This window comes from Pongo abelii, chromosome X, assembly GCF_028885655.2.
Source record: "Pongo abelii isolate AG06213 chromosome X, NHGRI_mPonAbe1-v2.0_pri, whole genome shotgun sequence".
In the NCBI taxonomy this organism is placed as follows: Eukaryota; Metazoa; Chordata; class Mammalia; order Primates; family Hominidae; genus Pongo; species Pongo abelii.
In genome coordinates this window covers 74,407,111-74,964,813 of record NC_072008.2, presented here as the reverse complement: position 1 = coordinate 74,964,813, position 557,703 = coordinate 74,407,111, and the positions used below count along the sequence as shown (strand labels likewise).

At 39.8% G+C, this 557,703-nt stretch overlaps 3 protein-coding genes and 3 pseudogenes across 7 annotated transcripts; 2 read left to right on the top strand and 4 right to left on the bottom strand.

Moving 5' to 3' along the window:
- Positions 1-68,366: 68,366 nt before the first annotated feature.
- Positions 68,367-68,442, bottom strand: LOC112131235 (small nucleolar RNA U3; annotated as a pseudogene).
- Positions 68,443-68,451: 9 nt separating this feature from the next.
- Positions 68,452-71,237, bottom strand: OTUD6A (OTU deubiquitinase 6A). The gene has a single exon (XM_002831759.4). It carries the CDS (start codon positions 71,127-71,129, stop codon positions 70,263-70,265), a length of 867 nt encoding a protein of 288 aa, XP_002831805.2. The 5' UTR covers positions 71,130-71,237; the 3' UTR covers positions 68,452-70,262.
- A 12,302-nt stretch (positions 71,238-83,539) lies between these two features.
- On the top strand, positions 83,540-91,694 carry AWAT2 (acyl-CoA wax alcohol acyltransferase 2). Its single transcript, XM_054544235.1, has 7 exons — positions 83,540-83,624; positions 89,009-89,119; positions 89,475-89,545; positions 89,789-89,993; positions 90,228-90,402; positions 91,082-91,281; positions 91,505-91,694. Exons 1-7 carry the CDS (start codon positions 83,540-83,542, stop codon positions 91,657-91,659), a joined length of 1,002 nt encoding a protein of 333 aa, XP_054400210.1. The 3' UTR covers positions 91,660-91,694.
- A 2,305-nt stretch (positions 91,695-93,999) lies between these two features.
- EDA (ectodysplasin A) lies at positions 94,000-507,847 on the bottom strand. 5 transcript variants are annotated; one of them, XM_054544688.1, is made up of 8 exons: positions 506,697-507,847; positions 181,510-181,615; positions 110,267-110,290; positions 105,452-105,631; positions 103,951-103,985; positions 102,969-103,020; positions 99,960-100,081; positions 94,000-98,119 (listed from the first exon to the last, which is right to left on the bottom strand). In XM_054544688.1, exons 1-8 carry the CDS (start codon positions 507,090-507,092, stop codon positions 97,868-97,870), a joined length of 1,167 nt encoding a protein of 388 aa, XP_054400663.1. In that variant the 5' UTR covers positions 507,093-507,847; the 3' UTR covers positions 94,000-97,867. The 5 variants fall into 5 exon arrangements, with proteins under 5 accessions (XP_054400663.1, XP_024096911.1, XP_024096909.1 ...); XM_024241143.2 differs by having other exon boundaries at positions 99,966-100,081; XM_024241141.3 differs by having other exon boundaries at positions 99,960-100,090; positions 506,697-507,846.
- LOC100442897 (CCR4-NOT transcription complex subunit 7-like) lies at positions 200,930-201,885 on the top strand (annotated as a pseudogene).
- Positions 442,294-442,491, bottom strand: LOC112131234 (small nucleolar RNA U3; annotated as a pseudogene).
- Positions 507,848-557,703: the final 49,856 nt, after the last annotated feature.

Below are 557,703 nucleotides of genomic sequence, written 5' to 3'. Positions count from 1 at the left end.
CTTCCTAAGAGGGAAAGGAGACTGTGGCACACATGTAGGTTGAAAAAGCTTCCCAGGTGATTCTAATAAACCTTCCCTTGCAACCCCTGCTTTATAAACTAAGAAGGAAGTGAGGCTTTGGCGAATTACCTATTTGGTTTATCTGGCACCTCTAGTAAACTGACCTTTCAGGGTCAGGCTTGGCAGGGAATATAAAGAAGAGAAAGATAGCACTTGTGGAGGAGACTTAGAAATGTAGTAATTGTGAGAGTAAAGATAATTTGCTTCTCTGCATTTGCTTGGATTAAAACATGTCTTTACTGTTACTTAAGAGGAAAAAAATATGCACAATCTTAATTTGGTCTTAAACTTTGTAAGCCATTTTTTATGGCTTTCAAAATTAGTCTTTTTTTTTTTTTGGAGATAGGGTTTCACTCTGCCACCCAGGCTGGAGTGCTGGAGTGCATTGGCACGATCTTGGCTCACTGCAAACTCCACCTCCTGGACTCAAGTAATCCTCTACCCTCAAGCCCCCCAACTAGCTAGGACTACAGGTGCAAGCCACCACTCCTGGCTAATTTTTGTATTTTTTTGTAGAGGCGGGGTTTCGCAATGTTGCCCAGGCTGATCTCAAATTCCTGAGGTCAAGCGATCCACCCACTTCACCGTCCCAAAGTGTTGGGATTACAGACGTGATTCACTGTGCCCAGCCAAAATGACAGTCTTTATGGCGGATGCCAATTACTTTCAGAGTGCCTGTTATATATTAGAATTGTCATTTTAAGCATTGCATTTCATCTTATTTTGAAAGAATACCAAGATTTAAAAGTGGTTAGAAAAAAAGGAATAATGGCCGGGCGTGGTAGCTCATGCCTGTAATCCCAGCACTTTGGGAGGCAGAGGCGGGCAGCTCACCTGAGGTCAGGAGTTCAAGACCAGCCTGGCCAACATGGTGAAACCCTGTCTCTACTAAACATACAAAAATTAGCTGGGCATGGTGGCGCGGGCCGGTAACCCCAGCTACTCTGGAGGCTGAGGCAGTGAGCCGGGAGGCAGAGGCTGCAGTGAGCTGAGATCATACCACTGCACTCCAGCCTGGGCAACAGAGCGAGACTCTGTCTCAAAAAAAAGAAAGAAAAAAAGGAATAATAAAAACGAGTCGTTTGCTGTGTTTTGTGTGTAAACACTTTATCATATTAAACTCCTGTTGTGCATGGGAGACTTTTTAAAATCCTAGTTTAGGGCACTTAGCAATCATGAAAGTATAATGGTACTTAAACTTTTTGTAGTAGCATAATTATTTTTCCAAAACAAGTTTTAGAGAGCCTGTAATTTCTAAAAGCACTGATGTATTTGAAGAGGATACAAAGAAGCCTGCCAACTTAGCCACTGGCCCATCTTCCTCAACCTGCTCAGTGAGTGGCACTCCAGGTGAGGGACTCAAGGCCTCTAAGTAACACAATATAAAAAGCATTAATCTGGCCAGGTGCAATGGCTCACGCCTATAATCCCAACACTTTGGGAGGCTGAGGTGGGAGGATCCCTTTAACCCAACTCTGCTACTGAATAGCTGTGTGACCTTGGAGAAATTCCTTCCTTTACTCTTTCCATACATGTTGTGTGCTACCTGAATGCTAGGCATTGAGAATTCGAACACTACCCAAGGTTTAAGCTCTTAAGGGGTCCATAGTTTCATGGAAGAGACAGGTAAACAAATAATCAAATGTTAATTTGATAAATATTTTGATAAAGGTGTGTTCAAGGTGTTAGAAGAATGGAGAGAATAACTTTGGCCCGGAGGGGCATTCTGTTAAAGGTCAAACTCAATAACATGACTTCAAGATCCTTTCTAATCTGCCTGCTGACATCCTTTTCATTTTGTTCCTTCGTGGATCCTAAGCTGAACCTTTAGCAAACTCTCCTAGTTCTCCAAACCTATCATGTTCTCTTAGGCCTTCATGCATTCACATAGGTGGTACCTTCTGCCTGGAATGTCATCTTCCTTGTCTGTGCCTGGCAAATTTCTATTCATTACTCATAACTTGGCTCAAAGATCACTTCCTCTGGGAAGCACTTCCTTATTTTCCCCTGTAGGCGAGGCTGCCTCCTTAGCTCTTATAGCATTTGATTCATCCCCCGTGATAGTACTGTACTGTGGTTATATTTATCCACACCAGTCTCTCACTAAACTGAGAGCTCTTTAAGGCCAGGGAGAGTGTCTTACTCATCTTTGTTCACTTTAGCACAGAACCTGCCACCCATTAGGTAGGAGAGACTCAATGTTAAATGAATAACTTTGTATCATAATAATACCTAACCTTCTCTGAGTGCTCATATCCTGCCAAGTGATGATGCTAAGTACTTTACATGTGAAGGAGTTCAGGAGATGCCACCCCAAAATATGCCACTTTGGTATGCTGATTATTTGAACCAAGGGCACTTGGGGAACAGTGGATACAGGCAGAGGCTGTCTCTGAGCTCCCCTTATCTGCCTAAAGCCGGCTCCTCCAAAAGGAATGTAATTGTCATGAATCCCCTCTCTAGGAATCTTACCAACCAGGGAAGATTAACTTGAATCACAGGAGAGGAGATCGGAGGCTGACACCACACCCAGACAATCACCTATTCTTCTGAGGGCTGCTTTGAGAGGAGATCAGAGGCTGACACCACACCCAGACAATCACCTATTCTTCTGAGGGCTGCTTTGAGACAACTTTTATTACCTGAAAGACTTTTTATCTGCATAACAAGACAACCTCTGTTACCACACATTTCCTTCCCTTCCTCTCCCATAACTCTTGTGTTGCCACCAGCCCCCAGGAAGCCCCAAGCCCCTATTCCTTTCTGTAGTTCAGGTTGCTGTATAAGCTTCAATTGAAACAATCCCTATAAACTTCATAAAATTAATCAGGGAAGAAGGGAGGGAGAGAAAAAAAATAAACCAAGCTGGCAGTAAATTCAGCATGAATCATGAGGTCAGCTTGCCCTCTGACCCACTTCCTCATAGTTGTTTGCTGCCTACTGCTTCAAAATCATGTAGACCCTGTTACAAGATTATAGTTCCCCTTAACTGTTCTGTATCTCATTGCCTATTCTTCTGTAAGCAGCCACATGGCGCTTTTTACTGTAACCATACTCATCCAAATACCCTGAAGTTTTATAGGTGCAGTTGTCCTAATAATTGCCCATGGACTCACATCATCTATACTGTTTTGCCTTGCAAACTCAAATTATGAACGAATCCATAGTTGAACAATACTATTAGCCTGATGATAGCAGCAGGAGGCAGACAAATCCCTAGGCAGACAGGGGCTTTTCACAGGTTTCCCCTGTGAAACCTGACCTTCAAACCAAAGACAGTTTAAAGCCTGAAAACCAAGCTACAAGTCTCAAATAAATCCACAGACTGGATTGAGAACCTCTCTTCCTGTTTGGCATGCTTTCCTCTGATTGATCACCACCCTTCACCTATTTTACATATACCTACCCTTCCCTAATTGGTTTTTTACACCGTTGTGCCCATCTTTGAGTGGTGTCTTTTTTTTAGCCTTTTTTTTGAACACTCATAAACTAATCAGCACACACTTCCCCATTCTGAGTCCATAAAAGCCCCAGACTCATTCACACTTTGGGACTACCCGCCTGCAGGTTGTGGGGAGCCTACCTGACTTTGGGTAAAAGGGCTGCCCAACTTGGGTCCCCCTCTCCACTGAGAGCTGTTTCATCACTCAGTTTGCCTTGCTCACCCACTGGCTGTCAGCATAACCTCATTCTTCTTGGATGTGGGACAAGAACTTGGGACCCCCTGAGTGGTGTGTGCGAACAGAACTGTAACCCTGTAGCACTCCCCTCTGGCTTGCTGTGCAAGCAGGAGAGGGAGCCACTGGGCGCCACATGCCCCCCTTTGTCAGATTGTGGGCAGTGGGACTGAAAGAGCTGTTAGCATGCTGCAACACCCCCTTTAGGGCTTCGAGGTCACTGGCATCCCTGTTCAGGCGCCACCACAATCCCTTCATCCAGACGCCTGAGCCCAAGGTGGAAGCAGGTCGTGGCACACTTGACCCAGCTGAGGGATGAGCATGGATCCCACAATGAGTGGGGGATCCAGGCCGGAGCACAAGCCAAGTGCAGCCCCCTGGGCCAAGTGAGCAGGGTACCTCCTGTGGCGAGCCCAGGGCTGAGTGAGGCCCAGGCAGGGGCATTGCCGGCCACAGAGGTCTCCAGTGGGCCAAGCAGCACTGAGGTCTCCAAACACTCCCCTAATAGGCGTGTGATGGCTTTTAGCTAGTCTTACTAATCTCGCTCTCCCCACAACCATCAACCAAATTGGAGAATTTTTTGTAACTATAGCTTCATTCTCCTGATGTAACTTCAGTATGTGTTAATAGGATTTAACATGTTAATCACAGCCCTCTATTCACTATATATATATTAATTATAACACAATGAGGGATATTTACCTATTACATTAATAGCACTAAACCTTCCTTTACATGAGAAAACACCTTAATGTCCATACATCTTTTACCCCTCCTCTTCCTGTCACTGAACCCCAAAATGATTTTGGGCTTCATATATTGTAAATACAGTTGAACCAAAACATTAGATTGTGAGTCTAATAATAGAAGCCTCCAACTTCTTATTTACCAAGAAAGCATGCGAGAACTGCTGATTCATGTCCCCATATCTAACCATAAGGCTCAGCTTTTAAAGGATAGAAGCTATTCATTGGCCTTAGGAGCCAAGAAGATTGGTGCAACTCCAAATAAAAGTAATACATATATTCTCCTCCTTTACCTTAACTTTTCCACTTATTATTACTTCGACTAATATTTACAAAAGTAACTCCTACTTCACCTACATAAAAACCTCCATCACATGAGCCCTTCATTACCAGTCTCATTCCAACTACTACATTTATTTACCCACTTCAGGAAACCATCATCTCAAAATGACACTGAAAGACCACCCAAACCCTAAAACTCTCACTTAGCTTTAAACTAGATTATTTTTCAATAGTATTTATACCAGTAGCACTCTTCATCACATGGTCGATTATAGAATTTAAATATGATGGCCATATTTACATATGGCCAACATGCTGAAAACACAAAAATTAGCCAGGTGTGGTGGTGTGTACCTGTAGTCCCAGCTATTCAGGAGGCTGAGGCAGGGGAATCGCTTGAACCCAGGAGGCGGAGGTTGCAGTGAGTCAATATCATGCCACTGCCCTCCAGCTTGGGTGACAGAGTGAGACTCCATCTCAAAATAAATAAATAAAAATAAATAAATAAATAAATATTATATATGCACTCAGGCCCTAATAATAATTCTTCAAATATTTACTCACATTTCTCATCACCATACTAATTCTAGTCACTACCAACTTTTCATTGGATGAGAGGGAGCAGGTATCATATCTTTACTACTAATCAGCTGATGATATGGCTGAACAGATGCTAACACAGCAGCCCTATAAGCAATTCTACATAATTGCATTGGACACATTGGCTTCTTCTTAGCAATAGCATTGTTCTTATCATTCTCTAATACATGAGAATTTCAATAGATATTTATTCTTAACCCCAACCCCAATATCCTCCTACTAATTGGGCTCCTAGTAGCAGCAACTGGCAAATCAGTTCCATTTGGACTTCATCCATGACTTCCATCAGCCATGGAAGGCCCAACTTCCATCTCTGCCCTCCTTCATTCTAGCACAATAGTAGTAGCAGGTATCTGCCTACTAATTTGCTTTTACCCCTTAATACAAAATAATATAATCATTCAGGCACTTACACTATGCTTAGGTGCCATCACCCCTTTATTCACAGCAATCTGAGCTCTAACACAAAATGATATCAAAAAAATTGTAGCATTTTCTACCTCGAGTCAACTAGGTCTCAATAGTTACAACTGGCATTAATCAACTTCACCTAGCATTTCTTCATATCTATACTCACACTTTCTTCAAAGCCATAGTGTATATGCTCTGGATCTATTATTCATAATCTAAATAATGAACAAGACATCTTCACTTCCTCCTCACTTATCATTGGCAGCCTCGCAGGTATACTTTGGCTTACAGGCTTCTACTCCAACGATCTCATCATTGAAACCACAAGCACATCATATACCAATGGCTGAGCCCTCTTAATTACACTCAGCACCACCTCCCTAAAGGCTGTATACAGTACCCGAATTATTTTCTTCACACTGCTAGGACAGCCTTGCTTTACAACCTTAGCTGTCATCAACAAAAATAACTCAGGCCAGGCGCAGTGGCTCACACCTGTAATCTCAGCACTCTGGGAGGCTGAGGTGGGCTGATCACTTGAGGCCAGGAGTTCCAGACCAGCCTGGCTGACATGGTGAAACCCCACCTCTACTAAAAATACAAAAAATCAGCTGGGCGTGGTGGCACTCGCCTGTAATCACAGCTACTTGGGAGGCTGAGACAGCAAAATCGCTTGAACCGAAGAGGCAGTGGTTGCAGTGAACCAAGATCTTGCCACTGCACTCCAGCCTGGGCAACACAGCGAGACAGCATCTCAAAAGCAAACAAACAAACAAAATACAAAAAGTAACCCCCTTCTAATAAACTAAATTAAATGCCTAGCAATTGGTAGTATTTTTGCTGGATTTTTCATCTCCAGCAATATTACTCCTATACCTATTCCCCAAATAACTATGCCCCTCTTCCTAAAACTTACAGCCCTTGGCATAACTATTCTAGGATTTTCAGTAGCAACAGAATTTAATCTTCGCCAGGTGTGGTGGCTCATGCCTGTAATCCCAACACTTTGGGAGGCTGAGGCAGGTGGATCGCCTGAGGTCAGGAGTTCGAGACCTGCCTGGCCAACATGGCAAAACCCCGTCTTTACTAAAAATACAAAAAAGTAGACAGGCGTGGTGGCTCAGGCCTGTAATCCCAGCTACTCAGGAGGCTGAGGCAGGAGAATTGCTTAAATTTGGGAGGTGGAGGTTGCAGTGACCCGAGATCATGCCACTGCATTCCAGCCTGTGTAACGAAAGCAAAACTTCATCTAAAAAAAAAACAAAAACTTAATCTCATGACTAATAATCTATGACTGACAATCTTAAACTTAAAATCCCCTCACACACATATAAATTCTCCTCCAATATACTGGGGTCCTTCCCAATTACAATACAACACATAACACCATACTCAAACCTCAGTGCAAGCCAAAATATAGCATTCCTTCTATGATACTTAATTTAAATAGAAAAAGCAACACCAGGCTGGGTGTGGTGGCTCATGCCTATAATCCCAGCACTTTGGGAGGCCAAGGCAGGTGGATCACCTGAGGTTGGGAGTTCGAGACCAGCCTGACCAACATGGAGAAACCCCATCTCTACTAAAAATACAAAATTAGCCAGGCGTGGTGGCACATGCCTGTAATCCCAGCTACTCAGGAGGCTGAGGCAAGAGAATTGCTTGAACCCGGGAGGCAGAGGTTGCGGTGAGCCAAGATCGCACCATTGCACTCCAGCCTGGGCAACAAGAGCGAAACTCCATCTGAAGAAAAAAAGAAAAAAAAAAAGAAAAGAAAAAGCAACACCAAAAAATATAGCCCAGCTCTAAAAATTAGCCTTGATCACTGTATCCAGCCAAAAAGGCCTAACCAAACTCTATTTTCTCTCCTTTCTTATCCCAATATTTCTAATCTTATTCTTAATCATATAACCCTGTTTCCCCAAGTAATCTCAATCACAATAAAAATGCTGACAAAGATAAACCAGAAACCACCATTATCAACTGCCATAACTGTACAATGCAGCAATACCTACAGAATCTTCACAAAGCCCTACTTCCTCACCCTTAAAAATCACCCAATTTTCCATATTTTAATAATCAGTAATAATTTCTACCTCATCATAATGCACTATTCACATAACCATAAATAATTCTAACAATAACCCTAACAACAGAGCACCCCATAACAACACTTGAGCCCCAAGCTTCAGAGTACTCCTCAGTAGCCATTGCTGTAGTACATTCCAAAACCACTATCATTCACCCCAAGTAAATTAAAAAAAAAATTAACCCCAGAAAAGCACCGCCAAAATTTAACACAATACCACAACCTACTCGTCGACTAATGATCAACCCTAAACCTCCACAAACAGGTGAAAGCTTTGAAGAAAAACCCACAAAGCCCACAACAAAAATTGCACTTAATAAAAATACAGTCTAACAGAGCAGGAGCATCGCCATCTTGGACGAGCCCCTCATTCTAAAGTTCACCTTAGTAAAAAACCGTCTAAATCCAAAGGGCATCAGCCTAATGGCTAAGGTCAGCATGATCATAAACCACAAATAGCATCTCCAACCAGAAACATTCCAAACTCCTCCTCGACCAGAGACATGCTAGCCCTGAGATAAACACCCCTCCAGCCAGGAAGATACCAGCCTCGAGATAAGCCCCCTCTGGCCGGAAAGGTGTCTGCCCCAAGACATCTTTGTCTTGCCTCCTCCCAGAGACATTCCAACCCCGCCATAAACTTCTCTCCACACAGAAACATTCCAAGCTTGTGATAAGCCCCCTTACCGTAAAACCAATATATACTCTTAGTCCATAAGAGAAAGCACTCCTGACCAAAATCAGCCAGGAGCACCTCTCAGGTTTTATCTAAAGTAAACCTGTCTTTAACTGCAAGCAGCGTTTCATGTTTCTCTCCTCTTTCTTCCTTTCTTTCTTATTTATTTATTTATTTATTTTGAGATGGAGTTTCACTCTTGTTGCCCAGGCTGGAGTGCAATGGTGCAATCTTGGCTCACCGCAACCTCCACCTCCTAGGTTCAAACAATTTTCCTACCTCAGCCTCCCGAGTAGCTGGGATTACAGGCATCTGCCACCACCCCCTGCTAATTTTTGTATTTTTAGTAGAGACAGGGTTTTGCCATGTTGGCCAGGCTGGTCTTGATCTCCTGACCTCAGGATCCACCCGCCTTGGCCTCCCAAAGTGCTGGGATTACAGGCATGAGCCACCATGCCCAGCTCCTCTTTAACTCCTACACAGTCGATGTCATAATGGAATTTAGCCATGACCAATGACATGAAAAATCATCATTGTACTTGTGATGTTTAATAGTGAGTGTCAACTTGATTGGATTGAAGGAAACAAAGTATTGATCCTGGGTGTGCCTGTGAGAGTGTTACCAAAGGAGATTAACATTTGAGTCAGCAGGCTGGGAAAAGCAGACCCACCCTTAATCTGGGTGGGCACCATCTAATCAGCTGCCAGTGCAGCTAGAATACAAGCAGGCAGAAAAATGTGAAAGGAGAGACTGGCCTAACCTCCCAGCCTACATCTTTCTCCCATGCTGGATGCTTCCTGCTCTCAAACATCGGACTCCAACATCATCAGTTTTGGAACTTGGACTGGCTCTCCTTGCTCCTCAGCCTGCAGACAGCCTATTGTGGGACCTTGTGATCGTGTGAGTTCATATTTAATAAAATCTCATATAAATATATATACATAAAGGGAATATGTATAATGAAATATATATATAAAGGGAATATATATAATGAAATATATATATTATATTCTATTAGTTCTGTCCCTCTAGAGAACCCTGACTAATACAGTACTTCAACTATAAGAACTCTAGTGACCAACATCCGAAAAACCCACTGCTTAATAAAAATTATTAATAACTCATTTATTGACCTATCAGCACTACCAAACATTTCTGCATGATGAAATTTTGGCTCTCTTCTAGGTGTCTGCCTGGCTCTACAAATTATTACAGGACTGTTCCTAGCCATACACTATACACCAGATATAATAGCTGCATTCTTCTCCATCACACACATCTGTTGAGATGTAAATTATGGCTGATTTATCCAATATCTACATGCCAATGGAGCATCAATATTCTTCATCTTCTTCTTCTTACAAGTAGGATAAGGCTTATATTACGGGTCTTATACTTGCCTAGAAACCTGAAACATTAGTATTAGTTTATTATTTGCCATAATAGTACAGCATTTATAGGTTATGTCTGCCATGAGGATAGATAAACTTTTAAGGTACAACAGAAATCACAACCTCTTATCCGTTATTCCATATACTGGCACTGACCTTGTGCAGTGAATTTGTCGGGGCTTTTCAGTTGACAAGGCCACCCTCACACGATTCTTCGCCTTCACTTCATCTTACCCTTTGTTATTGTAGCCCTAGTAGCTGTCCACCTTTTGTTTCTCCACGAGACAGGATCTAACAATCTGTCAGGAGTTTCATCAGATTCTAACAAAATTCCATTTCACCCCTACTATACAAAGACATCTTAAGCCTGATGCCCTTTCTTCTATTACTACTTTATTCTCATCTGACCTATTTCTTCTCACCTGACCAACTAGACTCTGGCAAATACCCTCAATACACCACCCTACAATAAACCAGAGTGATACTTTTTGTTTGCCTACACAATTCTACATTCTGTCCCTAACAAAGTAAGAGGGGTACTGGCCTTTGTCCTCTCCATTCTTATCCTATTTTTCCAATACTTCACATATCCAAGCAGTGAAGCATGATGTTTCAACCATTAAGTCAATGCTTATGCTGAATTTTAGTAGCAGACCTTCTTAAGCTTACATGAATCAGAGGCCAAGCTGTCCAATACCCCTTCATCATCATTGGCTAAGCAGCATCTATTGCATATTTTTCCCTCATCCTTGTTTTCATGTCACTCACTAGTCTAATAGAAAACAAGTTACTCAAATGAAGAAGTCCTTGTAGTATAATTAAATTACTTTGGTCTTGTAAACCAAAAATGGAGGGCCCTCCTCCTCAGGACAATTTCAAGGAGGAAGCTTCCTGCTTCACCACCAGCACCCAAAGCTTAAGTTGTACCTTAACTATTCCCTGATTTCTCTACTTGGGAGTGGAGTAATTTTATTTTAATTGCTATGTCAGTATTGAAGAATCCACAAAAATTAATAGTACAACTATGTACATTGTGCATTCCTGCTCGACCCCAAGAATTAATGTACCAGTATCATATATGCTTAATCACACATTGTACATTGATGTATTATCATACATTAAATTCCTACTTCCATGAATATCCAGCAAGAACAATAATGCCATAATAACCCATCATACATTTATTGAACATATCACAAGGACAGATTTGCATACATGCCCATTGTCCAGTACAGCAAATCCTTAATATTACATAGGACATTCAGTCATTTATGGTACATAGCACATCCAAGTCAAATAATTCCTTGTCAACATGCTTATCACCTCCAATTCACCTTCTTAAACTACCAAGCTTTGAGAAATTAGAAACCCACTCAGGAAGTTCTACCTTCCTTGCTCCAGGCCCATAACACTTAGGTGTGACTTATACTGAAATTAAACCTGGCATCTGGTTCTTCAGGGCCATGGACACTAAGATTGCCAGCTTGCTCCCCTTAAATAAGACATCTCAATGGAACAATGACTAATCACCTCATGATCACTCATGGGAGCACTGTCATGCATTTGGTATTTTTAAAATTTGGGGATGCTATGAACCAGCACGATGGGAGCCTGAACCCAGCCAAGTCAATTGTAGCTGGATTAAATTTAATATTATGAGTCAACATTTATAACCATAAGGTGCTAATTCACTCATGCTTGATGAACATAATGATAATGATAATACAGTGCACAACTTGAACATTATAAAGTATTAAGTTTTCCATTTGAGATATTCTTTCAGGTCCTGTATGCCAGTGAAACTACTGATATCAGCTGGGGTGAAGAACCCCACAAGAAGCTGACTCACCAAAGAATGCAGTTTACACATCCTGATTATTTCATCCCCCTTACCCCAAGCAATCAACAGCCCCAATTTTCCAGCCCCCTCACCCTCCATGATCCCCTTAGAAACCCCAGCCCAGAACTCCTTGAGAGGATTGATTTGAGGGTCTCCTCCCATCTCCTCACTTGGTGCCATGCAATCACTAGACTCTTTCTCTGCTGCAAACCCTTCTGTTTCAGTGTATTGGTATGTTACTGCACAATGGGCATACAAACCTGTTGGTCCTATAACACAATAATCTGACCCTTCTACAAGTCTCATAATTTGTGGGATTCCCATACATATGTATGTAATGAAATAGGTTTTTAAAATCCAGTTAATCTGTCTTATATCCATTTAATTCATAGCCCAGCCAAGGAACCTAGAAGGGTGGAGGAAAGCCTATTTTTGCTTCCCTATAGTTGGCACCCAACCCTGGGCCTCACTGGCAGGGACCAGCTCACTCCACAAATGCTGAAACTATAGGATCCTGAGACCCCTGATGAAAATGCTAGCCACAGGTAAGATTTCTGATCACATCAGGTTTTCAGGTCTCTTCCTTTAGAGTCTGGTTGAAGCAAGAGTGTTAAGAGTCTCTTTGTCTTACCCTTTCTAAATTTGGATTAGCAGAAGAAATGTGTGGGAACTAGTTCTTTCTTTCTTTTTCTTTTTCTTTTTTTGATAAGAGTCTCCCTCTGTCACCTAGGCTGGAGTGCAGTGGCATGATCTTGACTCATTACAACCTCCGCCTCCTGGGTTCAAGCAATTCTCATGCCTCAGCCTCCCCAGTAGCTGAGATTACAGGTGTGCACCACCACATCCTGCCAATTTTTGTATTTTTAATAGAGATGGGGTTTTGCCTTGTTGGTCAGGCTGGTCTCAAACTCCTGGCCTCAAGTGATCTGCCCACCTCAGCCTCTAAAAATGCTGGGATTACAGATATGTGCCACTGTGCCTGGCCACTGAACTAGTTCCTGTATATGGATTCTAGTATTTGGGGGAGGGGAGTATGAATATTCTTGTTTTCTGATCCCTTTCCTCCCAGATATGGTCTTTGTTTTTCATTTATTTTGTCTTTCATGTCATGTGTCATGAGGAGTAGAATCATAGGGCAGAACATGGGCATAGGCCCTTATAAACCTGTTGTTCAAGCTGGCCTCACAGATTGGTGAGTTTAAGGTTCTCACCAAAGTGGCGTCAGTTTAGACAAACTTTGGTGTGGGTTCCAGAGACAAATAAACTGATGAGGTTCTCCTTTCATCTTGTTTTATGTCCTGAGAGCTTGGCTTTCTGACCAGAGAACACTCTCTCTGATATCTGCCATCTGGTGGAGTGGGGCTCAAGTATGGGCTTGCATCAGGCAGCCAGTCAAACAGGTTGGAACGTGAGACAAGAAGCGGCAAGCAGCATTCTCTTTGACTGACCATGTCAGCTTTCAGGGGAGTCTGTCACAATAAGCAGTCCCAGTCCATAAGGGGCTTTTGTTGTTTTAACCTTCATTGCTTGGTTAGTGCTTGGAAATTCCCATCCCAATATCACTTGCCTAGTGTTACAGACCAGGAGGTTTGTGACTGGAGGCATCCCACATTCTGTGGGTGATATAGTTTGGATGTGTTTCCCCACCCAAATCTCATACTGAAATGTAATCCCAGCCAGGGGCAGTGGCTCACGCCTGTAATCCCAGCACTTTGGGAGGCCGAGGCAGGCGGATCACTTGATGTCAGGAGTTCTAGACCAGCCTGGCCAACATGGCGAAACCCCGTCTCTACTAAAAATACAAAAATTAGCCAGGTGTGGTGGCAGGTGCCTGTAATCCCAACCACTTGCGAGACTGAGGCAGGAGAATTGCTTGAACCTGGGAGGCAGAGGTTGCGGTGAGCCGAGATTGTGCCACTGCACTCCAGCCTGGGCAACAGAGCAACACTCCATCTCAAAAAAAAAAAAAATAAATAAATAAATACATGCATACATACATACATACATACATAAAATAAAATAATAAAAATAAATAAAATAAAGAAATGTAATCCCCATTGCTGGAGGTGGGGACTGGAGGGAGGTGATTGGATTATGGGGGTGAATTTCTCATGAATAGTTTAGCATCATCCCCCTTGGTATTTTCCTCATGATAGCAAGTGAGATCTGAACATTTAGAAGTGTGTGGCACCTCCCCCTCGCTTTTTTGCTCTTGCTTTCACCATGTGACATGCCTGCTACCCCGTTGCCTTCTGACATGATTGTAAGTTTCCTGAGGCCTCACCAGAAGCCAAACTGATACCAGCATCATGCTTCCTGTACAGCCAGCAGAATCGTGAGCCAATTAAACCTCTTTATAAATTACCCAGTCTCAGGTAGTTCTTTATAGCAATGCGAGAACAGACTAATACAGGTAACTTTTATTTTCTTACCCTTAGGGTACATCTTAGTTGATAAAAGGGAATCTATTTTGGTCTCTCAGATCACATATTCTAAATCTGGAAAGTTAGAATGACTTTTGGTTTAACTCTACATCTTTCTGTGAAAAGACTTATTGGTTGAGTCACTTTTAGGATAAATGAATTGGCTATATTAAAAAAATGTATTTTCAAAGGGCTGTTCTAAACAACTATTTATTGATACCTATGAGAAGGTCAAATTGAAAAAAGAACATAAAGAGGTATAACAGCTAGCTTTAGAGACATCCTTAGCAAGATCAAAAAACAGAAATCAGATTAGAACAAAGTTAAAATCCTTTTAACTCATTGTAAATTTTACTTCTCTGCCCTCTTATACTTCCCCAACTCCCTGTCCCTGACCCTTCAAAATATCTTTTGGATCTCATGGTCCTAATTTAAAACTCCCCTCCTCCAAATCCAGCTCCGTTTCCTCATTACATTCCTTTAGCTAACGAGAGAAACATTTGTAAGAATTGCTTTGAATTATGACTTTTGGTTTTGGAGTACCAATTTGTTAGTGATCCTTTCTCTCTCGTGAACAGCTATTGTTTTCCTGTTTGTCTCATTTTTGTGTCTTGAGAACTTGGTTTAACTTCCTGCTTGTTAGGAGCACATGGGTTATCAGGCTTGCATGTACAGGCAGCCAACCATAAGGTTGGGAGCACCCCAAAATATGACTGGACAGGAATGTGGGTTGTGCCCCATTTGAGGCTAGTGTACCTACTGTTGCTGGCTCTCAGGATCATCGTCTTAAGGTTTTCTTCTGGCTGTCTTTGGGAGTGGCTTTGTATCTTGGAAGGGCGGCATCTTCTTGCTCCCTCTCTGGAGATGCCTCATATGTCCATGGTTAAAGCCAAAAGAGGCTTATTAGTTTTGGTTTGAGTGATATATTAGGTATACCTTTGGTTTAGAACTTTGGTTTATATATATTCAGAGCATAATAGGAACTTTTTTTTCTGGCCTTCTCTCTTGAGCTAAAATGGAACTATATACTCAGAAAGAAAGAAAACAGTTTATTAAAACATTCCAAAGATGAACAGCTGTAAATCTAGAACAGAGGAATCTTTTAATTTCCATCTTAGTTGGAAATCTCCCTGATATAAAGGAGCAAATTATAGATAATGTGATTAGATGGATTGGTCAACCCCTTGATATAATTCAGCCTGCAACCTAATTTTTGGGGGAATTAAAAACAACTGTCCTTGTCTTACAAATTGAGTCCTTACAAAAACATGAATGTGCCTCTAGAAGCAATTCGAAGCCCACCTATCCTTATTATCAATCTCCAAACTTCACCTATTCATCGCAGATACTTTAAAAAATTAGAATATTGGAAACAGAACAGTCCTACACTTAAGGAAAGAAAAATGTAAAAAGTGACTAAACTAGACCTCTAATAGGCAAATATGCCCCCTCCGTCTTGGTGAAAACTTACATTCTTTCTCTGTGCCTTTGAGATGTAATTTTCTACTCTGTCTTATCCAAGAACTATCCCTTTTGAAATGCAAACTTTAGGAAGATGATTCTCAGCAATAAACAAACAACAACAACAAAAAACCTGAAAAATCTTTTTATTTATTTATTTATTTTTTGAGACGGAGTTGTTGCCCAGGCTGGAGTGCAATGGCACGATCTCGGCTCACTGCAACTTCCACCTCCCAGGTACAAGTGATTCTCCTGTCTCAGCTTCCCAGGTAGCTTGGATTACAGGCGTGTGCCACCACGCCTGGCTATTTTTTTTGTATTTGGTAGAAACAGGGTTTCACCTTGTTAGGCTGGTCTCAAACTCCTGACCTCAGGTGAGCCACCTGCCTCGGTTTCCCAAAGTGCTGGGATTACAGGTGTGCACCACCGTGCCTGGCCTGAAAAAAAATCTTAAAAGTCTTTTCTATTAAGAGTAAAAAGCTGATTATTAGGGGGAGGAGCCAAGATGGCTGAATAGGAACAGCTCCGGTCTACAGCTCCCAGCGCGAGCGACGCAGAAGACGGGTGATTTCTGCATTTCCATCTGAGGTACCGTGTTCATCTCACTAGGGAGTGCCAGACAGTGGGCGCAGGTCAGTGGGTGAGTGCACCGTGCGCCAGCCGAAGCAGGGGCGAGGCATTGCCTCACTCGGGAAGCGCAAGGGGTCAGGGAGTTCCCTTTCCAGGGGTGACAGACGGCACCTGGAAAGTCGGGCCACTCCCACCCGAATACTGTGTTTTTCCGACGGGCTTAGGAAACGGTGCCCCAGGAGAGTATAGCCCACACCTGGCTCAGAGGGTCCTACGCCCACGGAGTCTCGCTGATTGCTAGCACAGCAGTCAGAGACCAAACAGCAAGTCGGCAGCGAGGCTGGGGGAGGGGCGCCCGCCATTGCCCAGGCTCGCTTAGGTAAACACAGCAGCCTGGAAGCTTGAACTGGGTGGAGCCCACCACAGCTCAAGGAGGCCTGCCTGCCTCTGTAGGCTCCACCTCTGGGGGCAGGGCACAGACAAACAAAAAGACAGCAGTAACCTCTGCAGACTTAAATGTCCCTGTCTGACAGCTTTGAGGAGAGCAGTGGTTCTCCCAGCACGCAGCTGGAGATCTGAGAACGGGCTGACTGCCTCCTCAAGTGGGTCCCTGACCCCTGACCCCCGAGCAGCCTAACTGGGAGGCACCCCCCAGCAGGGGCAGACTGACACCTCACACGGCCAGCCAGGTACTCCAACAGACCTGCAGCTGAGGGTCCTGTCTGTTAGAAGGAAAACTAACAGAAAGGACACCCACATCAAAAACCCATCTGTACATCACCATCATCAAAGACCAAAAGTAGATAAAACCACAAAGATGGGGAAAAAACAGAGCAGAAAAACTGGAAACTCTAAAAAGCAGAGCACCTCTCCTCCTCCAAAGGAACGCAGTTCCTCACCAGCAACGGAACAAAGCTGGACAGAGAATGACTTTGACGAGCTGAGAGAAGAAGGCTTCAGACGATCAAATTACTCCGAGCTACGGGAGGATATTCAAACCAAAGGCAAAGAAGTTGAAAACTGAAAAAAATTTAGAAGAATGTATAACTAGAATAACCAATACAGAGAAGTGCTTAAAGGAGCTGATGGAGCTGAAAACCAAGGCTCGAGAACTACGTGAAGAATGCAGAAGCCTCAGGAGCCGATGCGATCAAATGGAAGAAAGGGTATCAGCCCTGGAAGATGAAATGAATGAAATGAAGCGAGAAGGGAAGTTTAGAGAAAAAAGAATAAAAAGAAACGAGCAAAGCCTCCAAGAAATGTGGGACTATGTGAAAAGACCAAATCTACGTCTGATTGGTGTACCTGAAAGTGACGGGGAGAATGGAAACAAGTTGGAAAACACTCTGCAGGATATTATCCAGGAGAACTTCCCCAATCTAGCAAGGCAGGCCAACATTCAGATTCAGGAAATACAGAGAACGCCACAGAGATACTCCTCGAGAAGAGCAACTCCAAGACACATAATTGTCAGAATCACCAAAGTTGAAATGAAGGAAAAAATGCTAAGGGCAGCCAGAGAGAAAGGTCGGGTTACCATCAAAGGGAAGCCCATCAGACTAACAGCGGATCTCTCGGCAGAAACCCTACAAGCCAGAAGAGAGTGGGGGCCAATATTCAACATTCTTAAAGAAAAGAATTTTCAACCCAGAATTTCATATCCTGCCAAACTAAGCTTCATAAGTGAAGGAGAAATAAAATACTTTACAGACAAGCAAATGCTGAGAGATTTTGTCACCACCAGGCCTGCCCTAAAAGAGCTCCTGAAGGAAGCGCTAAACATGGAAAGGCACAACCGGTACCAGCCACTGCAAAATCATACCGAATTGTAAAGACCATCGAGACTAGGAAGAGACTGCATCAACTAACGAGCAAAATAACCAGCTAACATCATAATGACAGGATCAGATTCACACATAACAATATTGACTTTAAATGTAAATGGACTAAATGCTCCAATTAAAAGACACAGACTGGCAAATTGGATAAAGACTCAAGACCCATCAGTGTGCTGTATTCAGGAAACCCATCTCACGTGCAGAGACACACATAGGCTCAAAATAAAAGGATGGAGGAAGATCTACCAAGCAAATGGAAAACAAAAAAAGGCAGGGGTTGCAATCCTAGTCTCTGATAAAACAGACTTTAAACCAACAAAGATCAAAAGAGACAAAGAAGGCCATTACATAATGGTAAAGGGATTAATTCAACAAGAAGAGCTAACTATCCTAAATATATATGCACCCAATACAGGAGCACCCAGATTCATAAAGCAAGTCCTGAGTGACCTACAAAGAGACTTAGACTCCCACACATTAATAATGGGAGACTTTAACACCCCACTGTCAACATTAGACAGATCAACGAAACAGAAAATCAACAAGGATACCCAGGAATTGAACTCAGCTCTGCACCAAGCAGACCTAATAGACATCTACAGAACTCTCCACCCCAAATCAACAGAATATACATTTTTTTCAGCACCACACCACACCTATTCCAAAATTGACCATATACTTGGAAGTAAAGCTCTCCTCAATATATGTAAAAGAACAGAAATTATAACAAACTATCTCTCAGATCACAGTGCAATCAAGCTAGAACTCAGGATTAAGAATCTCACTCAAAACCACTCAACTACGTGGAAACTGAACAACCTGCTCCTGAATGACTACTGGGTACATAACGAAATGAAGGCAGAAATAAAGATGTTCTTTGAAACCAACGAGAACCAAGACACAACATACCAGAATCTCTGGGATGCATTCAAAGCAGTGTGTAGAGGGAAATTTATAGCACTAAATGCCCACAAGAGAAAGCAGGAAAGATCCAAAATTGACACCCTAACATCACAATTAAAAGAACTAGAAAAGCAAGAGCAAACACATTCAAAAGCTAGCAGAAGGCAAGAAATAAATAAAATCAGAGCAGAACTGAAGGAAATAGAGACACAAAAAACCCTTCAAAAAATCAATGAATCCAGGAGCTGGTTTTTTGAAAGGATCAACAAAATTGATAGACCGCTAGCAAGATTAATAAAGAAAAAAAGAGAGAAGAATCAAATAGATGCAATAAAAAATGATAAAGGGGATATCACCACCGATCCCACAGAAATACAAACTACCATCAGAGAATATTACAAACACCTCTACGCAAATAAACTAGAAAATCTAGAAGAAATGGATAAATTCCTCAACACATACACCCTCCCAAGACTAAACCAGGAAGAAGTGGAATCTCTGAATAGACCAATAACAGGAGCTGAAATTGTGGCAATAATCAATAGCTTACCAACCAAAAAAAGTCCAGGACCAGATGGGTTCACAGCCGAATTCTACCAGAGGTACAAGGAGGAGCTGGTACCATTCCTTCTGAAACTATTCCAATCAATAGAAAAAGAGGGAATCCTCCCTAACTCATTTTATGAGGCCAGCATCATCCTGATACCAAAGCCTGGCAGAGACACAACAAAAAAAGAGAATTTTAGACCAATATCCTTGATGAACATTGATGCAAAAATCCTCAATAAAATACTGGCAAACAAAATCCAGCAGCACATCAAAAAGCTTATCCACCATGATCAAGTGGGCTTCATCCCTGGGATGCAAGGCTGGTTCAATATATGCAAATCAATAAATGTAATCCAGCATATAAACAGAACCAAAGTCAAAAACCACATGATTATCTCAATAGATGCAGAAAAGGCCTTTGACAAAATTCAACAACCCTTCATGCTAAAAACTCTCAATAAATTAGGTATTGATGGGACGTATCTCAAAATAATAAGAGCTATTTATGACAAACCCACAGCCAATATCATACTGAATGGGCAAAAACTGGAAGCATTCCCTTTGAAAACTGGCACAAGACAGGGATGCCCTCTCTCACCACTTCTATTCAACATAGTGTTGGAAGTTCTGGCCAGGGCAATTAGGCAAGAGAAGGAAATCAAGGGTATTCAATTAGGAAAAGAGGAAGTCAAATTGTCCCTGTTTGCAGATGGCATGATAGTATATCTAGAAAACCCCATTGTCTCAGCCCAAAATCTCCTTAAGCTGATAAGCAACTTCAGCAAAGTCTCAGGATACAAAATCAATGTACAAAAATCACAAGCATTCTTATACATCAATAACAGACAAACAGAGAGCCAAATCATGGGTGAACTCCCATTCACAATTGCTTCAAAGAGAATAAAATACCTAGGAATCCAACTTACAAGGGATGTGAAGGACCTCTTCAAGGAGAACTACAAACCACTGCTCAAGGAAATAAAAGAGGATACAAACAAATGGAAGAACATTCCATGCTCATGGGTAGGAAGAATCAATATCATGAAAATGGCCATCCTTCCCAAGGTAATTTACAGATTCAATGCCATCCCCATCAAGTTACCAATGACTTTCTTCACAGAATTGGAGAAAACTACTTTAAAGTTCATATGGAACCAAAAAAGAGCCCGCATCACCAAGTCAATCCTAAGCCAAAAGAACAAAGCTGGAGGCATCACACTACCTGACTTCAAACTATACTACAAGGCTACAGTAACCAAAACAGCATGGTACTGGTACCAAAACAGAGATATAGATCAATGGAACAGAACAGAGCCGTCAGAAATAATGCCACATATCTACAACTATCTGATCTTTGACAAACCTGACAAAAACAAGAAATGGGGAAAGGATTCCCTATTTAATAAATGGTGCTGGGAAAACTGGCTAGCCATATGTAGAAAGCTGAAACTGGATCCCTTCCTTACACCTTATACAAAAATTAATTCAAGATGGATTAAAGACTTAAATGTTAGACCTAAAACCATAAAAACCCTAGAAGAAAACCTAGGCATTACCATTCAGGACATAGGCATGGGCAAGGACTTCATGTCTAAAACACCAAAAGCAATGGCAACAAAAGCCAAAATTGACAAATGGGATCTAATTAAACTAAAGAGCTTCTGCACAGCAAAGGAAACTACCATCAGAGTGAACAGGCAACCTACAAAATGGGAGAAAATTTTCGCAACCTACTCATCTGACAAAGGGCTAACATCCAGAATCTACAATGAACTCAAACAAATTTACAAGAAAAAAACAAACAACCCCATCAAAAAGTGGGCGAAGGACATGAACAGACACTTCTCAAAAGAAGACATTTATGCAGCCAAAAAACACATGAAAAAATGCTCACCATCACTGGCCATCAGAGAAATGCAAATCAAAACCACAATGAGATACCATCTCACACCAGTTAGAATGGCAATCATTAAAAAGTCAGGAAACAACAGGTGCTGGAGAGGATGTGGAGAAATAGGAACACTTTTACACTGTTGGTGGGACTGTAAATTAGTTCAACCCTTGTGGAAGTCAGTGTGGCGATTCCTCAGGGATCTAGAACTAGAAATTCCGTTTGACCCAGCCATCCCATTATTGGGTATATACCCGAAGGAGTATAAATTATGCTGCTATAAAGACACATGCACACGTATGTTTATTGTGGCATTATTCACAATAGCAAAGACTTGGAACCAACCCAAATGTCCAACAATGATAGACTGGATTAAGAAAATGTGGCACATATACACCATGGAATACTATGCAGCCATAAAAAATGATGAGTTCATGTCCTTTGTAGGGACATGGATGAAATTGGAAATCATCATTCTCAGTAAACTATCGCAAGAACAAAAAACCAAACACCGCATATTCTTACTCATAGGTGGGAATTGAACAATGAGAACACATGGACACAGGAAGGGGAACATCACACTTCGGGGACTGTTGTGGGGTGGGGGGAGGGGGGAGGGATAGCATTGGGAGATATACCTAATGCTAGATGACGAGTTAGTGGGTGCAGCGCACCAGCATGGCACATGTATACATATGTAACTCACCTGCACGTTGCGCACATGTACCATAGAGCCTAAAGTATAATAATAATAATAATAATAATAATAATAAAAAAGAGTAAAAAGCTTTAGCTGGCTGGGTGCTGTGGCTCACGTCTGTAATCCCAGCACTTTGGGAGGCTGAGGCGGGCGGATTATCTGAGGTCAGGAGTTGGAGACCAATCTGGCCAACATGGGAAACCCCATCTCTACTAAAAACTACAAAAATTAGCCGGGCATGGTGGTGGGTGCCTGTAATACCAGCTACTTGGGAGGCTGAGGCAGAAGAATCCCTTGAACTGAGGAGGCAGAGGTTGCAGTGAGCCGAGATTGTGCCATTGCACTCCATCATGGGTGACAGAGTGAAACTCCATCTTAAAAAAAAAAAAAAAGCTTTAGCCATGTGAGCAGGTAACCTTGATTTGTTCTATTTTTGGGAGGTCAGAAACACAATTTACATAAAAATACAAGAAGGGATAAACCAGTGAGTTTATATTACTGTATTTTACTGCCTCATGACTAAAACTTTTAAAGTAAAATGCCATAAGATCTTTGTTTGTGTTTATTTGTATGTCTATGTATGCTTATGGATGTGTATATACAAGCATGTTTGCATGTTATGTCTACATGATATAAAATCTCTTAATTTTTTGTTTGAGACGGAGTCTTGCTCTATCACCCAGGCTGGAGTGCAGTGGCATGACCTCGGCTCACTGCAACCTCTGCCTCCCAGGTTCAAGCAATTCTCCTGCCCCAGCCTCCAGAGTAGCTGGGATTACAGGTGCATACCACCACGCTTGGCTAACTTTTGTATTTTTAGTAGAGATAGGGTTTTGCCATGTTGGCCAGGCTGGTCTCAAACTCCTGACCTCAGGTGATCCACCCGCCTTGGTCTCCCAAGGTGCTGGGGTTACAGGGGCCTGCCACCAGGCCTGGCTAATTTTTGTACTTTTAGTAGAGATTGGGTTTCGCCATGTTGGCCAGGCTGGTCTTGAACTCCTAAGCTCAAGTGATCTGCCCACCTCAACCTCCCAAAGTGCTGAGATTACAGGCATGAGACACCGCACCAGGCCCATGGTATAAAATCTCTTAAAGGAGTTCTATTCAAATTGGCTGTAGACATTTGTTGGGCATGGTGGCCCATGCCTGTAATCCCAACTCTTTTGGGAGGCTGAGATGTGAGTATTGTTTGAGCTCTAGAATTCAAGACCAGCCTGTGCAACATAGTGAGACCTTGTGTCTACTTAAAAAAAAAAAAAAAAATTAGCAGGGCATGGTTGTGTGTGTCTGCAAGTGTCAGCTGCTTGGGAGGCTGAGGTGGGAGAGTCGCTTGAGCTTGGCAGATGAGGCTGCAGTGAGCTATGATCACACCACTGCACTACATCCAGCCTGGCTGAGAGAGCAAAACCATGTCTCAAACAAACCAAAAACCAAATTGGCTTAGAGGTAAATGAGTGCTTATATAAATGAAAAACTAAAACTGCTAGAAATATGGTAACTAACTCAAATATTTTTCAAGTTTATGTGACTTGGGTAAATCTTTGGTAAATAAGACTAGCTTGATACTGTTGGTTTAATGAAAACAGCTGCATCTTCTGAGCTGTCAACAAGAAACAAACAAATAAACAAATTAAAAAAAACACCCATGTAATTTGCTTTGGTGATGACTGCCCGACATGCATATGCTGTAAAAATAGTTAATAGTGCCCAGGCACAGTGGCTCATGCTTGTAATCCCAGCACTTTGGGAGGCTGAGGCTGGTGGATTGCTTGAGGTCAGGAGTTTGAGATCAGCCTGGCCAACATGGTGAAACCCCATGTCTGCTAAAATACAAAAATTAGCTGAGTGTGGTGGTGCACACCTGTAATCCCAGCTACCAGGGAGGCTGAGGCAGGAGAATTGCTTGAACCCAGGAGGTGGAGGTTGCAGTGAGCCAAGATTGTGCCACTGCACTCCAGCCTGGGCTACAGAGTAAGACTCTGTCTCAAAAACAAAAAAAAGAAAAAGTTAATAGTGAAATAACTTGAGATGATCGCTAGTTTTGTCTAATGTCTCATGAAATTTTCATGAGTAATCCAAACATGATTTTTAAGAATGAGTAAATTAAATAAGATGTAAATAAGATAAAATTTATAAATACACTTAAACAATAATTATGTTTTATTATATGTTTACTTAAAAAGTTTCCCAAATCTCTTTGGTAACTCCTACCTACAGAGTTTTGCTAAGTTAAATTGAATGATGGCTATTCACTGAACATCCAGTTCATTTCCAAATAAGATAAAATACTAAAACATTAATTTCTGAACATAAGTTTATTTACTTTCGGCTTCTTGAATTCTATAGAAGTACAAAATATATTTTGGATCTGTTAGTAAATATGTCCTGTTCCACAATGAAAAATTGTTCTATGAGAAAACATGTTTGCAAAAATTATGAAATGTGTATTAATAAAGTGCTGGTACATGACAGTTCAAAATTGCTTACTTCCTAGGTTTACACTAGGAATTAGGGTTACTGTATTAGTCTGTTTTCACACTGCTATGAAGAACTTCCCTGAGGCTGGGCAATTTATAAAGGAAAGAGGTTTAATTGGCTCAACAATTCCACATGGCTGGGGAGCCCTCAGGAAACTTACAATGAGGCACCTTCTTCATAAGGTGGCAGAAGGGAGAAGTGAGAGTGCAGGAAAAACTGCCACTCTAAAAACCATCAGATCTTGAGGCTGGGAGCAGTGGCTCACGCCTGTAATCCCAGCACTTTGGGAGGCCAAGGTGGGCAGATCACTTGAGACCAGGAGTTCAAGACCAGCCCGGCCAACATGGTGAAACCCTGTCAACACTAAAAAAATACAAAAATTAGCCAGGCATGGTGGTATGTGCCTGTAATCCCAGCACCTTGGGAGTCAGAAGCAGGAGAATCGCTTGAGTCTGGGAGGTGGAGGTTGCAGTGAGCCTAGATTGAGCCACTGCACTCCAGCCTGGGCGACAGAGCGAGACTCAAAACAAAACAAAACAAATCAGATCTTGTGAGAATTCACTCACTCTCACAAGAACAGCATAGGGGAAACTGCCCCCATAATCCAATCACTTCCCTCCCTGGACACATGGGGATTACAAGTCCCTCCCCTGACACCATGGGGATTACAATTCCTGATGACATTTGGGTGGGGACAGAGTCAAACCATATCGGTTACTAAGACTTAAAATCCTAACATGTAATCAAAACTACTAGAAATAAGAGAACATTGTGTACAGAATGTACAAAGAAAGATGATCTACGGTATGAGAATGTTTCTTTTTGTTGTTGAGGGAAAGCGTTAGAAATGCTTGTTCCCTGGTGCTGCAAAGAAATAGCACTCGAACATAAATTTAATTCTCTCAGCAAGGCCATTTTTACTTTCTGCAGAAAGGGTGCCTCTCACAGATGGAACAATGGTGAGAGCACACTTGAACAAAGGAAAAGCAGACATATTTATCCCTTACACATTTGGGTTGTCCTTACTGCTGTGTCCTGCATCCATTGGCTGGAGCTGGACCTCACAGTCTTAAACTGATACCCGATTTGCTAATAGCCTAAATCTTTCCTAAATAGGTAAGTGCAAGGGGGAACAAAGAAGGAGAGGAAGTTGCTTATGAAAGGTTTAAGGAAGCAATAACATTTCCAAATGAGGAAGGGGCGTAAGCTATAAGCTAAGACTTGCCTGGGCCTGTCCAGACATGCCTGAGTAAGCCAAAGCAACTAACGGGGCTAAAGTGTAAGAACTGATAGTTGATAGGAGGCTTTAGAGTAAGAAGCTATTATTTCTAGTGTCTATTATTTTTAAACCAAGATAAGCTTTGAAGAGGAACTTTTCTACTTTCTGCAGAAAGATAATTTTGTCCAACTGTGAGGTTATTTAAAGATTGTTTCAGAACAAATGAAGAAAAGATGGACAAAAATTTAATGGATCTAAAATTGGGAAGAGGGAGAGTAAGTGAGGGAGAATCTTGTGTGGTCAAACTGACTAAAATTTAATGAATTTGTTATAAGCGTTTTAAAAATGAGCCTTAATATCAAAAGTACACTGATGGCAAAACTAGAATTGGTCTTCTCCTTTAAAATGACGAGATTTTCTTATAGTAGTGATGAGAGACAGTGAAAGATTTGTTTTTACCTTTTGAGTGATCTGCCTAAATGAAAAGATTTTTGTTACTTATCAAAATAATTTCCTGTTCTTCATGTTGTCTTTTATCAGGTCTTTGACTACTTAAAAGAAAACAGAGTCCTATCTTTTAAAAGAGCTAAGGCTATTCTTTATTTGCCTTTGAAGTCTTAATTATGACTCTTGTTAAATGAATGATACAGTACTCTGTACTCTGGGATACAGGTTTATGATAACTTTACGATCATACCATTGGACTGGGTAAGAATTTCCAGAACTGTAACGAAGAAACTGATGGGCTCATGAAACTACTAATGTAACTTCAAGCAGAATGAGAATTAATTACATGGAACTGAACTGACAAAAAGATTAAATTTTTAAAAATGACTTTTTGTTTAAAACATTGCTGATTCTTGGCTGGATGCAGTGGCTCACACCTGTAATCCCAGCACTTTGGGAGGCCGAGGTGGGTGGATCACCTGAAGTCAGGAGTTTGAGACCAGCCTGGCCAACATGGTGAAACCCTGTCTCTACTAAAAATACAAAAATTAGCTGGGCGTGGTGGCGGGTGCCTGTAATTCCAGCTACTGGGGAGGTTGAGGCAGGAGAACCACTTGAACCTGGGGAGGCGGAGGTTGCAGTGAGCCGAGATTGTGCCACAGCACTCCAGCCAGGTGACAGAGCAAGACTCTGTCTCAAGAAAAAAAAAAAAAATTGCTGATTCTTTTTATATTTTGTTTACTGAATTTAAAGAAACAAATAATTTTAAGCTATCTATAACTTACAAAATTTGGCAAATTATGCTTTTGTAAATAGAATTGCAACATTTACCTTTTTCTTCATACCTGATCCTTCCAGAATTTGGAAACTATTTTTGAATATTCTTATTTTTTTATGGCAGTATAATTATTTGCATAAGTTCAATAAGAGTCTGTTTTCTTTGTAATAGGACACAATTGGAGACACTGGTTATATTACCAAGGCTTGATTGAAATGTCATATTTTCTGATATGACTAGATAGCTTTAGGGAACTAAGGTTGACTTTATAGAACCAATAAAGCACTTGGGGAAAAAAACTGGCCTGGTATCTTGAACACACACTTCATCTTGTTGCCTTACAGGTAGGTTATTTCCTGGCAAGCCCAGGAACCTCAAAATATTTTGGGGACCTTGAGAAGAGAGGAATTCATACAAATCTACAAATATTACAGGCAAAGTTTGATGATGAGTCTTCAGTTTGGCTTTATAGCCTCAAGAGGCTTCCAAAAGTCCAATCTGTAATTCCTTATTAAAAGTTCCAGACTTAAAAGAGACTGTAAGATCAATTACTTTTTTTTTTTTTTTTGAGACAGGGTCTCACTCTGTCGCCCAGGCCGGAGTGCAGTGGCGCGATCTTGGCTCACTGCAACCTCCGCCTCCCGGGTTCAATGATTCTCCCACCCCAGCCTCCTGAGTAGCTGGGACTACAGGCACATACCACCATGCCTGGCTAATTCAATCACCATTCTTGCAGCACTTATGTAAATAATCAGGCCAAATTTTATGAAAATAAGTTATTTTGTAAATAAATTGGTATTACTATGATTATCTTTGGTAGAAATGGGGGTGACTGTAGAGAGAAAAATTATGTTTCAAAAGAAAATTACAGTGCACCCATTATTAGATCTTAGTTCATTCTTTTTGAGGATTTATTATTTACCTGTAAACTAGACTACATCTTAAATTCTTCTAGTTTCTCCAGTGTCTGGCTATGACTCTGCAAACTAATATTTCCCATTTTTCTCCTACCCTGATGACTTGTAATTTCTGAAATTAAAACTGCCCTTTCCTGAAGCCCTGAAAGCTGACGCTGTGTGACTTGATATAAATGTCAGAGAAATCACCACAACTTACATATGGATAAGCATTGTGCCTATTGATGTATGGACTACTTGGAAAGTTCACTGTAACACTTGATGCCAACTGCAAACCAGGAAAATAGGTCATATTGCCACTGCCTGCCCCTACTCCAACTGAAAATGCTTGAAGTTTAATATCTAGAAATCTTCTCAACTGGTTGCCCTCCAGACTCAGAAACTACTTTATAGAGGCTGGGTGCAGTGGCTCATGCCTGTAATCCTAGCACTTTGGGAGGCTGAGGCGGGCAGGTCAATTGAGGTCAGGAGTTCAAAACCAGCCTGGCCAAAATGGTGAAACCCCATCTCTACCAAAAAAAAAAAAAAATTAGCCAGGTGTGGTGGCAGGCGCCTGTAATCCCAGCTACTTGGGAGGCTGAGGCATGAGAATTGCTTGAACCCAGGAGGCGGAGGTTGCAGTGGGCTGAGATCTCACCACTGCACTCCAGCCTGGGCGACAAAGTGAGACCCTGTCTCAAAAAAAAAAAAAAAAAAAAGAAGAAGAAAGAAAAGAAAAAACTACTTTATAGACTGCTCCAAACATTAACCTTTGTATTTCTTTTGTTTCCATAGAAATGTCTCTTATTAAATACCTGTTTGCATCATCTAGAGGCCTAACTTTGATGGGAACTCACCTGCAACAAACCTGAAATGAGACACAACTCTTTAGGTGGACTGACCTGTTCTCAGGTCTCTTACCACTCAGCTACTAACTCAATTTTTCTTTCAGCCATTAACTCAACTGTTAGTGTGTGCAACTTCCAGGGAAGTTTCAGACACGGGAAATGGAGGAATTCAGGAAATGCCACCTCAAAATATGTTGCTTTGGTATACTGGTTTTTTGAACTGAGGACACTTGGGGAACAGTGGATACAGGAAGAGGATGTCTCTGAGCTCCCCTTATCTGCCTAAAGCTGGATCCTCCAAAAGGAACTTAATTGTCATGAAACCCCTCCCTGGGAATCTTATCAACCACGTAGATCACGGGAGAGGAGACTGGAAGTTGACACCACACCCAGGCCGACTATCACCTATTTTTCTGAGGGCTGCTCTGAGATGACTTTTATTAGCTGAGAGACTTTTTGTCTGCCTAACAAAACAACATTTATTCACCAAACATTTCCTTCCCTTACCCTCCCCTAACTTGTGTTGCCACCCCTCCCTAGAAGCCTCAAGCCCTTATTCCTTCCTATAGCTCAGGATAAGCTTCAATCATCTGACCCTTCTTGAAGTCTCATAGTTTGTGGGATTCCTTTGCATATGTATGTAATTAATGTTTCTTCTACTGTTAATCTGTCTTATGTCCATTTAATTCATAGGCCACCTACAGAACCTGTAAGAGTGGAGGGAAGCCATCTTTCACTCCCTCCACATGCATTTTCTCAACTAATCCTTACAAGTGGCCAGGTGAGGTGGCTCACACCTGTAATCCCAGCACTTTGGGAGGCCAAGGCGAGTGGATCACCTGAGGTCAGGAGTTCAAGACCAGCCTGGCCAGCATGGTGAAACCCCATCTCTACTGAAAATACAAAAAAAATTAGCCGGGCGTGGTGGCAGGCGCCTGTAATCCCAGCTACTTGAGAGGCTCAGGCAGGAGAATCGCTCCAACCTGGGAGGTGGAGGTTGCAGTGAGCCAAGATTGTGCCATTGCACTCCAGCCTGGGTGACAAGAGCCAGACTCCATCTCAAAAAAAAAAAAAAAAAAAAAAAAACAATAAAAAAACCTCACAAGTGAAGTGCCGTAAGAAATAGGCGCTGTTATACCGCAGTTTCTTCGTCCTTTTTTTTTTTCCTGCTATAACAGAATACTACCAATGGGTAATTTACAAAGAAAAGATTTATTTGGCTCATTGTTCTGGAAGCAGGGAAGTCCAAGAGCATGCTGCTGGCACCTGGTAAGGGCCTCATCCCATGTTGGAAAGCATCACATGGTGAGTGTGTGCACAAGACAGAGGAAATTGGGCTGAACTCATCCTTTTCTCAGGAGCCCACTCCCTCAATGACTAACCCACCCCCATGAAAACAGCATTCATCTGTTCACCTCTAAAATGCCACATCTTCCAATACTGTTACATTGGCCATTAAATTTCAACATGAGCTTTGGAAGGAACATTCAAACCACAGCATCTTGTTTTACAGGTGAGGAAATTGTGGCTCGTAGAGGTTAAAGTAACTGGCCCAATAGTGTTACATTCAGCTGAGATTTGAACCCAACTCTGTTGGATCCAGATCTGATTCCAGAGCCCATGCTTTTAACCACCACACTCTACTACAGAAGAGGGGTGAATTATAGACCTAGTGAAGGACAAAAGAAATGAAAACGTAACACATATGTGCTAGAAAGTAAATGGAAGAAAGATTGAATCAGTAGGCTGGATATTATGGAGGATGTACAGTCTGCCAGGAGAGTGCAGACTTGATAAGTAAGAGAAAGGCATTTATGTCAATTAAATATTTATCGAGGACCTTTGGAGTGCCAGGCACTGTGCTAACTGCTGGGATAGAAATATGCATAGTCATTGCTCCTGAGGCTCTAACAGCTAGGTGAGGAGAGAGACAAACAAATGCACGAATTCAATGTAATGAAGCAAATGCTGTTATCGTGATACCTGGAGGGCATGACAGAAACATCCACGAGGAGAGCCTAGCTAGGGGCTTCATAGCTCTGTTACCCAGGCTGGAATGCAGTGGTGTGATCCTGGCTCACTGCAGCTCAATCTTCTGGGGCTCAAGCGATTCTCCCACCTCAGCCTCCCAAGTAGCTGGGACCCCAAGCGTGTGCCACCCTGCCTGGCTATTTTTTTATTTTTTGTAGAGACGGGGCCTCACTATGTTGCCCAAGCTGCTCTCAAACTCCTAGCCTCAAGCGATCCTCTTGCCTCCGCCTCCAAAAGTGTTGGGATTACAGATGTGAGCCACAGTGCCTAGCTCTTAAACTGAGTCTTAAATGGTGATAGCATATGCAGGGAACTTGAAGCACTTTTATATTCTTGGAACTTCCAGTTGGGGGCAACAAAAAGAGGATGGTTAATTTATTCCACATACATTTACTGAATGCCTGCTACATGTGAGAAACTGTTCTAAAGTGCTGGAGTGAATGAGACAGACAAACTCCCTGCCCTCATGAATCATGAAAGGTAAGCTGGGGCTGCTGCATGCCCCCCATTTATAAAGCACTTATTTCCAAAGAATTCAGATAAACAATATCATAACTGCTCCCCTTAACTGTTTGAAGAGAGACTATAGTAGATACACTGGTCTAGTTTTCCCAAAGTGTAGAGGCATACTGGTGATATGAAAGATGAATTTATATGGCACATGGAGGGACATTTTAAAAATTTAAATAGGTCTAAGTGAACCTGTAATAGCCCTCTAGCATTAGAGATAGAAAGCTTCACTGTCAACTGTTCTTTGAGTGACTCCACTCCTTTTCCATCTGTTGCGATAGAGATGAATGGCTTCATTTCTCCAATTTCTCTATCCCCTGCCCGCTATGTGAGCCTCAGAAAGCCCCCTTCCCATCTCCATGGAAAGAACTCCATGATCCCCAGCGTTTTTTTTCTCAAGTCACATCCCTGTTTCTTGGGCTGTCACCATAGAAACTGAACGCCCCTCTCCCTAGTCATTTCCATGGTGACTATCCCCAGGATATCACTAGGATCAATTTCTACTGGAGGTCTAGAACTCAGGGAGGGCTGGAAGGGGAGGGTGACTCCCTGCAGTAGCTGCTGTCTTCTTCTCTGTCCCTTCTGGCTTTGAAGGCATAGCAGTCCTTCTCTCAACAAACGGGGTAAAGAAACTATGGTTTATAGAGTACTTTCTACGTGCCAGGCACTAAGCTAGTTACTTTACATACTCAAACTCGTAACTGGCCATTTTACAGAATTTAAGGAAGAAAGGCTCAGAGAAGCGAAGGTACTTGGCCTTATTTCCCCCCAAGCTTCTTATAATCCTCACTGAAACGGAAAACCAACAGGATTTTATTTCCACCATTCTCTTTTGCTATGTGACTGTGGACAAGTTCTCTCTGAGCTTCATTTTCCCCAACATTAAAATAAGAGTGTTGGACTAAGTATCTTCCTGAATATCCCCTTACATAAGGTCAGATCAGAAGTAGTTCTAATCTCGCTGAGGAGCTGGTTTTTCAGTTATGAGTATTATTAACAGTAAATACATTAAGGTTTTTTGTTTCTTTGTTTAACTGACAGTGGAGGTCTCCAAACTTTTGATCTAACATCTTAAGTTTATAGTTTAGAATCTCTCCTGGTTTCTTGCAGGGTTTTATGTTTTGGTTTTACATTTCTGTTTTGAAATAGTTCACAGAAAGTTGCAGTGAGATCCTGTGTAGTCTCTACCTCACCTCTGCCAGTGCGGGTATCTTGCATAACTATAGTACAATATCAAAACCAGTCAACCGGCCTGGCGTGGTGGCTCACGCATGTAATCTCAGCACTTTCGGAGGCTGAGGTGGGTGGATTGCTTGAGCCCAGGAGTGTGAGACCAGCCTGGGCAACCCATCAAAACCTTGTCCCTACAAAAAAATAAAATTAGCCCACTTGGTTGTGCACGCCTTTAGTCCCAGCTAACTGGGAGGCTGGGGCAGGAGGATCACTTGAGTCTGGGAGGTTGAGGCTACAGTGAGCTGTGATCATGCTGCTGCACTTCAGCCTGGGCAACCCTGTTTCAAAACAAAAACAAAAACAAACAAAACACAAGTCCACCGACATTGATACAGTCCACAGAGCTTATTCAGACTTCGTGTTTTATATGAACTCATCTGTATGTGTGTGTGTGTGTGTGTGTGTGTGTGTGTGTGTGTAGTTCTATGCACTTTTATCACACGTGGAGATTCATGTATCCACAACCTCAGTCAAGATATAGAATTGTTCAATCATCACAAGGATTCTTCATGGTGTCCTTTTAGAACCACATCCACCAGCTTCCCTCTCCCCATTCTTAATCCCTGGCAACCCCAAATCTGTTCTCTATCTCTATAGTTTTGCTATTTCAAGAATGTTATAAAAGTGTAATCATACAGTATATAACCTTCTGGGAGTAGCTTTTTTTCACTCAGCATAATTCCCTAGAGATTCATCCAATTTGTTGAATGTACCAATAATTTGTTCCTTTTTATTGGTGAGTAGTATTCCATGGTAGAGATGTACCACAGTTTGTTTAACTAGTCATTTGATGAAGAACGTCTGGGTTGCTTGCACATTTTGGCTATCATGAATAAAGCTGCTATGAACATTCATGGTTTTGTGTGACTAAAACATGTCTTTCACAGAGCAAAAAATTTTTATTTTGATGAAGTCAGTTTACCAATTTTTTCTGTTATAGATTATGCTTTTGGTGACAAGCCTAGAAAGTTTTTGCCTAGCCCGAGGTCCCAAAGATTTTCTCTTATTTTTTTCTAAAAACTAAAAGTTTTATAGTTTTATATTTTACTTTTAAGCCCGTGATCCATGTTGAGTTCATTTTTGTATAAGGTATGAGGTTTAGTTCAGGGTTTATTTTTTTTGCCTATGGTTGTCTAATGCTCTAGAGCAATTAGATAGCCAGATACTGACCATTGGGCTGCCCCAAGGTAACTGTAGTCTCTAGGACATCAGGACACATGGCCCCAAAGAGATTTCACCTCCACTTCTGCCCAGCTCTAGAGCATTAGACAACCATAGGCAAAAAATAAAAAATAAAAAATAAAAAAATAAACCGCTAGACAATTTAATGGCTGGAAAGATTATCCTTCTCCTCCATTGAATTGCTTTTGTACCTTTGTCAAAAAATCAGTTGGGCAGATTTGTATACATCTATTTCTGAGTTCTCTTTTCTGTCCCACTCGTCTATGTGTCTATCCCTGTGAGAACCACAGAGCTCAGGCCTTTGAGACAGAATGCCTAGTACCACTTGCTAGCTTGGGTGACCCTGGACAAGTCACCCTTCCCTGGCTTCCTGTCTCTCACTCAGTATATAAAATATGCCTCCAGAGCCCCACATGATCGAACTCCTGCCTGCTTCCCCTTGACTGTCTCCTATTACTCTCCTCCTTGTTCACTCTGCTCCAGCCACACTGGCCTGACCGATCCTCAGTCACATAACACATGCTCCTACTTTTGGGGCTTTCACAGACTGTTTCCTTAACCCAGAATCTGCTTCACACAGACATCCTCATGGCTACCTCCCTTCCTTCCTTCAAGTCTTTTACCAAATTTACCTTCTGAGTGAGGCTTTATTTAAAATGGCAAAGCCTCTGCTCCTCCCCTTTCCCCACTTTCTCTCCATGGCACTCATCACCATCTAAAACACAATGTCATGGACTTTTTTGCTCTGTCTCCTACCACTGCAGTATGAGCTCAATGAGAGCAGGAATTTTTGTTTTTGTTCACTGCTGTATTCCCAGTGCTGACTCTGTCTATTATAATATAACTTTTTAAATGAATGAAGAAATGAATAGATAGATGGATGGATGAATACGTGAGTGAGTGAATGAATGAATGAATGCCGTGAACCAAGGCCCAGCTCACCTGAGCAGCCTCTCTGGCCCTTGGCTTGTGTCCTAAGCTTGCCACCCTAGAACCATCCACTTGCTTCTCTAAGGCTGGCCACCAGGTGGCAGTTGGAGCCTAACTTCTGTCTCATTTGCTTCCCTTTGCCTTCTCTCTGCAGCCTGTCGGTCTTGCCCAAGACATTTTGACCTTCTCTGCCTAGGCATGGCTAGAGGATTTTGTGAGAGCTCTTAAAGTAGGCAGCTTCAGTATTTAAAACTTTTTTTTTTTTTGAGATGGAGTCTCACTCTGTTGCCCAGGCTGGAGTACAGTGGTGCGATCTTGGCTCACTGCAACCTCTGCCTCCTGGGTTTAAGCGATTCTCGTGCCTCAGCCTTCTGAGTAGCTGGGACTACAGGTGCGTTCCACCATGCCCAGCTAATTTTTGTATTTTCATTAGAGATGGGGTTTCACCATGTTGGCCAGACTGGTCTCGAACGCCTGACCTCAAGTGATCCACCCACTTCCGCCTCCCAAAGTGCTGGGATTACAGGCATGAGCCACTGCGACTGGACCAACTTTGCATCTTTTTATCCTTAGAAAGGTACTACCTTGTTCCTGCCACAGCCTGCTCTCTGTCTCAGATGGAAGAAGCCATATACTGGCCATTGGGCTGCCCCAAAGTAACTGTAGCCTCTAGGACATCAGGACACAAGGCCCTAAGGAGATTTCACCTCCACTTCTGCCCAGCTTCAGCAAGCCTCTCCCAGGGTTACTGCACCCTTCAACTCGGTAAAGGCTAGGGACTCTAGCACCATGATTAAGCCTTTTGAGTCAACCTGGGTTTGATCTCCACTATGCCACTTATTAACCTTGTATCTTGGGTGATGTTGAGCAACTAACATAGATATTCAAGCCTCGGTTTTGTCAGCTGTAAAATGGGGATAATAATGGCACCAAGCTCACGGGGTGGATGGGAAGATTCAATGTGATAACACGCATACAACATAAGTAGAGTGTTTGGTATAGAATAAAGCTGACTTGAAGAAAAATGAAGGGCCAAAGTGGGAATAAAAAAGACCAGGCATGTCAGGAACTTGCCAGGGAGTTTGAGGAGGGCGCCGACTAGATGACTAGAAGGCTGAAGCCAAGAAAAGATGGGAGATCAAGGAAAGCTTCACAAAAAAGATCACGGTTCAGCCACAGGTTGTAAGACAGGTCAAATTACACCAGTCAAGCTGGAAAGAGTGTTCCAGGAATAACGGTATGTGCAAATAAAGAGAGGTGTGAAATGGTAGCTACTCACAGTCATTCCAGGAACTGTAAGTAAGTATGAATTGCATGTTTCTTGTGGGAGAAGTGACAAGAAATACAGACAGATAAGCAGGGACCAGATCACAAAGGACCTCATGTGCCAGGTGAAGGAGACTGGACTTGATCTGGTGGGGGCAGTGGAGAGCCATCAAAGAGTTCTAAGCAAGGAAGTGGATGGATGCAACTGCTGACCTGGAGGTCCAGCTGCCTTGAAGGAAGACAGAAACTGGAGGCAGGTGAGAGATGAGCTGAGCTTCGACTAGAGAAGTTGTATTTGGGATGGAGATAAAGGGACGAAGTCCATGGATTTTTTTTCAGAGGAAGAAACTGCCAAGAGCTTGCCTGAAAAAGAAAGAAGAGCCAGGGACAGAGAAGGAAGTAGCATCATGGTACAGTTATTTTTTGCTTTTGTTTTTTTATTTGTTTTTTGTTTTTTGTTTTTTTTTTTTGAGATGGAGTCTCACTCTGTTGCCCAGGCTGGAGTGCAGTGGCACGATTTCAGCTCACTGCAACCTCCACCTCTTGGATTCAAGTGATTCTCCTGCCTCACCCTCCCGAGTTGTTGGGACTACAGGCGTGTGCCACCACACCCGGCTAATTTTTGTATTTTTAGTAGAGACAAGGTTTCATCATGTTGGTCAGGCTGGTCTCGAGCTCCTGACCTCAGGTAATCCACCCGCCTCGGCTTCCCAAAGTGTTGGGATTACAGGTGTGAGCCACCATCCACCATGCCCGGCCAGTACAGTTATTTTTTTTGTTTTTTTTGTTTTGTTTTGTTTTGTTTTGAATATGGGTGAGACTTGAGATTCTTCTATTCCCCACAGGGCCTGGCACTAAGTAATTGAATGAGTGGAGGGAGGGGCACCCAGAACAATACTTGCCAAGAGGCAGGGCCCTATCCCAGTTTCACCCTGGTCCCCACCCTCTGACTTTCCTGTTGTCTCTGAGACAGAGCCCTACGGTACAGGGGGTGAGAGGCTGGTCTTTTTACTCAGAGCTTGGATTTCCCTTCTAATGGAGGAGTTTCCCTAAAATGGCCCCCAAGGACTGAGGGAAACTTATAGGCCAGCTAGGGAAAGCGTTCATTTCCTGGTACCCTAAGATGTGACTCCTTTCAAGAAAAGCCCAGCAGGTTTCCTCTACCTATTTCAAAAGCCTTCACTCCCTCCCCAACTTCTCTTTTTCATCTTTCCCCCAGGGAGAACATTGGTCCCTACTTTTCCCATCCTGTATCAACACTTCCTGCCCTGGCATGGGCCTACTTAAAAGTTTCCAAGGCCTAGCCCAGGTTCATGGTTTTGGGGGAAATTGAAGGACCCCAACAGCATGGCCCAACCAGATCTCAGCCTACTCCTGGCCTTGCTGTTTCTGCAAAAGCAGCAGAATAAATCATTCTGCCTCCGTGTTGCAAGGCTACCTCTGCCCTGAGGCTGCTATCTTCCCCATGCTGGGGACTTTTGCCTTCCTGGCCCAGTCTGGGATGAAAATATGGGAGTTGGCCCGGCGCGGTGGCTCACGCCTGTAATCCCAGCACTTTGGGAGGCCGAGGTGGGTGGATCACTTGAGGTCAGGTGTTCGAGACCAGCCTGGCCAACATGGTGAAACCCTGTCTCTACTAAAAATACAAAAATTAGCCAGAGGCCAGGCGCGGTGGTTCATGCCTGCAATCCCAGTACTTTGGGAGGCCGAGGCTGGTGCATTACCTGAGGTTAGGAATTTCAAACCAGCCTGGCCAACATGGTGACACCTTGTCTCTACTAAAATTACAAAAAAATTAGCCGGGCGTGGTAGCATGTGCCTGTAATCCCAGCTATTCGGGAGGCTGAGGCAGGAGAATCTCTTGAACCCAGGAGGCGGAGGTTGCAGTGAGCCGAGGTCACACCACTGCACTCCAGCCTGGGTGACAGAGCAAGACTCTGTCTCAAAAAAAAAAAAAAAAAAAAAAAGTGGGAGTCCTTGGTAGATAAGAGACAAATGAATAGTTATATAGATGCGTACTTTGCGTTAAGTGCTTTACATTTGTCAGTTCATTGAATCTCCACAACAACCCTGTGAGAGAAGTATCACTATTTCACAGATGAGGGAAGAGGCTCAGGGAAGTCACAGAATTTGCCCAAGATTATTAGACTAGTTAGTGATGAGCTTGGGAATTGAACTCATGTGTTTTTTTGTTTGTTTGTTTTTTGAGACGGAGTTTCACTCTTGTTGCCCAGGCTGGAGTGCAATAGCGTGATCTCCACTCACCGCAACCTCCACCTCCCAGGTTCAAGCAATTCTCCTGCCTCAGCCTCCCGAATAGCTGAGATTACAGGCACGCACGACCACGCCTGGCTAATTTTGTATTTTTTTTTAGTAGAGACGGGGTTTCTCCATGTTGATCAGGCTGGTCTTGAACTCCCGACCTCAGGTGATCTGCCTACCTCGGCCTCCTAAAGTGCTGGCATTACAGGCGTGAGCCACCACGCCCAGCCAATTCATGTGTTTTGTTTTTTGTTTTCTTTTTGTTTTTTTTTTTAACCTCAAAACCCCTTTTTACCCGGTAAGTTATATTCTCCAGGGAGTAGGGTTGGGGGTGGGGGTTGGGGAGTGGAGAACCTTCCTGGTTGACTCTTTTTCCAAGGGAAAGGGCTAGAAGTTGGTTCCTCCTGTCCTTGGTGGGTGCTTCATCTCCAAGAAAGAGTAACTATGGGTGGGCAGCATCCACCCTATGGAATCCAGAAATAGATTCATTGTTGCCTCTCCCTCCTTTCTTGGTCCCTATCTGGTGAGCTCCTAGGGCAGGGGCTGAGCAGGCAGGCTCAGGTTTGCTGTCCCCTTCAACAAGCCTCTTCCCATCTCTGAGCCTTTTGTTGTGCTAGTTATAAAATGAGAGGGTTGTCAGAGAGAAATGCTCTCTAAGGTCTCTTCCAGCTCTAACATTCAAGGATCATATTGATTGCATTGTACCGTAAGACCGCCTGATTCATTCATGGATAGAAACAAATTTCCTGTTGCCATAGGGAACAAGGGCTTTTTGAAGTAGAAAAAGATACACTCAAGGAGGTAAGATAAATTGAAAGAGCATGGGCTTTGAGTCAGCCAGACTTGGGTTAAAATCCTGTATGCTGGGCAGGTCACTTCACTTTTTTAAGCTTCTCTCATTATCTAGTAAGACAGAACAACCACCCCTACTTCTTGGAGTGAGGTAATATATTTGGCAGTGCCATGAGAATTGCTCAAGATCTTTTGTTTTGAGGGTATAGGTTCATTTCTTTCTCCCCAACTCCGCCCTACTCTTTCACTAGCTCCCAAGATACTCTTCTCTCTCCCCAACCCTGATGGCCAGGCCGAGTGTTTTCTGCCAGGGCTTCTGCTTCCAAATGTTTCTGGCAGGGCTCCCATGTAGTGTGGAACAACTTGACCTCTCTCACAACCTTCTTCTAAAAGTTCTAGGGAGGATGGTGCAACTGAGGCCAGGCCAAGGCTTCAACACTTGGACTTTTGGGGCAACCAGCTGAAGGTTTTGGTCTCAGAGGCCCTCCACCAGCTTCACTGGCTCTGCTCCCTCATCCTGGCATCCAACCTCCTGGACCATAACCATCTGGCAAATGACAGAACACTCCAGTTCTTGTGTCGCTTTTGGGTTCCATATCTCTCAGCCGACTGCCTCAGTGGTGCCATAGGTGGCCAAACTCAGCTCCTTGGAGAGCCTAAATCTCTCAGATAACTACATGACTCACCTGGCCTGGGGCACCTTCTTGGGCTCCTCTTTGCTGTTGGATCAACCTGAGCAGCAAGTACATTCTGGAAATTGAGTCAGGGGCCTTGGCTGGCTTGCCCCTGCTGTAGGAGCTCAGCTCGGCCAGCAATTATCTTCACTGCATCTCTGCCTTTAGCCTCCCCAACCTGTGGCAGCTCCACTAGAGGCCCAGTGCCCTGCGGTTATTTGCAGCTGAGGAGTGAGATGGGGCATACTAGTTTCAGGTATTAGACCCGAGTCATAACTGGCTTCTGAGCACCTTCCCACTTCTCCCTACCCCAAACCATCTCCGACAGTTTCCCCTCTTTGACAACTACCTGATGTCTCTAGAACCAAATCCCCTATCTCCAGTATGGGGGGTTGCCAGTTGGTACTAAGAGGTGATTAGTGGAATCTGACTCGGAGCAGCCATGATGTAACATCCAACCTGAGTGACATTATCTTGGCATATCCCACTTGACCTAAGTAGAAACTGACTGGTGTCATTTCCAAGAGATTTCCTTGGTAGGCTTCCTGCCCTTCAGCACCTCAGCATGGCCTAGAACTGTCTCTGAAATGTGACAGCCCACTGCCCATGGCATCACCAGTTCCAAGGCCATTCCCTACTTCTCCACTGTCATTCTGCCCATGACATCTCTGGATTTCCATGGAATCTGATTCAGTGTGCGCCTGTCTGGTTTTTTGAGATTATACCCAGGCTGAAAGCTGTAGACTTGGAGGATAACATATTGTACCTGTTTTGGGGGCATGGAGCATGGGGAAAGAGCCCCTCCCTCAGAAGCACCATTGACCCCCGGCCCCAGCCTTCACCAGGACAGCCTTCCTAGTGAAGAATCTGAGCCTTCGAAAGAACGAGCCAGGGTCCTACGTTTAGGAGTCTGCCCCTGCCAGTCTCCACTGCCTGGATCTCTCTGGCAACATGAGGATGGTTTTTAACTCCAGGAACCTTTTGAGGCTTGCAGTTCTCCTTGCAGAAGCTCTCTCTGTAGGCCAATGGGATGAAGAGCTCCCAGGCATGGCCTCTCTGCCTGCAGAAGCTCCATGTTTTGGACGGCCCTGATAAGCTGAGAAGCCTTCCTGAGGGCCTTGGCTGGTTCCCCCTGGCTAGTCTGGGCCTCCACTACAATAGACTGCAAGCCCTGGAAGGAGGGACCCTGAGAGCCATACCTGCCCACCTTACTAACTTAGCTATCTCTAGTAATCTTCTCCACTGCTGGATGCTTTGCTGAGGGCCAATGTGAGTGTGCTAGACTTGGAGGAAGGCCAGAGCATATATCTTGGCAGTAATGGGTGACCACAGTCCACCATGTGTGAGGCATGGGGGCCTTGGGCTACCTGGACTTTGCTGATGGCGACTGGCCTGCTGGTCATCTGCTGTGGCCTGACCACCCTACTGAAGAAGAACCATTGTTTAGCTCTTGTCCTGCAGTTCCACTGCAATAAGATCAGCCTTAGACCTGAGCAGGAAACTTGAGGTAGAGGACTGTGGTGGGATTCTTTTCAAAGCATGGCCCCAAACCCCTTGGGCATGGGACAAGAGAAGATAATTAGGGACTCTGTGCAGGAGGATGAGCATAAAAGCAGGCCACAGGGGCCTCCTACATACAGAGACGGGCATATCTATCTCTCACAGCTGAAGTATGGATATCCATAGGACTTTAAAGGGGACATATTTGGGTCCTGAAGCCAGTGTGCAGCCAGAAAATAGAGATGTCCAGCCCCTAAGAACTACAAGAAACCTTTAGGAACATCTTCTTTACCTTCTCCCTTCTTCAGTGGTCATCCAGCCTCTGCTTAGACATCTCCCTTCCTCTCCAGGCAACCTGTTTTACCCATAGACAACTCTGACTCCTAAGGCAGATTTTTTCCTTCCATTAAGTCCAGATATGCTTCCACTCTTGGGTTCCAGCTCTGTCCTCAGTGGCCATGTACAAATATACCTGTTCTCTTGGACTCTGACAGAAGTCTGAAGACAAGAGGCCCACATTCCCTTGAATCTTCTTCAGGCTAGACAGCTCTAGCTCTTTCAATCAATCTTCATGGCACCAAACTGTCACCACATGTAACCTCTCTGTGTCCCAGTTTCCTCACCTGTGAAATAGGGATTAAATCAGATAATAGAAGCACAAAGCTTTGAACAGTGTGTGATGTATTGCAAGCACTCAATGAATGTTGTTGTTATTAAACTCCTATTTCTAGATTTGGTCACTCAAGTGAGTTCTTGAAGTCAAAAGGCTGTACCTCATTAATCTGGATGCCGAGTGCTGAGTCCAGTGTCTGGCATGCAGTAGGCACTTAGTTCATGTTGGTTTTGAGACAGTGACACGGTCTCCAGTCCCTGCTCCATCCTGCTAACACTCCGCTGGACATATTCTAGTTTGTTCCTCTTAATGTATGAAGCCCAGAACTCAATACTATCTGGTCATTTCAGGTTCAAGTATGTCACAACTGTAAAAATCTCAGAATCTTGCATTAAGGACAGACTTTAAAAGTCATTTATCTGCTCCGTCTAGTCCACCCTTATCCCTCAATTCCTCCATCTGATGCTAGAGATCCCAGCAAGTTGTCATCCAACTCATGAATGTCCATCCCAGTGAGTCACTCTTGGGTTCCAGTGAGTCAAGTTCTGGCAGGATGACAGTTCCTGTGGGGGCTGGAGCCCTAAGACCTCATTACACAACAGAAAAAGAGTTAAGGGGGGTTGATTTAGCATCCTGACTGAGGCTGACATCTGTGCTCTGGGCTACTTCCTTTCTCTTAGTTTCTAAGTGAAATTACCTTTTTTAATTTGTGGGCTTGTTAGAGGGAAAAATGGGTGTTTCTGTATATGGGCATATGGAGTGTGTAGTGATGAGACAGTGAGAGTAAGAGAGAGGAGAGAGAAGGGGGAGAGAGCAAGAGTGAGAGTGGAGACACAGAGACAGAGACAGAGAGAGGAGTGGGAGTGGAAGAGAAAGAGAAAGAGACACTCAGAGACAGAGAGAACAGAGAGCTGGGATTACAGGCGTGAGCCACTATGCCCGGCCCATCAACCAATATTCTACTTTATGTCTCTGTGAGAAAAAGACTGAGACAAACTCCCACTGTCAAAGATGGAAAGAGTCAGAGAGAGGGAGAGGAGAAGAAAAGAGGGAGAGGGAGGGAGAAAGAGAGAGGGAAGAAAAGAGAGAGATAGAGATAGAGAGAGAGAACCAAGAAGTGGGTGTGAGCTACAGGCTGTCCATGGAGCCCAGAGCCCTTTCGTGCCTGAATGATGGTCCTGAAGCCTTTTGGGGCAATCCAGAAATCAACAATGTCGATTTCCCAATGGAAGAACTCCCAAAGCCAATCGCAGACCTCTTCACTAGCTAACTTCTGATCTCCTTTCTGTCAGCTGTCCCCTGGATATGATTCCCTCAGGTCTTGGTCAGTGGGCTGAGCATTAGAGGGAGCACCCATGCAGCTCTTCCTCCAGCCACCTGTGGCAGGAATATACATGCAGGCATCTCTGGTGTTGCTTGGCTGTGAGAGGTAGGCCAGTCTTCTAGACCAGAGTGACACTAAGGCACTTAGACCCATTGCCCAGATAATAAATGAGTTATTGCCTAAATTCTCAGGGAGGGCTTAGACTTGCTGTCACATAATGTCCTAGCAGCCACCTGGTTTTGCCTAAGACTTCTTGAGCTTTCATTCTCAAAGAAACCTTGTTAGGCACCTGGGCAGGAGCCCTGCATGGGAGGATTCCAAGGCCAGGCCCGTGCCCACAGAGAGGCAGCAGAAGGAAATAGCCAAAAGACTGCTCAGGCATAAAGGACACGTGATTAACTGAGCAAACAGGTAACCAGGGCAGAAATGCATAATCAACAAACACATCTACACAGTGTATAAGAATAAGGATAAAGACATACCTGAGAGCAGAGAGTGAACACAACAGGCAGGGGAGAGCCAGTGAACTGGCCACTCTTGTAACTAATCAGGAAAGGCTCTCTGGATCAGGTGGAATTTCAGATTGCTGAGCATGTCTGCCCTCTCTGTAATTTGATTAAAATTGGTTTAGAAATTTGTGCTATATTTCAAGTGAGTGCTGTGCTTAAAATGTAATTGCATTTGGCTGTGTATTTGACATTCTTGAAATTAGAGCAGCTTGCATGCAATAAGGAAATTTGTCCAGAATGGAATTTGATTTTTAAGCCAATGCATAGAAGAGCAGTTGCGATCTGAGCCTCTGATGGATAGTTCTTCTAGGGTTGCCTCTCGGCTGGCTCTCTCTTTGCACTTCCTGTTCATTCTGGAACTCTTCTCTGGCGCTCAGAAAGAGGGAGGCTTCTTGACCCGGGACTCCAGAAACCACATTTTTCGTGGCAGTCAGAGTTGGAGCCATCTTGATTTCCCCATCTAGGCCTCTCCTATACATCTGCCAGCCTCCGACTATATATGCCAGACTGGGGCAGTTAGAGACCTTGTCTTTGCCACCCAGGACTTAGGACCTTTTTCTGGGATCCGAAACTCCCAGAGCTGGTACTCTGTTCAGACTGGCTTGCTCTCCTTTGTCAGAACCCAAAAGAGCTGTCACATTGGCAGGCAGGCAGACAGCAGCTTTATCTAATCTTCTTCTGGTCTTATATTTGTTTCTTGGGCATGGCATGTAGAGGCCTCCAATTTGGCATCAGTCCAAGGGATAGGGCTGGCCTCTCTATGTCTCAGCTTTCCTTAGTAAACATATGCTGCCAGGCCAAAGGAAGGAAAGAAACACTTTTAGAGCACATGCTCTGTGTCAAGTGCTTTCACAAATGCCTCATTAAATCCTCACAATACACTGAAGAGGTAGGTCTTGCTTTGTTTTTGCAGAGGGGGAAATGGAGGCACAGAGCAGTGAAGTAACTTGCTCCAAGATCTCAGTGCTAGAAAGTGGGGGAGCTAGAATTGCAGTCTAATTGGATCGATTCTCAAAGCAAGCTTTTCCCAGTTTAACACAGCTTCTCTGCAACAACTGTGGCATTCCTACCAAGTAGCAGTCTGTCTGTCTGGGAGCAGACACTATTAGGCCCTGTCAGTTCTCCATCCCAGGGCTTACCTTTGTGCCCAACTGGGGCCACCTGAAGGGCCAGCTGGTAGTGGCCTTTGCTCCTCTAAATTCTTTTTTGTTTTTCTTTTTGAGACAGGGTCTCACTTTGTCACCCAGGCTGGAGTGCAGTGGTGTGATCACAGCCCACTGCAGCCTCGACCTTCTGGGCTCAAGTGATCCTCCCACCTCAGCCTCTTTTTTTTTTTTTTTTTTTTTTGAGATGGAGTCTCGCTCTGTCACCCAAGCTGGAGAGCAGTAGCATGACCTTAGCTCACTGCAACTTCTACCTCCCGGGTTCAAGCGATTCTCATGGTTCAGCCTTCTGAGTAGCTGGGATTACAGGCGTCTGCCACCACACCCGGCTAATTTTTGTATTTTTAGTAAAGAAGGGGTTTCACCGTGTTGGCTAGGCTGGTCCTGAACTTGTGACTTCAAGTGATCTGCCTGCCTCATCCTCCCAAAGTGCTGGGATTACAGGCGTGAGCCACCCCATGTGGCCTCAACTCATCCTCCTGAGTAGCTGAGACTATAGACGCACGCCATCATGCCCTGCTAATTTTTCTATTTTTTGTAGAGAAGGGGTTTCACCATGTTGCCCAGGCTGGTCTCGAACTCCTGGGCTCCAGCAGTCCTCCCACCTCAGCCTGCCAAAGTGGTGTGATTACAGGCGTGAGCCACTGCACTGGTCTGCTCTTCTAAGTTCTAATTGGCCAAAAGTTTGACCCAGCACAGAGGTATAATTTGACAGGCAGGCTGCTGAGACAGGTTTGTAAGTGTCTCGTTTGAGCCACTTCCAACAGAACATGCCCCTGAGGTATGAGGTCCACCACCGCTCCGTGCGCCCAGAGCGTAGTGTGGTGTGTGAGGGATGATGTCCTAGAGCCTTGAACACAACTCTTCCTTCCCTTGGGGAGGCAGCTAGTTCTGAGAACCTTTCCCCCCCTTGGGATCCTTGGTGTTTACCATATCTGTCTCATATAGCTGTGTGCCCAGGCTGTTTCATGACAGGATACCCACCACTCTTGAAAGTTAGCACAGCTCCTTTGGGGGAGGTATTTGTGCTTCCATTATGAAAGAGGGCTTCTGTAGAATGAGCTGGGTTTTGCTCTCCACTGCTACTTCCCTGAGGGACCAAGGTGGTGGGGTAGGGTCTTCTTCAATGATTATAAACCCAGGCTTAAGTCTCTTTCTCTACTACCATTTTTCTTACTAGATAGACCTCTTATGGAAGGAACAATTCTTTTACAGAGGTGAAAGTCTTTGCCCTCCAACTTGGGGTTTGTCCTCGAGTCTACTGGCAAAAAACAACTGCAGCAAACCTTCTGTTTAAAGTGTGTGTGTGGCCAGGTGCAGTGGCTCACACTTGTAATCTCAGCACTTTGGGAGGCCGAGGCGGGGAGGATTGCTTGAGCACAGGAGCAGCCTGGGCAACGTGAGACCCTGTCTGTATTAAAAAAACAAAAAACAAAAAACAAAAAGTCAGACTGGGTGCAGTAGCTCAAGCCTGTAATGCCAGCACTTTGAGTGGCCGAGGCAGGTGGATCACTTGAGCCCAGGAGTTTGAGACCAGCCTGGGCAACATGGCGAAATCCCGTCTCTACTAAAAATACAAAAATTAGCCAGGTGTGGTGGCTTGCACCTGTAGTCCCAGCTAATTGGGAGGCTGAGGTGGGAAGATCAACTGAGCCTGGGGAGATCGAGGCTGCAGTGAGCTGTGATCATGCCACTGCACTCTAGCCTGGGTCACAGAGTGAGACTCTGTCTCAAAAAAAAAAAAAAAAAAAAATAGCATGTGTGTGAAGTGGGAGCGCTCAAGATGGAGACATCCATTGCAAATTGTATTGAATGAAAAAAAAAGAGACCCCCATTCCCCCCGCCCCCCCAGACAGAGTCTTGCTCTGTCACCCAGGCTGGAGTGCATTGGCGTGATCTCAGCTCACTGCAACCGCTTCCTGCGTTCAAGTGATTCTCCTGCCTCAGCCTCCCGAGTAGCTGGGATTACAGGTGCCTGCCACCACATCCAGCTAATTTTTTTGTGTTTTTAGTAGAGATGGGGTTTAACCATGTAGGCCAGGCTAGTCTCGAACTCCTAACCTCATGATCCACCTGCCTCAGCCTCCCAAAGTGCTGGGATTACAGGCATGAGCCACTGCGCCCAGCCAAAAATAAAATTTTTTAAATTAAAAACTTTTTTAAATGTTGTACCTGGTGGTGGGCAGCGCCCTTTGTGGATTCCAAGCCCTTTGTTTTGAGGAAAGAAATCTGAAGAAAATGCCAAGGAAGCCTTCACCTGGGCAGGGGGATGGGGTAGGTAATGAGATCTAGGGCCCAGGGAGTCCAGGGATATTTGAAGAGCAACTGGTTTATCCATTTGCTACCTTCTCAGAACCCCTGGGCTTCCCTCACCTATTTATGCTAATCCTGTAGGCCTGTGAGTTACCTGCCATTTACATAATGACTTAGATTCATGGACCAGCAGCATCAGCATCATCAGGCATTTGTTAGAAATGCAGACTCTCAGGATCCTAAATCAGAATCTTCATTGTAACAAGATCCTGGGGTGATTCAATGCACATGAAAGTTTGAGAAGCACTTGTTTAGTAGACCATGGACATCTGCTCTGGAAACTTGGACAAAGTTCCTGGGCCTCTGGATTACTTGCCCATGTTTGCTGTTTTGTCACCTCCTATCCTAAATCCTAAAGGGCCTATGGGTTTGTTTCAAAGACAGCAAGAAATCAGGGAACCAGAGAAACGTATCCTACTTTGTAGGCAGTCTGAGAGAGGAGAGGTGACGGTAGCTAGAAAGGAGAGACGCTCATGGACCTAATTGGGGCCTATGGGAGAATCAAAGTGCTACCCAGCATCCATTTCCTAGTTATATTTAGATGTTACCTGGTTGCCAGATGTTAAAACAGCCTGTTAAAGCCCAGGGCTAAGAAGCCAAGGGTTATGAAATGAAACCAGGCTGCTGAACACAAACAGAGAACAAGCGTTTTAGCCATAAAGTTTAACTGGATGCTTAAATGTGCTCTCCTGTAAACTTGTCATACAACCTGAGCTTGCACTCCTCCAGTGACAGGGAACTCATTATCCAGTACCTCACAAGGTATCCATTCTGATTCATGGTCGATCAGTTCTGTTAGAAAGTTAATTCCTTGTATTGAGCTGAAAGATGCCTCCCTGAAATTTCTACCCACTTATGAATCCTAGTTCTGCCCCTTGGGCACCACCCCTTACATCCCACCTGCTCTTGCAGCTTTATTAATAGCCCTTCAGAGGTACAGAACCCACACTGCATTGATGTAGTGAATGCTTATAATTTTATGTTGCCTCGGCATCCATTTTGAATGCAGGTTTAGCTTTCTCGTGCCAGAGGCAGGTCTCATTCAGTCACCCTTGACACCGTTTCCAGTACCGTTTCCAGTTCGACACCACACCCAAATGGCTCAAGTAGGTGTTTGGAGATAAGAACTTAGAGACATCTCTGGTGCAGGACCATTCAGGCATTTGCCTGTGAAATTAAAAGCGACCCCCACACACCCTATTCTCCAATATATGCTGCTAGTTGACATGCTCTCTTCTCTCTCACGTGCTTCCTGACCTTGTGTGTGTGCCTGTGTGCATGCGGCCTCCAGGGCATGCCGTGTACACCCCAGGGTGGGTAAGTGCTAATAAGAACTCTTAGACTTTCACATTGTAGTTGTGTCATTGAAGCAGTGTCCGCAATCTGACCCCTGACCCTGAGGCTGCCTGCCAAAAGGGACCCATGCAAGTTGGTCCCCTGCTTATATTCTTTTGACAGGGCCTCTGGTGGCTGCGAGGGACAGTTGCTACCAGCTAAATTGATTTTAAAAAAACTTGGGCCGGGCAAGGTGTCTCACACCTGTAATCCCAGCACTTTGGGAGGCCGAGGCAGGTAGATCACGAGGTCAGGAGTTCAAGACCAGCCTGGCCAAGATGGTGAAACCCCGTCTCTACTAAAAATACAAAAATCAGCTGGGCATGGTGGCGGGTGCCTGTAATCCCAGCTACTCGGGAGGCTGAGGCAGAGAATCGCTTGTACCCAGGAGGTGGAGGTTGCAGTGAGCTGAGATCGTGCCACTGCACTCCAGCCTGGGAGACAGAGCAAGAATCCATCTCAAAAAACAAAACAAAACAACAACAAAAAACAAAACAAACAAAAAAACCAACTTGAAGAAGTTCATTCAAAACACTCAAGTCTTCTCTTCTTCAAGCTAAGCAGCCCCAGCTCCTTCAACTGTTTCTCTTGGGACCTGGGTTCTAGCTTTCTCTCTAGCCTCTCTGTGCCCTGCTTAACTGACATCCAAAACAGGATTAAGTTGCAAAGGAGCAAAAGACACACCAAGAGGCTAAGCAGCAGCCTGGCCCTGTGGCTGGTGACAGGGCTCCAAATGCTTGCCAAGGAGGCTTAGCTTAGAATCTAAGGCCTTTGGTCAGATGGGTAGTAAAGGACTTTAGTTGATTTGAGAGCACTTTTAGAGCCTGGTGTTTCCCACCAGGGGCAAAACAAGGCAGATTTTAAGCAGTTGGCCATCCTTGCAGTACTGGTTCCCAAGCTACTCTTTTTATCAAGTCTTTCTTGAATACATTAGCCTCTTTTAATAACCAGTATGTTCTCCATCTAGGGAGGGCCTAGCAGCAGTTTTATGTCCATCTCCGTGCCACTCTCACTTTGCCAGATGTGGCTCTATACTGTGTGACACTTCCTCTGTCAATGACTGTCTTCACCAACCAGGGACCCTAGTCAGACCAGTCATAAAGGAGTACAACCCTCACTTTTACACATTATTAGGTTTTAGTCTCCCTTTCTCCTCCTGAGCTGGTCACAAGACTCTTTGGGCGATTTTCATGAGTCTACTTGAACATTCTGTTGCCTAACCTACTTTTCAGGTCATACTTTCAGTGGTCCTGCACCCCTCAACTATGGTGAATGATAAAAACAAAGCAACACTGATAGCTAATATTTACTGAGTATTGGATGTTTATTATGTTTCAAGCACTTTACATATATCAACTTATTTAATACAACAACCTTATGAAGTGGGTACTATCTATTATTAGCCCCATTTTTCAGATGAGCAAATTGAGGCACAGAGAGGTTAACTCACTTGCCAAAGGTTGCACAGGTAATAGTAGTACAGTATTCAGAATCTGGCTCCAGAACCTACATGCTTAGCCACTGTCACCCTACAGGCAAAACTTCCTCAGTGTGGCCCACAGACTACCTACATTAGAATCATTTGAAGAACTTATTTAAAAAGTCCCAGTTCCTGGGGAAACTGTCCCTCCATGCTCCGTCTTAGAGGGTGGATCCTTCTTCACTTCATCCTCTGTCTGTGGATCTCATATGCCACTATGTCTCTTAAACTTAAGGGACATCGGAAGCACCTTTAGAGCTCGTTAAAAATGCTGTCACTGGGACTCCACCTCCAGAGAATGCCATTCAGTAGGCCTGAGGTGGGATCCAGACATGTGCAATTGCTTTAACTGTGATAAACATTGAGGAATCCTCACTGCATATTTTCTTCAGCTTTCTTTACCCACTCCTGGCCGCCTCATCGTTCAGCAAGGTCCTCAACAATCTACTTTACCTAATGTGTGTTCTCTCTGCTCTCTAGTGCACAGAACTCTTGGCTTTTCAGATCTTAGGAGAGGCCATTCCCTTGGGCAAAGCTGTACATACTTGGGTTCTTGATCCATCCTTTCTGGCCTCCTGAGGGAGGGATCAAGCACTTTCACTCCCCTTTCCCTGGCTTCTCTCCTGAAACATAAATGCGCTCAACCCCTGCCTATACAACAGAACAAAAAACAAACCTCCCTGTTTTCTGCATGATTTACTGTTCTCTTTTTTCATTCACTATAAACTTCTTGAAATAGTAGTCTATAACCTCCTTGGGCAAGTTAATTAACCACTCTGTTTATCAGTTTCCTCATTTGTAGAATGGAGATTATAACAGTGCATACTTCAGTGGGTTGGGGAGAATTAAATTTGTCAACATATGTAAAGTACTTATAGCAGTATTTGGCACAGGATAAGTGTTCACTGAAATAATTATTAGCCATATACATGGTAGTTATTGTCACTATTGTTATTCACAATATCCAACCTAGTCTCGGTCACCATCCTAAAATTCTGTAACATTTACCTCTGTTTGACTTTCCCCTCTTTTTTGCTTTTAATATTATTTATTAAAATAGAAGTATAACACCTATGCAGAAAAGTGCCCATTTCATAACGGTCCATCTCCACGAGTGTTCCCAAATTAATACAGTTGTATTACCAGTGCTCAGATCCAGAAATAAAACATTTATGATTACCCCAGAAGTGTCTCCCCAACCCCCATCCTCCTGCTGCCTTAGTCACATCCACCTTTGTAAACATTTATTTTAACATTTATAGTTTTTATATAAGACTGAAAAACTTGGGAGGATGACAATGAATTTTATAGTAAATTACCTACTTGCTCGTATGGTTTTATCCTATAAGTTACTTTGCAGCTTCATTTTTCTAATAAGTCCTTAAAATATAAAGCTATTTTTAGGAAAACATTGAATTTTTTAAAAATTTGAATCATTAGTTTGATCAATTTTCAGTTTTTTAAGGGAGATTTTAACTTTTCTTCGTTAGCTATTGTGTATGTGTATATAGTATGTAGTATGTAGTACTACATCACTGAAATGTTTAAAATGTTAGCATTTAGTACAAGTCTGTCTGGGGAAATCTTTATTCATTGAAAAAAATTGCAGCTGATTATTTTTCCATTAAAAAAAGGGAAAGCATTTGCAATTTAAAATGATTTTTTTCTTATTTACAGAAAGGCATTTTGTTTGCAGAAAAAATACTATAAAATCATTTAATGAGTCTCTTATACTATTTAGGAGTGTTTATACTGATTTGTTTTTGTTGAAATACAATGTAAAATGAAATAACATATGCTCACAGCTGATAATCTGCAGAAATTAAATTCGGCTATTACTCCACTGGGGAAAAAACAAAGCTCTGATAATATTTGATGTCTATTCTCGCGGTGCTTATTCTATGCAAATGGTATCTTAAGGGTTACTCCCCACCATCCTTTCTTTCCTGCACTCTCCTCACCTGGCTTTTGGGGGACTATCTTCAAAGATCAGAGAGGGGAATACACCAAAGCTAAAAATTTGACCTGGCCCAAAGTAAAAAACAAAAACAAAACAACAAAAAAAGCCTGCAAAAAGTTCTTGAATTTCAAAGCTTCTGCTGCAGTTTCTTTGTGTCACTAGGGTTTAATGGATCTGTTTTTAGACAAAGCATTGTATGGGCCTCAGGTCTCTCCACCAGTAGAAACAGAAAGAACAGAAACTGCTTTGCAAAATGATGTAAAACCCAAAATCCGTCATGGGTCTGAATTCAGGAAAGAAATTACTGCTTTTAAAATGTGAATTTAGACTTTATTATTTCTGAGAATCACTGCTTTCCTTGAAAGGGGTGGGATGTACGTACGATAAAGAGATAGGCTACGAAATCCAGCCAAATAGTTACTTACTGGAGAACTACAGGAAGAAGGATGCAGAGCTCATTACAGCCAGATTGCCAGAGCCCTCCCTGCACTGTCCTGCTGAAGCTCTCGTCTTACTGTTATCAAGTGAATCATTCTGAGTTTGGTGGCAATATTGTTTGTTGAGGGTTACTGCTGGATGACTGTTGACACATGCTTGGCTTGCTACTAACTTTATTAATTTTAATTATATATATTTTAAATTTTAACCATATTTATATTTTGAATAAGCAATACATTCACACCCTACCCCTTAGCCACTGAGTTTGTCTTCTTGTACTTTCTTATCTTTTCTAAGATAGTCTGTTCTCTCTCTCTCGCTTGCGCACACGCACACATACACACGCACTCACCTCTTTTTAGTTTAGCTCAGAGGTACCAAAAACCTTTGGTGTACAAAGGTTGTATACATGAAACTGGATATACTCTACTTGATAGACGATTTAAGGGATTTTTTTGGGAGGAATGGACAATTTAAGGGTTGAAGGGAAGGGTCTCGCTCTGTTGCCCAGGCCGAAATGCAGTGGTGCAATCACGGTTCACTGCAGCCTCAACCTCCCAGGCTCAAGCTATCCTCCCACCTCAGCTCCTCAGCTCTCCAAATAGCTGGGACTATAGGCACATGCCACCACACCTGGCTAATTTTTAGATTTTTTTTTGTAGAGATGGGATCTCACTGTGTTGCCCAGGCTGGTCTTGAATCCCTGGGCTCAAGCAGTCTTCCCATCTCAGCCTTCCAATGGGCCAGGATTACAGGCATGAGCCACCGTGTCCGGCCCTGATTTAAGGGATTTTTAAGGGCCTAACTTTCAGTGAACCATTTCCAGAATTACTTAGAAACCAGGGAATCACCAGGATCACCTCTGATCCTGGCTTTACCGTTACTCTCCACATAAATGCTAATGCTATTCCTAATGTTCATGACTTTGGTCCCCTCCTCTCTCCCTGCTGCCACTGCCCCAATCCAGGTCAGCATCATCTGTCATGAATTAAAAGAGAAACCCTCGATTCATCTTCTTCCCTTCAATCTCTCCTTGCAATTCATTATTTCCCCCAAATGTCATCCTTTGTGTCATTCCTAAAGCATAGCTCTGATGTCTCATTCCTTCTGAAAACATTAACTTAATGGATTCCATTGCCTATATTGTAACATTCTAAATTGTCAGTAAAGAAGAGTTTTTCCTGGAAGGGTGAGCAAGTTGCAGAAAAAACATTATCTCTTATCTCAGGTATGGGGTGGTCACTGAGTCGAGGCTCTACAGAAAAGGTAGCTCAAGAAGTTGCTGTGGGGGGCTGGTCCTTACGATAAAAAACTGAGTACTCTGTGTACCCTCAGTAATGATTGAGGGCTAGAATATACCCTGAGTAACCTCTTCTTGGTTTCCAGGTGGCTGAGAATTCTAGAAAAAGTTGCTTCGTGCACATAGATTTGGAACATTGGAAAACGCTGTTGTTGCTACCCATTTCCTTCCTCCTTTCAAACAAAATTCTGATTGGGATTTTCCAAGAACTGTGAACTCACCTGCAATTCCAGGAAGGCCTTAATAGCCTCTTCCTAGGAACTGATTCAATTTGGTGATTTTCCAAGGTGGCTTCAAAGGGAACAGCCTGTAGCAATTGCAGCAGTCCCGATCCGAAGGTTAAGATGGACCAGGGTTCAAAAGAAAAAGCAATGAAGCAGCCGGGTGCGGTGGCTCACGCCTGTAATCTCAGCACTTTGGTAGGCCGAGGCGGGTGGATCACCTGAGGTCAGAAGTTCGAGACCAGCCTGGCCAACAGGGGGAAACCCCGTCTCTACCAAAAATGCAAAAGTTACCTGGGCATGGTGGCGGGCGCCTGTAATCCCTCCCTACTCAGGAGGCTGAGGTGAGAGAATTGCTTGAACCCGAGAGGCGGAGGCTGCAGTGAGCTGAGATCGCACCACTGCATTCCAGCCTGGGCGACAGAGCGAGAGACCCCATCTCAAAACAAAAAAGCAACAAAGCTCATGCACCCATCATATTCTGACTTTTCCTCTGATTGGATGAGCCCAGGCCATGAGCTCATCTTTGTAAAAAATGGAGTTTCGTCTTCAAAGAGACTTTCCTCTCCATCTAATTAGGAATAAATAGTAACTTCTCTTAGAAGCAAAATTTATTCAAATATCTGTGCTAACGTTTTAAAATATCTGTTAGCCGTAATAAAGAAATCAATGTACTTTGTGTTCTTAGCTCCCACAATTTAGCCTAAATATTTGCCCTGGCATGCTTATACTGGTCCAAGCAAGCATTAGGTCATAGCCCATTCCCCTTCCTTATTTGGAGGTGTTTTTTTACCTTTCTCAGCATTCCACAAGTTACTTCTTCCTTCCTTTGTTCTCTTCTGCCTTTGCCTCTTTTAAAAAGTTCTAAGTTGCTAGCCAATCGGGACAAATACAGAATGTGAGGTCCTGTTCCAGCCAATGGAAACCAGAGACAGCAGTAGGGTGAATGCGTCAGGTTATAAATGACCCTGTCTCTTTTGTTCAGTATACTCTTGTGGCAAAACTGCTGGCGAGTGTGCCCTTTCTGCAGAAAGTAAAAATGGCCTTGCTGAGAGAATTAAATTTATGTTCAAGTGCTATTTCTTTGTGGCACTGGGGAACAAACATTCTATTTCTAAATAAACATTTTTACATATAACATCGTGAACCAGTCACTGTGGCCAGGGAGAAGAGGTGTTTTGATTGGCAGGCCTAAGGGGGAGGGCCCCGGTGAACCCCTTTCAACCTAAGAGGGTGAGAGAGAGATGGTGCACCAAAAGATAAGTGGGGGCTTTTGCAGGAATAGTGGGCAATGGATGCTGGAAATGTGAACAACTGTTCTCTACATGTGTCTCGCAGACTGTCATCTTTGTGTGTTTGCCTAATGGGGTTCCCTCTGCCTGGAATGCCCTTGCCTTCAGCATTGCCCACCTAAATCTAAGCTGGCCTTTCAAGTATCCCCATTTCCCCTTGCTCTGTGATTCCTCCACCCTAAGCTGGCCCAGGGCGTCCCCACTTCATTTCCTCATCTTCTTATTGGACCACAGCACTTACTGTTGGGCCTTTGATTGGGGGTCACTTGGATTTATGTTGGTCTCACCTCTGAGGCTAGGCCTCCTTGGAGAGCACCAAGGCAGTCTTAAGTGTTTTGAGGCCTTCCTGGGCCCCAGCCCAGCAAGTAGTGCCTGTCATTGGAGATACTTGATACATTTTGTTTAACTGAATGGCTACTTAAAGAGAACAAGCTGTTTTTAAGCCCTCTCAAATATTTCAAAAGCACTATTTACACACTTGAGAATGTGTTCCAGTCACTCTAGGCTATTCATTAGAATAGGTCCCTTAAGCAACTCTCCAAGTTGGGCTGAAGTAGCTGATTTGCACTTAGGAAGGGGGATTGGAATCAACATCGTAGTCGTGGTGTCTCCACCTCAGGCTGCTTCTTCAGCTCAACAAAATGAGTGTGTTCCCAAACTCAAGACTGATCAGGGCCTGGTGGGGGATTAACATTCATGTGGTTCTAGAAAAGAGGACTCAACTGGGCCAAAGCAAACCTCTGTCAGTGGTCCTTCACCTCCCAGGCTAGCCTTCCGCATTACTTAGGGCTGTCTGCTTCCTCTGGTTCACTCCTCACCTCCATGCAAAAGAAATCTCTTTTGTTTTCTAAATCCTCAGGTGAGGTGGAAAGCTTCTAAATTACCATCAGGTGCTTGAATGGCCTGAAAACCTCTTTATGAGGTGGTAGGTGGTGGTTATCCAGCCTGGCTTACATGCCTCCTTGTGAGATGGTCCTTTATATTTTTGAATACCTCTGATTATCAAAACATTCTTACACCAAACCACGACTGCTTTCCTATCACTTCTGCCTTGTGTTGTGGAATCACGCACAACATTGAGACAGGTCTCAGGTCTTTTGTGTGTGTGTGGTGGGGCGGGAGAGAGAGAGAGAGAGAGAAAGACAGCTGGGAAGGCCTATAGTGATCAATCTAGGTCAATGGCTGTTAACAAGGTTTCTTTTTTCTTTTTTTCAAGATATTCAAGAACAATAAACATTTAGGGGATGCATTTTTCCCATTCACAGTGAAGATGGGACTTGATGGTTGAGTAAATGCATATTTGCATAATTCCCTTAGGTTAAGACCCACTGAAATGAAAAGGAACCAAAACCAGAAAAGTAGATATCTTCTATTATCTTCTGTCTTAAACTAGGTTCAGGCCACAGTAGCCTACCACAATCTCATTATCTCCATATGCAAAATAATGTAAACCCAAGGAAAAATGAAGATACCAAGAGAAATGCACAACTACACCCCCTCCCCACCCCCACAAAAGGCCAATTACCTAGGTTTTCTATCTGTTGCTCCAAGGGCTGGGTTTTCTTTTCTTTTTTTAAAAAAGATCTTCTAAATGGGAAGATAGGCAATCTGTTTTTAGTTCTACTGGTGGTTATTTTTATGATGTTAAACACCATGCCTATGCCTATAATTCTTAATATTTCAGCTTCTAAAGTGAAATTGTGTCTGATTCACCCTCTGAGAGATGAGAAAATTGTCACCTTTCCTTTTTACCTCCTGATTATTGTTCTTCAATTTTTGTACCTATGTATTTTAGATGAATTATTATTGTTTTTACACTACATAGCTTTTCTTTCAAGAATTGTATCTGTCAAGAGTCTTACCTCAAAGGCCCAGGCCCAGTTTCACAAGTAAATGGATTATTTCAAAGTTTCAAGGAGCAGATAATTCCTATGCTATATAAATTATTTCAGAGCAAAAAAAAAAAAAAAAAAAAGAGGAAACCATCCAGTTTAAAAAAATATTTCTTCTAGTGTTTAGATAATACATAGATAACATTTTCTATTTAAAAATTCAACAATATAATGGATAAACACAATGTGGTACATACACACCACGAAATATTATTCAGCCTTATGAAAGAAGGAAATTCTCACACGTGCCACAACACAGATAAGGATTGAAAACATGATGCTAAGTAAAATAAGCCAGACACAAAAGGACAAACACTGTATGATTACACTTGTACGGGGTACCCAGAGTAGTTAAATTCACAGACATAAAGTAGAATATTGGTTGATGGGCCGGGCATAGTGGCTCATGCCTGTAATCCCAGCACTTTGGGGGACTGAGGCAGGCGGATCACGAGGTCAGGAGTTCGAGACCAGCCTGACCAACATGGTGAAACCCCGTCTCTACTAAAAATACCAAAATTAGCTGGGCGTGGTGGCAGGCGCCTGTAATCCCAGCTACTCAGGAGGCTGAGGCAGGAGAGTCGCTTGAACCCAGGAGGTGGAGGTGGTTGCAGACAGAGCAAGACTCTGTCTCAAAAAAAAAAAAAAAAGAATATTGGTTGATGGGCTGAGGGGAGGGGGAATGGGGAGTTAATGTTTAATGGATATGAAGTTTCAGTTTGGGAAGATGAGAAAATTCTAGAGACAGATGGTGCTGATGGTTGCAAATCAATATGAATGTAGTTAGTGCCATTGAAGGGTACACTTAAAAACAGCTAAAGTAGTAGATTTTGTTATATATATACCACCACAATACAAAAATTCAGCTATATAGGCTGGGCACAGTGGCTCACACCTGTAATCCCAGCACTTTGGGAAGCCGAGGTGGGCAGATCACCTGAGGTCAGGAGTTCGAGACCAGCCTGGCCAACATGGCAAAATCCCGTCTCTATTAAAAATACAAAAAAGTTAGCTAGGCATGGTGGTGTGTGCCTGTAATCTCAGCTACTTGGGAGGCTGAGGCAAGAGAATCACTTGAACCCAGGAGGCAGAGGTTGCAGTGAGCTGAGGTCACACCACTGCACTCCGGCCTGGGCGACAGAGCAGGACTCTGTCTCAAAAGAAAAAAAAATCAGCTATATAGAAGTACGTAGTTTCAAAGTGAAAATTCACCATCTTCTTCCTTTCACTCACCCATTTCTATTCCTCTCCCTAGAGGTAATAATTAATATAGATATACCAAAATTTATTTAATTAGACTTTACTGAGGATATTAAGGTGTGTCTAGATGTTTGCATTGACAAACAATGCTGTAATGAACATCCTAAAAATAAACTTTGTGTAATGTTGTTCCTGGACCAAACCGAGGGTTGGGCTGCTATTTCTCATGGCCCAATAACGAGATGCAGATGAACTGGGGAGGAAGAGAGTTTTTATTTCTGTAACCAGTCACAGGGAGAAGGCCTGGAAATTATCGCCAGATCAACTCAAAGTTACAAAGTTTTCCAGAGCTTATATACCTTCTAAGCTATATGTCTACATGTAAGTGTGCATTCATCTAAAGACATAAGTGATTAACTTCTTCTTTTTTTGAGACAGAGTCTTGCTTTGTCACCCAGTGGGGAGTGCAGTGGCACAATCTCTGCTCATTGCAACCTCCGCCTCCTGGTTCAAGCGATTCTCTTGCCTCAGCCTCCCGAGTAGCTGGGATTACAGGCATGCCCCACCACGCCCAGATAATTTTTGTATTTTTAGTAGAGACGGGGTTTCACCACGTTGGTCAGGCTGGTCTCGAACTCCTGACCTCGTGGTCTGCCCGCCTCGGCCTCCCAAAGTGCTGGGATTACAGGCGTGAGCCACCGCACCTGGTAATTAACTGCTTTTAATCTACAACTAAGGTCTGAGTCCTGAAGACCTTCCTCTGGAGCCTCAGTACATTTACTTAATCTAAATGGGTCTAGGTGCTGGGGTGATTACCCTTATCTTGTCTCCTGCTAAATCATGGAGGTTTGGGGAGTTCCCTCAGACCTCCAATAAACTTGTTTGTGGAGGCCTGGGGAGTTTCTTCAGACCCCCAATAAAACTCTTTTAATCCTAAATAGCTTCCTGTTAAGGATTCCTTCATTATGGCTGGGCGCAGTGGCTCAGGCTGCCTGTAATCCCAGCACTTTGGGAGGCCAAGGTGGGTGGATCACATGAGGTCAGGAGTTCGAGACCAGCCTGACCAATATGGTGAAACTTCGTGTCTACTAAAAATACAAAAATTAGCCGGGTGTGGTGGCGGGCGCCTGTAGTCCCAGCTACTCGGGAGGCTGAGAAAGGAGAATCGCTTGAACTTGGGAGGCAGAGGTAGCAGTGAGCCAAGATCGTGCCACTGCATTCCAGCCTTGGTGACAGAGCGAGACTCCATCTCAAAAAAAAAAAAAAAAAAAAAAAAAAATCCTTCATTATTTTTTCATGGTTTAAGGCCCAGGAAAGGCCTAGGCAAAACTCTTGGTGAGCTTTTGTTACATCCCAGCCTTTATATAAGGGCACTGACTTTTAATACTTAACCACTCAGTCAGTACTGAAACATTTGTTATGGAGGCCTGTGTTAGTGAGATCTGGCCTGCCACAATATGTATACCCTCAATATATTGCAAGGTCAAAAGCTATGTGCATTTTATTAAGTAGGTTAGGTTTAAATTTTTAATTCATATAGTTCAAAATACCAGAAGTTCAAGAGATTACACAGTGAGAAGCCCCCTCCCATCCTTTCCCCTAGGAACCTGGTTCCCCTCCTCAAAAGTGACCAGTTATATTCTTTTAAATATATATTCTAGTCATGTGCAAGGGAAACTGCTAAAAATACAAATGATAGTGGCTTACGCACTTTAAATTTGATAGCTATTGCCAAATGGCCCTCCAAAGAGATTGTACCCATTTATACACCATCCATCAGCAATGTTTGAGAGTGCCTGTTGCTGCATTCCCTCATCAACACAGTGTACAAACAAACTTTACTTCTTTGCTAATCTGACTGATGAAACATGGTATCTCATTTAATTTGTAATATTATGAGTAAAACTGATGTTTACTTGAGCTGGGTTACTTCTCCTGCCTCCCTCTTCAGCTTCTTTTCCACAACTCTCTCACAACTACCCTTCAGCTAGGCTGAACAGGAGACACCCGTTCTTTCACTCCTTCTTGTCTCTGCTCTGGTTGTGTTTGTTCTCTGGGAGCTCCTGCTAAGCCTCCTGACACAGCAAGTCGGATTCAGTGTCCTTCCTTCCTCTGTGCTTCCTCTCATCACAGCATTGGTCGTGTTGCTTTCTGTCTATTTCTGTTTTCCTGTCTGCCACCTCTAGATGGTGAGCACTGGGACTACATCTTTTCTCTCTCTTAAGCTATGGTTTATCACTGTTATCATCAGTAAATATGAAAAGAGTGGATGAATGGACAGCTGACAGTTTCAAATTGAGGTAAAAAATATAGGTATTCTGTATAACTGATTGAAAGAGATTCACCTTTTTATAGTATAAGAATGTAATATATATGGAAGGTGGCAATTCAAATCAGTGGTGAAATGGTGGATTATTCAATAAATAGTGTTGAGCTAATTGGTTAACTATCATAATTGAGGAAAATCACTTTATGTCCTTATCTTACACCCATGTAATTTCCAGGTGGATATGTTAAATATAAATACAAAGAGAAAGCATTAAAAAATCGAAATAAATTATGCACAAGTATCGATCCATTTTCAGGATAAGGAAGACTTTTCTAAGACTGACACCAAGACAGAAACCATAATGAAAAAGATTAATAGATTTCATTATGATTTTAAACTTACACATATGCAAAAAAACAAAACTGAAAGGCTAATTAATGCACACGAAAAACTATTTTTTTTTTTGAGACAGAGTCTCACTCTGTCGCCCAGGGTGGAGTGCAGTGGCACAATCTTGGCTCACTGCAAGCTCTGTCTCCCTGGTTCAAGTGGTTCTCCTGCCTTCTGAGTAGCTGGAATTAGAGGCATGCGCCATCACGCCCAGCTAACTTTTGTATTTTTAGTAGTCAGGATGGTTTCGATCTCCTGACCTCATGATCTGCCTGCCTTGGCCTCCCAAAGTGCTGGGATTACAGGCATGAACCACCACGCCTGGCCAACTATTTTTTAAAATATTCAAATGACAAGTGATCAGATTTATTAATATGGAAGGTCCTATTAAAAATGCAGAAGAAGGCCGGGTGCTGTGGCTCACGCCTGTAATCTTAGCACTTTGGGAGGCCGAGATGGGTGGATCGCCTGAGCTCAGGAGTTCAAGATCAGCCTGGGCAACACGGTGAAACCCTGTCTCTATTAAAATACAAAAAATTAGCTGGGTGTGGTGGCGTGTGCCTGTAATCCCAGCTACTTGAGAGGCTGAGACAGGAGAAACGCTTGAACCCAGGAGGCGGAGGTTGCAGTGAGCCGAGATTGCGCCATTGCACTCCAGCCTGGGTGACAGAGCGAGACTCTGTCTCAAAAAACAAAAATAAAAACAAACAAAAAAAAGAAAAAGACAAACTTATTCAGGGAAAATTAAGTGAAGTTCAGGAATAGGCAACAAAATAAGAAATATTTGTTCCTAGAAAACAAAATACCGTATGTTCTCACTTATAAGTGGGTGCTAAACTTTGGATAAACAAGGACCTAAAGATGGATACAATAGACACCTGGGACTAGTATGGGGGAGGTGGAGGCGGAAGGGGCGAGGGCTGAAAAACTACCTGTTGACTACTATACTCATTGCCTGGGTGATGGGATCATTTGTACTCCAATCCTCAGTGTCATGCAATATGCCCACATAACAAATCTACACATGTACCTCCTGAATCTAAAATAAAAGTTGAAATTCAAAAAAAGAGAAATACTTGTTCCTGCATGAATGAAATAAACACATAGAGGAATATTCAATCTCACTAGTAATCAATGAAACATCCACTAATACAACATTTTTCATCTAACAAATTAGCAACAATGATAATTTTCCATGTTGGCAATTATGTGGGAAAATAACACCCTCATAGCCTGGGAGTGTAAATTCATGCAATCTTTCCCAGTATGCATTAAGAGCCTCTCCTTTTTGACCTAGATCACTTCTACAAATCTTATCAAAAGGAAATAATCAGAAATATAGACAAAGATTCAGCTGCAAGGATATTACAGTGGCATATTTATAGTGGTGAGAAATTGAAAGCAATCTAAACGTCCAACAATAAAATTGAATAAATAAATTATGGCACCAATAAAATTGAATAAATAAATTATGGCACATTCATTAGCTAGAATGCAGGCTTTAAAATCATCATATTGAAGACTGTTAAGGACACAAGAAAGTGTTTATAATGTATTGTTAAGTTTAAAAGGCAATTTCAATAGAATTACACCAATATTGTTTTTCAAAACATGTGAGTCTATTATGTGTTTGTGTAGAAAAGTCCTGAAAAGAAGAGCCTGAGGAGTCCCTCCATGCAGGTCACCCTGTCCCCAGAGGGGCACTTTTGGTGAGCTCCAGTAGAAGCTCTGATAGCAACAGCTGGGGCAGACAGCCCTGGGAGAGTCTCTGCTTCCCCTGCAGGACCTGTGGGAAGAGGCCAAATGGCACCAAAAGTCACTGTAGACAAAATCAAGAAGTGGCTGCTGCCAGAGCCGATAATGTCATGTTCATGGGCTCCTAGATAATATTAATAGTAGCTAACATTTGTTGGACACTTATTTACTGGACACTTGATAAGCATTTTCTTTTCCTTTTTTTTTTTTGAGATGGAGTTTCACTCTTGTTGCCCAGGCTGGAGTGCAATGACACGATCTCGGCTCACTGCAACCTCTGCCTTCCGGTTTCAAGCGATTCTCCTGCCTCCGCCTCCCAAGTAGCTGGGTCCACAGGCGTGTGCCACCACGCCCAGCTAATTTTTGTATTTTTAGTAGAGACGGGGTTTCACCTTTTTGGTCAGGCTGGTCTCGAACTCCTGGCCTTAAATAATCCACCTGCCTTGGCCCCCAAAGTGCTGGGATTACAGGTGTGAGCCATCACGCCTGGAGGCATTTTCATTTAATGTTCTTAACATCCTGAAGAAATATCTCTTAGACAAGTATTAATCTCCCTATGTTATCCATGAGGAAACTGAGGCCCAGAAAGTTTAGGTGACTTATCCAAGGTCGCAAAGCTAGGAAGTAGGTGGGCAATTTCGGCTTTAAACCCAGATAGATGTCTGACTCCAGAGCCTACATTTGCATAGAAGAAGCATCTTATTTTTTATTGCTATGGCAAGAGGGGAGAGGGAATGATAATGAGTAAATGAAAAACAGTAAGGAAATGAGTGAAAGTTGCTTCTGGAATTAGATCCTTTTGAGAACAGTACCCCATGGCTTTCATGAACTTGCCCAGAATAGTTTGTCCTCAGTGACTGTAGTCATTGTTATAGAATGGAACAAACTGCAAATCCCTTGTGTCCTGCCAGATCCCACAGTGGAGACCTCCCTCTTTGTGTTCTGGGCATGGTTAGGATCTGGCCTGGGTTAACACTTCCCTCTCCTTCCTGCTGAAGGCAGACCCAATGGGGGCAGCTGGGGACAGGCCCAGTGAGATCTTAAAGGTTCCCAAAATAGGAATAGCTATTTCTCTTGTATTCAGGGACAAGCCTGTAAAATGGGACTTTACCATCTTTGGTGCCATCTGTCACAGAATTTTTTGGGCTGTACCAGCCCCACCCCCAGCAAGGCTCACATTATCCAGGCAGTGCCCTCTTCAGCAACCTATGCCTCTTCTCCACTTAAGACCCCTGCCCAGCCTATGCCCCCTTTCCCAGCCAGTGCACCCTTCCACAGCTGTGCCCAATCCCCAGCCATCCCCCCATACCCTGTGAACCCCTTGCCTAGCAAGTGCTTCTGCCCCCAGGCAGGTGGCCTCCCCTCTTCAAAAGCCAGGAATATCTTTTTCATCCTATACCAACTTATACCCTATGCCAACTAGGCACCCTTCAGCAATGAGTGTCCTTGTCACCAGCCTATTCCCCCTTCCTTGCCCTGCTGCGCTTCCTTAACCTTGCTCTTCAGTCTATTTCCTTTCTAGACCTAGGTCTCCTTTCTCAGGGAGTCCCCCTTCCCCACCCGATCCCCACCCTATGCTGCCTGACCATCTCTCATCAGGAGCCCTGATTCTGCCTGTTCCCTGGAACCCAGTCATGCCCTCTTTCTCAGTCAGGCCCCCTCACTTAGCCAGGCCCCCTTCATCCATTTATATACCTTTCCTCCCAGCTAGGCCCCCTTCCCCAGCCAAGGCCACTTCTCCAGTCAGGTCATCTTGCCCTGCTAGACATGCTTCCCGTATACCTACTGATACGGCCTCCCAAGTCAGGCCCCATTTCCCAGCCAGTACTGCCTTCTGCAGCAACCCTACCCAGGCTCTCTGCCCCAGCTTGTTGCCCCTCCCCAGCCTGTGCCCCCTGGACAGGTAGGCCTTCTTTGGCAACCAGGCAGCCTTCCTGAGCCTGAACTCCTGTCTCTAGCCTGTCCTGGACCATGAAGGAATTCTACCCCAGCCAGAGCCCCTTCTCCTGCCAGGTCCCCTTTGCCCAATATCCCTATCTCCAGGCAGGCTCCGCAACCCAACTTTATTTTCCTTGCTTAGCCTATGTCCCCTTGCCCAGGGCCCCTTTCCCCAGCCAGACCCTCTTCCTCAAGCTGTGTCCTCTTTAGATTGGCCCCTTTCTTAGCCATCTGATCAGTCTGTGCGCACCTCTCTGCCCTCTAACCATTTACTGCTGGGTTCCCAGTCTGTGTCTCGGTGGGGCTTCCTCCTCATCCTGTACCCCTCCTGGATGCCCCTCCTTCCTTCCTCTCCCCAGGACAGACTCAACCCCAGCCAGAGCCTATTCCCCAATCTGAGATCCTGCTGACAGCCTCCTTAGCCAGTCTGCCCTTCCCCAGCCCAGGCCTTTTTTCAACTCTATGTCCCCTTCCCACAGCCAGGCACCCATCCCCAGCCTTTTCCCTTTTCAACTGGACCACTTTTCCAAGGAGTTGCCCCTTTGCTGGCCTTTCCCAGCCAGCACCTCCTTCCGCAGTCAGGCATCTTCTGTCAGCTCTCCCTCACCTGCCCAGTGGCCTCCCCAGCCATGCAATCTTTCCCACCAGGATCCCTTCACCCACATGTGCCCCATGCTAAGCCAAGTCCACTTACCCAGCTAGGAACCGTTTCCTAGCCATGCCTCTCCTGCAGCCAAGCTCTCCTCACCCAATGTACCCTCTGCCCCAGTCTGTGCTCCTTTTTCCAGGCAGGCCTCCTTCCACAGCCTTCGCCCCCCTAGGCCCCTTGTCCAGCCTATTGCCCCTACCCCAGCCAGACCCCATTCCTATCCTGTGTGCCCCTCCACAACTAAGCCTGTTTTCTCAACCACGTGCCCTTCCTCAGCCAAGTTCCCGTCAGGGGGAGAGGCCCTCATTCCCAGGCATGATCTCTTTCCTAGCAAGCTCTCTCCACCTGGTAGGCCCCCTCTCCCAGCTGGGCCCACTAACCTGCCTATGATCCCATCTCTAGCCTATGTCCTTCTCGGTATTCAAACCTCTCCCACCACCAGGTTCCCTTTCCTAGTCTGTGCCTCCCTCCCCAGCCCCTTCCGCTGTCAGAGTCCCTCTCCAGTTAGGCAACCTTTCCCTAAGGGGTCTTTTTACCCCACAATCCTCCCTACCCCACACCCATCTGTCTTCCATAGATTGTGCCAGCCTCTCAAGACTGTGGTCCCTTTACAAGACAGGCACATCCCCATGTCTGGGACCCTTCCTCAGTCTCGCCCTCTCCACCAATCTATGTCCTTCTCCCCAAGTCTATTTCCTCCTCCCCAGCTTATGCTTGCTTTCCTGCTAGATCTCCTTCCCTGGTCCAGTGCCTTCTCCAGCCTGGACTCCACTGGACAGCCCATGTCCCCTCCGCCGGCCAGGCATTCTTCCCCAGCCTTTCCTCTCATTAACAGCTAGGAACACCTTTCTCATCCTTTGGCTCCTAACTCAACTGGGCCTCCTTCCCTTGACCAGCCAGTTCTTCCCTAACCCGCTCCCCCGACCCCCGCTCACCCTATTATGCCCCTCCCAGCCACGCTTCCTTCCCCACCCCGTGTCCCAGTCCACAGCCAGATTCCCTTGCCCAGCCTTGTCCCCTTCCTCTGCCTGTGCCTCCCTAGCCTGTTCCCTCTTCCCCAAGATCTTCCTCCTTGCCCTGCCAAGGCCGCTCCCATGCTTGGCCCCTTTGGTCACCTAAGCCTGCATCATCAGCCTGGCCACCTTTCCCAGTCAGCGTTCCCCCACCCTTGCAGCCAGGTCCCCCCTCCCCCCATCCCAGCCAGGCTTCCTTCTTCCATGACCCCTCCACACCATATGGCAGTTCTTCAGCCTGTGTGCCCTCCCCAGTGAGGCTCCCTTCCCTATCCAGGCCCAATTTCCCAATTCCCTTCAATTCCCCTGGCCAGGCAGGTTGCCTGAGCCATTTCCCCATTCAATAGCCAAAGACCCGTTGCTACCAGGCGTCTTGTCCCATTGAGTTGCCCCCTGGTCAGCCTATTCCTCCTTGTATAGACAGTGACTCTTTCTTGACCCAGCCCCCTTTACTGCCCTTTTCTCCACCCAACTCCACCCCTGCCAGGACCCCTTCCCCAGACTGTAGCTCAGTTCCCAAACAGCTTCTCTTCCCAAGCCAGGCCCCCTTCCTCTCCTCCAGCCTGCCCCAGCTGGGCCACCTTCTCCTACCAGGAATCCTTCACCAGCCCATGCCCCAGCCTCCAGCCTGGACCCTTTCCAGGCATCCTCCCTCAGCCAGGCCTTCTTTCCTAGCCTGTGCCCCCGCTACCCAGCTGGGCCTCTTTGTCCATGAAGGTCCCCTACCCTAGCCAGGCCTCTTCTTTTAGCTTGTCACCCCCTTCCCTGACCCTATGCAGCCCACTGAAGTAGAGCAACTTTCCCATTTCTAGAGCCCTTCAGCAGTCTTTGCCCCTGTCCCCAGTCAGCAACCACCACCCCGCCACCCCCAACAGGCCTATGCTCCCTAACCCTCCAGGATTCCTTTGCTGAAGTAGATCCTGGGATATAAACTCTATATGAAGTTAGCTACACAAAAACAGGGAAGCAGGTATTTTATTATTATTATTATTATTATTATACTTTAGGTTTTATGGTACATGTGCACAATGTGCAGGTAAGTTACATATGTATACATGTGCCATGCTGGTGCGCTGCACCCCCTAACTCGTCATCTAGCATTAGGTATATCTCCCAATGCTATCCCTCCCCCCTCCCCCCACCCCACAACAGTCCCTGAAGTGTGATGTTCCCCTTCCTGTGTCCATGTGTTCTCATTGTTCAATTCCCACCTATGAGTGAGAATATGCGGTGTTTGGTTTTTTGTTCTTGCGATAGTTTACTGAGAATGATGATTTTCAATTTCATCCGTGTCCCTACAAAGGACATGAACTTATCATTTTTTATGGCTGCATAGTATTCCATGGTGTATATGTGCCACATTTTCTTAATCCAGTCTATCATTGTTGGACATTTGGGTTGGTTCCAAGTCTTTGCTATTGTGAATAATGCCGCAATAAACATACGTGTGCATGTGTCTTTATAGCAGCATGATTTATAGTCCTTTGGGTATATACCCAGTAATGGGATGGCTAGGTCGAATGGAATTTCTAGTTCTAGGTCCCTGAGGAATCGCCACACTGACTTCCACAAGGGTTGAACTAGTTTACAGTCCCACCAACAGTGTAAAAGTGTTCCTATTTCTCCACATCCTCTCCAGCACCTGTTGTTTCCTGACTTTTTAATGATTGCCATTCTAACTGGTGTGAGATGGTATCTCATTGTGGTTTTGATTTGCATTTCTCTGATGGCCAGTGATGGTGAGCATTTTTTCATGTGTTTTTTGGCTGCATAAATGTCTTATTTTGAGAAGTGTCTGTTCATGTCCTTCGCCCACTTTTTGATGGGGTTGTTTGTTTTTTCTTGTAAATTTGTTTGAGTTCATTGTAGATTCTGGATATTAGCCCTTTGTCAGATGAGTAGGTTGCGAAAATTTTCTCCCATTTTGTAGGTTGCCTGTTCACTCTGATGGTAGTTTCTTTTGCTGTGCAGAAGCTCTTTAGTTTAATTAGATCCCATTTGTCAAGTTTGGCTTTTGTTGCCATTGCTTTTGGTGTTTTAGACATGAAGTCCTTGCCCATGCCTATGTCCTGAATGGTAATGCCTAGGTTTTCTTCTAGGGTTTTTATGGTTTTAGGTCTAACATTTAAGTCTTTAATCCATCTTGAATTGATTTTTGTATAACAGTGCTCTACACGTTCAGAGAAACTTCTCTAGTAACAAACTATAGAAATGATCCCTGAAAGTATAGTCTTAGAAGCAGGTATTTTTTAAATGGTTTTTATTTTTGAACAAACTACATGTTTAAAAACTTTTAAAAACATATATATTTTATCTTAGAGCATTTGGAATGTAGAAAGAATTTCCAAAATTAATCTCACTGAATTACAGAAAGTAAAGATTAAAATTTTCATAAGTTGTTGACTGTAAATCATTTCACTTTATATTCTTTTGGAAAATTCAAGGATATTAACAAGTCTCAAATAACAAAAGTATATTGTTCACTTTTGATGTAACAAAGTAGAACAAAACTTTAATATTTTAAAGAATCTTTTTAGATATTTCTCTATCTCTAAGAAATAAGGAAAGTTGTTACATTCATATCTTTCACACTTCATACCAGATGATATAGCAAGGTCAATCAAGTACTTGAATAAAGTCATAGCCTTTTATATCTCTAAGAATAAAGGAAACTTACTCGATTCAGATCTTCACCCCTTAGAGTAAGTAAATTACCTATCGATGTGTCTCTTTTTTCTTTATACCAGTTGTAAGGATAATGAAATGTATCAACTATTCGAATAAAGTCATATCTCTTCCTATCTTTAGTAAAGGAAATTAAGTTCAGATCTTTCACGTCTTAGAATAAACCTTATCTAGCCTATCAGTTTATCTAAATTTACTTTCTCTATTTAACAGGTTTACCTTACATGTTTAACAAATGCTGTTATTTAGAATTAGCAAACATGGGAGCAACTAAAATTAGGAACCACACAATTTTTGATGGAAAAAAACAAAACAAAGTACTAGCGGATCTCTTGTTCATAACTTGAGACATCTGAGTAGCCTAGCTTAAGTAAAAAGCAAACCATGACAATCTTTCCCCCCAAAACTCAGCAAAAGGCCTTCACAAGGCATTTTGATCACATAAACTCCAATTTTGTCTAAGTAATCCAAGATATTCATAGGAAAACCTGAAGACTCCTCGAGCTAGTCTACTAGATTTATTTTTCCCAGAACACATGAAACTTAACATTTCCTTTTTCTCTTTTTCTTTTTTTTTTTTTTGAGACGGAGTCTCGCTGTCTTCTATGCTGGAGTGCAGTAGTGCGATCCCGCCCACAGCAGCCTCCGCCTCCCGGGTTCAATTGATTCTCCTGCCTCAGCCCCCCAAGTAGCTGGGATTACAGGCGCCCGCCACCACGCCCGGCTAATCTTTCATTTTTTTGAGACAGAGTCTCACTGTCTTCCACGCTGGAGTGCAAAGGCACGATCTCGGCTCACTGCAACCTCCGCTTCCCGGCAAGCGATTCTCCTGCCTCAGCCTCCCGAGTAGCTGGGACTACAGGCGCCCGCCACCACGCCCGGCTAATTTTTGTATTTTTTGTAGAGACGGGGTTTCACCATGTTGGCCAGGCTGGTCTCTAACTCCTAACCTCGTGATCCGCCCGCCTCGGCCTCCCAAAGTGCTGGGATTACAGGCGTGAGCCACCGCGCCCGGCCAATATTTCTATTTTTGTCATTAAGTTATACGCAACATGACCAAATCTAAGTTGGTGAGGGAGGTAAAAGACCCTTAAGGGCAAGAAGAGGTTAGAACTTATCAAATTTATGCCCCTCTGGTGGTGCAATGCAGAGATTTCCCTCATATTTCCAGGGAATTTCCCTCGAATTTCTTTTCCCACCCTGTGAAAGCAGCAAGGTTAGGAAAGTGGGGGCGGGGGGGGGTAGTTTTGATTAAAAGGAAGGAAAAAAAAAAAAAAACAGAGAAAAGCAAAAGGGGAAAATAAACTGAGCCTACTGAGGAGATGCGGCGACGGCGACAGTTCCCCAGGGCTGCTCGGCGCCTTGGGGCCTACAGGAGACGTGGGAGCACGCCCCCGGCGGCGCCGGCCTCGAGCGGTGTCACGGAGTTGTAGTGCTCGCCGAGGCTGTAGGCGTAGCGCAGGTAGACCAGGATGATCGGCTTCTTGACATACTCCTCCCCGATGACCAAGGTGGGCGAGTCGGCCTGGATCACCTCGATGGGGGTCTTCAGGACGTGCGACAGGGCCCTCAGCTCCAGCTGGCCTCCCCATGCTGCGGTGCGCACGATGTTGTCGCAGTAGATCATGAAGTCGTCGTAGCCGAAGGAGTCGCCGGTCTCGGAGTTGCTGAAGAAGGGCAGGAACTCGTCGACGTGCTTCTTCATGTAGCTGGCGGTGCGGCAGCGCAGCATCTCCACAGACACGCTGAACACCAGCTGGTCTTGGATGGCGCGGTACATGCAGTGGCCGTCGGCCGGGATCGCTTTCATCTCCAGACCCCTGGCTCCCAGGATGGCAGTGAGCTTCTCCTCCTCCTCGTGCTTGAAGCTGGCCAGGCGCTCCGTCATCTCGGCCTGGAAGATGCTCTCCTGGCGTTCCCTCTCCTTGGACTCCATTCTTTCTCGCTTTCTGTGGGCTTTGGAGGAGCGCGGAGGCCGGTTTTCCAGATTCATCTTGGCCAGGTCTTCGACGACAGATTCAATGCTACTGTCGTCCTGGAACTTCTCCAGCTCCTGCCGGTGCTTCTGAGCCATCTTGGCCTCCATGCGGGCCACGTCTTGGAGCAACTGCTTTCTTTTCGTCTTGTCGGTCTTGGGGACCGAGTTTTTTAAGCTCTGGATGTGGGCCTGCAGCTCCTGCCTCTCGCGTTGGTGGCGGCGCAGTATGCGCTGCTGTTCACTCTTCGGATCATCCATGATGTTGAATGGCAAGCGGGAGTTGAAATTTGCTGGCAGTTCAAGTACCGAACAGACCAGAAGTCCTCAGCCTGCCCTAACGGTCGCTCTCTTTCACCTCAGCCAGCTCTAACCGCGGCTCTAGGCTCACCTCAGCCGCCGCTTCCCCTCCCCCATTCGCATTCTTCTCTGCCATTGGTCACTGTGTCTCCATGGCCACCCCCCGCAAGCATGCCCAGTGCTAGGATTGGCTGTTGGGAGACTGGAATTATGAGCCCATTGGACCCCACAGCAAAGGTTTTTGGCGGGATTCAAATATGGCCGTCCTGCAATGTGTGTGGCTGTTGGGCTTGTAGAGTCTTTCGCTGATTGAGAGCCGACTTCATTTCCAAGTCTGCACACAATGCAGGCAGTAGCCATGCCTGACAGCCACATGACAGACACTACACCGCTGAATGTGCTCTAACCCTGGACTTGGCATTGCCCCTACTGTTGAGGAAGCAGTGCGTTTTTCTCCAGTCTTTCAGGTCCCTTCACCAGGGAACCATTAACTTGTGCATCAGAACAAGGACATTTCCTTACATTCCTGCAAACACAGTCCTTTCAGTTTACTCTTTTTGGGGGGGGCAGGGAACGGAGTCTTGCTCTGTTGCCCAGGCTGGAGTGCAATGGTGCAATCTCAGCTCACTGCAACCTCTGCCTCCCAGGTCCAAGCGATTCTCCTGTCTCAGCCTCCCGGGTAGCCGGGACTACAGTAGGCGCCTGCCACCGCGCCTGCCACCACGCCCAGCTAATTTTTGTATTTTTAGTAGAGACGAGGTTTCGCCACGTTGGCCAGGCTGGTCTTGAACTCCTGACCTTAGGTGATTTACTCGCCTCGGCCTCCCAAAGTGCTGGGATTACAGGCATGAGCCACTGTGCCCAGCCACAAGTTTTTATTTTAGTCATTTTGATAAGTGTGAAGTGGTATCCCATTGTGGTTTTAATTTGTAGTTCCCTAATGGCTAATGATGTTCCTTTTTTCATGTGCTCATTTGCCATCTATGCCATATCCTTTTCAGTAAAATGTTTATGTCATTTGCCTATTTCCTCTCTCTTTTTTTGCGGGGGATGGGATCTAGCTCTGTCACCGAGGGTGGAATGTAGTGGCGTGATCATGGCTCATTGCAGCCTCAAACTCCTGGGCTCAGGCTCAGGTGATCCTCCTGCCTCAACCTCCTGAGTAGCTGGGACTACAGGCACCACCATACTTGGCTAATTTTGGGGAATTTTTTTTTTTTTTTTTTTTTGCCAGATGTGGTGGCTCATGCCTGTAATCCCAGCACTTTGGGAGGCCAAGGTGGGAGGATGTCTTGAGGTCAGGAGTTCCAGACCAGCCTGGGCAACATGGTGAAGCCCTATCTCTACTAGAAATACAAAAAATTAGCCAGGTGTGGTGGTGTGTGCCTGTAGTCCCAACTAGTCCCAGGGACTGAGGTGGGAGGATAGCTTGAGCCTGGGAAGCAGAAGTTGTAGTGAGCCAAGATAGCGGCACTGCACTCCAGTCTGGGCTCAAGTGATCCTCCACCTCTGCCTCCCAAAGTGCTGGGATTACAGATGTGAGACACCACGCTCAGCCCTTCATTTGTCTATTTTCTTTCTCTCTCTCTCACTCTCTTTCTTCCTCTCTCTCTCTCTTACTCTCTCCTTCCTTCCTTCGTTTCCTTCCTTTCTTTTTTTTTTTGAGATGGAGTCTTGCTCTGTCACCCAGGCTGGAGTGCAGTGGCATGATCTCAGCTCACTGCAGCCTCCAGCTTCTGGGTTCAAGCAAGTCTCGTGTCTCAGCCTCCTGAGTAGCTGGGACTACAGGTGCACACCACCACACCTGGATACTTTTTGTATTTTTAGTAGAGACAGGGTTTCACCATGTTGGCCAGGCTGGTCTTGAACTCCTGAGCTCAAGCGATCCTCCTGCCTTGGCCTCTCAAAGTGCTGGGACGACTACACACACCACCATATCCAGCTATCTTTTTTTTTTTTTTACTTTTTGTAGAAACAGGGGCCTCACTATGTTGCTCAGGCTGGTTTCGAACTCCTGGGCTCAAGCAAGCCTCTCACCTCAGCCTCCCAAAATGCTGAGATTACAGGTGTGAGCCACCGCACCTGGCCAGGATTTTTGTAGGAATTGTGTTCAAGCTGAATATCAATTTGAGGAGAATTGACATCTTTACTATGTTGAGTCTTCCAGTCCTTGAATACCTGGATATGTATCTCCATTTATGTAGATCTTCACTGATTTCTTTCAGTGACACTGCATGATTTTCAGCATATAAATCCTGTGCATATTTTGTTAGATTTACACTTAAGCATTTCTCTTTTTTTGAGTGATCGTAAATGGTATTGTATTTTTAGTGTTCACCTGGTCATTGCTAGTATATAAAAATACAATTGACTTTTTTTGTTTATCTTGTGTTCTGTGACCTTGCTTAACTAGCTAATTATTTCTAGAAGGTTTTTTCCCTCCTTGATTCCTTGGAATTTTCTATGTAGGCAATCATGTCATCTGTGAATAGGGACAGTTTTATTTCATCCTTTCCAGTAAGTATGTCTTTTATTTCCTTTTCTTGCCTTATAGTGCTGATTAGAACTTCCAGCACTATGTTGGATAAGAGTGGCAAGGGCAAACATCCTTGTTTTGATCTTGATTTTAGGAGGAAAAGAATTTCATCTTTCACTGATAAGTATGATGTTAGCTGTAGGATTTTGTAGATGTTATTTATCTAGTTGAGGCCTTTCCCATCTATTCCTATTTTTCTGAGAGTTTTTGACATGAATGGGTATTAAATGTTGTCAATGTTTTTTCTGTATTGATATGCTAATATGATTTTTCTTCTATAACCTATTAATATGATAGATTACAGTGATTGATTTTTAAGTATTGAGCTAGTCTTGCATTTCAGAAATAAACCCGATTTGGTCATAGTTTATCATTATTTTTATAGGTTGAGGAATTCTTTTGGTAATTTAAAAAAGGATTAAAAAAATCTACGTTCATGAGAGGTGTTGGTCTGCAGTTTTCTTTTTTGGTACTGTTTTATTTAGTTTTAGTGTCAGGGTAAATACTAACTTCACAAGAAGAGGAGGGAAGTGTTCCTTCCTCTTCTATTTTTTGGAAAGAGATTGCGTAAAATCAGTAATAATTCTTCTTTAAACATCTGATAGGATTCTCCAGTGAAACCATCAGGGCCAAGAGATCACTTTCTTGGGAGTTTTAAAATTAAAAAAAAAGTTTTCCTTAATAGGACTAATCAAATTATATATTTCATATTGAGTAAATTTTGGTAGCTTGTGTTTTTTGAGGAATTGGTCCATTTATTCTGAGTAGTCAAATTTATGTGTGCAGAATTATTTGTAGTATTCCATTCTTATTGTTTGACGTTGGGAGGATTTATAGCGGTATTCCCTGCTTTATTGGTAATTTGTGTCTCCTCTTTTGTTCTTTGTCAGTCTTGCTAAAGATTTGTCAACTTTATTGATCTTTTCAAAGAACTAGCATGTTGTCTTATTGATTTTCCCCACTGATTTTCTGTTTTAGATTTCATTAATTTATGCTATTTATTATATTCTTCCTTCTGCTTGCTTTGGGTTTAGTTTGCTCATCTTTTGCTAGGTTCTTGAGGTGGGAGCTTGGATAATTGCTTTCAGACTTTTTCTCTTTTTCCAGTGTATATGCTTAGTGATATAAACTTCCTTCTCAGTACTGCTTTAACTGGTTCTCCCATGTTTTGATATGTTTAGTTTTCATTATCCTTCAGTTCAACGTACTTTTTGGTTTTCCTTGAGCCTTTTTGGCCCATGGATTATTTACAAGTGAGTTATTAGCTTCCAAGTGTTTGTAGGTTTTCCTATTATCTATTAATGATTTCTACTTTGATTCTGATATGGTTTGGGTCTGTGTCCCTGCCCAAACCTCATGTTGAATTGTAATCCCCTCTGTTGGAGGCGGGGCCTGTGGGAGGCGATTGGATCATCGGGGCAGATTTCTCATGAGTGGTTTAGCACCATCCTCTTGGTACTGTCCTTGAGATTGTGAGTGAGTTCTTGTGAAATCTGGTTGTTCAAAAGTGTGTGGTACCTCCCCTCATCTCTTTCTTGCTCCCGCTTCCTCCATGATTGGAAGTGTCTTGAGATCTCCCTAAAAAGCAGAAGCTGCTATGCTTCCTGTACAGCCATCAGAACCATGAGCCAATTAAACCTCTTTTCTCTTTTGTTTATAACTTACCCAATCTCAGGTATTTTTCCTTTTTTTTTTTTTTTTTTTTGAGACAGTCTCGCTCTGTCACCCAAGCTAGAGTGCAATGGCATGATCTCGGCTCACTGCAACCTCTGCGTCCTGGCTTCAAGCGATTCTCCTGCCTCAGCCTCTAGCAGCTAATTTTTGTATTTTTAGTAGAGACAGGGTTTCGCCATGTTGGCCAGGCTGGTTTTGAACTCCTGACCTCAAGTAATCCACCCGCCTCGGCCTCCCAAGATGCTGGGATTACAGGCATGAGCTACCGCTCCTGGCCCAGCCGGTATTTCTTTATATATAGCTATGCAAGAATAGCCTAACACAGATTCCTTTGTGGTTAGAGAACACATTTGTATGTGATTTCAATTCATATAAATTTGTTAGGGTTTGTTTAGTTTATGGCCCAGAGTATGGCCTATCTTAATATATATTCCATGGGCACTTTAAAGAATGCATGTTTTGCTCCTGTTGGGTGGAGTGTTCTAAAAATGTTGTTTAGATCCCAGTGGTTCATGATGTTGTTCAATTCTTTTATATCTTGCTGATTTTCTGTCTAATTCTTATGTTTATTGTTGAGAGAGGAGTTTTGAAGTCTCTGACTGTAATTGTAGCCTTTTCTATTTCTCCTTTCAGTTCTGTCAGGCTTAGCTTTTCATATTTTGCACCTCTGTTGCAAATCCTACACATTTTAGGATCTTTGTATCTTCTTGGTATATCCATCCTTTGATCATTATTGGAAGTCTAGGCTCCCCACTCAGTATTTGCTGGTGGGGGTGGAGCCACAGTTGTTTTTTCTCTGGTTATGGCTGGCATAGAGTGATTATTGTCTAAAACTTTTCTGTCTTGCTAGGCTAATTCATTCCTAGTCCCTTGGCTGGAGAAAACAGGCTTTTATAGGGGCTCTTTTCGTCTATGGCTGTTAGTGTATTTTTGGTTGCTGGCTTCTTTAACTTCAAGTCTAAGATATATGAATCAAAAAGAAAATTCATGTCATTCCTCCTGTCCTGAAGACCCTATGTGGTCTGCCTTCTTTCCACTTTTTGGAGTCTTGTGTTTGTTTTGTATATAATATCCAGAGTTTGTAGTTGTAATAGCAAGAGGAATAGGGCAAAGGATGTCTAGTCTATCTTCTCCTATCTTATTTGAAATAAATGGAACTATTTCATACTCTCCCTTACTGGCATTTGCATGTTTCAAAGAAATTAAATACTGTGACTTAAAAGGAATCAAAGCAATTATAATTTTAGAAAACCATTATGCTGATCCTGAAAGAGACATCTTTTGGACTTTGATAGTGTGATAGCAATGGTCATATAGAGTCTGCTTGTTTGCTGCAATCAAGATAGCTTTTTCAGATTCTGCAGAAGGAATGACAGGTCCCTCTGAATGTCAAACCCCATTGTGTGGGTTTGTTTTTGTGGCCTGAAATGCAGAAAAACCAGCTTTGCAAATGTTGAGCTTTCCTGTCTGTAGTTTGTGTTAAGGAAACCATAGTTATTATAATATCGAATGTGCCTTTTCCAGCTCTGAACTGAAGCCTACTCCCCCAACACACACTTTCCCATCTGGAGATTATGATCCAACTTCCGAAGCACAGGCCTAGCCTTTTAAAGTCACGTGTCTCCAGCAATGGATGAGCTGCCTGCTCTTCAAGCATCTCTCTATGAATATCATTTCTCACAAGTGAGCTTTTGATAAGGATTAGATGGCAGGGAGTTCAAGGTTACCTCTTCCAATAATAAGCACTAGGAATGGTGATAGGCCATCTTGTTGATTAATGGTTATGCTTTGCCAGTCAGCGAGGTGGGTGGAGAAGAGAATGAGTGCCTAACTTCCAGGGGGCTGTGATGATCAAATGTATGTGAAATGCAATGCTCAGTGCCTGGCACCAAAGGGGCCAGTAATAAATTGCAGTTTCTTCACTCTACCATACCTCAGTCCCTACCTCCCAACTCCTGTTCACCATTCTGTATCCCCACATCCACGCCTTTACCCTTATTTCTTCTCCCCTTCACAGGTAACCAGAGATGGCAGTTTCCATGGTAATCAGGACCCTCATTAGTTCAGAGTTTAATGGTCCCTAAGTGTCTGTCTGGATTGAGTTTCTAGCCTACATCAGAGGGAAGTTTCCAGTGAGCTCAAGGGCTGTTGAGAAATTGTCAAACATAAGCCAATGTAACCAAGTTCTCCTAACTAGACACAATAGCACATGGTGTTATTTCAATCTAAAGAGAGAGGATGTGAGGAAATCATCCCATCTTGTCCTGGGCTTACAGTTCCTGGGCATCTAGAGAACAACTGTCTTCCTAGAACTTGCCTATGAAGGATTATATCACAGGATTGTAGGTGTTGGAGTGTGAGTCAGGCGATACAGCAGACTGGGCAACAAGGAGGCAACCTCACTGAAGGCTTTTGAGTAGATCACTGTGGATTTACTCTTTCTTCATCCTCCCACCTGTCCTTTAAGGCTCTGGGGCCACATGAGCTTCCTGCTCTGTTCAGGCCTGGTTTCTGTGCTTTCCCAACCTTGTTCCTTACCCTCCTTCTACGCCGACCCTCCTCCTACACCAACCCCCTTTGCTCATTCATTCAATCAGTCATTCAGCCACCATTTATCAGCCCTGCAATGTTCCAGGCACTGTTCTAGGAACTTAGGATGTAACAATGAACAAAATAGAGACCCCTAATCTCAAGGAGCATACAGCCAAGTAGGAGAAGACAGATTAAAAAGAAACAACTACATTTGGGAGGCTGAGGTGGGCGGATCACAAGGTCAGGAGATCGAGACCATCCTGGCTAACATGGTGAAACCCCGTCTCTACCAAAAATACAAAAAATTAGCCAGGCATGGTGGCGGGCGCCTGTAGTCCCAGCTACTCCGGAGGCTGAGGCAGGAGAATGGTGTGAACCTGGGAGGCAGAGGTTGCAGTGAGCCGAGATTGCGCCACTGCACTCCAGCCTGGGTGACAGAGAGAGACTCCGTCTCAAAAAAAAAAAAAAAAAAGAAGCAACTACAGAACTACATATAAAATTGAAGCTGACCTTTGGAAGACAGATTCCTAGTCTTGCTCTTGATTAGCGTTCTAGACTCTTTTCTCCCTCTGTCCCTCCTCAGCAATGGTCCATGTACACAGAGAAGCTTCTTCTGTTCCCTTTCCACATCTGCTGAAGGATTATATAAGCATTCCTGGGAGAGTTTGAGACTTGTTACTGTCGCCAGTGGCATGAGGTTGGAGGTGAATGTGAATGTTTGGGAAAAAGTGGCCGTGTGAAAGCTGCCAATCCCAGGAGCCCTTTGGAAACAGGAAAGGTACATGTTACCCACCAGAGCAGAGGACAGTGGCCATCTCCAATCCTCTGAGTCAGAAGAGGCCCACTCTGGCACTTCCAAACTATCATGCTTGATTTTTTTTTGCCTTCCATCACTAATGTCCTGCTTTGGTTTCTTAGGCAGGCTCCCATCCCCTGATCATTCTTAGTTTGCTAAATGAGAGAAAGCGAGAACTGGAACTTGAGCCAGAACACATAAAATCACTGACCAGCAGGCCACCTCCCTTCAGAAGAGATGGGTGGGCTGGCAGTGGCTGCTGGGCATGCAGGAAATATCCCTCAGTACAGTGGGGACTCTGCTGGAAGAATCTGAGTAAGCCGTTAAGTGCAGGGGAAGGAGGCTAGCCTGATTTCTGGGGCAGCTGAGAAACTGGGGGTGACATTCAGACTTCGTGAGCCACTGAATGAGGTCTGCTATCTGGATGTGCCAGACAAGGCCCGGCTGTGGCTGCCAGGGTGTGCCAACTGCTTTGACCACATGATCCTGGTCTGATCATAGGGTTGCCAGATTTAGCAAATAAAAGTACAGAACCTGGTTAAATTTGAGTTTCAGATGGACAACAAATAATGTTTGAGTAGAAGTATGTCCCATGCAATAATGTTTTAGTATGTCCCAAATATTACACTCAAACATTGTTCACGGTTTATCTGAAATTCCAATTTAACTGGCATCCTGTTATTTTATCCGACAACCCTACCTGGGCAGAGTGAAAACTGCTATGTAAAGGAAGAATGACTGGCTTTATTTTTCTTCTGTTTCCAGGAGCCTAGAGAGTAGGACCAGTGGGGTTTGAGCCTGGGTCTGAGAGCATGAAGAAATATTTCACTGGCAGGGGGCTCAATGAAAGCCATGGAGAGTCTTCCCCTGAGTTGCTTGGAATTATTAATGGAAAACTCCAAGAACCCTTCCAGCTCTGACCATCTCTGAGCCTCAGAAAGTCCAGGAATGTTGTAAGGATAGAGTGGAGGGATGGTGGAGGGGGATACGACTGAGGACTGGAAGCACCCACACAATCTTGACCACTTCTCTGTTTGGTATTAGGATGTGGGGATGCACGCAGATGCATCAGCTAGGTACACGGCCTTCTTTCTGTGGACGAGAAGGCATGGCTTCCAAAATGTCCAAAATGTTCACACTGCCATGGCTTCTGCTCCAGAATTTCTGCCATTCTTTCTCCACAGTGATGCTGTTGGAGGGAAGCCCATTCTGGGACAAATTCAGTTTCGCTCTGGGCCTTCACTTCTCAGTGCCCCACTGTATCCTTCCCACCCCTTCTCTCAATGGCAGCAACGGTGGCAACCTATGTTTGGACACCATTTCACGGTTCACAAAGTGATCGGCCATCTGTTACTTCTCTGGATTCTCACATGTCTGAGTGACCACTAATTATCTCCTATTTAGACGTGAGGAAACCAAGCCTCAGAGACTTGCCCAGTGCCATATGGGCCAGGCCTCCCTCCACTCAGGCATTTTCATAACAATTGTCAGTGAGTGGCTACTGTGTGGCCTGTGTTAGGGGCTGGGCACGTGAGAACAGTCAGACCCAGAACCACCCAATTCCTGCCCCTGAGAGCTCCCAGACCAAGATGGGAGAGTGAGGCATCAGGGGCAGGGGACAGATGTGTGAAGAGGTGGGGAAAACACAGTTCCGCAAGGCCAGGGTTGATACAAATGAGGCCCGTCTCAGGAGTGTCTCAGTGGAGGGAGTGAAGTGGCCTCTCAGCCCCAGGCTTTCTTCTTCTCTGGTAGGCAGCTTTTCCTCTCTTTTCAGGCTGCTGCGGTCTTCACTCGCTGCGTGGGTGCTGGCCCTTGGAAGTGTCCTGGGGTTCCATGCAGTTGGCCCACAGCCCAACCCCAGCTGTGCTGAGGTGGCTTCTCCTTGGCAGGGAAGTGCAGATCCTTCTCACAGGGCCATACAGAATGTTCTTGCTCTGCCTCACCCCCAAATCCAACCCTTCTGCCAAATGGTCTTTTGTGGAATTCTGTGTTCATGGAGAATCCAACTACTTCTCTCCATCTCCACTGCCAACCAGCCTGGTGTGAGGCACTGTTATCTCTCACAGGGGACTGTTGTCATAGCCCCTCAAAGGTCTCCTCCTTCTTCCCTACCCTTTAGCAACTTAAGTCATTCTGGCTCTTCTCTGTTCAAAGCCCTACAGAGGCTCTCCATTTCGGTCAGAGTAGAAGGCTGAGTCCTTATGTTGGCCTACAAGGCCCTCCCTGAGCAGGCCTTTGCCAGGCTGTCTGCTCTCTGCCTTCACCTACTCAGTTCTTCTCATTCACTTGATTCAAGTCGTCTTGCTGCTCCTCATGACCTGCCAGGGACGCCTTATTCCAGGGGCTGTGTGCCCTTACTGTTTCTTCTGCCTAGAACATTCTCAATCCAAATTGCCACACTGCTTGCTTCCTCATCTCCTTCAAGCCTTTGCTCAAATGCCACCTTCTCAGCGTGGCCTTCCCTGATCACTCCTTTTAAAATTATAAAGCCTGCTCTCCCTGCCTGATCCTTTCCCATCTGCCAGCACTCTGCATCCCTCTTGCTCTGCTCAAATGTTTTTTCCCCGTAGGTTTTATCACCTTAGAATGCACTATAGAATTAGTTAATTAATTAATTTCTATCATTTGTCTTCCTCCACCAGAATATAACTTCACAAAAGCATGATTTTGTTTTAGTTTGTTTTGCGCCCCAGAACAGTGCCTGGCATATATTATGTCCTCATTATAATTAGATGTTGCGTTAAGACACCCTTCCAGTCTTCCACCCTTCCATGTATTTGGCCCATAGGACACACCTGGCTGGACTTGGTATCTTTCACACTCGCATATCTCCCATCACACACAGACTTGGAGATGCCACCTATTAATGTGCATATATAAACGTGTGTTGACAACTAGATACATATTTCCCTTTGTACATATATACTCACAGGCAAACACCCCATGTGCACATGTATGTGCATAAAAAAAATCATATTTGTAGAATTTTTTTCTTTTTTTTTTTTTTTTTTTGTTTGAGACAGAGTCTTGCTCTGTTGCCCAGGCTGGAGTGCAGTGGCATGATCTCAGCTCACTGCAACCTCTGCCTCCCGGGTTCAAGTGATTCTCATGCCTCATCCTCCAGAGTAGTTGGGATTACAGGCATGCGCCACCATGTCTGGCTAATTTTTGTATTTTTAGTAGAGATGGGGTGTTGCCATATTGGCCAGGCTGGTCTCGAATTCCTGGCCTCATGTGATCCACCCACCTCGGCCTCCCAAAGTGCTGGGATTACGGGAGCAAGCCACAACTTTTTTTTTTTTTTTTGAGACAGAGTTTTGCTCCTGTTGCCTAGGCTGGAGTGCAATGGTGTGATCTCAGCTCACCACAACCTCCGTCTCCTGGGTTCAAGCGATTCTCCTGCCTCAGCCTCCCTAGTAGCTGGGATTACAGGCATGTGCCACCACGCCCGGCTAATTGTGTATTTTTCAGTAGAGATGGGGTTTCTCCATGTTGGTCAGGCTGGTCTCGAACTCCCGACCTCAGGTGATCCGCCTGCCTTGGCCTCCCAAAGTATGACCTTGAGGGAACTCTTTTTTCAAAATTCTATTATAAAAAAATTCAAACCTACAGAGTAGTTGAAAGAATCGTACAGTGAACACCCACCATCTAGATTGTACAGATAATATTTTGCTATGTTTGATTTATTACATATTTATCCATCAATACATCCCTGTATCCATCCATCAATATATCTTATATGCATTTCAAAGTAAATTGCAGACATCAACACTCTTTGTTTTGTTTTTTTAGAGACAGGGTCTCACTCTGTCATCCAGGCTGGAGTGCAGTGACACGGTCATAGCTCACTGTAATCTCTAATTCCTGGCCTCAAATGATCCTCCTGCCTTGGCCTCCCAAAGTGCTGGGATTACAGGTGTGAGCTACCATGCCCAGCCTAGTATTCTTCACCCCTAAACACTTCAGAATTAATGAGAGTTCAACTTTTTTTTGAACTTTCGAGGTAAAATCCACAGGCAGTGAAATGTACACATTTTAAGTATATACTCACTGAGGTTTTGATCTGTGTAACTCAAAGTCTTATCAAGACAGAGAATGTCACTGTTACCCCTAAAGGTTTCCATCATGCCCCTTCCTAGTCAATCCCCCAGCACAGGTTTCACTATAGATTGGTTTTGCCTATTCTAAAATTTCATGTACACAGAATAATATACCCCAATATTTGTTTCTCCATTCAATAACAGGTTTATTCAATACCTGTGATAGCTCACAGGCATACATGTGATGTCTCTTCAATGTGAGTAATGAGTTCTCCCAGACTGAACAAAAGGCTGAAGGTATTTCTAAGGCCTGGCCTGTGACCTCCTTCCCTCTGCCCTCCACTCCCATTGTCACTGACAGACCATAGACAGTTGGGCCTCAGAAACAGAAATGCAAGCCCTGTGTCCCATTTGAGCCTGGGGCTCCTTCCTGCCCATCACTCTCCACCATCCAGACTGGCCCTGGAGGCCTCTTGTCAGCTGCACGCTCACACTAACTTCCCACACCAGGGTTTCATCACATTTCTCTAGCCAAGTGTGCAAAGGAGTGTCACAATCTCAGTCCAGGCAATACCCAAGTGGGTAAAAGTACAGGTGAGTGGGCAGCTGGAAGGAACTGGATAAGCAGAGGCATTATGTGGTCCTGTAATTCTGCGGAGGGTTGGTACAGGGGCGGAGGCTAGGCAGAGGCTGGGGAAGAAAACATTAAGAGAGGAAACATCACAGACTCCTGAGCAATCAGGGCTGGGCAGCTGAACAGCGCTTACCTGGAGCCACTGGGACTCTGGGCACAATGCTCTTGCCCTCTAAGAAGGACCTTAAGACTGCCCTGGACGTCTTTGCTGTTTTCCAGTGGTGCCTCAGTGCCTTGCTTATCAGTGAGTCTTCAGCCTTTGGTAGGGTGACCAACCATCCTGGCTTGCCTGAGACTGAAGGATTTTAGGGTTGCAGGATGTTCAAGGGTCAAACTAGGGTTGTTCCGGTAAAACCAGGAAGGTTGGTAACACCAGCCTCTGGCCTGACCCACCTGGCCATGGTATTTGTGGGATCTGTGAGTGTCCCTGTGGGCATGTGTGTGTGCATATGGGTGCGTGCCTATGCAGGGGTGTGTATATGTGCGTCTATGCACATGGACTTTGCTGCAGGTGTGAGCCCTCATGGGTCTACATTGGGGTGTAGAGGGCATTCCTTGGGAAGATGAGGAGCAGTTCCACTGAGGCTAGCCAAGGAAAAGGGCTTGGCTGCAACCACAGGGACTCAGGCAAACCACCAGTGAGAGACAGTTGGGTCAGGTGGCAGACCGAGGCTCTGGAAACCTCGTCCCGAGGAATTCGACCACTTATCCATCTATGTCTTCCAACACCTACACTACAAACACTTTGTGAAAGTTATTTCTATGCTGGCCACTGTGTTCTAAATGCTGAAACAAATCATCGCTATGGGAAGGGGTCCTGGAAAACATTCTTGCCTTTCCAGTGGTTCAGGTGAGTACCGGCTGGAGTCAGGGAAAAGAATTAAGTGACCTTGCAAGCTATCTAGGAATAAAGAATGCAGGTAGGCCTTGGTGCACAGAGCTGGCACAGAGGCACGCCAGTGAATAGGAAGGGTGGGCATTCCTTACCTCACCTCACCTGTTTTCAAATTCCAGGTCTACTACTTACTATCTGTGCAATTCTTAGCAAGGTATTTATCCTTTCTGAGTCTTGTTTTCCTCATTTGCAAAGTGGGAGCATTCAGGGTGTATTAATCAGGATGGTCTAGGTATGCCGTGCTGATAAATTCACCCTGAAATCTCAGTGGCTTAACCCAGCAAATGTTTATTTCTTGTTCATGCTGAATGTCCAACATAGGTTGGTGGGAGTCACCGCTCACTGTGGACATTGATACTCAGACTGACGGAGGCACCACCAAATTGTGTCGCTACAAAATGGGGCTTGAGGGATTACCACAGCATGGAAGGGAAAGTGAATGGAGAACTCATCCACAGTCCTTACTACCTCCACCCAGAAGTGATAGGCAAGAAACCATGAGCTGTCGCTCCGTTTTGAACGTCCTTAATTACTGATGAGATTGAGCATCTTTTCATGTTTATCAGCAATTCGTATTTCTTTTTCTGTTAACTGCCCATTGATGACCTCTGCCCATTTTTCTCTTGAATTTGAGTTGACTCTTGAAGGACAAATAGGAAATAGGTGAAGAAAGGAAGAGCATTTGGGGCAGAGAGTGGGCAACACATGGAAAATCTAGGATGGCAAAGGGCACATAATGCATTCAAGGAGCTGCCGGTGGTTAAGTGAGGTGGAGGGTGAGAAGCACAGAATTGGTGCTCGATATATATTTATTGAATGAATGAATGAACAAACAAAAGAGGGAAGAAGGAAGAGACTGGAGAAACAGGCAGGGGACAGATTGTATAGGGCTTTGTAAACCATGGGAAGGAGTTTGGACTTTTTTTGAGAGCCATGTGGAGCCATGAGGGAGATTGACACAGGGTGACGGCATCAGAGATTACTCCAGCTCTGTGAAGCAAACTGATTATAGGAAGATAGAAGTGAAAGGGGCAATGCCAGGTAGGAGGCTGTTGAAATAATCCAGATGGTGGTAATCTGGACCAGGCCAGTAGTGATGGTGATGCAGAGAAGAGGAAAGAAGAGGGGAGATTCAAGAAATTGGAGTAGAATGAATAGGACTTGAAGATGGGGGGTGGGGCATGAGAGAAATGGAGGAAGCAAGACTGAGGGATCAGGTCCCAGTGTGAGCTGGCAGGGAGGCAGGTGGAGCAGAGAAGGGTTAAGGAGGAGAGTGGCTGAAAGGGGATGAGTCCAGGGACAAAATGGACTCAGAGGACTCTTAACTGGAGTTTGACTTTGGGGTATACTAAGAGGTACAGAGAGGGCAGGCAGAAGAGCTCTCGGTCCTGGCAGCAGATGTGGGCTGCAGGCGTTTGCCCCTTCCTCACTAGCTCACATAGGGCAAGTGGGGCAATGGCCCTTCGGAGGCCTCTCAGCTCTTCACTCTAGGAGTGCATTTGAATCCATCTGGACCCTAAAGGCCTTGAGAGAAGGCCCTCTCAATAAGTGGGGGAAATAGTGCAGATATTGGTATTTTAGTTCCCATTTTGCAGATGAGGAACTGAGGTTCAGCAACGTCTTTGGTCACACACAGTAAGTGGCAGATCCAAGATTCATCACATCACAGGGCACCCCACCTGAGGCCACACTTACAAGATGTCCCCAGCACTGCCTAGGTTTGAGCACAGCCTAAAGGAAACTGGGAGGTGTCCTCTGGACAAGACCCATGCCTCTCTTTACTTCTCGAAGAAGTCAGTAGTGTCACATGGCGCTTATCAAAACCCTAGAACTGCTGGCTTTTGCTCCACCCTTAATTGTCTTTCCCAAGACAGTGCTTTTCAACTTTATTGGTTCTTTCTTCTGGAATTTACTTCCATATTTCTAAATCTTATTATTTGCTGAAGTAACAATTCTAGACATTGTCTATTGACTTCCTAATGTGGAAGATGAGAATTTGGCTGCATACACTATCACTAGAACTTCCTCTTCCCCCATCCTCCCAAAATTGTTATAGCACAGGTTTTGGTTAAATGCCTATGACTAGAAAATATGATTCATAATTGAGCTATTTAGTCATCAAGATTATATTTCCTTTCCCATGGAATTTCCTGTTTTCCCTGAAGTTAATAATTGCCTCGTTTTATTTTATTTTATTTTATTTTTTAGTGTAATATTTTAAAATCAATTTTTGAATCTTAAGTACTAAATATTTTATAGAAATAAAACTTTTTCTACTTAATATAAGGATTAAAAATACCTAATTCCAATCCTAGAAGTATCATCATTGCAATTTGACAAAATAATTTCAAAGTTTATCTGGAAAAAGAAACCGTTGAGACTAGAAAAGAGGAAGCACAGTTGTGAACACTCCCTATGAAATATTGGGTAGAAAACTGTTACATAAAAAGCTTCACAGACTCTAGAATTCACAGATAAAATTATTGAGTACAGGTCGGTGGCGGCGGCTCACGCCTATAATCCTAGCACTTTGGGAGGCTGAGGTGGGTGGATCACTTGAGGTCAGAAGTTCGAGACCAGCCTGACCAACATGGTGAAACCCCGTCTCTGCTAAAGATACAAAAATCAGCCAGGCGTGGTGGCGTGCACCTGTAATCCTAGCTACTGGGGAGGTTGAGGCACAAGAACTGCTTGAACCCGGGAGGCGGAAGTTGCAGTGAGCTGAGATCATGGCACTGCACTCCAACCTAGGCGACGGAGTGAGACTCCGTCCAAAAAAAAAAAAAAAAAAATTGAGTACAGTGGTCTTGAAACAGACACACAAATTTAACATTTCATAGTGAAGCATCCTAAAGCCATATAGGGGATGGGTTTCTTACCACAAAGTATTAGAAAAATCGTTCATTTCATTCAGAAAGTCTAGTTGTAGCCTTACTCATACCGTAAACTGAAATGAATTGTAGTTAATTGCTTCATTTTACATTTCTTTTGTTATCTGTTAGAAATCTATTAGTTATCATGAATTCACCCTCTGAATCTCTGCAGACATGTCTATCTCTCAGTACGGGCAAATGCAACAAGAATCTAAGTCCCCCCATCCTTTTATTTCCTTTAGAACATCGCTGCTGGAGCCCAGTGTCTTCTGTTACAATTTGGCCTCATGCACAGCTGCCACCTCCAGGGCCCTTGAGGCACCTTGGGTGCAAAATTTAAGAAGGTGCTCATTCTCAGGGCTGTGCAAGTGATGGGCCAGTACATGCATGACCTGAGAGTGAGTGTCTTGCTCAATGTTGTGCCCTGGGCACCTTGCTCACCTCTCCCTATCCCTGGCCCTGCTTGCTGCCCTCCTTCGTTGGGTCCTTTTTTTCCTGGATTCTATGCCTTCCTCTTTCTTGGTTTACTCCCTCATTTTGGTGAAGCACATTCTCCAGTAGTTTTCTGAGACAGGAGCATGGGAGACAAATTTTCTGAGACTGTGTGCATCTGAAATTGCCTTTATTCCACTTCTATACTTGATTAATAATTTGGCTGCATATATAATATCTTAGCTGTGTCTAGTGTAAGTATTTGAGTCTAGAGTCTGTTCGGTTCAATTTTTTGGGGAACTATCCTCCCATCATCCAGTTGTGTAGGGGAGGAGAGGGAACCTGGGGTTCTAATTCCTTGGCAGACTTTCAACCAATCCTCCAGTTTTTCTAGCCCTGTGCCTCATCCCTGCCTCTTGTGGCACCTGATGCCTCCAAATTCTGAGTCTTTCCTAGATCCTCCAGTGCAAATAGGCTCACATCTTGTAGGCATCCCCCTTGCAGGTAACTAGATTTTAATTTTTTTGTTCTAAGTCAGTTACCCCCTCTTCCATCTGCTTTCCTACATGGAAATGTTTTGCTAATATCTCTTATCTGCTGTTGGCATCTCATTAATTCTCTTTCTCCTTGTGGATCTATATTTAAAAAAACATTTTAATGATAATTTTCATGGAACTCCAGCAAAAAGTCAAGGCAAAAACTTGTGTTCAATCTGCAACGTTCAATTAGAAATGTTCCTTGTCTTTTCTAACCTTTTATTGACCCACTTTCCCAAATAATCTTACTTACAGCTGCCTTAGAAACTGAGTCCAGTAATAATTCTGAGTGTGGCTCCCTATGACTCATCTCTAGTAACTCTTCCTAACTATGCTAACCTACAGTGTTCCTATCTTACTGGAACTTAATACAGCCCAGTATCTTATTCTATTCCGGTTTGTATTTTTCTTTGTTTGCCATCTGGTGTGCTCCCAACCAGGCTGAAGATGGGTCTTTGCTTTCCTTGGTATTCCCTTAACTAATGCCTCAGAGAGAAGATTTGGAGAGGAGGACGTGAATTGGAGGAAAACTGTTCCAGGATTCCCCACCTCTGGTGGCCCACCGCTGGCTCACTGCCATTGACCACACTGCAGGCAGAGCCCAGTGCAGTGCTGGAGCAGGGCCCAGAGAGGAGAGGCCTTACAGTGTGAAGCTCAGCTGGGGAAGAAGACACCTTGCCTTCTAGACCTGAATCAGGTTCCCAAGGCCAGATAGAAGAGGGGGCTGGGGACATGGGCAGATGGGCCAGGTGCTGGGGTGAACAAGTGAGAGTGTTGAGTGGGTATGGGTGAGAGAGAGTGCACGTGACCTTGGGGTGGACAGAACTCCGGAGAGAGGGTAAGTGTGAGGGACTGCTTCAAATTCATTAACTCTGGTCTGGGCTTCCTGCAGCAACCACTGTGATTGTTGTCAACCTCTACCTGGTGGTGTTCACACCATACTGGCCTGTCACTGTGCTTATTCTCACCTGGCTGGCTTTTGACTGGAAGACCCCTCAGCAAGGTAAGGGTCCTGCTGGTGCTCCGTTGCCACATGCCACATGCTCTTTCCCCTTCTCTCATCACAATCCTGAGAGGCTCTGGCCAATTCCCAGACAGCTCTTCAGCCTGTCCCTCCCTGGGCTAGAGAGGTTGAGGGAAGGGGTCCTTTTAAGGTGGTAGAAAGGCCCAGATCAGAACTGGAGTAGGTTAGGGGAGGGGCAGCTAGTGAAGCAGAAGCTAGGCCTGTCCTAAATTGCCCTGATATGCCCACCTTGGTTGCCACTTAAGAGGCCAGGAAACAGCAGGGGGTGAGAGCACCCTGGGGCAGGCCCACAGTGGGAATGGACAAAGCTTGGCTGCATTGCCTCTGTTTTCAGGCGGCCGCCGGTTTACCTTTGTGAGGCACTGGCGCCTGTGGAAACACTACAGCGATTATTTCCCTCTCAAGGTCAGTAGCCCCAGGTCCCCACTCAGGCCCGGGTCCAGCCCCGACTTCAGTGCTAGCAGTTGGGTCAGGCTAGGGGTGGAGGGCGCCATCCACATTGAGGCTTTTGAGAATGACGCCCCCTGGAGTTGTACATTGGGCAACCTGCATGGCTAGACCTAGCAGTCCTTTTCCTTTCAGAGCTCTGCCCAAAAGAGAAGTTCTCTACCCTGGGGATAGCCCTCCTGATTCTACTTTCTTCTGCAGCTTCTGAAGACTCATGACATCTGCCCCAGCCGCAATTACATCCTCGTCTGCCACCCTCATGGGATCTTGGCCAATGGATGGTTTGGCCACTTTTCCACAGAGGCCTCAGGCTTCTCCAAGATATTTCCTGGCATCACCCCTTACATACTCACACTGGGAGCCTTTTTCTGGGTACCTTTCCTCAGAGAATATGTAATGTCTACAGGTAAGTTGGCTCCTAGGACACAAAGCCAAAGAAAAAATGGCTCCCCAAGGGAGAATTGTAGGGGGATGCGTGAGAGCAAGGCCAGCTCCCAATCCCCTCTGGTGTGAAACAGCTATCATAGGCTCACCTGCCTGATGTTAGGCTCCTTGCACTCCCCATCCTTTGAAGCAGTAGAGAGGAAATGTAGGGGTTTGGGAAGTGACCAGTGGCTGTTTGGCTTTTTCTATCCACCAGGGGCCTGCTCTGTGAGTCAATCCTCCATTGACTTTCTGCTGACTCATAAAGGCACAGGCAACATGGTCATTGTGGTGGCTGGTGGACTGGCTGAGTGCAGATACAGCCTGCCAGGCTCTTCTACCCTGGTGTTGAAGAACCGGTCTGGCTTTGTGCGCATGGCCCTTCAGCATGGGTAAGGACAGCTCCAGTCCAGGCTGGCGGAAGGGATCCAAAAGTGTTGCAGGGAAAGAAGAGGGGGTTTTGACGAAAGGACATCCACAGAGAGAGGAGGAAGTATACAATACATTCTTATGAACTATGGTCATCAGAAAGATAATTTTTATTTGTCAATTAAAAAAATAAATAAGTTAAAAAAAAAAAAGAGGGAGAAGGAAAGCCACCTCTGGGTTGAAGAGCTGGGGCCAGGTCCTGGAGGCATTTCTGCTGAAGCAGAACGGGCAGAGGGCCAGCCCTGAGCCTGTTCTCCCTCACACCAGCCTCTCATCTGGGCCGGCCTTTCTATACAAGGGGACCGGTAACAACTCTGTCTCAGAGAGAGCCAAGCTTAGCTTGTGTTAAAGTGAAGAAAATCAACTGGCATGGCCCTTGGGTCTTGCTTTCCAGCGTTTCCGACCCAGGGGTTCTTAGGAGGGTCTGGGCTTGCCTCCTCCTTTAGCTTACTGCTGCTTTGCTCCCACAGGCAGCCAGGGGTAGGCCATGGAGCCCCCACACTCAACTTGGACCTAGGCACAGCTGGACTGGGGTCTGAGAAGCCTGTAGGCAGACCCAGGGATCATGGGCCGTCAGCGTGTCTGGCATTTGACAAGGTCCCTACCTTTCTGGGCTTCAGAGGATATGCTTTTGCTCTGCAGGGTGGCTCTAATACCTACCTATGCCTTTGGGGAGACGGACCTCTATGATCAGCACATTTTCACTCCTGGTGGCTTTGTCAACCGCTTCCAGAAGTGGTTCCAGAGCATGGTACACATCTACCCTTGTGCTTTCTATGGACGTGGCTTCACCAAGAACTCCTGGGGCCTTCTGCCCTATAGTCGGCCTGTAACCACCATCGGTGAGTGGGCGTTTCTGCTGGCAGCCTCAGTCTGGGACACAGGATCTAGCTCTGAGGCTGAACCTCAGCTCTGACTCTGCTCAGAGGCAGGGAGGCTGGCTGGGATGAGTGGTAGCTTTTTGAGGTGAGGATGGGGAGAGTCTGGGCTTGAAGCCTGGGGCCCATTCTGAGGAATGAGCTATTCTGATGCTTTTCCCTTTTCCTTCACTGTCTCCCCTGGCAGTCGGGGAGCCTCTACCAATGCCCAAGATTGAGAATCCAAGCCAGGAGATCGTGGCTAAATATCACACACTCTATATTGATGCCCTACGTAAACTGTTTGACCAGCATAAGACCAAGTTTGGTATCTCAGAGACCCAGGAGCTGGAGATAATTTGACAGACATCCCCAGCAACCTTCAGCCTGGCTGGAAGGTATGGACCCAGTGAGAACAGGAGGACAAAAGTCACCTATCGGGCTCCTGCTCCTGATTTGACCAGTCCTCCTTATGGGGAGGGGCTGTTTCTTCATTTGCTTGTTTTCTGCACTCCTTTTCCCACTTCATTTTTTTTCCTTCCAGCTCTTTTCTGCCCTTTCTTTGCAGCTACTGGAGAGATAGTCCCAAGAAACAGGGAAGAGCCTAGGGGAGGGGTGCCCTGACGGCACTTTGGCGCCAGCATTGAGGAAAACAATGGACAAAAGAAAAAGCCCATCTTCTGATACTGCGTGTGCACCAACTACTCTGTTTTGAAGGCTCTGGGATGCATGTCTCTCCTTCTCTAGCTGTCAAACAGCCCCATCTCCCGGCATTGAGCCCCATCTTCTGGCATTGAGCCCTACTTCCTACAGGAGTAGGACTGGGGCCTTGAGAGCCAGTGGGCTTTGAGTTCAAGCTCCACCAACTTTTCAAGCCATGTGACTTTGGGGCAATCAGTCACCTCTGAGCCTCCTTTCTTCATCTATAAAATGAGACTAACAATCTGTCTCCTGCTTACCTCAAAGGCTGTTGGGAAGATCAAACAATATTGGATGTGATTGAACTTTATAAATTGGAGAGCTACAGCAACAATTTTCTTCTCCAACCATTTTACCCATTTCCTGTCCCTGAGCAAACAACGCCCTAAATACCCTCTGCTACCCACTAGCCGGCACTCAGTTTCCGCCTCACAAAGCTGTAACAGAATGGGTTGGGCTCAGGCCTAATTTTCTCTGTCGTTCCCTCAGCAACTTGCTTATACTTGTGTGGCCCTATAATTCTGGCCTTTGTTTGAGAGTCAGCCAGCCTGCTCAGGATGGAAATGAGGCGCCTGGCTTTTAGTAGCCATAAAGAACTCTCCTTCTGAATGGCAAGTCTCTCAGACTCTTGCTCTAATGGCTGTTGCAATGACAGGCTAAAAAATTTGGCTCACATCCCTCTCATTCCATCCCTCTTGGGTGGGTGCCATTTGGTCCAGTGATTTACCTGCATTACGTTCGTCAATTTGGTCTACAACATCCTGCGTGTTTACTGCAGTGTGAGCTGCTGCCTCTACCCTGGGTGCCTGCCTCATGTGATGATTTGTATACAGTGGCCAAAGACATGCTTCTGCTTTTCTGCTGTCTTTGTTACTTGTTGTGCCAGAGATTACATTTTCCCTGAGCTTCCATAAAGTGTTTTTAAACAGTCTGTAGCTTTCCTGTGACTGGTTTCCTTAAAAAAAAAAAAACCACAAACCTCTAAGGTGGCCATAGGACCAGCCTGGGTTCCAACACCCAGTCCATGCACACCTGGCCATTGCAGGTTTGTCGTGGTCTGCTGTGTGCACATTACTCCACCTGTATGATGGCACAGGGGCGGGCCCAGGGAAGCCAAAAGATTGGCGGGGGGGTTGGGGGAAAGGCTGCTGGGGTTGTGAAAAGCGCCAGACCTCTCTTGAGCTACGTGTTCTTGAGCTGCAATCTGGTCTTTTTCCTGTGAGCCTCTTCCTTATTGATTTTAGCTCAGGATGGATGGAGGGGAAAATAGGCAAATACTACTTTCCCAGGTAACAGCAGCCTCGGCTGGGAAGGAATCAGACCAGGTTGACACACTTACTAGTTGGGTAACTCTGGGTGAGCCACTTAAATTCTTTAAGTGTTGGTTTCCTCACCTGCAAAATGAGCTGGAGGCTGGGTCTACCCAAGCTATTTGGGGCCCAGGCCTGAAGTATCTTTTGTAGATGCCACATTCTTAAGCTGAGAGTGAGTCAGTTCTGTGTATTGCTGCCCCAGGACAATGTTCCTTTTGGCAGGACATCTAGCCTACCGGTCATGTGGTCACAGTTACAGAAGACCCAAGGCAAGCTTGTCTAACCTGTGGCCTGCAGGCCGCATGTGGGCCAGGATGGCTTTGAATGGGGCCCAACACAAATTCATAAACTTTCTTAAAACATTATGAGAATTTTTTGTGACTTTTTTTTTTTTTTTTTTTTAGCTCATCAGCTATTGTTAGTGTTAGTGTATTTTATGTGTGGCCCAAGACAATTCTTCTTCTTCCAATGTGGCCCAGGGAAGCCAAAAGATTGGACACCCTGACCTAAGGTAATGGGGATGCGGGAGTGTGGTCTGAGGCATGGAGAGGATGTGGGATGTTCCAACAGGAAATTCAGACCATCTTCCTTCTGTTGCTGCCTCTGAAATGGGTGCCTTGGTCCTTCCCCTAGCTCATGTGTGGCGTCATTTGCAAAGAAGCACCTAACATGTAGGAAGTACTCGCGCCGATTTCAAGAACAGACGGGGAAAGCGCTTTATTTGCAAAGAATAAACCATTAATTTACACAAACTTACATCCCAGTTTATATACATTATATATAGTTTATATACACAGTATCTCACACTGGATGCTGACCCCCAAAAGCAGCATTGGGCCTGCTCCAGGCCATTCTCACAACAAAGCCCACCCCCCAATCCCAGCTGGAGGAATATAGAAATGACACACCCCGAGCCCTCCTGGAGAGAGTCCTGAAATGGATTAAAAGACAAAAATCAGCTTTCTTCTTTGTGCTCACAGGGCCTAGAGGAGCCTCCAGGCAGGGATGGGTCCTGAGGCAGCATTACAGTAGCCTAAGGACTTGCTGGTACTGGGCCAGTCTTGTGCTTTCCAGTCCAGAGGCTAGAGCTGGGAGAATGCCTTGGGAGGAGGAAGAGTTCTGATGAAGGCTGCAGCTACTCTCTCCCTGCCTGGCCAGGCTCCTGAAGGGGGCCAAGTACTTCCAGCCTGGAGTTTGTGGGTGGAAGAAAGAAGATGGCCATGTGGGACAGGAACTGCTTTACCCCCTCACTCTGCTGAGTATGGAGGTTGGTGCTTGCTCACCACTTGGGGCAGGTCATCTTCCTTCTCTGGGCCTCAGTTTCTACATAAGTAACAGGGTGGAATGTAGGTTGGGCTAGATTCCCTCTAAGGGCCTTTTTAGCTCTAAATTTCTCTGAATCTATTTGCATCCACAGGAAGTTACATAAACACACACACTCATACATGGATCAAAGTCTTTGTTTACCTCCAGGGTTCCTAGCTCTTTCCTGTTCAGCAAAAGAAATTTGGCTCAGGATGGATGAAGGGGGAAATAGGCAAATACTACTCCAGGTAACCAGTAGCCGAGCAGCCTCCGCCAGCTGTCTTTTGTGCCAGCTTGGCTGTTGAAGCCCAAGTAGCTGGCAGAGACTCCTGCCATGCAATTCTCCTTCAAACCTCTGTCATCTGCTTGACCACAAATGTCCTCGTCCCATTCTCCATGCTAGCATTGGTCCTCTGGCAAACTCACACCAGCATAATTCCAAACTGCACATCTATTTCCACATTCTCTCATCAGTAAATTGCTTTGTCACTTTGCCAATAACTTAGCAGCAATAGGGCTCCCCAGCTACCTATTGCTTCCCTCATCATCCCTCGCCCTCTAGAGTTCCTTTGGAGGGTTCAGAATGAATCAAGGGTCCAGTGGAGATCCTATTTCCTTTATCATCCCCTCCATTTCTGGAGAACAGAATGGTATCAGGATGCTCTTTAGGGGCACAATTAGGAAGACTTTTCCTCCTCTCTCCTCACACCTTTCTGGCCTCAGAACCAGTCCTCTCTTTCAGATCTTCCCTCCATCCCTGAGAGACCCTGGTAGTATCAAAGTCTCTAAGGTATGGTGGTAAGAGATAAGGAGTCACACTAGTAGTTGTGGGAAGCAGGCTGGCTCCTGTAAGCTGTCTGTAGGGTAATGAAAGGAGGACCTTGCCCACAGTAGGGGCTCCACACATGATGGTTGGTTGGTTCCTAGGATGGGTGAAAGAACATAAAGGCCACCAGTTCTGTGGGTCCCAGAGGCCTGCTGCTTCAACATGGTACCAGGAAGATTCTTCTGAACACAAGAGCTCTAAGGCTGTTGGCTGTTTTCCAAAGAAATGTCTGACTCTTTTTGCCACAGAGCCCCTGGCAGCCAAGAGGACAGGTATTACCATTGAGGAATGAAATCAGGCATCTCTGGGTTTCTCCCTAGAACTCTCAAGGATTTCAGTTCCAAATTACCACTTTTATTGGTTCTCTCTAGACCTCAAATTCCACACAGTGCTGTGGTATAATGGAACAGCTTTGGAGTCAGACCTGGCTGAAGCTCCAGGTCTGCGGCTTAAACTGGTCAAAACACTCTGAGAGTGCTACCTCTCTGAGCCTCATCTAAACAATGATGTTTGTCATATTATCAGCCTTGCCTTCTTCAAAGGAGATAATAAAAGAGAAATTATTTTCCAAACATGAAGGAGAGGTTCTTGTTGGTTTCTGCTACAACTGCGGACTGTCCAAGGCACTTTATAGGAGTTAGGGCCAGACACATGCCTGGAGTTCACCTCACCTTGGGTTGCAAGGCTGTCATTAGCAACCAGACAACGGAGGCCTAGCCCATCCCCTCTCACCCTGACCCTTGAAGGGCCAAGCAGTGTGGTTGCTTAGAAAGGGAAGGCACAGCTGAGAAATAAGTACCCGCTGTTCTTGGTGAATTTCAGCTGCCTGAAGGAACTTATTCCCCATCTCCTGAAAAGGAAACACATTTCAGGAACAAGAGGAGCAGACTTTACAAGGCTGACCTTCCCAGGTTTGGGCTGGACTTAGCACCCAGAAGCCAGGCTGAGCCCAGGCACTTTGAAGTAAGGCTCTCGAGGGTCCTACCATATGATCTGGTGGGAAGCTTGGGGTTTAGGGGAAGGTGAATTTGGACCTGAACTAGGGGGCAGATCTCTGCTCAGTGCCTAGACACTGGCTTTTCCTGAGCCTGGCTTTAGGGGAGCAGCATGAGCACCTGCGGTGACAATGCTCTGCTGTGACTTTTTGAAGCCAGAGTGAAGAAAGACTGGGTTAGTATGGCATCAGCTGCTGGCCTTTCAGGTAAGGCCTGGCCTAATGTCCACTTGGGTTGCAGCAAACTTGAACAAAATCCCTCTGTCCTATCCTCACCCCTTGCCCTTTCTAGACCAAGCAAGGCTCCGCCTTGCTAATGCCCAGGAGCAGTCTAGGATTTGGGAATTTAGAAGGCTGTGGTGAGGGCTACCTGCTAAGAGTCACAGGTACCAGAAATTGAAGGGACTTCTGGAGGTCATCCAGTCCAACCCTTTGTCCCCAGACAGAATTCGATTAGGAATGGATGAAAAACATTTGTACTGCTTAATAAATGGAAAATTCTGTTTGTGCCCAGGTAAGCTAAAGAATATCCCAGACTCACACGACCACAGGTCCCAGGTTAGGCACCTGTCTCAGACAGAGGTAGGCTCTGTGGAGAAAGAAGACAGGAGTTCTAGTCAGGCTGGGAATGGGGGAAACTAGAAGGTGACCCCAGGGAATTTTCTGAGTGTGGAGCACAGCTGTAAATAAAATGAGAGACATGTGACCCAAGTACGGATTCAGGGTCTTATGCGGGCAGGGTCTTGTGGCCATTCCCTGTGATTGTTCCAAAGCACAGCAAACTTCCCAAAGCCCAGCAAGCTGCCACGGTGTGGCTGTCAGCCGGAGTGGGAAGAGCACTCCGACCCTCCTGCAGGCCACAGTATAGAGCAGAAAGAAAATTCCCACTGCCAAGGATGCTCCTTGGCAGGTTTCTCTCATGGTCTCTGCCAAAAGCACCTGCCTTTTCCCTCTCTGGCCTTCTTCTTAGGCTGCAATGCTCCCTTCCCACTCCGCCCCAGCCACTACCCTACCCAAGAGAGGAGCAGCAGCCCCCTTGGGGTCAGATGTCCACCCCCAGAGTCTGGAGTGCACCTTTGCTTTCTCTGGCCTGCTGCCCTGGATCCTCATTTTAGTGCAACAAACAATAGATCTGACAACAGGGACCTCGGGGTTGAAGAGTCATGCCATAAGCCAGTCAACATGGAACCAAAGAAGGTTCTGCTTCATGTAAACCCTGGGGCTCCATCAACTGTCCTGTTAACTCAAGGTCATTCTGGAAAGTCAAGCAGGCCTTGTCACCCTGGAGTCACTGGGGAATAAATAACACTGGGGCATTTCTCTCTGCGGCTGCAACAGCAATACACCTCACTCCACAGCAGCACTTAGAGGTTCTGGGAGTCCTGGCTCCCAAACCCCAGGAAGGGGCATGGACAGAGGCAAAATGGGGGGAATCTAGGATGCAGGGGCTTCACCCAGCCTGATGGCCCCAAAGAACGTGGTGTGCTTGCTCATGTTGATGGAGATGTCAGCGTGCACCATCTTGACGGCAATCTTCTGCCGGGCCTTGAGGAGGCAGACGCCTGCGGTATAGCAAGTGTTGTAGTTGGTCTTGCCCGTCTCGATGCTGCGTGTGCACTGCAGGAAGGGCTTCTCATCCACCACCACCTCATAGCTGGCAAAGTCAGTGAAGTTGATGTAGTATACCTGAGTGAGAGGCAACAAGAAGGGATTGGGGAAGAGAGGAAAGAGAGGGTGGAGGGCCCTCCCTGTGGTGAATTGACAGAATCTTCTCAGATGAACTGTCAGTATACCCCATGGATGGGGCAGTGCCATGTGAAGGCGTGCTAGCTGGCCAACAGGAAAGGCAGGGTGACAGGCTGATGCATTGTCCTTCCCCTAGTCCATGGGGCTCAGCTGGCTGAGCAAACCTTTCTTACAACAGCACACCTGTCGTAAACTCTGTAAGGCTAAGAACCATGCCCTATTTGCAGCTTCACCGTGTCCCCATTCCCCCGCCCACCCCTGCCCCAGCCCTGACATGAAGCAGAGTGCTCTGCACATAACAGGTGTGCACACAGTGCCGTAGACACAAACTGACTTCCATTCTTGAGCCCCACGGACTATTTGTGGAGAAACTTAGAAGTCACTGATTCCCCAGAGAGGGCATGTAACAACTTGCGATTTCTTCAGCTCCTTAACAGAAGCTTATTCAGCTTGCACCACCCCTCCCCTGTGCCTGGACTCCCTTCACTGATTCACAGTGCCCCTTGGGCCTCCCATTTGATGATTGAGGAAACAGGTCCAGAGAGATGGAGAGCTAGCTACTGCAAACAAGACAAAGAATTTGGAAAAGCCCAGGCCCCTAACTTTGTGGCCAGAAGGAAGCACTAACTTATGCTCAGTGGCCTAATGTCATGGGGATTTTCCCAGCCTGCATGGGCCACTCTCAATTCTCTCCTAGGCTCAGAAAATTAATTTTTCCATCCTTCACTACCCTTATCCATCATACCTCACACCAAGTTTGGATCTGCCGCCCGCCCCCACCACGTGGAGCTTGGCTCATAGGACATCAGGGTTATGCCCATGTGCCCCGTGGGTGTTGGGACTCTCAGATATCACTGTAAATCATTTTATGAAAGGTCATTCCATCAGCTCTTCAGGTGGGAACAGCATATTTGGGTGCCATATACGGGTCAGGACCCAAGCTACACCGGAGCGCTCAGTATGCCTAGCAGATGCTTGTTAGCCCACCTTCTCTGGCCACTCTCATGTGACACCCATCTGTTGGCTCCACAGTCCTTCTGTCCACCTGCCTGCTTGCTGCCCACCCCACAAAAATCCCAACGTCATGGCTCATCTTCCTTTATCTCCAAGGAGCCACCCCCATGGAGGCAAACAATTCAACAATGGGGGAATGGAAGTAGATGGACGCTGGTGGACTTGGGGAGCGGGCCCAGGGCAGGAAGAGGACAAAAGCAGAGGGAGAAAGGGCTGGGAGAATGACAGCAGGAAGGAGGCAAGAATAGAGGAATAGAAAGATAGGGAAACAAATGGGAGAAAGAGGAAGGAAAGACAGTCAGAAATCTTTTTGAGGTGGAAAGAAAGTCTGCAGGAGCACTATTCATTATAACGTCCGAGCCAGCAGTGTTGAGGGGAAGGGTTCTCAGTAACCCTGGAACTGACTTTCAAAGAATATACTGAGACCAAGTTCAAGTTTGGCAGTGCAGCCAAACAGCTCAGAGGGTAAACAGGGGCCTGAGGCCCTGCAGGAGAGAATCAGATGGCAGGGTGTGGGAGGGGCCTTTTTCACAGTTTTTCAATAATATTTGGCTAGGGAAAAACAAAACAAAACAAAACAAAAGAAGCTGGCCCCCTCTCTCTTTCCTCCTTTCAACTCCCTCCCAGTGCCGGTCCCCCCACCCCCTCACCCAAAACAGGAAGTTAGCCATTGGATGGTCTTGGCTGGCTCCACAGTGCCCCTATGTGGCCTGCACCGGATCTGCATTCTGGATATAAGAAGAGTTAGGCCTAAGACCGTACTCACTTCTACCTGACTATAGATGAAGTAGGTGCCGTCCACCAGTACCTCCAGCTCCCCGCTGCGGGGATGTAGCTTAAACACCTTGGGGTTCATAGTGATGCGAGACCAGTCATTGAGCACTCCACCTGAAAGATCTCAGTATGAGAGAAGGGCAGTCACTCAGTACATGTCAGAATAATCGAGGCAACAGAAAATAAATACCAAGGAGTTCACAACCCCCACCCCTATCCCAGTGCAACCAGGGTCACCTAGAAGGCCAAACTTTAAGAAGAGCATTTGAAAGCAGAGAAGCTGTTCTGTTTGTAAAGCAGCTGCCAGGCCTGCTTCAGGGCTCCTGGGCTCTGCCTGTCTGTCTTTATCCTTCCTTTCTTGACCCTTGCATCTGGAAGGGTCTTTAACCAATACCTTCTAGCTGGAATTTGCCGGTGGAGGATGAGAGTGGGCATGCTGCCCTATTTTCTTTGTTGTTATGGGGCCTGCACCGGCAAAATTCAGACACTGAGTGGCAGGCTAGGTCTTATTATTCAATTTTACTTTCCCAGCCAGAGCTCCTGAATCCCTCTCTTGTCTCATAGGTTCATGGGTTTTCTCTTTCTCCTTAAGAGATTCTTTTTTACGGTTGTTCCACACCCACAGCTTTCTGGAAAGCCTCCCCGGGAGGAAACCACTCAGCCCACTGTCTATCTGGAGAACCTTAGGGATTAGAGATGATTCAGACTCCATGGCAACTGGGGCTACTGACCACTAGTACCAGGGCCCCATAGGTGAGAGGGATCCTTATGAGAGTGAAGGATAGACTGGCAGGCTGCAATAGAGCCAGCTGGGAGGATAGGAGCCGAGGCACTCTTGGCAAAGCATCTGTCTCAGCCCCACCCCAGGCAGGGGTGGAGGGGGCAGTCATACTCCTTTGGACAGCGGAAGCCAGTGTATGAGGATGGAGGAAAAACTTCTCTTTCCATCCTGAAGAAAGAGGAATGTTCCTTCCCACCATCAGAGGAGGACATCCAAGCCCAGGGAGCCTTTTCCCCTCTAAGCCATCCATCCTGCACCCAAGAAATTATATTTTATAAGTCCATCTTTGGCCAGTTTCAGTAGGCCTGCCTCTCTGAGAGGTGAGGAAACAGGCTTTCTGGAAAAGGTGACCATCTTTCCTTGAGGTGGTAAGTAGATGGGCTAGGAGCTGCCCTGGCTCTGTCCCATCAATGGACCGCTCTGCATGACGTCCTCCAACCCCTGACCCCATCACTTCTTTTTTTTTTTTTTTGAGATGGACTGTCACTCACTCTATCACCAAGGCTGGAGTGCAGTGGTGTGATCTTGGCTCACTGCAACCTCCACCTCCCGGGTTCAAGTGATTCTCCTGCCTCAGCCTCCTGAGCAGCTGGGATTACAGGTGTGTGCCACTATGCCCAGCTAATTTTTGTATTTTTTGTGGAGATGGGGTTTCACCATGTTGGCCAGGCTGGTCTCAAACTTTTGGCCTCAAGTGATCTGCCAGCCTTGGCCTCCCGAAGTGCTGGGATTACAGGCGTGAGCCACTGCACCCCACCCCCATCACTTCTTCTGGTAGTACTAAAGGTCAGCACAGACCACCTCTGAGGATTGGCCCAGAGGGGCTGGAAACAATCTTATTATGTGGCAGTGGGAGCAAAATCAGTGGCTGCTGGCACAGAATAAGCACTATCCATCTAGATACCCAAACAAATCTATTTTGGCCTGTCTCTGGCCTCCCTGGACAGGTGGGGATCATGGCCCACTCAGGGCCTTGGGGTCCCCAGCAGGACCAATTGGGTTTTGGTGCCATTGTGTTCCTATTTACACTTCTGAGGCTACTAAGTCAGATATGGAGGTGGCAGTCAGGGAAAGTAGCTAAATACAGTCATTAAGGAAACTCAGCACAGCCAGTTCAGGACTGACTGAGTTCTTAGAAACTGTCCCCATGTAGCTGTTTTTTTTAACCCTCCTTTACCGTTTCTGTACTCACAACCCCTCCCTTCCACCCCAAGCTCTGTAAGCATCTGGCATCTTGGCTAGCTTGCTGCTTCCCAAGGCTCCTGGGGGTTCACACATTTTAGGCTTCATGCACTCTGGGGACTGGACATTATTCCAAAGTGCTGTTCTTTCATGAATGTTCATGTCTCTTTGGGGGAAGAAAATGAACCTAATCATTCAGTGGAGTGTACATACATATCACTGAAGTAGCATAGGGGAGAGGAAAGAGTCAGGAAGACGTAGTTTTGAATCCTGGCTCCTAAACTAACTTGACTAAGAAATATTGGGAAAGTTAATTAACCTCTCTGAATTTCACTTTCTGTCTTTGTAAAAAGGAGCTCATACCTACCTCATAGGGTGGTTGTGAGGACTGAATGAAATTAAAGACAAAGAAAGTATGCTGAGAACTCTAAAGTATCGTACAAATATGAGACAGTATGATTTATTATGGTATTATCCAATCTCTCTGGGACTCTGTTTCCCCATCTTTTAAATTCAGGGATTACAGCAAATCAGTGTTTCTTAACCCCATTAAACACGTTCTCCTTTTTGATAGACACTAGCATCTTAAATTCCCTGGAGATTCTAACATGCCTCACCTTCCCTGAGAGATGCAGCCTGTCTGCCCACCTGTGTAGATCCATCAGACAAGAAAAATTTAAGTTTACATAGTTTTACTTTCTATAATTTGTATTGTGAAAATATTAATCTAACTATACATATCTCCATGGTGGCTCTGATATAACCTCCATCCCCTGAGAATGCCTGGGCTAGATGATGTCTCAAGTCCCTTTCAGCTCCATCATCAGTGATTCTAAAACAATTTGGGTGTAGCAACTGGTCTTGATGCCAGCAATTGCTCAGGACAGCCAGTAGAGGGCATGATGGAGCAAAGAATGACTTCGTATGCCAAGGGTACCTCAGGGGCCTGGGAGGAACTAGGCTGGGTGATTATTTGGAGGCTGGGGAGGAGGGAGGGGAGAAGCTCCTCTTTGGGAGAGAGCCTATTTTGATTCTTACCATTCTTGACTTGAATTGCTGACCCTTGGCCCTGTAGATGCACCACAGCTGGCTGGCAGGATGAGAAGGATAGAGAGTAGTTACTACGAGTAATGGCTGCTTGCTCAGCCACCGGTCCCATGTTTCCATCCTGGTTTCTAGTTGTCTATTGTAATCCAATTCTGATCCCTCTCCCCTGTCTTGGGATGTTACTGACTACATTTCTACTAGAGGGTAATATGATTTTGTAGCTCTACCGCTTCCTAGCTATGTGACCTCAACCAAATGTAATGCCTCTGAGCCTCATTTCCCTAACTGTAAAATGGGGATTATAAGAATGTCTGGCCTCTCTCACAGGGATGTCTGAAGATCAAATGAGGTGATGGATATAAAATTGCCCTGCAAGCCGTCAAACACTGTGCAGCTGTGTAGATTTATCACTGTGGCCACATAGCTGTAGCGAGGGAGGCTGAGATGAGACAAGGCAAGGCAGCAGAACCTGCCAATAGAGACAGATTAGGAAGCTCAAAGACTGGGAGGAGCTCTTCAGGCCATTAAGGCAGACGCCCAGGCTAGGCTGGGCCTGGAGCTGGTTGGCTGTTTTTCAAGGACATACTCTTCAACTCTTCAGCTCCGGATCCCAGGTGGTCTGAGAGCCGACAAGGTGTCTGGGGTGGCTGGGGAGTTGGAGGCTCAGGTGAATAGGTCTGACTGGCAGCTTATTTCAGCTGACTACTGGGCCTGGCTATGGTGATCCTGGGGTCTCCTGTGGAATGAGGAAAAATGATCCTGGCAAGACACCCTTTCCTTAGCTAAAAACATGCCCTGGGGCAAAGCTTTTCTATTCATAGAGATGGGAGGGAGCTGTGAGTGAAAACCCTCAGAATCTCCAGGGTGTTCTCATGAAATAAAGCCTCAGGAAATCTAATAAGAAGCTAATTTAAAGGTGGCTCTAGCCTGTGGCTTTCCCTCCTACCCAAGAAGAGAGCAATCCCCAGCCAACCTGGTTTTCTCGAGTGCCAGCTTTATCAGCAGCACCTGCAAAATAGGACAGGACAATCAGAGGGCATGATCTTTTGACTTCCTTTTCCCCTCACCTGAGCAGCTAGCGGTGGTGAGCCATGCTCCCTGCAGCCAGCCCTGTCTGAGCTTTATTCTCCAGGGCTCAGAGCTGGAGGAAGTGTCAGAGTGCACCCCTTCTGTTTCCTGCCCTGACCTTCATCTTCGGTGGGCCCAGCACCCAGCAGGGAAACTTCTGAGTATTGCCTCTGGCCAATATTAGCCCAAGGCAAGCCCCACCAGGCACCCATGGAGAACAATGAGAGAGCATTCCCATCACTGTGTGACCCTGAGGCAATGGCATTGGCTTCTCTAGTCTTTTGCTCCCTTTCTATTAATTTTCTTCATAGAGCCCACTGCTATTTGTAAATATCTTGTTTCTTTGTTCTCTCTTCCTCTAGGAGATAAACTCTATAAGAAAAGGGACCATGTATCAATATATCTCTTTGTATACAGAAAGTGCTCAATATTTAAGGAATGATTGGATGAAAAAAAATCTCTAACTCCATCTCTCGTGGCCATGGTAACACTGCTTAGCCCTGTGTGAAGTACAAGTTAAAGAATCTGAATCCTGCTGCAGAATTCTTGCCCCTGGAGAAATCAGCTGTAAGGGTCCATTTCTTTAAAGCCCCAAGATACAGGGCAGGGGAGTGAGGAGCAGGAGAAAGAAATAACAACTGACATTAGCCCAGGCAGTCTGACTCTTGTCAACTCCAATTAGGCAGGTTTGGATCTGCATTCATACCTTTCGGATGCCCTTCAGGGCTTAAGGAGAAAGATGCAAAGGGATGAAATGACATTTGAATGGCAAGTGTGGTAGGGTAAGGATCTAGTGCAAGAAGCACTTGGTTCCTGGACAGGACAGCCTTGGTGCCTGAGTTTGCTTCATCCACAGCCTGAGTGACTCTTAAGTTTCTAACTTCTTGACCATTAGTGACTACTTGCTATGGGAAAAGCACTTCAGACTTCATAAGATGAAACTATCCTAGGGCTTGTCATTTTGTTCAGTCCTCAACTTTCTACTCCATAGCCTGTTTCTATGCAAACATCAGCATGTGGAGCTAGATGCTGGGAATCAGAGAAGATTAAATCTATTCCCCACTGGAACTCCAGTGAACCACCAGGGCCTCTGTCTCTGGCTCATATGAGTTTTACTGGTCCACTACAGGGAGGCCAAGAGTCAGGGAGGGCTTGTAACAGAAGGGTTGAGATGCGGCAAGAACAGGTGGCCTGTCCTTGACAGGTTGGTAGATATAAGAAGCTAGAGCAGGCCAGGCCCTACTGGCTTGTCCAATTCCTAGTTTTACACTGGGCTAGGAGATCTGCATCCCTTATTGCACACCAACCCCATCTCCACCGTTTGAAACTGCTCTCAGGATCACCCACTCCTGCTCTCCTAAAGTACTTGTAAGGCACCTGGTGGGTACAGAGACAGGGGAACTCACCAGAAGGTCCCTGGAGGCCAGGAGGTCCTTGAGGACCAGGAGGACCTGGAGGACCAGGTGGTCCCATAACAGTTGTTCCTGGAATTCCAGGAATCCCTGGAATTCCTGGGGGTCCCTGGGGTCCTGGAGGTCCTGGGGGTCCTGGAGGGCCATTGGGTCCAGGAGGTCCTGCTTTCTTTCCTGAAAAATAGGATTCAGTGTTACTTTTTTTTTTTTTGAGACGGAGTCCTGCTCTGTTGCCCAGGCTAGAGTTCAGTGGCACGATCTCGGCTCACTGCAACCTCCACCTCCCGGGTTCAAGCAATTCTCCTGCCTCAGCGTCTGGAGTAACTGGGATTACAGGCGCGTGCCACTGCGTCCGGCTAATTTTTGTATTTTTAGTAGAGACGGGGTTTCACCATGTTGGCCAGGCTGGTCTCAAACTCCTAACTTCGGGTGATCTGCCCGCCTCGGCCTCCCAAAATGCTGGGATTACAGGCGTAAGCCACCGCGCCTGGCCTCAGTGTTACATTTGTAGTTATTTCCTGCGATGAGTGTACTGTCAGGAGTTCTACAGACTTCTGAGGACACAAAGTCAGCTCTCTGGGAGGCCCTGCTAAAGAGTTGGATACCTTTATCACACATCTGTGTCTCCCTGTCTCCATCTGTCTTGTGCTTTCTCTCCCCTCCCCCCACTCCCTTTTGTGAATATGCATTTACAAAGCTAGGTTTGAGCATATAGAAATAAGTGGCCCTCCAGGAGATCAGTCTGTGTCTGTGGGAAAACAGACACAGTCATGGGATAGTAGAAGTGCTACCTTAGTGGGTAGGGACCAAATGCTGAAGAGGTCAGAGAAGGTTTCAAAAAGGAGGTTACATTTTAGCTGAGTCCAAAGGATGAGAACTACCAAATGATTAGACCTATGGGTCACTTTGTGGTTCTTTTTAGAATTGGGCTATTGTTGAAGAATGTGGAGCTTTTATGTTTACTGCCCAGTTTGGTGGACTTGATGTCGATAACAAGAGGAAGCCGTACAGCCTGGCCTTAGGAACAGTATCAGCTCCAGGAAGGTTCCTCCAGAAGTCAGGATGTACAGGAAATGGAGGTTGGGATGGGGATAGTGCTAGTTGGGAATGAGGAATGGGAAGGAGTTTTGGAGATGGGGGAATGGAGAAGGAGGAAGAGAGGCACGGAAAGAGGAGGAGGGAGAGAGAGAGATATTGAGAAACAGGAAAGAAGCAGAGACAGAGAGTAGAGAGAGCTGAGGAGGAGGCAGCAGGTTTCACTTTCTCAGCTGACCTCTGTAAACTCTGGGACCTTTTAAAAACTGACCTTTTAAAAGATCTCTGGGAAAGGAAATTCTGCAAACTCCATAGTAACATGTTACAATGTTTATTGCCCCTCACTGCTCACTGTTAGGAAGTTCTCTGGTATATTAACTGACGTCCCTCTTGTGGCAGTTTAAGCTCTTATTCTATTTGTGTAGACAGAGAAGAATATACATATACATAATAATCCTTATATATGAAAAGAAATTAAGTTACCCACCAACCTCTATTTCTATGGGCTAAATAATCCAGCTTCCCAAAGTCTTTCCTCAGAAGTCCTATTCTCAAATGTATTATTAATCATGCCCACCAACTCTTTCCCCTTTCCTCCTTGCTATCCTTCTAGAACAATCTCGACCCTCCTATTTCATATTCCAGTCCTTTCAACATTCCCACCAGGATGCAGTTATCTTAAATGAGTCATAACTGTGGTCTTGAACCAAAACCTCCAGCTCCTCCTGTTGACTTCCTCTGCTCTGTGCAGCTCCACTCAAAGACTACATGTAGGCACAGGTCTTCTTCCTTCCTTCACCACCTTCTCACAATTTTATGGAAAGTTTCAGGAATGGAAGCCTGTTTCCAGACTTCATCACAATGTCTTCACCTGAGGTAGTTTCTTAGTTTTAAATACAATCTTCTCCAGTCTCACTAAAAACCTTCTTACTGACTCTGACTTCTTGCTCCCCAGACCCTTAGGCAGGAGAATCTTGTCCTGATTTATCAGGTCCTCCTTTAAGAACAATGCCTCATGGCCAAGAAACCAAATCCTCATGGCAATGCCACTCAAGAGGCCAGTTGTCTATGTCTAACCACATCTGCATTTGGAATGAAACCATGGGGTCATCGTGGGGTCTCTTCCTCAGAAAGGAAGGAAAGGAAGGTCCAGAGAACATCTCTTCCAGAAGAGTCCCTGTAGCCTTAAAGACCTAGAGGCATGAGCTTTAGAGGTTTCTCTGCACTTAGCAGCAAAAGACTGGATCTGCCCCGTTTCTAGATCTAGCCAATTTCAAGATGCTGAACAGGAAAACCATCTCCCTTCAGATTTGGGCAGCTTCCAAATCAGGCTTATTCAGAGCCCAAGTTTCAATTCCAGCTAGTGTAGTGGAAAGAACACAGAATCTGTACTCAGGAGATAAGGATGTAAGCCCCAGCTCTGCCACAGACACACTTTGGGCAAATCCCTTCCTCTCCTTGAGCCTTAGTTTCTACATCTGTGAAACAAGGAGCTTGGCCTCAATGATTTCTCTGTTTCCTCATGAGACTGAGTTTCTATAAGGAGGGGTGACTTACCCCTTGCAGTCAGGAAGCTTCCTTAGCCTGGTTTTAAGGTTTGCTTCTCCCTCCTTATTTTCTAGGTGGCATAGACACAGAAGTTGGTGCATATTAGGCTGTCCTGTGTCCCAAGATTTCCAAACCTAACAGTGATTTTCAAGCTAGAGTGTGCTCTGTGGGTAGCACAAACTTCAGCTTCAAGAATGTGAGTCTCCTGTAATTGCTAATGTAATTTTGGAAGAATTAGAGCCAGAAACTCCTCCAGTCCAAGAGACTAATGGTTGCAGTGAAAACAGAGAATGTTCACTTATGAAAATGTTAGAAGGCATTTGAGAAAAAAAAAACCAAAAAACTCCTGCTTTGTTCCAGTTCTGCAGCTGGTCCTCTGCTTCTCTGCAACAAGGGTTAGGCAAGTGTGCTTCTCACACTTGCATACTTACACAAAGTTGGGCCCAGAGAAAAGAATGTACAAAATGACCCCTGGAGCAAGAGGATAACTTCAGAGGATTGACTCCCTTCTCTCGATTTCCTTACTTTAACAGAACACCTCATGATATAAAAGCCCAGAGACGTTTGTACTTAGAAACATACCCTACATAGTGTTAGATGAAAGAATATACACATTCCTTTCAAAGCTAAACTTCATCAAAGGAGTATTTCCTTAACCTTTTAGCTAAGCCCAAAACGAAAGAACAACCAAAAGTGAGTGAATGAGTGAGTGAGAGAGAGAGTTGTGGAAGGAGGAAAATTCCATTAAAGGGTACAAATTAAGAGAACAATTCAATTTACCTCTTCAAGAATGTGCCTATTCACCATGTCCAAGGAAATCCATATTCAATGGCTTCTAAATAACTTTCAGCCAAAGTAAATGTTTAAGGCCTATGTGCACTGTCTTCTCAATAATGTCCTGTATACAAGGTAGCAGTGCCAGGCAATGATCTGAGTTATAATTTCTGTTTTAAAGGGATATGACAAGAGTTAAGAACTACATGTTTGAAAATCAAATCTACTTTCTTAAAAGACAGAATATCTGGGTGGTAAGTGCCCAGGCCCCACAGGGAAAGGTTTCCTCACTGACTCCAGCTCCCTGGCTGTTTTCCAACCTTGCTCAGTTCAGGCCCTCAGGAGGCCAGACCATTCCTCAGCTTCTTTACAACAGGCACACAACTTTTCCATGTGGACTATGATACCTCAAGGCACCAGAGTATCCTAGTGTTCAAAGAAGTGGCAGACTGCAGCTGAAGCCAGTCTTTTTGGCCTAGTCTGGGGTTGACAATCTATTCTATAAAGCTCCATAAATCTTATCACACAGCATCATTTCACTTAAAGCATTTTAATGAAAAATCATTAGTTTTACTCTGTCTTCCTCCCAGGTCAGAACCCAGAAACAAACAGGTGCTTTAACTAGTTTCATAATTGGTTCTTTCAGTCCTAAGAAGTAGACCATATTGCCTGGCCCTGTCTTTGGAGACTGTTCTGTCTTTGGATTGATTCTCCTCTTTTAGTAAGTGAGCACTTGTACATGCCCTAGGGCCAGTTTCATTGCAAGTACACTGGGGACTTACTGACCCAACAACGGCACAATGGAAGCTGCTTTGAAAAGACTAAATGGTCAGGGTACTACTCCAGAATAGCTTTTTCATTACAGAGAAAATGATATTGAATCCTCGAAGCAAGAAATACCTTCCCTGACTCTTTGGGAAATCAAATCAGGGAGGCTTTGAGTCCAAGAAATAGGGTACTGACATCTTTTGATAGGTAGCGTATGTAGTTCCTACATGGTGACTCAGGATTTCATTCATACTCAATCACTGATTTGATAAAGGAGGAAAAAAGGGATAAAAGCGAGTGCCTGTAATCCCAGCTACTTGGGAGGCTGAGGCAAGAGAATCGCTTGAACCCCAAAGGTGGAGGTTTCAGTGAGCTAAGATTGCATCATTACACTCCAGCCTGGGCAACAAGAGTGAAACTCCGTCTCAAAAAAAAAAAAAAAAAAAAGGGTAAAAAGAAGGGCAGGGAGAAGAACAAGGAAGAATGAAAGAAAGAGGTGAATCATCACTGAAGAATGATTTCTTGTTCTTCAGAAACTATAATACTCAAGAAGATAACATATGATTGAATAAAATGACAGACAATGCTGAAAGAATATAATACAAAAATCGTACTCTTGATTTTTTTCTTCTAATTTTAGAAAATATATGACAAGACAGCAATTTTATAAAGTCAGGAACTTACCCTTTTTCTTGTTTTTAACTGGACCTATAAGAAAAATAAAATAGATAATTAAGTCATTGGAAATGAACAGAAAATGTTTATTTTCTAAGATAGTCACTAGGAGGGATCCCCAAGACACTGCAAATTTGAGGGAGTCTCACAGCCAAGGGTCAGGCTTTTGGCAAGGATCCAACTATCAAACCTCCCCATTCTGTCTTCCGACTCTTGAGGCCACAAAAGTTTCAAGGAAGATTCTTCCCTAGGGAGAAAAATCTCTCTACTTCAGTGTTTGGGGTGAGGGAATGGGTACTTCTCCATAGAGATGAAATGCCCAGAAACGCACAACTCAACAACCTTAGGACGGCATTCCATCAATTCTGCAAGTCCTGAGGTTGAAGAGTCATGCGTTCAGGTGAGAATCTGATATGAAGTCTCATGTGTTGAACTTGGAAGGAGCAAAGGGTCATTTTCATGGAGAGAGCAGAGCAGCAGTGTTTAACTTTTAGTCACTTCTTATCATGATTTAATTTGTTACTTATTAAGAGTTTGACCACAATACACTCGTGAGGGCCACATGCATTTCCATTATAATTTACTATAAGTTAATGGACACTTTAAAAGAAATGTCGGCCGGGGGTGGTGGCTCACGCCTGTAATCCCAGCACTTTGGGAGGCCGAGGCGGGTGGATCACGAGGTCAGGAGATCAAGACCATCCTGGCTAACACAGTGAAACCTCGTCTCTACTAAAAACACAAAAAATTAGCCGGGTGTGGTGGTGGGCCACCTACTCGGGTGTAGTCCCAGCTACTCAGGAGGCTGAGCCAGGAGAATGGCGTGAACCTGGGAGGTGGAGCTTGCAGTGAACCAAGATCACACCACTACACTCTGGCCTGGGCGACAGAGCAAAACTCCATCTCAAAAAATAAATAAATAAATAAATAAATAAAAATAAAATAAGAAATGTCAACCATTTCATTGACAGTGAAATCACAAGCATTTTATTGGAAATTACTTCTAAGGAAAATAGTTCTAATCAACTGAAGGTACTTAGAAAACCCAGGGTGTTTCTAATATAGTTAGGTGACCACAACTCCCCAAACAGTTTAGGTCACTCCCAGACAGTCATTTTTTTTTTTCCCCCTTCTAGGAAATAAATTCTCTTCATTCTGTATACGGATTTGACTTTCTTTAAATACAGGTATTTAAAATCTGTTCCAAACTGCCATGAAGACACAGTTATACATTAAACCACTGTCAGTGCCCTCAAGAGCTTACAAAAGGAACACCAAGCATTTCAATATTATAGTTTATAAAACATATTTCCATTTATCATCTCATTTGATATTTGCAACAAACCTGGAATGATCTCTAACTATGAGAGCAGGCCCTATTAGAGATCAGTAAAGTCTCTAACCTGGAGGGCTGCCAGAGTGGCCATCAGAGCTTTCACAGGTCCCTTGAAAAACTAATGTCTGTGTAGACTTTTCTGGCAAAGTAATTTCATGTGCAACAGTAGCTATTGTTATGTCCAGGGGATGTTTTAGATTGGAGCAACCTGCTGTACTTAAGGTCATGAATCTCAATTCTCTTTTCCTTCTCTCTTCTCCTCTCCTCTCCTCTCCTCCCAATTCTTTGTCTTCTTTCTTTGTTACTCATCCTTTATGAATTTTTTTTTTTTTTAACAGCATTGCGAGTTCTTGAAAATGTGCTTGGAAGTTCTGAGAGGAAAGCACAACTACATAGACATTAATGATATGAGGCAGCGACTCAACCTGAGAAATGCCTTTTTCTTGAACAGGAAAGCTGTTTGGGGAAAGATTTACACAGAAAGGGCTCAGCTCTATCAGCCAGCCAGTCACCACAGCCTAGGAGAGTAGTAGGAAGGCAGCCATTATGGCTACCCTGCCCTCTTTGCAAAGGTGTGCTAGCCCGGACCAAGTTTTTGACCATTTCAGGTTAAGGGTAAGCACTGTTATATCAGACTTCAAAAGCAGGCTTTGAGGAAATCAGGCCATCACCAGCCAACCAGTCCTTACTGAGCATGTGTATGGAAGGCAGTAAATAATGAAACGCAACTCACAACTCTATCTTCAAGAACTTACAGTTGAATAGGGAAATACAAAAGATGAGGGAGTGGCCTCAGGAATTATACTGGCCACTTAAGGGGAACAAATAGCTTCCTGGAGAAGGTCTGACCTAAATCCACAAGTGAAAAGAGAGAAATGGAAATTTTAAAATCTTTTTAAGCTTCTATTATTTTTATACAAGATATACCTACTTCTTACACATACATAAATGCATGCATACATACATATATACATACAAAAGATGAGCAAAAGGAAAAAGAGCTTATTAAAGTACCCCCAAATAATCACTACTAACATTTCATGTACATCTAGAAGTCTTCTATGTATATACATAGGTATTTTTACAAAATGGGATCAGATGAAAAATGTCATTTGATAACCTTTTTTATGTCAATAACTACATTTTTACATTGTAATTTTTAATATGGATGCATCAGCATTTAATCATCTTTGATAGATATTTAGATTGGGTCCAGTTTTTCACTATTATAAACAATGATGTACATTTATAAACAATGTACATTTATAAACAATTTATATGTACATTTTATAAACAATTTATATGTACATTTATAAACAATTTATATGTTATGTACATTTATAAACAATGATGTACTTTTTTTTTTTTTTTTGAGACGGAGTCTCGCTCTGTCGCCCAGGCTGGAGTGCAGTGGTGCGATCTCGGCTCACTGCAAACTCTGCCTCCCGGGTTCACGCCATTCTCCTGCCTCAGCCTCCCGAGTAGCTGGGACTACAGGCACCCGCCACCATGCCCGGCTAATTTTTTGTATTTTTTAGTAGAGACGGGGTTTCACTGTGTTAGCCAGGATGGTCTCGATCTCCTGACCTCGTGATCTGCCCGCCTCGGCCTCCCAAAGTGCTGGGATTACAGGCGTGAGCCACCACACCCAGCCCCACATATGTACATTTTTATACACTTGTCCAAAGGTTTTTTAGGATGTGTCATTAGAAATCACACTGTTGGGTCAAAGGGTGTGAAAAGCTTTCCTTACATGTAGTTAAACCTAATAATCTTTTCCTATATGGTTACTGCCTTCAGTGTCATGCTTACTTAGGCCTTCCCTAATGTGATATTATAGGTAACTCTTTATATATTTTCTAGTTCTTTTATGGTTTCATTTTTATTTTTAAATCTACAATTAATCTACAATTAATCTGGTATAGATTTTGGCATACAGTGTAAGACAAAGTGTTAACTAAAATTTTTATATTTTTTCCCTAAAATGCCCATGACATGAAGAGTACCAAGAGAAACAGGGCTCAAAGTCATTTCTTAAACTTTTATTTTAGTTTCAGGAGTACATGTGCAGGTTTGTCCTATAGATAAATTGTGTGTCACAGGGGTTTGGTGTATATATTATTTCATCACCCAGGTAATAAACACAGTATCCAATAAGTAGTTTTTTGATCTTCACCCTCCTCCCACTCTCCACTCGCAAGAGGGCCCTGGTGTCTATTATTCCCCTCTTTGTGTCCATATGCATTCAATATGTAGCTCCCACTTATAAGTGAGAAGATGCAGCATTTGGTTTTCTGTCCCTGCATTAGTTTGCTTGGGATTATAGCCTCCAGCTCCATTCATGTTGCTGCAAAGAACATGATCTCATTTTTTTTATGGCTGCATAATATTCCATGACATGTATGTACATTTTCTTTATCCAGTCTACCGTTGATGGTCATCTAGGCTGATTCCACATCTTTGCTATTGTGAAGAGTGCTGCCATGAACATACATGTGCATGTGTCTTTATGGTAGAACAATTTATATTCTTTTGTGTATATACCCAATAATGAGATTGCTGGGTTGCATGGTAATTGTGCTTTAAGTTCTTTGAGGAATCACCGCACTGCTTTCCACAATGGCTGGACTAATTTACACTCCCACCAGAAGTATATGTGTTCCTTTTTCTCCACAATCTCACCAGCATCTCTTGTTTTTTGATTTTTTAGTAATAGCCATTCTGAGTGGTGTGAGATGGTATCTCATTTAGTTTTGATTTATATTTCTCTAATGATCAGTGATGCTGAGCATTTTTTCATGTGCTTACTGCTCATGTATATGTCTTCTTTTGAAAAGTGTCTGTTTATGTCCTTTGCCCACTCTTTAATGGGGTTGCTTGTATATTTGTTTAAGTTTCTTATAGATACTGGATATTATGTCTTTGTCAGATACATTGTTTGCAAATACTTTCTCCATTCTTTGGGTTGTCTGTTTACTCTGTTGATAGCTTCTTTTGCTGTTTTGCTATGCAGGAGCTCTTTAGTTTAATTAGGTCCCATTTGTCAATTTTTGTTTTTGTTGCAATTGCTTTTTGTGTCTCTGTCATAAAGTTTTTTCCAGGGTCTATGTCTAGAATGATATTTCCTAGATTTTCCTCAAGGGTTTTTATAGTTTTGGGTTTTAAATTTAAGTATTTAATCCACCTTGAGTTAATTTTTGTATATGGTGTACGGAAGGGGCCCAGTTTCAATTATCTCTGCTTATGGCTAGCCAGCTATCCCAGCACCATTTATTGAATAGTAAGTCCTTTCTAGATTGTTTTTGTTAATTTTGTCAAAGATCAGATGGTCATAGGTGTGTGACATTATTTCTGGGCTACCTATTCTGTTCCATTGTTCGATCTGTACCATACTGTTTTGGGTATTGCAGCCTTAGAGTATAGTTTGAAGTCAGGTAATATGATGCCTCCAGCTTTGTTCTACTTGCTTTGGATTGTCTTGGCTATTCAGGCTCTTTTTTGGTTCCATATGAATTTTAAAATAGTTTTTTCTAGTTTTGTGAAGAATGTCATTGGTAGTTTGATAAGAATAGCATTGAATCTGTAAATTTCTTTGGGTATTATGGCCATTTTGACAATATTGATTCTTCTGATGCATAAACATGGAATGTTTTTTCCATTTGTTTGTGTCATCTCTGATTTCTTTGAGCAGTGCTTTGTAATTCTCAGTGTAGAGGTCTTTCACCCCTTGTTTAGCTGTATTCCCAGGTATTTTATTCTTTTTGGGCTGTTGTGAATGGGACTGCATTCTTGCTTTGGCTCTCAGCTTGGATGTTGCTGGTGTATAGGAATGCTACTAATTTTTGTACATTGATTTTATATCCTGAAACTTGCTGGAGTTGTTTATCAGATCAAGGAGCTTTTGGGCAGAGACTATGGGGGTTTTCTAGGTATAGAATCATATTGTCTGCAAAGAGGGATAGTTTGACTTCTTCTCTTCCTATTTGGATGCCTTTTATTTCTTTCTCTTGCTCGATTGCTCTGGCTAGGAGTTCCAGTACTGTGTTGAATGGGAGTGGTGAGAGAGGGCATCCTTGTCTTGTTCTGGTTCTCAATGAGAATGCTTCCAGCTTTTGCCCATTCAGTATGATGTTGGCTGTGGGTTTGTCATAAATGGCTCTTATTATTTTAAAGTACGTTCCTTCAGTGCCTAGTTTGTTGAGGATTTTTAACATGAAGTGGTGCTGTATTTTCTTGAAAGCCTTTTCTGCATCTATTGAGATGATTATGTGGTTGTTGTTTTTAGTTTTGTTTATGTGGTGAATAATTTTTATTGATTTACATACGTTGAACAAACCTTGCATTCCAGGGATAAAGCCTACTTGATTGTGGTGGCTTAGCTTTTTTGAGGTGCTGCTAGATTCAGTTTGCTAGTATTGTGTTGAGGATTTTTGCTTTTATGTTCATCAAGGATATTGGCCTGAAGTTTTTTTTTGTCTCTGCCAAGTTTTGGTGGCAGGATGATGCTGGCTTTGGAGTGAGTTAGGGGGAAGCCCCTCCTCCTCAACTTTTTGGAATAGGTTCAGTAGGAATGGTACCAACTCTTCTATGTACATCTGGCAGAATTTGGCTGTGAATCCACCTGGTCCTGTGCTTTTTAGTTTCTTATCAGGCTATTTATTACTGATTCAATTTTGGAGCTCATTACTGGTCTGTTCAGGGATTCAATTTCTTCCTGGCTCAGTCTCGGGAGGTTGTATGTTTCCAGGAATTTATCAGTTTCTTCTAGGTTTTCTAGTTTGTGTGCATAGAGGTGGTGTTTGTGATAGTCTCTGATTTTTTTTTTTTGCATTTCTGTTGTATTGATGGTAATGTCCCTTTTGTCATTTCTGATTGTGTTTATTTTGATCTTCTCTCATTTTTTCTCTATTATTCTAGCTAGTGGTCTATCTTACTTATTCTTTCAAAAAACCAACTATGATTTCATTGATCTTTTGTATGTTTTTTCACATCTCAAATACATTCAGTTCAGCTTTGATTTTGGTTATTTCTTGTCTTCCGCTAGTATGGGGTTGGTTTGCTCTTGTTTTTCTAGTTCCTCAAAGTGTGATGTTAGGTTGTTAATCTGAGATCTTTCTAACTTTTTGATGTGGGCATCTAGTACTTAGCACTGCTTTAGCAGTACGCGAGAGATTCTGGTAAGTTGTATCTTTGTTTTCATTAGTTTCAAAGAATTTCTTGGTTTCTGCTTAATTTCATTATTTTCCCAGAAGTCATTCAGGAGCAGGTTATTTGTATGGTTTTGAGTGATCTTCTTGGTATTGATTTCTATTTTTATTGTGCTGTGGTTTGACAGTGTGGTTGGTATGATTTCTGTTTTTTTTTTTTAATTTGCTGAGAATTGTTTTATGGCCAATTGCGTGGTCAATTTTAGAGTATATGCTATGTGCAGATAAGAAGAATGTATATTGTGGGTTTTTTTTTTAATTGGTAGAGAGTTCTGTAGATGTCTGTTAGGCCCATTTGGTCAAGTATCAAGTTCAGGTCCGAAATATCTATATTAGTTTTCTGCCTCAACGATCTTTCTAATACTGTCAGTGGGGTGTTGAAGTCTCCCACTATTACTGTATGGTTATCTAAGTCTCTGTGTAGGTCTCTCAGAGCTTGTTTTATAAATGTGGGTACTCCTGTGTTGGGTACATATATATTTAGGATAGCTAGGTCTTCTTGTTGAATTGAACCATTTACCATTATGTAATGCCCTTCTTTGTCTTTTAAAATTGTTGTTGGTTTAAAGGCTGTTTTGTCTGAAGTTAAAATAGCAACCCCTGTTTTTTTTTTTTTTCCATTTGCTTGGCAGATTTTCTCCATCCCTTTACTTTGGGCCTATGAGTGTCACTGTATGTGAGATGGGTCTCTTGAAGAAAGCAGTTGGGTCTTGCTTCTTTATCCAACTTGCCACTATGTGACTTTTAATTGGCACATTTGTCCCATTGACATTCAAGGGTAATGTTGATATGTGCAAATTTGATATTGTCATTGTGTTGTTAGCTGGTTATTATGTAGACTTGATTGTATAGTTGCTTTATAGTGTCAATGGTCTATGTACCTAATTGTGCTTTTGTGGTAGCCAGTAATGGTCTTTCATTTCCATATTTACCACTCCCTTAAGGACCTCTTGTAAGGTCTGCTGGTAATGAATTTCCTTAGCATTTGCTTGCCTGAAAAGGATCTTATTTCTCCTCTGCTTATGAAGCTTAGTTTGGCTGGACATGAAATTCTTGGTTGGAGTTTCTTTTTTTTGTTGTTGTTTAGATGGAGTCTCACTCTGTTGCCCAGGCTGGAGTGCAAAGGCACGATCTCGGCTCATTGCAAACTCCGCCTCCTGGGTTCAAGCGATTCTCCTGCCTCAGCCTCCCGAGTAGCTGGGATTACAGGCATGCACCACCATGCCCGACTAATTTTTGTATTTTTAGTAGAGACAGAGTTTTGCCATGTTGGCCAGGGTGGTCTCAAACTCCTGACCTCAGGTGATCCACCCGCGTTGGCCTCCCAAAGCGCTGGGATTACAGACGTGAGCCACTGTGCCTGGCCGGAGTTTCTTTTCTTTAAGGATGCTGAATATAGGCTCCCAGTCTCTTTTGGCTTGTAGGGTTTCTGCTGAAGGGTCCACTGTTAGCCTGATGGGGTTCCCTTTGTAGGTAGCCTGCCCCTTCTCTCTAGATGCCTTTAATACTTGTTCTTTCATGTTGACCTTGGAGAATCTGATGACTCTGTGTCTTGGGGATGGTTGTCTTGTACAGTATCTCATAGGGGTTTTCTGCATTTCCTGGCTTTGAATGTTGGCCTCTCTAGTGAGGTTGGGGAAATTTTCATGGATAATATCCTCAAGTAGGTTTTCCAAGTTGCTCGTATTCCCTCCCTCTCTTTCAAGAGATGCCAATGAGTGTTAGATTTGGTGTCTTTACATAATTCCCTATTTCTCAGAGGTTTTGCTCGTTCTTTAAAAATTCTTTTTTTCTTTATTTTTGTCTGACTGATTTAGTTTGGAGAACCAATCTGTGAGATCTGAGGTTCTTCCTTAGCTTAGTCTATTCTGCTGGTAATACTTGCAATTGCATTATGAGATTTTTATAGTGTATTTTGCAGTTCTATCACATCAGTTTGGTTCTTTCTTAAAATGTCTATTTCACCTTTCAGCTCCTGTATCATTTTATTGTAGTCCTTAGATTCCTTGGATTGGGTTTTGACTTTCTCCTGAATCTTATTCTGAATTTTATGACTATCATTCCAGCCATTTCAGCCTGGCTAAGAACTCTTGCTGGGGTACTGGTACATTCATTTGGATGTAAGGAGAACTCTGGCTTTTTGAATTGCCATAGTTCTCATGCTGGTTCTTTCTCATCTGCGTGGGCTGATGTTCCTTTAACTGTGGTATAATTTCAGTTATGGTCAGTTGACTTTGTTTCTGGATGTATCAGAGGGCTGAGGCTTTGCGCTAGGTCTTCATTTGCAGCTGAACTCTTGTCCTTGATTTTATCGGGGGGTACACTAGCAAAGTATTTTTGTTGTTGAAATTTGAGCTGTGATCCAGTAGATAGCACTTAGGCATAATGGCCAGTAGGCAGGCTCTTGCCCAGCCATGTGGTTCCTCTGTATTTCCTTGTGTCTTCAGTTGTGCTCCCTCTCAGTGCTCTGAGGGTGTGGGCTCCTTTCCTACATGAGTGCTGGCTGTAGATCTCAGCTCTCAGCTCTCCACTTGGCACTCCTGAGCTGTGCTCAGGCATTATGTTCCCTCCCCAGCTTGGGGACTGAAAGGGCCAGGACCTTGGCAGTGGCAATGGCAGAGGGCCTGCCACTTGTATCTTGGAGCTCCACCCCAGATAAATATAGAGCCACTACCGATTGGAGCAATCAGCCTTGGGTAGGACAGCTGTGCCATGGGCCCAAGCCAGGGCACCCTGCCTGGTAATGAGTAGGGAGGCAGGGGTATTGTAGGGGAAGACAGACTGGCCTCTTCTCCTTAGGGCAGCTGTGGTATGCTGGAGGTGTGAGTAAAGCACTCAGGATCTTTGTTCCTTTCCCAGTCAGAGAGCAGCAACGGCAGTATCGGTGCAGTGGCAGAATGGCTTTCAGTCGTCTCTGGGAGCTCCACCCCAGAGAAATGCAGAGCTGCTGCCAATGGGAATGTTCAGCCAGAGGGTGGGGCAGCTGCACTATGGGCCTGAGCTGGGGGCCCTGCTTGGTGAAGAGCAGGGGGTCAGAGGCTCACTAGGAAGAGACTGGGCTTCTTTCCGTATGGCAACTGTGGTGTGCTGGAAGTATAAGTAAAGCCCTTAGGCTCTTTGTTTCTTCCTCAGTCTGAGGGCAGCAAGGGTAGAACCACTGCAGTGGCAGTGGCAGAGGGGCTGTCAGTTTCCTTTGAAGTTCCACCTCAGGGGAACACAGAGCCAGTACCAGTGGGAATGCTCAGTCAGGGTTGGGGCAGCTACTCTGAGATCTCAAGTTGGGGGCCCTATCTGGTGAAGTGTAGGGGGTAAGAGCTCACAGGGAAGAGCTACTGGGCTCTTCTCCCTATGGTTGCTGCAGTGTGCTGGAGGTACAGTGACACAACCAGGCCCTTTGTTCCTTCCCAAGCCCATGGGCAGTAAGGGCGATATGGCTGCAGCTGCAATGGGAGAGGGGCTGTAGGTTGTCTCTGGGATTTCTTTCCCCAGAGAAATGCAGAGCCACCACTGACAAGTGTTCAGGCAGGGGCAGGGTGGTTGTGCTGGGGGCCCAGGTGGAGAGGCTCTGCCCAGTGAGGAGTAACAAGGTCAGAGACCTGCATGGAAAACAGTCTGGCTGCTTTTCTGTAAGGCATCTGCAATGTGCTGGAGGTCCATGATAGTCCTTAATCACCTTGCTCTCTCCTGAGCCTGAGGGCATTAGAGGAGGGAGCTGTGAAGCAGCAAAAGTGGCAGGCCTGCCTGCTTCCACTGGGAGCTCTGTCCCCAGGGAGGTGCAGAGCTGCTACTGGCCCAAGAGCCCAGTTAGCGGTGGGGTGGCTGGGGTCTCAGGTCGGGAGGCCTTGCTCAGTGAGGAATAGCAGGGACACAGACCCACGTGGAAAACAGTCTGGCTGCTTTTCCGTAAGGCAGTTGTGCTGGGCTCGGGGCTCACAAAGTCTTCTTCCACTATAGTTTGGGTCATAGAAGGGCTCTCAGAGAGCTCCTGCTTAGTGGACATTTGGCATATCCCTTGGGAAAAAACAAAGATGTAAAAGTATACACAAGATTGTCATTAGACAGTATCACATTTCCCACAAGTGCTAATAAGTACATCATTTCAGCAGCATAGGAGTTTCTTCTTGTTCTAAGATAGCTCACGATGACCAGTAAGTAATTCTTATTATTTTCAACATGGACCTTTAGGATTTGGCTCTGTCTCTACCATGTTCATTGCTTTTGCTTGAGGCCATTGTAGTTGTAGCTTCTAGAGAGAAAATGTCAGGGAGCTAGAGCTGTCCCATACTAGACGTGAGCATCTTGACTCAGAGCAAAAGCAGTAATCCCTGATGAGTTCTATAATCTTTTAGATACATCTATTTGTTTTCTCTATATGCTTCAGAACCTTATTCATACCTATTCAGAGCACTACCACTATTACATATCTATTTCTAGTGTAATAAGCTACATTTTTATATCATTCCAATTCCCCCTATTTGTAACCATATGTTTTCTTTAGACAAAACCCACCTGCATCAGAGGGGGGACATATAGCTATGCAGTACGGGGGACTGCTTTGATAGGAGTAAAATTGGGATTGGACAAATTTTGATCAATATGGGCAGGTAGTTTGCCTATCTGACAATAAGAAAAGGGGATGTTGTGATGGAATCAGGGCCATGGAGGCCAGCAGCAGCAGGTCTAGCCAGATTCTAGTGCTTACTCAACCACAAAATGACCATAGGGCAAGTGACTTTCCTTCTGCTTCTTCAACTGCTAAATTAGGGGACACTACATACTTTGTCTCTACTCAAAGCCCAGGGTTCCGATGAGGATCAATAATATAAAGTAGCAAGCTAGAATTTTGTGTCCAGTGAAACCGTCCTTCAAAATGAAGGAGAAATAAAGACTTCCTCAGACAAACAAAAAAGAAGGAACTTGTTGCTAGCAGATTGGCCTTGCAAGAAATGTTAACAGAAGTTCTTCAGTGAGGGCAAATGACATAGGTCAGAAACTTAGATGTACATAAAGAAAGAAAGCACATTAGATAACAAATAAATGATGGTAAAATAAAACATTTTACTTGTTCTTAATAGATTTACTAGATAACAGTTTGTTCAAAATAATAACCAGCCTGGCCAACATGGTGAAACCCTGCCTCTACCAAAAATACAAAAATTAGCCAGGCATGGTGGCTCGTGCCTGTAGTCCCAGCTACTCGGGAGGCTGAGGCACGAGAATTGCTTGAACCCAGGAGGTGGAGGTTGCAGTGAGCCGAGATCATGCCACTACACTCCAGCTTGGGTGACAGAGTGAGACCCTGTCTCCAAAAAAAAAAAAAAGCAAAAATGCAAAAATGCTTTCTGTGATTGTAGTATGTGGATATGTGAAACAAATCACAGCAGTATTTTAAGGGATGAAAGGGAAGGATTGGGAGAAGTAGTATAGTGTTATTTCAAAATGGACTTGAATTCGTTGCAAATGTATATATGTATCTATCAAACTGTAGGGTAACCACTAAACTTTTCTTTAAACAAAGTGTAATTGACATGCTGAGAGGAGAGAAAATGGAATCATATAAAATGCTTAATTAAAATCAGGGAAGGCAGAAAAAGTGGAAGCCAAAAAAAGAAACAAAGAAAAATGGCAACAGTAATTACAAATATGGTTGATATAGTTTGGCTGCGTCCCCAATCCAATCATCTTGAATTGTAGCTCCCATAATTCCCACATGTTGTGGGAGGGACCTGGTAGAGATAATTGAGTCATGGAGGCAGTTTCCTCCACACTGTTCTCGTGGTAGTGAATAAGTCTCATGAGATCTGATGGTTTTATAAGGGGAAACCCCTTTTGCTTGGCTCTCATTCTCTCTTGTTTGACACCATGTAACACGTGCCATTCACCTTCCACCATGATCATGAGGCCTCCTTAGCCATGTGGAACTGTAAGTCCATTAAACCTTTTTTCTTTATAAATTACCCAGTCTCGGGTATGTCTTTATCAGCAGTGTGAAAACAGACTAATACAATGATAGATATTAATGCAGCTATATCAATAATCAATTTAAATGTGAATGCTCTGAACACACCAGTTAAAAGACAAAGACTGTCAGAGTGAATGAAGAAACAAGACCCAACTATATGTTGTCTATAAAAAAATCCACTTTAAATATAAAGACACAGGTAGATTAAAGTATAGGGATGGAGAAAGATATATCATGCTAACTCCTAATCAAAAGAAGGCTGGGATAGCTGTATTAATTTCAGACAAAGCCGACTTCAGAGCAAGGAAAATGATTAGGGATAAAGACGGGTATTACATTATGATAAAAAAGAGTCAGTACTCCAGGAAAACATAACAATCTTTAATGTATGCGTGCCTGATAACAGAACATCAAAATACATAAGGCAAAATAACTGCAAGGAGAAATAGATGAATCGACTATTAGTTGGAGACTTCAATATGTCCTCAGTAATTGCCAGATCTAGCAGGCAGAAAATCAGTGACAATATAGTTGAGCTGAATAGTACCATCAATCAACTAGATCTAACTGACATTTATAGAATACTTCATCTAACAATAGTAGGATACACATTCTTCTCAGATTCACATGGAACACTGAACAAGGCAGACCATATTCTGTGCCATAAAACACACCTTAAAAAATAAAAAGAGATATCATACAAAGTATGCTCTTATATCACAATGGAATTACACTAAAAATTAATAACAAGATAGTTGGAAAAATCCCAAACTACTTGGTGATTTAAAAACATCCTTCTAGGTTGGGTGCAGTGGCTCATATCTGTAATCGCAGCATTTTGGGAAGCTGAGGCGGGCACATCACCTGAGGTCAGGAGTTTGAGACCAGCCTGGCCAACGTGGTGAAACTCTGTCTCTACTAAAAATACAAAAATTAGCTGGGCATGGTGGTGCATGCCTGTAATCCCAGCTACTCTGGAGGCTAAGGCAGGAGAATCACTTGAACCTGAGAGGCGGACGTTGCAGTGAGCCAAGACTGAGCCACTACACTCCAGCCTAGGAGACAGAGTGAGACTCCGTATCAAAACCAAACCAAACCAAACCAAACCAAACAAACAAACAAATTCACCCTTCTAAATAAGACATGGGTCAAAGTCTCAAGGAAAATTAAAAATATATTTTGAACAAGATGACAATTAAAATGAAACCTATCAAAATTTGTGGGATGGAGCAAAAGCAGTGCTGAGAGGGAAATTTATAGTATTGGATACATATATTAGAATAGGAGAAAGATATAAAATCAATATCTAAGCTTCTACCTTAAGAAACTAGAAGTAAAGAACAAATTAAATGTAAAGTAAGCAGAAGAAAGGAAGTAATAAAAATGAGAGCAAAAATAAATGAAAGTAAAAACAGGAAAGCAATAGAGAAAATCAATGAAATTGAAAGCTGGTTCCCAGACCAAAAAAATTGACAAACTCCTACCAAGAAAGAGCGAGAAGACACAAATTTTACTAATATCAGAAGTGAAAGAGGGGCTGCCATCACTATTGATCCCATGGACATTAAAAGAACAATAAAAGAGTATCATGAATAACTCTATGCCCACAAATTTGATCACTTAGGTAAAATGGGCGAATTCTTTAAAAGACACAATCTACCATAACTCACACAAGGAGAAATAGGTAATCTGTGTAGGCCTATATGTAATAAAAAAATTGAATTGACAATTCGTAACCTTCCAGAAGGGAAAGCACGAGGCCCCAGTGGTTTCACTGGTGAATTTAATCAAATATTGAAAGATGAAATCATACTAATTCTTTACAGTCTGTTTCAAAAAATAAAATCAGAGGCACTACCTGGGTGATGAGATCATCTATACTCCAAACCTCAGCACTGTGCAATATGCCCATATAGCAAACCTGCACATGTACCCCCAAATCTAAAATAAAAGTTGAATTTATATAAAAAAGGAAATAGAAGCAGAGGAAACACTTCCTACCTCATTCTATGAGGTCAGCATTACCCTGATATCCCAAACAGACAGAGGCACTACAAGAAAGGAGAACTACCACTGCTATCTCTTGAATATAGATGCAAAAATCTTCAATAAAATATTACCTAATCAAAGCCAACAATGTATTAAAATAATTATATACCACAACCAAATGGGATTTATTCCTGGTATGCAGGCTGGTTAACCATTCAAAAATCAATTAATTGAATCCCATTACTCATCAAAAGGTTAAAGAAGAATCATATGATCATGTCAATAGATCCAAAAAAGGATTTTTGACAAAATGCAACATCACTTCATGATAAAAACTCTCAGCCAATTATGAATCAAAGCGCACTTTCACAATTTGATAGAGAACATCTATAACATTCAGAATATTTATGATCCTGGAATAATTGGACATCCATATACCATACAGCTAATTTAATGGTGAGGAATTAGATGCTTTCCCTTTAAGATTGGGAACAAGGCAAGGATGCTCCCATTCACCACTCCTACTGAACATAATACTGGAAATGCTAGCTAATGCAATAGTCAAGAACAGGAAATAAGAGGCATAAAGATTGAGAAGTAAGAGACAAAACTGTCTTTGTTCACAGATTACATGATTGTCTATGTGAAAATCCCAAGGAATCAACAAAAATCTTCTAGAACTAAGTAGCAATTATAATAAGGTTTCAGGATACACACCTAATATATAAAAATCAATTGCTTTCCTACATACCAGCAGTGACCAACTGGAATTTAGAAATTAAAAACAAATGCTATTTATATTAACATAATATATAGAGAAATAGGTATAAATCTAACAAAATATGAATATCTATATGAGGAAAAATACAAAACTTCGATGAAAGGAAATAAAGATCTAAATCAATGGACATCTTAATAATATTGTGTCTTCCTATCCATGATCAATGTTCGTGGATAGGAAGACTCAATATTGTTAAGATGTCACTTTTTCCCAAATTTGTCTATAGCAATCCCAATTAAGATCTGCATTAGTCCATTTTCATGCTGCTATGAAGACATACCCAAGACTGGGTAATTTATAAAGAAAAGAGGTTTAATTGACCCACAGTTCCACATGGTTGGGGAGGCCTCAGGAAACTTACCATCATGGCAGAAGGCAAAACAGGCACGTCTTACATGGAGGCAGGCGAAAGGAGTGCTGAGCAAAGGGGGAAAAGCCCCTCATAAAACCATCAGATCTCACTAGAACTCACTCATCATCACCAGAACAGCATGGGAGTAACTGCCTCCATGATTCAATTACTTCCCACCAGGTCCCTCCACGACATGTACGGATTATGGGAACCACAATTCAAGATGAGATTTAGGTGGGGACACAGCCAAACAATATCGAGATCTCAGCAAGTTGCTTTGTGGGTATCAACAAACTGATTCTAAAGTTTATATGGGAAGACAAAAGACTCAGAGCAGCCAACACAATATTGAAGAATAACAACAAAGTTCAAGAATGACACTACTTGATTCAATACTTACTATAAAGCTACAGTAATCAAGACAGTGGTATTTGTGAAATACCACAAATTAATGGAACAGAAATAGACCCATACAAATACAGTCAATAAATTTTTGACAAAGGAGCAAAGGCAACCTAATGGAGAAGGGATAGTTTTTTTCTCAACAAATGGTGCTGGGATAACTGGACATTTATACAAAAAAAATCTAGACAACTTTGACAAAAATTAACTCAAAATGGATCATAGATCCAAATGCAAAACACAAAACCATAAAACTCTTATAAGATAACATAGGAGAAATCTAGATGACCTTGGGCTTTGCAATGAATTTTTAGATAGAACACCAAAAGCACATCTGTGAAAGAAAAAAAATTGATAAGTTGAACTTCATTAAAATTAAAAATTTCTGAGAAAGATGTTAAGTGAATCAAGAGACAAGCCACAGACTGGGAGAAAATATTTGTAAAACATGTATCTGATAAAGGACTTATCCAAAATACATAAAGAACTCCTACAACAACAATAAGAAAACAGTTAACCCAATTAAGAAATGGGCAAAGATCTGAACAGAAAACTCCAAAATCAGAAAAAAATGATCCAATTAAGAAATGGGCAAATATCTGAACAGAAAACTCAAAAATCAGAAAAAAATGATCCAATTAAGAAATGGGCAAAAGATTTGCATAGACACCTCAACAAAGAAGATATACAGATGGCAAATAAGCATAGAAAAATATGCTCAACACCATTTGTCATTAGGGAATTGCAACTTAAAACAATGAGATAGCACCAAACATCTCTTAGAAGGGCTAAAATTCAAAATACTGACAATACTAAATGCTTGAGAGAATATGGAACAAAAAGAACTCTCACTTATTGCTGGTGGGAATGCAAAATGTTACAGCACTTTAGAAGTCAGGTTGGCAGTTTCTTATAAAGCTAAACATAGTCTTACCATATGACCCATAAATTGTGCTCCTAGGTGTTTATTTACCCAAATGTGCTGAAAACTTACGTCCACACAAAAACCTTCATACCAATGTTTATAGCAGATTTATTCATCATTGCCCCAAATTGGAAGCAACTAAGATGTCATTTAATAGGTAAATGGTTAAATAAACTGTGGACATCCATATAATGGAATATTATTCAGCAATAAAAATAAATAAGCTATCAATCCAGAAAAAGACACAGAGGAACCTTAAATGCATATTGCTAAGTGAAAGAAGTCAGTTTGAAAATGCTACATACTGTATAATTCCAACCATATGGCAGTCTGGAAAAGGAAAAACTACAGAGATAGTAAAAAGATCAGTGGTTGCCAAGGGTGGGAAGAGAGGGAGTATACAGGAACTCTCTGTTTCTGTTCAATATTCCTGTACACAAAAAATGTTCTAAAAATAGTCTGTAATTATAAAAATAAATTTATAAAACATCCACTAGTTTAAAAGCAACACTGCACGGCATGTAGTTCAACATGAATCTCCAAGCCCTGGCTCTACATCCACCACACCTTTCACATACCTCTTGCCTCTGTACCTTTCTTCATGCCATTCCCTCTGCTTGAAGTGCCCTTCTCCAGTCCCACTTTCCCTCAATACCTACACATCCTTTAAAACTTTAAAAGTCAGACACTAATTCCTCTGTGTTCCATTAACACACTGTTGCATTTATCAAATTATAATTTTCTGATATGTGATCACTCTACTTAATACATTGTTAACTCCTTGATGGCAAGGGCTGTGAATTACTCATCTCTGTATCTCCAGCTCCTAAAGCATTTCTTTTATAGTAGCTGTTCAATAAAAATGTTTGCTGAATGAACAAATGAATGACGAAGAAAGTGGTAAACTTGGGAAGTAAACCAAGATTCTTCTGACTCCAAGCTCATTGTACCTTCCATTGAATCACAGTCATGCTACGCTTAAAGTATTAATGATAATAGTTTCAAAAAACTGTCCATTTGTAAAATGGGCATAATTCTATCAATTTATAGTTATTTTATGGCCTAAATAAATGAAAGTCATGTGCACAGAGTAGGTATTCATAAATTTTAATTTAATTTTATTTGTTCTCTGGTTATACAGGTAGTAGGCTCCAGCTTTCCCCCACCTTTTTTTCCTGAGACATGGTCTTGTTCTGTGGCTCAGGCTGGAGTGCAGTGGCACAATCATGGCCCATTGCAGCCTTAACCTCCTGGGCTCATGCAATCCTCCTGCCTCAGCCTCCCAAGTAGCTAGGACTACAGACATGTGCCACCACACCCAGCTAGTTTTTTAAAATTATTTTTTGTAGCAATGGGTTCTCACTATGTTGCCCAGGCTGGTCTCAAAATCCGGGCCTCAAGCAATCCTCCTTCATTGGCCTCTTTGGGATTACAGGTGTGAGTCACTGCTCCTGGCCCAGGCTTCTAGCTTTCATGCTTTTCTCCCTTTATGTCGAGAACAATACCAGAGAACTGGACATTGTCAACATTTCTTCAGTACCAGTTAGTAAAGGAATAAAGAGAAGGCAATGGCTAGCAACCAGGGAGGTACAGGAATGGACATTTTATTCAAGAATAAGAAAACCATTCTTCAATAAAGTTTGTATCTTTAAATCTTGGCATCTTAAGAGTTTATTTTATTTTCTATCTCACACTATTAGAATTGTAAACAGAGGAAATGTGCAAATACGCGTGGCAAGCTCAATATATACGAAGAAGATAGAAGCCATTAGCTTCAAAGAAGAGTGAGAATTTTGAATGAGAACCACACGGAATGCCCACGTTCAGAACCCAGATTACAGTTTCAACATCTGCTGTAAACGTGACAAAAAGGCAAGAAAAGGTAGGGGTTTGCAAGTTGATTCTCATCCCGCCCCATCCCATCCCAATCTCAAGTATTTCTTATGCGAGATGGCTTACATTTCTCATCCAAGGATTTCCTCTCTAGCCCTTGCAGCAGGGGCCCATCTCTGGGGCTTCAGGCTCCACAAACTTAAGTTATGATCAGCTGTGAAACTTCTCTGGCTCAGTTCTGGCTTGGTTTGGAAAAGACTAAAAAATATTACTGTGGTTAAGACAGTAATAAAAGAGTCCCACCAACTACTGACATTTCAGAAGCATAATGGTCCCTCAAAGTTTCATGAGGTATAGGTTTCTTCATGTTACCAAATATGTTCCCAAAGTCATAAGCATGTGTCTTTGCTAAATAAGTATTCTGCCACACTTAGTCTTTGGTCGCTTTAGTAGTTACGATGGAGAAAGCTAGGCCTAAGGGTAACAATCTCTGAAGATAATCAGAAAGATGAATGGGAGATCATGCAGTGTTTTTCACACTGTGTTCTAGAGAGCACCAGGGTCCTGTGTGACATCAACGGATGTTATTGGAAATGGGGCTCCTTGGTCAAAAAAGAGTTTGGGAAACACATGGTTAAGGAAAAACAGATTTCTTCACTGAAGATTTCTCATATCCTTTAATATACTACTTGGAAATGTGACTCTTCAAAAACGGGATATGAAATGCAGCATTTCCCAAACTTATTTGGTTATAGAAGCTATTTAAAGAAATACCTATCTCTTGTTGACTTAATGTTCTGGATTGTACTGTTTGGGAAATACTGGGGTTGTGGAAAGAGCATGAACTTTGTTAACTTTTCAGAACTGGGTTTGAATTCTAGTTCTATAATGATATTCAATAGCTATGTAACTTGGGCAAGTTAGTTCACCTCTCAATCAGTTTTTTCATTTATGAAAATTGGGACAATAATATCTACCTCAAAAGGGATATCAGGAGGATTGAATTAGATAATTTACGGTACTTAACACAAGGCCTAGCACATATAGCCACTCAATAAATAGCAGCTATCATCATCACATTCATTTTCTATCACCATCATTATCAAGCCACATACCTACCTGGCAGGGCTAACCAAACAGCTTCAAAATCGGTCTGGCCTGGGACTCAAATGGCTATATTCCTGACTGCTTTGAGAACTGAGTGTAGGGAGAAGAAAACCGGAGTAGTTGTCCAGAGATACAGCTCTGTGACTTATTTGCTGTCTGACCTTGGGCGAATCACTTCATCTGTCTGCATTTCTCTCTCCTTCTGCCAAATATAGGTATGGACTTGGTGACCTCTTACTCCAAAATTTTATGAACCTCAGGTCTAAAATGCTATATAAGGATTTATAAATTTATTGTTGAAGAAATCTGTCATACAGGTTAAATCCAATTATAAAGGACGGTCCTGTATAACAAAGCTATTTTTGTGTTCCAGCAGATGGCTGGCAGAAATAGTGCTTTGCCAATCTGGTTACAATGAATTCTGTATAGTGAATAATTCTGTATAACAATTGCTTTCTCTGCTCCTTGACCCCATAATTGTCACTTTCTAACATTGCCCTAATCAACCAAAGAACTTGATTATGTGTTGTTTTCATTATCAACACAGAGAGGGGAGCTGAGTTAAGCTAATCTACAGAATTTCTAGCTGAGATGTTCATGTCCAATTCCATTATCTTACAGTTGAGGAAACAGGACAAGAGAGGTTAAGTAACTTTTCAAGGGTCACACAGCTAGTAAGTGGCAGAACTTTGAATAGGTGTTTGGACTAAATGATTCATCATCTGCAAACTTAGAGATTTCACTGCAAACTCTTTCACCCAGACTATATATAAAAATGTTTAATAAAACCAGAAACAGCATTTATCACTCCCCTTTATCCCTGCGTTCAAGCCCTCTTCATAGGATGGCCCCTCTAATTCCATGGTTCATGGTGACATAACTTAAAGCATAATAACCTTTGCTGCGGAACGTCAGTTAGAGATTTTTTGAAAGTCTAAATAAATTACACCCATTGATCCCTTTAGATATATGCACAGTTCCTTCCACAAAGGCCTCTGATTACTCATGTTTTTTTTTTTCATTATGAAATCATGTTGCCTTTGGAAAAAAAAACTAGGTTAACACAGATAGAAACCTTAACACTATGAATACCAAAAGTTAGTCTTCAGGCCCCTGCTTTTCTTTATCTACACACTCTTTCATGAGCACATTTTGTTCCAGGACTTCAACCCTCATGGAGAATGATACAGCCCATGTCTCTAATACCACTGTAACACTGCCACTTGAACGCATTCCTGTTACTGGGAACTCACATGCCTCAGATTGAATTTATCTTCTTAGTGGTTCTCAAATCTGTCTATACATTGTAATCACCTGTGGAGTTTCAAGAACTCTCAATGCTTGGACCCCAGCCCTAGGAATTCTGATGCAATTGGTGTGGGTTGAGGCCTGGGCATTAGAATTTTTCAAACCTTCCCAGGGGAGTCTAATGTGTGACCAAGGTTGAGAACCACTACTCTAGGACAAGCCCTGAGCACCATTTCTCCTTTACTTGGGCTCAACAGAAGTCTGAGGGTAAGAATATTCCAGAGTATTCCATCTCCAGCTCTTGGGATTAATGAGATAATAGAAGCAAAAACAGCTTTGGAAGGTATGAAGTGCTAAGCAAATGCAAAGAATTATTTTAAGCAGTATGCACATGAATCAAATGGATTGCTTCAGTAGTTGAGATGTGTTAACTCACTAAACATAGTAAAGGTTACACTGGCAATTTATCATCCAACCTTTTTGTTCAGCAGAACATAGGAGTCAGAAGGGAATCTACTTTTGGGACGTGACATAAATCATCAGAGCTACCATGTCTTACTGTGGGCAGGTTAACCCCATCAATGGGCTGAAGGGGCCCAAATGGCTGGCATCAATGTGCTGTTCCCAGAAGCACATGATGACAGCCATTTGGCTGGCTCCTCTTCACTGAGGAGGAGTGCTACCATGGCAGCTGGCCAGCCAAACCACAAACAGCGATTACATTGAGAACCACACATATGCAACATGGCTCTAGACTGGGTCCCAGAACAGTTCAAGATGGCTAGCTATTGTGCTATTGTGCATGTTGTGTCCCTTTAATCAGGAATGGAGCTTATCCTGAGTCACATTGGATTCTTCTGATGGGACAAACTAAGGATTTCTGATGTTCAGTTTGTGTGTACTCCAGTCATTTACATTAGTGCCTGCCCTAGGATGGAGGTGCTGCTAATACTTTGATTTAGAAAGAGCCAATCCAATTTTTTTCCCTAAGAAGGGTATACTACCTGGATTCTTCTGGGATTATCCTTCAACATGGTAAGTATTTATCTTGCCTTTAATATTTTCATTATTGCTACCCCCTTCTCCGTAAAGGCAGTGTCTGTTTTGGTAGCTGTGTGTTGGCCATCCTCTATACATTATACTCAGCAGAACTTTGTCCCAGGAAATACATTTCTCTTCCAGGGAAATTGAACACATAATTGAAAGTCACTAGTGGAAAAGGCATGGTCTTTGAAGTCACAGAACTGCATTCAAGCCCAGCTCCACTACTTAGTAAGCGCTGCATGACACTGAGCAAATTGCTTCATCTCTCTGAGTACATTCTCATTTATAAAATGGGGATACTATTACTTACCTTACAGAGTTGTTATGAGGTTTATACAAGATAACATGAAAAGCAAGTATAAGATATTCTCTAGGCACTCAATAAAGACAAATTCACCTTTTTGCAAAATTCTATAACCATATAAACTTCATTTGTCCCAAACTCAAGCAAACAGAAATCTCAATGAACTGAACCTCTTTATCCAATATAAATTGGTGTTCACGATAATTATCCCAAGACACAGCAAGATTCTGAAATGGCCTTGAAGGATTTAACTGCCTGTAGAAAGTTCTTTCTCAGTTAATTCTTTCAATTATATTCAACTTATAAATGTTGTTTGAACACAAGACATGCTAGTACCATATTTGTACTACAAACAGATAATATAAGAACTGGCCACCTTGGTGATTGCTATTTATAATATCTTTTTAATCCATTCTCTTGGGTTTTCTAGCTATAGAACAATATCTGTAAATAATGGTACTTTGTATAATTCCCCAACAGTTATATCTCTTATTTCAATTTCTTGCCCCATTACGTTGGTAAGAACTTCAAGAATAATGTTGAACATCAGCAGTTATAATGAGCATCTTTGTCTTATTCCCAATTCTAGCAGAAATGCCTCTAATATATTTACCATTAAGTACTAAGCTGTTTATTAGGCCAAGATATTCTTTATCATATTAGAGAATGTCCTTTTATTCCTCGTTTACTAAGAATAATCAGGAAAGAGTGTTAAATTTTTATTAAATGCCTTTGTGACACCTGAGGTGATCAAATGATTTATATCCTTTGAGTTGATGATATAATATAATATTAAGAGATTTCCTATTATTGAATAATCTTTGCATTCCTAGGACAAACCCTACTTGGTCATGACACACTATACTTTAAATATATTGCATGGTTTGATTTGCTAGTAGTTACCTATGATTTTTATGTGAGATATCTTTAGTTGCCTTTCTGGTAGTGCTTTGGAAGAGTTTGCTATCAAGGTTATACCAATTTTATGACATGAACTGAGAGGAATTATTTCTCTTTCTATGCTTTGTAACAGTTTAAGGAACATGGGAACTGTTTTGTTCTGTAATATCTCGGTTTGGGCCTAACTCTCGTTTTCTCTTTTTCTCCTTTTTTTTTTCTCTGAGATGGAGTCTCACTCTTGTAGCCCAGGCTGGAGTGCAACGGCGCCATCTCAGCTCACTGCAACCTCTGCCTCCTGGGTTGAAGCAATTCTCCTGCCTCAGCTTCCTGAGTAGGTGGGATTACAGGCACCTGCCACTGTGCCCGGCTAATTTTTTTTTTTGTATTTTTAGTAGAGATGGGGTTTCACCGTATTGGCCAGGCTGGTTTTGAACTCCTGACCTCAAGTGATCCACCCACCTTGGCCTCCCAAAATGCTGGGATTACAGGCATGAGCCACTATACTCAGCCGTAACTCCCTTTTTCTAGGATATCATTGGGTGATTTTTTTCTCCCTGGTAGAAAAAAAGTCCAGTAACCTTCATTGAAAATAATATGGTTATTCCTAGTGCGTAACACTTTCTTGAGAGACAACAACTCATACACGACCTCAGTTTATTTTTCTCAGTCCACCCAGCTACACTGATTTTTTTAAAGTTCATAATCTCCTCTTATCTGTTTTCCATTTATTTTTATTTCAGGCACCAATGTTATTGTCTCTAGAGGCATCAGAGGTGGGAAGGATGAAAGACAAAGGTACAGAAGGAGGAGACAGGAAGGATGGACTCAAGGAGATAAGAAACAAAGTCTGGGAGGTTGCCCTAGGAAGGCTTTGTATTAGTCTGTTTTTACACTGTTGATAAAGACATACCCGAGACTGGGAAGAAAAAGAGGTTTAATGGACTTACAGTTCCATGTGGCTGGGGAGGCCTCACAATCATGGTGGAAGGTGAAAGGCACATCTCACATGGTGGCAGACAAGAGAAAGAATGAGAGCCAAGCGACACGTTTCCCCTTATCAAACCATCAGATCTTGTGAGACTTATTCACTACCACGAGAACAGTATGGGGGAAACTGCCCCCATGATTCAATTATCTCCCACCAGGTCCCTCCCACAACGTGGGAATTATGGGAGTACAATTCAAGATGAGATTTGGGTGAGGAAACAAAGACAAACCATATCACTCTGCCCCTGATCCCTCCCATATCACATGTCCTCACATTTCAAAACCAATCATGCCTTCCCAACAGTCCCCCAAAGTCTTAACTCATTTCAGCATTAACTCAAAAGTCAACAGTTCAAAGTCTCATCTGAGACAAGGCAAGTCCCTTCTGCCTACGAGCCTGTAAAACCAAAAGCAAGTTAGTTACTTCCTAGATACAATAAGGGTACAGTACAGGCATTGGGTAAACACAGCCATTCCAAATGGGAGGAATTGGCTGAAACAAAGGGGCTACAGGCCCCATGCAAGTCTGAAATCCAGCAGGGCCGTCAAATCTTAAAGTACCAAAATGATCTCCTTTGACTCCATGTCTCATATCCAGCTGATGCAAGAAGTGGGTTCCCATGGTCTTGGGCAGCTCCGCCCCTGTGGCTTTGCACGGTACAGCCTCCCTCCCAGCTGCCTTCATGGGCTGGTGTTGAGTGTCTGTGGCTTTTCCAGGTGCATGGTGCAAGCAGTCAGTGGATCTACCATTCTGGGGTCTGGAGGATGGTGGCCCTCTTTTCACAACTCCACTAGGCAGTGCCCCAGTAAAGACTCTGTATGGGGACTCTGACCCCTCTTTTCCCTTCTGCACTGCCCTAGCAGAGGTTCTCCATGAGGATCCCGCCCCTGCAGCAAACTTCTGCCTGGGAATCCAGGAATTTCCATACATCTTCTGAAATCTAGGCGGAGGTTCCTAAATCCCAATTCTTGACTTCTGTACACTTGCAGGCTCAAAACCAAGTGGAAGTTGCCATGGCTTGGGGCTTGCACCCTCTGAAGCTATGGCCTAAGCTCTATGTTGGCTCCTTTTAGCCACTGCTAGAGCGGCTGGGACGCAGGGCACCAAGTCCCTAGGCTGCACACAACACAGGGACCCTGGGCCTGGCCCATGAAACCACTTTTCCCTCCTAGGCCTCCAGGCCTGTGATGGGAAGGGCTGCTGTGAAGACCTCTGAGATGCCCTGTAGACATTTTCCCCATTGTCTTGGGGATTAACATTCGGTTTCTCGTTACTTATGCAAATTTCTGCAGCTGGCTTGAATTTCTCCTCAGAAAATGGAATTTTCTTTTCTATCCCATTGTCAGGTTAGTTTTCCAAACTCTTATGCTCTGTGTCCCTTTTAAAACTGAATGCTTTTAACAGCACCCAAGTCACCTCTTGAGTGCTTTGCTGCTTAGAAATTTCTTCTGCCAGATACGCTAAATCATCTCTCACAAGTTCAAAGTTCTATAAATCTCTAGGGCAGGGGCAAAATGCTGCCAGTCTCTTTGCTAAAACATAACAAGAATCACCTTTGCTCCAGTTCCCAACAAGTTCCTCATCTCTATCTGAGACCACCTCAGCCTGGACCTTATTGTTTATATCACTATCAGCATTTTTGTCAAAACCATTCAACACGTCTCTAGGAAGTTCCAAACTTTCCCACATTTTCCTGTCTTCTTCTGAGCCCTCCAAACTGCTCCAACTTCTGCCTGTTACCTAGTTCCAAAGTTGCTTCCACTTTTTTGGGTATCTTTTCAGCAACACCCCTTTCTGCTGGTACCAGTTTACCATATTAGTCCATTTTCATGATGCTGATAAAGACATACCTGAGACTAGGAAGAAAAAGAGGTTTAATGGACTTACATGTCCACGTGGCTGGGGAGGCCTCACAATCATGGTGGAAGGTGAAAGGCACGTCTCACATAGCAGCAGACAAGGGAAAGAATGACAGCCAAGCGAAACATGTTTCCCCTTATCAAACTATTAGATCTCGTGAGACTTATTCACTATCATGAGAACAGTATGGGGGAAACTGCTCCCACGATTCAATTATCTCCCATTCACATGTGGGAATTATGGGAGTACAATTCAAGATGAGATTTGGGTGGGGACACAGAGCCAAACCATATCAGGTTTTATGGTGGAGATGAAGCTTAAAGAGTTATCTGGAGGAGGGCTGGTTGCTGGCCAAGGTGACTAATGTGGGAGTTGGGAAAGGAAATTTAATTTCAGTATTTACTGCCATCAATTAATATTTACAGAATTATTGGCATATCTTCATTTTTAATGCATAGCTGTAACTGAAATGGACCTCTTATGGGGATGTAGTGATTAAATTTACAAATTGAAGGTACCAAGCTCAGATGGTAACTACCTTATCATGTTTCCTTGTTTATGGATCTTGTTTATGGAAAAGCTCTTTGCCCTTCATGTTTAGGAAATTAGCTCTTTGGAACTTGTTTAGTGATCACCTTCTCCATAGACAGAAACAGAAGTGAGTAACACACTAGAACACATGGGCAGTGCCTGTAAGCCCTGATGATAGGATGTCAGACAGTACAGGATGCGATTCATCTTGGTTATTCCTAATAATTTGAGAAGTCAGTGTTCAGGAACTGCCCTACATGTACTTTTCTAAAGGAACAGGAATAGCCTGGAAAGCCCATTCTCTTTAGCAAGTTTGGATTGGCTTCAAACTGCATCCTTCTAATTGGTCCACCCTTTTCCTCTACTCTTCCCTTCTCTAGCAATATTCCCATTTGCCTAATTTGCTGGAGCATCTGGGTCAGTAACTTTCCTTGGGCACTTCAGTTTATTTCCTCTAAGCTCCAGGGCTGTTATAACAAGGCTTGCTGAAATCTAGGCTGTGATTCAATGGGGTCTGATACACAGCCTATATTCAGCATCTGGAAAATCCTAATTTTCACCCATCTGTACAAACAACTGGATGGAAGTGCCTGTGCTCTGCGAGGACTCCATTCCTTCTGGTCTAGTGGTTGCCCCTTCTGGAAGTAAGGAGTGAGGTTAACAAAAACAAAAACAAAAACAACAACAACAAAAAACAGCAACTAATTTGCCTTTTGATAGAAATTTATTAAAAAGTTAAACACATTATTTTAGAAAACTATTTTAAAATAAAGCCCTCGCCACCCATTAGCCCAACAGTCTACTGCTGGCTCTTCCCATTCCAAGGAATGAGGTCATGCTTTATGGGAGACATCTGCTTCTGAGGATATTACTGCCCTGAGCACAGAACATGACTTCATTAGAGGGAACAGTGGACCGGAGAGATTCAACAGGAAACCTGCATATGTGACAGTAAAAAGAAAAACAGCCAATTGAGATTCTCATCAGGTCTCTCTCTATCCTTCAGGATAGATGGAAGACCTGGTGACTTCACTGTCACATGACTTCCTTTTACTTTCAAGTCATGAGCTATATATGAAAACTTCCAGAAAACTGTAACTCATAGCAACTCCACCTGTATTTGTAAATAGAGAATTTGTCTTCTCTCAAGGGAGTGGATGGATTACATTCTGGGAAGAGAGCAGGTATTTGAAACTTTGGGGTAGCTACTGAATGCACACCCAGGGCAGAGTGAGCTCTGTCTCAAGGAAACATTGTTTCAAATAGTGAGGCAGATGTATACAATGTCATTTTCAGTTCTGAAAAGCAAATTCAGAATATTAGCAGGGATTTGGGCTTTCCAGGAAGATGATTTCCACAGCAGTTTTATAGGATTTTTGACATATGTTGTTTATAACCTTAATTTTTAAAATGAGCAAGCCCAATAAATCTGTTACCTACTAACCAAGTTCTGGTCTAGTTGCATCTGTTCCCATTTTATTTGATACTGTAAAGAAATTTCAATAGACAGCTAAATATTTTGGTGTTATTCATAGTCTTCTGCTCCTATTGACAGACTTTTCAAAGAAAACTCTTAAAATCACTACCATTTTAAACAGCAATAATTGCTGGTTTAATTTACTAGGCTTTGCTTCTAAGGACTCACGATGCAGCTGCAATCACAGCAGTGGAAGGGAATGTTAAGATATCATGTGGCTGGGTCCTCTTTGACCTAGGCAGAATGGGAGTCTGAAACATTAGGGAAGGCTGGCTTATAACCTCTCACTGTAAGCTGCTTTAACCTTGAATCCCACTCAGGGCCAAGAAATTCTTTGTATATATGGTGCTAAGTGTTTTAGGCAAAGTATGTCTTCTATCTGGCTGTGTTTAAAGAATTGTCTGGAAAGAATTTTAAAAGTACAGATTTCTGGGCCTCATCTCAGATCTATTAATAAAATCTGAGGGTAGAGCCAGGAAATCTGTATTTACAAAGCAAGTCCTAGGTGATTCTTATGAATTTGAGAAAAATGGCATTAGGGTTGCTGCATCAGGGTCATCTAGCAGGGAGCTGTTGGTATAGATGTGAAAAGAACAGAAATGATTATAGAGAATGGCAGATGAATAAGAACCTCCCTTTACACATTATTTTACAAGGTAAATGTGCAATTGTTATTTTATTTAATCCTCACATTAACTCATGTTAATGTCCATTTTACAGAGAAGAAACCTGAAGCTCAAGGAGGAAAATATCACTTGTGTAGGATCCCAGAGCCAAAAGCAGAGTTAGGACTCAAACTTCTGTTATCTGATACCAAATCTCTTGCTTTTGCCACTTATTACAACTTCTTCAAAACAGTCTTGGGGAGCAATGAGCACCGAGTTCAAAGGAGGAAAAAATGAAAAAAATGATAGTTTAATAAGAAGTCAATATCCAATTGTGGTAACATGACAAAATAATGCAAGGGCTGATATCACATCAGCGTTACATTTGGTTCCTTTAATATATGAAATCCAATCCAAAAATGTTAACAAGAATAAGTGATTTAGCCCTCCCTTAACCACCCATTGTTTACTTTTTCCTCCCCCATGCTACCTAGAGCTTAGCAGGAAAGTCTCTGACAACCAAATTTGTACCTCAAGTGGAAGAAATATGAGATAGAGATATAAATAAACTAGAAGAGGATGAGAGAGGAAGCAGGAGCTCATCTTAGACTGACGTTTTGCACTAGTCAGGAGTGCAAACAAGTAAAGCAGTCATTCTGAGAATACTTGGTCATTCAATGCACAACAGTGCATTGTAACACATATTCTACTCCTAATGGGCAAGTCACATTTTCCTCAGTTCAGGGCTGTGAGCTTTCCTTGGAAGCAGTGTAGTAGACTGACAAAATCAAGCTCTTTTGAATCAGACAGACCTGAATTTAAGCTCTGTCCAACCTGCTGTGTGGCCTAGGTAACTTAACCTTTCAAAGTTTTAGCATTCTTACCTGTAAAATGGTAATAACATAATTTCTTTCTCAAAGTTATTGCAAAGGATAAATAAAATGACCATGGCAGTAAATTGGCCAGCAGTATCTGATACATCATAGGTGCTTAATCAATGTTCACAGGTACTTAATCAGTGTTAATCTCTACTCCTGATCCTCAAAGTTCCTTTACTAGTAGAAAGTTGGTTTAAGGTTAAGGTTTTATTTGGGGTACCTGTAATAAAAAGTTTCTAATTTTAAACTCAATATTGTACTTAACCCTTATTTTGGGGGGTTATTTTTATTTTATTTTATTTTACTTTATTATTATTTTTTATATTATTTATTTTTGTTTTATTAAGGGCTTTTTAAGGGTTTTTTTAAACTTCAGAGTCAACCTAGACTCTATGGGAACGTGAAACATGATTGAAGTGGCATTATAAATGGGGAAAGAAAGGACTCTTCAATGAAAGGTGTTGGAGCAATTGGCTATCCATATTAGAAAAAGTAGAATAAGATTCTTTTATCAGACCATACACAAAAATAAGTTACAGACACAGACTAAAGGCCTAAATTGGAGAAAAAACATTTTTAAAGTATTTGAAAAAATATTGAAGAAAAAAATTGAAGAATATTTTTATGACTTTAGTGTAGGGAAAGATTTCATAAAGAAGACACAAAAGCAGACTCACAGGAAAAGAGCTGAATAAAGTTGACTACATTAATACAAGTTTTGGTGAAAATGTGGCAAAATGAAACATCTCACATTTTTGGCAAGAGTATAGACTGGTATGATGTTGGAGAGCAATTTGGCAATATTTGGCAAAGTTCATGCTGTATATATCCTGGGATCTAGTAATTTCACTCTGGATATAGACCCAAATAAACTCCCCTACATGTGCACAAGGAGACATGTATGAGAACATTTACTGCAGCATTGTTTGTAATAGAGAGAAATGGAAACCTCATTGTCCACCAACAGGAGAATGAATAAATAACTTGTGGCATATTCATATAAGAGCAAATTTTATAGCATTTAAAATGAATAAATTATACATGTATGTTTACCAAAATGAGTGGATCTCAAAAACATGATATTCTGTGAAAAAAGCACATTGAAGAAACATAAAGACAATAGGATGCCACTTATTACAATTGAAAATATATGTAAGTCAGGGTTCTGGTTCTAGGACAAGATGCCTTCTTCCTTCTAACTACAACTAAATACCCGGGAAACAATTCAACGGACAATCACAAAAGCTTTGAAAAGTGGAAGAGAGAAAGTGGACTGGCTAGGGACATCACAACTTGAGAAACTACATGGCAGTGAGTTCCCTGGGTTTTCCCTCTGTCTCTTATATATCCCAGTGCTAGAGAGTCCTGCAACCTGGAATCACCAACATGCATAGACAAAAATGAAAAAAATAAAAGCCTGCTGTCTCTGGCCAAAGGATTAGAAAAAGGAAAGCCCAACAAGGACTTAGCAGGGAAACCCTTACCCAGTGGCAGGGGACCCAATCTTCTTAAAGTAACTATTAATACAACAGTGGAACCTGAGCAGGCTAACCCATCCTCTGCCCCACACCAGTGGGTGGCAGGCACTTCTCTTGCACCAGCAGTGCCAGCTGGCCAGGTGCTTCCCAACCCTCTCTCCCCAGATGCAGTGGCTCCTAACCCTTTACCTAGCAACAGAAGATAATCCAGGCCAGGCGTCTGCCACCAGACCTTTACCCAGTGGCAGAAGGCAACACAGGCCTTGGTGCCTCCTGGCCCTCCAAGGAGTGGCAAAAAATGACAGAAAATGATCTCCGGCTAGGAGATTTCTGAACCTCCACCTAGTGGCAAAGACTCATACAGAATCTGTATCTGCTGTCCCTCTACCCAGCAGAAGAAGGGAGCCCAATTAGGTAATTTCTTCCTCTGCAGGCACTAGCAGAGATGGAGTGGAAAGCCCAAAAGCTCTGGGTGGCTGGAGAATAGTCAAGAGAAAACCTTCTCTGTCCCGCAGGTCTAGTATTCCTGACCTTCTAGTAGTGAAACTGGATGGCACATGGAAGCACCTTCTGTTCCCATAGGTAACACCAGTAGGAGTCAAGCAGGAGCTCAAGTAGAGCCAGAGCATGAAGCAGACCAGAATAGAGGCATTGCAAGGGCTTAGAAAACAAAATTGTCATTGGAATTACAGCCCACAGAAGTAGGCCAGAGCTGACACACTGTACTTAAAAAGTGCTTAAATAGAAGATGTAAGTAGGGTCAAAAATCTCCTAACACAATATTAAAAATGTCCAGAATACAATAAAAAAATCACGCATCATAATGAGAACCAGGAGTAATAATGTGAATCAAAAAATCAACTGATATAATACAGGGATGAATCAGATTTTTGAGCTATTTGAGAGAAGTTTTAAAATAGACATCAAAAACTGCTTCAATAATTATGAATTCCCTTGAAACTAATGAACAAATACAAAACCAAAAAATAGAAGTTAAAAAAATAAAAATGGAAGTTATATAACTAAAATTTAAAATGACCAAAATAAACCAACTTGCTAAATGGGCTCAAATACAGAGTGGAGATGACAAAATATAGAAACAACAAACTCAAAGACAGATGAATATAGTTTACTCAATCTGAAGAACAGAGAAAAATGGACTGACCATTGCGACCCAAGGAGCGACAGGGTAATAAGTTCTCCTGGTTTTCTTTTTGCCTCATAAATCCCAGACTTGGAAATGAAGAGGTTAACAACCTAGAAATGCCAACAAGAACAGACAGAAAAAAAAAAAAAAAAAAAAAAGCCCTAGCAAAATCCTGCTCTCTTGAGCCAAAGGACCAAAAAAGGAGCAACCCAGCATGACAGAAAACTTTTCGATAATATCCGCTTTAGTCAAACACTACAGAAAATAAACCTGTGGCCCCACCCCATTCACACAAACAACCAACAAAAGCCAAGTGGGGAGCCTAGAATTCCACCTTCATGAGGCTGTAACAAGGTACCCTGCTGATGTGGTATCAGAGAAGGCCAAGAAGAGAGCTGACACTTTCATCTCCCCTGGCAGATAACTAGACTCCGGCAGTTGGAACTGGTCTGGGTACTGATAGCTAGTTACAGGTAGCTGGAACTCCTATCCCAATCTAGCAGTAATGAGAAGCTCTTTATCCTTCAGGTGTCAGAGGAGACCAAGTGTGGGACCTACACTTCCACTTCTGCCAGGCAGTAATGAGGTGGCAGCCCCTCTACGCCTACCAGACAGTGTCACAAAAAGCTTTAACTAAAGTGGGTTTAAATAAGATCCAGAACATTAAAACAAAATAGAAAAATGTTAAGGTTTCAATAAAATGTTACCCATCATACTAAGAACCAAGAATATGTCAAATTGAATGAAAAAAAGATAATCAGTAGAAGCCAGCAGCCAACAGTGAGATGACAGAGATGATAGAATTATATGACAAATATTTTTAAAGTAGCCATCATAAGGATGCTTCAATGAATAACTATGAATACACAAAAAATGAAAAAAAAAATAGAAAGCCTAACCTCTTTCTCTCTCCCCTCCTTTTAGACACTGATGATACGAATACTGGATCTTTTGTTATTGTCCCACGGGTTCCCTGAGGCTCTGATCTTTTTTTTTCCTGTTGTTCAGATAAAGTAATTGTATTCATCTGTCCTCAAGTTTATGGATTCTGTTTTCTGTTATCTCCACTCTACTATTGAGCTCATTTGCCAACTTTTAAAATTGCAGTTATTGTAATTTTCAGTTCTATAATTTCTATTTGCTTATTTTTATAACTTCTATTTCTTTGCTGAGATTATATATATTTCTGTGTTTCAGGAGGATTTGTAATTGCTTGTTAGATAATTTTTATTATGGATTTTACTACAGATGTTTTATAATTGTCAGATAAAATCTGATTTATCTTGATGTTGGTGTCCATTGGATTTGTCTTTTCTGATTAGTGAGTTTCAACTTTAATCTTGAAATTTTGGATATTATTAAATATTATGAAACTGTGGATTCTATTTAATCTTCTTTTTAAAGCAGGAAACCTCTATGTGAGGTATAATGTGAGGGCCAAGTATGTTCAGCTTCCTGATGTGTCCTGCTGACATGACCCTGGCAACAAAGTGGGGCACTGACTCACACTTTCCTGTTGCAAATGGGTGGAGTGAAAGTTCGGCTACCCCCTTGGCCTCACTGACACTATCCCAGTGAAAGTGGGGCAATGACTGACAAGGCTTCTGGATTTTGTTGCCTCTGAATGGAGGTGTAAGGTCAGCTCCCTGCCAGGCCCTGCTGGCATCAGGGGATGGGAGGGGGAGAAGCAGATTGCCAATTAGCTTTACCTTTCACCATCTTGTTAAGCCTCACTGATGCTGATTGGAGGTGGTGGTTCAGTTCCTCACTGGGCCTTGCTGACATCAGGGCAGTGGGAATAGGAGTGCTGACTAGCCTTGCTTCATGCTGCCTCTTTCAGTCTCATTACTGTCAGGTAGGTGTGGGGGTTCAGCTTTCCACCAGGCCTCCCTAGTACCAGGGGCTGAGGGAAAAGTAGAGTCCTTATTTTTTTTATTTTATTTTAAATTAAACAATTTTTTTTCTTTTTGAGATGGAGTCTCGCTCTCTTGCCCAGGCTGGAGCGCAGTGGTGCCATCTTGGCTCACTGCAACCGCCACCTCCCGGGTTCAAGCGATTCTCCTGCCTCAGCCTCCTGAGCAGCTGGGATTACAGGTGCCTGCCACCACGCCCGGCTACTTTTTGTATTTTTAGTAGAGACGGAGTTTCACCATGTTGGCCAGGCTGGTCTCGAACTCCTGACTTCAGGTGATCCACCCGCCTCGGCCTCCCAAAGTGCTGGGATTACAGGCATGAGCCACCGCGACTGGCCCTTACTAGTCTTTAAAATTTTTTTTTTATTTTTAATTTTTGTAGGTATATAGTAGGTGTATATATTTACGGGGTACATGAGGTACTTTGATATAGGCACGCAATGTGAAACAATCATGTCACGGAACATGGCGTATCCATCCCCTCAGGCATTTATCCTTTGTGTTACAATCCACTTATACTCTTTTGGTTATTTAAAAATGTACAGTTAAATTATTATTGACTATAGTCCCCCTGTTGTATGATTAAATACTAGGTCTTATTCTTCTAACTATTTTTTGTACCCATTAACCATCCCCACTCCCCTCTCAGCCCTTCATTATCCTTCCCAGCCTCTGGTAACCATTCTTCTACTCTCTATCTCCATTAGTTCAACTGTCTTGATTTTTAGCTCCCACAAACAAGTGAGGACATGTGAAGTTTGTCTTTCTGTGCCTGGCTTAATTCACTTAACATAATGAGCTTACTAGTCTTGACATGCAGTTCCTTGTTCAGTCTTTTTGGTACTAGGTAGGGATGGATGCTCAACCTCTTACCCCCATTGGGCAGCAATGACATGAGATGGTGGGGGGTTAAATCTAATGGCAATTAGCCCTACCTTATACTGAGCCATTAATTCTCCTTGCTGCTTGGTGGGTGTGGTGGCTTAGGTTGCCACTGGACTGGGTTGACACTACTCTGGCAGGAGAATAGGAGCACCATCTGCTTCTGACAGATGGGGGAGAGACGATGAGCTGTCTGCTCAGTCCTGCCAACAATGCTCTAGTAGTGGATTAAGAGCAAGCTGTCTGCTTTTGTGGGGGGAAGAAATGGAATAGAATCTTAACTTCTGGGTAGGTCCCACTGAAACTGTAGGCCGGTGGGGAGGGTAAAACTTTTTCTGTTATTGTTACACTGGAGTAGGAAAAGTATGGTCAAAAAGTTTTCTGCTGTAAAGTGACCCTTTACCTCTTTTTTTTGGATACAGGAAACAGGCTTTTCTTAGAGCGTTTTTTTGTCTGTGCTTAGTGGCAGTTATGAATTGGAGGCTTCTGTAGTGCCCTGTCTGGGATATGTGAGAGGCAAAAAGGAAACCCAGGGAGCCCACCACTTGTTCTTCAAGTTCCAAGGCAGTCTTCATTTTTCTTTCCACCACTCAGTTTTGTTTGTTGTGCTATACCCAGGGTATTTTAGTTTAAGAGGGAGGACATAGGAGGAATGGGGTTTCTCCACCTTGGTGGAAATGGAAGTTACTCTGTTTTATTTTTAAGAAAAAAATCAGCAGAGCACACAGTATCCTCAAAAGTGAATTTCTGGATATCTACCAGGATTTCTGACAGTAGCAATAATTTAGGGAATAAACCATAGTAAAAGAGAGTCTAAGGAAACTTGAAGAGATGGAGATTTAGTAGGTTTATGGAAAGGCATGCAAGATGCCTTTCCCAATTTCACTGGAAATGTGTGGAATATTAAACCAATCACTCTTGGTATGGTCCGAGTTCTCTTTCTATGCAATGCTCCTTTGTGGGTTTGTAAAGCCCTTTGTGTTTCTTGGGGGGAAAGATGTAAGCGGCAGGGAAACTTTGTTCCTTGTGCCTAAAACAAGATTTGACATTCACAGTTACTGTAAAGTAAAAGTAAGACTGGTGGGAGTAGGGTACCCTGGAGGTTGCAATAGCAGCTGTTCTAAGTCTCAAAAGTAACGGCAGCAACATTTTCCTCACACGCACACTCTCAACTGTAAGTATTAGTGACTTACTTGTTGGGATTCTTAGTGTAAAGAATACAATTTTAAATTCATGGTTTCAGGAGAGAGGTCCCATGTCTCCACTTGACAACTCCTATCTTAGATGCCATTTTCTGGTCCTTAAACGCCCCCTTCCTCTCTCCTCCAACCACTATGCTTCAGATGCTGCTGCATTACTAGCACCAGGCTGATCATAACAGTGGATACTACAAGGAAAAAAGCAAGTATCTGACCATGCTAAGTCATTTGGAGGCAGTGTAGTTGAAAGAACTTTGGAGTCAAAAAAGACTTTGGTTCAGTCTCTGCATTTGCCACTCACTAGTTGTGTGGCTTTGGGCGAATTACCTAATCTTTCTGAGCCATAGTTTTCTTGTCTATAAAATGAGAATAATACTAACTTCACAGGATTGTTATGAGAATTCAATGACGTAAAGCACATAAAGTGAGGGCACAAAGTTGGTACTCAATAAGTCTGAAAACGCTTCTAGAGAATGTGACTGACTTCTAACAATTATATCTGTATTCAACTAATGTTTCTCCCACGTGACCATGTAGTGACTGTTTCTTGCTTCTTGCATGCCTTCAATTTAACCCCTTTACTTATGTGTGTTACAGCTTATGGGCCAAAGAGCCATCTTTGGAACAGAAAAAGAATGATATTTGGAACAGAAAAAGAATGATATTGTCATCTCATCTTGATATTATAATTACTTACTATCTCTAATCCCCAGAATAGAAGCCCAAGATGCTCAAAGTGAGAAAAAAACAAAAAATAAAAAAGTTTGCAATGCAAACTAAACATTTCCTGCTCAGTTCTCTTCTATTTTACAGTATAGGTTTGTTTCTATAGTATGAGATTGCTTTTGTGGTATAGGAGTGTAGAAATGTACTCAAACTTTCAGTCATACCATAGTGATACTGTATACCACTGGCAATAATGTCCAAGGTCCTATCCTACTGACATAAAAGGATCTAGTGGTAAAGAGAGATGAACCCCACTGAGACAGCAGTTTGGAGTTGGGTCTATGTCTTAATAGCTTTACTAAGATTCTAAACTTTCACTTTAAAAATTCACTTTAAGCTTTTCTACCAAGAGACAGTAAAGTGAGCAGATGCCCCACAACCCCAGTGGAATGCTTGTGGCTAGAAAAACCTTCCAGCCAAGTAGCTCTACAGAAAGCCCAGCCTTCCCAAGGCTCAGGCAAGAAAAGGTCAACATAGATACTGGAAGCATCAAAAAGACAAAATGAACACCTGCCCACAGGGGCAAAATAAGACAAGGAAGACTTTATTTTTGTTCTTATCTTTCCACACCACCTGTAACTCTACTCAAGTTATTTAACATATCTGAGGTTGTTGTCTGTGTCTATATGTAAAATGAGAGTAACTTCCACTTCATGTGCAGAGATGATGGGAGGATTAGAGTGCCTACCATAGTGCCTGGAACATAGTAGGAATGTAATCAATGATCATTTTTTAGAATATAGCTTGAGATCTTTATTACAGCACTTGGCTTATTTAGTCTAGAATAAATAAATCAGATGTTATATAGTTTTTATAAAATAATTTTAACTGCTCAAAGTTAATATAATTTCATGGCTGAGAGGAATCTTAGAGGTCATCTTTTTTAAATGTAAAAGTATTATTCTGGCACACTGTTATAGTAATCAGCTCCGACGAATTCTTTTGCTACAGTATTTTGTACTAAGCTATTCAGAAAAAGCACAGGTTGCTAGGGCCTAACAGCCAACATCATAGCTAAGTGTTACAGAATACTTACTATAGTAGATCTCTGTAGGCAAAATGCAGTCAGTTATTGGAGAGACCATGTACAGGTTAGTTCGATGTTAAGACACAGACATACCTATATGATACAGTCTCACTCCATTTCTGCCAACTGTAAGATGGGAAGGAAGGTTTTTACAGGAGGGTGAGGGAGAAGAAATATTGACTCCTTGTCACCCAGATTAGACCATACCATTCTTCAGAGAGTCAAATATGAGAGAAACTAAGATGGCAAAGCTAGGCAGACTACTGTGGTCAAAGAAGCTATAGAGCCCTGAAATCACAGTGAAATCACAGAGCCACTTGAGTTGTGACTGATATAAAATATCAGTAAAAAACATACCGTGGCCTTTTCTAAGTTTTCTCAGTAAAAAAAAAAACAGATCTTGGACTTTTCTAAGTTATAATAGAAACACTAAAAAATAGAAAATAGAAACACTAAAAAATGAGAAATATAAGTGATAAAATAAAAAAATAGATGAATTGAACTTTATCAAAATTAAAAACTCTGTGCTGCAAATGAAACCAACAATAAAGTGAAAAGGCTATCCACAGAATGAGACAAAATATTGGCAAAGAATATATCTTATAAGAGATGGGATCCAGAATATATAAAGAACTTAATAATAAAAAGACAAATAATCTGCTTGAAGACTAGGCAAAATATCTAAATAGACATTCCTCTAAAGAAAATATACAAATGGCCAATAATCACATGAAAAGATGCTTGACATCATCGGTCATCAGGGAAATGTAAATGAAAACTACAATGAGATACCACTTTACACCCACCATGATATAATCAAAAAGATAAATAGTAACAAGTGTTGATGAGAAGATAAACAAATTAGAACCCTTATCTGCTACTGGTGGGATTATAAAATGATGTAGCTGCTTTGGAAAACAGTCTGGTATTTCCTTAAAAAGCTGAACACAGAGTTAACATTTGGCCCAGTAATTCCACTTCTAGGTACATAGCTAAGATAAATAAAAACATATTTCCATAAAAATCTTGTACATGAATGTTCACAGCAGCATTATTCATAATATCCCAAAGCAGGAACAACCTGTGTTCATCAATTGATGAGTGGATAAAATATAGTATATTCATAAATGGAATATGATTCATCCACAAAAAGGAATGAAGTACTGTATATGCTCTAACGCAGATGGACCTTGACTTATATGCTAAGGAAAGTAAGCCAGACACAAAGGGACAAATATTGTATGATTCCACTTATCTGAGGGAACTAGAATAGGTAGTCATAGATACAGAAAGTACAATAGAGGTGACCAGGGGCTGCAGGGAGGGGGGGCATGGGGAGTTATTGTTTGATGGACACAGAGTTTCTTTTTGGAAGGATGAAAAAGTTCTGGAAATGTACAGTGGCAATGGTTGCACAACATTATGAATATACTCAGTGCCACTGAATTGTATACTTAAAAATGGTTAAAATGTTATGTTATATATATTTTACCATGATAAAAAAGGAATGAAGTATTGATATATGTTACAACCTGGATAAACCTTGGAAAAATTATGCTAAGAGAAAGAAGCCAGCCACAAAATACCACGTAGTGTATGAATCCATTGATATGAAATGTCCCGAATAGGCAAACTTATTGGGATAGAAAGTAGATTGCTGGTTGCCTATGACTGGGAGAGGGAATAGGGGAATGGGGGGATAATAGCTAAAGGGTTTCTTTTTGAGGTGATGAAATTGTTCTAGAATGAATTGTGGTGATGATTGCACAAGTCTGAGAACATTCTAAAAACCACTGAATTGTATATACTAAATGGGTGAAGTGTATGATATGTGAATTATATCTCAAGAAAGTTGCTTTTTTTCTTTCTTTCTTTTTTTTTTTAAGAGATGGAGTTTCACCACATTGGCCAGGCTGGTCTTGAACTCCTGAACTCAAGCAATCCTTCCACCTTGGTCTCCCAAAGTGCTGGAATTACAGGCGTGCCTCACTGGGCTGGGCCTGTTTAGTTATTTTAATAAAATATTGTCTTAATTTTTTAAAAGATAAAAGTGAGCTAATATAATTCTTTCAAATAAATCACATCTGTGTCTAAAAGCTGGCTTTTTTTTATTATTATACTTTAAGTTTTAGGGTACATGTGCACAATGTGCAGGTTAGTTACATATGTATACATGTGCCATGCTGGTGTGCTGCACCCATTAACTCGCTGGCATTTTTGACGAAACTGACAAAGGCCAAAGGACCTTGTGGCCACATCCTCAAAGTACAAGGGATGCTAACAGGAAATGAATGGTCTTCTTGAATGTTGAAACTGCAAACGTAATGACATCCCACATATTTATATGGTATTTAGTTTACAAAACACTTTCTGATATATTTCTGATGCACTGATCTTGTCAATACCCTTGTGAGGTTATCAGGATCAGTGTTAGGTCATTTCCTTCCTCTGCCCAAAAAACTGAGCACGTAAGTCCCATAGCTAGTTAGTGTTTGAACTAGATCTGAATTCCAGATGTATTTCCAACTGAATGATCTGTCTAATCTACTGTTCTGTTTAATAAATAAGATCACACAGTACTCCATAAACAGGACACATTTTTATATAGCAAAAGCAAACTAAAAATGTGAAAAATATATACATGGGCCATTAATATCCAAAACTCTTCCATGCTGTTCATTTGTGTTTCTAGCTCCAATTTATCTTTTTGTGTGATCTTTGAAGAAGTTTACTGTTACGTGAACTTAATGGTTTTAAATGAAAGCATGAATTTCATAAAATAAACCTAGGTCGGGTTTGGGGCAAATGGGTTCTAGGTAATAATTTTGTTAATAAGTATTTTCTGACCATGTAGATTTACATTACTTTGGAATTAGACCTAGACGTGGTCTCTCACCTCAAGGAACTGCCAATCTAAGAGAAGGCAGAAGCAAGACAAATGAACATGTGACCAAGAAAGAAACAGACAAATACATTAGAATTGTGGCGTCAAGGGGTTCAGGCTAGAAGAAAAATGATAATGGACTTTAGAATAGATAGGATGGCTGAGAACAATGACTTAAAAAGAGTTTCAGAAAAGCCTTCGTTGGAATGCCTCTTGAGTTCAAGTCTGCCATTTCCCTGAAAAAGGAGAGGAAAAGAGATTCTAATCAGAATAGCAGTAAAAGAGCAGTTTGTATTATTTTTCTCTCACAGGTCTCAACCAGTGCAGGAACGGGGGTAATATAGAATATGATTTAAAAATTCATTGGTGTGTTTCCTAAGACTATGATGTTGAATGAAGGATTCATTTCATTGAATAGAAAAGAAGGAAAAATGTCAAACTGTTTGATGTCTGTTCCAAGAAAGGTATCCAAAATCTTTGAACTTGTCAATCAATAATGTGAACAAAGAAAATAACTTCTGTAATTTCCATGGCACTTAGTCCAAGGCTTGAAAAAAAAGCTATTTCTATATTAATGATTTTTATAGGGCCTCAGGCAATTTGAAAAGAAAAGTTTCAAGATCTAGCACATAATCAAAATCTGACCTTTGGACCCCTTTTCCACCACCCCTCCCCCTGTCACAGCTACCTCCATTGAATTTCTTCCTAAGAACAGAGAGAAACCTATAGAGAAATAGATCCATTTTGTTTTCTCCAAATCATTACACCCCCATCAGAAGCCTGGTTCATACCCACTGAGAGAAATATCAGGTACTTTGTTGGAAATCAATATCCTGAAATAGTGATTGTTAGTTCTGGTCTTACAATATCCCATTGGGTCTCTGATATTTTCCCAAGGGGTATTAGGAAATTCTCAAAACACTAATTTTAGTTCACTTCAGTTTTTAGTATAAACATATGCCAAATGGCACTTTTTTGGGGTGAGGGGAAGAGATTTGGCCAGGAAAAAAAATCCAAACTCCAGCTAACGAGAGAGGACTGTAACTCCAGAGGTGGGAACCACTACTTTAGTTCTCTGCTTGGCACAAACATTGAGCCATGACCTTCCGTTGCCTCTCTGGTATCAGAAAAAATGAGAAAGAATAGGGATAACTTTGATGTTCACATTCTAATACTTTAAAAACACATATACCTAGAAAATCTTCTTAATTCTTAACCGTGCCTATATCTGGGAGCTAAGATTGTGGTGTTACATTCCTTCTGTTACATCATAAATTTCTCTGATACTTAATTTTGTTTTAAAAGGAGCATGTATTACTTTTGTATTTATTAAAACTTTCAATTAAGATTTCAGAGGCCCTGAAATAAAATAAATTAGGATTATTAAACCTAAAAAGACAAACTAAATAGCTTTAAGCCTGAAAACAGCTGGCTTTACACATAAAGAGCAGTGCTCTAGAATTCTTATACCACCATGACACGTTTCTATGTCTGATAGAAACATAATGTGAGTCACAAATGTGAGCCACATAGGTAATTTAAACATTCCTATTAACCATATTAAAAAAGTAAAAAGAATCAGGTGAAATTAATTTTTAATAGATGTTATGTAACCCAATAAACCTAAACTACTTTAATTTCTGCATGTAATCAATATAGATGTGTATTAATGAGATATTTTACATTGCTTTTTTGGTACTAAGTCTTTGAAATCTATTATGAAATCTATTTTACATTTATAGCACATTCACATTGGTCTATGTGTAGCCCACTTTTATTTATTTAGTTTTTTAAAAATTTCAACTTTTAGATTCAGGGAGTACATGTGCAGGTTTGTTATATGGGTATGTTGTGTGATGCCGAGGTTTGTAGTAAAATTGATTCCATCACCAGATAGTGAGCATAGTACCCAAAATGTAGTTTTTCAACCCTTGCACTCTCCCTCCCTCCTTCCCTCCCTCCACGTGTAGTCCCCAGTGTCTATTGTTGCCATCTTTATGTCCATATGTATCCAATGTTAGCTCCCACTTACAAGCGAGAACATGTGGTATTTGGTTTTCTGTTTCTGTGTTAATTCGCTTAGGATAATGGCCTCCAGCTGTATCCATGTACCTGTAAAGGCCATACTTTTATTCTTTTTTATAGCTGCATTATATTCCACGGTGTATATGAACCACATTTTCTTTACCCAATCTGCCGTTGATGTGCACCTAGGCTGATTCCATGTCTTTGCTATTGTGAAGAGTGCTGCCATGAACATATGAGTGCATACATCTTTTTGGTAGAATGGTTCATTTTCTTTTGGATATATACCCAGTAACGGGATTGTTGGGTGAAATGGTAGTTCTATTTCTAGTTCTTTGAGCAATCTCCAAACTGCTTTCCACAGTGGTTGAACTAGTTTACATTCCCACCAACAGTGCATAAGTGTTCCATTTTCTCCACAACCTCACTAGCATTTGTTATTTTTTGACTTTTTAATAAAAGCCATTCTGACTGGTGTGAGATGGCTTCTCACTGTGATTTTGATTTGCATTTCTCTAATGATTAGTGATGCTGAACATTTTTTCATGTTTCTTGGCCACTTGTATATCTTCTTTTTAGAAGTGTCTGTTCATATCTTTTGCCCATTTTTAAAGGGGGTTATTTGTTTTTTGCTTGTTCAATTTCCTTGTTCTATGTTTGTATTAAACGTATTTAAGAAGCAAGTCATCTTGGACCTGTAATAAAGACAAACTTAAGTTCCTTATAGATTCTGGATATCAGACCTTTGTCAGATGTATAGTTGGCAAATATTTCCTCCCATTCTGTAGGTTGTCTGTTTGCTCTGTTGATAATTTATTTTGCTGTGCAGAAGCTCTTTAGTTTAATTAGGTCCCACTTATTAATTTTTGTTTTTGTTACAATTGTTTTTGATAACTTAGTCATACATTCTTTCCCAAAGCTGATGTCCAGAATGGTGTTTCCTTGGTTTTTGTTTAGGATTCTTATAGTCTGAGGTCTTATATTTAAGTCTTTAATCAATCTTGAGTTAATTTTTGTATATAGTGATGGGTAGGGGTCCAGTTTCATTCTTCTGCATATTTCATTATTTTGGACAGTCAGTTATCCCAGCACTATTATTGAATAGTGACTCCGTTCCCCCATTGCTTATTTTTGTATTTATTTAGCTTTAATAAAATAATGTAATAAGCACTTGTAAAACAGTCACCCAAAACAAAAGCTAGGACTTTGTTAAAAACTTACATTCAACCATATATTTCCTTCTCACTCTCATCTCCCTACAATTTACCCACTCAAGTAATCTTTTTTTTTCAAGTAATCTTTATCCTGAATCCTGTGTTCATTCATTTCCTCAATTTCCTTTTCATATAATTATATCACGTTTATATATATTCCTAATATATATATATTTTTAAAGTTAGTTGTTTGTAACTTACAAAGGTTATTATGCTACATTTAATATTTTAGGACTTAGTTTTTTCAGTAGTAAATTAGGTTTGTCTTTATTACAGGTCCGACATGACTTGTTTCTTAAATACATTTAATACAAACATAGTTTTTTCTTTTGTTGGCAATTCAACATAGGGGATTTACTTTTTATAAGCTTAACATTATATTGGTTAGATTCACTCATATTCATAGGTGTTGCTACAGTTCATTGGTTTGGTTGCTGTTTAATATTTCATTGTATGAATATATCGTAGTTTATCCATACACTATTCTGTTGATGGGCATTTGGGTTGTTAGATTTTGCCACTGTATAAGTCTCCTGTCGTATATATGGAAGAATGTCTTTTGAGAGAGACCTAGGAACTCACAATTCTCATCCAACTGGGACAACTAGTGAATGAGGGAGAAGGCAATGCAAGTTAGAGGGAGTTCCAATATGGATCAGAACCAGTAGGAGGAGCAATGGGCAAGGAGTGGAGTTGCTTGTGAAGGCCAAGAAACATTGTAAGTGGCAGCTGGTCCTAGTTTTACAATCTTTGTTTGCTCTATTGGACTGGACCACGTGGTGTTAGAGCTTGGAACAGTAGCAGTAGGTATAGCCAGGCCCTACTGCTGAAGGTTCCCATACAAATTTTGAGAATGCCAGCACATTTGAGGTTGTAGTTCAGCCATCTAGAGAACTTGGGTCCTGTCTTCCCACAAGATCCTTGTCTTGTTTTTGGTGGTCAATCCCTTTCTTCTGCATTCCCTAAGCTGTCTTTCAGCACTGGGCTATGTGTGGGTATAGACTGGAGGTATTGGGAAGGCAAGAGAAGAGCTTGACTTTTGGTGTATATAAAAACATTATCTGGGGGTGGAGGAAAAGATTGAAAACTCTAAAATAAGTAAGGAGTTTTCTGTTTTTCTGTCCCAGACTGCATGCAAGTTCATAATTAAGAATAACTTCTAGGAGTTAGGGCTTAGCATAGCTAATTCTAATGGAAAAGAACATGAATCTGTGACAGTTGGATCAACTACAAGAGAATGATTTTGAAGGAAAAGGGGATGAGGAATTCATATAAGGTAAGGAAGGAGACAAAGCAATAGGTAGTTGGAAGGCCTAAACCAAGGGCATGGCAATGACAGAAAGGAGAATTACATGGGTACACAAGGGGATATAGAACTCAGATTTGCCCAGGGCTTTACATTTTAAAAATTGGTTTTTCAAATAACATTGTATTTAATCCCCATATCATCCCAGTGATGTATTACTGTTATTGCCATTTTATAGGAACTGAGGCTGAGAGATCAAGAAGCATGTTCAAAGTTTCATAGAAAATAAGTGGCAGACTTACAACTTGAATCCAGGTCCTTAAATGTGAAACCAAAGTCCATTTTACTGCCCCAGTGACTGCAACTGTGGTATTGAAGTGTACTGCAAACATTTTGTTACTAACGAAGTCCTGAAGGTCACTAATAATTTACTTAAATAAAAACTGGAACAAATGTTATTTCTATGATAGTGTCACTCTTATTCACATTCTGATAGGCTTTCTTGAGCAAGAAGAAAAGGGGGCCTAGTTACAGCCATCGTGCTAGAAAAATCTACAGAACCCCAGGGGCCCCAGGGAAGGTGTTCTGCATGTGAATGTTATCTAAGCTCTGTATTATGCCAATAAATGGTGAAGAGTGCCACACTATACCTTAGCAATCAGAAAAATCATAAAATTTGGGAGATGAAGGGGAGATAATAAATATGTGATGATAAATTACAATGTAATTTTGTTTCTTAACTTACATTTAAATGTGAAAATGGAACATTATGTATATTACACGGTATAGCCCTTTGAGGAAGCCATTTGTGCACAGTATCATTACTGTGGTACAGGGATAGAACTGGAAAGGGCCTGAAAGCTGCTCCCTCATGAACAAATATTTATAACAACTTCTTCCCTTGATCTCTCAATAAGTTACCAATTAGTTGCCATTATATATATAACTCACTGTGGCTTCATAGACAACTGCATTGTCTACTGACCATCTCCTAAGCTCTTTCAAATATAGTTTTCTTTTTTGAAAGAAGGGTATGCTTTAGCATTGGGCCTGCAGCATGTTTTCTTTCAATCTACAAATATTCATTAAGTACTTAACTGTTTGTTTGCATTATGCTAGTTGCCACACTGAGGTAGAAGGAATCTCTAACCTCTTTTGGCTTGTTACATAGCTGTGAAGATGCGAGAAGCACATGAAAAAGGCCTAGAAAATATAAGTATCTTAAGCATGCACGTGGAAGAATGTAAACTAAGATGAGCTATCTGGATAGCGGTTTATCAAGGCCTCTTAAAGGCTATGAAGCCTACAGCTGGATCTTGGAAGGATGAATAAGGATCAAAAGTGAGGAGGTAAAAAGGCAGTCAAGGAGAGGGACTGGCTTGAGTCAAACAAGAGGCTGTAACCAGAAATGTCTGGTGGAAAAGATTACTTACTTTGTTGCTATGGTTGCTACTCCATGGCAATGTTGCATGATATACTAAACATAACCAGGCCTTTGGTTTTCTCATAATCTCTTATTTCTTTGACATTCCCAAATTAATAAACTGTTTCAAACCATTTTTCTGTATTCAACTTTTATGATAAATAATACTTCACATTTGCACATCACTTTACAGTTTGCATAGCATTTGCACAGACATCAATTCATTTGACCTTTACAGCAATCAGTGAAATGACGTGGAGGCCGACTAGCTCCAAATTAGAGGATGAGTGAGTGAGGGAGCTCAGGACTTCAACCCAGATCAGGTTCGGTCCAGTCTTCAACATTTACTTGTACAGTTTTGATCAATAATTTATATTCATAAATAATATTGTTAAGGTCCTACAGATTCTGATATATATTTGGCATCAGGAATTATTAAACTGTGTCCTGAGTCATTTTTATGTTTAGCATATTTGATTGTTATTCAATTCTTTAAAAATCCATATGAAATATTTTAGAATACATTATATAATCTTTAAGATGGCATTTATAGAGTTGGCTTGAACACTATACCTCAGATTTCTTTCTAATTACAATGCTATATAGTCCTCACCTAATAGAGTTATGCACAGTTTAACACCTTGCTTCCTTGGCTCCATATAAGGAGTTCCATAGAAATGAGTTTTCTGGGTAATTAAGGTCTACTTCGTTAACAGCAAACTTTGAAACCTGACATAAATCTTTGTAAAGTGTTTTGAGACTTCCCTGTCTTATCACACTAGATACAGCTGTCTATTGAGGACTAAGAATCACCATGAAGATTCCCTTCTGGACCATATAGTGAGATGTTCAGTATATAGGGAAGTTTGGTCCCAATGTTGAGCAGCACTTTATGTTTTTCTAGGTGTTTTAGCATTTATTATCCTTTTTGATCATCACAATCCTGTGAGATAAGCAGGATAACTTCTTTTCAACTACGAAATAGCTAAGAGATTAAGGTGCTTGAAAAAAAAAGCATTCTCATTCATTCAACGTATAACCTGAGAAATAAATGGATTAGTACTATTCTCATTTTACAGTTGATACTAATAATTACCAATTATTGAGCACCTGTTATGTGCCTGCAACGGTTTAGGCATTTTACTTTATCTCTAGTCCTTATAAAGTCTTATCAAAGGAAGTATCATTACTATCATTATACAATGAGAAAAGTTAGCTTGAGAGAGGTTACATGACTTGGCCAAGCCCACAAAGCTAAAAGTAGTAGAGCTAGGATTTCTGTGATTTTAAATCCTATGCTCTTTCCTTACCCCAAACTGTCTGAGAGAGAAACTAAGGGTCAGAAACTTGATATCCACTGAATTTTTTCTTTCTTTTTCTTTTTGAGACAGGTCATCACTTTGTTGCCCAAGTTCGAGTGCAGTGGTGCAGTCGTATCTCACTGCAGCCTCAAACTCCTGGGCTCAAGTGATCCTCCTGCCTCAACCTCTCAAGTAGCTGGGACAACACATGTGCACCACCCAGCTTGGCTAATTTAAAAAAAAATTTTTTGAGATGGGGGTCTTGCTATGTTCCCAGGCTGATCTCAAGTTCCTGGCCTCAAGAGATCCTCCTGTCTTGGTCTCCCAAAGTACTGGGAACACAGGTGTGAGCCACCACACCTGGCCTTGTTCTTTTTTCTTTCTTATGTGTGTATTTCATCCATGTACTAGAAGCTTTACTACACTAAATTTGGGCCTTGCTTCTGATAGCTTCTGGATTTTGCATACTATGCTACAGGGTGGCAAGAATGAATTAGACACAAAATGCTGAAATGAAACTTGAAAGTAACCTCTGAGATAAAATATGTGTACCACAAATACGCCTTTCTCTTTTAAATAGGTTACAATGTAAACTTATTTTTAAAGAGTTTTGGAGATGATGTATAAAAATAACATAGTATGGGGAGGAGCCAAGATGGCCGATTAGGAACAGCTCCGGTCTACAGCTCCCAGCGCGAGCAACGCAGAAGACGGGTGATTTCTGCATTTCCATCTGAGGTACCGTGTTCATCTCACTAGGGAGTGCCAGACAGTGGGCGCAGGTCAGTGGGTGAGTGCACCGTGCGCCAGCCGAAGCAGGGGCAAGGTATTGCCTCACTCGGGAAGCGCAAGGGGTCAGGGAGTTCCCTTTCCAGGGGTAACAAACGGCACCTGGAAAATCGGGCCACTCCCACCCGAATACTGTGCTTTTCCGACGGGCTTAGGAAACGGTGCCCCAGGAGAATATAGCCCACACCTGGCTCAGAGGGTCCTACGCCCACGGAGTCTCGCTGATTGCTAGCACAGCAGTCTGAGATCAAACAGCAAGTCGGCAGCGAGGCTGGGGGAGGGGCGCCCGCCATTGCCCAGGCTCCCTTGGGTAAACAAAGCAGCCTGGAAGCTTGAACTGGGTGGAGCCCACCACAGCTCAAGGAGGCCTGCCTGCCTCTGTAGGCTCCACCTCTGGGGGCAGGGCACAGACAAACAAAAAGACAGCAGTAACCTCTGCAGACTTAAATGTCCCTGTCTGACAGCTTTGAGGAGAGCAGTGGTTCTCCCAGCACGCAGCTGGAGATCTGAGAACGGGCTGACTGCCTCCTCAAGTGGGTCCCTGACCCCTGACCCCCGAGCAGCCTAACTGGGAGGCACCCCCCAGCAGGGGCAGACTGACACCTCACATGGCCGGCCAGGTACTCCAACAGACCTGCAGCTGAGGGTCCTGTCTGTTAGAAGGAAAACTGGCAGAAAGGACACCCACACCAAAAACCCATCTGTACATCACCATCATCAAAGACCAAAAGTAGATAAAACCACAAAGATGGGGAAAAAACAGAGCAGAAAAACTGGAAACTCTAGAAAGCAGAGTACCTCTCCTCCTCCAAAGGAACGCAGTTCCTCACCAGCAACGGAACAAAGCTGGACGGAGAATGACTTTGACGAGCTGAGAGAAGAAGGCCTCAGACGATCAAATTACTCCGAGCTACGGGAGGATATTCAAACCAAAGGCAAAGAAGTTGAAAACTTTGAAAAAAATTTAGAAGAATGTATAACTAGAATAACCAATACAGAGAAGTGCTTAAAGGAGCTGATGGAGCTGAAAACCAAGGCTCGAGAACTACGTGAAGAATGCAGAAGCCTCAGGAGCCGATGCGATCAAATGGAAGAAAGGGTGTCAGCCCTGGAAGACGAAATGAATGAAATGAAGCGAGAAGGGAAGTTTAGAGAAAAAAGAATAAAAAGAAATGAGCAAAGCCTCCAAGAAATGTGGGACTATGTGAAAAGACCAAATCTACATCTGATTGGTGTACCTGAAAGTGATGGGGAGAATGGAACCAAGTTGGAAAACACTCTGCAGGATATTATCCAGGAGAACTTCCCCAATCTAGCAAGGCAGGCCAACATTCAGATTCAGGAAATACAGAGAACGCCACAAAGATACTCCTCGAGAAGAGCAACTCCAAGACACATAATTGTCAGATTCACCAAAGTTGAAATGAAGGAAAAAATGTTAAGGGCAGCCAGAGAGAAAGGTCGGGTTACCATCAAAGGGAAGCCCATCAGACTAACAGCGGATCTCTCGGCAGAAACCCTACAAGCCAGAAGAGAGTGGGGGCCAATATTCAACATTCTTAAAGAAAAGAATTTTCAACCCAGAATTTCATATCCTGCCAAACTAAGCTTCATAAGTGAAGGAGAAATAAAATACTTTACAGACAAGCAAATGCTGAGAGATTTTGTCACCACCAGGCCTGCCCTAAAAGAGCTCCTGAAGGAAGCGCTAAACATGGAAAGGCACAACCGGTACCAGCCACTGCAAAATCATACCGAAATGTAAAGACCATCAAGACTAGGAAGAGACTGCATCAACTAACGAGCAAAATAACCAGCTAACATCATAATGACAGGATCAAATTCACACATAACAATATTAACTTTAAATGTAAATGGACTAAATGCTCCAATTAAAAGACACACACTGGCAAATTGGATAAAGACTCAAGACCCATCAGTGTGCTGTATTCAGGAAACCCATCTCACGTGCAGAGACACACATAGGCTCAAAATAAAAGGATGGAGGAAGATCTACCAAGCAAATGGAAAACAAAAAAAGGCAGGGGTTGCAATCCTAGTCTCTGATAAAACAGACTTTAAACCAACAAAGATCAAAAGAGACAAAGAAGGCCATTACATAATGGTAAAGGGATTAATTCAACAAGAAGAGCTAACTATCCTAAATATATATGCACCCAATACAGGAGCACCCAGATTCATAAAGCAAGTCCTGAGTGACCTACAAAGAGACTTAGACTCCCACACATTAATAATGGGAGACTTTAACACCCCACTGTCAACATTAGACAGATCAACAAGACAGAAAGTCAACAAGGATACCCAGGAATTGAACTCAGCTCTGCACCAAGCGGACCTAATAGACATCTACAGAACTCTCCACCCCAAATCAACAGAATATACATTTTTTTCAGCACCACACCACACCTATTCCAAAATTGACCACATACTTGGAAGTAAAGCTCTCCTCAATAAATGTAAAAGAACAGAAATTATAACAAACTATCTCTCAGATCACAGTGCAATCAAGCTAGAACTCAGGATTAAGAATCTCACTCAAAACCGCTCATCTACATGGAAACTGAACAACCTGCTCCTGAATGACTACTGGGTACATAACGAAATGAAGGCAGAAATAAAGATGTTCTTTGAAACCAATGAGAACCAAGACACAACATACCAGAATCTCTGGGATGCATTCAAAGCAGTGTGCAGAGGGAAATTTATAGCACTAAATGCCCACAAGAGAAAGCAGGAAAGATCCAAAATTGACACCCTAACATCACAATTAAAAGAACTAGAAAAGCAAGAGCAAACACATTCAAAAGCTAGCAGATGGCAAGAAATAACTAAAATCAGAGCAGAACTGAAGGAAATAGAGACACAAAAAACCCTTCAAAAAATAAATGAATCCAGGAGCTGGTTTTTTGAAAGGATCAACAAAATTGATAGACCGCTAGCAAGATTAATAAAGAAAAAAAGAGAGAAGAATCAAATAGATGCAATAAAAAATGATAAAGGGGATATCACCACCGATCCCACAGAAATACAAACTACCATCAGAGAATACTACAAACACCTCTACGCAAATAAACTAGAAAATCTAGAAGAAATGGATAAATTCCTCAACACATACACCCTCCCAAGACTAAACTAGGAAGAAGTTGAATCTCTGAATAGACCAATAACAGGAGCCGAAATTGTGGCAATAATCAATAGCTTACCAACCAAAAAAAAGTCCAGGACCAGATGGGTTCACAGCCGAATTCTACCAGAGGTACAAGGAGGAGCTGGTACCATTCCTTCTGAAACTATTCCAATCAACAGAAAAAGAGGGAATCCTCCCTAACTCATTTTATGAGGCCAGCATCATCCTGATACCAAAACCTGGCAGAGACACAACAAAAAAAGAGAATTTTAGACCAATATCCTTGATGAATATTGATGCAAAAATCCTCAATAAAATACTGGCAAACAGAATCCAGCAGCACATCAAAAAGCTTATCCACCATGATCAAGTGGGCTTCATCCCTGGGATGCAAGGCTGGTTCAATATACGCAAATCAATAAATGTAATCCAGCATATAAACAGAACCAAAGACAAAAACCACATGATTATCTCAATAGATGCAGAAAAGGCCTTTGACAAAATTCAACAACCTTTCATGCTAAAAACTCTCAATCAATTAGGTATTGATGGGACGTATCTCAAAATAATAAGAGCTATTTATGACAAACCCACAGCCAATATCATATTGAATGGGCAAAAACTGGAAGCATTCCCTTTGAAAACTGGCACAAGACAGGGATGCCCTCTCTCACCACTTCTATTCAACATAGTGTTGGAAGTTCTGGCCACGGCAATTAGGCAGGAGAAGGAAATCAAGGGTATTCAAGTAGGAAAAGAGGAAGTCAAATTGTCCCTGTTTGCAGATGACATGATAGTATATCTAGAAAACCCCATTGTCTCAGCCCAAAATCTCCTTAAGCTGATAAGCAACTTCAGCAAAGTCTCAGGATACAAAATCAATGTACAAAAATCACAAGCATTCTTATACATCAATAACAGACAAACAGAGAGCCAAATCATGAGTGAACTCCCATTCACAATTGCTTCAAAGAGAATAAAATACCTAGGAATCCAACTTATAAGGGATGTGAAGGACCTCTTCAAGGAAAACTACAAACCACTGCTCAAGGAAATAAAAGAGGATACAAAGAAATGGAAGAACATTCCATGCTCATGGGTAGGAAGAATCAATATCATGAAAATGGCCATCCTTCCCAAGGTAATTTATAGATTCAATGCCATCCCCATCAAGTTACCAATGACTTTCTTCACAGAATTGGAAAAAACTACTTTAAAGTTCATATGGAACCAAAAAAGAGCCCGCATCGCCAAGTCAATCCTAAGCCAAAAGAACAAAGCTGGAGGCATCACACTACCTGACTTCAAACTATACTACAAGGCTACAGTAACCAAAACAGCATGGTACTGGTACCAAAACAGAGATATAGATCAATGGAACAGAACAGAGCCGTCAGAAATAATGCCACATATCTACAACTATCTGATCTTTGACAAACCTGACAAAAACAAGAAATGGGGAAAGGATTCCCTATTTAATAAATGGTGCTGGGAAAACTGGCTAGCCATATGTAGAAAGCTGAAACTGGATCCCTTCCTTACACCTTATACAAAAATCAATTCAAGATGGATTAAAGACTTAAATGTTAGACCTAAAACCATAAAAACCCTAGAAGAAAACCTAGGCATTACCATTCAGGACATAGGCATGGGCAAGGACTTCATGTCTAAAACACCAAAAGCAATGGCAACAAAAGCCAAAATTGACAAATGGGATCTAATTAAACTAAAGAGCTTCTGCACAGCAAAGGAAACTACCATCAGAGTGAACAGGCAACCTACAAAATGGGAGAAAATTTTTGCAACCTGCTCATCTGACAAAGGGCTAATATCCAGAATCTACAATGAACTCCAACAAATTTACAAGAAAAAAACAAACAACCCCATCAAAAAGTGGGCAAAGGACATGAACAGACACTTCTCAAAAGAAGACATTTATGCAGCCAAAAAACACATGAAAAAATGCTCACCATCACTGGCCATCAGAGAAATGCAAATCAAAACCACAATGAGATACCATCTCACACCAGTTAGAATGGCAATCATTAAAAAGTCAGGAAACAACAGGTGCTGGAGAGGATGTGGAGAAATAGGAACACTTTTACACTGTTGGTGGGACTGTAAACTAGTTCAACGCTTGTGGAAGTCAGTGTGGCGATTCCTCAGGGATCTAGAACTAGAAATTCCATTTGACCCAGCCATCCCATTACTGGGTATATACCCAAAGGACTATAAATCATGCTGCTATAAAGACACATGCACACGTATGTTTATTGCAGCATTATTCACAATAGCAAAGACTTGGAACCAACCCAAATGTCCAACAATGATAGACTGGATTAAGAAAATGTGGCACATATACACCATGGAATACTATGCAGCCATAAAAAATGATGAGTTCATGTCCTTTGTAGGGACATGGATGAAATTGGAAATCATCATTCTCAGTAAACTATCGCAAGAACAAAAAACCAAACGCCGCATATTCTCACTCATAGGTGGGAATTGAACAATGAGAACACATGGTCACAGGAAGGAGAACATCACACTTCGGGGACTGTTGTGGGGTAGGGGGAGGGGGGAGGGATAGCATTGGGAGATATACCTAATGCTAGATGACGAGTTGGTGGGTGCAGCGCACCAGCATGGCACATGTATACATATGTAACTTACCTGCACGTTGCACACATGTACCATAGAGCCTAAAGTATAATAATAATAATAATAAAAAAAAGATATTCCCATCAAAAAAAAAAAATAAAAATAAAAATTTTAAAAAAAAATAACATAGTATACAAACCAATAACTTTATGACTCATGAAAAAAGTTTTTTTTGTGTAATCTGAAATATAAAATTCCACTTTTGGAAGTATACAATTCATACTTTATAATCTGATCATTTCAACACATTTATTTTTTAAAGAGATGAAATACATCTGAAATTCAAGGAGAGAATTAAATTGCTGTATTTACAATAACTGAACATCCTCTCAGGAGATACTGTGAAGCTATCATGAGAAACACATTCTTTTTCCATTTCCTTTTAAAGAAATCATATTTCTAAACAGATTAGGATCGAAACATAGCAAATTACCAAGTCAATCTTCTTCCCACTCTCCTGGCACAATGTAAGATAATGAGGTGCTGAATTTCATCTACACAGATGACACTACTAACTTTCTGGCAGCAGGCCAGGCCCACGACTTGTTTTGCTATAGGGAGAATAGATCTGCACAAAGACCTCTTCTTTCCAGTATACCATGTGACAAAGACCATAGGTTGATTAGACCTCTGGCTCGCAGTATATAGAATTCAGCGTGACTAGACCCTAAATAAGTGACTTAATGCACCAGAATACTAGGTTCATTAAAGGAGCTACATACTGGAAGCAGTGGTAAAATGCAGCCAAGATTCATAAGCCTACAGCAAAGCGTCCTTGGTACTTCAGCATTTCAAAAACAGCTCTCTCTACATTTGTGAACGTGTTAATTACATAGGACTTATGTTCTCTAATCTAAGTCAGCTAAGAGTCTTACACAAGGAAGGTAGGATCAATCATTGCTTCTAAATTACATCAAGGTACTAAATGTATTTTGCTACCTTGCACCAGATACTGGTATAGTAGAAGATCAGAGAAATTAAAACTGCTACCAGTGTTAAGAACCATTATACATGGCTTACATTTTATATTTATTAGCAAGGAAGAATTGTGCTTGCCTTGCTAATATTTATTTCTGTGTATGGAGGCTAGCAGAGAGAAATAGTGAGGTAGGGAAGATGCTAAGATAATTTGGGATTGAAAGGCCACTTATTAAGTACCTGAATGGGCATTTGAAGACCCCTTAGGCGGTTTTGGCCTCTTGTCACATTTTCTCTGCCCAACAGTTTTGGCTTTCTCTCAGCCCTTATTCTAAGCCTCATGCCCAGAGGAAAGCCAGCAAACCTAGGGGATTGGTTAGCTTTGTACTTGCTCTTCCCTTTGTTAGAAATGGGTTGTGTAGCTTTCTTCACCAAAGTCCCATTCACCTTCCAAAACATATTTGTCACCTAATTCGTCATATATGCATGCCTAGTATGTGCCAGCCATTATGCACTTCTCAGAGATGTATTTAATGTATTTGGTTGACCATTCTGTGGTTCCCTCCTCTATGCTCCCATTGCAGTCTTATCATACCTCTATATAAGTACTTATCTATCACCTTTGTGAATTACTTATAAGATTTTCTCTTTTCTGAAGGCTGCGGGCTTCCAGAGCTTAAAAAAACCCCATATTTTATGCATCTTTGTGTCCCTGGGTGTAATATAACACAGTGTCTTCCACATAATAGATGCTTAATGAATCTCTAGCTATTCCTCTCTTCTCCTCCTCTCTTTTGTTTATATTTGCTGTTTTCTAATTCCTCATCTGGTTTCATCATGAGTCCTTCTGCCCCAACTACTGTACTAAAACTGCTCTCACCAGCGTTGCCAACATCTTTCTTACTGAATAAGGCATCCTCTTTCCACTGGGCTTGTTGAATTGGTAAGATGTAAGTCTAGAGCTTCTAGTAGCTATTTTTGTCACCTCATAGCAAGAACCTACATGAAGGATGAGGCCAATACAAAGGAAAGCAGAGCTGAGAAAGTCCTGATGATATCATTTAAGCCCCAAGGTTAAGCCACGTTTCAAGCCAGCTTCATGAAGGACTTTGCAGTTAAATGAGGCAATAAATCCTCCCACTCCTTCTTTTTTAAAATCTTAAGCCAATTTAGGCCAGCTATCTGTCACTTGTAACTGAGAGAGTCCTAATGTAGCTAATTATCTCCATATCTATATTTTCAGACCAGCTATCTCTCTTGAGCTTCAGATTTATATCTCGGACTGCTTACAGGTTTCTCCTCCTTGAATTTCCCACTGGTACCTGAAACTCAACCTGTCCAAAACCACACATCTTCTTCCCCTGATCATTATATCAGTGACTAGTATGGTACCTTGCCAGAAACCTGGGTGGCTTCCTTGACTCTTCTTTTTCTCCCTTCAACCAAATCACCAAGTCCTATTTTTTCTACCTATGAACCCAATCTATCTACTTCTGTCTTTATTGCTATTACTTTAATTCAGCCACTGTCATTCCTTTTTTGTATCATTACAGCAATCTCCTCCCTTCTTTGTCTTCATTATGCCCTCTCCCGTCCATTATTTTCTATCCACTTTAACCACTTTTTATATTCTTATAAATTACAGTTACGCATGTTATTGTAACAAATCAAACATATAGAACTACATAAAGAACCACTTAATAGTTATTCCCTTCCCATCCAACTCTCTTCCACCCAAGGTAATCGATATTCACTGATGCTTCCCTTTCCCACATCTGTTCCTATGTTTATATATATATATATATATACACACACACACACACACCCCTATACATATTTATAAAATATTTTATATATGTTTACATATAAAATAACAAATATATGTTAAAATCTTTCTCTATGAAAATGGGATCATATTATACACATTACTCTAAAACTTGCATTTTTAAACCTAGCAATAGAACATGGCTACTTCAGACTCCTACACAGAACTACATAGAAGTCATTCCTTTTAATAGTAATAATATTACTATTATTATTACATTGAATAATAATATACATAATATTCAATAGTATGTCTGTGTCATAGTTTATTTTACCATTTTCTTATTCATAGATTAATATTAGAGTTATCCCTCCTTTTGGCAACAAAACAGTGATATAATAAATACCCTTTTATGTACGACCTATATACTAGAATTCTCATTTTTTTTTTTTTTTTTGAGATGGAGTCTCACTCTTTTGCCCAGGCTGCAGTGGTGCAATCTTGGCTCACTGCAACCTCCACCTCCCGGGTACAAGCAATTCTCCTGCCTCAGCCTCCCTAGTAGCTGGGATTACAGGCCATGCCACCACACCTGGCTAATTTTTGTATTTTTAGTAGAGACGGGGTTTCACCATGTTAGCCAGGCTGGTCTCGAACTCCTGACCTCAGGTGATCCACCTGCCTCGGCCTCCCAAAGTGTTGGGATTACAGGCGTGAGCCACTGCACCCGGCCGAATTCTTATTTTTGTAGGCTAGATTCCCAAGACAGTGAATGCTGGATCACAGGTATCCTAATGTTTAACTTTACTAGAGAGATTAAGATCCAAAATGGTTATAACAATTTACATTCTTTCCAGCAATATATGAGTTTTTCCACCTCCTACTTATAATAGGATGTTAATGTATTATAAAATTGTTGCTAATGTATTTAGGTAATGAGTAGAAAATGGAATATCATGTCCATTTTATTTATTTTTATTTTTTTGAGAAACGGTCTTGTACTGTCACCCAGGCTGGAGTGCAGAGGCTCAATCATAGCTCACTGCAGCCTTGAACTCCTGGGCTCAAGCAATCCTCCCACCTTAGCCTCCCATGTAGCTGGGACTACAGGTGCATGCCACCACAATTCGCTAATAAAAAAAAAAATTTTTGTAGAGATGCAGTCTCACTATGTTGTCCAGACTGGTTTCAAACTCCTGGCCTCAAGCCATCCTCTCACCTTGGCCTCCCAAAGTGCTGGGATTATAGGCGTAAGCCACCGTGTCCAGACTATTTTTAAAATTAAATTTTATCTGTTTATTTTAAACTGGTAGAACATGCACATGTTCAACTAGTCAACTCCCTCCTCACCTCAGCCCCAAACACTCAGTTTTCTTCCTTAGAGCAACCATGATGACCAGTTACAGATTTATCATATTTAATGAGTTCCTAAATAATGGACATGTATTTCAAATTCTTTGCTATTATAAATAGTATAGCAAAGAATATCTTCATTGATAAATGATTTCCACTGTGTTAGTATATCTATAAATAGAAGTGGAATTGCTGGATTACAGTATGTGTGTTTAGCATTTGAAGATATTTGCCATATAATCTATTCTTGACATTGATCCTGTACTTCCCTGTTGCCTTTAGGATAGTTTCTAAATTCCATAAAATGGATTCCAAAGCCCTGCGTGATTTGACCCCTCTTGACCAGCTCATTTATTATCATTTTCCCTTTAGATCTTTATACTACAACCTTACAAACTTCTTTCAGTTCCTTAAATGAGCCATGCTCCCTCTTTACTCTAAGCCTTCCAACATGTATATTCTTTCTGCCTGTGCACACTTCCCTCAAATCTTCATTTGGCTAACTATAGCATCCATCAGTTTGCAGCTCAGATGTTACACTTAATAGGAGACATTCCCTGTCCTACCAAGTCTAGATCAGGTGCCGGTGTGTCCCATAGCACCCTGTGCTTACCCCATTATATGGTCACTACACTGTACTGAAATCATCCACTGTGAGTTTGATTAGGGTAGGGTCTTATCTTGTTCACTACTGTGCCCTTAGTGTCTGGAAGGGTGATCAATAAACATTGATTTAACAACTAGTTTGGTACTTAATAAACATTTACTGAATGAATGAGTTTTTTAAAAAAGGAAGCTGTAGTAGTTCCTTATCTTTGAGACTGAAGAGGCCCTACAGGTCAAGGAGTAGAATCTAGAGTAAGGCAGGGTTGTGTAAGTAATACACTACAGAGCCAACAGGTGCCTTCTGACCACACATCTATATCTGCCTGTGATATTTTGAGGAGCCATACAGAAGTGAGCTAGCAGTTCACCACTCAGCCAACAGATTAACCTTCTTAGCCTTCACTTCATGAAACCATTTGCATGTACTTAATCCTTATTGAGTGTTCTCGGGGATGCTAATGAAAAGGCTCACTGACCATCCAAATTGAAACCCTTAGTATTTAATCATCTAGACATCATCTGATTGGCTAAAACTAGCCTAGCTATTATCATTATATTATAGAAGTCAGGAATAGTTAGTAACAAGTTATATCAGAGTTGGAAGGAAACAATTCAACCATCTATTCTAGTAGTTCAACATCTTTTCTTACCCTAATACATCTGAAGGATACGATATGCTCTCATCAGTAATAGTACCTTCCTCAGTATAGTTTTCTTAATGGGGTGTAGAGTGGTCAGAATTCCCAGGAGTATGCATGCTTCAAAAAAAACTCCTTATATGCTTTTGGATCTCTTACACTCCAGTTGAGAATCACTGATTCTAGTTTAACCCTTTAGAAGAAACTAAGATCAGAGAAGTGAAGTAAGACTTTCCTAAGGTCATCCTGCTACTATAACTACTAATGGCAGAGCTGGAATTAGAATCTAGATCTCCTGGCTTAGAGTTCACCAATTTCCCTAATATTGAGAAAAAAATAACTGGAAGGAACTTTAGAGAGACTGAGTAGACAGGAAGGACCTTTAGAGAACATCAGGTCAGGTGGGCCTGTGACTTCCTTTAGACAAGTGAGATATTCCTCAAAGATGTCTTAACTTTATAAGCACTATTGTAGTGGGGCAGTGGGTGGGGAGGGCATGTTCACATTATACCTTTCCTGATGCTGTATTGCTCATATTTGTTATAATATATGTATCATTTTTGTAATTTAAAAAATCTCATAAATATTTTAAGCATCTTCATCTTTAACCTCTATACCCAATTCAATTTAGGCCTTGCATACTAAGTACAGGAGTTTGGTAGCTATACCAATTACAGAACCTGGTACAATGTCTTACAAGTAGTTGGTATTCTAAAAATGCTTGTTAACCAAGTGTTACTGGTGACAGCCTGTTGAGATCATTTACTGCAGGGCTAGTTCCATCAATGAAAATACAGTTTTAAAGGATATTTTGGAGTAAGAGCAAGCTAGATATTTTAGCTTACTTAATGTCTTATTTGATACAAAGCCACTCTCCAGAGTGTTCTGCTGTGGGCACTTAAGCTGTTGGCACCCACTACCAGCAGGCAACCTTGGGGATTCTACATCTGAAATCAACAATCCTCTTCGAGTCCACACACATGGTCAGCCTTCAAAAGCTTTACTTTTGTCTTGTGAACAAGCCCCTGAAACTCTATTGCTCTCAAAATGATTTTACTCTCTCATTTGATAATCCACAGTGATGGCTCACTGAAAGCAATAAATACAAGAGCAATACTAAAATGAGGGCAATTCTTAATTCTAGCTAACATTTGTACAGGCAGAAAGTCTGTTTTCTTTGACATCATAGACTCCCATGTTCATCTGTATCAATTTAATAGTAGCTATGCCCCATTCCATTATTATTTTAAAAAATTGAAGTACAAAGGATATATTTCAATCTTGTTTTTCCCTCTGCTCTTTTATAATAGTAGAAAAGAATACTAAGTTCTTTGATATGTCCAAAAGTAAATTACAAGGAAGAGAAATTTCTAGGAGATACTAACAAAAAGGGATACATATATACAGCCAGCCAGCCAGAGTGAGATAGTGCCACAGAGCAATGTGCAGATGTGATCATTTGCTGTGATGAGGTAGGCCATAGTGTGAGGCTTGGAGTCTTCTTCCTATGGGCTTGGATAGCATGAGTGAGAACAAAAACGGGCAATTTGGCTGATAGCATTTTTGAAGAAATTATAATTGTTGTCCATAAATTAGGGAATGTGAATGCCCCAAATGCCTGGCAGACCATACTAGTATGTTCATTTTCCAGAGAGAGCATAGTAATAGCACTTAATAATTTTTGAAGTATTTTTGCAGGCCAGGTGCAGTGGCTCGTGCCTGTGATCCCAGCACTTTGGGAGGCCGAGGTGTGAGGATCACTTGAGGTCAGGAGTTCGAGATCAGCCTGGCCAACAAGGTGAAACCCTGTCTCTACTAAAATATAAAAGTTAGCCAGGTGTGGTGGCGGGTGCCTGTAATCCCAGCTACTTGGTAGGCTGAGGCAGGAGAATTGCTTGAACCCAGGAGGCGGAGGTTGCAGTGAGCTGAGATCGCACCACTGCACTCCAGCCTGGGTGACAGAGCAAGATTCCCTCTCAAAAATAAAATAAAATAAAATGAGGTACTTTTGCAGACATTAACACTTTTGATAAATACAACAACTCTATGAGGTAAGCAGGGCTAATTATCCCTATTTTAAGGACAAGAAAACTTAAGCTTAGAAGTATGTGACTTCTCCAAGTTCACATGGCTGGTAAGGTGGCAGTGACATCAAGATTGGGATCAAGAAATTGCAGCTCAGTCTAGTACCTCTTCTATTACACCATGCTGCACTTTTATTCTCTTACCAGGACAGAAACATAGAAGGCAGGCAGGTGTGGAGAGATATTAAGATTTTTATTAACTCCTGAAAATGCTCCTATCGGAAGAGAACAGATATTTTTACAATAATATTTGTGAAATATGGAAACTACCTCCTTGGGAATTCTGGATTCATTTTACCTGATCCTAAGGCTTCATGACCTCCCAAATACATTCTACATTTCATTCTAACTAGAAAATAAAGTTCTGTGGATTTCTGGAGTGCTGTGCAAGAGATGACCAAACAAGCCACCTGGAGCTATTATTACTTCAGAAACATCACAAAGATAAGACACAGCAAGAAATCCTGGCACAGATTTCTAGAACTGTTGTGACTCAACACCCACAATGAAGGTATCATACTTTCTTTGAAGAACAACAACAACCAAAGGCCTCACATAATTAGTACAAATAAACTTAAACGATCTGAAATACTTCTGGCTAACTCAAGTCAGTGAATTCAAGGAAGAAATGTAGCAAAGAAAACGAAATTCACTTCTTTTCTAAGAGTTGAAACTAACCATGTGTTTGGGACTCCTGCTTAGTTAGCCAATGCCTTCATTTATAAAGTAATTTGAATGGAGAAACTGAGATGAACCTAGTCATTCTTGAATGGTGAGTCAGAAAGATTGTGCATACCCTGGGTATTGCCACTGACTTTCTTTTTAAAAGGCAAGGTAGACTATGCATATGCTATGCCTCTAATCAACTAGTTTAATAGTCTGATGAAAACAGGAAAATAGGCTTCTGCAGCCTGATTTGTTCTTGGTGAACCTATGCAGCTCCTAAGGATCACTACATCCCTTCCTTTTCCAAGAGTTAATGAACTGTTTATTAAAATTTTTTTCTCTCACAGGGATTTGTGGAGATCATAAAGCTTAATATCTGTAGTTCCTAGAAAGAAAGTCTAGGCTGGGTGCAGTGGCTTACCCCTGTAATCCCAGCACTTTGGGAGGCTGAGGTGGGCGGATCACTTAACGTCAGAAGTTTGAGACCAGCCTGGCCAACACAGTGAAACCCAGTCTCTACTAAAAATACAAAAATTAGCTGGGTGTTGTGGCGGGCACCTGTAAAAACATTTGTTAAATGATGAATGACCAAACAAATGAAGTAGGGTCTAGACTTTCTTTTTCTTTCTTTTTTTTTTTGACAGAGTTTTACTCTGTTGCCTAGGCTGAAGTGCAGTGGCACGATCTTGGCTCACTGCAACCTCTGCCTCTTGGGCTCAAGCAATTCTCCTACCTCAGCCTCCTGAGTAGCTGGGACTACAGGTGTGTGCCACAGTGCCCCGCTATTTTTTTTTTTTTTTTTTTTTTGTATTTTTGGTAGAGACGGGGTTTCACCATATTGCCCAGGCTGGTCACGAACTTCTGCCACTTTCTTAACTCTTCAAGGTAAATGACTTGTTCTTTGACACTTGTGAGGCAAACCCGAGCTTAGATAGCTAAATTTTTATTATAACATATCAAGTAATTTGGGAATTTAGAATCAACACCTGATAAGATTTTTAAAAAAATCTCTTGGCATAGATATTTTTTTTGGCCATAACTCACCCCACTATGGTTTATCTATCCCATCCTACCTCTTATTCTGTTCAGAGCAGTTTCCAGACTGACTCACTTCTTCAATGACAAGTCCTTTATTTGTACAAAAGAGAGTCATCTCATTTTCATGATACACAGTGATGTATAGTGTAGACTTATATATCCACTTGGCTGTTTAATAGCTACCTCAAATTTAGCAAGCCTAACTAAACTCTTTCCCCATATTCCTCTACACCGCTTCTCTCCTTTTCTTCCTCATCTCAGAAATGGCAATTCTACCTGTTTAGTTCCTTAAGTCCAAAACCCTGGGGTCATTGATGCCTCTTCTCTGTCTGTCATATCCCTTATCTAATCAATCTGAAAAATCCTTCAGCCATTCCTTCAAAATCTCTCTAAAATCTGACCACTTCTCCCCACCCACACTGCTTCCATCCTGGTCTAAGCCACCATCATCTCTTGCCTGGATTATTGTAATACTCTCCTAAAGATTCTTCCTGCTTGTATCCTTTCTTCCTGCACCTATTTTCAATACAGCAGCCAGAGGAATGCTGTTAAAACATACATCAGATCCTGTCATTCCTCTGCTCAAAATCCTCCAACGGTCCTCCATTTCATGCAGAATAAAAGCCGAGTCCTTACCTTGGCCAACAAGGCTCTAGAATGGATTTTGCTTTCTTAACTCATCTCCTTCCCTCTTCCTCTTCTTACTCTGCTCCCAACCACACTGATCTTTCTGGAACATACCAAACATTCTTCTGCTTCAGAGCCTTTGAATTTTCTGCTTCTTTTTTCCCCAGACATTTGCATAGCTCTTACTTCATTTCATTCAGGTCTCTTCCCAAATGTTCCCTTATCAGAGATACCTTCCATGATCACCTTACAGCATACCCCATCACTCTCTCTCCCTGTTGCTCAGCTGTATTTTTCTTCATACCACTTATCAAATTTAACCAACTTTATTTATTGTCTGTCTCTTTATGCTGGAAGTAAATCGCTTTGAGGGCAACAGGAAATATTTATTGAGGGTCTACTAGGTGCCAAGTCTGTTTCTAGGCAGTGGGGATATTAAAAAAAATCCTTATTGAATGTTTATTCAAGTACTATATAACCTGCTGTATTTACTTAGTAAATATTTGATGAGTGTACTGAATAAATATAGTATACACTCATCAGAGTAACAAGAATGGTTCAAAGGAAAAGGAGATTTGGATTAACTTACCACTCTTTAACTCATTGGAGCATCTGCCACATCTAAAGAAATGGTTCTACAGACCACCAGGTGAAAAGTTGGAAATCTAATAAAATTCATGGACCCCCAGGCATTCTATACTCCTAACTCTAAGGGACTCTTGGATTCCTCCAAGCTATACTGATTAAAGAAAAATGCCTGGATTGCATGAGAAACTTGGCATTGGCACCAAGAGACTAGAGTCTAGTGACTGACTAGAGTATCAGATCAGGAGGGAAGTAGATAAGAAGTGCTAAAAATTAATGAGAGGCTTTGACCTTGACCAGAGAGAAAACTGTTTTGTATTAGAACAGAATAAACATTCTAAGGAAGATCGGTATCAGAGATGTTGGTAGCTGAATTTGGATAAAGTAGTTTTGGGGAAAGGAGGAAATTATCTTCTTTAAGAGAAAACTTGGGAGGTTAGATGAAGAGGTAAACCTTAGAAGCCATTAGACTTCCCACTCGGAGAGGGAGGGAAGACCATGCCCACTATAGAAGGTGATATTGCTCTTACCACCTGTCTCCTCTCTTTTTATTTTTTTTAATTTTTTTTTATTTTTTTAAATTTTTTAAAATTATTTTTATTTTTATTTTATTATTATTATTATTCTTATACTTTAGGTTTTATGGTACATGTGCGCAATGTGCAGGTAAGTTACATATGTATACATGTGCCATGCTGGTGCGCTGCACCCACTAACTCGTCGTCTAGCATTAGGTATATCTCCCAATGCTATCCCTCCCCCTTCCCCCACCCCACAACAGTCCCCGAAGTGTGATGTTCCCCTTCCTGTGTCCATGTGTTCTCATTGTTCAATTCCCACCTATGAGTGAGAATATGCGGTGTTTGGTTTTTTGTTCTTGTGATAGTTTACTGAGAATGATGATTTCCAATTTCATCCATGTCCCTACAAAGGACATGAACTCATCATTTTTTATGGCTGCATAGTATTCCATGGTGTATATGTGCCACATTTTCTTAATCCAGTCTATCATTGTTGGACATTTGGGTTGGTTCCAAGTCTTTGCTATTGTGAATAATGCCGCAATAAACATACGTGTGCATGTGTCTTTATAGCAGCATGATTTATAGTCCTTTGGGTATATACCCAGTAATGGGATGGCTGGGTCAAATGGAATTTCTAGTTCTAGATCCCTGAGGAATCGCCACACTGACTTCCACAAGCGTTGAACTAGTTTACAGTCCCACCAACAGTGTAAAAGTGTTCCTATTTCTCCACATCCTCTCCAGCACCTGTTGTTTCCTGACTTTTTAATGATTGCCATTCTAACTGGTGTGAGATGGTATCTCATTGTGGTTTTGATTTGCATTTCTCTGATGGCCAGTGATGGTGAGCATTTTTTCATGTGTTTTTTGGCTGCATAAATGTCTTCTTTTGAGAAGTGTCTGTTCATGTCCTTCGCCCACTTTTTGATGGGGTTGTTTGTTTTTTCCTCGTAAATTTGTTGGAGTTCATTGTAGATTCTGGATATTAGCCCTTTGTCAGATGAGTAGGTTGCGAAAATTTTCTCCCATTTTGTAGGTTGCCTGTTCACTCTGATGGTAGTTTTCTTTGCTGTGCAGAAGCTCTTTAGTTTAATTAGATCCCATTTGTCAATTTTGGCTTTTGTTGCCATTGCTTTTGGTGTTTTAGACATGAAGTCCTTGCCCATGCCTATGTCCTGAATGGTAATGCCTAGGTTTTCTTCTAGGGTTTTTATGGTTTTAGGTCTAACATTTAAGTCTTTAATCCATCTTGAATTGATTTTTGTATAAGGTGTAAGGAAGGGATCCAGTTTCAGCTTTCTACATATGGCTAGCCAGTTTTCCCAGCACCATTTATTAAATAGGGAATCCTTTCCCCATTGCTTGTTTTTGTCAGGTTTGTCAAAGATCAGATAGTTGTAGATATGTGGCATTATTTCTGACGGCTCTGTTCTGTTCCATTGATCTATATCTCTGTTTTGGTACCAGTACCATGCTGTTTTGGTTACTGTAGCCTTGTAGTATAGTTTGAAGTCAGGTAGTGTAATGCCTCCAGCTTTGTTCTTTTGGCTTAGGATTGACTTGGCGATGCGGGCTCTTTTTTGGTTCCATATGAACTTTAAAGTCGTTTTTTCGAATTCTGTGAAGAAAGTCATTGGTAGCTTGATGGGGATGGCATTGAATCTGTAAATTACCTTGGGAAGGATGGCCATTTTCATGATATTGATTCTTCCTACCCATGAGCATGGAATGTTCTTCCATTTGTTTGTATCCTCTTTTATTTCCTTGAGCAGTGGTTTGTAGTTCTCCTTGAAGAGGTCCTTCACATCCCTTGTAAGTTGGATTCCTAGGTATTTTATTCTTTTTGAAGCAATTGTGAATGGGAGTTCACTCACGATTTGGCTCCCTGTTTGTCTGTTATTGATGTATAAGAATGCTTGTGATTTTTGTACATTGATTTTGTATCCTGAGACTTTGCTGAAGTTGCGTATCAGCTTAAGGAGATTTTGGGCTGAGACAATGGGGTTTTCTAGATATACGATCATGTCATCTGCAAACAGGGACAATTTGACTTCCTCTTTTCCTAATTGAATACCCTTGATTTCCTTCTCTTGCCTAATTGCCCTGGCCAGAACTTCCAACACTATGTTGAATAGAAGTGGTGAGAGAGGGCATCCCTGTCTTGTGCCAGTTTTCAAAGGGAATGCTTCCAGTTTTTGCCCATTCAGTATGATATTGGCTGTGGGTTTGTCATAGATAGCTCTTATTATTTTGAGATATGTCCCATCAATACCTAATTTATTGAGAGTTTTTAGCATGAAGGGTTGTTGAATTTTGTCAAAGGCCTTTTCTGCATCTATTGAGATAATCATGTGGTTTTTGTCTTTGGTTCTGTTTATATGCTGGATTACATTTATTGATTTGCGTATATTGAACCAGCCTTGCATCCCAGGGATGAAGCCCACTTGATCATGGTGGATAAGCTTTTTGATGTGCTGCTGGATTCTGTTTGCCAGTATTTTATTGAGGATTTTTGCATCAATGTTCATCAAGGATATTGGTCTAAAATTCTCTTCTTTGTTTTGTCTCTGCCAGGCTTTGGTATCAGGATGATGCTGGCCTCATAAAATGAGTTAGGGAGGATTCCCTCTTTTTCTATTGATTGGAATAGTTTCAGAAGGAATGGTACCAGCTCCTCCTTGTACCTCTGGTAGAATTCGGCTGTGAACCCATCTGGTCCTGGACTTTTTTTGGTTGGTAAGCTATTGATTATTGCCACAATTTCAGCTCCTGTTATTGGTCTATTCAGAGTTTCAACTTCTTCCTGGTTTAGTCTTGGGAGGGTGTATGTGTTGAGGAATTTATCCATTTCTTCTAGATTTTCTAGTTTATTTGCGTAGAGGTGTTTGTAATATTCTCTGATGGTAGTTTGTATTTCTGTGGGATCGGTGGTGATATCCCCTTTATCATTTTTTATTGCATCTATTTGATTCTTCTCTCTTTTTTTCTTTATTAATCTTGCTAGCAGTCTATCAATTTTGTTGATCCTTTCAAAAAACCAGCTCCTGGATTCATTTATTTTTTGAAGGGTTTTTTGTGTCTCTATTTCCTTCAGTTCTGCTCTGATTTTAGTTATTTCTTGCCTTCTGCTAGCTTTTGAATGTGTTTGCTCTTGCTTTTCTAGTTCTTTTAATTGTGATGTTAGGGTGTCAATTTTGGATCTTTCCTGCTTTCTCTTGTGGGCATTTAGTGCTATAAATTTCCCTCTACACACTGCTTTGAATGCATCCCAGAGATTCTGGTATGTTGTGTCTTGGTTCTCGTTGGTTTCAAAGAACATCTTTATTTCTGCCTTCATTTCGTTATGTACCCAGTAGTCATTCAGGAGCAGGTTTTTCAGTTTCCACGTAGTTGAGCGGTTTTGAGTGAGATTCTTAATCCTGAGTTCTAGCTTGATTGCACTGTGATCTGAGAGATAGTTTGTTATAATTTCTGTTCTTTTACATTTATTGAGGAGAGCTTTACTTCCAAGTATATGGTCAATTTTGGAATAGGTGTGGTGTGGTGCTGAAAAAAATGTATATTCTGTTGATTTGGGGTGGAGAGTTCTGTAGATGTCTATTAGGTCCGCTTGGTGCAGAGCTGAGTTCAATTCCTGGGTATCCTTGTTGACTTTCTGTCTCGTTGATCTGTCTAATGTTGACAGTGGGGTGTTAAAGTCTCCCATTATTAATGTGTGGGAGTCTAAGTCTCTTTGTAGGTCACTCAGGACTTGCTTTATGAATCTGGGTGCTCCTGTATTGGGTGCATATATATTTAGGATAGTTAGCTCTTCTTGTTGAATTGATCCCTTTACCATTATGTAATGGCCTTCTCTGTCTCCTCTCTTCCTTGGCAACCAGGGATTATGAAAAGTTTGATGGTTGTGGGAGTAGCCTCAGGGGAAAAGCCGAAGGTGGAGAGACTTACATGTATCAGAGGGTGAGATAATTAGGAGAGGAAAGGGACCATGCTTCTTAGCTCCCTGCTTCCACATAGCCAGAAGACTTCTGGGAAACTGGCTACAAGTAGTAGATGAATAATGGATAACTTTTACTTCATGGGCTGCATTTCTTAGGCTTGAATTCGTCATCAATTGTATGCAAAATGACTGCTCTAGAGAATGGCCCCACTGGTCCAGCTCTCCATTCAAAGGCTCAATGCTGCTGCCACCTCCACTGACTAGAAAACCCTATCTTACTGCTCTGGCTCTTTTTTTTTTTTTTTTTTTTGGTATTATTATGGGGTCCTTGTTCTGAGCTCTTTCTCAGATTTCAGCCAGTTATACTTCTTGTTGCCCCTACTGACAAAGTCCTGGCTCCATCTCTTTAATAGCTTCCACCTTCTAAAACTGCTTCCATCAGTGGCCCTTACTCACATCAACAAATGTCAGTTTAAAAATTTCATTTTCATCTGTATAAAGTCATATTGCTTTGTAACCATCCAGACACATATTATTGGCAGCTGTAGCCAGACACATGCTGTCTTTGAATCCAGATGCCTTTGCAGCAGCCCAGAGCTATGTATTCTACAAACTCCTGTGCCCCAAGGGGTAGCATTATGTCAATTGACAGAGTGATGCTGAAATATCAGAGCAATTCAAAGACCCTGCCCAGGAGCTAGCTCAACATTTTGTTATGCCCCACAGAATGCATTGCTAGTTAACTCAAAGCTATTACACCCAGAACAGGGATGGTTTCCATTGATACATCACTGCCTAGCTGAAGGGGCAGTCAACATCTTCAACTTACATAACAATCACCAACAATGTTCCAGATAGTAGGCTAGATTCTAGGCTTATACAAAGACAAATGAAATCTCTGCCCACAAGAAACTTATAAACTAGTTCTAGAAGGTCTAGTTCAGATTTGGGCATGGTAGTGGATACCAACATTGATAAAATTATCATTGGAATTAACACATCATGTAAGTGCTAGCAGAGTACAACACTGTCAATTCCAAGAATAGGACCAAATCCTCCTGCTGACCTTAATAGGTGTGGGACATCTCCGGGAGAGATGAGGTCCTTATAGAGGGTGATTTTGAGAGATACAAATGCTATCATGGCTCTCAGACATACTGAGAAAGGACTGAAGGTATCTGGAGTTGGAGGAGGGAGGATCCTTGTATAGTTAGTTCTATGTTAAAGGACTGATTGGTAGGTTAGGCTGCAGAAATAGTCTCTGACCTTGGGTCTGTGGACAGTATATAAGATGATGAAGCACACTTGAAAAGGTAGTGTTTTGTTTTTTGTTTTTTTTTTTTGAGATGGAGTCTTGCACTGCCACCCAGGCTGGAGTGCAGTGGCACAGTCTCAGCTCACTGCAACCTCTACCTCCCAGTTTCAAGCGATTCTCCTGCCTCAGCCTCCCAAGCAGCTGGGACTAGCCTCCCAAGCAGCTGGGACTAGGCCCAGCTAATTTTTTTTTTTTTGTATTTTTAGTAGAGACAGGGTTTCACCATGTTGGCCAGGCTGGTTTTGAATTCCTCACCTCAAGTGATCTGCCCGCCTGGGCCTCCCAAAGTGCTAGGATTACAGGCGTGAGCCACCATGCCCTACCGAGAAGGTAGTTCTTAAAAGGATACTTTTACTAACAAATAATTCAGAAGTGATAAAGGATCAACTGAGTAGACTTACCATCTGCTCCTTCATTGCTTTTGCTTCTTTTATTGCGGCGAACACGCCTACTTTCTTCTTCAGAGTATGGCTTTTCATCAGGGAAGAAGAAATTCAATAGGGCCATCTGTAAAAATTACAAGTACATTAGTCAAAGGTTGACCCCACTCAGTCATAGCCAACATAAAAAACCAGCTTTCCATAGACAGTCTACCTGTACGTTAAGTTTGATGTGTCTAAAGCCTGAGCCCATCTTCCCCTCCACTGTACAAACCATTTTATTTTTGATACCATTATTATTCCAATCATGTAGGCATGAAATTTTGGTTAATTTCTGAATCCCATTTCTTCCATCCTGAATATCTAATAAATAATACATCAGGTCCAATTTCTTCATATATTTCTGGGATTCAGAGAGCCTAGCCACAAATTTCTAACTTCCTGCACATACTGAGGATGCTTACTCAGAATTTGAGTTGAAAAGAAAATTGAACAGAAAACCTTGAATTTGGCTGGGAGCAGTGGCTCACGCCTGTAATCCCAGCACTTTGGGAGGCCGAGGTGGGCGGATCACCTGAGGTCAGGAGTTCGAAACCAGCCTGACCAACATGGTGAAACCCCATCTCTACTAAAAATACAAAATTAGCTGGGTGTGTGTGTGGGGGGTGCCTGTAATCCCAGATACTGGGGAGGTTGAGGTAGGAGAATTGCCTGAACCTGGGAGGCGGAGGTTGCAGTGAGCTGAGGTTGCACTGCTGCACTCCAGCCTGGGCAACAAGAGCAAAACTCTGTAAAAAAAAAAAAAAAAAAAAAAAAAAGAAAGAAAGAGAAAGAGAAAGAAAGAGAAAGAAAGAAAAAGAAAGAAAGAAAGAAAGAAAACCTTGAGTTTGCTGCTCCCCATTGGACTTCATTATTACACATTCATGGTTTTGCCACATTGCTATTTATGATGTAATTTTGGTTTGTTCCCAAAATGCTGTGCATCCAATACTGAGGTACCATTTGTCAATGCTCTTCTGGGAGTTAGTCATGACAAAGCACACAATTATTTTCTCCTCTTCTGAGATTCCTATAGCACTTGTGGTCTATAAGACTAATTTTGGTACCTGGTCCTCTACTGTCTTATAATGGTCTCTGATAATAATACAATATGTTTCATATGTGAATGGGTCTGGCTTCACTAATAATCATAGCTTAAATATATATTTGCTGAATCGAATCATAATCTTTTAGCATGAGTGCTTTAGTGTGGTAAAACCATGTGCTTGAGGTAAACAGTAAACACGGTAGTAGGATTGAGTGATTCTAATGCCAAGTCTGCCACTTACTAGCTGTATAACCTTGAACAAGTTACTTAAGCTTTAGTTTCCTCATCAGTAAATAGGGATAATAATAGTACTTTGCAGATAAAACAGTTGTAGAGTTAGAACTTTACTTAGCATGTAGTATGCACTTAATAAATGTTTGCTATTACCATTATTATTAAACTTAATCTTCAAAATAGAATGGTTAATTTGGGGCCTAAAATAGAACAAATGAATCTGCATTTTCATTCTATTATCAGTTAAAAAAATAAACAATTCCAGAGTCCTCATGTCTGCTCCATCTCTGATTAAGTGGAAAAAAAATGGGTTGGACTCAAGAAAGCCCTAATATTCTACACAAACTTTCTTCAAAATTCTGTGATTTACCCAATATCCTTAAGGTGTAGGATTAGCATCTTGAAGGATACATGAATGTACTTAATACAAAATTAATAAATCAATGTGTAGGTAATTTCCATCTTGTCAACAGGATTCCATTTCAAAATAAACTGCCATTTTTGTCAAAAATGGTTGAATATCAATCAACAATTTCACATGGTTCAACTGAGTAGTATTTTTGAGTCACTTGATCGGAATGTAAAAATGCATTTTCTCATACAATCAACATAATAAAGTTTGGCTAGTTTTCCTGATAAACCCACAGAAAGTTACTTAACTCACAATATAAATAAGCTAAGTACTAATAATAGTATAAAACTAAACTGATATTTACCATAAAATCTCAGTCATTTGCAACTCTACAAGTCATCCTGGATAGAAGAGTTTTCCTGATAACTTGGAGTGCTGAAACTTACTTCAGCTATGCAGCCATTAAAGAAGAATGAGATCATGTCCTTTGCAGCCACATAGATGGAGCTGGAGGCCATTATCCTTAGCAAACTAATGCAGGAACAGAAAACCAAATATGGCATGTTTTCACTTATAAGTGGGAGCTAAATGATGGGAACACATGGACACATGGTGGGGACAACACACACTGGAGCCTATTGGAGGGTGGAAGGTGGGAGGATGGAGAGGATCAGGAAAAATAACAAATGGATACCAGGCTTAATACCTGGGTGATGAAATAATTTGTATAACAAACGCCCAGGATACACATTTACCTATATAACAAACTTGTACATCCTGCACATGTACCCGTGAACTTAAAATAAAAACTAAAAAAACCCCAAAAAACCCAGTAATAACAATATTTACTTCAGTGTTTGTGAATATTAAAGTATATGATAGGGCCTAGTATAATGCAATAAAAAAGAAATTAGTTTATAATATGTGATTTAATTCAGGGCTTACTGAATATGTGGAGGACTATTTGCCTGTACATTAAATGACCTCAGTCCACTATGAGTTTGAGGGTTTTTTAATTACTACAATTACATTATAGAGCAATACATGCTTTGATGGAGAGGAGCTTCAAGCTCTCTGGGAGCAAGAGGGGAAGCATCTAACACAACCTGAAAGTGAACAAGTCGTCTTGGAGGAGGTGTGCTACCTCTGTGAGTCCTAAAGGATGTCAATGATTTAGTGATAAATGGAAAATGGAAAAGGAGTTCCAGGAAAAAGGAGTGCTGTGCTTAAAGGTTCAGAGGAAAAAGAAAGAATAACAACTTTTGGAACTATAAGTAGCTTAGAATAAGTGGTAGGAGGTGAGAGGGAATGGTGAGAAATAAGCCAAGGAGTATTAAGTAAGAGCCAGATCATGTTGAGGAATTTAGACTTAGATCCTGCAGCAGGAGGATCTTCTGAAGGATTTTTTCCCTTTTAAAATTTTTGTACCTTATAAAAATTTGATATATAATTTAGATACAATAAAATGCACAAATTTTAAGCATACAGGTTGGAGATTTGATAAATATACACGCTTTTGTAACTACCACCAAAATCTAGATAAATCAAGATTTCCATTGCCCCCTAAAATTTTCTCTTGTGCCCTTCAGTCATTCTCCAGTGCCCCGACCCTGAGACAACTACTGTTCTGATTTCTATCACAATAGCTAATTTTTCCTGCTCTAGATTACAATCATCCATTATAATTTTTCATATGTATGAATGAATATGAATTTTCATTCAACATACTGTCAGTGAGATTCATTCATGTTGTTGCATGTATCACTAGTTCATTCCTTTTTAGTGCTGAGTAGCAGTATTTCACTGTATGGCTCTATCACATTTTTTCTATGAATTCTCCCATTGATAGACATTTGCATTGTTTCTAGTTTGGGGCTATTATAAATAAACCTAATATGAACATTCATGTACAAGTCTTTGTGTAGACCTATGTTTTCATGTTTCTTGGGTAAACACCTAGGAGTAGAACCTCTGGGTTATATGGTATTTGTTGTAAGAAACTGCCCAACTATTTTCCAGAGTGACTGTACCATTTTAAATGCCCACCAACAACATAAAGGGTCCCAGTGCTCTGCATCTTCACCAACACTTGGTACTGTCAGTATTTTTAAACAATCCACCATTCTGATGGATGTGAAGTACTGTTTCATTGTGATTGGTTTTTGAGTGCTTAAACTTCTTTTTAATGTTATTTTATCTTTTATCTTGCTATCAACTATCAGATTTCACTTTACCTACCTGTAATATCTTTTCCAGTCCCTTCAGATTTGCTGCTTATAATCTGCTATAGACTTGACATTTAGTTAAAACTAATAAGACTCATGTACAAACAGAATAAACAGGCAATGAGTGTGGTTTTGAATGGCTTTTCCAATAAGTAAGATGCATATTTTCTAGTGGCTTAGAAGCCATTTGTTTACTGCTTGATTTCTAGCTGTGGTCTAGATCGGTGAATCTATCATATACCCAAGTTCTACAAGGGTAGGCTATTCAGCACAATGCTATTTCTAGGAAAAGATATTTTCAAATGCAGATGAAGAACCTCCCTGCCATTACCAACTACAATTCCAGAGATTCCCTCATACTTCTTGTGCTCTCTCATGGGCTCAGCTCCTATGGGAGTTCTGGCAGGGGCCCTAGCACCTTCCTGCGTCCTAGTGGTGGCAGTAGGAAAAGATACTCTTGTATTAACTGTTCTAAGGGTCTAATAGGAGCTTGTGAGAACTCAAGCCACCAGAAGAGGAGAGTTGAGGGAGAAACAAACTTCTGCAGACAGCAGAAACAACTCCACCTTCCATGAGTAGTAAGAGTAGTTCAAAGTCCCTCAAAAGAGGTTGTTGATGAATATGGGACATTCATAAGTCAAGTGTTCATTAGAAGAGAACTGCCTGCCTGTATATGAAAATGCTTTGAACATAGTTACATGGTTTAGCTGTGTCCCCACTCAGATCTCATGATTAATTCCCATGTGTTGTGGGAGGGACCTGGTGGGAGGCAACTGAATCATGGGAGCAAGTCTTTCCCTGCTGTTCCTGTAATTAGTGAATAAGTTTCATGAGATCTGATGGCTTTAAAAAAAAAGGACTTCCCCTGCACAAGCTCTCTCTCTTTGCCTGTTGCCATCCATGTAAGACGTGACTTGCTCTTCCTTGCCTTCCCCCATGATTGTGAGGCTTCCCCAGCCACGTGGAACTGTAAATCCAATTAAACTTCTTTCTTTTTTAAATTGCCCAGTCTTAGGTATGTCTTTATCAGCAGAATGAAAATGGACTAATACACGTAGTTTCTATTTTTTCAATAAAAATAAGAAGAAAACAACACAAAAACACTGCTTAAAATGAGAGAGTCCCTATTCACAAGGCCCTTTTTTGCATCTCAGTTAGAGGTAGAAGGGAAAACTATCCTCTGTATAATGGTAAAGACAAAAATCAGTGGCTGCTCACACAAAATGTCTGGAATTCTAGCTTGAGTTTTGCATTCATTAGCATAGCCTCCAGAGGCAAGTTGCAGGATATGAATAAAACAGTCTTCTCTTTTAGAATATTGCTTTCCTATTGCACAAGGGAGGAAGCATCAGGAATGTTGGCTACAGCCAGGCATTTTGCTCAAGGGGAAAAAAAATCTAATTCTTTACACTTTATTAAGTGATTACACCCTTGTTTCCTATGGTAAAATTACATGGTAAACAGCACCTGCAGATTACAGGGATCTCAGCTGGAAACAATTCGTTAACAGTGAGACATGAGGGATACATCCATTATTGCTAGTGACTCTCCAGACACTTCTACAAACATATTTTTTATATATCTAAACCCACAAAATTATTTGGTACTTTTTTGGTACCATGACATAGAGTGAATTTAATTCATTTTCTATTTCATGGCTAATGTCCTTGATTTTACTAGATAATTCATAGAAAATTACTCATAAGCCTCTTTAGGGAAGGGATCACACATCCATTTTTGTACAGCTAGTGCCTAGCCCTGGGCCTGGCACATAATAGGCCCTAATAAATCTCACTCTCTTGAAAGAATAATTAGATTGTCTTTGTTCATGTTGTTATAATGAGATACCTGAGATTCAGTATCTTATAAAGAAGAGAAATTTATTTTCTCACAGTTCTGGGAGCTAGAAATTCCAAGATCAAGGTGCCAACAGGTTTGATTATGAAGTGGGGGCTACTCTCTGCTTCCAAGATGGCATCTTGTTGCTGCATCCTCCAGAGGGGAGGAACACTCTGTACTCACATGATGGAAGGCAGAAGGGCGAGAGAGCTGAATACTGCGTAAAGCCTCTTTTAAAATGACCTTAATCCCATTCACAAGGTAGGAGCCATAATGGCCTAATTGCCTCTTAAAGGCCTCACCTCTTAATACCACCACATTGGCAACACCTACATTTTGGAGAGGACATACTTAAACCAGAGAGCTGACTATCACCAATCCATTCCTTAAAGCCAAGATTTTTTTTTGACTCTAATTGGGCCTAGTTTTTGAGATCCCTCATGGAGAGGTACACTAAGGATTCAATACACTACTGGCAGGAATCAAGTCACAGGGATCCTAAGAATGAGAACCCTATAGGTCAGTGGTTCTCAAACTTCAGTGTATATCAGAATCACTAGGCATGAGTGTCAAAATGCAGAATCCCAGGGTTTACCCTTCCCAAATTTAAAGTCAGTCTGAGGTGGAACCCTAGAATCTGACTTTTCAACTTGCTCACTAGGGGATTCTGATGCACCCAATCCTTGAACTAAACTTTGACAAACAGCTGTATTGTTCATTTATCAATCAGTTCATCACCTTTAGACTAAAAAAACAAAGTCCTCTTTTTTCTTCTGGGTAAAATAGGGGTCTTGCATAGCTAATGTTTTTCACCTTTTCTTCTATCATTCCCAGAGTTAATGTATTTATGAAATTGGTACTTCATGCCCCTCAAGAGGAGGCAGGTACATACCAGGCTCTGTAAAATCAGCAAATCATCTATTATTTTTCAAAATGATTTCTCTTTCAATGTTGTTGAATATAAAATCTATTTTTCTTTATTATTATTATTATTATACTTTAAGTTTTAGGGTACATGTGCACAATGTGCAGGTTAGTTACATATGTATACATGTGCCATGCTGGTGTGCTGCACCCATTAACTCGTCATTTAGCATTAGGTATATCTCCTAATGCTATCCCTTCCCCCTCCCCCCACCCCACAACAGTCCCCAGAGTGTGATGTTCCCCTTCCTGTGTCCATGTGTTCTCATTGTTCAATTCCCATCTATGAGTGAGAACATTCAGTGTTTGGTTTTTTGTCCTTGCGATAGTTTACTGAGAATGATGATTTCCAATTTCATCCATGTCCCTACAAAGGACATGAACTCATCATTTTTTATGGCTGCATAGTATTCCATGGTGTATATATGCCACATTTTCTTAATCCAGTCTATCATTGTTGGACATTTCTTAATCCAGTCTATCATTGTTGGACATCTGGGTTGGTTCCAAGTCTTTGCTACTGTGAATAGTGCCTCAGTAAACATACGTGTGCATGTGTCTTTATAACAGCATGATTTATAGTCCTTTGGGTATATACCCAGTAATGGGATGGCTGGGTCATCCCATTGCTAGTTCTAGATCCCTGAGGAATCGCCACACTGACTTCCACAAGGGTTGAACTAGTTTACAGTCCCACCAACAGTGTAAAAGTGTTCCTATTTCTCCACATCCTCTCCAGCACCTGTTGTTCCCTGACTTTTAAATGATTGCCATTCTAACTGGTACGAGATGGTATCTCATTGTGGTTTTGATTTGCATTTCTCTGATGGCCAGTGATGGTGAGCATTTTTTCATGTGTTTTTTGGCTATATAAATGTCTTCTTTTGAGAAGTGTCTGTTCATGTCCTTTGCCCAATTTTTGATGGGGTTGTTTGTTTTTTTCTTGTAAATTTGTTTGAGTTCATTGTAGATTATGGATATTAGCCCTTTGTCAGATGAGTAGGTTGCAAAAATTTTCTCCCATTTTGTAGGTTGCCTGTTCACTCTGACAGTAGTTTCTTTTGCTGTGCAGAAGCTCTTTAGTTTAATTAAATCCCATTTGAACTACAAACCACTGCTCAAGGAAATAAAAGAGGATACAAACAAATGGAAGAACATTCCATGCTCATGGGTAGGAAGAATCAATATCGTGAAAATGGGTATACTGCCCAAGGTAATTTATAGATTGAATGCCATCCCCATCAAGCTACCAATGACTTTCTTCACAGAATTGGAAAAAACTACTTTAAAGTTCATATGGAACCAAAAAAGAGCCCACATTGCCAAGTCAATCCTAAGCCAAAAGAACAAAGCTGGAGGCATCACGCTGCCTGACTTCAAACTATACTACAAGGCTACAGTAACCAAAACAGCATGGTACTGGTACCAAAACAGAGACATAGATCAATGGAACAGAACAGAGCCCTCAGAAATAACGTCGCATATCTACAACTATCTGATCTTTGACAAACCTGACAAAAACAAGCAATGGGGAAAGGATTCCCTATTTAATAAATGGTGCTGGGAAAACTGGCTAGCCATATGTAGAAAGCTGAAACTGGATCCCTTCCTTACACCTTATACAAAAATTAATTCAAGATGGATTAAAGACTTAAATGTTAGACCTAAAAACCATAAAAACCCTAGAAGAAAACCTAGGCATTACCATTCAGGACATAGGCATGGGCAAGGACTTCATGTCTAAAATCTATTTTTCTTATTGCAACCACTGCCATCACTATCATCATCCATTTGCTATCAGCTGGGACCTTCAAATAAATTAAACCATTTATGCCCTGAAACATTCAACAAAATCTCTGATTTTACTATAGCAAGATATAAGCATCCTGGCACCAATGAGTGAAACAGGGTTGTCTCATTGGTACCTATCCATGATGGATATGTCATAGATATAAAATGATTACAAAAGATGGCATTGAACGCACTTTTAATCATAAGAACCCTTAACTCGACATGCTTTGATTATCAACAAAAGGTCTAGAGAAGGTCATTCAGGGTGTTGTTGTCTGAATAAACATTGAGTACTTACCATATGGAAGGCACTGAACTAGAAACTATCTTTAATATACATAGACAAACAACATACAAACAATTTTGTGGTTTTTTGTAGCTGTGATAGCACTACACAATAGGAGGTAGTAAGGTTTCAAAAACAGTGTGACAACAACAGAAGCACAGTATGTGCTAGTTGCTGAACAGAGTGTGCCAACTCCTGGGAGTAAGCAAACAAGGACATTCAACATTGATCATAGCATCCCATGGGAGCTGTCACCAGTGGGGTGGGGGTGGTGGTGGCAGCAATCAGGCCAAATGCCAAATGAAACTGGCATCTTGGACATCTCTGATGTGAGTGCCAGGGATTGCCATGTCTTGTTGTAGATATGTCAGAGGATGATTGAATTATGGAGTAAGGCCAAATGTGGAATCTAAACACAACCAACATTTTTTGATCACATAGAGCTAAAAGCAGTCACTGAATTCTGCTTCCTAGGCAGTTTGACTTAAAAATCACTGCCCAACAATGCAAGTAACTACAAAGTAGAAAGGAAAATAAAAGAAGTATTTTTACTTGGGAAGATTACCATGGAATGGCACCAGTGTGAAACTGTACTACAGACCAGTTCAATCTCTGGCTTTTCTTAGATCCCATTTTGGGGCAGAACAGATCTCCTCACATTTATCAAATAATGCCTTATATATCTTAATTGTATTTTTTCTTCCCCCATAGGTAGTAAGCTCTTCAATGGCAGGTATATTTGTGGGTCCAGAACCAGTGTGGACTTGTTCTCTGGACAGGGTGAAATCTATGTAAGATGTACATCAAGGAGAAAGATGAGTTATTAGAAACATAAAACTATTAATGCAAAGGGGGAAAATGGACTCCTGCCCTGACTTTTTGTTTCCTAGGTCTAGCTTGATTCCTAACATCCAGAACAGAGCTGAAAAACTAAAAGCTTACTGAATTGATCTTCATCAATGGAAAATATAAGTTGGGTTCAGCTTTTGTATGACTTTGAAGTTTACACCCACCACAGATATCACATCTACATGGTGAACTGTTTTATTGTCAGAGTCAGAGTCATGCTTAATGTAAAATGGTAAGAGGGGATGACTACTACTGAGATTCTGGAAGTCAGCTGGTCTATCAGCAGTAAATCACTGTTCCTTGCTGACATGCGTGGAAATACAACGGCAGAAGGAAACCAAAGCATCTTTGGTATGGTGAGCTTTATGGCATAACCATAAGCAGGGGTGGCATAAGAAATACCCTAAAGGTGTATTAAAGAATAGCTCTAAATAACATTAACATAGCTGCGGGCTGCTGGGGAAAACAGCAGCAGAGACCAGCTTGGAATACAACAATATGGAATTTTTGAACTTTTTGAGCAAAGGCTTTCAGCTGACCACAAGTCAAACACAGAAATACATACAGTGACAGGCTCTAAAAGTAGCAGCTTCAGACACAAATAAAAAAATGGTTTGTATGTATGTCATAGAGAAAGGACTTCTGGTTGAAGATTTAGTCTTTGCTCCCCATGAGAGTGGATTAGATCAGTAGTGACATCTTTGAATAAAAGGAAGGGCAACAATATATACTGGATGACACTGCCTTCCCTTGGGAGTGTGTGCTTATTTATTTTGTAATTCCTCATGCTTCTAAAGTGAAAGGTGCTTTGGCACATAAAGAGAAAAACATACCCTTCCACTTATAGTACCTGGAAATCACTAAAGGCAATCATTTGTGAGTAGCTTATAAATTAAATGAGCTCTGGATTCAGAAAACATTAGCTCAAACACAACCTCTTAATTGTGAATTGTTAAATGGCTCTTAAACATTTGATAATGATGTTGCAGTTTACCTTTATGAAGCTGGATTAGCACAAGTTAGAGTAGCGTTATGACTAAAATGAGATTGCCTGAGCAATACATTTAAACTAGGATTTTTTTCTCCTTGTCCAAAATTTCACTATTAATAGCATTCTACGAAATCCATTCTGCTGCCAATGGAGACTTACACCACATAAACTACCCCTAAGCCACATCTGACTACAACATTCTAGATAAATATGAAGGAAAGACAAAAGTGAGGTAGTTAGTGAAAACAGAGTTGCAACAGTCAGAACCTGGGGGAGGGGAACAGGATACAAGTAAGAAGCAAATTAAGAAACAGATGACTATTTATTCTGAGAAGGCAAAAATGTTCCAAATATTATAAAAAAATTAAGTAATGGGAAAAATTTTAAGGAAAGATGAGTGATATTCAGTTTACATTGATATTGAAATACATTATAGACTAGAGTTCAACTGTTATAACTAGGGCTCAGATAATGAAAGAAAGACTAGAAACAATGGTCCAAATAGACTCATGGGCTTGGGTAGATAATAAGGATATGAATGCAGATATGTGGCCAGTGGACCATTAATCCAGGACTGGCTCACAGGAATGTGAGTATAGAAAGTGAATCTCAGAGATCAGTAAATAACTTCAGAGGAAAAGGTCAGGCAGGATAGGCTATAAGTACAGCAGATTGAATTCAAAGAAGAGTTTAAGATACAGGTATCTTAGGGGCAGGCAGGTTATTCAGCAAGGATTTAGTCCATAATAAATGCCTGAAACAAACCCGAGGATTGGGAAAAACAGTAAAGGGCCTGGGACACAAATTCAGGATTTTAAAGACTATAACACTAGAATCACCAAGGGCATAAAAGGACTGGCAAGAAAAACACGAGACCAGCAAGACCACTGTGAGATTAGACAAATCCAAAGCTGCAATGCTGTTCTCTGCTAGCTTGGCATTTTAGTGCCCCATGTGTCCAAGTGTGTCCAGGGCCTCCCTTCAGGTAAATACAAAATAATTCATTATGTGACGTAATGGCAGGCCAATACTATTTCAGTGGCTGTAAAACTGAGAGACAAATGTCTTGAGAGACAATTTTTTTCAATATGGCTACTGACTGGAATCCAGCATTAGGATGTCTATGGAAATGTCATTTTCTTAGAGGAAAATTCCTGACTCTTGCTTGTGACCATGAAAGTGAGTGAAGAAAGTATGCTGAGTGTTGTCTCATGAATATTTTGTATAGTATCTCAATGGAGCAACCCACTCAAAAAGAAATCAGGATAAAATATAAACAAATGAAATGAAGTATAGCAAAATACCCTATTCATTAGAGTCAATTTTATACATATCCATTGTTTGATTGTTAGTATTAGGGACTAAAGATATCTTTCCATGAAGCAATGGAGAATTAGATTTCAATGCTTTATACTAATCTCTTTCACAAAGCTTTAACTCTAATGAATCCTCCGGTTTCTATAAATGGATAAACAATGTAGGTTTGTCCAGTTCATAGCTAATTGCTCCTAATTACAAATATTTTCCAAAAAAATCCACGGAAACTCCATAAACTTTAAAATTTAACAAGTATATAGTCATCTGCATCAAGGTAACTAACCAAACAGTTTTAGCTCCTCTCTCTCCCAAGATCCCACTAAAATGACATTAAACAAACAGAGTTGGAGGAGGTGGAGTAAAATGGCCAAATGAAAGCCTTCAGTGGTCACCCTCCCCTTGCAGGAACATCAAATTGAACAAATATCCATACAAAAAAGCACTTTAATAAGAACCAAAAATCAGATGAGTGATCATAGTACCTAGTTTTAACATCATATTAAGGAAAGAGGCAGTGAAGTGGGTAGGAAAGACAGTCTTAAGCCACCTATGCCACCTGTCACCCATCCCCCAACAGTGGCCATGTGGCACAGAGGGAATCTGCACTTTGTGGAGGGAGAGCACAGTGATTGTGACTTTGCATTGAAACTCAGTGCTGCCCTGTCACAGCAGAAAGCAACCTGGGGCAGAACTCAGCTGGCAACCACGGAAGGAGCATTAGATCAGTGCTAGCCAGAGGAGAACTGTCCATCCCAGTGGTTGGAACCCGAGTTCTGGCAAGCCCTAATACTGTAGGCTAAAGTGCTTTGGGGTTCTAAATAAACTTTAAAGGCAGTCTAGGCCACAAGGACAGCAATTCCTGGGCAAGTCCTGGTGCTGTGCTGGGTTTGGAGACAGTGGCTTGGAATGCACGCAATCTAGTGATATATGAGCTGGGGTGCCAAGGGAGTGCTTGCATCACCCCTCCCTCAACCAAAAGCAGTGCAGCTCACAGCTCCAGGAGAGATTCATTCCCTCTTCTTGAGGAGAGGCGAGGGGAGAATAAAGAGGACTTTGTCTTGCAACTTGGATACCAGCTCAGCCACAGTAGAACAGGGTACCAGGCAGAGTCCTAAGGCTCCCATTCCAGGCCCTGGCTCCTGGAGGACATTTCTAAACACACCCTGGGTCAGAAGGGAACCTGCTGCCTTGAAGGGAAGGATCCAGTCCTGACAGAATCCATCACCTGCTGACTGAAGAGCCTTTGGCTCCTGAAAAACCAGCAGGGGTAGCCAGGCAGTACTCACGACAGGCCTTGTGTGAGATTCAGCTGTGCTGGCTTCAGGTGTGGCCCAGTACATTCCCAACTGTGGTGGCTATGAGAGAATCCTCTTGTTAGACAAAAAGAGAGGGAAGAGTAGAAGGGACTTTGTTTTACAGCTTAGGTCCTAGCTCAGCCACAATGGGGTAGAGCACCAAGTGGGCTCTTGGGGTCCCAAATTCTAGGCCTTGGCTCTTGGATGGCATTTCTGGACCTGTCCTGGGCCAGAGGGGAGCCCACTGCCCTGAAGGAAGAGTCCCAGGCCTGGCAGCATTCACCACAAGCTGACTAAAGACCCTTGGGCCTTGAGTGAACACTGGCAATAGCCAGGCAGTACTCGCCATGGGCCTGAGGCAGTGGTAGCCACACGGAGAGACTCTTCTGATTGAGGAAAGGGGAAGGAAGAGTGGGAAGGACTTTGTCTTGCACTTTGGGTGTCAGCTCAGCCACAGTAGAATAGAGCACCAAGTAGGTTCCTATGCTTCCTGACTCCATGTCCTGGCTCCTGGATGGCATCGTTGGACCTGTCTGGGGCCAGGGAGACTTGCCACCCTGAAGGGAATATCATGCGCTTGGCTAGATTTGCCACCTGCTGATTGTAGAGCCCTTGGGCCTTGAGTGAACATAGGCAGTAGCCAGGCAGTGGTTACCACAGGCCTGGGGTGAGACTCAGTGCTGTCTTGGCTTTGGGTCTGACCCAGGACAGTCCAGGTGGTGGTGGCCACAGTGGTGCTTGTGTCACCCCTCTCCTAGCCTCAGACAGCTCAGCATAGAGACAGAGACTATGTTTGGGGGAAAGTAAGGGAAGAGAGCAAGAGTCTCTGAATGGAAATTCAGGGAATTCTCCCAGATCTTACCCATGACCACTAGGTGGTACCTCTATGAGTCTGCAAGAGCCACAGCATTATTGGGCTTGGGGTGGCCCTAAAGCTGCAGTGACCAAAGACTTAGATCACAACACTCAAGTCCCTTCAAATACCTGGAAAGCCCTCCCAAGAAGGATTGGTTCAAATAAACCTAGACTGCGGAGACTAGTCAATACCTAACTGTTCAATGCCCAGACATCGATGAATATCCACAAGCATCAAGACCTTACCAAATGAACTAAATAAGGCATTGGTGACCAATCCTGGAGAAAATGAGATATGTGACTTCTCAGAGAATTCAACATAGCTGTTTTGAGGAAGTTCAATGAAATCCAAGCTAACACAGAGAAGAAATTCAGAATCCTATCAGATAAATTTAACAAAGAGATTGAAACAAAAGAATAAAGATGAAATTCTGGAGCTGAAAAATGCAATTGGCATACTGAAGAATGCATCAGATTCTCTTACTAGCAGAATTGATCAAGCAGAAGTAAAAATTAGTAAGCCTGAAGACAGGCTATTTGAAAATACACAGTCAGAGGAGACAAAAGAAAAAAGAATACAAAAAAATGAAGCATGCCTATAAGATCTAGAAAATAGCCTCAAAAGGGCAAATACAAGAGTTATTTGCCTTAAAGAAGAGATAGAGAGAGATCAGGGTAGAAACTTTCTTCAAAGGGATAACAGAGAACATCCCAAACCTGGAGAAAGGTATCCATATTCAAATATAAGAAGGTTATAGAATACCAAGCAGATTTAACCCAAAAAAGACTACCTCATAGCATTTAATTATCAAACTCCTAAAGGTGAAGGATAAAGAAAGGATCCTGAAAGCAGCAAGAGAAAAGAAACAAATAACATAACAATGCAGCTCTATACATCTGGCAGCAGACTTCTCAGTGGAAACCCTATAGGCTAGAAGAGAGTGGCATGACATATTTAAAGTGCTGAAGGAAAAAAAAAAACACCTTTTACCCTAGAATAGTATATTCAGTGAAAATATCCTTCAAACATGAAGGAGAAACAAAGACTTTCTCAGACAAACAAAAGCTGAGGGATTTCAACACCAGGCCTGTCCTACAAAGAATGCTAAAGGGAGTACTTCAATCAGAAAGAAAAGAACATTAATAAGTAACAAATAATCACCTGCACATACGAAACTCACTGGTAATAGTAAGTACACAGGAAAACACAGAATATTATAACATTGTAACTCTGGTGTGTAAATGACTCTTATCCTAAGTAGAAAGACTAAATGAAGAACCAATAAAAAATAATAACTACGACAACTTTTCAAGACATAGACAATACAATAAGATATAAATAGAAAAGGTTTTAAAGTGGGGGGATGAAGTTAAAGTGTAGAATGTCTATTAGTTTTCTCTTTGCTTGTTAGTTTGTTTGTATATGTAATCATTGTTAAGTTGTCATCAGTTTAAAATAAATGGTTATAAGATATTATTTGCAAGCATAGTGGTAACCTTAAATAAAAAAATACAACAGATACACAAAAAATCAAAATCAAGAAATTAAATCATACCATCAGAGAAAATCGACTTCACTAGAAGGAAGACAGGAAGAAAGGAAAGAAGGAAGAGAAGACCACAAAAATATAAAACAAGTAATAAAATGTCAGGAGTAAATCTTTACTTAACAATAATAACACTGAGTGTAAACAGACTAAACTCTTCAATCAAAAAACATAGAGTGGCTAAGTGGATAAAAAATCAAGACCCAATGATCTGTTGCCTACAAAAAACACACTTCATGTATAAAGACACGCATAGACTGAAAATAAAGGGATGGGAAAAGATATTCCATGCTAATGGAAACAAAAAAATTAGCAGGAATAGCTATAATTATATCAGACAAAATATATTTCAAGACAAAAGCTATAAAAGAGGCAAAGAAGGTCTTTATACAATGATAAAGGGGTCAATTCAACAAGAGGATATAACAATTTTAAATATATATATGCACCCAACACTGGAAGACCCAGATATATAAAACAAATATTATTAGAGCTAAAGAGAGAGATGGACCCCAATACAATAATAGCTGGAGACTTCAACACTTCACTTTCAGCATTGGATACATCATCCAGACAGAAAATGAACAAAGAAACATCAGACTTAATCTGCACTATAAACCAAATGGACCTAATGGATATTCACATAACATTTCATCCAAGGGTTGCAAAGTACATATTCTTCTTCGCAGCACATGGATCATTCTCAAGGATAGACCATATGTTAGGCCACAAGAGAAGTCTTAAAACATTCAAAAACTTGAAATAATATCAAGTATCTTCCCTGACCACGATGGAATAAAACTAGAAATCAATAACGAGGAATTTTGGAAATTATACAAACACATGGAAATTAAACAATATACTCCTGAATGACCAGTGGGCCAATGAAGAAATTAAGAAGGAAATTAAAAAATTTCTTGAAGCAAATGAAAATGGAAACACAACATACAAAAACCTATGGGATACAGTGAAAGCAGTACTAAGAGGAAAGTTTATAACAATAAGCACCTACAATAAAAAACTAGAAAAATTTCAAATGAACAACCTAATGATGTATCTTAAAGAACTAGAATTGCATTTAATTGTACATTGAAAACTAACTAAAATAGTATAATTGTATTGTTTGTAACACAAAGGATAAATGTTTGAGGAAATGGATACCCCATTTATCATGATGTGATTATTATGCACTGCATGCCTGTAACAAAATACCTCCTGTAACTCAAAAATATATACACCTACTATGTACTCACAAAAGTTAAAAAAGAACTAGAAATGCAAGAGCAAAGCAAACTCAAAATTAGTAGAAGAAAAGAAATAATAATGATCAGAGTAGAAATTTGAAATAAAAATACAAAAGATCAATAAAATGAAGTCTTTTATCAAAAGATAAAAAAACAAAATCAACAAACCTTTAGCCCAACTAACTACAAAAAAGAGAGAAGACCTAAAGTAATAAAATTAGAGATGAAAAAGGAGACATTATAACTGACACTGAAGAAATACAAAAGATCATTATAGGCTATTATGAGCAACTGTATGCCAATAAATTGAAAAATCTAGAAGAAATGCGTAAATTCCTAGACACATACAACCTAACAAGATTGAACCATGATGAAATCCATCACCTGAACAGACTAATAACAAATAATGAGATTGAAGTTGTAATAAAACATCTCTCAGCAAAGAAAAGCCTGGGACCCAATTGCTTCACTGCTGAATTTTATCAAACATTTAAAAAAGAACTAACATCAATCCTACTCAAACTATTCCAAAAAATAGAGAATGAGGGAGTACTTCCAGACTCATTCTACAAGGCCAGTATTACCCTGATACCAAAACCAGACAAAAACACATCAAAAAAAGAAAACTACAAGCCAATATCCCTGATAAACATTGATACAAAAATCCTCAACAAAATACTAGCAAACTGAATTCAACGACACATTAAAAAGATCACTCACTGTGACCAAGTGGGATTTATCCCAGGAATGCAAGGATGGTTCAACATATGCAAGTCAATCAATGTGATACACCATATCAACAGAAGGACAAAAATGATATGATCATTTCAATTGATGCTGAAAAAAGAGTTTGATAAAATTCAACATCTGTTCATGATAAAAACCCTCAACAAACTGGGTATAGAAGGAACATACCTCAATACAATAAAAGCCATATATAACAGACCCACAGTTAATATCATACTCAATAGGGAAAAACTGGAAGCCTTTCCTCCAAGATCTGGAATAAGACAAAGATGCCTGCTTTCACCACTGTTATTCAAGACAGTACTGGAAGTCCTGGCTAGAGCAATTGGATGAGAGAAAGATATAAACGGCATCCTAATTGGAAAGGACAAAGTTGAATTATCTTTATTTGCAGATGAAATGATCTTATATGTGGAAAAAACTAAAGACTCCACCAAAAAAACAATTAGAACTGATAAACAAGTTCAGTAACATTTCAGGATAAAAAAAATCAACACAGCATTTCTATATGTCAGCAGCAAACAATCTGAATAAGAAATTAAGAAAGTAATCCCATTTACAATAGCCACAAATAAAATAAAATACCTAGGAATAAACTTAACCAAAGAAGTGAAATATCTGTACATTGAAAACTATAAAACATTGACATAAGAAATTGAAGAGGACACACAAAAAATGGAAAAGATAGTCCATGTTCATGGATTAGAAAAATCAATATTGTTAAATATTCATAGTACCCCAAGCTATCTACTGATTCAATGCAATCCCTATCAAAATATCAATGACATTCTTCACGGAAATAAAAAAAATTCTAAAATGTATATGGAACCACAAAAGACCCAGAATAGCCAAAGCTATCCTGAGCAAAAAGAACAAAACTGAAGAATCACATCACCTGACTTCAAATTGTAATACAGAGCTATAGCAACCCAAACAGCATGGTACTAGCATTAAAAGAGACACATAGACTATGGAACAGAATACAGAACCCTGGAATAAATCCATACATCTACAGTGAACTCATGTTTGACAAAGGTTCCAAGAACATACATTTGAAAAAGTCAGTCTCTTCAGTAAATGGTGCTGGAAAAACTGGATATCCACTTGCAAAAGAATGAAACTAGACTCCTATCTCTCACTGTAAACAAAGATAAAATTAAAATGGATTAAAGACTTAAATCTAGGACCTCAAACTATGACACTAATAGAAAAAAATTGAGGGAACTCCAGGAAATTGGACTGGGCAAAAATTTAACATCCCACAAGCACAGGCAACCAAAGTAAAAATGGACAAATGGGAGCATACCAAATTAAAAACTTCTACATAGCAAAGGAAACAATCCACAAAGTTAAGAGATAATCCACAGAATGGGAGAAAATATTTGCAAAGTATTCATCTGACAGAGATTAATAACCAGAATATATAAGGAGCTCAAACCACTCTATAGGAAAAAAAATCTAATAATTCGATTTTAAAATGAGCAAAAGATCTGAATAGACATTTCTCAAAAGAAGACATACAAATGGCAAAGAAGCATATTAAAAGGTACTCAACATCATCAATCATCAGAGAAATGCAAATCGAAACTACAATGAGATATCATCTCGCCCCAGTGAAAATGGCCTTTATCCATTTTAAGTTTTATTCGAAAGACAGGTGGTGCGAAAAGCGATGGCGCAGCACGGTGCGGTGCAGCTCCTGCTCGTCTTTCCCCCTTGCTGGGTGACAGGTGTTTATGGGGCACCCGCCACTGCCACCACCGCCGTGTGCTGTCTCTATGGCCAGGGGGAGGAGGAGGAGTGAGAGCTCAGTGACACAAGTACATAAATAAAGGATAAAATATTCTCTGAAACAAATCTTCAATCAAGTATAACATTTGATGCTTGGCATCTAGACTCCCTTGTGCCCTCACTATGCCAGCAGCAACTGTACATCATAGCCAAAGAATTTGTGAAGTTTGGGCTTGCAACGTGGATGAAGAGATGAAGAAAATTCGTCAAGTTATCCGAAAATATAATTACGTTGCTATGGACACCGAGTTTCCAGGTGTGGCTGCAAGACCCATTGGAGAATTCAGGAGCAATGCTGACTATCAATACCAACTATTGCGATGTAATGTAGACTTGTTAAAGATAATTCAGCTAGGACTGACATTTATAAATGAGCAAGGAGAATACCCTCCAGGAACTTCAACTTGGCAGTTTAATTTTAAATTTAATTTGACAGAGGACATGTATGCCCAGAACTCTATAGAGCTACTAACAACATCTGGTATCCAGTTTAAAAAACATGATGAGGAAGGAATTGAGACCCAGTACTTTGCAAGAACTTCTTATGACTTCAGGAGTGGTCCTCTGTGAAGGGGTCAAATGGTTGTCATTTCACAGCAGTTACAACTTTGGCTATTTAATCAAAATCCTGACCAACTCTAACTTGCCTGAAGAAGAACTTGACTTCTTTGAGATCCTTCGATTGTTTTTACCTGTCATTTATGATGTGAAGTACCTCATGAAGAGCTGCAAACATCTCAAAGATGGATTACAGGAGGTGGCAGAACAGTTAGAGCTGGCATAGATACAACCACCACATCAGGCAGGATCTAATTCATTCCTCACAGGAATGGCCTTTTTCAAAATGAGAGGAATGTTCTTTGAAGATCATACTGATGATGCCAAATATTGTGGTCATTTGTATGGCCTTGGTTCTGGTTCATCCTATGTACAGAATGGCACAGGGAATGCATATGAAAAAGAAGCCAACAAGCAGTCATGACATGAAATAGTCCTTTTATTTTTATTTTATTTTGAGCTACACACATGCTTGTATATACATTTTATCTCTGGTTGAATCCCTTGAACAACACACAGTACCTTCCCCCCGCCCTTTCATGGCCCAGTTTATTGTCTGCCTTTCAGTACTAAGTATGATCATTCCTATCTCAGATAAAAAAAAAAAACAACAAAAAACCACAAAAGAACAAACAAACAACAACAACAAGAAAACACATTCAGGTTAAATTTGGCCTTAATTTAATATACTTGTTAGCAAGCGTGTGTGACAGAGTAGAGAAAGCTACATCATTGAATATTTTGATAAACTTTACCTACTTGGGAGTTTGGTTTATTTTTCCCTTTTCCTAAATTAACTAGCACTGACTGTAATTTATTTCTCTGTTTCATGTCTCCCCCTTCCATTCTGCAGGAGTTTTAGCTATTTGAGATTGTGGACCATCGATTTTGTACTTTGGAGAGTGATTCTAACTCAAAACCTCTGTTTTATCAGAAATTTTGTTTTTACTTGATCTTAGCTGGAAAAATGACCATCTGCCAACTTTACACAGCATTTACTCGGTTTTGACCCACAGAATGTAGCACATTCATTGTGCAAACTGTCAATGCAGTGAAACTAAAAAAAAGACAAGAAACTACTGAGGAGCTTAGTAACTGATGTTTCTGTATGTAATGTTTAATCTTCCAAGCACATCTAGTGTCTGTCAGTTTCTAATTGGCATGTGTAGGCTGCTCTGTGACTGAAGACTTTTCAAACCAGTCTTACACCCTTCAGGAAAAATCCCTTGTGATTGAATATTTAGTATCTGCCAGGAAACTGGTACTCAAGATGTTGAAGCTACAGTTACTTTATGATAGCACACTTCCTTTGATCTGCTTATTTTTATTCCATCACTGTTTACCCTTGTTTTTTTTTTTGTATTTTGTAGCCATACTTATGATGCTCTTGATTTGTTGGTTATACAAATTGATTTTTTTAATATCTAAAGATAACAAGTCTTTAGTTATATTTTGTACCAAATTAAATTAGAAGTCAAAAATTGTGCTTTCCTAGTCGCTACAAAGGTAAATAATGGACATATTTGGTACAAAACACCAAAATCCATATATAAATGTATATATACAATATATGATAATGTACTCATATATATATGAGTACATAAATAAAGGAAAAGATATTTTCTGAAACAAATCTTCAATCAAGTACAACATTTTGATGCTTTAGAATATATGAGAATGTATGTATATTCTCATATATATAAAGAGAGCTAATAAAATTACCTGAGGAGTGTAATGCTTGTTTATTTTTTGTGTATATCTTTGCAATCTATTTTACATATATTGACAAAAGAGACTGTGAAATATTTAGCCATGCAGAATATGTGACCAGACCAGAGCATGTGTAGGATGTAGGAAGACTTTTCGGTAATCATTAACTCTACCCTGAAATGATTGACTACAGGTTATAATGTGTATTACCTATACTTCAATCAATAATATTAGCAAATCTCCAAATGTTAGTCACATTGGTTTGTCTCCCTTGTACATTCTTTATTCATGATATTACAGTGCTCTAACTGGGAGGTCCTTTTTAAACAAAACATTATTTTCAAAACAGAGGGTATTATTTGTTTTTAAAGCTTTTGTAAATAAAGGCTTCAAAAATGTTTTCTTATAAAAAAAAAAGACGGGCAATAACACATGCTGATGAGGATGTGGAGAATAGGGAACCCTTGTACACTGTTGGTGGGAATGTAAATTATTATAATCACTGTGGAGAACAGTTTGGAGGTTCCTCAAAAAACTAAAAATAGAACTACCATATATGATCCAGCAATCATATGCTAGGTATATACCCAAAAGAAAGGACATCAGTATATCAAAGAGATATCTGCACTCCCATGTTTATTGTGCCACTATTCACAATAGCCAAGATTTGGAAGCAACCTAAGTATCTATCAACAGATGAATGGATAAAGAAGATATGGTACACATACACAATGCAGTACTATTTATCCATAAAAAGAATGAGATACTGTCATTTGCAACAACATGGAGGGAAATGGAGGTCGTGACGTTAATTGAAAGAAGTCAGACACAGAAAGACAAACTTCATATATTCTCACACATTTGTGGGAGCTAAACAATTAAGACAATTGAACTCATGGGGATGTAGAGTAGAATGATGGTTATCAGAGGCTGGGAAGGGTAGTAATGGGTGGGGGAGTGGGGATTATTAAAGGGTAAAAAATATAGTTAGATAGAACGAATAAGATCTAGTATTTGATAGCATAACAAGGTGACTACAGTCAACAATCATTTATTGTACATTTTAATATTGTACATTTTAAAATATTGTATATTTTAAAAAACTAAGAGTATAATTGGATTGTTTGCAATACAAAGAAAGGATAAATGCTTGAAGTGATGGTTACTGCATTTACCTTGTTGTGATTATTATGCATTGTGTGCCTGTATCAAAATATCTCGTGTACCCCATGAATATATATATACCTACTATGTACTCACAAAAATTAAAAATAAAAAAATTTAAAAATGACATTAAACAATAAAAAAGATATAATGAAGACAATAGTAGAGGGAGTCAGCGGAAAAGAGATCCCAATACATTTCTGATAGACAGACATTGAATAGGATGCTGGCTGATAAAGATTGGCAGATAAAATGACAGAGGGGGCTTACAGCTTGGGAGGATGTTGGTCTGCCCTGTAGGATCACAGAAAAGTTTGAAAATTGGAAATGCCAAGTAAGGCAGAGGGTGAAAATGAAATATGAGAAATGCATTGAAAATCTGTATATTAATCATTTTCCTCCACTGCATATAGAACTGCTAGTATTCAGGCATTGATTCCCAAGGCAAAGAAAAAAATCAGAAGGTTCTTCTCTAAAGAGATTGAATAAATTGTCTAAGAAGAATTGAGGTAACTAATGTGGGCATTAATGCTGTAAAACAAAGACCTTTACTATCTGGAATTTAGAGGTCCCCCAGTATATGGCTCTATTTACATAGTTGGGGCTTATTGAGTTGCAGGCCTTATATCTGGGGTACTAAACCATTTTGCTCAACCCCTACACACATTATGAAATTTCAGAACAGCAAAGATATAGAAAAGATCCTAAAAGCTCCCAGAGAGGAAAAACATTAATAGTTAAGGGAACAAGAATTGGAATGGCTTGGTCATCTCATCAAAAACGCTGGCTCTTAGAGAGAACAATGGAGGAATGCCTTCAAAATTCTGACAGAAAATTATTTCAAACCTATAATTTTGTCCTAACCAACTATCAATTGAGTCTGATAACAAAAACATGACATCTTAATATTGCAAAGACTAATAAAAGCAAGTCCCAGCCGTACAGTAGAGGCCTAAGGAACACTTAGTCTGAATGGAAGGAAGGGGGTTTCCAAGAGAGAGGCATCAAGAAAAAGACAGGGAAAAGGATTCACCATTTTATCCATCTTTTTTTTTTTTTTTTTTGAGATGGACTCTCGCACTGTCGGCTGGGCTGGAGTGCAGTGGTACGATCTCAGCTCACTGCAACCTCTGCTTCCTGGGTTCAAGCGATTCTCCTGCCTCAGCCTCCTGAGTATCTGGGATTACAGGCGCCACCACGCCCAGCTAATTTTTTGTATTTTTAGTAGAGATGGTGTTTCACCATGTTGGCCAGGCTGGTCTCGAACTCCTGACCTCATGATCTGCCTGCCTCGGCCTCCCAAAGTGCTGGAATTATAGGCGTGAGCCACCACGCCAGGCCTATCCATCTTTAAGAAATTAGAGAAACTTATGAATGTAGCAGACAATGCAAGAAAAAATAAAGGTAATTAGAAAATCCAGAAAAAAACAAGTTTTACAAATTAAGAAATGTAATACTATCAACACTTGACAGAAGAGACAAAAATTTTAAATAATTAACAATAGTATAAACACTGTATATTGATTTTCAACTTCTGGAAATAACCAATATATAAAAGCACAGGATATTTAATTATAGAGATAGTTAATTATAAATGTAGAGCAAAACATAAACATTACCACTCTTGGCAATGTAAAAAGTAAAAGTACAAATGACTAGAATTGGTAGGTAGGGGAGAGAGATAAAAAGAACTGATGGCCTCTTTTTACAAACTCTTAGTTTTTACAAAGAACTAACAGACACTGTCTATAGTTTATGAAACAAGAAATAAAGGTCTAAGTATATTCCTCAAAAAAAAAAAAAGAGGAACTAAAAAGCATGATAACTAAATTGGGACAAGAGATAGTATAAGTGAGTTATAGCCTCATTTATTAAATTACAAAGTTAATAAAGCCTAAAATAGATGAATTAAGAAATAGCAGTATATATGGAAGCAGTCCACAGAAGAACCAAACAGAAACAGTTAATAGAGTGAAAGGTAATCTCAGAGGATTAGGATTCGGAGGGTTGGAACAGTGAAACATTGCCTGCATTATAAACTTTTAGGTACTCAGTTCATATTTTTAAAAACTATGTGCGTGTATTACTCATAAGATATAAAAATAATCATAAGGCAATTTAAAAACCAATTAGTAACCTTGGAACAGAAATCTTCCTTTGCCATTACTAAATTTAAATCAGTCTCTCAGAACCTTTACCTGAAAAAGCGTTCTGGCAAGAAGCCAACTAAAGAATAGCCCGTCTCTATTATTTAACCTGCCTCTTTCCCTTAACCCCAGCCTCAAAGCCTATCTATATCCTTTCTCTTATAACCCACTGATACTTGACACAAACTCCAGATTAAGTTATAACCAGCTTCATTTTCAGCTACAGAGATCATTTTTATGGCTTTATAGACATACAACAAACTGTACATATTTAAGTTTTTACATATGTATGTACATCTATGTACACCTGTGAAACCATCATCACAATAAAAATAACAAGGATATCCATCACCCCCAAAAGTTTCCTCATGCTCCTTTGTAATCCCTTCCCACTCAGCCCAGTCTCTGATGCCCTCTGTATTTCCAGGTAATGACTGATCTGCTTTTTGCCACTATAGATCAGTTTTGATTTTCTAGAATTTTATATAAATAGCATCACACAATATACTTTGTCTGGCTTCTTTCTCTTAGCATAATTAGTTTGAGATTCTAACATGTTATAATATGTATCAGTTCATTCCTTTTTATTGATAAGTAGTATTCTGTTGCATGGATGTAACAGAGTTTGTTCATCCATTATCTGTTGAGGGACAAAATGATTTGTTTCCAGTTTTTAGTTACTGCAAATAAAACTGTTACGGACATTGGTATGCAAGTCTTTGTGTGGACATACGTTTTTATTTCTCTTAGGAAATATCTTGGAGTAGAACTGTTGGGTAACATATACTATGTGGTAAGTACATGTTATAAGAAACTGCCAAACTATTTCCTAAAGTGGATGTACCATTTTACTTTCCCACCAGCAGTGTGTATGAGAGTTTCAGGTTCTCATATCCTCATCAAAACTTGGTATGGTCAGTCTTTTTAAGTTTAATCATTCTAATAGGTATGTAGTAGTCTCTCATTATGGCTTTAATTTGCATTTCTCTGATGGCTAATGATGTTGAGGATCTTTTCATATATCTTCTTTAGTGAAGTGTCTTTTCAAATACTTCACCCATTTAAATTTTTTGTTTGTTTGTTTTTAGAGACAAGATCTGGCTATGTTGCCCAGGCTGGTTTCAAACTGGGCTCAAGTGATCCTGTTACCTCAGCCTCCCAAGTAGTTGGGATTACAGATATCCACCATTGTCCCTGACTCTCTTTCTTCCATTTAAAAGTATTGAGTTGTGTGTTTTTTATTATTGATTTTTTAAAAGATCATTATATATTCTTGATAACAGTTCTTTATCAGATAAGTGATTTGCAAATATTTTCTTCCATGCTGTATTTTGTCTTTTTAATATAATTTTTCCATTGAATTGCTTCACATTTTGTTGCAGATCATTTGACCATATATGTGTGGGTTTATTTCTTGGCTCACTATTCTGCAACTAGATCTACTGTCTATATTAAAAACACTGTACTGTATTAAACACTGTATAACACACAAGTGTATAAACACAAGTGTATAAAAACATTGTCTATATTAAAAACACTGTACTGTAGCTTTCTAATAAGCCTTGAAATCAGGTAGCATAGGTCCTCCAACTTTGTTCTTTTTTCAAAGTTGTTTAGGATATTCTAGGTACTCAGATGTTCCACATAAATTTTCAGATCAGCTTATCAGTTCCTATAAAAAATTTAAATTGCATTGAATCTATAGATCAATTTTGGGAAAACTGACATCTTAATATTTCATATTTTTGATGCTATTAAGAATGGTATTCTTAAAATTTTCAATTTCTGATTGTTTATTCCTAGTATATAGGAATAGAATTGATTTTTAATAATGACCCTGTATCCTGTGAACTTGCTGTATTCACTTACTAGTTCTGGTAGTTGTTTTGTGGATTTCTTACAACTTTTTACAAAGATAATCATGTCGTCTGTGTATAAAGACAGTTTTATTTCCTTTCTAAATTGGTTGCCTCTTATTTATTGCTTCCTTATTTCACTGGCTAGAACCTCCAGCACAATGTTGACTAGAAATGATGAGAGCAGACATCTTAATCTTGTTCCTGATTTTAGAATAAAAGCATTTAGTCTTTCACCATAAAGTATGATGTTACCTGTAGAACTTTTGTAGATGTCCTTTATCAATTTGTGGATGTTCCCCTCTACTCCTAGTTGGTTGGGAGTTTCTTTTTTTTTAAATCATGAATTGGTATTGGATTTTGTTAAATACTTTGTTTGCATTAATTGATATGATCATATGATTTTTCTTCCTGAACCTTAATAGAATGAATTACATTTATATTTCCCCATTAAAAGTAAGGGTATAACTGATATGCAAGTTGAAAACAGCCCAGTGAACACCCATTTCTATATTCAGAGGCCTAAACTAGAATATTAGGAGAGGAGCTCAGAATCTTATTCACGTGGGTGGACATATCAACGGACATTTTCCTGTCTGTTTTATCATCCATTTATCCATCTACCTATTCACTATTCACTGTTTGCTAGTTACTTGCTCTAGTCAAATACAATGCAAGGCACTGAAGATATAAAGAACCTGTAGACCTTGTTCTTCTGAGGCTCACCATATACCTAGTGAGAAGACAAACAGGTAATCACACCAATGGGATGAATGCCATATGAGGTTCATAAAGGAAAGTCTACGGAGCCACAGAGAAGTGTTAACTCTGCTTGGGGTACAGAAGATGGGGACAATGACTTTTGAAAAATAAGCAGGATACTTTTGGGCAGAGGTGAGAGATAAGAGCATTCCAGAAAAGTGGCCATAACTTAGAGCAGTGTTTTTAAGATTCTCCACACTTCCAAATGCCGTCTCCCCATGGCAGGAGTGGGAGGGACAGGCTTAAGTCCTAACATTTCTTTGAAGTCTCCCATTTTAGAAGAATTTTGCATTATACATCACACACACACACACACACACACACACACACAGAGACACACACACACACACACACACACACACACACACACACACACACAAATAGAATGAAGTGTTTTCTGTTAACCCTGAGCAGAATCTACACTCCAGGAAGATTCATCCTGGACTTTGGCAGACCACTGTCAGTAGGTGAAACACAATTCTATGTGTAGGAGTGGAAGGTCACTGGTAAACAATTGGCAACTAGGAGTAGCTTCTTGGGGTAGTTGTTTAACCTCAGAATCATGTCAATCAGGCACTAGGCATGCAATTAGAAATACCCTGGCTTCAAAGCTTGTATGTTTGCCTAAGGACCTAAATTATCATTCGCTCACTCTGTGATTATCCCAGCTCCATGATGAGCCAAGTTCTACCTAGCACTGCCAAAAAACAGCAAGAATGCTTTTAACAGCTTTAAAAAAGTTTTCAAATTTCTTTGGCAAATGAAGTCAGCTGTACAGTATCTTGCTGGGGTCTTAAATTGACATTGAACTTGGACCATGCAGAGCCAAGTTATTTATTTATAAGCAATAAATAATTATGTTAGTACTAAAATCCTTGAGCACTTGCCGGTCACAATATTCATTTTTACTTGTACTAATGGTAACTGCTGAAATAGTAATCAGAGTTCTCATCTCTTATCAGCTGGTACCTAGTTGTGTGGAAAGTGCTGCCATATCATGCTTGAGAATTGATTAGAAATGTTTTACATTATTTCTTGCCAATAAAGGTCAAATTCTGCTACAACACAATGTAAACTTTTATGGAATGAAGAAAATTTCTAAGTGTAAGTTGGTGGCGCATTTATTTTTAGCAACATTCAATACCATAGAGCCCAAGGCAACCAAAGTATTTTGAATCAACAAAGATCCTGCTTTTTATAAAGGATAGTAGGCTACCCAAACTTTTCTATGAGTTCCTACTTCAGTGTTTTTCAGCTATTTAACACTTTAACCTATGCCGCTTTAATAAATGTTAAACATTTCATGCAGTCTCTTTTTCTGATGGCAATCTGTTTCCCAAGTAAATATCCCTGGTTTACAATTACGTGCTATGTATTTGTACCAGCCAAACAGACTTTATCAAATTTTACTTGTTTTAGTTTGCATTATGAGAAAAGTAGTTTGTTTCCAAAAAGAATAAAAATATGATAAGCATTCTCTTCTTTCTAAAAATTGTTGCCTCTGTGTTTATATGGGTTTCATTCATAGTTATCACCACCTTTCACTTCTACTGCTCCCCAGAGATGTAGCATTTATCTGAATAAATTTACTTGAATTTTTCAAAATCTACCCACCCACAGTAACATACAACATAACATGGGCATTTCCATAAACCTCAAATAAATCCTTCAATAAACACTGACCAAAACACTACTGTGGAATGCAAAATAGACTCTGCAATGCAACAGGAATACAAATATCAGTAAGATGTGGCTCTTGCTCTCTACACAGTATTGTTTCATATGATGACTCTTAACCAGGCGCCAGTATCAGAATTACTTGGAGAGTCTTTTCAGAATTGACATGGGCAGTGCTGAGACCACCAGCTAGGGAGATGACATCTGAAGTGGCTTTTGAAGGTTTGGTAGTTTGCTAGATAGAGATGGAACTGAAGGGGTATCCTAGACAGAGGGAATAGTATGTACAAAAGGGTTAAAGCATGCCACTTACCTCTAAATTAATGGCATCTATACAACAGAAATAACACTCACCATGGGATTGTTGTGAGAATTAAATGAGAACATGTATAAAAGTGCTTGGTGCATTGTAGATGTTCAATTAATGTCAGTTGTATTCTTCCCCACTAACATTTAAAATAAAATTGATTTAGACAATTACTATTATTGTTTTTTACCCAGTGTGACCCTGAAGTAATGGCATATAGAATGGGTCAGATGGAATTGGAAACAAAGGGAGAAAGACAAGTTTGCAGCTTGGGGAGAGATGGGGCAACATGGTAGCACCAGGTATACTCAGAGAGGAAGGACCTAAATTAGTGTTAAAAGGCAATCAAAAAGCTGGAAAACACACTTCAGGATATAATTCAGGAGAACTTCCCCGACCTAGCAAGACAGGCCAACATGCAAATTCAGGAAATACAGAGGGCACCACTAAGATACTCCATGAGAAGATCAACCCCAAGACACATAACCATCAGATTCTCCAAGGCTGAAATGAAGGAAAAAGTGTTAAGGGCAGCCAGAGAGAAAGGCTAGGTCACCTACAATGGGAAGCCCATCAGACTAACAGCGGACCTCTCAGCAGAAACTCTACAAGCCAGAAGAGATTGGGGGCCAATATTCAACATTCTTAGAAAAGAATTTTCAACCCAGAATTTCATATCCAGCCAAACTAAGCTTCATAAGCAAAGGAGAAATAAAATCCTTTCCAGACAAGCAAATGCTGAGGGATTTTGTTATCACCAGCCTGCCTTGCAAGAGCTCCTGAAAGAAGCACTAAATATGGAAAGGAAAAACCAGTACCAGCCACTGCAAAAACACACCAAAATATAAAGACCAATGACACTATGAAGAAACTGCATCAACTAGTGTGCACAATAACCAGATAGCATCATGATGACAGGATCAAATTCACACATAACAATACTAACCTTAAATGTAAATGGGCTAAATGGCCCAATTAAAAGACACAGACTGGCAAATTGGATAAAGAGTCAAGACCCATTGGTGTGCTGTATTCAGGAGACCCATCTCATGTGCAAAGACACACATAGGCTCAAAACAAAGGGATGGAGGAAAATTTTCCAAGCAAATGGAAAGCAAAAAAAGCAGGGGTTACAATCCTAGTCTCTGACAAAACAGACTTTAAAAAAACAAAGATCAAAAAAGACAAAGAAGGGTATTACAAAATGGTAAAGGCAACAATGAAACAATAGCTAACTATTCTAAATATATATGCACCTAATACAGGAGTACCCAGATTCATAAAACAAGTTCTTAGAGACCTACGAAGGGACTTAGACTCCCACACAATAATCGTGGGAGACTTTAACACCCCATTGTCAATATTAGACAGATCAATGAGATAAAAATTAACAAGAATATTCAGGACTTGAACTCAGTTCTGGAACAAGTGGACCTAATAGACATCTACAGAATTCTTCACCCCAAATCAACAAAATATACATTCTTCTCAGTGCCACATGGCACTTAGTCTAAAATAGACCACATAATTGGAAGTAAAACACTCCTCAGCAAATGCAAAATAACTGACATCATAACAAACAGTCTCTCAGACCACAGTGCAATCAAATTAGAACTCAGGATTAAGAAACTCACTCAAAACCACACAATTACATGGAAATTGAACAACCTGCTCCTGAATGACTCCTGGGTAAATGATGAAATTAAAGCAGAAATCAAGAAGTTCTTTGAAACCAATAAGAACAAAGAGACAATGTACCAGAATCTCTGGGACACAGCTAAAGCAGTGTTAAGAGGGAAATTTATAGCATTAAATGCCAGTATCAGAAAGCTAGAGAGATCTCAAATCGACACCCTAACATCACAATTAAAAGAGCTAGAGAGGCAAGAGCAAACTAATCCAGAAGCTAGCAGAAGACAAGAAATAACTAAGATCAGAGCAGAATTGAAAAGGATAGATACACAAAAAACCGTCCAAAAAAAAAAAAAATCAATGAATCCAGGAGCTGAGTTTTTGAAAAAATTGACAAAATAGACCACTAGCTAGACTAATAAAGAAGAAAAGAGAGAATTAAGTAGACACAATAAAAAATAATAATGGGGATATCACCACTGACCCCACAGAAACACAAACTACCATCAGAGAATAATATAAAAATCTCTATGCAAATAAACTAGAAAATCTAGAAGAAATGGATAAATTCCTGGACACATACACCCCCCCCAAGACTAAACCAGGAAGAAGTCGGATCCCTGAATAGACCAATAATAAGTTCTAAAATTGAGGCAGTAATTAATAGCCTACCAACCAAAAAAAAAAAAGCCCAGGACCAGATGGATTCACAGCCGAATTCTACCAGAGGTACGAGGAGGAGCTGGTACCATTCCTTCTGAAACTATTCCAAATTGAAAAGGAGGAACTCCTCCCTAACTCATTTTATGAAGCCAGCATCATCCTGATACCAAAACTGGGAAGAGACACAACAAAAACAGAAAACTTCAGGCCAATATTCTTCATGAATATTGATGCAAAAATCCTCAATAAAACACTGGCAAACGGAATCCAGCAGCACATCAAAAAACTTATCCACCAAGATCAAGTTTGCTTCATTCCTGGAATGCAAAGCTGGTTCAACATATGCAAATCAATAAATGTAATCCATCACATAAACAGAACCAAAGACAAAAACCACATGATTATCTCAATAGATGCAGAAAAGGCCTTTGATAAAATTCAACATCCCTTCATGTTAAAAACTCTCAATAAACTAAGTATTGATGGAACATATGTCAAAATAATAAGAGCTATTTATGACAAACCCACAGCCAATATCATATTCAATGGGCAAAAGCTGGACGCATTCCCTTTGAAAACCAGCACAAGACAAGGATGCCCTCTCTTACCACTGCTATTCAACATAGTCTTGGAAGTTGTGGCCAGGGCAATCAGGCAAGAGAAAGAAATAAGGTATTCAAATAAGAAGAGAGGAAGTCAGATTGTCTCTGTTTGCAGACAACATGATTTTATATTTAGAAAACCCCATTGTCTCAGCCCCCAAACTCCTTAAACTGATAAGCAACTTCAGCAGTCTCAGAATACAAAATCAATGTGCAAAAATCACAAGCATTCCTTTACAACAAAAACAGACAACAGAGAGCCAAATCATGAGTGAACTCCCATTCACAATCACTACAAAGAGAATAAAATACCTAGGAATAGAGCTAACAAAGGATTTGAAGGACTTCTTCAAGAAGAACTTGTTACAAACCACTGTTCAAGGAAATAAGAGAGGAAACAAAAAAATGGAAAAACATTCCATCCTCAAGGATAGGAAGAATCAATATCATGAAAATGGCCATACTGCCCAAAGTAATTTATAGATTCAATGTTATTCCCATCAAACTACCATTGACATTCCTCACAGAATTAGAGAAAACTACTTTAAATTTCATGTGGAATCAAAGACAACCCTGTATAGCCAAGACAATCCTAAGTAAAAAGAACAAAGCTGGAGGCATCACGTTACCTGACTTCAAACTATACTACAAGGCTACAGTAACCAAAACAGCACAGTACTGGTACCAAAACAGACATATAGACCATTGGAAGAGAACAGAGACCTCAGAAGTAACACCACACATCTACAACCATGTGATTGTCGACAAGCCTGACAAAAAAAGGCAATGGGAAAATGACTCCCTATTTAATAAATGGTGTTGAGAGTTCTGTCTAGCCACATGCAGAAATTTGAAACTGGACCCCTTCCCTACACCACATACAAAAATTAACTCAAGATGGATTAAGGACTTACATGTAAAACCCAAAACCATAAAAACCCTAGAAGAAAACCTAGGCAATACCATTCAGGACACAGGCATGGGCAAAGACTTCATGATGAAAATGCCAAAAGCAATTGCAACAAAAGCCAAAATTGACAAACGGGATCTAATTAAACTAAAGAGCTTCTGCACAGCAAAACAAACTATCATCAGAATGAACAGGCAACCTACTGAATGGGAGAAAACTTTTGCGATCTACCCATCTGACAAAGGTCTAATATCCAGAATTTACAAGGAACTGAAATTTGCAGGAAAAAAACAGTCCCAATCAGAAAGTGGGCAAACGATATGAACAGACAATTCTCAAAAGAAGACATTTACATAGCCAACAAACATATGGAAAATAAGCTCAACATCACTGATAATTAGAGAAATGCAAATTAAAACCACAATGAGATACGATCTCATGCCAGTCAGAATGGCAATTATTAAAAAGTCAGGAAACAATAGATGATGGCAAGGCTGTGGAGAAATAGGAATGCTTTTACACTGTTGGTGGGAATGTAAATTAGTTCAACCATTGTGGAAGACAGTATGGCAGTTCCTCAAGGATCTAGAACCAAAAATACCATTTGACCCAACAATCTCATTACTGGATATATACCCAAAGGAATAAATCATTCTACTATAAATAAATCATCTAAATAAATCATTCTACTGATTTAAAGACACACGCACATGTATGTTTATTGCAGCACTGTTTACAATAGCAAAGTCATGGAACCAACCCAAATGCCTATCAATGATAGAGTGGATAAAGAAAATGTGGCACATATACACCATGGAATACTACTCAGCCATAAAAAGGAATGAGATCATGCCCTTTGAAGGGACTTGGATGAAGCTGGAAGCCATCATCCTCAGCAAATTAACACAGGAACAGAAAACCAAACACCTCATGTTCTCACTCATAAGTGGGAGTTGAACAGTAAGAACACATGGACATAGGGAGGGGAACAACACACACCAGGGTTTGTTTGGGGGTGGGGGGCAAGTGGAGGGGACTTAGAGGATGAGTCAATAGGTGCAGCAAACCACCATGGCACATGTATACCTATGTAACAAACCTGCATGTTCTGAACATGTATTCGGGAACTTAAAGTAAAATTTTAAGAAAGGCCATCAAAATCAGATACAACTAACAGTTGTGAAAGAAATCATTTATCCGCTAGTCACATTGGAATAGGAAAAAGAAAGTCACACTGGTTATCTGGTCCTAAAGCAAGAAAAAGTCATGCTGCATATATATTTTGATTACATTTTAGTCCTCCTTACTGCTGTTTCCATCTTTAGGTGGGGAGGACAGAAAGGTGTGTGTGTGTGGTGATGGTAATGAGAGAGGGAAGACTAAAAAAGAATAAAATGAAGTCCCGGATACATCCAGAAAAACAATAATCTTATAGGCATCTTGCTTACCAACAAAACTCCCTCTACTTTGTGTACAACAATCCAATAAGGTTCTTGTGATTCACTGCCACTGGTGACTTAGCATTCACTTTAGTGGATGCTTCCTTTGCCTACGTTGTAGCTAATTAGTACAGAAGCACAAATCGACACATTTATAAAAAGGTAGCAGCCTGAATTTTAAACCTTTTTCTAATATAAATAAAGCCTAACACTTTGAAAGCATTGTTCCCTCAATTCCAACAAAGAGAGTATTAGTAAAACTAAAACTATTGTTCAAAAATTCATAGTTTATAACCACTCAAATGTGGGCAAGGTTGTCATTAGTGAAATAAAAATTAAGACAAAAATGGAATATCATTAGACACTCATTAGAAAGGCCGAAATTCAAAAACTGACAATACCAATTGCTGGCAAGAAAGCATAGTAACAGGAACCCTCATTCACTGCTGGTGAGATTGCAAAAATGGTTAGCCACTTTGGAAGAGAGTTTGGCAGTTATTACAAAGTTAAACATAGTTTTACCATATGATCCAGCAATCACACTCCTTTGTATTTACCCAACTGATTTGAAACTTATGACTACACAAAAATCTGCACACAAATGTTTATAGCAGCCTTACTCATAATCACCAAAATTAGAAGCAACCAAGATGTCACTTAATAGGTGAATGAATAAACAAACTGTGGTACATCCATATAAAAGAATTCTATTCAGCGATAAAATAGGAATGAGCTATCAAGCTATGCAAAGACATGGCTAAATGTAAAACATATATTGCCAAGTGAAAGAAGCCAGTTGGAAAGCCTATACACTTCACTATCCTATTTATGCAACATTTTGGAAAAGGCAAAACTGTGGAGATGGTATACAGATGATCAGTGGTTGTCAGAGGTATGTGGAGGAGGAGGCAGGGTTGAGTAGGTGGGACACAAGAGATTTTTAGGGCGACGACATATTCCGTATGATACTGTAATGGTGGATATACAACACTATGCATTTTTCAAACTTCACAGAATTTTACAGCCCAAAGAGTAAATCTTAATGTATGCAAAAGTTAAAAAATAATCTAAGAAGTCATCAGGGGATTGATCTCAGGATGGGATACAGAATTTGACAAAAGAATCTAATTATATGTATGAAACAATTTCTCTGAAGGACGTGGGGGAAAAAGGCCCAACCTACGTAACTTTGGAAATGAGTTTGTAAGACTAAAGACAAAAGGAACCATAGATAAGCATCTACTATATTTGATAAAGTTGTCCCCACAGAGGTGTGAATTAGCAAGCCTGAAACCACTATAGCCACAAACTGGAATTGGATGATCAAGTAAATAGATGGTGGATGGCAACAGGAAGTTACACACAAGCAGGAGAGAAGGTTAGAATGATCCATGTGGTATTGTATTAGCGTTGGGGACATCTGTATGAACTCATGTTTAGCTTAGTAATGATCCAGATGGTTACATATGGAAATATTCATAGATATGTGTATACATACATGGGCTAGTATACACATACATTTTCTTTTTTTTTAAATTTTTATTTATTTATTTTATTATTATTATACTTTAAGTTTTAGGGTACATGTGCACAATGTGCAGGTTAGTTACATATGTATACATGTGGCATGCTGGTGTGCTGCACCCATTAACTCGTCATTTAGCATTAGGTATATCTCCTAAAGCTATCCCTCCCCACTCCCTCCACCCCACAACAGTCCCCAGAGTGTGAAGTTCCCCTTACTGTGTCCATGTGTTCTCATTGTTCAATTCCCACCTATGAGTGAGAATATGCGGTGTTTGGTTTTTTGTCCTTGCGATAGTTTACTGAGAATGATGATTTCCAATTTCATCCATGTCCCTACAAAGGACGTGAACTCATCATTTTTTATGGCTGCATAGTATTCCATGGTGTATATGTGCCACATTTTCTTAATCCAGTCTATCATTGTTGGACATTTGGGTTGGTTCCAAGTCTTTGCTATTGTGAATAGTGACACAATAAACATACGTGTGCATGTGTCTTTATAGCAGCATGATTTATAGTCCTTTGGGTATATATCCAGTAATGGGATGGCTGGGTCAAATGGTATTTCTAGTTCTAGATCCCTGAGGAATCGCCACACTGACTTCCACAATGGTTGAACTAGTTTACAGTCCCACCAACAGTGTAAAAGTGTTCCTATTTCTCCACATCCTCTCCAGCACCTGTTGTTTCCTGACTTTTTAACGATTGCCATTCTAACTGGTGTGAGATGGTATCTCATTGTGGTTTTGATTTGCATTTCTCTGATGGCCAGTGATGATGAGCATTTTTTCATGTGTCTTTTGGCTGCATAAATGTCTTCTTTTGAGAAGTGTCTGTTCATGTCCTTCGCCCACTTTTTGATGGGGTTGTTTGTTTTTTTCTCATAAATTTGTTGGAGTTCATTGTAGATTCTGGATATTAGCCCTTTGTCAGATGAGTAGGTTGCGAAAATTTTCTCCCATTTTGTAGGTTGCCTGTTCACTCTGATGGTAGTTTCTTTTGCTGTGCAGAAGCTCTTTAGTTTAATTAGATCCCATTTGTCAATTTTGGCTTTTGTTGCCATTGCTTTTGGTGTTTTAGACATGAAGTCCTTGCCCATGCCTATGTCCTGAATGGTAATGCCTAGGTTTTCTTGTAGGGTTTTTATGGTTTTAGGTCTAATGTTTAAGTCTTTAATCCATCTTGAATTAATTTTTGTATAAGGTGTAAGGAAGGGATCCAGTTTCAGCTTTCTACATATGGCTAGCCAGTTTTCCCAGCACCATTTATTAAATAGGGAATCCTTTCCCCATTGCTTGTTTTTCTCAGGTTTGTCAAAGGTCGGATAGTTGTAGATATGCGGCATTATTTCTGAGGGCTCTATTCTGTTCCATTGATCTATATCTCTGTTTTGGTACCAGTACCATGCTGTTTTGGTTACTGTAGCCTTGTAGTATAGTTTGAAGTCAGGTAGTGTGATGCCTCCAGCTTTGTTCTTTTGGTTTAGGATTGACTTGGCGATGCGGGCTCTTTTTGGTTCCATATGAACTTTAAAGTCGTTTTTTCCAATTCTGTGAAGAAAGTCATTGGTAGCTTGATGGGGATGGCATTGAATCTATAAATTACCTTGGGTAGTATGGTCATTTTCATGATATTGATTCTTCTTACCCATGAGCATGGAATGTTCTTCCATTTGTTTGTATCCTCTTTTATTTCCTTGAGCAGTGGTTTGTAGTTCTCCTTGAAGAGGTCCTTCACTTCCCTTGTAAGTTGGATTCCTAGGTATTTTATTCTCTTTGAAGCAATTGTGAATGGGAGTTCACTCACGATTTGGCTCTGTGTTGGTCTGTTATTGGTGTATAAGAATGCTTGTGATTTTTGTACACTGATTTTGTATCCTGAGACTTTGCTGAAGTTGCTTATCAGCTTAAGGAGATTTTGGGCTGAGACGATGGGGTTTTCTAGATATACAATCATGTCATCTGCAAACAGGGACAATTTGACTTCCTCTTTTCCTAATTGAATACCCATTATTTCCTTCTCCTGCCTAATTGCCCTGGCCAGAACTTCCAACACTATGTTGAATAGGAGTGGTGAGAGAGGGCATCCCTGTCTTGTGCCAGTTTTCAAAGGGAATGCTTCCAGTTTTTGCCCATTCAGTATGATATTGGCTGTGGGTTTGTCATAGATAGCTCTTATTATTTGGAGATATGTCCCATCAATACCTAATTTATTGAGAGTTTTCAGCATGAAGAGTTGTTGAATTTTGTCAAAGGCCTTTTCTGCATCTATTGAGATAATCATGCGGTTTTTGTCTTTGGTTCTGTTTATATGCTGGATTACATTTATTGATTTGCGTATATTGAACCAGCCTTGCATCCCAGGGATGAAGCCCACTTGATCATGGTGGATGAGCTTTCTGATGTGCTGCTGGATTCTGTTTGCCAGTATTTTATTGAGGATTTTTGCATCAATGTTCATCAAGGATATTGGTCTAAAATTCTTTTTCGGTTGTGTCTCTGCCCGGCTTTGGTATCAGGATGATGCTGGCCTCATAAAATGAGTTAGGGAGGATTCCCTCTTTTTCTATTGATTGGAATAGTTTCAGAAGGAATGGTACCAGTTCCTCCTTGTACCTCTGATAGAATTCGGCTGTGAATCCATCTGGTCCTGGACTCTTTTTGGTTGGTAAGCTATTGATTATTGCCACAATTTCAGAGCCTGTTATTGGTCTATTCAGAGAGTCAACTTCTCCCTGGTTTAGTCTTGGGAGGGTGTAAACACATACATTTTCTTCCTCTGTCAGCTGAGAAGGCCTAGAAGTAATGACACCCAGTAGCAATGAGCACATCTAGCACTCAGATCTTGTTTTGTAATACCCAATAAAAGGAACCAGAGATCCTTGGAGAATTGGGTGATCATAGGACTAACTGGGGTAGGAAATATACATATGAACCTGTAGCATCTTGTAGTGCCATCAAGTTAAGAAGTGTTCAATAAAAGCCCACATGGATGAGGGTACATCAAAGGGACACAGGAGCCAACTGAAAGACCTCCCAAAGGCCAAAGCCAGAATGATTTGAACAACAGAATAAAGCAGTATTGGATTATAACCCAAAGTATAAAATAAATATCACTGTATCTAGACATAAATAAATAAATAAATAAATAAATAAATAGTGTGAGAACAGGCAAATCAACTGCAGAAGAATTCCAAATAATTTATGTAGATACTTCACCATCAAGGAGGTGGAGCCTAATTCCTCACTCCTTTAGCATGGGCTGTGCATAATGATTTCCTTACAAACAGTGAAATATGAAAAAGGAAAATAAGTTTACAGTGGAGAAATCTGACAAACACTACTGGCCAGGTGATCAAGGTTAACAATAATAGTGATAAGTCATGTTGATACTATGTACTTAAAATTTTTTTTTTCAATCAGCTTTCCCAAGTTGAAGATAGTATGTACCTTTGCTATGATGTGCTTCAAATGGCATTTTACCTCTGTAGTCTTCCTTCCAAAAGCCCATAACCCCATTCTAGTCATGAGAAAAATATTAGACAAATCCCAGTTGAAGGACATTCTGCAAAATACCTAACTAGTACTCCTCAAAACCATTAAGGTCATTGGAAACTGAGAAATTACTATAGTCAAGGAGATACTAAATGTACTGTGGCATCTTGGATGGAATCTTGGAACAGAAAGAGGACATTAGGTAAAAACTAAAAACAGTGAATACAGTATGAATTTTAGTTAATAATAATGTATCAGTATTAGGTCATTTGATATGACAAATGTACCATAGTAATGTAATAGGGGCACACTGGGGATAGAGTATATGGGAACTCTGTATTATCTCCACAACTTTTCTGTAAATGTAAAACTATTATAACATTAAACATTTATTTTAAAATTTTATTTAAAATATTGCATTAATATATTATTTATCTAAGAAAAATGTTGACAAGGAAGTATAAAATTTAACATAAAACCAGAAGAACTTGTCAATGCAATGGTGAAGGGAAAAAATTGTATTTCTAGACTGAGATCACCCTATGAAGATTCCCAACACAAAGGAAAAGAAGGAGAAAAGTATGCTTACAAAAGAAGCTGCTCTCACTGCAGTGACATGCAAAATCTTATCTGGCAAAGTTAAACAGCAATGCTCTGGAATGTCATGATAGCACAATAGGAATTAGCCAAATAACTTAGCCTCCAGTTACCCACAGACTAATTTGTTTTCTGAAGAACCACATTCCAAAGTTTACACAAATCATGAAGCCTACAAAGATTTATTTTTAGTGTATTTTTTCTTGCAATAATGCTAAAATTGAACTTTTCTAGACATTAAATATAATTTGAAAGTTTATTATTGGAGATCCAAAACACAAATACTATGACTTGTGAAGCAGAATCCAAGATTTTCTCCTCTTCAGATACGATTTCTTATTTTGATGCTTTTCAATTAAATTCACAGTAAATCCAAAAGGAAGGGCTCTTGTATGGCCACTATTGGAATTAAACTTTGACTTATCGGCACTAACAAAGATAAAACTACATAGACCTGTGCACTAGGCTGGACTTGAAGTATGCCACAATAATGTAAAAGGCAAGACTGTTGAAGAGGGTGGGGAAAGAGAGAGCTCAATGGCATAAAATGATTGTTTCACACCACATACTTGTTAATCTGGATGAGACTAACGTTATAAGTATCTGCCAGTGTCTCCTTGAGAAACAAGTTGGCGGTCTCATGGTTCTGAGTTTCCCTGAAATATTTATTCTGTTATTCCTTTGGGTAATTATAGCTTATTAGCCCTAGTTATATTCTCATGTTGCATAGTAAATTATTCTCCTCTCTCCTTGGTGTTTACACCCTTCAGACAGTTGTATCCCCACCCTCTCCCCCCTTAGTCATCACTTAGTTAAATTGTATAGACAAAATTCTTTTAATCTTTGCTCATAAATCAATCCCTCTGGCCCCTTAATCATTTTTGTTACTCTTCTCTGAACTCCCTCCAATTAATCTATATCTTTTCAGTTAATGAGTTTGGAGAAGCTGAATAGCCCAGGTGTGATCCCAGTCATGTTTAGTGTCTGTGTGTTTATAAATGCACTCAAGAGTTTTTTTTTTTTTGTAATGGGGATTAAAAAATACAATAAATTATCAGTGGCTTTTCTGCCCCATTTTGTAGTACTCCAAATGGTTACTTATCTATCAGCTATGGGTTTTCATCATCAATGGCCATTTCTCAAGTTTTAACTCCTGCTAGACTACGAAGTCTATTCTAGTTCCTGCTGTTAGCCAGTCACAAATACTCTCAGTTATCTGTCAAAAAAAAATCTATTTAGAGTGAATCCAATCAGTTACTTTAGAAAGAATCCTAGGTTTAATTCTTCCAGAGATTTTTTTTCAAACCAGTCTGTGTGTATGGATACCACCAGAGTTGACTGTCTTCACAGGAAAAGCTAAGATGGAGTTTGGAAATTGTTTTGATAAAACTGAAAGGAAATTAACTCACTTGACTGCTAAAGGAGTGAAGGTTCTCTTTTTAGGAAAAAGGTAACACATTTCTTAGAGAACTGTCACTTCATAGTAAGGCAGATGATTTCAGAGTAACAATTTCTTTGCATAGAGTTCAAGTTACATTTCACTTGTAATAGGTATTCAGCTTCCTGGCCGGGCACGGTGGCTCACACCTGTAATCCCAGAACTTTGGGAGGCCGAGGCAGGCAGATCACTTGAGGTCAGGAGTTGGAGACCCGCCTGGCCAACATGGCGAAACCCCATCTCTACTGAAAATACAAAAATTAGCCCGGTGTGGTGGCACACGCCTACCGTCCCAGCTACTTGGGAGGCTGAGGCAGGAGAATCTCTTGAACCCGAGAGACGGAGGTTGTAGTGAGCTGAGATCGTGCCTCTGCACTCCAGCCTGGGTGACAGAGGAAGACTCTGTCTGGAAAAAAAAAAAAAAAAAAAAAAGAAGGGGATAGGGGTATTCAGCTTCCTTTAGCAGAAAGGATGGATTAGCCTATTCTGGAATTTGGGAAATAAATTCAGTTTAGGCATAATTTCATCACCAGTACTTCCCATCATGAATTCCCTTCCATTTCTTTCCTGCTGATATTCTTTTGCCTTTTTCAAAGTAGTTATACCCATGAGAAGGTATAAAATTAGTTAACAAATGGTTACTAAGCATCTACATTGTACAGAACTTGTAAATTACCAGACATTATAGAATAAGATATATATAAAAAGAGAACCTCAAAATATATTTCATGTTTACATAGGAGTTTGTGATCTTTTGGGGGTAGTAAAACACAAGGTATATGAAAACCAGAGACTGACTTAAAACATATTATATTAACAATACTATTATTAAAAAATTGATAACCTAAGTGCCATAGAAATTTGGAAGGAAGAGGCGATTAGCATAAAATAGAGTTAATCTGGGATTACTTGATGTAGATGAAAAGTGATTTTAGTCAATTTTCTTCCTCTGGTATATAGTTTCTGATGAAGAAATGTGTTCAAACGATAGATAAAGGAAGGTTTGAGGATCATCTGTGGATAATATTTATCCATGATATTCCTTTACCTTTTAACACAAACACTAGGAGTTGGGCTTTATAAGCTTACTGTGGTTCTGAAGTACTCTCCTAGTTTTGAGTTCAAACACCTTAATCTGTAAGACCAAATATGTAAATGGCAACATAACTCAGTGGGGAACGGCAACCTATTTTCTGTAAGTAGAAATCATGCCTTGATTCATTTGCAAGAGTTTTTGAGAAAGTAAATAAGAATATGGTCAATGGGAAACCAATGGATGATATTTATTTGGGTTTTCAAGTTTTTTTAAGGTCATATACCAAAGATTGCTTACAAACAAAAATGAGCTGTCGGGCATGGTGGCTCACGCCTGTAATCCCAGCACTTTGGGAGGCCGAGGCGGGCGGATCACCTGAGGTCAGGAGTTTGAGACCAGCCTGGCCAACATGACAAAACCCCGTCTCTACTAAAAATACAAAAATTAGCCAGGTGTGGTGGCAGGCACCTGTAATCCCAGCTACTCGGGAGGCTGAGGCAGGGATTATTGCTTGAACCCGGGAGGTGGAGGTTGCAGTGAGCCGAGACGTGCCATTATACTCCAGCCTGGGTGACAGAGCAAGACTCTGTCTCAACAACAACAACAACAAAAAAAATGAGTTAACACAGAAGTTGTAGGACCAGGAGAACAATTTTAAGGACAATAAAAAAAGGAGACTGATCTAGATATTAAAAAATGTAATGATGAGCACTCCCCAGATCTATCATTTATTGAGTTCCTATTATGAACTCAATAAAGAGTATTATTATACCAGGCACCATACTAGGTACTTTCACACAGTGCTTCTCAAACTTTCCAATAAAGTACCCATAAGAACAGAAGAGATTAGGCCGGGCGTGGTGGCTCACGCCTGTAATCCCAGCACTTTGGGAGGCCAAGGCGGGTGGATCACGAGATCAGGAGATTGAGACCATCCTGGCTAACACAATGAAACCCTGTCTCTACTAAAAACATACAATAAAATTAGCCGGGCGTGGTGGCGGGTGCCTGTAGTCCCAGCTGCTCGGGAGGCTGAGGCAGGAGAATGGCGTGAACCCGGGAGGCTTTGAATTAACAATAATTCTTGTATCTGCCTTCAAAGTCTGCACTTACAGTATCATGCATCACTACTGAAACTGCAGAATTAACTAATTGGAAAAGACGTTGAAGACTAACTTGTTCAACAACTTTATTTACTTGCGAGAAAACCGAGGCCAAGAGAGGAGCACTGACAAGAAAGCCACATAAGGTTGCAGCAGAACTGGGATCAGAATCTGTCTTAATCTGGAGGGTTTTCTCTGCCCTCTCCCGCCCCAGACAGGTTAGATTCTACTGTTACGTGCTTCCATGGCACCCTGCACTTCCTCCCATGTCCACACTTAGTTTTTATTCTTTTATTGCTTGTTTAGTTGTCTGACTTCTCTACTGGACCATAAAAGCCCTAGGAAGGCAAGGACTATGTCTGTCTTGCTCATTATTATACCTTTAGCATCCAGCAAAGTGACCAGTGCAGAGTAGGCACTCAATAATAGTTTTTGCATATATGTACACCTGTCATGATGCTTTTTTTTTTTTTTCGTTCTTGTTGCCCAGGCTGGATTGCAATGGCACGATCTTGGGCCACTGCAACCTCCGCCTCCTGGGTTCAAGTGATTCTCCTGCCTCAGCCTCCCGAGTAGCTGCGATTACAGGGATGTGCCACCACACCCGGCTAATTTTGTATTTTTAGTAGAGATGGGGTTTTGCCATGTTGGTCAGGCTGGTCTTGAACTCCCAACCTCAGGTGATCCACCCACCTTGGCCTCCCAAAGTGCTAGGATTACAGGCATGAGCCACCATGCCTGGTCCATGATGCTTTTTTAATTCACAATACCACACAATCTATCTTAACATTTTTGCTAGTGATCTGGAAGAACATGGGTTTAAGATTACAGAGGACATAAAGTTCTTTCTATATGAAAGGCTACAACAAATGAGAAACATTACAAAAAGAAAGGCCTAATGAGACTTATGAGAGGGTAGAAAAGGTAAAATTTCCTATAAGGGTGAATAAAGTAACATATTTAGGAGGAGAATAATCTGAATTATGTAAGATTACAGTTTCTAAGCTTCTACTTTTAACACAGAAATCATATTTAAAGCCTCAAAAACCATTCCATGAAGATGTTGCTGGGATATAATTCAAAAAGGTCACTGGAAAGAAAGCAAGAGACACTTTCCTCTTTATATGTAATGAAAGCCAATACTGGAAAACAGTGGAAACCTGAAAAAGATTAGAAGGAAGTTGGAAAATGTTTAGTGGACATCTACAAGGAAAACTCATTAAGGTAATGGGAGTAATTGGTATTATATGAGGAGAGACAAAAGAGTCAGGACTTATCCATCTGGGAGAATAATGCCTGAGAAAGAATATTACTGACATCTAAAGGATACAAAATTATAGCTGGGAGGAGTAAGTTCTAGTCTTCTATAGCACCATTAAGATGTCTATAGGTAATAATAATTTATTATACAGTTCCAAATAGCTAGAAGGGGGATGCTGAATTTCCCAACACAAAGAAATGATAAATGTCCTACTTATTTATACCTTAAATAAGTAGGGCTCTGATAAGAAGGTATAAATAAGTAGGGCTCTGATTATCACTACGGGTGTATTACTAATTGAATATGCCTTTAAATGGGTATATGGGAAGGAAGGAAAGGAAGGAAGATATGAGAAGATGGAAAATAAACATTTGGGGGGAAAAGCCTTATAGATAGGATATCTGTGATGTAATTTTCAGGATTACTGACTTTCCCCTTGAAAATTATGATGGACACAGTTGTTAACAAGAAAAACTGCCAGTAAAGATAGTAATCATAAAATCTCACAGTTGGAAGAGATTTTAGAACTCATCTTGTCTAAATCTTCCTCTAAGGAAAGAATCACATTAACAATCACTCCAAAAGATGGTTGTCTAGCTTCTGCTTGAATTCCTCTATTGATAGGGAGGGAGCTCACTAACTTATTAAACAGACCACTGCTATGTTAAACAGAAAAAAATGTTAGAAAATTGTCCTAAACTAAGCCAAAATCTTCCTTCCTATATATCCTCCACTCAGTTCCAACTGTTCCCTCATCCTTCTAATTTCTCCTACATATACCATTTTTTCAAATATTTAAAGACCACTACCATGTCCCACTAAAGTCTTTTATTTGCAAAGCTAAAAATCCCCATTCTTCATCAGATATGGTTTTCAGCCCCTAAGTAAAACCTTCCTCCAGATGCAATATTTTCCAGTGATTTCTGAAGTATGGTATCTTGCCTTGGTTGATACCAGACAAGCCATTTGTCATGCATATGTTATCTGTTGTTTCTAATTTTGTATAATCCAATAATTTAATATATATATGTATATATACTTTTTATATCTTTGTCCAAGTTATTGATAAAAGTGTTGAACAGGACAGAGCTCTATGGTAAGCTATTCAGTAATTCCCTCTACATTGAAATGAATACACAGAGTTCAACCAAGGTAAATCCCTCTAACTGCTATCAGTCTTCTCTTATGTCCTGGTTTCCACAAGGATAACACAAGATATAGGATTAATTATCTTACTGGATCCCTATTTTATGATGTCTTTCCCTTAAAGTCTAGTTTAGTAATCCTATCAAGAAATGACACATAAATATTATTTTCTCAATGACTTCTTAGAGAACCAACTTGGAGGTCCCAGTGGCCATTATTTTCTTTAATGAATGTCTATAAAGCATCTCACTGAAAATACATTTTAGAATTATGCTGGGAGTAATTGCCAAGTGTACAGATCCATAGCTTCAGCAAATCACTCCCAACCTTCCTCTCTGTTTGAGAAAATCAGGGAATTTGTCCATCTCTTATCTTTTGGAATTTACCCTTTATGACATCTCAAAAACTGGGAGTAGTAGTTTTGTGATTATCTCTGCAGCTTCTTTCTCATAGATCTAGTTTTTCTTCTCTAGATTTTTTTTTCTTTTCTCTTAGACCTAGTTCTTCCGGGATTAGAGACTCAAAGGGAATAGATACCTCTTTTCTAATTTCTCATCTACCTTGAGCTTCAAAAATTCCTTCTTAACCATGTTCCATTCACCCTTTTCTGTTTGAACATCAATATCATTAATAGAGAAGTCTGGTTGAATAGTTCTGCCAGCTGTCACTTTTAACAGGATGCCAAGTAGGCCTAGCTCTTCCTTGTTCTTGCTCTCAACAGAACTAAATATATGTACACATTTAGTGGTCCTTAACATTTTTTTTAAAGGCTCTGACTTTCCTGATACTATTTATAGAATAATGTTCTTGTCTAGAATGTGTACTTGGTTCTATGTTCTTCCTTTTATCATATCACATCTGAACTTATCAAAGAACTTCCTGTGCAGTCACACAAAACAATGATACCACGTGTAGAGGCTAGGGAGAGGAGAATGGCTCTTTGGGTAGGGATTCAAAATACATACACTTCTCTATAAATTGTGATGTGTGTTATTGTACCTTCTGTAGTGAGCACTATTACTAGGTATATGTCATATCCTTTCTGGTGTGAGTTAGGGCACAGGAAATGTTGAATATGATTGTTTTAGATACTCCCTTTCCTTCTCTATTGCCAAGAAATTAGGAGTATTCAATTTTGAAAGCCTCTTATCATTTAAAAAAATGTAGTATATCAAGACAAGGGGGACATAACTATCTTTCATTTCCCTAATTTCTGAAATATGCTTTTGTAAAGCCTATAATAGATGTGGAACCATCAGCAGCACTTACTTCCTTCATTATTACAAACTCTAGTATGACACACTCACTTTCTCCCAAGGTGCCTATCATCACTATCTCACCAAGCAGTTCTTTCTTCCTTTTCAGAATTATGACCAGAGTAGCAATTCCTTGCTTGAATTATTCTACAGCCCGAGAAATGAAATTGTCATCAAGGCAACAATTTTAACTTTGCCACATACTTATTGAATATCTTTTATGTCCTCAGGTATGCATGGAAATACAGAGAAGAAAAGACATTACGTTTAGCTAAAAGCATTTTTTTCTTATACATAAATACTGTAGAACTTGTACTCTAACAACCTGTGTGTGTGTGCGCGCGCGTGTATATGTGTGTGCGTTCACGCGTGCCAATAAACCTGACTTTATGGTGCTGCTGTCAATTTGCGCTGATGATGGAGAATATAGACAGCACCACCATAATATATCCCATCATCCTAGCTCTGAGGAGGGAACAATACAAAGACATTCAGAAAACCACAGCATTCTGTGTCACTCCCAATTCAAAAGCTTCACAAAATCCAATTCGAATGGCAGATGTGTCAGTGTGATATCCAGAGGAGAGAAGAAGAAGGCAGACACTTGCAAATTTAACTTCAGGAAAGTACTTTCACACCATCACCTCAATGTGATATTTTAAAATTTTCTTTTCAAAAAATGGAGTTATCCTGCTTCTTTTTGTCCTTGTGCTCTAAAGATTCCTCTTACTATTTATGATTTGGGGTAGCCCTTCTGGGAGGTAGAAAGGAGGTGGCCCTTATTATGCAAATGTAACTTTGTGTTCTATAGGACATCAAGTAGGAGACTGACTGCAAGTACAGTACATCGTAAGAAATTTTTGAACCCATATAATCTTGAACAATAGATAAAGGAAAGATTTTGTCAGAAATGACGTAGGATGGTTAGTTAGGACAGAAATCTGGTGTGAGAAGAGGGCACTTGAAGAGTTTTAAGAGTGGGCAATCAGAAAAATATTGCTGCCAGAAGGTTGTTGGAAGTTGCTGGGGTATAGTCTATACTCAAAGATAAACAGAAGACATAGACGACCTGGTTTCATCAATAACCAGGAAGAGTTCAGCAAGAGGGCTCTTACTGTAGCAAATACGGGAACTAGGACAAGGCTACTGACTATTTAATTCAGTCAATAAATATTTATTGAATACCTACTATGTGCCCAGTATTATATTAGGCATATGAGATATAGAAATTTATAGCAGTGAATAAGGCAAACAGGATAGTCTCCTCCCTCATGGAGCTTATGGTCTAGTTAAGTCAAGTGAAAACAAAAACAAAAACCTTAGGTTCGGAGGGGCTAGAATGGGTCAACATCAACAGAAAAAGACTCATGAAAAGTGATCCAGGCAAAGACAGGTTCTAACATATACTATATCCATATTATTTTCTAACTACCATAGTTTATATTCTGAAATTCCTCACACAGTAACAATCTCTTACATATTCAATCACTGAGTGCTATCTACTGAGAAAGGATGCCAAGAAGAAAATAGTCTAGAGTTACAATAATAATATCATAGCCCAGTGAAGAGGCTGACCTTTTAAGCCTAGCGAAGCTGCACAAGAAATAACCAGTAGAAAAGGCCAGGAGATTCATTTGGAAGTTTCTGGGTTTTCAGCATTTAAAAAAAAAAAAAAATTCAGAGGAAGAACCAGATAGCTGAACTAGTAATTGCTTCCATTTCCCAAAAAGGTTGTTGGACATACTGTATAAGTATTAAGTCTATGAGTGAAAAGTCTTATATTCCCAGTGTTGAGGAGATAGAGTAAAGGAAGGAAAAATATGGGAAAGCTGAATAATACGCCTTGTGGCTAAGTCCACTTCTCCTCAGCCATCCTAACCAGTGTCCCTCCCATCAATCAGTTGGCTGGTCCTTTCATTTAACCTTTGATTATCCCTGACAAGGGTAAAAGAGAAAGGGGAATTCTTGTACACTGCTGTGGGAATGTAAGTTAGTACAGCCACTATGAAGAACAGTATAGAGGTTCTTCAAAAAACTAAAAATAGAACTACCATATGATCCAGCAATCTCACTGTTGGGTATATGCATAAAAGAAATGAAATCAGTATATTGAAGAAGTATCTGCTCTCCCATGTTTATTGCAGCACTATTCACAATAGCCAAGATTTGGAAGCAACCTAAGTGTCCATCAACAGACAAATGGATAAAGAAGATGTGGTACTTATAACAAAAAGGAGTCCTATTCAGCTATAAAAAAGAATGAGATCCTGTCATTTGCAACAACATGGATGGAACTGGAGATCACCATGTTAAATGAAATAAGCCAGGCACAGAAAGACAAACATTGCACATTCTCACTCACATGTGGAAGCTACAAAAAAAATAGAACTCATGGTGATAGAGTAAGATGATATGGTTACCAGAGGCTGGGAAGGCTAGTGGGGAGGGTGGATAAAGAGTAGAAGAGGGGGCCAGGCATGATGGCTCATGCCTGTAATCCCGACACTTTGGAAGGCCGAAGTGGGAAGATCACGTAAGTCCAGGAGTTCGAGACCAGCCTGGGCAAATAGTGAGACCCCATCTCTACAAAGATTTAAAGAAATGGCCAGGCATTATGGTGCATGCCTGTAATCCCAGCTACTTGGGAGGCTGAGGTAGGAGGATTGCTTGAGCCCAAGAGTTCGAGGCTGCAGTGAGCCATGAACATGCCACTGCACTCTAGTCCAGACAACAGAGCAAGATAGTGTCTCAAAGAAAAAAAAAGAGGGGAAGAGGGAATGGTTAATGGGTACAAAAATACAGTTGAATAAAAGGAATAATATCTAGTGTTTGGTAGTACAATAGGTCAATTATAGTTAATAATAATTCTTGTATATTTCAAAATAACTAGAAGAATTGATTTGGAATATTCCTAACACAAAAAAGATAAATGTTTGAGATGATTCATATTCCAATTACCCTGATTTGATCATTACACATTGTGTGCCTGTATCAAAATACCACATGTGGCCGGGGGTGGTGGCTCACGCCTGTAATCTCACACTTTGAGAGGCCTAGAGCGGCAGATCACTTGAGGTCAGGAGTTCGAGACCAGCCTGGCCAACATGGGAAACCCCGTCTTTAATAAAAATACAAAAAAATTAGCCAGGCATGGTGGTGGGCACCTGTAATCCCAGCTACTCGGGAAACTGAGGCAGGAGAATCACGTTAACCCAGGAGGCAAAGGTTGCAGTGACCTGAGATCACGCCACTGCACTCCAGCCTGGGCAACAGTCCATCTCAAAACAAAATAAAAACCAAAATATCACATGTACCCCATACATATGTACAACTATTATGTACCCATAATATAATTTTTTAATTTAAATTTTCAAAAAAATTTTTTTTAAATTTAATAATTTTTTAAATACTTTTTTTTTAAAAAAGTCTTTTCTGGCAGTGCTGCTTCAAAGCAGAAAAATAAAAGTTTAAGAGATTTGTTTTCATCGCCCCAAGATGTGTGTGTGTGTGTGTGTGTGTGTGTGTGTGTGTGTGTTTATGTGCGTGTGTGTGCGGAGGGGGGCTGGTAGGGGTGATGACGGAGTGTAAAGAAACTTCAGAAGAGAAAATGTGACAGACAATATATAGTATGGCAGTGCTATTGGTTTTAGTGTGTAGGTTCCAAAACTCTAAGAACCACGCCTTCTGAAGCAAATTGCTTCAGACTGGGTTCAGCATGTAAGCATTTAACAAACATTTTTTTCATTGCAATAATTCAAAGGATATATGACAGAAGAGCAAAGACGCAAGACCATCCAGCTCTCCTTTTATTAATAAATACAAGGTTAAAGCATTTAGAAGAGGCTAGACTAGATGATCTCAGAGGACCCTTTCATCTCTAAACTGCTTTGAATGTGCGTAGTTTTGTTGAGAGAATTCAAATGGCTAGTTGCATACATGTAAGTAGCACGCCAACAGAACATTCTATTTGGTCTTGGAAATAAACTTATGAATAGACAAATAAAAATGAAGTAAGACCCTGAGGGATTATAAACTTGCTAAATTTTTCTTGCTAGCACATCTTACAATTGTACATTTGTCTAAGAGTTACTTTGTTGCTCTTATTAGGTGCATACAAAAAAAGAGTGACTTAACATGACTTAACATTCCTCTTTCACCCAAAAAGAATGATTTAAATAGCTTCCAAAGGAACATAGAAAGCTGGTCTCTAAGGTAGAAAACTCACTTAAAATTGATTCAGAACAATAAATGATTGCTAGCTCCATGGGAAGAGATGCCTCCTCAGGAAAAGTGAAGCTGCCAAATTTCTCAGCAGGGTCTTAAGTTACCAGCTCCAGTAATTACTGGATTTTACTCCAAGATCCAGCAATGGGAACTTACTGGGCAAAGTGATGGCTAATATTGACATTCCTTCAGAGTAAAATAAAAATAAACCTAGAAATGTAGACGAAATCCTTTAAAGAAGCAATTAAAACATCAACAGTTGTTAAACTGCCAGATCAAATAACTCTGAATATCAAACAGAATTTTTTTAACGTTATAGCTTTAGAGGAAAAGGAACTCTGCCTTTGCCCCAACATGCAATATTTAAAATTGGGAGCAGCTTGTTGTTTCATTACAGACTATTCCCCATGGTTCAGCATGTGGGTTTGTCTCCAGCAGGAATGCATCAGGGAAGGGGTCAAACAGAACAAAAGCAAGCAAGCAGGACAAAGAATCAATAGTCAAACTCTACACCATCTCTTTGGAACCAGAATGTTACTATATGTTTCTGAGAGAAGGTATAAAAGCTCCAGAGAGCTTTGTCAATCAGGGAGTGTCCAAAGCTCCATCTTTAGGGTATTTACAAAATTAGTTTGGCCAGACCATGCTCCAAGACAGAGAGATGGAGAAAGAAAAGATGATGTCACTCATGACATGGGGAGAAGAGACTAGGTGTATAACCAAATGGACAATTCATGCATGGGTTCTCAGTTCTCTATTTATAACATTACAATTCTGAATTCAACTCAAATGCTAGAACTATGTACCAAATGCTAGTTGAGAGCACAATTTTACAGCTTTCTAATGCCCTGGTCAAATAAGAAGCACATTAATTGGCCTAAAAGATCATATGTGATATCATTTCAACATACAGTGTGTTAACACCTACTATGTGCTAGTTATTGTTGGAAGCAGAGGGATGAATAAGAAACCATATCTGCCCTTCAAGAACTAGTCTAGGAGGGGAGAAAGGGAACATAAAAGGAACAGTACAGAAAGAATGTGTGAATTGAAGTTAAAAAGGTGCTGGGGTTTCATGGAAAGCTTCTCACTGTCTTTCTTTCCACTGGGATCCTATGCACAAACTGAGCTCCCCACTTTTCTTCTTTTTATCATTTACTGTGGTCAATTCCACCTTAAGCAATCACGTAACCTCACATGGATCCATATTACCCCTTTAAATGGTTCTTTCTTCTGCTATTTCTTGCCCAGTTACCTCAAAATTACCTTTCTTGGTCTCTTTGTTCTATTTATGAACCCCAAATAGCCTTAATAATGGCTGACAGTTATAAGAGCACTGTGAGATATCTGTATCAAGGAAAAGAAAAGTCATCCTTTCTGAAATGAAGTTAGACATAAAACCTGTGCCATCAACTTCTAATGTCCATTGAAAATACCTAGAAGTGCTCTTCAGAAAGACTCTCCCAAAGCCTCCATCTATCTTCTTAACCTGTAATTAACTCTGCTATGCTCATGCTTTAGTGTCAAGGTGCTATTTCTTATTCAATTACATTTTGCTTTAATTGCTAGTTAATAGTATTTCAGTACAGTACAGTATTTCAGTTCTATCACAGTATTTCAGTCCTATCACAGGTTGTTAGGCTAACCTGGAAACTTCACCATAATAACACAATAACCTAATTGCTACAGAAAAATAACATAATTTCTATAGAAAAATATTCAAGTGCCAAACTATCAACTTAGAAATGATCTTCTGAAATAAAGTCATCCCCTAAAATGAGGGTTTGCCTGTGATCTGTCTGTAGGATGATCTCCTTTATTTCTTAATAAATTGGGCCTAGAAAAGTTATTTCTAAAATAACTACTAAGTAAATATCATTCTCCAGTTGACTTCTAACATAATATTGGAAAAAATTTCAAACTTGAAACAATTTTCCTCCTAAATACAATGATACCACACTGTCTTACCACTATAGACCCACCCCACCATGGGCTGGAAAATATAGCATTACAGCATTAGTAGGGAGAGAGAAAAGAGGGTGACTGAGAATTCATTTCTTATTCTTGCTAAAATTTTTTTCTCCAGGCTCCAGAATTTCACTTGTAAGGCCACTCGGCAATAGAACCAGATCTCCAGTGAATACTCATTTCACCACACCATACCAAAATAACTTTTATATGACAAATACATTCCTACCAAGAACTATTATGACAACCAAACCACTAGCTTTTGTGATTAGACTATAGAGGACTGATGAATTACATATGTCATATACAATATAAACTGCCATACAGACACCTCATGGGTCTGAGTTTGCAGCCAAGATGTTAGGAATAAGGCAAGTGGGGGTTCTAACATCAAACACTGGGCTAAGTATGTTACATGAATTAAGTAATTTAGTAGTCATAACAGCCATGCGTGACTAACACTTTATATCTTTATCATATATTTTTTATGATAAAATATATATGATAAAGATATAAAGTGTTAGTCACGCATGGCTGTTATGACTACTAAATTAATTCATGTAACATACTTAGCCCAATGTTTGATATACATATATCATATATATGATATATATATTTATGATAAAACTGAGGCACAGAAAGTCAAAGTAATTTGTCCAAGGTCACACAGTAGTAGAGTTTGGATTTGAATCTAGACTGTTTGCATGCAGTGACTGAGATCTTAAAAAATAGAGATCTTAGCCACCATGCTATGCAATATGCTGATTATGACAAGAATGATAATAATAAAGGTAATAATAGCATCAAACACTAACATAATGCTAACTACTCAAGTCACTGTTCCAAACACCATCTCTATATCAACTCATTTAATCCTCACAACAAAGGTAGATACTACTATTATCCCCATTTTTCAGATGAGGAAACTTTGGCACAGAGAGGCTTAATAATTTGTCTAAGGTCATACCACTAGGAAGTAAAAGATCTCTGATTCAAATCCAGGCAGTCTGGGTCCATTATAACACACTGCCTCTATAACAAAGATAGCTGGGGTGTAACAGAAAAAAGCAGTAGGCTAGGAGTTTAGAAAAACAATTCAGACTCAACCATTTCCTAGCTCTGAAATCTTGCAAGATATATTACCTTTCCTAGCTTCACTTTCTTTATAAAATAGAGAACAATTTTTACTAACAGAGCTAGTATAAGGATTAAAGAAGAATGTATGCAGAAGTATTTTGGAGAATGTAAAGTGATATATAATTGTATGGAATTAATGAATAGAGTGGGTAGGAACAGTTAAGAAATTATATATATGTATTCACTGTATATATATTGTAATAATTACAGTATATATATACATATTATCTAGTGACACACGCACACAAACACACACACACACACACAACTTAATAATTGCAACTTGCAATACTCAGACAGGAATTATGACCTCCCTCCCATTTGCAACATGGTTTTTTAGATTTTTGGATTATACTACTAGGAATACTGTATTTCTCATAATGTCACAGGTTTCGTAAACAGACCTGAGGTTGGCAGGTCGGCTAAGAGCAGTTCATTACCAAATAATCAGATTGCAAATGACAACCTGAACAATGGTAAAGCAATTGCTAGTTGCTGTGATTAACATGGACCATTTGATGAGGCTATTACAGCAAATCTAGCCCACCAGATGTACCTTATTGTGTCTCTTACAGAACTAGTTCAATCCTTATGATAAGCAATAGTGCTGGAGAAGAATGGAAGTGATTCTCAAATATCTGATTTCAATATATCCCTGAGTCTTACTGGATGGTATGATCTCACATTAAAAGAACCATCCAGTGAAGCTCAACAGTTTTATTCCCACTACACAATAACTCCTCTTCAGTACTATACTTCATAGAAGATGGCACTTAAAAATCATAGCAAAAGCAGCACCCACCAAGTTACAAGGGTGCAAATGTCTGCTGAAAGCCATAGTAATTGCAAAGAAGTAAAAAAGCAAGAGAACTCTGTCTCCATCAGAGCCTGGCTGTAGGTACATCAGACAACATAGTGGACCTTGCTATTCTGACTGCTGAAAACAAGGATAGGGAAAAGATGATGATACAAGTAATTTGTCACTATGTGAAGGAAATTTGTTCAAAAGGTACAACAACCAGGGCAGTTCCAATTGTATGGTTTTCAATAAAAAATTTCAATACATAACACTTATTTTTATTTTATATAGCCAAGATTTTTTATATAAACATATTCAGATATCAGGAAAAAATTTTCTCTTATAGTACTTTAGGACATTTTTTAGAAACCAATGAACTTTCTATTCAAATGAATTATTAATGTTTTTGTTTAGATGGAGTCTCGCTCTGTCACCCAGGCTGGAGTGCAGTGGCGCGATCTCAGCTCACTGCAACCTCCGCCTCCCGGGTTTCAAGCGATTCTCGTGTCTCAGCCTCCTGAGTAGCTGGGACAACATGTGCCTGCCACCACACCCAGCTCATTTTTTTTTTTTTTTGTATTTTTAGCAGGGATGGGGTTTCACCATGTTAGCCAGGGCTGGTCTCAAACTCCTGACCTCAAATGATCCACCCGCTTCGGCCTCCCAAAGTGTTGGGATTACAGACATGAGCCACCATGCCCAACCTCAAATGAACTAGTAAACAGAAATTAAAATCTTAAAGCATAAAAAGTGGAACTTTATGCATTTTTACCACAATAAAAAATATATATGGAACTTCCAGTTGAAATTACTCAGGTAGGGGGAAGAATCGAATCCTATAGCCAACCCCTCTCTACCAAATTAGAAATTTCTAGACCCTCTGAGAATGCCATTTGAAAAAGAAATCACTGTTTTATTATTTCATGTTGTCCAAATTGTTTATTAAATAATATGATCCTGTACTTATTTTCACCCACACATTCATGTCCAGTCTGAGAGCATGTCAATCAAATTTAATCTATATTTCTATCTTCTGGACAGTCAAAATCATTAAGACTGTGGTACAATACAGATCTGCTTGACAGACATATTTTAATTGTCTTTTGTACCTTAATGGCATAGACATCTATATTTTAGTGCTTCCCAGTGTTTCTGTCTGTACTGAATAAGCAGGCAATAGGATCAAGCTCTGACACGTTGCACTAGAGGCAGGACGGGATGAATCCCTGTCCCTTTCTTGTCTCCATAGAGGGTGACTTATCCAGATGAATTCCTTAGTAATCAGCAAGGTAAGAGAAGGGCAGCATGGGGGCTATGTTACCCAAGGGACTCATTTGAAGAAAGGTTTTTGTCATTAAACATCTATCTCTCAAGAAGCAAACAACTGGAGATTTAGACAGGAGAGAAAAAAGTGTTCCGTGGTCCACTGAAGTAACTAGCTGACTATTGAAAAGAAATAGTTTCTGTTAGTAGTTTAAGTAAAAGTAAAACCCTGGATTAAATGGAAGAGTACACCTAATTTTAATAAATGTTTTAAACATTCATATCATTCACTTTATAACTCAAAGTTTCTCCCTTTTCTCTCTTGATATTTCACTCTAAAAGGCGAATGGAGAAGATTTACAAGTAAAGAAAAGGTACATTTATATTCAGAATTTTCTTTCCTTTCAGGTTCCAAAGTTTGAGCTTAAATACCTCTGGCTAAAGAATGAAAAATCAGGCACTTTTTATGGCACCAGTTCAATGATGGTATTTATTGTTTTGGTGGGGGAGGGAGGAGGAGTGTGTATATCAAAGTTTCTAGAAGCTTTAAAATCCTACTGTAGGGAAAGAGAAGGACAGTTAGTAAGAAAGGGGAGAGGCATTGGTTTGTGCAAATTTTTTTCTCTACCTCAGATCCCAAGAAGGTGACAAAAAGCTGAGGGTTCTTTGATTTCAATTCATTGTCTATTCTGGCAAGCAAACGTTCATTTATCTTAGAAAAATCCTGTTATTTCAAAGCAAGAGTGAAAAATATATGCATAAAGAGAAAAGTGATAGGAAATTAAGTAGAAAACTCCTTAAATTTTTTTCTTTTCAAAATTTGGGTTGTGGAGGGTAGTAAGTACAGGAAAATTAAGGTAAATATAGTTTTAAAAATAGCTAATTTAATATATTTGCCAAATTTATTCTAAATCATCAAGAGGAAGAGTGAGAAGAAGAGAAGTTAAAGGCATGAATAAGTCAAATGGACTAAAGTAGCAGCATGGTATGGTGGAAAAGGCATGGAACTTGGAGCTGGAAGACCTGATTTCTAGTCCTACCTCTGCCACTAATTCCACATGGCTTGCCTTAGGTAAGTGTTTTTAACTTCCCTGTACCTCAGTCTTTATAACCTACAAAATGAGAGGATTATACTAAATAGTCTCTAAATTACTTCTAGGTTTAACATTTCATAATGTGTGAAATAATATGGTACATGTTATGGGCTGAATTGTGTCCTCTTCTCCCCAAATTTGTATGTTGTATGAAACCATCCATCTTCCTCCTCACCCCATCCCTTCTTTGCAGCCTTTCTCAACCTACACACACACACACACACACACACTGATGCACATACCCTTATCATCTTTCTGTCCCAGTATATAGCCATTGAAAAAGAAGCCAACTGGCAGACCAAGATGTCACACCAGTACCCCCAGTACCTCACAATGTGGCTATATTTGGAGATAAGATATTTAAAGAGGTAATTAAGTTAACATGAGGCTGAGTGGGCCTGAATCCAATCTGACTGGTGTCCTTATCAGAAGAGGAGATTAGAATCTACAGAGAGATATCAGAAATGCATGCTCACAAAGGAAAGACCATGTGAAGAGGCAGCAAGACAGTGGCCATCTGCAAGCCAAGGAGAGAGACCTCAGAAGAAATCAATCTTGCTGATACCTGACTGGAAGTCTGGTCTCAGACTTCCAGCTTTTAGAGCTGCAAGAAAATAAATCTCTGTTGTTTAAGCCACACAGTTTGTGGTATTTTCTTATGGTAGCCCTGGCAAACTAATACAGTACATCATTTAAGTAAGAACTCAAGTGATTTATTTAAAAGAGAATAGACTTGTACAGTTTATCTAGTGAATTATACTCAGGGAGATTTTGCTGGAAGCTCAAATTTCCTGGCTCCTTTTTCAGAACTAGCCACAGAACAAATGATAATTACCGCTGTGGAAAGTGGAAAGTTGTAGCCTATAAAGTCAAATGTGGAAAGCGGAAAAGTTGTAGCCTATAAAGTCAAATGTCAAGAAGGTTTAAAAATTAGAGCACAATGAAGAGAAATCAGGGTGAAAACTGTTTGTCAGAACAACATTTATATAATGTAGGATTTTTTATTTTTACTCTTTCACCTGTTTATAGTCAAAACGGGTATTTTTTGGTTTCAGGATTGTGTTAAAGTGTTTAAAATCAGGGTTTGACATCTTGGTCTGCCAGTTGGCTTCTTTTTCAATGGCTATATACTGGGACAGAAAGATGATAAGGGTATGTGCATCTGTGTGTGTGTGTGTAGGTTGAGAAAGGCTGCAAAGAAGGGATGGGGTGAGGAGGAAGATGGATGGTTTCGTACAAATCTAGTCTCACTGCTGGAAACTAAACTTAAAGTACCCTCATCCCCTCATCATAATAGAGGTGGTGTGATCAAGTAGGCTTTATCCCTTTGATGCAAGTTTGATTCAACATATGCAAATCAATAAATGTGATTCATCACATAAACAGAACTAAAAGCAAAAACACATGATCATCTCAATAGATGCAGAAAAGGCCTTTGATAAAATTCAACAGCCTTCATGTTAATCCCACCCCTGCAAATGCGGCATTGAAGGAACATACTTCAAAATAATAAAAAGTCATGTATGATAAACCCATAGCCACATCATACTGACTGGGCAAAAGCTGGAAGCACCCCACCTTGAAAACCAGAACAAGACAAGGATGCTCTCTCTCTCTCCACTCCTATTCAACATAGCACTGGAAGTCCTGGCCAAAACAATCAGGCAAGATAAAGAAATAAAAGACATCCAAATAGGAAGAGAGGAAGTCAAACTATCCCTGTTTGCAGACAATATGATTTTATACCTAGAAAACCCCATAGTCTCTGCCTAAAAGCTCCTAAAGCTGATAAACAACTTCAGCAAAGTTTCAGGATACAACATCAATGTACAAAAATCAGTAGCATTCCTATATATCAACAGCATCCAAGCTGAGAACAAAATCAAGAATGCAATCCCACTCACAATAGCCACAAAAAAGATAAATTATCTAGGAATACAGCTAACCAAGGAGGTGAAAGATCTCTACAATGAGAATTACAAAACACTGCTCAAAGAAATCAGAGATGACATAAACAAATGGAAAAACATTCCATGCTCATGGATAGGAAGAATCAATATTGTTAAAATGGACACACTGCTCAAAGTAATTTACAGATTTGATGCTATTCCTATCAAACTATCAATGATATTCTTCACAGAATTAGAAAAAATAATTTAAATATTCATTTGGAACCAAAAAGGAGCTCGAATAGCCAACACAATCCTAAGCAAAAAGAACAAAGCTAGAGGCATCACCTTACCTGACTTCAAACTATACTGCAAGGCTCCAGTAACCAAAAATATTGGTACCGGTACTGGTAAAAAAAATAGATGCACAGTCCAATGGAACAGAAATAGCCCAGAAATAAAGCCATCCCCTACAACCATCTGATCTTCAACAAAGTCGACAAAAGCAATGGGGGAAAGACTCCTTATTCAATAAATGGTGCTGGGATAACTGGCTAGCCATATGCAGAAGATTGAGACTGGACCCCTTTCTTATACCATATATAAAAATCAACTCAAAATAGAGGTGGTGGTGAAATAGATTTTCTCTTCTGGAAACTACTATTCCTAAAAGCTTAGCTGGACAATAGTACCTCAAAGTGGCTGATTAACCACATTCAGAATAATTCTGCAAAAACAGAATCCCAGAAAGTTGGTGCTGGGGGAGACCTTAGAATTCATCTTGGTCCAACTCCTTTGTTTTACAAGTGGGCAAATTGAAATCCAGAGAGAGGATGGGACTTGCCCAGGAAAACACAGCAAGTTAGTAACAGAGCCAGGATTTGAACAACAACAAAATCTTTTCTTCAGACAGCTTTAAATTAACATGCAACTGGTTTATGTGCTAATTTCTGATATTTTAATAGAGAATAACAAACTGTTCAAGAGATCACACATTTTAAAGATTTCCATCAGCTAAAATAATGCACAAAATTACAAAGTGATAGAGCTAGAGGAAACCTATTATTCTTTATGTTTATTCCATATTTTATGTGGAACATGAACTGATCTGAAGTAAAAGAGCAACATAAAATAGTGGAAAGGAAACTCATTTGGGAGTTAGGGGACTAAAGTTTTTGAATCAATTCTATCACAAACTAGTTGTATGATTTTGGAGGAGTAACTAAACCTGTCTTGGATTCAGTTTTCTTATCTTTAAAATGGAGTTGTAGTGAGTTAAATAGTGGTCACAAAAAGATAAGTTCATGTCCTAACTTGGAACCTGTGAACGGGGCCGTGTTTGGAAAAAGGGCCTTTACAGATAAAATTAGTTAATGATCTCAATGTTAGATCATCCTGGATTTAGGGTGGGTCCAAAATCCAAAGACAGGTGTCCTTATAAGAAATAGGCAGAAGAGGATTTGAGACACACAGATACAGATGAGAAAGTGATATGAAGATTAAGGCACAGGTTGGAGTGATGGGTCCATAAGCCAAAGAATAGCAAGGTTTGCCAGCAGCCACCAGAGAGGCATGAACAGATTCTCCTTCAGAACTCACAGAGGGAACCAAACCTCCCAACACCTTGATTTTGGACTTCTAGCCTCCAGCAGTGTGAGATTACAAATTTTTGTTGTTTCAAGCCACTAAATTTGTAGTGATTTGTTGCAGCAGCATTAGAAAGCTAATATGGAAGGGGAGTGGGGTGAGAATTGAATCAGATGTGAGGGTCCAGGCAGGTAACATTAATAAATGAAATGGGCTGCTACGTGAAACATAAATGTAAGTGTAATGATTCATGGAAATGAAACAAGCATCTTAGTGTCAGAGGGACAAGAGTGAGTGATGACCTGAAGAACACTCCTCAGTTCCAGCCCATTGTTACCATGTGAGAATGCAGGCCCAGGATTGCCAGAGCATCTGGTTTTCAAGAAAAGTTCAACCTTTTATTTGAAATTATTTCCACTTAAAAAATAGGGAAAACTAATTTTAATTGTTAAAACGCTGTGTGTCAAACAAACTAAATTTGTGACCTAATTATTACATGATCTCTAATGTTCTTCGTGGCTCTAATCTATTTTTCAATTGGTTTATCCTAGCATTCAAATATGTTATTAGAACTGGAAGATTTTTTGGTCCCTAGCTCTGTGGGGACAAAATAGCTGCGGTCACAGCATAAGTGTGACATTTTTGTTAGTTTGTGTCTAAAAAAAAAGCCATGGCAGACACTTCTGTGGAATTTTAAAAACTGACTGACAGGTCAGAAACTTTTCCTATTAAAATACACCTCAAGAAGCATTTTCTCTATCTGCATCATTTTTATTTACTAAAAGCTTTATTGGGTATGAAAAAGTGAAGCTGAAAAAGCATGTAATATTAGTTTACATATAGCAAAGACATTTATACCTGAAACTCTCCTGTTCAGTAGAAATGGCATTCAAAAACTCAATTAACCTTCTGCATATTTACATTTGCAGGTATTTGTCAAAGAAGCATACAAATACCTTATAACTGCAGACTGTGAAGGTAAACACTTTCTGAAAATGTGATATGTACCCCTCAATACTTTGTAATCAACAGTATCTTACTAAGCTCATTACCATATTGTACTCATGAGAAACATGAAGGTTTAACAAACTTAAAGCTTAGGTTCTAAAGATCACCACATGAAAAATTTTCTCCTTTGTCCTTTTCTAACTTCATGCACTCGCTTTTTTTTTTTTATTTCCAACTTATAAGTTCAGGGGTACATGTGCAGGATGTACAGGTTTGTTACATAGGTAAACGTGTGCCATGGTGGTTTGCTGTACAGATCATCCCATCACCCAGGTATGAAGCCCAGCATCACTAATTATTCTATCTGATCCTCTCCCTCCTCCCACTCCCCACCCTCTGACAGGCCCCAGTGTGTACTGTTCCCCCCATGTGTCCATGTGTCCTCATCATTTAGCTCCCACTGATAAGTGAGAACACGTGGTACTTGGTTTTCTGTTCCTGCATTAGTTTGCTAAGCATAATGGCCCCCAGCTCCATCCATGTCCCTGCAAAGGACATGATCTCGTTCCTTTTTATGGCTGCATAGTATTCCATAGTGTATATGTACCAAATTTTCTTTATCCAGTCTATGGTTGATGAGCATTTAGGTTGATTCTATGTCTTTGCTATTGTGAATAGTGCTACAATGAACATACGCATGCATGTGTCTTTATAGTAGAACAATTTATATTGCTTCACGTATATAAGGAATATATACAGTGGTTTGGGTACATCCCCAGTAACGGGATTGCTGGGCAGAATGGTATTTCTGTCCTTAGGTCTTTGAGGAATCGCCACACTGTCTTCCATAATGGTTGAACTAATTTACACTCCTACCAACAGTGTAAAAGTGTTCGTTTTTCTCCACAACCTTGCCAGCATCTGTTATTTTTGACTTTTTAATAATAGCCATTCTGACTGGCATGAGATGGTATCTCACTATGGTTTTGATTTGTATTCCTCTAATAATCACTGATGTTGAGCTTTTGTTCATATGTTTTTGGCCACATATATGTCTTCTTTTGAGAAGTGTCTGTTCATGTCCTTTGCCCACTTTTTAATGGAGTTTTTTTTTTTGTAAATTTGTTTAAATTCCTTATAGATGCTGGATATTAGCCATTTGTCAGATGCATAGATTACAAATATTTTCTCCCATTCTGTAGGCTGTTTACTCTGTTGATAGTTTCTTTTGCTGTGCAGAAGCTCGTTAGTTTAATTAGGTCCCATGTGTCATTTCTTGCTTTCGTTGCAATTGCTTTGGCATTTTCATCATGAAATCTTTGCCTGTATTGAATGGTATTGCCTAGATTTTCTTCTAGGGGTTTTATAGTTAAAGGTTTTACATTTAAGTCTTTAATTCATCTCAGTTGATTTTTATATATAGTGTAAGGAAGGGGTCCAGTTTCAATTTTCTTCATATGGCTAGCCAGTTCTCCCAGCACCACTTACTAAACAGGGAATCCTTTCCCCATTGCTTGTTTTTGTCAGGTCTGTCAAAGATCAGATGGTTGTAGATGTGCAGTCTTATTTCTGAGTTCTCTATTCTGTTCCATTGGTCTATGTGTCTGTTCTTGTACCAGTACCATGCTCTTTTGGTTACTGTAGCCCTATAGTATAGTTGGGTAGTACAGTAATATAGTAAAGTTGGGTAGCATGATGTCTCTAGTTTTGTTCTTTTTGCTTAGGATTGCCTTGGTTATTTGGGCTCTTTTTTTTTGGTTCCATATAAATTTTAAAATAGTTTTTTCTAATTCTGTGAAGAATATCACTGGTAATTTAATGTGAATGGCATTGAATCTTTAAATTGCTCTGGACAGTATGGCCATTTTCATAATATTGATTCTTCCTATCCATGAGCATGGAATGTTTTTCCATTAGTTTGTGTCACCTCTGAATTCTTTGAGCAGTGGTTTGTAGTGTTCCTTGAATAGGCCCTTCACTTCCCTTGTTAGCTGAATTCCTAGGTATTTTATTCTTTTTGTGGCAATTATGAATGGGAGTTCATTTACCATGCACTCACTTTGAATTTAATAAAAAGGAGGAGGATGTCAAGGCAAGTCAATGAGGAAAGCATAGCCTTTTAAATATATAGTACTTGGACAACCGAATATCCACGTGGAAAAAAAAGAAGTTAGACCTCTACCTCACGCCATACACAAAATTAACTCAAAGTAGATCATAGAGACCTAATTGGAAAAGCTAATACTATAAAACTGCTAGAAGAAAACAGATATGAAGTCTCATGACCTTGGATTAGAAAATGAATTTTTAGATATGACACCAAAAGCACAAGCAATACCAACAAAATATAAAGTAGACATCATCAAAGGTATAATCTGTGTGCTTCAAAGAACAGCATAAGAAAGTGAAATAAAAACCTACAGAATGAGAGAAAATATTTACAGTCATATATTTGTTAGGGTATTTATACCCATAATATATAAAGAATCTATATAAATAAAAAATCAAATGACAAAAAACAATTAAAAATTGGCCAAAGAATTTGAGTAGATGTTTCTCCAAAGAAGATATACAAAGAGCCAATAAGCACATGGAAGGATACTCAGCCTCACTAATCAGTAAGGAAATGCAAATCAAATCTACAATGAGACACCACTTCACACCAATTGGAAGACTATTACTAAAAAAACAAACCAGAAGGCCAGGCGTGGTGGCTCATACCTGTAATCCCAGCACTTTGGGGGACCAAGGTGGGAGGATGGCTTAAGCCAAGGAGTTCAAGACCAGCCTGGGACACATGGTAAGACCCTGTATCTACAAGAAAATTTAAAAAATTAACCAGGTGTGGTGGTGTGTGCCTGTAGTCCCAGCTACTATGGAGGATGAAGTGGGAAGATCGCTTGAGCCCAGGAGGTCAAAGCTGCAGTGATCCATGATTGCACCATTGCACTTCAGTCTGGGAAACAGAATGAGACCCTGTCTCAAAAAATAAATATGTAAATAAATAAATGAAAAGTAAAAAACAAACCAGAAAATAACAAGTTTTGGTAAAAATGTGGAGAAATTGAAACCCTTGTCTATTGCTGGTGGGAATGTAAAAATGGTACAGCTGCTGTGGAAAAACATTATATATATATATATATATATATATATATAAAACTACCCCACAATACAACAATTCCACTTCACTTCTGGGTATATACCCCAAAAAATGGAAAGCAAGAACTTGAACAGATATTTGTACTGCCATGTTTATAGCAACATTATTTACAATAGCCCAAATGTGAAAGCAACCCAGGTGTCCATCAACAGATTTAGTGGATAAATAAAATGTAGTATGTATACATTCAGTGGAATGTTATTCAGCCCTATATATTCATAATTTTTATATCCTCTTGATGAATTGACCGCTTTTTTCATTATATAATGACCTTCTTTTTCTCTTTTTACAGCTTTTGACTTAAAGTCTATTTTGTCTGATATAAGCACAGCTACTCCTGCTCTCTTTTGATTTCCATTTGTATGCAATATATTTTTTCATCTATTCACTTTCAATATATGTCTCCTCAAAGTTTAAATGAGTCTGTCGTGGGCAGAATGTCACTAGGTCTTTTTTTTTTTTTTTTAATCCATTCGGTCACTCTGTCTTTTGATTGGAGAATTTAATCCCTATACATTCAAGGTAATTATTGATAGGTAAGGACTTATCACTGTCATTTTATTACTTGTTTTCTGGTTGCTTTTCCTTTGTTTCTTTCTTCCTCTTTTTGTCTTCCTTTGTGATATGATGATTTTCTATGGTGGTATGCTTTGATTCCTTTCTGTTTATCTTTTGTGTATTTACAATAGGTTTTGTTTTGTGGTCATCATAAGACTTAGACAGAACATCTTATATTTACAGAAGGTTATTTTAAAAACTCTACACTTTTGTCTCCCCCAACATTTTATGTTTTTGATGTCATAATTTATCTCTTTATATTGTGTATCCTTTAACAAAATGTTATAGCTATAGTTATTTTTAACAGTCTTGTCTTTTAACTTTTATACTAGAGATAACTTTTATACTAGAGATAAGTGATTTATATACCACTATTACATTATCAAAGTGTTCTGAATTTGACTATGTATTTACCTTTACCATTGAGTTTTTTACTTTCATGTGTTTTCATGTTGTTAATTAGCATCCTTTTGTTTCAATTCTAAGAACTTCTTTTAGTATTTCTTGTAAGACAGGCCCAGTGGTGACGAACTCCCTCAGCTTTTGCTTGTAAATGTCTTTATTTCTCCTGCATTTCCAAAAGACAGATTTGCCAGGTATAATATTCCTAGTTGGTAGTTTCCTTTTCTTTCAGCATTTTGTATATACCATCCTACTCCCTCCTGGCTTTTAAGGTTTTCTGTTGAGAAGTCTCATGGTAGCCTTATGAGGGTTCCCTTATATGTTATGAATCTCTTATCTCTTGATGCTTTGTCTTTGACTTTTGACAATTTGAATATAATGTACCTTGGAGTATTCTTCTTTGAGTTATTTTACTTGGGGTCTTTTGAGCTTCATAAATCTGGGGGGTCTATATCCCTTCTCAACATTTGAAGTTTTCAGACAGTATTTCTTTAAATAAACTTTCTTTTCCTTTTCTCTCTTCAAGTGTGCTAATTCTTCTGTATGATGGAGTCTGCTGTTGAAGCTCTCTATTGAAGTCTTCAGTTCTGTCATTGTATTCTTTAGCGCCATTTAGTTCTTTTTAAATGATTCCTATTTCTTTATTAGACTTCTCACTTTGATCATGCATTATTTTCTTAATTTTATTTATTTGTTTTTATTATTTTTTTGAGATAGAGTCTCACTCTGTTGCCCAGGCTAGAGTGCAGTGGTGCAATCATGGCTTACTGCAGCCTACCTCCTGGGCTCAAGTAATCCTCCTGCCTCAGCATCCCAAGTAGCTGGTACTATAAGGCACACTCCAACATGTCCAGTTAATTATTTTTGTAGAGATGAGGTCTCCCCATGCTGCCTAGGCTATTAATTTTATTTAGTTATCTATCTATGTTTTCTTGAATCTCACTGGGCTTTTTGAAGATGATCATTTTGAATTCTGTCAGGTATTTTGTAGATCTCCATTTCTTGCCGTCAGTAATCGGAACTTTATTTGTTTCCTTTGGTAGCTCACATTTGCTTGATTCTTCCTTATTTGTGTAGCTTTGCATTGATGTCCATGTATTTGAAGGAAATTCCTCTTTCTGTCTTTGCAGACTGATTTTGGCAAGTTAAGGCCTTCTTCTGCTAGGTTCTTGGGTTGATGGAATGCCTTTGGAATCACAGTCAAATGGGGTTTGAACTGGGTAATGTGGCTGCTGCTGGGTCTGCAACTGGGGTCCATAGTTGGCAGGTCTATTATCAGGGGCTCTAGCAGGTGTGGATCCTGTCTGGTCCCTGGGTGACTGGACTGTCTCTAGGATGTTGGTTTGTAGGACTGGTGCCAGGATAAGCATCCAATTCAGGGCCCACAGATGGCAGGCCTGTTACTAGGTATGTGGATGGGTGTGACTTACTTTGAGTCCCTGGGAAAGCTCTTGTTGGATCACTGAGTGGGTACTTTGGCATGCAGTACTACTGTAGTCTGCAGTTGAGAAGGGCTAGAACCAAGTTTCAGGGCTGTTTTAGGGCCTGCAAGCTGAAACTGAAGTCTTCAGCCTTTTTCTGGGGTCACAGGTTGCCATTTCTCCTGGTGGGTCCCTGGGTGGGCAGTCCTGCTATCAGACTACAGTTGAGAGGCACTGGAGCCAAATTACGGGGCCATTTCAAGATCCACAGTGGGACTGAGAACCTCAGGTCCACCTGCAAGGTCACTGATGGTCATCTCTCCCTGCAGGTCTCTTTATGGGCAGGACTGCTCTCAAGCTACAGCTGAGAGGGGCTGGTGCCACTTTTTAGGTCTGTTTCAGGATCTACTATGGGATCTACTATGGGAACTAGGTAAACTGGCCTGCCTGCAGAGCACAGCCAAGCATGCCTCCCTCTGTGTCCCTGTGTGGGAAGGACTGCTCTCAGACCAAAGCTGGGAGAGGCTGAAGATGGGATTCACAGCCATTTAGGCACCTGCTGTGGGAGTGAGGTTGGTAATCCTGTCCCAGGGACCTAAGTGTGTCTCCCTCTGGATCCTTACGTGAGCAGGATTGATCGTGTACAATTACTAAGAAAGGCTGGAGACAAGTTACAGTGTTATTTCAAGGTCCACATCTGATACTGAGGCTAGTAGGCCTCTCTCCTGAGGCAGCAATAAGCATAATTCCTCCTGGGCCTCTTGGCAGATGGTTTTGGTAGCAGGACCAAAGCTAGATGGGGCCGTAGCTGAGCCCACAGGTAGATGGGGCTGTTTCCAGGTCTGGAGTTGAAACAAAAGTTAATAAGTATGTTATCTGGATGTGGGTACATCTTCTCAAAATGACCTTCCTAAGTCTTGGGTTCTGCAGGGGTTTCACAAACTTGTACCTGAATTCCAAGGCTCCTACAAAGACAATTTTGTCTGTGGATGGCTGCAAAATTATTGTTGCTGTGGAGGAATATGAACAGCATCCTGTTTCATGATCTTGTTGATGGCACTCTCCCATTCAGCCTTAAAGAGAAATAAAATTCTGATTCATGCTGCAACATGGATGAACCTTGAAGACATTATGCTAAGTAAAATAAGCCATTCATAAAAAATATTGTAAGATTCCATTTATATGAGGCACTTAGAATAGTCAAATTCTTAGAGACAGAATGTAGAATGGTGGTTGCCAGGGGCTGGGAAGAAGAATGGGGAGTTAGTGTTTAATAGTTAAAGAGCTTCAGTTTGGGAAGATGATAACGTTTTGGAGATGACAGTGGTAATGGTTTCACAACAATGGGAATGTACTTAATGCCACAGAACTATGTGTTTAAAAATGGTTAGAATGATAAATTTTATGTTATTTATATTTTACCACAATAAAAGAGACAACTGAACTAATTAAAAATTGGGCAAAAGATATGAATAGATATTTCCCTAGAAAAGATGTACAAATGGCCAACGAGCACATGAAAAGATGCTTAACATCATTAGTCACTAGGAAAATGCAAGTAAAAAACCACAAGGAGATACCACTTTTATCCATTAGGGTGGTTATTATAGAAAAGAGAGATAAGAGTAAATGTTGACAATGATGTGGAGAAATTGGAATCCTCCAGCATTGCTAGTAAGAATGTAAAATGTTGCAGCCACTTTGGAAGACAGTTTGGCAGTTCCTTGAAAAGTTAAACATAGAGTAACTATATAACCCAGATATCCCATTCATAGGTATATACACAAAAGAATTGAAGACAGGTATTCAAACAAAAATTTGTACATGAATGTTCATAGCAGCACTATTCACAATACCCAAAAGGGGGAAACAATTCAAATGTCCATCAACTGATGAATGGATAAAGAAAATGTGGTATATCCATACAACGAAATATTATTCAACAATAAAATAGAATAACACTACAACCTGGATAAACCTTAAAAATGTTATGTTAAGTAAAAGAAGCCAATTACAAAAGACCAGAGTTTATATGATTCTGATTCCTTTTAGATGAAATGTTCAGAATAAGAAAATCTGTAAAGATAGAAACATTTCCACTTTTACTTCATTTCTAAAAAATTGAGATATAATTCACTTACATAATTCATCCATTTAAAGTCTATCATTCATTGGTTTTTAGTATATTCACTAAGGTGTGCAACCATCACCACAATCTAATTTTATGACATTTTCATCACCAACAAGAGACTCCTTGCCTATTAGCAGTCATTCTATATTTCCACCTTCCCTCTACCCCTAGGCAACCATTAATCTACTTGGTAATTAAACTAGAAATACATGGAGTATAGGTTCACTTCTTCTTTTGTAAGCTGATATACAAACAAATACTGAAGTGAGTTTCCTGGCTGCTGTTTGAGGAAATATGTCAACTACTACTATCTATATTTTGGGACCTACTTATTATTTTGAATACAATGGAGAAACCTATTCTTTTGCACTCAGTCACTTGCAGTAGTAGTTGGAAAAAAATTCTTTTTTTTTTTTTTTTTGAAATAGGGCCTTGCTCTATTGCCCAGCCTGGAATGCAGTGGTGCAATCATAGCTCACTCCAGCCTTGACCTCTCAGGCTCAAGCAATCCTCCCACCATGCCTGGCTAACTTTTCTCTTCTTTATTTTTTGTAGAGACAATGTCTTGCTATGTTACCCTGGCTGATCTCAAACTCCTGGGCTCAAGTGATCCTCCCACCTTGGCCTCCCAAAATGCTGGGATTACAGGCATGAGCCATCACACCTGGCCCCCTAAAAAGCATATTTTTAAGACTACTTAGTTGATGAAAGACTTCTAAGATTGCTTATTTATGGCTGAAATACTGCTCAAAACTCTATAAACCCTCATAAAGGGCCACAGTATTCTTTTCTCTTTCTTATTCAGAAACAAAATAAACCTCCCATTAAAAAAGTCTAAGGAAACAAAACCAAAGAAATCCCAATTAGATTTCTACCAACCCATCATGGGGAAGATTGGGAGTCACTGGCCATCAACGTATAGATAGGACTCTCCCACAGCACTGGGGAGTCAACAAAGGCAAGAATCTTAGAGACAAATTCCCGCTGCCCATGTGGTCAATCCAAATTGGGTACCCAGTTATCCTGGCTCCCTAAGGATTTCTAGAATTCATCTGCCCACCTTGAGTCAATGGTGGCAATGGTGGCAGTGGCCTGGCAAAGGCAATTTGGCTGTATGGTACTACGAGTTCCTGATCTGAGAAACTCTGGCCCTAACACGGCTCTGACACTCAAAACAACATTGTCAGGTCAACTCACTGGGAATGAAAAACTGATTGAAATATGAAAATGGAAGACGTGGTTGGGACACAGTAGGCATTGGGCTTGAAAGACATGCATCAGAAGAAAGATCAAGTTCCTCTGAGGAGATATGTTATAGACTGCCATGAAAGTACTTATATTTGAGAAATGTAGGCCATGCTTGCTCACTAGGAGGGGGAACAGATTATATATTTACATTCAAAATTAAGCTTGCGATCTTTAGTAATCGCTTTGACTTAACAGCATCACATTTTATATTTCCGGCATTAAAAGTAGTTATAGGGCCGGGTGCAATGGCTCACGCCTGTAATCCCGGCACTTTGGGAGGCCAAGGCGGGGGTGGATCACCTGAGGTTGGGAGTTCGAGACCAGCCTGACCAACATGGAGAAACCCCGTCTCTATTAAAATACAAAATTAGCTGGGCATGGTGGCACATGCCTGTAATCCCAGCTACTTGGGAGGCTGAGGCATGAGAATCGCTTGAACCCGGGAGGCGGAGGATGCAGTAAGCTGAGATAGCGCCATTGCACTCCAGCCTGTGCAACAAGAATGAAACTCCGTCTCAAAAAAAAAAAAAAAGTAGTTACAAACACTGAGAATTAACACTGAATATGCGCCACCAGTGTATATTTCCACCAAAGTAAGTTGGCAGTTACTTTATAGAATGATGTTTCTGCCTAATAGACAGGGGCTGTTTCTATGTACTTAGAGCTCACTGTGACTAAACAGGCAATCAACACTTCTACTGGGGACCTCATAAAATGGAACTTCAACTGGAGGCTAACCTAGTCACCTGACTTGCACCTTCTTAGACCCTGTTTACTCCTAGACAGACCAAAAATAGCAAGAAATGTTCATTAAGGCAATCATGAATGCACACTGGGTGATGGTGTACTCTATCCACATTTGCAGAGCAGTCTGGAGTGAGACCTCTGGGAAGCACCAAGGTATGTACAGCAACTGATCAACCCTTCCATGCTTAGACTGCATAGACATGAGTCATGCTCTGGTCACCAAGGGAAGACTCTTTATAACTCCATGGAATCCTAGCCTGCTTGCCTCAATCTGCTCAGAATGCAATGCTGGAAGGACTGTATGGCTTAAGAGAACTCCTAATGGTATAATATTAAGGCTAGTATTTTTTTTTCAATAAAGAGATGCTAACTTAAGAAAAAACAATTGAGGGAGGAGCCAAGATGGCTGAATAGGAACAGCTCCGGTCTACAGCTCCCAGCGTGAGCGACGCAGAAGACTGGTGATTTCTGCATTTCCATCTGAGGTACCGGGTTCATCTCACTAGGGAGTGCCAGACAGTGGGCGCAGGTCAGTGGGTGCACGCACCCTGCGCGAGCCAAAGAAGGGCGAGGCATTGCCTTACTCGGGAAGCGCAAGGGGTCAGGGAGTTCCCTTTCCTGGTCAAAGAAAGGGGTGACAGACGGCACCTGGAAAATCGGGTCACTCCCACCCGAATACTGCGCTTTTCCGACGGGCTTAAAAAACGGTGCACCAGGAGATTATATCCCGCACCTGGCTCAGAGGGTCCTATGCCCACGGAGTCTCACTGATTGCTAGCACAGCAGTCTGAGATCAAACTGCAAGGCTGCAGCAAGGCTGGGGGAGGGGCGCCCGCCATTGCTCAGACTTGCTAAGGTAAACAAAGCAGCCCTGAAGCTCGAACTGGGTGGAGCCCACCACAGCTCAAGGAGGCCTGCCTGCCTCTGTAGGCTCCACCTCTGGGGGCAGGGCACAGACAAACAAAAAGACAGCAGTAAACTCTGCAGACTTAAATGTCCCTGTCTGACAGCTTTGAAGAGAGCAGTGGTTCTCCCAGCACTCAGCTGGAGATCTGAGAACGGGCAGACTGCCTCCTCAAGTGGGTCCCTGACCCCTGACCCCCGAGCAGCCTAACTGGGAGGCACCCCCCAGCAGGGGCAGACTGACACCTCACACGGCCGGGTACTCCAACAGACCTGCAGCTGAGGGTCCTGTCTGTTAGAAGGAAAACTAACAAACAGAAAGGACATCCACACCAAAAACCCATCTGTACATCACTATCATCAAAGACTAAAAGTAGATAAAACCACAAAGATGGGGAAAAAACAGAGCAGAAAAACTTCAAACTCTAAAAAGCAGAGCACCTCTCCTCCTCTAAAGGAACGCAGTTCCTCACCAGCAATGGAACAAAGCTGGACGGAGAATGACTTTGACGAGCTGAGAGAAGAAGGCTTCAGATGATCAAATTACTCCGAGCTACAGGAGGATATTCAAACCAAAGGCAAAGAAGTTGAAAAGTTTGAAAAAAATTTAGACGAATGTATAACTAGAATAACCAATACAGAGAAGTGCTTAAAGGAGCTGATGGAGCTGAAAACCAAGGCTCAAGAACTACGTGAAGAATGAAGAAGCCTCAGAAGCCGATGCGATCAAATGGAAGAAAGGGTATCAGCGATGGAAGATGAAATGAATGAAATGAAGCGAGAAGGGAAGTTTAGAGAAAAAAGAATAAAAAGAAACGAGCAAAGCCTCCAAGAAATATGGGACTATGTGAAAAGACCAAATCTACGTCTGATTGGTGTACCTGAAAGTGACAGGGAGAATGGAACGAAGTTGGAAAACACTCTGCAGGATATTATCCAGGAGAACTTCCCCAATCTAGCAAGGCAGGCCAACATTCAGATTCAGGAAATACAGAGAACGCCACAAAGATACTCCTCAAGAAGAGCAACTCCAAGACACATAATTGTCAGATTCACCAAAGTTGAAATGAAGGAAAAAATGTTAAGGGCAGCCAGAGAGAAAGGTCGGGTTACCATCAAAGGGAAGCCCATCAGACTAACAGCGGATCTCTCGGCAGAAACCCTACAAGCCAGAAGAGAGTGGGGGCCAATATTCAACATTCTTAAAGAAAAGAATTTTCAACCCAGAATTTCATATCCAGTCAAACTAAGCTTCATAAGTGAAGGAGAAATAAAATACTTTACAGACAAGCAAATGCTGAGAGATTTTGTCACCACCAGGCCTGCCCTAAAAGAGCTCCTGAAGGAAGCGCTAAACATGGAAAGGCACAATTCGTACCAGCCGCTGCAAAATCATGCCAAAATGTAAAGACCATCAAGACTAGGAAGAGACTGCATCAACTAACGAGCAAAATAACCAGCTAACATCATAATGAAAGGATCAAATTCACACATAACAATATTAACTTTAAATGTAAATGGACTAAATGCTCCAATTAAAAGACACACACTGGCAAATTGGATAAAGAGTCAAGACCCATCAGTGTGCTGTATTCAGGAAACCCATCTCATGTGCAGAGACACACATAGGCTCAAAATAAAAGGATGGAGGAAGATCCACCAAGCAAATGGAAAACAAAAAAAGGCAGGGGTTGCATTCCTAGTCTCTGATAAAACAGACTTTAAACCAACAAAGATCAAAAGAGACAAAGAAGGTCATTACATAATGGTAAAGGGATCAATTCAACAAGAAGAGCTAACTATCCTAAATATATATGCACCCAATACAGGAGCACCCAGATTCATAAAGCAAGTCCTGAGTGACCTACAAGGAGACTTAGACTCCCACACATTAATAATGGGAGACTTTAACACCCCACTGTCAACATTAGACAGATCAATGAGACAGAAAGTCAACAAAGATACCCAGGAATTGAACTCAGCTCTGCACCAAGCGGACCTAATAGACATCTACAGAACTCTCCACCCCAAATCAACAGAATATACATTTTTTTCAGCACCACACCACACCTATTCCAAAATTGACCACATACTTGGAAGTAAAGCTCTCCTAAGCAAATGTAAAAGAACAGAAATTATAACAAACTATCTCTCAGATCACAGTGCAATCAAGCTAGAACTCAGGATTAAGAATCTCACTCAAAACCGCTCAACTACATGGAAACTGAACAACCTGCTCCTGAATGACTACTGGGTACATAACGAAATGAAGGCAGAAATAAAGATGTTCTTTGAAACCAATGAGAACCAAGACACAACATACCAGAATCTCTGGGATGCATTCAAAGCAGTGTGTAGAGGGAAATTTATAGCACTAAATGCCCACAAGAGAAAGCAGGAAAGATCCAAAATTGACACCCTAACATCACAATTAAAAGAACTAGAAAAGCAAGAGCAAACACATTCAAAAGCTAGCAGAAGGCAAGAAATAACTAAAATCAGAGCAGAACTGAAGGAAATAGAGACACAAAAAACCCTTCAAAAAATTACTGAATCCAGGAGCTGGTTTTTTGAAAAGATCAACAAAATTGATAGACCGCTAGCAAAACTAATAAAGAAAAAAAGAGAGAAGAATCAAATAGATGCAATAAAAAATGATAAAGGGGATATCACCACCGATCCCACAGAAATACAAACTACCATCAGAGAATATTACAAACACCTCTATGCAAATAAACTAGAAAATCTAGAAGAAATGGATAAATTCCTCGACACATACACTCTCCCAGAACTAAACCAGGAAGAAGTTGAATCTCTGAATAGACCAATAACAGGAGCTGAAATTGTGGCAATAATCAATAGCTTACCAACCAAAAAGAGTCCAGGACCAGATGGATTCACAGCCGAATTCTACCAGAGGTACAAGGAGGAACTGGTACCATTCCTTCTGAAACTATTCCAATCAATAGAAAAAGAGGGAATCCTCCCTAACTCATTTTATGAGGCCAGCATCCTCCTGATACCAAAGCCTGGAAGAGACACAACAAAAAAAGAGAATTTTAGACCAATATCCTTGATGAACATTGATGCAAAAATCCTCAATAAAATACTGGCAAACTGAATCCAGCAGCACATCAGAAAGCTTATCCACCATGATCAAGTGGGCTTCATCCCTGGGATGCAAGGCTGGTTCAATATACGCAAATCAATAAATGTAATCCAGAATATAAACAGAACCAAAGACAAAAACCACATGATTATCTCAATAGATGCGGAAAAGGCCTTTGACAAAATTCAACAACCTTTCATGCTGAAAACTCTCAATAAATTAGGTATTGATGGGACGTATCTCAAAATAATAAGAGCTATCTATGACAAACCCACAGCCAATATCATACTGAATGGGCAAAAACCGGAAGCATTCCCTTTGAAAACTGGCACAAGACAGGGATGCCCTCTCTCACCACTCCTATTCAACATAGTGTTGGAAGTTCTGGCCAGGGCAATTAGGCAGGAGAAGGAAATAATGGGTATTCAATTAGGAAAAGAGGAAGTCAAATTGTCCCTGTTTGCAGATGACATGATTGTATATCTAGAAAACCCCATCGTCTCAGCCCAAAATCTCCTTAAGCTGATAAGCAACTTCAGCAAAGTCTCAGGATACAAAATCAATGTACAAAAATCACAAGCATTCTTATACACCAATAACAGACACACACAGAGCCAAATCATGAGTGAACTCCCATTCACAATTGCTTCAAAGAGAATAAAATACCTAGGAATGCAACTTACAAGGGACGTGAAGGACCTCTCGAAGGAGAACTACAAACCACTGCTCAAGGAAATAAAAGAGGATACAAACAAATGGAAGAACATTCCATGCTCATGGGTAGGAAGAATCAATATCGTGAAAATGGCCATACTGCCCAAGGTAATTTACAGATTCAATGCCATCCCCATCAAGCTACCAATGACTTTCTTCACAGAATTGGAAAAAACTACTTTAAAGTTCATATGGAACCAAAAAAGAGCCCACATTGCCAAGTCAATCCTAAGCCAAAAGAACAAAGCGGGAGGCATCACGCTACCTGACTTCAAACTATACTACAAGTAACCAAAACAGCATGATACTGGTACCAAAACAGGGATATAGATCAATGGAACAGAACAGAGCCCTCAGAAATAACGCCGCATATCTACAACTATCTGATCTTTGACAAACCTGACAAAAACAAGCAATGGGGAAAGGATTCCCTATTTAATAAATGGTGCTGGAAAAACTGGCTAGCCATATGTAGAAAGCTGAAACTGGATCCCTTCCTTACACCTTATACAAAAATCAATTCAAGATGGATTAAAGACTTAAACGTTAGACCTAAAACCATAAAAACCCTAGAAGAAAACCTAGGCATTACCATTCAGGACATAGGCATGGGCAAGGACTTCATGTCTAAAACACCAAAAGCAATGGCAACAAAAGCCAAAATTGACAAATGGGATCTAATTAAACTCGAGAGCTTCTGCACAGCAAAAGAAACTACCATCAGAGTGAACAGGCAACCTACAAAATGGGAGAAAATTTTCGCAATCTACTCATCTGACAAAGGGCTAATATCCAGAATCTACAATGAACTCAAACAAATTTACAAGAAAAAAACAAACAACCCCATCAAAAAGTGGGCGAAGGACATGAACAGACACTTCTCAAAAGAAGACATTTATGCAGCCAAAAGACACATGAAAAAATGCTCACCATCACTGGCCATCAGAGAAATGCAAATCAAAACCTCAATGAGATACCATCTCACACCAGTAAGAATGGCAATCGTTAAAAAATCAGGAAACAACAGGTGCTGGAGAGGATGTGGAGAAATAGGAACACTTTTACACTGTTGGTGGGACTGTAAACTAGTTCAACCATTGTGGAAGTCAGTGTGGCGATTCCTCAGGGATCTAGAACTAGAAATACCATTTGACCCAGCCATCCCATTACTGGGTATATACCCAAAGGACTATAAATCATGCTGCTATAAAGACACATGCACACGTATGTTTATTGCGGCACTATTCACAACAGCAAAGACTTGGAACCAACCCAAATGTCCAACAATGATAGACTGGATTAAGAAAATGTGGCACATATACACCATGGAATACTATGCAGCCATAAAAAATGATGAGTTCATGTCCTTTGTAGGGACATGGATGAAATTGGAAATCATCATTCTCAGTAAACTATCGCAAGAACAAAAAACCAAACACTGCATATTCTCACTCATAGGTGGGAATTGAACAATGAGAACACATGGACACAGGAAGGGGAACATCACACTCTGGGGACTGTTGTGGGGTGGGGGGAGGGGGGAGGGATAGCATTGGGAGATATACCTAAAGTATAATAATAATAATAAAAAAATGAAATTCGGTAAAAGAAAAAAAAAAAAGAAAAAACAATTGCATCAATCCCAAAGAAAAAGATCCTCAGGCACCACGGCAGTTGAGATAGTTTGGGTGTTCATCCCCTCCAAACCTCATGTTCAAATGTGATCCCCAATGTTGGAGGTAGGGCCTAGTGGGAGTTGTTTGGGTCATGAAGGTGGATCCCTTATGAGTGGCTTGATGCTGTCCTTGTGGTAATGAGTGAGTTCTTGCTCTATTAGTTACCACAAGATCTGATTGTTAAAAGGAGCCTGGCACCACCCCCTCTCTCTGTTACTCCCTTTCTTGCCATGTGACACACCTACTCTCCCTTCACCTTCCACCATGAGTAAAAGCTTCCTGAGGCCTCGCCAGAAGCTGAGCAGATGTGGGTGCCATGTTTGTACAGCTGGCAGAACCATGAACCAAATAAACTTCTTTTCTTTACAAATTACCCAGTCTCAGGTGTCTCTTATAGCAACACAAAATGGACTAATGCAGCAGTGAAATGGAGACAGCTCACAAACTACAGAGCAAATGGATTTGAGTGGATAGGGGCCAGTGGGAGGGACCAATTCCAAGGATCTGGCTGAGGCATATAGTTAAGCAACTATGGCAACTGGGCTACGGAGGGAGTCCTGTGATGTGTTGGTGAGGACTCAACTGGTGACCAAATCACTTCTGAGGTATTCAAATTTATTTAAGAAAGATGACAACAGAATCTCCTATGAGTCTGGGACCACCTTGAAGTGCCAATGGCCCTGGAGGGATCCCCATTACTCTGCATGCTAAAGGGACCTGGGGCTCTTTACCTTTGTTATGAAGGCCAAATATCTAGTAAGAAGTTTTTTTTTTGGGGGTGGTGGTGGAGAGTGAGAACAGTGCATTAGGAAGGAAGCCCCCTGCCCAACCTCTCAGGATCAACCCCTTAAGAGCTATCCTTAAAAAAAAAATTAAAACAAAAATGTCGGAAAGCTAGTTGCAAAGGGGCTGGCCCTGCAGCCAAGCTGGTCACACTGGCTTTGCTTTTTCTTGTGGAGGCAGGGCACTTCATGGGGTACGAGGTGTCAGGATGCATCAGGCTTTGCCATCACCCCCCCCCTTGCCAAAGGCAAGGATTTTTCTATACAGGGATAGGAAGTTAAAGTTTCTACATGGGAAGTTAGAGTTGCCCAAATACCAATTGAGAAACTATGTAAATTTCAATGATGGGGCTTTAACCACTAGGTAATGGCAAGAAAGCAAAGTCCAATATCCAAAGTCCTTATGGAGAAGGGGCATGACATTGCATCTCCCTGCCACTTTATGTTTTGCATAGAGGAAAATTTCCTAAAAGAAAGGAAAGATTACAATCTGTATGTAAGATAAGCACGTTTGAAGCCAACGAAGTGATATTCCCTAACCAAGGCCCAGTGGGAACAGGTGAAGCCCAGTAACTATGATCCATGCTAATATAGTTATTTCTGCCCAATGTGAGGTATACCAGGAGACCAAAATGCTATAATTCAGCTACTGGGGTAGAAGGACAACACATGGATTTTCCTTTTCTGACCCGATGATGCCACATCCTGAGGTTCTTCTGGCAGTTGTAAGGCAGATTCACTTTCCTTCTCTTTTTGTCCACTACCGGCAATATGGTGGTGGCTGTTTCATCACTAGTTTCGTCCCCTAAGTCACCAGGAAGTCACATGCCTAACTAGTTGAAAGTCCCCAGCAGTGGAGGAAATAGGTATTTTGAATTTGTTGTTGTTGTTAAGCACGTCCTTCTCTGGGATGAGCTATCTCCTGGTCATGGTCTGGCTCTGTTGGCTCATCTCATGTATTGGAGAGTTTGAGTTTCCAAACTGCAGGATGATTAGGTGAAGAGACGGGTAGAAACATTATTTGGTAGCTGAAAAGGTGAATGAAAATTCAAGTACATTTCCTTGCCAACCCGACTGTTCACTCAAAATGACACAGTTTGGCTTATCTTCTGGGTGCTACAGATTAAGCTCTTTCCATTTAGAAAGTCCTCTGAACCCATGGTCGTTGTGCATGGCTTGGTTGATCCCATCCCCCTCAGAACGAAAAAATGGTAAACCTCCCAATATAATCAGATACAATATGCCACTTTATTGGTTTTTTAAAAAAACTAAAATAACAATAAAGTGATTTTTTTCCTTTGCTAAGAACAACTTGTCCTACTACTACTTTTTGGAGAACAGAATTTGCTTGCCAAGAAAGTAAGAATACCAACACATGGGGAGAGTTGACTTTAGATTTTTCACAGTTTTTGTCCTATAGTGAAACTTCACAGGAGGGAGGGAAGGAGGAACCTGCACCCATGTTCAGCTGGGGATGGAGGCTATACAGGCACAGAGGAAGAGGAAGCCATACTGCTAGAAACAACGGGTAGGTGGAGAAAATTTTTCTCCAGCCCAGGTATGCCATCTTCCTTTTCCTCTTAAAGAAACAGCAGTATCTCTTGTTCTTTTTTGAGGAGGAGACAGTGGAGTAAACACTCTGTGTTTTTTTTTTGGTTCCTTTTTCCATACTCTCATGACCTAGTTACAAGCATTTCCATTATAGAGGCAGCAGCATTAATGGCAGCATCAACATTGGCAGGGATGCTGTAGTTGCCTAAAACTGAGGGAAGGCGAACCTTCTCTCCTGTTGGAGGAGCTGAGGTCTCAAGATGGTGAGTTGACCACCATTATATTTTTTCTTTCTTTCTTACAGCCACTTGGCCCTGGACACAGGTATGTGACAGAAACAGCTAACTAAAGCCCTATCACTATAGCTGAAGAACCAAAAGAAGAGCAACAAGGAATAGGAAAGGACTGAGAGACTGTAGAGAGGGAGAAGATCAGGAAAGCAATTCCATAAAGTTGCTTATAAATCCCTGGGCTCATCCCCAAGTTGCAAATGCAAGGATCAGATCCTAAACAGCAATATGAAAGACTTCGAGAACTGAACTAAGCAGTAGTCCACAGTGCAGGTTCCAGACTAGCCACTAAGTGGCGCAGATGTGGAAAAGAGCCGAACAGTATCTTGAAGGCTTGGCGGGGTCGGGGGTGTCGGGGGAGCGGGGCGGCGAGGGGGCGGCGCGGAATCAAAGAACGAGAATGGCCAAAGCAGTTTTGAAAAAGAACAAAGTAGAATGTTCAATAATATTACTATGATTTATTTTTATAGTCAGCAAACATGAGATTTGAAATGGGGTGCCCGGGTTCCTATCATTTTTCCTTCAATCTACCTAGCATGCATTTTACACACATTGGAGGAGTCGTATGCACTGTTTTTCTCTGTTGCTGACGGAGGCAAGAAGGCCTTCTAATTAGTCTAACTTAAATGGATGGGATTCACTTAACAAAAGCAAGAAGAAAAGCACACGAACAGGTGTCTTAATGCATTTGGATAGTTTCTTTGCGGTGTGTGTGTGTGTGTGTGTGTGTGTCTTGGTGAAGGTGAGGGGCTGTATTTTCACCAAGCCTTTTCATAATCAAGTTTGCTTTGCAAAGCTTATGGCCTTGCACCCCGCAGAACAGTCCTTCCTAATAGCAGGGATGCTCTGTCATGGTTTTCTGTAAATTATCGTGTGTTGGGAAGTTCTGTTCAGGCTTAGTTTGATCTTCCATGGTGGAGACGTCTGTTCTGTATGTAAATGGCATTACAATTGTGTTTTAGCAGACGAGATTTGAAGCCTTTCCACAGTCCTTGTCCTCTGAGATGGCTGTTGAGCTCTGCTCAGCTGTCGTAGCTGAATTCTTTTTTTGCGCTGAACACTGGGCAGCCTCACCATGTTGCCAAAGTGCTTCTGGGGCCCCTGTGACTGCCGCCGGATGCTGCGCACACAGACAGAGTACCTTTGCAGGTTTGTGCACCCCTTGGCGAGCCAGAACTGGGAACCCCGCGGGGTGACCCCGCCTTCTCATGGGGGGTCGGGGAGGGGAGTGCCTATTTTTAATCCTGTCTGTTGCACAATGGAAATCACTGTGATTTGTACATATGCCCTAGGAAAATTTTACTGCTGTCTAATTTATGTAATAATACTGTTGATTCCAGGTTTAATAAAACTTTGTATCTTTTCAAAAAAAAAAAGAAAAAGAACAAAGTTAGAGGAGAGAATCAAGTCTGTGTTACTGGCAACAGAATGAACACATAGATCGAGGGAACAAAGAGAGCATCCAGAAATAGACCTACACATATATGGTCAATTGCTTTTTGACAAAGATGTCAAAGTAATTCAATAGGGAAAGAACAGTCTCAACAAACGGTGCTTGAACAACTGTTATCTATATGCAAAAAAGATGAACCTCAGCTCATGCTTTGCACCATATACAAAAATTCACCCAAAATAAATCAAAGATATAAATGTAATACCTATAAAATATCCAGAAGGAAAAATAAGAGAAAATCTCTGTAACCTTGGGTTTGGCAGAGATTTCTTAGATATGACACCAAAAGCACAATCTATAATAGAACAAACTTGATAAATTGGACTTCAAAATTTCTGCTGTGTGAAAGACACTGGTAAGAAAGCAATAAGACAAGTCACAGACTGAGAAAAAACATTTACAAATCACATGTCTTATAAAGAACTTCTATACAAAAAACATAAAGGACTCTTAAAAGTCATAATAAAAAAACAAAAAAAAAAGAAAGAAAGGGTAACAGGTTTAAACTGACACTTTACTACATTATAAAAGATACTCAACTTTATTAATCACTAAAGAAATCTAAATTTTAATGGGATTTTGCTATATGCTTATTAGGATGTCTGAGATAATAATTTTAAAAATGAACAGTACGAAGAGATGGTAACACGTACTCTCATATTTTGCTCAAGGGTATGCAAAATGGTATGGTCATTTTTTTTACTCAGGGTCTCTGTCACCTAGGCTGGAATACAGTGGTATGATCATAATTCACTGCAGCCTCCAACTCCTGGACTCAAGTTGTCCTACCTCAGCCTTCTAAGTAGCTGGGACTACAGGTCTGTACCATCATGCCTGGCTAATTTTAAAAAAATATATTCATAGAGATGGGCTCAGGCTGGTCTCAGACTCCTGGCCTCAAGCCACCCTCCCACCTTGGCCTCCCAAAGTGCTGGGATTATAGGCAGGAGCCACCCTGCTCAGTCTAGTGGTATGATCATTTTGGAAAACAGTTTGGCATTTTCTTCTAAAGTTAAATACACATTCTTCATACAACCCAGTAGTGCTACTCCTATATATTTAAAAAACAGAAATGATGTTATGTTTATACAAAACCCCATAAATAAATGTTTATAACAGTTTTATTCATAATCATAAAAGCTGGAAACAATCTAAATGTCCTTCAACCTGTGAATGGATAAACAAACTATATCATGTCCATAAAATGTAATCTTATTAAGCAACGAAAAGGCATAGAAAGCTAATGTACAACAGCACAGATAAACCTCAAATGCATTGTGCTAAATGAAAAAAGGCCAGATGCAAAAACCTACATATTCCATGGTTGCATTTTTAGGATGTTCTAGAAAAGGCAAAACTATAGGGAAAGGAAACAGATAAGTAGTTATCAAGAGCTGAGGGCAGGGGTAATGGTTGACTATAAAAAGATCTCTGGGATAATTAGGAAGATGATCAATGGTTTTATATGATGATTGAAGTGATGGTTACATGGCTGTATGTATTTGCCCAAACTCTCAGAATAGTATAATTTTTAAATATTTCTTATTTTTTATTATTTTTTTATTTTTTATTTTATTATTTTTATTATGTTATTCTTTTATTTTATTCTTATATTTTATTCTTATTATTAAATTCTTCAATGGTGATTTCTAAGATTTTTGTGCACCCATCACCTGAGCAGTGTACATTGTACCCAATGTGTAATCCTTTATACCTCACCATATATATATATGCCACAGTTTCTTTATCCACTCGTTAACTGATAGGCATTTGGGCTGGTTCCATATTTTTGGAACTGCAAATTGTGTTGCTATAAACATGTGTGTGCAGGCATCTTTTTTGCATAATGACTTATTTTCCTCTGGGTAGATACATAGTAGTGGGATTGCTGGATCAAATGGTAGATCTACTTTTAGTTCTTTAAGGAGTCCCCACACTGTATTTCATAGCGGTTGTGCTAGTTTACATTCCCACCAGCAGTGCAAAAGTGTTCCCTTTTCACCATGTCCATGCCAATATCTCTTAATTTTTGATTTTTTGATTATGGCCATTTTTGTAGGAGTAAGGTGGTATCACGTGGTTTTGGTTTGCATTTTCCTGATAATTTGTGATGTTGAGCATTTTTCATATGTTTGTTGGCTGTTTGTAGATATCTTCTTTTGAGAACTGTCTATTCATGTCCTTAGCCTACGTTTTGATGGGATTTTTTGGTTTTTTGGGGGGCTGATGTGTTTGAGTTCCTTATAGATTCTGGATATTAGTCTTTTGTCAGATGTATAGTTTGTAAAGATTTTCTCCCTCTCTGTGGGTTGTCTGTTTACTCTGCTGATTGTTCTTTTTGCCATGCAAAAGCTCTTTAGTTTAATTAAGTCCCACTTATTTATCTTTGTTTTTGTTGCATTTGCTTTTAGGTTTTTGGTCATGAAGTATTTGCCTAAGCCAATATCTAGAAGGGTTTTTCTGATGTTATCTTCTAGAATTTTTATAGTTTCAGGTTTTAGATTTCTAAGTCCTTGATGCATCTTGAGTTGATTTTTTGTATAAAGTGAGAGATGAGGATCCAGTTTCATTCTCCTACATGTGGCCTGCCAATTATCCCAGCAGCATTTGTTGAATAGGGTGACCTTTCCCCACTTTATGTTTTTGTTTGCTTTGTTGAAGATCATTTGGCTCTAAGTGTTTGACTTTATTTCTGGGTTCTCTATTCTGTTCTGCTGATCTATGTGCCTATTTTTATATCAGCACCATGCTGTTTTGGTGACTATAGCCTTATAGTATAGTTCAAAGTCAGGTATTGTGAGGTCTCCAGATTTGTTCTTTTTGCTTAGTCTTGCTTTGGCTGTGTGGGCTCTTTTTTGCTTCCATGTGAATTTTAGGATTGTTTTTTCTAGTTATGTGAAGAATGATGATGGTATTGTGATGAGAATGGAACTTGTAGATTGCTTTTGGAAGTATGGTTATTTTTGCAATATTGATTCTACCCATCCATGAGCATGGAATGTGTTACCATTTGTTTGTGCCATTTATTGTTTCATTCAGCAGTGTTTTGTAGTTTTCCTTGTAGAGGTCTTTCATTTGCTTGGTTAGTTATATTCCTAAGCATTTTTTTTTTTTTGCAGCTATTGTGAAAGGGGTTGAGTTCTTGATTAGATTCTCAGCTTGGTTGCTGTTGGTGTATAGCAGACCTACTGATTTGTGTACATTAATTTTGTATGCTGAAACTTTGCTGAATTAATTTACCAGTTCTAGGAGGTTTTTGGATGAGTCTTTAGGGTTTTCTAGGTATATGACCATATAATCAGTAAACAGTGACAGTTTGACTTCCTCTCTATGAATCTGGATGCCCTTTATTTCTTTCTCTTTTCTGATTGCTCTGGCTAGGACTTCCAGTACTATGTTGAATAGAAATGGTGAAAGTGGGCATCCTTGTCTTGTTTCAGTTCTCAGGAAGAATGCTTTCAACTTTTCCCCATTCAGTATAATGTTGGCTGTGGGTTTGTCATAGATAGCCTTTATTATCTTAAGGTATGTCCCTTGTATGCTGATTTTGCTGAGGGTTTTAAACATAAAGGGATGATGGATTTTGTCAAACGCTTTTTCTGCATCTATTGAGATGATCGTGTGATTTTTGTTTTTTAATTCTGTTTATGTGGTGTATCACATTTATTGACTTACATTTTTTTCTTTTCTTTTCCTTTTTTTTTCTTCTTGAGGCAGAGTTTCACTCTTTTTGCCCAGGCTGGAGTGCAATGGCACAATCTCAGCTCACCACAACCTCTGCCTCCCGGGTTCAAGTGATTCTCCTGCCTCAGCCTCCTGAGTAGCTGGGATTACAGGCATGTGTCACCACACCCAGCTAACTTTTTGTATTTTTAGTAGAGACGGAGTTTCTCCATGTTGGTCAGGCTGGTCTTGAACTCCCGACCTCAGGTGATCCACCTGCCTCGGCCTCCCAAAGTGTTGGGATTACAGGCGTGAGCTACCATGCCCGGGGACTCACATATGTTAAACCATCCCTGCAACCCTTGTATGAAACCACCTTGAGCATGATGGATTATCTTTTTGATATTCTGTTGGATTCGGTTTGCTAGTATTTTGTTGAGGATTTTTGCATCTGTCAGGGATATTGGTCTGTAGTTTTCTTGTTTTGTTATGTCCTTTGCTGGCTTTGGCATTAGGGTGATACTGGCTTCATAGAATCATTCAGAGAGGATTCCCTCTTTCTCTATCTTTTGGAATAGTTTCCATAGGATTAGTACCAATTCTTCTTTGACTGTCTGATAGAATTCAGCTGTCAATCTTTATGATCCTGGATTCTTCGCTTGTTGGCAATTTTTAAATTACCATTTCAATTCTCTCTTAGAATTTATCCATCTCCTCTAGGTTTTCTAGTTTAAGCACATAAAGGTGTTCATAGTAGCCTTGAATGATATTTTGTATTTCTGTGGTATCAGTTGTAATATTTCCCATTTCATTTCTAATTGAGCTTCTTTGGATCTTCTCTCTTCTTGGTTAATCTCACTAATGGTCTATCAATTTTATTTATGTTTTCAAAGAACCAGCTTTTTGTTTCATTTATCTTTTGTATTTTTTTTGTTTGTTTCAATTTCATTTAGTTCTGCTCTGATCTTTGTTATTTCTTTTCTTTTGCCGGATTTGGGTTTGGATTGTTCTTGTTTCTCCAGTTCTGTGAGGTGCGACCTTAGATTGTCTATTTGTATTATTTCAGACTTTTTGATATAGGCATTTAATGTTATGAACTTTCTTCTTAGCACTGCTTTTGATCTATCCCAGGGGTTTTGATAGGTTGTGTCACTATTATTGTTTAGTGCAAAGAATTTTTAAATTTCCATTTTAATTTCATTGTTGACCCAATGATCACTCAGGAGCAGGTTACTTAATTTCCATGTATTTGCATGGCTTTGAGGGTTGCTTTTGGAGTTGCTTTCCAATTTTATTCCACTATGGTCTGAGAAAGTACTTGCTATAATTTCAATTTTCTTAAGCTTGTTGAGTTTTTTTGGCCTATCATATGGTTTATCTTGGAGAATGTTCCATGTGCTGATGAATAGAATGTATATTCTGCAGTTGTTAGGTAGAATGTTCTGTATATATCTGTTAAGTCTATTTGTTGTAGGGTATATTTTAAGTCCACTGTTTCTTTGTTGACTTTCTGTCTTGATGACCTGTCTAGTGCTGTCAGTAGGGTATTAAAGTCCCTCGCTATTATTATGTTGCTGTGTATCTCATTTCTCAGGTCTGGTAGTAATTGTTTTATAAATTTTGGAGCTCCAGTGTTAGGTGCATATATATTTACAATTGTGATATTTTCCTGTTGGACTAGTCCTTCTATCATTATATAATGTTGCTCTTTGTCTTTTTAAACTGCTGTTGCTCTAAAGTTTGTTTTGTCTGTTATTAGTATAGCTACTCCAGCTTGCTTTTGGTGTCCATTTGCATGGATTATCTTTTCCCACCCCTTTATCTAAGTTCATGTGAGTCCTTATGTGTTAGGCGAGTCTCCTGAAGACAGCAGAAACTTGGTTGGTGAATTCTTATCCATTCTGCCATTCTGTATCTTTTAAGTGGAGGATTTAGGTCATTCACATTCAAAGTTAGTATTGAGATGTGAGGTACTATTCTATACATCATGCTGTTTGTTGCTTGAATACCTTGTTTTTTTGTTTGTGTTATTGTTATATAGGTCCTGTGAGATTTATGCTTTAAGGAGGTTCTATTTTGGTGTATTTTGAGAATTTGTTTCAAGATTTAGAGCTCCTTTTAGCAGTTCTTGTAGTGCCAGCTTGGTTGTGGCAAATTCTCTCAGCATTTGTTTGTCTGGAAAAGATTGTATCTTTCCTTCATTTATGAAGCTTAGTTTCACTGGATACAAAATTCTTCGTTGATAATTGTTTTGTTTAAGGAGGCTAAAAATAGGACCCCAATCCCCTCTAGCTTGTAGGGTTTCTGTTGAGACATCTGCTGTTAATCTGATAGGTTTTCCTTTATAAGTTTCCTGATGCTTTTGTCTCACAGCTCTTAAGATTCCTTCCGATGTCTTGACTTTAGATAACCTGATGACTATGTGCCTAGGTGATGATCTTTTTGTGATGAATTTCCCAGGTGTTCTTTGAGCTTCTTGTATTTGGATGTCTAGCTCTCTAGCAAGGCCAGGGAAGTTTTCCTCTATTATTTCCTCAAATATCTTTTCCAAACTTTTAGGTTTCTCTTCTTCCTCGGAAAGCCAGTTTTTCTTAGGTTTGGATGTTTAACATAGTCCCAAAGTTCTTGGAAGATGTGATGGTTAATACTGAGTGTCAACTTGGTTGGATTGAGGGATACAAAGTATTAATCCTGGGTGTGTCTGTGTGGGTGTTGCCAAAAGAGATTAATATGTGAGTCAGTATGCTGGGGAAGGCAGATCCACCCTTAATCCAGTGGACAATCTAATCAGCTTCTAGTGAATATAAAGCAGGCAGAAAAACGTGAAAAGGAGAGACGGGCCTAGCCTCCCAGTCTACATCTTCTTCTCATGCTGGATGCTTCCTGCCCTCGAACATTGGACTCCAAGTTCTTCCGTTTTGGGACTCAGGCTGGCTCTCCTTACTCCTCAGTTTGCAGACAGCCTATTGTGGGACCTTGGGATTGTATAAGTTAATACTCAATAACTTCCCCTTTATATATGTATACTGTTAGTTCTGTCCCTCTGAAAGAACCATAACTAATACAGATTTTGGTACCAGGAGTGTTTCTAGAGAAACAGAATATTAAGCATGGAGTTCTTTTGTTGGTTTTGGGGTTTCTGAAGTTGCTGCTTAATATGATTAGACTCAAAAATGCTAAGGATTCTACTTCTAATAGTATGGAGAACACTGATAGTCCTTGGCAGAAACTGTTTAGAGAGTTATGCAAAATAAATGCATTTGACACTTCCGATTCACCACTCATGAGAGGCAAGGAGCTCAGTGACTCTATACATAATACCTTTGACCATATGTGGAGAACCAAGGAACATAATGAAGCTGGTTGGTTGCTCCTAAGTTCAGTGGAAAAAGTGATGAAAGAAAATGAACTTAGGGATTCTGTTGCCTGACTTCAGAAGCAGATACTGAGCCTCAAATCTGCTAAGATTGCCCTGAGTGAGAGTCTTATCTCCTGCAGAGAAAGAGCTGAAACTGTGGAAAAACAGACACAAGCTCTTATTATACGAGTGGTTGACCTACAATGAAAGATGCATGCACAGCCTTGCCAAGTATCTACTGTTAAAATGAGGGCATTGATTGGAAAAAAATGGGACCCTGCAACTTGGAATGGGGATGTGTGGGAGGACCCTGATGAAGCTGGGCACACTGAGTTTGCAAACTCTGATGAAACTTTTTTGCAAGAAGGAACAGTTTCCCCATCCCTAGTAGTGGCAACGTCCCCTCCCTGACCTATGCTGCCATCAGCTTTTCTACCTTTGAGGAGATAAACCCTGCACTGCCTGAGGCAACAGTAATGGCCTCCCCTGAGGCAGTTGCCAGGCAAGATAATGTTGATTCTCCTCAGAAACCACCCCCAACATCTCTGTTTGCCTCTAGACCTATAACTAGACTAAACTCCCGGCGGGCCCCTAGAGGTAAGTTTGTGAGTGTGACCCATGAGGAGGTGTACTACACTGGAAAAGAACTGTTTGAGTTCTCTAATTAATATAAACAGAAACCTGGAGAACAAGCATGGGAATAGATATTAAGGGTATCAGATAACGGTGGAAGAAACAGAGTTGGATCAGGCTGAATTTATTGATTTGGGCCCACTAAGTAGGGACTCCGCTTTTAATGTTGCAGCTCAGGGAGTTAAAAAAGGTTATAATAGTTTATTTGCTTGGTTAGCTGAAATATGGATTAAAAGATGGCCCACCGTGAATGAGCTGGAAATGCCTGATCTTTCTTGGTTTAATGTAGAGGAAGGGATCCAAAGGCTTAGGGAGATTGGGATGGTGGAGTGGATTAGTTACTTTAGACTTACTCATCCCAGCTGGGAGGGTCCAGAAGCTATACCCTTGACTGATGCCTTGCAAAACAGATTTGTGAGGGCAGCACCTGCATCTTTGAATAGCCCTGTAATTGCTCTTCTCTGTATGTCAGATCTAACGGTGGGAACCATAGTCACTCAACTACAAAATTCAAATACAATGGGAATAATTGGGTCCTGAGGTGGCAGGGGCCACGTGACAGCACTCAACCATCAAAGGCAAGGTGGGCATAGCTACCATAATGGACAGCAGAGGCAAAGCAACAATCAGAATAGTCTGACTCGTGGAGAGCTCTGACATTGGCTAATTAATCATGGTGTTCCTAGAAATGAAATTGATAGGAAGCCTACTGCATTCCTACTTAAATTACACAAACAGAAAACTTCTAGGTCAAATGGACAAAAAACTAATTTGAATCACAGCCCCTCAATCAATTTCCAGACTTGAGCCCATTTACAGACCCAGAACCCCTTGAATGAAGGGGAGGCTGGGTCCCCTTGAGGAAGGACCCCACTATATTACTGACAATTTATGCAGTGACTCTTTCTCCCATCCTTCCCCAAGGAGACCTCTGGCCTTTTACCAGGGTAACTGTGCACTGGGGAAAGGGAAATGATCAGACATTTTGGGGACTACTGGACACTGGCTCTGAGCTGACCTTGATTCCAGGGGACCCAAAACGTCAAGTAGGGGCTTATGGAGGTCAGGTAATCAATGGAGTTTTAGCTCAGGTCAGACTTATAGTGGGTCCAGTGGGTCCCCAGACTCATCCTGTGGTCATTTCCCCAGTGCCAGAATGCATAATTGGCATAGACATACTTAGCAGCTGGCAGAACCCTCACATTGGCTCCCTGACTAGTAAGGTGAGGGCTACTATGGTGAGAAAGGCCAAATGGAAGCCATTAAAGCTGCCTCTACCTAGACGAACAGTAAATCAAAAACAATATTGCATCACTGGAGGGACTGCAGAGATTAGTGCCACCATCAAGGTCTTGAAAGACACAGGGGTGGTGATCCCCACCACATCCCCATTCGACTCTCCCATTTGGCCTGTGCAGAAGACAGATGGATCTTGCAGAATGATAGTGGATTATCATAAGCTTCACCAAGTGGTGACTCCAATTGCAGCTGTTGTGCCAGATGCGGTTTCATTGCTCGAGCAAATTAACACATCTACTGGTACCTGGTATGCAGCCATTGACTTGGCAAATGCCCTTTTTTCCATTCCTGTCCATAAGGCCCACCAGAAGCAATTTGCCTTCAGCTGTCAAGGCCAGCAATATACTTTACTATCCTACCTCAGGAGTATATTACCTCTCTGGCTTTGTGTCATAATCTTATTTGGAGAGACCTTGATCGCTTTTCTCTTCTGCAAGATATCACACTGGTCCATTACATTGATGACATTTTGCTGATTCAAACCAGTGAGCAAGAAGTAGCAAACACACTGGACTTATTGGTGAGACATTTGCATGCCAGAGGATGGGAAATAAATTCAACTAAAACTCAGGAACCTTCTACCTCAGTAAAATTTCTAGGGGTCCAGTGGTGTAGGGCCTGTTGAGATATTCCTTCTAAGGTAAAGGATAAGTTGCTGCATTTGGCCCCTCCTACAACCATGAAAGAGGCACAATGCCTAGTGGTCTTATTTGGATTTTGGAGGCAACACATTCCTCATTTGAGTGTATTACACTGGCCCATTTATCAAGTGACCTGAAAGGCTGCCAGTTTTGAGTGAAGTCCAGAACAGGAGAAGATTCTACAACTGGTCCAGGCTGCTGTGCAAGCTGCTCTGCCACTTGGACCATATGACCCAGCAGATTCAATGGTGCTTGAAGTGTCAGTGGCCAGTAGGGATGCTGTTTGGAGCCTCTGGTGGGCTCTCATAGGTGAATCACAACGGAGGCCTCTAGGATTTTGGAGCAAGGCCCTGCCATCTTCTGCAGATAACTACTCTCCTTTTGAGAGACAGCTCTTGTCCAGAGAGACTGGGCTTTTCCAGTTTGACTATGGGTTATCAAGTCACCATGAGACCTGAACTGCCTATCATGAACTGGGTGCTTTCTGACCCATCTAGCCATAAAGCGGGTCATGCACAGCAGCATTCCATCATTAAATGGAAGTGGTATATACGTGATTGGGCTCAAACAGGTCCTGAAGGCACAAGTAAGTTACATGAGGGAGTGGCTCAAAATGCCCATGGTCTCTACTCCTGCCACCCTACCTTCTCTCCCCCAGCCTGCACCAATGGCCTCATGAGGAGTTCCCTATGATCAGTTGACAGAGGAAGAGAAGATTACAGCCTGTTCACAGATGGTTCTGCACGATATGCAGGCACCACCTGAAAGTGGAAGCTAGAGTACTACAGCTCCTTTCTAGGATATCCCTGAAGGACAGTGGTGAAGGGAAATCATCCCAGTGGGTAGAACTTCGAGCAATGCTAGTTGTGCACTTTGCATGAAGGAGAAATGGCCAGATGTGTGATTATACATTGATTTGTGGGCTGTAGCTAATGGTTTGGCTGGATGGTCAGGGACTTGGAAGAAGCATGATTGGAAAATTGGTGACAAAGAAATTTGGGGAAGAGGTAGGCGAATGGACCTCTCTGAGTGGTCAAAAACTATGAAGATATTTGTATCCCATGTGAATGCTCATCAACAGGTGACCTCAGTGGAGGAGGAGTTTAATAATCAAGTGAATAGGATGACTCATTCTGTGTACACCACTCAGCCTCTTTTCCCAGCCACCCCTGTCATCACCCAATGGGCCCATGAACAAAGTGGCCATGGTGGCAGGGATGGAGGTTACACATGGGTTCAGCAACATGGACTTCCATCCACCAAGGCTGACCTGGCTACAGCCACTGCTGAATGCTCAATTTGACAGCAGCAGAGACCAATACTGAGCCCTCGATATGGCACCATTCTTTGGGGTGATCAGCTAGCCACCTGGTGGCAGGTTGATTATATTGGACCTTTTCTATTATGGAAAGGGCAGAGGTTTGTCCTCACTGGAATAGGCACTTACTCCAGATATGGGTTTGCCTATCCTCCCCACAATGCTTCTGCCAAGACTACTAACTGTGGACTCACGGAATGCCTTATCCACTGTCACGGTATTCCACACAGCATTGCCTCTAACCAAGGCACTCACTTTATGGCTAAAGAACTGCGGCAGTAGGCTCATGCTCATGGAATTCACTGGTCTTACCATGTTTCCCATCATCCTGAAGCAGCTGGACTGACAGAATGGTGGAATGGCCTTTTGAAGTCACAATTACAATGCCAACTAGGTGACAACACCATGCCGGGCTGGGGCAAAGTTCTCCAGAAGGCCGTGTATGCTCTGAATCAGCATCCAATATATGGTAATATTTCTCCCATAGCCAGAATTCACAGGTCCAGGAATCAAGAGATGGAAGTGGAAGTGGCACCACTTACCATCACCCCTAGTGATTCACTAGCAAAATTTTTGCCTCCTGTTCCCACAACATTACATTCTGCTGGCCTAGAGGTCTTAGTTCTAGAGGGAAGAACGCTGCCACCAGGAGACACAACAATGATTCCATTAAACTGGAAGTTAAGATTGCCACCTGGACACTTTGGGCTCCTCCTAATCTTAAGTCAACAGGGTAAAAGGGGAGTTACAGTGTTGGCTGGGGTGATTGACCCAGGCTATCAACATGAAATAAGTCTACTACTCCACAAGGACGGTAAGGAAGAGTACGCATGGAATACAGGAGATCCATTAGGGCGTCTCTTAGTATTACCATACCTTGTGATTAAGGTCAATGGGAAACTACAACAGCCCAATCCAGGCAGGACTACAAATGACCCAGACCCTCCAGGAATGAAGGTTTGAGTCACTTCACCAGGAAAAAAGCCACGACCTGCTGAGGTGCTTGCTGAAGGCAAAGAGAATACAGAATGGGTAGTAGAAGAAGGTAGTTATCAATACCAGCTACGACCATGTGACCAGCTGCAGAAACGGGGACTGTAACTGTCATGAATATTTCCTACTTCTTTTGTTAAAAACATGTTGGTGCATTTATATACTTGTACTAAGAAAATATCTTCATCTTATTTCCTTTTCCTTTATCATGTGACGTAAGACTTACTGACTTCGTATCAGCATTTAAGTGTTAACTTTATGTAATAGTATTTGAGTTGGGGATTGGTGCAATTCCAGTTGTACGAAGGATAGTTGTATTATGTTAGGTGTAATTATCACCTCACTGTCTTTATTTGAAGATTATGAATGATCTCAGGAGATGTGTATGGGTTCAAGTTGACAAGGGGTGGACTTGTGATGGTTAATACTAAGTGTCAACTTGATTGGATTGAGGGATACAAAGGATTAATCTTGGGTGTGTCTGTGTGGGTGTTGCCAAAAGAGATTAACATTTGAGTCAGTGGGCTGGGGAAGGCAAATCCAACCTTAATCTGGTGGGCACAATCTAATCAGCTTCCAGTGAATATAAAGCAGGCCGAAAAATGTGAAAAGAAGAGACAGGCCTAGCCTCCCAGTCTACATCTTTCTCTCGTGCTGGATGCTTCCTGTCCTCAAACATTGGACTCCAAGTTCTTCAGTTTTGGGACTTGGACTGGCTCTTCTTGCTCCTCAGCTTGCAAATAACCTATTGTGGGACCTTGTGATCCCACTATATATACATATATATACATATGTATGTATGTATGTATACATATGGGAGTTTATTAAGTATAAACTTTATATATATACCCTATTAGTTCTGTCTTTCTAAGAGAACCCTAATACAGAGGCTTTATTCATTTTTTAAATTCTTTTTTCTTTGTCTCTGATGGAGTGGGTTAATTTGAAAGCCTTGTCTTCAAGCTCTGAAGTTCTTTTTTATGCTTGTTTGATTCTATTGCTGAGACTTTCCAGTGCATTTTGCATTTCTCTGTGTCCTTAATTTCCAGAAGTTGTGATTGTTTTTTATTTATGCTATCTATTTCACTGAAGAATTTTTCTTTCATATCCTGTATCATGTTTTTTATTTCAAGATGGAGTCTCGCTCTGTCACCCAGGCTGGAGTGCAGTGGCGATCTCAACTCACTGCAACCTCCACCTCCCAGGTTCAAGCAGTTCTCATACCTCAGCCTCCCGAGTAGCTGGTATTACAGGCATGCACTACTATGCCTGGCTAATTTTTGTAATTTTAGTAGAGATGGGATTTCACCATGTTGGCCAGGCTGTTCTTGAACTCCTGACCTCAAGTGATCCACCCGCCTCAGCCTCCCAAAGTGCTGGGATTACAGGCATGAGCCACTGTGCCTGGCCATGCTTTTGATTTAAGTTGGACTTCACTTTTTTCTGGTGCCTCCTTGATTAGCTTAATAATTGACCTTCTGAATTCTTTTTCTGGCAATTCAGAGATTTCATCTTGGTTTGGATCCATTGCTTGTGAGCTGGTATGATCTTCTGGGGGTGTTAAAGAACATTGTTTTGTCATATTACCAGAATTGTTTTTCTGGTTCCTTCTCATTTGGGTAGACTATGTCAGAGGGAAGATCTGGGACTCAAGGGCTACGGTTCAGATTCTTTTGTCCCATGAGGTGCTCCCTTGATGTGGTGTTCTCCCCGTCCCCTAGGAATGGGGCTTCCTGAGAGCTGAATTGTAGTGGCTGTTATTTCTCTTCTGGGTCCAGCCACCCAGTGGAGCTAACGGGCTCTGGGCTGGTACTAGGGAGTGTCTGCAAAGAGTGCATCAATTTTCAGGTGTGATCCATCTTCAGGTCTTGCAGCTGTGAGTACCAGCACCTGCTCCAGTGGAGTTAGCAGGGGAGTGAAGTGGACTCTGTGAGGGTCCTTGGTTGTGTCAGAATAGTACAATTTTAAAATTAAAAATTTAAAAGGCAATATTTACTGTATGTAAATTATACTTCTATAAAACAAATTTTTTAAAAAAAGAATAACAACACTGAGAGAGAGAGAGAGAGAGCAATTAAGTTAGCTCTACCCCAGCACCTACTTCTAACATTAGTAAATGAATACATTCTTTAAAATAATGAATACAAAGAAGCCAGGTTAATTCACTAGTGGCTTAGGAAGTCAAGTAAAATGTCAATATAATGCTACATGTGAAAAGCTGCCAGTTTTTGCATGTGTATAAGATTGTTTCAAATTTTAGTGCTTGGTTCCATTTCAACCATCTCAAAATACAAAATGGTGCAATATTTAAGCTAGTACACAACTATTCCCTCTCTCACTTTGCACAGAATATATATATACACACACACATATACATACATATATGTGTGTATGTATATACATATATGCCCACACATACATACACCTGTAGATGCACATACATACATATACATACATATGTATATGTGTAAATACATATATATACACACACACACACACATATATATATACTTTTCTTCTGTTTGCTTTATTGTCTATTTTTTTCAAGTTCTTCTTTTCTGTTTGGCTGTTGTTTACCCTCTCTTTAATGTTTGAGACTTCCTCAGCTATGTAGTAATCCTTGCCTACATGTTCATGTTAAAAAATGAATCAATAAAAAACTGACTGAAAGTTGTGTGCACATGATTGGAGCTTGTCAATGGGTAGACCATATGGTAGGGTCATTGAAGGCAAAGTGATTATTTGTTTAGGGGAGTCTCAAATATCAGTATCTGGAGGTCCTTTCTCTGGCCATTTAATTTCTTAAGAATCCTGTATTTCCTTACTGTGCAGGAGAGGCAAGAGAGAGGATGGAGGCACACAATTCACTGGATACCAATTTGAGGGCAGGACAGTATCCCCTGGTTTACCATCTATTAATTTTACCATACAGATATTCATCCTTTTTTTTTTTTTTTTCAGAAAATAGAGATCTATTTTCTTTCCTAGTGGTGGTGCTGTTGTGGTGTGTGTTAGAGTGAGGGGATCTGAGAGTCCAACTATTTCCTATATGGATTTTTAGTCAAGGCTATTGTTTTCAGCCCTGCATATTTCCCTGGCTTCTTGTTGGATTTAGTGCTTAAAAGTTACAAATCTCTCAGGGGTTATACAGGGCCAATTGGCTCCTTCTAGTAAGTACCACATTATGCAGGCATTTGTGTTGTAGTTACTCTATTTTACTCAGTTGCCACTCAGTGGTTGTTTTAAACTATGTTCTTGGCCAGGCACAGTGGCTCATATCTATAATCACAGGACTGTGGGAGGCCGAGGAGAGGGGTTTGCTCAGGCCAGAAGTTTGACTAGACTGGGCAACATAGAGGGATCCTGATTCTACAAAAAATAAAATAAAATAGCTGGGTATGGTGGCACATGACTGTAGTCCTAGCTACTGGGGAAGCTGAAGCAGTAGGATCACTTGAGCCCAGGAGGTTGAGACTGCAGTGAGCCATGATCATGCCACTGCACTCCAGCATGGGTGACAAAGTGAGACTCTGTCTCAAGAAAATATGTATGTTCACAACTTTTTAAAAATATTCCTTCCTTCAATAAATAAAACCTAATTTCCCTCTTGAATGTGAGCTGGACTTAATGCCTTGTTTCTAATGAATAGAATAAAGCAGAAATGATGGCATGCAACTTTGGAGACTAAATCATAAAAGGTACTACTGTGTCTTCATCATTTGTCTTTTGGATCACTTGCTCTGGAGGAAGCCAGGTAACATGTCATAATGGTACTCAAGCAAACTGTGGAGAGGTCCATGTGGTGGAGAACTGAGGACTCCTGTGAATAGCCATGTGAGTGAGCCACTTTGGAAGCATATCCTCTAGCCCCAGTTAAATCTTCAGATGACTGTAGTCTTCCTGACAGCAACCTCATGAGAAATTTTGAGCCAGGAATCCCCAAGTAAATTACTTCCAGATTCCTAACTCTCAGGAATGGTGTGAGATAAGTACTTGTTATTTTAAGCCACTAAGTTTTGGAGTAATTTGTTATGCAGCCGTAGATAACTAATACTTGCTGTCATCTATCTTCTACCTATTCTCTTCAATATGTATTAAACTGTCTCATGAATTGAAGTTTCTTCTCCTGTTCTCTTTGTCCTCATGGATTCTTATCATTTTTATCTCAAATATTTCACAAACTCCTACTAAATGACAGAAACGTGGTTAATTTACCATGTTTAAGTAGAAACCTACTTTATTCTTTTTGCCTTAAGTTCTATTTTGTCTGATAGTAATGTAGTATCTCAGTTTTTTGTTAGTACTTGTCTTTTATTCTTTGGGTTTTAATCTTCCTGTGTTCTTATGCTTTAGATGAGTGTCTTATAGAGAGCATATGCCTAAATTTATTTTGTAAGTGTGACAATTTTTGTCTTTTAACCAGAGAATTTAGTCCATTTACATCTACTGTGATTATATACATACCAGCTCATTTTGTGCTTTGTATTTCTCCCACTTTTTCTATATTTCTTTTCATACTCCTTTTTCCCCACTGTTATGGATTGAGGATCCCCTTCACTCCTATTACTTTGAAAGCTATCTACTCTATTTCTACTATTTTATTGTTCACCCTAGAATTTACAGCAGGTATATTTAAGTTTTAAGGTTAGTATATTCATGAACAATCTTTTCCTGAACTTGGATCATCCCCTGCTGGTTTGTATCATGTTATTGTCTGGTATTTTCTTTCTATATAGTTTTTCTTTAACTTACAAATTAGACATTATTATTATTTTATAAAGCCAATGTTTGTTTATATTTACCCACATGTTTAAACAATCTTTGCTTGTTCTTCTGTCTTACATCTCAAATTTTCCTTCTGGGATCATTTTCTTCTTCTGTGAAGTACATCTTTTGGAAGTTTCCTTGGTGAGGATCTATAAGTCATAAACTCAGTTCTTTGCCTAAACACATCTTTATTTCACTTAGTGGTTTCAGTGGATATAAACGCTCATTTAACAGTTATTATTGAAGATGGCTGACTAGATGACATCAGGTGAAACAGCTCCCACTGAGGGACTGAGACGACTTGTGTGCTTTTAACAGATCTTCAGAGTGAAGGTGCTGAGAGTGGACAGAGGGAAGACACAACTCATTGGTGTCCCTGAAAGAGATGGGGAGAATAGAACCAACTTGGAAAACATATTTCAGGATATCATCCATGAGAATTTCCCCAACCTAACTAGAGAAGCCAATATTCAAATAAAGGAAATGCAGAGAACCCCAGTAAGATACTCTTTGAGAAGGTCGACCCCAAGACACATAATCATCAGATTTTCCAAGGTTGAAATGAAAGAAAAAATGTTAAATGCAGCTAGAGAGAAGGTCAGGTCACTTACACAGGGAAGCCCATCATCAGATTACCAGTGAACATCTCAGAAACGCTATAAGCCAGAAGAGATTGGAAGCCAATATTCAACATTCTTAAAGAAAATAAATTCCAACCCATAATTTCATATCCCGCCAAACTAAGCTTCATAAGCAAAGGAGAAATAAGATACTTTTCAGACAAGCAAATGCTGAGGGAATTTGTTACCACCAAACCTGCCTTATAAGAGCTCCTGAAGGGAGCACTAAATATGGAAAGGAAAGACCATTACCAGTCACTACAAAAACACACTGAAGTACACAGACCAGTGACATTATGAAGCAACCACATAATCAAGTCTGAAAAATAACCAGCTAACATCATGATGACAGGATCAAATCCATACATATCAATACTAATCTTAAATGTAAATGAGCCAAACACCCCAATTAAAAGACACAGAGTGGCAAACTGGATAAAGAGCCAAGATCCATTGGTATGCTGTCTTCAAGAGATCCATCTCACATGCAATGGCATACATTGGCTCAAAATAAAGGGATGGAGAAAAATCTACCAAGCAAAGAAAAAACAGAAAACAACAGTTGTTGCAACCCTGATTTCTGACAAAACAGACTTTAAACCAGCAAAGATTAAAAAAAAAAAAATACAGGGAAGGGCATTACATAATGGTAAAGGGTTCTATCGAAAAAGAAGATCTAACTATCCTAAATATATATGCACCCAACACAGAAGTACCCAGATTCATAAAGTAAGTTCTTAGAGACCTTCAAAGAGACTTAGACACCCACACAATAATAGTGAGAGACTTTAACACCTCACTGACAATATTAGACAGATCATTGAGACAAAATTAACAAAGATATTCAGACATGAACTCAGCAATGGATCATATGAACCTGATAGATATCCACAGAACTCTCCACCCAAAAACAACAGAATATACATTCTTCTCATCACTACATGGCACGTACTCTAAAATCGATTGCATAATTGTAAGCAAAGCACTCCTCAGCAAATGCCAAAGAACCGAAATAATAACAAAAAAAGTCCTGGACCACAGTACAAACAAGTTAGAAATCAAGACTAAGGCTCAAGACCATACAATTACATGGAAATTGAATGACCCGCTACTGAATGACTTCTGGGTAAATAATGAAATTAAGGCAAAAATCAAGAAGTTCTTTGAAATTACTGAGAACAAAGATACAACATACCAGAATCTCTGGGACACAGCTAAGGCACTGTTAAGAGGTAAATTTATAGCACTAAATGCCCACATCAAAAAGTTAGAAAGATCTCAAGTTAACCTAACATCACAACTTAAAGACTTGAGAATCAAGAACAAACAAACCCCAAAGCTAGCAGAAAACAAGAAATAACCAAAATCAGAGGTGAACTGAAGGAGATAGAGACATGGAAAACCATTTAAAAGATTAATGAATCTAGGAGCTGTTTCTTTGAAAAAATTAATCAAATAGATATACCACTAGCTAAATTAATAAAGAAGAAATGAGAGAAGATTCAAATAAACACAAAAAGAAATGACAAAGGGGATATTACCACTGACCCCACAGAAATACAAACAATCATCAAAGAATATTAGGAATACCTCTATGCACATAAACTAGAAAATCTAGAAGAAATGGTTAAATTCTTGGACACACATACCTTCCCAAGATCGAACAAGGAAGAAATTGAATCCCTGAACAGACCAATAACAAGCTCCGTAAGTGAGGCAGTAATAAATAGCCTGCCAACCAAAAAAAGCCTAGGACCAGAAAGATTCATAGCTGGTTTCTACCAGATGTACAAAGAAGAGTTGGTTTCATGCCTACTGAAACTATTCCAAAAAAAATGATGAGGAGGGATTCCTCCCTAACTCATTCTACAAGGCTAGCATCATCTGAATACCAAAACCTGACAGAGATAACATCAAAAAAAGAAAACTTTAGGCCAATATCCTTGATGAACATTGATGCAGAAATCTTCAACAAAATACCAGCAAATGAAATCCAGCAGCACATCAAAAAGCTTATCCACCATGATCAAATATACTTTATCCCTGGGATGCAAGGTTGGTTCAACAGATACAAATCAATGAATGTGATTTATCACATAAATAGAACTAAAGACAAAACCCACGTGATTATCACAATAGATACAGAAAAGGTTTTCAATAAAATTCAACACCTCTTCATGTTTAAAAAAAAATTCAATAAACTAGGTATTGAAGAAACATACCTAAAAATAATAAGAGCCATCTATGACAAACCCACCGCCAATATCATACTGAATGGGCAAAAGCTGGAAGCATCCCCCTTGAAAACAGCCACAAGACAAGGATGCCCTCTCTTGACTCTTATTCATCATAGTATTAGAAGTCCTGGCCAGAGCAATCAGGCAAGAGAATGAAATAAAGGGCATCCAAATTGGTAAAGAGAAAGTCAAACTATCCCTGTGTGCAGATGATGTGATCCAGTATTTAGAAAACCCTATAGTCTTGGCCCAAAAGCTTCTTAAGCTGATACACAACATCAGCAAAGTCCCAGGATACAAAATCAATGTACAAAAATCAGTAGCATTCCTATACACCAACAACATGAAAGCTGAGAGCCAAATCAGGAATGCAATCTCATTCACAATTGCCACAAAAGAATAAAATACCTAGGAATACAGCTAACCAAGGAGGTGAAAGATCTCTACAAGGAGAACTACAAAGCACTGCTGAAAGAAATCATAGTACACAAACAAACAGAAACACATCTAATGCTCATCGATAGAATCAATATTGTGAAAATGACCATACTGCCAAAAGCAATCTACAAGTTCATTGCAATTCCCATAACAATACCTTCATCATTTTTCACAGAACTAGATAAAACGAACAATCCTAAAATTCATATGGAACCAAAAAGAGCCCATATAGCCAAAATGGAAACACATCCAATGCTCATTGATAGATAGAATCGATATTGTGAAAATGACCATACTGCCAAAAGCAACCTACAAATTCAATGCAATTCGCATAACAATACCTTCATTGTTTTTCACAGAACTAGAAAAAACAATCCTAAAATTCATATGGAATCAAAAAAGAGCCACACAGCCAAAATGGAAACACATCCAATGCTTACTGATAGAATCAATATTGTGAAAATGACCATACTGCCAAAAGCAATCTAGAAATTCAATGCAATTCCCATAACAATACCTTCATCGTTTTTCACAGAACTAGAAAAAACAATTCTAAAATTCATATGGAACCAAAAAAGAGCCCGCATAGCCAAAGCAACACTAAGCAAAAAGAATAAATCTGGAGGCCTCACAATACCGGACTTCAAACTATAAGGCTATAGTCACCAAAACAGCATGGTGCTGGTATAAAAATAGGCACATAGATTAATGGAACAGAATAGAGAACTCAGAAATAAAGCCAAATACTTACAGCCAACTGATCTTCGACAAAGCAAAGAAAAACATAGAGTAGGGAAAGGACACCCTGTTCAACAAATGGTTCTGGGATAATTGGCAAGTCTCACATGTTGGAAAATGAAATTGGATCCTCGTCTCCTACCTCATACAAAAAAATCAACTCAAGATGGATCAAAGACTTAAATGTAAGACCTGAAACTATAAAAATTCTAGAAGATAACATCAGAAAAGCCCTTCTAGACATTGGCTTAGGCAGACTGCATGACCAAAAACCCAAAAGCAAATGCAACAAAAACAAAGTTAAATAGGTGGGACTTAGTTAAACTAAGGAGCCTTTGGATGGCAAGAGGAACAGTCAGTGGAGTAAACAGACAACCCACAGAGTGGGAGAAAATCTTTGCAAACTATGCATCTGACAAAGGACTAATATCCAGAAGCTACAAAGAACTCAAACAAATCAGCCCCCTCCAAAAAAACAAATAATCCCATCAAAAAGTAAGCTAAGGACATGAATAGACATTTCTCAAAAGAAGATATACAAACAGCCAACAAACATATGAAAAATGCTCAACATCACAAATTATCAGGGAAATGCAAATCAAAACCACAAGGTGATACCACCTCACTCCTACAAGAATGGCCATAATTAAAAAATCAAAAAATAATAGATGTTGGTGTGGATGTGGTGAAAAGGGAACACTGTTACAGTGCTGGTGGGAATGTCAATTAGTATAACCTTTATGGAAAAGAGTATGGAGTTTCCTTAAAGAACTAAAAGTAGATCTACCATTTGATACAGCAATCCCACTACTGGGTATCTACCCTGAGGAAAATAAGACATTATATGAAAAAAAAAACAAAACCTTACACATGCATGTTTATAGCAGCACAATTTGCAACACACGCACACACACACACACACACACACACACACACACCATGGAATACACTCAGCCATAAAAAGGAATGAAATAATCGCATTTGCAGCAACCTGGATGGAGTTGGAGACCATCATTCTAAGTGAAGTAACTCAGGAGTGGAAAATAAAACATTGTATATTCTCACTTATAAGTGAGAGCTAAGCTATGAGGATGCAAAGACATATGAATGATACAATGGACTTTGGGGACTTGGGGGGAAGTGTGGGAGAGGGGTGAGGGATAAAAGACTACAAATAAGGTGCAGTGTATACTGCTTGGGTGATGGGTGCACCAAAATCTCAGAAATCATCACTAAAGGACTTATCCATGTAACCAAACATCACCTGTTCCCCAAAAACCTATTGAAATAAATAAAAAATAAATAAAATGCTGAGCAAAAAAATAAACTACCATTGAGATTCTTCACAGAACTAGAAAAAAACTATTTTAAAATTCAGACAGAACCAAAAAAGAGCCCAAATAGACAAGACAATCTTTTTTTTTAATTATTATTATACTTTAAGTTTTAGGGTACATGTGCACAATGTGCAGGTTAGTTACATATGTATACATGTGCCATGCTGGTGCGCTGCACCCATTAACTCGCCATTTAGCATTAGGTATATCTCCTAATGCTATCCCTCCCCACTCCCCCCACCCCACAACAGTCCCCAGAGTGTGATGTTCCCCTTCCTGTGTCCATGTGTTCTCATTGTTCAATTCCCACCTATGAGTGAGAACATGCAGTGTTTGGTTTTTTGTCCTTGCGATAGTTTACTGAGAATGATGATTTCCAGTTTCATCCACGTCCCTACAAAGGACATGAACTCATCATTTTTTATGGCTGCATAGTATTCCATGGTGTATATGTGCCACATTTTCTTAATCCAGTCTATCATTGTTGGACATTTGGGTTGGTTCCAAGTCAATCTTAAGCAAAAAGAACAAAGCTGCAGGTAACATGCTATCTGACTTCAAACTATACTATGGAGCTACAGCAAGCAAAATAGCATGGCACTGGTATAAGTACAGACATGTAGACCAGTAGAACAGAATAGAGAACCCAGAAATAAGGCAGCACACCTACAACCATCTGGTCTTCCACAAACCTGACAAAAATAAGCAATGGAAAAAAGACTCCTTATTCAATAAATGGTGCTGGGAATACTGTCTAGCCATATGCAGAAGATTGAAACTGGACTCCTTCCTTATACTATATAGAAAAATTAATTAAAGATGGATTAAAGACTTAAATGTAAAACCCAAAACTATACACCCCTGGAAGAAAACTTAGGTGATACCATTCAAGACACAGAAACAGGTAAAGATTTCACAACGAAGAAATCTTTGCTTTCCAAAAGCAATTGGAACAAAAGCAAAAACTGACAAATGTGATCTAATTAAACTTAAGAGCTTCTGCAGAACAAAGGAAACTATCAACAGAGTGAACAGGCAACCTATGGAACGGGAGAAAATTTTTGCAAACCATGCATCTAACAAAAGTGTAATATCTGCATCTATAAGGAACTTAAAATTATAAGAAAACAACCAACTTCATGAAAGAGTGGGCCAAGGATATAAACAGACAGTTTTCAAAAGACATATATGCTGCCAAAAATCATGTGAAAAAAAAAGCTCAACATCACTGATCATTAGGGAAATGCAAATCAAAACCACAATGAGATGCCATCTCACATCAATCAGAATAGCTGTCATGAAAAAGCAAAAAAGTAAAAAAATAACATGCTGGCAAGGTTGTGGAGAAAAAGGAACGCTTATACACTGTTGGTGGGAGTGTAAATTAGTTCAACCATTGTGGAAGACAGTGTGGTGATTCCTCAAAGACCCAAAGACAGAAATACATTTGACCCAGCAATCCCATTACTGGGTATATACCCAAAGGAATATAAATCGTTCTATTATAAAGACAAATGCATGCGTATGTTCATTGCAGCACTATTCACAACAGCAAAGACATGGAACCAATGTAAATGTCCATCAGTGATAGACTGGAAAAAGAAAATGTGGTATCTATACACCGTGAAATACTCTGCAGCCATAAAAGGAATGAGATCATGTCCTTTGCAGGAAAATCGATGGAGCTGGAGGCCTTTATCCTAAGCAAACTAATGCAGGAACAGAAAACCAAAATATCACATGTTCTCATCTATAACTGGGAGGTAAAGGATGACAACACATGGACACATAGAGGGGAACAATACACACTGGGACTCATGCCTGTAATCCCAGCACTTTGGGAGGCTGAGGTGGACAGATAACCTGAGGTGAGGAGTTCAAGACCAGCCTGGCCAACATGGTGAAACCCTGTCTCTACTAAAAATACAAAAATTAGCTGGGCATGGTGGTAGGTGCCTATAATCGCAGCTACATGGGAGGCTGAGGCTGGAGAATCGCTTGAACCCAGGAGGCAGAGGCTGCATTGAGCTGAGATTGTACCACTGCACTCCAGCCTGGGCGACAGAGCGAGAGTCCATCTCAAACAAAACAAAACAAAACAAACCACAGTGGGGCCTGTCGGAAGGTGGAGGGTGGAGGGTGGGAGAAGGGAAAGGATTAGGAAAAATAACTGTTGAGTAATAGGCTTAATACCTGAGTGACGAAATAATGTATATAATAAACTCCCATGACACAAGTTTGCCTAACAAACCTGCACATGTACCCCTGACCATAAAATAAAATGAACAAAACAACAGTTACTATCTCACAGATTAGGGTAAGCAAACTATGACCTATAGGCCAAATCTGGCCTGCAGTGTGTTTCGGTGTGACCCTTGAGCTAAGAATTGTTTTTATATTTGAAAGTGTTGTGAAAGAAGCCAAAAACAAACAAACAAAAAACAAACAGAGGAGTATGCAACAAACCGTACATGGCCCGCAAAGCCTAAAATAATTATTATTGCGCTTTTTACAGAAAACATTTGCTGACTACCGTCATTGACTATAGAAGATACTATTACAATTTCTTCTGGCTTCCAATGTTGCTGTCAGTTAGCTGTCATTTTATTGAGTTTAGTTGTCTTTCTTCTAAGTATAATCTTTTTTGCCTGGCTAATGTTGAGCTTTTCTCTGATTTGGGTGTTTCATACTTTCACCACAATATGTCTAAGCCTGTATTACGATTTTTAATTTAACTTGCTTAGAACCTATTGAAAATCCTAAATTGGGTACTGTTCATCAATTTTGGGAAATTTTCAGTCGTTCTATCTTTAAATATTGCCTTTCCCCCATTTTATCTTTCTGGAACTCCAATTAAACACATGGTAGGCCTTTCTCATTCTATCCTCCATGTTTCTTAACCTAGCCTGTTTTCCACCTCTTTGTTCTCTGTGTTACATTCTGTATAATTTATTTCAATTCCTCATTCTCTCTTCATCTGTGTCTAATCTATTTAATCTATGGAATTTCTAATTTTAATGATTATATTTTTCATTTACACATATTCTATTTGGTTCTTTTTCAAATTTGCCTGTCACATTTGATAGTCTCCTATACCTTCATCATACCTCAGGGCCTCCTTTTATTTAACTATATTATGCCAATTATTTTATAGTCTGTTATCTGATAATTTCTGTTGTATTGGTAGATCTGCTCCCGTAGTTTGCTATTTATTTCTGCTTAGTCACTTATAATGGCTTATTTCTTCATAAATTGTGTGATTTTTTATTGTGAATTCATGTTCATGGGAACTTTATCTGTAGGAATTATTTGAAGCTTGTATTTAAATGAATTCTTCAAAATATGATTTGCATTATATCTGTGAGGTGCTTGGAAAGCAGTACCAATGTGGGACATGTTTAAAGTTCCAGATATCTCTGTGGGTTTTTCAGGCCACACAAGCAGTGGGAATTCTAGTCTCAACCTTTTTTTTGAGTGTGGGCTTGTGATTAGGAAATCTCAGTGGAGAATTTTTTTTTCTCACTCCAATCAGCACCAAGACTGAGACAGGCATGTATTTCCATTGCTCCATCTGCAAGGATTTCTTTTCGTAGTTCATCCAATATGCCTGTGACCCTTTGGAAATCTTGGCTTAATCTGGGGCTCTCCAATCTGACCTCCCACCTTTCTCAGGTCTCTAGTTTTATCTTCTGCTCCGAAACTTGAGTGGCCCATTAAAACCGAACTAAAGGCCAACAGAGATCAGCAGATATACCCAGACAAATGCCAAATAGTAGCTCACTACCCCTAGTTTACTGCTCTGTATTTGTGATGTCTGATTATTTGTAGCTTTCAGAGATGTTATTAATTTTGGGCCAGTTCAACCATGTACTTAAAAGGGTATTTTAAAAATCACTTTGGGAGGCTGAGGTGGGTGGATCACCTGAGGTAGGGAGTTCGAGACCAGCCTGACCAACATGGAGAAACCCCGTCTCTACTAAAAATACAAAATTAGCCAGGCATGGTGGCACATGCCTGTAATCCCAGTTACTTGGGAAGCTAAGGCAGGAGAATCACTTGAACCCAGGAAGCGGAGGTTGTGGTGAGCTGAGATTGTGCCATTGCACTCCATCCTGGGCAACAAGAGGGAAACTCCATCTCTGTAGATCTATAATCTGCTATAATGCCAAACTTCCTACCCTCCGTGAAGGAGGGCACACAAAGATCTCCCTTGATTTTCAGTGTTGCATAATGATAGAATACCACTAAGGCATTTTTCTGTAGGATATAACATGCCTTACACATTAATTTCAGAACAAGGAGAAAACAGGGCAATCAATAGCATACTAGGATCTTTAAGTTCCAGTGCTTTTCAAACTTTAGCATGCATCAGAATCATCTTGACTTCATGTTAAATTACATATTGCTGCCTCTCCCTCCACATTTTAGAGTTTTTGATTCAGTAGATATGGGATGTGACTGGGAATCTGCATTTCTAAGTTTCCAGATGATAGGGATGACACTGGACCAAGGAGAGAATCACCGTGTTGGACTATAGGAACCCAGTTCATTTATCATTCTCTGCCTTCATTTCCAGTTGTATAAAAGGGAGAAATAAAAGTTCTTGGAACTAGCCAAACAGGCGGAAAGATGTTACTGAAACCTGTTAATTTGATAGAGACACAAGATTTACATCATTGTATATCTACTGAGGATTTTTCTCTTCCAAGTGGGATGTGATGGCAATGTGCACAAGGCACAGTGGTTTTAAATCTAATCAACAAATAAATGAGAGCTGAAAAAGAACAGATGCACACATAGGTGAATAAATCCAAAGCATTGTTGGCATAAGTTATAATATGTGTGATTAACTTGGCTTTTATTTCATTGCTCTTTCAATAGAAACTGGTTAAATTTAGTTAGAACATATTGATAAAATACAGAAAATTTTAAATGCAGAAGCACAAAAGAGAATAAAAGTAATAGTTACAGTGAGAAGCCATGAAGGAAGAAATTGAGCAGGGTGAGAAGACCTGATCTCTACTTACTTTCATCTGAGAGTTCCAACCATTCAAAAGATACCCTATTTGCTTCAGGAAAATTTACAAAAGTTATACATGCGCACACACACACACACACACACACACACACACACACACACACACACACACACACACACACACACACACACACACACACACACACACACACACACACACACACACACACACACACACACACACACACACACACACACACACACACCCTTGATCTAGATTTTGTGACGTTTTGGGGTAAATGTTTGAAAATTTATAATTTGGAACTATCATTTCTTTGTCATTCTAAATAAATTTTACTTTTATAACCCCCCTCCAAAAGAAGTTTATAGTCTATTTGGGGTAGTCAGACATATAAACAAATAAGATTTCACAGGGGCTAAGATGGAAATGTGTATAGGAAGCAGTGGAGGCACAAATAATAGAAGAGTGTAAAATTGTACTTGTTCAGAGCCTTTATGGGGTACAATGATAAACTGGAAAAGAGCATTCCAAGCATAAAATGTAGTATGTGCAAAAGCATGAAGGCATAAAACAGCATGATACATCCAGGAACGAATTCAATGTGGCTAGAGAATACAAATGGGATTCTCCGGAGATGATTGTAGAAAGTCAGGCAGTGGCCAGACAATGGAGGGCTTTGGATGCCATCCTAAAGACTACATTTTATCATTTAAGCAATAGAAGCCATGGAAGCATTTTAAGGTAGAATAACGTGATCCCTCCCAATGACTATGGAATATATATTGGAAGCAGATGAGACTGTAGGTAGTGAAACAGTTAATCTTAGTGATATAAGAAACCTTGAAATAAGGCAGTAGTAGTAAGGATAGAGATACAGCATGGACTCAAGAGATGTTATAAGGGTAGGCTGCACAGAACTAGGTTCCTGATTGGATTAAATGAGTTGGAGAAAGGTAAAAGCTAAGGGTGCCTCCTATCTTTCTGCACTGGATAAGCAGCCTCTGAACCAAAGGGAATTTGAGAAAATGACAGAGGCTCAAACCATTCCTACTTCTTCGCACCTTGTAAAAGGGCAAAAAGTCCAGTTTCCCAGGTATCCTCTGAATCAGACCAACTCTACTAATAAGGCACAGAGGTGTTGTATGCTGTCATCTGTCCTTCAGTATATAAAACCACAACTACATGCGTGGAATCAACAGACCAAGGTACTGACCATCTGTTTTTAAGGATTTCTTAACAACCAGTGGGACTCATCACATGATGGATTCGGCCACAACAATTAATATTGATTATAAAGATGGCAAGCAAGCAGTTTGGCCATGCATGCCATGGATCAGTATGCAGGTCAGGTATAGATATGGCCTTAATCACACCCTCACATCATTAATCATTACGTACTGCAAATTATGAATATATTTACAAGCATGGAGTAAAAAACATTATTTAAGGTTGCATATAAGTCATATCCCAATACATCTGCCTTTGTATAATATTGATTTTCACACTGGTTGCCTCTTTAAGAAACTAGCATTGCGACATCCTCTGTCAGCTTCCACCACCAACAGTTGTTTCTATAAAGGTCAATGTATTGCTAAAACTACCTAAATTCTTCATTTTTTTTCTACACTAGAAAAACATATTTTTTAAAAAGTTCCTGAACATCAAGGAATTGTGGCTAGCTTGCAAAGCATGACATTCACCCATGGAAAGTTAAATAATAAGAGTGAAGCAAGAAAACAACAGTATGTTACCAGACAATGTATACGTTAAGTACCAAATGAGAACTATAGGCAGGAAGTACTAGGAGTTCACAGGAGGGAGAAATGCTTGTAGGCTGAAGTTGTAACAGTAAGTTTTATAGAGGAGTTGAGAATTGCTGTGGGACTTGAATAATGGGAAAAATTTCAGCAGAAAGAGAGGTTAGTATAAGAAACTTAGATGGCATGAATAAAGCACTGAGGAGCAAGTGGAATCAACATGGTATGTTTCAAAGACAAGCATGCTTGGCTAGTCAACACACTACAGAAGCAATGAGACACTACCCACCCCTTCATATAACAAATATTTAAGATTTTTTAAAGTGTCAATAGGATTTTCAAAGGCTTAATTCAGTTTAGCAATGGGAGTAGAAAATATCTCAAATCAAAGGCAAGATTCCCAAAGCTTTACATCATCATTGTTCACAGAACTATGCCTTTGAAAAAATGATTAGAAACAATTGTGGTTCTCCTTGAATCTCAGAACTCCACTACCAAAAAGGATGGAAATAATATATGTGTGTGTGTGTGTGTGTATATATATATATAGACTGTGTGTGCATTATATTAAACTATATTATGCTACATGTTAAACGGGATATGAAGAGAATTCCTATTCTTCAGTGGTTTATAAACTAAATCACACTTTAACATTTAAATAATAGATGAAATGTCAAAATGAATGCTGCTGACAAATTTAAATAGGAAGAAAGTTTGACAATCCTTAAAAGAAAGGTGAAATCACTATGGAGTAGGACTCCCATATGACGGCTTCACAAAGATAGGACTTCAGCTAGATTCAGGGGTTCTCATATTCAGTTGTGCCTAAGGATCACATACTGGACACTTGTTGGAATTTCAATTCCTGGGGCCCATCCCCAGAAAGTCTAATTCAGTAAGTCCAGAGCAGGGCCCAGGAATCTGCACATTTCATAATTCTAGAATATTTCAATGCAGGTTTTCCTCAGAATATACTTGGTGAAACACTGAATAACAGCTTGAAGAATAAGTAGGATCTGAATAGGCTTGATGGGCATTCCAGATGAAGGATGAAACTGGGGATTGTATGGGGGACAGTAAAGTAAGTGAGGTGGCTAGAAACAAAGTAGTACAGAGAATAGTAGGAGATAAAGCAAAGAATGGTAGTGGGATGGAAAACTATAAAGTATCCCAACTATCATGCCAGAAAGTTTGCATGTGACCCTGTAAATGGCATAGAGCCAATGAAGATTTATCTAGTAAGACCCTTCAGCAAGAGGAACTACTATGCTGATCCCTGAATTCTTATAACAATGCCAATGCCAAAAGAACTGGTCCTAGACATTAGGGGCTTGTCAGTACTACAGACCAATGCCTATTCACAACCAAATTTCAATTGGCCTAAGGTAAAATAGTTAAGACAATGTGGTAAACCTTTCATGAAGCTACATTTATTTACTTTTTGATGTTAAAATGTCCTTTTATATTTAAGTTTTGAATGTCCTTACTTTGCAAAATAAAAAGTAGACAGTTGAACATATGAAAAGATGTTCCATACAATTAGCCATTAGGGAAGTGTAAAATTAAAATCACTATAACACTACACACCTATTAGAATGGCTAAAATTAAAAGAAAAGTAGTGACAATACCAAGTGCTAGTAAAAAAGTAGAACAAGTGGCACTCTCATACATTACTAGTGGGAATGCAAAATGGCACAACCATTCTGGAAAACAGTTTGACAGTTTCATTTAAAGTAAAACATAAAAATAGACTTATCATATGACCCAGTACTAGGTATTATCACATTATCATATGACCCACTCCTATGTATTTATCCCAGAGAAATGAAAACTTATGTTCACATAAAAACCTGTACATGAATGTATTTAGTAGTTCTATTTATAATCACCAAAACTGGAAAAAAAAAGGCTGAAACTTCCTTCAATGTGTGAATGGATTGAAAAAAAACCTGTGGTACATTCATACAAGGGAATACAACTTAGCAAAAACCAAGTGAGCTATTGATACATGCAGCAAGTTAGATGAATCTCAAAGGCATTATGCTGAGTGACAGAAACCAGTCTCCACGGTTACATGCTGTATATATGCACTTACGTATATTTATATAATATTCTTGAAAAGACAAAACAAATCAGTGGTTGGTAGTAGTAAGGAGAGAGGAGGGTATGACCACAAATAGGTAGTATGAAGGAGTTTTTTGGTGATGGAACTGCTCTGTATCCTGATTATGGTGGTAAATAAATATGCATGTATATGGAAACTCACTGAACAGTAAAACTCCCCCCACAACAAGTACATTTTACTGTATGCTAATTTACTACATTTAAAAGTAGGCATTCATTTATCAGTATCCCCAATATTTTGGGAATCACACTTGTCTAAATGTCTGATACGTCTAGTATAGGCCACTGAGGAGCAGATATCCTTAAGAACCTTCTCATTGGTGCTAGAAAGGTACTTGCGTTATTTCTGACTGGGACTTCTCAATAAGCACCAACAACTCTTAGCACAACCCTGGGTTCCCCTCCATTCTTCAAAACTCCATACACAACCCGTATTCCACAAGGTGATTCTTTTATCAATCAACTGGTCAAAAAGTATCCAATCCTTTACATCAGCATCTGAATAAGCTACTTTAGTCTCTGCCACTCTCACATAACTCAAAATTTTCTGCTCTCTTCAATTTTGCAGTAAGGTTTGTTAGGTATGAGTGAGACAGCAACAAAACTGGGGGCCTGTATCAGTTGGGGCTCCAAAGCACTCTTCATCTGGAATCTGAAGAGACCAAGATTTCCTTTTAGTACACCGAAGGAGTCAATTAAACACGTTTCTCCTGACTGCCCAGGTGCCAGGTTCCTCCAAATATTCCTGGGAGTTGTTTATTTGGTAACACAGGAACAAACCTCTATTCCTTCTTCTCAGTACTAACAAGTCAAGGCTTGGGACATTTTGGTTGTGTTCTAACACAGGCAGTCCCTTCTCAACTTTTCCCCCGCTTTTTGGTGACTGACAAAGTTAATAAAGCAAACAGGCTGGGCACGGTGGCTCACAGCTGTAATCCCAGCATTTTGGGAGGCCGAGGTGGGCAGATCACCTGAGGTCAGGAGTTCAAGATCAGCCTGGCCAACATGGTGAAACCCTGTTTCTAATAAAAATACAAAAATTAGCCAGGCATGGTGGCAGGCACCTGTAATCCCAGCTACTCGGGAGGCTGAAGTGGGAGAATCGCTTGAGCCCAGGAGGTGGAGGTTGCAGTGAGCCGAGATGGTGCCACTGCATTCCAGCCTGGGTGACATAGCAAGCCTCTGTCTCAAAAAACAACAACAACAACAAACCAAAAACAAAAAACGACATGAAGAAAAAGTGCAACTTTCATGAATTATTTTTCTCTTTAGTCTTCTATTTTTAAAGACGACTGTTTATTTAAAAACTTAATTTGAAAATTTCGTCCTTGAGTTTGGCCACTAGTAAACCAGACCATGTTTGAATTTCACAAACGTTGATTCCTATATTAGTTATTTATTGCTGCTTAAACAATGACCTCAAAAATTAGTGTCCTAAAACAACAACAAGCATTTATTATCTCACACAGTTGCTGGAGTCAGAAATTCAGGAGCAGTTTAGCTATGTAGTTTTGGCCTTGGGTCTCTCATAAGGTTGTAATCCAAATGTTAGCTGGCGCTGCAGTCATCTGAAGACTTAACTGGGGCTGGAGGATCTTCTTCTAAGATGGTTCACTCACATGGTTGTGGCAGAAAGCCTCAGCTATTTGCTGGCTATTGGTAGGAAGTCTCAATTCTAGAGCTCTCCACAGGCTGCTTGAGTGCCCTTAGGATATGACAACTGGCTTCCCTCAGTACAAATATCCAAGAAAGAGGAAGGTGGAAGACTCAATGTATTTTTATGACCTAGCCTTGGAATTCACATTCCATCATGTCCACAATGCCCTATTCATTCTGGGTGAGAAAATAACAAGGGTGTTAATATCAAAAATCAGAGATAAGTAGGGGCCATCTTGGGGGCCCTACCACTCTAAACCCAAAAAAGAGTTTCATAACTTCTTGAGCGAATAGATTTGAGCAAGGCCAAAGGCTGACCTATTAACCCCGGCGAAAGAGACACAGAAATGCTATGTAAAGTTGCTAATAGTCCTTCCTCATTAGGATGCCAAGTATCTGACAGATAAAGCCTTAACAGGTAAGGCTGAAGCTATAATCAGTCACTGGGAGACAAAAGTATGTCAAAGAGAAGAATAACTATCCACAAAATCCACAAATGAATAGAGACCAATTTCACTGATTTCCCAATTAGCCAAATGTATGAAAAATGTATCTAAGAATCAGATAGATCTCTGTGTTATAAAGACCATCACTAAAACCAACTGTAACAAAACTAGATGTGAAAGGTTATCCACAATTAAACTACCATATAAGCAAAATCTGTTTCAAATTAAAGATGTAAACTGAAAATGTTTTTCCTCCTTCAACTATGTAGAGCTACCCTAATATATGAACATGCTTGAATATGTCTGGAGTTTCTAAGGGAATAACTATAGCTGAATACACTCTGCACACTATTTTATGAGTCCCATGAAAAGCCAAGTTTACGAGGTTACCAACTGGTGATAATTACTTATTTTCCTTTCCCTCATTTCCTTCTTCTCAACTCATCAAGACTTTAACTATACATTCCAAGAGAATCAAATTTAAGCCTGAAGAGGAGAAATGTACTTATGCCGAGGTCACTCCTGGGAAAAAATGAGTGGAGCTGGGCTGTAGCTGATGCCAATTATATCAGGTGGTGGTGGGAAAGAACTCATTGGTCATCATTACAGTAGGTTTCATCATACTCATTTCATGCCATTTTTATATAGGATTGAATAAATTACGCTTGTGGGACTTTGGAGACAAAAGCAGATGTGGAGTGTTCTAAACAAATGTCTGCAGAGAGAAAACATATGCAAGTGATGGCCAAAGTTTGCAGAGATCCAACCTAAAACTGTTGAGGGATGGGGCCCTACATTGCAGAGTTTGTTTTACTAGGACCAGGAGGCTTGTGACAATTTGGTGGGCTGATACATTTTTTCCAATGCTTCCCAAAGCTGAAGTTTAAGGGACAGATACACATCATCTAAGAGTATTGGGTAGTTCTGCCAAGGCAGAGAAAACCCATCATGCTTGGGGGCATAACTCTTCATCAAAAATTCAAACAGCTTGATTTCTACTAGAAGATCAACACTACAGCAGCCTTAGGAAAACTTCCTTATTCCCACCACTTCTAAATGGGCTAATTAAAAGTCTATTTGGATTATTCAGAAGTCAAAAAATAGTGATACCAATCAATATGTTTTTTTCAGAGCCTATCTTTCAAAGGCTATGAGATGATTTGAGTTTTTCTCATCCTGTCTTCAAATTTCTCATCTCAATTGGGTCAAAATTGGGCCAGAGAGCTGGTCTTGATGCCTAAGAATCATAAAAGGCTAGATTAAAAATTCGCTGTAATCTACATTTCTTTCTCATTATATTTTACTTCTCCCACCCCCATTTTTCTTCTTCAAGGGAGTTGTCTGATTTATACTGTGCTTTATTTAATGAAGTCTTTTTTTTGAGATGGAGTCTTGCTCTGTCGCCCAGGCTGGAGTGCAGTGGCGCGATCTCGGCTCACTGCAAGCTCTGCCTCCCGGGTTCACGCCATTCTCCTGCCTTGGCCTCCCGAGTAGCTGGAACTACAGGCGCCTGCCACCACGCTCAGCTAATTTTTTGTATTTTTAATAGAGACGGGGTTTCACCGTGTTAGCCAGGAAGGTCTTGATCTCCTGACCTCGTGATCTGCCTGCCTCGGCCTCCCAAAGTGCTGGGATTACAGGCGTGAGCCACCACACCTGGCTATTTAATAAGTCTTTATAATTCCATCCCATATATATGACATTTTATATTTTACAAAGTACCTGTCTTTATATGAAGTAAGTAGGGCAAGTCTTACCATCTGCATTTTATAGATAAAGCAACTGAGTTACCCAGCTAATGCAGAGGAAAGGCAAAATGGAAAAAAAAAAAACTGATCTCTTAATTCCAAATCCAGTGTTCTTTCCTCTATACTGCACTGACTTAGAAATACTCTGTATAATGAAATGAAAGGTATGGTGAGTATGACTAAAGAGGGAAATGGTCAGATAGAAGAGAATAAAGACAACTCTTCATTTATGTCAGTACCATACTGATGTGACCGTATTAGGAATTTTTGTTAAATATTTTAGCTGCTCTTGTCACACATAACAAGTAAAAGTGAGATGATAGATATGTTCATCTGCTTCCCTATAGTAACCATTTCATTATCTATATGTATCCTATAACGTAATGTTATAAACCTCAAATATACAATTAAATGTATTAAAAATAAATTTAAAAGCAAAATAAAAAAGACAACTGTTAAAGTCTATAAAGAGTAAAGTTACAAATTTGGAGTGTTGAAGGATTGCTGCACCTTATTTTTCTAGAAATTATATTCGTTTGCACATTTATTTTTATCAAGTATAACTACTAACCCATAAGCTCCTTGAAGGCACTTTATTATATGATCAGTCAGTTCTTGCATTGCTATAAAGAAATACCTGAGACTGGGTAATTTATAAAGAAAAGAGGTTTCGTTGGCTCATGGTTCTGCAGCTTGTACAGGAAGCATGAAGCTGGCATCTGCTTGGCTTCTGGGGAAGCCTCAGGAAATTTATAATCATAGCAGAAGGCAAAGGTGGAGCAGGGATGTTTCACATGGCCAAAGCAGGGGCAAGAGAGAGAGAGAGTGGGGGAGGTGCTACACACTTTTAAACAACCAGATCTTGTTAGGACTCTATCACAAGTACAGGACCAAGGGGATGCTGCCGAACCATTCATGAAGGATCCATCCCCATGAACCAATCACCTGCCACCAGGCCCCACCTCCAACATTGGGGATTATAATTCAACATGAGATCTGGGTGGGGACACAGATCCAAACCATATCATATGTATTTTTGCATCTCTCATCTTACAATCTCTAGCCTTGCTCAAGATGCTAAGTAAACAAGCTATTCAACAAAATGGATTTAGTCTGTATAGTACAGTGGTCCCCAATATTTTTGGCACCGGGGACCGGTTTTGTGGAACACAATTTTTCCATGGACTGGGGTGGGGAGATGGTTTCAGGATGATTCAAATGCATTACATTTATGGTGCACTTTATTTCTATTATTATTATTTTGTAATATATAATGAAATAATTATACAACTCACCATAATGTAGAATCAGTGGGAGCCCAGAACTTGTTTTCCTGCAACTAGACAGTCCCATATGGGGGTGATGGGAGACAGTGACAGATCACCAGACATTAGATTCTCATAAGGAGCACGCAACCTAGATCCCTCGTATGTGTGATTTACAATAGGGTTTGCGCTCCTATGAGAATCTAATGCCACTGCTGATCTGATGGGAGGCAGAACTTAGGTGATAATGCAAGTGATGGGGAGCAGCTGTAAATACACATGAAGCTTCCCTTACTCATCCGCCCATCGCTCACCTCCTGATGTGCATCCTGGTTCCTAATAGGCCACAGATTGGTCGATGGTCTGACGGGGGGGGACCCCTGATATAGTAGATAGCAGAAATATTTTTCTGTATTCCCAAAGTTAAGAAGCAGAATGACAAGACCGAAATAACCCTGTAGAAAATTTTATACTTTTCTTTAGCTTTAGGTAGGACTACATTTAGCCTTGTCAAGACTAAAAGACAATCATCTAAATTTCCTGTTACTAAGAGTTCTCCTATGTAGGAGATCCCACACACTCCTTTTGTCACAAATTCCTTGCTTTTAAGACACTCATCTTGAAAAGTTTATTTCTATAATTCTATAATTTACTGTAACTTAGGTCCCTTACTATTTATTCAGCTCTCACTGGAGTTATAAAGTAGAATTATTCTGCCTGAAGAAGAAACTATATTGCCTGGGCATAGTGGCTCATTCCTGTAATTCCAGCACTTTGGGAGGTTGAGGTGAGAGGATTGCTTTAGCTCAGGAGTTCGAGACCAGCCTGGACAACATAGTGAGATCTTGCCTCTGCTTAAAAAAGAAAAAAGAAAGAAAGAAATAGCTGGCCATGATGGTATGTGCCTGTAGTCCAGGAACTTGGGAGGCTGAAGTGGGAGAACTACTTGAGCCTGGGTAATAAAGTGAGACCCAGTCACAAAAAAGAAAAGAAAATGAATTTCCTTAGTATTTCTCTAATAATTCTATATCCAAACTCTCCTAAATCTCTCCAAGTTCTCCATGTCCCTCAAGAAAAAATTTGGAGCACTAATCTTGGCACTGGAATAGGAATTTTGAAATTCCTCTTGCTGTTCTCCTCTACTACTGTCCATAGTAACAAGGCTAACGCGTTGATATTTCTTTTGCTCACCTAGAACTTTAGGTACATTATTTATTTTTATTATGAAGATAATACAAACATGTTAAAATTCATGGAACAAACAGCTGAGCCCATATACACATACTGAATTACTTTTATTGTCCATATGTATACATATTTCACCATAGCATACAGACGATATTGTTGCTATGGTTTGAATGTGTCCCCTCTGAATTTCAGATGTTGAAACTTAACGGCCAATGTGATAGTATTAAGAGGTGGGACCTTTAAGAAGTAATTAGGCCATGAAGGCTCTTCCTTTGTGAATGGGATTAAGACATGTAGAAAAGAGGCTTCACACAGTGTTTGGCTCTCTTGACCTGCCTTCTGACATGTGAGGATATAATGTTTCTCCCTGCCAGAGAATGCAGCAACAAGGCACCATTTTGGAAGCAGAGAGAAACCCTCGCCAGACAACTGAACCTGCTGGAGCTTGATCTTGGACTTTCCAGCCTCCATAACTATGAGAAAATAAATTTATGTTCTTTACAAATTATCTAGTACATGGAATTTTGTTATAGCAGGTTGAATGGAGTAAGACAATTTTATTCTATATTTTCCCCTTAACAAAAATATTTGTTTTGCATAATATTCCTTTTATAACTAAAAATATATTGAATTTAATAAAATAATATATATGATCATTTTCTTGTTGTTGGACATTTGAGTTAGTTCTTGTATTCTTTTCAACAACATTTCATTCATTCATTCAACAAGTATATATTGGGCTCATGCCATATGCCAGGCACTGTTGTATATTCTGGAGACACAAAAGTAAACAAAATAAGCAAGAACCTTGCTTTCATTCCAGTGGGGGAAGACTAATAGACAAGAAGTAAGAAAAAATAATTAAACATGATATTTCTATGAAGGAAAAGAACAGAGAAAACAATGGGTTTGGGGGCCTCTTTAGGAGGTAGTGTGTGAGCCATAACCTGAAAGAGGAGTGCTGTCTCTCGCTGGCCATGAATAAGCTTGAGTTTTCCAGGCAGAAGGAAGAGCATGTGCAAAGCCTGAATTAGAAAAAAACTTGGTGAGTTTGAGGAAAAGAAAAGAACAAAAAAGGCCAATGTGGCTGGAGTGCAGTTGAATTCACAGGAGCATACCACCAGATGAGAGTCTAGAGGCAGGCAGAACCTTATCAGTTGATGGAAAAGAGGTGGGAAATTATTTGAACTGCAGAGAGTAACTACTGAAAAGTTTTAGGCAAGAGAGCAATAAGTAAACACATCAGGTTAAATGTAATCACATCCTCCTTCTTTTTTCATAACACTTGTTAATATACTGCAGCAGAGTTTGGGAAACATCAGTGTACAGAACTGGCCCGTTATAACTCTGAAATCGTTTTGAGGTCTTGACCAATTTGATCACATGTTGCTCCCCAGCCCTAGCTGATAATGCCATTCTTCAACTACTTCACCATCTGGCTGATCACATCTTTTCGATGCCAGAGTTGGCTTCCTCTCCCCAACCTTACCCTCCATCACACACAGGTTTTCATTAGTAGCACACATTTGTGGAATACTGAACAGAGGGAGTTTGACTTAGTCTCTAAAAAGTAAAGGGGATCATACATGGATGGTCATAAAGAGCCTGTAGACAACTGACTATTGAACAGAATGTTTTCAAAAGGAAATAACATATTCCTCTTGTGACAAGGCAGAGGAGTAAGTGCATATTATGGTGTGACAATACTTTTAGACTGAGTAAAGCAAAGATTGTACCATCTTTCTCTCAATTAGTTAGCTAAGCCATGTGACAAAATGTTCATTTAGGATTTCAAAAGATTCCTGGATAAATTGAAGGGAAGAGGCTGGGGATATAGGGTAGGAAGTTACAAGCCCAAGTTATAGATTTTGGAAAAGTTCAACTGTGGGTGTGGGTTAAAAAGATGAAGGAGATAAAGAAACTCATTTTTCTAAGAGGGGAGAATAGATGGTGAATAGAAGCAAAGGGAAATGAGCATGTCTGAAGAGTGGCCTGGTGAATTGAAGCCATTTGGACCTAATCTCTATAAACAAAAGTAACTTTCTTACTGTTTGTTACTATACTATTGAAAATAGCTAAATGGAAATTCAACAATTCGACAAAATTGGGATGGTCTGACTTAAAATATAGGCTGGGATACATCTCATTTAAAATGCTGATTAATTCGGTTCATAAATACACATTTTCTATATCTGCCTATATGGACAGGAGGGGTTTTCAAACATCTACATATGTGCATTTATTTCTTTGTGTGGATATTATCACAAAATTAGACTAACAAAATGCCATTTTGAAGATGAACAAATTTGGATTGGGAAAAACTAAAAACAAATGAGAGTTCTGATAATCTGAAAGTCAGTTTGAAAGGAATAATCACCTAAGGAACAAACATGAGAGATAGGCAGTTTTGAGGGCAAATAAAAGAGATATATTCCTTTTGATCATCCAAAGAAAGTGGTGGTTTATAAGGAACTGATTGTCCACTTTACCATACCCTGTTGAAATGTGCTGTAGCAGGACCCAGAGCTGCATGAATTCCAGATGTTTATTTGTTTTTTATTTATTTACTTTTTTTTGAGATGGAGTCTCGCTCTGTCGCCCAGGCTGGAGTGCAGTGGCGCGATCTCGGCTCACTGCAAGCTCTGCCTCCTGGGTTCATGCCATTCTCCTGCCTCAGCCTCCTGAGTAGCTGGGACTACAGGTGCCTGCCACCACGCCCGGCTAATTTTTTGTATATTTAGTAGAGATAGGGTTTCACCATGTTGGCCAGGATGGTCTTGAGCTCTTGACCTCGTGATCCACCCGCCTTGGCCTCCCAAAGTGCTGGGATTACAGGCGTGAGCCACCACGCCCAGCCCAGATGTTTATTTCTTTAAATCCTACATGCACATTTTATCACATGGCATTAGCTAATGTAAAGATCATTTGGTAGTTGATTGCAAAGGCAATATGCTCTTTCAAAGGCAACTAAGCCTAATGCCTAATCTGAGGAGTGTCTAACCACTCAAAGTACAAGGCAGGATCCTCCACTACAGTAGATGAAACAGAGTTCCACTCAGAGGCTATGTGCTTACTGAAAGGGACAGCCTGTTCTTTACCATAAAGTAGACTCATGTTCAGCATGGGAAGATTGTGGCTGCCAAAAGTGAGAGATCCTCTTTACAATGCTGAGACATCGTGGCAGAGAAAAGAAACAGTGATTTCAAAGAGGATCCCCAAAGGAATCCAACATCTTTATAATGTCTGAAATGTATCACCATTGTGAAGCTGTAAAATGGAAAGGTCACCCTAAAGATGGAATGGTAAGATCATATTGGGATCAGTTCTTGAGTCCCCAGGTCTCCCTGAGAACTTATTTGAAGAACAATATCTGGAATTCATGCAGCTCTGGGTCCTGCTACAGCACATTTCAACAGGGTATGGTAAAGAGGACAATCAATTCCTCATATGCCACCAATTCCTTTGGATGATCCTTTTGCTTTAAAAGATGTGCATTTCCTGGTGAGGATCTCCATGACTATTCACAAAGGAAGAGACTTTTAACTGTAGGCATTGACTTTCAGTTGGGCTACTTGTCACATAGACAACTCTCTATAGCATGTTACAGAGTGAGTAGAAACAGAGATTTATTCATATGTGTCTTGAAGAATATAAACATGATCTTAACAAAAAAATCATACGCAACAATTATAGAAAACTGTTACAACTTCATTTTTAAATTGTTTTTATGAGCCTTCATTTAACACTGGTTTATGAGTCTCTTAAGCAGTGACAGGTAATTCAGCTGGTCTTTAATACAATGAAAAGTCATCATCTCATAGAACAATTAAAAGAAAAGAATCCAAAATAAAAGCCAGAAGATAGGTTTTGTGGCAGTGGCACAGTGGTTGTGAGGCAGCACCATGGACTGACTGTAGAGATAAAGAAGGGAGAATTGCACTAAGCCACAACTCTGATTGTGGGTTTAACTGTGTAGTCACCTTTACACTTTTCTAGACTTTATTTTTGTAGTTTGCTGTTGAAGTACACCAGACACATTATCAAACTTCCTAAAGATATGCCAGGTTTTACCCTGATGTGATTATTATGCATGGTATGCCTGTATCAAAATATCTCATGCACTCAATAAATATATATGGCTACCATATATCCACAAAAATGAAAAAGAAACAAAAAAATTTTAAAAAAATTAAAGAATTTAAAAAACAGAATAGCTTATTCAGCTAGATTTTGGAGAGTATTCTAAAACAGAATTTTCCAAACTGTGCTCTCCAAAACACTAGTATCTCATAATACACTAAGAGTTAGCCTATCATAAAAGGATTTCTTGGGGGGGCATTTCAAGATGGCCAAATAGGAACAGCTCCGGTCTGCAGCTCCCAGAGTGAGCGAAGCAGAAGATGGGTGATCTCTGCATTTCTAGCTGAGGTAACTGGTTCATCTCATTGAGACTGGTTGGACAGTGGGTGCAGCCCATGGAGGGTAAGCTGAAGCCGGGCATGGCATCGCCTCACCTGGGAAGTGCAAGGGGTTGGAGGATTTCCCTTTCCTAGCCAAGGGAAGCTGTGACAGACTACCTGGAAAAATGGGACACTCCCACCCAAATACTGTGCTTTTCCCAAGGTCTTAGTAACCGGGAGACAAGGAGATTCTCTCCCGTGCCTGGTTCGGTGGGTCCCACATCCACAAAGCCTTGCTCACTGGTAGCGCAGCAGTCTGAGATCCAACTGCGAGGTGGCAGCTTGGCTTGGGGAGGGGCGTCCACCGTTGCTGAGGCTTGAGTAGGTAAACAAAGTGGTCTGGAAGCTTGAACTAGGCGGAGCCCACCACAGCTCAACCAGGCCTACTGCCTCTAGACTCCACCTCTGGGGGAAGGGCATAGCTAAACAAAAGGCAGCAGACAACTTCTGCAGACTTAAACATCCCTGTCTGACAGCTCTGAAGAGAGCAGTGGTTCTCTCAGCATGACGTTTGAGCTCTGAGAACGGACAGACTGCCTCCTCAAGTGGGTCCCTGACCTCTGTATAGCCTAACTGGGAGACACCTCCCAGTAGGTGCTGACAAACACCTCAAAGAGGTGGCTGTCCCTCTGGGATGAAGCTTCCAGAGGAATGATCAGGCAGCAATATTTGCTATTCTGCAATATTTGCTGTTTTGCAGCCTCCACTGGTGATACTCAGGCACACAAGGTCTGGAGTGGACCTCCAGCAAACTCCAACAGACCTGCAGCTGAGGGACCTAACTGTTAGAAGGAAAACTACCAAACAGAAAGGAATAGCATTAACATCAACAAAAAGGTCATCTACACCAAAACCCCATCTGTAGGTCACCAACATCAAAGACCAAAGGTAGATAAAACCAAAAAGATGGGGAGAAACCAGAGCAGAAAAGCTGAAAATTCTAAAAATCAGAGTGCCTCTTCTCCTCCAAAGGATCGCAGCTCCTCACCAGCAGCAGAACAAAGCTGGATGGAGAATGACTGACGAGTTGACAGAAGTAGGCTTCAGAAGGTCGGTAATAACAAATTTCTCCGAGCTAAAGGAGGATGTTTGAACCCATCCCAAGGAAGCTAAAAACCTTGAAAAAAGATTAGACAAATGGCTAACTAGAATAAACAGTGTAGAGAAGACCTTAAATGACCTGAAGGAACTTAAAACCATGGCATGAGAACTTTGTGACACATGCACAAGCTTCAATAGCCGATTTGATCAAGTGGAAGAAAGGGTATCAGTGATTGAAGATCAAATTAATGAAATAAAGTGAGAAAACAAGGTTAGAGAAAAAAAGACTAAAAAGAAACGAACAAACACTCCAAGAAACATGGGACTATGGGAAAAGACCAAATCTACATTTGATTGGTGTACCTGAAAGTGATGGGAGAAGGGAACCAAGTTGGAAAACACTCTGCAAGATATTATCCAGGAGAACTTCCCCAACCTAGCAAGGCAGGCCAACATTCAAATTCAGGAAATACAGAGAATGCCACAAAGATACTCCTCGAGAAGAGCAACCCCAAGGCACATAATTGTCAGATTCACCAAGGTTGAAATGAAGGAAAAAGTGTTAAAGGGCAGCCAGAGAGAAAGGTCGAGTTACCCACAAAAGGAAGCCCATTAGACTAACAGCTGATCTCTCGGCAGAAACCCTACAAACCAGAAGAGAGTGGGGGCCGATATTTAACATTCTTAAAGAAAAGAATTTTCAACCCAGAATTTCACATCCAGCCAAACTAAGCTTCATAAGTGAAGGAGAAATTAAATCCTTTACAGACAAGTAAATGCTAAGAGATTTTGTCACCACCAGGCCTGCCATACAAGAGCTCCTGAAGGAAGCACTAAACATGGAAAGGAACAAATGGTACCAGCCACTGCAAAAACATGCCAAATTGTAAAGATCATCAATGCTAGGAAGAAACTGCATCAATTAATGAGCAAAATAACCAGCTAACATCATAATGACACGATCAAATTCACACATAACAATATTAACCTTAAATGTACATGGGCTAAATGCCCCAGTTAAAAGACACAGACTGGCAAATTGGATAAAGAGTCAAGACCCATCCGTGTGCTGTATTCAGGAGACACATCTCATGTGCAGAGACACACATAGGCTCAAAATAAAGGGATGGAGGAAGATCTACCAAGCAAATAGAAAGCAAAAAAAAAGCAGGGGTTGCAATCCTAGTCTCTAATAAAACAGACTTCAAACCAACAAAGATCAAAAGAGACAAAGGAGGCCATTACATAATGGTAAAGGGATCAATTCAATAAGAAGAGCTAACTATGCTAAATATATATGCACCCAATACAGGAGCACCCAGATTCATAAAGCAAGTCCTTAGAGACCTACAAAGAGACTTAGACTCCCACACAAAAATAATGGGAGACTTTAACACCCCACTGTCAATATTAGACAGATCAATGAGACAGAAGGTTAACAAGGATATCCAGGACTTGAACTCAGCTCTGCAACAAGCAGACCTATTAGACATCTACAGAACTCTCCACCCCAAATCAACAGAATATACATTCTTCTCAGCACCACATCACACTTATTCCAAAATTGACCACACAATTGGAAGTAAAGCACTCCTCAGCAAATGTAAAAGAACAGAAATCACAACAAACTGTCTCTCAGACCACAGTGCAATCAAATTAGAACTCAGGATTAAGAAACTCACTCAAAACCGCACAACTACATGGAAGCTGAACAACCTGATCCTGAATGACTACTGGGTACATAACGAAATGAAGGCAGAAAAAAAGATGTTCTTTGAAACCAGTGAGAACAAAGAAACAACATACAAGAATCTCTGGGACACATTTAAAGCAGTGTGTAGAGGGAAATTTATAGCACTAAATGTCCACAAGAGAAAGCAGGAAAGATCTAAAATTGACACCCTAACATCACAATTAAAAGAACTAGGGAGGCAAGAGCAAACACATTCAAAAGCTAGCAGAAGGCAAGAAATAACTAAGATCAGAGGAGAACTGAAAGAGACAGGACACAAAAAACCCTTCAAAAAATCAATGAATCCAGGAGATGGTTTTTTGAAAAGATCAACGAGATTGATAGACTGCTACCAAGACTAATAAAGAAGAAAAGAGAGAAGAATCAAATAGACACAATAAAAAATGATAAAGGGGTATCACCACCAAACCCACAAAATACAAACTACCATCAGAGAATACTATAAATACCTCTACACAAAAAAACTAGAAAATCTAGAAGAAATGGACAAATTCACTGTACATTCTGGATATTAGCCCTTTGTCAGATGGGTAGATTGTAAAAATTTTCTCCCATTCTGTAGGTTGCCTGTTCACTCTGATGGTAGCTTCTTTTGCTGTGCAGAAGCTCTTGAGTTTAATTAGATCCCACTTGTCAATTTTGGCTTTGTTGCCATTGCTTTTGGTATTTTAGACATGAAGTCTTTGCCCATGCCTATGTCCTGAATGGTAATGCCTAGGTTTTCTTCTAGGGTTTTTATGGTTTTAGGTCTAACATTTAAGTCTTTAATCCATCTCGAATTAATTTTTGTATAAGGTGTAAGGAAGGGATCCAGTTTCAGCTTTCTACATATGGCTAGCCAGTTTTCCCAGCACCATTTATTAAATAGGGAATCCTTTCTCCATTTCTTATTTTTGTCACGTCTGTCAAAGATCAGATGGTTGTAGATGTGTGGTATTATTTCTGAGGACTCTATTCTGTTCCATTGGTCTATATCTCTGTTTTGGTACCAGTACCATGCTGTTTTGGTTACTGTAGCCTTGTAGTATAATTTGAAGTCAGGTAAAAAGTGGGCGAAGGATATGAACAGACACTTCTCAAAAGAAGACCTTTATGCAGCCCACAGACACATGAAAAAATGCTTATCATCACTGGCCATCAAAGAAATGCAAATCTAAACCACAATGAGATACCATCTCACACCACTTAGACTGGCAATCATTAAAAAGTCAGGAAACAACAGGTGCTGGAGAGGACGTGGAGAAATAGGAACACTTTTACACTGTTGGTGGGATGGTAAACTAGTGCAACCATTATGGAAGACAGTGTGGCAATTCCTCAAGGATCTAGAACTAGAAATACCATTTGACCCAGCAATCTCATTACTGGGTATATAGCCAAAGGATTATAAATCATGCTGTTATGAAGACACATGCACACATATGTTTACTGTGGCACTATTCACAATAGCAAAGACTTGGAACCAACACAAATGTCCATCAATGATAGACTGGATTAAAAAAATGTGGCACATATACACCATGGAATACTATGCAGCCATAAAAAAAGGATGAGTTCATGTCCTTTGTAGGGACATGGACGAAGGTGGAAACCATCATTCTCAGCAAACTATCACAAGGACAGAAAACCAAACATCGCATGTTCTCACTCATAGGTGGGAATTGAACAATGAGAACACTTGGACACAGGGTGGGGAACATCAAACACTGGGGCCTGTCGTGGGGTGGGGGGAGGGGGGTGGGATAGCATTAGGAGATATACCTAATGTAAATGACGAGTTAATGGGTGCAGCATACCAACATGGCACTTGTATACGTATGTAACAAACCTGCACGTTGTGCACATGTACCCTAGAACTTAAAGTATATATATATAAAGAAAGAAATGGATGAATTCCAGGACACATAACCTTCCCAAGACTAAACCAGAAAGAAGTTGAATCTCTGAATAGACCAATAACAGGCTCTGAAATTGAGGCAATAATTAATAGCCCACCAACCAAAAAAATTCCAGGACCAGACAGATTCACAGCCGAATTCTACCAGAGGTACAAAGAGGAGCTGGTACCATTCCTTCTGAAACGATTCCAATCAATAGAAAAAGAGGGAATCCTCCCTAAATTATTTTATGAGGCCAACATCATCCTGATATCAAAGCCTGGCAGAGACACAGCAAAAAAAAAGAGAATTTTAGACCAATATCCCTGATGAACATTGATGCAAAACTACTCAATAATATAATGGCAAACCGAATCCAGCAGCACAGCAAAGAGCTTATCCACCACAATCAAGTCAGCTTCATCCCTGGGATGCAAAGCTGGTTCAACATACACAAATCAATAAACGTAATCCAAACAGAACCAACAACAAAAAAACCACATGATTATCTCAATAGATGCAGAAAAGGCCTTTGACAAAATTCAATAGCGCTTCATGCTAAAAACTCTCAATAAACTAGGTATTGATGGAACGTATCTCAAAATAATTAGAGCTATTTATGACAAACCCACAGCCAATATCATACCGAATGGGCAAAAACTGGAAGCATTCCCTTTGAAAACCGGCACAAGACAGGGATGCCCTCTCTCACCACTCCTATTCAACATAGTGTTGGAAGTTCTGGCCAGGGCAATCAGGCAGGAGAAAGAAATAAAGGGTATTCAATTAGGAAATGAGGAAGTCAAATTGTCCCTGTTTGCAGATGACATGATTGTATATTTAGGAAACCCCATCATCTCAGCCCAAAATCTCCTTAAACTGATAAGCAACTTCAGCAAAGTCTCAGGATACAAAATCAATGTACAAAAATCACAAGCATTCCTATACACCAATAATAGACAAATAGCCAAATCATGAGTGAACTCCCATTCACAATTGCTTCAAAGAGAATAAAATACCTAGGAATCCAACTTATAAGGGATGTGAAGGACCTCTTCAAGGTGAACTACAAACCACTGCTCAATGAAATAAAAGAGGACACAGACAAATGGAAGAATATTCCATGCTCATGGATAGGAAGAATCAATATTGTGAAAATGGCCATACTGCCCCAAGTAATTTATAGATTTAAGGCCATCCCCATCGAGCTACCGATGACTTTCTTCACAGAATTGGAAAAAAACTACTTTAAATTTCATATGGAACCAAATAAGAGCCTGCATTGCCAAGACAATCCTAAGCAAAAAGAACAAAGCTGGAGGCATCATGCTACCTGACTTCAAACTATACAAGGCTACAGTAACCAAAACAGCATGGTACTGGTACCAAAACAGAGATATAGACCAATGGAACAGAACAGAGTCCTCAGAAATAATACCACACATCTACAACCATCTGATCTTTGACAGATGTGACAAAAACAAGAAATGGGGAAAGGATTCCCTATTTAATAAATGGTGCTGGGAAAACTGGCTAGCCATATGTAGAAAGCTGAAACTGGATCCCTTCCTTACACCTTATACAAAAATTAACTTGAGATGGATTAAAGACTTAAATGTTAGACCTAAAACCATAAAAATCCTAGAAGAAAACCTAGGCAATATCATTCAGGACATAGGCATTGGCAAGGACTCCATGACTGAAACACCAAAAGTAATGAAAACAAAAGCCAAAATTGACAAATGGGATCTAATTAAACTCAAGAGCTTCTGCACAGCAAAAGAAACTACCATCAGAGTGAACAGGCAACCTACAGAATGCGAGAAAATTTTTTCAGTGTATCCATCTGACAAAGGGCTAATATCCAGAATCTACAAATAACTCAAACAAATTTACAAGGAAAAAAAAAAGCTGCAGCAGAAAGTGGGCAAAGGATACGAACAGACACTTCTCAAAAGAAGACATCTATGCAGCCAACAGACACATGAAAAAATGCTCATCATCATTGGTCATTAGAGAAATGCAAATCAAAACCACAATAAGATACCATCTCATGCCAGTTAGAATGGCAATCATTAAAAAGATGCTGGAGAGAATGTGGAGAAACAGGAACTTTTACACTGTTGGTGGGAATGTAAATTAGTTCAACCATTATGGAAGACAGTGTGGCGATTCCTCAGGGATCTAGAACTAGAATTACCATTTGATTCAGCAATCCCATTACTGGGTGTATACCCAAAGGATTATAAATCATGCCAATATAAAGACACATGCACATGTATGTTTATTGTGGCACTATTCACAATAGCAAAGACTTGGAACCAACACAAATGTCCATCAATGATAGACTGGATTAAGAAAATGTGGCACATATACCCATTAAATACTATGCAGTCATAAAAAAAGGATGAGTTCATATCCTTTGCAGGGACATGGATGAAGCTGGAAACCATCATTCTCAGCAAACTATCACAAGGACAGAAATCCAAACACCGCATGTTCTCACTCATAGGTGGGGACTCAACAAGAAGATCACTTGGACACAGGGCGGGGAACATCACACCTGTTGTGGGGTAGGGGGCTGGGGGAGGTATAGCATTAGGAGTAATACCTAATGTAAATGATGAGTTGATGGGTGCAGCAAACCAACATGGCACGTGTATACTTATGTATCAAACCTGCACGTTGTGCACATGTACCCTAGAACTTCAAGTTTAATAATAATAATAATAATAATAAAAGGATTTCTCATCAAGTAAGTTTGGAAACAATGGGTAAAATAAAGGTAAACAACAGGTACTTTTACTTCCTTTCATATGTTAATATGTGTAATAAGGATATAAGGGAGAAATATAGTATGTGGTATACCCCAAACTTCTTTGGCTATGGAACCCTCTACTCTCCTCAAGCCAAACTAGTCATATCTTTTGTTACACTAGGGTTCTAAAGAATAAAGATTGAGAAAAACTGCTCTACAAACATACTTAAGCATTCAAGGTCTCAGAATATCTTATCAGAGGCTGGCATTTCGGAAACATTCTATTTCACCAATATCTAGTTAGCTACTGAATCATTTCTGCAAGCTTATTTCATATCAAATGCTGTCCTACTCACAATTTCAAGCGTTTCCATGATCCCTAAAAGATACACTGTCAGTTATTATACTACTTATCTTTTAAGTGGTGACTTATGTTATTACAGGAGTATTACTTTTCCATAAATTTCTTTTTTTTTAATTTTCAAAGGAAATCTCACGTTGCACCTATGCAAATACTATTTATGGAAGTTTAATATTTTGAGGATTATACAATTTTTTTTCCTAGTTTCTACCTATACTTGGAGCGTTAAAAGCCACAATAATAACATATACAACGTATGGCTAACTAATTACTTCAGCAGTAGCCAGTATTCTGGCATTTAGAAAAAATAAAAAATTTTGCTGAGCACTGTTTTGTGTGTTTCAAAGGACTAAGAATCCACAGCTTGGATTAGTAGGTGTGGACATGAACAGCTTTTTGTCTTTGGGAAGAACAAGGAGTCATTCTGGCTTTAAAAAATTCAATTAAAATTTTCAGTAAATTTAAGAAGTCATTTATTGATAGAAACCATTTTGTCAACATCAATTTATGGCACATCACACAAGAAAAATATTTTTAAGATAAATAGAAAAAATGCATGGGGAAGAAGCAAGATGAAAACACAGGAAGAAAGAATACAGGGATAAAAGGAGCCGGAAGACTAATGGAAATACTTGCCTGTTATTGTCAGTAAAAAAGCTGATCAAAAAGCCTGCCCAAAGTACATTAGACAATACTGTCAAATATAGAAAATAAGGTAATGGCAAACTATAACACAGGGTCATTGCAAACTAAAATTTTTTCCTTAGAAAGATGTGCTTTTAGGGGATTTATGAAAAGAGAAATGTGGTTTGATGTTAATATAGCACCCACATATAATGAATGAAATTATTTTTAAAAAATCATTAAAGCTAGGTGGAGAAATAAAAGAAACACGACTAGTGAGCACTGAAGTAAGTTAAAGCCAAGCCAAGCAGGTAGTCACCTTCACTAGACCCTGGGAAGAAAAATGCCATAAAGATCACTTTGATAATGGTTTCAGAAGCAGGTGCTACCATAATGTCTCAGGTGATTCCATTTCTGATCCTATCAGTTAAATAATTAAGTTACAGCAAACCACTGGATGAAGCCCAAGTAACCAAGCACTCACATACATCTTTGCAAACAACCATCTGTGATGTTTATCATTTATCCTTAAATACAGCCACAAAATTTTAATTACAACAACATTTTTTTCCATGAAGGCTCCAGTTTCTTGTCTTTACATTTTGGAAAACCTGTCATAATTGAAAGCAGTAACAGAAAAAGGACCACTTTTTGACATATTATAAAAATGGAAAGATTATCAACCTTGGACATCCAAATACCTGATATGAGGTGGTGGGGAAGTGCAAAATGTCTGTGAGCAAGGCTCTTCCAGTCCAAGAATGTCTTTAACATAACAAAAAACCCTAAATGTGGTGTGAGGGTCTTTATCCATTTAACAAATATTTACCATCTTTATGCGTGAACAGCACTGTGTTGGGAACTAGGGATTTACCTATGAACAAGATAGAAAAGGTTCATGACCTCATGGGGCTTACGTCTAAGTGAGGAAAGACGGAAAAAAGCAAACAAGAAAATTACAGAATACAATCATTTCCCTGAAGGAAATAAAGGTGATATGATAGAGAATAATGGGGGATGATGATGAAGGGGCATAAGTGGACTATTTTAAATAGGACAGTCAGGGAATCCCTTTCTGAAATGATGGCATTTGAGATGAGAAATGAATGATAAAAATGGCACTGCTATTAAAAGATCTAGGAGAACATTTTAGGCAAAGAAAACAAAGAACTGAAGGGTACAGTAGCTGTCACTTGACAAAATGGTTTAACAATCTAGAAAGGTAAGGAAGATGGTTTCATTGATGGGCTAATGAAAAAACATGATATGACAGGAAACCTGACTACTATTCAATGTGTTTCCTATCTTTAATAGAATAACATAACAAAAGGATGTTAGAACTTATTTAGTCTAATCTTCCACACAATATATTCCATACAGACAATCATCATTCTACTGCTTAAGTATTTAAGGCATCTGCTAGAAAGTTTCTTCTTACATTGATCTGAAAGTGGCTTTTTGGCACTCACCCTCGTTGACTTGAGTTCTGCCCTTTCAAAGGGAAGTACTATATTGTCCCTCAATACTCTTCTCTAGGACTGATGTCCTTTGACCACTGTTTGGGGCTTCCAGTTCATCTAGAAGTTATGCTTCCTCCAGACACACTACAGTTAATCAGTAAGTTACTTTAAAATCACACTATCTCTGGACATACCTACAAACTTTTGAAGATAAAAAGTTAGGGCCCCAATTTTCTTTAATTTTTTTAGAGACAGGGTCTCACTTTGTTGCCCAGGCTGGAGGTGGAGTGCTGTGGCATGATCATAGCTCACTGTAACCTTGAACTCCTTGGCTCAAGTCATCCTCCTGCATCTGCCTCCCAAGTAGCTAGGACTACAGGCATGCACCACCATACGTAACTAATTTTAAAATGTGTTTTGTAGAGATGGGGTCTCACTATGTTGCCCAGGCTGGCCTCAAACTCCTGGCCTCAAGCAATCCTCCTGCCTCAGCTTCCTAAGGCACTGAAATTATAGGAGTGAGCCACTGTGCCTGGTCTCCCAATTTTCAGTAAAAAAGTTATGGCACACTCACCAAGTATGTTCAACTGATCAGTTGTACAAGACAAAAAGTTATAGAGATGGATGGCAGTGTGGTGGCACAACATTATGAATGTATTTAGTAACACCAAACTGTACATTTCAAATGCCTAAGATGGTAAATTTTATGTTACACATATTTTATAACAATTTTAAAAAATTGAAAAACATCCAAGAGGCACCCAGAAGAGAATCTGATGCAAATGAGCTAGGCACAAATGCCATGCTACCACATTTTATTAACCACTTGCTGGCATATCAGACTTACATCTGTATTCTTGATCTTTATGCACATTCACACACATACACATCAAGATCTTGGTACTGAAATTTGAACTACTGTTAATTTTGTGCTAATATTAAAGTTAAGCTAATGAAGGTTAATTACAAAATTCATAAATTCAAGTACTTTTAAATTATTATTAGGGAGACTAACCATTTAAGATCAAAGTTGTGAAATCTGAGATATATGGTACTTGAAAATTTTTGAAAATCAAACACTATTGTTGATAGCTACTCACAGCTTTATTTTTTATTTTTTTCTTCAGCTTTTATTGTAAGTTTAGGGGCACATGTGCAGGATGTGCAGGTTTGTTACATAGATAAACATGTGCCATGGTGGTTTGCTGCACAGATCATCCCATAACCCAGGTATTAAGTCCAGAATCCATTAGCTATTCTTCCTGATGCTCTCCCACCCCCCTCATGCCCCCCAGCAGGCCCCAGTGTGTGTTGTTCCACCCATATGTCTATGTGTTCTCATCATAACTCTTCCACTTATAAGAACATGCAATGTTTAGTTTTCTGTTCCTGCGTTAGTTTGCTGAGGATAATGGCTTCCAACTCCATCCATGTCCCTGCAAAGGACATGATCTTGTTACTTTTTATGGCTGCATAGTATTCCATGGTGTATATATACCACATTTTCTTTATCTAGTCTATCAATGATGGGCATTTAGGCTGATTCCATGTCTTAGCTGTTCTGAATAGTGCTGTAAGGAACATACGTGTGCATGTATCTTTATAATAGAATGATTTATATTCCTTTGGGTATATACCCAGTAATGGGATTACTGGGTCAAATGGTATTTCTGCCTCTAGGTCTTTGAAGAATCACCACACTGTCCTCCACAATGGTTGAACTAATTTACACTCCTACTATCAGTGTAAAAGCATTCCCTTCTCTCCACAACCTAGCCAGCATCTGTTATTTTTGACTTTTTAATAATAGCCATTCTGACTGGCATGAGATGATATCTAATTGTGGTTTTGATTTGCATTTCTCTAATGATCAGTGACGTTGAACATTTTTTATGTTTGTTGGCCGCATGTATGTCTTCTTTAGAGAAGTGTCTGTTCATGTCCTTTGACCACCTTTTAATGAGGTTGTTTTTTTCTTGTAAATTTGTTTAAGTTCCTTATAGATGCTGGATATCAGAGCTTTGTCAGATGGATACATTGCAAAACTTTTCTCCCATTCTGTAGGTTATCTGTTTACTCTGTTGGTAGTTTCATTTGCTGTGCAGAAGCTCTTTAGTTTAATTAGATTCCATTTGTCAATTTTTGCTTTTGTCGCAATTACTTTTGGTGTTTTTGTTATGAAATCTTTACCTGTGCCGATGTCCTGAATGGTACAGCCTAGATTTTCTTCTAGGGTTTTTATAGTTTTGGGTTTCACATTTAAGTCTTTAATTCATCTTGACTTAATTTTTGTATATGGTGTAACGAAGGGGTCTAGTTTCAAATTTCCACATACGGCTAGACAGAACTCTCAGCACCAATTACTAAATAGGGAGTCATTTTCCCATTGCTAGTTTTTGTCAAGTTTGTCAAAGATCAAATGGTTGTAGGTGTGCAGTATTATTTCTGAGTTCCCTATTCTGTTCCACTGGTCTATGTGTCTGGTCTTGTACCACTACCATGCTGTTTTGGTTACTGTAACCTTGTAGCATGGTTTGAAGTTGGGTAGCATGATGCCTCCATTTTTGTTCATTTTGTTTAGGATTATCTTGGCTATTTGGGCTTTTTTCTAATTCTGTTAAGAATGTCAGTGGTAGTTTAATGAGAATAGCATTGAATCTATAAATTACTTTGGGGCAGCAAGGCCATTTTCAAGATATTGATTCTTCCTATCCATGAGCATGGAATGTTTCTCCATTTGTTTGTGTCCTCTCTCATTTCCTTGAGCAGTGGTTTGTAAGTTCTCCTTGAAGAGGTCCTTCATGTCCCTTGTTAGCCATATTCCTAGGCATTTTATTCCTTTTGTAGCGATTGTGAGTGGGAGTTAATTCATGACTTGGCTCTCTGCTTCCCTGTTGTTGGTGTATAGGAATGCTGGTGATTTTTGCACATTTATTTTATATCCAGAGACATTATTGAAGTTGCTTATCAGCTTAAGCAGCGTTTGGGCTTAGATGATGGGGTTTTCTAGATATATGATCATGTCATCTACAAACAAAGATAATTTGACTTCATCTCTTCCTATTTGAATATCCTTATTTCTTCCTTTATTTCTTTCTCTTGCCTGATCGCCTTGGCCAGTACTTCCAATACTATGGTGGACAGGAGTGGTGAGAGATGGGATCCTTGTCTTGTGCTCGTTTTCAAAGGAAATGCTTCCAGCATTTGCCCATTCAGTATGATACTGGCTGTGGGTTTGTCATATATGGCTCTTATTATTTTGAGGTATGTTCCTTCAACATCTAGTTTATTAAGAGTTTTTAACATCAAGGGACATTGGATTTTATCAAAGGACTTTTCTGCTTCTATTGAGATAATCATGTGGTTTTATTCTTAGTTCTGTCTATGTGATGAATGACACTTATTGATTTGCATATGTTGAACCAACCCTGCATCCCAGGGATAAAGCCAACTTGATTGTGGTGGATTAGCCTTTTGATGTGTTGCTGGATTCAGTTTGCCAATATTTTATTGAGGATTTTTGCATCGACGTTCACTAAGGATATTGGCCTGAAGTTTTCTTTTTCGTTGTTCTATCTCTGCCAGGTTTTGGTATCAGGATGATACTGGCTTCATAAAATGAGTTTGGGAGGAGTCTTTCCTTTCCAATTGTTTAGAATAATTTCAGTAGAAATGGTACCAGCTCTTCTTTGTACATCTGGTAGAATTCTGCTGTGAATCAATCTGGTCCTGGGCTTTTTTTGGTTGGTAGGCTATTTATTGCTGACCCAATTTCAGAGCTTGTTATTGGTCTGTTCAGGGATTCCATTTCTTCCTGGTTCAGTCTTGGGAAGGTGTATGTGTCCAGAAATTTATCAATTTCTTCCAGATTTTCTAGTTTATGTGCATAGAGGTGTTCATAGTGTTCTTTGATGGTAGTTTGTATTTCTGTGGGGTCACTGGTGATATCCCCCTTATAATTTCTGATTGTGTTTATTTGATTCATCTCATGTTTATTCTTTATTAGTCTAGCTAGCAGTCTATTTCATTAATATTTTCAAAAAAACAGCTCCTGGATTTGTTGAGCTTTCAAAGGGTTTTTCATGTTTCTATCTCCTTTAGTTCAGCTCTGATCTTCGTTATTTCTTGTCTTCTGCTAGGTTTGGGTTTGATTGCTCTTGGTTCTCTAGTTCTTTTAGTTGAGATGTTAGGTTGCTAACTTGAGATCTTTCTGAATTTCTGATGTGGGCATTTAGTGGTATAAATTTCTCTCTTAACACTGCTTTAGCTGCATCCCAGAGAATCAAGTTCACTGTCTCTTTGTTCTCATTAGTTTCAAAGAACTTCTTGATTTCTGCTTTAATTTCATTATTTACCCAAGAGTCATTCAGCAGCAGTTGTTCAATTTCCAGGTGGTTATGTGGTTTTGAGTGAAATTCTTAATCTTGAGTTCTAATTTGATAGTGCTGTGGTCTAAGAGACTGTTATGATTTTAGTTCTTTTGCATTTGCTGAGGAGTGTTTTACTTCCGATTATGTGATCAATTTTAGAGTAAGTACAATGTGGCAATGAGAAGAATGTATATTCTGTTGTTTTGGGGTGGAGAGTTCTGTAGATATCTATCAGGTCCACTTGATCTAGAGCTGACTTTCAGGTCCTGAATATTTTTTTGAAATTTTCTGTCTCAATGACCTGTCTAATATTGTCAGTGGGGTGTCAAAGCCTCCCACTATTATTGTGCAGGAGTCTAAGTCTCTTTGTAGGTCTCTAAGAACTTGTTTTATGAATCTGATTGCTCCTGTATTAGGCACATATACATTTAAGATACCTAAATAGCTCTTCTTGTTGCATTGAACCCTTTACCATTATGTAATGCCCTTGTCTTTTTAAAAATCTTGGTTGGTTTAAAATCTGTTTTGTTAGAAACTAGTATTGCAACCTTTGCTTTTTTCTGTTTTCCATTTGCTTGGTAAATTTTCTTCCATCCATTTATTTTGAGCCTATGTGTGTCTTTGCACATGAGATGGGTCTGTTGAAGACAGCATACTAATGGGTCTTGGCTTTTTATCCAGCTTGCCCTTCTGTATCTTTTAATTGGGGAATTCAGTCCATTTACATTTAAGGTTATTATTGTTATGTGTGAGTTTAATCCTGTCATTATGATGCTAGCTGGTTATTCTGCAGACTTGTTTATGTGGCTGCTTCATAGTGTCACTGGTCTGTGTACTTCAGTGTGTTTTTGTAGTGGCTGGTAGTGGTTTTTCCTTTCCATATTTTGTGCTTCCTTCAGGAGCTCTTGCAAGGTAGGCCTGATGGTAACAAATTCCCCCAGCATTTGCCTGTCTGAAAAGGATCTTATTTCTCCTTTGCTTATGAAGCTTATTTTGGCTGGATATGAAATTATGGGTTAGAATTTCTTTTTATTTTTTAAAGAATATTGAACATTGGCCCCAATCTCTTCTGGCTTTTTAGGGTTTGCACTGAGAGGTCCACTGTTAGTATGATGGGTTTCCCTTTGTAGGTGACCTGGTCTTTCTCTCTGGTTGCACTTAATATTTTTTCTTTCATTTCAACCTTGGAAATCTGATGATTATGTGTCTTGGGGTCAATCTTCTCGTGGGGTATTTTCCTGGGGTTCTCTGCATTTTCTGAATTTGAATGTTGGCCTGTCTTGCTAGGTTGGGGAAGTTCTCCTGGATGATATCCTGAAGTATGTTTTAAAAGTTGGTTCCATTCTTCTCATTCTTCTCATCTCTTTTAGGTACCCCCATCAGTCATAGGTTCCATCTCTTTACATAACCCCATATTTCTCAGATGGTTTGGTTCATTCCTTTTCATTCTTTTTCCTCTATTCTTGTCTGCCTGCCTTATTTCAGAAAGATAGTCTTTAAGCTCTGAGATTCTTTCCTCTGTTTGGTATATTCTGCTGTTGATACTTGTGATTGCATTGTGAAGTTCTCATGTTTTGTGTTTTTCAGCTCCATCAGCTCAGTTATGTTCCTCTCTAAACTGCCTATTGTGGCTATCTGCTCCTGTATTGTTTTTTCATGATTCTTAGCTTCTTTGTATTGGGTTACAGCATGCTCCTTTAACTCAGCGAAGTTCATTTTTACCTGGCTTTTGAGGCCTACTTCTGTCAATTCAGCCATCTCAGACTCAGCCCAGTTCTGTGTCCTTACTGGAGAGGTGTTGGAGTCATTTAGAGAAGAGGCACTCTAGCTTTTTGAGTTCTCAGCAATTTTTTGGTGATTCTTTCTTGTCTTTGTGGGCTTATCTACCTTTGATCTTTGACATCGCTGACCTTTGAATGAGGTTTTTGCAGGGTCCTTTTTGTTGATGATGTTGTTTTCTGTTTGTTTGTTTTTATTTTAACAGGCCACTCTACCTCAGGGCTGCCATGGTTTTCTGGGGGTCCATTCCAGACCCCAGTTGCCTTGGTTTGTCCCATACCTGGAGTTATCACCAGTAAAGGCCATGAAACAGCAAAGACAACAGCCACCTCCTTCCTCTGGTAGCTCCATCCCAGGGGGCTACTGACCTCTTGCTGTCCTGCACGAAACTAAAGGAGGTGGCTGGAGATCCACCACCTCCTACAGTTGAAAGGTCTCACCCAGTCAGGAGGAACTGGATCAGGGACCTGCCCTAAGCAGTCTGGCTGCTTTTGGGCAATGCAAGTGTGCTGTGTTGTGGGGGAACCTTCCCCATCAAGACCACCTGTATTCTCCACAGTCAGCAAACTGGAGTGGCTGAGTCAACTGAACTGTGGAGATGGCAGCCGCCCCTACACCCAGAAGCTCTGTCCCAGGGAGAGATCAGAGATTTGTCTGTAGAACCCTTGCTGGTGTGGCTGAAGCCCCCGCAGGGAGGTCCCACCTAGTGTGGAGAAATGGATCGGGGTCCCAATTAAAGAAGCACTCTGGCCAAGATCTGGCAAGGCAGCTGTGCTGCACTGTGAGGGACCCTTCCTCATCCAGACTGTCTGTTTTCTCCACAGCCAGCAGGCTGGAACAGCTGAGTCTACCCAACTGCTGAAATGGCGGCTACCCCCCACCCCCACTGCCACCCCAACTCCGGAAGCTGTCCAGGGAGAGATCATAGCTCTGTCCATAGAATCCTGGCTGAAGTGGCTGAAGCTCCTGCAGGGATGTCCCACCCAGTGAGGAGGAATGGATCGGTGTCCTGCTTAAAGAAGCAGTTTGGCCACAATCTGGCAAGGCAGCTGTACTGTGTTGTGGGGGACCTCTCCTCCTCTGGACCATCTGGACTCTCCAAAGCCGGCAGGCTGGAGCAGCTGAGTCGACTGAACTGCAGAGATGGCAACTTCCCCTCCCCCTAGGATCTTGGACTTGTCTCAGTCGGACTCCAACCCATTGCCATTGGCTAGCTGGAATTCCAAACCAGTGGGTCTTAACTTGTGAGATATTGTGGAAGTGGGGCCCAAAGAATGACGTTGCTTGGCTCCCTGGATTCAGCCCCTTTCCTAGGGATATGTACGGATGGATTTCCTGCCTTGCTGGGGATCCCAGGGCCAAAGTACGTAAAACTCCTGGGTCTCTGTGTAAGCCTGAGTGGCTATTCTGCCAAGACACTATACAGCTCTGTCTATCAGACCCAAGGCCCTGGTGGCATGGGTTCACAAGGGGATCTCCTGATCCATGGGTTGCAAAGATCCATGGGAGAAGCATGTTTTCTTGTGTGGGGTTGCACAATCACTCAGGGCTTCCCTTGGCTGGGGATGGGGCTTCCTTTGGTTCTGTGCTGCTCCTGTGTGGGCTGTCACCCCATCCTGCTTTTCTTCATTCTCTGTTGGTCAAGTTGTTTACCTAGTCAGTCCCAGTGTGAGAAGCTGGATATTTCAGATGAAGGTGCTGAATTCACTCACCCCTTTTCATTCCTCTCTGTGAGTGCCACAAACTGCAGCTGCTTCTAATCGACCATCTTGGATCAGTCCCACTACTCACAGCTTTATTAAAGACTGAACATTTGAAATAGAATGTGTGCATATGATGCTATTCATGTAATTGATATGATATTTTTCAGAATTCTGTACAAATAAGTAAGAGGAAGCTTATTAGTTGATCAAGGAGGGTTAAATATAGCTAGACGGAACTGCAGGTATTTTGATACATGGAACCAGGTCTTTTATACTTCATTTCTTCCATGGCTTTTTAAATGGAAATAGTCCCTGAGGTAGTTCCAAATCTGGGAAACATAGAAAAGGATGTTTGGCATTTAGTTTGAATATTTTGTTTGAGGAGAAATTCATATGTGGTATAGACTGTTGCCTAACAACATAAATGTATGGGTACATATGCACACTCCTCTGGATTCATCACTTACTTTTTGTGATGTTGTCTTTTATGACAAAAGCAGTTTTCATGGTCAAAATGTAGCAACATGATAACACTTCATTTTTTGTTTTTGTTGTTTGTTAACCTTCATTGAGGTACACAAGCAAAAAGAAACTTCATAATTTAGAGGGACAAGTTGTGTACATTATATCATGTCAAAATGGGACAATGCAAGGCATATTTGTAGAATACTAATCACCATCAGTCTAGGAAACTCCTTTAGTACAGAGCTTCTATTCTCAAGTAGCCAGATGTTTTTATCCAGGACTGAAAGCACAGATGGTCTACAGCTGTCAGACAGCTGTCTTTGTTGGAGTTTTTTTTTTAATTCAGCATCTTTCTATTAAATTGAAAGAAATTTTCCTAAAGGTTGAGAGAAAAAGGAAACTGGGGTATGCCACTGCAAATTAGCTTAAAAGATTGAAATTAATAAAAAAGTGGTTTTGCTTTCTGAAAGAAGCTGTATATGTCTAATATTTATGTTGTTTCCTTACCTTTCCTCTCTCAATAAATATTTATGTTTGTGCCAACATTATACTAGGTGCTGGAGACTGAAGATAGATAGTCCCTGTTCTTGAGGACTTGACAGTTTATTAGAGGAGAAAATTAAGAAAGTAAACAAGTATAATAGAGTATACTACATTCTATAACAGCAGAAAATACTATGTCTAGTGGTGGTGCAAATAAAGGAGCGGCTAACTATGCTTGGGCTGCCAAAGAAGGCCTCAGAGAGTGGAGATATGTGAGCTGAGTCTTGAAAAAAATAAAAGCTGGTTAAGTTTGGTGTGGGGTGATGGATTCCCACCAGAGGAATAGAATGTACAAAGGTACAGAGACCTAAAGCAGCATGACTCACTAAATAGTTAGGTAGAAATGCAGTATAACTGTGTCTTAGAGAATGACAGAAGGTAAGACTGCTAAGACTGGCTGGCAAGGCTCATACTGAGGAGAATGTGTGGAGCAGTGCTCATGAGAAAGGTAGTCAAGGTTTGCAATGGTAGTAGCCCCTGTCAACAGGAGAGGGGAATAATTAAGAACACATAAAAGGATTACTGAATGGTGCTCTGGGGGCCCAACTGAGGTCTCTAGAAACCATAATTTTATAGTATTAGCAGTCTGCCAGTTGTGTCATTTGCCCCAGCTGCACTCAAACATGGCGGTAAGAAGAACACACAGTTTCATCATCTGGAGAATATGACCATCAGAAACTAAAAATAAATCTTAATTAGAAATGCATCAAATACAGTCCCACAGTAATTCCAAAATTCCCAAAATACATTTCAAGAGTACCAAAAGCTCCATGTACTTAAGCTCAAAATGAATAAATTAGATGAAATGAAGTCGGGTATCTATTTGTGATTTTGTTTCACGTTATACATCTCAAAGTACTTTAACATGGTTGTTCTCCATTTATTCCCCTCCTAGTGAAGAATACCTAGTAAAGGTATTAGCCATATCACTATCATTCCCAGCACCACCTGCACACTTCTATCATGACAATTACCGTATCATATTGTAATTGCAGACATTTATGTCCCCCACCAGACTGTGAGCTCTTTAAGAGCAAGGAGCATGCCTTATTCAGTTCTGTACCCTCAACACCTCATTCAAAGTCTATCTCATAGAAAGCAGACATTGGATGAACAAATTTAGAGATGAAGAATCTAATGCACAGAACAAATGGTTTTTCCAAGAAGCACAATTAGTTTGTGGTATAGAATACAAGTGCACTGATGCAGACCAGAGGTCTCAGCTTCTGTTAGGCAATATTTGGTTTTATCCAAAGACAGATAAGAAATCTTTATAAATAAAACTATATTTTCAAAATAAAGCATAGCATTAAAGCTACATAGGACTTCTAAAAACAGAATTACATAGTGGAAGAGAATGGATATCACTACTACATCTTAATTTTCAGTACAGCATCAAAAAGAAGGCTGATAAATTTAAGAAGAATAAATCTGAGATTATTAACATCAATATTTTAAAAAACACTAGTAGCTTTTTAAAAGAAACTGAACATGTTTTCATTTTAGCCATCTTGTTTAGCTGGTAAACTTCTACTTTTCCTTTTACTGGTGGCACTGAAATTTATTTTTAGAGATGAAAATTATAATAAAGAGCCTGAGTATATATATATATATTTTTTCTTTTATTATTATTATTATTATACTTTAGGTTTTATGGTACATGTGCACAATGTGCAGGTAAGTTACATATGTATACATGTGCCATGCTGGTGCGCTGCACCCACCAACTCGTCATCTAGCATTAGGTATATCTCCCAGTGCTATCCCTCCCCCCTCCCCCCACCCCACAACAGTCCCCAGAGTGTGATGTTCCCCTTCCTGTGTCCATGTGTTCTCATTGTTTAATTCCCACCTATGAGTGAGAATATGCGGTGTTTGGTTTTTTGTTCTTGCGATAGTTTACTGAGAATGATGATTTCCAATTTCATCCATGTCCCTACAAAGGACGTGAACTCATCATTTTTTATGGCTGCATAGTATTCCATGGTGTATATGTGCCACATTTTCTTAATCCAGTCTATCATTGTTGGACATTTGGGTTGGTTCCAAGTCTTTGCTATTGTGAATAATGCCGCAATAAACATACGTGTGCATGTGTCTTTATAGCAGCATGATTTATAGTCCTTTGGGTATATACCCAGTAATGGGATGGCTGGGTCGAATGGAATTTCTAGTTCTAGATCCCTGAGGAATCGCCACACTGACTTCCACAAGGGTTGAACTAGTTTACAGTCCCACCAACAGTGTAAAAGTGTTCCTATTTCTCCACATCCTCTCCAGCACCTGTTGTTTCCTGACTTTTTAATGATTGCCATTCTAACTGGTGTGAGATGGTATCTCATTGTGGTTTTGATTTGCATTTCTCTGATGGCCAGTGATGGTGAGCATTTTTTCATGTGTTTTTTGGCTGCATAAATGTCTTCTTTTGAGAAGTGTCTGTTCATGTCCTTTGCCCACTTTTTGATGGGGTTGTTTGTTTTTTTCTTGTAAATTTGTTGGAGTTCATTGTAGATTCTGGATATTAGCCCTTTGTCAGATGAGTAGGTTGCGAAAATTTTCTCCCATTTTGTAGGTTGCCTGTTCACTCTGATGGTAGTTTCTTTTGCTGTGCAGAAGCTCTTTAGTTTAATTAGATCCCATTTGTCAATTTTGGCTTTTGTTGCCATTGCTTTTGGTGTTTTAGACATGAAGTCCTTGCCCATGCCTATGTCCTGAATGGTAATGCCTAGGTTTTCTTCTAGGGTTTTTATGGTTTTAGGTCTAACATTTAAGTCTTTAATCCATCTTGAATTGATTTTTGTATAAGGTGTAAGGAAGGGATCCAGTTTCAGCTTTCTACATATGGCTAGCCAGTTTTCCCAGCACCATTTATTAAATAGGGAATCCTTTCCCCATTTCTTGTTTTTGTCAGGTTTGTCAAAGATCAGATACTTGTAGATATGTGGCATTATTTCTGACGGCTCTGTTCTGTTCCATTGATCTATATCTCTGTTTTGGTACCAGTACCATGCTGTTTTGGTTACTGTAGCCTTGTAGTATAGTTTGAAGTCAGGTAGTGTGATGCCTCCAGCTTTGTTCTTTTGGCTTAGGATTGACTTGGCGATGCGGGCTCTTTTTTGGTTCCATATGAACTTTAAAGTAGTTTTTTCCAATTCTGTGAAGAAAGTCATTGGTAGCTTGATGGGGATGGCATTGAATCTGTAAATTACCTTGGGAAGGATGGCCATTTTCATGATATTGATTCTTCCTACCCATGAGCATGGAATGTTCTTCCATTTGTTTGTATCCTCTTTTATTTCCCTGAGCAGTGGTTTGTAGTTCTCCTTGAAGAGGTCTTTCACATCCCTTGTAAGTTGGATTCCTAGGTATTTGATTCTCTTTGTATAATTGGTGACAGCTTTCAAGCCCCACTCCTGTCCCTTTCCCTTTTTGTCCCACATCAGGACAAGGTGATAAGAGGGCCTGGGCACTCTTTCCCATGGTGCAAGCCTCAAAGTTCAAACCACACAAGGCACAACCAGCACAGGAAACCTCACCTTGGCCCCACCACCTAACCACAATAAAAACCAAAGATACTTGCCATTCTCTTCACTGAAGCCATTTCACATTGGCTTGGGAGCCATCCCTGCTCTCTCCAGAAAACCTCATTATGTCTGTAATAAACCTTCTCATGCCTTTTTTACTGCATGTGTGGCATCATTGGTCTTGACATCCAAACCACATTTTGGGTGAGGGGAATTATCCCCTCTTGCAGGGCAACCACAAGAAAATTGGCACCGTGAGGAGGATGTTGGGGCAATAACCATCACTACCTAGGGGTCTTTCTTCTCTTGCTTTTGGCTTGCTAACTGGCCAGGGTACACTTTGAAATGTGCTGCTGCCTGCTGGTCAGCCTGCACTATGAATTGTGCTGTGCTGTACTGCATATGCCAACTCCCACCAAGACTCTGTTATAGATTTAATCTACCTAATTAATAAGTTTCAGTGATTTACATTTAGGGATAGGAATATGGTATTGGGGCCCTACTTAGAGTAGCCCTGGGTCACGCATATTGGCCCAGGCCTTTATGAGTGTTTCAGTTTGAATCATGTGTCTCAATTCTAGAAGAAGGCTTGATTGATGCTAGGCTCAGGGAGAGGACTTTTACTCTATGACCGTTGGTCGTGTGCCTTAATGAGGCCTTAGTCCCCATTTTATAGAATGCTCAGGGGAAAGTCTACATCTTGTACAATATATGGGCCCATTGGTTAGTTGATTATATGAAGCAGAGTAGTCACCATGTGGCATGTTGAAGTCTACACTCCAAAAATCAGATGGCTAACTAGGACTGTATGATGCCTTTGCTACTGCTGCTACTGCGTATGCCATCCAAACAGATTCTGGTCCTCAAGGCTATAAAAAGATGCCCATGTTATCCAGTGGCACAAGCCCTTATAGAAGACAGCCCCAAATGTTTTACCCTTACCCCTTTTAAATGTCCGGAGGAAACTATCACCCTAATGGACAACTATAAAAATGACCAACAAAAACTCTGGGTTCAATTGAGGGCTGTGACTTGTCAACGTGCCAAAGGATTAAATTAAATCTCACTGAAGCCCAGGTTTATATATATATATTTTTTTTTGAGATGGAGTCTCGCTCTTGTTGCCCAGGCTGGAGTGCAATGGCGCGATCTCGTCTCACTGCAACCTCCGCCTCCTGGGTTCAAGTGATTCTCCGGCCTCAGCTTCTTGAATAGCTAGGATTACAGGTGGCCGCCACCACACCCAGGTAATTTTTGTATTTTTAGTAGAGACGCGGTTTCACCATGTTGGCCAGGCTGGTCTCAAACTCCTGACCTCAGGTGATCCACCTGCCTTGACCTCCCAAAGTGCTGGGATTACAGGTGTGAGCCACTGTGCCCAGCCAGCCCAGGTTTCTTAAACCCAATAGAGCAACAATCACTGTAGGGAGGCCCTTAACCCTGATGATACTGAATTGCAACTCTCTGGAGGAAGAAACTTATAAATATGAGCAGGGAGAGAGGACTCTCTCTCCTTGATGAATGTCCAATAACCACAAAAATAAAACAAAAAATCTTTTTTTTTTTTTTTTTTTTTTTGAGATGGAGTCTCGCTCTGTCACCCAGGCTAGAGTGCAATGGTGTGATTTGGCTCACTGCAACCTCTGCCTCCCAGGTTCAGGCAATTATCCTGCCTCAGCCTCCTGAGTAGCTGGGATTACAGGCATGTGCCACCATGCCCGGCTAATTTTTGTATTTAGTAGAGACGGGGTTTCACCATGTTGGGCAGGCTGGTCTCGAACTCCTGACCTCGAGATCCGCCCACCTCAGCCTCCCAAAGTGCTGGGATTACAGGCGTGAGCCACCACACCTGGCCAACAAGAAATCTTGATATGGAGGAAACAATAATTAAAGCAGAGGCTTATGATTTTTTTTACCCAATTGGAAATCCAACATTTACTAAAACAATCTATGAAAAAGAAAGGTAAAAAGGGCTTTGATTAGCTTTTGTGCCTCTACAACCTCAGTTCTAAATTAATTTATTAATTTTAACATCTACCAAGATGCACCAAATGGCAAATCTTCATGGCCTTAATCAATTCTGGGACTCCAGTTACAGCTGTATCTGGAGATCACACTAAATTTTTAAACAAAGTACCTCTTATACTGTTAGGAGATCACATTAAATTTTTAAACAAAGTACTTCTTATACTGTTAGGGGAGTTGCCAAATATAAAATAGAGGACAAACAGGTATGCCTCACCTTAACATTTACCTTGCCTAAATTCCTCAGGGTCATAGTGCTCGTTGACCTAACATATCCCAATGTAAGTGATATGGTTTGGCTCTGTGTCCCCACCCAAATCTCATGTCGAATTGTAATTCCCTATGTTGGGGGAGGGACCCAGTGGGAAGTGACTGGATCACAGGGGTGGATTTCCCCCTTGCTGTTCTCATGATAGTGAGTTCTCATGAGATCTCATTGTTTAAAAGTGTGTAGCAATTCCCTCTTTGCTCTCTCTCTTCCCCTTTCGCCTTCTGCCATGATTGTTAGTTTCTGAAGCCTCCCAGCCATTCTTCCTGTGCACCCTGTGGAACTGTGAGTCAATTAAACCTCTTTTTTTCCATAAATTACCAGTTTGGGGTAGCTTATAGCAGTGTGAGAACAGACTAATACAGTGAGCATTGATGCTCTGACCCAAAGAGTAACAAATTTAAACAATATTAAGTATTTGGCACTTACAATAAGCTTGACAAATGGTACCCCATGGACCTCCCCACCACCACCACCAGGTTAAAATAGTAAATGTGGCCCAATATAGATAGAAACAAGGCATACAAGAAATAAGACCCATTATACAAGACCTACTAAAAGAAGCAGCTATTATTCCTGCTGCCTTCTTCTTGATGAGCCCAATATGGCTAATGCCCAAACCTAATGAAAATGAATGGCACTTAACAGTGGGCTACTGCAACCTTAATGCCATGATACTACTGATTAAGGCCCATAGCCAATAATATTAAAATTATTGACTCCACTCAATTAATTATTGAAAAATTATTTTGTTTTTATAGATTTTTCTTAATATTTAGTGTCTATTTGAATAGCCTGTCAGTTGCAGTTTGTCTTCACCTTGAAAGGAATAAAACATACCTTATCTTGCTACTCATGGGGTACCTCAACGGCACTATCATCAAAGACATTTACCAGCAAGATCTTAACCACATCCAACTTCTTTCAGGAGCACAGTTATGACATTACAAACCTGAGAGTCTTCAGGTGGGAGCTGGCCACATCAGAAAGATCAACTATGTGACTTAGGCTGGAGGCTTTGGGTCATGCAGTATCAGTTGACTTAAACACTGAGTTCAACCACATGGGCAATAAATGAATCAATCATGCCTATGTAATTAATCTTCAACAAAAAGTCTGAATGCTAAAGCTTAGGTGAGCTTCCTAAGTTGGCAATACTCCATGTGTACTGATATATATTGATGCTAGGAGGGTAAAATGTCCTGAGGATAATGGAAGCTTCATGATTGGAACCTTCCTGAACTCTGCCATATGGGACTATTCTTTTGGCTGGTTGTAATTTGTATCCTTTCCCTGTAATAGATGAATACAATAAACTTATAATATACATACAATAAACATATAATATACAAACAATAAAAACAATAAGATTAACAAAATAGGGAGAAGAAAAAAGAGGAAGACAAAATACAACACTATTCAGTACAGTTGCTGTCATTGGCTGTACAATTTGGTTTGGTGTATTCTGTCAGCACAGCAATTTATATTTATGTAAGGTTTCATAATTTACATTTTGACTACAAAACACTTTTACTCATAATCACATTTATTCCTTATGCCCACTTGTAAAGGAAGTACTTTTCTTAGCCCTATTTTACACTTGAGGAAATTTAAGTTCAGAGATACTAAGTAATTTATTCAACGTCCCTGGCAGTACTAGAACTGTGAAGATAGGCATTCTGATTCCAAAGTTTGTATTCTTTATACTGACACACTAAGGTCATTTTCTGTCCCTGCTTCTCTCTTTAAATGATATCTCTCCAAATATTCTGTTAGTGATCAGATGGGTGGACACTGATAACTCTGACTCAATGCCTGACAGGAGCCTGTTTCCTAATTTATTAAATAAAGGAAGTAGACCAGATGATCTCTAAGATGCTGTTGTAAATTGAAAGTCTATGGCATTAGAAGTGATTGGTAGGTAGACACACACAGGATGTGGTCTAGGAAATAACTCCCCAACTTGTCTTTAGATTACTCTGGATGAAAAAACTGTGGTAAAAGAGGCAAAGGCTAAGAAATCTATTTCCTCCTTCTTACTCTCCAAAATCTAAAATTATTATTTGTGTTTTCGAGACACAATAGAGGTATCTAGTGTGCCCTCCTCCTGTAGTCCATATCCAGTACCCAGGGGTAAATTCAACTATAATCATCTTCATCATGTTTTCCCAGACTACACTAGCACACATTTTCTTCTTTCTCTCACTTTTACCAGCAATAGCTCTTACCCAGATATGGCATTATTTTTCTTATTTAGCAGTATCTTTTATAATAGCTGTCCAAAAAATACATGTTACATTTAAAATTTTGCCTACTTAGTGAATTGAATCCTCTTAAGATACTATGTGTCACAGATTTTAATTCTCCTCATCTATAGAATTTTCTTCCTAGTTTCCATTCATAAATATATGTCATTCATTTCTAAGTCGCATTTCCAACTATGTTTACTCTTTTTAATTGCTTAAAATGTGGATGGTATATAACTGGAAAATTTCTTTGTAAAATCACTGGGTAAACATAAGTATACAATAAAAAATTGAGTCATTTCTTTTTCATAAAGTCCAAAGTAAGCTAAACTTAACCAGAGCTTAACTAAGATCTTAACATGGCCTATGAGCCCTGGCATAGTTTAGTCTCTACCTACCCTCAAGCCTCCTCTTGCTCTACTGTCCCCCTATTTCTTTCTATGTTCCAGCTATACTTGACTCTTCATTTGTTGAAACTCTCTATGCTCCTTCCTACCACAGGACCTTGCACATGCCATTTCCTCTGCTTGGAACTCTCTTACCCCCTACTATCTGTCTAGATAACTCCTACTCCTCCTTCAGATCTCAGTCTAAGCCCTCTTCATTGTCATGTGAGTCAAGATACCATATCATATGTTTTCATGGAATCACATTCTTCTCTTTTGTAGCATGTAACCCATTTGTAATTTTTACATTTATTGGTGGGTTTTTAATGTCTGTGTCTCCCACTAAATTACTGTATGCTCCATGAAGGTGGGGTACATTGTCTTTTTGTTTCCCCACATCATTGTATCTCTAGCACATAGCACAGTGCCTTCCATATTTTAAGTACTCAACAAATATTTGTTAGATAAATATGTACTGCCAACTAAATACAAAAGAGTCTCACATATGTTGATAATCCCAATATTAAATACTCTCTTCTATTGGTAGAACAAGTCGAGACTATTCATATAGGAAGTACTGTCACCACAGGCATGCCCTAACATAGACAATAAATGATCTTTCTCCATTATATAAAAAAAAGAAAATCTAAAGTCAGAGTTATTAGTTGACTTTCCCAAGACAGAACAAAGTCTAAAATTCAGATATCTTGATTACTTATCCAGTATTCCTTTCATTACACTGGAAAAGGTAGGATGGTACAATAGAAATACAATAGATTATCAATTCAGGTAACCTGGCCTTGAATTCCGCCTTATTTACAAAGTGGCAATGAGTAATTACTTAACTTCTCCATGCCTGTTTGTCTGTATACGGAGGATAATGCCAATCACACAGGGTTTTTGTGAAAATTCAGAAAGTAAGTATAGAGAGCCCCCAGCATAATGTCTTGCACACAGTAGGTAGTAAATAAATGGCAGACATGCTATAACCTAAATCTCAGTTAGTTCATCTTAAAATTCAAAATCTTGTATACTGGATCTTCCTATATCAGAGTGTATTATATACCAACTCAAATTCATGTATGTAAATAATTTACTATTTGTCATTTGTTCAAGTTTTGGGTCCTTTTACACATACAGCATGTCCTGATCAGTATTGTCTGAGTTAGACTATAAGCAGGAACCACAGCTGCTTAATTTCAATCAGCATCTTGGGCACATGGTTGCTTAATTAAAGCATTTTGTGTTGGTGGTGATTTAATAGCACAACATGTTGTTAATTGCTGCAGTAAATTTGACTCTACCACAAGAGGCAAACCAACATGGAAGCTCCTACCTGGGAAAAAGTGAAACTTTTTTCTTAAGTTTAGTTTTGTCTCACTTTCCTAAGCAGAGGAGGTAAAAAAAATAAAACTAAAAAAGATATATCTTGGAGAGGCCTTTTGAAAAATAAAAGAGAGGATATACCCAGCTTTACAAATAGCCAGTGGCCTAGTACAAAATTTATGTCTGATTATAAAATAAAGTTAATTTCATTTATATCCATTCACTCATTTAACAGATATTTTCGAACCTTTGTGTCAAGAACTATAGTTTCAGCAATGAGCAAAGGCAGATATGGTTCCTTTGAATGTAGTGAAGGAGACTGACTATATATAACTACTCTGGCCCCTCCAGAGGCAGAGAAAACCAGTGTTCCTTAATTTCAAGGTTGCTGAAGCTTCTCCTAGATCTCTTGTAGTTCTATTTGATACAGAACATAATTCACATTAAGTAAGTTTCTCTAGGACATATCTCAGCCTCACCTCTAAGCACTCCCAGAACGGGAAGCCCAAGGTCAGGAGGGTGATGAGATGGAAAGCTCTGAACCAGAAGTAGAAATACAAAGCTAGGTTTTAGTCCTGAAAGTGCTACCTTATGACCTTGGGCAAGTCCCTTAACCTCTGATCCTCAGTTTCCTCATCTATTAATGTTCCAACTTAAACAACAATAACAATACCAATAACAAAGATTCTATGACAATGTTATAACATGGCTCCAGGGTATTCTAGATTTGTATGCCAATGTGGTAGACATTTATTGTAAACTTATTAAACAATTCTATGTAGTATTAATAACTATATATTTATTTTGGAAACAGGTTTTAATTACATTATTTTCACAGAATTCAGAGTTTGGAAGGAGTCCTAAGAGGCCATTTAGTTACATGAAGATCATTCCCACTAGCCGATCATGTTAGATGATTATCTATCCTATTTCATAAGGATTTTCCCATGAGTGAAATTCAGCTATCTTTTTTTGTTGACTAATCTAGTATTTAACAAACCTCATTATTGAGCATTTCTTTGTTATATGTAACCTAACACTACCAATATAGTTTAAACCTGTTTCTTTTAGCTTTGTCTCCACAACAGAAGGAAAACTGGTAGTTGACATCCTCCTATGATAACATTTCATAGATGTATAAACAATGATTAAATTATAACCTCAGCCATCTTAGCAGACTGAATATCTCTGTTTCCAACTGTGATTTCTGCAATCTTTTGAGAAGATTGTTAAGAAACAATCAGAAATCTTATCTACTTTCTATCGAAGAAATATTAGAAAGTGAATCACATTCTTTCTCAGATATAAATTAGCATAGTGGCGATTGAGAGCAATAGACACTATGAAGAACAATATGAAGATATCTCAAAAAATTAAAAATAGAACTACCATATGATCTAGCAATCTCACTACTGGGAATTGATCCAAAGAAAAGGAAGTCATTATATCAGAAAGACATCTGCACCCCCATGTTTACTGCAGCACTATTTGCAATAGCCAAAATTTGGAAGGAACCTAAGTCTCCATTAATAGATGAATGGATAAAGAAAATATGGTATAATATGCACAATGGAATACTACTCATCCATAAAAAAGAATGAAAATCCTGTCATTTGTGGCAACATGGATGGAACTAGAGGACATTAAGTGAAATAAGGAACAGAAAATTAAACACCACATATTCTCACTCATGTGGAAACTTAAAAATGTTGATCTCATAAAAGTGGAAAGTAGAAAAGAAGAATACTAGAGGCTGGGAAGGGGAGGGGGTAGGGAGGGATATGGAGAGATTTGCAAAAGGATACAAAATTACAACTAGATAGGAGAATAAGTTCTAGTATTCTATACCAATGTAGGATGACTATAGTTAACAATAATATGTAGTTTCAAATAGCTAAAGGGAGGATACTGAATGTTTCCAAAACAAAGAAATAATAAATGTTTGAGATGATAGATATGCTAGTTACCCTGATCTGATCACCATACATTACGGTGACTGCAAAAGTAACTGCAGTTTTTGCATTGTTGGAATTTGCCAAGAAAGCAAAATTTCACAATGGAATATTTGAATTAAAATAAGGGATAGAGAGATAGACCCACTTAAATGAAACAAAGGGTTTTTGCAAAGGGTAATAGAATGGATTGATAAGGCCTACTTATGGACAAACTGAATATTAATCAGAGGGCCTAAATTTTAAAAAACACTAAAAGTTATTCACTACACACTTAAAACATCTTCAACATTTCATGAAAAAATAAAAACTAAAGTCTTAAAAAAAAAAAACAAAAAAACGGAGTGATGTCAGGTATCATGCATGTTATGTCAACCATTTTTCTAAAGCAAGCTTTGAAAAAATACCAACCCCTGAATCATCTTTTTCAAATGCTAAAAAGACAAGATGCATTCTAATACAGAGAATATTCACAGAAGGGTTGGTATGGATACATCTAAAAAATCTTAGTATCTGTATCAGCTGTACATAATTATTTCAGCCACCCATATAAATCATAACATACCAAGAAGGGGAAAAAAAAAACCCCAGCAACTACAGAATCTTCCCTGTGATCACTTAAGTTTGCTTGCTTCAGTTCTTTAAGTACAGGTGGCTGGTTCCAAATCATGCAGAACTTTCTATGTAGGCCTAGCACCTGTCTGTCTGTATTTTGGTAGCCACGGATAGAATAATGAACTCAAAACAATTTACACACAATGTGGTCAAGGTTTTTGACATTGTAAGTTTTACTTTAGTGTTTTGTGGCCTTTATGCATATTTTTCTTTTGACTTCAATAAATTTTGGTGAAACTGAAAAACTGTGCAGACACTGCCAGACAGCCATTGACAAGTGTATATTACAGTTTGCCCATGATTTTAAATAAGTCCAACTTCTGGAGTCATAAAAGCTGTTCCAATTTTCTCTGGAGAAGTGACTTGCCTAAGGACATAAAGCTAGAGTCTCCTCCAGACTCTAAATCCAATCCAATACCTTCAAAAACCATTTAAAATGTTTACAAGTTATAAAAAGGCACAAAGAATAATACAATAAACACCTATGTTCCTACTACTCAAGAAATAAAACATTACGAATATAGTTGAATTTTTATTGTGTACCTCTTCCCTGATCACCTTGCCCTTTCTTGCCCAACAATTAAATACCATCTTGAATTTGTTTATAATTTTTATATATTTCTATACATACTTATAAGTATACTATATAGAATTATATATTACAACAATATATAATAGAATTATATATTACAATATATAATAGAATTATATATTACAACAATATATAATAGAATTATATATTACAACAATATATAATAGAATTATATATTACAACAATATATAATAGAATTATATATTACAACAATATATAATAGAATTATATATTACAACAATATATAATAGAATTATATATTACAACAATATATAATAGAATTATATATTACAACAATATATAATAGAATTATATATTACAACAATATATAATAGAATTATATATTACAACAATATATAATAGAATTATATATTACAACAATATATAATAGAATTATATATTACAACAATAGAATTGTTGAGGATATTTTAAAACTTTATATAAACTGTTCCATTATATACATATTCTTCTACACTTGTTTTTTTTTGCTCAGCACTGTTTGTGATATTCATCTATATTTATTCATGTAGTTCTAGTCCATTCATTTTCCTCTACTATAGAGTATTCACTGTATATTTAAAATACCATAATTTATTTATTCCCTTGCTCGTGGGGATTTAAGTTGTTTCCAATTTCTTGGTATTATAAACAACGGGCCTTTAAAAATATATTCATGTGCATATCTCCTGACTTATCATGAGAAAGTCTCTCTAGGAATTCACCTAGGAGTAAAAGTGCTGGGTCATTCATCAGTTACATACATCTTCAACTTTAATAGCTATTGCCATATTGTTCTCCAAAGTGGTTGTAACTATTTACACTACCACCAGCAGTGTAGAAAATGTCTCACTTTCTACATTCTAGCCAAAATTGGAACTGTCAGACTTGGTGATTTTTTGCAAATTTGATAGGCATGAAATGTTAACTTGGTGGTATTAACTTGTATTTTCCAGATTACTAGTAAGAATGATAATCTTTTTATGTTTATTAGTCATTCATGTTTCTTCTACGAACTGCTTATTCAAATCATTTTTATAATGGGTGTCTTTTATAAAAAATGGTTTGAGAAGGTCTTTATATATTCTTGGTAACAATCCTTTATCAGTTATATGTGTAACAAATATCTTCTGGTTTTTGGATTTTGTTTCACATTTTAATTATGTCTTTTGATGAATAGAAATTTATAATTTTAATGTGTCAAATTTATAAACTTCTCATGAGTGATCCTCAGTTTACCTTAAGAATTTCCCTGCTGGGTACAGTGAGTGGTTCATGCCTAAAATCCCAGCACTTTGGGAGGCTAAGGTGGGAGGATAACTTGAGCCCAGTAGTTTGAGACCAGCTTAGGCAACACAGTGAGACCCTGTTTCTCAAAAAAAAAAGATGGCATGTGCCTGTAGTCCTAGGTACTAGGGAGGCTGAGGCAGGAGGATCACTAAAGACTAGGAGTTTGATGCTGCACTGAGCCCTGATCATGGTACTGTACTCCAGCCTGGGTGATAGAGCAAGACCCTGTCTCTCAAAAAAAAGGTTTCCCTACTCCAAACTCATAAATACATTTTCCTATACTTTTACTTAAAATTTTAAAAGTGTTGCCTTGATGCTCTTTTCAACACACTAAAATTAAATGTTTTGAAGTATGTACTGCACCCAGGAAATGTTCTTCATTCTGCTTAGGTGTCAGGATCTACTCTGGCCAATAAGGGACACATCATAAATGTGGTTGAACAAGGCACTCCCTAGATCTAATTTGAACTGTGCACGACCTCCCAAGTATTAAAAAGAGTCTCCACAATACTCTCAGGTACAACATGGTTCTTGTGTTGGTAAATGTGCAGAGGTCACAGATAATATGAGACTTTATGAGACTCTTTAACACTAACTTCTCAGGTACGCTTTGCCTTAAGGAACAGTAAAAGTTCAATATAGAATAAATTCTATAGAAATAAAATTTACTATCCCAAAAGGTAGAGAAATTCTCTAACAGTTTACATTTTAAAATGTGGTAACAAATGGATTATGATGGTTAATATCATAACATACTATATCGGTGGCTGATAGAAGTTCAGATACTACTTTTGTTTTGCATAATTTTCTCAGCTTTCTCATTATTCATCAGTCTCCAGCCCCTCTTAGAATACTGAAGTTTGTTCCATACCTAGGCTAATGAGGCATCAGGTTATTTTTTTAAAAAATGATACATTATATTTGTACATATTTATAAGGCACACATGAAATTTTATTACATGCATAGTGTGTAAAGATCAAGTCAGAGTATTTAGGGTATCCATCACCCATGTATTAATCATTTCTATGTGTTGGGTACACTTCAAGTCCTCTCTTCTAGCTATTTTGAAAAATACAACACATTGTTGTTTACTATAGTAACCCTACTCTGCTACTGAACATTAGAACTTATTTCTCCTAACTAAGTTTGTATGTTTATTCTCATTAACCAATCTCTCATCCCCTCCACCTCATCCCCTGCTCCCCCCTTCCACCCATATACCCTTCCCAGTCTCTGGTATCCATTCCACTCTACCTTCATGTGATCAACTTTTGTAGCTCCCACATATGACTGAGAATGTGCAGTATTTGTCTTTCTGTGTCTGGCTTATTTCACTTAACATAATGACCTCCAGTTTCAACCATGTTGCTGCAAAGGGAATGACTCCATTATTTTCTATGGCCAAATAGTATTACATTGTGTATACATGCCACATTTTCTCCATTCATCCATTGATGGACACGTAGGTTGACTCCGTATCTTGATTATTGTGAACAGTGCTACAATAAACATGAGCGTGCATGTATCTCTTTGACATATTGATTTCTTTTCCTTTGGATAAATTCCCAGTAGTGGGATTGTTAGATCATATGGTAGTTCTATTTTTAGTTTTTTTTTTTTTTTTTTTTTTTTTTTTTAGAAATCTGCATACTGTTTTTGACAATGGCTGTGCTAATTTACACTCCTACCAACAGTGGATAAAAGTTTCCTTTTCTCCACATCCTTGCCAGCATCTGTGGGTTTTTTTTTTTGTTTTTTTTTTTTGTCTTTTTAGTAATAGCCATTCTAACTGAAGGTAAGATGATATCCCATTGTGGTTTTGACTTACATTTCCCCAGTGATTAGAAGTTGAGCATTTTTTCACACACCTGTTGGACATTTACATGTCTTCTTTTGAGAAATGTCTATTCAGATCTTTTGCCCATTTTTGATAAGATCATTAGATTTTTTTCCTATAGAGTTGTTTAAGCTCCTTATGTATTCTGGTTATTAATCCATTGTCAGATTGACAATGGATTAATTCATCAGTCCCAGCATATTACCTTCTCCCATTCTGTGGGGTTTCCTACACTTTGTTGATTGTTTCCTTTGCTGTGCAGAAGTTTTTTAAACTTGATGTGATCCTAATTTGTCCATTTTTGCTTTGGTTGGCTGTGCTTCTGGGACATTACTCAAAAAATCTTTGCCCAGTCCAATGTTCTGGAGAGTTTCCCCAATGTTTTCTTTTAGTAGTTTCATAGTTTGAGGTCTTAGATTTAAGTCTTTAATCCATTTTGATTTTTGTGTATGATGAGAGATTGGGGTCTAGTTTCATTCTGCATATATATTTATCCAGCTTTCCCAGTGTCATTCATTGAAGACTATCCTTTCCCCATTGTATATTCTTGGCACATTTGTTGAAAATTAATTTACTGTATAGATTTGTTCCTGGGTTCTCTATTCTGTTCCTTTGGTCTATGTGTCTGTTTTAATGCCAGTACCATGTTGTTTTGGTTACTATAGGTCTGTGGTATAATTTTAAGTCAGGTAATGTGATTCTTCCAGTTTTGCTCTTTTTGCTCAGGCTAGCTTTGGCTATTCTGGGTCTTTTGTGTTTCCATATAAATTTTAGGATTATTTTCCATCTTTTTATTTATTGATCCTTTGTATTTTTTTAGTCTCTATTTTCTGTAGGTGTGCTCTGGTCTTTATTTCTTTCCTTATGCTAATTTTGGCTTGGTTTGTTCTTCCTTTTCTAGTTCTGTTCTACTTTTTTGAAGCAGTCATTTGCTGCCATAAACTTCCCTCTTGGCACTGCTTCTGCTGTATCCCACAGGTTTTGGTATATTGTGTTTCTGTTTTCATTTTCTTCATGAAATTTTTTGATTTCCATTTTAATTTCTTCATTGGCTCAGTGGTCATCCAGGAGCATGTTGTTTAATTTCCATGTATTTGTATCGTTTCCAAAGTTCCTCTTGGTATTGATTTCTAGTTTTATTCTCTTGTGGTCTGAGAAGATACTTTGTATGATTCCAATTTTTAAAAATTTGTTGAGACTTGTTTTGTGGCCTAACATATGGTACATCCTGGAGAATGTTCCACATGCTGATGAGAAGAATGTATAGTCTGTAGGTGTTAGATAAACTGTTCTGTAAATGTCTGTTAGGTCCATTTGGTCTAGAGTTCAGTTTAAATCCAATGTTTCTTTGTTGATTTTCTATTTAGAATCTGTCTAATACCAAGAGTGGAATGTTGAGGTCCCCCACTATTACTGTATTTAAGCCTATCTCTCTGTTTAGATCTAGTAATATTTGCTTTTTGAATCTGGGAGCTCCAGTGTTAGGTGTGTATATATTTCAAATTTGTATATCTTCTTACTGGATTGATCCCTTTGTCATTTTATAGTGACTTTGCCTTTTTCTTTTTTACTGTTTTTGACTTAAACTCTAATTTATTTGCTATAAGTATAGCTACTTCTGCTCACTTTTGGTTCCCATTTGAGTAGGATATGTATGTTCTTCCATGTCTTTACTGTCAGCCTATATGTGTCTTTACAGGTAAAGTTCATTTCTTGTACACAGCATATAGTTAGGTCATGTTTTTTAAAAATACATTCAGCCAGTCTATATCTTTTATGTGGAGAATTTAATACATTTACATTCAAGTTTATTATTAATATGTGAGGTTTTGTTTCTGGCATATTGTTATTTTTTCTGGTTGTTATATATATCCTTTGTTCCTTTCTTTTTCTCTTGTTTTTCATTATGGTTTGGTGGTTTTCTGAAGTGGTACTGTTTGAGCTGTTTCTCTGCCTCATTTGTGTGTTTGCTTTACCAGTGAGGTTTATAACTATGTGTGATTTTATGATGGTAAATGTAATCCTTTCACTGCCAGGTTTAGGACTCCCTTGAGAACTTTCTTAGGGCAGATCTAGTGGTGATAAAGTCTCTCATCTTTTGTCTGTCTCGCTTCCTCTTTTATGAACAGCAATTTTGCTGGGTATAGTATTTTTGATTAGCAGCTTTTTTTTCTTTCAGAACTTTGAATATATCATCCCATTCTCTCTGGTTTGTAAAATTTCTGCTGAGAAATCTGCTGTTAGTCTGATGGCGATTCCCTTATAGGTGACTAGATGCTTTTCTCTTGCTGTTTTAATTTAATTTAATTTTTATTTTATTTTATTCTCTTTGACTTTAGAATGTTTGCCTACAATGTGCCATGGAAAAGATCTTTTTGCTATGTATGTGTTTGGGGACCTCTGAGCCTCCTGTACCTGGATGTTTAAATCTCTTGCTGGTCTTAGGAAGTTTTATTTATAAAATCTGTTTTGCTAAGTGCATTTTCTAACCCTTTTATTATCCGCTTGCCTTCCAGATAACTCAAGTATTTGTTCACTTTATGGTGTCCTATATATATATTAAAAAGCTCTGCTTATTCTTTTTTGTTCTTTTTTCTTTATTTTTCATTTTTGTCTGATTGGGTTATTTCAAAAGACCTGTTTTCAAGTTCTGGATTCTTTCTTCTGCTTGATCTAATCTATTGTTGAGGTTTTCAAATATGTTTTGTATCTCATTAAGTGATTATTCAGTTCCAGAATTTGTTTGGTTCTTTTTTATGATATCTATCTCTGGTAAAACTTCATTCACATCCTGAATTGTTTTTCTGATTTCTGTATATTGTTTTTCGGTATTCTCTTGTATCTCACTCAGCTTCTTTAAAATCATCATTGCGAATGTTTTTTCTGATATTTCATTAATTTATTTTTTATTTGTAGTTGTTGCTGCAGAATCATTGTGTCCCTTTGGAGATGTCTTCATCCCTTGCTTTTTCACGTTTCCTGTTTCTTTATTTGATATCTGCACATCTGGTATAATAGTCACTTCTTCCAATTTTTTGAATTTGCATTCATGGTGGGGACATTTTCCTGAAGACGTATCTATGGTATTGGTTGAGCAGGACACTTTGGCTTTGATTCTGGGTGTGTGCAGCAGTGTAGTCTCTGTATGATTTCTTTGGCTATAAACAGCATCAGAGATATCTGTAATTTCCTCAGTGGCTTAGAGTGTAGTTATTTGTGGAAGCTGTGGTGAAGTTTTGCTGAGTAGTGGGATTCTAGGTGGTCCTGTCTTTGGCTCCTAGTGGTGGCAGCACTAAGCAGAGCATTTCTATTCTTGGGGCCCAGGGTGGCATACATTGGCTCCAGTGTTAGTAGGCCAATTCTTGGGCCTCCAGATGACCTACTCAGATGTTGGTAGTTGGTAGTTGTAGCAGTGGGCCAGGCAGATGGGTGGGTTATCAGGCCCCTGGACAGCCAACATGCTTTAGGCGATGTCAGTGGCAGTGGCAGAATGACACTCTGGGTCTAGAGCAATGTGCACTGGTGTTGGTGGTGGCTGTGATGAGCTGGCTGAGCCAGTCTTCAGACCCACAGGTGGAAGGTGCTAGTAGGTAGGTGCTATGTAGGTAGGTGCTATGCAGGTAAGTGCTATGCAGGTGGTGGAGTGGCAGGGTGGGTAGGCCCTAGCTCAGGACCCCTGGAGGAGTTCTGAGGTGTTAACGGTGGTGGACTGGGCTGGGCAATCCCCTGGTCCCTGGACTGTATGTTTTGGATGGGGGAGGGGGCGAAGCTGGGCCAGGTAGGCTTGTCCTCAAGCCCCCTGATAGTGTGTAGATGGGGTGAGGTGATCCCCAGGCCCATGGTGAAATGTTCAGGTTGGGAGTGGTACTGGCCATGCTGTGGCTTTGCCACTGGGGAGGGCACAGCTGCCTTCAGAGGTGGCAGCCTAGGCCAGTGCGTGGGGAATGCATGTGCTGCTTGCATCTAAGCCCCAGTGGTCTTGCCTCTTAGCCCTGATGGCAGTAGTCTGCACCTTGCTTGTACCTCGGCCCTGACTGTGGCAGCCCATGCTTCACTTGCACTTCAGTCCCTGTGCCACTCAGATTATGTTTTTAATGATTTATAGAATCATACAGAAGGAAAATAATTTCAATATTTGATAAGTTTTTATTTAAAATAGACATGTTATTTGGCCTATAAATTTTACTCCAGGGAATTTATCCTGAGGAATGATTAAGGATGTACACAAAGATTTAGCTACAATTATGTTTATTTTAAGAAGAAAAATTTGGAAAAAGTTCTAAGAACAGAAAACAGTTATTAAGTATGTCTGAGGCTGAGCTGTTGCTCACACCTGTAATCCTAGCACTTTGAGAGGCTGAGGCAGGAGGATCAGTTGAGGCCAGGAGTTTGATGCCAGCCTGGGCAACATAGCGAGACCCCGTCTCTACAAAAAATAAAATTAGCTGGGTGTGGTGGGGTGGATTAGCCTCCCATTTAGCTACTTGGGAGGCTGAGGCAGGGAGATTGCTTGAGCCCGAGAGTTCAAGCTTTTGTAGTGAGCTATGATTGTGCCACTGCACTGCAGCCTGGGTGACGGAGTAAGATCCCAACTCTACGAAGAATTTAAAAATAAAAAATAAATACGTCATTGTACATCCACGCTATAGAATATGTAGCCCCTCTTTTGAGCTCCAGAATTTCACATTCAATTGCATACTCAACAGATCTACCTGTCTATCCAAGAGTGAGCTACTCATCTCTGCCCCTCCATACACACAAACCTAGTCCTTATTTCAGTAAATAGCATCACCTTCTATTCAGTTCTCCAAGCCAGAAACCTAGAAATAATGACTTTCTCTCTTTCAACATCCCATCCAATGAATCACCTAGTTCACTTTATTTTACCTCCCAAATATCTATTGAATCTAATATTCAGAATCTTCACTGCCAACATCCTAGTTGAGCCACCTTATCTACTGCAATAGCCTCTTCACTGGTCTCCACACATCCACTCTAGTCCTCCAAAACACTGTTTATATTGTAGCTAGAGGAATCTTTTAGAAATTCATAGCTAACTGATAAAATACAAAAAGTGTCTGTCATTCAGTTAATAGTGTTGTATCAATGTCTGCTTCCTGTTTTTAATAATTGTACTAACATTATTTCAAATATTATTACTGGGGGAATATGAGTGAAGGGTACATTGGAACTTCCTTACTAATTTTGAAATTTCTCATGGGTCTAAATTATTTCCAAATAAAATGTTTAAAATTGTTTTAATGTGAAGCTGATCACAATATCCCTTACTTAAAGCCCTTCAGTGGCTAAAGGCCGAAACCTTTACTACTACTATGGCCTTCAATGTCCTACAGAGTCTGAGCTCTGCCTATATCTCAAGGCAAGGTTTTTTTTTTTTTTTCTTTCAACCACTCTTTTTGTTATCTGTGCTAGGTCCTTTGAATATACCCTGTTTTTTAATGCTACTGCTTCTTCTGTCTGGAATCTCTTTAGTCACCTCCCTCCCTTCTTTGCCTAATTAAATACTATTCACCCTTCAGATTTCAACTCAAGCATCTCTAAGTGAAAAGCACTTGGTAAATATTTGTTGAGTGAATAAATGCAGGAAGCACAAGCTCAAACAGTAAGCCCATTACCAAGACACATGTAAAGATGTTTTGCCAGAGACAACGAGTTTTCTACATCCAGGAGTGAATCTACCCTCCCTAAGTTAATCCATTTTCTCTTTCTTTTCTGCTAAAACCCACCTTCCACTAGAAGCTAAAAATGGGAGACACTAGCTTTTCCAGCCTCTTTTTCAGCTAGAGTATGGTTAAGCAGTCCAATCTTGACAATGGAACTTCAGCTTATAGGTAGTTTTGATTCTGAGAAAGGTTTTTCTCTGACATAAAGAGAAACTTCCTCTTCCTTGCTTGTAGAGAAAAGAGCATAACAGGCCTAAAACTGCTATCCTCAGAAAGATCTGCTTATTTGGTTGGCCTTATAAGCTAAAGCTGGAGCAAATAAAAAAAACCAAAAACAAACAAACAAAAATCTCCATTCAACCATTAGGGGACAAGCTTAAAGGCAAAAGCCAACATGCAAGAGAAGGTGAGAGAGAAAGACAGAAAGTACCTGGGTCCTTGATAACATCACTCTGCCTTGGAATTTCCCAACTCTAGAACCATTTGACTGGTGTGTTATGGGAGATAATTTTTTTAAAAACCTACTATTAGAAACACTTTGAGTTGAGTTTTCTGTTACTTGTAGCCAAAGAAATCTTAATTGATAGTAATGATACGGTATGACAGAATGCAAACTACAAAATAAAACTTATATCAGAGAGTTTCTGACATCTTAATTGTGTTTTTCAATCTACAAGTATGCTTTTACTTTGTGAAACAGATGTAGTCCTGAAAAGTTGTGCTAACAAAATTTCTATAAAATTTCACCTTACACAAAAATCAACTCAAGATGGATCAAAGACTTAAATCTAAGATGTGAAACCATAAAAATTCTAGAAGATAACATTGGAAAAACTCTTCTAGACATTGGCTTAGGCAAAGAATTCATGACTAAGACTACAAAAGCAAATGCAACAAAAACAAAAATAAATAGATGTGAGCTAATTAAACTAAAAAGCTTCTGCACAGCAAAAGAAATAATCAGCAGAGCAGACAACCCACAGAGTGGGAGAAAACATTTGCAAACTATGCATCTGACAAAGGACTAATATCCAGAGTCTACAAGGAACTCAAGCAAATCAGCAAGAAAAGAACAAATAATCCCATCAAAAAGTGAGCAAAGGGCATAAACAGACAATTCTCAAAAGAAGATATACAAACAGCCAACAAACATATGAAAGAAATACTCAACATCACTAATTATCAGGGAAATGCAAATTAAAACCACAATGAAAGACTACCTTACTCCTGCAAAAATGGCCATAATTAAAAGGTCAAAAACGATAGATGTTGGCATGGATGTGGTGGAAAGGGAACATTTTTTTAGACTGCTAGTGGGAATGTAAATTCATAAAACCACTATGGAAAACAGTATGGAGATTCTTTAAAGATTTAAAAGTAGAACTACCATTTGATTGAGCAATACCACTACTGGGTATATACCCAGAGGAAAAGAAGTCATTATATGAAAAAGACACATGCACACCCATATTTATAGCAGCACAATTCACAATGGCAAAAATATGGAAGCAACCTAAGTGCCCTGTGACAAACCAGTGGATAAAGAAAATGTGGTATATATGCACCATGGAATACCACTCATCCATAAAAAAGAACAAAATAATGTCTTTTGCAGCAACTTGGATGGAGCTGGAGGCCATTATTCTAAGTGAAGTAATTCAGGAATGAAAAACCAAATATTAATATCATATGTTCTCACTTACAAGTGGGAGCTAAGCTATGAGGAGGCAAAGGCATAAGAATGATATAATAGACTTTGGGGACTCAGTGGGGGAATGGTTAGAAGGGGGACGAGGAATAAAAGGCTAAATATTGGTTACACTATACACTGCTCAAGTAATGGATACACCAAAATCCCAGAAATCACCACTAAAGAACTTATCCAGGTAACCAAAACGCAGCTGTACCCCCCAAAACTGTTAAAATAAAAAGAAAAAATTTAAAAATACAATTGTTGCCAGGTGCGGCGGCTCACGCCTGTAATCCCAGCACTTTGGGAGACCAAGACAGGCAGATAACGAGGTCAGGAATTCGAGACCAGCCTGACCAACATGGAGAAACCCCGTCTCTACTAAAAATACAAAAATTAGCCAAGCGTGGTGGCACGTGCCTGTAATCCCAGCTACTCAGGAGCCTGAGCCAGGAAAATCGCTTGAACCCAGGAGGCGGAGGTTGCAGTGAGCCGAGACAGTACCACTGCACTCCAGCCTGGATGATAGAGCGAAACTCCATCTCCAAAAGAAAAAAAAAATACAATTGTTGCACAGAAAACAAATAAAATTTCTATAAAATTAGTATTTGTCTATTAGCATACATTACAATTTCATGAATTACAGCTTTAATTTCTAATTTACCTTCAGTTGAATATCACACTTATTTTCTACATCTTATCCCTGTTATGGTGATTAAGAAGATAGATTTTGGAGCCAGGCTTCCTAGGATTAAAGCCCAAGTCTGTCACTTATAGTTGGGTACCTGAGACATGTCACTTTACCTCTCTGTGTCTCAAATTTTTTTGTATTTGAAAATTATAATAATGTGGTTCCCATAAAATGGGATTTTGTGAGAAGTAATTCACATAAGCAAAGCAATTGACAAAGGGCTTGTCATCAACATATAAATATTTCTTATTATTTTTACTATTCCTATCTCCAGGCCTTTCCAAATTACCTTTACATTCTATCAAGTACTTAGGTATAATTTATTTTCCAACTTCATAAACTCAAATTTTGTTTAAAAAATGACCATGAATTGATATTTGTTGAAGCAGGGTGATGTGTACATACATGAGCAGTCCATTCCATCATACGAATCTACCTGTGTATATGTTTGAATTTTTCATAAGAAAAAGTAAAAAAGCTTAAAGGAGATATATCTTCCCTGTCATAAGTTAAGCATATATGCCCTTCAAAAGGCAATACTGTATTCAAATGAAAACCAAAGCACTGTGTTTCACTTATCATAACTACTTCAGTTGCCTGTTTTGAGGGGTATATGTGTGAAAAGATTACACAAATTAGAGCATTTGTTAAGTGACCAAAAAAAAAAAAAAAGCCATGAGAAAATTACTAGCTGACAAAATTTACAATTCATCTAAGAAATTCTATGAGGGACTCTGAACTGCTGGCACCAGCAGTATGTTTAAATATGATAGTGTAGAGCAGACCATCTAGATGCTTTGCTCTACTTGCTCCAAGAAGATGGTCAGACACGGTTTCATGTGAAACATATTATTCTGTAAAAGAACATGAAGCTGAGAACAATAACACCAATAAAAGTTGATTACCAGGTGATTCATCCTTTGTTTTGTTATACTTTTGGGCCCAAATATTCTTAGTAATATACAAGGTATGCATACTACATATATTTAGGAACTCTTAGTAGCAGGGTATTTCAGTCATTGAGTGGGTCACACGCTGAATATTCTTTCCTGATTAATTTGCTATCAATTGAACTAAGATTAAATAAAATATACAGCTAAGCAATTTAATGGGTAAAAGTAGTATCTGAACACATTCTTTTTCTTTCCCTCTCTTCCCCTTCCTTTTCCCCAACTTTCACCCCTCTGCCCCTCCCCCGACATATATAGATCTTGACAAAAGATGGCACATGTATACATATGTAACAAACCTGCACGTTGTGCACATGTACCCTAAAACTTAAAGTATAATAATAATAAAATATACAAAAAAGAAAAAAGAGGACTTTAAGGGGTCTTCTCATGGCATTGGCCCTATTGAATTACTAGGTTTCCTTTATATATTTTCATTCACCAAACAGTATGGATATTCTGAGCTATTAGGATTTGTTAAGAATTGGATAATTTAGTCAAGCAGCCACCATGCTGATAAGCCAAAAGTATTCAAGATGCTCAAGATGTGCTCACATAATAAACCTGGGAAAACATCTTCTAAAGTGTTTTCAAACAGGCCTGGGAATCAGAAATCTAAGTTCATGCTAGATTCAACTTTAATACATTATTTTAACACTTACCAAATTACAAAGTGCCTCTCTGCTTCAATTTTCCCCTTTTCATTTAGAAAAGATTTGCCATCAGCCACTTGGAATGTTAAACTATATTAGTAGATCACCCATCTACTTTTTGAGGCCATGATAAAAGACTGTATAACTGCAGCCTAAAAAGTAGTGTTAAAAGAGAATGAATATAGAAAATGAGAAAAAGAGACAAAGAGGAATATAGATACAACATTTTTTAAAAGCAGAAGGAAAGTTAGAATAGCATAGTATCACCAAGATCAAGGAATACTTGTGAGAGGGTACATCAAATTCATGAAGAACGTGGACTAAGTAAAGGCCAATGAGTTTGGGAATTTAGCTCGAAATTACTTTGACAAAGGTTTTAATAGAGGGGTGACAGTGGATAGGGATGAAATAGATACAGCTGGTGCAGAGCCTTCATTTGAAAAATTTGCCCCAAGAAATATGAGATGACTTCATCACCCAATTTATCTCTGCTGATTTCATAAATCCTTTTGTTAGGTTATTCTGCTACTACTTCTGGTTCTGCTAAGAAACAGAACCAGATTGTATTCCCTTACCCTTGCTCACAAAACATCTCTTCTGTCATTTAAACTGCTCAAAGATTTCCATCTTCTTCAGGAAACCATCTCTATTTAATTCAACAAGAACTATTTCACTGCTTTGATTAAACTTTTAACTCCAATGACAATAGCATATCTACCCTTGGCCCACTATGTTTAATTTTAATGGAAGTTATATACTGATGTTAATTCCTTTTCTATAATTCTTTATTGACCTACAGATATACTTACACTTCAGGCTTATCAAAACAAGACTCACATTCTGAAGAATATGACTATTTCTGTGACCTGGTGAATGATCCATAGAAAATAATTTGTTGACGTGGCTTCAATGTATTCTATACAAGTAGTAATCCTGCAGTACAAGTGAGGGAAGGAGAAAACATTGTATGTTAGTTACCCAAATCTCTTTTCATTTTGAGGGTGTATATACAGGTTATTTTTCTGTAGTAATAGTTTCAGAGCTCAGTCAAGTTATATTTTAGATACTTTGTCAAGTTATTCAGTCTCCCAGTCCTTGGTTGGCTTCAAAGATCTTTTTACCAGTTAATTCACAACAGAGAAGCCAGGTACCATACGCTTTATTGGCCCGCTCACTATCCTAGGCCTGTAATTTCTTTCAAAATATTTAAAGCAGAACTCTATCACTGAGACACTTCGAGAACAAATCCTCCAGGAAAGCTCCTCCATAATGAAATTGGCCCTGTTTAAAACAAGTACCACTATATAACTACACAAAGCAGCACTAATGTGCCTCATAATTGAATGCAGTTGCTAAGATACACATTTGTGTGGCCACACAAGACCAGAATAACTTCTGGGCAAGGCTCCTTAACCCCTCCTTTCCTCTCAGTCCAAGTCTCCTTAGTAGCTGGCTAATGTTTTTTTGTTGTTGTTGTTGTTCTTTTTTTAAAAGCATTTAATGTTATTTGTCTACACACACTTGGTGACAAACAAAACTGTTGAGGAGCCAAAATAATTAAGTTTTGTGCATGACTGACTCACCTTTCTCTTCCTCCTCCCAGTCACCCCATCCCCATCTTGATGGCACTCTTCATGCATAGTCCTTTTTACTTATCAAAAACAAGATCTTGATACCAGCTTTCCATATCTGTAGCCACCCCAGTCTGTATTTGGCTCCCTTAGTGGAAAACAAGCCAGGGGTTGACTTGGGTGTAGCTACTTCTGGGAACAAAGTGAGCATTGCAGATTATTCTAAGATTTAGCACCTGCCGTATCCTCCAAAGTCTACCCAACTTGTCTTTTCCCTCCAAACTCCCTCCCCACACTATTCTTGACTTGCAAACTTAATTTTTCCCTCCCTATGCTATGCTATGATACTCCAAAATATATATTTTACATGTTCTGGAGCATCACGTTTACTGGTATTTATCATTTTGATACTATACCTACCTTTTCTAGTATTTTTATAATTTGTTATAATGCTTTTGATGACAAATTATGACAATGAATTGCTTCTCTTTTTTAATCATAGAATTTCTGTCTAACAGATATAATTGTATATCTAAGATACTGGCCATACAAGTATACTTTGTTTTAAGTGACTATAGGTTTCTGTTGAGGCCATCTAGGAAAGTCATACGAAAGAATATACTAGACTAATTCCTGTAATTAGCATACTTCACCAAGACATTCAAAACATAACATGACTAACTTCAACTTTATAACAATACCTCTAGCAGCAAACTTTTTCTGTGAAGGGCCAATTAGTAAATATTTTGGGCCTTTTGAGTCATACAGTCTGTATCATAACTATTCAACTCTTTAGTTGTACTGCAAAAGTAGCCATAGATAATACATAAATGAATGAATGTGGTGGTGTTCCAACAAAACTGTATTTACAGACAGAAAATAAGTACTGGTGAGGTTGTGCTGAAACAGAACCATCATAAACTGCTGGTGATAATGAAAAAGGTGCAGACACCTTGAATGACAATCTAACAGTTCCTCATAAGGTTAAAAGAGCTGCCATATGATCGAGTAATTCTACTCCTAGGTAGAATTTCTTACAAGAGAAATGAATACGTACATCCACACGAAAACTTATACATGAGTGTTCACAGAAGGATTATTAATAATAGCCAATAGATGAAAACAACCCAAATGGCCATCACCTGATGAGTAGATAAATAAAATGTTGTATTTTCATACAATGGACTATTATTCAGTCATAGAAAAAAATTAGGTAGATACATACTACAACATGGAGGAACTTTGTAAACACCATGCTAAGTGAAAGACGTCAGTCACAAAGGACTGCATATTGTGTGATTCTATTTATATAAAATGTACATCATAGACAAATCTATAGAGATGGAAAGTAGAAGAGTGGTTGCCAGGTGTATTAGTCTGTTCTCACATTGCTACAAATAACTAGGTGAGACTGGGTAGTTTATCAAGAAAGGAGGTTTAATTGACTCACAGTTCTGCAGGCTGTATGGGAGACATGGCTGGGGAGGCCTCAGGAAACTTACAGTCTTGGTGGAAGGATGAAAGAGAAGCAAGCATGTCTTCATATGGTGGCAGGAAAGAGAGAGTGAAGGGGGAATTGCCACACACTTTTATACAACCAGATCTCATGAGAACTCACTCACTATCACGAGAACAGCAAGGCAAAAATCTGTCCCCATGATCCAATCACTTCTCACCAGGTACCTCCCCCAATATTGGGAATTACAATGTGACATGAGATTTGGGTGGGGACACAGAGCCAAACCAAATCACCAGGTCCTCAGGAGAAAACAGGGAATGGCTGCTAACAGGTATAGGGTTTCTTGTTACGGTGATGAAAATGTCCTAAAATGGATTGTGGTAATGGTTATACAACTCTGTTAATATGTTAAAGATTATTGAATTGTAAAATTTAAATAGGTAAATTGTATGATATGTGAATCATATCTCAATAAAGCTGCCATTAAAAAACATTTATCTACAAAAACAGGCAGTGGGCTGGATTTGGCCTGAGAGCATTTGCTCTGTAGGATAAAGGTGTAAGTACTCTTGGAGATATTATTTATATTATACATATACAGCATTTATATACATATACAAGATTTCATCTGTATATGTTTTATTAATATTTGTATCTTTCTTTATAAATGTTATAAGGGGTACAGGTTAGACACAGAATTCTTTTAGAGCAATGCATTTATACACAACCATATCTGTATACATATACACACACAATAGCTTAATAAATATTTTTATTGATATAAGTAGCCACAAGTTTTGTTTTTTGTCTTTAAACTATGACTACTAAAGTGACTGACAAAGCCCTCAGAGAAAATATTGGTGTTTCATGCTTTATCAGTTCTTGGTAGTCAAGTTGTATTATGGCCATATAAACCTTTTCTACCATTTTACAACATATTCTCCAGTAACCACAATGACATTAGAGACAAAAATAATTCAGAGATAGAAGATGTACAGTATTCCTGAACTAGGTAGAGCAGAGGTCAGCAAGCTATGGCCAATCAGGGTAGCTGACTGTTTTTGTTCATTTCGTTTGTTTGTTTTTGGTTTTTTTTTGAGGTGAAATTTATATAAGATGAAATTAATCATTTAAATTATACAATCAGTAGCGTTTAGTACCACTAAATGCATGAATTATACAAATCAGTAGCATTTAATATTCAAAATCTTATGCAACCACCATGTCTATCTAGTTCCAAAACATTTTCATCACCCCTAAAGGTGACTCCATACCCACGAAGCAGTCATTCCCTATTTCTATCTACCTCCAGTCCTTAGAAACCACTGATCTGCTTTCTGTCTCTATGGATGTACCTATTCTGGATATTTCAGGTGACATTTTGTGTCTGGCTCTTTTCACTTGGGATGTTTAAGAGGCTTATTCATGTACTAAGCATGTATCAGCAGTCCATTCCTTTTTATCACTGAATAATATTCTTTTGTATGGGTATGTCACAATTTGATCATCCATTCATCTGTTGAATGGACATCTGAGTTGTTTTCAGCTTTTGGCTATTGAGAACAATACTGCTATGAACATTTGTGTACAAGTACTTGTTCAAATATCTGTTAGCAATTCTTTTGGGTATATACCTTAGAATGGAATTGCTGGGTCATATGGTAATCCTATATTTAACTTTTTGAGGAACTGCCAAACTGTTTATACAATGGCTGTACCATTTTACATTCCAACTGGTAATATATGTGGTTCCAATTTCTCTGAATCCTCCCCAACACCTATTTTTGTAAATACAATTTTACTAGAACACAGCCATACTCATTTATGTACTGTGTATGGCTACTTACACACTATAACAGTAGAGTTGAATAGTTGTGACAGAAATCTTATGACCCATAAAGCCCAAACTATTTATTCTCTGGTCCTTTAAAGAAAACGTTTGCTAACAGCTGAAGGTAGAGGTTGTGCCAGAAAATTGCAGGAAGTGTTTTTACTCCATCATTCTAAAGGTTCATGGGTCAGTTACTGGTTTGCTCAATTTCATCACTAAGAAAACTTGGGACAGCAAGATTCAAGCTCAAATAGGAGGTTATCCTAACTGCATCTCAAACATAAAGGAGATAGATAGCCAGACCCCTTATGCTATGTATAAACCATGATTACTGTACTTAACAGCCAGCATAAAAATCCAATGAACCCTTCAATTGTCAAAAACAAAGGATATCATCATGGTTTACCACAAGAAGTTTTAGACGGTTCATTTAGCAAATGCTTCAAGAAAGGAAAATGAAGGGGCACTCAAAAGGCAGAACTGTCCAAATAGCTTATGGAGGAGACATTTAACAAGTACGTTCTGGCATTCAGACTCTTAAACCTTTAGTGGTATGAGTTTTAGACCACTATTTATTACTGTTCAGGAGGCTGGCTCATCTTTTGCCTCCAGTTATTTTTTCTCAATCAAGAACCAATAGCAAAACCATACTTCCTTTCATTTATCTGTCGCTATAACGATTCTTGCTTTGGCTCGCCAGCTTGAATACAAATGTTTAATGAAGTCTCAACTATTTGTAGGGAGTCTCTATTTGCCAGCATTTCTAAAATCTAAGTATATTAACTTTGACTTTTGTATTACACTGCTATAATTAAATGATAATACAACTGGGAAAAGTGTACACATTAAAGATTATACAAAAGGTTTGAATTAAAAGATAAACTTTAGAAACTCAACTAAATATGATCATTATATAGATTTGACATGAATGAGAATTCAGACTTCATTACAAAAAACCAGCAATGTCTTCTTATGATAGGAGTCATAAATCACACAAAGAGTAATCTATCTACAAGAATCCCTGTCTACTGGAGGTGCATGTAGAATTCATTCTCTAAACAAGAAAAGGTAAAAGTTTGTTTTCATATACTACATATTCAACATCCACATGCATTTTTAGCAAAACCTTTTTCTGAAGTGCGAATTTATCTTCAATGTTATAAAACTATGTTGTTTTATACCTAAATTTGTAATTTATCATTTTGTAATTTATACTTAAATTTAGAACTTTAATAATTTGGGGGCCAGTTTCACAAAACTTCTCTTTCCCCAACCCATATAGCATCACAAGTAAAATAATGTAGTCTAGCCCAGTTCATGGCTCTGGTCATACCACAGGACACATAAGAAAGTGACAGAGCTACTTGAAGATCACAGTGAAAAGGATACAGTCAGATGAAAAAGCACTATCAGAGAGATTAAACAAGTAAATTATGTGAGTCACTACTTACCTAGAGGATCTTAGATAGTCTTTTATTCCCAAACTGGCTTATGAAACATGTCGGTTAGATGTACTAAACCCACGGTGGTAACTTCTAACCCCCAAATGACAAACTACATATAGTTATATAAATTGGGGTCCTGGTCACTCAAGAATTTTAAAGAGACACAGGTGAGAAATCAAAATTACCCTTTATAAAGGTGCGACTTGCCATGATTTATGGCCATTCTACCAAAGGGCTGAGGAGCTGCCAACAAAATACTCACCTACCTACCCCCAACATTCACTAGAGATCTCTATAGAACCACAAACCAGCATGTTTAACCTCCATATTGGGAAAGTTTCTAAAAAACCTGTCCAAAAAACAACAACAATAACAACAACAACAAAACCCAACAAAACCCAGAATCAACAGAAACAAACCATTGTCATAAGCTATTGGAGAAAAGACTCATAGGTTTTGTAAAGGAAAATAATCCCTGACTAAAAGTATTTATTTTTTTTTTTGAGGAGATCAATATAACTAAGGGAAATAAATTAGCTAGAGAATCATAATAAATATTTAAATACTAAATAGTTTTAAAACTGTATTCTCCAGGACTCTAGGATACAGAGGTACTTCAGGAATTCTGCAAATACTTAATTTGAAAATCATTTTTAAAACACTTTAAAAAACTGTAGTGAAAGTTAAGAACTATCAACACACACACCTGACTATGTTAGATACTAAATATATATTGTTGAAGACCAACCACCTACTCACTAACTTGTTTCAGAGAGTCAACTAGTATTTGCTTAAAGCTCAGAATAAATCTTCTCCTGCCATTTCTGTGCATATATTAAAATTCTCCTAGATAGGCAGATGATTAGGAAGGCCACAGCTCCCCTCTTCTTCAGGGCTATGCATTTCTGTTTGTATTACTCTGTTCTCATGCTGTTAATAAAGACACACCCGAGACTGGGTAATTCATTAAAAAAAAAGAGGTTTAATGGACTACAGTTCCACATGGCTGGGGAGGCCTCACAATCATGGTGGAAGGCAGAGGAGGAGCAAACGCATGTCTTACATTGTGGCAGGCAAGACAGCTTGTTCAGGGGAACTTCCATTTATAAAACCATCAGATCTCTTGAGACTTATTCACTACTACGAGAACAGTATGGGGAAAACCACCCTCGTGATTCAATTATCTCCACCTGGCCCCGCCTTTGACACATGGGGATTATTACAATTCGAGGTGAGATTTGGGTGGGGACACAGCCAAACGACATCACTGTTCATACAAAAATTTGTAAAAAGTATAATACTATGGCATATGTGCCTAATGCTTGCCTGGCATCAAATTGAGCCCCTGCACATCTGTTCAACTATTCTTTTGTCATGTAAGAATCAGTTATAGAATAACAAGTGACATTAATACATTATAGTAAAGAGCTTCTGCACAGCAAAAGAAGCTACCATTAATACATTATAAGAAATTAATACATTACATTACAATTTATGCACTTGTGAGCTTTGGATGTTTCTCTTATATTTTGTTAAAGAATATAAGCACTTGTCAGATATTGTCAATGACTCAATTTCAAAATAAAAGTTTCCTACTATTCTTTCAAGTTTTAGGATCAGTTACAAGATGAGCTACTAAAACAAAAGGTTTTCAAGAACCTGAACATCAGGTAACAAAATATAATAACTCTCCTGGAAACAAGTAAAATGAGTCAAGTGGCTGCCTTAGCTTATTGCTGTGAGCGGATTTCTAGGCTGCAGTGTAGACTGAAGAACTGAAGTAGAGATTAGCAGACTTTCTGAGTTGAGACAGAGCTAACAGGCTAAGAAGACCAAGATTATCTAAAGTTCACAGGACAGAGTACTGGAGAGGAGAAAGCAGTGAAGAAAGAAAGTCCTGGAGACCTGTAAATGTTCCCACTTGAGTATTCAGCAGAGCACTAATCAGTGGATGCATGTGAGGAAACTACCCAAGGCCACAGGGGAAAAAATCCAAAAAGATTAGAGAGAACATTATCCAGTGATCACACAGAACCCAGTAATAATAGCTTTTGTCTCAGCCAGAATGGAAAAACTCATAATTCACTAGGCATTGAGTAGAGTGCCTAACAGCGTGTTGCCTTGGGAGTAGGGAATAATTAGCACCAGGCTAAGCTCTGATCTGTACTCATCTAACTAATTTTAAAAGCAATACCTGAAGGAATTAAACTGTTTCCTAGTAACTTGACTGCATCCCAGAACAGAACTAAAGATTATTTATGGAATAAAAAAAAATCCAGCACCCACAAAACTAAAAACTTTTGTTCACAAAAGGACACTATCAAGAGAGTGAAAATACAACCCACAGAATGGGATAAAATATTTGCAAATTATATCTAACAGGAGGTTAATTCCAGAATATATACAGAATTCTTACAATTCAACACACACACACACAAACTTTAATGGTTATTTCTCCAAAAAAGATACATAAATGGTCAATAAACACATGAAAAGATGTGCAACATCTCTAATCATTAGGTGAATGCAAATAAAAACCACAATAAGATACCACTTCATACCCATTAGGATAGTTATTATTAAAAACAACAACAACAAAAACAGAAAATAACAAGTGTTGGCAAGGATATGGAGAAATTGGAACCCTTGTGCATTGCAGGTGGGATGTAAAATGGTGGAGCTGCTGTGGAAAACAGAATAGTGGTTCCTCAAAAAGTTAAACACAGAATTCCCATATGATCCAGAAATTCCACTTCTAGGTATATCGCCAAAAGAATTGAAAGCAGCGACACAAATAGACACTTGTACACCAATGCTCATAGCAGTATTATAAACAAAAGCCAAAGGGTGGAAACAACCCAACTGTCTATCAATAATAGATGGATGTATAAACAAAATGTAGCATTTTCATGCAATGGAATATTATTCAGCCTTAAAAAGTAATGACTTTCTGATACAAGCTATAACACAGACAAACCTTGAAAACATGCTAACTGAAAGAAGCTAATCGTAAAGGTGTGTGTATCATGATTCCATTAATATGAAATGTCTATCATTGACACATTTATTGAAATAGAAAGTAGATTAGTAGTTATCAGGGGCTAGGGACAGAATAGGTGTGAAATGATGGCTTAATGTGTAACGGAAGAAGTGTGGAATGACTGCTTAATGGATAGAGGGTTTTTTGGGGGTGATGAAAATATTCTGGAATTAGTAGCAATGGTTGCACAGCACTGTGAATATACTAGGAATCACTGAATGGTACAGTCTAAAGTGGCAAATTTAATCAACCTAGATGCCTATCTATGGTGGACTGGATAAAGACAATGTAGTCAATATACACTATGGAATAATACACAGCCATAAAAAAGAATGAAATCATGCCCTCTGCAGCAGCATGGATGCAGCTGGAGACCATTATCCTAAGCAAATTAATGGAGGAACAGAACACCAAATACCACATTTTCTCACTCATAAGTGGGAGCTAAACATTGGGTACACATGGACATAAAGACAGCAATAATAGACACTGGTGACTACTAAATGGAGGAGGGAGGGAGGGGCACAGGAGTTGAATAACTATTGGCTACTTTGCTCACTAACGAGGATGGGATCAATCATACCCCAGTCCTCAGCAACATGCAATATATCTGTAAAACAAACCTGCACATGTACCCCTGAATCTAAAATGAAAATTGAAATTATTAAAAATAAAATGTTGAATTTTACATTATGTAAATTTTACTTAATAAAAATTTAACAAATTGAAGCTAACATTGTATAAAATGATTCATTATAAATGGGTCTTATTCCAGGTATGCAAGGCTGGTTCAACATTAGAAAATCATTTAATGTAATCCACTATATCAACAAGATAAATAAGAACATCATGATAATATTAACTAACACATAAAATGTGCTCGATAGGCTGGGTGCAGTAGCTCACGTCTGTAATCCCAGCACTTTGGGAGGCCAAGGTGAGAGGATTGCTTCAGCCCAGGAGTTTGAGATCAGCCTGGGCAATATAGGGAAAACTTGTCTCTAGAAAATATTAAAAAATAAAAAATTAGCCAGGCATGATGCTGTGTGCCTATAGTCCCAGCTACTCAGGAGGCTGAGGCAGGAGGATCGCTTGAGCTCGAGAGGTAAGCTGCAGTGAGCCATGATTGCACCACTGTACTCCAGCCTGGGTAACAGATCAAGACTCCATCAAAAAAATATTAAAAAATTAAAAAGCATTTGATAAAGTCCAACACTAATTCATGAAAAATCTCTCAGTAAGTAGCAACACAGAAATCCTTCAATTTGATAAAGTGCATCTACAAAGTTCCTACAGCTAACATCACAGCTAACAGCCAATCATAAAGGTCTGTGTATCATATGATTCCATCTTTACCATCACTGGTAGAGTGATTCACGCATATATCAATGGAACAGAATACCTAACCCAGAAATGAACACATAAAAATATGCCCAATCTATTTTTCATAACAGCTTTATTGAGCTAAATTCACATACAATAAACTTCATTCTCTTAGTTATACAACTTAATGGTATTTTGTATATCCACGTAGTTGTTTCACCAATATCGAATTTTGGAATATTTTGATCACCCCAAAAAGAAGCCTCATGTCCAGTAGTAGTCATTCCTTATTTCCCCCTCACACCAGGCACTGCAACTACTAATCTAAATTTTGTCTTTATGAACTTTCCTATTCTGGACATATAAACTGAATCATATAATACGTAGCCTTTTGCATCTAGTTTGTTTAATTATGTTTTCAAGGTTCATCCAAGGAGTACTACGTATAAAAATACTTCCTTTCTTGGCCAGGCGCGGTGGCTCACGCCTGTAATCCCAGCACTTTGGGAGGCCGAGGTGGGCAGGTCACGAGGTCAAGAGATCGAGACCATCCTGGCCAACATGGTGAAAACCTGTCTCTACTAAAAATACAAAAAAATTAGCTGGGTGTGGTGGTGCACACCTGTAGTCCCAGATACTTGGGAGGCTGAGGCAGGAGAATCACTTGAACCCGGGAGGCAGAGGTTGCAGTGAGCCGAGATCATGCCACTGCACTCCAGCCTGGCCACAGAGAGAGACTCCGTCTCAAAAAATAAATAAATAAATAAATACTTCCTTTCTTTGCATGACATAACTGATTTTCAATAAAGGAGCAAAAGTAGTTCAATGGAGTAAGTATAGTTTTTTCAACAAATGATGCTAGAGCAGTTGAACATCTACAGTCAGAAAGGAAAAACTGCTGTTGAACTAACTTTCACCCATACACAAAATTAAGTCAACATGAATTATGGACTTAAGTGTAAAATTTAAAACAACTAAACTTTTAGAAAAAAAATATGAGCAAATAGAATCTAAGACTAGGCAGAGTTTTTAGATTTGGCACCAAAAGCCTAATCTATCAAAAAAAAGTGATTAAGTTGGACTTTATCCAAATTAAATCTTTTGCTCTTCATAAGACCCTCTTAAGGGGATGAAAAGACAAGCTACACACTGGGAGAAGAATACTTGCAAGACCCATATCCAAGAGGACTAGTATGTTGAATACATAAAGAGCTCTCAAAAGTCAATAGTTTAAAAAAAAAAAATCCCATTAGAAAATGGGATATTTGAAGAGCTATTTCACCTGAGGGTGTACAGATGGCAAAATAAGCACATGAAAAGATGTTCTGCCACATTAGCCATTAGAAAATGCAGCTTCAAACCACAATGAGATATCAATGCACACCTATCTGTATGATTAAAATAAAAATGGGTGACAACACCAAATGCTGGCAGGACTGTGGAAAAACAGAATCACTCATACATTGTTAGTGGGAATGTACAATTGTACAGTTTCTCTGGATAACAACTTGGCAGTTTCTTATAAAACTAAACACACAACTACCATACAATCCATCAATTGCACTCTTGAGCAATAATCCCGGGAAATGGAAACTTACGTTTATGCAAAAACCTATATACAAATGTTCATATAAGCTCAAATCATTATAGCCAACAACTGGAAATAGATCAATGTCCTTTAACATGTGAATGGTTAAATAAACTGTGAACAAATAAAAGGAATAAATTCTTGATACACATAAGAACTTCGGTGAATGTGCAGAGAATTGTGCTGAGTGAAAACAGCCCATCTCAAAAGGACATACATACGCTATGATTCCTTTTGTAAAATAATCTAGAAGTGAGAAAATTATAAAGATAGAACAGATTAGTGATTGCTATGAGTTCAGTCCCACACTTTCAATCCCATCATGTTGCCTTTTTACACCACACACACCACCCCTTCCCATACAAGGAAGAAATACTACCCATGGTTTAAGAAATGTTACAGCACATCCTTCAGGAAAAAATAAAATGACATCAGATGAAAATATGGATGTATAGAAAGGAATGAAGAATACCAGAAATAATAATTACATAATTTTTTTTCTTGTTGTGTATGCTATAAACCCTAAAGCAACCCCTAACATACTAAGAGATAAAGCTAATCATCCAACAAAGGCTTTGCAATATAATTATAATGATACTTAATCAAAAAGAAGGCAGGAAAAGATGAAAAAGGGAACAAAGAATATCTGGGATAAATAAAAAGCAAATGACAAGATGACAGACTTAAACCTAACCACATCAATTGTCACATTAAATCGAAGTGCTTTAAACACCTCAATTAAGAGGCAGAGACTGTCAGACAGAATTTAAAAAGCAAGATCCAACAACATACTGCTTAACAGGAAACACATTTTAAATATAAAGGCACAAATGGGTTAAAAGTTAAAGAATGAAAAACGATATACCACACTGATACTAATCAAAACAAAGCTGGATCACTGACAGAAGTGCAAGGAGAAACAGACAAATACACAATTATATTCAGAGATTTCATTACTCATCCCTTAATATTGATAAAATAAGTAGACAGAAAATTAGTTAGGAGACAGAAGACTTTGCAAACACTATCAACCAAGTAAACGACTTGATATTTATAAAACACACAATTCAGCATTGACGAGTACACAACTGCCCATGGAACATTTACCAAGCTAGATCATGTTCTGGGCCATGAAACAAGTCTCAACAAATTTTAAAAAATGCAAGTGGCACAAAGAATGCTCCATTACCACAATGAAAACAAATCAGATGTCAAGAACAGAAAGACATCTAGAAAATCATTAAGTACTTGGAAATTAAATATTGCACTTCTAACTAATCCATAGGTCAAAGAGGAAATCAAAACAGAAATTAGCAAAAGATTGTGAACTGAATGATGATGAATAAACAGTATATCAAAATCAATATTTTGGGGGAATTTATAGTACTAAATGCCTACGTTAGGAAAGAATAAGAAAGTTCTCAAATCAATGACTCCATCTTCCTACATTAAATAAGTAGTAGAAGAACAACACATTAAACCCAAATAAGGAGAAATGTTTGTAGAAATCGATAATTGGGTTCTAAAATTTGTAAGAAAATGTAAAGCACCTAGATGAGTCTAAATAACTTCAAAAAGAACAATTATGGAGGACATACGTTACTTTTTTTGGGACTCAATATAAAACTATAATAATCAAGACAGTATATTATTGTGTAAAACAGGCAAATTTATTAATGATACATAATAGAACCGAGAAATAGATCTGCTCTTATATCATCAATTGATTTTCAATAAAGATGTCAATGCAATACATTGGGAAAAGAACTGTCTATTCAACAAATAATGCTGAAACAAGTGGATATCCATATGCAAAAAAATAAATAAAGACACCTTGGCACTTACTACACATTGTATAAAACATTAAGTCAATATGGATCATGGACCTAAATGTATGAGCTAAAACTATAAAACTTTTTGATGAAAACAGAAGAAAATCTCAATGTACTTAGGTTTGTCAAAGATTTCTTATTACAAAACTCCAGAAATTACAAAAGGGGAAAAATCATTACATTGGATTTCATGAACATTAAAGATGTTCACTCTTCAGAAGACATCACTGTGAAAATGTAAAGCCAAGCCACAGATGGGGAAAACTATTAACAGAACGTATATGTGACAAAGGACTTGCACCTAGAATATATAAGGAACTCTTACAACTCAATAATAAGATGAGAAAGAACTTAAAATTCAGCAAAATACTTGAATGAATGTTTCATCAAATAATATATTCAGATGCCAAATAAGCACATGAAAAGATGTTCAATATAATCTGTCATTAGGAGAATGCAAATTAAAACTTCTTAGTATGAAATAATACTGTACATCTACTAGAATGGCTACAATTAAAAAGACTTAGTATACCAACTCTTGTCAGGATGTGAAACAACTGGAATGCTCATACACTGCTAATGCTAGTGCAAAATTTGAAAGTTTGGCAATTTCTTACCAGGTAAACATACACCTGCCGTATATCCCAGCAATTCCACTGTCCTTTTATCTAAGAATAAAAGCACATGTACACAAAAACACTTGTATGTAAATGTTCATAGCATTTATCTGTAATAGCCAAAAAGTGGAAACAAGTCACATGTTTATCAACAGTTGAAAGGAAAAATGAATTGTCACATATCTATACAATATACTGCTACTACTAAACAATAAGAGAGGAATGAACTATTTATATACGTCACAGCATGGATGAGTATAAAAATAATTATACTGAGTAAAAGAAACCAGAGAAAAAGTTCATACTTTACGAATCCATTTATAAAAATTCTAGAATATGCAAACTACTCTGTATTGGAAAAAAAGCAAATCAATAGTTGCCTAGGATAGGAGGAGGTGCGTAGGGAAGGAATGGAGGGAATACAAAGGGACACAAGGAAACTTTTGGGCATGATAGGTATATTTATTATTTAGATTGTGGTGATGGGTGTGTGCGTCAAATTGTGAACTTTAAATGTACTTAATTGTATGTTAATACTTCAATAAAATACTAAAAAGTAAGTAAAATGTGGCATAATTAACACAATCACAATGTTACTAGTAATTATGTTACTACTTTTAAGGATTTCTAGGTGTTTAACATCAAGTCACAAGGAAAGGTGGCTCTTTCTAGCCAAAGGACTAGGAAAATGGCAGCCTGGCAAGACAGAATAATTCTAATCACCTTCCTACTCCACCTAAACACCACGGGTAAGACTGTGGCTCCACTCCCATCCATAGCACCTTCAGCAAAGGCCAACTCAAAGTCAAAAAATAACAGATGCTGGCAAGGCTGTAGAGAAGAGGGAACGCTTATATACTGTTGGCAGGAGTGTATATTAGTTCAACCACTGTGGAATGCAGTGTGGTGATTCCTCAAAGAACTAAAAACAGAATGACCATTCAATCCAGTAGTCCCATTACTGGGTATATACCCAAAGGACTATAAATCATTCTACCACAAAGACAGATGCATGCAAATGTTCGTTGCAGCCCTATTCACAATGGCAAAGACATGGAATCAACCTAAATGCCCCAATGACAGACTGGATAAAGAAAGTGTGGTACATATACACCATGGAATACTATACAGTCATGAAAGAGAATGAGACCACGACTTCTACAGGAACGTGAATAGAGCTGGAAGCCATTATCCTTAGCAAACCAACGCAGGAGCAGAAAACCAAATACTACACTTTCTCACTTATAAGTGGGAGCTAAATGATGAAAACACATGGACTCAAAGAGGGGACCTATGGACCTATAAGACACTGGGACCTACTTGAGGGTGAAGGGTGGGAGGAGAGAGAGGGTCAGAAAAAACAATGATTGGGTACTAGGCTTAGTATCTGGGTGATGAAATAATCTTAAACTTCCATGACATGAGTTTACCTATATAACAAACCTGCATATGTAACCCTGAACCTAAAATAGAAGTTAAAAAAATGCCAGATACTTCCCCCCCTACAAAAAAATCAAATGGAAATTTTAGAACTGAAAAAATATACTTGCCAAATTGAAAACTCAATGTGTGGGCTCAACAGCAGAACAGGGAGAACAGGAGAAAAGAATCAGTGAACAAGGAAATAGAACAATAAAGTGGGCAAACAATTGAGCAAACTGTGGTACATCCATAACATGGAATACTGCTTAGCAATAACAACGAACAAACTATTGATACAGACAAAAACTTATCTTAATCTCAGGGGTATTGTGCTCAGTGAAAAACAAGTCAATCCCAAAAGGTCACATGCTGTACGATTCTTTTTCTTTAATATTCTAGAAATGACAAAGTTTTAGACATGGAAAGCAAATTAGTGGTTGCCAGGGGCTACAGATAGTGAAGAATGGTAGAGAGCAGATTTGACTCTAAAGGGGTAGGTAGCAAGAAAGAGATCTTTGTGGTGATGGAATGGTTCTGTGTTTTTATTGGCTATACAAATCCTCAGAAGTGATAAGATGGCATAGAATTTATACACACGTTATACCAATGTCAGTTTCCTGGTTTTAATATTGCACTCTAATTATATAATATATAACCATTGGGGAAAACTGAATGAAGGGTACAAGAGACCTCTCTGTACTATTTTTTGAAACTTCCTGTGTTTCTGAAAATAAAAAGTTATGTTTAAAATATTTTAAAATAAAAAGTTCAAAAAGAAAGAAAATTAAAATCAACACATTGCAAACAACTACAAGTACAATTCAATGAACACCAGTGATGGTTATGAATGATGGGTAAGAGGCTGCAGGCTAGAGAAACATCACAGAATGGGAAGACAAAACCACTATACTGCAAAGTGATCCAAACTACATAGTACTGAATCATTGGTTACCAAAGATAAATGGAACTAAGGGTTACTCTAATTTAACCATAGGTTACTCACCACTAGAGAATGAGCATTTTCAAACCAGGTAATATTAACTTTTGTATAACAAGGTAGATAGAACCTATATAAAATAATGCTGGCATATAGTAGGCCCTCAGTATATATTTGTTGAATGAACACGTGAAAATGAATGAATGAATAGGTAAGCCAATTCCCTTCTTATGTCCACCACTGTTGCTACATTCTCTCATAGCCTTTAAGAACTTTTTTTGAGAGAGTGCTTGAGATCAGAAAATTCTGGCTGTTCAGTGATAAATGATTGTCCCTCTTCTTAGGGTGGAGTGTTGACTAAATAGTTCCTTCAGAAAGAAAACAGTTTAAGAATCATTGTTCCAAAGCACTAATCTCTGATTGTTAGGCGGTGCCATGCCTATGACAATTTGATTTGGGGATCTTTTCAAATCATTTTAAGTTAAAGTGACTTCAAATTAATTTTGGTTTGAGAATTTCATGCTAACCATTGAGAAGATTATAAATACCCTGGGATGCCACCCTAGATGACAAGGTGTCAGAGTGATTGAGATGCCATCCAGAGAATATCATTACTTAAATAAACAAAATGAGCTCAGCTGCAGTAGTTTATAATAGAATCCTTTTGTACAAATATGGTAAAGGAGATCATCTGATAAAGGTTTTATTTGGGCAGCATCAATGAAGAAAGGTAAAGGGGAAAAAGTAGAAATATTTTTCAAAAATACAACAAAAACAAAGAAAAACAACAGTTTTCCTTGTTGTCTTTCTTTTATTATGTAATACTTATTAGGGAATATACAGAAGGACAGAAGGCATCAAGAATAAGAAACAGGCAGGGTGCGGTGGCTCACGCCTGTAATCCCAGCACTTTGGGAGCACAGGCGGGTGGATCACTTGAGATCAGGAGTTCAAGACCAGCCTGGCCAATGTGGTGAAACCCTGTCTCTACTAAAAATACAAAAACTAGCCAGGCATGGTGGCAGGCACCTATAATCCCAGCCACTCAGGTGGTTGAGGCACGAGAATCGCCTGAACCCAGGAGGAGGAGGTTGCAGTGAGCTGAGATTGGACCACTATACTATACTTTAGCCTGGGCAACAGAGTGAGACTCCGTCTCAAAAAAAAAAAAAAAAAGAATAAAAAATAAATGGGAGTGGTAGTGGTAGAAGAAAACTAAGATAGGAAGGATAAGAGATCGATGAGCAAGATTCATTGCTAGACCAAAATAGTAGTTGAGAGGAAGAGTCAGGAGGCATATACACTTTCCTTTGTTCTAATCTAATTATCCCCACCTCAGCTCAGTAATGTCCCCCTTCTGCCCACCTCACCCTTCCTGGCTAGCTCATCTCTTCTCTCTCTTATGTCTACCAATACCTAATCAAAATTTATTATAGCACAGTCTCCCCAGGGACTCTAGCAGGTCAATGCTAGTCTGGTTTTCTAAAGGAAAGTTCAGTGTAGCTGATGGATGAAATGAAATGAAAGTCTAAAGCCTCAAATCTCATTGGTTTATTTTAATCTTACACTTGGATACTCACCCATCATCATATCCTTTTTAGCCACAGGGCACTAATGCTAACTGATGTATCAGACAGAGAACTCCAAATGCTGCTCTGGGGAAATTTGCATAATGTCCCTGAAATATCAGGGGTTGGCCTTAGTGCTCACAAGCACTATAATGAGTGAAGTATCTCTAGTGCTAGGTCCAAACATAATTTATCAAGCCACTGATTGTTTATTCAGTAAGTGAGGCTATTTAAATGTTTAATAATATACCTTCATTATACTGCAAAAGTTGAGGTCACATAAGGTGGCAGTTGCAGCATTGTGTAGGCATAATTCACAGTTTACTATTCAATCTAGATACTTCAGTTGCATTGCCATATTTTTGAACTGATAAATCTGATTATCTTTAGAGAGTATACCATTTGCTCCCTTCAGAAAACATTTTTCATTTACCAATAAACATCTCATCAGAGACATTTGAATACCCACCAAATGTATGTTCCTGTAATAGACACTTAGATACAAAAGCAAAAAGAAGGAAGAGCAAATTTCTCTTCTTCTGAAAGGCCAGTCTAAAATGGATATACTGACATGGTCACATGCAAAACAGGATGACTACTAAAGCTGAAGAAATGTCCTTCACTCCTATCAAGGCCTAGATATCCTGCCTATTTCTAGAAAATACTTTTACACCTTAAATGAATTCATAAAAGGACATAGGAAGTTGTTTTCTCCCAACTATCTTTGTAAAATCTTATATCCAATCATGAGCTCCTAAAAGCATCAAACTAGAAACTTTTTCCCAAAGCTCAATTCAAAGCCATAAAATGGTAGTATCACCACTGTATTTTTTACAGACCACAACTAATCCAAAATCATTCCTATTTTTCTGGGCACAAGGTGACATGAGGATATTTCTAACTAACAGTAAAAGTAGTTCCTTTGTCCCAAACTACCTGTGCAGAGAAATAAACATTTTCCATTTCCATCATAATGAAGGATACAATCTTTCCTAGGGACATTTGAAAGACCAAGAGTTTTAATTACTGACCTTGCTGAGTTCTAATGACATCAACTTTTATTAATTTCATACTTCAATAGAGTGTGAAGGGAAATCACCTTTCCTGTTCTCTCTCATTTCTACTCAGTTCAGATGGCTTAATAAATGTATTGATTAGCCACTAATTGTTCTTCATCTTAAAAATTAATTTGAAAAGTAAATTTGTAAAAAAAACACCGCTTCTATTTGGACATGGGCTGAGTGCTCATGATGCTTGGGCCACAGTCCACACATCTGAATTATGCACATGCCGTACCAAGTGTCACAAAGTACTTTATTTAGCCAGCTGGAGACACAGATTTCACACTGAGGAGTTCAGTGCTTCCTATAGGAACAATGCCCCGTGGATAGTCAATAAATCTTTATGAAAAGCCTTCCTCGCAGAGGGAAAAAGAGAAAGACAAGTGAACCAAGAAAGGGCTGGTTGGAAGCTTCTATGACTGTTTTGGGAAGAAAGACTTACTGGAGAACAAAGAAAATGTCTGCAACTTTTCCAGTAGAGGGGAATGGGGACTGAGAGAAGTGGTCACCAGTCATTCTGGAATAAAGGAGGTTGGGCAGTCACTTCAAACCTTTGGCATCTAGACTACTATTCACGAAAAATTCACAACCTTGCCTTTGTAAAGCATGATTACTTTCCAGTCACCACCAAAACACCTATTTTTAAAAAGTATTGGCCAAGGTTACATATTAAATATATATACTGATACCTCACCTTTCTAGGTAACTTATCCAGCACTTTATTTTTTTTATTATATTATTACACTTTAAGTTTTAGGGTACATGTGCACAATGTGCAGGTTAGTTACATACGTATACATGTGCCATGCTGATGTGCTGCACCCATTAACTCGTCATTTAGCATTAGGTATATCTCCTAATGCTATCCCTCCCCACTCCGCCCACCCCACAACAGTCCCCAGAGTGTGATGTTCCCCTTCCTGTGCCCATGTGTCCTCATTGTTCAATTCCCACCTATGAGTGAGAACATGCGGTGTTTGGTTTTTTGTCCTTGTGATAGTTTACTGAGAATGATGATTTCCAATTTCATCCATGTCCCTACAAAGGACATAAACTCATCATTTTTTATGGCTGCACAGTATTCCATGGTGTATATGTGCCACATTTTCTTAATCCAGTCTATCATGGTCGGACATTTGGGTTGGTTCCAAGTCTTTGCTACTGTGAATAGTGCCGCAATAAACAGACGGTATATGTGTCTTTATAGCAGCATGATTCATAGTCCTTTGGGTATATACCCAGTAATGGGATGGCTGGGTCAAACGGTATTTCTAGTTCTAGATCCTTGAGGAATCGCCACACTGACTTCCACAATGGTTGAACTAGTTTATAGTCCCACCAACAGTGTAAAAGTGTTCCTATTTCTCCATATCCTCTCCAGCACCTGTTGTTTCCTGACTTCTTAATGATTGCCATTCTAACTGGTGTGAGATGGTATCTCATTGTGGTTTTGAATTGCATTTCTCTGATGGCCAGTGATGGTGAGCATAAAAAAACCACATGATTATCTCAATAGATCCAGAAAAGGCCTTTAACAAAATTCAACAATCCTTCATGCTAAAAACTCTCAATAAATTAGGTATTGATGGGACGTATCTCAAAATAATAAGAGCTATCTATGACAAACCCACAGCCAATATCATACTGAACGGGCAAAAACTGGAAGCATTCCCTTTGAAAACTGGCACAAGACAGGGATGCCCTCTCTCACCACTCCTATTCAACATAGTGTTGGAAGTTCTGGTCAGGGCAATTAGGCAGGAGAAGGAAATAAAGGGTATTCAATTAGGAAAAGAGGAAGTCATACTGTCCCTGTTTGCAGATGACATGATTGTATATCTAGAAAACCCCATCATCTCAGCCCAATATCTCCTTAAGCAGATAAGCAACTTCAGCAAAGTCTCAGGATACAAAATCAATGTACAAAAATCACAAGCATTCTTATACACCAATAACAGACAAACAGAGAGCCAAATCATGAGTGAACTCCCATTCACAACTGCTTCAAGGAGAATAAAATATCTAGGAATCCAACTTACAAGGGATGTGAAGGACCTCTTCAAGGAGAACTACAAACCACTGCTCAATGAAATAAAAGAGGATACAAACAAATGGAAGAACATTCCATGCTCATGGGTAGGAAGAATCAATATCGTGAAAATGGCCATACTGCCCAAGGTAATTTATAGATTCAATGCCATCCCCATCAAGCTACCAATGACTTTCTTCACAGAATTGGAAAAAACTACTTTAAAGTTCATATGGAACCAAAAAAGAGCCCAAATCGCCAAGTCAATCCTAAGCCAAAAGAACAAAGCTGGAGGCATCATGCTACCTGACTTCAAACTATACTACAAGGCTACAGTAATCAAAACCGCATGGTACTGGTACCAAAACAGAGATATACATCAATAGAACAGAACAGAGCCCTCAGAAATAATGCCTAATATCTACAACTATCTGATCTTTGACAAACCTGAGAAAAACAGCATTTTCAACTACTCAAAATTGGCCAAGACACTAGAAGAGAGCCAAAATTATATATTCTAAGAACGAATGTACAGTAAGACTTATGTTCTTTACCCATAAAAACATAAATAAGGGTTAGAGTTCTCATAAGAGGACTCCCTATGTTCTAATTCAATGCATAGTCACTCTTAAGATTGTATCTAAAAGTAACAAGCATATTTGTTTGGTTTCCAGGGGTACAAATGATTAGGAGGAGGGGAACTGCCAGACACATCAAGTAGTAACAGCTGACAGCAGTGGAAGAGATTAAAGAAGTATAAAAAGCAGATATTAAATTTTAAAAGCATAGTAGTCTGGGGACATTTAGTATAGGGGCAAACAGTCCTATTCCTATCAAATGTCCCCAGTAGAACAACTGTATAAAGCAAAGCAAAATATTGATGTTTATAATGATGGCAAAACTCTAACCTTGTCCTGATATTTTCATCTGATAATATTATGTCAACAGCTCCAAGCAGGTGGTCTTCTTGAGGCAGTGTAATACAGTGGGGGAAAAACAAGGCACTTACTATAACGTCAGTTAATCATTTAGTCCAAGATTTTTTATCTGTAAAATGTGGATAGTACTACTTCCTTCACAGGAATGTCATGAGGACAAAACAAGATACTGTATGTAAAAGTACTTCATAAACTATAACGTGCTAAATAAGTGATAACTCTCCATTTTCTTTGTTCTGCTTGTTCTAAAATGTGACTATAAGAACCCATAATGGTTATTTCAGCTTTTTCATCATCTTCTGGGCTTTCCACTTTAACACATCTTTCCTCCTTTAATTTGCAAGGGATTATGATACCATCACTTTAGCTATACCTGAACCCTAGAGGCATCCTTGATTCTTCCTTTTCCATTGATATCTAAGCAATGACCTTGTACATCTTCCTAACCTCTCTTATAGCTTTTCTTCATCTGCCATTCCCTCTGATATATCCTTGTTGCCCAGACTCTTAGAGCCTCGTCTCTAACTTGTTCCTGCATCTAGTTCCCCCCTAACTCATTTGAGCTTTCCTATACCTGCTTTAAAAATGGCTTTGTGTATGTCATCCCCTAAATCAAAAACTTCACTGGCTTCCCAGTGCCCTCAGGATAAAATTCATATCCAACAAACTGGCATTTATAAAACCCCATGGGAAGAATTTCTTACAAGTCTCAAGAAAAGCTGTGCTGCTTCTGAGAAATGAGTTCATTTTTACCTTATGGACACCTGCAACTCTTATAACTAACATTTCCTTCCTTGATCTGTCTGCTAAGAAGCTGAGTCAAATTTAGGGCACAATCATAAGTCTCCAGTGCTGTATACTTGGTGTACTAACCTTACCCTGGCCTCATTTTGTTTCTTATAATTATTTTCCCTTCATACCCATTTCCCTGTCAATTTGTTAATCCTGTTATTGTATGTATTTCTTGGTAAACCAACTGATATCCTTGCTGGAATAAGGCAGAGTATAAAATTGGTTTTGTGAGACCAAAGAAAACATATGAGCATATGAACACAAGTGAAAAAGAGGCTGGATAACAAGAGAGGGGCAGGAATGAGGATGAGAATGAGGATCTTCACTTATGTCAAGTATTAGTTCAATTATAAGGAAAATAGAGAGCCCTTTGTGGGAACATTTACTATGAGAAGTTGTAATGAGCTAACACGGAAACAAGTGAAGCATTTATAATATCAAATCTGTTTCTGATAACATCTCTGAAATGGGAAGTTCTACTGCTAATCTTTTCTTAAAATACTTTACCAACCAAAAATTTAATAAAGTCAAAGCTAGGCAAAATGATGATGATGTACATTTGTACTGCTTTGCTTTTTTTTTTTTTTTTTTTTTTTTTTTTGTACAAAAGAGCTTTTATAAAACCCCTTGGGAGGTTTGTACAAAGCCCTTTTCACATACAGAATCTTACTGGATTGTTCCAACCATACTAGACTGTTCTTTCCTCTGGCACAGAATCCATTCACACTGGCAAGAGTCTGTTACAAGCAGATCTCTCTAGGGAGAGATCTGGAGAATCTTTAAAGACATGGTATTTGCTGTAATACAGTCTTAAGGTATGTTGTTTGCCCCTCTCTCTCAGTCCTCTTCTGCTGGCATTTCCCCTTGTTCTCTAAATCACCACGCTATACCATGCCAATGTCAGTCTGATCTCTTTACCCATTTTTATGTCAAGCTTCTTTTCAGACATACTATCCAGCCCTCTCCTTCCTTATCCTTATTCCCCATTCCCAAAAGAACAGCCTTCAACTTCTTTGCACATCTGGGCCACTCCCTCTCCAACCTCTACCTTTCCAAGAAGGCACTTGTTTTGAAGCATTTCAGCTATGAAGACCACCCACCATGGGGCTCACTTATTGTTCTCATTCCATATTGTACCGCACCAACTTGTATCTTTAGATTGTAAGCTCCTCAGAGAAAGGATTTTCTCCTTTGTTTAGTGCAATCAACCTATTGTAAAACACTGCATATACTTACAGACTATCACTAATGCGGTTCTTACTGGGTTTCACTGGAATTATCCACTGAGTCATGTGACTTCATTTCAGCATCATTTGTCTTCCCCTGAATTATTTGGGGCCTTCTTCCAGATTTTTTTTAAAAGTAAAAAATTAGCACTTTCTGCTTTCAGGAGAGCTGTCAGCCACACATCTAAACATACGTGCTTTATCTTGCTTTATCCTATTTCCTACAGATAACTGTATCAAATTAGATATCCTTCAAGAGGCTGCTACAAAGGTAAAACACAAAGCCATTTTCCTTCTGGCTAATCTACAGATGATCTTACTCACTCCTACTATACAGAAAAATGACACTGGACCATTTGGAATTGAGTATATCCCAGCTATCATTAGTTACAATGCTGTATTGGGGAATGATGCTGGTTTAAAAAAGAAAGTCATTAATTTCCCTAGAAAAAAGAAGAAAGAAATCTTAAAATATACAGAATTACTGAATAATAAATCCTATTTTTCAATTAATGCAAACGTTTAATGACTTGAAGTAACTTTAAAGATCAAAATGCATTAGAGGATAAACAGATCAGACAGCACATAAATTCTTGTGTGGAACCAGGAGTCAGATATAACCCAAAATCTCCAACTTGACAATCGGTTTCATAAGTATCCAAATGGAAAAAAAAGATGTGATCTCCATCTGGGTTGTTTTTTTGTTGTTGTCTTTTTTATTTTTACTTTTTGAGACAGAGTTTCACTCTTGTTGCGCAGGCTGGAGTGCACTGGTGCGATCTCGGCTCACTGCAACCTACACTTCCCGGGCTCAAGCGATTCTCCTTTCTCAGCCTCCCGAGTAGCTGGAACTACAGGCGCATGCCACCACACCCAGCTAATTTTTTGTATTTTTAGTACAGACGGGGTTTCATCATGTTGGCCAGACTGGTCTTGAACTCCTGACCTCAGGTGATCTGCCCACCTCAGCCTCCCAAAGTGCTGGGATTACAGGCGTGAGCCACCACGCCTGGCCTTCAAACTTGTTTCTTTAAGTTTGTACTTAAGCATTGCTCAAAAAATGTTTGCTGAATATAAATGTTCCCAGGGCTAAACAACAGTGAGAAAGCACAAATCAGGGCAATTGAAGAGGAAGAAGCAAGCACACTAAGATAATCTATAAATTCTATAAGGACATAAACAGCTAACACCTTGACACTGAATCTTCTTTCTACCAGATCATCTAGTCCACACTATTAGAGCATTTCATCCAAGACACCCATTTCTCCCATCCCATGGGCAACAGTCTTACCCTCTACCCAACTGGAACTTTTGGCTTATGCTCAATTATCTGGATGAATTACAATGCTTAACATTTGCTCTTTGTGTATAAAGATGAAGATGAACACCTTTTGAAGCCTATACCCGACATTTGAAAGTAGTCTTAAAGGACAGTTCCAAAGAGGAGCACATGTAGTAGTAGAACTGGAGGAATATAAACATGAAATATTTTATCAGGGCCTTCATCCAGGATACATTTCAATATAAACCCTAGTTCTGAGTGATACGCAATAAAAATGCAGACAAATCGCTTGAGCATGATGACTCCATAATGAGAAGATGCTGATAAGTTCATATTGTTAGTCACATAGAAAATATATTCCACACAGAGACTGAGCCCATGTGGGGAGCTTTGTCCAAAGTATATTAAACCTATTCTCTCATCAATACCTGACAATGCAAATATATTAGGACAGGTATAGATTCTATTACCACTGCCTCTTAGAGAACATTTCAGAGATGTGTGGCTAATAGAAAATAAAATACAATGTGACAGGTAAAGTCAGGATGATTAAAATTTGGATTATTAAAATGACATCTTGACACAATATCCACAATGGCTTCGTTATGAAAGTTCAGCTTTCTGTTCATAATACTTTATAGCACTCCTCTGGGCAGAATTAAATGTATAAGATTTTCCTTCCTCATGAACATGTTGCTGCTAAGCAGCTAACATAGTATCTGCTGTGAAGAAGTGAGAATATATTTTTAATTATAAAGAAAGAGATATGAACTACATTAGGTCCTTACTATATACCAGATGATAACTTTTACTTCCTAAAAGAAATACATTAAGATGACTTACTGCTGAACATTCAGGATCATGCAATCAATATTATTCAAAAAAGAGAGATTTCAACTAATGCTTAACCTTGGAATTAAGTTGGCTAAACAAATGTTAACTGTGAGCTATCACACCTGACCAACCAACATGAGTTAGCACTCCTCCCTTTTTTTTTACTAAATTATTTGCAGCACCCCCTTTAATTACTAAAGAGACATAGCTTAACTATTAAGTTTCTTCTTAGTCCAACAGCATGTACTAGGACTTTCTCATGGGATATATTTAGAAGAATGAGAAAATCAAAACGACCAGAAGACTAACAAACACTAGGGAAGAAAAAAGGGACTCAAATACAGCTAAGAGTTCATCACTAATTGATCTCCCCTTAACAGACCTTCCTGTTTCTTTGGTTTGAGTAGAATTTTTTTATAATTAGTATATTGCTATAAATAACATTCCCAACCCATGGATAAGAACAGAAAACAAGCGAGCTCACCTCACACTGTCAATGGTAAACCTGCGAGTGATCCCAACCTAGCAGCAAAGAGGAAAGGTTATAAAAGGAAACCTCTCATACCTCTTCCCCAGTTTTGTCCTCTTCTTTCCCCTACAAAGCAGACATAAGACCAGATATCTGTATTATAAACTAGCTGGTATGGAATTGGGGACAGAAAAAAAGTTTGCTGGTATAGGTTTATTGTAGTAATGTAGTCCATTGCGGTCAGCGCAACAAAGCATCATTTCTGTAGGGCATTCAAGAGACGGGGGAAATATCTGTGTCTTTGTAATGGGATTTTACTTGAATAAAATAATGTCCTGACAGTGAATATCCTAAACACAGAAATGACTTAGAAGGAGGTTTCGAAATTTAATTCCCAAAGGCCCTTTAAAAATAAGATATTCATCTTTCTAGAAAGGTTTAGGTAGAGTTGAACCTACAGGGAAGCAGATAGATGAGGCCTCTCCAAACCTATGCAGCCCTATAACTCTAAAAAGGGCCTTAATTCTGCTCTACTCCACAGAAGGAATAAGATAAATGTGCTGCTTATAATTACTATCCTGATCCAACTACAGATGCTGACTTTTGCCATTTGATGCTCATAAAGCACCACTTGGTAGTTCCTCTAATATATAAAAAATGCAATTATAAATCTTTTGAGTATCAATACCTGGAACAAAACAGGAAGGAGGAGGAAACATCCTGGTTAATAGGAATAAAATACACATTGTGTGTTCAATAAAAAATTTAGGGTTACTTCTTCAGGAGAAAAACAAATTGTAAGAAAAATAAAACTGAGGAGGTTCCAAGATGGCCGAATAGGAACAGCTCCAGTCTGCAGCTCCCAGCGTGAGCGACACAGAGGAGGGGTGATTTCTGCATTTCCAACTGAGGTACCCGCTTCATCTCACTGGGGCTTGTCAGACAGTGGGTGCAGCCCATGGAGCAGGGTGGGGCATCACCTCACCCAGGAAGCGCAAGGGGTCAGGGAATTCCCTTTTCTAGCAAAGGGAAGCCGTGACAGATGGTACCTGGAAAATCGGGACACTCCCACCCTAATACTGCGCTTTTCCAACAGCCTTAGCAAACGGCACACCAGGAGATTATATCCCATGCCTGGCTCGGAGGGTCCCATGCCCACAGAGCCTCACTCACTGCTAGCACAGCAGTCTGAGATCAAACTGCAAGGTGGCAGCAAGGCTGGGGGAGGGGCGTCTGCCATTGCTGAGGCTTGAATAGGTAAACAAAGCTGCTGGGAAGCTCCAACAAGGTGGAGCCCAAGGAGGCCTGCCAGCCTCTGTAGACTCCACCTCTGGGGGCAGGGCATAGCTGAACAAAAGGCAGCAGAAACTTCTGCAGACTTAAATGTCCCTGTCTGACAGCTTTGAAGAGAGTAGTGGTTCTCCCAACACGAGAGTTTGAGATCTGAGAACGGACAGACTGCCTCCTCAAGTGAGACCCTGACCCGCGGGTAGCTTAACTGGGAGACAACTCCCAGTAGGGGCCGACTAACACCTCATACAGCCAGGTGCCCCTCCGAGATGAAGCTTCCAGAGGAAGGATCAGGCAGCAACATTTGCCATTCCAAAATATTTCCTGTTCTGCAGCCTCTGCTGGTGATACCCTGGCAAAAACAGGGTCTGGAGTGGACCTCCAGCAAACTCCAACACACCTGCAGATGAGGGTCCTAACTGTTAGAAGGAAAACTAACAAACAGAAAAGACATCCACACCAAAACCCCATCTGTACATCACCATCACCAAAGACAAAGGTAGATAAAACCACAAAGACGGGGAGAAACCAGAGCAGAAAAGATGAAAATGCTAAAAATCAGAGCACCTCTTCTCCTCCAAAGAAACGCAGCTCCTCACCAGCAATGAAACAAAGCTGGACGCAGAGTGAATTTGATGTGTTGAGAGAAGAAGGCTTCAGACGATCAGTAACAACAAACTTCTCCAAGCTAAAGGAGGATGTTCAAACCCATCGCAAAGAAGCTAAAAACCTTGAAAAAAGACTAGACGAATGGCTAACTAGAATAAACAGTGCAGAGAAGTCCTTAAATGACCTGATGGAGCCAAAGACCTTGGCATGAGAACTACGTGATGCATGCACAAGCTTCAGTAGCCAATTCAATCAAATGGAAGAAAGGGTATCAGTGATTGAAGATCAAATTAATGAAATGAAGTGAGAAGTTTAGAGAAAAAAGAGTAAAAAGAAACAAAGAAAGTCTCCAAGAAATATGGGACTATGTGAAAAGACCAAATCTACGTCTGATTGGTGTACCTGAAAGTGATGGGAAGAATGGAACCAACTTGGAAAACACTCTTCAGGATATTATCCAGGAGAACTTCCCTAACCTAGCAAGACAGGCCAACATTCAAATTCAGGAAATACAGAGAACACCACAAAGATACTCCTCAAGAAGAGCAACTCCAATACACATAATTGTCAGATTCACCAAAGTTGAAATGAAGGAAAAAAATGTTAAGGGCAGCCAGAGAGAAAGGTTGGGTTACCCACAAAGGGTAGCCCATCGGACTAACAGCAGATCTCTCGGCGGAAACTCTACAAGCCAGAAGAGAGTGGGGGCCAATATTCAACATTCTTGAAGAAAAGAATTTTCAACCCAGAATTTCATACCCAACCAAACTAAGTTTCATAACTGAAGGAGAAATAAAATCCTTTACAGACAAAAAATGCTGATTTTGTCACCACCAGGCCTGCCCTAAAAGAGCTCCTGAAGGAAGCACTAAACATGGAATGGAACAACCAGTACCAGCCACTGCAAAAGCATGCCAAATTGTAAAGACCATCAATGCTAGGAAGAAAGTGCATCAACTAACAAGCAAAATAACCAGCTAACATCATAATGACAGGATCAAATTCACACATAACAATATTAACCTTAAATATAAATGGGATAAATGCTCCAACTAAAAGACACAGATGCAAATTGGATAAAAAGTCAAGACCCATCCATGTGCTGTATTCAGGAGACCCATCTCACGTGCAGAAACACATATAGGCTCAAAATAAAGGGATGGAGGAAGATATACCAAGCAAATGGAAAACAAAAAAAAAGCAGGGATTGCAATCCTAGTCTCTGATAAAACAGACTTTAAACCAACAAAGATCAAAAGAGACAAAGAAGGCTATTATATAATGGTAAAGGGTTCAATTCAACAAGAAGAGCTAACTATCCTAAATATATATGCACCCAATACAGGAGCACCCAGATTCATAAAGCAAGCCCTTAGAGACCTACAAAGAGACTTAGACACCCACACAATAATAATGGGAGACTTTAATACCCCACTGCCAACATTAAACAGATCGAGACAGAAAGTTAACAAGGATATCCAGGAATTGAATTCAGGTCTAAACAAAGAGGACCTAATAGACATCTACAGAACTCTCCACCCCAGATCAACAGAATATACATTCTTCTCAGCACCATATCGCACTTATTCCAAAACTGACCACATAGTTGGAAGTAAAGCACTCCTCAGCAAATGTAAAAGAACAGAAATTATAACAAACTGTCTCTCTGATCACATTGCAATAAAACTAGAACTCAGGATTAAGAAACTCACTCAAAACCGCTCAACTACATGGAAACTGAACAACCTGCTCCTGAATGACTACTGGGTACATAACGAAATGAAGGCAGAAATAAAGATGTTCTTTGAAACCAACAAGAACCAAGACACAACATACCAGAATCTCTGGGATGCATTCAAAGCACTGTGTAGAGGGAAATTTATAGCACTAAATGCCCACAAGAGAAAGCAGGAAAGATCCAAAATTGACACCCTAACATCACAATTAAAAGAACTAGAAAAGCAAGAGCAAACACATTCAAAAGCTAGCAGAAGGCAAGAAATAACTAAAATCAGAGCAGAACTGAAGGAAATAGAGACACAAAAAACCCTTCAAAAAATAAATGAATCCAGGAGCTGGTTTTTTGAAAGGATCAACAAAATTGATAGACCGCTAACAAGACTAATAAAGAAGAAAAGAGAGAAGAATCAAATAGATGCAATAAAAAATGATAAAGGGGATATCACCACCGATCCCACAGAAATAAAACTACCATCAGAGAATACTACAAACACCTCTATGCAAATAAACTAGAAAATCTAGAAGAAATGGATAAATTCCTCGACACATACACTCTCCCAAGACTAAACTAGGAAGAAGTTGAATCTCTGAATAGACCAATAACAGGAGCTGAAATTGTGGCAATAATCAATAGCTTACCAACCAAAAAGAGTCCAGGACCAGATGGATTCACAGCCGAATTCTACCAGAGGTACAAGGAGGAACTGGTACCATTCCTTCTGAAACTATTCCAATCAATAGAAAAAGAGGGAATCCTCCCTAACTCATTTTATGAGGCCAGCATCATCCTGATACCAAAGCCGGGCAGAGACACAACCAAAAAAGAGAATTTTAGACCAATATCCTTGATGAACATTGATGCAAAAATCCTCAATAAAATACTGGCAAACAGAATCCAGCAGCACATCAAAAAGCTTCTCCACCATGATCAAGTGGGCTTCATCCCTGGGATGCAAGGCTAGTTCAATATACTCAAATCAATAAATGTAATCCAGCATATAAACAGAACCAAAGACAAAAACCACATGATTATCTCAATAGACGCAGAAAAGGCCTTTGACAAAATTCAACAACCCTTCATGCTGAAAACTCTCAATAAATTAGGTATTGATGGGACGTATCTCCAAATAATAAGAGCTATCTATGACAAACCCACAGCCAATATCATACTGAATGGGCAAAAACTGGAAGCATTCCCTTTGAAAACTGGCACAAGACAGGGATGCCCTCTCTCACCACTCCTATTCAACATAGTGTTGGAAGTTCTGGCCAGGGCAATTAGGCAGGAGAAGGATAATGGGTATTCAATTAGGAAAAGAGGAAGTCAAATTGTCCCTGTTTGCAGATGACATGATTGTATATCTAGAAAACCCCATCGTCTCAGCCCAAAATCTCCTTAAGCTGATAAGCAACTTCAGCAAAGTCTCAGGATACAAAATCAATGTACAAAAATCACAAGCATTCTTATACACCAATAACAGACACACTCAGAGCCAAATCATGAGTGAACTCCCATTCACAATTGCTTCAAAGAGAATAAAATACCTAGGAATCCAACTTACAAGGGACGTGAAGGACCTCTTGAAGGAGAACTACAAACCACTGCTCAAGGAAATAAAAGAGGATACAAACAAATGGAAAAATATTCCATGCTCATGGGTAGGAAGAACCAATATCGTGAAAATGGCCATACTGCCCAAGGTAATTTACAGATTGAATGCCATCCCCATCAAGCTACCAATGACTTTCTTCACAGAATTGGAAAAAACTACTTTAAAGTTCATATGGAACCAAAAAAGAGCCCGCATCGCCAAGTCAATCCTAAGCCAAAAGAACAAAGCTGGAGGCATCACACTACCTGACTTCAAACTATACTACAAGGCTACAGTAACCAAAACAGCATGGTACAGGTACCAAAACAGAGATATAGATCAATGGAACAGAACAGAGCCCTCAGAAATAACGCCACGTATCTACAACTATCTGATCTTTGACAAACCTGACAAAAACAAGCAATGGGGAAAGGATTCCCTATTTAATAAATGGTGCTGGGAAAACTGGCTCGCCATATGTAGAAAGCTGAAACTGGATCCCTTCCTTACACCTTATACAAAAATTAATTCAAGATGGATTAAAGACTTAAACGTTAGACCTAAAACCATAAAAACCCTAGAAGAAAACCTAGGCATTACCATTCAGGACATAGGCATGGGCAAGGACTTCATGTCTAAAACACCAAAAGCAATGGCAACAAAAGCCAAACTTGACAAATGGGATCTAATTAAACTCAAGAGCTTCTGCACAGCAAAAGAAACTACCATCAGAGTGAACAGGCAACCTACAAAATGGGAGAAAATGTTCACAACCTACTCATCTGACAAAGGGCTAATATCCAGAATCTACAATGAACTCCAACAAATTTACAAGAAAAAAACAAACAACCCCGTCAAAACGTTGGCGAAGGATATGAACAGACACTTCTCAAAAGAAGACACTTATGCAGCCAAGAAACACATGAAAAAATGCTCACCATCACTGGCCATCAGAGAAATGCACATCAAAACCACAATGAGATACCATCTCACACCAGTTAGAATGGCGATCATTAAAAAGTCAGGAAACAACAGGTGCTGGAGAGGATGTGGAGAAATAGGAACACTTTTACACTGTTGGTGGGACTGTAAACTAGTTCAACCATTGTGGAAGTCAGTGTGGCGATTCCTCAGGGATCTAGAACTAGAAACACCATTTGACCCAGCCATCCCATTACTGGGTATATACCCAAAGGAATATAAATCATGCTGCTATAAAGACACATGCACACGTATGTTTATTGCGGCATTATTCACAATAGCAAAGACTTGGAACCAACCCAAATGTCCAACAATGATAGACTGGATTAAGAAAATGTGGCACATATACACCATGGAATACTATGCAGCCATAAAAAAGGATGAGTTCATGTCCTTTGTAGGGACATGGATGAAATTGGAAATCATCATTCTCAGTAAACTATCGCAAGAACAAAAAACAAAACACTGCATATTCTCACTCATAGGTGGGAATTGAACAATGAGAACACACGGACACAGGAAGGGGAACATCACACTCTGGGGACTGTTGTGGGGTGGGGGGAGGGGGGAGGGATAGCACTGGGAGATATAACTAAGGCTAGATGACGAGTTAGTGGGTGCAGCGCACCAGCATGGCACATGTATACATATGTAACTAACCTGCACATTGCGCACATGTACCCTAAAACCTAAAGTATAATAATAATAAATAAATAAATTTAAAAAAACAAAAGAAAAGAAAATGTTGCACATATACACCATGGAATACTATGCAGCCATAAAAAAGGATGAGTTCATGTCCTTTGTAGGGACATGGATGAAGCTGGAAACCATCATTCTGAGCAAACTATTGCAAGGACAGAAAACCAAACATCGCATGTTCTCACTCACAGGTGGGAATTGAACAATGAGAATACTTGGACACAGGGAGGGAACATCACACACCGGGGCCTGTCGTGGGGTGGGGGGAGGAGGGAGAGATAGCATTAGGAGATATACCTAATGTAAATGACGAGTTAACAGGTGCAGCACACCAACATGGCACATGTATACATATGTAACAAACCTTCACATTGTACACACGTACCCTAGAACTTAAAGTATAATCATAAAAAAAAAAGAAAAAGAAAACTAACTTGTTTTGTTTTGTCTATTCTTCTGACAGAAGCGATGGCCCCCTCTCCCCAACCAAAAAAAAAAATAAGAAGAAAAGGAAAAAGAAAAAAGAAACCTTAGTGAGAGGAAATTTCTAAAAGACACATTGGGAGTCATAATGAGCTTTGGAAAAACAGTGATTTTTCTGGAACTAAAATCCTATTAGTCCTATGTCAACGGAGAGTTATCTGTGTTATTTGTATGTAGTTCAGTGTTGTTAGAGATCTAGGGATACTTTACCTGTCTCTGGGCCTCAAAAGGTCTTTATCAGCTCTTTTCCTGCAGCCAAGAAGAGACTAATCAAGTCATAACAAGCACCATTGTCCTACTTCAGAACCAATGCTGGCTACTCTAGACCTGAGTCTCAACTGTCAGTCAACTGCTTTCTTTGTCCTGCCTGCTCTATAAAATAACCCTGTATTTTGGGCTAGTCTTACATTTCTTCGATTTGCCTCCTATTCAAATGCTTATTCATTTTATCTTATTTAACAAACACTGACATGGGTTCTGTTTTAAGCACTTTATAAATATCAACATATTTTATCATCAAAACAACCTTATGAGGGAGGCTCTACATCCATATTTTACAGATTCAAAAGCTTAGGCTTAAAGAATGTTAACTAACTGACCCAAAGACCATGCTGCGGGTAAGTGGTAAAGCAGAGATTAGAACCCAGGCAGCTCAAGAGTCCATGCATTTAAGCTATTATGCTATGCCGTCTTCCTAAAGGAGACAAGTGACAGTTGTTGGTGTACTGATTATCCTAAAGATGCCTTTCTTTTCTTTTTTCTTTTTTTTAAAAAAGTATAATAATATTGAATTTATAATTCCTTAAAGGCAACCAGCAGCACATATCCTAATTTTGTTTACATGATGCAGACTTATAACATATCACACGACGGGCTTTTAGCACAGTCCTTGGTAATAAACCTTTGCATATCACTGTGATCAGGAGTAGTCGGAAACAGTACTTTGCAAATCATCTTATTTCTCATCCCTTTATCAAATCAACCCTCTTTTATAAATAGAAGAGTGTGGTTTTCATTTCCAGTGATTTTTCTATTACAGATTCAACAAGTGTTTCTCCGGATTCCATCAGCCTGAGGATTAAAATTGAGGTACCTGATCACAACAAAGGCAACAAGAACCTCAACCCACCCTCCTCCACCAAATCTTGGAACTCCAGGTTTTTCCATTCTCTCCTGAACCAGGCAGGATCTCTTCTGCATCTGTTAACTGCTTCCCCTACCACAAGAGTGGGCTGAGCAGCTTCTCACCTTCAGTCACCTCCAGGGACCTACTTCTTTCCTGCAGGAGTATGATTTGAGTATGATTTCACTAATGGAGTAAGTCAGCTTCCTTAAAAGGTCTATTTGCAACATTTCTCTCATTTTCTCTCACTGCCCTCCTTACCAGCATGGCAGTGGCTGAATTAACTGCTCTTGAACTGTCAATTCCAGGACTCTGCCAGTCTCATGCAGACTTCTCCTTTTCCAAATCACTGTCTCACTTGCAAATCCTAACCACCATCCTTCCAACACTCCATTTTAAGCTACCCAGTTACTAAAACTAGAAAGGAAAACAGTCTTTTCTTTCTTTTCCTCTATCCCCACATCTAATCCATGGGCAAGCCCTGTTGACTCTATCTTCAAATTATAACCAAAATCCTTCCACTTCCCTTCACCTCCATTGCTATCATTCTAATCCAAGATCACATTATCTCTTTCTTGGAAAAAGGCAGTAGCCTCCCCACCAATATTTCTGCTTCCACTGCTGACCTCTTTCAATCCACTGTCCACTCTGCAGACAGTAATCATGTTAAAGCACAATCTGATAGGTTGCACTCCAGTTTAAAATCCCACAATAGCTTTTCACTGCACTCAGAATAAAATCCACATTCCTTGTACATGGTTTATAAATCCCAATCTGCATAATCTGGCCTCTGCCAATATTTCACACTGCTCATACTTTCCCTTGGTTCCTAAGAAAGGCCAAACACTTCTTATTTCAGGGCTTTTGAATTTGCTTTTTTCTCTATCTGAATACTGTTTCTCTCCTGGCTCTTTGTGTGGCTAGATCCTTCTCATCTATAAGTCTCAGTTTAAATGTTATCTCCTCAAAGAAGAGTTCTAACTATCCTATCATGAGTATCTTTCCATCATTACTAGCTTTTTTCTCACTATCCTGTTTATTTCTTTCTTTCTGTTTATTACCATCTGATATTTTCTTAGCAATTTTTGAAATCTGTCACCTGCCTCTCCCAGTAGGACTATGTACTCTAGGAAGGCAGGGAATTGTATCTATTCATAACTCTATCTTGTATCTATTCATAACTCTATCTCCAGTGCCTAGAACCTGAGAACATATTTGTGTGAGGGAGAAGCTGCTATTCACTGCAGTGCATAGAGGATGCCTCTGCTAGAGTGTTAAACCTCTTAATGAAACTTGGGCCTTCCTAAAGTTGCCCTTCTCTATTGCTATACTGGGCATTAAATCCCTTTCCACTGGGGCTGCAGCAGTACCAAGTATTTCCTTCATCCCATCCCTAGAGGCCAGGAACATATGACTCATTTCTCTCCTCACCATCCAGAGGATGGTGAATCTTTTCAACTTCTTTCTTTTTTATTTTGGTGTGGAGGGCAAAGAGGAGGGTAGGAATCCCTTTTACCAGATAAAATCTTCACCTTTTTCTACCTGCATGCGTTTGCAGGAGTCAAGGTTTCTCTCCCCCCACTGTAAAACACTTATGTTTCCACCTTAAGCCAGGTTTTATATGCCCCAAACTTCAATTTATACCCTTCCCTTCTGCTCTGAAAAAGGGCATACTGGAAGTCACTGTTCTGTGGACTAAAAAAAATCAGAGAATAATAGAAGTCTAAAGAAATCCACATATTCCCTCAATAAAATCATACCCAGGTCTCCAAGAAGACACAATGGAAGAAAACTGTATATGTAGGAGAATAGAAGTTGGGGTTGGGAGGGGTGCCTAGACTTCAGAGTTCTGAGCCCTTATCTCTATGTAGAAATATTCCTAAACTACCATCCTCAGAAAATTTGAGTATGATTTCACTAATGGAGCAAGTCAGCTTCCTTAAAAGGCCTACTTGCAACATTTCCATGGCAACCTGGGGCAAACATGATATTGCTTAGTGTTCACATAAAGGAGAGGCAGCTACAGTGCAAACAATGCGAGAGAGAAAATAAGAGAGAGAGTAAGAAAGAGAATGAGAAAGGCAGAGAAAATGAGGGAACAAAAGAGAGAATGAGAGCAAGAGAATGAGAGAAAATAAGTGGGGGAAGGAAGAGGGAGAGGAGGGGAAGAGAGGAAGGCAGTAGGAGAAGGAGGGAAGGAGTGGAAGATCTTAATTTTCTTTTTCCTTTTCTTCTTGAGATGGAGGCTCGCTCTGTCACCCAGGCTGGAGTGCAGTGGTATGATCTTGGCTCACTGCAACCTCTTCCTCCAGGTTCAAGTGATTCTCCTGCCTCAGCCTCTTGAGTAGCTGGGATTACAGGTGCCCACTACCACACCTGGCTAGTATTTCTATTTTTAGTAGAGATGAGGTTTCACCATGTTGGCTAGGCTAGTCTCAAACCCCTGACCTCCGGTGATCTGCCCACCTTGGCCTCTGAAAGTGCTGGGATTACAGGTGTGAGCCACCGTGCCCAGCCAGAAGATCTTCATTTTCATAATTTAGTTTTTATGATTGAATTTTCTGGAGCACTAAATATTTTGGAACACTGATAAGTCAACTCCACTAGTGAGGTTTTTAGTATTTTATTTGCAGGGTCTCTTTGTTCTTAGCGAGCAAAGAAAAGACTGCTTCGATGAACCAGAACACAGGAAAGCAAAAGTAAAATGATTTTTTAAGCTCATAGCCATTTTTTGGTTGTTTTTTTGTGACAGCTGACATTAAAGGTTAATGAGAGGCAGGACTCAGGATCGTTAACTTGCAAGATCACTAATCCCAAGTACTATCAACTACAAGAACTACCTTTTTACCAAAGGTTCTTTTATTCTATTTCCCCAAAAAGACCCAATTTTTGAAGATTTAATTTCCTAGACGAATGGCATCCATTAATGAACTATTCTTTAGGTTTCATCAGTCAAAAACATATATAGCTACCCATCAGAACTTGTGATCAGCCTGAAATGAGTATTATCATGAATGATAGAATTCCAAGGTAAAGCATAGAAACTGGATATGTTAATTAGTATGTGAAAACTGCTCCAGATACCCATTCCTGCCCTTCACTGACTCCAGATGAATTGTGATGTAAGAATCCCACATATCTGTCCAATGAAAAAATTTTAAGTAATAGAGAAATATACCTTCTCTCTATCCATTGAAAAATAATCTGAAGTCCAAAGCAAAGAGGAAAACGAGATAGTAGCAGATATGATGCTACCTGGACCTGACTTCAGGCAGAGTGAGAGAGAGGAAAGGACACAGGCTCAGAGTAGGCAGACCTAGGGAGCGACTGCCAAATTCTATAACAGCCTGTGCCTGTAGGCAAGTTATTAAGTTTCAACTTCATCTGAAAATGAGGATGATACAACCTAATTTAAAGCACCATTATAAGGATCGAACGAGAAGTACATAAAGCACCTCGCAGCACTAACTGCAACCAACCCTCGCTACTCTAAACCACAACGTCTTTTTGCTTAACCAAAACATCCTCCTTTCTGAAAGACCACCTGCTGGCTGATAAAACCAATAGATGGATACCATTTGGGGGTTTAAGCCCATAGTACTACTTTAGCTTTTTGCATTCTTTTACCAAAGTCTTATCTAACATGAAACCTTTAATTACTTGTTCCTCCTATTAATCTTCTGGGTGCAAAGATACACGGTAGTATCTTTACAACATTGCCTTTAAAAGTTTTAGTAGTAGAGCTTTGCATTTAGTAGCAGTACTATGACCAATGATTTCAGGGCTAATTCCAATGATAATCCCTATGGGAAACACAGGGCTTCAGAGTCAGACACTCTGGGTCAGAATTCCACATCTGTTCCTGGCCTTCTACATAATCTTGGACAAGATACTTCACTTTTTGGAGCCTCAGTTTCATTCCTCTATAAAACTGGAATACCTATTTTGGAATGTTTCTGTGATGATTAAAATGAGATAATGTGGGGAAAGGGTTTAGAATTTAGAACAATGCCTTGGCACATAGATATTCAGAAACAGGTTGCCAGTGCTATCATATCACCTTGATATGCTGAGGAGTACTAAAGTAAAGCACCAATGCACTGTTCTCCTGACAGAGAACATCATACAGGGAAAGCTTGAAGGCTCAAAGAAGGATATCCAAGTCAACGGGAGGCATCCACTTGCTTCTTCATCAGATATTACTGATATCATATCACATGATATGAGCCACCGATAAGTAATTAAACGTATCTCGTAATACCAAAAGAAGACTCTGAGAACATTATATAATAGTCTTTAAATCTGGTATCTCATAAAATGTCTCCATCCCACATAGCATGAAGTTTAAGTTCATTGATTCAGACCAGGTGGAAATGAAATACATTTCCAAAATTAGCCACCTTAACTACTTCCAGATCTTTATAAATAGAAACAGGCTATGGATGGTCTACTAATGCCTGGATATTGAACACATTTACTTACCTAGGTTGAACTACCCTAAGAGTTCATGTGGGCAGTTAACACTATCTTTGGTTTTACCTCAATTTTTAAATTTACCCAATTGTAGAGAACTATTAGCACAATTTTCCCTTGGATGATGGTGGAGGAGGACATTAGATACAGAAGAGACAAGTGGTATCATGGTGTGACACTAACAGCACTTAATGGAAGTCAGAGATGAACTTGTTACATGATCTTAGCCCAGGGAATCAGCTCTATGTACCTAATTTTGCTCGTGATTGCTCTGAAGTTCTATCATCTTAAGTTTGCACATTAATACAAACAAATGAGAGTTCACACATACAAAAACCCAACTACTATATAATGTTTAATATCCAGCAGTATCTCCTAAATATTATGGTCCAGTCCTCTTCCATATCTGTACCATAAGCAATGCCTTAGACAATTTCTCCAATGATACATGGGAAGTAGCAGTAGTAGCAGCAGCAGTAGTAGTAGTAGCAATGGCCACAGTGGTGATGGTGGTGGTAGTAGTGGCTAAAACTTATTTGAGTTTCCTATTGGCCATATTCTGTTATAAACACTTAACAAACATTAACTCAATTCTCACAAAAACAGTAAAAGGGAAGTACTTGTATTAGTTCCACTCTGTAGAGAAAAATGAGGTAGGAAAAAAATGAGGTGACTTGCCTTAACCAGTGGGGAGCCAGAATTCAAATCTCAAGTCTCAGCTCCTAATCAGGTAAAGAAAAAAGAGGAGACGAAGAGTACTGGACTGGGAATCTCACTTACAGCCAGGATGTAGTAGAAGGGACCAGATTTATCCTTCTTCCTTAAACAACTGGAAAGCCATAAAAAATATCAAACAACATTTATTTCAGATATTACACAACAGGTAGCACAGGACTGTGACCCCCAAGAAAACAGAACCAAACAAGGTAAGCCCAATTATTGCCCTAGTTTATTGCATAGAAGTACTATCCAGGCCACAGGCAAGAAGAGAAAACTGTAACAGAGCATGGTGAGTATTGGCTGATTACCAAATCTGCATCTATGTGAGAGGGAGCTACCAAAAGTTGAGGAAAAGAACCGTCAGAAAAACAATATGGGGAATGACTTCCAGGATAGTGGCATGAAGTGCTGGATAGACTCTCAACCTTGTTAAACAACCACACTTTGTGAAAATTATAACAAAGCAACAACTGCTAAAAGTCTTTGGAAACTGTCCTAAAAGCATACAGAAAATGAAGAAATATTTCTTCAAGAAAATCTACTACATTTTGGTAACAGCAATGTCAGTCTGTGACATTTAAGACACAATTCATCTCCTGCTTCTCTTACCCCATCTCTATTTCCCCAGATCAGTGTAACAGAAACTCTACTTTGGGCAATTACAGCCAAAAACACAGAGTTCCATCTCCCTCCAGCTCACAGACTAGGATTACAGCGTCACACGGGATAGGGTAGGATGCCAACATTTCTTACCTACACCCAAACCTGTGTTTCATAAACTCTAATCCAGGTGGGCGTGGCTCTGACTCTACACACTTACCACTTGTAGGACAGAAGTTCTACCCAAGGCATGGATGGCCAAGAATACTGGGCCTCAAATACCCTTATCTCAGCTCACTCATAAGGCAAGATTCTACACCAGGAGAGAAAAGCTGGGAAACTCAAAAGCTGCCAATCCCATCAATAAAGTAGGGGGTGTAACTGCAAGAAAAGCAGGCTACTGTCTAAGCTGCCAGCTCTGGAGGAGTAATGCAGATGTTTTCCCCAGGGGGCAGGAAGACCATAAGAACAGAAGACTCCAAAACGCTCCCCTAGGGAACTGACTTTATTTGGAACAGAGCATGAGGAAGTTCAGACCTCAGAGCTCTGTGGAAACAACGGAGATTTTGGTGGTGAGTAATTAAGAAAGGGCTGGTTACTTTATGACAGCAACAAGCTAAACCACACAACAGCTAGATGCATATGTAAGAGAATCGGGGAAAGACACATGCTTAGACGTGTTCCAAGAGGTCTCTTGGAATCAGAGTAAACTTCAAATACTAGTCTCAAAACTACCTATACAAAACGTGCTGAATTTAATTGGATCAGATTGAGCAATTTATGCCCCATACATTGATAAAAACAATTGAACAACCAGTTGGCAACTAATGTTGGCTAATAGCTGACTATGTATGATACCAATAGACTGACAACAGAGAGATCAGAGAAAGAAACCATCAAATAGAGCCCTGATAAAAACCAATGCCATCCCAAGGTGACTGTGCACATAAGAAACCTTGTGCCTTCTGAGGTGACATCAGAGGCTTCATACTGTAGGGAAAGTAGACTTCACTGAACTACTACATCCAAATCACTAAACAACTAGCAAACAATAACAACAAATCTTGAACTGGGGAAGGGGGTGTTGGTGGTAAATAGTATCCCAGATTGCTATATTATCAAAAATTCCCAGTTTTCAACAAAAAATTACAAAACATGCAAAGAATGGGTAAAGTGTGACTCATACACAGCTTTTTAAAAAGTAGGCAAGAGAAACTGTCTTAGGGAAGCTCAGGTATTAGACTTGGTAGACAAAGTCTTCAAGGCAAGTATTATAAATATGTTCAAAAAACTAAAGGAAACCATGGCTAAAGAAGTAAAGGAAGCTATGATAACAATGCCTCATCAAATACAGAATCCCAATAATACACAGAAATTTCATATAATATATTACATATATATTTTCTATATATATGAAATAGAAAAATATATATATGGAAGTTGTAGAGTTGAAAAGTATAATAACTAAAATGAAAAATTCATGAGAGGGGTTCAACAGCAGATTTGACAGGCAGAAGAAAGAATCAGCAAATCTGAAGAAAGATCAACAGATTATGCAATCCAAGATCAGAAAGAAAAGAAAGAATGAAGAATAATTAAAAGAGCCTCAGAGCAATGCAGGACTCCATTAAATACACTGAATAAATGTAATGGAGTACTAGAAGGAGACAAGAGAGAAAGAGGCAGAAAAACTATCAGAAAAAATAATGTTAAAAAACATCCTAAATTTGGTGAAAAATATTAACCTACAAATACGAAAAGCTCAACAAACTCCAAATAAGATAAATGCAATGAGATCTACACCCAAACACATCATAGCAGAAATGCTGAAAGACAAAGTTAAAATCTTGAAAGTAACTAGAGAAAAACAACTCATCACATACAAGGGAACCCAGTAGGTTTAACAGCTGACTTCCCATTAGAGACAATGGAGGCTAAAAGGCAACAGAGTGATATTTTCAAGGTAATGAAAGGAAATAAAAAAAACACCATCAACCAAGAATATTTTCTCCAGAAAAAAATATCTTTCAAAAATGAAGATGATATAGATAGTCCTATATAAACAAAGACAGATAATGTGTTGCTAGCATACATGACCTATAAGAAATACCGAAGAAACTCTTCAGGCTAAAAAAGCCTAATCCTTGGTGGTAATTTGATCCCATAGAGAAAAACATAGAGCATTTTGTAAAGGTAATTATACACTTAGAAAGACAGTAAAATGTATATGTTTCTTCTTTCTTCTTTGAACTAATTTAATTATATAAAACAATAGGTATATAATTGAATTATTGGGCTTATTATATATAGAAATATATTAATTTGACAATAACAGCAGCACAGAGGTGAACGAGAACAAGCTGTACTGAAGTAAGGCAATGATAGCAAGTGGTAACTTGAATCTACAGGAAAAAATAAAGAGAACCAGAAAAGGCAATATAAAGGTTAATAAACTCTATATAAATGTAATTGCTCTTCTTTGTTCTCTCAACTTCTTTAAAATATACAAATTATATAAGGCAATACAAAAAACAATGTTTTTGCTTGATTTGTAATATATATGTGCATGTGTGTTGTATATGTGTTTGTGTGTGTGTAATGTGTATAACAATAAAAGCATCAAAAGTGAGGAGGGACTAGACCTACCTAGGAGTAAAGTGTCTATATCTCACTGAAATTAAGCTAGTAAAAAATGAACTAGGTCATGATAATTAAGACATAGATGGTAAGCCATACAGCAACCACTGTGAAAGTGATTAAAAATATATAGTGAAAAAATCATAACAAGAATTAAAATGTTATACCAGAAAAATATTCATTTAATTAAAAAGAAACAGAAGTACAAATAGAGGAACAAAGAAGACAAAAGATATAGAGGGTCAAAAGCAAAGTGGCAGATATAAATCCAACTACATCAATTATAAAATTAAATATGACTAAACAATCCAATCAAAAGTCAGAGATTATCAGACCATTTTTTAAAAAAATAAGGTTAAACTATAAGCTTTCTGTAAGACAGATATTTTAGATTAAAAAACACAAATTGGTTGAAAGTAAAATAATGGAAAAGATATAGTATGTAAGCAGCAACCATAAAAATGTTGGAGTGGCAATATTAATGTCAAACAAAACATACTTTAAGATAAAATGTTTACCAAAGATAAACAGGGATATTATGTAGTGATAAAATGATCAACCCATTAGGAAGACATAACAACTAAAAATCATGTACATACAACAGACCCCAAAATACATGAAGCAAAATCTAACAAAATTGAAGAAAGAAACAGACAACTCAACAGTAATAGTTGGAAACTTCAATACCACACTTTCAGTAATGAATAGAAAAACTAGGCAGAAGACCAGGAGGATACAGAAGACTTGAACAAAATTATAAACCAAATATACCTTACAGACATCGATATAACACTCTATCCAACAACAGTAGAAGGTATATTCTTCTGAAATGCACATGGAACATTCTCTAGGTTAGACCATATGCTAGGCCATAAAACAATCCTCAATAAATTTAAATGAACATAAATCATACAAAGTACGTTTTCTGACTACAATGGAATAAAATTAGCAATCAGTAACAGAAATAAAGTTGGGAAATTAAAAATATGTGTAAATGAAGTAGCATACTCCTAAATAACCAACAGGTCAATGAAAAAAATCAAACTGGAAATTAGAAAATATTTTGAGATGAATAAAAATGAAGACAACATACCAAAACTTATGAGATGCAGCTAAAATAGTGCTTAAAGGGATGTTTATAGCTGTAAATGTATATATTTAAGAAGAAAGATCTGAAGTCAATAACCTTCTACCTTAAGACACTCTAAAAAGAGCAAACTAAACCTAAAGCAAGCAGAAGAAAGGAATTAATAAAGATTAGGACAGAGATTAATGAAATCATGAAAAACAATAGAGAAAATCAATAAAACCAGAAGTTGAGTCTTTGAAAAGATCTACAAAACTGAGAAATTAGCTAGACTCACCAAACAAAACAGAGAGAAGAATCAAATTACTAAAACCAGGAAGGAAATAGGGAACATCACCGATGACATTACAGAAATAAAAAAATGAAAGCTCTGAAGATTAAAAATACAGTATCTACATTTAAAAGAATACTAGATGGGATTAAGAACAGATTAGACACTGCAGAAAAAGATCAGTAAACTTAAAGACTAAGCAACAGAAGGCATTCAAAATGAAGCATAGAGAGAAAAAGACTGAAAATAAGTGAACAGAGCATTGGAACTCCCAAAGGACATAAAAGCAAAAAATAATTTGAAGAAATAATGACCAAAAATTTACCAATTTATTCAAAATTATAAACTTGATAATTCAAAGAAGTCAACAAACCTCAAACAAGATAAACACAGTGAAAACCATACTAAGGCATAACATAACCTAATTCCTTTAAACCAGTGATAAAGAGAAAATGCTAAAAGCAGCCAAATTAAAGGCATATTATATAGCAGAACAAAGGTAAGAATAATTACAGATATATCATCAGAAACTACACTATTCAAAAGACAGGAGAGTGACATCTTTGAAGTGATGAAAGAAAAAAAAAATCTGTCAGCCTAGAATCCTTTACCCAGTGAAATTGTTTTTCAAAGCTGAACTCTATAAAAAGACCTTTTCAGGCAAACAAAAACAGAGAATCCATTACCAGCAGACTTACACTGCAAGAAATTTTAAATTAAGCTCTTCAGGCAGAAAGACAATGATACCAGAGGCAAACTTTGATTTACACAAAGAAATAAAGAACACTATAAATGGTAAATATAAAAGATATGTAATTATTTTTTAATTCCTCTTAATAGATAAATAACTATGTAAAGCAAAAATAACAATAATTAGGAGGTTTATAGTATATGTAAAAGCAAAATGTGTGAAAACAATGGCACAAAGGATGAGACAGACAAAGTCAAAGTGTGTTGTTGTGTGGTTCTTACACTACATGTGAAGTAGTATGATATTATTTTAAGGTAGGATACGATAAGCACAATCTGGTGCAACCACTGAAAACAAAGAAGTATAGCTAGTAAGCCAACAGTGTACATAAAATTAAATCATAATTCAATTACTCCAAAAGAAGGCAAGAAAAGAAGATAAAAAGAACTAGAGAGCAAATAGAACAAATAGAATACAAGTAGCAAAATGGTAGATTTAAACCTGAACATTACCATGATTACATTAAATGAAAATTATCTAAACATCCAAATTTAAAGCCAGAAATTGTGAGACCGAATAAAAAGTCAACTATATGTTGTCCATAAGAGACTCACATTAAATATAAATATACAGGAAGTTTACAAGTAAAAAGATGAATTCCAGTTTTGGTCAAGATGGAGTAAGCTTGGCTGGGTGCAGTAGCCCACGCCTGTAATCCCTGCACTTTAGGAGGCCGAGATGGGTGGATCACTTGAGGTCAGAAGTTCGAGACCAGCCTGGTCAGCATGGTGAAACCCATCTCTACTAAAAATACAAAATATTAGCCGGGCACGGTGGCAGGTGCCTGTAATCCCAGCTACTCAGGAGGCTGAGGCAGGAGAATTGCTTGAATCCAGGAGACTAAGGTTGCAGTGAGCCAAGATCGTGCCACTGTACTCCAGCCTGGGTGACAGAGTGAGACACTGTCTCAAAAAAAAAAAAAAAAAAAGAAAAAAAGTTGGAGTAAGCTCACTACAACCTATCTCTCCTCCTGATACAACTAAAACTGCTGAAAAAAAAATACAAAACTCAATTAACTGGAAACACTGAAAAGTAACCAAAAACAGGTAGATTCTGAAGGGGAGTTAAAACTTTAGAGAAAAAGCTGGATGCAGTGGCTCACGCCTGTAATCCCAGCACTTTGGGAGGCCAAGGTGGGTGAATCACATGAGGCCAGGAGTTCGAGAGGAGTCTGGCCAACATGGAGAAACTTCGTCTCTACTAAAAATACAGAATTAGCCAGGCATGGTGGTGCACGTCTGCAATCCCAGCTACTCGGGAAGCTGAGACAGGAGAACTGCTTGAACCTGGGAGGTGGAGGTTGCAGCGAGCCGAGATCGCACCACTACTGAGTGACAGAATAAGACTCTGTCTCAAAAAACAAAAACGAAAACAAACAAAACATAAGTGGGTGTCCTTTTTTTTTTTGAGACAGAGTTTCGCTCTTGTTGCCCAGGCCGGAGTGCAATGGCACAATCTCGGCTCACTGCAACCTCCGTCTTCCAGGTTCAAGCGATTCTCCTGCCTCAGTCACCCGAGTAGCTGAGATTACAGCATGCACCACCACACCCAGCTAATTTTGTATGTTTAGTAGAGATGGGGTTTCACCATGTTGGTCAGGCTGGTCTTGGACTCCCGACCTCAGGTGATCTGCCCGCCTCAGCCTCCCGAAGGGCTGGGATTATAGGCATGAGCCACCACGCCCGACCTATTTTTTTTTTCTCTTGCAGATTTTCCTGAGGGTGGATTCCAGTTGCAGAGCTGCATGGCAGAGCAGTGGCATGATTGGTGACAATCCTAATAGAAACCCTGTATTACTAGCAAGAATAAACAAGAAAAGTGGTCCCTGTGAGCAAAGAGTGTGTGGGGGCAATCCTCTTTTGTTCTTGTTTTCTGTTTTTTTCCAGCAGCTTTGCCCCAAAAGCCCTAGTTGTGGAACTGATTGACTGTGATGGCTGTGTAAGCAGCTAAAATTCCAAGAATACCCTGTCTTTTTGACTAGGGGAATTGGGAAAGAGGCAACCATGGTCTCAAGAGTGGGCTCATGAATAAAATTCTGGAGAGGAGAGAGCTAGAGAATGGGATCTTCTAATTCTGTGTATGAATCCACATAAGTCTTGTGCTCAGCCCTAAGCTGTACATTCACAGAACAGACCCAAAGAATTACACCAAAAGCTTGGAGAAGTGAACTAAGATTTAAACTGTCAATATTACAAAAGAAAACAGAAAATGGGAAAGAGAGGAACAAAGACTAGAGCGGACAATCAGAAAACAAACAAACGATAGAACAAATAGTATTTGTCTTTTTGTGACTAGTTTCTTTTACTTAGCCTAATACCTTCAAAGCCCATCCATGCTGTAGCATATGACAGGAGTCACAGCATTCCCTTTTAAAGCTAAATAATATTCCACCGAATGTGTGTGTGTATATATATTCACCATTGTTATACCATTATAAATATGCCATTTGTATGTGTATATACACATACAAAATATTCCGTTGTATGTGTATGCATGTGTGTATACATACAAACACACCATTTTGTTTATTCATTCATCTGTCAATGAACACTTGGGTTGTTTTCACCTCTTGACTATTGTAAATAATGCCAGTATGAACATAGGTGTGTAAACAGCCCTTCAAGACCTTGCTTTCAATTCTTTTGGATGTATTCTCAGAAGTGGGGTTGCTGGATCATAGGGTAGCTCTATTTTTAAATTTTTGAGGAACCCCCTTCCTGTTTTCCATAATGGTTGCACCATTTTAGAATCCTACCAACAATGCAGAAGGGTTCTAATTCCTCCACATCCTCACCAACACATGCTATTTTCTGTATTTCTTAAAAAACAGTAATCATTCTAATGGGTGTGACAAAGTTTTTTAGGAGTTGAAATTATACAAAGTATGTTCTCTAACACAATGAAATTAAACTAGAAATCAGTAACATAAAATAGGCTTTAATTTCCAAATGCTTGGAAAGTAAACAATATCTGTCTCAACAACTCATGAGTCAAAGAAGAATTCTCAAGAGAAATTTTAAAATATTTTGATCTGAATGAAAACGAAAATTCAACATACCAAAATTTTTTGGATATAGTTAAAGCAGTGCTGACAGAAAAAAATGACAGCATCAAATGCTTATATTAGGATAGAAAGACTAACACTAGTCATCTAACCTCCCAACTGAAAACACTAAAGAAAGAAGAGCAAATTAAACACAAAGCAAGGAGAAGAAAAGAAAGAAATAAAAACAGAAATCAATAAAAAAATGTTGTTTCTGTTTTTTACCTGCTTTTAATCAAATCACAAGCTGGTCCTATCAAAAGATCAATAAAATTGACAAATCTATAGCTAGACTGACCAAGAAAACAGAAGAGAAGACACAAATTATCTATACCAGGAATAGAAGAGAGGCATCATTCTTGACCCCACAGAAGTTTAAAAGATAATAAGAGAACACTACAAATAACATTGTACCCATATATTATTGTCCAACTTAGACAAATGGACAAATTTCTTGAGAGACACAAATTATCAAAGCTCACTGAAGAAAAAAACATAATCTGAATAATCTCATATCTATTTTAAAATTTTTTTTGTTAAAAACCTTCCAACAACAACAAAAGCCCTCCAACCCCATATGACTTCACTGGCAAATTATACCATTTAAGAAAGAAATAATACCAATTTTCCACAAACTTTCAGGAAATACAAGAGATGAAAATACTTCCCAACTCATTTTATGAAGCGATTATTACCTTGATTAAAAAAGCAAAAATATTACAACAAAAAAATTTCAGACCAATATCTCTCATTAATATGTAAAAATATTCAAAGAGAATAGAATATCTAGGAATCCAACTTACAAGGGATGTGAAGGACCTCCTCAAGGAGAACAACAAACCACTGCTCAACAAAATAAAAGAGGACACAAACAAATGGAAGAATATTCCATGCTCATGGTTGGAAGAATCAATATCGTGAAAATGGCCATACTGCCCAAGGTAATTTAAAGATTCAATGCCATCCCCATCAAGTTACCAATGACTTTCTTCACAGAACTGGAAAAAACTACTTTAAAGTTCATATGGAACCAAAAAAGAGCCCGCATTGCCAAGACAATCTTAAGCCAAAAGAAAAAAGCTGGAGGCATCACGCTACCTGACTTCAAACTATACTACAAGGCTACAGTAACCAAAACAGCATGGTACTGGTACCAAAACAGAGATATAGACCAATGGAACAGAACAGAGCCCTCAGAAATAATACCACACATCTACAATCATCTGATCTTTGACAAACCTGACAAAAAACAAGAAATGGGGAAAGGATTCCCTGTTTAATAAATGGTGCTGGGAAAACTGGCTAGCCATATGTAGAAAGCTGAAACTGGATCCCTTCCTTACACCTTATACAAAAATTAATACAAGATGGATTAAAGACTTAAATCTTAGACCTAAAACCATAAAACCCCTAGAAGAAAACCTAGGCAATACCATTCAGGACATAGGCATGGGCAAGGACTTCATGACTAAAATACCAAAAGCAATGGCAACAAAAGTCAGAATTGACAAATGGGATCTAATTAAACTAAAGAGCATCTGCACAGCAAAAGAGACTACCATCAGAGTGAACAGGCAACCTACAGAGTGGGAGAAAATTTTTACAATCTACCCATCTGATAAAGGGCTAATATCCAGAATCTATGAAGAACTTAAACAAATTTACAAGAAAAAATCAAACAACCTCATCAAAAGGTGGGCAAAGGATATGAACAGACACTTCTCAAAAGAAGACATTTATGCAGCCAACAGACACATGAAAAAATGCTCATCATCACTGGCCATCAGAGAAATGCAAATCAAAACCACAATGAGATACCATCTCACACCAGTTAGAATGGCGATCATTAAAAAGTCAGGAAACAACAGGTGCTGGAGAGGATGTGGACAAATAGGAACACTTTTACACTGTTGGTGGGACTGTAAACTAGTTCAACCATTGTGGAAGTCAGTGTGGCGATTCCTCAGGGATCTAGAACTAGAAATACCATTTGACCCAGCCATCCCATTACTGGGTACATACCCAAAGGATTATAAATCATGCTACTATAAAGACACATGCACACGTATGTTTATTGCGGCACTACTCACAATAGCAAAGACTTGGAACCAACACAAATGTTGAACAATGATAGACTGCATAAGAAAATGTGGCACATATACACCATGGAATACTATGCAGCCATAAAAAAGGATGAATTCATGCCCTTTGTAGGGACATGGATGAAGCTGGAAACCATCATTCTGAGCAAACTATTGCAAGGACAGAAAACCAAACACCGCATGTACTCACTCATAGGTGGGAATTGAACTATGAGAACACTTGGACACAGGGTGGGGAGCATCACACACCAGGGCCTGTTGTGGGGTGGGGGAAGGGGGAAAGGATAGCATTAGGAGCTATACCTAATGTAAATGACGAGTTAATGGGTGCAGCACACCAACATGGCACATGTATACATATGTAACAAACCTGCACATTGTGCACATGTACCCTAGAACTTAAAAGTATAATAAAAAAAAAATAAAAATAAATCTTCAATAAAATATTTAAAAATTAATCAATGTAATAGATTACCATGTCAACAGAATAAAGAAGGAAAGGCAGATGGTCATCTCAAAAGGCACAAAAAATATATTAGGCAAAATTCAACATCTAATCTTCATAAAAAAAAGTTTCAATAAATTAGGAATGGGAGGGAATTGCCTTAATCTGATCAAGAGCATCTATAAAAAATCTACAGCTAACATGATACTTAATGGCGAAAAATTTAATGTTTTTCCCCTAAGGTTAAGAACAGAACAAGGATATTGACTCTCACCACCACTATTCAACAGCTGTAGCAGTGCTTAGGGGACATTTATAGTATTAAATGCTTATGTTAGAAAAGAGAATAAAGGGGCTCACACCTGTAATCCCAGCACTTTGGGAGGCCAAAGGCAGGCGGATAGCCTGAGGTCAGGAGTTTGAGACCAGCCTGGCCAACATGGTGAAACCCCATCTCTACTAAAAATACAAAAATTAGCTATGCGTAGTGGCATGCGCCTGTAATCCCAGCTACTCAGGAGGTTGAGGCAGGGTAAGTGCTTGAACTCGGGAGGCGGAGGTTGCAGTGAGCCGAGATCACGCTACTGTACTCCAGCCTGGGCGACAGAACGAGACGCCGTCTCAAAAAAAAAAAAAAGAAAAAGAAAAAGAATAAAGGCTTCAATTCATAATCTACTCATTCAGCTTAATAAAATTGGAAAAGAATAGCAAATTAGGCCAAAGTAAGCATGATAAAATAATTTTTGTTTTAAATTGAGAAGTGTCAATGAAGCCAATAGCTGGTTCTTTGAAAATATCAATGTAATTGATAAGCCTTTAACCACAAAGACCAAGAAAAAAACGTAAGAAGACACAAATTACTAATATCAAGAATGAAAGTGAGGCTAATACAACACACCCTACAGACATTAAAAAGACAACAATGGAATACTATGAAAAACTCTCTATATAAAAATAAGCAATAAAACAGTCCAATTCTTTGAAAGATACAAAATAACTAAACTCATTCAAGAAGAAATAGATAACCTGAACAGTTCTATATCTGCTAAATAAGTTGAATGTACAAACTTTCCAACAAATAAAATTTCAGGTTGACATGGTTTCACTGAAGAATTCTATCAAATATTTTAAAAAGAATTAATGAATAATAAAATTCACCAATTTTAAGTGAACAATTTGATAACATCTGACATATGTGAGTATCTTCCCAGGATAAAAGCAGAAAACTGCTATCTGGGAATTAATATTTGTTCAGTAGTACTATTTTACATAAAGCAATGACGATAATAAGCTAAGTGTAATACATATTTTTAATTGTGGTCACAAAAGGTAGATTCTTTTATTTACTAAAGCACAGCACTGAGCAATTTTCCTTTGCCAAATCAAACACACGCATTTTGAGCATCTATTGGGTACAAAAGGCTAAACCAAGGTCCTTGCCCCAAAGGAACTGACAAGTTTCATGATGAAAGTAAAACTTGTGGAGTCAAATGAGGCCTCAGAGAGATAGGGTTTGAAGGTCTGAAGACTAGATAGGATTTAATATGCAAGAACATTATACTTCTACCTCCATTCACATCTTAGCTGTCATTCATAGTAGTAAGACAACATGCTTACTGTCCCCAGATTTCAGGAGCTCATACTTACATCCCTGTCTTGGTAAATGACACTGCTTGTGTATATAATGCCCTTAGCTCTTACCCTTCTTTTCTACCAAGTCATGGCCCTTCATGCTTTGAGAAGCCTCCAGGATGGATTCCCTGATTAATTCATTTGTTCATTCAGAAATATTGAGCACCTAATACACTGAGCACTTCTGTGGATACAGCAGTGAACAAAACAAAGTCCCCATCCTCAAAGACCCTCTCATTCAAAGGGAAGAACATACAATAAACAAATAAATAGTCTGGTGCAGTAGCTGACACCTGTAATCCCAGCACTTTGGGAGGCTGAGGCAGGAGGATCGTTTGAGGCCAGGAGCTCGAGACTGGCCTGGGCAACATAGTGAGACAACGTCTCCACAAAAAAATTTTAAAAATTAAAAAACAAATGAATAAATAAATGGAAAGAATATAAAGTAGTGATAAATGATATAAAGAAAAATAAAGCAGCATAAAATGTCAAACAGGGATGGTGGGTAGTAGAGTTTTGTTTGCTATAAAGGGCAGTCTAGGAAAGATGCTTGAGATTTGAAGAGAGACCCAAAAGAAGTGAGGAAACAAACCATATGGTACATATCTGTGGAAAGGGGGAGGAAACATTCTAGACAGAGGTATCAGAAAGTGCAAAGATCCCAAGTCTAGAAAATGCTTGACTTGTTTGACTGCTAAGAATAAGGGGTGGAGTGGTAGAAAATGTGGTCAGAGAGGTAGCTTTGTGTAGAACATATTGGAGTGTTGATTTTATTTTCAGTAAGATGAGAAGCCAACGAGAGCAAGGAGGGACATGATTTGACTTATGTTTTAAAAGGTTCATTCTGGATTCTGTGTAATTAGAATAAAATAGGGGGCAAGAGTAAAAGCAGAGAGATAAGTTAGGAAGCTATTGATACAATACAGTTCAGAGATTGATAGTGGTTTATATCAGGGTGGTAGCAGCGGAGAGGATGAGAAATGGCATGGATATACATAGAATGTTAAGTTGATAGAATGGCTAAAGGGTTGGCTATGGAGTGTGAAGGAAAGAGAAGGAAAAGTAGGGTATAGTTGATGGAGCAATGTCCTTTGGTGGGAAAGAGGAGATGAAATTTAGTACATAGATGGAGAGGTTAGCTTTAGATTAAAAGCATGGAAAGTTCATCTACAGCCACAGGAGAGAGAGAAAAGTGGCACAGATGCTGGTAGGTGAATAGGTATGGCAGTAGGAACTTCTGAAGTTTCACTACTTACTGCTGTCTTTTTTCTCAGTGAAAAAGAAACATGGAGCTAAAAGTGAAAAGGAGAGATATGACAGAAACTTAGGAAGAAAAGCCATGATATAGTCATCCAAAGATACTCACTCAGATACAGTTACTCACTTTACCAAATCCTAAGAATCTCTGCATCAATTTCCACCCAGCCAGATTCATTTTATTTGGTTTGTGTATATTCTGAGATACTCTGTATTTGACCTGATTCCCTCATTAAACCCTCACCCCTACCTCCATTGGGGGTACACTCTATATATGCAGTTTACTAAGAAAAGAATAATAAATACAAACCATTCATTATTTATGGGGGAAACCTGTACACTATGGGGTAGAGATGTGTTCTGTCTAGTATCTCTATCATACCTCTTGAACCTGGGTTCTTCTCTGTATCCCCACTGCCACTGCACTAGCTTGTTTTTCACTTGAGCTATTAAACCAGCCTCTCAACTCTTCTGTCTACCTTTCCTCTTACCCCTCTCCAGTTCATTCCCATCACTGTCAATTATCTGCCAATAAATACTTTGTACAACTCTCCTGCTTAAAATGCTTCATTATTACCCATCTTCCTGCCAACTTTTCCAGTTGAATCTGTTACTCCACCCCTTTCTCTTGCCCCACAGCCTTCATCCTAGCCATGCCAAATTATATTTGATCCCTGAATACATCAAATTCTTCAATACTCTGTGCCCTTGCACATATTGTTTCTTCTACCCAAAATGCACACATACTCTTTCTCCACAGGATGTTTTACTAATCATTAGAGACTTAGCTCAAATGTCACCTTCTAGGTGGCACCATAGGCAGAAGTAACCACTCTTCTGTGTTCATGTGATTCCCCTACAACATTCACCTTACCATATCAAAAATGTTTAAGTGTCTAAGTTCCTCACTAGCTATTACTCAATTTTTTTTTTTTTTGAGATGGAGTCTCACTCTGCCACCCAGGCTGGAGTGCAGTGGTGTGATGACAACTCACCAAAACCTCCGCCTCCTGGTTCAAGTGATTCTCCCATGTCAGCCTCCTGAGTAGCTGGGACTACAGGCACGCGCCACCATGCCCAGCTAATTTTTGTATTTTTAGTAGAGAAGGGGTTTCACCATGTTGGCCAGGCTGGTCTTGAACTCCTGACCTCAAGTGATCCACCCACCTTGGCCTCCCAAAGTGCCGAGATTATAGGCATGAGCCACCACGCCCAGCCTATTACTCATTTTTTTTTTTATCACAATCATTTAGCACAGGGCCTGGCACATAGCACATCAAAAAATATTGATTAAATGACTTGACAATAGAAGAGAAGAGAAGGGGTTAGAAACAGCAACAAACCAAAAATGTAAGTTGACAAAAGCACAAAATACAAATTCTTTAACACACCCAAACAAGATCTATTTCTATTAAATGCTTTAGGAATAGGAAAAAACAAGCAACACAAAACAGAAAATCTCAGCAATCTTAAAGATGCAGATTTAAGTTTAGACAAGGATGGTGAAATGAGGCCTGAAAGGAGATGGTACAGTACAGCAAGTGCCCCTCCCTTTTCACCAAGTATACACACAACAAATGGAATAAAAACTCCGAACAGTTATTAGGGAAGATGTTGACTCTAGAATACAAATAGTCATGTGTCACTTAATGACAGGAAAACATTTTGAGAAATGCATCATTAGGCAATTTCATCATTGTGCAAACATAGAGTGTACTTACACCAACATAGATGGTATAGCCTCTTATACACCTAGGCCATATGGCATGGTCTATTGCTCCTAGGTTGCAAACCTGTGCAGCATGATACTGTACTGAATACTGTAGGCAATTGTAACACATGGTGTTTGTGTATGTAAACATAGAAAAGGTGTAATAAAAAATATGGCATTATAATCTTATGGGACCATCATCATTGACCAAAATGTTATTATGCAATACATGACTATATCTATAAATTTCTGCTTAAAATAGATATGTCCCAAAATACTGTATATTATACAGAATAAAAACCAAATACTATCATGTGTGTGACCTTGTATTTTACAAAGCACTCCCACACATATTTCATTTAATTCCCAGAACCCTGTAAGGTAGGTAATATTTTCCTGCTTTGTAGATGAGGAAACTGAGGCTCATAGAATCACTAATTCAAGATCACATACTCAGTAAAAGAGTAAGGGGTAGAGCTGGGATTCTAAACCAGGTCTGTTTATAACTCTTTTTGTCCTCTGCACTATATAGGCTGAGTTAATGTTTACATGACTTACCAAAAAATACACTAAAGTGAAGCCAATATATTGTTGACATTTTTCTTCTTCTTTTTTTTCTTGGTCCTTCAGTCTGAATATTTTCTACCGACCTATCTTCCAGCTGACCAATCGTCTCTTGAGCTGTATCTAATCTGCTATTAAGCTCATCTATCAAGTTCTTAATTTTAGTTATTGTAATTTTCAATTCCAGAATTTGCTTGTTTTTATATTGCTATAGACTGAATGTGTCCCCTCAAAATTCACATGTTGAAATCCTAACCCCTAATGCAATGGTATTAGGAAGTTAGGGCCTTTGGAAGGTGATTAGGTCATGAGGGCAGAGCCCTCATAAATGGAATTAGTTCCCTTATAAAGAGACCCCAGAGATTTCCATTCTCCCTTCTGCCATGTGAGAACACAGCAGGAGAATGGCCATCCATAAAGAAGAAATTATGCCTTTGATCCAAACAGGAGGCAGGGAAATACTGGGTAGAAGAGGGCAGTTCCCTGGCAAAGGTCCCACCCTCAAGCCTGGAAATCTGCAGCCCTAAATGGGAATAGGTAGTCCTGTTTTCATGCCCAAATGTTGCCGTTTGGCCCTCCACACCCCCCATCCTGTACCCATATAAACCCCAAACCTCAGGCTCCACGAGCAGATGAGCAGCAGAGTGCAGCAGAGAAGGAGAAAAGAGAAAGAGCGTCTGAAAGTCGTCGAGAGGAGTTCACTGGGGACAGCCGAACTCTGGGGGAAGATCGTCTTCTAACCCCATCCCTTTTTCAGCTCCTCATCCATCCTGCTGAGAGCCACTCCACCATGCAATAAAATACCCGCATTCACCATTCATCAAGTCTGTGTGACCTGATTCTTCTTGAATGCCAGAAAAGAGCCCAGGTACCAAGAGGACAGAGAGTAAAACACTGCCATTTTGACTCTCCACTGAGCTGGTTTAACACGTAGCTGTCTGCAGATGGCAACTGCTAAAAGAGCATTAATTGTAATATACCCGTGGATGCTACCATGGGGTTAGAGCCCAAAAGCACGTGCCCCAGCTTGTGCACCTGCCTGTCCGTGTGCTCCTGCTCCTATAAGGGGTTTGAACGTGTGGCAAGTAAGCCACACCCATCACAAGTCCTGCAAGGGAGTCAGGGAACTCTCCCGTTTCGCCTTCACCAGACTCCAAATCTTCTAGAACCTTGATCTTGGACTTTCCAGCCTCTAGAACTATAAAACAATAAAGTTCTATTGTTTAAGCCACCCAATCTATGGTACTTTGTTACAACAGCCTTAGCAAACTAACATACCTGGTAAGCCAAGTAATATTTTTATTGAATGCCAGACATTATATATTAAAAGTTAGAGGAGCACTGGATGATATTATCTTCCTCCAAAGATTTACTTTTGCTTTTGGTAGGTGGTGAAGGACAGATCACATTAATCCTGCTAAGGTTGAGCTGATTCAAAGCCCCACTTCAGTCTTTGTGAAAAATGGTATTTTCTAGTTCATCCTTACTCCTAGAGTTTAGCCCTTTGGGGATCCAAACTGAAAACCTGGAATAATTACCAGGGTCCCTCCTCTTTGGCAGGCTCTGAACTCTAATTTCTGTCTCTTCAGCATTGTGAAATTGATGAAAGCTCTGCTTAACTACTAAGCATTGTATCTGCCACTCTCTGCTTAACTTCTCAACTTTTTTCCTTGTACCACTTATAAATCAGCCAATTCCTCAAAGGAAAAAATAGTGTAAAATACTGAACTAAACTCACTGTACTTTCCTTTTCTCTGGCATCTTAGACCCTCAAGTTCTGACTGTCAGGATATAGCTGAACTTCACTTTTTATCTCTACAGCCCTGTGAGACTGCTGAAACCCCTGCTCATCTTATCTGTCTCTTAGTTACCACTTTCAGTTTGGCTTCTCAGTCTCTTTACCCATATGACTTACACTGGAAAATGCCTTCAAAGCAAATCTAGCACAGACTATTAGGCTCACCTCAATACATCTCCTTTCTCTCTGGGATTTTGACCCTGTTACTTTGGTAACACTGTGATGCTTTTAAACAGATATTTTGTAATTTTATCCAGTCTTTCTATATTTTCTTGAGGGATGGTTGGTCTAATACCAGTTAGTCTGTCAAAGCCAAAAGCAGAAGTCCCCATACGCATGGTTTCTAATGCCATTGACATGCCTGTCCTTGGTTCGTTCGTTCGTTCATTCATTCATTCATTCATTCATTCATTCATTCATTCATTTCAACAAGTACTGGGCACATGTTATGTGTCAATAACTCTTCAAACTTTGGGAAAACAAACAGTTCCTGTCTTTAAGAAACTTACAGTGAAATGGATAGGTGTAGGACCACAAACAAACGGCAAAAAATACATTGCTTAAGTATGTAAAACTAAAGGTGTGACTAGAGGTGTGTAGAGGATGCTTAATGGGAGAATGAAAATAGAACTAACTTTGTCTAGTACAAGTGTCAAAAAATGCTCACAGAATAGAAGAAATTTTAGATAAGTCAAGAATATGTCAGATGAATAAGGGGTTAGAGAAAGAAAAATGCACTTCAGGAGAAGATAACATTATGTGTACAAAGGTATGGCTGTGGGCATGGGAAATTACTATTACTTTGGTACTGTTGGAGCTAGATGAGTGATAGGGTATGGCAGGACATAAAGGAGGAAATACAGGCAGAGTTCTAATTGTGAAGGGTTTTGTCTCTGTCTGAAAGTTTTTGTTAAGGCAGTTAATAAATAATCGCATTCCCAGAGGTAAAAATCCACCACACGTTCAGTCAGATCTGTGGAGAATTTAACAATAGAAATTTAAGACTTCTCTAGTTAACGGCATGTAAACTGAAAGGCAGCATTATAATGCATACAAAGATGAAGTCAAATATTTGAGTTATCTGACTAGTATGGAGGAAAGAGAAATAAAACTTCTAAAACATTATAGTAGATACTATGTGGCCAAGAATTGAAATGCTGAACATCCCAATCCCATTTCCTAAGCCTATAAGCTCAGTTATTTATTACAAAGTTCAACAAGCAGCAAGAGTTTTAATTTTTCACAGAAGTAATCTGTTCACTTTTTTCCTCAATGACACTGCCATCAAAGAACAGTATATTAAATGCCTAGTTACTTGCGTGACTGAATACTCAGTAAGTCTGATAGGATTTCTCCCCCTTTGTGGATTTAAAAATCTAAGATACCAGACAACACAGATAACCATCCCACAAAGATACCTAAAATAGGAGTATAAAACACTGAACATCTACATAAACTGACAGGGAGAAGTGTTTACATGATCTGTGCCTCAGGGAACTGTCACTTCTACGACACTTAGGTCAACAGAGTTTAACGAAGGAGGTGAGATGTCTAGCACTCTCAAGCTTACAGCAGAGAAATGGTTTGGCAGACAAAGGAGAGGGCATTCCAGACACTTGGTACACTGTGGAAGCAGTCTAAGGAAGAGGGTCCTGTACAACGGGAAGCCAGAATATGTTTCTTAAAAAAAAAAAAAAAAAAAAAGCAAAGTTATAGAATGGCCTAAAGAAAGAGACTTGGAAATAGCAGTAGGCCAGGAAAGCCTGGAAAAGGGTCAACTCCAAATCAGGCCCAAGGACTCAGTCACTTTCATCTATATTTCTTCTGGCAAGGGTACAATTCTATAGTGGAACATAAAGCAACCCAACCACCACTAATTAATTGATTCCCCCAAAGGACTCAATAATACTTTACAAGCATATAAACAAACCAAACCTAGTAATCAATTCACCAATGGAACGTCATGGAGAAAGCCAGGTACCTCACCAATGCACAGCACCATTTCATGACACCAAGAAGGAAAACACTAGACCTTGTGCCATTTCAATTATATTTCTGGTATGAGAATCTAAATTATCCAAGTTACAATTTGACCATAACACCAAGGATGGCCCTCAAAAGCAATCTAGAACACTCAAAGGTTAGAGTTAGCAAGACCCTAGTTATATGCATCTCCAGGAGACTAACAACAATTTGGATTCCTATTCTTCCCAGAGGAGGGGGTGGAGTGCTAAAAATAATAGGTGAAAGAAAGCAGGAAAGGTTGAATTCCTGAAGAAAACACATCTTAAGATTACATAATACTGCCCAGAAGTAACCAAACTACAGCAGAAAACATTCAAACACATTCTAACATGCCTCTAATTAAGATAGTTTTGGGAGGTTCCAGAATTATAGCTACCAAACATGAAACCTAAAGAATTTACCAAGATTAAAAAGATTACCAACTTTAACTCAGAGGAAAAACACACTGGAAGAATTAGGTTAGTTAGAATACACTCATAATGATGTCAGTTTGCTGACCTTCATACAATTGCTGCATCATTTTAGGTACAATTGTTAGTGATAAAGACCTGAATGGGTTGGGCACTATACAAAATATAAAATTAGATACGATTCCTGCTCAGAAAGTTCAAGTTACTAAGTGACTCATAAACTTCATTTTTCACCACGGATGTATGCTGATGTTCTATAACTGTGAACTTATTTTAAAATACAGCAAGAAATACAGGTAGGACATATGATAATGTCAAACAAGTAAAAACTTTTGTAGCATGTAGAAGCAAGCTGGGTACCCACACAAGGTAAGTATTTTGAAATATTTATGGATGGCTAACCAGAAAGGCTAATTTAACACCTACACATCAATTGCATGTGAAATATTTGTGTTTAATACTTAGTAAGAGGACCACCACCAGAAACTGCATTAAGAATGCCAGTTGCAATTAAATTAGGTGAAATTTCACAATTTAAAAGATATGTAATCCTCTTCCTTGAGAACTTTAATTTATATCAGCTACTGGAAGGCACTCAAAGGTGAAATTATGACCATACAATCATAAAGACAGAGAAAAAGATAAGTATCAAAAGAAAGCTATAACATGTTTCTGTAATCTCAGATTTTAAAAATATATAACAACAATGGCATTTAATTTACTCTATGTAAGGAATGGTGCTACATGATTAATGTATATTATTTCATTTAATCCTCATAAAAACCCTACAAAGTTGGTCCTATTATTAACAGCACTATTGTTTCCATTTTATAGATGAGGAAATAATAGCTTAGAGGTTAAACAACCAATCCCAAATCACACACAGAAAGAGGCAGAGGTGAGATTCAAATGCAAGTCTGTCTGACTCTTAAGTTGGTATTCATAGCTCTACTAGTGTAATGAAATAGACATAACCAATGATAACTACAGGAGTGTCATGAGTCTGCAAAACACCCAAAAGGCCAAGATTCAGAATGACCTGAGCCTTAAAAAGAGATATATTTTGAGGATAACAAAAAGGGATTTCAAATTGCAATCAGTAACCAGAAAACTAACATTAGGTAACAAAGAGAAAGAAAAATATTCCTATTTTATTTCTACTTTTCCTCTATTTAAAGAAAAGATAATTTAGGAGGCCGAGGCAGGCAGATCACGAGGTCAGGAGATCGAGACCATCCTGGCTAACAAGGTGAAACCCTGTCTCTACTAAAAATACAAAAAAATGAGCCGGGCGTGGTGGTAGGCGCCTGTAGTCCAAGCTACTCGGGAGGCTGAGGCAGGAGAATGGCATGAACCTGGGAGGTGGAGCTTGCAGTGAGCCGAGATAGCACCATTGCACTCTAGCCTGGGCAACAGAACGAGACTCTGTCTAAAAAAATAAATAAATAAAAATAAAAAAGAAAAGAAAAGAAGGACAAGAAAGGGTACAGAAAACATGAGTTCAAGAAAGATGAAAACAGAGAGACAGAAGAAAAGATTAAGAAGCACTCGTCCTAGGATAAGTTCCAGGACACTGGAAAGATCTTACACTAAGATTTCCAAACTAATATCTATGCAGAATTGTGAATAATGAGAGAGGTGCAGAAGTCTAGAGAGAGGCAAATGTCATCTCGATTTTTTTAAAAAGAAAGTCATGTCTATAAGCTGGTGAATGTAACCTCAATTCTAGATAGGTTTTATAGAATACATTATTAAAAAGACTTCCAGTTTGGGCAGGATGGTGTTTTCCCTGCTTCTCTCAGCTAAACACAACTATAAAACCTGGAAATGACATAAGAGACAACCAAAGGAAACTATGAGAGTGATATCAAGAAGATGAGTTGGTTTAGAATGGAAGAACAGCAAAGCTATGGGATATCTTGCATCCCCACACTCCACAGAGAAAGACTACCTAGACCTGGTGTTCGTGAATCCCCTATCTTAGCAACAGAGATCAGCCCAGGTGGGCTCATTCCTCTCCTAAATCAAATGGGAGTCTTCTGACAACATCAGGTGAGCCCAATGTCACCAGCACGGTGGATCAATTGGGAGCCCAACCAGCAATGAGTAGACAGGGGAAGTACTCTCTTTCCCCACCAGGCCTGAGCTTCCCTTTGCCCCCAAGACATACTGAGGCTGACAAGGCTGAGCCTATAGGAGAGACCCAGCTGAAGCAGGCAGCCTGTTCTGAGAAGCCTCTTTATCCCTATGGGTTCAAAATACTCCATCTACATTCAAACACGTTAGGAAAGAAAACAGAACCAGAGACAGCACTTGAGTCAGAAGAAGCACCAGTTCTTAGAAGCTTCTTTATCTCACAAACCCAAGACTCTCCTCCTCTGCTCAAACACTTTGGAGGAAGAGTAGACTGGGGAACACTGGTGGAGGATCCCACCATGCTCTTCCTTCTTCCAGAGACATTCAATGGTAGGCCTTGGGAAACCCCTTCTGCCCCCTCAAGCACCACCAGCAGGAGCAGTGGAAGCCCCAGCAGCACCAGATAAACCAAGCAAACCAAAATAACACCACAAAAGCTATGAAAATTAAACTGCCATTGGAACCACAACCCACAAAAGTAGGCCCGCAACTCACAGGCTAAACCTAAACAAGGTGACTGTCTGCTAAAATAAAGGATTTAAATGAGATCCAAAGTCACCTAACATGATAGACAAAACATCTATGATACAATAAAAAAAATCACCCATCATACCAAGAAACAAGACAATAACAACTTGAAGAAGAAAAGACAATCAACTAAGATCAACACTGGGATGAAATCAGATGTTAGAATTATTTAACAACATTTGAAAGCAGCTATTATAACAATGTTTCTGCAATCAATTACAAATTATCTTGAAACAGATGAAAAAATAAAAATGCAGCAAAGAAATAGAAATTATTAAAAAAGGAACCAAATGGAAACTCTATAACTGAGAAAATAATGGCAGAAACTTTTAAAATAAGATTGCTGGAGGACTCAATAGTACAATGGAGATGACAAAGGATAGAATCAGTGAACTGGAGGAGAGAACACAGTGGAATTCACCCAATCTGAAAAACAAGGAAAGTACAGATGTAAAAAACATGACCTGTGGGTCAATGAAAAAAGATCTAATACTCATATCATTGGAGTCCCAGAAAGAGAGGTGAAAGGATGTGGGACTAAATGAATATTCAAAAAAACAATGGTTGAAAGTTTCCAAAATTTGGTAAAAGACACACACCCAGGAAACTGAGTCAATTTCAAGTGGGATAAACGCAAAGAAATCCATGCTAAGACACACCATAATTAAAATTTTGAAATCTAAAAAATAAAAAGAAATAAACGCATATTACTAATAGGGAACACCAATTCAAAAGGCCAAGAATTTCTATTCTGAAATTGTAAAGGCCAATAGAAAGTGGCACAATATTTTTCAAAGTGTTCAAAGTAAAAAACTGCAAATAATAAAATGAAAAAATACACCATACAAACACCAACTGCATGTTTACTGCAGTACAATTCACAATTGCAAAAATATAGAACCAACCTAAGTGCCCATCAGTGGGTGAGTAGATAAAGAAAATGTGGTGGCCGGGCACGGTGGCTCACACCTGTAATCCCAGCACTTTGGGAGGCCGAGGTGGGCGGATTATGAGGTCAGGAGATCGAGACGAGCCTAACCAACATGGTGAAACCCCATCCCTACTAAAAATACAAAAATTAGCCAGGTGTGGTGGTGCACACCTGTAGTCCCAGCTACTCAGGAGCCTGAGGCAGGAGACTTGCTTGAACCCAGGAGGCAGAGGTTGCAGTGAGCCGAGATCATGCCAATGCACTCCAGCCTGGGCAACAGAGTGAAACTCCATTTCAAAAAAAAGAAAGACAGAAAATGTGGTGTGTGTGTGTGTGTGTGTGTGTGTGTGTGTGTGTGTAATGGAATACTCCTCAGCCATAAAGAAGAACAAAATAATGTCTTTTGCAGCAACTTGGATGGAACTGGAGGCCATTATCCTAAATGAAGTAACTCAGGAATGGAAAAACAAATACCACATGTTCTCACTTATAAGTGGAAGTTAAGCCATTGATACACAGGGGTATGCAGAGTGGTATAATGAACATTGGAGACTCAGAAGTGGGGAGGGTGAGAGAGTGGTAAGGGATGAAAAATTACCTGTTGGGTACAATGTAGACACTATTCGGGTGACAGGTACACTAAAAGCTCAGACTTCATCACTATACAATTCATCCATGTAACCAAAAATCACTTGTACCCTTAAAACTATTGAAATTTTTTTTAAAAATGTGTTAAACAGTTACACGCATTTTAAAGAACCTATGAGGAAAACATTTTTAAATAATTCAGTCTTATGCAGTAAAAAAGAAAATCAATAAAATAAAAAACTAGTTCCTTAGGGGGAAAAAAAAACAGTACAATTGACAAAACTCTAACAACATTGACAAAAAGAAAAAAAGATGCAAATTATCAATGTCAGGAATGAAACAGAATATATCACTAGATCCTACAACCATTAAAAATATAAGGGCATACTATGAATAACTTTATGCTCATAAATTTGATAACTAAGAAGAAATGGACCAATTCCTCAGAAACAACAACCTACCAAGCCTCGACCAAGATGAAATAGATAATCTGAGTAGACTTGTAACTATCAAAACAATTCAATTTGTAATTTAAAAGCTCCTGAAAAAGAAATCTTCAGGCTCAACTGAATTCACTGGTGAATTCTACCAATCATTAAAGAGGAATTAACATAAACTTTAACAAATTTCTTCCAGAAAAATAGGAAGAAGGTAATACTTCCTAACTCATTTTATAAGGGTAGTGTTATCTTCATACCAAAACCAGACAAAGAAAATATTATTTAAAAAAGGAAACTAAGGGCCAATAATTGTTCATGAACTTAAAACAAAAATCCTCATAAAAATACTAGCAAAATGAATCCAAAATATATGAAAAGAATTATACATCATGACCAAGTAGGGTTCATTCCAGGTATGCAAGGCTGGCTTAACATTCAAAAATCAATCAATGTAATTCACAATAATCAACAAGATGAAGAAGAAAAATCATATGATCATATCAATCGATGCAGAAAAGGTATCTGACAAAGTCCAACACTCAATCATGAAAAAAAAAAAAACCTCTCAGTAATTTGAAATAAAGAAAAATTAACTCACTTGATAAAAAGCATCTACAAAGTCCTACAGGTAACATCATACTTAATGGCAAAAGTCTGAGTATTTTTTCCTTAAGATAGGAAGAAGGCAATAGTTGTTCTCAATACTAAACACAGTACTAGAAGTACTAGCTAGTGCAATAAGACAAGAAAAAAAGGCATATAAGTTAGAAAGAAAGAAAGAAAACTATCTTTGTTTGCAGATGCTATGTCCACATTGAAGATCCCAAGGAAACTACTGAAAAACACTTAGAATCTATAAGTGACGAATCTATAAGTGACGAATCATACATGTGTGAAGCCTCCATACTTGAGTCCTTACCTAATGAACTGATGAACTAAAACCTATGTACATAAAAACTAACTCAAAGCCCAACTTCACAGTATACTTTTGTAACAAATAGCTGAGTGTCCACCAATCATAGTTGCTACCAAGTGTATTAGTCCATTCTCACACTGGTATAAACAAGTACCTGAGACTAGGTAATTTATAAAGAAAAGAGGTTTAATTGGCTCATAGTTCCACAGGTTGTATAGGAAACGTGACAGCTTCTGGGGAGGCCAATCATGGCAGAAGGTGAAGGGGAAGCAGGCACATTTTACATGGCCAGAACACGAGGAAGAGAGAGAAGTGGGGACGTGCTACACACTTTTAAACAACCATATCTCATGATAACTCACTATCACAAGAACAGTACCAAAAGAGAAATCTGCCCCCAGGATCCAATCACTTCCTACCAGGCCCCACCTCCAACATTGGGGATTACAATTTGACATGAGATTGGCCGGGCACGGTGGCTCACACCTGTAATCCCAGCATTTTGGGAGGCTGACGGGGGGTGGATCAGGAGGTCAGGAGATCAAGACTATCCTGGCTAACACAGTGAAACCCCATCTCTACTAAAAATACAAAAAAATTAGCCAGGCGTGGGGGCGGGCGCCTGTAGTCCCAGCTACTCAGGAGGCTGAGACAGGAGAATGGTGTGAACCTGGCAGGCAGAGCTTGCAATGAGCTGAGATCGTGCCACTGCACTCCAGCCGGGGTGACAGAGCGAGACTCCATCTCGGAAAAAAAAAAAAAAACAAAACAATTTGACATGAGATTTGGGAGGCGACACAGACCCAAACCATATCACCAAGTATACAGATAAAAGATCAACACACAAATATTCAATTGCTTTTCTATATACTGACAATAAACATGCAGAAACTAAAATTTAAAATATAATACCAGTTACAATAGCACTGAAGAAAATAGAGTACTTAGGTAGATACCTAACAAAACACATATAGGCTGTATATACTGAACATTATAAAATGCTGTTGAATCCCTTCATGTTAAAAACTCTCAATAACCTAGGTATTGAAGGGACATACCTCAAAATAATAAAAGCCATTTATGACAAACCCACAGCCAACATCATATTGAGTGGGCAAAAGCTGGAAGCATTCCCCTTGAAAACCAGCACAAGACAAGGATGCCCTTTCTCACCATTCCTATCCAACATGGTATTGTAGGTCCTGGCCAGAGCAATAACATGAGAGACAGAAATAAAGGGCATCCAAATAGGAAGAGAGGAAGTCAAACTATCCTTGTTTGCTGATGACATGATTCTATACCCAGAAAACCCCATAGTCTTGGCCCAAAACCTCCTTCAGCTGATAGACAACTTCAGCAAAATTTCAGGATACAAAATCAGTATACAAAAATCACTAACATTCCTATACATCAACAATAGCCAAGCAGAGAGCCAAATCAGGAATGCAATCCCATTCACAACTGCTACAAAAAGAATAAAATATCTAGGAATACAGCTAACCAGGGAGGTGAAAGATCAATGAGAATTACAAAACACTGCTCAAAGACATCAGGGAAGACACAAACAAATGTAAAACCATTCCATGCTCATGGATAAGAAGAATCAATATCATTAAAATGGCCATACTGCCCAAAGCAATTTAGAGATTCAATGCTATTCCTATCAAACTACCAATGACATTCTTCACAGAACTAGAAAAAACTATTGTAAAATTCATATGGAACCAAATAACAGCCCAAGTAGCCAAGGCAATCCTAAGGAAAAAAAAAAAAAAGCTGAAGGCATCATATTACCTGACTTTAAACTATATTACAGGGTGACAGTAACCAAAACAGCATGGTAACGGAACAAAACAGATGCATAGATCAATGGAACAGAATAGAGAGCCTAGAAATAAAGCCACACACCTACAACTATCTGATCTTTGACAAAGTCAACAAAAACAAGCAATGGTGAAAGGAATCCCTATTCAATAAAGGTGCTGGGAAAACTGGCTAGCCATATGCAAAAGATTGAAACTGGATCCCTTCTTTACAACATATACAAAAATTAACTCAAGAATGAGTAAAGACTGAAATGTAAAACCCCAAACTATAAAAACCCTAGAAGAAAATCTAGGCAATACCACTAGGACATAGGCACAGGCAAAGATTTCATGATGAAGATGCCAAAAGCGATTGCAACAAAAGCAAAAATGGACAAATGGGATCTAATTAAAGAGCTTCTGTACAGCAAAAGAAACTATCAGCAGATTAAACAAATAACCCATAGAATAGGAGAAAATATGTGCAAACTATGCATCTGACAAAGGTCTAATATCCAGCATCTATGAGGAACTTAAATTTACAAGAAAACAAACCCATTAAAAAGTAGGCAAAGGACATGAATGACACTTTTCAAAAGAATATATACATGCAGCCAACAAGCACATGAAAAAAAAACTCAATATCACTGATCATTAGAAAAATGCAAATCAAAACTACAATGAGATACCATCTCACACCAGTCAAAATGACTACTACTAGAAAGTCAAAAATAACAGATGCTGGAGAGGTTGCAAAGAAAAGAGAATGCTTATACACTGTTAGTGGGAGTATAAATTAGTTCAACCATTGTGGAAAACAGTGTAGCAATTCCTCAAAGAACTACCATTTGACCCAGCAATCTCATTATTGGGCATACACCCAAAGGAATATAAATCATTCTACCATAAAGACACATGCATGTGGTGTATGTTCACTGTAGCACTACTCACAATAGCAAAGACATGGAATCAATGTAAATGTCCATCAATAGCAAACTGGTCAAAGAAAATGTAGTATGTATATACCATGGAATATTATGCAACCATTAAAAAGAATGAAATCATGTCCTTTGTAGGAACACGGATGCAGCTTGAGGCCATTATCCTTAGCAAATTAATGCAGGAACAGAAAACCAAATACTGCATATTCTCACTTATAAGTGGGAGCTAAATGATGAGAACACATGGACACAAAGAGGGGAACATTAGACACTGGGGCCTACTTGAGGATGGAGGATGAGAGGAGGGAGAGGATCAGAAAAAAATAACTCTTGGGTACCAGGCTTAGTACCTGGGTGACAAAATAATCTGTACAACAAACTCCCATGACATGAGTTTACCTGTATAACAAACCTGCACATGTATTCCTGAACCTAAAATAAAAGTTACAAAAAGTAAAAAAATAAAATAATGGGTTGAAAGGAATTTTTAAAAGACCTAAATAGATAGATATATTGTGTTCATTGATTGGAAGACAACATTGTAAAGATGTCAATTTTCCCCATATTGATCCACAGGTTTACTATAATTCCTATAAAAATCCCAACAAGGATTTTTGTAGACATAGGCAAGCTTATTTTAAGTTATATGGAAAGGCACAGGCCCCAGAATAGGTAGAACAACCCTGGAAAAGAAAAAAAAAGAAGAAGGAATCACTCTAGCACATATTAACACTTAACATATATAGCTACCGTAATCAAAACAGCATAGTATTAGTGGAGGGTAGACATATAGCTCCATGAGACAAAACAGAGAACTCAAAAAATATGCTCACATAAATATGCATGACTAAAGTCAAACCCAATTCAATGGAGGAAGCATAGCCTTTTCAACAAATGATGCTGGAGCAATTGGATATCCCCAGGCAAGTAAAGTAACCCTGAAATAATCTTCACAATTTATATAAAAGTTAACTCAAAATGTATCATAGACTTAAATATAAAAGTAAAATTATAAAACCTTTTTTAAAAATAGGAGGAAATCTTTGGGAACTAGGGTGAGGCAAAGAGTTCTTAGACTTGATACAAAAAGTATGATCCATAAAAGAAAAAATTGATAAATTGGACCTTACCAAAATTTAAAACTCTTGCTCTGTGAAAGTCTATGTCAGCACAACAAAAAGACAAGCTTATAGACTAGGAGAAAATATTTCCAAAGCACATATTTGAAAATGAACTTACATCTAGAATATATAAAGAACTCTCAAAACTCAAGAGTAAATTAAAAATAAAACAAATAAAAGACATGAAGAGACACTTAACTAAAGAGGACACAGAGATTGCAGATCAGTACATGAAAAGATGTTCAATATCATTAGCCATCAGGGAAATTAAAATTAAAATTACTATGATCTACTACTACATACCTATCCAAATGGCTAATATTAAAAATAGTGACAGTGCCAAATGCTGGCAAGAAAGTGGAGAAAGAGAACCACTCATGGTGGGAATGTAAAATAGTACAGCCACTATGGTAAAGTAAAATTATAAATTTTGTATAAAGTAAAATTATAAATTATTGTAAATAGTTTGGCAGTTTCTTGGAAAAAAAAAAAAAAACACTAAACATGCAACTATAATACGACCCAGCAACTGGGTTCTTAGGCATTTATCCCAGAAAAATAAAAACATGTTCAAACAAAAACCTACACACAAATGTTCATGGCAGCTTTCTTTGTAATTGCCAAAAACTGGAATAAGCCTTGATGTCCTTCAACAGGTGACTGGTTAAACAAACTACAGTTCATCCACACAATGAAACATTACTCAGCAATAAAAAGGAACAAACTATTAATACACACAACAATTTGGATGGATTCCAAGGGGACTATGCTGAGTGAAAAAAAGTAAATCCCCAAGTGTACATACCATATGATCCCATTTATATGACATTTTAGAAATGAAAAAACTGTAGAAACAGGAGATGAGTTGTTGCCAGGGGTTAGACATGGGGTAAAGGGAGGGTACACAAGGAGGCAGTGGACGTGTTTATAAAAGGACAAAACAAGGGATCCTTTTGATGTTGGAACTGTTCTGGATCTCAACTGTGGTAGTAGATACACAAGGCTACACAGATAAGATTGTATACAACTACAAGTAAATCTGGAGAAATACGAACAAGATGGGTAGATTGTACCAACGTCAATTCCTGGTCACGATATTATACTATAGTTTTGTAAACTGTTACCATTAGCGGAAACTAGAGCATACAAAGGAGCTCTCCGTATTATTTCTTAAAATTGCATGTGAATCTACAATTTTCTTTTTTTTTTATTATATTTTAAGTTTTAGGGTACATGTGCACAACGTGCAGGTTTGTTACATATGTATACATGTGCCATGTTGGTGTGTTGCACCCACTAACTCATCATGTAACATTAGGTATATCTCCTAATGCTATCCCTCCCCTTTCCCCCACCCCGCAACAGGCCCCAGTGTGTGATGTTCCCCTTCCTCTGCTCATGTGTTCTCATTGTTCAATTCCCACCTATGAGTGAGAACATGCAGTGTTTGGTTTTTCGTCCTTGCGATAGTTTGCTGAGAATGATGGTTTCCAGCTTTATCCATGTCCCTACAAAGGACATGAACTCATCATTTTTTATGGCTGCATAGTATTCCATGGTGTATATGTGCCACATTTCCTTAATCCAGTCTATCAGTGTCAGACATTTGGGTTGGTTCCAAGTCTTTGCTATTGTGAATAGTGCCGCAATAAACATACGTGTGCATGTGTCTTTATAGCAGCATGGTTTATAATCCTTTGGGTATATACCCAGTAACGGGATGGCTGGGTCAAATGGTATTTCTAGTTCTAGTTCCTTGAGGAATCGCCACACTGACTTCCACAATGGTTGAACTAGTTTACAGTCCCACCAACAGTGTAAAAGTGTTCCTATTTCTCCATATCCTCTCCAGCACCTGTTGTTTCCTGACTTTTTCAATGATTGCCATTCTAACTGGTGTGAGATGGTATCTCATTGTGGTTTTGATTTGCATTTCTCTGATGGCCAGTGATGATGAGCATTTTTTTCATGTGTCTTTTGGCTGCATAAATGTCTTCTTTTGAGAAGTGTCTGTTCATATCCTTCACCCACTTTTTGATGGGGTTGTTTAAGGTCCAATGTCAAGAGACAAATATGAACTGCATCTACATATACTAATAATTAACATGTGGAAACCAAAAATAAAGACACATTACCACTTATAATTACTCCAAATGAATGACTACTGGGTACATAATGAAATGAAGGCAGAAATAAAGATGTTCTTTGAAACCAATGAGAACAAAGACACAACATACCAGAATCTCTGGGACACATATAAAGTAGTGTGTAGAGGGAAATTTATAGCACTAAATGCCCACAAGAGAAAGCAGGAAAGATCTAAAATTGACATCCTAACATCACAATTAAAAGAACTAGAGAAGCAAGAGCAAACACATTCAAAAGCTAGCAGAAGGCAAGAAATAACTAAGATCAGAGCAGAAATGAAGGAAATAAAGACACAAAAAACCCTTCAAAAAAAATCAATGAACCCAGGAGCTGGTTTTTTGAAAACATCAACAAAATTGATAGACCGCTAGCAAGACTAATAAAGAAGAAAAGAGAGAGGAATCAAATAGATGCAATAAAAAATGATAAAGGGGATATCACCATCAATCCCACATAAATACAAACTACCATCAGAGAATACTATAAACACCTCTACGAAAATAAACCAGAAAATCTAGAAAAAATGGATAAATTCCTGGACACATACACCCTACCAAGACTAAACCAGGAAGAAGTTGAATCTCTGAATAGACCAATAACAGGCTCTGAAATTGTGGCAATAATTAATAGCTTACCAACCAAAAAAAGTCCAGGACCAGATGGATTCACAGTTGAATTCTACCAGAGGTACAAGGAGGAGCTGGTACCATTCCTTCTGAAACTATTCCAATCAATAGAAAAAGAGGGAATCTTCCCTACCTCATTTTACGAGGCCAGCATCATCCTGATATCAAAGCCTGGCAGAGACACAACCAAAAAAGAGAATTTTAGACCAATATCCCTGATGAACATTGATGCAAAAATCCTCAATAAAATATTGGCAAACCGAATCCAGCAGCACATCAAAAAGCTTATCCATCATGATCAAGTGGGCTTCACCCCTGGGATGCAAGGCTGGTTCAACATAGACAAATCAATAAACGTACTCCAGCATATAAACAGAACCAACGACAAAAACCACATGATTATCTCAATAGATGCAGAAAAGGCCTTTGACAAAATTCAACAACCCTTCATGCTAAAAACTCTCAATAAGTTAGGTACTGATGGGACGTATCTCAAAATAATAAGAGCCATCTATGACAAACCCACAGCCAATATCATACTGAATGGGCAAAAACTGGAAGCATTCCCTTTGAAAACTGGCACAAGACAGGGATGCCCTCTCTCACCACTCCTATTCAACATAGTGTTGGAAGTTCTGGCCAGGGCAATGAGGCAGGAGAAGGAAATAATGGGTATTCAATTAGGAAAAGAGGAAGTCAAATTGTCCCTGTTTGCAGATGACATGATTTTATATCTAGAAAACCCCATTGTCTCAGCCCAAAATCTCCTTAAGCTGATAAGGAACTTCAGCAAAGTCTCAGGATACAAAATCAATGTGCAAAAATCACAAGCATTCCTATACGCCAATAACAGACAGAGAGCCAAATCATGAGTGAACTCCTATTCACAATTGCTTCAAAGAGAATAAAATATCTAGGAATCCAACTTACAAGGGATGTGAAGGACCTCTTCAAGGAGAACTACAAGCCACTGCTCAATGAAATAAAAGAGGATACAAACAAATGGAAGAATATTCCATGCTCATGGGTAGGAAGAATTAATATCATGAAAATGGCCATACTGCCCAAGGTAATTTATGGACTCAATGCCATCCCCATCAAGTTACCAATGACTTTCTTCACAGAACTGGAAAAAACTACTTTAAAGTTCATATGGAACCAAAAAAGAGCCCGCATTGCCAAGTCAATCCTAAGCCAAAAGAACAAAGCTGGAGGCATCATGCTACCTGACTTCAAACTATACTACAAGGCTACAGTAACCAAAACAGCATGGTACTGGTACCAAAACAGAGATATAGACCGATGGAACTGAACAGAGCCCTCAGAAATAATGCCGCATATTTACAACTATCTGATCTTTGACAAACCTGAGAAAAACAAGCAATGGGGAAAGGATTCACTATTTAATAAATGGTGCTGGGAAAACTGGCTAGCCATATGTAGAAAGCTGAAACTGAATCTCTTCCTTACACCTTATACAAAAATTAATTCAAGATGGATTAAAGACTTAAATGTTAGACCTAAAACCATAAAAACCCTAGAAGAAAACCTAGGCAATACCATTCAGGACGTAGGCATGGGCAAGGACTTTATGTCTAAAACACCAAAAGCAATGGCAACAAAAGCCAAACTTGACAAATGGGATCTAATTAAACTAAAGAACTTCTGCACAGCAAAAGAAACTACCATCAGAGTGAACAGGCAACCTACAGAATGGGAGAAAATTTTTTCAATCTACTCTTCTGACAAAGGGCTAACATCCAGAATCTACAATGAACTCAAACAAATTTACAAGAAAAAAAAAAGGATCTACAATTTTCTTAATAACAACATCAGTTTAAAATGCTGGGGACATAGACAGGAGTGATGGCCCATGCCTGTAGTCCCAGTTCCTCTGGAGGTTGAGGTGAGAGGATCTCTAGAGTCCAAAAATTCAAGGCCAGCCTGAGCATCACAGTGATACCCCCTCTTTAAAAAGAGAAAAAAATTATGCTGAAGACAGTTTAAAGAAAAGAGAAATCAGTGGACGTTAGGAGCTATTATGGGTTCATTAAGAAAAAAACTCATTCACCGTCCCCTCCCATTCTTCCTTCCTTTACTTTTGATATAAAAGTTATCAGGTGAGTACTGTAACTGTTTTTATATCCTGAGTTTAGGAAAATATTTGACGGTGTCTCACAATAGCTTTATAGAGTCAAAACTGATGTGCCACATTAGAGCTGAGAGAACTTGTAAACATTTCAAAGACCATACTCAAGACTGACTGAAAGATTAAATGTCAATCAATGGTCCCTAGCTAAATGCTAAAAGGCTACATATCCTTCAATATTTCCACTGATGGTTTGAAAACCAAACAGAAAGCATATAGTTGACTGAATCTGCAGATGGTCTGAAGCACACAAGGGTACTGATATTTGAATGGTCAGAATTAGGAATTAACAGACTATACTGGCTGTTAGATACACAATGAAAAATAACATAAACAAATAAAAAGCCTTTCACAAAGGTCCAAACTTAAAATAAACACAGCAGCATCTGTGAAAGAGTTTTAAGCTGATGGAAAGCCCAGTGAACCATCATGATCCCAGACTTCATTTCTTACTGTTTCTGCTACATTGACAACTTTGCCATTCCTCAAACACACCAAGAACACATTCTAGACTCAGGACCTTTGCACATGCTATTTTCTCTATCTGGTTGGTTCTTCTCCCAATTATCTGCATGATGTTATCCTTCATTTCTTCCGGGTCTTGCTTTATCACAGAGGCATTTCTTGACCACATAAGTGAGACAGCAACTCCCACCCTCACTTTTTATATATCCCTTTCCTTGCTCTAAGTTTCTCCTGTATTTGCTTCCACCTCATATATTACAGATCTATTTTTTATATATTTTCTCTGCCCCCACCCCAGCTCCCATCAAAATGGGAGCAGGTAATAGGAACTTTGTTTTCTTCCTAGCTAGATACAGGTTTTGTTGTACTTAAAATATATGAGTTGCAGAATTTTCTTCAAGAACAATAATACAAAATTACAAATACAAAATTAGTTATAGGGCCTTAGAAGATGTCCCTGTAAGTGAAGGGCCTTGGAATTTAAGCTTCATTCACTTTATAGTAAATCTACCTCTAATCACTGTTACAGCCCCAGTTCCTAGCACAGTTCCTCATACATGTGTGAAGCCTCCATACTTGAGTCCTTACCTAATGAACTGATGAACTAAAACCTATGTACATAAAAACTAACTCAAAGCCCAACTTCACAGCATACTTTTGTAACAAACAGCTGAGTATCCACCAATCACAGCAGCCAAGCTTTAGTCAACTGCAGGTAGCTAACTGATTACACCACGCTCAAATAAGGCAAAGGCAGAGCTGTAACCAATCAAGCTGTCTCTCTTAGGGCACTCAGTTTTTTGTCCATAAATGCTGCATGCAAGGAAGAGTTCTGTTAACCTGTCCTGGTTTTGAGGGCTGCCCAATTTGTGAATCATTCTTTCCTCAATTAAACTCTGTTAAATTTAGTTTGTCTAAAGTTTTTCTTTTAACAGATTGGCATCAGAAGTCGGATCCAAAGTAGAACTCCAGTGACCCCCAGTAACACTGAGTGACTAAGTAAAAGTACCCAACAGAGCCCATTATGCCCACTGATCTATTAGAGCAACTGGGGTCATGGGTGATTTCTCTCTCAGATTCTGGGCTCCACAAATTTGTTGCTTCAGCTCTCGAATTTATTTTAGCATTTTTTAAAATCCACAATGGATTCAGAAGTCACAATAGAAACAGTAATGGATACTGTATGGGGGTGCCGCAGGTGTCTGCCTGAGTCAGACAGAAACTGGACTGGGTTCAATAGGTAGGTAAGGTTACTAGAATATGATAGGAAATCATGGGTTCATCTGGATCCAAAAAGTCTAGAACTCCTCCATGTGGAACTCTAGCAAATTTCATGTATAAGAACTATGGATATAGAACCTGTGTTTTTCTAGAGAAATGGGTGAACTTAGAGTAACTTAAGAGTTACAGTGGGCACAGCAAGAAAACTCCTTACAAAAGGCAAACAGTTGGGTGTCTTTACAGCTACAACATTTACAAGGACCAAGAGGACCTTGTGGTATAAATTTTAAACCAAAAACAAGGGGTCCCAAACTAAAGTACCCTGTGCTCTGAGATGTCTGCCTTTATCATAAACAGCCAGAGAACTGGAAAATAAACTGTCAGTTTTTACACAAGACATCTGATGAACTCACTCACTTTGTCCTGCACTATTTCCTCACTAGAAGAAGCCCCCAAAGGCTTCACTCCTTGCATGATAATTAACCAATCTCTCAGAGAGAAATAAAGAATATTTTCATGGTGGAGGTTTCAAATTATGTCTAAAAGATTCCTGTGTCCAAACCTGTCTAATACCATTTGGACCATTTTCAGAAAAATATCTGTAAGAATTAGTTCTCTCTGTTTTCTGTACTTACTCTTGCTTCTCCCATAGGAACCTCTCAGTTGACTGAAACCTCTCTTCTCAAAACCCTGCTGACTATATGTTCTGCCAACTCTGTCCACCTCTTTCTGGTCAACATGATCTTTGGAGAGAGAAAATATTTTATGTTGACTGATGATTCTGACTGTTCTTTATCTTTCTCTTTACCCTCCTCTGCCTACTGTAAACCAAAAATAAAATTCTAAGGTACCCCCAACCACCTGAACGGACTTCTTCCTAGGCCAGGGCACTTTAAACTTTAACCTGAGAGACTGGTTCAGGCCATGACAGGAAGTGGGGGTCAGACATGCCTCATTAGGCCTCTTCAGCATTAACATCAACATAGTCTGATAAGAAACATTTATAATCTATTCTCTCTGAAGCCTGCTACCTGGAGGCTTCATTTGCACGATAAAACCTTGGTCTCCACAACCTCTTATCTCAACATAGACATTCCTTTCTATTGATAACTCTTTCAACCAATTGCCAATTAGAAAAATTGTAAATCTATATACAACCTGGAAGCCTCCCCACCCCCACCCTTCTTCGAGTTGTCCTGCCTTTCTGGACTGAACCAATGTATTTCTTAAATGTGTTTGATTGAAGTTTCACATCTCCCTAAAATGTATAAAACGAAGCTGCACCCCAAACACCTTGGGCACATATTCTCAGGATCTCCTGAGGGCTGTGTCATGGGTCATGGTCACTCATATTTGGATCAGAAAAAATATTTTCAAAAATATTTTACAGAGTTTGACACTTTTCATCGATAGTACTCTAAATTTATTAACCTTTTTGCTTATTTTCCAATCTCAGGATAAAAAAGTTGTTTAGAGAAGTTCAGCCCTCAGATAAAGGTGGTCTGCTTCTTTAATCACTCTATGCCTTCGTCAAAATCTTAAACTCAGAACAGTGAAATGTATCCTAGGCTGGCATAGAAGATGCTTTGTCTGCCCTATGCATTAATGGGAACCACTCTGAACTCAGTAATCTAATTTAAAAACTTGGGCTGGGAATCTGCCTATTTTTAATTATTTTGAGACGTTATGTAAAATAAATTCACATCTATAGAGGAAATCTCCATTTATAAGGCTATCTCTGTCTCTGCACCTGAAGAAAGGCAGGACTCTTATTAGAAGCTCTTACAATGGTGAAAGCATTGACTTAAATTTACATAACAAGCCTTACCTTTGTTTAAGGTGATTTTCTTGGCCATCTTGTCTTAACTGGGCCTTTACCTATACCTTCTTTTCTCGGTTTGAGCAAATAATGACAATTAGTGCTGAAATCTGAGTTCTATACCTTTGAGATATAAATTTTGTACCTTGTTTTACCTAAGAACTATCACTTTAGAAATGCAAATTTGGCGTAGAAAATTTTTAGATGGTTCTTAAAAATGAGATGACTAAAATGGACACTGATGGGGTTAAAACAAAGGTTGAATCTAACAAAGGATGGATGGACCAGAGGGACTCCCTGTTGGTCCCCCAACATTTCAGGGACCCAAACCAGTCCACTCTATTTACCTCAGTTTGGAGAAATTTTAAAAGCCCAAAGACAAATATAATGAGCAGCCTAACTAAAAATTGCTTAGGGCAATAATCAGGCAGGTCATTTTAAAAAAGGACAAAGGTCCCTTGACTCAATCCCTACTGCTACTATGAGTAAAATGGTCAGAGGTCGAAGAAAAGAGGTATCTTCAGAGTAAATGGTGTTGGGGAAAGATGAATGGGCCACTTAGAAGAATAGATGATGTTGTGACAAGGTTTGTCTGGTTGCGATGGACTTCTGGCCTTCTCTCTTGTGATAACAGTTAATCTTCAGAGGACTGATGACAACTGAGCTCCTTTTGTAGCATTAGTCTTTAGGCAGATGGAGGAGGAACTCAGAAAGCCTCTGTATTTTGCTGTTTTTCTTTTTTCTTTCTTTCTTTTTTTTTTTTTTTTTTTTTTTTTTTTGAGATGGCGTTTCACTCTTGTAGCTCAGGCTGGAGTGCAATGGTGTGATCTCAGCTCACTGCAACCTCCGCCTCCCGGGTTCAAGCCATTCTCCTGCCTCAGCCTCCCGAGTAGCTGGGATTACAGGTGCCCATCACGACATCCAGCTAATTTTGTATTTTTTTTAGTAGAGAAGGGGTTTCACCATGTTGGCCAGGCTGGTCTTGAACTCCTGACCTCAGGTGATTGGCCCACCTCGGCCTCCCAAAGTGCTGGGATTACAGGTGTGAGCCACTGCGCCTGGCCTATTTTGCTGTTTTTCAAGTGCTTCAGCTCAAAGTCATCAACATAACAAAAATATGTATACCGATATACATATTTTAGGTGGTATTTCCTGAACTTCAATGGCCAGTTTTGTTTAATGAGCAATTCAAGAATTGTCAAGAATAAGTAAATTAAGTGAATGTAAATGGGATACAAGTTTAAGTGAACTTATCAAAATTTCAAAAATCTTTTTCAGTAACTTAAAATCTTAAAGTCCTTCTATGTTATATTAAGTACAGTAGTCCCCACCTTATCCTTGGGAGATAAATTCCAAGACACCCAGTAGATGCACCGATGGACCCTCCCACCCACTCCTCCCACTCCTCACCTCTGGGCAAGGGCATTCCGAAGTTAACCTGAAAACTAGTTCAGGTGATAATGGAACATTTCTCATTATACCCTCCTCCCGTTTGAAATTCAGGCACAGCTGACTAACATTAACATCAAAACAGAGACCTTAAAACTGATAGAACAGACCCTTTAGGTCTGATAAGAAATATTTACAATCTATTCTCTCTGAAGCCTGTTACCTCTGCTACCTGGAGGCTTTGTCTGCATGATAAAATCTTGGTCTCCACAACCTCTTATCTTAACCCAGACATTCTTTCTATTGATTCCAGGTCTTTAGATAATAACTGTTTCAACCAATTACCAATCAGAAAATCTTTGAATCTGCCTATGACCTGGAAACCTCAGCTTCCAGTTGCCTTGCCTTTCCAGACCAAATCAATGTACATATTACATGAACTGATTGATGTCTTATGTCTCGCTAACATGTGTAAAACCAAGCTGTAGCACATGTTCTCAGGATTTACTGTGGCTGTGTCACAGGCCATTGGTCATTCATATTTGGCTCAAAATAAATCTCTTCAAATGTTTTACAGAGTTCAACTCTTTACATCAATGCCTGAAACCAAAGGTAGTACCAAACTCTATACATACTATGTTATTATCTATACATACATACCTATGATAAGATTTAGCTTATAAATTAGGCACAGTAAGAGATTAACAACAAATAAAATACCAAAATTATAACGATATATTACAATAAAAGTAATATAGATGTGGTCTTTCTCTCTCTGAAAGATTCTCCCCAGGGCCTGAAACTTAAGGGAATGAATAACTCCTCCCTTCTCAGGCCCAGTCCCAAGACGCAAGACCACTTCCACCAACAGCGTGCCTCAGCAAGATAGCAGAAGCAGGAAGAGAGCTGGCCGGAAGACACGTACCCCCTGAAGACCGAGAGAGAGGCCGTCAGGGTACTGCGTAGCAGTTACATAAGACTGAGACACTTTCTGTTTACAGGAGACTATAAAACCCCTGCCCCGGCCTCATTTGGTGCTGACACCATTTTAGGCCTCAGCCTGCCTGCACCCAGGAACTCATTAGAACAGCGTGTTGCTCCACACTACCTCGTGTTGTCTGTTGGCATGCTCTCGGGATTTGAACAGATACAAGAACTTTTCATCTGGTGCCGAAAACCGGGAAAGGCTCTGGTGTACGTCCCCAGTGGACCTACGCCTCCACCCTGGAGAGCAGGCCACAGCAGCCGGACAAAGGAAACTCCTCAGCCTCCAGTCGCCTCTCTGTGCATGCACATCAGTCACTGATCTCACCTACCGGTAAAGTTGCCCGGGAGCCCGGTTAACAGGGAAAAATCTGCACGGCCTCTCTTGGTTTCTCTGGTCCGAAAATCCAACGTTGGTCAAGAAGATTCCGGCATGTGCCAGGCACTCGCTGATCATCTGGTCTTAGGGGGACGCTTCTAAGCCATTTGATCCCATTCCAGGAATGAAAAAGGCAGCGGTGAGAATTGCTCCTTTTATCGTCTCCCTACGGCCATGCAAGATGGTCTTCCTTTCCCTTTTCTCCCGAGCCTACCCTCCGTTATGGGAAATTCCCAGTCTTCCATTCCAAAGGACAGCCCTATAGGCTGCCTCATAAAAAAAAAAAAAAAACTTGCAAACCTTAGGCCTCAGACAAGATATCCGCCCTAAACACCTTGTCTTTTTTGCAATTCAGTCTGGCCACAGTACAAATTAGATAATGCGTCCAAATGGCCCGCAAATGAACATTCGACTTTACAATTTTAACTGACTTAAGCAATTATTGCTGACGGCTGGAAAAATGGGGAGAAATTCCTTATGTCCAGGCCTTTTTGCACTCAGATCACAACCCGACCTCTGCAATTCTTGCTCACCTGTTCAAATCCTTCTCCATTCTCGCCGCCCTGATCGCCTTTCTCCTCCCAGCCCTACCTCTTTTTCCTTGTTGGATCGAGCAGACTGCTGTCCACCCATCCCAGCCTCTACCTCTCTCTCTCAACCACCTTTAATCCCCCAAGCCTCCTCTTTATCTTCTCAGTCGCCATCTTCCCAGTTGCCATCCTCTCAGCTGCCACCTTCCCAGCCACCATCTTCCCAATCAGCAGTATCCACTTCTTTTCCTACACCTTCCCTTCCTCAGGACAATTCTAGTATTGTCTGTACCCATTCTCCTCCCCCACCGCCCTCTCCTGAGGCCTGTAAACCCATCCTGCCACCTTATGCCCCTATCTATCCTCCACTGCCTATCAGCTCAACCCCCCTTCCCCCTTCAAACCCTCAGCAGGAACCACTTGCGGCTTCTTCCTTCTGTCCCACCCGTACTCACTCAGGCACCATCTTTGGCCCATGCCCCACCCTTACTTCAGCGCCTGTGCTAGAGTGCCCCCTTAGGGAAGTAGCAGGAACTGAAGGTATTGTTAGAGTTCATGTTCCCTTCTCCCTCACTGATCCCTCTCAAATTAACAAAAGACTTGGTTCATTTCCAGAAGACTCTACCTCTTATATTAGAGTTTCAGTACCTCACCCAGTCTTATGAACTTGGCATGACCTCTACATTATCCTCTCTTCCACCCTCACCCCAGAAGACCAGGACCATATCTGGACCCTAGCTCAGGCATATGCTAATACAATTCATCACCAAGCTCCTGCCCAGCCTACTGGCGCAGATGTAGTCGCCAACCAGGACTCCCACTGGGATTATCAAGACGGGGCCCCTGGACACTGCCATTGAGACCACATGATTGTGTGTCTCCTTGCAGGACTCAAAAAGGGTGTCCATAAAGCAGTCAACTATGAAAAACTTTCAGAAATCACCCAGGGTCCTGACGAAAACCCAGACCTTTTTCTGTCTCGTTTAACTGAAGCCATGAGAAAGTATACCAACCTAGACCCAGCCAGCCCAGAAGGGACCACTATTTTAAACCTTCGGTTCATCTCCCAATCCACCCCCGATATCCGGCGCAAGCTTCAGAAGCTTGATAGTGGCCCTCAAATCCCACAACAAGACCTTCTTAATTTTGTCTTCAAAGTCTTTAACAATCGTGATGAGGAAAGTAAAAGGCAAAAACAGGCAGTTTCAAATGCTTGCCTCCACCATCAGGGGCCCTGCAGGCCCACGGGCCGCAGCTCCACACAGAACCCTCCTAGCAACCCACCTCCACCTGGCACCTGTTTCAAGTGTGGCAATGAAGGCCACTGGTCCAGACAATGACCAAACCCAAGTAAGCCCACCAGGCCATGCCCCCTCTGCGGAGGACCCCACTGGAAGTCGGACTGTGAGTGGCCCCCACAAGGACCACACCCATCCCTTCCTGAGCCAGCCAAAACCTCCTACTGAGATCTCATCAGCCTTGCCGCTGAAGACTGACAGTGCCCTGGAACAGATGCCCCAGCAACTACCATCTCTTCATCCGAGCCAAGGGTAACTCTGATGGTGGCAGGTAAGCCAGTATGCTTTTTTTAAATTAATACTGCGGCAACCTACTCTGCTTTACCTAATTTTTCAGGACCCACCTAGTCCTCTCAAGTCTCTGTTGTAGGAATTAATGGACAAGTCTCCAAACCCTGAGCCACCCCTCCACTTTTCTGCTCCCTGCACAACTTTTCCTTCACTCGCTCTTTCTTAGTCCTGCCCTCATGCCCAACTCCACTCCTAGGCAGAGACATCCTTTCAAAACTCCACACTACTCTCCACTTCCACGTTCTCCATAGTACCCAATGCATCAACCCAGACCCCTCTGGGGCTTCTTTCTTCTACTCCTCCAACCTCCCACCTTAAAACATGCAACCTTTCCTTATTCCCCATCCATAGTTAACCCCACTGTTTGGGATACTTCCACACCTCTTTCCTCAGTCGCAAAACACCATACTCCTGTCCGCATTACCCTTAAAGAGCCCACCCAGTTCCTATCACAGAAGCAGTATCCCATCCCCCAAGCAGCTCTCATAGGCCTAAAGCCTATCATTTCTCGCCTCCTTGCCAGTCACCTACTCCGCCCAACAGACTCCCCTTTTAACACACCAATTCTACCTGTCAAAAAGCCAGATGGAACTTATCACTTAGTCAAGGACCTCAGGCTCACTAACCAAGCTGTACTCCCAGTATGTCCAGTAGTTCCTAACCTATATACTTCACTTTCCTCAATTCCCTCCAATACCACCCATTTTTCTGTTCTAAACCTAAAGGATGCTTTTTTCACAATTCCTTTACACCCTGATTCTCAAGACCTCTTTGCCTTTATGTGGGAAGACCCTGACACTCACCTTTCATACCAGCTCACATGCGTACTACCTCAAGGTTTCAGAAACAGCCCCCACCATTTTGGGCAGGCCCTTGCTCATGACCTCTGTACCTTATCCCTAAAACCGTCCACTCCCCTTCAATATGTTAATGATCTGCTCCTGTGTAGCCCCTCTCAAAAAGACTGCAACACCCATACTATCTCCCAACTTCTTGGCAGAACAGGGGTATCAGGTCTCCCCTAAGAAAGCACAAATATGCACCCCCTTAGTCACCTATCTAGGCCTAGCTCTTACCCCACGAACCCGACGGCTCACAACCGACTGCATATCCCTCCTCCAGTCCCTCCTGCCTCCGCAAACTAAGCAAGAAATTATCTCTTTTCTAGGACTAGCGGGATATTGTAGGCTCTGGGTTCCCTCCTTCACTCTACTTGCCAAACTTATACCAAGCTGCTAAAGGCCCTCTCCATGAGCCTTTAAACCCTGCGCAGACTATTACCCAACCTTTCCGTCTACTCCATAAGGCTCTCAGCCCTTGTCCTCACTTTCCCAGACCTCACCAAATCTTTCTCCCTCTATACCAGCGAATGGCATGGAGTTGCACTAGGTGTTCTAACCCAGTCTAAGGGACCCACCCTCCAGATTGTTGCCTACCTCTCTGAACAGCGCCAAACCACAGTTCTCAGATGACCTGCCTGCCTCCAAGCATCAGCGGCAGCTGCAGTCCTCACTCTTAAAAGCATAAAACTATCTCTCCATGCCAACCTAACAGTTTATTCAACCCATAACATCAAAGACATGCTAGCTCACCACAGTGTACTAAGTCTCATCCCTACCCCATGCCTCCTCCAACTGTATGCTCTATTCATAGAAACTCCCCATATCATCATGCTAACCAGCTCCCATCCAAATGGCCATGCTCTGTCCCTGTCCTTGTTCTCTCCTCTTTACTCCTCAGAAGAAAAGGAGGACTACCAAGCCCAAAACCTTCAAAAACAAGGACCATGGTATGTCAAGGGAGGGTGCTTCATTCTTCCTCACTCTTAAACAATTCCTATCCTCTAAAGTCTCCACAACTCTTTCCATGTTGGGTACAAACCTCTCTTCCAACTTCTCCACCCTATTCTCACTTGTCCTCACCTTTCTAGCCGTGTTCGAGAAATCACCCAGACCTGCTTTATCTGCCACTCAGTGTCACCCCAGGGGTCCCTCTGCCGCTGCCTTTTCCTACCCACCAAGCCCGGGGCCAGGCACCAGGGCAAGATTGGCAAGTAGACTTCACTCACATGCCGCCCGATAAACGGCTCTGCTATCTTCTAGTCTTTGTCTGTACTTTCTCCGGGTGGGTAGAAGCATTCCCAACAACTTCAGAAGGTGCAAATGTCGTCACACAAACTCTCATCATGCATAGAATTCCCCGTTTTGGACTCCCAACACCCATCCAATCTGATAACAGCCTGACTCTATCAGCCAAATTACCCAAGGCATCTCTACATCCTTGGGAATAAAATGGATTCTCCACACACCCTACAGGCCCCAATCTTCAGGCAAAGTTGAAAAGGTCAACTCTGTCCTTAAAGCCCAACTCACCAAGCCCAACTCTAGAAACCCGCCAGTCGTGGACAAAAAAATCTCTCTTTTGCCCTCATGAGACTCTGTGCAACACCAAAAGCACCCTCTTTTTATAGTCCCTTTGAAATCATGTATGGCCGAACTTTTCTTTTAGGGCCTCCACCCTTAACAGACTCTGAGCCACTCGAGAATTACCTCCCTTCCTTAATCCAGACGCTGTCTTTTATTCGTGAAGCAACAAATGAGGCCATGCCTCTGCCTGTTGATACCTCCTTGTCCTCTCAACATAACTGTCTTGCAGGCACAGATGTGTTTATCTGCCAACCCAACCCTCACAAAAAGCTACAACCGAAGTGGTCAGGCCCTACACTGTGATACACAGCATGCCAACTGCAGTGAGAGTCCAAGGACTCCCCTACTGGATCCGTCGCACCAGGGTCAAGCTCACCCCGCAAGGATACTCCTTCCTCCAAAACATTAACAGTGGGCAACACCCTCGAAGTCCCTGTATATAATAACCTAAACAAAGAAAAATGATCTTTAAAGGTAGAAGGAAGCCAAAGATGGTAAAAGGACAAATGGCCTCCACAACGGATCATCGAATATCACGGTCCTGCCACTTGGGCTGAGGATGGTTCCTGAGGTTATCGCACTCCCATATATATGCTAAACAGAATAATTAGACTACAGGCGGTTCTAGAGATAATCACTAACCAAACTTCCCCAGCCCTGGAAATGCTCCCGCAACAACAAAATCAAATGCGTGCGGCAATTTATCAAAACAGGCTACCACTAGACTAGTTATTAGCAGAAGAGAGTGGGGTCTGTGATAAGTTTAATATCTCTAATTGCTGTCTTAACATAGACGATAACAAAAAAGCAATTCTAGAAATTGCTTCAAACATCAGAAAAGTAGCCCATGTACCAGTCCAAACCTGGAAGGGATGGGACCCAACAAACCTTCTGGAGGGTGGTTCTCTAATTTAGGAGGATTTAAAACACTGGTAGGGACAGTAATCTTCATCATTGGGTTCCTCCTGTTTCTCCCCTGTATTATCTCACTAATAATAAAAGCTATTAAAAGTCTTGCTGAAACTACAGTTAACCACCAGACAATCCAGATGATGTTCCTGCTGCAATGACACGATGGATACCAACCCGTCTGTCAAGAATACCCCCAAAATTAAGTTTTTCTTTGTTTCCAAGGTGCCCACACCACCCCCCATGTCACGCTTGAAGTAGTTATTGAGAAAGTCATCGCTTTTCCCTTTTTCTATAACCAAATAGATGGGAATGAAAGATTCTCTCCAGGACCTGAAAGCTTAAGGGAATGAATAACTCCTCCCTTCTCAGGCCCAGTCCCAAGATCCAAGACCACTTGCACCAGCAGCGTGCCTCAGCAAGATAGCAGAAGCAGGAAGAGAGATGGCCGGAAGACACGTACCCCCTGAAGACCGAGAGAGAGGCCGTCAGGGTACCGCATAGCAGTTACATCAGACTGAGACACTTTCTGTTTAGAGGAGACTATAAAATCCCTGCCCTGTCCTCATTTGGTGCTGACGCCATTTTAGGTCTCAGCCCGTCTGCACCCAGGCGCTCATTAAAACAGCATGTTGCTCCACACTACCTCGTGTTGTCTGTTGGTATGCTCTTCGGGTTCGAAGCAATACAAGAACCTTTCACTCTCCCTCTCTCAAAATATCTCAGTGTATTGTACTCACCTATTTCTGAACTGCAATTGACCGCAGATAACTGAAACTGCAGTAAAGGAGGAATTACTGTAATACATATTCATGAAATGTCTAGGTCATTTCTAAGTAAGTTAAAAATACCAAAATATTAATTACAAAACATAAGTTTAAAGTATACATATTTTGGCATCTTGTTTTCAAACAGTATAGGTATGCTATTTGGGTCTGTTAGTAAACATGAAAAAATTACTCTATGAAGAAGCACGTGTTCTAGAAATTATGAAATACATATTCATAAAATGTTTGTATATAACAGAGGGTTTTAAATTGTTTTACTTCCTGGGTTTTCACTAGAAATTAAGGCTACTAAGAGTTGAAAATCCTAATCAATATATGGTCATGTAAAATAGAAATAAAAGGAAAACAACTGTTGTACGTGAGTAAAGTAAGACATGTTTTTAGTAAGTGAAGCTATGAGGTATGGAAGAAGAAAAAAGAGGGTAATTTTTATCCTAAAGTAGAATGATTGATTGTTCCAAAATGAGAAACCAAAAAGTATACGAAAAATAAGAGACATAAAAAGATTATAGAAGGTTTGTGGAAGATAAATCTTATGAAAGTAATTTTATGTGTGACCAAGCTAAGATTAGAAGGAAATTACTCACAAGTTTTTCTAAAAATTGAGCCTTACTACCAAATGTACACTGATGCAAAACTAGAATTTTTTACCTTGTGTTGAAACAATAAGGCTTTCTTGGAATCTTGATCCGCTTTTTTTTTTTTGAGACAGAGTTTTGCTCTTATTGCCCAGGCTGGAGTGCAATGGTGCGATCTTCACTCACTGCAACCTCTGCCTCCTGGGTTCAAGCAATTCTGCTGCCTCAGCCTCCCAAATAGCTGGGATTACAGGCATGTGCCACCACACCCAGCTAATTTTGTATTTTTAGTACAGATGGGGTTTCACTATGTTGGTCAGGCTGGTCTCGAAATCCTGACCTCAGGTGATCCACCCACCTCAGCCTCCCAAAGTGCTGAGATTACAGGTGTGAGCCACTGCATCCGGCCTTTGATCTGCTCTTAATAGGAAATTTTGAAAGTTCTTTCTTTACCTTTTTGGTAGGTAACTGGCCTAGGAAACAAAGATTCTGTACTTTATCAAGATGATTCCTCGTGCTTCACGTTCCATATTAGGTTTTTGCTTACTTAAAAAAACTGAGGCTGGGTGCAGTGGCTCATGCCTGTAATCCCAGCACTTTGGGAGGCCGAGGCAGGAGGCGGGTGGATCACAAGGTCAGGTGTTCGAGACCAGACTGGCCAACATAGTGAAACCCCGTCTCTACTAAAAATTAGCTGGGCGTGGTAGCGGGCACTTGTAATCCCAGCTACTCAGGAGGCTGAGGCAGGAGAATCGCTTGAACCTGGGAGGTGGAGGTTGTAGTGAGCCGAGATCGTGCCACTGCACTCCAGCCCAGGCGATAGGGCTAGACTCCGTCAAAAAAAAGGAAGGAAGGAAGGAAGGAAAGAAGGAAGGAAGGAAAGAAAGAAAGAAAGACTGAGCCCTCTAAAAGAGCTAAGGATTTTTCTCCAACTATGTTTCTATATTTGCCTTTTAAAGTCTTTTAATTATCACTCTATTGAAATGATTACTGTTATTTCATAGTCACTTATCATATTTTGACCAAGTGTTTTAAACCATATATATATTTTTTCTTTCTTTTTCTTCCTTCCTTCTTCCTTTCCTTTTTCTTTTTCTTTCTCTACAGTGGTGCGATCTCAGCTCACTGCTACCTCCATCTCCCAAGTTCAAGCGATTCTCCTGCCTCAGCCTGCCAAGTAGCTGGGACTACAGGCACACACCACCATACTTGGCTAATTTTTATATTTTTAGTAGAGATAGGGTTTTGCCATGTTGCCCAGGCTGGTCTCGAACTCATGAGTTCAAGCAATCCACCTGCCTTGGCCTCCCAAAGTGCTGGGATTATAGGCATGAGCCACCATGCCAGGCCGAAACCTTTGATATTTTTGACAAACTTCACAAAATCAAATTCTAATTTAAGTCTCTTTCTTGACTTAGAATTAACTTTGGGATTTTCCAGATAGGCCCTTGGAACATCTCAAAAGGATACCTCTCTTTGTGAAAAGAGAAATATAAACTAACTGGGCTTATTCAATATATTAAATTATATGGAAAGTGTCAAATAATAAGTAAAGCTAACCCTTTGAGTTATATTTGTATGGATGTGTTATTAATACATGTTTCAGAAATTGTATAAAATTCATAGAAATCTAGTAGTCCTGGTATAATGATAAGTCATAATTCTAGTTATCTTAAAATGTTGTATGCAGCAAAAATAACTGAATTTCCTTGTCAATTGCATCAACATTGTAGTAAACTCTCAACAGGCCTTTAACCATGGCCATTTTAAGCATTATTATTCACAGATGGTTGTTTACTCTGGTACTTTCCTGAGCAACTATAAGCCTAAAGTGTTTTGTCTTCAAGGAGATTCATGGAAAGGACTCTGACAAGTACAGATTTCTGATAACTTTAATACATCATTAGACTAGGTGAGACTTTCCAGATCTCTAATGAAGAAACTAGTTTTATAAAACTGCTAACCCAAATGCAGAACAAGAATTATTAAATACTAAGGAAATGCTTTGGCAGATTTTCATACCAAGTCAGCCAGTACTGAAATTGTTAAGATATGCAATTTAAAATAACTCCTTAAGACTGATTGAGGTCAGATCGCCTATTTTACCCTATTTAATAAACAGTGCTACACCTGAATTGGAGAAACAAATCTCCTATTTAAAAGAATATAAATTCAATATTAAGCATGGACTCATAGAGGGCACAGATGGCCACCTGGTCTTTCTCAAGTCCTTAAAGCCTCCATTATTAAAAGTTCAGTACTTCATAACTCATCATGGAGTATAAAAAATTATGCCAATTATGAAAAAATATTAGTGTGGGGACTATTTTTAAATTGCCAAAATGGTTTATAACCAATGTTTGCTTTGTCAAACCCATAATCCTTGAAAGACAATAAAAACTTTAGGTGGTACATTTGTACTTTCTGATGGTCCATTTGAACATTTACAGAGTAATTTCATTCATTTGCCATCTTACATGGGATATGAGTATGTTCTCATAATAGTCTATATTCTCTGATTGGATAGGAGCTTTCCATGTAGGAAGGCCAATGCTATAACAGTAGCTAAAAAGGTTATTAAAACATGTATTTCCTTTATGGAGCGCTCCTGGAGAAATCTCCAGCAATAGAAGTACTATTTTACTGGACAAATTATAAAGCAATTGAATAAGGTGTCATGCATACAATGGCATTATCATTGTCTTTATCACCCTCAGTCTTCCAGAAAGACTGAAAGGACAAATGGCATCTAAAAACTGAAATTGGCAAAGTTAACTGAACCAACTGGATTGTATCTTCATGAAGCTTATTTACAATGGGGAAGTGAGAAGATGTGATATGGTAGAAGGGTATGATCAGAGGTACTGTGTCAGAGAGCTGGGTGACATGGAAGAGAATGAAGTTTTACTGGGAGGAATTAGGTGGAAATATTATTATAATAACGATAGTAAATATATAGCACTTAATTTATAAAGTATTTTCCAGTATAGTATGTCATTAGGTCCACACTTCACTTAACTCACCTAAACCATTCTCTAGAGATCAAATTGATTTTGGCTTGTGTGAGGAAGAGCTGTCATAGTCATGGTGGTTAAACAGAGAAAGCAGAGTAGTGATTGCCAACCCTGTCATCTTCTTCTCTCCCCTCCCTTTGTTCTGGTTTTGAGGGTTGCTCAATTCATGAATAGTTCTTTGCTCAATTAGACTCTGCTAAATTTAATATTTTTTCCCACCCAGACTGTGTCCTGTCTCTTATTCTTCCCAAAGAAAAGAAGAACAATAATTAACGGCAAATGGCAATTGAAGTAAACCAACACCAAGAGGCAGCTTTACACTTGGGAGATAATATGGTTTTTAGTGCTCTATACATTCAAAGAAACTTCTCCAGTAATAATCTATAGAAATGATCCCTGAAAGTATAGTCTTTAACTTTAATTTATCTAAAGATTTTAACAGACGATAGGTGCTCAATAAATATTTATTGAATGAATGAACAATAATGTAGTAGCATTATAAAGGCAAATATTACCTTAACCTACAATAACATATACATCCAGAAATACTCAGATGAAAACTGTGATCATCAGGGCTGGTCAGACCATACCTTAAATATTTTCCCCATTTTAACAAGGAAATGGGGGAGGAAAAAAAGCCATCTTTGATCCCAAAAGCCTTGGTTGGAAACCATGTACTATATCCTTCCTTTAGTGCAGCCTGTCACCTTGTTTTGTACTGCCCATTTCCTTGTATCTCACACATTTTAAGTTTCACAAAGTCAGAAACTATATCTTTCTCTTTCACTGTTGTATTCCTAAATACTGGCACAGTATCTGACTGACAGAAAGGCATTCAGTAAATATATGTTTAATGAAGGATAACTCAGAGAACATCCAAACAACAGTAGCCTAGATAACGCAGAGATTTAATGCCATGTTTTTCTCACTCAAAGGCATTATATACCAGACACATTCAAAGATAAGATGTGGTTCGTGTCCTCAAGGAGCTCACAATTCAGAGGATGTGTAAAAATACAGCTACAAAACTATGACTAAAATATACAGTGTGGAAAGTGCAACAAATTAACAAAGGAACAGTTGAAAGCATGTTTAGCCTGGAGTTGGGGGGTTGGAGACTAGTCAGGGGTATGTGGGGATCTTTCTCCCATCTGAATAACTATGGTATGGCAGAGTTTATTATTGCAGTATTAAATAAGGAAGACTTTTGTAACAACTAGATCAGCCTACAAATGACATTAGCTATCTCCCATGAGGACAAGTTCTCCACTGCTGACACATTTCAAGCCTAGGATGGTGAGAACTTGATGGAGATATTGCAGAAGTGATTGACAAAGGAGATGAGATCTTGAGTTGGATGACTTCTATCTCCATTCTAACCCAGAGATTCTATGACATTTTTAGTCTCTGCTTTAGAGAAAGAGGGTAGAAAATCAATATTTTCAAATAAAAATCCTATGCTAATTATATCTGTTTAGCTTTGCCTTAAGGATCAATACTTAATAGAAATTATGCCTGTCCATGAAGAACATATTAGACTTTAATCTTATACCCCAATTCCTTGCTTTGTGATAGTCTGAAATACTGCTTTCTGCCACAACATAACAAGATGAAGTGAACTGATTCTTTGAAGTCACATCTGCATCACAGTACAGCTAATGACAAGCTTCCTAATTTTTCCGGACATGACTAGGAAAAGATTCCTCCATTATCCAATGAAATCAACCATATTAAAGGCAGGGCTTCTGTTCTCAGATATCTTGAGAAACATACACTTTCCCCTCTCCCTTGTTCCCACCCTGATTATGGAACAGTGAACCTGAAGCTGATTTATTACTTAAGAACCAGTTATTGTTTTCCCAAACAGATTTAACAAATTTGTTCCACCTGCCCAATTATATTTCTGATTACTTTCTTGTGGTTTCACTGAAGTTTTTAATCCAAGGAACTATGAAGGTCAAAAAAGATGAAAACTCAGCTAGCCTCTGACCTCAAAGAGATTATAATCTAGTAGGGAACAAAAGACTCATACACAAGTAACCACAATTTACACAAATCAGTATATGAGGTACTAAGAATAGTTTAAAGCACTGGAAGAATTAAGTCTAGAGACAAAAGACTTACCTTATGGGGTAACTGGGAAGTTAGGAAGTACTCTATGTACTCTTATTGTCCTCATTTTACAAATAAGGAAATTGAGATACAGAGAATGCAGTCTAGGGAGCTGAGGTTTTCCAGAGGCAAAAAAAAAACCCTTAAGTATTTGCAAATAACACTCCTATATACTATAGTGATTAAGCATTCACATTTTAAAACAATGTAACAAAATAATTCTGACATCATCTAAAGTGTGGTAAAAAAGAGGCTCAATCCTTAGTGCTTCCCTCTTATTCTTCTAGATTTCTCCTTTAAAAGTGTGTTCTGAATCATCCAAGGAAAAGTAATGGTGTCTAAATTCCAATAAAAACTGATTCTCTCTTTCTTCTGCAATTTCTTTTACCTTTAACAATATCATTCAGGTCAGCCATAGGTTGGCTGCTCTGACTCCTGCAGCCTTTCCCCATAAGCCCTCTCCCCTCCTCCCAGAGGGCAGAGAAAGAAAGCAGTGCTGAGGAAGCAACATACTCTTGGTTTCCATGTAAGGCCATTTTCATTTAACTCGGGAGTATCATTAGTTTTGCTTGGGAAAGAAAGCCTTTCATCACCTAAGCTTCAGATAAAGATTAGCTTCACAATTCCATTTGAAGTCAATGGTCTATAAGCTAGTCCACCTAAATAAAATTTGAACAACAAATGTGGAAAATGTTGGTGCTTATAAATTAACCAATCAAATCTAGGTATATAGGTATAAGAATAAAATGTCTAATATATAATTACAAATGCTGTTTTCATTTTTCCAGTAAATCAGTCTCTAAGCAAATAGATTACTGATGAAACCAGCATGTAAATATTCAGAGCTGAAGAAAACAATTCTTGAATCAGTGTTCAGAACTGTGATTTCAGATAGGTCTCTTATCTCAAAATTGGTTCTTTTGATCTGGCCACAAGGTCATAAAATAGCCACTGAAAAGAAAATTCTACAGTAATCTTAGTCTACACTGATAAAAGTCTAATAGCTGCATTAAAGGAAGGCTAGGCTGGACAAATAATCTCTAAAGTATGGGGTCCAGTTCTGTGTGCTACATTTTAAAAGAAATAAATAACTGAGAATAGGATCCAAGTAGGGTTTCCAAAATGATGAAAAGCCTGAAAATCACTCATACAAGAAAGGAATGAAAAAAACTGGGGCATAGAGGTAAAAGTAAGAAGACCCATAAAAGCTATCCTAAATAGTTGTATTAGTCTGTTATCACACTGCTATAAAGAAATACTTGAGACTGGGGTAATTATAAAGAAAAAAGGTTTAATTGGCTCACGGTTCCACAGGCTGTACAGGAAGCATGGCTGGAGAGGCCTCAGGAAACTTTCAATCATAGTGAAGGCAAGGGGGAACAGACACATCTTACATGGCCAGAACAGGAGGAAGAGAGACAAGGACGGAGATGCTACACACCTTTAAACAACCAGATCTCCTGAGAACTCACTCACTCTCTTGAGAAAACCAAGGGGAAATCTGCCCCCATAATCCAATCACCTGCCACCAGGTCCCTCCTCCAACACTGGGGACTACAATTCAACATGATTTGGGCAGGGACACAAACCCAAACCATCAATAATAAAAGCACTGATCTGAAGAATATAGGACAAAAATTTCAGATATAGTAAAAGAAAGCTTTAACGGACCTGTTACAACACCCAAGTGGGTCATAGGAGCGAAATTATTTTGACAAAACTTGATGAAAATCCCTTACAATGAACTGGGCACTGTGTTAAGTACTTTACATTAATTATCTTATTAAAATTTCTCAACAATCCTGTTATCACCACCCACATCCATGGAAACTGAAGCTTGGAGATGTTTAATAATTCCGTTAAGATCGCATTGCTAATGACGTGTGTTAGCTAGCTAAGGCAGGTCTCTTGAGAATGAATTTTTCTCCTTCATTCATGAGTTTTCACTCTCTGTATTCTATGGCAAAACATGTCTTCTGCTTGGAGTTGGAGACCTATTGAGATGAAAGTTACCCCTGGGAACTCTACCGACATCCCTGGGAGATGCTTTCCTACTATCAGTGTTAGAATAAAGATGTTTTGTGATCTACTTGTGTCAGGCTGGGCTAGAGAGTTTCTATCATAACCTAATCATAACCCTATTTGTCAATTCAATTATTCCTACTGTACAGGTAATCCATAGAGTGAAACCAGTACATAGGGTTCATGAAGATACATGTTACAACAGCTGGTCAGGCACATGTGAAATAAGGTGCCATAACATCTTCCTCATTTCAGAGAAAGGGAAAAGATCTAGGCCAAATACCGAGTTCATATATGAGAGAGTAGCATTCAATTCCTATTTCCATATGGGAGTCACTTTTCATTGACTCAAAGTCTGGAAGAAATGTTCTTATTTCCTCAAGTTACTGGCAAGCAATAAAGGTGCATACCTATGGAGGAAGTTAGGACAAAAGATACTTAGGAAAGAGAGAATATAAATCCTACTAATAGGACGTAGAAACTTTTAATAAAATATAAAAATTGATTATAGTTACCTTTCTTTACTTGAATAAATTATATACCACAATTTGAAAGACGTTTTGGTAACTTTTTAGAGTTTCAGGTTCATTATTTATAACACTGCTGAACTATCATAAAGTTCATTAAAAGGTCAGAATTGTCTCAGAAATGTTAAAGTTATCTGAGAGATGGTGCTCTAAGAAGAAACAAATTATCTCTATGGATATTTAATAGGAAATAAAATTACTACTGAGATAAGAAAAAGATGAAAATAATACAGAGCATGATAATTTATTATATACAATCCCAGCTGTGCTTTTACTTTCATTTATGATTAATATTAAACCAATGTTTCACCTGCTTACATTCTGAAATTGGTTATATGCCTAAATTTTAGTGAAAATAAATATCATCTTGATCATATGGTAGAAGAAAAAGCACAAAAATATTTTTTCAGACTTTAAAAGAGAAGTCATTGTTAAGGTTTACTTTATTAAATTAAAGCTGGCTAATGAAGAATAACGCAGTAAAACCAGGGTCAGCACAATAATGTGGAAGAAAAAGATACGAGCATTTACTGTAAGGTACAATATCTGTCATAAATAGGTATTGTGCTAGAGATTTTACACGTTAATTCATCTAATTTTAAAGACAAATCTATGAGGCAAGCCATATCACCCCATTTTATAGATGAGGCAACTGAGGTTCCAGGAGGTTAAGAAACATGTGGCCAAGAACACACCGTCAGTGAGGTCATTACATAGTGGTTACTAGCTGCCTTCAAATGATTAATTTGCTACTTCTCTTTTCAAAAGGTGATTTTTTTCTTTGAAAATATCCACAAAATTGACAAACCTTTAGTTAGATTGATGAAGCCAAAAATAAAGACTCGATTTACTAAAATTCAGAATGAAAGAGAGGACATTACTATTAACCATAAACATACATCAAGGACTATGAGGGAATACGATGAACAACTGTATGTATACAAATTATATAACTTAGATGAAATGGGAAAGTACCTAAAAAAACAAAAACTACCAACATTGATTCAGGAGGAAATATAAAAGATGTATAGACCTAAAACAAGTGATTGAATTTGTAATAAAAAAATTACTCACAAAGAAAAGCCTAGGCTTAGATGGCTTCCCTGATGAATTCTAGTAAACATTTAAAGAACAATTAATACCCATCCTTCTCAAACTCTTCCAAGAAATATAAGAGGAGGGAATACTTCCCAACTCATTCTATGACATCAGTATTACCTTGTTACCAAAGCCAGAAAAAGATATCACAAGAAAACTATAGACGAATATATCTTATGAATATAGTCATAAAAATCTTCAATAAAATACTAGCAAACTGAATCCAGTATATATAAAAAGGATTGTATAACATGACCAAATGAAATTTATCCCAGGAATGCAAGGTTGGATTAATATCAGAAAATCAATTAATATATCATATGAATAGAATAAAGGAAAAAAATTCATGAATATCTCAATATACATGGAAAAACGTTGACAAAATTCAATACCCTCTCTCATAATAAAAATACTCAAAAAATTAGGAATAGAAGGAAACTTCCTCAACCACATTAAAGGGTACCTAGGAAAGACCCAGAGCTAACATTATACTAAGTTATAAAGGACTGAATATTTTCCCCCTAACAGGACAAGGATGTCTGCTCTTACCACTTCTATTCAACGCATTGTTACTAGAGGTTATGAACTTAGGCAATAAAAAGAAATGAAAGGCATCCAGAAAACTATCTCTATTTGCAGATAACATAATATTATATAGAGCAAAGTCTAAGGAATCCACACACACACACACAAAGACCCTATTAAAGCTAATAAACAAGTTTAGCAAGTTTGCAGTATACAAGGTCAATATTAAAAATTAGCTCTAATTCTATTTTTGCAATGAACTATTGAAAAATAAAATTTAAGAAACAATCTCATTTACAATAGCATCAAAATAAAATAAAACATTAGGAATAAATTTGACAAAAGATGTGTAGAACTTATACTGAAAACTAAAAAATATTGTTGAAAGAAAGTAACGAAGATCTAAGTAAATGAAAAGACATCCCACATTATAGACTGGAGGACTTAATATTGTTAAGATGGCAATACTCCCTAAATTGATCTACAGATTAAACACAACCTTATCAAAACACAGGCTGATCTTAAAATTCATATGGAAATTCAGCAGCACAGAATAGCCAAAACCAATCTTGATAAAGAAGAACAAAGTTGGGCCAGGCGTAGTGGCTCACACCTGTAATCCCAGCACTTTGGGAGGCCAAGGCGGGTGGATCATGAGGTCAGGAGTTCGAGACCAGCCTGGCCAAGATGGTGAAACCCCGTCTCTACTAAAAAATACAAAAATTAGCCAGGCACGGTGGCGGGCGCCTGTAATCCCAGCTACTCGGGAGGCTGAGACAGGAGACTCGCTTGAACCCAGGAGGCGGAGTTTGCAGTGAGCCGAGATTGCGCCACTGCACCCTAGCCTGGGTGACAGAGCAAGACTCCGTCTCACAAAAAAAAAAAAAAGAAGAAGAACAGTTATGCAACTCATACTTCCTGATTTCAAAACTTACAACAAAGCTACAAAGTAATCAAGACAATGTAGTACTGCTGGCATAAGGACAGACATATAGATTAATGGAGTAGAATTGAGAGTCTAGAAATAAACGCTTACATTTACAATCAATTGATTTTTGACAACAGTGCCAAGAGAATTCAATAGGGGAAAAATAGTCTTCAACAAATGGTGCTGGGACAACTGGATATCCACAAGTAAAAGAACGAAGTTGGATCCACTCCTCATACCACGTATAAAAATTAAATAAAACACGTATCATACAAGATCTTCCTTTGCTTAAAAGGCCTGCCTTGCTGTTAGAATAAAATACAAACTTCTGGGCATGCCATTTACCTCTCCATAGCCTAGACCTTGCTACTTCTGCAGTTTCATCCTTTGTCACCACCTCATTATCCTCCTCTTCAATCCCTCCTCCTGGATCCTACACTCTAAGCCACTCTGAGTGACATATGTTTCTTTGGGTCAGGTGCTGTGGCTCAAACCTGTAATCCCAGCACTTCAGGAGGCCAAGATGGGCAGATCACTTGAGGCCAGGAGTTTGAGACCAGCCTGGCCAACATAGCAAAACCCCATCTCTACTAAAAATACAAAAATTAGCTGGGCATGGTGGTGCATGCCTGTAATCTCAGCTATTTGGGAGGCTGAGGCACAAGAATTGCTTGAGCCCGGGAGGTGGAGGTTGTAGTGAGTCGAGAACACGCCATTGCACTCCAGCCTGGGCGATCAAGAGAAACTCTGTCTCAAAAAAAATAAATAAAAAGCACCAGGCTTTGCTTACATATATCAGTGGAATACTATTTCTCTATACTACCTGATAAATACACCTCCATATTGCAAGGAAGTCCAAGTATCACCTCTTCTATGAAAGTTTTCACTGACATAGAGGCATATCCACATACTAATTGTCTTTTCTTTCCCCCATAGTATCCCAACACAGTTCCTCCACTGAGAATTAACACTGTGCCCTGTGAGGTATATGTTGTCCTGTTCCTTGCTTCAGGAATGAGGTACTGAGTCTCAACCAAATCCCTCAAGAAAATTACCTTTGTCCAGAAAGAACCTCTTTTTCCCAGGGCAGTGCAAATCCCTTGATAAGTTTGTGAAGAGGGTAGGGTAAAAAGGCCCCCTTCAACGTGAGAGTATTCTCATTTTGCCATCCCAGCCCCAGAGCTCCTGTGAAGACTTTGTACTAACAGCTCAACTCCTTCCACTGCTCAATGCTTTCCTTCACTTCCCCACAGGAGTTGATTGGAGTGCATTCCCCAACAAACTGCTTATATTCTAACTCCATCTTAGAGTGTATTTCTCAGGGACCCTAACCTAAGACACTGTTTTACACTTACTTTTTAATAGTTCATCTTCAGATATTGACTGCATCAATGCATCCCTCAGTGCAGGTTGTCAATACAGGCTTGCCAAAATAAAAATAAAATAAAATAAAAAATGGATCACAGACCTAAATGTAAAGGCTAAAACTATAAAACTCTTAGAAGAAAACATTAATGTATATCCTTGTGACCTTGGGTTAGGCAATACTTTCTTCAAAATGATACCTAAAGGAGAAGCCACAAAAGGAAAATTAGATAAATTGGACATTGAACTTTGCAGCATAAAAATTTAGGAATAAACTTAACAAAAGATGGGTAGAACTTATACTGAAAACTACAAAACACTGTTGAAAGAAAGTAAAGAAGATCTAAGTAAATGAAAAGACATCTCACATTCATAGACTGGAGGGCTTAATATTGTTAAGATGGCAATACCCACTTTCTTTTTCTTCACACAAATAAGAGTGAACAAACAACTCATAGAATGAAAGACAATATTTGCAAGTTAAATATCTGATAAGAGACTCATATCCAGAATATACAAAGAACTCTTACAACTAAAAAAAAAAAAAAACTACTCAATTGAAAAATGCACAAAGGATCTGAATATACATTTCTCCAAAGGAGATATATAAGTAGCCAATGAGCACACGAAAAAATCATTAGTCTTCAGGAAAATACAAATCAAAACCACAACTGAAATATCACTTCAAATTCACTAGGAAGAATATAATAAAAAATAGACAATAACAAGTGTTGACAAGGATGAAGAGTAATTGGAACCCTCATATGTTGCTTGTGGAAACGTAATATGGTGCAGCCACTTTGGAAAACAGTCTGGAAGTTCCTCAAAAAGTTCAACAGGAGTTACCATATGACCCAGCAATTCCACTTGTAGGTATATACTCAAGAGAATTGAAAACAAATGTTTGCACAAAAACACGTATACAAATATTGACAGCAGCATTATTCATAACAGGCAAAAAATGGAAACAACCTAATGTCCATCCATTGATGAACAGATAAATGTAATATAACTCTATAATAGAATATCATTCAACCATAAAAAGAATGAAATATTGATTCATGCCACCATATGGATGAATCCTGAAAATATTATGCTAAGTGAAAAAGCCAATCATAAAAGATTATATATTATATGATTCCACTTAAATGAAATGTCCAGAATGGTCAAATCTATAGAGACAGAAAGTAGATATATGATTCCTAGGGGCTGGAAGAGGGGAGGGTTCAGGAAAAACGGGTAGTGAATACTTATAGGTACAGGGTTTCCTTCTGTGTCTCTAAAATTGATTATGATAATAGTTGCACAACTCTGTGAATGTACTAAAAACCAATGAATTAGCACTTTAAATGGGTGAAGTATATGGTATGTAAATTATATCTTAATAAAGCTGTTATTTTAAAAATTAGTGGTGCAAAAACTGTTGGTGCCTTGCATGGATTAAGGCAGGGACACCAAACTATACTAGTGGCCATTGTATTCTTTACCATCATGCATTTTCAGAGAAAGAAATGCCATTTCAGGCCGGGCGCAGTGGCTCACGCCTATAATCCCAACAGTTTGGGAGGCCAAGGTGGGTGGATTACCTGAGCTCAGGAGTTCGAGATCAGCCTGGCCAACATGGTGAAACCCCGTCTCTATTAAAAATATAAAAATTAGCCAAGCATGGTGGCGGACGCCTGTAATCCCAGCTACTCGGGAGGCTGAGGTAGGAGAATTGCTTGAACCTGGGAGGCAGAGATTGCAGTGAGCCGAGTTCGTGCCTCTGCACTCCAGCCTGGGCAACAAGGGCAAGACTCTGTCTCAAAACAAAAAAGAAAAGAAAAGAAAAGAAAGACATGCCATTTCACTTAAGAATGTTCTTGATGAAGTAGAAATTATTGTTTGTAAAATGCTATTTATGTTATTTATGTTAACATGCATTGGTTTTTATTTTTAAATCAATTAGTAAATTCTAAAAGCTATTTGTAGAGATTATAAGGAACTTGTAATGCTGCATAACATACTACATTTATATAACATATCACATCCTTCTGAACTGACTTTAGTTTGGCTGTGTAGTTTGTAGAGGTTAACAACTCTTAATCTGCATTAGGAACAATTAAACACCCTTTTCTGCCTTTATCAAGAGGGTAAAATGGACACAAAAATATTTGGATGTGGGGGACTAGAAACCTATTTATCTTATTCTTTAAAAGAAAGAAAAATTCTTCCTAAAATATTTTGCTTAAGGTATTAAATTTTAAAATCTATTTCACTATAACGTGTATTATACAATATGTTACATGACGATCCAAGATGCTGGTTTTAAATGTCATAGTTCACTCAAGTTTTGAAATTATTCTTCCAAATTATCTGGTTCCTAAATCTATTCATTCAAATATTTATTGTACTAGTTTCTATATCATAAAGGCCCAGATATTATCAGCTAATACAATAAAATACAAAATCTAAATAAATGTTCCCATGAAATCATTTGCTGTAATCTCACTGCAACACAAAAGATATTTGCTAACTGGCTCCAAGGGAGAACAAAAAATTAGATGAATAATTTATTTCAAATATAAGATCTGTTTAGTATTACAGTACTTTTAAAATTAAATTTAAGTTTTCTCCATTATTCAGAAACACATCAGTTATAAATGGTTCCATTTCAGGAAATTTTCTTGGCTCCCGATCTCTCCCTGGGTAGTCATTGAAAGACTTTTAGGAAGATGAAAGTTTTCAGAATAAAGTTAAACAAGTAATGAATACTTCCAGACTATTAGTCACTTCTGTATTCTGGCACCCATATATAAATGAAATAAAACAAAACAAAGACATTTAAAATGGAAAACCTTCAAAACTAAAGTCTTCTCATCTTTACTACCAAAGCTAAACAGCTCCAACTTCTTATCCAGTTTCATTCAAGCTCAGATTCTCTCAGCATTCTGGTGGGCAGAGATATACAGCTATACAGCATCTAATAAAATTTCAAGCCACAGTCACTGAATAAATGAGCAAAGCTAAACAAACGGCATTCCTTATCAAATAAACACTAACATGATTGAACATACAGCATTTCAATCAGTCAACATCTGTTTTATAATCGTATTTCCTGTTTTATAAATGTAGTGTGAATGAACAATTCATTTTTATAGATTTACTGCCTCATGTTGCCTTACTATTGCATTTCAATTCTAGTTAGAGGGGCTTGAACAGAAAGGTATATATTGAATGAAGAAAAATCTTGATTGTAACTCAGGAAGGAGTTAGTCAAGTTGTCCTGCTAGTTCAGGGTTTATTACTTTATACACAAAACCATTTTAAATTTAATCTTTTGGATGGAAATCTAAACACTCAATACTCATTGCTTATCTTCACAAATTGAACACAGTAGATGATCACAATTTAATTGTTTTTTGATGAATTTGGGTCATTATTATGAACATCAATTACTGAGCTATATTATAACACATTGAGGCCCTCAAGACTTATTTAAGTCATATAGGGCTATTAGACCCACACTGCTATGAGTTCCTGACTTGTTTTTTGGTTTTTCTGTCTCCTTCCTTAGAGTCAGCTGTCTCTCCCTCCTACTATTCGATGAACCTTGTTAACATTTCTAAATGGCCTCTCCACAGCTGTTGGCTAGGAAATATGATAATCATGATTAAAGCATAATGATGAGTAAATAAATTATAAGCAAGTATCTCAGAATCTTACACTATATAACATGCATGAGCTTAAGTGCATGGATCTTGTGACACACACTTTATCTGCACAAAGCCTTTTTTCATCTGAGTTCTTAGGTGATGTTACTAGATCATTGAATTCCAGCTGTATATTGCCATATTTGATAAACCTTCCCCTTTAGGATCATATATGCAGGACAATTTCATAATCTGGTATAAAACAGGATTTAAGACAAATCTATTTTTTCTGCAACTGCAGATAAAAAAGCATAGTCTTTCTAAGCTTGAACATTTAGGATACCTAAGAAATAAATTGCACAGAGATTTAATACCTTGGAAGTATGACTTAGAAATCTGAAAATTTGTATACAACTAAGTATATAAATAGTAAAACAGATTCAGTTCAATCAGCAAATGTCTATTGAGCATCTACCATGTTCAAGGCATTATACCAGCATCACAAGGGATATAAAATGAGGAAGACACAGTCTGTGGTTTAAGAACTTAATATCTAGTAAGCGAGATTAGATAAAAATGACTAAGATGAAAGGCAAATAAATGTAATAGATGTAAGAAAACCATAAGTAAGTTATTATGGGAATTCAAAGAAATGAGAGATTAAACTTAGCTTGGGGAGAAGGATCAGAAAATCATGAAGTATTCCATGGAACACATGGCATTCATGATAAGCCTTGTAGTTTGGAGAGATTCTTAAGAGAAGAGAGTAGGGGGAAGAGACAGCAGTAGTAGTCATCTTGGGCTAAGGAAACTGCAATTATTCATTTCACAAATATTCACTGAGCATATATTATTGTTATATGCCAGGCACTGTTGTAGGCAATAGGGATAGAACAGTAAACAAAACAGATAAAAATCCCTGCCCTCACGTACCTGATATTACAGTGGGGAGAGAAAGAGACAATAAAAATAGTAACAATAATAACAACAATGACAGCCAAGACATTAGAGTACTTAACATGTTGGTCAGGCACTGTTTTTGTGTTTTAAATATAAACCCATTTAATCCTCAAAACACCTCTATGAAGTAGACTGCTATTAATATTATCCCTACTTTAGAGATAGAAAACTAAGATATAGAGGTCAAACTGTCCAAAGGCACAATGAGAAATGAGATTATGATTCAAACCTGGGGTATCCAGCTACAAAGGTCTATATTCTTAACCATTATGTGATTCCAAATAAGCATTATCTATAACGTGTTACATGTTGATAAACACTAAACTAAAGGAGCAGCAAGCCACTTTATTTGGAAGATATAAGAGAACAGCAAAGGATAAAGCCAAAAAAACAGGTTGGGCTCATATTACGGAGGGCCTTGAATCCAAGACAGGGGAGTCCACCTACTGAATTAAGTGCAATGGGAAACCACTGAAGATATGATTAGTGTCTCACTTTATAAAGGGTGAACTGGAGTGAGAAGAGAGGCTGGAAGAGGAGATCTGATTCACCATTGAACATTTATCAAGATTACTGATACAGCCCAGGTGAAAAGTAATTACGGTATAGAACAGAATAAAATATATATTGAGAGTCCAAGAAATTAGAGATTACACACACACACACACACACACACACACACACACAGAAAAACTCATTCTTCCATTTGAGGCCAAAATCTCAAAGACATCCTTGACTTCCCTGTTTCCTCTCACATGCCACGTTCAATCAACAGTAAATTCAGAATCCAACAATCTTTTACCACTTTCACCACCACTACTCTGGTCCAAGTCTTAACCCAGCAGCTAAAGTTTTCCTACCAATAAAATAGGTCAAATCAGGTAACCCCTTTGCTCAAGCCCCTCCATTCGTTTCCTATTTCACTCATAACACAAAGCCAAAGTCTTTACAATGACCTACAAGGCCCTACATGATCTGTTCCTCTCCTCTTACCTCTCTGATCTCACCTCTATTACTCTTCCTTTTACTCATTCTGCTTCAGTCACAATGGCCATGTTGCTATTTCTGGAGCACTCATGTTCTCCCCCATCTCAGGGCCTTTACATTTGCTACTTCTTCTGCCTGGAATGCTCCCATATCTGCCTGGCTCTTTCCTGACTGTCTCCAGATCTTTGCTCAAATATCACCTTCTCAGCTTCCCTGGACTACCCAATTTAAAAATGTGCACATATACATACACATCCTGTCCTGACCTTCTCTCTCCAACTTCCCTAATTTTTCTCCATATAACTTTGTATTATCTGACATTCTATGTATTTCACTTACCTGCTTGTGTGTCTTCCTCCACTAGACTATTGGCTCCATGAGGGCCAGAATTTTTGTCTGTTATGTTCACTGCTATCTACTTGGTTCCATAAATAGTACCTGGTACATGGTAGTTCTTAATAGATATTTGTTAAATAAATGAATGAATCAATTAAGAAAAAAAAATTTGGGGGGGCTGGAGCCAAGATTGCCAAATAGGAACAGCTCTGGTCTACAGCTGCCAGCATGAGCGACGCAGAAGAAGGGTGATTTCTGCATTTCCATCTGAGGTACTGGGTTCATCTCACTAGGGAGTGCCAGATAGTGGGCGCAGGACAGTGGGTGCAGCACGCCGTGCACGAGCCGAAGCAGGGTGAGGCATTGCCTCACGCGGGAAGCACAAGGGGTCAGGGAGTTCCCTTTCACTCCCACGACAATACTGCGCTTTTCCGAGGGGCTTAAAAAACGGCGCACCAGATTATATCCCGCACCTGGCTCGGAGGGTCCTACGCCCACGGAGTCTCGCTGATTGCTAGCACAGCAGTCTGAGATCAAACTGCAAGGCTGCAGCGAGGCTGGGGGAGGGGCGCCCGCCATTGCCCAGGCTCGCTTAGGTAAACAAAGCAGCCCTGAAGCTCGAACTGGGTGGAGCCCACCACAGCTCAAGGAGGCCTGCCTGCCTCTGTAGGCTCCACCTCTGGGGGCAGGGCACAGACAAACAAAAAGACAGCAGTAACCTCTGCAGACTTAAATGTCCCTGTCTGACAGCTTTGAAGAGAGCAGTGGTTCTCCCAGCATGCAGCTGGAGATCTGAGAACGCACAGACTGCCTCATCAAGTGGGTCCCTGACCCCTGACCCCCGAGCAGCCTAACTGGGAGGTACCCCCCAGTAGGGGCAGACTGACACCTCACAGGGCCGAGTACTCCTCTGAGACAAAACTTCCAGAGGAACGATCAGACAGCAGCATTCGCGGTTCACGAAAATCCACTGTTCTGCAGCCACCGCTGCTGGTACCCAGGCAAACAGGATCTGGAGTGGACCTCTAGCAAACTCCAACAGACCTGCAGCTGAGGGTCCTGTCTGTTAGAAGGAAAACTAACAAACAGAAAGGACATCTACATCAAAAACCCATCTGTACATCACCATCATCAAAGACCAAAAGTAGATAAAACCACAAAGATGGGGAAAAAACAGAGCAGAAAAACTGGAAACTCTAAAAAGCAGAGCGCGCGTCTCCTCCTCCAAAGGAATGCAGCTCCTCACCAGCAATGGAACAAAGCTGGACGGAGAATGACTTTGACGAGTTGAGAGAAGAAGGCTTCAGACGATCAAACTACTCTGAGCTACAGGAGGAAATTCAAACCAAAGGCAAAGAAGTTGAAAACTTTGAAAAAAATTTAGATGAATGTATAACTAGAATAACCAATACAGGGAAGTGCTTAAAGGAGCTGATGGAGCTGAAAGCCAAGGCTCGAGAACTACGTGAAGAATGCAGAAGCCTCAGGAGCCGATGCGATCAAATGGAAGAAAGGGTATCAGTGATGGAAGATGAAATGAATGAAATGAAGCGAGAAGGGAAGTTTAGAGAAAAAAGAATAAAAAGAAATGAACAAAGTCTCCAAGAAATATGGGACTATGTGAAAAGACCAAATCTACGTCTGATTGGTGTACCTGAAAGTGACAGGGAGAATGGAACCAAGTTGGAAAACACTCTGCAGGATATTATCCAGGAGAACTTCCCCAATCTAGCAAGGCAGGCCAACATTCAGATTCAGGAAATACAGAGAATGACACAAAGATACTCCTCGAGAAGAGCAACTCCAAGACACATAATTGTCAGATTCACCAAAGTTGAAATGAAGGAAAAAATGTTAAGGGCAGCCAGAAAGAAAGGTCAGGTTACCCAAAAAGGGAAGCCCAACAGGCTAACAGCGGATCTCTCGGCAGAAACTCTACAAGCCAGAAGAGAGTGGGGGCTAATATTCAACATTCTTAAAGAAAAGAATTTTCAACCAAGAATTTCACATCCAGCCAAACTAAGCTTCATAAGTGAAGGAGAAATAACATCCTTTATAGACAAGCAAATGCTGAGAGATTTTGTAACCACCAGGCCTGCCCTAAAAGAACTCCTGAAGGAAGCACTAAACATGGAAAGGAACAACCGGTACCAGCCACTGCAAAATCATGCCAAATTGTAAAGACCATTGAGGCTAGGAAGAAACTGCATCAACTAACGAGCAAAATAACCAGTTAACATCGTAATGACAGGATCAAATTCACACATAACAATATTAACTTTAAATGTAAATGGACTAAATGCTGCAATTAAAAGACACAGACTGGTAAATTGGATAAAGACTCAAGACCCATCAGTGTGCTGTATTCAGGAAACCCATCTCATGTGCAGAGACACACATAGGCTCAAAATAAAAGGATGGAGGAAGATCTACCAAGCAAATGGAAAACAAAAAAAGGCAGGGGTTGCAATCCTAGTCTCTGACAAAACAGACTTTAAACCAACAAAGATCAAAAGAGACAAAGAAGGCCATTACATAATGGTAAAGGGATCAATTCAACAAGAAGAGCTAACTATCCTAAATATATATGCACCCAATACAGGAGCACCCAGATTCTTAAAGCAAGTCCTGAGTGACCTACAAAGAGACTTAGACTCCCACACAATGATAATGGGAGACTTTAACACCCCACTACCAACATTAGACAGATCAAAGAGACAGAAAGTTAAGAAGGATACCCAGGAATTGAACTCAACTCTGCACCAAGCAGACCTAATAGACATCTACAGAACTCTCCACCCCAAATCAACAGAATATACATTTTTTTCAGCACCACACCACACCTATTCCAAAATTGACCACATACTTGGAAGTAAAGCTCTCCTCAGCAGATGTAAAAGATCAGAAATTATAACAAACTGTCTCTCAGACCACAGTGCAATCAAACTAGAACTCAGGATTAAGAAACTCACTCAAAATTGCTCAACTACATGGAAACTGAACAACCTGCTCCTGAATGACTACTGGGTACATAACAAAATGAAGGCAGAAATAAAGATGTTCTTTGAAACCAACGAGAACAAAGACACAACATACCAGAATCTCTGGGACACATTCAAAGCAGTGTGTAGAGGGAAACTTATAGCACTAAATGCCCACAAGAGAAAGCAGGAAAGATCCAAAATTGACACCCTAACATCACAATTAAAAGAACTAGAAAAGCAAGAGCAAACACATTCAAAAGCTAGCAGAAGGCAAGAAATAACTAAAATCAGAGCAGAACTGAAGGAAATAGAGACACAAAAACCCTTCAAAAAATTAATGAATCCAGGAGCTGGTTTTTTGAAAGGATCAACAAAATTGATAGACTGCTAGCAAGATTAATAAAGAAAAAAAGAGAGAAGAATCAAATAGATGCAATAAAAAATGATAAAGGCGATATCACCACCGATCCCACAGAAATACAAACTACCATCACAGAATACTACAAACACCTCTACGCAAATAAACTAGAAAATCTAGAAGAAATGGATAAATTCCTCAACACATACACCCTCACAAGACTAAACCAGGAAGAAGTTGACTCTCTGAATACACCAATAACAGGATCTGAAATTGTGGCAATAATCAATAGCTTACCAACCAAAAAGAGTCCAGGACCAGATGGATTCACAGCCGAATTCTACCAGAGGTACAAGGAGGAACTGGTACCATTCCTTCTGAAACTATTCCAATCAACAGAAAAAGACGGAATCCTCCCTAACTCATTTTATGAGGCCAGCATCATCCTGATACCAAAGCCTGGCAGAGACACAACAAAAAAAAGAGAATTTTAGACCAATATCCTTGATGAACATTGATGCAAAAATCCTCAATAAAATATTGGCAAACCGAATCCAGCAGCACATCAAAAAGCTTATCCACCATGATCAAGTGGGCTTCATCCCTGGGATGCAAGGCTGGTTCAACATACGCAAATCAATAAATGTAATCCAGCATATAAACAGAACCAAAGACAAAAACCACATGATTATCTCAATAGATGCAGAAAAGGCCTTTGACAAAATTCAACAACCCTTCATGCTAAAAACTCTCAATAAATTAGGTATTGATGGGACGTATCTCAAAATAATAAGAGCTATCTATGACAAACCCACAACCAATATCATACTGAATGGGCAAAAACTGGAAGCATTCCCTTTGAAAACTGGCACAAGACAGGGATGCCCTCTCTCATCACTCCTATTCAACACAGTGTTGGAAGTTCTGGCCAGGGCAATGAGGCAGGAGAAGGAAATAAAGGGTATTCAATTAGGAAAAGAGGAAGTCAAATTGTCCCTGTTTGCAGATGACATGATTGTATATCTAGAAAACCCCACTGTCTCAGCCCAAAATCTCCTTAAGCTGATAAGCAACTTCAGCAAAGTCTCAGGATACAAAATCAATGTACAAAAATCACAAGCATTCTTATACACCAACAACAGACAAACAGAGAGCCAAATCATGAGTGAACTCCCATTCACAATTGCTTCAAAGAGAATAAAATACCTAGGAATCCAACTTACAAGGCACGTGAAGGACCTCTTCAAGGAGAACTACAAACCACTGCTCAATGAAATAAAAGAGGATAATAACAAATGGAAGAACATTCCATGCTCATGGGTAGGAAGAATCAATATCATGAAAATGACCATACTACCCAAGGTAATTTATAGATTCAATGCCATCCCCATCAAGCTACCAATGACTTTCTTCACAGAATTGGAAAAAACGACTTTAAAGTTCATATGGAACCAAAAAAGAGCCCGCATTGCCAAGTCAATCCTAAGCCAAAAGAACAAAGCTGGAGGCATCACGCTACCTGACTTCAAACTATACTACAAGGCTACAGTAACCAAAACAGCATGGTACTGGTACCAAAACAGAGATATAGACCAATGGAACAGAACAGAGCCCTCAGAAATAATGCCGCATATCTACAACTATCTGATCTTTGACAAACCTGAGTAAAATAAGCAATGGGGAAAGGATTCCCTATTTAATAAATGGTGCTGGGAAAACTGGCTAGCCATATGTAGAAAGCTGAAACTGGATCCCTTCCTTACACCTTATACAAAAATTAATTCAAGTTGGATTAAAGACTTAAACGTTAGACCTGAAACCATAAAAACCCTGGAAGAAAACCTAGGCATTACCATTCAGGACGTAGGCATGGGCAAGGACTTCATGTCTAAAACACCAAAAGCAATGGCAACAGAAGCCAAACTTGACAAATGGGATCTAATTAAACTAAAGAGCTTCTGCACAGCAAAAGAAACTACCATCAGAGTGAACAGGCAACCTACAAAATGGGAGAAAATTTTCACAACCTACTCATCTGACAAAGGGCTAATATCCAGAATCTACAATGAACTCAAACAAATTTACAAGAAAAAATCAAACAACCCCATCAAAAAGTGGGCAAAGGACATGAACAGACACTTCTCAAAAGAAGACATTTATGCAGCCAAGAAACACACGAAAAAATGCTCATCATCACTGGCCATCAGAGAAATGCAAATCAAAACCACAATGAGATACCATCTCACACCAGTTAGAGTGGCGGATCATTAAAAAATCAGGAAACAACAGGTGCTGGAGAGGATGTGGAAAAATAAGAACACTTTTACACTGTTGGTGGGACTGTAAACTAGTTCAACCTTTGTGGAAGACAGTGTGGCGATTCCTCCAGGATCTAGAACTAGAAATACCATTTGACCCAGCCATCCCATTACTGGGTAGGTATATACCCAAAGGATTATAAATCATGCTGCTATAAAGACACATGCACACGTATGTTTATAGCAGCACTATTCACAATAGCAAAGACTTGGAACCAACCCAAATGTCCACCAGTGATAGACTGGATTAAGAAAATGTGGCACATATACACTGTGGAATACTATGCAGCCATAAAAAGGATGAGTTCATGTCCTTTGTAGGGACATGGATGAAGGTGGAAACCATCATTCTGAGCAAACTATCGCAATGACAGAAAACCAAACACCACATGTACTCACTCATAGGTGGGAATTGAACAATGAGAACACTTGGACACAGGGTGGGGAACATCACACACCGGGGCCTGTCATGGGGTAAGGGGAGGGGGGAGGGATAGCATTAGGAGATATACCTAATGTAAATGACGAGTTAATGGGTGCAGCACACCAACATGGCACATGTATACATATGTAACAAACCTGCACATTGTGCACATGTACCCTAGAACTTAAAGTATAATAAAAAAGAATAAATTTTTTAAAATTAAACAAAAATACTAGTGATTAATGACCTAGCAATTCTTCTTGCTTCCCAATCAACTGCAAAGAACTCTGATGGCTGTCAAAAAAACTGTCACTTCCTAAGACATGATTTAATACCTATACCTATTCAAAGCTACATATAGGAGTGGGTGAGTAGAGAAATGTGGACTTCATCCTCACTCACTAAAATGTTTTTCAAACTTCAAGACAGCCTTTACTTTTTAAAATGTTTTTCAATGAAAGAAACACCTTGGAAACACTTATTAAACCTATTACCGGCACAAATGTTATGGTCGGTGGAATGATTCTGAATGTATGAGCTTGCTGAAAAAAATGGATGGGGAAGATAAATAGGTACTGACACATCCATGCCTAGGATTCTAAACTTGGCTGTGCGTCAGAATTGCCCTAGGGAACTTTTAAAAATACATATTCCTGGCCTCTCCCCAGTCCTATTCAATGACAATCTCTGGGGTTCAGGCCCAGAAACCTGCATCTTTAAAGCTCCTCAGGTGACTGATGCACTGCCAGGTTTGGGAACAAAGTTAGATCATTTAGACCATACACTGCCTCCAACACCACAAGAATTTTTGCATTACAAGTTAGCAAAAAGAACAAATTTATTACTACAAATAGATCCCTTGTGACTAGCAGGTTATTTTCGGTAAAATTTACTGTAAAATTGGGTTGTATTTTAAGGGCATTATGCACACTTTCTAATGCATTGGTGTCATTTGTGTAATGATTGCATATGCCACATTTGTGTCCATTTTGTAGGATTTGGAGTGTAATTTTTAACTACTTAAAATGATTATAGATTTCTAGTTCCTATATCTTTGCTTTTATGTCACATTGTTGATTATATTTATGATTTATTTGATGCTACATCTTTGGTCAGGAACACAAACCCTAATTGTAATATTGTTCCTGTAGGAAAATATGATCTGTTTTATGACAGTTCCCAGGAATACCACTGTGGTGAAAATTGGGGACTGCCTGTACAAATGTAGCTCATTTTTAACAAAAGGATGTTCCTGAAATGTAGTATAAACTGAATTTGTATCAGTCAACTCATTTAAAATCTACCAAGAACCTGTTCAACCTAAAAGGAATCCTTTAGTAAAGAAATACTTTTAGAAAATCAAAGCTCATCCTTATTTTATTTGCTCTGAAAACTTTGATTTAATACATGGAGAAATATTAAAACAGGGCACACTAATATTTAGACTAGAAGCTAGTCTAGGCCACGATAAAAATGGATTTTTCTTGATGATCAAACCACAGATCAGACACTTTGGAGTCAAAAAATAATCACTGAATATCCAGTCCAGGGAGGTTATCTTTTGTAGTGCTGCGGGTGTGGATGGAAAATCGTTTCTTTGTACTCGAAGACTTAAAAAGAATCAGAGTAAAGACAAATGCTTACACAATGTTCCTGTAAGTGAAAATGGTAGGTGTGAGGATCCTCCTTTTACAGACTGCGAAATGCAAGCACAGGTTGATCTGTGCAGCTTAAATGGTTAGGAGAGGTAAACTAGATACTAGAACCAACTGAAAAACCAAGAGTTATTTGCTCTAAAGAAGAATACTGCTTAAACTAGCAATTTCCAAGGGCAGAAGAGGGAGAGATAAAATCAGAAAAGGCATGCAAAAGTACTTTGTAAACTCTTTAGTACTATGCAAACATAGGAAGCAGAGTTCTCTGTTGAAAGTGAGCATGTGGGCCAGTGATGTTGAGAGTTTGAGAAGAAAGTATGACAAAATCTTAAAAAGGAAGGGAATGAATGAACTAGAAAGGCTGCATAAAGGTCTAACTTGAGTTCTACATTCATGAATTTAAAGTGAGAGAAAGAAATAAAAGGCATCCCAATAGAAAAAGAGTAAGTCAAATTATCTCTTGTTGCTGACAATATGATACAATACCTGGAAAACTCTAAAGATTCTGCCAAAAGACTCCTAGATCTGATAAGACCTCAGCAAAGTCTCAGGATACAAAATCAATGCACAAAGGTCAGTAGCATTTCCATACACTAATAATGTTCAAGCTGAGAGCCAAATCAAGAATGCAATTCCATTTACAATACACACACACACACACACACACACACACACACACACACACACACACACAAATACCTAGGAGTACAGCTAACCAAGAAGGTAAAATATCTCTATGAGGAGACCTACAAAATACTACTAAAGGAATTCAGAGATGACACAAGCAAACAAAAAAGCATTCCATGCTCATGGGCTAGAAGAATCAATATTGTTAAAATGTCCACAGTGCCCAAAGCAATCTACAGAGTCAATGGTATTCCTATCAAATTACCAATATCATTTTTCACAGAATTAGAAAAAAAGCTATTCAAAGCTTCATATGGAACCAAAAAACAGCTTGACTAGCCAAGGCAATCCTAAGCAAAAAGAAAGCTAGAGGCATCACATTACCTGACTTAAAACTGTACTACAAAGCTACAGTAACCAAAACAGCATAGTACAAAAAAAGACCCACAGGCCAATGGAACAGAATAGAGACCCCTGAAATGAAGCTGCATACCTACAACCAACTGATCTTTGACAAAGTTGACAAAAATAAACAGGAGAGAAAGGATACCCTATTCAATAAATGGTGCTGGGACAACTGGCTAACCATATGCAGAAGAATGAAACTGGACTCCCTACCTTTCACCATATACAAAAATTAAATCAAGATGGCTTAAAGACTTAAATGTAAGATGTCCCACTATAAAATCCTAGAAGAAAACCTAGGAAATACTCTTCTAGACACTGGCCTAGGCAAGGAATTTATGATGAAGATCCCAACAGCAAATGCAACAAAATCAAAAATAGACACATGAGACTTAATTAAACAAAAGAGCTTCTGCACAGTGAAAGAAACTACCAACAGAGTGAACAGACAACCTACAGAATGGGAGAAAATATTTGCAAAATATGCATCCAACAAAAGACTAATATCTAGAATCCATAAGGAACTTAAGAAAAAAAAAACAAGTAACTCCATTAAAAAGTGGGCAAAGGACATGAACAGACACTTCTCAAAAGAAGACAAGTAGCCAATAAACATGAAAAAATGCTCAACATCACTAATCACCAGAAAAATGCAAATCAAATCCACAATAAGATATCATCTCGCACCAATCGAAATAGCTTTTATTATAAAGTAAGCAAACAAACATGTTGGTGAGATTGCAGAGAAAAGTGAACACTTATACACTGTTGGTGGGAATGCAAATTAGTTCAGCCCCTGTGAAATGCAGTCAGAAGACTTCTCAAAGAAATCAAAATAGAATTACCATTCAACCCAGCAATCTTATTACTGGGTATATACCCAAAGAAAAATAAATCATTCTACCAAAAAGACAAATGCACACATATATTCATTGCAGCACTATTCACAATAGCTAAGACATGGAATCGACCCAGGTGCCCATCAACAGTGGATTGGGTAAAGAAAATGTGGTACCTATACACCATGGAATACTATGTAGCCATAAAAAAGAATGAAATCATGCCTTTTGCAACAACATGGATGCAGTTGGAGGCCATTATCCTAAGCAAACTAATGCAGGAACAGAAAACCAAATACCATGTGTTCTCACTTGTAGTGACAGTGAAACACTGGGTACACATGGAACTAAAGATGGCCACAATAGACACTGGGGACTACTGAATGCGGGGGGAAGGAGGAATGCAGGGGTTGAAAAACTATTGAGTACTATGCTCACTACCTGAGTGATGGAATAAATCATACCCCAGGCCTCAGCATCCTGCAATATACCTATATAAGAAAACTGCACATGTACCCCCTGAATCTAAAATACATATATGCATGCATACATACACACATACATATATACATAAAGTGAGATCAGGCAGTGTAGTCATGTGTTTTTTTCCAGCCACTTTTATTGCATGGGTAAAAGCACCAAGGAGGCAGAATGTTATTAGAATTGTGATTTTGACTTTGCCAAGTGAATAAAAAGAAGTGAGGGAGAGAAAGGGAGTTGATGGTATATGCATTGCAAGTGGTCTGACTTAGAGTGCTGGCAGTAGACATAGAAAAGTATGTGACAAAGATTTCTGAAGATTAGATTAATAGGACTAAGGAGCATTGTGAAAGGCTCAAAAATGCCTCAATATAGGTTTTAGTCAGGAAATAGCATTTGAACACTTGATGTGCACACAGTACTGCACAGGTGGAATTTGTGAGGTCAGCTGCAGACCTAGATTTCCTCAAATACTGAGCTACCTGAGAGGCACAGACAAGGCATATATCTGAGAAATGGTGAGCTTGAGAAATTAGGAGGGAAAGACAAGGGTAATTTTGCCTACATTGGCAGTAGGTTAGATGGTGGGCAAGGAGATCAGTGGATAATGCAGTAGATTATCACCTAAGTGATAGCGAGATGGAGCGGTAGAATGAGCTCCTAGGACAGAATGAGTAATGGAGACATGAATAATGGGACAGGGGAACAGGTATTTTGTTGTGAGGTTTGTCTCCCTCTCACCCTCCTTACCTATTGCAGCATAATTTAAATCACAAAATGCAATATATATATGCTATATATATATATATAGCATATATATATGCTATATATATATATATAGCATATATATATGCTATATATATATATAGCATATATATATTCTATATATACATTCTAATATATATAGAATATATATATTCTAATTATATATATATATATTCTAATGATGTAAATAATAGTGGAGAACTTTCTCAAGATAGTCTCCCTCTACCACATACACAACTGGAATGAATTCAGACACATGGGGAAAATATGTGGTCCAAATCCTTCAAATTTATCCAAAAGTGATCACTAAAGGTAGGTATTATCATGCTAATAAGGAAACAGTGCATTACAGAAGACAGACAAAACTGAGGATCTGAAGACCTAGCTTCTAGTTTGACTTGAGTAATCTGAGCTTCACTTTTGTCATCTGTAAAAGAAGGTGATGATATCTTCTGTACACAACCATAAGGTCTCTGCATAGGAATGTAAGATTCCTGAGGGCAGGGACCTTTACCGTCTTTTTGTTTGCTTGTTTGTTTTTGAGATGGAGTTTCGCTCGTTGCCCAGGCTAGAGTGCAATGGTGTGATCTCGGCTCACCGCAACCTCCGCCTCCCAGTTCAAGCGATTCTCCTGCCTCAGCCTCCCTAGCTGGGATTACAGGCATGCACCACATGCCAGGCTAATTTTGTATTTTTAGTAGAGACGGGGTTTCTCCATGTTGGCCAGGCTGGTCTCGAACTCCCGACCTCAGGTAATCTGCCCAACTCGGCCTCCCAAAGTGCTGGGATTCCACGCATGAGCCACTGCGCCCGGCCTATTGTTTTATTTTCTATTGTATTCTAGCATTTAGCCTAGCACATAGCAGAACTTTATGAACATGTGTTAAGTGAAATAAGAAAATACGTTTATACCTGAGAGTGTTATCCAAAATCAAGTATGGACTTTGTTCTTTTTTTGTTTTTTTTTTAAATTTTATTATGATTATACTTTAAGTTTTAGGGTATGTGTGCACAACGTGCAGGTTTGTTACATATGTATACATGTGCCATGTTGGTGTGCTGCACCCATTAACTCGTCATTTAGCATTAGGTATGTCTCCTAATGCTATCCTTCCTCCCTCCCCCCACCCCACAACAGACCCCGGTGTGTGATGTTCCCTTTCCTGTGTCCACGTGTTCATTGTTCAATTCCCACCTATGAGTGAGAACACGCAGTGTTTGCTTTTTTGTCCTTGTGATAGTTTGCTGAGAATGATGGTTTCCAGTTTCATCCATGTCCCTACAAAGGACATGAACTCATCCTTTTTTATGGCTGCATAGTATTCCACAGTATATATGTGCCACATTTTCTTAATCCAGTCTATCACTGGTGGACATTTGGGTTGGTTCCAAGTCTTTGCTATTGTGAATAGTGCTGCTATAAACATACGTGTGCATGTGTCTTTATAGCAGCATGATTTATAATCCTTTGGGTATATACCCAGTAATGGGATGGCTGGGTCAAATGGGATTTCTAGTTCTAGATCCCTGAGGAATCGCCACACTGTCTTCCACAATGGTTGAACTAGTTTACAGTCCCACCAACAGTGTAAAAGTGTTCTTATTTTTCCACATCCTCTCCAGCACCTGTTGTTTCCTGACTTTTTAATGATCGCCACTCTAACTGGTGTGAGATGGTATCTCATTGTGGTTTTGATTTGCATTTCTCTGATGGCCAGTGATGATGAGCATTTTTTCATGTGTTTTTTGGCTATATAAATGTCTTCTTTTGAGAAGTGTCTGTTCATATCCTTTGCCCACTTTTTGATGGGGTTGTTTGATTTTTTCTTGTGAATTTGAGTTCATTGTAGATTCTGAATATTAGCCCTTTGTCAGATGAGTAGGTTGCAAAAATTTTCTCCCATTTTGTAGGTTGCCTGTTCACTCTGATGGTAGTTTCTTTTGCTGTGCAGAAGCTCTTTAGTTTAATTAGATCCCATTTGTCAAGTTTGGCTTTTGTTGCCATTGCTTTTGGTGTTTTAGACATGAAGTCCTTGCCCATGCCTACGTCCTAAATGGTATTGCCTAGGTTTTCTTCTAGGGTTTCTATGGTTTTAGGTCTAACGTTTAAGTCTTTAATCCATCTTGAATTAATTTTTGTATAAGGTATAAGGAAGGGATTCAGTTTCAGCTTTCTACATATGGCTAGCCAGTTTTCCCAGCACCATTTATTAAATAGGGAATCCTTTCCCCATTGCTTGTTTTTGTCAGGTTTGTCAAAGATCAGATAGTTGTAGATATGCAGCATTATTTCTGAGGGCTCTGTTCTGTTCCAAACCCACAGCCAATATCATACTGAATGGGCAAAAACTGGAAGCATTCCCTTTGAAAACTGGCACAAGACAGGGATGCCCTCTCTCACCACTCCTATTCAACGTAGTGTTGAAAGTTCTGGCCAGGGCAATTAGGCAGGAGAAGGAAATAAAGGGTATTCAATTAGGGAAAGAGGAAGTCAAATTGTCCCTGTTTGCAGATGACATGATTGTATATCTAGAAAACCCAATCATCTCAGCCCAAAATCTCCTCAAGCTGATAGGCAACTTCAGCAAAGTCTCAGGATACAAAATCAATGTACAAAAATCACAAGCATTCTTATACACCAATAACAGACAAACAGAGAGCCAAATCATGAGTGAACTCCCATTCACAATTGCTTCAAAGAGAATAAAATACCTAGGAATCCAACTTACAAGGGACGTGAAAGACCTCTTGAAGGAGAACTACAAACCACTGCTCAATGAAATAAAAGAGGGTACAAACAAATGGAAGAACATTCCATGCTCATGGGTAGGAAGAATCAATATCGTGAAAATGGCCATACTACCCAAGGTAATTTATAGATTCAATGCCATCCCCATCAAGCTACCAATGACTTTCTTTACAGAGTTGGAAAAAACTACTTTAAAGTTCATATGGAACCAAAAAAGAGCCCGCATTGCCAAGTCAATCCTAAGCCAAAAGAACAAAGCTGGAGGCATCACGCTACCTGACTTCAAACAATACTACAAGGCTACAATAAGCAAAACAGCATGGTACTGGACTTTGTTCTTAATAATGAATCATATGAAATGAAAGCTGCTTCTATGATTATAGCAATATAATATTCTCTAACACTTTCATACACATTTTAAGCACTATATCTTATTTATTTCTTAAGATATTTATGGACTGGCAGTAACTCAACAAGATAGTTGGAAAGTTTAAGCAATTAATTCTAAGATTATTTCCTGGACCACTTCCACGGAGGCCACAGGTTAAAGGTCAAAGACAAGAATGGTGAATTTGTTTAACAGTAAAGCTACTTTCCGTTGGGAGTATTTAAGCTAGAAATCTACTAAAAGTGTAAAATGAAGGATTGTGTAGTCAGATATGAAATATATTGAGAAATTTAGAATCCCTTTTGTTTAAGCTGTGCCAAAAACATGTCCCTAATGATCCCTTTACCTTTTCTAATTTTCCCTTATCCCCAGTCGATACTATGTATTATAATTTCTGTCTTTCAAATTCTTTGTTAAATGAGTAAATGAACTTCATCAAGACTCCAATCTATTAAGCTTGCCACTTTGTCACTACCTGTCAACCTCTTCCCTCCTTATGAAGGATTTTCAGTGGTTTGCCATTGTAATCACTTCCTCAGCTTGCTTGCCCTAGCCTGGCAAGTCCTTGACCCTGGATAAATTCAGTCATTTGCCCGCCCTGAATTTGCACCTGAGCAGCTAAATGTTGCTAGAAGAAATCACACAATCTCGGTGACAGGTTGTACTTAAACTCATAATCACACACCTCAAACAGGTACTAAATGCTGCTTGTTTGAAACCTACAACTTTATCAAGCTTGCTTTCCAGGACAACTATTTTCTCTCTTCAAAACTTTCATCACTCTCCTCTGCTCTCTGCCCTGATAATCTTGCCCCATACTTAATTGAGAAGGGTATCATCAGAGGTGGGCACACCCCACTTCCCACCACCAAATTCATCAGGTGATCTCCACCAACACACATTTTCTCCTCTTCTTTCCTCCTGTTAGAGTGGATAAACTGCTCCTGTCCCTCTCAAAGGCAAAACCTTCCATTTGTGCTCTATATCTCATTTCTTCTCCCAACCCCTTTCAAAGACTTTATATTTTTGTTTATTGCATCTCTCTCCTGCATCAGCAATCTCTACTCTATAGATTATCCTCAGGCATTTAAACTCCAGTATCTCCTATCTTAAACTGTTCCATCCTACCATGCCACTGAAACTGCTCTTATAAAAGATCAATGCATTCCAAGTTGTAAAAATAAACAAATGGATACTATTTGCTCCTCATTTTATTAAACTTCTCAGAAGCAAACTTCATCAAAACTAAAGTCTTGATTTCTACATCTCCCCCAGTCTCAAAAACTGACCCCCCCCAAAATTCCCCACATCAGTAGATAGATTATATACCTGGATACCAATACCAGAAAGCTTGTTCTCTCAGCTGTATGTTCAAGATATGCCTTGAACCCCTTTACATCATTTCCCCTTCGCTACTACCACATTAGTCCAATGCCATCACCTTCTTTACCTGGAAAGAAAGAACATCCAACTATTCTTCTAGTTTCACTTCTTGATTCTCCTTTCTCCACACATCAGCTAGAGGAATCTTCTTCAAAAATCTACATCTGCACTAATTGTTTCTATAAAATCTTAAAACCCTCCAATGTCTTCCCATTTTACTTAGGTCAAAATTCAAACTTCTTGTCCCATCAACATGCCCTCTACTCATACTAGGCTCTAGTCACACTGGCATCCTTTTGTACCTTGAACATGCCAAACTCTTTCCTGTTTTAGGACTTTTCACTTAGAACAGAATCCGAACTCTACTGCTAACTTTGGTGAGGAAGCCATGGATCTCCCTGCCTTTACAATCTCATCTTGCCTAACTTTCCCCCTTACTAACTACTTTCCAGTCACGGTGCTCTTTTTCTGGTTCCTCCAACATCCCACGCTCTTCCTTGCTTCAAGACTTTCACATAGGCTTTTCCATTACCTGATATGTGGCCCCTCCCCCAATGCCCTTCTCATCCTATGTCTCAGTATCAATGCTACCTACTCAGCAAAACCTTCTCTGTTCATTCTAATTAAAGCAGACCCTCCCCTATTATTCTCTCACAGCACTCTTCATAGCCCTTTGGTTTTTTTTTAATTTAATGGATACATAATAGTTGTACATGTTATATTTTTGGACTACATGTGATATTTTGATACAAGCATACAATGTGTAATAGTTGAATATGGGTAATTAAGATATTCATCACCTCAAACATTTATCATTTTTTTGTGTTGAGAACATTGCAAATCTTGTCTTCTAGCCTTTTTGAAATATACAATAAATTATTGTTAATGATAGTCACTCTATTGTGCTATCAAACACTAGAACTTATTCCTTCTATCTAACTGTACGTTTGTATCCATTAACCAACCCCTCTTCGTGACCCCTCTCCCTACGACCCTTCCCAGCCTCTGGTAACCACCATTCATAGCCCTTTGTAAGTACATATTTACTTATATATTTGCTGGCTCTGCAATTAGACTATGAATTACATCAGGGTCAGAGACACTATCTGTTTTGTTTGCCGCTATAATGTATCCAATATCTAATACACCATACGTGGCATAAAGTAGCAACTCAATAAGTATCTTTGAAAGGAATGAGTGAACAAACACCTATGATTTCCTTTTGACATTCCTAGTATCCTATGAGATACGGAAGATGTTATTATTCCACAGAGGGAGTCAATGGTTTGCTCAAAGTCACACAGTAAGTAGTAGAACCAAAGTCTTCTTACTCCAAATCCAATGTTCTTGTACTATACTACCTCAGCAAACAGGAAGTGCTCTTTGTTGTATGAACACAAATAGTATAAATCATTAAGCCACATTTCCCATAAAGATATGGCAGCCACAGTTCCAACTCTTTGGTTTAAAGAATTTCCCTGAGATAAGTACTACCTCTTTCCTTACCCTCAAAAAAGATTGTATTGGCTGGGTGTGGTGGCTCATGCCTATAATCCCAGCACTTTGGGAGGCCGAGGTAGGCAGATCACCTGAGGTCAGGAGTTCAAGACCAGCCTGGCCAACATGGTGAAACCCCGTCTCCACTAAAAATATAAAAAGTGGTCAGCCTTGGTGGGGCATGCCTGTAATCCCAGCTACTCTGGAGGCTGAGACAGGAGAATCGCTTGAACCTGGGAGGCGGAGGTTGCAGTGAGCTGAGATCATGCCACTGCACTCCAGCCTGGGTGACAGAGTGAGACTCTGTCTCAAAAAAAAAAAAAAAAAAAAAAAAAGACTGTATTTCACATACTACAAGGGTACAAAGGAAATAGGTTTGAGTATTCACTTTGGTTATTTTATAGCATTTAATATTATTCTACTGGGAAGCTTGCTATAAGCCAAAAAAAAGTAAAGAAATAATAGCCCTACCTTGTACATTTGTCAGTCAATAGGTTCCCAGTATCTAATCCCCAGATAGTCACCACAATTGCACTGTTTACACAAATTAATGGAGTTACCATTCTCCTATTGACACCGACAACTGGACTAAATAGATCAACCTATCATTTAGATGCTTCATGTTTATATGCACACATAATTCACTGAAACCATTTCAGGAACTACCTAATATGCATTAGCTAACACTCTATTTCATAAGAATCTAAAAATATGGGAGGAGCCAAGATGGTCGATTAGAAGCAGCTTCAGTCTGCAGCACTCATGGAGAGGAATGAAAGGGGTGAGTGAATTCAGCACCTTCAACTGAAATATCCAGGTTCTCCCACTGGGACTGACTAGGCAAACAACTCGACCTACAGAGAATGAAGAAAAGTAGAGAGGGATGATGGCCCACTCAGGAGTGACATGCAGCCAAAGGAACCCTCCACCCCCAGCCAAGGGAAGCTGTGAGTGATTGTGTGACCCTGCCCCAGGAAACTATGTTTCTCCTACGGATCTATGCAACCCATGGATCAGGAGATCACCTTGTGACCCCACACCACCAGGACCTTGGGTCCAATACACAGAGCTGTGTGGAGTCTCAGCAGAGCAGCCACTCAGGCACACACAGAAACTCAGGAGTTTTATAATGCATACTCCAGACCCAGGATCACTGGCAAGTCCATCCATACATGTCCCTAGGAAGAGGAGTGATTCCAGGGAGCCAAGCAGTTCTGTGGGCCCCATTTCCACAGCACCTCACACATTAAGATGCACTGGCTTGGAATTCAAGCCAGCCAAAGGCGACAGGCTGGAGTCTGCCTGAGACAGGAATGAACTCCTGTGGGGAGGGGCGGCCACCATCTCTGCTGATCCGTAGACTCAGCCATTCCAACCTGCCAACTTTGGAGAATACAGATGGCCTGGATGGGGAAGGTTCCCCACAGCGCAGCACGGCTGCCTTGCCAGATCAGTGCCAGACTGCTTCTTTAAGTGGGACCCTGATCCATTCCTCCTCATTGGGCAGGATCTTCCAGTGGGGGCTTCAGCCACTGCAGCCAGGGTTCTACGGATAGAGCTCTGATCTCTCCCTGGGATGGAGCTCCTGGGGGAAGGGGTGGCCCCCATCTCTGAGGTTTGGTTGATTCAGCCACTCCAGCCTGCTGGCTATTAAGAATACAGGTGGTTTGGACAAGGAAGGGTCCCCCCGAAATACAGCACACCTGCTCTACCAAAACGCAGCCAGACTGCTTCTTTGGGTGGGCCTCTGATCCCATTCTTCCTGACTAAGACCTCACAATGGGGGTCTCTAGCTCCTTCCTACAGGTACATGTGGGCTGGCAACAGGTCAGTACCCCCCGGGACAGAGCTTCCAGAGGAAGGAGCTGGCTGTCACGTTTGCTGTTTCATGGCCTTCACTGGTGATAACTCCAGGTACTGGAGAAACCGAGGCAACTGGAGTCTGGAGTGGACCACCAGCAAACCACAGCAGTCCTACGGTACAGTGGCCTGACTGTTAAAAGGAAAACAAACAGAAAACAACAACAATAACAACATCAACAAAAAAACCCACAAAAACCTAATTCAAAGGTCAGTAACCTCAAAGATCAAAGGAAGATAAGCCCACAAAGATAAGAAACAATCAACGTAAAAATGCTGAAAACTCAAAAAGTCAGAGTGCCTCTTCTCCAAATGACTGCAACACCTCTCCAGCAAGGGCACAGAACTGGGCTGAGGCTGAGATGGCTGAACAGATGGAAGTGGGCTTCAGAAGGTGGATAATAATAAACTTTGCTGAGCTAAAGGAGCATGTTGTAACCCAATGCAAAGAAGCAAAGAATCATGATAAAACAATACAGGAGCTGATAGCCAGAAGAGCCAGTTTAGAGAGGAACACAGCCAACCTGATGGAGCTGAAAAACACAACACGAGAACTTCACAATGCAATCACAAGTAGCAATAGCAGAATATACCAAGAGGAGGAAAACATCTCAGTGCTTCAAGACTATCTTTCTGAAATAAGACAGACAGACAAGAATAGAGAGAAAAAATGAAAGGAATGAACAAAACCTCCATGAAATATGGGATTATGTAAAGAAACTGAACCTACGACTGGGGAACCTAAAAGAGACAGGGAGAATGGAACCAAGCTGGAAAACATAGTTCAGGAAATCATCCAGGAGAATGTTCCCAAAATAGCAAGACAGGCCAACATTCAAATTCAGGAAATGCAGAGAACCCCAGTAAGATACTCCATGAGAAGATCAACCCCAAGACACACAATCATCAGATTCTCCAAGGTTGAAATAAAAGAAAAAATGTTAAGGGCAACCAGAGAGAAAGGTCAGGTCACTGACAAAGTGAAAACCATCAGACTAACAGCAGACCTCTCAGCAGAAACCCTACAAGCCCGAAGAGATTGGGGGACAATATTCAACATACTTAAAGAAAAGAAATTCCAACCCAGAAAATTATATCTGGCCAAACTAAGCTTCGTAAGTGAAGGAGAAATAAGATCCTTTTCAGACAAGAAAAAGCTGGAATTCATTACCACCAGGCCTGCCTTGCAAAAGCTCCTGAAGGAAGCACTAAATATGGAAAGGAAAAACTGTTACTGGCCACTACAAAACACATTGAAGTACACAAACCAGTGACACTATGAAGCAACCACATAAACAAGTCTACAAAATAACCAGCTGTCATCAAGATGACAGGATCAAACTCACATATAACTAACAAACTCACACATGCTAACCTTAAATGTAAATGGGCTAAATGTCTCAATTAAAAGACACACAGAATGGCACGCTGGATAAAGAGCCAAGACCCACTGGTATTGCTGTCTTCAAGTGACCCATCTCATGTGCAAAGACACACATAGGCTCAAAATAAAGGGATAAAGGAAAATTTACAAGCAAATGGAAAACAGAAAAAAGCAGGGGTTGCGATTCTATTTTCTGACAAAACAGACTTTAAACCAACAAAGATCAAAAAAGACAAAAAAGGGCATTACATAATGGTAAAGGGTTCAATTCAACAAGAGGAGCTAACTATCCTAAATATACATACACCTAATACAGGAGCACCCAGATTCATAAGGCAAATTCTTAGAGACCTACAAAGAGACTTAGACTCTCAAACAATAATAGTGGGAAACTTTAACACCCCACTGGCAATATTAGACAGATCATCAAGATAGAAAATTAACAAAGATATTTACTACCTGAACTCAGCTCTAGATCAAGTGGACCTGATATCTACAGAACTCTCCACCGCAAAACAACATAATACATTCTTCTCATCATCACATGGCAGTTACTCTAAAATTGATCATATAATTGGCAGTAAAACACTCCTCAACAAATGCAAAAGACCTGAAATCCTAACGGTCTCTCAGACCACAGCACAATCAAATTAGTACTCAAGATTAAGAAATTCACTCAAAACCACAAAACTACGTGTAAATTGAACAATATGCTCCTGAATGACTCTTGAGTAAATAGTGAAATTAAGGCAGAAATCAAGAAGTTCTTTGAAACTAATAAGAACAAAGAGACAACGTACCAGAATCTCTGCGATGCAGCTCAAGCAGTGTTAAGAGGGAAATTTATACCACTAAATGTCCATGTCAGAAATCTAGAAAGATCTCAAGTTAGCAACCTAACATCTCAACTAAAAGAACTAGAGAACTCGTCATTTACATTAGGTTCGAGTTAATGGGTGAGGCACACCAACATGGCACATGTATACTGTATACATATGTAACAAACGTGCACATTGTGCACATGTACCCTAGAACTTAAAGTATAATTAAAATATATATATATATATATAAAAGAACTAGAGAACTAAGAGCAACCAAATTCCAAAGCTAGCAGAGGACAAGAAATAACAAAGATCAGAGCTGAACTGAAGGAGATAGCGACATGAAAAAAACCTTGAAACACTCAACAAATCCAGGAGCTGGTTTTTTGAAAAAAATAATAAAATGATAGACTGCTAGCTAGACTAATAAAGAATAAAAGTGAGAAGAATCAAATAAACACAATCAGAAATAAGAGGGATATCACCACTGACCCCACAGAAATACAAACAACCATCAAAGAATACTATAAACACCTCTATGAACATAAACTAGAAAATCTAGAAAAAAATCGATAAATTTCTGGTCACATACACCCTCCCAAGACTTAACCAGGAAGAAATTGAATCCTTGAATAGACTAATAATGAGTTCTGAAATTGAGACTGTGACAAAGAGCCTACCAACCAAAAAGCCCAGGACCACACAGGTTCACAGCTGAATTCTACCAGAGGTACAAAGAAGAGCTGGTACTATTTCCACTGAAACTATTCCAAACAATTGAAAAGGAGGGACTCCTCCTGAACTCATTTTATGAGGTCAGCATCATCCTGATACCAAATCCTGGCAGAGATACAACAAAAAAAAGAAAACGTTAGGCCAATATCCTTGGTGAACATCAGTGCAAAAATCCTCAATAAAATACAGCAGCACATCAAAAAGTTCCTCCACCATGATCAAGTCAGCTTCATCCCCAGGTTACAACGTTGGTTCAACGTACACAAATCAATAAACGCGACTCATCACATATACAGAACTAAAGACAAAAACCACATGATTATCTCAATAGATGCAGAAAAGGCCTTCAATAAAATTCAACATCCCTTCACGTTAAAATCTCTCAATAAACCAGATATTGAAGAAACATACCTCAAAATAATAACAGCCATTTATGACAAACCCACAGCCAATAGTATACTGAATGGGCAAAAGCTGGAAGCATTCCCCTTGAAAACTGGCACAAGACAAGGATACCCTCTTTTACCACTCCTATTCAACATAGTATTGGAAGTTCTGTCCAGGGCAATCAGGCAAGAGAAGGAAATAAAGGTATTCAAATAGGAAGAGAGGAAGTCAAATTATCTTTGTTTGCAGATGACATGATCCTATATCTAGAAAACCCCATCATCTCCGCCCAAAAGTTCCTTAAGCTGATAAACAACTTCAGCAAAGTCTCAAGATATAGAATCAATGTGCAAAAATTGCTAGCATTGCTATACACCAACAACAGGCAAGCAGAGAGCCAAATCATGAATTAATTCCTATTCACAATTGCTACAAAACGAATAAGACACCTAGGAATACAGCTAACAAGGGAAGTGAGGGACCTCTTCAAGAAGAACTACAGACCACTGCTCAAGGAAATCAGAGAGGACACAAAGAAATTGAGAAACATTCCATGCTCATGGATAGGAAGAATCAATATCTTGAAAATGGCCATACTGCACAAAGTAATTTATAGATTCAACACTACTCTCATTAAACTACCATTGACATTCTTCACAAAATTAGAAAAAAAACTATTTTAAAATTTATATAGAACCAAAAAAGAGCCCAAATAGCCAAGACAATCCTAAGCAAAAAGAACAAAGCTGGAGGCCTCATGCTATCCAACTTCAAACTATACTACAAGGTTACAGTAACAGCATGGTACCAGTACAAGAACAGACACAGACCAATGGAACAGAATAGAGAACTCAGAAATAAGACCGCACACCTACAACCATCTGATTTTCAACAAACCTGACAAAAACAAGCAATGGGGAAAGGATTCCCGATTTAATAAATGGTGCTGGGAGAACTGGCTAGCCATATGCAGAAAACTGAAATTGGACACCTTCCATACACCATATACAAAAAATAACTCAGGATGGATTAAAGACTTAAATGTAAAACCCAAAACTATAAAAACCCTAAAAGAAAATCTGGGCAATACCATTCAGGACATAGAAATGGGCAAAGATTTCATGACTAAAATGCCAAAAGCAATTGCAACAAAAGCAAAAATTGACAAATGGGATCTAATTAAACTAAAGAGCTTCGGCATGGCAAAAGAAAGGATCAACAGAGTGAACAGACAACCTACAGAATGGGATAAAATGTTTGCAAGCTATCCATCTGACAAAGGTCTAATATCCAGAGTCTACAAGGAAATTAAACAAATTTACAAGAAAAAAATAAACAAACAACTCTCACTAGAGTTGTCAGAGCATCAGGAAGAATAGCTAATGGATGCTGGGCTTAATACCTAGGTGATGGGATGATCTGTGCAGCAAACCACCGTGGCACATGTTTACCCGTGTAACAAATCTGCACATCCTGCACATGTCCCCCTAAATTTAAAATAAAATTTGAAAAGAAGAAAAAAAAAGAACTCTAAGTAAAAAGAATCTAAAAATATGACTAGGTCTTTTTTTACCATATATGTTTTGATTTATTTTATACATAAAAGTAATAATTATTTGTTGAGGGCCTGCTATATGCTAGGCACTGTTCTAGTCACAGGGAATACAGTGGTAAAGACGAAATAGTCTTTGCTGTCATTGGGCTTACATTACATTCCTTGGCTCCCTCAGGTTATTGACTAGGTTTAGATTTCCCTCAAGAACATTTTTACTAAGGTCGAAAATAGGAGAAGAAACAACATTTATTTAGAGTATCTTCAATAATGTCTAGCTTCCACTCATTTCTTATAGTATTTTCCTCAAAATCTTTTCACCTCCCACTGCCATCTTTCAAGTTCAGTTAAGAGGCTTTGAAATCAGGGCTAGATTCCCGTCCTGGCTATGTAGCTTACTGGCTTACTGGCTTTGTGAACACAGGCAAGTTAACCTCTCTGAACTTCAGTTTTGCTTTGTTTTGTTTTGTTTTCTGTGAGGTCTTTACATTGAAGCTATAATAATATTTCAAAACTTGAATTAAATCAAGTTCCTGCCTTAGACCTAAAGAGGTGTTGAAAGGAGTAAATGAGGCAAGATTTTTACAGTGTATATCATAGCACAAAGAAAATACTCAATAAATTATATAATAATAATTCAAAGCTTTCTACTCGGGTTTATCTTCATATTATACCAATTTTGACAATACAAATGCTTTGTCATTTTTATAAGTCATTTTCAATTTTTGGTTCTTTATAAGAATAAAACATATAAATACAATATGTTATGTGTGTATATTGCTATTTGCCAACTCTTTTTGGTTCTTTTTAAGAGAGTTGGCAAATAGCAATATACACATATAACATATAGTATTTCAGCTTATCAAGTATTTTTATACATGTGACTTCAACGTGGTCTTCACAATAATACTGAAATGTAATCATTCGTATATTATTTTATTCACTTTACTCATGAAAGGACAACTAGGTTAAGTTTTAAGTCACACAGCTGATAAATAATAAAAGCAGTAATCAAACCCAGGCCTTTCAGCCTCTAAAGCTAAAATTTTGCACTATAGGGCATTGCCTCCCCACTCATTTTCAGTCTGTGACACACCTATAATCCTCCTCCTCCTCCTCCTCCTCCTCCTCCAACTACTACTACTGTTATTTCTGGCAGTAAAAATAACAACAGTAATCAACAATAACAAACACAGCAGCTAACACTTATTGAACACTTTCTGTAAGCCAGGAACTTTTCTAAATACTTCGCAAGTATTTTATTCTCATAACCACCCTATGAATTACACAGCCTGTTATTTCTTCCACTTTTCACATCAACTGTGAGCCTCAGTTTCCCTATGTAGTTTGTTCAAGGTCACAAAGCTACTGTGAGAACAACAATTCAAAGCCATGCAGTTTAGCTCTATAATCCGAGCTCTTGTCTTCTCATAGTCTAAATAGAATGTACCCATGAGAGTCCTAGCATAATTCTTGCTGCACCATTATACATATACATGCAAACATCCAAGCAACAGCCTGTCCTTGTATAAAGTTGGCACCAATAGTGTAATACCCCTCCATATAAAGTTATGACAAAGGGAGTGACTTTGATGAACCAACTGCATTTTCTGCCTTTATTATGTTGCAAACAACAGTATGAGTTTATAAAAATGACTGGCATGGCTTAGAAGCAGAGTGAAATACACTAGTCTAATACTTAGCACAAGAATTACATTATTTTTGTTAGAAAGCTTTAAAGCCATTTTCCTCAATGTGTTTGTCCATTTTACTGACTTGGGTGTTTCCCACTATTTTCATGTGTGTATGTATATACACAAATTATATATGTATATATACACACACACATACACACCCTCACATCTCTCCCAACCACTCACCCCACCACATATCTTGCCAAATGTAACAAACTACAAATAGCATAATTGCTATTGCGTTTTATAATTTGCCACTGCAAATTATAAAAATACATAGGCATATAATTTAGAAAATTTTACATTTCTCAGAAAAACTGTTTGCTAGCGGCTTTGGTATCTCCAATTTGCCAGTTAAAACAACAGAACAGGACATGGTGATAATGTAAATGCTTAGCAGTTATGTATCAGGAAAAAAAAACAACAAACAAAAACATTACATGAGCCCCAAATTTTTATTAGCTGTTCTCACGATTACCAGAAGGGCTAGAATTTATAAGGAAACTAAATAAAATCCATGTTGTTTCAGGTCCCAGGCTTTGGAGTCAAGATAAATTTGGGTTTACATCCCAGTTCTGCTACTTACAATCTGTTAGTTAATCTCTCAGAGGCTGTTTCTCATCTGTAAAATGGGGATAATATCTACTTTGCAGGGAAATTGTGAAGACAAATTAGAATATATGTAAATCTCTAAGTCCAATGGTTGACACTTGGCCCATGGTAGATCCACAAAAATCCAAACCCCCTAATTCTCCTGCCAGGCCTGGTGTTAGTACATCACAGTGACACATATTTTGTTCCTTTCAGACCTAAAGATCTGCCTACCAAATGCCTAAATATCTGCTCTCCTCACCCCACTTCACCCTAAACCCTCATTTTCTTATTTGGCATCTCAGCAGCAGTGTTCATCCAGCCTTTGTCTCTGGGGTGGCAGAAACAAGGGAGCCAGTCTCAGCAACTTATGAGAGGGGAAGATGGTTGTGCTGCGTTCTTGTGTGCCCCTCCAATTGAGGGCCACTCAATTCAAGGTAACTCCACACCCATACCAACCTGTCCTCTGAATTAGAAGAGAAACCCACTTGAAATAGTACCATTTTAAGATTTACCATTTAATTTATTCTTAGGAGTTCTACAATTAATAGAAAAATAAGTAAAATAACTAACATTTCTCACCCACTATGTGCCAGGAAGTGTGCTGAACATTTTACATATATTATCTCATTTAATTCTTACAACGGCCTTCTGAGGTTATTGCTCATTCAACAACAAATATTATTATTTGTAATCAAATATTGATTAATTAGGAATATAACAGTAAACAAAAGGTACAAAAACATAAGCTTCAGCCCTCATGAAGCTTACTTTCTATCATGGGAGTTATCATGAGAGAGATTAAGTAACCCACAGATTGCCACCCACTAAGTAACAAAGCCAAGAATCAAAAGCAGGTCTGTGAACAAAACAAAAAGACCAGAAATAAATCCTCACATATATGATCAATTGATTTTCAACAAGGGTGCCAAGACCATTCAGTTTGGAAAGGACAGTCTTCTCAACAAATGGCATTAGGAAAACTGGATATCTACATATAAAAGAGTGAAATTGAACCTTTATCTTATACCATATACAAAAATTAACTCAAAATGGTTCAAAGGCCTAAACAAAAGACCTAAAACTATAAAATTCTTAGAAGAAAATACAGGAGAAAAGCTTCATGAAATTGGATTTTTCAAGATTTCTTGATATGATACCAAAAGCACACACACAAAAAACAGATAAATTGGACTACAGTAATATTTAAAATTTTGTGCATCAGAAGATATTAACAACAAAGTGAAAAGGTAATCCACAAAATGGGAGAAAATATTTGCAAATCACATATATAGATAAGAGGTTAATATCTAGAATATATTAAAAAAACTCCTAAAACTCAACAACAAAAATAACCTGATTAAAAAATGGACAAAGGACTTTAATGCACATTTCTCCAAAGATATGCAAATAACCAATAAGCATATGGAAAGATGCTCAATATCATTAGTTTTTAGAGCAATGCCAATCAAAACAATAATTAAATACCACTTTACATACAATAGGATGGGTATAATCAAAAAGATAATAACAAGTGTTGATAAGGGTGTGGAGAAATTTGGAACCCTCATACACCTCTGGTAAAAATGCGAAAATTATTCAAAAATTATGGAAAACAGTTTGGTGGTTCCTCAGTAAGTTAAATGTAGAATTACCATACAACTCAGCAATCCTACTCCTCAGTATGTACCCTAAATGAATTGAAAACAGGTGTTCAAATGAAAATGTGTACACCCATGTTCATAGCAGCATTATTCACAATACCCCAAGGTAGAAGCAACCCAAGTGTCCATCCACAGATAAATGGATAAACAAAATGTGGTATACACATACAATGGAGTATCATTCAGCCATAATAGGAATAAAATTCTGCTACATGCTACAACATAAGTGAATCTTGGCTAATTTAAGTAAGCCAGTCATGAAAGGACAAATAGTGTATGACTCCACTTACATGAGGTATTTAGAGTAGCCAAATTCACAGAAAAAAAGTTAGATTAATGGTTGATAGGGGCTGGGGGGAGGGGAGAGTAGGGAGTTGTTTAATGGGTAGAAAGAGTTTCCATTTGGAAGGATAAAAACATTCTGGAAATAGTGGCAATCATTGTACAACATTGTTAATGTACTTAATGCCACTGAACTGTACACCTAAAAATGATTAAAATGATAAATTTTACATTACGTATATTTTACCACAATAAGAAATAAACAACAATAAAGCAGGTCTGTGACTATTTAGCTTAAGATCTTACCTACATAATAGGCTTACAGTACAGAGACTAGAAATTACTGCTCAGACTAACCCAGAGAAAGTTTTGTTCAACACATTCATGTTCCTGTAGAATTGGGGTTAAGCCATAAAAAGCATTCAGAACTCTTGGCATCATCACGATGCTATTTGAGAAAATCATTTGCACAGTTATCAAGCCCCAAATGCATTACTGAAGACCAATTTTAAATGAGCAAGGCTAAATAAAAACCTTTACTACAAATAGGAAAATGGCTAACTGGACTGTAAATGATTATTAGGAAGTTCTTTTTAAAACAACTCCCTCAAACTGGGGTTAAAACCTGTTACATGAGTTTTCCCAATCTAGCCAACATTCAAATTCTAAGTACTGAACTATTCATGAACTTCTCTTGCTTGTATGTCATGGACCCATCATTTGGAAATACTGGCTGCCTCTAGTACAACATGATTGTTTATTTCTTTTCTTGTTTTTTGTATAATTCATTGGCAAAGTGTCATTATGGGGGTGGGCAACAACAGTATTTCTTAAGAAAGAGAATGTAAAATAGGCTTTTCAGGTAATTTGGGGATTTGTATTGATCTTTGCAAGGAGTAGCAGAGCCTAAAGTATTAAGACAATGGAAACATTTTTTAAGTGAAATACTATATAATAGCTGTAGCCCTCATATAATCAGCAAACATCTAATATTGGAAATGTGACAGAATTCAGGTGCCCATGAGAAGGCTCTCTAGGCATTTACACTATTGGCAACCTTCTTTCATTGCCTCCACCACCACCACCAAATAACCATGAATTTCCTGCTAAGACTAACCAAGCATTTCCCCCTTTGCTTGCTCATTGTCTCTTTAGTACAGCACAGTAATGATTAGAACACTACTACTACTAAGCAGCAGTAGTAGTAGTAGTAAACATTTAGTGAGGACTTACTATATGCCAAGCACTATTGCTATAAGGTTCATATCCATTGCCCCTCTGATTCTCATAACAACTTATAGAGTCAATATTATATCTTTATTATAGATGAAGAAATGGAGAAGACTAGTGGGAGACTTGCAGTAAATGGCAGGGCTGGGATTCAAATCCTGACTTCAGGCTATGAAGTCCATGTATCTAACTGCCATGTAGAGTACCACTCCACAATCCTCCACTTAGAATGCAAAATTGCTTCACAATAGTATGTTCTGTCCTCAGTCTGCAGATTTTATATCCACAGGTCAGTTACAGAACCCAATCTCATTAATTAAACAGCCTGAAGCAGCATAACTCATCTATCTGATACAGGTCTTTCCCAAGGCAGCTGGCTCATTCCATTAGCCCAGATTCCAGGAACAATTTCAGAGTCCTTCTTTGCTCTCTAATTCCTTCTTTTTTTTGACTCCACACCAGATAACATGCTCAGTTCTCTGAGGAATGAAACCTCCCATTTGTTAATAAAAGGCAATGAGAAAACACAGATCTATATATAGATTTCCACCGGAGTCATTTCCTAATATATCCTTCTCTATATTGAAGTATACCTGTGGACTACTTGGCATACATAACTTTTGCACTTTTGTATTTCTTCCCACCCCCACTGAATATTGTTCTTAGTGAGATTATTAGGGGCTCCTGAGTGACCATTTGTCATGAATGCTTTAAAATTCACTTGCTTGAAGGCAGAGGGCCTGGATAAGACAGTATCTTGAAATTCTTTTCAGCTCTACTATTGTGTGATTTCCCAGGGCAATGCTAAAAAAATTGCTGGTTGAAAATTTTGCTTGTCCTGCCCTTCCAATCCTTGTCCCACTTGTGACAATGCCACAACCTTGCAACACCCCACTGGAGCATGATGGAGAAAGCGAGGTGGGATGTCTGACAGACAGAGCACAATTAATCTTGTTTTGTTTACTTCAGATAAGTCCAGATCCCAAGAAAAACATAATCCTCTCAATAAATAGAAAGCTATGACAACAAAAAGTTACAGTAGCAAGAAGAAACAGTTTCCTTGAACATATTCTGCCTAGGGATTTATAATAAAGTATCACATTCTAATTCTTTCCTTCAAAAGTTTGAGCACCAAAAAAAAAAAAAAAACACCACAAACCAGTTTGAGCACCTATGGTATGCATGACATTGTTCTAGGCATTGTGGACATAGTCATATAAAAAGGGGTTTAGTAGAGGGGTTTAGTAGAAAAGGACTTCAGTTTACTAGAGAAGGTAGACAAGTTAAATAACATGCACAGATGTATTAGGCCATTTTTGCATTACTATTACTATAAAGTAATACCTGAGACTGTGAGACTGGGTGATTTATTAATAAAAAGAGGCTTAATTGGCTCACAGTTCTACTGGCTGTACAAGCATGGTACCTACATCTGCTTGGCTTCTGGGAAGGGCCTCAGGAAGCTTAAAATCATGCTGGAAGGTGGAGTGGGAGTAGGCACATCACACGGTGAGAAAGGGAGCAAGGAAGAGGAGAAGAGGTGCCACAGACTTTTAAACAACCAGACCTCATGAGAACTCACTATCTCAAGGACAACATCAAGCCATTAATGAGGGATCTGCCCCCATGACTCAAACACCTTCCACCAGGCCCCACCTCCAACATTGGGGATTATGTTTTAACATGAGATTTGGAGGGTACAAACATCAGAACTATATCAGTAGAGTACAGTGTTATAGTTAAGTGCAGTGACAGGAGTAAGCACAGAATTTTATAGGAACACCAAAGAGCATATATTTCAGACTTGGCAAAGAATAGTCAAGGAAAGTTTTTTGAAGTAGGTGACACTCAAGTTGAAAAAACAGTAGAAGTTAAACTAAACTGGGTTGGTGGTGGCCTTTGAGGTAGTAAGTATTGAAATGAGAGGAGAAACTGAAGAAACACTAAAGAGGTAGACTCTATAAGATTTGGTGTTAGCGAGGTCAGGAGTTCAAGTCCAGCCTGGACAACATGGTGAAACCCTGTCTCTACTAAAAATACAAAAATTAGCTGGGCATGGTGGCAGGCGCCTGTAACCCCAGCTACTCAGGAGGCTGAGGCAGGAGAATCGCTTGAAACCAGAAGGCAGAGGTTGCAGTGAGCCGAGATGATGCCACTGCACTCCAGCCTGGGCGAAAGAGTGAAACTCTGTGTCAAAAAAAAAAAAAAGATTTGGTGTTAGAATGTGAGTGGGGAGGAAGTGAGAAGGAGTAATCTAGAACAATTCCACTTCTGGCTTAGATAAGTAAATGAATGGTAGTACTACTCACTGAGATGAACAGGGGAGGAGAAGCAGGTTTGGGGTAGGAAGGTGATAAATGCAGTTTAGGATAAATTGATTTCAAGTTGCCTATGCTATACTCAAAAGATTTCCAATAGAAATACTACTGGAGCTCAGCGGGTATGGGGCATAGGAAAGAGGTCTGAACTGTATATACTGTAGATCTTGGCTTCAAAATCATTCCTACATAGATGACAGTTAAAAGCCAAGAATTTAAAAGAGATCACACTGGGAGAATATATAAACTAACAAGAGAAAAGAAGCCAAGAGTGTAGACCTAGGAAATAGTGTGTCATGTGTCACTTAACAGCGGGGATACATTCTGAGAAATATGTCATTTGGTTATTTTGTCATTGTGTGAACATCATAGAGTGTATTTACACAAATCTGGGTGGTATAGCCTACTACACAGGTATAGCCTATTGCTCCTAGGCCAGAAACCTATGTAACATGTTACTATACTGAACACCGTACATAATATTCATAAAGTCATAGATAATTGTAACACAGTAGTAAGTATTTGTATATCTAAACATATGCAAACATAGAAAAGGTAATGCATTGCACTACAATGTTACAACAGCTATGAGACGTCACTAGACAATAAAAATTGTTCACCTCCATTATAATCTTATGGGATCACCCTCATTGTATATGTGCTTCATCATTGACAGAAACATCGTTATGTGGCACATGACTGTAACAACATTTAAGAGATATGTAGGAAAGAACCTTCTAAAAGAACTTGGGAAGGAATAGTCAGAAAAGTAGGAAAAAAAAAAATAAGAAAGCCTATTGCCACGGAAACCAAAAGAGGAGAGGGTTCAAAAAATAAGGAGGCCGGGCATGGTAGCTCATGTCTGTAATCCCAGCACTCTGGGAGGCCGAGGTGGGCGGATCACTTGAGGTCAGGAGTTCGTGACCAGCCTGGCCAACATGGGAAAACTCCATCTCTATTAAAAAAAAAAAAAAAAGTACAAAAATTATCCGGGCATGGTGGCGCAAGCCTATAATCTTAGCTACTTAGGGGGCTGATGCAGAAGGATCGCTTGAGCCCAGGAGATGGAGGTTGCAGTGAGCCGAGATCACGCCACCGCACTCCCGCCTGGGCAACAGAGAGAGACCCTGTCTCAAAATAAAATAAAAATAAAGAACTACAACACATAGAATGGGAGAAAATATTTGCAAATTTTATCTCTAATAAGGGTTTAGTATGCAGAATACATTAAGAACTCTTGCAATTCAAAAATTAAAAGGCATATAATGCAATTTAGAAATGGACAAAGGATTTGGATAGACATTTCTTCAAAGAAGATATACAAATGGCCAATATGTATATGAAAAAATGCTCAATATCATTAGTCTTTAGGGAAATGCAAATCAAAACAATTAGATATCACCTTATGCTCAGTAAGATGGCTATAATAAAAAAGATCATAACAAGGGTTGGCAGGGATGTGGAGAAGCTGGAACCCTTATACACTGCTGGTGACAATGTAATATGGTTCAACAATTGTGAAAAACAGCTTGGTGGTTCCTCAATAAGTTAAACATAGAATTAACATAGGACCCAGCAATTCCACCACTAGGTATATACCCCAAATGAATGGAAAACAGGTGTTTAAACAAAAACCTGTACACCTCCATGTTCATAGCAGCAGCATTATTCATAATACCCCAAGGTGGAAACAACTCAAATGTTCATCAATAGACAAAATAGATAAACAAAATGTGGCATATCCATACAATGTAATTTTATTCACCTGTAAAAGGGAATAAAGTACGGATACATGTTACAGCATGGATGAATTTTGAAAATATTATGCTAAGTGAAGAAGGCCAGACACATAAAGCCACATATTACATGATTCCATTTATATGACATGTCCAGGATAGGTAAATCCATAGAGGCAGAAAGTAGATTAGTGGTTGATAGAGGATGGGGGAAAGGAGGAATTGGGGAATGACTGCTAATGGATACAGAGTTTCTTTGGGGGGCAATGAAAATGTTCTTGGATTAAACAATGGTCACAGTTGCACAACTCTGTGAATACACTAAAAACCAGTGTTTTGTACACTTTAAAAGGATGAATTTTAAGTCACGTAAATTATACCTCAATTACAAAATTCTAAAACAAAATTGAAACTTCATAATAAATATTCACTGAGGAACATTAATCATTGAAATAACTATCCCCAGTAAATTCATAATGTCAAGTGGCTTTCTCTGCTTATTATCAAAAATTTTAAATAATAAAATAAAGGACTTGACAGAGAAGTGAAATATGATTAGAATAAATGTGTCCCGTTAAATTTTACAACATGAAGGTCACTGGTGAGCAAGCACAAACTCTTGGGAGGAGGACACAGAAGTTAAACCACAGGATGATTAGGTATCAATGAGTGGTTAAAACATAAAGACAGCAAGTTTATTCCACTCTTTTCAGAAGCTTAACTATTTAGAGAAGTAGGAAAGGGTAGTTTTAGGAGGATTTGGGTCAAAAAAGGTCCCCCCCAAAGATGAGATGTGAGCATGACTACATGCTAAGAGGAAAAAAAGACGTTTGAGAGAGATCCAAGATACAGGATAGGAAGAAAATGACTAAGAGAAAGGATCATGAGATAGTAAGAGGGGAGAAGATCCAAAGCTCAGATAAAAGGACTGGTCTTGAACCAAAGGAACACATTTCCTCTATAGAGACAGGAGCACAAGAGTGGGGGCAAATGGAGTAAAATCCATAGGTAGTATTATAGTGAGTGAGGGGAATGGATTTGCAGGTGATGTCACAGATAGTCTTGATTGTTTTCAGCGAAGTAGGAATCGGGTTTTAACAGCTGAAAGTGAAGTATGTCTTAGAGCAGGAGGTCTGAAGACCAAAGTGAGAGTACAGAATTGCTGCTGAGTTCAGAAAATCAAGCTAATTCAGTCCACAGAAAGAAAGATTGCTAGGTCACTAAGTATCCAGCAGAGGTTGGGGCCTGAATTTGTAGTGGCTGTAATTGGTTATTCTCTGCAGTCCTATTCAACAGTCTTTCATGTAGAACTGGTAAAGCCAAATGGTAGGGCTAATCCTAGACTGAGGTTTTGTTAAGGCAGGGGGACCTGGGGACAGAGAGTCAAGAGACTTGAAGTAATTGCAAGAGGGCGATTGGAGCAATGGGCCAAAGGATATAGACTGTAAGACAAAAAGTCAAGCCAATCCCACACGAGAATGTAGGTTGGTTGACCATACATCACATGGTTACTGCTCTTTGATTTTACTAGGGTAGTAAGCAGAAGGACTTGACCCCTTTGGCTTCTCTTGTGGGATACGGGCACCTAGATTTCCTATTACACCATCCAATAATGGAAAGGGACTACCCCAAAAAGAAACTGCAATGGTATTAGGAAATGAAAGCTAGGTAGCCAATAAATGACAAATAAACCACAATTTCATATTATAAGGTAGCATACTATCACAAGAACTATTATAAGAGGATATATAGTTATAGGCCAAATAAGTAAGGTCCATGGGCTCTAAGCCTTTATCCAAACTCACCCTTTACTCTACTCCACTCTACTACTTCCAAGTCTTTGCTGATGCTGCTAACCACTGCCCAGAATGTTAATTCCCAATTTCAGCCTTCTCTAATGTGAGGAACTTATTTTATCTTTCTGTCTCCTACAATGCCAGGTATAGTGTCTGGCATATCATAAATGCAGATGTGGTTCAGATGAAATAGAAAAAATATTACTAAGGGTTAAGCTATTAGGAAAGGCTTCACAGGAAAGTATAACATTTAAGCTTGTCCTTAGAGACAAAGGAGTATTCTACCACAAAAAAAAAAAAGAAAAAAAAAAAGATTTTAACAGGGGGAATGACACAGTGGCAATGAAGGTAGGAATGTGCAGTAAGAAAACCAATCTATATATAACTGGGGGTTCTTGTTGGAAACAGTACATAATACTGGCAAGCCAACACTGATGTAGGTCTTGAATTTGGCATCTGGACTATATTCATTAGGCCAGTGATTCTCAAGGAGCGGGGTGTGGAGCAGGAAAAACTGAAAAAAAAATCATAAGGAATTCTTTTTTTTTTTTTTTTTTTTTTTTGAGACGGAGTCTCGCTCTGTCACCCAGGCTGGAGCGCAGTGGTGCGATCTTGGCTCACTGCAACCTCCACCTCTCAGGCTCAAGCTGATTTTCCTGCCTCAGCCTCCCGAGTAGCTGGGATTACAGGCGTGTGCCACCACACCCAGTTGATTTTTGTATTTTTAGTAGAGACGGGGTTTCACCATGTTGGTCAGGCTGGTCTCGAACTCCTGACCTCAGGTGATCCACCCACCTCGGCCTCCCAAAATGCTGGGATTACAGGTGTGAGCCACCGTGCCTGGCCAGCATCAGGAATTCTATTTAGCTGCAATGATAAATTGTTAGTGTTTGAAGAGAACTTATAGATCACCAACTTCAATCTCCAACATTTTACAGATGAGTAAACTGAGAGCCAGAAAGGTGAAATGACCTACCTAAGGTGAACCAACTTAACTAGAAGAGAATAACTAAACGCAGACCTGGGACCAGTACTACTGTATCCCAAATTCCAATCTAGTTATCCCTCTACAACTTGTGGAAATAAATTGTCAGAGGGCCAGGCTGAAAGAAAGCATTTGTAAATGCAAAAAGGGAGTATAACATAAAAGCACGATTTGAAAAAATGCAGTACCATTACCAACCCCTGTGAATTTATGTCAACAGACAGGGCAACTATATGGAAAATATAAGGTAGTAATTAGAAAAAAAGTTTTACATAATTAATGAGACAAAGAGACAGATTTATCAATAAGTCCTCTAAGAAATAACCAAAAGACTTTATATTTTTCACATATATTTGTGTTTGATCCTCAAAAAGACAGTGTGAAGGAGACAGGGAAGGTACTGTCGTTCCCATTTTACAAATAAGGACACTGAAATGTGCTAGTTGGTTAAGAGCCAGAACTTATTCCAGTATTCTTTCTACAACCTCCAGGATAATAAAAATATCCAAAATAGACCAAAATAAGCATGAGGCACTCTGGTTTAGCAGGTGGGAGCCAGACTTTGTGAATGAATAGGTAAAGTCAGGGGCTGAGAAGAAAATGGGTTAACTGGAAATGTAAGAGTGTAGTTTATGAAACAGTAGTACCACTTGGTCTTATGTCTTGAACTATGAATCACATTTCTCCTAGAAATTAAATGCTAGAATTCTAGCATTTAATACTTATATGCAAACACAAAGAAACACAAGTCAGTGTCTCCATTTTCTCCCCCTCCCCTTCCTTGACTCCCTCACACAGACAAACACAGACACGTATATAACCACAACCTTGGCTTTTCCCTAAACCTTTATAATTTAGAACACCGGCATATTTTGCACTATACAAGACAAACAGAGAGAGTCCTGACCTTAAGGGCTTCCCCACATTTACACGTTTAAATGAGTTATTGTTAAAAATACAAACAAGAAGGTTAGGGAACTTTGATATATGATGGGGGTGTATGGGGTTTGTGACTTGAAAAGAAACTTGGGTATGGAGCCTCTCGTGACCTGGCACATGAGTTAGAATCTGAAAGCCAAGAAGTTGAGGTACCTTCAGTATTCAGGGAGAAATGAATTCCAAAAGCATTTTAAAGGTAAGGACTTGCTGTGTTGAGGAAATCAAGAGGTATATAGCAGGTCAAAGTGGAATATGAATACTTGTTATGTGGAAGGCTTTTAAAGATCTGAAGGAGGGAAAGGAACTGAGGAAGGAAGCTCTAGAGTCTAATAAACTTTCTGTGAGGGTGCTTGACCTTAAGCAGGGCTCTGAAAGCAAAGAAGCCCTAGTGACAGACTCCATTAATAATCACCAGATCCTTAAGGTAGCATGATAATCCTCACAATCAATGTGTACAACTATATTTTAGAGTCCAATATTAGGGGGAATGTTTCAATACCTTAAGATTCACTCTGGTATTTAATTAAAAGAGTACAGTTAGTGTTGTAGGTATAAGAGCTATAAAGGAACGTAACACTCAGTCTCTGTCTTCAAAAACCTTCACATCAAGTTAAGGAAACAAGAGCACCTACAACACAGCACAGTGCTGAATGAGGAATTTAGGGTGCTGGGATGGATAGATGGGCAAGGAAGAATGCACCCAAGAGTTAAGGTTTAAGTTGAGCTTTGAAGGACCTGGAGGGGTCCAAGAGACAGGTTGGAGGAAAGAACATTCTTCTTTGGGGGAACAGGTAAACAAAAGCCAGAACGTGGCCTGTCAGTGGACCAGTCTGGATAAAACAAGATTCAAACAGAGAATAAAAAGAAGAGTGACAGAGTAGTTCAAACCTAATTGCAAAGGGGCTTAGAATGCCAGTTTAAGAAGTCTGAACTTTATTCTACAGGCAGTAGGGAGATATCAAGGTTTCTGAGGAGGAAGTGACATAACAAAATAGCTCTGGAAGAAAAATAATCTAGATGAGGTGTATATATGGAATAGAGAATAAAACAACTCTCAGCTACACAACCACTGTAGGAGTGAGGTAATAAGGAGCTGAGAGTCACAGATTTTCATTGTTGGGAGGCACCTTGAAGATCATCTAAGCCAAATACAGCCAGAGTGATAGCAGTGGGACTAGAAAGAAAGGGAGTCATGCAAGAGACATCATGAACAATATAAACCAACATCACAAAGTAGGAATCAACTTAACAACTGATTGCTATATATAGGTAGCAAGGACAAGGGAGAAGTAAAAATATAATGCCTTCCAAGTTTCATGCATAAGTGATTGAGAGCATGAAACAAGGGTTTACTTTTGTAAAATTTGGTGTGTGTGGTGGGAAGGGGAAGAATGAAGATAAGTTCAGTTTAGCTTACTAAATTTGAGATGTCAGCTGGGAATCCAAACAGAAACAAGCTGCACCAAAGGATTTGTCTAATGTCATTAAGGATGAAGTAGGTTTGTGCTCCTTCATTGGTTCTGTTAGCTGAATCTGTCTTGAGGATACAATCCCCCTACTAGCATTATCTTATACCAAATAGGGACTCAATGGAGTGGGGGTTGAGTCGAAAGAACTCCTGAAATATACTCTTTGCCCTTCTTTCCCTCACTGTGACTAGTTGTGGCAGGTATTAAGGTCCATCCTTACAGAAGAAACCCTCAGAGTTTCCCCAACATTTAGACTACATAGCAAAAGTGCTTTCGCAGCATGCAATTTTTCTAGGTACAGAGCCTTGTGGATTGATCCAAAACTCTTACTCATGTTCAAGCTTTCATTGTCCTTGTAGGCCACTGGTGTGGCAGGATGAAGTAAGAATAACAATCCACAAACCACAGAATAAAATTCAGGAGTAATTTCTTTTTGAAAATCAATTTCATTGTGGCTGTTTGGTTTCAATCCCTGCTATATGTCATCACGCCAATAAAAACTACTCTTCATCTCTGAAGTGCAGGCCCACTGACAGGTGGATATACATGGAGAAAATTACTCAACAGCCTATTATTTTAAAGTGGTTTCAGCAGCTAGCAGCAAGAGACGTCCCCAGGAAGCCACAAGAGACAGGAAACCACCCTCCTTTCTTGGCTATTCCAAGCACACAGCACTGTCATCTGGCTGAGGAAATGGCAACTGAAATCTAATCCCTCTCTCCCCAGAGTTTATGAATTGATTTTCCAAATGGTATTCCACAGTGGTGTTCATTAAGCATTCACTACCACCCAAGCTCAGGTCTAGTGGTCTTCAAAAGTAGCTTCAGTAACACAGGTGATACAGACCTAATAATCTGTAACAGGGAAGCTGAAGTTAGGCATGGGGAACCAAATCTTATCTTCTTTATGCTTTTATTTCTTCCTTTAGAGCAGTACGTTCTCAAATGGAGATGAGCATCAGCATCACCTGAAAAACCTTTTTATAAACCATATATGCCCATGGTCTCACTCTAAAGATTCTAATGATGTATGTCTGGGTGTGGCCAGGGATCTGTGTATCTTGAAAAAGTTCTCCAGGTAACACTAATATGCATCCCTGGTTAAGAACCACTGCCACGGATGATCTGTATGATATATTTTAACCCTACAATTCTGAAAAACATTCTAAGTAGGATCTGGGAATAGCTAGCTAGCTATTTCTATCAGAGAGAATAAGAGTAAGAGGCAGAGAGAGAGGCAGGGAGGCAGAAAGGGAGAGGGATGTAGAGAGGAAAAAAGGGAAAGCGAGGAAGACAGAGATGATTCTGGGCCAAGATTCTTGATTACTGCCCACTCTAGTGCAAGTACCTATTGGGTCCCACATGCACCCTAGGTTCTGACCATACTAAGCCATTCACAATTCCATAAATCACAGAGTCTCAATTTGCAGTGCTTGGCAAAATCACCCATAGAGCTTTGTCAAATTATATACAACTAGACTCCCATCCTTGAAGCTTCTAAGTCAATTGATTCTGCACTGGGACCCTGGACACATCTGTTAGAGGGATAAATCTCTGAAGTAAATCGAACAGCCTTGAAGATTCTCTTCCTCTAAAGACAGGTATCATTCAGAAACAACCAACGCCTCTTACACATTTATTCACCATCTTCTATGTGCCAGACACTTAAAAAAAAACTATTTTATATAGATATAATTCACATACTGTAGAATTCATCCATTTTAAGTGTACGATTCAATAATTTCTAGTAACTTTACAGAATTGTGTAACTTCATGATATCTCTTGCATCATTTCCTTTATTTCGTTCCACTGCTACAACCCTGGCTGTGGTAAATCAGTTTTAGAATATTTTCATCCCCAGTAAGTGCCCTTATGCCCATATTCAGTTAATCCTAATTCCTACCCCCTGCCCCAGGCATCCACTAATCTAATTTTTGTCTCTATATATTTGCCTATTCTGGACATTTCATATAAATGGAATCATACAATGTGGTTTTTTTGTGACTAACTTCCTTCACTTAGCATAATATATTTGAGGCTCAGCCATGTTGTAGCATTATTCATAATTCACTCCTTTTAATGGCTGAAAAATATTGCATTGTATAGAATATTATATCACATTATACCACATCAGACATTGGAGCTGTTTTACTTTTTGACTATTATGAGTAATGCTGCTATGAACATTCAATGTAGAGGCTTTTGTGTGAACATACATTTTCAATTATCTTAGGTATATGCCTAGGAGTGGAAATGCTGGGTCATATTGTAACTCTATGTTAACTTATTGAGGAACTGACAAACTGTTTTACAAAACAGCTGAATCATTTTACATTTCCACTAGCAATGTATGAGAGTTTCCATTTCTCCACATCTCCACTTCTTATTGTCTTTTTCATTATAGCCAGTCTAGTGGGTGTGAAATGGTATCTCACTGTGGTTTTAATTTAAATTTCTGTAATGGATAATGATGTTGAACATGTTTTCATGTATTTATTTAGCCATTTGTGTATCTTCATTTGTGGTAAAATATCTGTTCATATCTTTTGCTCATTTTTTTGTTTGGTTTGTCTTATTATTACATTCCAAGAATCCTTTGTAAATTCCTTTGAATATAAGTTATTTACCAGATATATGTTTTCCAAAGATTTTCTCCTAGTCTGTTGCATTTCTTTTCATTTTTCAAGGTTTTCTTTTGAAGAAAAAAAAAAGTTTCTTTCCAAAATGGTTCATTTCTTTTTTAGACTATGTGTTTGGTGTCATATCTAATAAATCTTTGCTCTCCAAGATCTTAAGGATTTTCTATGTTTTCTTCTAAACATTTTATTGTTTTGGTACTTACATTTAAGCCTATGATCCATTTTGAGTTCATTTTTGGGGTATGGTCTCTAGTGAGTATCTAAGTTCATCTTTTTTGCACGTGGATATCCAATTTTCCCAACATCATTTATTGAACAGGGTATCTTTCCCCAACTAATCATCTTGGTACTTTTATCAAAAATCAATTGATTATAAATGTAAGAGTTTATTTTTGACATCTCAATCCTGTTCCATTGATCTATATGCCTGTCCTTATGCCAGAACCAAACTGTCTTGATAATAGTAGCTTCATACAAACTAGGTTTTCTTATTCCTGGATGTACCATGTTCTCTTTCATCTCCAGGCCTTTGCACTTGCTGTTCCTACTGCCTAAAACAGTCTTATCCTAGATAACTCTTACTTACTTTTTAGGTTTAAGCTCAGAAGATGCTTTGTCAAGAACATGTTCCTTGATTTCAAAAGTCATGGTCAGGTACTCCTCCTTAGTGCTCTAGATCATCCTATGATTAACCCTACCATTGCTTTATGAAATTGTATTATATGTGCCTGTTCACTTGTCTGTATGCTCCACAATGGCAGGAATCCCCTCTAATCTGTTCAACAGCTGCATCTCCATTGTTTTGTACAGTGCATAATACACAGGAGATGATCAATAAACATTTGTTGAAGAAATGATAAGCTGATTCTGCTTCTAGTAATGGAAGCAAAAGTAATTTGGGCTAAATTTCCCGCTTAAAAAAACACAAGAAAATTGGGGCAAGATATAAACGATATATGTTTGAAGATATCTGAGATCTAACTAAGTAATGCAATACTATAAAGCCAAAATGCCGGATAAAAAGAAAACTGAGAGAGGCTGTTTTTCTCCTAAGGTCATTGGCTGATATAGTAGAGTCAGCTGAGAGAAAGAGAGAGAGAGGAACTTCTGACAGACTCATGAAGCTACAAGAACAAAAATTGGAATTGAGGACCCTTCAAAGAGGGAGAACTCCCAAGGGAAAAAAAAAACCAAGCTTTGGGTTTCAACTTAGAAAGCATAAATACTAAAAGGAAGGGTAAGTCAACCTTCACTTGGATTGAAGGGCAGCTTTAAATTATCTCAGTCTCATATTGAATTAAGGAGATGTGAGATTGCTAGTGTCTCTAACCACGTGCCATAAGTGAGTATAAATCCTTTCTAGATAAAGATAAAAATAACTGAGGTCTCAAACCATCTCTACTATAATCTTTCATATATAGTGTCTACCATTCAATCAAAACTAACCAGGAGAAAGGTAAAGTGATAAAAAATTAAGACAAACAATAGACAATAGAAACATACCCTCAATGACTGAAATAATGAGTAATCAAATGAAGATTTTCACATAATTATGGCCAGTATGTTAAAAGATATTTTGGCAGAGTTTGGCAGAGAACCAAACACTATTTTATAAAAAGAACCAAATGAAAATTCTAAAAATAAAAAACATGACAAATAATATTAAGAACTCAATGAGTGAGTTTAAAGGGAGTTTAGACAAAGCTGAAGACAGAATTAATGAATTGGAAGTTCATTCAGGAAAATATCCAGAATGTAAGATTATAAAAATATGCATCCATGTGTTCTAGGATGCCTGTGACTTCATGTTTTACATGTAAGTCTTTGTTCCATCTGGAATTTATTTTGGTATAAGAGGTGAGATAAGGATACAGTTTTACTTGTCTTTTTTTTAAACCCCCAAAATGGCAAGTCAGTAAATCCCAATACCACTTATTGAATTAATCTACCTTTCATGGGAGTCCTTTAAATAGAAACTTCTCCATGCACATTTTAAATGGTCCAGTTGATACAAGTTCTATATATGGTTTATAAAATTCCTATTTAAAACATAGTTCCAGAAATAGCTATATGATTGCAGACAGTTATTTAACCCCTCTGTGTCTGTTTCTCCACATGTAAAAATAGAGACACGGCAGTATCTACCTTGCATTGTTCCTGTGGAGATTTTTTGAAAATAAAGTATGTAGATGCAACTGTCTCAAAAAAAAAGAAAAAAGAAAAAAAAGAAAATACCCAGAATGAAGTATATAGAGAAAAAAAGGATAGAATACAGAGAAAAGTATGTAACAGACACAAAGGATGCTGAGAAAATGTCTAAAACAGGTTTTCTATGGTCTGAATGTTTGTGTTCCCCCCAAAATTCATATGTTGAAATATCATCACCAATGTGATGGTATTTGATGAGGCTTTTAGGGGGCAATTAAATAATGAGGGCAGAGCCCTTGCAAGTGAGATTAATGTCCTTATAAAATAGGTCCAAGGAAGTGCATTTATCCCTTCCACCACGTGAGGATACAGCAAGAGTGTGTCATTCTATGGATCAAGAAGAAGGCACTCACCAAACACCAAATCTGCTGGGCATATTCATGGATTGGAAAACTGAATACCGTAAAATGGTGAGTTCCCTCTAAATTGATTTTTAGATGCAATGCAATCCCAATAAAAATCTCTGCACGTTTCTTTTTTGTGGAACATGACAAGCTGATTCTAAATGCAAAGGGCCAAGAATATCCAAGATACTTTTAAATAAGAGGAACAGGTGAAAGGAGTTGCTTTACCAGGTAATAATAAAGTCGAGTGATTAAGATTGTGGTAGCGATATAATGACAAAGAGACCAACAGAATAGAATAAACAGTTCAGAAACAATCTTGCACATATACAGGCACCTGATTTATGACAAAGGTGATGCTGTAGAGGACTGGGGGAAAGACAGTCCTTATAATTAATGGTACTGGATCAGTTGGATATCTATATTTTAAAAAATGAAGCTTAGTTTCTGTATCTTAGCATACACAAAAATCGACTTCAAGTGGAGTATAGACCTAAATGTAAATGTCAAAAACATAAAGCTTCTAGAAGATAATATGGGAGAGTATCTACAATTTCAAGGTAAGAAAATATTTCTTAAATGGGACACAGAAAACACTACCCATAAAGGAAAATACTAAAAAATTAAACACATTAAAATTAAAAACTTCTGTTCATCAAAGGATACCACAAAGAAAGGTAAATCACAGATTTGGGAATGGCTTACAACATAAAAAATACAAAAATAGTTCATATTCAGAGTATATAAAGAATTCATACAAATCTATAAGAAAAGGACAGACAAATTAATAGAAAAATGGGCAAAAAACTTGTATAGGCACTTCACAGAAGATATGCAAATGCATAATAAACATGAAAAGGAGCACAACCTCATCAGTCTTCTGAGAAATGCCAATTACAATCAACAGATATCACTACAAAGCCACCCACCAGAATGGCTATGGTTAAAAAGACTGGCAATACCAAGTGTTAGTAAGAATATGAAACAACTGAAATTCTCATACATTGCTGGTGAAAATGTAAATTGATACAATGACTTAGAAAAACTGTCATTATCAATAATGCCAAAAATATGCATCCCCCATGACCCAGCAACTCCAATCTATACAAGCAATAGAAATTCAAGCATATGTAACCAAAAGACATGTACAATAATATTCACAACATCAGCATCCATAATAGCCCCAGACTGGAAACAATCCACAAATTCATTAAAAATAGAGTAAATAAACTGTGGTATATTCAAGCAATGAAATAATATACAAAAATACAAATAAATGGCTGGGCATGGTTGTTCACATCTGTAATCCCATCACTTTGGTACACTGAGGTGGGAGTATTGCTTGAGGCCAGAAGTTCAAGACCAGCCTGGGCAACATAGAGAGATCCTGTCTCTACAAAAAAATTAAAAATAAGCCAGGCATGGGGGCATGTGCCTGTGGTCCCAGCTACTCAAAAAGCTGAGGTTGGAAGATCGCTTGTGCCTGGGAGGTCATGGCTGCAGTGAGCTGTGATCATGCCACTGCACTCCAACCTGGGTGACAGAGCAAGACTCTGTCTCACACACACAAAAAATACAAATAAAAAACTACAGCCACATGCAACAACCTGAATGGATGTCACAAAAACAGTATTGAGCAAAAAACACCAGATCCAAAAGAATACACAGTTTGATTTCATTCATATAAAGTTCAAAATGAACAAAACTAATAAACTAATCCAACTAGCACTATGTCAGGCACTATGGAGAAAGATAAAAAAACTAATCTATGATGTCAGAACTTGAGAGAGTAAGGAGGATATAGTGATAACAATAGGGTATAAGTAGGAGTTGTGGCATATAGTAATGTTCTATTTCTTGACCTGGGTGCTGGTGACGTGAGTATACTCACTTTGTAATGATTCATCAAATTGTACAAACATGATTTATACTTTTCTGTGTGTGAGTTATACTTCAATAGAAAAGATTTTTAATAAAAGAAAGAAATGAAATGAAAAGCTAAGTCCTGAGTATTTACAGAGGAGTCAGATAAAATGGTCCTCTACAGGCAAGGTGGTTTCTCTTGGTAATGTTCTTGAGAATTAAATGGCTTCAGAGGTTCTTCACTTTAAAGAGATCTTCTCTATAAGGTAGTTACAGATAAATTACAGATTATTTTTTCACAAGATCTAAGATAGAAAGAAAGATATGAGACCTAAAAGCAAATAAAACAAAACATCAAACGATATATTACAGGAAGCTTTTTACACCATTTTAGAGAGAAGGTGTGAAACTGGGAGACTGACCACGTGGTTAAGGCTCTTCTCCATTTCACTTTCTAATTATTCTAGAAATCAGTGAAACATTTCCAGTGGAACTATTTACTCACACAAGCATAGCTGACAGGTCACAGGCTTAGCAAGACCTGAGGAAAACAGGCCTGTTATAGAAACAGAAAATGTCTTTGTTTTATATAAACACCTCCAAAGTCCCAAATAATATTCAACTCAACAAGTATTTGAGTACAGTAACTGTAACTAGCACTGTGTCAGGCATTATGGAGAAAGACAAAAATGAAGGCAGATTTCTAAGGAGCTCTAATGTAAAGACATAAAATGTATTTGAAAACAAGAGCAATAACAACTAAAGAATGATTCTAAGACAGGATACGATGGGTGGGTTGCAGCAGAGTTAGTGAGAGAGAAAATGCTATGGGAATAATGAAGCAAGTTGATCAAAAGTTCTGTATTTAAACCCACAGTAAAGGTATTTTATCTAGATCCCACCTCCCTAAAAAAAAAAAAAAAAAATCCTTGGATTTATTCATTGTGCTCACCTTGAATCACCTCAAATGATTCCTAGTTATGTTCTTGATCGAAGAGCCTTAACACAGGTAATGTCAACTCTGGATACACTAATGGTCTATCTAGTTATGTCAAGCAATGTTTTGTAGAACTTTAAGGTTGACATCTGTGACATCACTTCAAATAATTAGGAACATACTCCAAATAGCCCTAACAGTTCTAAGTAAATCTGTATTGATCTACCCATAATTTTGACTATTACTTGAGACAATGAGTTGAATAAGATACTACCTTTATTTGCCTCCTCTTGAAAATAATTTTTCAAACATTAAAAGGTGTCTAATACTTAACATTGTGTCTGGCACAGCAGGCTGTCTATTTATTGAACTGGATTGTTACGTTACACCAATATATTAATCATATTCATCTCGCTCATGGTTTGGTAGACTTTGATCATATTCCTCCTTCAACCTCTTTCTATCCAGACTGAAAACCCAACTAGAAAATCCCTTCATCCTTTTGATCAATTTAATGGGGTTTTTGAGAACTTTTATCAGCTGTTAGGCTTTTCTTGAGGAGCAGCCACCAGAATTTCCTGTCTGATTGTAGAAGCCAATCTGCTTTTGATCTTGTACATGGAAAAAATAAGTGTTTTGTAAGTGTTTTGTTTTGTTGTTTTTGACACCCTTCCTGATGATACCCACTACATTCTTGGCCTTTGAGGACCACAATCACAACTGGCGCAACACCTCCACAGAATGATCAACAGTGATTTTTAGTTTTTTACTCTGACAATCATATTACTATATATTGTCCTAATTCAGACACAAATAAGATATCCCTTGCTCTGGAGATAATCTCCACCAACTATCCAGACAAATCTCAGCTACTTGGTTGCTCCAGCTGAAGGAGATGATTGATTACGGAAGGTCTGATGTGACTCTCTCACTTTATCATCAGCAAGTGTGTCCCCACTGGGGAGACTTCTCTAACATTTCACATGGAGAACTGTGCTGATCTCTCTCCTCTGTATCCTACCTGCCCTAACTTCCTTGTGTGCCCTGCTTAAAAAGTTTTTAAATTGAGAGATGATATACATACATCTACAGTGATTTCCAGGTCCCTTTCTTGAGTCATAACTGAGAGCCCAGAGCCCATCATCTCATAAGTATGGATAGGTTTACTTTTGCCTGCCTGCATGAAGTGTCTCTGACTGTTCTGCCCACTTGGTCTCATGAGAGCTTCCTGCAGTTTACTCTCATCAGCTTGCCTTCACTCCTTACAGATAAACTGGTAAGAAACCTGAATGTACTGCCCGTTGAAGGGTGTATATTTCTATCTTTCTTCCTCTCCATCCCAGATTTGCTGTAACAGCAGTTGTTTGTGTTTAAAAACTAAAATATAAAAATATGACCTACGTGGCCAAATCCCACAAGGCTGTTTACTTCCTTATTTACCGAATCAGAATCTGTCAGCACAATGTAGAATTCTGAGTGTCAGCAGATACTGAAAATTAAATGTCCCTGTAAAGCCAGCAGAGGGTGCACCAGGGCACTAGAAATTTTACCCAAGCTTGTAGCAGTATTAATTTAATACCCAATCAACTTTTTTAAAAAGTTATTTTTGTATACTAAAACTAATATACAAGATAAGATAAACTTAAGTTGAACAACTTAAAATAAACAAGTTGAATTTGGGCTAAAATTCCTTCAAAGTATACTCCAAATCTGAAAGTGAAGTTCAGGAAGAATAAGGAATACATGGTTAAACTTACTGTGGTCAAAATACAGGTAGAGTAGAACAAAATGATGCAGATCTGAGCCCTCTACTTTGCAAAAGTTCTAATATGGCGCTCCATCTTGCTCCCTCGCAAAAGGTCCCAGGAGGTAGTTGGGGGAATGGGCACCCAACTAGGAGTTAAGAGAGTAACTATCATCCCAGTTTTGACTCTAGTTATGTGACCTTGGGCAAGTCACTTTCCCTTTAGGGCCTATGTTTCCCAAGGGAATCAAACGAAATGGACTCATATAAGCCCTTCATAACTCTAGGAAACTGATTCCAATTGATGTCAACAAATGTAAAGAGCTAGTATCCTTGCTTCTATTGCTCAAAAATATTAAAACAGAAAGAATAAAGGACAGAAGATAGGAAGCTGTGTTTAAATCTAGACAGAACTATTTTAGTGCCACACAAAGGGCAGGTAACTAAATGCCATTATACACCTGTAAGAGTTTCATGCCATCACAGAAACCTTACAGTACAGCTGTTCTGCTAATCCTCAGTCTATAAAAATGGCTCTGTCCATCCTGAATGCCAAAAAGTATTGGCCAACATTTGATTAAAGAAGTTTAATTCTTTCATCTTTTCACAGAATATCAATGTTCAGCTGCTAAATACTTCTACTGGGCATTGGGGTGTGGGGGGAGTGGCAGCAGATAAATAAAGGAGTCAGAATCCTAGTTAATTATCGTTTAGCTACAATGTTTAAAGTTTCAAGTATGAGAAGCATGTCTGCTGATTATCTTCTTTGATAAGCTGTTATATAAATTGGAATGTGCTAGTAAGACATTTTAAGGCTCAGGGCAACTTTACAATGCACATCTTTTTTTTTTTTTTTAAGTATCAGTCCTAACATTACAGTATTATCATGAATGTGATGTCTCTATCAAGCGTACCACTTTAGATGGGAGGTCAAAGTGGCACAAATAATGTTTACAGAGTTGTGACAATGACTCTGGATGTGGCAGTAAATATAGAAGGCTTGGGTCCCTCACCTCAAGGAACTTATTTGTACAACTTGCTCTCTTCCCTAAGAGGTACAATTTTACTATTATTCTTTAGCCACCTCAAAAGGATCCTTGGATGCTTCTCCTAAGTTTCACATATGGCAACCACGACAATATTTACGTTAAGTGAACGAAATTTACTGGAATAAAGAGCTAGAAAGAATAGAATAGAAAACAAACACCAAAGCTAATAGTTTGCTTATTAGGGCACAAACACCATAAAGATTGCAAAAACAAACAAAACTGCTCTTGGGGAACTAGTCCTGAGTAATTATTCCATTGGCAGATTCCTGTTCTCAAGCTAGCAGTAGTAAAAGCGCTTCCCACCCACCCTTCCCACCGCACACCTACCCCGCTTAAGAATCAGAACCGGCATGCAAAGGGTGAGTTTTATTTCCATAGATTTTTTAAATTGCTGTTCAGAAGTTGTCTAGCAAGACGGCATATTTCTACCAGAATTCCTCAGGGGCGCTGATCCTCACTAGAACGCCGAGGACAATCAGTCTCAAATTGCAGGTAAGTGTGAACAAGCCCACGTTCTGGTCAGCGCACAAGGACCCGCGCTGAAAATGCGGTTAAAAGTTGTTTCAACGGGCGGGCGTGGAACAGTTATTACAGCTGTTTACAGCTCCAACTCCAAAGGGGAGCCTGCTGGTTCTGGCATCAGCTCTAGACACGAAAAAACAAGCACCGCGGGCAGAGAACCTCATCACAAGCAGAAGGGCCAAGCCGTTAGTCGGCCGGGGGGCAGCGCAGGCACCTCCTCGACGGGAGCGTCGCCAACTTTTCTCCAGGCAGCCCGCAGCCAGGGGCCGCGGGCGCGCGCTAGACTTTCCAAGTCAAGGGGACCCCAGGGAGTCTGGATTAGCTGGGCCAGGGACCGAAGACAACCTGCCCTGGGCAACCTCTCCCTTGCTCGCCTGGTCTCTCCCTGGTCCTGCCCTCTAAATTGGCTCCAGATTGCAGAGTGCTCCCAGGCCCCTGTGGCGGAGGGCCCTCGCCCTACCCGCGAGGGGAGGGGGCCGCCGCCGCCCCTACTAGGTGACTCACCTGGTGCCCGTCCTGGGAGTCAGAGGGGAGTGCGGCTTCTCCCGGTTCCAATGGCTGCTGCTTAGGTGACGGCTGCCCAAGGCGACTGGTGATGGGGCTGTCAGGGTCGAGGCCACTGAGGCTGCTTAGGGTGCCAGAGGTGCCAGGGGTGCCCGAGCCGCCAAGGCGGGACTCGGCTCCACGTTCCCGCAGCAACTCCGAGCGCAACTCTAGGTAGCAGCACAACGTCAGCAGGTGGAGGGCCAGCGAGAGGCCAAAGAAACCCAGGAAGAGCAGGCAGCTGTTCCCTTCGCCCGCCCGGGCAGGGGCCCCGCGACACCCGCAGCCCTGGCTCCCTCGCTCCCGTGGCGCTGCTGCAGGCAGGAGTTCCCTGCGCTCCACCTCCGGGTAGCCCATGGCCTCCGGAGACACCCACTCTCTTGAGGCCCGGGAGCCGCTGCGTCTGCCTCAGCCGTTCACGACCTCTGACAGGCGGCTACTGTCCTGCCATCGGCTGGGGGCTGCAGGGACCCGTTCCTGCGCGACGGTGGCTGGGCGGGACGGAGCAGGGAGCAGCCGCATGTGCAGCTCCACTCCGAGGGGTGGGAAAGGGAGGAGGAGAGGCGGGAGAGAGGGGAGGCTCGGCCCGCCGAGGGAATGAAGGAGGAGGTCCCGGCCGACCCCGCCCCATCCCTCAAGCGGCTGCCGGGATGCCCAACCACGGGGCCGCCAAGCCTTGGCGCCCCGCCCCGTGCCGTTCCAGCCGGGCCTCCAGCCGCGGGGCGGGGCCTGGGGGCGTGAGGGTTCGCCTCTGCCTGGCCGCCCCACCCAGCTCTTCCCGCTTGCCCCGTCCCAGTTGGTGAGTGGCGCTGTCGTTCATCCCTGGGCTCCGCCCCAGTTTAACCCTATAGCGCCAGTACGGGGAGGAAAGGAGGGGGAGGCTAAGAATTTGGGAACCTTGGAAAGAAAGTAGAGCAAAGAAAAGGAGGCAGAAACTAGCATTAATAGAAATGTTTGCAATTAACTGCAGTTGTTAATAACATCATCCAGTACTTATCTGTTGCTTCCAATCTTCAAAGCGTTTAACAGACGTTAAACTAATTAAAACAGCTCTGGGTTTGGAATGAAACCATGCCTGCTGTGTTTGCAATTCAATGGCTCGCCCGAAGAAAAGGAGACCCAGGAGCCTGGGAACTATGGGAATGGGTGGGACTCAAGCAGCCTCACTCCTGGAGTGACTCTGAAGGCTCAATCTAAGTAACAGAGAAGCCGCCCCATGCCAAGCGGAACTGAAATGATGTTGTCCCATGAAGGATAAAACAGTCTCCTACGATTTCTTGATATATTAATTAATTCAACAAATATCTATCGATCCCTGTACAATGCAGAAAATGCTGTATGAGAGCATCCACAGCCAAAATAGATTTCTTCCACTGCAGCAGTTTTGACTGGAGAACATATGCCTTCAGTGAGTAGACAGGGAAACCGAGGGCCAGAATGAAGTGGATTTGTACAAGTGTGGTCCACAGAATGGCCAGACACTACTGGCATCTTTATTTACAGGCAACTGTTCTGGCCTCTCCACCCCTCCCATCCTTCTCCTGGAGTACTCCCTGGGGGAAGTTCAACAAGTCAGCCAAATGTTCCAGATGTACACTGCTGCAACTGCAGCATCTTCAACAGCTGCACCAATCAGACACGGGTTCAGATAAAAAAAAAAAGTGGCAAATGGCAGAACAATAGACCCTGAAATGAAGGATGGAAAGGATTAGTTAAATCAAGAGTCACAATTGACAAGAGTTACTAGTCTGAGATTATAGAAAGCGAAATGACCATAGCAGGGGAACCATGTATGCTTCATAGTCACTATGCACTCTCATTTTGTGTTATTGAGTAATGAATAATTAACAATTTTATTGACTTGCAGCAGGCATCTTGAGTGTCATCATGGAGGCTCAGCAATGCCGGGAGCACTTATGTGTAGGCCTAAGACCTAGGCTGGTGGAAGAGAAGAAAAACGTAGATAAAAATAGAAAAGAAGACAAAATAAGAGAAATAAAACACAAAACCAAAAGCATCTGCTGGCAGGTCAGTCCAGAGAGCACAGAGGTCATAAGCCTTAAATATATTAGCCACAGACAACTTTTCTCTGTACACTTTGTGAATGGTCTCAGTGCTTCAAAAACATCTTTGTGTCCTCTCTTTAACCCCTACCCATGAAATATAAAGTTCACAAAGAATATCATCATCCTAGAGCTAAGGGGAAAAAAGGTGTTTAACAGCTGCTCTCAAGTCCTGCTTGTCCAGTCCAGGAATTCTAGATGCTAGGAAAACTGCCAGGCTGATTTACTTTAATTATCACAGCCCGGGATTATTGGAAAGAATGCTAGACCAGGAGTCAGGAGACTTCATCCTACCACTAGGTTGCTGGGTCCCTCTGAGCAAGTCACTGTGCTTTTTCAGGGCCTTAGTTTCTCCAGCAGTAAAATGAGGAGTTCGAACTTTAACAGCCTTTACACTGTGTTTTATCTGTGTTGTCATTGGCCATGTTGACTTTCTTGCATACACAGTTTAAACAGGCTGCCCTTTCTTCCTCTAAAATGAAAAGGAAACAAATGACAGCCATCTCCTGGTGGTGATGGTGATGCTCAGGGGCCACACTGGTCTCACCTTACCATGTTCTACCAGGCTTGACTGAGACTCTGGATTACACCATTGCCCTCAGAAGCCCTGAGGGTTGCATTTGACCTGGGACCTCTCTTTGCTTCCCCAGAGAGAGAACATGTGTCATCATATGCAGTAGAAATGTTGGAATGGGGCAATCCAGAGAGGAATGTATGTGGTTATTTTTGTGTTTTAAAGTTTTGCTTCAGTTAGCTTCTATGCTTCCATACGTATCCTGTCCCCTAAAGCACAGGTCTCAATGACAGCCTGCAGGCCACATCCAGCAAACAGATGTGGTGTGTTTGGTGCAGTATCGACTAAACCTTTCAATTAAAAAAAAAAAAAAAAAAAGCAATTGTCAGCTATTGGAACTCTGGAGATTTCACATTTTTTAAAAATCCAGATTTCCTGCTTTTCTGTTAAAAAACCAGAAGACCTGATAACTCTGGATTCACATTCCCATGTGGCTGCACTCAGCTAGAACTGTCTCTTTGAAACAAGCATGAACAATCAAGTTCCACAGCCATCACCACCTCTTTCTTCTATCCTTCAATACTGTCCTTGTCACTCATTCACCTTACCTCTTTGATCCCATGTACTATGGAAGACAAGATATAAGCTCCTTAACATGACCTCTAATCTGTCTCTCCAACATTATCTTCCACCATTTTACAAGGAAGTCATGCTTGCACACTACTAAATTTGCTGACACTTCTCACACCACCGTGCCTTTGAACAAGCTAGTTTCTTTGTCAAGATTGCCCCTACCTTGGAAACCTGATAATTTCTTCAAGAATCAATTCACATGTTCTCTCTTGTATGGCCCCACAACTCACTCCAACCAGACTTCCTTTATGCTTTCATTGCACCCTGAGCATACTTCGATGATATCACTTACCACACTGCATTTTGAATGTTTCACATGGATTTCTTACCACTAAACTATGAGCTCCTTGATGGTAAGAATTGTGTCCTTTCTATTTTGGTATTTCTAATCCCTAGCATAGCACCTACCACATAGTAGGCACCAATATTGTTTTATTTTGATATTTCTAATACCTAGCATGGCACCTACCACATAGTAGGCACCAATATTGTTTGTCAAATGAATAAGACATGAAGTCACTCATGGTAACTTAGACTACCTAGAATTCCAAAAAGGGAACTGGTCCAAGGGATGCCTGTCCGTACCACTTATGAAACATTTCCTGGGTGAAGAGCTACATGATACATTATGGAAAGTTACAAAGGAAATAGAACCAAATGAAAATTGTGAAATTATCCTCTTACTTATGCTGCTATGGGAGTTGTGGATAATCCAGAAAAATAAATAATCCAGAAATTCAAATATAGTTGGTTTGTAATATTTCACTGACCTGTCTGTCTCATCAAGTTTCCCTTCCTACTTTTGTTTGTCTGGCCCTAAAAAATAATATAGCTGGGTGTGGTGGCTCATGCCTGTAATCTCAACACTTTGGGAGGCTGAGATGGGCAGATCACCTGAGGTCAGGAGTTCCAGATCAGCCTTGCCAACATGGTGAAAACCCATCTCTACTAAAAATACAAAAATTAGCTGGATATGGTGGTGGGCACCTGTAATCCCAGCTACTCAGGAGGCTAAGGCAGGAGAATCGCTTGAACCAGAGAGGAGGAGGTTGCGGTGAGCTGAGATCGTGCCATTGCACTCCAGCCTGGGTGACAAAAGTGAAACTCTATCTCAAAAAATAAAATAAAATAAAATAAAACAATATTAGTTGACAACCCCCAAATAATAAAGATCCAAAATATGTTGTCAACCCCTGAATACCCACCAATTGAGTAGAATATGCTAAGGAGTTAGGCAAGGACTGGTTTTAAATACCTCTTAACTCTGGTTAATCCACAGAATAAATAATTGACATAGAGATCAGGTGACTCTCTGACCTACTTAGCGATAAGCAGATAGTTGGAAGGAACACGAACTTTGGACTTAGATCCTGGTTTGAATCCCACCTTATTCACTTATAAGCTATGTGACTTAGGACAAGTGATTTTTGCTTCTCTTACAGAGCGTCAGTTTTCTTATCTGCAAAATGGAGATGACAGTATATATTTTGGAAGACAGCTGTACTTAAACAGGATGTGTAGGAAAGGGAAGGCTTTCCTCTATCCTCAGATGGTTTGGTAACTGAGTCTGTGAAATAAATTGACAGCAGGCAGATTAATAGGAGAAAATATATTAACTTAGTCTATTTTGTGTTGCTATAAAGGAACACCTGAGACTGGGTAATTTATAAAGAAAAAAAGGTTATTTGGCTCATGATTCTGATGTCTGGGAAAAGTTTAGGACTGAACATTTGATGAGGACTTCAGGCTGCTTTCGCTCATGGCAGAAGGTGAAGGAGAGCTAGCATGTGCAGAGATCACATGGGGAGAGAGGAAGCAAGAGAGATGGGGTGGGGGCAGGCTCTTTTTAAAAGCCAGTTCTGGGGGGAACTAACAGAGAAAAAATGCATTCATCCCCAGGGAGGGCATTAATCTATTCACAAGGAATCTGCTCTCATAACTAACACACTTCCCATTAGGCACCACCTCTGACATTGGGGATCAAATTTCAACATGAGATTTGGTAGGGACAACAAACCACATCCAAACTATGGCAGGCATACACATTTTTTTACATGCATGGGGACATCACATGAACAAAAAGTGAATGCCCAACCCAGTGAGATCCAGAAGCTTATAGACCCTCTTCATAGGGAAGAGGGGAGGGGGGCAGTAGGCCTCTAGGAGGAATAAATGATTTTGGGGAAAGATAAATGGGACCTCAGAAGAATAGGTGACACCCTGTGATAAAGTTCGTCTGGGCATGATGTCAACCTCCAGTCTCCTCTCTTGTAATGTGGGTTTAATCTTCCCTGGTTGATGAGATTTCCAGGGAGGGATTCATAACAATTGAGTTCCTTTTGGAGGATCTGTCTTTAGACAGAAAAGGAAAGTTCAGAAATCCCTCCCCGAATTTGCTATTCCCCAAATGCCCTCAGTTTGAAGTCCAAAGTGGCATATTATGGGGTGGCACTTTCTCAACTCCTTCAGACGCTATCACTGTGTGGCATATAATAAATGCACAGTAAATGTTAGTCCCTATTATGTAGGAGACTTCCATCAAAAAAGGATGAGAGGAAAAACATGTAGCAGTACTCAAGGACATGGCAGAAATGTAGAAAAGCATCTGCATAATTTGCCTTCACTAAGTCCCTGGCCCTGCTTCTGCATACTTAAAATTTGAGATAGGACCTATATGTTCTCACTAACTTCCCCTGACTTGTTGCTTTTATATTCAACTTGATCCTCTCCATTTTCACTTAACTGTCTAATAGACATCTCAAACTCAACGTGACCAAAAACAAACCTCTTCTCCCCCAAAATGTACTTATCCCTTGGTCTTCTGCATCTCAGCAAATGGCAACGCCAACCTCCCATCGGACAAGCCCAAAACTATGAGATCATCCTTGAACGATTTCTTGAACACTCCACATCAAATCTGTTAGTGAGTTCTGTCAGTTCTGCCTTTAAAATATACCTAGAACCCGACCACTTCTCACCACCTTCCTGTCATCATCCTAGTACAAACCCCAGTGCTCTCTCACCTAGATTACTATAAATATATACAGGGTCTCCATGCTTTTGTCCTGGCCATCCTACAGTCTATTCCCTACCCTGTAGTCAGAGACATTCTGTGAAAATGTTAAGTCAGAGTCTATCCCTCTTATGCTCCATATCCTCCAATGGTTCTCCATCTGTCTCAAAGTTCTTATCTTGGCCTACAAGGCCCTACATGAGCTGATTGCTGTTTGCCTCCCTGGGTTGTAATCTACCTCTGTTTTCCTTGTTCACTCTGCTCCAGTCATGTTGGGCTCTTGGTTGTTCCTTGAACCTGCAAAGAATGCTCCTACTTAAGGGTCTTCTTACCTGTATTTCCTCCTGCCTGAAATGCTATTCTCCCAGACAGCCACATGGCTTCTCCCTTACTTCCTCCAGGACTCTTCTTAGATGTCACCTTATCAGAGAACCTTTCCTTGGCCAATTTCCTATCAACCTATCATTCTCTGTCCCCTTATTTTGCTGTATTTTTCTTCTTAGCACATATTATATATTTATTTGTTTATTGTATGACTCTTCTGCAGCCACAACTAGAATATCAGTTCTACAAGATCAGAGATTTTTGTCTGATTTTGTTCACTGCTTTGTCTACAGGACCAAGAATAGTGCCTGACACATAATAGGCTCTCAATAAATGTTTGTTGATGGGATGAATGAATTCCATCCCTAGTAGAGTAAGAAGAAGGAGAAAGAAGGACTGGTGAGATGTGTTACTGGATAGGCTAGGCCTTTTCTTTTAGCATAGTAAAGTAGGAAAGGACAGCTGTCTCATTTTGCATGAGGCAATTCTCCCAGAGAAAAAGATACTCAGGGTCACAAAGCTAACTACAAGAGGAGAGAAGGAAGGAAAGGAACATTGGTTGAAGATTTATCTTTGATGTGCCAGTCTTTCTTATTAACTTCTGTGTGAGTTTAGTATTTTCCATGTTTCACTGATGAGGAAACCAAGGCTCAGGGAGGTTAAATGACTGGCCCAAATTCAAAAGCAACTAAGTGGCAGAGTCTGAATTTGAATCCAGGTCTGACTGGCTCAAAGATACCATGCTCCATGTTCTCAACCTTACCTCCCAGCTGATAACAGGTAGTATCAGCTTCATAGAGCTAGACACACAGAAATTGTGAGATTTCTGGAGTGGCAGAGTGATAAACTGGCTGCAAGTCAGAGTTTCTTCTCCCTCCTGCCTGGCTGCTACTGACACCACCATTTTGCCCTAACTCCAAGGCCACTGAGTATACTATAATTAGATGAAGGTGTCTAAATCTGGATCCTATCAGGTCATTCTTCTGCACAGTAATCCCACTGACTTCAGAACAGTATCCTAACATCCAAGGTCCTCCAATCTGGCCCCACACTACCTTTCCAGCTGTGCCACTGCTAGGTCTCCACAAACCTCTGCGTCTGCATAACGTTGGCTCTCATTGTGCAGGAACAAATGTGTACATTCCTGTCTCTTTGCCTCTTGCTGACATTATTCCACTTCCCCTTTCCAATTTCCTTTCCCTTCCCCTTTGCCTATTTGAAATTGGCCCATTCTTCAAGGCCCAGCTCAAGTTCCCTTCCTGACCCTGCCTGCCCACAGTGCCCTCCACCAGGACACCCTGCCCGTACAATACAGCTGGCACTGAGAGTATGCCACTCACAATTGCTAATTCTTCCCCCATTCTGTGTGAGGGTCTAATTTTTCCAGCTTATAGCCAGCACTCCTCAAAGGACAAGTCTTTGTCTTAGCCCCTACAGAATCTACCTCAAGCCATTGCTTACCAAATCTTTGTTAATGGATTGGCGACTCTGTAGAGATGAATTTTAAGTAGCAGTTTGAAGGCAGAAGGGGTCTAGGTTTGATGGAGAGAAGACAGCTGCTTTAGGTGGAAAGCAAAGTAAAATAAAATGCTGAGCACATTTATATAAGCGAGGCTGTCAGGAGTATTTAGGAAAAAAATTAAACATATACTGAAGAAGGGGGAAGAAAAGCAGACCTCTTACTTGCTGTGAGAAATGACTATGGCCATGACTGGCATAGAAATGTTTGCAGAAATTCATGAAGCAATAATAAGGAGATAGAAATTCTTCTTGCTATAGGGAGCAAAATGGCACAATATTAACATGGAATATTCATTTTTGCAATAAAGTCTTTGGCTACTCATGGGTGGCCGAGCATATGGGGAGGCTCTCACTTCATGAGAGGAATTTTTCATTCAAAAATAGAAAATCCTGTTGCTGGCAGAATGTCATTTGCATCTGTGTCCCCTGCAATGTGTGTCAGCACCACCATTCGGGCCACCAAGTAGCCTAGAAACACATACTGCACTACATATTCCACAGAGCCATGCCACATGTCACATCAGGACCACAGTGGAGATTGCAGATTCAGTTCTGGCAAAGTAGGACTTTAAGAGAATCACTGGAATTGTTTTTTGCAGGTTCTCACATCCTCCAAACAACTATGTGTGGTAGGTAGAGTGGCCATTTGACATCATTCAATGGGAGGAAACTGAAGCTCAGAGAGGTGACTACTTGAATGACTTATCCAAGGTTACACAGTCAGTGTACCTGACTCAGCCTAGGGTTCTTTTTCTTACTAAACCTGTCATATTTACTCATTACACTTATATTTGCCTGCTCCATCTGGCCAAAGAGCTTATTGTGCCCACAATCTGCATTTCTTTGTCATGAGAATTAGAGAACAGATCTTAGGGATCTGAGCCCTGGAGAGTGAGGCTCTCTAGGATCCAATCTTGGTTCTGTGATAAGCAACCTGTGACAGGGCTTGGAAAAATCTAGGGTTATAATAACTTTCCCAAAATGACTCCAGCTGCCCACAACTAGATTACATTGAGGTAATACACTTAACTTTGGATATTTTATATAGCATATCAATTCAGTAAGCATTCATAGAGTATCTGCTATGTGCCAGGCACCAGTCCAAGTGCTGGGAATACATCAGTGGACAAAACAAATAATTAATACAATTAATGTACAATAAGAATATTTTTATTTGAAAAATAGGGACTCTATTTCACAAATTCAGTATAATGGCAAAGCTTTTAAATGGCCTTGTCCCTCTTCCCACTACACCTCTGAGCTGGACCAGATTCACAGGCACACTCTTATAAGCTGGGAAATGCCGTGTCCTAACAGTTTTAGAGTCTTCAAACATTGCACGAAAAATGTGAATCACCCCAATTCAAAAGCTTTCCTTTAAACAACTCAGAAAACTAGCAGTCCTGGGCTAAGAAATGCTAAATTAACAGCCTATTGGAATTTAAGCACACTTCTAAGCTGCTTAACACTTGATGAGTAAAAACCCAGGAATGGACTCTACAGGGTAACAGTCTGGCTCCTGGAAGGATAGGAATCATGGAAGCCTAGGTCCAAGGTGAACAGTTGGTGTATGAAGATGAGCTCCAAGTTGATCTTGAGTCTTATGGTATCAATGTGTGTGTGTGTGTATATATATATATATAAAAAATATAAAATATATATATATAAATATATATACTCTATTAATAAATAATGATGCTAGAATTAGAATGAGTAAAAGAAAGTATGGTAGAATTTGTAAAATATAAAATGTTATGCAAATTTAAGATATTAAGATAATAGCTACCTTATACTGAGTACCTACTATGTGCCAGGCACTATGTTTGGCAAAGTTACATATGTTTATCTCATTTGATCTTCAGGAACAACCTTACAAGGTAAATTGCTCATTTTCCTACATGTAAAAAAAGAGACAGGCCCAGAGAAAAGTGAAGTACTGTGTCTGATGTCCCCCAGCTAGTAGAGGTAGTGCTAAGATTCAAATCCAAATCTGTCCTGATTGAAAAGCCCACATTTTGTTCATTATGCCATGATGAACAATTTATTTTGCATACTCAGAAACCTAAGGAATAAGGAGTTTTCTGTAATTTTAAAGTTAGAATCTAATAGATACTAGATGGCGGTACCTTTTCCTCATTCCAATATGATCTTACAGTCCAATGGGAAGGTATGATACTGCAGCCAAGCAAAATTAGATCTCGAAAAATCACAAAACTGAATCAGAAAATTGCAGCAGTAGAAAATGGAGACCCAAGAAATTACGTGAGGTAGAGCCAAGGAGAAAATAGTGGGGTACCTGCTAGCAGACGGGGTTTGCAAAGTGCTACTACAAAATAACAGTTTCAGTAAAAAATTCCCAGAGAGTTTTATATTGATTCTTTCACTTGCCCATTCATTACTTCATTTATACATCCATCCACTTCTCAAAGAGTTTTTTGAGCACTGACTATAGGCACTCACAGCTCACAGAACTTCAGTGAACTGTGTGAACTAATGAATGAATACCCAGGAGGCCAAATCCAGCATGTCATAGACCTACAGCAGTCTTGACCACTATCTTAACCCTTTTTATCATACAAGTTCAGTTCAGTCAGCTTAGGGATTTTGTTTTCCTATTGTGACCTATCTTCGATTAACACTGGGAATACAGACTTTGCTTGACTGAAATGTGCTTTGCAGCAGTGGCTACTGAAGAATAAGCTTCCACAAACTGACTCCTTTGTGAAAAGACTAGAAACTAAGCTTTCTGTAGCAACAGAAAGCAGGACCCACAGAATCAGGAGTTGAGACACCAAGCCCATGCCTGCGGGAAAGAAGTTGCCCTTAGGAATGTGCCAAATTGCTTACTGTAGCGTTGTAGTATAGTTTGAAGTCAGGTAGCGTGATGCCTCCAGCTTTGTTCTTTTGGCTTAGGATTGACTTGGCGATGCAGGCTCTTTTTTGGTTCCATATGAACTTTAAAGTAGTTTTTTCCAATTCTGTGAAGAAAGTCATTGGTAGCTTGATGGGGATGGCATTCAATCTATAAATTACCTTGGGCAGTATGGCCATTTTCACGATATTGATTCTTCCTACCCATGAGCATGGAATGTTCTTCCATTTGTTTGTATCCTCTTTTGTTTCATTGAGCAGTGGTTTGTAGTTCTCCTTCAAGAGGTCCTTCACGTCCCTTGTAAGTTGGATTCCTAGGTATTTTATTCTCTTTGAAGCAATTGTGAATGGGAGTTCACTCATGATTTGGCTCTCTGTTTGTCTGTTATTGGTGTATAAGAATGCTTGTGATTTTTGTACATTGATTTTGTATCCTGAGACTTTGTTGAAGTTGCTTATCAGCTTAAGGAGATTCTGGGCTGAGACAATGGGGTTTTCTAGATATACAATCATGTCATCTGCAAACAGGGACAATTTGACTTCCTCTTTTCCTAATTGAATACCCTTTATTTCCTTCTCCTGCCTAATTGCCCTGGCCAGAACTTTCAACACTATGTTGAATAGGAGTGGTGAGAGAGGGCATCCCTGTCTTGTGCCAGTTTTCAAAGGGAATGCTTCCAGTTTTTGCCCATTCAGTATGATATTGGCTGTGGGTTTGTCATAGATAACTCTTATTATTTTGAGATACGTCCCATCAATACTTAATTTATTGAGAGTTTTTACCACGGTACTGGTACCAAAAAAGAGATACAGATCAATGGAACAGAACAGAGCCCTCAGAAATAATGCCGCATATCTACAACTATCTGATCTTTGACAAACCTGAGAAAAACAAGCAATGGGGAAAGGATTCCCTATTTAATAAATGGTGCTGGGAAAACTGGCTAGCCATATGTAGAAAGCTGAAACTGGATCCCTTCCTTACACCTTATACAAAAATTAATTCAAGATGGATTAAAGACTTAAACGTTAGACCTAAAACCATAAAAACCCTAGAAGAAAACCTAGGCATTGCCATTCAGGACATAGGCATGGGCAAGGACTTCATGTCTAAAACACCAAAAGCAATGGCAACAAAAGCCAAAATTGACAAATGGGATCTAATTAAACTCAAGAGCTTCTGCACAGCAAAAGAAACTACCATCAGAGTGAACAGGCAACCTACAAAATGGGAGAAAATTTTTGTAACCTACTCATCTGACAAAGGGCTAATATCCAGAATCTACAATGAACTCAAACAAATTTACAAGAAAAAAACAAACAACCCCATCAAAAAATGGGCAAAGGACATGAACAGACACTTCTCAAAAGAAGACATTTATATAGCCAAAAAACACATGAAAAAATGCTCACCATCACTGGCCATCAGAGAAATGCAAATCAAAACCACAATGAGATACCATCTCACACCAGTTAGAATGGCAATCATTAAAAAGTCAGGAAACAACAGGTGCTGGAGAGGATGTGGAGAAATAGGAACACTTTTACACTGTTGGTGGGACTGTAAACTAGTTCAACCATTGTGGAAGTCAGTGTGGCAATTCCTCAGGGATCTAGAACTAGAAATCCCATTTGACCCAGCCATCCCATTACTGGGTATATACCCAAAGGACTATAAATCATGCTGCTATAAAGACACATGCACACGTATGTTTATTGCGGCACTATTCACAATAGCAAAGACTTGAAACCAACCCAAATGTCCAACAACGATAGACTGGATTAAGAAAATGTGGCACATATACACCGTGGAATACTATGCAGCCATAAAAAATGATGAGTTCATGTCCTTTGTAGGGACATGGATGAAATTGGAAATCATCATTCTCAGTAAACTATCGCAAGGACAAAAAACCAAACACCGCATGTTCTCACTCATAGGTGGGAATTGAACAATGAGAATACATGGACATAGGAAGGGGAACATCACACTCTGGGGACTGTTGTGGGGTGAGGGAGGGGGAGGGATAGCATTAGGAGATATACCTAATGCTAAATGACGAGTTAATGGGTGCAGCACACCAGCATGGCACACGTATACATATGTAACTAACCTGCACATTGTGCACATGTACCCTAAAACTTAAAGTACAATAATAATAATGAAAAAAAAAAACTTTAACTGAAAAAAAAAAAAAGGAATGTGCCAAATTGCTTGAGAAAGGAGAGTGGCTGCTGAGAGGGAAGGAGCTGGCAGCCCCGAGAAATTATATGACCTAAGCGTCACTACTACCCACCAGATCTTGGGCTCCTGGGCCCAAAGGCCTTAGGCCTGCAGTACCAGGTGTGACAACCCAAGTTTAGCAAGTTCTACTTTAACCCCCAGAGTTCCAAAACTCACACGCATTTTTTTTCTCAGCTTTTATACATAACTCAAGAAGTCAGAACTGGAAGACCCTTAGGAGGCCACCGAGTCCAGTCCAACCTATTTCAAAAGAAGAAACTGAAGCCCAGAAGGGCCAGGAATCATGCCCATTAAGTTAATGAATGAGCTGGACTAGAACCAATTGCTCCTCCCTCTTCCCTCAAGCTACTACCTTACATATCTGTACCTGATACTCTTAAGGCATTTTGAAAACACATGAATTACTTTCATTTTACTTCTGCTGAGCTAAAAGCATGAAACAGGAAATCAACTAGAAATCACTGGCTTAGCTTCTGATTCCTAGTCCTCATTCCCTACCAATCTCTAATAATTTTCCTGGTTTGTACTTTGCCTTGAGATATTCCTCCATTTTATCCAGCCTCATTCCTGTATTCAACCAGCTGAGTGCAAACCCTCACCTTACCTTGATTGTTTCAGAATCCTGCCACCAAAAGGCTCTGTGCAACTGACCTTTATACTTTAATTGGTAACATTTATTTTTAAAGAAGCAGCTGCCAAGCTGTCCCCTAAATGTACTTTTAAAATTTTGAAATTTGAGGGGGAAATGAAGTTTCTACATAAAGCAATTGGTTTTTACATAAAACTACAGTTTTTGAAAGGTCAAAACTTACCGAGAAATGACCACTTGACTTCTGAGAAGCCCCAGCCTCCAAAGGAGGTGATTATATCTACTGTGAACAAGTCAGGGAGCTTCTTTCTCCAGATTCTGATGGGGCCAAAAACTTGCTATCAAAGTAAATTGCTTCTTCCAAAAGTGTCTTTTGGGGAAGCTGGAGAACAGAATCCTGAGAAGAGCTGGTTGGAGGAAGCATTAGTTGAAGTTATAGCTAATATAGTTGTCATTTTGAATTCTTCTCTCACTTTTTAAAAATAGTTAAATTGAAATATCATGGTGAACAGAGCTAAATGCTTCCAGTTCAGACAAAAGTGCAAAAAGAGAGGCTCATTTGGACCTGCAAGCCTCTGAGGAAAGGCAGGCTAGTGTTAAAGGATAATTTTTAAAGAAAATATCATGATTCTCATGCAAATATAAAAGAAACACGTCAAAAATTTTTATTGAACTCATTATTTAATGAGGGAAACAGTAAGATGTTACAATCAGTTCAAAGGCGAATTTGAAGAACATAGATTCTTACAGGCAATTAAGAATACTGGACTGAGTTTTCAAATAGATACAAAACTGGTCAATATCCAATATCCAGGACAATAACCAATTGGATGGCATCAGACAAAATTCCTTTGCATTTCTATGGATAAGAGTATTTGGATTATTTTCAGTTTCTTGCAACTTATAAAGTTGTTAAACAGCTCAAAGCCAATAAAAGGCACAGATATCCCAGAAGAATGCACAAGTCAGAACATCCAGTAATCTTTTTTGCCCATTCAGTCTTTCATAATTTTCCTTGACACTAGAGAGAACTATTGCAATCAGACTGCTTTAAGGTCAGCAGGCCCCATAACCCTTGGGGCCCAGGTTAGGGAGGCAGCCTAAGGGATGGCCTAAGAAACTGCTGGAAGTGTAATTTGACACCTAAAAGAGAATTAGCAATGCCCAAAATGGATTAAAGAAACCAAGAGTGGCTTTTCCAAAACCTCAGGAGCTAGGAAATCTGACAAGTGGAGAGATCCACTCATGAGACTGAAAGCAGCTGGTGATGGCCTAAGAAGGTCTGTGTAAAGGAAAACACATGTCTCCCTGTTTGCTACGCTATCTTGCAAAACCCAGCTCAAGACATCTGGTTGAAATACAACACCTTGATTCTTGCCTGGCAACAAAGTACAAGTAAATACAATCTCATGAGTAGTCTCACTAGGAAACTTCAGGAACACATTAGGGAGGATTGTGAAGAATTCTGCCAATTTTTCTAGCACTTCACATATTGTGTAACTGATTTTCTATTAAGTGCCTGTATACCTTTGGGCTTTATGTATGACTGAAAACCAGTACAGGTCCAGAAATCAAAAACAAGCCTGAGTTTTTTCATTGATAGTTTTCTCCATTCTTTGGCAGTACTTATCAGCTTCCAGTTTTGCTCTGCCTTTCATTGATTAACTTGATGATACCTGGCATCCTGGCATCTCTTATATAGTGTGGAAGAGCAACATATGGCAGGCAGTAGCTTCAACCCTTTGTAGTTGCCCCCTTTCTCTTCACCTTCTCTCCAGCAACAACTCACACCATTAGGCAGCTGGGAGAGGTGTGAAACACACAATTCATACACACACACACACACACACACACACACACACACACACACTAGTTTGTTTTGTTTTGTTTTTTAAAAAGCATTGGACTAGGAGTTGGGAGCTACCAGTTTTAATTCAAGATCTGAGATTGGGTTCTTAGATGATATAATTTAACTCATTGAATCATGCTGGTACTAAAGAACAATAATGAGATATTATTTTATACTTATTAAAGTAGCAAAAAACATCAAGTACATGTTGATTCAGCTCTGAGAAAGAGAATGGAAAGATATCATCATACAATAGTATGAGCAATAGGATAAATTAGGACAATTCTTTTGAAGGGCAATTTGGCAATTTATATCAGAAGCCATAAAGAAAATTCATGCCCTTTCACACAGTAATTCCACTCCTGGAAGTTTTTCATTAGGTAATCTTTCAAAAGAAGGACAAAAAAACTATACATACAAATACATTTTACAGTGCCATTATGCATAATCTTTTAAAAAGGTAATAGCCAAATGTCCAACAAAATCAGAATAGTTAAGTGAATTAAGACACATAGATTGAATGGAATATTATGTAATCTTACTTCTGAGGACTGCAATAAACATTGAAATATCTAAACACAATAATGTTGAGACAAAAATAGAACACACAATTGTATAGATATTTTCATTGCATAAAAACTTATCTCCAGAGAACAGATACATTAAAAAATTGTATTCAGTAGTAGGATTACAGATTAAAATATTTCCTTTCTTCCCTTTCACGGAGTACAGTTGCTAAAATAAATCAAAGATAAATTTAAGCAAATAAATAGATGAAACTACTATAACACCTAGGAGCCTAATATTAGAATCTCTTCTCTCCCTGGGCTGCCCTTCCAGATCTACCAGCCCCTGCCATCTGCTTCTAATCCTAGAGGAGGGAAAGGGAGAAAAAGGGGGTGTTGTTAAAGGAGAGGTACCCAAAATATGTTCCTGTGACAGCCAGAAGACATTGCTGCTGAATGCCTTTGCTTATTGTGTTGAAAAAGTTGAGCATTCCAATGAACTAGCATCCCCATCCATGCCTTCATTTAAGTTTATTTAACAATAGAAAACATTTGCTTTCAGCAACTGTGAAAATGAGTATTTCTTTTCTGGAGGAAATAATAGTTACTTTTTATTTATTTGAATGTTTATTTGAACAGATGATATAACAATAATAAAGAATATTTAGAAGTCATGACATCTATAATTCATCATGAACAGATGAACAGTTTTCTCTTTCTGAATGTTACCTTCAGTGGGCATAAATTACTTTTACATATTTGCTATTATGGTATAATTATCGTTTTGAATTCTGCATCTTCTCTGACCATCATATCATAAGCATGTTTTTATTTCTACAGTTTTTGTAATTGTTTTAATGACTGCACATTCCATGCTGTTGATGGATCATCACTTATTAAACCATGTCCCTAATGTTGGTTATTCTAGGTTATTTCTAATTTTTTGCTAAGCCTCTATTTCACTGTGACAAAATGGAATGGAGCTCTTTTGAGGTGTATTGTCTAGTTGATTAAGGTAAAAGCCTTCCAACACTTTTTTGAAACCCTATACTTGGCTTTTCAATATTCTAGATGAGGGATTGTTTGTTAAGATAGCTCTTACAGAGAGGGCTGCCAACATGTAGATTTTGGAGAGTGCTTGCATTTGGAATAAAGGCGTTTCCTGGGTTTTGCCCTGTTTTGTCTCTGGCTAGCCAGGGGAAAGTCTTTCCCATGGGATAGATCAAAAGGAAAACATTAAACTTGCTTTTCTGGGCTGGACAGAGGTTTATGTAGACCTAGGTTCTACATCCCAGCTCAAACTTTTAGTAGCTGTGTGATTGGCATACCCCTCTTAAACTCAAGCCCTCATCTATAAATGAGGAATTGGATTAGATGATGTTGGAGGTCCTCTCTAATTCTAATTCCAACTTTAGTTACCCACTGATCTGCTTTGCAATCTTCTTGACTTTCTGCTTAACCAATCCAAACATTATTTACTTCCCAAAGCCCATGGCCCACTTTTGTCTCTCTCGTTCTCGGGAGATGACCTGACTATCTTCTACATGACTGAGACCCTCAAGTCATCTTCAAGGAGAATGAGCTACCTCAACTTCTTCCCTTACCCAATCTCTTCTTCTTCTTCTCTCCTATGTCAGAGAAAGAAATTTATCTCTCTCCCAGCTGTTAATCCAGACCCCTCCTACTTCTGTAGAGACTATGCTCCATACCCTGTCAACAACATTTCCAATTTCTCCCTCTCTTCTGCTTCCTTCCTCTGCCTATAGACATACTTAGATATCTTTCACCCAAAAAACCCTCCCTGGATCCACCCACCACTTCAAGATTTTATCCTTTCCCTTCCTTTTGCCACCAAACTAAAAATTAACATCTATATACATCTCTATTTCCGTTCCAAAGTCACCAATAGGAGTCTAATGCCACTACTCCCTTGTATTACTCTCCTTTGCTAACTAATTCCATTGGCTTTGCTGGGCCCTCTTCTCCCACTTCCAAAGTGTAGGCTATTCTGGAACAGTGAGGAAATATAATACAATATAAAACTATGTGTACACTAGTTAAAAGATATATATTAAAAGCCCTGGAGGAAGAAATCTTTCAAAATAATAAAATGGTTGATTTAGATCATCAGACTTTTTTCTTTTTTCTACTTTCAAATTTCCTGTAATACTTTTATATTACTTTCATAATTTAAAGTAATTTTAACAGAAAAAAATAACATAAATACGGGTGCTATCCCAAATTCTACCCTCGGTCTTCTCTGTTCTTCTCTCTTGCTTCTTTTGCTTCTTTGGTGATGTCATCTATTTCCAAGCACTCAATCATACCCTCAATGATAATAACTCTCATATCTATCTCTTTAGTTCTTGATGCTTTTCTGGATTTCCAGCTACCTGCTGGTAAGTGTCATTTGGAGGTACTTGCCACTATCTCATATTTAACACATCTTTCTGTATGAAACATTAACATGACACCTCAGCATATCCATAACATGGACCATTTCTTTACTTCACAGAACTAACATGTCCCTTTACCCCAGGCTAAACCTTCTTCCCTTAACTGGATCACTGCAACAACCTTCTAATTGGCCTTTCCACTTTCTTCCTTGTTCTGCTCATACACCAGTGTGTATGATCTGCCTAAATTACAAAGCAGATCATGGCACTCCCCTGCTCAAAACCATAAGATGATTTCTATCTCAACCAGAATAAAATCTAAACTTCTTACAGCTGTCTACAGGGCAATATACAATCTTGATCCAAGCCACATCTCTGAGCTCATCTCCTTCCCCTGGTGAAATCTTCTGCTTCAACTACCTTCTTTCTGTCCTGAACCTCCAATGCCACTCAACTTCTCTCTTGCTTCAGGGCTATTGCACCTGCTGTTCCTTCTGCCTAGACTGCCTTTCAGTCTCCCCTATCCCTCCATCCTTTCTACATGAGACAGTATTTCTGTACATGAGGGCCTGTCTTAGTCTGTTTAGGCAGCTATAACAAAATACCCTCACATGAGCAATTTATAAAGAGCAGAAATCTATTTCTCACAGTTCTGGAGGCTGGAAAGTCCAAGATTAAGGCACATATAATCCATTGCTATGGTTTATATGAGTCCCCCAAAGTTCATGTGTTGAAAACTTTATTCCCAATGCAGCAGTGCTGGGAGATGGAGCCTAGTAAGAGGTGATTAGGTCATTGAGGGCTCTGCTCTCATGAATGGATTAATAACCTTATCGCTGGAGTGAGTCAGTTATCATGAGAATGGTTTTGTTATAAAAGCAAGTTTGGCCTCCTTTTGCTCTCCCTCTCTTGTACCTCTCTTGCTCTTCTGCCTTCTGCCATGGGATGGATGATGGAGCATGAATGCCCTCACCAGATGCTGGTGCCATGCTCTTCGACTTCTCAGCCTCCAGAATGTGATCCAAACAAACTCCTATTGTTTATCAAGTACACAGTCTGTGGTATTGTTATAGCAATATAAAACAGACTAAGACATGTGTATCAGTAGTTTGTTCCTTTCTGTTGCTAAGTAGTAATCCATGGTATGGATGTACCGTGGTTTGTTTAAACATTCACCCGTTTTAGGTTACCTGAGTTGTTTCCCGTCTTGACTGTTATGAATAAGGCTGCTATTAACATTTGTGTACAAGTTTTTATGTCAATACAAATTTTCATTTTTCTGGGATAAATGCCCAGGTGTGTAATTACTGGGTCATATAGTAATTGCATGTTTAGTTTTATAATAAACTGTCAAACTGTTTTCCAGAGTGGCTGTGCCATTTTATAGTTCCACCAGCAACATATTGGTAATTCATTTTCTTTACATACTAACTGGCTTACGGTGTTGTCACTTTTCTATTTTAACCATTCTGATAGGTGTATAGTGATTATCTCATTATGACCTCACACAGGGCAATTTTTATCGCCCTAAAGGCTAATGGTGTTGACATACTTCCATAAGCTTATTTGACCATCTTCTTGGTTTCTTCATGTCTTTTGCCTATTTTCTAATAGGATTGTTTTTTTATTGTTGAGTTTTAAGAGCTCTTTTTAGTATATGAGATACAAATCCTTTATCAAATATGTGTTGTACCAATATTTTCTCCCAGTGTGTAGCTTATCTTTTCCTCCTTTAACATGTTTTTTCACAAAGCAAAAGTTTTTAACTTTGATAAAGTCCAATTTATAATTTTTTCTTTTCTGGATCATGCTTTTGGTATAAAGTCTACAAATTCTGCCTAGCCCTATATCCGAAAGATTTCCCCCTATTTTTCTAAACTTTTAAGTAATAGTTCTTTGTTAAGTCTGTAATTCATCTTCAGTTAATTTTTATAAGGTATAAGGTTTAGGTAGATGTTCATTTTTCTGCCTATAGATGCTCAGTGGCTCCAGGACCATTTATTGAAAAGTCTATGCTTCCTCAATTGAATTGGTTTTGCGCCTTTGTCAAAAATCAATTGGGCATATTTGTGTGTATCTATTTCTAGGTTCTCTATCCCATTTTATTGATCTATGTGTCTATCCTTCTTCCAATGTGACACTATTATTTGATTACTGTGGCTATGTAGCAGGACTTCATATTGGGTAGACTCATTCCTCCCATTTTATTCTTCTTTTTAAAGATGCTTTAGCTATTCTAGGTCCTGTACCTTTCAATATAAATTTTAGAATAAGCTTGTCTATGGCCACAAAAAAATGTTGCTGGGATCATTTAATTTAACACCTTTGTTGAGATATAACTGGCATACAATAAAATTTCGCAGGTTTAAAGTATACAATATAATGAGATTGATGTATGTATATACCACCACAATTAAGATATTGAACATACCCATTACTCCAAAGTTTCTGCATGCCCTTTTTTAATCTCTCCCCATTCAGCCTTGTCTCAAGGGAACTACTGATCTGCTTTCTGTCACTATGTATTAGTTTGCATTTCTTCTTGTTTTACATAAATGGAATCATACAATATGAACACTTTGGCTTCTTTCACTCAGCTTAATTTTTTTGAGATTCATCCATGTTATGCCATTCACTCAGTTTATTCCTGTTTAATGCTGAGCAATAGTCTATTGTGTCGACATACCACAGTTTGTTTATCCATTTCCAAACATTTGAGCTGTTTCCAGTTTTTGGCCAGTACAAATAAAGCTGCTATGAACATTCACGTACAAGTATTTGTCCTGACACATACTTTCATTTCTCTTGGGTAAAAATCTAAAAGTAGTGTGGTTGGTGCTATGGTTTGAATGTGTCTCCTCCAAAATTCAGGCATTGCCAATGTGGTAGTATTAAGAGGTGGGACATTTAAGAGGTGATTAGGTTATGAGGGTTCCCCGCTTTTGTGAATGGGATTAAATGCCCTCTAAAAAGGGGTTGACAGGATTTTGTTCCTTTTGCCCTTATGCCATGTGATAGCGCAGTCTTCCTCCCCTCCAGAGAGTGAAGCAAATGAAACACCATCAGGGAAGCAGAGAGCGGCCCTCGGACAACGAACATGCCAGACCTTGATCTTGGACTTCCTTGTCTCCAGAACTATGAGAAAATAAATTTCTGTTCTTATAAATGACCCAGTGGCTGGGCGTGGTGGCTCATGCCTGTAATTCCAGCACTTTGGGAGGCTGAGGCAGGTGGATCATCTGAGGTCAGCAGTTCGAGACCAGCCTGGCCAACATGGTGAAACCCCGTCTCTACTAAAAATACAAAAAATTAGCCAGGTGTGGTGGCAGGCGCCTGTAATCCCAGCTACTCGGGAGGCCAAGGCAGAAGAATTGCTTGAACCCGGGAGGTGGAGGTTGCAGTGAGCTGAGATTGTGCCATTGCACTCCAATCTGGGCGACAAGAGTGAAACTCAGTCTCAAATAAATAAATAACCCAGTCTCAGGTAATCTGTTATAGCAGCATAAATGGACAAAGCTGGATCTTATAGCAAATGTATGTTTAACTTTTGTTTTGTTTTGTTTTTGTTTTTTTGTTTGTTTGTTTGTTGTTTTTTGAGATGGAGTCTTGCTCAGTCGCCCAGGCTGGAGTGCAGTGGCACGATCTCGGCTCACTGCAACCTCCGCCTCCCGGGTTCATGCCATTCTCCTGCCTCAGCCTCCCGAGTAGCTAGGACTACAGACGCCCCCCACGACTCCCGGCTAATTTTTTTTTTTGCATTTTTAGTAGAGACGGGGTTTCATCATGTTAGCCAGGATGGTCTCGATCTCCTGACCTCGTGATCCACCCGCCTCGGCCTCCCAAAGTGCTGGGATTACAGGAGTGAGCCACCGCGCCCGGCCAACTTTTTAAGAACCTGCAAACTGTTTTCAAAAATGGTTGTACCATTTACATTCCCATCAGCAATGTATGAGACAGTTCCATTTCCTCTGCATCCTTGCCAAGTCTTGGTATGGTCAAAATTTTAACTGTTCTAATAGTTGGTATCTCATTGCAATTTTATTTATATTTCCCTAAGGACTATCAATGTTGAGCATCTTTTCACGTGCTTATTTGCCATTCAGATATCTTCTTTAGTGAAATATCTTTTCGTATTTTTGCCCATTTTTAATTTAGTTATTTGTTTTCTTAGTGATAAGCTTTGACAGTTCTTTATATATTCTGAGTGCATGTCCTTTATAAGATATATGGTTTGCACATATTTTCTCTCATTTTGTGGGTCATCTTACTCTTTTCTTCACCATGTCTTTTGAAGAACAGATGTTTTAAATTTTAATGAAGTCCAATTTATCACATTTTTATGTATTGTGTTTTTGGTGTCATATCTTAGACATTTTTGCCTAATCCTAGTTCACAAAGGTTTTTTTCTATGTTTTCTTCTAGAAATTTATATTTACGTGTATGCTCTATGCTCTTCTATCTAGAAGTATTACATTTAAGTCTATGATCCATTTTGAGTATTTTTTTTAGATGCAAGGTATGGATTTATGTTCTCTTTTTTGACATATACGTATCTATCTAATTGCTCTAGCATCATTTATTGAAAACAGTATCCTTTCTCAACTAAATTGCCTCTTCACCTTTGTCAAAAATCAGTTGTCCTTACATGTAAAAGTCTATTTATGGTTTTTCTATTCTATTCCATTGATCTATTTATCTATCTTCACACCAATACCATGCTGTCTATATTACTGTAGCTTTAAAGGAAGTCTTAAAATCAGGTAGTATTAGCCCTCTAACTTTGTTCTTTTTAATTTTTAACTGACAAATAATAATTGCATGTATTTATGGAGTACAATGTGATGTTTCAATACATGCATACATTGCAGAATGATCAAATCAAATAATTAACGTATTTGCCACCTTGAATGCTTATCATTTCTTTGTTGTGAGAACATTTAAAATCCTCTCTTTTATCTATTTTGAAATATACATTATTAACTTTAGTCACCTTTGTTGTGCAATACAACACCAGAACTTATTCTTCTTGTCTAACTGAAATTTTGTACTTGTTGATAATGTCTCCCCTTTCCCCATCCCCCGCCCACCACCAGCCTCTGGTAACCACCATTCTACTCTCTACTTCTGTGAGTTCAACTTTTTAAAATTCCATGTATAAGTGAGATCCTGTGGCATTTGTCTCTCTATGTCTGGCTTATTTCACTTAATGTACTCTAAGTCCACACATGTTGTCACAGATGGCAGAATTTCCTGTTTATTTTTTGTTTTTGTTTTTAGAGAAAGGGTCTGTCACCCAGGCTGGAGTACAGTGATATAACTATAACCTTGAATTCCTGGGCTCAAGCAATTCTCCTGTCTCAGTCTCCCAAGTAGCTAGGACTACAGGTGCATGCCATGCCTGGCTATTTATTTTATTTTATTTTGGAGAGATGGGATCTTGATATACTGCTAAGGCTGGTCTTGAACTCCTGGCCTCAAGGGATCCTCCTGCCTCAGCTTCCCAAACCATTGGGATAACAGGCATGAGCCACTGTGCCTGGCCTGGAATTTCCTGTGTGTTTTTTAAGGCCAAATAGTATTATGTATAAATGCCACAATTTAAAATCCATTCATCCATTGATGGACACTTAGGTTGTTTCTGTGTCTTAGCTATTGTGAATAATGCAGCAATAAACATGGAAATGCAGGCATCTCTTCAGCATACTGATTTGAATTCCTTTGGGTATATACCCACTAGTGGGATTTCTGGATCATGTGGTGATTCTATTTTTCATTTTTTGAGAAAATGACTGTACTAATTTATAATACTACCAAAAGTGTATAAAAGTCCCCCCTTCTCCGTATCCTCAACAATGCTTGTTATCTTTCATCTTTTTGATGATAGTCAATCTAACAGGTGTGAGGTGATATTTCATTGTGGTTTTATTTTGCATTTCTCTGATGATTACAGATATTGAAGATTTTTTTCATATATATGTTGGCCACTTTTATGTCTTCTTTTGAAAAATTTATATTCAAATCCTTTGCCCATTTTTAAATAGGGTTATTTGTTTTCTTTGTTCTTGAGCAGTTTGAGTCCCTTGTATATATTAGCCCCTTATTCGATGTATGATTTGCAAATATTTTCTCCCAATCCCTGTGTTGTCTGTTCATTCCATTAATTGTTTCCTTTGCTGTGCAGCAGCTTTTTATTTTGATACAATCCTGTTTGTCTATTTTTGCCTGTGGTTTGATGTCATATCCAAGAAGTCTCTGCCCAGACCAACATCATGGAGATTTACCTCATGTTTCCTTTCAGTGATTTTATATTTTCAGGTTTTATGTTTAAGTCTTTAATCCATTTTGAGTTCATTCGTGTGTAAGAGGTGAGACAAGGGTCCATTCTCATTTTTCTGTGTATGGATGTTCAGTTTATTCAATGCTATTTATCGAAGAGACTGTTCTCTTTTTATTCTATTTTTCTTTCTCCATTATGCGTTGTTGGCATCTTTGTGAAAAATCAGTTGGCCATGAATGTGTGGATTTGCCTGGGCTCTCAATTCTTCTTCTTCTTTCTTTCTTTTTTTCTGAGATGGCATCTCACTCTGTTGCCCAGGCTGGAGTACAGAGGTGCGATCTTGGCTCACTGTAACCTCCACCTCGCAGGTTCAAGTGATTCTTCTGCCTCAGCCTCCCGAGTAGCTGGGACTACAGGCACGCATCACCACACCTGGCTAATTTTTGTATTTTTAATAGAGACGGGGTTTCACCATATTGGCCAGGCTGGTCTCGAACTCCTGACCTCGTGATCTGCCCTCCTCGGCCTCCTAAAGTGCTGGGATTACAGGCATGAGCCACCGTGCCCGGCCTGGGCTCTCTATTCTATTCCATTGGTTGATGTATCTGTTTTTATGCCAATAGTATGCTGTCTGAATTACTACAGCTTTGTAATATATTTGAAATCCAGTAGTGTGATGCCTCCAGCTTTCCCTTTTTGCTCACAATTGCCTTAAATAGTCAAGATTTTTTGTGGTTCCATATGAATTTTAAGATTTCTAAAAATTTCTGTAATGAATGACGTTGAAATTTTCGTAGGGATTGTATTTAATCTGTAGATTGCTTTGGGTAGTATGGGCATTTTTACTAGCCCTCTAATTATGTTCTTCTTCAAAGTTGCTTTAGCTATTCTATGTCCTTTGCATTTCCATATGAATTTTAGAATCAGCTTGTCAATTCTACAAGCCTTCAGGGATTTTGATTGGGATTGCATTTAAATCCATAGATCAATCTGGGGAGAATTGACACTTTAATAATGTTGAATCTTCTGACCCACAAATATAATATATCTCCCCAATCATTTTGGGTTTTCTTCAGTTTCTCCCAGCAATTTTCTATAGTTTTCACTGTACAGATCTTTCACATCTTTTGTCAGGTGTATCCCTAAGTATTTTGGATTAGGTATTGGATTAAGATCCCTAAGTATTTTGTTGCTATTGTAAATGGTATTGTTTTGTTTATTTCAATTATTGATTTTTCATTGCTAGTATACAGAAACACAATTAATTTTTGTGTACTGATCTTGTATCCTGCAATCTTGCCAAACACACTTAATAGTTTAAAGAGATTTTCTAAAAATTCCATCAGATTTCTAGATAGATGATCATGTTTGTGAATAAATACAGTTTTACTTCTTCCATTCTGATCTGGATATCTTTTATTTATTTGTCTTGCCTGATTGCACTGGCTAGAATGTCCAATGCAATGTTGAATAGAAGAGTAGAAGTGGACATTCCTTTCCCTATTCCTGATCCTTCACTAATAAGTATCATACTAGCTATAGGTTTTTTGTAACTGTTTTTCATCAGGTTGAGGAAGTTCCCAGTGATTCCTACTTTGCTGAGAATTTATATGAGAAACAGATGTTAAATTTTGTCATGTACTTTTTTTGCACTGGTTAAGATGATCATGTAATTTTTTCTTTCCAGTTTGTTAATATAGTGAGTTACATTGACTAATTTTCAAATATAAAATCAACCCTGCATTTTTGGGATAAACCCTATGTCATCATAGTGCATTATTATCCTTTTTATATAATATTGAATTCTGTTTGCTGAAATTTTGTTCAGAAAATTTTTGTATCAAGGTAGTGCTGGCCATAGAAAATATTTTGGTATCAGAACAATTAGTTGGGAAATATTCCCTCTTCCTCAATTTTCTGGAAGAGTTAGTATTGAATTGGTATTGTTTATTCCTTAAATTTTTGGTAGAATTCATCGATGAAGTCATCTGGGGCCTGATGTTTTCTTTGTGGAAAGGTTTTTAATTACCAATTCAATTGTATTAATAGATGTAGGGCTATTCAAGTTATCTAATTGTTCTTGTGTGAGCTTTGGTAGTTTGTTTCTTTCAGTGAATTTATCCATTTTATTTAAATTGTCAAATTTATAGGCATATAATTGTTACAGCGTCCCATAATCCACTTAATACTTTGTGGATTCTATAGTGATATCATTTTTCTTATTTCTGACATTAGTGATGCATGTCTTCTCTCTGTTTTGTTGGTCAGTCTGGTAGAGGCTTACCAATTTTATTGATCTTTTCAAAGAACCAGATTTTGGCTTCATTGATTTTTCTCTATTGTTTTCCTGTTTTCTATACCATTGACTCCCACCCTGGTCTTTTTTTATTTACATGTTTCCTTTTTTCAGTTTATTTTGGGTTGAATTTGCTCTTCATTTCCTAGTGTCTTAATATGAAATTGCGGTCAATGACTTTAGAACCTTTGTTCTTTGCTAATATAAGTGTTTTCATGCTATAAATTTTCCCCTTTTACTACTTTAGCAGCATCTTGCAAATTCTGCTATGTTGTATTTTCACTTTCATTCAGATCAAAATATATTCTAATAACCCTTTAGACCTCTTCTTTGATCCATGGATTAGTTAGAAAGGTGTCATTTTGTTTTCAAATATTTGGAGAATTTTCAGGTATGTTTTTGTTATTGATTTGTAATTTAATTTTGTTTTGATGAGAACACATACTTTGTATGGCTGGATTCTTTTGATTTTCTTAAGGTTTCTTATATTACCTTCAATGTAGTCCATCTTGAATGTTTCATGTACACTTGAAAGCAATGAGTATTCTTCTGTAGTTGGGTGGAGTGTTCCATAATATAGTGAATTACACTATATTATGTCAATTAGTTTAAGTTGGTTGGTAGTTGTTAGACTGACAGAAATTTATTGTTTATAGTTCTGGAGGTTGGGAAGGCCAAGATCAAGGCACCCAGCAGATTCAGTGTCTGGTGACGGCCCATTCTTCCTAACGGTGCCTTCTACATGTCCTCATACGGTGAAAAGGCAAAGGGGCTTCCTCAAGCCTCTTTTATAAGGGCACTAATCCCATTAATGAGAGTGAAGCCCCTCCCAAAGGTCTCACCTCTTAATGTTATCACACTGGGGATTTTCAACATATGAATTTTGTGGAGACACAAACATTCAGACCACAGCAATAGTGTTGTTGAAATCTTTTACATCCTTACTGATTTTCTACTTATTCCATCAATTTTTTTCTTTTTTTTTGAGACGGCATCTCACTCTGTTGCCCAGGCTGGAGTGCAATAGTGTGATCTGGGCTCACTGCAACCTCTGCCTCCCATGTTTAAGCAATTCTCCTGCCTCAGCCTCCCGAGTAGCTGGGACTACGGGCGCCCGCCACCACACCCAGCTAATTTTTATATTTTTAATAGAGACGAGGTTTCACCATGTTGGCCAGGATGGTCTTGATCTCTTGACCTCGTGATCTGGCTGCCTCGGCCTCCCAAAGTGCTGGGATTACAGGCGTGAGCCACGGCGCCTGGCCTTATCCCATCAAATTTTAAGAGAGGGGTATTGAAGTCTCCAGTCAGAATCATGGATTTGTCTATTTTTTCTTGTAGTTCTGTCAGTTTTTGTTCCAGTTAATGTTTATTAGCTGCATAAACATTTAGAAATCTTATTTCTTCCTGATGATTGGAACCCTTTGTCATTATGCAATGACCTTCTTTATTCCTAACGATATAATTTGTGCTGAAATCTACGCTGTCTGATGTTAATAGCCACTCCAGATTTCCTTTTGACAAGAGTTGCCATGTTATATTTTCCCCATTTTTTCCTTTTAACCTATTTGTCTCTTTGTATTTAAAGTATGGCTCTTGCAGGCAGCAAATATAGTTAGGTCTTGCATTTTTACCCTATTTGACAATCTCTGCCTTTTCACTGGAGTGTTGAGGTAATTTTCATTTAATGTAATTTTAGGTATGCTTAGATTTAAATCTATCATGTTTTCTATTTGTTCCATTTTATTTTTCTTCCATCTTTCCTCTTTGTCTTCTCTGGAATTGAATACTTTTTATTATTCCATTTTGTCTTGTTTTAGATTATTGACTATAACTCCTTGTTTTGTTATTTTAATGGTTGCTGACCCTTCAGACATTATAAGTATAATAGAGAAATAATACAAAAAATTTATGTCTATACTCCTTAGATGTAATGGACCAATTTCTTGACAGATACGCATTATCGAAGCTCACTCAAAAAGGAATAGGTAACCTGGGTAGTTTGAGATCCGTCAAGTAAATGTGATTTGTAGTTAAAAAGCTTCCAGGCCCAGATGGTTTCACTCACAAATTCTACCAAACATTTAAGAAAGAAATAATGTCAGTTGTACATAATCTGAAGAAGAAGAAAGAAGGAGGAGGAGGAGGAGGAGGAGGAGGAGGAGGAGGAGGAGGAGGAGGAGGAGGAGGAGGAGGAGGAGGAGGAGGAGGAGGAGGAGGAGGAGGAGGAGGAGGAGGAGGAGGAGGAGGAGGAGGAGGAGGAGGAGGAGGAGGAGGAGGAGGAGGAGGAGGAGGAGGAGGAGGAGGAGGAGGAGGAGGAGGAAGAGGAGGAGAAGAAGAAGAAGAAGAAGAAGAGAAGAGGGGAGGAGGAGGAGGAGAACGAGAAGAACAGGAGGGAGAACTTCCCAACTCATTGTATGAGGCCAGTGTTACGCTAATACTAAAGCTAGGCAAAGATACTACATGGGAAGAAAACTACAGACCAGTATTTCTTATGAATATAAGGTGAGGAGTCAGCATGATGTGTGCTGTTTCCCAGCCAAATTTAATTATGGAGGTGCAAGATAGGTGGATAGTTGGATTTAACCAGACTTAGGATTTGGCCATTTGAGTAAAAAGTAAGAGAGGAGCAAGGGAATTGAGAGCACATGCAAAGGAATTAAAATAATGGTTGGCCATGGAATTTATGTACAGTATGGAGGGAAGTGTGGACATGAAAGAGAGGGGGAGTAGTAGGTTCATTGAGTGGGACTAACATATCATTAGAATAGGGGAATGAGTTAGAAAGATGTGGTAGTTGCAGATTGGGATGATTGAAACTCAGAAAAGAGAGGAATAGTAGCTTTATTTTATTTATTTATTTATTTATTTATTTTTTGAGATGGAGTCTTACTCTGTCATCCAGGCTGGAGTGCAGTGGTGCCATCTCAGCTCACTGCAACCTCCGCCTCCCAGGTTCAAGCAATTCTCCTGTCTCAGCCTCCCGAGTAGCTGGGACTACAGGCGCCTGCCACCATGCCCGGCTAATTTTGTATTTTTAGTAGAGACTGGGTTTCACCATATTGGTAAGGCTGGTCTCAAACTCCTGACCTCAGGTGATCCACCTGCCTCGGCCTCCCAAAGAGCTGGGATTATAGGCATGAGCCACCACGCCCGGCCAAGGAATAGTAGCTTCTACTAACGTTAAAGTCAATGATACAACCATGTGGGTTAGCAGCTCAAGTAGGGTGGAGGACAAGGTAATTAGAGGAGAGGAAGTCAGGGAGCTGAGAGAAGGATAATCTATGTGGTTACTAAAATGACTAAGAATTATGACAGGTATAGTGTTAGTGAGAATGACAGTGAGCCAGGTGCTAAAATCTTTGAGTAAGGGTGAGTGATCTGGGATCAGTAGTTGACTGCCCTGAGTACAGATAGTAGATGGTATAATCTGATGACATGAGATTTAAAGCTGGGGGTTACTATTGAGGAGGAAGGGAGAATGTTCTGGAAGCAACAATGAGAAGGAGTTCTCTTCCATCTCCAGGCCCTGTGGTGCTAGAGGTGAGGAAGAGAAAGCAGCACCATTTAAAAGGGTTTCAGAGAGTGAAGACCTTAGAGGAGAATTTGATTTCAGTTAAGCACAAAAAATGAAGGGAACGTATAAAGAAGCCGTTGTGGATACAGGGGAATGGTGATGACTGACCAGGAATTCCATGAAGTAAAGTGGAAGAATTTCAGAAGTTGGGGAGGGGAGAGATATGGGGTCATAAAAGGGATATACAGAGGAGACTTGAAGTGACTGATATCAACAGGTAAAAGCCATAATGAGATGATTTATCATCAGAAGCAGAACCAGTAGGATGTGTGTGACCAGAGGTGGAGGGGGGAGTGAAGAGAGAGAGAGAGAGAGAGAGAGAGAGAGAGAGATTTTATAAAGAATTGACATATACAATTGTGAGATTGTGTGAGAAATGGCTAAACAAGTCCAAAATCTATACGGCAGTCAGTCAGGGAGGGAGGATCACAGGCACTTTAGAACTCATGGACACAGGCTGAAACTTTTATCTGCAGGAAGTCATGAAGGAAGGATAATGAGCGGAATGGAATTGTATGGATATATGGGCCAAAGGTGTGGTCTACTGGTGGAATTTCTTCTCTCTCCCAGGGAAATCTCAGCTCTGCTTTTACAGTCTTTTAATAGATTCAGTCAGGTCCATCCAGGATAAAATTCCTTACTTAAAGTTAACTGATTAGGGGCTTAGTCACACCTGCAAAATATCTTCACTGAAACACCTAGATTAGTGTTTGACTAAATAACTGAAAACTGTAGCGTAGCCAAGTTGGCACATCAAAAAGGCATCACAGTTGACTTGGTCTTGCTATTTTATCTAATCTGACATTTTCTGCCTTGTAATTGGGGTGTTTAGACTATTTACATATAATGTGATTACTGATAATAGCCAGGTTTAAGTCTATCATCTTGTTATTTTCTATTTGTCCCATCTGTTTTTTATTCCTCTTTTCCTGCCTTCTTCTGAATTGAGGATTTTTGTGTGTGTGATTCCACTTTACCTCCTTTTCCAGCTTATTAATTATAATTTTTGTTTTGTTATTTTAGTGGTTGTTTTAGAGTTTGTAGTATATATCTTTAACTTATCATAATCTACCTTTAAGTTATAGCATACTACCTTAAAAATAGTATAAGCACCTTAAAATAGTATATTTTCATTTCCCCTCCCGACCTTTGTGTTTTGTCATACATTTTACTTTTAATTATGTTATAAACCCCGTAATACATTGTTATTATTTTTGCTTAACTATCCAATTATCTTTTAAATAGATTTAAATAATAAGAAAACAATCTTGTATATTTATTTACGTAGTTATCATTTCCAGTGCCCTTCATTCCTTTTGGTTCATTCCATTTGGTTCATTCCATATTTCCTTTTAGTATCATCTTCCTCCTTCCTAGGGGACTTCCTTCTATATTTCTTGTAGTGGAGGTCAGCTGGTGATGAATTCTTTTGGCTATTGTATGTCTGAAAAATATTTATTTCATCTTTATTTTGAAAACTATTTCCATTGGGCAAAGATTTCTAGATTGACAGTTCATTTTTCTTGCAGTCCTTTAAAGATGTTGCTCCGCTGTTCTCTTGCTTGATTTTTACAATGAGAAGTCTGCTCTCATTCTTTGTTCCTTTGTAATGTGTCTTTTTTCCTCTGGCTGCTGTTAACGTTTTACTCTGCATTTAAGAGTGTTCAAATTTTTCCCCTTTGGCTGCTTCGAATATTTTGTCTTTATCACTGGTTTTGAGCAATTTGATTATTATATGCCTTGGCTTGGTTTTCTTCATGTTTCTTGAGGTTCTTTGAACTTCTTGAATGCTTGGGTTTATATATTTCATCAAACTTGAACATTTTTGGCCAATTTTTTCAAATATTTTTCTGCTTTCTTCCCTTTCAGAGACTCCAATTACATGTGTATTACATTGCTTAAAGTTGTCCCACAGCTTGCTGATGCTTCTTTTAATTTTTAAAAATTCTCTTTTCTCTGTGTGTTTCATTTTGGATAGCTCTATTGCTATGCCTTCAGGTTTACTGATCTTCTCCAATGTCTAATTTGATCTTAATCTCATCCAGTATATTTTTCATCTCATACATTGTACTTTCCATCTCTATGAGTTCAATTAGGGTCTTTTTGATATCTTCTATGTCTCTAGTTAATTCTTTGTACATATGTAATATGGTTAATAATAAATATTTTCATGTGTCCTTGGCTAATTGTAACATTTGTGTCCATTTTGGGATGGCGTCCATTGATTGATTTTTTTCCTCATTATGGATTGTGTTCTCCTTGTTTGCACACCTGGTAACCTTTGATTGGATGCTGGATAATGTACATTTCACATTGTTGTGTGCTGGATATTTTTGTATTCCTATAAATCTTCTTGAGGCTTGCTCTGGGATACAGTAGGGTTATTTGGAAAAAGTTTGACCCTTAGAGGCCTCGCTTTTATAATTTTTTATGTGAATCTGAAATAGTGCTTGATCTAGAACTAATTATCTCCCATTACTGAGACAAGACCTTCCTGAGTACTCTACCCAGTGCTTTGTGAGTTATGAAATATTCCATTCTGGTTGGTGGGTATGGACACTATTACTGGTCTCATGTGAGTGCTGCATTCCCTTTAATCCTTTTGAATGGCTTTTTCCTTGCCTTTGGGTAGTTTCCTCACATGCATATGCTGATCTGGGGTAACATTTGCAGATCTCCAAAAGTTTCTTTTTGTGCAACTCCTTCCTCTTCAACACTCTGATCTATGAACTCTAGCCACTTTAGTCTACCTGAACTCTCGCCCCCATCTTCTCAACTTAAAGAGTGTGCTGGGATCTACCTGGTCTCCCGCTTATTGTGTTGTAACCTAAAAACTCTCTCATGGCAGCAAGTTGGGCAACCTTAGGGCTCACCTCATTTCTTTCTCATTTTTCAGGAATCACTATTTTTCATTGCCTGATAGCTAGTGTCTCAAAACCCTTGTTTCATATATTCTGTCTGGAGTTTTCAGGGAGGTTGTGTCAAGTAGAAAGGTAAATTTGGTACCTATTACTCCATTTGGCTGGAAGCAGAAGTATCATCTCATTTAATATTTTTATATAAGAACTTTATTTAGATATAATTCATATAGCATATAATTTATCCATTTAAAGTATAAAATCAATATTTTAGTATAGTCACAGAGTTGTGCAACCACTACCATAACCAATTTGAAAACATTCTCATCACCCCAAAAAAGAAGCCCCATACTCATTAGCAATCACTCTCAATTTTCCCCCACTAACTTTTCCTCAGCTTTAAACAAACATTAATCTACTTTCTGTTTGTATAGAGGTGCCTGTTCTGGCCATTTCATATAATTGGGCTCATACAATATGTGGCCTTTTGTGAGTAGCTTCTTTCACATGCTATATTTTCAAGGTTCATCTGTGTTATGGCATATATCAGTACTTCATTATTTTTTACTGCCAAATAATATTTAATTAAATAGATATAGCACATTGTTTATATCTATATATAGGTATGTGTGTGTGTGTGTGTGTGTGTATAGTTGATGGACATCCGATTGTTTCTATCTTTTGGCAATTACGAATAATGCTGCAATATAAATATTCATGTGCAAATTTTTGTGGGGTCATACACCTTCATTTCTCTTGAGCACATACCTAGGAGTGTAATTACTGGGTCACATGGTAACCCTATATTAATTTTTTGAGACTGTCCTATTTAATTTTAACCCTTACAATTGTGTGAGGAAGGCTCTGTCATCTCCATTCTACAGAGAAGTCATGGCAGTTCAACTAGGTAAAGTAATTTGCCCAATGTTGCACTACTAGAAAGTAATAGGATTAAAGACCAGGTTTTCTTGGCAAATAGTCACTCTCATATGCTGTTGTCAAGATGATAGATTGATATAATTGTTTAGAAGAGCAATTTGGCAATATATGTTCAAAATGTTAAATGCTTACAATCCAGTAAGCTTACACTTACAACCCAGTAGTTTCTCATCTAGAAATTTATCCAACACAAATACTACCACTTCTACCAAAATATGTGTACCAAAATATTTATTGTAAAGTCATTGTAATAAAAACAATTCGGACACATAAATGGCCAGCAGTAGTGGATTGTACATCCATACAATGCAACCATCAAAGAGAATGTAAAGATATATGCTGGTCGAAAAAAAATGCTCAGTAAATAGTAAAAATAAAGTCAAAGAGCAGAATAATATGTATGGTAGTGATCCCATTTGTGGGGAAAACCAAGAAAGACATATACTTATACATGTATTGGAAATTACTGAAACACAGAAATATATTACTTATATATAAGAAATGGGAATAAGAGCTGAGTACTTTAATTTTTCATTTTATGTTTCTCCGTGCTGTTTTAGCTATTGGTCATGATTTCGTATGACTTCTATAAATTTAAAAAGTGATTTTTAAATACCAGGTATTCTGACTCCAAATCCAGTGCTCTCCCTCATACATCATAACTATACAGTATTTCCATCTTCAAAACTACCACTGAGGCCCAGCATGCTGCCTTACATATAACAAGCACTAAAATAATTGTCAGAAAGATAAAGAATTCCTTCCCTTTAAGAAAAGGCTAATTGGTGCCACAAAGCAGGTTATAAAAATGGTTGAGAAACTTGTCTCAGAAAAGAAACTCATTCAATTGTAATAGAAAATTGATAAGAGAGGGATTAGAGTAAGTTAGAAATGAGAAGTCTGGTGGTTGCCAGAGCAACCTCTTCCTGATTCGAAGGAATCTCTCACTGGAGAAGGGCTGTTGATGCAGGCACTGCTGCCTCCATCTTCTTTGTCTTCATTTAGCTTTGATCATCAGGCAATGAGCAAGTAAGCTAGAAGGAGTTCTAGGAGTCAGTGGCATAACCACAGCAACAGGCATGCTGGGACCTGACAGGGAAAGAGGACAGAGTAGACTGGCAGGCAGCAATAGGGAGAAAGAATGGCCCAACCTGAGGAAGGGAGATTGCCAAAAGTCCAAGTCACAGGGTTCAAGGTAATGAGGCTAATTCACGTCTTATTTGTACTGGTTTGAGAGCCAATTTGGAGTCTGGGGCCCAGGAACAGTAGTATTTGCACAGCGGTGATAATCATAGAAATTTGGGTAGAAGTTTCTGGATTCTGGGGATTGATCTGGTTTGAAGAGAACATGGTCTAGTTCACCTCTCAACCTAAGAAGACAGACTGGGCAAGGTCTAGGCTGGTGGGGGTAGGGTGAGGATGGAGTTCAAGCCAGCCATAGAAGCTACTAGAAGCTCCATGAGAGTAAGGGCTACTCTTATTCACTGCCTTATCCCCAATGCCTAGAATAATTTTTGACACAGACGTTAAATATGTGTCAAATGAGTGAAGCCCAGTTCTTTAGATTAGGGCTTTCCTCAAACACACCAGATCATGTGCTTAGGGTATCAAGCTAATTCTGAACTTCAGCCACCAGTGCGAAAAAGCTCTTGTTATATTTTCAGTCTTGGCAGGAGCTGGGTGAGGCTGACCACAAAGGCTAAAGACCTTCAGTTCCTACAAATGGGCAAGTCTCTGGCAGGCAGAGACCGACAGCCACAAAATTTCTTTTAATCATATCGCAAATGTTACCTCCCCAGAAAGACCTTTTCTGACTGCTTTAGCTAAGATGCCCCTCAATACTCACCAGGTCATCCTCTGTCCCATTGCTCTGTTTTATTCACTATCTGAAAACACCTGAGGTATTTGTCCATGAGTTCAGTGTCTGTGTCTCTCCACTAGAATTTAAGCTTCACAAAAGCTGGAATTTTGTCTCATTCATTCCTATATTTCTGGCACCTAGAACAAGCACTTGGTACACAATCAGTGCTCAGTAAATGTTTGTTGAAACCCAGGCTGGAGGAACCAGTCATCTAGTATAAGAACCATTTCCCACTTTTTTATCAGGGGAGAAAGGAAAGCTCAAGTTTAATTTACACCGTGATTCAACAATTGAGTTTAGTGACGAAGGTACCAATTTATTTTTGTTTCTATTTATTTACATTTTAATCTATTGAGCAGATATTTTCTATGTTAACCATTTTATATTAAACTAGAAAAACTGTCAAAAGAACTCATATGTGAATCTATGACTACCTCTATCTATGTCTGAAGAAATGTTTGGGCCAGGCGCGGTGGCTCACGCCTCTAATCTCAGCACTTTGGGAGGTCAAGGCGGACGGATCATGAGGTCAGGAGATCGAGACCATCGTGGACAACATGGTGAAACCCCGTCTCTACTAAAAATACAAAAACTAGCCGGGCATGGTGGTGTGTGCCTGTAATCCCAGCTACTCAGAAGGCTGAGCCAGGAGAATCACTTAAACCCGGGAGGCAGAGGTTGCAGTGAGCTGAGATGCCACCACTGCACTCCGGGTGACAGAGTGAGACTCCATCTCAAAAAAAAAAAAAAAACAAAAAAAAACCAGAAAAAAGAAAAAAAAGAAATACTTGACTAGTCTATAGTGAAATCCAGGTTAATGATTCTGAAGATGGTGTTTCTCAGGGGAGGTAAAAAGGCCTCCAGCATCAGAATCACTTATCAAAAATTCATATTCGTAGGCCTTCCTCGTAGAACTATCAAATCATAATCTGAGGGGCAACCCAGAAACCTACATTTTAAACAAGCTCTCCAGGTGATTCTTGTCAAGAACTGTGAAGAATCTGAGATTGTATCCTACTTGCAAGCTAACAAGTTATCCTATCGTGATTTTATGAATACTTGTAGAAGATATAAAACTCCTGGGTCAGAGACAGGAGTTATTATCATTATTAAATAATAATGTAATAATAATATTATTATTTTAATTTTTTTTGAGACAGGATCTTGTTCTGTCACCCAGGCTGCAGTGCAGTGGTGCGATCATAGCTCACTGTAGCCTCAAACTCCTGGGCTCAAGAGATCCTCCCACCTCAGCCTCTCGAGTAGCTGGGAATGCAACCGTGCACCACCATGCCCAGCTAATTTTTAAATTTTTTTTTTAGAGACAGGGTCTTGCTATGTTGCCTGGGCTGGTCTCAGCCTCCCAAAGCACTGAGATACAGGTGTGAGCCACTGGGCCTGGCATTACAGTTGTTACTATTATTTACAGCAGAAGCAATATCCAGAATATCAGCATGTGTGCCAGTTTCCTGTACCCTAATTCTGACAGGATGACTTGAAGAGGGCCAGGTGATGCAAGCATCCGGATTGTGTTACAGAAGAGGGAACTGACCAGGGACAGTGGCTTATGACTGTAATCCCAGCACTTTGGGAGGCTGAGGCAGGGAGGATCACTTGAGCCCAGGAGTTTGAGACCAGCTTGAGCAACGTAGTGAGACTTTGTCTCTATAAATAAATAAATAATAAAAAAAGAAGAGAAAACCCAAGCTTAACGAACCTGAATTTTTTTAAAAAAATTTATTTATTATGCTTTACGTTCTGGGGTACATCTACAGAACGTGCAGGTTTATTACATAGGTATACACGTGCCATGGTGGTCTGCTGCACCCGTCAACCCGTCACCTGCATTAGGTATTTCTCCTAATGCTATCCCTCCCCTAGCCCCCCACCCCCCGACAGGTCCCAGTGTGTGATGTTCCCCTCCCTGTGTCCATGTGTTCTCATGGTTCAACTCCCACTTCTTTTATAATGGGTAGTAAGCCTGCCTGACCTTTACCCTAGAAGGAAAGGTTATCTTTATTACATGGGACAGAAATAAACCTGCTCTTTGTTTTGGAGGGAGACACCATCTCTGTCTTCCAGGGCTGTTTTCTGTACAAACATCCTTGAAAATATAGTCTGTAACCAAGAAACTCAGTGCCACTGCTCACAAGATATGCAGACACCATGGAGAATTATTTCCCAACAATTGCGTTGTCCACTCAGGTTTGGGAATCATTGCCTTAGGAAGAGTTAGCCATATCTGCAGAGCTACCCTAGCACACCAAAACCTGTTAGGTGCTGGCAAATATTCTACCTTGCTCTGCTCTTCCCAGCTAGCCATGTTGTCTAAGGTCATGCTATTCCCTTCCAGGTAAACTTTTACACTGGAAAATAGACTCACAAGCTAGCTCAGAGGCACTGGGAGCTCCCACTAAAGGATCTGCTTGAAGAAGTAGGAAGTGCCTAGAAGGAGAGCAAATAACAGTAAGATAAAAGCTTATACATTTATTTGCTAACTAAACAGATATTTACTGAGAACCTACTGTGTCCCAGCACTGTGTTAGACACTGGGGCTATTAAGATTCATTCCTCCAACATGTAAGTTGGAGTGTCATTTATGTGCCAGATACAAGTGAGAGTAAACTTTAAAGAAATAAAAATACTATCATTTCCCTCAAGTAAGTTAATAAAGGAGATAGCTGTGTAAAAAAAAATTGTGCATCTGAAGCAGATATAACCAGTCTGAAAAATAAAAAAATAAAAAAAAATTGTGCAATGGTGTGAAAAATGCTACAACAGAAGTAATGTACAAGGTACATGGATGACCCTGAGAAGAGAATAACGAGTTATTCTCCAAGGAACATAAAGGAGGTCAGGGCAGGGCAGGGAAGGCTTCACCACAAAGAAGATGATTGCACTAAGTCTTGAAGCATGCGTAGGAGTCTTCCAGGTAGGCAAGGGATTCCAATCAGAAAAAGAATATGGACAAAAGCACAGAGGCACGGAACAGAATGGTGTGTTTGAGAAATTCCAAGTAGTTTGGTATGAGTGGCATATGAGGTGTGACTGGGAAAGATGAAAGTATGATGCTGGAGGGATAGGCAAGGACTAGATCTTGCAGGACCTTATCTACTGTGCTGAGAAAACTGGGTGTATCCTAGAGGTCATGGGGCCTCACTGAAGGGCAAACCTTAAATTGCAAAATTAGATTTGCACTTTAGCAAAAAGGAGCAGGAGAAAACAATGATGAATGAGAGTTGACCAAGCAGGTTTGGTAAGGGGTGAGAGTGGTCCATGGAGAGAACAACATGTAAAAAGGAGCACAGCCATGAAAGAATATGGTATGTTCAGAGAATATCAAGTAGCACGATGTGGCCAGAATGTAGGTACATGGGTGCTGAGGAGAGAGTGATAAAGCTACACAGGTAATTAGGATGGCAGATGATAAAGGACATTGTAGGGAGGCAATGTCACGGACTGGCTTAAGAGAATGGACTCTGGAGCCATACTGCCAGCATTTAAATCTCATTTCCTCAACTTACTAGCTGTGTGGCCTCGGGAAAAATCTGAGACCTCTCTTGCTTTAGTTTTTTTCACATGTAAAATAAGGATAATTACAACCATCACCCCAAAGGTTTGTTTTGAGGATGAAATCATTCAATATGTAAAAAATGAGTTAGACTGTTCCTGCATTTAGTAAGTACCATATCAATATTAGCTGCTCTTAATGTTTTGGACCACGTTAAGAAGTTTGAAGTTTAAATTTTTTTTTTTTTTGGCAATTGGAAGATTTCTGATGACCTTCAAAAGGAGAGGGTATATACAAAGTGGTGTTTTAGGAAAACTAACATTGTGTCAAAAGTGTCAACGTGTTATTTTAGGCAAACTGGCAGTGTAGGGAGGATGGAGTGCATGCGGAAGAAACTAGAGGCATGGAACCCTGTTTGGAGAATATTGTAGAAATCCGGAAGAAAGGATTTCTACAATATTTAATATGACAAGGATTTGACTAAAGGCAATGACGGTAAGACACAAAAGAAGAGTTACATGTGAGGAGGAATTTGGAGGCAAATCGACAGAACTTGGGGAAAGTTGGATAAGGGGAGTGAAGGAGAGAAAGGTTCATATGCAGCTAGGGGTCCCAGGTTAATTCCACGTTTGAGTGTGCCATGTCAGCTTTTCCTAACTTATGTTCTCCCCTCCAGGTCCTGGAGGCAGTGACTGCCCAACTCTGTTATATTTCCGTACCTTCCCAAAAGGGCTATTCTTCTCCAGCTTCAGGCCCTTCAGCATGAAAAAGTTAAGAAAACACCATTTGAGATTTCCTGAAGAAGTTGACAGAATAAAGCTGACCTAGAGAATCTTACCCAATATCCTACCACCACTGCCAAATATCTAACAAAATGAACACATGCGCACACACACACACAAAATCATAATTAGAAAGATGCTAGCGATTTCAACAGCAGCAAACAAGGAAAAGAGTAAAACTTCAAACTATAAATTCCCAAAGGCAGCAGCCAGGGAAGAAAATTAAAGGGCCTGGGCGTTGCTACAATGTTCTTAACTCTGTTCCCACCCCTAGAAGCAACACTTAGGGAAAAAAACAAGTCAACAAACTCCTGTAAGTTATCCATCAGTGAAATCCACCAATTTGGAGAGTGGTCAACAGGACTCTGGGATGGAGGGGGAGGAGTTCAGAAACAGAGCATTTAGGAAGAGTCCAGAAAATGTCCTCAAGAGGAGAAGCTCTAACATATTACCGCAATATCTCAGCCAAAGCAGGCAGGGCTGCCAGGGCTTGCCATTTTCTCGAGGTTCCCTATTTCCCTGTTTCTTAGAAGTATTGAGCCAAAGCTTTGGGAGTGGACTATGCCACTGGCCGGTGGAAGTGGGCCATCTATGGACATTTAACAAAACATCAGAAAACAGAGAAAAGAGTCCAGGCCCCTCAGCAAAGAGGGGCCAGCCTTAGCTGAGCTTTGCCCTTCACAGAGTTTATCTGAAGGCTACAGAACAATGAATTGAACAGAACATTCTGCTTTCAAATAAGACCTTGCAGGGGAATAGAAAAGGGTCCTAGATAAGCTGGGAAGGGTGTCATGGAGAATTAAATCAAATTATATCAAAGCGAATAGAAGTTCTGGCCAGACCTGCCCATGTTAAGCATAGGCAAAGGGGGAAAGAAATGGCATGGTTACTATGCCAACATACCACCACAACCAAAGGAGAAAAAGGAAAAAACATAGCATGTAAACAAGAGATTAAATCCATATGAAGCAGCAATTGCAGTCTTGGGCATTTATCCCAGAGAAATGAAATTTTGTAGTCACACAAAAACCTGTGCACAAATGCTCATAGCAGCTTTCCCCATAATAGTCCAAAACTGGAAACAACCCAGATGTACTTCAATGGGTGAATGGTTAAACAAACTGTGGTACATCCATATTATAGCATGTACTACTCAGTAATCTAAAAAAACAAACTGCTGATCATGGAATAACTTGGATAGATCTCCAGGAAATACTAAGTGAAAAAAGCCAGTCCATAGAGGTCACATACTGTATACCTCCATTTATATAGCATGCTCAAAATGACAAAGTTCTAAAGGTGAACAAATTAGTGGTTTCCAGGGGTTAGGGATGGTGAGGGTCAAGTGGGAGGTATGAGGGTGTGGTTATAAAAGGGCAATACAAGGGATTCTTGTGGTGTTGGAATTGTTCCGTATCCTGGCTGTGGTGGTGGATACATAAACCTACACAGGTCATAAATTGCATAGAGGTTAAATACACACACATACACACACACACACATGCATCCGCATGCACTTGCACACACAAATGACTAGAAGTAAAGCTGAGGACATCTGAATAAGATGGGTGAATTGTGTCAACGTCAATATCCTGGTTGCGATTTTATACTATAGTTTTGCAAGATGTGTTACCTTTGGGGAAAATTTAGCAAAAGTTGCATAGGATCTCCCTGTATTACTTCTTAAAACTGTATGTGAAGTTACAATGATCCTAATTTTAAAATTCACTTAGAAAAACATGTGGAAGAAAACATAACCCAAGAAACTTAAGAATGCTCTGAGGTTTTCAGTGTTAGAACTCAATAAAATATGAATTCAATAAATAAGAATTCAAAGACAAGATAATAACTGAATGAGGAGATGGCAGAACTAAAGAAACATAGTAAGAACCAAACAATAGCATTTCAGCATTAATAAATTGATACGGTTTGGCTGTCTCCCCACCCAAATCTCAGCTTGAATTGTATCTTCCAGAATTCCCATGTATTGTGGGAGGGACCCAGTGGGAGGTAATTGAATCATGGGGGCCAGTCTTTCTCATGCTATTCTCGTGATAGTGAATACGTCTCACGAGATCTTATGGCTTTATCAGGGGTTTCCGCTTTTACTTCCTCCTCATTCTCTCTTGCTGCCTTTCGCCCTCCACCATGATTGTGAGACCTTCCCCAGCCACACGGAACTGTAAGTCCAATTAAACTTCTTTTTCTTCCCAGTCTCAGGTATGTCTTTATGAGCAGCCTGAAAACAGACTAATACAGTAAATTGGTACCAGTAGAGTAGGGCATTGCTGAAAAGATACCTGAAAATGTGAAGGTGACTTTGGAACTGGGTAACAGGCAGAGGTTGGAACAGTTCAGAGGGCTCAGAAGAAGAAAGGAAAATGCGGGAAAGTATGGAACCTCCTAGAGACTTGTTGAATGGTTTTCACAAAAATGCCGATAGTGATTTGAACAATAAGGTCCAGGCTGAGGTGGTCTCAGATGGAGATGAGGAACTTGTTGGGAACTGGAGCAAAAGTGACTCTTGTTATGTTTTAGCAAAGAGATTGGCGACATTTTGCCCCTGCCCTAGAGATTTGTGGAATTTTGAACTTCAGAGAGATAATTTAGGGCATCTGGCTGAAGAAATTTCTAAGCAGCAAAACATTCAAAAGGTGACTTGGGTGCTGTTAAAAGCATTCTATTTTAAAAGGGAAACAGAGCATGAAAGTTCAGAAAATTTGCAGCCTGACACAGTAGAAAAGAAAGATCAATTTTTTGAGAAGAAATTCAAGCCAGCTGCAGAAATTTGCATAAGTAACGAGAAGCCAAATGTTAGTCCGCAAGACAGTGCGGAAAATGCCTCCAGGGCATGTCAGAGGTCTTCACGGCAGCCCTTCCCATCACAGGCCGGAGGCCCAGGAGAAAATGGTTTCCTAGGCCAGGCCCAGGGTCCCCGTGCTTTGTGCAGCTTAGAGATGTGCTGCCCTGCATCCAAGCCGCTCCAGCTGTGGCTGAAAGGGGCCAACATAGAGCTTGGGCCATGGCTTCAGAGGGTGCAAGCCCCAAGACTTGACAGCTTCCACAAGGTGCTGAGCCTGCAAGTGCACAGAAGTCAAGAACTGGGATTTGAGAACCTCCGCCTAGATTTCAGAAGATGTATGGAAATGCCTGGATGCCCAGGCAGAAGTTTGCTGCAAGGGCAAAGGCACTCATGGAGAACCTCTGCTAGGTCAGTGCTGAAGGGAAATGTGTGGTTGGAGCCACCACAGAGTCCCTACTGGGGCACTGCCTAGTGGAGATGTGAGAAGAGGGCCACCGTCCTCCAGACCCTAGAATGGTAGCTCCACCAATAGCTTTGACCATTCGCCTGGAAAAGCCACAGACACTCAATGCCAGCCTGTGAAAGCAGCTGGGAAGGAGGCTGTATCCTGCAAAGCCATGGGGGCAGAGCTGCCTAAGACCATGGGAACCCACCTGTTGCATCAGCATGACCTGGATGTGAGATCTGGAGTCAAGATAGATCGTTTTGGAGCTTTAAACTTTGACAGCCCTGCTGGATTTCAAACTTTCATGGGCCCTGTAACCCCTTTGTTTTGGCCAATTTCTCCCATTTGGAATGGCTTTATTAACCCAATTCCTGTACCCCCATTGTATCTATGAAGTAACTAGCTTGCTTTTGATTTTACAGGCTCAAAGGCAGAAGGGACTTGCTTTGTCTCAGATGACACTTTGGACTGTGGACTTTTGGGTTAATGCTGAAATGAGTTGAGACTTTGGGGCACTGTTGGGAAGGCATGATTGGTTTTGAAATGTGAGGATATGAGATTTGGGAGGGGCAAGGGTGGAATGATATGGTTTGGCTGTGTCCCCACCCAAATCTCAACTTGAATTGTATTTCCCAAAATTCCCACGTGTTGTGGGAAGGACCCAGTGGGAGGTAACTGAATCATTGGGGCTGGTCTTCCCCATGCTATTCTCATGATAGTGAATAAGTTTCATGAGATCCGATGGGTTTATCAGGGGTTTCTGCTTTTGCTTCCTCCTTATTCTCTGTTGCCACTGCCAAGTCAGAAGTGCATTTCGCCCTCCACCATGATTGTGAGACCTTCCCCAGCTACATGGACTGTAAGTCCAATTAAACCTCTTTTTCTTCCCAGTCTCGGTTATGTCTTTATCAGCAGCGTGAAAAAAGACTAATACATAAATTACATAGAAACAGCATGGCACAAAATAGCCATGACTGAAAATAAAATCACTGACATGAAAGGAAGTATTGTGATAATCATAGTGAAACAAAGGTAAAAGACAAAGGGATTAATTCAATCATAGACAGGACAGTAGTTATGGAAAATGAAGACAATCTAACTAGGCTGGTTAGGATCCCTAAAGTCTATGGAGAAGCCAATAAATTGTATAGAAAAGGTATTTAGGAATATAATAGAGGAAAATTTCTCTGAAATTAAAGAAGTGAATCTGTAGACAGAAAGGGCATACTATGCTCTAGAAAAAATTTGAGTGACTTGAGTTGAGACCTATCGTAAGTAAGGTTTTGAACATCAAGGATAAACAAATAACTATTTAGATGTATAGGCAGAAAAAAAAGCAAGTTTTTTTAATTTTATTATTATTATACTTTAAGTTTTAGGGTACATGTGCACAATGTGCAGGTTAGTTACATATGTACACATGTGCCATGCTGGTGTGCTGCACCCATTAACTCATCATTTAGCATTAGGTATATCTCCTAATGCTATCCCTCCCCCCTCCCTCCACCCCACAACAGTTCCCAGAGTGTGATGTTCCCCTTCCTGTGTCCATGTGTTCTCATTGTTCCATTCCCACCTATGAGTGAGAATATGCGGTGTTTGGTTTTTTGTCCTTGCGATAGTTTACTGAGAATGATGATTTCCAATTTCATCCATGTCCCTACAAAGGACATGAACTCATCATTTTTTATGGCTGCATAGTATTCCATGGTGTATATGTGCCACATTTTCTTAATCCAGTCTATCATTGTTGGACATTTGGGTTGGTTCCAAGTCTTTGCTATTGTGAATAGTGCCGCAGTAAACATACGTGTGCATGTGTCTTTATAGCAGCATGATTTATAGTCCTTTGGGTATATACCCAGTAATGGGATGGCTGGGTCAAATGGTATTTCTAGTTCTAGATCCCTGAGGAATCGCCACACTGACTTCCACAATGGTTGAACTAGTTTACAGTCCCACCAACAGTGTAAAAGTGTTCCTATGTCTCCACATCCTCTCCAGCAAAAAAGCAAGATTTTTATATGAAGGAAAAATCAGCCGGGCCTTAGACTTCACGGCAATATTCTATATCAAAAGACAATGGTACAGGTCTATAAAATATTGAGAGAAAGTTTAAGTGACACTCAAATATATCATACCCAGTCGACTACTTTTTTTTTTCTTGAGACGGAGTCTTGCTCTGTCGCCCAGGCTGGAGAGCAGGGGCACGATCTCGGCTCACTGCAAACTCCGCCTCCCAGGTTCACGTCATTCTCCTGCCTCAGCCTCCTGAGAAGCTGGGACTACAGGCGCCCGCCACCACACCTGGCTAATTTTTTGTATTTTTAGTAGAGACAGGGTTTCAGCGTGTTGGCCAGGATGGTCTCGATCTCCCGACCTCGTGATCCGCCCGCCTTGGTGTCCAGAAGTTCTGGTATTACAGGCGTGAGCCCCCGTGCCCAGCCAGTCAGTTGACTACTTTTTCAAATAAAAAAGCAACTAACAGAACTCAGAAATACAGCATTCATAAGACCTTCTAAGTAATCCAGCCACAGCCAAAAGAAAAATAAAATGTAAAAATCTGGGAGTAGAGAGGCCATGATAAAGGAACAGAGGTGGAACACTGAATTCATTTAAGTGAATAAATATTTATACTATATGCTATATATACATCCCCTAAATAACTGGGGTAATGTTGGTGGCAGAGCAGCATATAAAAGTTAACAACATTGACAGAGTAAAGACATAACTAATAAAAATCTGGAAGTTGGGAAAGGGGAGAGGAGGTATAACAGTGAAAATCTTATCTTCTGTAGTGCGGAGTCAGTATCTCTTGAAGTGACATAATATTTATCCAAAGGTTGTCAATTCCTGTGGTTTCATTTCAGTCTTCTGCTAAATTCAAGTAAAATTAAACAATACTTTTTAATAAAACTGGCCTGCACACTGTGATCCCATTTTCATAAAATCACTTTTATCTAGCCATCCATCTATCTCTTTTCTGAATATGTGCATAGAGAGATGTTTGAAAAGATGTGCACTAAATATTAACACTGATTATTTCTGGATGGTGTGATTTGGAGTGATTTGTTGCTTTTTAATTTTTATAAAAACAGTAACATTATTTTCTTTTTCTTTTTTCAAAAGAAAGAAAACTGTTATTTGTTCTTTGGTTATACTGAAATCAAATTTTATCTGATATGGTATAATATTAAGAGACCATATCAGAGCCTTGTAAATCTTTAGTTCAACAGAAATGTTCTTTATGATATGGAATGACATCTCCCTACTGTGGAAGAACCTGTGTGGGTCAATTAAATATGCAATTAGCACCCACTGTGGGCCTGACCCTATGCTGGGCCCTATAGGAGAAACATGGCTTCCACCCTCAAAAGAAACTTCAGTTCAGTGAAGAGAAATGATTCATATTAGGGAAGCAGTTTCTTACCAAAGGTAGATATGCCAAAGTAGGTGAAAATAGCCCAATGTTAAGAAAACATTGAATAAGCACATACTGTATATGCCAAGCATTATTTTAGGTACAAGAGACACAAAGATGTATAAAGTACATTCTCTGTACTCAATGAATTTATAATCTGGTCACGGAGACAAAATATAAGTATATGATTCTATTATAGTGTGTATAATGTGCTAATTGTTAAGATACAATTATGCTAGTGGTACAATATGAACAAAAGAGTAAATAAGAGGTAGAAGGACACTAACATAGTTAACACTGAAGCAGTAAAGACAGAAATTAATGAGCTGGCCATGGCTTGTGTTTCACTCTGCAAATGTTTTTGCACCAGCCTCCCCTAATAGTGTTTCCCACCTTTTACACTATGTCATTGTAATCAAAATGACCATAGTTCTTTGACAGTTCAATTTGGCAAACACTTGCGGCCCACTGTGTGCCAGGCCCTGTGCTGGAGATTCAAAATTACATCGAAAAACACACAGTTACTTCCTTAAAGAAGGGGAAGAAGGGGGCAACTAACATTTATCAAAGGCCCACTTGTGCCAGGCAGTGTGATAAGAGATTCCTATGTTATCTCATTTAAGCCTTACAAAAATCCTATGAGATAAACAATGTTATCCATTCATAGAAGGGGATGCTGAGGCTCAGAGACGTTAACTAACCAGCTGAAAGTCACACAGGTGTTAAGTGGCAGGGTAGATATTTGAATCTATATCGGTACTCAAGGCAGTATCCATCTAATAGGGAGAGAAGACACTTATAGCTCACAGTAATATTCAGAGGTAGCTGCCATAAAAAGGTAGGAACAGAGTACTCTGAGCGTTTGGAGGTGTCTGAAAAGACTTCCCCAAACTGACTCATCTTTGAGGAAGCAGGGTAGGAGTAGGGCTGGAGGGCATCCCTGAAGACAGAAGAGAATGAATTTCTAAAAATACAAAGCTACTATAATATACTTAAAATAATGATTTGAAAACGTTGACCCCTCTCCACCAGGAATCTGAGCAGAAAAAAAGTAAATGCAATTTTATTAGCTATACTACATCCATTAAATCATTTGAAAACCATAATTAGCTGCAATGATGTAGTTGTGGCTGTTTTCTCACCTCTCCACACCCCTCCTCCATGCAATAACCTCAAAGCTTATTGCATTTTTTCCCCAAAGCAAGGTCTTGAAAATATTAATTTATACCTTGACCTCCCCTGAGGACATAGCCAGGGCATAATAATACTAGTGACTAGCAAAGTGGGATGAGGACTTTATTTGTCATGTCACCCTGATATTTATCTTCTGGGTCCATTGGTAACCCCAAACCAGTAACATTCAGACAAGCACCCAAAGAAGAGTGCTACTACCTTAAGCTCTTGAAAGGCTGTCCCCCTCCCTCCCAGCCCTCTGCTGTAGACATTACCTGAGTGTTTTTAAATCTCCAAGTGTCTCTTCTCCTTTTCTCCAGATTCTGAAAAGTTCCAAAACAAGCATATCCATTCGCCCAACCAGCCACTTATCCAAACCCACATCTACATCATCTCCTGACTCACCCACCCACACTCAACAATTATTCGCTGAAAACTTATCATGTATCAGGAATACTGCTATGGTGCTAGATATCTAGGGTAGAGAAAAGAATCAGATCCTACTCTAGGGTGACCAATTGTCTTGGGTTGCCCAGGACTGGGGAATGGGTAGTGAGGAGAGGTTCCTGGGATATGATGCTTTTATGCTAAAGCCAGGAAAGCCCTAGGCAAACCAGAATGAATTGGCCACTCTATCCTTCTCTGAAGGCACTTATGATCAAACAGAAAAAGACAATGTTTATTCATCACTAACTACAGTATACAAAAGAATACCTAGCACTTAATGAGGATGAAATATCTGTTGACTGACCAACCACATGAATAACTGAGAAAAGTGCTGTAAGAAAGGGTGCTTTGGTTATCAGCTTAAGGAGATTTTGAGCTGAGACAATGGGGTTTTCTAGATATACAATCATGTCATCTGCAAACAGGGACAATTTGACTTCCTCTTTTCCTAATTGAATACCCTTGATTTCCTTCTCCTGCTTGATTGCCCTGGCCAGAACTTCCAACACTATGTTGAATAGGAGTGGTGAGAGAGGGCACCCCTGTCTTGTGCCAGTTTTCAAAGGGAATGCTTCCAGTTTTTGCCCATTCAGTATGATATTGGCTGTGGGTTTGTCATAGATAGCTCTTATTATTTTGAGATACGTCCCATCAATACCTAATTTATTGAGAGCTTTTAGCATGAAGAGTTGTTGAATTTTGTCAAAGGCCTTTTCTGCATCTATTGAGATAATCATGTGGTTTTTGTCTTTGGTTCTGTTTATATGCTGGATTACATTTATTGATTTGCATATATTGAACCAGCCTTGCATCCCAGGGATGAAGCCCACTTGATCATGGTGGATAAGCTTTTTGATGTGCTGCTGGATTCGGTTTGCCAGTATTTTACTGAGGATTCTTGCATCAACGTTCATCAAGCATATTGGTCTAAAATTCTCTTTTTTGGTTGTGTCTCTGCCCGGCTTTGGTATCAGGATGATGCTGGCCTCATAAAATGAGTTAGGGAGGATTCCCTCTTTTTCTATTGATTGGAATAGTTTCAGAAGGAATGGTACCAGTTCCTCCTTGTACCTCTGGTAGAAATCGGCTGTGAATCCATCTGGTCCTGGACTGTTTTTGGTAAGTAAGCTATTGATTATTGCCACAATTTCAGCTCCTGTTATTGGTGTATTCAGAGATTCAACTTCTTCCTGGTTTAGTCTTGTGAGGGTGTATGTGTCGAGGAATTTATCCATTTCTTCTAGATTTTCTAGTTTATTTGCGTAGAGGTGTTTGTAGTATTCTGTGATGGTAGTTTGTATTTCTGTGGGATCGGTGGTGATATCCCCTTTATCATTTTTTATTGCATCTATTTGATTCTTCTCTCTTTTCTTATTAGTCTTGTTAGCGGTCTATCAATTTTGTTGATCCTTTCAAAAAACCAGCTCTTGGATTCATTAATTTTTTGAAGGGTTTTTTGTGTCTCTATTTCCTTCAGTTCTGCTCTGATTTTAGTTATTTCTTGCCTTCTGCTAGCTTTTGAATGTGTTTGCTCTTGCTTTTCAGGATACAAAATCAATGTACAAAAATCACAAGCATTCTTATACACCAATAACAGACACACAGAGAGCCAAATCATGAGTGAGCTCCCATTCACAATTGCTTCAAAGAGAATAAAATACCTAGGAATCCAACTTATAAGGGATGTGAAGGACCTCTTCAAGGAGAACTACAAACCACTGCTCAATGAAATGAGGATACAAACAAATGGAAGAACATTCCATGCTCATGGGTAGGTAGAATCAATGTCGTGAAAATGGCCATACTGCCCAAGGTAATTTATAGATTCAATGCCATCCCCATCAAGCTACCAATGACTTTCTTCACAGAATTGGAAAAAACTACTTTAAAGTTCATATGGAACCAAAAAAGAGCCCGCATCACCAAGTCAATCCTAAGCCAAAAGAACAAAGCTGGAGGCATCATGCTACCTGACTTCAAACTATACTACAAGGCTACAGTAACCAAAACAGCATGGTACTGGTACCAAAACAGAGATATAGACCGATGGAACA

Coding starts and splice junctions, on each gene's coding strand:
- OTUD6A (XM_002831759.4), bottom strand. CDS start 71,129: ATGGATGATCCGAAGAGTGAACAGCAGCGCATACTGCGCCGCCACCAA.
- AWAT2 (XM_054544235.1), top strand. CDS start 83,540: ATGCTCTTGCCCTCTAAGAAGGACCTTAAGACTGCCCTGGACGTCTTT. Junction 83,625..89,008: donor CCTCAGTGCCTTGCTTATCA/GTGAGTCTTCAG, acceptor GGCTTCCTGCAG/CAACCACTGTGATTGTTGTC. Junction 89,546..89,788: donor GCGATTATTTCCCTCTCAAG/GTCAGTAGCCCC, acceptor TTTCTTCTGCAG/CTTCTGAAGACTCATGACAT.
- EDA (XM_024241141.3), bottom strand. CDS start 507,092: ATGGGCTACCCGGAGGTGGAGCGCAGGGAACTCCTGCCTGCAGCAGCG. Junction 181,616..506,696: donor ACTCCCAGGACGGGCACCAG/GTGAGTCACCTA, acceptor TAATTTTTACAG/ATGGCCCTATTGAATTTCTT. Junction 103,021..103,950: donor CTGGCACTCGAGAAAACCAG/GTTGGCTGGGGA, acceptor TCATCCTGCCAG/CCAGCTGTGGTGCATCTACA.